Source organism: Cygnus atratus, chromosome 1, assembly GCF_013377495.2.
Source record: "Cygnus atratus isolate AKBS03 ecotype Queensland, Australia chromosome 1, CAtr_DNAZoo_HiC_assembly, whole genome shotgun sequence".
Lineage (NCBI taxonomy): Eukaryota > Metazoa > Chordata > Aves > Anseriformes > Anatidae > Cygnus > Cygnus atratus.
In genome coordinates this window covers 23,781,555-24,260,419 of record NC_066362.1, presented here as the reverse complement: position 1 = coordinate 24,260,419, position 478,865 = coordinate 23,781,555, and the positions used below count along the sequence as shown (strand labels likewise).

Below are 478,865 nucleotides of genomic sequence, written 5' to 3'. Positions count from 1 at the left end.
TTGCTTCCTTTTCAAAGCTGGGAAAACTGATATAAAAATTATGTTTTGGCTCCTGATTTACATTCAGATCAGTGTTGAAACAGAAGTTCAGGGATTCCTGAGTCATATTTTTTCGCAAACCTTCTTGATTGTTTATCATCCTTTAAATCAGTGATGACTTAAATATGATTTCAGCAAAACCTTGAAAATAGTAAGAAGTGTATACAATGAATGCTGACAGGTTCTATGCTGGCAAAACCATCTGTGTAGCCATGTAGTAAAATAGAACTGAACAGGCTAGAGGGGAAAAAAAAATAAGTTTTTAATGTGGTCAGTTTTCATATTGCAATACAACTCAGCAGGCAGCATCCTACACAACTGAAGGTATGTGCAGGCATGGGTACTGAGTGGGGCAGGGATGGGAGGAGGGAAAGAAGTCTGCGTAAGCCACTACTGCTAATGAAAAGCGCAAGAATGCATGTTGGACTGTTGCCTTAACATCCAGGGTTCAGCTTCACCATTGAGGAGTACATGTTGGAGCAAGTCCTGAAGCATGAGCTGTAACCAAAATTTTATCCAAGAATAACAACCAGTTGTCCCCAGACTATGTCCCCAACGTGCCCCTGCGTGTGATCAGGGTGATTCCTGGTTGTCATAACATGGCAATGCTGGAATGTCTTTGGAAAAGAATAGTTGATTCATTTCTTTGAAGGAGCATCTATTTTGACCCAATTTGTGTGCATAGCGAAACACTGAAATTACTCTTTAATCTAGTTTTCTGTTTTGTTCAGTGGTTTAGCTGTAACTATGGTTAAATCGGAAGGGAAATTCCTAAGTCACCAGAAGCTGTGGGTAAAAATCAGGACATGATTTAATGAGTATTTTACATTCCTAATTTCTATGGTGCACTAAAAAAGAGCTAACAAGGACATAAATGGATGAAGAGGCATATAAAGAATTATCATGTTTCCATTTTTTTCCTGAGTCTAGTAAGAAAAATACCGAAAGATGTTTCCTTTTTGATTACACATGTAAATAAAACCACTCCAGTTGTCGGCCTGTGTGTAGTGAAGCTAATAGTGACCTCAGCTATATAAATTAAATGAGCAAATCACTTTATACAATATGGCCATGTATAATAAATGGATTTCGCTGACTATGGTTTGTCATGACAGCCCACCAAAATGTAAGAATGTGTCATATATAAACAACAAGGTTTATTTTAGCTAGACTGTGTGTTATCTGAAAATGAAGTTCATGTTCATATTCATGGTTCAGTTGCCACCAGATTTTCCTGTACTCTGATTGAAATTCTTCTTTGAGATCAAAAGCACTCAGAACTGAACCAACAGAGATTATCAGATACACGTAACAGAGTACCTTCAGCTCTTCAAGGGAAGAAGCTACTCCTTTCACATTTCCCCTGAGTTTCAGAAGGGCAGCTTCCCTGTAACATGAGAAGCACATTTTGGCCTATACAACAAAATTTGTTTATGGCTGTCCATGTTTGTTTAAAGTGAGAATTGATTCTCTAAATGTAACGTGGTTTTTCATACAAAGGTGCATATCAAGCATAGATTGGTTACAAATACTCGTATCTAATTAAATTTTTCCCAGGTTTTGCTAACCTCCATGCAGGCGGCTGCTTACACCTTTAGCAGGAAGGCCGAACGTCTGATGATGATTCTCTTCTTCTGGTCATGATGTCACCTCCAGCATCTGCTACCTGACACTGTCTGCAGAAGAGGTAAATACCAAGTTTATGTCATTTTGACCCTCAGTTCTGTCATTGCGAAGAAGGAGTGAGGAAACAGACCTGCTATGTGGGATGTTAATTGCCATTTCACAGTGAATAGTTCTATTATTAGTGCTTCTTTAAGGAGTGACAGATTTGTCTTGGGGATTACTTATTTTCATTGCCTTTGTTTCCTCTAAGGTCCATGACAGCTAGTAACTCTGTACAGTTGAGTAGAATCAACCTACTAAGAGGAAGAAGATCTGACAGTCCTAAAAGCAATGAAGTATCCACCATGCTCTTCTGTTTATGAAAAGAACCAAGAGTAAAGAAAGTGCAGGGAGTTTAGTCCCTTTGTGTGGGACATGTAGGGAACATGGGCAGATCATGATCATGATGTGTGTACTGGAATCACCTTCATGCTAGAATTATGGAAGAAAAAACTCCACTTTAGCAGCTTTATATTGCACCCTCTTATTTGTTAGAAAGAGTAATAGATAAGATGCATAATAATTTTTGCTCTAATTTAAATGCTTTCAACATTTGTGATGTTAACTGTTTGGAAAAATATTTCTGATAACAGCATTGTTTTTCTTGCTTCACAGTTTTCCTGTGCAAATCTTCAACGTACACAGTGGGATCCACAGAATTAAATAGGGAATTCAGAAAGTCCTTCAGAAGAGTGGAATACTGCTTGAAGCCTGCCTGCTTGTCCCTCTTCGTGCCTCTGTAATATCAGATGTGGAAAGGTGCATGTGTTTTGCCCAGCTGTAACTCTGTCAGTCCCCTTGTCTGTTATTCCAGTGGCAAATCTGGTAGGCCTGCAGTTTTCCATAGACAGACAGAACATTGCAGCCCCACTAGAAGATGATCTTCAGGAAGCTGAATATTGTACAGGGTCTGGCTGGGATGGAGTCAGCTTTCCCCACAGCATCCCGTACAGCACCGTGTACGTGTAGCTAGAACAGCAGCGACACCACAGCAAAGCTTTGGCTGCAGCTGTGCAGTGTCGGCACAGCACCAAGGCTGTCTCCAGCCCCTCACCCCAAAATGCCAGGAGGGGTGGTCAGGAGGCAGGGAGGAGAGAGGGACAGGACAGCTGACCTGCCCTGGACAAGGGGACATTCCTTACCCTGTGACGGCACACCCTGCCAAGAAAGCAAGGCGGGGGAAGGAGAAGGGTGGCTCTCGTTGTGAAAACATCCTGAGCAACTGCTACATGTGCTGAGGCCCTGCTTCCCAAGACGTGGCTGAACACCGCTTGCTGATGAGAAGAGAATAATTGTTTTCTCTTTTTGCTTCCACACAGCCTTTTTTTTTTTCCCCTTTAGACTGCTCCTTATCATAAGCCAGGAGACCCTTTTCATTATATTTTCTCCCCCTATCCATTTGAGGAGAGTGAGAGGGCAGTGTGGTGAAGCTCAGCTGTCTGTCAGTGTGAGACCACCACGGTATTTCTCTGCTTGTTCAAGAATTACATCTTCAGATTAGCCATCAAAGGGCCATCAGAATGTTTGCCTGGTATCTGTGTCATCAGGTTAAGTAGGGTACTGTCTCCCACCATCCTTCCTACATCACACAATTTGGAAAGTACTTTTGCATTTTTGTGCTTTCATCTACCTTTTGGCCCTTGGTCTTTCAGTTTTCATTTCCTGTGGTTTGTCGCAGATATCAAGCTGCTTCTCTTTCAGATTCAGCCACCGCAATAGCAGATTTTCTGACTCAAGAAAGAGGGTTATGGGTATTTTTTTGTTTTGTTTTGTTTTTCCAGACAGAGGTTTACTTTAAGGAAAACTCTCAGAGGTAAGACCAGCTACAATGTTCCAGGAGGTTACTACTACATTGCTTTCACATGTTCTTCCTTTGTTATCAGTGTTTACCATGTCCCATCTATACCTTCTCACCGACAAGCTTTGGTCTTTGTCCTGGTCTAATGTTCACTCACCTCAATACAGCACAGCAATCTTTTGGACATTTTTTAGATTTTTTTTGAGTCTGTCCCCTGTTTCTTCTCACATCTACACAGACTGCTTTCATAAATTGTCTTTTTTGCCTGTCCTCTTTCTCTACCCAGAGAGCTCCCCAGCTGTCCTTGCCAGTTTAGAGCAGTAGTTTCCTTTTACTAAAACTCTTTTGTCTCAAGCTTGGTGTCCCCACCCTACAGGAGTTGAAGTGCAAGTTTCACTTTAGATCACACACGTTCACACGCAAACATGCACACACACTCCCTCTCCAGGAGCAGGCTTGGCTTTCCAATTAATAATTCCTCCATTATCCCCTAAAGGCTCTTAGTATTTCCCCTAGAGAGATCTTATCCCTGTCATTGTTCTGCTTCCTCTGTGCACTGCCTCACAGTCTGCTTTTATTTCCCAGAGCGGTATTTTCAAGCTGAGGTAGATACTGACATAAATAAATAAAGAAATCTTACTAATCTCGTCGTCTTTCTTCACAGCATGAACTTTCCACCTCCAAATTTGTTAGCTGATGAAGCCTGCAATGAAATTTTTTTCCCTTGTTCTTCTCCAAAATATGAAGTGTTCTTATATGATCGTTAACTGTAAACCGTGGTACATTAGGGTAAGAGCCTGAATAGTCTTGTAAATGGGACAATGCCTGCTCTGCCTCCCCATCCATGTAGCTATGGAGATTCCTTTCACTCCACCATCTAGAATCGTGCAGTGCAGATGAAAAGCAGCTCTTCATAGAGGGGATATGAGGACCACGAACAGGACTTGGACTAGAAAATCTAATGCCATAAAGATTTTACCAGCTTCTTCATCCCCTTCTTTCATTATGTGAATTCTAGGACCAGGCTCCATTTCCTTGCAGCCAATTCCACCTGCCCAGGAATTTGCCTAGTTGCCCGGCACATAAAACTCTTCTTCTGTGCTACCTTTTTAAAAATAATTGTGTACCCCATAAATACCTCATAAAACATCATATAATTAAGCAAGGCACATTATCTTTCTATGTGATTTGCAATATTTATTTATCTATTTATAATAGATTTAAAATCTGGTATGTCAAAAAGCATGATAGGAAAAATTATAGACCCACCACATCAGTATATGTGAACACATCTTATATGCACATACACACATACAAACACATGCACACTCATGCTCTATGTCTTCATCTTCATGAAAGCATTTCAAATACATCCAGTGCATGCATTTGGAGAATAAAAAAAATGTACTGAAAACTAGTGTGTCACATGAAATGTTCAGTAGGAGTGAAAGGATTAAAAGCTTCATATTGTGTTTATGAAATCCAATCTTTTTGTCTCTGCTCTGCGCATCCCATATCATAAGATAATGAATAGTTCCATAGCAACAAAAGTCTACCACTAAACCATTACTTCAATTTCAATTCTTGGGCAGAAAGAACACACAAAACAGAATACCAGTTCTAAACTTCAGATAATAGCAATGATTTAAATAGGCTGATGCAGAGTACCTTTTTAATCAGAAAATTAAAATGTTTATCATTTTATCATTGAAAAGAAGGACATTATAATGAATCAAATAATGCTGTTCTGAGGCTCACAATTTAAATACTATTTAAGCAATTATAAAGTCTTTGAGCCACCTCAACAATTTTTAGTGATCAGGGTATTTCTTTGACATTGATGTAGAGTACGAATTACTAATGTCTCTAACACTATCCAGCAAAATACAAGGAAGGGTTCAGCTGTTAGGGAGATCAAGATGGAGAGCAGCAGCATGCTGACTGAAAAGACAAGGTTTTTGCTACTAAAAGAGATTCTAATAAGCTATCAAAATCAAGGCACGTGATGCAGCTCAACTTGTTAGTGGCCAGTAAGAAACTAAGAAAAATTCTCTTTTTACTCAAAGTGATTATAGAAACATTTTGTCTCTCTCAAATACTAGAAACCAAACCACATTTCTAAAAACTTAAATAACAAACTGTGCCTTTTAACGAGAGCACACTGTTTTTCTGATGCGAGGTCTTACACTTTACATATTAGTTTCCATATGCATAAAAAACAACTACCTGCTTTCCTCACAGCAATATCCCCAGAGATTTGAGAGCTAGGACATTGAAAGCAAAGATTTGTGATAAATACATAGTTAAATATATCTCATGTGAGAACCTCGAAGCATTTGGTCGTCTCTTATCTGCTCTTTTTCCGAAAATACCCACATAGGTATTATGCTTAGTCTCCCATCTGGCTACAACACTCGAAAACGCTGAAGTAAATTAGCATTTCAAGTATAGTCACACTATTCTCTTGAGATCCAAGGGGTCCGATTCTCAGTTATAGTTATATATTTAGTTTAACCCCTTTGCAATGCAATGGGCTTCTAAAACTGTTCAAATGTGTATGAACAGCACCAATCCCCACCTCCTTCTGAGAACAACCTTTGTCAAAGGAGTTTCTTTTCCTGGAGCAGGACCAGGACAGGCCCCCAGAGCATCCCTCTTCCCACAGCCTGTTGCACAGGTCTGTACAAGGAGTCCATCCAAAGTGAGGTGATCCAGAACTATTGTTTAGTTTCCAGCCCCCATGCAGAATGTTTTTTAAATTTACTGCATCCTTACAGTTCATTGAGAAATAAAAATGAAACTAAAAAAAAAAAAAACAAAGAAAAAAGAAAAAAAAAAAGCAGAAGTCATACCTCACCGTTACAAAAGTATCAGTGGTACTTTATTCAGAAGTTTGAACCTTTTGCTGTGTTCTGAGGGGATGAAACATGGCAACTATTCGGTTGAGTTTTTCATGAGCGTCTGTGGGTTTTTTGTTTGTTTGTTTGTTTGTTTTTTGCCAGAGTAGGATAGTATCTACTATTTTTATCTATATCTGACCATGTTATAATGCTTCCGGAGAGTATTTTGCTAGAGATGCCAAAGCATGGAGAGAAAGTTTTTATAAATACACATACGTACATACGTGTATGTGCATGCATACAGCGAGATCAACTTCTAAAACAAATCAAAATAATAGAAATCCATCAATTTTGCTTTCCTAGAAAAAAAAGTACTGTAGTTGATATAAATATGTTATTTAGGATAACTGATTGCAAGAGAGATCTCCCAGAATATAATTCGGTGTAATAGCAATTTGGAAATTAAAAATATATATTATTAATAATAATAAGTAGTAGTAGTAGTAGTACTGACCAAAGAGACGTGTTTTTTTCAGCGTTTCACTTAACCAGGTATTTCAAAGATTTGGATCATTCTGTTCAAACTGAATAATTTCAGGTCAGCAAAAATGAAATAGTTTCTTTTATTTTGAACTATTATCAACATTTCAAAATAAACTTAATTCAGTTTATAAATAAATGCTTTGAAAATAATAAATATCTAAACATCTGTTTTTGAAACATTTGGGATATCCATGGTAAAACTCAGTAAAAATAACACAAAGCCTTAAAATATTTAGTTTAACCCAGGCATGTTTATATTGAAAAAGAAGCCTCAAGAGGGCAGGAAATGTGTATTTTAAGGGGCTCAGGTCTTCCAGTTGTGAGACACTGCCTCTGAAACCTGTGACTGCTCTTACTGGCATGGTGAAGATTGTCTTGTGCAACTCCTCCCTAACATAAACCTGGGGGATTGGGTCAACAGCCAGCGAGCAGGCAGTGGGAAACATCACCCACCTCCACAGTATGCCAGGCCCAGTACAAAAGTAAGTTGCTTCCAGGACAGAGGAGAAAGGCAGATGTTCTCCTCGGGCTGCTGCAAGGGGACGTCCCAGAGTGAGGCTTCCTCCTCCAGGTGATGCTGCCTAAAAAGGGTTTGCCGTGAGAAACTTGGAAATGCAAAGGAATGCGAACTGTAGGGAAGGTAATCAGAAAGGAATAGTCCTTACGTAGTGACAGCCATGCATGTAACTCACAAAAAGCCACAAGATTTTTGCCTTGTGTAATAGGGGAGGATGACAGTTCCTAAAACATGTAAATAGGTGGGATATATTGACAGTTTAAGAACAGCAAATAATATATGTAATTGGGAAAACAAAAATTACCAGTACAATGAGATATAGTGCCATTGTATCTCGAGAAATCCATGCACTGTCCCTTTGCCAGCTCTTCTCAGCAATACAGAGTATTTCCACTTGATGGCACCAAATTTTTTTTTTTTTCAACCTCAACTCCAAACAATTCTCTAACAAAAGAGAAACTGAATTGCGAGGAGATAATCAGGACGAACACATGCTTTTCTTTCTGAGTACGTTTCTTTTCTTAAAAATCTAGAGTTGTTTATAAGGAATAGAGTGAATTTGTTACAGTGGCTTTGCCTCTTTTATTTGACCATGACCATGCGATCATTCAAGCTACCTATTATTTTTCACTGCTTAGAGAATATCTCCATTCAAAGAAGGTTGTGTTATCATATTGTTATAAGAGTCAGTTCCTGAATGTGGATGAATCGTACATTTTAAAATAAATTTTGGTTTTAGCCCTATCTTTTGCTTATCTTAAAAATGAAAGGCACTCACACAGATTATAGAAAAATAAAAGGCATTTTTTAAGGGCTGAATATCAATTTTGATCCTTATCCTGAATAATCTGTTGCTTATTAATAGTATTTACTGATGAGCAATTCTCCAATTGCTTAACTACATTAGAAACAACTTTTATAAACTTAGCTTGTACTTTTAGGCAGTAGAGGTGTAAGCAAGCAAAAATGTAGTTTAAATGGTTGTCCAGTCCTTGGAGGTTTCGCAAGCTTTAGACAATGGTCAGCATCATGTACAATGCACCAGATAATAATAGATTATGTACAGGATAATATTAGATTAAAGTAAATATCCATTTATTGTTTCTCATCTCATCTTTCAGCAATAAGCCATGTAAGGCAGAGCCCAGTCCTGTGTCTGCGCGGTACCTGCATGGGGGAGGGAGGACAACTGGGTTCTTGACTAAGCCTCCCAGATACAGCAGTGACACAAATGATGCACAGAACCATCTGTTGAGGTCCTACAACTGCAAACTAGCATTTTAGCCAAGTTTAACGTGATCTGTCGCTTTCCTGACAGCAAAAGAACGAATGCAGTGCAGCACTGGGATTGGAAAGGATGAGGGGGGAAGTCCTGGCCAGGTCGAGGATAGGGAGGCAGGGACAGATCAGAGTCCTGTGCATGTCCTCATCCAAAATTAGGGTACCCATTAAGGGTTTTGAGGGCAAAAGGTTATCCCAAAAGTCTTATGCCACACACAGACTGTATTTTTCTCTGGGTCTTGTATGAGTAGAGTCTGCAATGCACCTTCTGTACAGATCTGCATGTGTGCAGCTGCGATGCACTTAGGATGTGCTGTTCTTACTGTGCAGGTCCAAATCAACCACTCTGTGTGTGCAAAGCTAGGCAGAAATTTCCTGGCTATGTCATGGTTACTGTGTGTCCATCACAGAGCTGCCCTGTGCATGCCCATGCATGGTCGCTTAGCTGTCCAGATATGCAGTATGGTTGGACCTGTAGTTATGGCCATGACCAGGCTGCCAGATGTCCAAAAATCTCACCCAACTTACAGGAAAGAGGAATTTTTGGGAAAGTTTCATCCAGAAGTACCCCTCCCTTTCTGCCACCTGCTGTCTTTTCCAGCCCTCCATGTCCAAACTCTTCCCAGTTGAGTCCTGAGTCCACCTCTAAAGGACTTTTCTGGACCCTGAACTTTAAAGGATTTTTCAGTGCAACCCCTTCATCTTGCTGCAGCTCACAAATCTATGATCAGAGTGATTTCTTCTCTTCAGAAGTATCTTTCAAACCTAATTTCCACAAAGTTTCTCTCTCTTCTGTGAGAATGTTAGCCACTTGCCCAGTCCTGCTTCTCACCAGGAAAATTTTTACACAGTCTTAGCTTCACTCGAGACCTGGTCTTTCAGTCAGAACCTTCTCTTTGAGGATGTGAACATTTCACATAGCCAGGGTTCTTGGACCAGCTCCTGAACTCACTCACTGAGGTTAGTTTGCCACATAGGTTGGCTTTCATCCTTAGAAGAACAGCATGGAAGAAAGCCTAATCCTGAAAACATGGAAGGACAGCACTTTTCATGGAAATCCAGTTATTGTTTTAAACAGTTCATCTTTTATCATTTCTGCCTAATAACATCACTCATTGCAGTTAACTATATAAAAAGAAAAAAAATAAAATTAAAAAAAAAAAGCTTTTCATTTGACTTTATGCTCTTGTTCTATCGGTTCTTCCCTGCAAATTTCTGTTCAATTCAATTACTACATGACATTTGTGGTGTTTCATTTTCTGTTAGAAGCTGAAAAAAAATGATGAAGAAATCCAAGAGGCTGTAAAAAGAGCATGAGCCTCCTTTCTGGCTTGTAGACAGACTGGAAAATGCAAAGAGCAATCATTACTAGCCAGAGATTTATTAGAGACGAAAAATATCATCTGGAAACAATGTTTCTCTTTTCCTCAGAGGAAGAAAACTCCTGGCACCACAGCTTCTGCCCAAGCCACTTTGGGTATCTAGAGTCCAGCCCGAAGCTACTCCTGCACGTGCAGAGCTCCTCCAATGTGCTCCAGCCCCAGCACAGTCCCACTTGTGCCTCCCTGCTGGACTACGTGGGGCTCAATTAACAGCTGCACTTCCCCTAGGACAGAGGTCTGACAGCCAAACTCATTTTTCATGGGCAAGTTAATCTCACTTAAACCCTTAATTTTCCCTATACAATAGAGGTTAGTCATGTTAGTCTTAACTCACAATTAAACCAGAAGTTACTAATTCCAGGAAAAAAAAAAATCTCTTTTAATTACTTTTTCCCCTCCTGTGTTCCAACAGCTACTTTTGCTGAGTTACTACATATCCTGACAACATACCCATGATGCTGTCATATTTTAGCAATCATTCATTGCTGTTCCACACAAATTCCACAATCCCTCATTTTTATTATTGAAAATTATTTAAAATTAGAAATAGAGTCATGAAGCAAAGATAAAAAACACATGTCAATGCCAAATGATTCTGCAGGCATCCAACTCATCCATATATTGTTGCTTCTTTTTTGTGTGTTACAAGGACATTATGTGAAATTACGGCTGCTGTTATGAAGCCATCAGAAACTTGCTGTCTCTGTGCCTAGATTCTGGATGATTGTGTCTGTAAGATATGGCTTGGCCCACTTGCTGTGTAAGGGTATTTCTGCCCTGGTTGTAGTAGCCCCACTCAAGCCCAGGTGGAGAGCTGGACTAAGTTCTCAGAGGCAGGTTGTCTGTGCCCTTTTTGCATTCGTACTAATTATAGTGGCAGGAGCCAAGCTTGGCCGAACACCCCAGCATGTTCTACCTTTCCCAGGTGGGAAGCCAGAGACCTTCTCAACGGCTGGTGCAAAAGAAGCCTGACACGAGAGCAGTACAGACAATCTGGGAGCTGGGCTCCTCTGAGAGCTGAAGCCCTGGGGTAACAAGTCGGGCACGGCCAGGGTGCAGGCCTGCTCCTTCCGACTGCTGTTTGTTAACAGGCATTTCAGTGTACCCACCAACAGACCTCCTTTGCCGTAAGCAGTCTCACTGAGATGCTAGAGTACAAGCAGAAATAAATTAACTGACACTGGCTTTTGTGCAGACTAATGCCAGAAATGTGTTCTGCAAGGACTTTAAAGAACAGAAGCCGCTGAAGAGAGCTGAACTAAGTGGAAGGAGTTAATGGTGTTAATCTGTGCAGGATCTGAAGCAGCTAAGTGGACGGCAATCCAGGAAGCTGCTCATTTCCGAATGGTATTGGGCAAAAAGACAGAGATATCAGCGGAGCAAGGGTCTCAAGTGGCAAGCTCACTGAAGCAGAGAGGAAAAACCCAGATAGGCTGTTTGCACTATTTGAGTCTTAGCGTTTTGTCAAGAAAAAGACCCTTCACGCAAAGAAGGGCTTTCTGTGAGAGAAATCAGGAACCCACAGAGGCAGCTCAGTAAGCGAGTAACCCAGTTATACCGATTCCACTGGTAAATGTGACACGATGGTGACTAAGACCACAAGAAGACGAGACTCAAAAGAAATGTAGAAGAAATCACTAACACAGGACCGCTAAACATTCAAACAAACAAACAAACATTAGAAAGTCAGAAGAAGCTATTCAGAAGAGACGACAGAAATACTTACTAGCATCAGTAATTAATATAATATAATATAATCCAATACAATATAATATAATACAATACAATATTGCAGAAAAGTATGAGCAGCAAGTACTTACACACATACAAAATGCATCAGTATGTCACCAGACACGTCAGCTTAGAAACAGAAACAGTAAAAACATAAAGACAGTACAGGGTATTTTTTACAGATGTGGATAACACCATGCAGGAAAGGAGTGTGCAGCGCTACGTACAAAGTGACACAAGGCAAAGCATCTTACATGAGCATCCCACATTGACAAAGAGAAAAAACACAGATTATAGAGGGCATATAACTGAAGAACAACACCAAAAAGAGTTGTGCAACAACTGAAACTAAGTCCCTTTTGGCTACAATACAAAGTATAGAACTGCTTTGTGGTAAAACATTACCAGTAGAACTGCATTGTAGTAGAGTATAAGTAAATATCTAAACAGATTCAGAAAAAAACTCTTATTATGACTTTTAAAATGGATATTACAATGCAAATAAGCTACATCTCTTAAGCAAGAAAATAAAGTTTATCCCATACCATGAAACTATTATCTTTTGGGAAACACGATTAACAACATCAGCACATAGCTGGCACAGAAAGAAAATCCTAACAGCACCACCAGAGGAAGTGCATCAGGCTGTTTTTCCATGCAGAAGGACTTGCCTGCAAACAGGCCACATGCAAGCTGATACATTTGCTAAAACTTTTAGCAGCAAATCAATATATCGAAGGACATCTCGCAGCTGAGGGGGAAAAAAAAAGTTATTGAAGAGAGGGTGTTATTGTTATTAGGAAGAATAAGTAGTCATGGCATTTTTGAATGTCATCAGTTTTCTGGGAAACGCATAATATGTGGGTGGCATTAGGTAACTAGTCTATGTGGCCATGTGCCTTCGAGCAAGGCATAGGATGCTCTTATTCAGCTAACTTACTTACCATTGCGTGCTTACAACTATAGGCACATATTCCAAGCTGGTAATCACTATTCCTTCAACAGTCAATGAAAATTAAATAAATAAATAAATACAAAGGCACATCTAATGCATAGATCATGCAACCAACTCTAGAAGAGACGAATCATACTCCAGAAATGTTTATTTCTCTCCACTGACTATAATGGGACTCTGGACATTGGTAAATAATTCGTAGACAATTAGACTGTGAACGCCTTCTAGTAGGGAATATTAATGTCACACAAAACCCCCAGAAATGTTGCTTTCCAAGTATTCTTAGTATCTGTTGGACAGACTTGCTGAGGAAAATGCATGTATTTTAAAGTCTTGTTTGCTTTGTTTGCATTTTGTTTGGCTGTGAGCAGTTTGAGACAAGAAAATATGTTAAGTCAAACTCATCAGTTTTTATAGAATCAGACAGTAAATACTGGGAATTGGTGGCATTAGAATATAGAAGAATACATTTAACAAATTTCTAAATCCTGCTTTCCAAAAATAGGATGGCTGCATCCAAGTTGCCTAGTGGGAAGGGTCTCTGGCCAATACTAGTCCTGTAACCATGCCTGGGAATTGTTTTGGTTGGCACGCGGTAAACCAGGCAGAGTAAGCCAGTGACTAGGCTAAGAGTCAGGTAGTGTGGCCAACTGAGCTTTAGTTCCTAAGAGGGTTCCCTGTCTGTATTTAATGAGCAATTTTGGAAGTAGCCAGTGCAACCAGCCACCTGCCTAGGACAGGATCTGCACAGAGTCTTGCATTGATAAATCTGAGTCTGTGTGTCCATTACGATGTTATTTATGAGCAGCTTCTGCTCTGATGCTGAGGATTTCCTGCAAGCCAAGAGCCCATGTGCAGGGGTTCCTGACAGAACCAGGGATTCAGGCTGGGGTGGTTATAAGACAGAGTTCCCTGCCCTTTACAGGAATTCATAAAGCCCCAGAAACAAATGAGTATCATGTTTCAGGTTTGGATGAATATACTTTTTTTTTTTTTTCCTCTGAGTGTTTGTGATGGGGGAGAGGAAAGAACTAACTACTTATGCAAAATGAAATTGTGGGGAAAAACAAGTTAATAATCTTGGGTTTTCCCAAAACCTCCCACTGAACTTCAGCTGTTCGCTTTCAATTACCAGTCACAAAAAACAATTGCTTAAATCTCTGCCCTTCACAACTGAATCATCAAGCAAAGACTTAGTTCAATTGGATTTCACAGAGATGACAGGATCTGTCAGTGACTTTAACAATGAAGATTTTCCCCTATGTCTGGTTTTACATGCCAAGTTTCTTTGTGCTTTGCCACAGTCTCAGACACAATCAGTGTAATTCCAATGCAAAAGTCTATCTCAAGACTGTTTCATCAGTGCAGGGAGGGATCTTTTGCGTATTAGAGTTCACAGTCAGAACAGGTGCTCTAGTCACCCACCTAATAATTATGAGGAGCATACTCCTCTTAATTGAGTATAAAAGTCAAGGATATCTTGTTATGACCCACTTTTGTCTTTAATATTGACAAGTATAAGATGATGGCATTAGTGGTCAGACTGGGATTTAAGAAAACAACAACAAGCCACACAATTTTGAATTCCATCTGTCTTCCTTGACAACAAGTTCCTCCAGCGGTGTGAAAATGGTTCAGGACAGAAATAGACAATACCAGAATATTTTCCCAGCTAGTAGATATTGAACCCTTGCATGTTTTCTTATGGTGAGATCAGGAAAACCTCCTGGCCTGGGAAAACAAAAGAACAAAGCCAAACAGTACATGATATTCTCGCACAGGGATCCCACTAGAGCTCAGCCTTGACTGTGCCCATCACAAAGTCTGCATGCCAAGGGACCTAGCTTTGGAAGGCTCAGAGGAGACCTGAGTTAGATCCTTAGGCCACTGAGTCACATTTGAAGCCTATTGCCTTTTACTGGTTAATAGCCTATACAATACATGACAAGAAACTTGGCAATCCCTTTACACTGCCATTAGTGTTAATAGCTAATGAACTATAGAAGCAACAGACAGGGTTTTTTTTCCCCAATTGATTAATTTAAATTTAACCTTAATTTGTTTAGATCTCACTGAGAAGCTGCTACCTTACTCTGTGCTACAACTGTTGCAATTAGCAAAAGCATCCCACTGTGAATATAAGGTTGATTACATGCTATACATCTAGAGCAGAATGACACTGCAAAGATGTCTGTTGAAGAGATCAGACTACTAACTCAAAAAATACAGCTTTATCTGCAAATATTTATTCAGCAGCATATTTTGAAATGGACTATAGCATGGTAACATTTTGTGGGTGGAAAATATTGTGTGCCTTACTTATTATACCCAGCATTTTTGAGATCTAAACACTTTGACAGATAGAAACAATTTTTTTTTTGTGATACATTTCTATCTTCCTCTATCTTCAGAATTCTTATACTTGGATTCTAGCGTAACATCTCCACAAAGCAAAAGATAATAATTGTGGAGAACTTGGTTCATTGTCACTTTGTGAAGGAACAAGGTGTGGAGCGTGTGTAAATTGTTCGCCTTTGCTGGTGTTGTGATGTAATGGATGTTATGTTGATTTTGGTGTGGAGAATTCTTTTGGTTGATGTAAGTGAAGTTTGTGAAGATCATGTAATGAATGTTGACGAATGTATATTTAGTGGCAATGCAAATAATATTTCAGCATATTTGTATTATGAGCTTTCAAATAGCCATATCTCATGCTGGTCCCACCTTCAGTTTGTGGCAAATTCTAAGTTTTAAGGAACTTCAACCCGAGCTCTAAATGAAAATAAGCTGTTTTAATAAGAATAACAGACTGCTTTTCAACATTAGATGAACCCTGAGAAGGCAATTAAAAAAAATATTTATCTAAATCGCAAAGATTTTCTGCTCTTTACGATGAATAAGTCATTCTTACAAGAAAGCAGAATACTGTGGTGTATAACTGGATTTTTTAAAACAGTAATAAAGTAAAATCATATGATACTAGTGAGCACAGATCGATTGGGATATGGTGTTCCTGATGGCTATAAAAACCCCATCGAAATGCAAAATCATTAGTTAAAACTAAGGTACCATAAACCATATTTAACTTTTTTAGATTTCTTATAACACAGGACAATCACCTACCAAACTGTCTTATCTGATCAGTCTGACTCAAAGGAGAGAGTTTCTTCCACTCACTTAAATAAGATGTGAATTCCACTCTCAGTAGGACAGCACCTTCTAAAAAAGAAAGAAAGAAACAAACAAAAATTACCTAAAATACTCCAGAGACCATCGTTGTTATTAAAACATTATAATTACTATAGTTTTACAGTAGCTTTTTGATATCGCAACCTGGCAGAAGCCCCAGTGCTCAAGATCAAGGATCGCCAAATTATGGTTCTTCATGGCAAATGGATCGCAGCCCTTACAGGTAGAGCTGCCACAAAGAGGAGATGTCAAATGATTTAGAGTGAGTCTGTGCTGGTACATGGGCTGCTGGTTAATTCAGTTTGCCAGTGGTGGGAAGAGGCAAGAAAGCAGGGGAGGGCATCTGCAGTCATTGCCACCAGCTCTTCTAGGTCTCAGCTTCAACCCTGATCCAGCCCCAGCAGTCTCGAGACCTATGAGACTACTCCTAGCGCTTCCTCTCGTCTTGGCTTCCCAACGATAAGGTAGGGGTATGATGGCTCTCAAACATTTGAAGAGGTTGATAGGTATCCAAGTGTCAAGAAGGATGTCTGCACTTGTTGCTGATGTTTCACAGATAAAGCAAGAAGCGTTCCCTGTTATGCAACTTTACACAACCCAAAGTATTATATGTGAGTGGAAAATATGTGAAGGTTTATATAGCCAAATTAGCCTACAATAGCCTTGGCTAGGTAAATTTACTTGTTTCCCAGGGACTGTATTTTCAAATGCTATTTTCTGGAAAGGCACAAATATCGAACACAAATTCCACCTAAAGGAAGAGCTTTTTATTTTCAAAAACAAATGAAGGACAGGTTTCCTGATTATTCCAAGCAATTGCTGTTTTAAAAATTCAATAAAATCAAAATAATTCTGAGATTTTTTTTTTTGAAGAGACAGCAGAAGTCTCCTATGAGTTTAGTTTTTCTTCACTGTGGAAACCAGAACTTTTCTGTTCCCTCAGCTGTGCTAGCTATTGGAAACAGGAACTGATTTCACATTGCATGCAGCAGTTACAATTTTCTGGACAATCCGCCCAGGCACTTTGATGGGTTGTAAAGTCTTCTCAGCAGTATACAGACATAACCAAAGGCTTCAGAAAGAGTCATTCCAGTTTGCATTAAGGGGTCTTACTGGGTTTAAACAAGAATTAAGCCTAATCATGAAATCTAACAATTCTCAGAATCCATCTCATCCAGCATGTAAAATGCTTAGCCTGCATAACACAAGATGAACTGTGCCCAAATCCATGGAGAAAGCGAAAAACAAGCAGATCACACTACCTTAAATGATCAGATGCAAAGTAGTAAGCATGCAGAGTGCTTTCACTCAGCATGCTCCATGGTCTGGGAACTAAGATTTTCTCCTAGGATGATGACAGTGGGTCTGTGAATCAATCCAGCCAAGCGGTGGGGTACAGCTCCCCACCCTCCTGCTGTGTGGATAAGCAACTTCACCACCAAATTATAACACAAAAAGTGGCCACTAGCACCATTTGCTGGGATTCCCTCTTGTTCATAAGCATTCATAAGGGAAGAAAAAGAGACTTCAGAAACTGTATTTCTTCAGAAGGTTGCTCCAAGAACAGCAAACTACCTGCAAGGAAGGAAATACCTGACACAAGAGAGACTGAATCCCTTTTTCATGCAGTTAAAGGCACCCGTGTCTCTCCTTTGACTGCGTACAAAAGGTAGACATTTATGTTCATTTGCTCCCAGTTAAGATGTCCCAAGCTCAGTGTAGGCATTGCCCAAGGCTGATGGGCTGATTGGACTTGCAGTGCCTTGAACAAGATTGCTCTGAATGGAACTTTACTAAAAAGAAATCAAAAGTAGAGAAAATAAATGATTCATAACCTAATTACTCCACGTGGTGTTTGGCAACCACTTGATTAAAAAAGAGAGAATTACGATACCGAAACCTTGGACAAGACCGTGTCCTTGGATGTGTTACAAGTTGGTGCTTTACACTCCTTTGGAAATGAAAAATTCCCAGCAAGGAACTCTGTAAAAGAAGCAGACTGCCCGTAAAAAGAGCATGACCAGCAAAACTGGCTGGGAAAACAAGAATGTCAGATAGCGAACAATCACATAATTACAGAGCTTATTTTCATTTTGCACTGGAGTGAAAGAAACATCTTTCAAAAGTACTGTGAAAAAAAAAAATTAATCCTTTTCTGAGTCACACAGAATGAAAAATTTATTCCCAGAATCTAAAATAGCAAACAGCCTGTGGACTGGAGAATGCTCCTGAGATTCCCGATACCCATGTTTAAATAATTCCTATCTGACTGTGACTTGCTTAACCATACTAAGATCATTTTTAATTAATCCAAATTAAAATGGATGGTTCTCTTGCAAAATATTGATACCGAACACTTGTAATTGGGACAACTACATGACAGAGACCTAGGGCCCATGGCAAATCCCCCATCCACTCTCTGGTGCTATGACTGTCATTTACATGAACAGAAGCAGACAGAGCAAGAAAGACCCAAACAAGCATGCTGCCTCTGCAGCACCTGTTTCTGCTATGGAACAGAAACACTGAAGTGCTTGGAAGGACATGAAGTAGAAGGGATGGCTGCGTGTGAGTGTGACCTTCCACGCAAGAACCCAGCCTTGCAGACTCTTCCTTACCCTTAAGCTGGTTATCTCTGGTTTCAGGAAAATTCCTTCCAAAGCAACAATTTTTTTTTTCATATTAATGTTTTATCAAAATCTACTTGTAAGTTTCTATACAGATCTATAAACATCAATTGGCCAAAATCATTTCTACAAAAAAAAATCATCAAATTGTCTTATAAAGTAGCAGCCTCTGTAATTAGCACAGGGGCAGACCTAAGTTAAATAAAGTAAACGTAACTCAACTGCAATGTACTCCTTTGCTTGCATAAATTAAAGTAGCTCTTTGGCCACTCTAACTTTCACTACAGTTCAGCATGATGTGCAATAATATTCAGCATCAGGGAAGATTTAAAACGATTTTTCTGGCTGCTTTTTCAAGAAAATTGAAAAGTGTATAACTAGAGCAGAGACTGAGTTACCATTTTCAGGTAACTTGGTCTCTGCTCTAGCTATAATGCTTACATAATTTAACATTTTCACATTAATTGTAACTGTACGCTGCATTTCCAAAGACACGTGGGAAGAACATACCTAGAAAAGCAGCACACTCCACAAGAACAGAAGAAATACTGTTTGTAGGGGAGGGTGTCTCTGCTTCTTAGGACTAGCAAATCAAAAGTCCATGAGTTCATTATGTGAAACCGCAATAATTATAGGTTGTCCACAAACATATTTATGAATTTGTTTTGGTCTTTACCTAACTTTTCTAGCCTGTGCTAATGTATCTCTTCAAGCTGGAGTCAAATGTTCTCATAAACAGAAAAATGTCATCAAATTCATTTCTCATTTTCCCAGTTTCACTGGATGCAAAAGCATTGCTAGATATTAAAAAGCATTGGCCCCTAGCTTTTAGTATTCAATTACTGCAGCCTGAAGTATTTTTTTAAGATGTATCCTTATTTATGATGTGTAGACTAATGTATTTCCTGGCAAGCTTAAAAGAAAAAAAAAAAAAAAAAGTGATTCTTGCACTCCTCATAAATATTTTGATCACTTATTTAAGGAGTCAATGAATTATTCCGTTAAAATCTAGTAGGTTAAAAACAAAATAATCTTTTGTATTTTCTGGTGCATATAGAAAAAGAAAGGATCAAAACCTGTTCTAGTTATAAAGCTTTTTTTTTTTTTCTGACATGTTGTGGTTCAGATTTTGTTTAACTTCAGAAATTAATTTCTGGTACAAATTCTTGCCTGTTCAGAAAAAAAAATAATCTGAAAGTATTTATCGTCCAAGAGTTTTTCATTATTGCTATTTAGAAAGTTCTTGTTCAATATTATTTCTTTCCAAGTTGAGTTAGGCAACGTTTCATACAGATCTATAAACTCTTCAGATGTTTCTTATCGAGAGGTTAAGAGGTGTTTTAGAATTTTTTTTTTTGAAAAGGTTTATTTAGTGTCATCAGTTGTATTTAATCCCCCTGAGCTGAAGTACCATAAATCAAGGTTTCTCTCACATGCTGTGTCAGTCTGCAACTGAATGCAGCAGTTCCATGCCTGAAAATAAACATTTATTCTATCCACGCAGTTGTGGATAAACTTCTCATGCTTACATTTTCAACGTGTCAATTGAATTTTCCACCCAGAATCAAACTTATTATGTATTATTTTTTCATAGATTTAAGCCCATAGAAACAGCTTCCTAGTGTGTTTTAATTGATTGGTAACTGAAGATGATTTCTTAGAAATCACATAATAATGGTGGTGAAATATTAGCCATCTCAAGGGCAGAAAGTTAGGAGGGTTTTTTTTATTTCCACAGTCATGGTTATCAGATTTAATACTGTGCCTAATCAAATATGCAAGGATTCAATTACAACAGGGACTGAACAGTAGAGACATTAAATAACTTCTATAAAAGCTTCAAAGGAAGACAAAAAAATAGACACAACTCACCCTTTATAACACTGTGACACATTTTAAAACTAGAAGTTTTGTACTGTTTGCAGAGCCCCAGATTACTGGAGCAAAATGACAGCTTTCTCACACACACACACACAGAGCCCAGCTCAGGCTGTGTTCTGCACTCTGTAGCTCCAGCAGGCATCCAGCCACTCAGCACTGGTTGCACTGTGCTGTGCGACCCCCCGGGTGATGGACCAGAAGTGATCCAGCCTGGGGAACAGCCGTGGTACGGAGCTAAAACCACCACTGCTTTTACAGGAGCTGAAGCCACTGCTGCTTTTAGTGGCAGGAGCTTCCTCACGTCTGGATTTCAAGCACTGACTGACTGAACTGTTCTGGAACTAAGCTGTGACCAGCACACCTCCATGTCAACTGGCTCCAGGTGGATCCACATGCTTTGCTTAGTCTCTCTATTACCACCATTGTGGTAATAAAGAAGGAAAAAAAATATGTGTATGCCCTTGGCTAGATATTGTCCCATACCAATTTGGGCAGTCTTGAGATATGCTGGATTTCTATTCATCTGCCTGTGAACGGGAACATGGCCTTGAGTAGCTTTGTGCTTAGTTTACTTTTTGATATGCATGGATATTTTTTTAACAAACAAACAAAGGTCTTTGCAGAGGAAGTGAAGGGGCTGATCACCACTGAATCAGTGGAAGGCAAAGCCAGTACCATTTCTTCTTCAGAAAGAACTTTGTACCTGACTCTGCAAGAAGACCCTGCAGTTGCTGTATTTTGGTTTTACGGTGATGGACATTTGGCTGCTTTGGTAATTCTTGTTGCTTTCAGAAATACTTTCAGCATTGACACCTGTTAATGTAACTGTAGCATTTGGCAAGCCCAGAAGAAATTCTCTGCTCAGTCCCATTTGAGAAATCCTGGGCATGGGGTAGAGGGCAACAGCACTTCCTCTACAAGGGTTCTCAGCTACGGAGATCCACAGGCACCTATTATTGTATTAAAGTGAAGTTATCGTGATTAACAGGGGGATGGGTTACAGTGTCCGGAGGATGCTAATGCTCAGCTCTACAGACCTGTTTTTATCAGATCCTGACCCATCAGTGCCCTTGTCCTCCAGCACCCATGAGGGACTAGCAGGATGAGGGTGACCAGTTGTCATACAGGGTGCAGATATCACAGCATTAAGTGCTGGCTGGCAAGCAGGCACCAGGAAACCTTTCCTCTAGGTACAGGTGACTCCATTTCTTCAGTCAAAATTATTCACTTTTTTTTTTAAAAAAAAGAGAGAGGGAAAACTAAAATATTAGTCTTCTCTGTAAGGTGCGCTGGTAACAGCTGTGAGCTTTGAATGTATATGAAATAACAGCTTTTGTCTCTCAGGATGATTTCACCAGCGTTGAATTGCCTTTGACCATTAACTAGAAATTCACTTAACCTGAGATTAATCTTGAAAGACAGGAAATGAAAGGTAATGCTGAGCAGGCCTTCTGAGACATGTTTTAATCCCAGCCTTTGACACAGGCATGGTTCTATATAGCAAAATAACAAATGAGCTATCCTCATCTCCCTGTAAAGTCCCACATTTGTAGTGTTTACCTCAAGAAATCTAGGAAGGAGAAACACTTATCCATGCCCATCACTGACTTTTTCTACTTCACCTTGGAATAAAACTAGAGTGCCTCATTTCCACTCCATTTCAAAATGGGGTCAGTAATGCACGTGAGTTCCTCAGCGACATAGCATTTTGCATCAGGAAGACATGGAAGAACTCAGATTATGCGGTGGCTGGAGATCTTTTACACGAGGGAAGGGAAAATTATGACTGCTGTGTATAAACCTGCAAAATGCCTATGGTCAGGCAACATCAGAAAATCTCTCTCCTTCTCCAGTGGTTGTAATCATACAAAAGGGATAAACGATATGGCACTGCCCGAGGAAACCTGAGCCCTCATTTCTTCCAGCATTTCTAAAACAGCCTAAAGAAACAAGGTAGAGCAAAGAATTGCCAGGCATTTGGGTAAGCAGAGCACACAGCCTTCTTGGTGTTTTGAGACTTAATGTAGACATTTAATTTGAGACAGCTGTTACATGCTTTCCTGAAGGTGGTCAGGTTAAGTTTTATCACATATTTATATTTATATTCTTTCATCATGAAATGAAATACTTTTGTGAGAGTTACAATACACCTTTAACACTTGGGGAGCTTTGAACTCTTTTTAAAAAAAAGCTGTAAATAAAGAAAGATACTTAACGCCTTATCGATTTAGTTGCGGTACCTTGTACCATGACATTTGCTGAGCAGTAAGAAAAGTAAGTCGTACTTCAACTTTGATTTCTTTCAGTCAAGCAGAGGCTCACAGAAATGGCACACCCACGTAATTTCAGTGGGACCTTCGGGACACCTTACCTCTCACTGCACGCTGCAGAAGTTTGCCTTGGCAACCATGGAAGGAAGAGGAACCAGCGGTGCCGCAGTCACTCAGCTGTTTTGGAAGGAATTTGTCCCCACTGGAACACACACAATCCTTGTTGTGAATTCGCTGTGAAGAGACATGACTGGGGGAGAGCTGGACGTGGCAGTCCCCAGACCGCCCTTGCCTTTGCCGATCCTCCATCCCTTCCTTTCCTCCAGCAGCAAAAGCCAGAGCTGGGCAGAGCGGAGGAGCCCTGGGGGTACCCGGGTTCCCCCGAGTCTCGTTGCCCTGAGGCCTCTGGAGCTGCCCCATGGATGTGGGCCGAGCCATGGGGCCATGTCAGGGAGCAGCCACAAAGGCACCCTCAGCATGGGTAGGCTGTTGTCACCCCCAAGGCCAGCCCTGAAGCAGGTCTGCCACCTTTACCCCAGGAAAGGCTTTGCCCTAACACAGCACAAGGCCAGGTGGCCGCAGTAGGCTGCACTGATGTCCCTCTGCCCAAGTCACCACCACGCCTGGCCTGGTCGCACAAGCTTCACTCTGGCCTTGTTTCCCCAGGAGCTCAGAAGGAAACAGACCAAGAGCTGGGGCTCCAGTGCACCCCCTCGGGTCTCCCCAGCTTCACCAGATTGGGGTGCTCTGCGGATCTGTCTGACCTGTGGATCTGAGCTCTCACTCAGCTTTTTCACGGGTACAGCCCTGTACTGAGAGGGTTACTTCAGTAATCCGAGGTCGGTGAAAGGAGGAAGGCTCACCCCCCATGTCAGCCTCCTTCAAACCCACACAGGCAGATGGGTGCCGCTGGCCTGAACCGGACAGCTGGACCCAGGGGCTGCAAACACCCCTGCAAGGGGCAGCCCAGAGAGGGGGGTGCAAGAGGGTCCCCCCACCCTTCCCTCCTGGATTTAACGCTTGAGGGGTGCTCACAACCACCTCATCCTGCTCCTTCCCCTACAGCCAAAACCTGTACAGGGCTGAGGGTGCTGCACACCCGAGGCAAGAGCAGGATCCCGAGGCAGGCCCCATGGGGAGGGCGCCCCGGGGACCCCCGATGAGATCACCCTCCGCTGTCCTCGGGCCCCCAAACCCTCCATGCTGACGCTCGTCCTGGGGGGCATCCATTTTCCGTGCCCCTCTCGCTCCCCACCCCCAGGGGAGCGCAAACCCAGCCACCCCCTCCTGCCTCTGGCGGGCAGGCTCCGCTTTCAGGGCTCGGCTTGGCAGAGTCCACTGAGCAGCTAATAACATAACAACCCGGCTTTGATCAATCCGAACTAATTACCCCTCTTAATTAAAGCCTTTAGCGGTTGTTTCAGTGTTTTGGCAGGGCGGCGGGAGGGAACAGCACTCGGGGACCTGGCCCCCGCACTGTGCTCTCCGCAGCCAGGCGCGCTCGGGTGCAAGGATTTATTGCCACCAGGTCAAGAAATTCTATTTTTTTTTTCATTTTCATTTTTTTTTCTCACGTGCAAGAGTCAAACCGAAATTTCAAATCCGTACACAGCGAACCCGCTCTGTCCATATAGATACGATATTCAGGGGGGAGAGGGAGAGGAGGAAACGAAGAAGGGGGGGATAACCGGCAGGCAGCGGAGACGGGGCAGGAGTAACACACTGGAAATATATATACATCGAAATAATTAAAGTGGTGCAGCATTCCCGGCTCGGTTAATACAGATCCCAAATAAATACCGCAGAAATTGGCTTGGCGCTTTTCTTTTTCTCTTTTTAAACCATCTCTCCACCTGAGATGCAACAACGACAACAACAACAAAAAAAAAAGAGTCTTTAAAAAAAAAAAAAAAAAGAGGAACCAACCAGTCCCGTAAAACAGTGGCGATATAGAGCAATAATACACAAAAACCGCTTAACAGGTGCATGCAAAGGGGCGGGCGCGGGGCCCTTAGGGCTGCAGCAGCGGCCCGGGAGGGGGCGGCGGGTCGGGGCCCCCCAGCTCGGCGGGGGGCCGGGGCAGTCCCAGGGCGCTGTCGTGCAGCTTTCGGACGTGCTTCTTGAGGTCAAAGTTCCTGCAGAAGCCTTTGCCGCAGGTGGGACACGTGAAGGGTTTCTTGTCGTTGTGGGTGTGCATGTGGAAGGTGAGGTTGTACACCTGGTGGAAAGCCTTGTTGCAGATATTGCACTTGAACTGCTTCTCGCCGCTGTGGGTCAGCTTGTGGTTTTTGTAATTGCCTGCGGAGCGAGACAAGAAGGGCAAAAGGGAGCCGGTGCTGAGAACTGGACTCTGCGAAGAGGAGGAAAAAAAAAAAGGACAAAAAAAAAAAAAAGGACAACAACAACAACAAAAAAAAAGCAGCCCTATCCCATCCCCAGCGCCCGGCTTCAGCAGAAAATGCTGGCGAGCCTCTGAGAGAACAGCCGCCCCGTTCCCCTCCTCCCCGCTCCTTTTACAGACACGGAGGGAATTAGCGAATAAACCAAAATGGCATCAAGGGCGAAATAAAGAAATAATCACAAATAACAACCCAAAAAAAACCGGCTTTAGCCCTCCCGATAGCTCGGCGAGGAGCCCCGAGGGCTGCCGCTGCCGGGCAGGGTAGGGAGCGGAGCTGCCCGGGGATGCCCCGCTCTGCTGCCCCCCGCTCCCCCGAAACTATCCTCTTCCCTGCTCCGAGGCCACGAGGAAAAGGCTAGCGATGCGCCCCGATCAACCCACGTCTCTGCTAAGGGGAATTAAAAGCCAAATGCTCTTCCCACCCTCTCCCCGCCGAAAACTGTCCCGCCGCTTGCTCCCGGCCGGCCGGGAGGGAGCAAAGGGCGAGGGGGCCGGCGGCCGGTACCTTTCTGGTGAAATCCTTTGCCACAAAATTCACAGACAAAAGGTTTGTAGCCGGCGTGTATCCGCGTGTGGGTGTTCAGGGTCGAGCTGCGGTTGAAGGCTTTGCCGCACTGGTTACACTTGTGGGGTTTTTCCTAAGGGGGGGGGAGAGAAACGCGAGGCACGGCGGTTTTTTGGGGGTCGAGGTGCTGGGGGTCGGGGTGCTGGGTTGGGGTCGGGGCGCTGGGGGTCGGGGTGCTGGGCTGAGTGCTGGGGGTTCGCCTTGGGGGCTCACGGCTCTCAGCCCCACGTCGCCGAAAGCAAACGAAATCACCCCAAAAGCGGAGGCTAAGACACCCCGGCCGGGCTCTGCGGTTGCGGAAGGGTCGGGCGCCGCCGAGCTCCCCCCAAAAAGTGACGGAGCCCGATTCGGGGTGCGGGGGGGGGGGGGATGTTCACCTGGGTGTGGATGATCTTGTGCCGGCACAGCGTGCTCGCCTGCCTGAAGCCCTTCCCGCAAACTTTGCAAACAAAGGGTCTGGCTCCCGTGTGCACCGGCATGTGGCGAGTTAAGTTATAATGTGCGTTAAATACCTTGAAAGTCAAAGCAGACAAAAACAAAACAAAACAAAATAAATAAAATTGCGGTTAGAGCCCGAGCTGAAAGCCATCGTTTGCAAACCTAACCGAGCCAGCAAAAGGACCGAAAGGAGGAGCCGGGGAGGGGGGGACAGGGTCGCTACTTGCCTTTCCACAAACTTCGCAGGTGAAAACTTTGGGCTTGCTGCTCGGGGAGCCGCGGCTAAAGTCCGAGGTCTTGTAGGCGATTTTCTCCGAGAGGATCTGAGCGCTCTCCTTCATGTAATGCTGCAGCTGAGCCTGCGACAGGTCCTTGAAGGCTGCCCCCGCCGGGAACTTGTCGGCGGCCGGCAGCACCAGCTTGTTCCGCTCCGCCAGGTACGCCTTGGGCTGCGGGTGCAAGGGAGAGCTGAGGAAATAAGAAGCCACCGGGTGGATGTTGACACCGGAGGACGGGTGACAAGGGCTGTCGCCTCGGTTGAAATAGCACAGGGCTCCCATGGCGTGGAAGGAGGAGTGATTGACCACTCGGGGTCTTACCAGTTTGTACTGCTGCAAGGGCAGGGCGTCGCGGGGGAAATCTCCTTTCAAGCTCAGGGCACAGTTCAAGAGATCGCCGCAGCTAAAGGAGGGCGAGGAAGAGGAGTCTAAGTGAGCCTTCCTGGGGTCCGCTCCGGCCACGGCCGCCTTGGGCAGGGGGTCGTACGCCACCGGGACAAAGGGGATCATGCAGGGGATGGAGGAGTTGAGGTGCAGCGGGTGCTTGGGGTCGCCTTTGGCCGCGGAGCCGTGGAGGAGCTGCGGGACGGGGATGGAGCGGGGCTCGGGCGTCCGCGCCATGATGCGCTCAATGGAGAAGGCGAGGGGCTTGGGCGTGCTGATCATGGTGCTCCTCGCAGACAGGCTTTCTCTGGCCGGAGGAGTCGCTAGGATTTTGGTCGCCGTGTGGTGGCCACTATTGTCCATGGCTGGATTGCAATTGTTCGCCCGCTTTGAGCCGCTTTGGTAGACGCCTCTTTTTTTTCCCCCCTCTCTCTCTCCGTGCCTCTCACTCTCTCTCTCCCCCTTTTCTTGTCACTGAGCTGCAAGGAGGGAAAGCAGCATCGCCGCCGCCACCATCGCCACAGCCTCCGCCGGCGGAACCAGCCTTCTCAGTCCAGTGGACTCATGCCAGCCCATCACAGTTTACTTTGGCGCACCAATGACTCGGGACAATCGCTACTTATTTCTATCAATAGAAAGTGTTGTGTCAATAACGCAGCCAAGATCTCGCCAATCGTTAACTTCCAAGAGGAGAAGGTAAACTAGATAATTGCTCAATTCGCTTCCAACAGGCAACAGGAAAAGTTTTTTCCCCCCCAGTAAGCGGCTACTTTTCATTGGCGCCCGCGCCTCCCCCGCCCAGGGAAGGAGGCGGCTCTCCGCTCCTCGCCTCTCCCCTCTGCCTCCCTCTCTCTCGCTCCCCCCTCGTATTTTTTCTTTTTATTATTATTATTATTATTATTATTATTTGGCAATCTGCTTAACCAGGCTTTAGAGGCCAAGCAAATCCGAGATCAATTTTCTTGTTTGGCTTTAAGTGACATCATCTGAAATCATTGTCCAAGCGCTAAGCGGGGATGCGAAACCCGATTCGAGGGCAAGCGCCGGGGTGTTTGTCAAACGAGGTGCAGCAGCAGCAGCGGCTGGAGGGGAAGCCGTTTGCTTCCTCGCCACTTCCCAGCCCGAGCTCTCTTTGTGCGTGGGTGTGCGGGTGCGTGTCTGAGAGCGGGAGGGAGGAGAAGGCTGCCCTGCTCCTGGGACAGCTCCCGGGCTGCTCGCCGCTTTCGAGAACGAGGTCAGGTGGCGGCGAGCTTTAGGAAAACACAGCACACAGCACACAGCACGAGCTGGGGGCTTGCGGCAGCCAGGCGGCGAGAGCAGCGAGCGGGGGTGCAGGAGCCACCCGGGGCAAACCCGGAGCGGGGGGGAGAAGGGGTGAAACGGGACCTGGGCTGGGGGGAGAGGGAAAAGGGGGCAGGAGGAGGGAGTGCCTCTAATTTCGGGAGCACTTCATACATATATCTATAAAGTAACCCTCATATACGCTAGGTATAGTTTATCAGTCCACAGTTAATTCACAACACAAATACCGAAAGCTTCGGATCGGTATGGGTACACAAAGAAATACACATCCTTTTATATTCATATACATATATATATAAAACACCGTATATGTATATAACTCTGTATATATTTATATATGCGTATGTATACAACTCTCTATATGCTTATACACCTAAAGGAGCACTCCCCACGCATTTAGGCCAGGCTTGGCGGCCCTGTTCCGGGCGGGCCCCGGCTGTTTATGGGGACAGCGAAGCAGTCGAGGGAAAGAACAAGGACGGCCGAGAGCAGAGGGACTTGATACTTTCACTCCAATCCCACCCCCCAAAACGAAGCTGGGGGACACGGCAGAAGCTCTCCCAGTCCCCAGCATCACCCGCCGAGACCCCTCTGTCCCAAGACAGCAGGGTCGGGACCGCAACGGGTGCCTCGGAGCTGGGGGGCTTGGGGGGGTCGGGGTGCCGCAGCCCCTTACCTGCTGCCCCCCGGCGAGGCCGCTGTCCCCGGGCCTGGGGGCCAGGGGGGGCCCGAGCCGCGTCCGAGCATCCCGCTTCTCCTCCGTGGTGGCTGCCGGAGGAGAGTTTCCCCCTTCAGAGCAATTTGCGTTTAATTCAATCTAGGCAAATTTCCTCTCGATTGGTGCTGAAGAAGGGAATTATTGTTGAGTGGGTTTTAGAGGCTTCAAATCCCATATACTTAATACGTTAACAGCTTGCTCTTAACTGGTCTTTTTGGGATTGACTTTTTGACATGTGTTTGAAAGTAAAATATGTAGTGTCATTTGAGCAGGGTAAATATCCCACAGCAGCAATTACAGCCCTGCCATTACAATTACACCGGTCTCCTTAATAACGGAGACACACTCTTGGAGAAGCGGGAGCACGGTTATTCGTTGCTTCCTTACGGGTACACCTCGCTTGCTTTCCGGAGCACACGGGAAAACTTATCTTCCTTACTGGTTATTAAATAACGATCTAAAAGACCATTTTTTTTTCCTCTTTTAGTTTTCTGTTTCGGAAGTCCCCCTCTCAGAAATGGCGTTTTGCCCGTGCTGGAGCTGCCCGCAGCACAGCAAATCAATGCCGATCCATATTTTCCGTCCCGTCCCGAGACCTCCGTGGCACCTTGGGACCTCGTTATTTTATTTTAGGCTCCGTGATGAAGCTGCCGAGCCGCGTCCCTCTGCGGCTCTGCTGGTGCGAGGACATGCTCCCGGGGCCGGGCCGAAAGCAACCCGCGGCCGCTGCCTTTCCTCAAGGGGCTGCGGGATGCGGGGTGCGGGATGCGGGCTCCGAGGGGGGAAGGAGCGGGCCCGAATGACCGAGCCCCGGCGGAATTAAGGGCAAAACATTGGCCTCGAGTTGATTTCGCGTTCCGCCCGGGAAAGCTGCTGTTCTCTTTTTCCCCGTAATCGGTTTTGCGTTTCATTCGCTCCTAAGCTATGTTCTTGATATTGCTCACTTGCATTATGATCATAACGGATCTCTGCAAGCACTCAAAATCCGAGGCACCGGCGAATTCATCTCTTCGTCAGGATTACTCCAATCCGATCCCAGAGGCGATTAGAGGGAGGTAAAACACCGCCTAAAGCCTAATCTTTAATTTCTTCCCCCTTAATAAAATGAATAATTCCATTGCGTTTCTAAGTAAAAAATGAATTGAAAAGGATAATAACTTCGCTAACCTTCTGCTGCGCGTATTAAGCTTTTCCCTGGGAGCGTTTGGCGCAGCCGTCCGGCCTCTGGCCGAGCTTGGGGCCGGTTTCTGGGGACCAGGCTCTGTGTTAGTGCCCTTCCCCTAAAAACGCCTCGCGGCCCTCCTATCACCGGGGGCCGTTTCAGAAGCCGGGGCTCGTTGTGCCCAAAAATCCCGTCCTCCAGCAGCCGGCTCCGCGACGGGGCGAGCCGCCTCCAGCCCTGCGCTTCACCCAGGGACTTGCTGGTTGTCTTTGCAAGGGAAACCGAAACGCGAGGCGATTTGGGGCGGGGGGGGGAGCGGAGCAGACCCCGGGGGGGCCAGCCGAGCAGGGGCCAGCCAGCTCTGTCCCCGCTGTCCCTGCGCTGGGGACATCCTCGCCGCTGGCAGCCTGCCGCCGCCGGGGCTCCCGACATTGTCTCCCAGAAGAAAATAACGAGATATATGTAACATAAACATATAAACATATATAAATGTAATATATGTTGTAAATATTTTATATGCTACTCGTATATATTAGTATATAGTTAGTATTATATACTCATGTTGGTATATTAGTATATAATATATATGCTATATATATACTTTCTGGGAGCGTGCACAGCCTCGCCAGGCAGTGAGCTCGTGTCGGCGTCCCCCCGTACGAGTCCCCCGAAAGGAAGAGGACAGAGTCCTGTCCTTTTTAACCAACTCCATCACAAAAGGAACCGGCTGACACCGAGCCGCCAGACACGAGTGTTGGCGGAGGTAAAACCCAAAACTTTGACACTACTTCTCGCACGGACCCCTCGAAACCGACAAGCGAACTGGTGCAAATGAAGGAAAAAAAAAGAGGAAAAAAAGCCTTTAATCGCCGGAACTCGAGGTGACAAGGTGCCCCTCCTCAGCCCTCCGGAGCTGGTGCCGGCGCTGGGGCTGCGGAGCGCAGCGCTGCCCCTAATCTCATCAGCCCGCCCGGGGGGGGACCCAGCGGTGTCAGCAGCTCCAAAGGGCCCTTGGCGAAAGTGGCTGGGAGGGGCCAGCGGCGGCTGGAACCATGAGTGACACCTTGGTGCTTGTTCCTTTCCCAGTTCATCAAACGGCCAGCCCCGCTCCCGCTACATGAGCGCCTGGCGCCCTTTGGTTTGAAGGGGAGAGATTTGTTTTTAAGATTCCTGGAGAGGAGCGGCAGCGATTCCTTTAGGTTTTGTTTCTTTTTTTTTTTTTTTTTTTTTTTTTTTCCTGCCCGGAGCAAGGCAAAACGCTGCTGGGACGCCGGGCCCGGTAGATGACAGGGAGGGAGAAACGAGGAATGAATTACAAAAGGATGGGGACACACACAAAAATTAAAAAATAAAATAATAATAGTAATAAAAGCGCTCCATCACCGCCCCTGCGCCCGGCGGGGCTCCCCGGTGCCCGGCTGACACGGGGGCAGCCCTCGGGGGAGCGGTGCTGCCCCTCAGGCCGAGCACTTCGGGGCTCTCAGCCTCTGTTTTTGACGGTGGGAGGCCGAGGGGCGCAGTGCCAGCGGGTGTCACCCCGGGCAGCTCCTGCGGCTTGGCACGAAACGAGTTCCCCTCTCTCTTTGGGGCCCCGCTGGTGCCAGCCGGGTCCTGCCGGCCGATGAGGCCACGTCTACCGTCAGCCGCCCCAAAACCCGCGGAGGCTTCCCCGGCCTCCCCCCGGGCTCCCTCCTTTCCCCTCCCCTCCCTCCGACGGCCGCACACCTCGGAGGGGTGCGGGGGGTTTCGACGCCCCCCGTGGGAAAAGCCCTGCCGCGGGGACGCGCACCGGCCTCCGCACGCCTGGCCTCGGTCCGCGGCCTCACGCAGCTGGTTAGTGAGGTGTGTGCATTAATAAGGAGGGGAATGACCTCTGGAGTGCTGTCATGTCGGTACCTGCCCTCCTGCCATGGCTGCTGCTCTGTCCTGCTAATAGTAACTTACCCCGGACTTTGCCTCTGAGTTAGTTTCTCCGAAATTGCAAACATCTTGTAACTTCCTTCCTTCCTTCCTTCCTTCCTTCCTTCCTTCCTTCCTTCCTTCCTTCCTTCCTTCCTTTTTTTCTTTCTTTCTTTTTCTTTCTTTCTTTCTTTCTTTCTTTCTTCTTCTTTCTTCTTCTTCTCTCTTTCTCTCTTTCTCTCTCTTCTCTTCTCTCTTTCTTCTTTCCTTTCTTTCTTTCTTTCTTTCTTTCTTTCTTTCTTTCTTCTTCTTTCTCTCTTTCTCTTTCTCTCTTTCTTTTTTCTTTCTTTCTCTCTTTTTTCTTTCTTTCTCTTTCTCTTTCTTTCTTTCTCTCTCTCTCTTCTCTCTTTCTCTTTCTCTTTCTCTTTCTCTTTCTCTTTCTCTTTCTTTCTCTTCTCTTTCTTTCTCTTTCTCTTTCTTTCTCTTTCTTCTTTTTCTCTCTTTTTGTCTCTCTCTCTCTCTCTCTCTCTTTCTCTCCCTCTCTTTCTCTCCCCCCCCACATTTCTTCACTTACCTCTGTCTAACTGACAGGCACATCATGTAAGTACTGCATGCAGATGAAATTGTATAGCAAAGTGCTGGACATCTGGGTCATACACGCAGCATGTGCCATGAAATCTGAGCCACCCACTGCAAAACACAAAACTCATAGGTTTCTTTTTTTCCTAAAGATGGTGTCAGGGCACAGAGAGGGTCAGCTGCAACCTGAGGGACAGGGAACTGGGGGACTACCCAGGCTGTCTGAGCAGGACCCCACCACCCTCAGGCAGCAGGGGAAAGCTGGTGGCAACCCCGATCCCAGACCACTGGCAGGTTTGTGACAGGCAGCTCTGAAGGCACTTCATAGGTCAGAGGTTGGACCTGGATTGCTGGGGTCCATGGGCAAGCAGACAGGGCTGTAGCTGTGCTACAGCCTGGGACAGAGGATAAACCCATTGTGCTTCCCACAGTGCGGTCAGGGCTGGGTGGCTGGGTTACTGCCAGGTCAGCCCTCAGCTGGAGGAGAGCTGGACCCATCACCTCCTGGGCTGTGCCGACAACAGCCACTTCTATCCCAGCATTTCTAGTTCCCACTCCAGACCCAGATGCTGTTAGCGACTTGCTAAAGACATCAGCACCCAGCTTTGATACCACTTCCACTTCTTGTGAGACTTAAAGATCTCCTAACACCTCCACTGGAGAACGCCCTGAAGTCCTACAGCCTGTTCTTGCAGGGAAACTTCATGCACGCCTCTCAGATCCTCAGGAAGTCCAGCAGTGAAACCCTTCACTTCAAGTATAACACCAGGGCTCGATAAGGAGCTCAGCACCCTTTCTTTCTTCTTTGGGTATAATGCTTCTGTTCTGCATTCCCTCGGATTTTGTCTACACACAACCAGGAATTAGCCATGTTCTCTCTCTCTCTCAAAAACAAACAAACAAACAAAAACTCAATTTTTTGTAAGTTGTGAGTTTTGACTTAGGAAAATTTGGGTTCTTACTAACTCACATTGAAGACATAGGAAAATGGGCAGTGGGCACTGTCTGTTCATCTGTCAGTAAGGCTGTTGTTTTTGTTTTGTCTGTTTTTGTTTTACAAAGGTGTTATGTCCTTGGATATTTGTAGGCTTTTTATATTTTATTTGTATAAATCTGTTCTATAAACCAATATACTCACTGTAATCACCACATAAACCGAATGCATTCTTTCAAAAAAGCTTGTTCTCATGAGGAATCATACGACAGTTCAAATGGTTTGAAATATTGAAAACATCTTTTAATTGTAGAATTCTATACAAACTCGGATAGATACAGAAGTGGTCACGACAAAATGTTCTTATTGCCTGAAATTTTTCACAGAAATAGAAACATTGATGGCAAGCTTACTGACATCCAACATGATGAGATATCTTTAAACTTGCAAAATGAATAGACACAACAACACTCATAAGTAGTTTGCATGTGTTTGACTGACCTTGAAGTCCTACCACTTAAATACCAACTTCAAAATACAAAGAACCAAGATTAAAATTTTAATGCACGGCACATAATAATGTAAAATTAAGCACAAAAAAGTAAACAAAGTCTAAATCTGAAAATACACTTTTTTTTTTTTTTTTTTTTTTTTTTTTTTTTTACCTAGGGCACTGACTTATTCTGAGAATGATTTCCTGTATAGTTGTGTTTTAAGTGAGGCATACATTTTGCTTTATGCACAGGACATCAATATTCGATGGAGATACAAGAACGAATGGTAACAAACAGAAGGGGAAGAAACATAATCACAACTGGAACTCAAACTCCATGCCAGTGCTCTCACAGCCCTAAGCAAAGCTATACATTACAATATGCTACAACCGTTGTTCTCAAAAAGTTCTTGGCACTTTTCCTCTGATAATCTTACTTTCATTTTTTTAAAAAAATGGAGCAAATTACATTTCTGCACCTACATCATAAGGCAAAACTATAAAAGCAACTACAAGGACAAATCCCCCCCCACCCCCACCCTCAAACCACCAGCCCAGCACTCCAAACGCCTGGTGAATTAGTATCATCCTTCCTCTTCATCACTGTCTTTCATCGTAATTCCCTGAAGTCCTCCTGCATCCGTGACTGAGACCGTGGCTTCCTCCACAGTCAGACGGCTGTGGACAGTATCGTAGGTTTTACTGTTCAGAGTTCCTTCCATCACGCCTTGCAATCTGAAGTCTCGGTAGGTTTTCTGCAGCAGAAACAAAACATCCTGGGTTGGACTCGGGAAAGCCTTGAGCCATCTTCCACTATACACTGGCCATTTTGAGCATGCCAGCAGAGCAGCTTCATTCTTCCTACAGTTATGGATTTATCATCTAAAACTTGCTAAAGATTTTGTGGGTTTTAGCTTCTGGGCCGTTTGAGGTTTCTATAAGCTTCATTTTAAAAATTGTTTGAACTCTGTGAAAATGATAGACTCAAAGTGACTTACTTGACAATGTAGCAGTCAGCAACAGTGGTTCTGGATCCACACAAAACAATTCCAGTTATGATTAATCATTGACAATTTTCATAGGAAAGGAAAATAGCTTTCTATTAAATATATTTGGCAAGCTTAGATAGATGTGGTGCTAAACAGTTTTGTTTGAGTGCTCAAGCCCCAGATCATGAATATGTAAACAATCTTTTTTTCTTTTATTTTTCCCCCCTTTCTGGCAATTGTTCATCATCTTTTTTCTCTCTCTCTCTTTCTCTTTTCCTCTTTTATTTATTTATTTATTTATTTTTTGAGAAAAGAGATCTTTCTTGGGAGTCAACTTTTCCCTGCATAGGCCAGTCCCTCATGGACTTTTCCTACGCATTGGTCTAGCAATGGTGGAAATGCTGTTATTTGATGGGGTTAGATCATAATATTTTGCAGATGTAATTTTGAAAAAACAAAACAAAACACAACAGTGTAAACAAGATCACCTTGTTTCACCCTAAGAATACCAAGAAGAGAGTCCACAAGCCACACTTTGATGGCAATTTCTTTAAGAGATTGTATGTTGTACTACACTTCTATAGCTGCATGCAGATCTATCAGTAACTTCCTTTTGTCTCATTTATTTAATAAGAAGCCAACAAATAATTTTTCCAACTGCATATTGCAATGTGTAGCTCTCTCATTTCACAGAAAATGAACTCTTTCTTTTGACTCTTTCCCCAAACTATAATTTTATTTACCTTTATCGCTACATTGATAGACCAAATGTGGAAAAATAAATTAAATTTTAGCTTATGATCTATATTCTATGATGTAAAAATTTCTCAGGTGACTACTTCAGGCAAGATTAATTCATATTCTAAGTCATCTACATTTTGAGACATATCTACATCTTTTTTTTCTTTTTTTTTTTTTTTTTCCGTTTGACAAAGTTTTGTTTCCTTGGTAAGCAGCCTTCCTATGAACCAGAAGACATGACTTTTTTCTTTGACTTTTCAGTAAGAATTATACATAAAATTGTTTTATTTATTGATTAGATGTTCAAGTAAGCATGGGAAAATTATCTACTCTACCTTGCTTATTTTTAAGTGGTAATATATTTGAAATAACCTTTCCCAACAAGTTAGCCTAAAAAGTTTAAGGACAAGTTGATCTAACTAGTTTCTTATTTTTTGTACACTACGAGTTCTCAATGTGTATGGAAGAGACTAAAGGAAAAGAGAAAATGGAAAATAATTAAGGGCTATCAGGCCCATTCCTCTACAGGAGGAGACTATGCACAACCCCTAGAAGAAGAAAAAAGAACTGATCTTGTTCTACTCCATGCTTCAAAGAACTGCAAAAGACACCTCTCAAAATGGGTAACATTCAGCGGGGAGAATTTTTTTCTGCCACTATCTATGATGATTATTTAAACCTTGTCTGAATCACTGCAACTGAGATTTATTTGACTTTCCTAGGTCAACTTCAGAGTCAATGGATGCAGCTTGTGTTTAGCTCACACTCCTCTGAGTAAACTGCCTGGTCTTTTTCAAGTGTCACCGTTGCATTCCCTTTTTATAACACTGTGCTTTCAATTTCCTTTTATGCTGTTAACAGGTCCTAAAGCAATTTCTTTCAGTTTTACATTGTATTCCTCCCATTCTCAGTCCAGCACTCTTGGGTTCAGTCAGTGCTCTTCTCTTGACATACTTTTGCAGGATAATAATGTTCACTTCCAAGCTTAATTTTTCATTTCTCTCTAACTTTCCTCTTGGTCCTTGACCCTTCTTTAGTCATGTTCCTCTGCATATGTCTCAGACATCTAACAATACCTTTATGCCATTGTCCTTCCATCTTGGCTCTAATGGGAATGAGCAATTTTCTTCTGGTCATTCTTGATAATGCCACCACCTCTACCTTGTCCAAACATGAAACAATCATCTATTCCTTACTCATTTTTTGACCCTTAAAAATGATCTCCTACTTTTTTTTTTTTTTTGAATATTTTCAAGAGATGGGGGCAACACGGACTCACAGTTTTGCCAAAGGCAAACAGAAAATTGCTTCCATTGACTCCATGGTTTGGAGGAACAGTGCCTCTGCTGAGTGAAAGCTTCTTATAATACTCTACTTGAACCATTTTTTCTCATTTCCCAGTGGAGCTATGCTGAGCTAGTTTTCCCAGTCCTGCCTTCCTCACCCACCAAAACAGAACTGGTCAAGACTTTCTACCCTCCAGTACTTTGACCAGAACACCTATGACTAACATCACTTTATTCCATCTCCTGTATCCACAGAAGCTGCTATAGAATAACACACTTGGAATATACATGCAAAGCGAGCCTGTGTACAGGCACAGAAAGGCTACCACTGTACCCAGTGTGTTCCCATTGCCACAGGGAGCATGCTTCTTTTGAACAAAGCTAATCTGTGTGCCAGGCTGCAGAATCAAGGTCAGTTGCTCGTGCTGCTCATTCACCTCAACTTTACAATTCACAGTCAGTTTGAAGACTCTTTTCCTTAAATCTCCCAGGTGACATTTAACTGGTATACTTGAGTCTGCCATTCTTACATCTCACTGGGCACAGGTTTTAGATCCTGCAACATTTTTGTTCTTTATTTTTTTCCCTGTAGAGGAAGCTAACTACCTTCACTTAAGAACAGTTTTAAACCTTTCACGAGCCATTAATTTCAACCAAAAAACCAGCATACTGCTTTTGCCATTTTGGCATGTAACAAAATGAAGAGCCAAATCCTGCTCCCAGGGAAATCAGTCAAGGTCAAAACCAACAAAACAGCTTGGGTGGTTCAGGGAGCCATGGTGACCTTATGACTTTCATCTCTCCTCTCTCTCTTTTCTTCCTCTTCTTTCCTCTTCTTCCTCTTCTTCTTTTATTTATTTATTTATTTTAAACTAGTGAATTCAGAAAGTACAAGTTGCAATGGTAGTGCCTACAAATTAAAATTCTTCCAACTTTACAGTTTTGCATGAAATTCACTAGAAAATATTTTGGAGAAATGAAGGTTGTCATTGACAACAGGTACTTCTTATTGCACATTTATACAGCTAACAAGAATGTTCTGAGTTAAACAAGACAGAATTAAAATGAAAAAATTCTGAAATGGCTTCCTCTCTCTTTCCTAGGGGTATTAAGTAATATCTACAAGGGAGTTAGGAAGGAAATTTTTTTTTTTTTTTTTTTTTTTTTTTTACGGCGAGGTAGCCTGTAATTGCCTATTGCAAGGTATTTTGCACTTCATTTCACATTAGCAGTCTAAATGACAGGACCAGACTGGAAGGACTGGGATTTCTATTGATACTGATGCCAGAGTATGAATCATTAGAAAATGTCATCTAATATCTTGAACATTGTTTCCCAATTAAACCTAGTAATAATATGTGCATAATAAAAATAATAGTTAAATTTTTCAGAGAGTGGGAAAAATGAAGCAAGACTGCTTTTGTGATTATTAAGGTAAAACAAACAAAAAAAAACCAAAAAAACAGTAATATGACAAACAACAATTTATTAGGAATACTGTACAGGATTACTGTAGAGCTAGCACTAATCTATTGACATTCATTGGAACAACTAAAATCTTCAGTGAGGGCAGAATGGTTGAAAATTATTATTGCACATATAATTAACTTTTGAGGTTTTAATAAATTGTTATTCTTCTCAAATTTGCAACAACTGTGAAAAGAAGAGAAGAGAAGAGAAGAGAAGAGAAGAGAAGAGAAGGGAAGGGAAGGGAAGGGAAGGGAAGGGAAGGGAAGGGAAGGGAAGGGAAGGGAAGGGAAGGGAAGGGAAGGGAAGGGAAGGGAAGGGAAGGGAAGGGAAGGGAAGGGAAGGGAAAGGAAAAGGAAAAGGAAAAGGAAAAGGAAAAGGAAAAGGAAAAGGAAAAGGAAAAGGAAAAGGAAAAGGAAAAGGAAAAGGAAAAGGAAGAGGAAGAGGAAGAGGAAGAGGAAGAGGAAGAGGAAGAGGAAGAGGAAGAGGAAGAGGAAGAGGAGAGGAGAGGAGAGGAGAGGAGAGGAGAGGAGAGGAGAGGAGAGGAGAGGAGAGGAGAGGAGAGGAGAGGAGAGGAGAGAGGAAAGGAAAGGAAAGGAAAGGAAAGGAAAGGAAAGGAAAGGAAAGGAAAGGAAAGGAAAGGAAAGGAAAGGAAAGGAAAAGAAAAAGGAAAGGAAAAGAAAAGAAAAAGGAAAGGAAAAGAAAAGAAAAGAAAGGAAAAGAAAAGAAAGGAAAAGAAAAGAAAAGAAGAAAAGAAAAGAAAAGAAAAGAAAAGAAAAGAAAAGAAAAGAAAAGAAAAGAAAAGAGAAAAGAAAAGAAAAGAAAAGAAAAGAAAAGAAAAGAAAAGAAAAGAAAAGAAAAAATACAAAAATCCATGACCTTATTTCACATTTTTTAGGTTTTAGGGTGATCTATATATCCATGTTAATACTTCATCACTTTGCTCTCTTCACTATGCAGTCTAAGTCAAATACATATTTTTTACCTTCACTATCTTGATGAGAGTCTTCAGCTGGTAGATGTGAAGCTGAAGGTCTAATCTATCAGCCAACCACATGCATATGACTTTCATGGAGTTGCTATACCATTGCTGAAAAGAAGGATAAAAAAATCAACAAAACAACACCAAACAACCCTGCAGTATCCATTTAACAGATTTGGTAATGAGAGGTAATGAAACACTTTGAAATGATCACAGATCAGCACTTGAAGTCAACAATGATATAATTTCCTGTTAAGAGAATTGTGTGGGTCAGTAGGAAATCAAATAACTTGACCCAGATTGTTCTTTGCATGAATTAACAACTGCCATTTTATTTTTCAGTTATAACATTTTCAAACAAAATCGTGTTATGCACTTAGCTATCTGTCAGTAAGAATGGATATTAAGTACAGTTACATCAGTTAAACAGCAAGGGAAAAAACAAGCAGGATGATATCTTGAGAGATTTTTCAGTACCTAGATTTTGTAATCCAAACTAGAAAACAGCATCAAACAGAATATCAAACCTGTCTTACTTTTTCTCTTTCAAATCATTTCTTTACTAAGGAAGATTTTCAGAAATACATGGGAATTTTATATAAGTGTGGTCAAAACATTCCTCCACCTCTCTCAAAATCATCATATTAAGGTTTTGTTTTATGTTAATTATTGGTTATAATTGAAGCCTACCTTATTTCCTTTTCATATTTTAGGCATGGGTATGTTTTTACTCAAAGCTTCACAAACGGATGTGGCAAAAATAAGCTCTCTGCTGTTGGTGTCTACACTACCATAAAAAAAAAAAAAGCTCAGATCCAAACAGCTACTATAATAGTTCTTTCCCATTAACTGGATTATAAGAGATTTTACTAAATATATAATAGTTGCAGCCGCTTGCCTCCCCCTCCTGTAAAATACCAACCAGATGTCATTTAGTCAAACTGTAAAAAGGAAGGGATTTTTGTTATTTTAGCAGTGAGAGATTAAAAGAGTTTGTGTCACAGCTCTGTTTCTGGTTCCCTTCCCCACAGGGAAGAGGCTTACATTCTTTTCTAATGTAATTTCCCATGTCTTTACAAAATACATCGATATGCAAAAAGAGGAAATGTGCATATTTTAAAAAGCAGCACTTTATACATGGTATACTTTGCCAAGTAATTCAGAAGAAGGCTCTTACATGTCTCATTTCTACATTAATTAATAAAATAAGATATATATAGGAAATGATGAGGACAAATTACTAGTTGCTGGATGTAACAAAGGACAAAAATAGAATTCTTTAATCAACATGTAAGCTCTCTGGAAAAAGCTTTAAACACACACAATAAAATATATATGAATACTTTTTCTTTACAGGAATCTATGTCTCATTTCACTGTAATTATCAGTTTTAAGAAAAGGTTGAAATAAGAAAGAAGATTTTCATGTAATATTGACTTCCATTTATGTTTAATGTGTCAAAATATATTTTAATTGTAAACCACTGGAAAGTAATTACTTTTACATTTTATTAAAGTTTCTCCTATTATATTCCTATTTACTATTTTATAGCAGTGAACAAACACACCATACAAAACGCAGATGGCTACACATTTCATAAAAGTAATTTGATTTATTCAATAAAATGTGGGACTGATTAGGTATCTATAAAATATTGTTTTTTAACCACTGACTGTCATTCCCATACTATTTATATTATTTCGTGGATTACATGCATGCTGCTTTCGTTTTCCTTCATATGTAGCTGCAACATATTTTTAATGTGTCAGAGTTGTTACTAAGTGGCAGCTCTTAAATGACAGGTGTTGTATGTATACAGATGTCTAGAAGATAAAATACACTTGAGCTTATTCACTCCGTGAACTCTATTGATCTAATAAGCAGGAAAATTCATATACCAAGCATTCTACCAGAATATCTATTGTTATTTGCAGTAAGATGAACCAATCATATTACCACTCAGACTCTACAGTTGTTAATCTTTAGCATAATCAAGGTAGAGAGCATGATATTAGTAGTGCATTTTTTTCAACACTGATATTCTCCCGTTAAAAAAATATAAATAAAAATCCAGCAACATCTACAATGTATTTGTTTTTCATCAAACGACTGGCAGAAAGCAGAAGGGGCTCAAACTTGCTCACACGACGAAACTCCAGGCAGGATTGAAAATTCTGTCATCAGTTGCTCCCTGTACCAGCACTGAATGCTGCAGGATCACTGAGAATGGACCCAGGGCCCGTTTTCTGGCAAAACATGTTTTAAAACCCAGCCAGACAACTTAATTAAGATGGATGCAGTTCAAATTAAGACTCTCTCTATATATCTGTGATGCTTACCTGCACTGAAAAGAAAGCTAAGAAATTGTAGGGAATTAATTTTGCTTCTCAAATTTGTGAATTAAAATAACATGTTTTCCTGACCAGTTTAATGTTAAACTTTGAGTAATTTTTTTTTTTTTTTTAATTCAATGACTGTGAAATGATTCTATGGTACTTGCTCCTCTGACAACATGTATTGTTCAGAAAAAAAAATGCAACTGTTATTAGAAAAAGATGTATTCTTATTTTGAAGACTCATCATAGTACCTTTAATAAAAATCCCATCTAGTACATTTTTAGTGTCCTCCTAGAGGTACTAGAGGTACTAGAATTCCTGCTCACTATTGGCCTTACACCTCTGAGTCTTGTGCACTCGGAATGTACTGAAGCTGTGTAAGCATAGATCTGCTGTACTTCATGCCATGAAAAGTAAATATTTCCCTGTTACTTCTGGCATCTGTTAAAATGCACAGTGCTGGAAATGCCTCTTAGAGATGGAATCCAAGGCCACATGTTCTGGCAATTGCGAACATATTAGAGATACTGGGATGCATCCTCTGTGACTTATGGGAACCTACTGAAAACTCACAAGCTTCGGCGATTTGATAATGGCCCTTGTTACACAGTTTTTAAGTAATAACAATTACAAAAAATCTTCTAACAAATTTAAAGAAAAAAATCACTTTTCCACTACTAGTAATAGCACTGGAAGGACAGGTCGACTCTTATAGATGCCAATGATACAGCATTAGTGCTATATTCTTTGGTGTCATCTATGCAAGAATAAAGCAGTAAGTGTTTATTATATATTTTTCTGCACATCATCACATAACAGCAGCCAACCACTTCAACAAAAATATGTTTGCCTCCCTGTTCCCCCCCTCTTCTTATTCATAGCTCATCCAGCTCCTGTAAGGGCATGCATTACTCACTTCATTTTCCTGAGATACCTCTTTTAAAGTAAAAAATAAGAGAAAAGGAAAGGCTAGGGTTGACTCTGTGAGACCCCTGTATTTATTCACACTTATTGTGCATGACTGTAGACTGGTAAATCATATTAGCAGCCCGTCTCCCCATCAAGCTGCTACTTGCTTTCCAGCCCTGGGAAGGTTCAACAAATCAACAGGAGCACGGAAAACAGAACATCAGTCTAATCTAGTGTTTAAGGTGAAGTTTTCAAACCCAATCTAAGAAGATCTTTAGAGCAAGCAACAAGCTGAAGGGCTCAGAAGGTGGTATTGACAATGAAAGAGTGTTGAAATATTGAGAAGCGCAGCACTTGTGCATTTTTAATAACAAGAGGGTCAACAAGGACACAGCTCCCTCAGTGCCAGTAGTTGCCACACCAGGGCTATAAACGCTCTCAGTTCATCAGATTTCTTAAACAGTTCATCAGCTTTCTTAAACACCCTAAACCCCCTCAGCGGACCTTTAGTCTTAAATTAACAAACCAAAGCAATGAAAGAGGGTGCAGCTTGAATGGCCAGCATTGATCCCCAACGGGGCTCGGCGCGGCTACAGGCACTGAAAACCTCTCCCCATTGTGGGGAGGGATTGACAAACCTCCTTGCCTAAATAGTCCAGCTGAGGCGGGCTGGAGGCACGCAGCTGTAAAGGGCTCCCCTCGCCCCACTCCCCGCACTCACAATGCGCCGGGCAGGAGCTCTTTGTCGGGCCCAGACTCTGCAATTTTCTAACAAGGATTAAAGTTGTTTCTCGGCAGGGCCGGTGAAAGGCGATTTAGCAACATACCGTGCTTTCTTCAGGCGAGTTAAAGAGAAGTAGTTAAGGAATGTCTTTATTCTGTTGACTGGTGGAAACACAAAACAAATATATTAAATATTCACCATCTTTCTGGGTGCCTGAGCTATCACGTTTGCAGAACAGTTCAATTAAATATAACACTTCTTGGCTGAAAGCAAGCACTTCACATTTATTTTTTTGAAGTTTTATAAAAAGGTGCAGCTGTTTGCCACCTGGAAGGAGGCTCAATACATGCTAACACACAATGCCTCAGTCCTCCCAGGCCTGGTATTCCTAGCATCTGATACACAGGACCCCATAGAGTTTCTGTATCTTGCCTGCTCTTGACAAATGGGCACTGTCGAAACGCTTTTTCTGCTGAATATGGCAGGGGGAATAGCTTTTCTAGGAACCACATTTCATCTTCTTCCTGAAGCCTTTATCTCACTCTTGATTAGGAACTGAGTTGCTCAGACGACTGGGGGATGTTTTTACTTCCTCCGGCTCTACTTTTCCTACTAGGAACAATAACAAAGTATTCGTCTCACTGAAGAGATTGCACATCAAAGGCAGTATAAGCCACAATGCATAAGAAGTATCTTAAGCATGCTAAATACTAAGTGCTAAAGCTGCTACAGCCAGTGCTATAGCATTTTTTCAAGATTTTGATAGTGTTAGTAGCATGTCGAGCAACTTTAAAAACATTTAACATTTGTTAAACAATTTAAGAATAAATTACTCCCTGAAAACGCAACTAGCAAAAGTTAGAAACAAATTCCCAAGTAAGTTGCAGAAGTTATTTCCCTCTTTGTAAAATATGAACAATCACACTGGTGTCCTTTGTTAAATGCTGATGCTAATGAGGGAAACCAGCGTTATTTATAGTGCCTTTGAAAACACTGAGGTGTAGAAGTTACAGTGGTATTTTTGAGATTAGGTATAGACATCACGCACCTAAATGAGAATTTTCACCTGAGCAGTGAAGAGCTCACAAGCTCTCCTGAAGGTTGGAAAGGCTTGGTAACTCTTAAACAAACAAACAAACAAAAAATTGGGGAAGGAATTCTCAAGCGTGACATATCAAAAGGCCACCATGACACATCAGAAGGTGGTCTGCAAAATGACTGCATCTTTTAAATATACACAGGAGTATCGAAATAAGAAATCAAGTCAACAGTAATTAACATTCAAAATATCTGCTTTCCTCCCCACCTCCGCCCGAAATCAAAAATATTTAGTTGTAAGCTAAGAACAACAATGAAGTAATTTTGTATCAGATGCTTATGCTTTTCCCTCAGGTTTAGGTAGCCTTATGATTAAGAATGCCTGAGAAACCACTGAAGGTTGAGGAACTACAGGTAGACATAGAGAAAAATATTAATTTATGTGCATCTAAAAATTTTGTTTGTACCCTCCTCTTGCCCCACCAATTCTGATTCCTGACACTGGTGATTTCTGAACTGATTAAAATAACCATTTTTTCTGCTGGAGGGAGACCATAACTTGTTGACTTGTTGCTGTAGTGCCCTCTCAATGCTCCCTGCTGTATCTTTACTGCCCTGAGAGGAGCAAATTATCTCCCAAGTGACTTATCTTTGCTAGAGTGCACTGGTTGTAAATGTGGCCCAGCCTGTGAAGCACTTCCAGTTGTATTTCCAATGCAGATAACTGTTTCAGTGACCAGGAAAATGAAGGAAAAGAAACCGGGGAAACCTCAGAGAAGAGAAAGGTCTCAAACTAGAGCTTTCCCGCTCTGCTACCAGCTCCACACAGCTTCATAGGAACAGCCACTGCCCTTCTGCAACAGATGATCCAGCCCTGTAAGAATGTGGCTTCTCATCATACGTTTCATATGCTCTTAGTGTCTAGGTTTGATGTTGAGCATCTGAATTTATGGTGCCATCCTTGAAAGAATATTCTACCCAAAGTTCAGAATTCTGCCTCTGCAGGAAGCCCATGAAAAAGTGTTGTTTTCTCTTTCCAATGTCTCAACATTATTACTCTGAATCAACAGAGAATTTCATATTACTGAGATATGGTTCTATACTAGCGAAAGTAAGATTGAGTTGGCAGAAATGGTCTTTTAGCTGGCCTCTGACTGTAGAAATAGAAACTACAACACCTCTAGATACAGTACAATTTTCAACTACACTTGTAAAATTTTCAACTACACTTGTAGCCTGGATCTTCTTACAGCTACTTTAATGCATCTGGCTCTTTTTTTTTTTTTTTTTTTTTGGGGGGGGGTAGGGGAGCGCAGAGTGAGTGGGAGATAGCAATCTTTCTGTTTAGAACATCAAAGAAGTTTACACTATTTCTCTGAAAAATGAAAAAAAAAATCAACCTTCTGTTTCAAAGGCTGCTACGACAGAAAACTGATGTGGCCTAAATTCCATAGCACGATGAATATGGGAAGGAACAGCTGACATTACAACACGCAGACAGAATTGTATCTCCAACTTATGGACACTGCTCAAACTCAACTTCCTCACCTACACTTCCTGTACATTTACTATATCATGGACACACTAAAATAGTTTATTTAATATTTACAGAATATAAAATATAATCAATACAATACAAAAACTGAAATGGTGCTTTATCATACTCTTTTATCCAGTAACAGTATATATATGTATCTACCCTTTAATTTGCAGACATCAGACCTGGAAGGTTTCAGGGCTTATCTTTGCATTTTCTTAAATGCTTGCAAAGTTCAAGGAGAAAAAAAAAATACATTTGAGAGTCACCATGTCACTACTTCTACTCTTTTTGCATTTTTTCCTCTAGGAGTTTTCATTTAAAAAAATGAAAGAAATAAAAATTAGGGTAAGCGCAAGTGGAAAATTCCTGGAGTTAGGCTTGTTGGAATCATGGGGTTAGCAGACACTACAAACAAATGAAGCTTTTCCACTACACCAAAAATCAGATGTTTCAAGCCCTTGATCTGGAAAAGGTAAACAGTTAAATCAATACTAAGTGTAATACGAATAAACTCTATTTACCCACAGTCCCCCAGTTCACTTCAATTCCTTCCCATGTTTTCATTAAAGGACCTGTCTAAAAGTCCCCCTATTGCTATATCACTCATTTCTGCTGAAATACTCTCAAGCTCACTGTTCCTTCATGCGCTCCTACTTTGCACCAAGACTGACACAAAGCTCTTCCACCTCACCACAGTTTTATGCTTCTAATGCTCTGCACCACTGATCAAGCCATTTTCCTGGAAATGTCTCAAGTTTTCATCCAGCTTCCATGTTTTGCTTCCTCCTATAGGCCTGAAATGCTAAGCCAAGTTTTGAATTTTGGCTTGGGTATGTGCAAAAATGTTCACAGCCTAAATTTCAGCTACATGCAACAAGAAAGAAGTGAAAACAAACAAAAATGCATACTGTGGTCTGCTTCAATACTTCTAGTTCCTGTGATAAACGGATCAGGACCAAGATTTGTTTAGTTTGGTATTTCAAATTATGAGCTCTGTCTATGTACAAACCCTTCCCTTCCCTTCCCTTCCCTTCCCTTCCCTTCCCTTCCCTTCCCTTCCCTTCCCTTCCCTTCCCTTCCCTTCCCTTCCCTTCCCTTCCCTTCCCTTCCCTTCCCGTGTGATTGTAGCAGACATTAATTTGCCTTTTGTACGCATGCTTGGCCGAGGAAGAAAGGTTTTCTTCCAGTGGGACTCTTCTTTTGGTTTTCTTCTGCCTTTTTTGTGTCATTACCCAAATGAACCTCTCAGGGACCTCAAAAACATTTTGTTTTTCTTAAGACTAACTAATTGATGAACCAAACACTTTAGGCTCGAGTCAATCTCCTCCCTGCCTATTTGAATGAAGGAGTCTCACTGTCACACCCAAAGCAATCAGTAGAAAAGGGAAAAGAGCTCAGCAGAAAGAGGAACTCAAACCCTGACAGACAGACCCTGTTCAGTGGGACTCACCACAACAAACAAGTGAACAGCTGCTGGATCAGATTATTTGGTGGCAGACAGAAACATATTAGGTAGGCTGGTTTTCAGAAAGCAATAATAAAAAGAAAAGAGAGAATGGGGCACATTTAAAAACATATTAAGCACCTTTGAAACTTATAGGAAAAAAAGGGTATTTTTTTCTGAAAGAGTAAAGAACTTCTTAGGTATGAAAAGCTCATGTTTCAGGAGGAAAGTCATTTTTTTTCACATCTTAAAACAGACATATGATTGGAAAATGACTAGTTGCTATGGAACTGCTGCCAATTCACAAATAAACATACATATTTAGTACAAAATACACAGTCCTCATCTCTACCTACATTGCATACTAGATTGCTAAACAACAATACAGCAATTTACAATATTTATTCTACTTTATAATGCCTTTTTTTTTTTTTTTTTTACTGGCTTCTTCACATATGGTAGATGCACAGAGAAAGTGGAAGTTTTTGCAAAATTAGACATGCAGAACTCTTCCTTCCCTACCTGGACATATGTAATATCACTGTTCTGATCTTAAACACTAGGTACTAACATAATATGCTCGTGACTGTGAGAGACTAACAGCACAAACAGTTCCCCTACTCCACTCTGGATACGCAGTCTATCTGTGAACAGTACTTCCATAGGTTATTCTGGTGCTAAAACTCTCTGGAGCAAACACTGTCAGTCTCGCTGTACAGTGTTGTATTGCAATTTGGGTGTATCTGCAAACATCCTCCAAGGCACAGAATGGGGAACATCACTTGAGTGACCTTGAAATGAAAGCCAGCTTGGATCCTCAAAATAAACAAACGAACATAATGTGAAATGACCAAGTTTTTCATCATTATAACACCAGCTTCTTGCTATACGGAATCTAGTTTTACAAACCCTATGAATGCTCATAGCTGCAGAAATGCTACGCAGTTTTCCTAAATGCATGTGTAGCATTAGTAATGTTGAAGGTCCAAATTCCCTCTACCTGTAGGGCATGTAACTGAGACACCTACACCTGCTTTTATACCCAGCCATCCTGTATTCCCTGGGGAGTCCCTCGAGGGAGGCCTCTGTACCAGGTACCAAAAGCCAGGTGGACCAAAGCTGGGCCAAACTGTGACGCAGCTTTTAGGTACCCCCCTCACATCAGCAGCTCTTGTCCTGGAGTCTCCTGTTTAGACTCCCTGCTCCATGCGGAATGAGGTAAAACACATATTTTAATTAAAGTATTTAAAATATCAGGGGTTCCTCTGTGTGAATATTTACACACAGCTTATTCCTTTCCACCTCAACAATCTTGACTCATCATCCGTTTACTCTGCATGGTATTGTAGCAGGACACGACAGGGCTGGATGCAGCTGTGAGGCTGATAGGGAGTTGCACAGTGGTGTAGTCACTCCTTTCCTATGCCATATCGATCGGGCACCACACCAAGCAGCGCTAATGCGGAGCAGAGGTCCAGCCTCCTGCCTCCCTCTGTCTTCTCTCCTTCCCTTGTCTCTTTGGAGAAAGCATCCTTCGATTGAACAGGTGCTCCTTTCCATCTCTGACCCTATTGCACGTGTGCACTCTTTCAGCTATGCAGATTTTACAGCTGGGTTGCTATATATATATGTATATTATTTTTATTTTTTGAGCTCATTTTTCTATCTGTTATTTGTAATGTTTGTTTTGCACATTGTGAATGATTTTGGTACAGTGTAGTATAAAGGACAGCCAGTGCTGTGTAAATCAAGGAAACATACGATAAAACACTTGAAAATATTTAAAGAAAATCATCTACATCAAAACTTTTTGCACACTTCCATCAGTGCTAAAGATTCAGTTCCCCTTGATCAAGTAGGTTAAGAAGTTCCTTCCACTGGCGACTCACTAACTTTGTCGCTGGTTTCAGAGCACTCTGCAGAAGCCACACCTGGTACTATTTTGACTTACAACATAGCAACCTATTTCTGTTACTTCAAACCCTTTATAATAAAACTACATTATTCTTATGCTTTCTGACACTGTTTTTCTTGTGCTGTGGTCAACAATGTGGTTGTGCGTCTATTTGATTTTGCTTTTTAAACTAAGCTTGACCCAAATGAAATACAAGTAAAAATATCAAACCCACAAGTAGGGTTTCAGAAACCACAAGGTTCTCCTGCTGTTTAGATGTGTGTGAATTACAGTACATCAAGAAATCAATATTCCCTAGATGGTGCTTGTGCCTGGCACTTCATGGTGAACGAACATTAGATAAGACAATATAAATGGTACAATCCTTATTGATTTCTCTTGACTGTGTAGAATGTGAAAGCTACAGCCACAGTTAACACTTACTGACAGACTCATCTAAAGTTTCACTGCTATTTTATATTTTTATAGTTGGACATGCTCAATTGATTCCATTAAGTTGCTAGACACATTTCAAGCCATAGAGATAAGAAAAAAAATGCAGCGCCTGGAATGAGACGCTGCTACTTTGTGCCTAGCAGGATAAAAAGGTTAAAGGACTAAATTGTGCCTGGATGTTGGAAGGAGTTCTCTTTTATTTGATAGAGTTTGTTATTGTTTTTAGTGAATGGATACTGTGAGTGATGGATAGATGCATTTAAATACATTAAATAAATGACTGAGCGGTGTAGACCAGAAATGTCTATGGAACTGTACTGGAAGTTCCCAATGTTACAGCCCCTCCCCAAACAAACAAGCGAAAAACCTGGTAGTTCCACCTCCCTTTATGACACAATTCCCTCAGGATGAAAAAAAAAAAAAAAAAAGAATTGGCTGTAAAATCTTGAGTTTGGGATATTTTTTCTCCTATTTGTCTTCCTGGTTTGACTCAGGATCCACATTTTTAACTGCCTTTTTATAGCAATTCATACGTTGTTCTTTTTCCAAAAAAGTGAACTTCTCATACATTTCTGAAAAATCACCATGTATGATTGCATAAGACACTCTGAATATCAGAATATGAGATTTAGTGCCCTAAAAATAGTTCTGTATTTCCTTTTTATACCCAAAGAGCAATAGCTCTTTTAGCAAGCTATCAGAATATCTATTTCATAGAATCTTACTCCCCTGCTGGGAAGATTTAAATAATATGATTAAATTAGTGTGAGAAGGGTAGCAGACATCTATTGCATGAATGCCAAATTAAGAGTGGGCTATGGGATAAATAAGGTCCTAGAGAAAAACATTTTTATATCTTTTTGGGCTGTTTGATACGTAATAAAATCGAAATTCAGAAATTAAAAATGTAATCAAAACTGAAGAATTGGAGAAATGTATCATATCAAAAACATTTCAAAACCAGCCATTGCATTATGGTTTCCTCTAGAGAAAACACTCTCAGCTACACAGTAAAACTGCTTACAAAGTGATGAATATTCTGATCCTGAAGCAGCAAACTCTGAAGCACATGCTTTGCTTTAAGTGTGTTGTGGTCCTATTGATTTCAACAGTACTGAGCTTCGCTGGATTGATAGCAGCATAATCAGCACCCTCCAAGAGCGGACACTCCTTTTCTCAGCGTATTCAAGAAAAAAAAATCAAAGAAAACTATACGATATGAAATCAGAAGGGAGTTACATTTTTTCAGCTTTCAAATGAACTGTTTTTCTTTTACAGATTCCTATCTCAAAAAAAAAAGGGCTGAATCTACTTGAAAACATGAGAAATAATTTAGCGAACTTTGAACAGACTTTGATTAGCAAATTTGTAAGATGTTGCTTGCATCTTGCAGAAGAGTTTCATATATTTGAGCATATTAATATAATTCACTTTTTCAGTCCACATTTGGTGATGCTGCCTACAGTTTCCTTCAAAATTCTTTTACCAAAAATGACACGACAAACTGCTTTTAAAATGACAAGAAAGTCTCTAGACCTAGAGAAAGCTGCTGAGTGGTTCTCATATCAAGAGCTTTCTATTTTCCCTATAAAATATTAGACATAATTAAAGGTGAGTTAAGACTTTGGTGAAAATCTAAAGAGCATCGGAAAATCTGAGCACTGCTCAGCTTTTCAATTGCTTTTCTACTTCTCAGTTCTTTTAAATGGTTTTCTATGGCAGGAACATTTTTCTTAATTAGTCACAGCTAATTAGTGTTCTGGCATAGACAAGTAATCAGAAATGTCAGAGCTGCAAGGCTACATCTCCCTAATCCTTTGATAATAATTTAGCCTCCTGGGAGGGCCTCAAGCTGCGGTAAGTAGTGGCTGACAATAAGGCAAAATTAGGTGGGCAGCAGACCATTAGGATAGAAAAATAAAAAGCACTACCAAATCCTGCTGAGCACCATCAGGCAACTAACTACACTGCCAGATGAGGTGCCTGTTTAAGCCTGTGTTGTTAATTAGCTGATTCTACCAGACCTGCCACATATGTCCAGGTGCATCATGCAAAGATGTGTATTTCTGGGTTTGCGCCAAAGGACAATTTTGCACTGTGATCAAATTTCAAGAATCCGAGAAACAAGCCCACATATTTCTTGAAGATTATTCTGACTTATCAAAGAAATAAGAAGATCAACAAGCTACAATCCATTTTTGTTGAGTCTCTTAAGTAATTAGGCACGGTCCTCTCATGTTTCTCAGTTTAATACAAACACAGCTTTTGATTCAAATGTGGCCTTTAACCAGTTCTACCTAGTCTTAACTTGCTGAAGATGCCTTGGCATATAACCTAGATCAAAAAGTAGACATTTTGTCAAATCACACACTTGCAAATAATTATGTAACAATATAAGGTAAAATTACTTATTAAAATTAATGTGACAGGAACCAATGTGAGAATGGGAAAAATCACAACTGAAGTTTTTCTAATAAAACATTGTTGAGTACTGAACACTGCAGTAATGTTGGTTTTGAGGTAGACCTGAGCAGCACAAAGAGTTGATACTATAGAAAGCTCACATGTAAAATACACATTCCTCTTAGCTGTGCAACACCAGCCTAAGATTAACTCACTTGCCAGGGAGAAGCATTTGCACATTTTTAACGTATTTTTTTTCTAAAATGTCAGAAAAATGAAATAAGTGATGCAATTGAATACAGCACTTGCTAAAAATGTACTAGCAGATATTACGGCAAAGAGAAATTAATTTGTGCCTGGCAAGATCATGGAGCAGATCCTCCTGGAAACTATGTTAAGGCACACGTAAACAGAGAGATGGCTGGTGACAGCCAACATGGCTTCACTAAGGGCAAATCATACCTGACACATCTGGTGGCCTTTTACAACGGGGTACAGCATTGGTAGATAGGGGAAGAGCAACTGACATCATCTACCTGGACTTGTGCAAAGCACTTGACACTGTCCCACATGACATTCTTGTCTCCAAATTGGAGAGACATGGATTTGATGGATGGACCACTTGGTGCACAAGGAATTGGCTGCGTGGTCGCACTCAAAGAGCTCAATGTCCAGGTGGAGGCCAGTGACAAGTGGTGTTCCTCAGGGTCAGTACTGGAACTGGCACTGTTTAACACCTTTGTCGGTGACATGGACAGTGGGATTGAATGCACCCTCAGCAAGTTTGCCAATGGCACTAAGCTGTGTAGTGTGGTCAACACACTGGAGGGAAGGGCTGCCATCCAGAGGGACCTGGACAGGCTTGAGAGGTGGGCCCAAGTGAACCTCATGGAATTATACAAGGTCAAGTGCAAGGTCCTGCATCTGGGCCGGGGCAATCCCAAGTACAAATAGAGGCTGGGTGGAGAATGGATTGAGAGCAGCCCAGAGGATAAGAACCTGGGGGTGTTGGTTGATGAGCCGGCAATGTGCACTTGCAGCCCAGAAAGCCAACCACATCCTGGGCTGCACCAAAAGAAGCATGGCCAGCAGGTCGAGGGAGGTGATTCTCCCTCTCTGCTCTGCTTTTGGGAGACACCACCTGGAGAACTGCATTCAGCTTTGGGGCCCCCAGTATAAGAAATATGTGGACCTATTCGAGCGAGTCCAGAGGAGGGCCTTGAGGATGATCAAAGGGCTGGAGCACCTCTCCTATGAAGACAGGCTGAGGGAGCTGGGGTTGTTCACCCTGGAGAAGAGAAGGCTCAGGTGAGACCTTCCAGTACCTTAAGAGGGCCTACAGAAAAGCTGGAGAGGGACTCTTAATTAGGGAGTACAGTGATAGAACAAGGGGGAATGGCTTTAAACTAAAGGAGGGTAGATTTAGATTAGATATAAAGAAGAAATTTTTTACTCAGAGGGTGGTGAGGCACCGGCACAGGTTGCCCAGAGAGGCTGTGGATACCCCATCCCTGGAGGTGTTCAAGGCCAGGTTGGATGGGGCTTTGAGAAACCTGGTCAATTGGGAGGTGTGCCCATGGCAGGGGGGTTGGGTTTAGATGATCTTTAAGGTCCCTTGCAACATAAACCATTCTATGATTCTGTGGTAAGCACTTCATATGTCCATTTAGGCACAGAATGAAGCACATGACATAGTAATCTTTGGAGAATAATTACTACCTCAAATAACCTCAAGTACATCATTGAATTTAAATCATCCATCCATTTCTGCTCCTGGAAAAGGAAAATAATGGTTGTGACACAGAAACAATACTAGCATCTGAATCACATTCCTGACAAAATACAAGGTTTTTTTGCTTGTTTGTTTGCTTTTGACAGAAAGAAAATATTACATCACATCTGGACTTTTGAAATACAAAAGCCAAAAGCAGCTATGGAAACCTGAAGTGCTTCAGCATTTATACTATTCATAAAGATGTCACAGCCCACGAGGACAGTGACATACACCAGCAGTCCCTGTGAAGCCAACAGGACTAGTCAGTCACACCACACCAGTTTAACACCTGTAAGAGACAAGGCAGCAGGGACAAAGTCAACATCTGCTAACAGGTGCCATCACTTACAAGCTAACTAGGTGACCTGCTTGCCAATGCCAACCTTTTCAGGGTGAGCACTCTGACTACTTCATGTGTTTATGCTAGGCTTGTGCAGAGTTTTCCCAGAAATTAAAGCCTAAAAAAAGCGGAAAATTCTTAAGCTTTATCAGTGATTAAACACTGATGGTTAAAATGGTTCCCTTAAATCATTCTTTGTTTCTTAATGTAGCAAGCAACTATTGCATAAAAGTTCATTACATACATAGTCTTAAAATTAGAATTGTACATATGTTTACACAGTAAGTTTTTCATGACGGACCCAACACAAACATAACCTATAAGATAATGTTCTTAATGGCAAATAAACCAAGACTATTTTAAAGGGAAAATGTTTGAAAAGACAATAATATCCATTCTTCAGGTGCAATTAACAAGTACAAGAAATTGAGAATCTACCCAAGTGGCATTTAGGAAGTTTACATTACTACAGAAAGTACTACATCAATGATTTATACAGTGTTTTATGCAAAATTACTTTTTTTTTTTTTTTTAAAGTGAGGCTTGTTAGACAAATCCAATTTTATTCTAAAGAAAACAGTTTTTAATTCGTAAGTCTGATATCACTTAAAATGCTCAGGAATAGGGAGACTTATTAGTCTCATTTTAAAAATTCAGGTAGCAACATGAATCTAAGTCTAGGCAGTGATGATAACCTGACATGTTTATGGACATAGTGCTGCTTTTATTGCAGTTACCAATAAAACTCCGTTGATTTAGATAGTATTGAACCAGGCTCCATGGGAAATTTAATGCTGGATATTTTTTACTTCTGAAAATTTTGTGACCAGATACACAGCACAAATGTTCTTACATATCCATCAGGCAGATTATCTTTATAAATAAGAGGGGGCTTCTTCAAATTACTAGTATTTTAGATTTATCCTAGGTTTCTCATTTTCCCATTCACCGAATACTACTAATACAGTCTTTTCTGAAAAGATTTTTAAACTAGTGTTTGAGAAGTGTAACTTTGTTTCTAAAACATTTTATTAAATGTTATTTTAAAAAATTGCTTCTTGGTTTAAATTATTAGACTTTAAAAGAAAAATATATCACCTATAATAGGTGATGCTTTGAACCATAATTACAAATCTAAATCATTATACAAACACAGAGTGCCTGTCTTTTTGGTTTGTTGCCGCACACCGAATCTGTCTGAGTCACTGCAGCATTAATGGTAGAAAATATTTGCTTTATTTGAGTTTATTAGAGACATAAACTTGTCCCACTGTAACTTCATTGTTTTAGATTGCTCCAGTGGCATATAGGATTGGAAGAAATCATATGGATCACTGAATTAACCCTTCAGGAATCACAAACAGGGAACAGACATTTAAGTCAGAGGTGCTGCAGATCTTCCACGTGTACAACACATTACAAAACTTTGCTAGTGCTTTTTAAAATCCGCAGTGTTAAAAACAAACAATCAACAACTCCCTTCTCCCTTCTCCCTTCTCCCTCCCCCCCCCACCCCCACCTATAAACTGCTACAGATGAGAGGAGAGCATAATTTCCTGTGATGGGAAGGAATTTGGTAGGTAAAATTCCCAGCTGATCCTAGGAAGAGGACCATGTCTCACAACAGCAAAACAAAAGCTCTCACAGCCTTTGACAAGTTGACCAAGCAAGAAATTCTTTGTGACTACGAAGCTGTTGATGAAGTTGGAGAACAAGAGGATGGCACAATGACCTCTGGTGCACCAGGAGCACCAAGCCACCTTGTCCTGAATGCTGTCTACACCCATTCCTGAGGAGGTGAAGAATGAAATGCACCCAGAATCAAGTAATTCAGACGAAAGAGAAGAAAAAAGTAACCGCCTGGGTTCTGCAGCATGATCAATAAAGTCACTGAAGAATAGGATTTGAATGGTTGAAAATGGTGCAGAGAAAAACTGATGCCTAGTCTTTCGAAGTTCCCTGGAGATTTGAGCATCTCTCTCATATGTAAAGACTTATACCACAAGTTTAATTTCTACTCTGAATTTTCATATTTTGTATAGCATGGCAATGCTTTCCCAGGCTTCTCAAGCACCACCGCAAAACAGTGCCTATTTTTTGCTTTCCTCCTAGTTTGAGACTTCTCAGATGGCTAGAAAATTCTCCAACTTCTAGCCTTAACATACTTGTGACCCATTTGCAGACATTTTCACTTATATCAATACTATTCTTAAATTTACGTGATTTTTGATACATACATTTCTTCACATGGTAGACATCCCATTTTCTTGGTCACTTTAATAGCTGTTATCACACAGCAGCCCTAAATCAAGTCAATGAAATCCATGAATGAGTAATTTGTAAGCATACAATTTTGGATTAAAATTGCATCCAAGGCCTGATCTCATATATATCAATAGCTATCACTTCTAGTATACAGAACAGTCTGTTGTGTATTTTTTTGGTTGTTGTTGTTGTTTTGTTTTGTTTCTTTTTTTTCTTTGTTTTGTTTTGTTTTTTTTTTTTTTGGATATTCTGGAAAACCAAAGGTTTTTTTTTTAAATTTTTTCAGTGGTTTTCGTAGACATGCATTTTTCCTGTTTTGCTTGGCTGATGATTTCTTACCTGATAGTGTGTATTTTAAGGGGAAATCAATAATGATGTACAACTGCAGCCAGCCAAATGGCTTGAAGTATATTTACACAGAAACTTCAATATATTTTATGATTTCTATTGAAATATAACTCGATAGAAATGAATTTATAAACAGTATCTAGGTTTTGTTATATCTCTTATTAAGGAGAAAAAAAACCCAAAACCTTCCAATATCATGTGCAAATTTTTGCTCAGTTACATTATTATAAATCTGAATTAATTTTGGGAAAGGTGAGTTTACACAGTGAGATGTCTTTGTTTTAAATTTTCATATGCTATGAACTTGCACATTTATTAGGACATTTGTCTGATTCTGTCCCATTGATTATGTCCTAGTGTGATCTTATGTAGAAATGTGATACTACCATATCTGAAGAAAACTAAAGGTACAGATAGATATTTGATACACATAATACTCATTATGCTTCAAGAACCATGTACATCTTTTCTCCCTCCTTGCAGCAATAACCACTGACCATGTCAGCATATGATGCATACGGCTGAATAGAAGAGGACAAGAATGGCTTTGTGTCTCTAAGGCAAGTGGTATGTCATGGCTTGCAACTGATACAGAAATGTTTCCTTGTGTTGAAAAGCTTCTTTGCTGGAGTAAAACTTGGGAGAAGTCCTCAGCCCATGTTAACCCCAATAGTACTGGTTAGCCTAACCCAAAATCATGTCACGATTTGATAGATAGAAACTATACTGATGACTTAATGATATAGATGATTACTTGCTAGTTCTCAGGCCTCTGCCCTGGCCCTGTTTGTTTTACTGCTGTGGACGTAGCCTAAGGCTTGGTCCAATTCCATTACATCAACAAAGTCAATGTGGTCTCTCCAGTGAGAGTTAGACTTGGCCTTAGGCACATAATTTTATTAACATTCAGAAAATTACAACATAAGCAAAATAACCCCAAAGAAAAACAAAAAATAGAAACTTGAAAATGAAACATATGCTTGCAGATTCAGTGCAAAAGCAAACTGAAGCAGAAGTTGCTAATATGGTTTTAGTACTTTGTGAAGGTGCCAGCTGGATGGATGATAATTTTTCTACCCCTGCAGGGCATCAAAGCTTTTATAAAATCATTCTTTTCACACATATTAGCACTTAGCTTATTAAAACAGATGATACTTTTTTTTTTTTTTTTTTGTAAAGCTGCCTGGGAGTGTCTGGAAATATAAAATCTGAGAGATAAATCTCATTTTGACCACCCAGTCTAACAAACAACAAACACTGACATGACATACCATGGCTGAGAGTCTATGTTATGGGACCTTCTGTGACTGCCACAACTGTAGTGTCACAGTAAAGGCTGTGAATTGCTGTTATGAAAACATTTGCTGTAACTTGCATAATTAAATGAAACTGCCAGCAAAGCTTTCTAAAATACTTAGGAGATGACACACAAGTAAATACATTTTGAAGTGTGTATTATATTCCAGAATTTGTTTTGCAATGGATTGCATTGCACAGTGTCAGAGATGACACGTTTCCATGTTTGAATTCCTGCATAATTATAAGTGACTGACATCATTGTCATGTAAATTGATTCAAGTTTATAATAAAATAACTTTTAACTATATTTTACATGTGTAGTGCTTTGAATTTATACAAAAAATTGATACAATTTCACCCAAAGTTTCTGCTTCAGGCAAGTCAGAAAAGGACATACTTTCTGACCACCATAAATTAGTGGTCAGAACTTGATTAAGCAGAAATATGCCCAGGAGTGATGCTAGTGGCCTTATAGGAGAACCTTACAACAGGAAAATTGTGGTAGAGTAAGTAGGTGATCGTTTCTAACAAAAAGAGGGCAAATCAAGGTAGAGGAATGGCTGGAGGGAGGCTGCAGAAGCTAGCATAGAAGCTGAGGAAAATTAGTACAAAGACACAGAGCTGGCTGGCAATGCGTCGGCCTCGAGGATGAGAAAGAGAATTATGAAGAAGCAGGATCAAAATTTTGAATAGGAATTCAATGAATGTTAAACTTTAAGACCTTAATAGTTTCAACTAACAATACCATAAAAAAAAATTCCAAAAGTCGTTCCATGGTAGTACCAGTCAAACCCATAGATACACCTGACATAGCTGGCCTCTTTCTGTATACAAACAAGCAGAGATATGTAGAAGTTCCTTACTTAGTGAAATTAACTCTGTAATGGAGTCCAAAAACCACACCAATCCAATTCTCTCCATTAACAAATTCAAAACTGAAAAATAAAATTGGACTACTCGCACTGGAAAAAAAAATGACTATTTCAAATAACAAACTTGTAACATTTTTATTTATGCCTTCTAGCCCTTAAAATTTCTATGCAGAAAATAAAGAAAGGCCACGCTTGATAGGTGAAGACAATAAATAAAATGCAAAAGAAAAAGCAGTCAACAAGGAAGAACATCTGAATGGCTTGCTGAATATCATCAAATGCAGCTTATACACTCTAGTGTAGTAGTGATACCAGCAAGTCTTGCAAGGGGAGTTACTTACATCAAATAACTTCTCTATATACATTTCCTCATTGACCTTTTCTCGAAGTATATCCTGGTTTTGTCGAACAAACATAATGTAGGTATCTGCTAGATCCATCCCGGGTTTCTGTGGAGACAAAACAAGGGCATAGAGTAGTGGGGAATGGAAACAGAAAGGCCACACAACAACTGAGACCTATAAGAAGTTATACAAGGTTGTAATAAAAACTGAGATTATATTACAATGCTTATATTTGTAAAAACAGCATTTAGTAAATCTGCTGTAAATTCTGAGTTAATTACCAAGTCCAGGAGGGTTCACTATTAGTAAAGGTCTCAATGTTACAACTTACGAATGCTTACAGTCATAAACCTGCTTTGCCATATGTGAATCAAGAATGAAGTCTTGGTTCTTGCCATATCAATGGCAAAATTGGACATCTTCCCCTTTGTTCTTGGTGCGGCTGCCATAACCATTCCACTCTCAAGGTCCATTCTGCTATCACATTCAGAAAATGGTTGAAAAACACCACATAGTTCCTTTTGCATTGCCTCAGATTTGTTGCCATCTGGTTTCAATGTACAGCTGAACTTTGTGTTTGAGGTTAGGTTCGACTAATTCCAACACAAAGTTCAAGCACTTCACTGAAAGCAAATGGGTTACAATGGCACAAAAATGTTGGTATGAGAGCAGCCCTATATTTCTGAAACTGTTGCGCTAGCACAGTCAGCTCAGAGGATGACTAGGAAAGGAGCAAGGACTGAAATACTTCCCTTCTTGCATTAATCCATGTTCTGCAGGAATAGCAGAGTAGGCATAATTTTCATACACACAAACACAGGAGAGTTCAAGAAATGCTGCACCTATGTCAAGCCAGCTAGAATGGTCGCTGCAGCTGCTCTTTCCTGCCTAGTTGGGATTTCTGGACCTCTGTATCCATAAAATGTTTTTTCACACTAAACCCTTACCCTGATAGCCTGCAAAGTCCCCTTTTTTCCTGGTAGCATCTACAGAGCAGGTCAGGAGTTCACCTTTCTCTAACAGGAATCAAAACTGAGCATAAGCACTTTGGAAAGTCGTCTGTGTCAGGAAGTATCTTTTAAAAGTATCTTTTGCTCCCAATTAACAATTGTTGTTTGTTTGGTTTTTAAGTTCATGGTACGCAAAAGAAGGCTAAGTTTTATAACTTACTTTACAGTAAGTTTTGGCACAAAACTATTTATAAAGGATTCAGATTCAGATTCTATATAGATTATCAAAGAGCTCTAGCGAAGGAGAACAAAGGCATCTGTGTTCAGTCCCTGAATTCCAAGGTATAAGTCATCTCTTTTTTCTCAGAAGCTGTTAGTGTCTCAAAACAGATAGATGCAAAGCTGTAAAAGTAAAATATTCAGCATATTTTAAAGACCTATATGCACAAACAGGCTGATATAGTTAAAATATTTACACATATTTCATAGTGAGGCTTGCCTTTTAGTTTAGAAGTGGACTTTATTTTTCTCATTCTTTATTATCATGTATGGAACATGTATAATGTACATAAACAGGTCTGAGCACAAAAAGGAAGGAAACATGTAACATGCCCAAACTGCTACCTGTCCAAAATCTGCCGCTGAATTAACAGGATGAAAGTGTTCTCCTCTCAAATCTACAGTGAATGAAACCTCCTGGATCATGAGCTTTGTCTCTTTTCCTTGGATCTACCATGAATATGACCCAAAATAAGCTTTACTTTTTCATTTACTAATTTTCATGAATGACAGCTTGATTTCTTAAAAATAATAGTTAAATGTGGAATGAAGGCCTCGTTTAATGATCCTAGCATCTCCAAAACTCATACTGAAAAACTTAACATGTTCTGCACATTTACATTGGTCATTCCAGACTCAATGAAAGTTCATTTAAAAATCTTATCACATGCATACAGATGCCAACATGAAACTCTTAAGAGGAAAGCAGTACCATTTATATTTAATCTGAGTTACACACCTTGATCCTAAACACAGAAATAAAAATGCAAAAAAAAACAAACAGATAAAATCGTTCTCTGTTAAAAAAAAATGGTTCATGGAAATCAAGGAATTCCAATAAAAAAATATGCCTTCTTCATTAAAAGTTGACAGAAATATTTTTTAAATGAAACTAAATAACAAGTGAAAACAGAAAGCTATGTATATTCCCTCAGTATACCATTTGTGATGGTACAAAAGAATATGACAAGAGCTGAAATCGCATGTATTTTCTAAAACCTCATAGGAAATTTATAGGAATTAGACTAGTTTTAACTTGGAGAGACAATGGGAAAATATTTTGAAATCTCAAAGGGTGGGTGAAAGAGATAATCTAACAAATGAATATCTGTTTATAATTCCTGGAGATACATATTTAAACATAAAAATGAATCTTCCACTGAATGCTAAAACCTACTGGTTCTCCAATTCACACCATTTTTTCATTTACTAAGTTCAATAAAAAAAATGTTTGTCTTGCAGACAGCCAAATCTAGAAAAATAACATTTCCCATCAGCATCAACTCTCCCCTTATCTTTGAGATGTTTACCTAGTCTTGAAGCTGTGACATATGGGAATTTCACACCTAGTGAATATATTTTCATGTATCTTGTGGCACAGGAGTGTAATCATTAAAAGAATATACACAAGTAAGAGTAACTGCAACAGCTGGTGACATTTACCAATTAGAATTACAGTTCTTTAAAACACTTCATCCTTCTTTAATGTGTGCAGGATAATTATCTTTGAAATTGCTGTGGAAAAAAAAATTAATTTTCCTATTAAACAGTGTCTGCCTACAGTAGAAATGTCTGGATAAGGAAGATTACCAATATTCTAACAATATGATTTTCTGTCTTAAAAACTCACTGAAATCACTGCAACCTAACCATCTTGCTTACGGCAGATGAAACACAATAAACATTGAATGAACCAAGAGTATATCAAATACCTCATTATCTCTCTATACAGGATGCAATGATTTTATTTGTTTTCTCTAAACATGTGAAAGAAGAAAAGAAAGCTATTAGAAGCACCAAAACAGGAATAGTGCTATACAGTTAATGATTTAACTTTTTTTTTTCCCCCATAGGTATTATATATTAGAAGTGAACCTCTGATTACATGACCCTATCATTGTTCTACTATTTTGGTATATTAAGTCTCAGAAAAAAAGGAACAGGCTAACATAAAATAATAATAAAGCAATTGCGTGTACCTTAAAATGCAAACTGAGATATACTTTAAGTAGCTGTCACAGTGGACTCTTCATTACTAATAACAGACAGATCTTAAGCAACCCAGTCTCCACTTCTATACTCAAAAAATCAAATTTTGCTCCTGTGAATCTCTGGCAGCACATTTGCAACAGTTAATGGGAGAGAGTTATTTACACATCTTTGGGAGAAATATTTAGCCTGGTATGTTTATCTGGGTAAGTGTTTAGAAATGCATTTTGTCTGAAAACTTCCCCATGAAAAAAAAAAAGTTTTTTTTTTTAATGATAGATAAAAAGTTATTGTAGGTTTGTTTTATTCAGAACCACAGACAAGATGTTTTGCCTATCTGAAAATGAAAGAGAACCAAACAAAGAGATGAATGGAGAAACTGGAAACACAAAGACATCAAACAAAATACCAGGAAATGAAGAGTTGTAAATAGGGTTACTTTGTCACTGGTTACACAAGTAACTGAATACACTGGCAAGTGAATGAGTTTAAACAAGGGTGTAGGCTTCAGCACATTCTTTTTTAGGGTTAATCACTAGTTAACCTGGCAAGATGAACATGCTGTTTAGAAAAAAAAAAAATCCTTCTTAATTATATACTGCAAGTGCTCTTACTTCCTGCTGCTACACCTAATCCCACAGGTGCAGGTTGTCTCTTTTACTATTCACTGGTAGGTGGGTCCAGATCGACAGTCAATTTTTCATAGTGACAAATTCAGATAAAGAAGAAACAGCTTAATCTTTCACCACTAAACAAGGAAACACTATCATAGTGTCTATTTAACAGGGAGGCAAATTAAAAAAGCAACTGTATTCCATTTTCAAACGTGATGTAGAAACTCTATTATGAATGACACACATGCTCCCACTGGTGATAGGGCATCTGGTCAAAAGTAATGCTGCTTTGCCTTGAGTTTTGGACACTCAAATATTTTGCTGCTGAAAGGTCTGCAACAAGTTTAATACTGCTACTAATAGTAGCTTTTCCCTATAGGAGAGATACACTTAAATTTCAGCTTTTTATAATGCAAGTTTGTCATGAATGTCAATAAAAACCATGTACATTTCTAAATACTTGTATGATGTTTACTCTCTGGCATTTGCCAGAGCACATTTCTCAGTATCAGAAAATATTAAGCATACTCGTACTCTTGATGTTACCAAGACAGAAATGTAGTCTTCGAGTTGCTATCCTGTCAAAGCATTCATTTTTCAAAGATGAGAACAGATGTTACAGGCCAACTATATAATAACTAACTTCTTCCTATTTTGTATTTGCTCTCCTCTCTGCCCCTTTCCCCTCCCCTGCATGCGTTTTAACCACAGCGCGGACGTAACAATGAAATGAAAAAGAGTGATGAGCTGGAGGGGGCTATTGTGAGAAACACAGGAGCTCCTTATTAAGTGTCCACCACCTAATGAAAGAGCACACTGGAAATTTTCACTGCCTGAAATTTCTCATCTAAATACTCAAGGCTCATCACTTGTGCTTTTGAATGAGGGAATTAACATATTTTTGGAATAGAAACTACTTGTACTCATGATAAGATCCCCACTTCCTTCATTTCTTACACGTCAAAATGCCTGAGCCAGGCAGGAAGATTTGTATAATTGGTTCATTATAAAGGTAGCGTTTTATTCGTACATGGTTATGAAAAATACTATTGTGCTTAAATGTAAAAAATGTGATGCATTTTCCCTGCCTGTCATGTATCTTCTTGTAGATTAAAAAGCAACCTTGGCAAAGGCTAAGGTGTGTATTTTAAGAGACAACTGCCCTGCAGAACTTAAGCTGTGATTCTTCAGGTGTTTATGCAAACACTTTTTCATCTATGCATAGTTTCATTGAAACCACAGGGCAACAGAGGAGTGAAAGGGTTTGCGCCAGGATCTGAATTCTGTGCTACAAAAGATCTTCAATATTCTATAGTTACTACAACAAAATCTGATATTAAACTCTGCTTTTTTTTCTCCCCCCAATAATGATGTTCTGCTATGTTATTTTAACTTTCTGATGCATTAGCTGCTGTCTTTCTGATCTCCATTTCAGAGGTATCTTAGAAACACTGCTGACTTAAAAGAGATGATGCAGAGCATTCTGCAATAGCTTGTTTTTATGGATTTAAAAGCAGAGGGGATGGTTCCCAGGTTTGGGTATACAGAGGAGGAGGATGGTAGGAAAAGCAGTGAGCATGAGAAGATGTCTATTCTGTGCTCTTTATTTTTAAACAGAGGTCTCCAACTAAACCCTGCTTAAAAAATGAATGGCACAGTATGTCCACACCTTAGTAAACACCCATGTCACACAAAAGTTGCTTGCTTCTTAAAACCAGTTAAATAGGCAGTGCAGTGCAAGTGTGATATTTGGAAATGGAGGTGTCTGGAAGGTCCTGATGTGTATCTGCCTGGTAGGAGGCAGTGTTCCTACTTTGGCCTCTACGGGACCCCATAAGTCAAATGCTGGCACATGTGTGAGGCCCCTTTTCATACCTTTGATCCCTGCATAAAGGCAACAGCAGAGTAAGAGGCCTGGCATTGTGCGAGTTGTGCACTGCTGTCAGCCCTGGGTCCTTCAATTGGCCTCTGTGCACTTGGTATGACAGGTGGCCTACATGGAGTGTGGGAGGATTAGGTTCCTTCTGTGCCCTCTAAATGACTGGCATAGATTACTCGCTCCTACAAAGGGATTTAAACATACCTTTCTGAACAAAAAGAAGTATATAAATATGCATGTAACTGGATGCTCAATTTGTATAAGTAATTGCTCTGGTTATATTTGTAAATGAGGCAAATGTGTATAGAAATGACGAGCTAGATACACAATTATTTGTGTGCAAAACTGACTTACACGATGAGAAACTGAACACAATGAAATTATCCAAATGATTTAGGAATAGTAATCATTTGAGATTAATACATATTTTTGCCCTCAATTGTACTGCATTCTTTCCCTATTCTCATTAATTAACTGGCTATGTGAACAGAACGTTAAAGAAAGAAAAAAAATAGGTTTTACTTCTGCATCTCCTAATGACTGTTTGGGCTTTAAGAGAAACTAACAGTTATATCAGATTTGTGTGAGTTTTTTTATTTTTTATTTTTTATGTAATCTAAATCAGCTCCTGTATTCCCAAACAACAAAGCAGAACATGAACAAGAGAACAAATTGTATCCTTGATGTAATGCTAATATTTGTAATGTTTGTGCCATTTTTCTCCAAACATTTGATTTGTTTTACATGCACAGCAGCTACCATTTCTTTCACTTCAGAGCATAGCATACTGTGACAATTACCAACAAAAACAGCATAATAGCAACTAGATCTTTCCATTATTGTTTTTAGGAAATCATAAACTATCATTGTCACTACTTTTCTTAGTCTGGGTTGTTTTGCACTGTTCCTAATATTTCTGTTGGTATTTCAGTTACTAAACCAGACATAGTGTTCATATATCCCGGTACACTGTGGTTGGGGAAAACAATTAGAGTTCCTTGTGACTGTGCACATACCACTTCCTAAAAGAACATTCTGAAAAATGGAGACTTATGTTGAACGTTTTCTTAAACAGGTTAAAACCAAAAGATATATATATATATATATTAATGGATTTATTCTCAATTTTCTGGAAAGATTAATGAACAAAAGGGCGGATAGCAACACTGAACATTTTTGCTAAATTATCTGCCACACAAACTGCAAGTCTGAGTCCACATTTCCCATCCTGGCCCTGAGAAGCTGAAGAATGCCATCCTTGTGTCACAAAACTTAATGTCTAAGTTGCCTGTATTAATAGAATTAACCTTCTCCTTGAAATGACCAAGAACCATCCAAGAATGTCCTTCTTCTTTCTTAATCCTTTACTTCTATTTTGATTTACCTTTCACTTTTTGTATCCCCTTTCCCTCTCATCCTTATCTCTAAAACATTCTGCTCAGTACTACTTTCATTTTCTCCTAACATCTCTTGTCTATTTTAAAAGTTAACTCCTTCTCATTTCACTACAAAACAGCACATTTTTCCCTCTTTGACAAATATTCAGCCTGAAATCAAAGATAAAAAATTCTGTTGAATTCACACACTTAAACAAACAAACAAACAAAACCCCTCAACATCCCTTTGGCCCCCAACCCATTCTTCCCTAGATACACCAGTTTTCAAGACCCCAAGGACAACTCTAAGGTGAACCAGTGAGATCTTTGAATTGAGATGGGGTATGGGGGCAGAACCCAGTCATCTAAGAAAGTGCAATCTCGCACATATTTGAAACTATACCGAATGAGAGGGCTTCACTTTGGGGTACCTATAACCCTTCTATCACTACAAGGAATTGAATTCCAAGCACAGAATAACATTTTTAGAAGTATTTAACCCTGGACCTACTGTGATCACATTTAAGCCACTTCCATACCTGCAGCTATATGATAAGGAGGGAGAGGAAGAGAGAGTATAGAATTGTTGAAAGAATTTCTAGCAACCATATAGTGTAGTGTGTATGGGGTTCTATGTTTGTAACTGTATTTATGTAACATCATTAACATAATTTTAATCATTTTTTCCTACGCTTGGCAAATATGATTGTCTTAGAATCACATTAAAATCAGTGAGAATACAGATTTGTGAGAGAACAAAGAATATTTTTGAAAGTGATTGCCAATATTTGTCTGATAACTTCTGTGCTTTATTGTAGAAAAACAACTTATTATTTATTATAATACTCTAATGAAAATATTCTAATAGCTGAATTTTGTTTTTATGTGTAAAATAGCTCCAACAGCAACCCTTTTTAGTTTTTGTTCATACCACAGAAACATTGCATAAACAATGGTAAATCAAAAAGAGATTTAGCAAGCAAGGGATTAAATAAGCCAGATTGGGTCCTAACATAAGAAATTAATGAATAATGGATATGCAAGGATGATGCTTTTACTTGTTGCTTATCCTCCACAATTGAAAAATGTATCCAAATGATGGAAAGACCCCCACAAAAGAGTATCTAGGTTACAATCCTCACTCTTCCACAACTGAAAAAGTGCATTGAGAATAACCTTTCTAAGCTTTGCTTTGAGAGTTACTCATTGCTTAAGGGAAATGAAATGCCCTCTGAGTGTTGTAGTGGTTGTTTAAATACTCTGTGTAAAGCTATAATGAATCTCTGTAGGAAAGCAAAATGTCAACAATAAAAAATGTGGGCTAACAAAACCCCTATTTTTTGAATTATTATTAACGCTGGGGAAAAAAAGGTTGTACTTACGGGAACGTCAACATATTTTGCAGCTGCTTTCACCTTTAAAAAATGAAAAATAAAACAACACACAGTAAGTGCTTACTACTACAGATTGTGTGCGATTTTAGAATCACGCACAGAAAGAAGAACAGAAACACTGTGAATTCAAACACTTACTGTGAATGAAACTAACGATGAGAAGAAAGTGCCTTCATCATATCTGGACAATTTAGACAGCACACCTTCTAACACTGAAACAACCTGGAGGAAAAGCACAGAGCAACACCCAAATGCACAACATGAGAAGTAAATATTTTGAATGAGAATGTGAATTTTTCTTCCTCAGACTTCTATTGTTCAATAAGACAAACTGATTTGATCAACAATTTGATCACTTGCTCTCACACACAGTGCTGAAATCATGGAGAACATTCTTTTTCAGCTCCCCTGATGATCCAGCTGATAGAAATGACTGTTTAACTACTGCAGAAATAGAAACCAAACCCCACTTTTTCTTAAAAACCCATACCGCTTTGCTGTCTCTAGACTGCATGGTTATATACAGGAGTGTGTGTACCCAGTATGTATTCTGGGTAGAAAACACACGTTATTTTCTAGGACCACAGTTTCTATGACCACAGTTTCAAAGATGATGGAACACAATTGTTAAAGCTGATTATCTCAGTATCAAGTTCCTCTTATCTTTGTTATTGGAAAGAAACCCAGCGCTGATTTCATCCAGAAGTGTAATTGCACTAGTGATTTCTGTCAGCTCGTCTTCAGCAACAGCAACAACTGCTGCATGGCCAACGAGGGGCAAGAAAATGTAGGCCCCACATCTCTGGTATGGTGGGATTCCTTTCCCCAGTGCTTCCACCTATGACTCTCTGAGGAGCAGACCTCCCCAGCAAGAGGCATCTAAAGACCTTTTCGCCAAAATTTGTTTCCGACAAAAAAAAAAAACAACTCTTATTAATTGTATTAATTGCATTAATTGCAGCCTAAATGTTAAAACTTTCCAAAATAGCCTTAATACAAATAAATCCCTTTCTCATGTTCCTGTGAAGCTATGTTGCTTAAGTCATTCATGGTGTATGACATAAAGTATGTCAGCCACTGTATGCGTGCACATTTATTTTACACATATGAATTGCCTTCCAGTTTATATAAAGATTGTTTTAAAAGTCATCCCTTGCTCCAACACAGTCATTCCCACAACCACGAGTATCATTTTATGAGTGTGAGGACAGAACAAAATTCCATCTGGCATGCTGTTAATGGGCACTGTAACAGTGTCACAACAGTGTCACCTCCAGAGGAACTGAGATCATCACTTTACAATAAGCCCTGCTCTTAACAGTTCAAGGAGCAGGAGCAAGTGCAAGCCTACATTTGTCATTTATCAATCTAACCTGTCATATTTATAGTGATTAATTAAGACACTAGTATGCAGGCGCCGATCAAGGAATTAAACCACACCACAAGCTACCAGAGAGAATGGTGGTTGCTTCCGCACCCCATGCACAGTTTAATTACAGTTCCTTTATTAGACCAAATACCATCTCTATGTCTTGCTGTTGCATGTCTGTGAGAAGCCACTGCTCATGCGCTGCAGACTCCCATACTCGTTTTATCTGACTGGCAAGGATGCTTTCTGCAAAAGGGTGTGAAATCTTATTGTGCAAATATTCACTATGGAAGGGGCTAATATTACAAACAACATGGTGTCCACATTGCCAACAAATGGTTCCAATACAAGTGGGACACAAAGGATCAGAAAGCAAAACACTGCAGTGTCAAGGATGTCCATTTAAATGAAAGGGGTAGTTATGAAGCTGGAAACCTGTTTTCTGAAATCTCACTGTACAGACTTGTGAAGCTCTCAGAACATTTCTGCCTATACCTCCGATTCTCTGAACTGGTTAACTTTAGACATGCTGTGCTTTTAGTGTTATTCCTGTCATTTGTTAAATGCTTTAGCTTGGAAGTCTTGCATATAAAATTCACAGTCTAATCTTTACTAAGTAGAGTCTCACTGGAGTGAAAGTACTCTTCTCATTTCCATAGATGGCTTGCAGCTAAAAACAAATATTGAAACACTTATTCCACTGGAATACAAAGGAAATAATACAGAAGCAAAAACTAAAGAGTAATGAAAATATATGATGAAAAAAATGAACTTGCAGGGATATTATGCACGCTGATGTGCTTTTTTCCTGGCCAAAACCAAGAGTGAAACATCAGCCTTCCTCAGAGCCTTTCCACTTTGAAACAGAAGCAATCAGGATGTCACTGGCATTTCATATCTCAAGTGAGGAGAGATTGGTTAAGCTCCTAATGATCAGTCAATGACACAAAATATTTGCTTTCTGTTCTGAGATTTCAACCTCTCGTAATAGTCCATGTGATAACTAATAATGCAAATCTCTCTTCACTGATGGCAATCATCTCTAGAATTCGTATATATATCCAGAAGGAATATGATTATTTTCCTCCTTGTTCCGTAATTCCAGATATATTAAAAATATATTAAAAGGATTAACTTCTAATAGCATAATTTGCTCTGATTAAATGCCCCCCCTCCTCTTCAATAATTCTAAAAAAGCCTGACAGGTTTGTTCAGAATGATGACAAACTATAAATCTCAACAATGCCAAGTCTAACCATTGTAGTTATTTTTACATTAATACACCATGTTAGAGAAGAAAATCTATATTTTTTTTACACATTTATCAACAAGTGGACACATTTTGCTTAAACTTCTATAAGAATTCTACAAAACCTTCCTCTTCAACTCATGTGCAAGCGTGGTGGAGGTCAATCTGAAAGGAGATTCTTCCTCCCCCTCAGCCCCTGCCTGCAAGCTCTAATAAATGAAAACAAAAGCATAATGAAAATATGACCACCGTCTTAGTTTTTCTCACTAACTCACAATTTGTGCATGGCTAATTTCTCCTACTCTGAAAATCAGTTATTTCTGGGTAATTTGTAATTCACAGATTGCAAAACATCTTGTAAAATGTTTCTGTTCTGTCATTATTTGCCATGTCCTTCAAACAATTAGTGACAAAAAGCTTTTTCTTTTATATTAAGCACTTAAGACTTTTACTGGAGTCCTACAGTAACACAAGACATTATTTAGGTTTTCTTCGTGTATTCTCCAAACATATTTTCATATAAAACATATATTAATATATATTATTTTTAAATTAAATGGTTTGTGAAGTAAAATCTCATTAAAATGTTATACCAATACTCTAGATGTTGTTCATCTCTCTATAAAAGTAATTTAAATACTACTTGATGATGGACAGAAAGTTTTCATGAGAAAAAATAAACAAAAAGTAGAACTTGCTATTACCTAAGATAATATTGACATAATCATGTCTTACCAGTTCTATCTGATTAGGAAGTTGCATAGAAATTTTCTACCTAATGGGTTACAAAATTTAATTTTGTAAATTCAATATTATTTGGATGACTCTGCTTTACAAATCATGTTATTTCCCCTCATCCCCACCCCCACCCCCCGCCAGCTCATTGTCTATAGCAAACCTGTACAATACTTAAAGACATTTTAAAAGTTTGGTAATTAGAGAGAGATTTTCTACTTTATTATAAAATAAAATCTAAATTGTTTTACCTTTGAAACAAGAAGTGAAATAATTTCTTTAACAGTTTCTTCAACCAAGTCATCTATTTTTGAATGGTACTGTTGCTGTTTTTCAAAAGATAAAGAAGCATTAGTATGTATATGAACACACACTTTTGTCATAAGTCATAAACGGTACAAAGCTGATAACCCTGCCAGATCAGATTTACTTAAAATTATCATTTTGAACATCAGAAGAACAAACCCTTGAAAACGATCCACCCAATCAACACTTTCTTACATTCTGTGTTGAAAATTTTCCCATGTACACTGTTGAGTTAAGCAGCTAATGGGGTTATTATTTAGATGAATTGAGTTCTTATTCTTATTCAGGCGAAGGAATGTGAAGGATACTTTTTGTCTTCTCCTATATAATTAAGGTGGCCATGTATTTTTTTCTAAAGGGTTGGTTTAGCTGGAGAAGCAAAAAGACTAGAATAAGATTTAATTAATACAGCATTTCATGTCTGACAACTCTCATTCATAAGTTATTTTAAATGTCCTGTAGGAATAAAACGAGCTTCAATTGTTCACCCTAAAAGAGCCTTTCTGTTAGCACAGTGAGCTGCAGTTTATACAAATCTTACAATATGCTCAAGCAAGGGCAAAATTAAAATTTCATCAACAAAGCAGAATAGATGGTAACAAATTAATAGGCCATAAAAGGCATAATAAAACAGACTTCATTCTCAATAGTCTTTTTCTTTTTCATAAAGAAGGTGCCTTTAAGTAAATGCTTTTAAAATAAATCTGAAAGACTTTTTAGATAATACTACAGAGTTCCCTCCTGAAATTAACAGGAACTAGGGATCCCATTCTGTCAAGGAGGCACATCAATTTAAACAGTAATTCTTCCTTAGAAACATTTATCTGACAGTAAAGATTGTCCCCAATAGCCACTTCACAGAAAATGTGACTTGTAAAGACTAACCCTATCTTCATAGTTCAAGGCTACTTGGAACAGCTAACAGCATAATGCTCAGAGTAAAAGTACTGAGGTCAGTACAAACATTAGCCTAACTTAGCAGCTGCCAGCTGAATAGTTTTCAGAGTTTTTAAAGGCTATTTTTCATCTGTCTCAGAGTTGCCATACAAATCAAAACATTAAATCTGAGCTGTTTAATATATTTAGGAATGATTTTCTAAACGGTACACCTACTAAACTTGCATTCAAATTAAGAGAAAATAAAACTATGAAATGTGTTTACCCATGCATGTGTATCTGTTCCACATACTAACTACTGTTCTTAATGTGTGTTAAGTTTTGGTTTTAACTTGTTCGCAAAAGTTTAAGAACACTTGGAAAACATGAATACAGGTCTCAGACAAATATGAGCCAACAATTCGGAAGAGCAAAAGAATGTAATAAATACATTAAAGAACTTTCCATAGTTCCATATATAACTGATTCTAACCATATTAATGCCTTGACCAAGATCTGCTAAGGACATAAATGATCCAAAAACTGTTTGCGACATTGTGGTTTACAGAGTCTTCAGAAGACAATGATTTCTTAGTCTCTAAAAACAATAAATTATTATATTACCACAGATGTATGTCAAAACCATACATATTCCTATAATCTGTGAAAAATCACTGTGGCCCCTCCCATAAAGCATCTGCAAATTTACCCCAACCACACATTAAATTCATGGATCTATGTATAAGCTAAAATCAGTTCCTACATTTTGCTTTTTTATTATTATTTTTTCTATCATCACAGGGAAAATATGATTTTGTGTCAATGGAATATAATCTGTAAGTAACTTCACTATGTGACCAAGGGAAAGCTTCCAAAACTGATTTTTTTTTAGAAATAAGATTTGACTTTTTAAACCTGAATTTCATTCATTTTTTTTCCAAGATTTATTTTGCAAACCATGAGATCAGAAATTCTTTTAACCCACTCCTCTCCAGTGCCAACTTCCATCAAAACAGTCACCCCTGACAAAACAAATTTTCAGATCCTCATGGAAGATTATTTGACTCCAGATGATAGGCTTTAGGAAGATTACAAATATTGTAGAATTAGGAAGATTACAAATATTGTAGAATTCAAGATAAAATTGTAAGAGCTAACAAGGTAGTATGCACAATCCCAAAATCAGCACCCAAAGGACTCCAGCTTTTCTACTTCTGCTAAGCTTACTCTGTGAGAGCAGACAAATCCTCACCCCTTTTCCAAATACATTTGTGGATAGTTGTGCCCTTATATTCCTCTGCTGGCTGATGTGATCATGGTCCATGTGGAGTCTGAACCTAGACATGTCAGCTCCCACAGCTGAATGGTTTGAATGCATGATGTACATGATGTCTTTCAGTGTGATCCCAAAGTCCCTGAAGGATCTTGGGATAATGCAGAATCTAGTTCCGGCTTTCCAGCTGCCCTTGAGTAACTCTCAGTAAAATATGAACAGCTGCAGCTATAGGAGGTACATTGGACAAAACCATGCTTAGCTGCAAAGTGTCATGGGACATAAGCCAAAATGACTTTCTAGCTGGTCTTCAAAATTTGTCTCTATGTTCCTAGCAACAGGCCCAGTACTGATATTTGAAAGGGGACAAAGTATTTTAGTGCCTTTGGACAACTGTACTTTTGGGAACAGAAGAGTTCGTTCCTAAATCCTATGGTGATCAGCTGAGAACGGTAACTTGCTCAGTACGGCAATCTGTTCTGTTCCCTCACTATCCCAATATTGGAGTTGACTTTTTTAATTACTTTTTTTTTTTTTTTTTAACAAAAGAATAAAAAAAAAGCTTTTCAATATTTTTTTTGCTTGTTTTAAGGTTGGATGGCTCTGAAAATAAATTGCACGTGACCATCTAAACCAAAAGGGTTACTGCCAACATATTGGCAACTACCTGCATATTAAATTTCTTCTGCACTTTTGCTATCAAATCAGCTATAAACCTCTACAATTTATGCAGTTAAATGGGCCTTTGAATTTTATGAACCAAAATAGCTTTAGAAACAAAGTCTATCAAATCAAAGTCCACCAAAGTCCACTTTTCCTTGTGTTTTTTTTTTTCCTTTTATTTTTTTTTCCCTATCAATATCCACAGCACTAGCTGTGGCATATTCCACTGAAATGGCACATTACTCCTTTTTCCCAAATAGAAAAGTAGTGTCTCCTTTTATGAGCATGACAAGGAGGCTGGAACTCTGAAACAACTAAAATATTTCTGTGTACATTCTGCTATGAGCACTGAAAAGTACAGACCAATGGCATTTACTCCATTCATACTACCCAGTTACACAAAACAACAAATAAACACCTGCTTATATTTAACTACTTGTCTACCTAAGAGGGCCCAGAAATACATTCTGCTTGAGTCTTGCCTCCAGCAACATTTCCTGTGTGATTGTGTGTCTACCATACTCAAAAACATGAATGTTACTATAATACTGCAGCATCTAGATTGTAAAGTTAATAGGCTTCAAATTATTTATCCCAAATAACAAAGGCTGAAAAATCTCTGGATGAATGAATGTTGTGTGACAAAAAAGGTCTCCCTTACTGCTGCTTATTCATTTGACTCAGGATACATGGGCTGTTGGCTTCTGATTCAGGAAAGAAGGATGTGGGATACTGTTCAGCATGCAACTACTCCAAAATGTATGAAATTACATTCACTGAAACTAAGAAGCTGAACAGGCAACTGTTTGGAAAATAGCAGCAACTGGTATGTTACTTAGCTGTGTGTGTCACTGTACCCTTCTGCTGTGCCCCATGAATTGCCATTCTGCTGGCTATGAAGAAAGCTGTGGGCACCACAGCTGGCTATGAAGAAGGCTACAGGGACCACAGTTAATCTGAGAAAAGGCAATTCTCCTTTGGACGTTGCTTCTCAAACCCTCTTAAGGCGTCTGCCAACCAATGAAGAAGGTATCCAGCCTCTTTGAACACAATGTACTGGTTGTGGCTGTATCCAAACAACGCTATGCTTCTCTTAGCTTTTAAAATGATATGAAAAAGGGAAGGAGTGGAGTCTTTCTCAATGGCAGACTTGGGGATTCTTTCTAAGAATGGACTTACCTGGAGGACATTTGGGAATATGCTGAGCACTAAATGAAGTAACATAGGAAAACTAGGAGACTCAATCAAACTTAAACTCTAAACTCAGGGTGCTGTTACTGGTGACCACGACCAGAATGCCCTAATGATAGAGTAAGTAACAATTCCCTCCTATCTGACAACAAAGGGTGAAAACTTCTGCAGCTGACTCTAACTGAACAAATTATACAACTGCTTATAGCTCTGTATATTGACTGAAAAGATCATGCTGTATTCAAAGAGATGTTTAAGTCTATCCATTTAATGAAATAACACCTTCCATCACTTAGAGAGTAAGTTCTAGGAATTGTCATATGGATATTCAGTGTTGAGTTTTAGATGAATGAAAAGCCCTTTAATATATTTGTTTTTTACTCAGACCTAATGGTAACCTTTTCTTGACTGGCGTAAAGCACCAAATCAGAGATCAAAACGAAGAGGCCAAGTAGGAGTAATTGGAAATGCCAGAGCTCCTATAGAGGAGCCAGAAATGCAACTGTCTATGTCATGAAATGCTCTTCTGCCTTCTTTGGCAGATGGACAGATTCCCAAATTATTTCACCCAAGAAATCTTCAAGCATTTCAAGCAACTATGATATCAACTACAAGAGACTGAAAAGCCTATTTTTTATTATTATTCTGAAACAGCCTTGTGAATGGAAGAAACTCAAAGTTCATGAGAAAGAAAGTTTCCACATTGCCTGATAATTTCTGGTACCTGAAGAATTTGAGATTCTTTTGGTTAATTAGATGAACGGGGATGACGATTTATCTGGGGACTTTGAAATAAGTATATATTTTATCACAGGTTAAAAAAAAAAAAAAGTGCACTGGAAGCATTTGGAGTCATGGTCAGACCTAGCAGAGAATAAGGGCTGTATTTCTGTTTGGAGGTTGACAGAGCTTGAAATGAATGATGGAGCTTGAAAATCTACAGAAAGAGGAGATTTCAGAAGAGAATATGGTGAGGGTCTTTAGTCCAAAAGGTATCTGTGAATGCTGAACTTTGTTTCTGAGGGGGACAGGCTGAAAATGCAGGAGATACAATGCAGAGCAGGTGAAGGGGATGGTGTGATTGCGGAAAATGAGGCTATAGCATCTCTCTGCAGGTCTTTATGGTGGCATTGGTATTGCTCTTTCCTCAAGAAGGGCATGCACACATGTGCAGGTTACTACTCAGACACTAAGTAAAAGATGAACCAGGCAGCAACACCTATGGTGAACAGTTGCTAGTTGTGGTTAAATTCTGATGAGCATGAAACAAGTTGTTGGTTGCTATTTTGCTTCACCGAGAGGCGCAAGAGTCTCTTTACTTTGTAATGCAGTAAAATATGACACTCTTCTTCTGAAAAGAAGAGTGAAGAATTCATCTGGAACAATCTTAAGAGGATGAATGAGGAAAGTAGAATTTAGAAGCTGATGATCTAGCAAGGTCAGTCTGTAAGGGAATTTCTAGGGCTAGGTTAGCAAACAACAACAACAAAATCACCACTATTTCCCCTTAAAATAAAAAATGGCAGTTAATACCAAAGAAAAAATGTAGGCTAAAAAACAATTGAAAAAACACTTACCCATTGACTAGCAAACTGGTTCATGTCACAGAAAACCAAAACGAAAAATAAAGATGACAAGGTAGAACAGGGAAATGATGAATGTCTCATTGAATTGGAAAAAAAAAAAGACAATTACATTGAATACACTAACTCAAAAAGATGAATCAATAAAATGAAAAGCACAGTACAGAAATGGGAAAATCAACATAAACAATATGACCAAACAACCTAATGTAAACCTGTCCAAAGCAGACATTTTTTTGTTGCCAAGTTCTGACAAATATTTTTACCATCTCTCCAAAACAAGATTACACTAATGCATTAGTACTAATGCATAGCAAGAACAGTTTTAATTTTATGCTGGTAATCTCACCAGTATACACAGTAAGCCCTTTTTCACTTTGCGTATTATTCCTGCTGAGAGTGACAAAATGGGAAGTACAGTAGTCAGTGAAGCCTGTATTTCCTTCAAAAATACATCAGTGCTTCAACTGTGGAGAATCTACAAACCCAGTAGCAGACGACTACCAAAATGGTCTCTGACCTTGGAAATCAAATAAAAAATCCCATTAAATTAGCTGATTATTTCTTTCCTCTATTTTCAGCATGTTCGCAGACATGAATGCTAAGTGTATGAGCCAATTAAAACAAATCTTACTCAATTAAAACCTGGCTGCAAAGGACAATGTTTTGGCTCTATTTTACTATTACAAAAGAGTCCTGAAGAAGGCTGATGATCTGCTGTAATTTAAGAGAAATTCCCAGAGTGGCTGTGAATCAAGAAATCCTCTGATTGTCTACAGACTTACAGGTCACAGCAAATAAATTACGGAAGCACTCTGTCTTCTCTGGTGGAGGATGAGGGGTAGTGTCTTGAGTGATGCTTCTAAGGAGCAGTCTATGCAAGCTCTTGTACAGAGTGCTACATGACACCTTTCAGTTAATTTGAAATTAATCTACTAAAGACAGTCCATGGAGCGAGACATTTCGGATTAACTGAACATAGGAATTAAGCATACAAAATTTCACTTACCTCTTGCCCTCCATCCAGAATGCAGAGTTTAGCTGTCTGTTTTTTGGCATCAACTAAGACATTAAACATTGTACACAGAGAAGAAGGAATACGCAAGTCTGTTGATTTGTTTGTCTTTTGCAGCTTGAGTTCAAATGCAATTCTTGTTCTGTTTATTAAAACACGATTCATAAAATGAGTCTCTCTGAGAATTTTGAACAACCATTACAGAAATGTATAAACCTTACTAAACATGTTGACTTAACGATATACATGCACATGAGGAGATTTTAGAAATGAAATTCTGTAAATGCAGAATATCCACCCATTCAATAAACAATTGCGTTGATGGTAATCTCAAGGTTCTTCACTGCTTCAGCTAATGCATTTGAATAATAAAAGTATTATCTTCTTGCCTACTAGACAACAATATGCTTCCTTGTATGGTGACTAAGAACGATTTAAAGCAATGAAAATACCCAACATTTTCCATCTCTTCTATGTTAAAATGTAGTTTACCATAACAAGTACTTGCTTCTAAGAAATATAATTCAAAAATCCTCCTTTATTTCTGATTGATGGGAATCTCATCAAAAGAGTTTATTATTAAGCAAATATGAATATTTATATTGAAACATAAGATATATCATGAGATTCATAATAAAAAAAAAAAACTATTCTTACACCAGTACAAATAAGGAGTAATGTCAATAAAATAAATGCTAATAGTTCAGAATACATAAATATAAAAATGTTCTATTTCAACCTTTATTTGTAAATGTGCATAGCAGAAATTGACACAGTATTTTACAAAATGGGAACAGGTATTCCAGTATCAAAGGTTTTCTTTTTCTTTAGCCCTCCATATCAGTGTTCTAAATTTTCTGTTTGACACTGTTGAATTGTCTACAAACTTTTTTTTTTTTTTTTTTACTTTTTCCTCATTCTGTTATTTTATTTGTTCTCAATCAGTATTTTCATGTGTTTGGACTAAATTTTCTCTATGTATGTGGAATCATGGCTTCTGAGGCACCTAATAAGAGATCCCTGTCAATTTTCTATACATACAGATATTTATTCTAAATTCAATGACATTTACTGAAAACTATGGCAGAGATCTTTTCAGATCACCTATGATTAACTTAGAAGAATATACCCACAATTATAACATGCAGGTTAAGAAAACAAACAAGCAAACAAACAAAACAAAACAAAAACAACATTATGTTTTCTGTATAATTTCCTGACACTTAATGATATAAAACTTAGTTTTAGTTGGATGGTTCATAGATGCTCTTCCTTTCTTACATGAAATGCTGTATCCTCTTTAGTTTTCAATATCTTTCTTAGAGGTAGTACTCTAAAATGATAAATGAACTAGTATCATTAACTGAAAGTAAAGACTAACATCATAATGGAGAATTGAAATGTATATATATATATATTTTTTTTTTCAGCAGAATTCTGAAATTTGTTAGCATTTGCCAAAAATATGGAATGGAAACAAGATGTGATTCATTGACTTCCAAGGGACCGCTCACATATGTAGAAATTCTCCTTGTTGTTTTGCAGATTTTGTCAAATTGCTGGTTGTCATGTACTAGGAAATACATGTCATGATCCCTTTCTACTTGCCCTGATTCCTGTGATCTCTCCCTATACGTCTGCTGCTGATCATTGCAGGAAACAGGATTCTGGTACTGATGTACATCTGTGCACCAGTATAACTGTTCCTATGTTAATTTTCAAATCTCTCTCCATTTTCGATTGGTCATTTCAACTGTACCTTTTAACGCAGGCTTCTATCATGTCAGTCGCCATGAGTTTAAGTCTCTGTTCTAAATGGTGGGCAAATTCTGGTTCTGGCCAGTGAAGATCAAAAACAAACATCTGTAGAGCATCCAGTTTCCAAAAAAGATCTTCTGATGTAGCTGAGCCATTTCTAGAAGAAACAAAACAAAACAAAATCCCCAAGAGACAGAAGATAAATGTATGGGTGTCTATCCCATTTGTCACAAAATTATCTAGGACAATAAGTTTTCCTAATCACCACCCCATCTTCCTCCTTCATTTCACTGTATCTCATCGTACAGTTGCTCTTATTCTGAGGATGTAAAAATGGTAATGGGAAATTTAAAATAATTCCAACTTTAAGATGAGAAATATGGCACGTTAAGGGAGGCTAGGTGGGATGATGGGGAACATGGAGAAATGATGCAGCCCAAATTTCAGATCAAGACTGGAAAAATTAAGGATAAATGAATATTAATTTGTTAGGACCTTTTAAAATGGTTAAGATTTTGCATACGTTTTCTTCCTTTCATAACTCAGGTAAATAAACCTACCAAAGAAATGAAGACACTAGTAGTAATATCGTAGAAAAAATATCCAGACAAACAGTCCCTTGATAAATACTCATTAATTTAAACAGAGTGAATAACATCAGATCTCAGTGGAAGAAAAAAAAAAGAAAAAAAAAAACAGAAACCATTCAAAGAAATTTGTGCACAAACAAAACAGGGGATTAATATGGCTCTGTATCACCTCAGATCGTCCATGTTCTCAAGTTCTTCTTCTGCCCTGAACCAAGCGCTAAATTTTGAGCCATTTACTTGTAAAACACGGGAACTTAAGGATAATCTTAGCAGTAAGTATGGTTACACTTCCACTGTCAATGTGAATTAACTAATATTCTCACAATGTCTTGTATTTTAAAGCCTTAGGGAATCACAATACTACACAGAACAGCATTCCAGGATATTAGTGACACAAACAACAATAAGTGCCTGGCAGTCTTAATTCAGATTCAAATAGCTTAAATGTATCACGACTGTAATTTCTTTCTTCTACCTCATGGCAAAAAAACACAATTGCCAAAGCGTAAAGTGACCCCAGCTCTCATGGAAAGAGACAGTGAGTGCTGAGAGTGTTGAGGACTGGGGAGAGTCAGGTTAAAAAATAAGCAATCAAAATGAAAAGCAGAAAAGACCTCTAATATCTCAGCAGCACTAACACCAGGCCACAGTAGGCAAGCCGTGACAACAAGTAGTAATGTGAAGCAAGGCCTGAAGCACTGCACATGCTCAGGGCTTAGGACAGGTGGCAGGGATGCAGCAGGAGCACTACTTTGGTCCTACAGCACCCCACCATCTTCCAGATCCACACAGCCATCCCTTTTCCTCTCTGTCTTCATGCTACCACTACTTCAGAGCCATCGATGTCTTCTGCTGTGCTGTCTCAGTGCCACAAAGAACAGCCAGGCCAGGAGAAGAGGGGAGCCAGGGAGAAGCTGGGAGCACTGATACCCTGCCTAAGGAAAAGGTTGGGCCCAAGCGACTGACTTAAATGTCAAATGTTTTGATGTCTTCACTACGCACAGGAGGATATTCCACAGTTTCAAACAGGCCTCGCATATTACCATGTGTATTTTCCCCACTTATTTTTAACAGTAATTGCTAATTTTACATTGTACTGTTCTCCTGAAGAAAGCAGCAGAAACAGGAAAAAGGCCCAGGAGACAGCTAAGATTACAATCTGCACAGGGATGTTACCTCTTAAGGTTAGAACTGAGTGGGAGTGCTTTTATACACCACAATGTTTAATTAAGAAATATCAATAACAAACCACCAAAACTCCTCAAAAAGTCTACAATTCTGTTGGACTGTTTCTTAAGTTACATCACATCAAATACTGAGATTTCATTACATCTGCTTTGTACACCGTCAGTGAGTAAAGCTGTAGATGCTATATTATGTGGCAATATTTGATTTGAAAATGATGGAGTCAATTTTTGAGACAGATGGGGTAAAAGAAGATGAATTATATAGTGACAGAACTGGGGGCAATGCCAGTCGATATTACAGTTGATAAGAGCATATTTTCCAGAAAACAAAGAATACTTTCTCAAGAAACAGAACTACTCTTTTTCATCACCAGATCATACAATTTTATCATTTTTTATCCCTCCATAATTTCTTCTTTTTATCCTAATGGAATTCCAAATGAAATTCTTTAAGACTCAGGAGGACTCATGTGCTCTCAATAACATCAATGTATTCTTATGCACGTTCACTCCCTGGTAGCCACTTAATTTGGTTTTATTATACTACCAAGTAAAGCGTCAAATTATAATAAATGTGGTAATAGACACAGGTTTCATGAAACGCTAATTCATCCTGTCAGAACCACTAATTCATTCATTCTCTTCTCACAGGATTTTGATGTTCCATTCTTCAATTTTTTATTCAGCATCGTCCAATGACATTTGAATTTGACTACTGTATTATACTAAACAGATGGGGAAGGAAAATGAAGTGCTACAACATAAACTATTCTTTCCTAGTTCACACATCTAGGCACAAATATCCAATTTTGTTTGCTTGCTGCTGCAGAGAACAGTGATTTCAAACAACTTGTTACTGCTGTTTGTACCAGATACTTGCTTTATTTGGACTTTAAGATATTTTTTTTCTGGGCCTTCTTGTGTAAAAGCATTGAAAATAATATTAATTGTCAACACATGCCTCAATGATGGTGATTTTATGAATTATTGCAATTATATATTTTTAATTTTATTACTGAATTATAACCCGTTTGTGTTTTGTGGGGAGTGTTACAAAACATGGCACCAGTTCTATGTTCTTTATGAGCCCACAGTTTCAGAGCTCCAGCTCTACTATCTCCCATGAATATGTATATTCAAGGCTCAGAAAGTCAACTGAGAATTCTTTCAACAGAAAAGGATTTTCAGTAATTACAGAATCAATGGCAATTGCACCAACTCTCTACTTTTCATCAGTAGGTGAGGGGAAAGACCGGAGTAGAGCTTTGCCACAGCAAGTAACAGCTTGTGTGTGGTCCCTCAAAGACATTAGGGTCAGCTACCTCTCAGTTCCTCCTACTTAGTTCAAGACTGAGGCAATTTCAGGCTTAAGCGAACAAAACATTTTTCTTAATTCTTCTTTCTTCTTAAATGAAGCTATTTTGGAAGAAATTAAATATGGCCCATAGCATTCATTCATCTACCAGAATGCTCAATAGGAGCTTGCCATACTTGCCTTGAATTCAAAAACTCCATATTCCACTGGAAGGGACCACCTCAGCTAAGTTTCACTACTCTGTCAGTCTTACTTATGGCTATATTTTTAACTACCCATCCCTAAAAACACAAACGATTGCCACCTTCCACTTTCCCACAGGCAAGCACTATGACAGGAACAAATGTGGCACTACAGATGTAACCCCCCAAAACAGTGCTGAAATGTGCCCCAATGACTTATTCAGCATGCACAAACACACAGAGAGGTCCAGCAAGAGAGCTCATATCCAGACCACATCCTTGCGTGTGACAGTCAGAGCATTGTGACTGCTCCCTCTGCCACTCAATACAGCTGGGCCATAGCAGGAAGAACATTTCCTTTGGATTTGTGTGCTCTGGCTGGTAGAAGAGACAGGAGTGTCCTGCTGCAAGCACGTATCTTATCCCACGTTTCACCAGCCTCAGGATTCACTGAACCTGATGCTCTATGCTGGCATAAGATATCAACAGATAACCTCAGGTCCGTACTTACTATATTTTTAGTCAGTGAATCTATGCCACACCTGCACTGAAAATAATAATAATATACAAATGAAATCTAAAGAATTAAAATCACCCACAAATCTAATTTAAAAGCCAGGTCCAGAAGAAGTAGAGAAATGAAATTTAAAATAATGAAGTGGAACAGAAGTGCAATTTAAAGTAATGTATTTGAATTAATGAATAATTAAGAAATGCCTAATTCTGTTTAATTAGAAGCTTTTACAGAATATTCAAACTTTTAGGAGATTATCTTTAGCCAAATGCAACAGCAATTCACAGTGCGCTGTACGTCTAGCCAAGGTGTCCTGTGAGTTATCTTCTCCAGAGACCAATCAAGAGAAACAGACTACTACACAGAACACTTTCCTCTTTTCATCTCTTTCCAATGCCCAATAATAAAACATTAAGCTAAAACAACTGGAAATGAAGTAATGATCTTCTTAAGAGCTGTTACAAGTAGTATAAATTTCCTGCTGCAAAACATATGATTAAGGAAAAAAAAGTTAACTAAAAGTGATAAACAATATTCTCTAGTGTTCAAATTAATGTAATTCAAATTAATGTAATGTCTTAATGTTCAAAGGATTTGAGCAATTTTTAAGTGATACAGAGGAAAATATTGTAACATTTATCAATAATACACACAAAGAAATGCCTAACTATATATTTTCATGTCTTTCTATTCAGCAAAATTTCTTAGGCATGTTATCAGCCCTGTTGAATATGAACAGACTTGAGAGTGTGGACTTAAGAGCTCCTATGAATACAAACTCATAATCATATACTAAGGCTTATATATTAGTAAAGCTTGGAGAATATGAAAACTCTTCCTACTACAACTGCAATAGACATGAGACTTAGCAAACATTTAAAAATAACTCAGTTTACTTGCAGACTTTTTTGTCTCAGTTTTCTTGCCTGTAATTCTTCATTGCGTAATTCAATTTAATAATGATTAACTGGCTAAAATCATCACTTTCAAAGAGAGAGAAGTCCAGCAAAACATAGTGACATACTTAGTCATCTTCTTGCCAAAGCTTCAGCCGTGAGGCCTGGAGGAGGGAGAACAGTGGACGGGGAGAGAAGGACTTGGGGGTGTCAGTTGGAGCCACCTGCAACCACTGACAAAGGAGATCCCTGGCTCATGAATTTAGGTGCTTCCATTGACTCTGTACAATACGCCACCCTAGCCCATTTAAGGTGGGTGTTCCTCATAATGAAAGGGAAAGCTCACAGGAAACAGGGGTTAGAGAACAGGAACTTGGTTACTTCCCATTGGAGAATTTAACTAGAAAGAGGGACCTCTGTTTTTCCTGAAAAGACTTGGGTGGGAGCAGTAGGGAAATAAACACTACTCCGTTCTTTCATGTAATAACGAAAAAAAAAAAAAAACAAAACACTTCCAATGCTGGAACCTGAGACGCTGTAACCAGCAGGAAAGAAGAAACTCATTAGCTTGAGAGGAAGAACAACTGGCTTACAATGCCTTCACTCAAACTGGTTTTGTTTTTTTGATTCAAATAAAATATATGGCCATTTTGAGACGTTTCCTGGCTCTTCAGTCGGATGCAGGTATGCTGATTCTTAAAATACTACCTGAATTCCACAGTATTACAAAGATAACTTAATACTACCTAAAATTTTGAAAGTAAATGTACACCTCCTTCCTAAATAGAACTTCAAGGCTCTACTTTTTGGGGAAAAAGAAGGTGAAGAGTTGCCTACAACAGATCCAGTGCCTTGGCAGACCTTTTCTTCTGGCATGCTGCAAGGGGCAGCTGAAAGGGGATGATGGCCTTTCAGAGGCCATGTGCAGACCCCACGCCTGGAACAGCACTCGTCCCCACTTCTCCTGAGAAGCTGCAGAGCTACTGCAAGTGCTTGCAGCTCACGTGAACCTCAGTGCTCACTAATGCTTTCAAAACCTCACCAGTTAGTTTATGATGTTATTCATACTTTCCCATATACACCACATACCTTAATTCTAGAAGATGTGCAAAGGGGAGGTGCCAATGGCTGAGTTTCATGGCACTCAGATTTTCACAATATTTTCTAGGTATTTATTGCTACACCAAAGCCTTAATTTAGAAGAGATCTACCAGTATAATCCTCCAACCAGACTCCATACTTATTATTTATTAATTATTATTATACTTATTATTACATACGTATTAATTACTGGGGCTGCTAGAATACAGACTGTAAGAAGACCACATCTAGAGTTATAACAACTCTGAAAGCTATTCTTAAAAAAACAAAAACAAAAACAAGTAACCCTTGAAAGGGCAGGAATAACTAGACAAAGGTCAGTTAGACAGAGTAGCAGAAGACCAAATAGTTTGTACTCAAAACTGAAATGACTTGCATAAGCACATCAGGAGAAATCTAGAATTATTTATAGGAAACACAAAAGGCACCAAAGGCAAGGATTAAAAGGGTTTTTTCAACTTTTAGAGGAATTAGCAGCAGAAAAACAATCATGATACTCAACAGACAACTGCCAGACATCTGGCAGAGCACAAACTATCAACTCTCACAGCAATGGATCTGAGGGCTTCTTAGGAGTGTCTAACTCCGTCACAAAACTTGAGAAAACAATAGTTAGTCTGAAATTATATTATCAGGCTTTGTGTGTTAAATATATGTTTGTCGAAGTCATTCATGTTCATATTATAATACAACTTGAGCTAAAACAATGTTCTTCTTGAGCCTTCCTCAAATATATAGGAATGTGTCCACACACAGAGAATTCTGGCCTGTAACTATGGAAGCACTCCTGCAGAACAGGGCATGGCATGTATGCTCTCTCTCTCCCCCTCCCTGTCTCTAAAGAAAAGAACACAAGTGTCAGGAAAAAAATAAAATACATATATATATTTGAAATAGACAAATAAATAGATATACTTATGTTCTGGGTACTGATTAACCTTCACTATTTCCCTGTAGTATGGATATTTATTCTATAAATGTTTTCAGAACCAATTTATACATACCATGACTTAATCAAACCCAAGCAAGAATATGACAGGCTGCCTCACTTTATGATCTAAAATAAAGTATTCAAAAAGTTCCAAACTGCTTATTAATTGAGAAGAGTAGTTAAGTTGCTTAGGGTATAAAACACTACTACGACAGACCTTTGCCAAGTTGATTTTGTAAGTTATCAAGTTTAAGACTGCTACATTTTAATGCACTAGAAAGCACAACTAACTAACAGTCCATGCTTGGCTCACTCCCAAGAAACAATAATTTCCAACTAAGGTATCATAAACACCATGCAATCCAAATACAGCTGCACAGAGCACTAGCAAGGCCATGCAGAGCTGACATACAGTCAGAAGGTTATTGAAGAATACACACGTGGAGTCATACATAGAAGTCATCCAGGTTGGTGTAGTAAAGCTAGGCATTTGTGGAAGATTAAGAGGCAAACTTGGCACTTTTGGAAGAGCTACATTAGGAAGACTGTTGCTGATGCTCCTGTGAAGAAATAGACAATGTAGGAATACAATAAAAAAATAGAATATTTAGAGGACAATGGGGGAGAACACCTGATTAGAGAGAAAGCTATATACAAAGCAGGTGTTTTGTACAGATCTTGTAGAAAGCACTTACTTGACAGGTTGCCACGATTCTTGTTCAAGACCTCTGTGAATGGACTGGGCAATTGATGATTCCATGAGATCAATGTAGCGGATGACCATGGGAACAAAAATTTCCTGCAAGTGCTTGTGAAACTTTCCATTGCACAAAAATGCTTTAAAAAGAAACAAAACACAAACAAAAACGTCACGCCTTCCCCTAATTTATTTTCCTATAGGAAAGAATATCTCTTAAAATGTTTTAGAACACAAAAGCATTTTAAGAACAAGTACATATAGTGTCACACAGCTTGTATAGGAAGCACTGTTCATAAAATATATATATATATAAAAAAAAGAAGTTCTTCATGAAGACTCTGCAGCACATTTTTCAATGTCACTGTTAAGAAAACCAGGCACATACCTAACTGTTTTGTCGAGCCAGAACACTTTTTCATCTTCTTAAAATACACCTCACTAAATATAAGCCTTAGAAATTTTGTTCAATACTTAGGCAACAAGACAGAACCAAGAGAAAAGAAAAAAAAGTATCTGAATATAATTCAATTATTTTTATTCTCCTTATGTCAAGGATAACAGAGGTTACAATAAACCATTCCAGCTTCAATATGCTATGTGCGAAAATATAAAGATATACGGCCTTTCCTTCGAAGAGCTTACAGGAAAAAGGCAATATGTGACATAAGAGTGTTTGGGGGATTAAGAACAGTTTACCCATTTGCTCTGTGCCCTCAGGAACCAGCGAAGTCCTGAATCACTGCCCGTACCTACATGCAACATGTCTTAGTATGCCTGTGTATCTCAAGGCCTGTTCAGCATGCCAGCGCCCACCACTATTTAAAGCACACCAACTATTTAAAGGAAATGCTGAAAACTAGTTGCTTAAAATGCTTAGGGAAGCTGATGACATATAACACTGTTAGAGGTTTTCTCTTGCTTTTGAAAGAAACAGAGATGACTGGTGGGGGATTCTATAAGCACGAAGCATTTCTCAAGAGAAGTAAAGCTACTACAAGAAGTAGAAAATTACCTGCTTCACAGACGGGATTTACTGCATGAAAAACGGTATGCAGAGTGTAAACTGAAGAGGCTCTAAACCTAAAAATAAGTTTGCCATCACCACTGCTCATCCTGATAGCCCTTAAAATGCTCTTTAACAAAGCCTTACCCTCATTGCATCTATGTCTTACCGCACCAAGGCAGTATATCAGTTTCATGTTTTGAATGTCTGTGTTCACCCTTGAATCTAGTACTATTATTAGGACCCATAAGGATATTCCCATGTGTCATGTAGGCAAGCTGAGCCACAGGGAGACATTTTCATGGTGTTGGTAGCCCTTATTTTCTCCCACACTTTTTCTGCTGTTTTAAATTATCCTGTGCCTTCCTTCAGCTTTATCTTCAGCTCAGTGTGCTTCAGGCTTGGGTGCACTCACGCTTTATGTCTCAAGACACCAAACTTTTCAAATGGAAAGGCAATGGGAGCAGCTACTGTCTCTAGGGAAGGCATTTGTATCCTTCCTTTATGGCTTCTGTGTTTCTCCTCCAACCTATTCCTGCTGCCAGACTTCTCATTTGGCATGGAGGGGTTCCTCAACTGCATTTTGAGAAGGCTTCCTCCACTTCCTATGAATTAAAAGGCTAGATCACGGGGCTCATAACCAGGGAATACATCTCAGGAATCTATAAAACCTTCTTGTTCTACCACTAGTACAACTCCATGTATAACATATAAAAATAATTTCTGCAACTTCCAGAAACTCCTTTATCTTCCATTTATGAATGATGTTCACCACAGTCTAAATCTGGGAGAGATGGAAACTATGGAGAAAACATGCCATCAAGTTTCAGTTCCCCATTGCTACCTGCATTGCAAGGAAACACAATGTCAACATTCAGCATGTCTGGACACTAATTTTTTTTTTTTTTGAAATAATTATTTTAAAAATGAAGCCAAGGACTATTTTGTTTAAAATATCCTTGCAATGATGGGAAATTATGTATTAATCAATTTTACCTAAAGAGAGAAGATTGGTAAGATAAACTCCCTCTGTATTTGGCCACCTGCCTCTCTCTTGCTAAGAATTTCAATATTTTTTGCTAATTTCAACCATATTAGACATGGGGGTGGAGATCTCCAGAATATGAAGTTTCATGAAAACAGGCATCTATGTAGCAGACAGAGATTATTAGGGTTTCCACTGAGAAAAAGGCAGCAGCATAAGCTTGTCTCTTATTAAACACCTGAGAATCCACCCTAGAGAGCACCTATGGGTCCATTACAAACATGCTCCATTATTTACACTGCTCATAGAACTACTTGCTAACTAGCTAGTTCTGGCATAATTAATTGTGTATCAGGCACTCCAAACAGTGTTATTTTTATTTTCTTATATTTATATATCTTAAAATTGCAGCATCTGTGACCAACAATAACAACAACCTAGAAGAATTTGGATATTAGCAGAAAGACGTGGAAGCTTGCCCACATGCTGTGTTTCACAGTAAACAGTGGATGAACACTGCCTTTGAGAAACAAAAGGTGGCTAGTAGCAAGCTACATATAAGGCTGATTTTTCAAGGCTACTTTGAGCTTAAAAACAACAAGAAGAATACAACCGTGTCAATTAAGTCAATATTGCTGCTTTATAGCGAATCAGTTCAGCGCTGGCATTAATCAGGCAATCACAGCTACTTGAAGGGATGAGCTTGTAGTTTACTGTTTTCTGAACGCACCGCTGAAATGCTCTGCTACCAGACCTACTCAGGGAATTACAGTAATAGAGCCTCATGGGCAGGAGGGCAATTCTTGTTATTCAGAAGTCAGAATGAAATTTAAAGAAGTCACAGGCAATAAAAGCTGTTCAACTTAGAAAGCTGAATCATTTTCCTAACATCCTGACATCAATCTTTACAGGGAAATGAAACTATCTAAACTGATGCCAAGCTGCCTGCTTCGACTGTGCCGCCAAGTAGATCCCTCTGTATGTGGGCACACACACACAAGCGGTGTTGCGGATCAACAACTCTTGTGAGCATTCTGTTTTCCTAGGGTTGAGGACATGGCAGATCCAATTTACCTATCTGGCGATCTTTGACAAGGATTACTGCAGGGCAGGGAAAAAAACTCAGAGTGCAGGGGTGAGTGACAGAGCTGAGTATCATCATCAGACTCATGGTACTCTACCCTATGATTAGAATTGATCTTACCAAAAGGTACCACCTGTGCATCAAAGCAGATGGGAAACAAGAGATCCTTGAGGAAATGCCACACTTCAAATCCCTCAACTACCACTTGTCTTCAAAGCTATGTAGCTTAATTCTCCATTGTCTTGTCAATATAGATGCCCCACATGCTCTTCATATGAGCCATCTCATATTCACACAAACAACAACAAAATGAAAGCCTATGCCAGGGCAAGGTAACGTGTACACAGAATTAATGGAAAATGTATTGCAGGAACAGAAACATCCCACAGAAAAAAAAAAATCTTGAAATACAGTATAATATTATTCAACCTTTATTTATTAGGTGGCTGAAATATATTAAAACATGACATGAGAAGACCAGAGGTGAAAAGTATAGCGTAATGGTGCAGCACTGGAATTAGGTTTCTCCTGTAACAGGAGGAAAAGAATCTACTTTTCTGATGTACCTCAGAAGCTTTGGGGCTTGTTTTCATTTTAGGCAAAGCTTGGGAGTTACCCTGGAGTCAGCTTAGTAAGCTGTCCTCAAGAGCTTCTGCAGAATCAAGGGAAGGGAAGAATGACACTGGTTATCACAAGTCTCTCTACTAGTGGCAAAATTAGCACTTTGGCAGACAGTCTATAATCATCCTGCTCTCTATAGGATTCTCAGGAAGGCAACACTTGGATTTCCTGGCACATTTTTAAATCCAAGTTAAAAATAGTAAATTTCAAGAAAGAAGTTTCCTTGGAGCTCCATGTTCTATTTATAGCAGTTGAAAGTCATCCAATACCCTGAAAGAAGAAAGATGGTATTTCCATGTATTTCTTGTTTATAGTTCATTCTGCCTCCACAGAGCATTTGTTAATCAGTAACTTAAATTCTGGGAAAAATTGCAAGTGTCTCAGCTTATATACTAATTGATATCTATTTTGCCATTGAAAGTGCATTATAAAGAGACAGTATGTAGGTAAGCTGTAAATTTATTTAAGGAGTAAAATTTTCCATCCCTCTCAGAACTTTGGCAATGAAACTGCAGAGAATTTCATCTTTACAAGACAAAGGGACACAAACAGCTTATTGCCTTTTTGTGTGTGTGTGTGTGTGTGTGTGCCTTAAACTACCATCCAGCCAGATTGTTGCATATTCTGGTAAGCCATTATGCAGTTTGAGTTAGCTTGCGGTACTTGTAACCAAAACATGCAGCTCTAAACTGAAGGGAGGTTATAATTTCAAAGCAGCTCCTAACAGGACTGAGCAAAAATCCTAAGTCCCTGATCTGAGAAAAGAGTCCCACTACAATTAATGCAGCATGTAAGGTTTGATGAGAGGTATCTCTGTGGATATAAAGTTTGCCTTGATTATCTTGAATCCTAATTGTTCTCTATCTCTATTCTGTAGTTTAAGATGGGAGCTATTATGGTATACATAATTTCTAGTACGAAAGTGGTGCAAAGCCTGTAACAAAGAAGGAAGATGGTGCTAGTTTTGAAACTATTTGCCACTATGCTACTACTAACAGAGAAATCCTGTTTTCAATCAATAGTCATGATAATGGCAATGTGTTCCAAGAGGCTAACTCTCAAGTTGTTTTTTTTTCCTAAGTCAGCTTTATCAAACAGGTGTGCCATGGTTTCATTAGAACAGGTACACATGTATTTTGCTGAGTGATATTTGATGGAAAACAAAGATTATGAATTAACTTTATAATACTCCTAGTTTTGACTGATTTGTGCCAATGCTCATCACAAAACACTAATGCGATAATGCTGAGCAACAGCACATAGCACAGTGTATCACGTCAGCAAATAACACAGCTAAAGTTCATTGACATTAGAATGGAAAAAAAATTGGGAAGGAGGAGAATATTGAGATGTACAAATTAATAAACCTCTAAAGTAAGCTAAATATAGAAACACTTCATGAAATTATGTACATGCCAGTAAAAGATCTAACACCATCTTAAACCAAGAGGAATTGACATCTGTCTTTCTTGAAGCACTAAAAAAAAAGATTATTCTGAATAATTAAATAACTACAGAAAGTAAATAGCCCTCTAAGGCAGTCCCTTTCATAACGTAATTTACAGGCTCAGTGGAGAAAAAGTAAAGTCTTCATTACAGAAAATACGATACAGTCCTGGGACAACCATGTCCTTCTTCTACAAATACCCAATTCTGGAAAAAATAATTGCTATCATAGAGAGATATTGGATACTGTTATCTCTGTACAACCTGCAAAGCTTTATACAGTCAAGCACAATTGTGTATGAACAACAGAAACTTTGGAGATCATTAAAATATATATTATAAAAGCAGCTACAGTATTTTTTTCAAACCTTTAGATTTTGAAAATTCACAACAGTTATCTACAATCTATTACCTACCTCCACAGTACATGCCAGTTTGTTATCACTTTTTGTTATTTGTTAGTTCCTGTCACAAAAGCTGAAATATTTTATAAGATAGGAAGATCATACAGCTCCCTCCATTTTTTTAAAGTAGTTCTTTTCTTTGACTTAAAACAACAGAAAAATAATCACTGATGAGCTCTGAACAAACCTCTTCATTTTTGTGGAAGAAGGTCAGAAAAAAATGGAAAAAACTTAAAGTGACTCAAAATGGAGACCTCCATAATGGAAATGTGAAGAAAGCTTCAGTCAGGACTTCCTCCTTCTTTTACTTCATGAACGGTAATATACTTTATTGGAAGATGCATTTTCTTCTCATTGTAAAATGAATACTGGCTTTGAGGTATTTGGCTTTAATCACGTATGGTATTTTGTATTCTATATACACATTTGATTTATTTGAGTAGTAAAGACTATGCATTTTTGTTCTTGCAAAACTTATATTTTGGTGACAGTTATAATATAATCATACATAAAAGTTTGTTTTAATGCTGTAAATGTTCGATTGTTTCTTTATCGTTTGGAGTTTGCTCATGTCAGGTTTACGTGAAAGCTGACTCCTGCATTGAAGACTTTGAGCTCATTTAAAGCTCTTGAGATAGAATAACACACAGGTGTCAGTCCTCCAAATTTCACTGAAGATTAACCTAATATGCAATATGGTGACCTAACAGTTCTTTATTTGAAAGAAATCTGAAAAGTAATCTCTGATATAGCTGGAGAGTGAGAATAACCCAGTGGGACTTCCACCTCTTCATTTCCTAATGAGTTTTTTGATAATGAGAGGTGACTTTGCCAGTCACTGTGGGCTCTATTATGGCTAATTTACTCCACTTCACTCTCCTTGTTAATTATTAACACTAGCCTTTTTATCCTCATGAGGCCACATTCCAGTTTTCCCCTTTTTAGATTTTTTTCTAAATCCATCTTTATGTGATAGTTTTCAGGAAAAGGTTTTCATTTAGGGTAAAACCAGAATTATTTATTTCATTTTGGAAGACTGTAAAATTGATTATATAAGCATGGGGAGCTATTTCTAATGGCTTTAACGCACTTGCAAGGTGAAAAGGATGTTAATTAAAGAATAAGTACTGTGGTTATATTTCACTTGGGAATTAGTTCTTGGTAGAATGATCACTTGCCACTTGCTAACATATCCACCGATTAAAAGGTGACTAATTTCCACGGTTGCTTTCCAAGAGTTCTGGGGAAAAGTAGGGTATAATTTTCCAGATGGCTTTCACTTGCCAGAAACTGTCGTTTACTATATCTATTACCATTAGGGAATTACTGAAATTGGTATACAGGTGTGACATTTCATACAGCAGTCATTTTTTTATCGTTCAGGCTTTACAATCTTGCTAATAATTGCTTTGACGTGAAAAAATATTTCCCCAAGTTTTCATAAAATGTCTTTCTGAAGGCTGATTGAATCATTTAGCATTATTATACGTGCAATCTTTTAAGAAAAGAAAAATTAATAGCCTACCAGCATGTAGGCCTTCCCTTCTTTGGATATAAGGACAACCTCTGTTTGTTTCTTTTACCTCTGTCAGCTTGGAACCAATGCACAAAAGAACACAAATGACTCAGGTAGTTAAAACTGGTGCTACAAATCCACCTTTCAGGATTACTGAAAAATATCTCCACAGCTTTCAGAAACCAAAACCTCAGAACATCTAACTTCTCTTTGACCTTTGCACTCCATGAGTATTTAGTACCATTTTAGTATATCATTACAGTCGGAACCATTTTATTATCCAGAAACTAGGCCGGATTAGAGGGTCTCACTATACTGTCAGCATTAGCCATATAAAAAAAAGCAATCACTGCTGTTATTTAAAAATGTAGCTGAATACGGAAATAGTGGCAAGCACGTACAACAGAGTAAGGTCACAGAAATTTCCAAAGAAAATCGAATCAGATAAACTGGTCTCCATTCATTCCTCATCCAAGATGGCATTAAATACACTGCTTAGGACTATCTCTTTGCTCCCAAACCAAGTTTTATTCAAATAATGTAGTTTATGGGGAGAATGGTATCCTATACCATTGTCACTGAAGCCAAGTGAAGGTGCTGAAAACACTGGAAGAGCCATTATGCTTGCAAAGGCAACATGAATTTTTAGATCTGTAGGCCTTAGCTTGGGCTTGAGGGGAGCTTTCAGTAAAGGATGTAGAAGCACCTCTTTGAAGGTGCCCTTCTTATGAGTTTCAACTTCAGAATGGGGCAACAGTCCAGACATGGTAGCTTGTGGCTAGCGTTTCCTAATGCTAACCTCATGCTAACCCCATTGGAGTACTCCTTTCTTTTTCATGCCTAATTCCCACTGTGTGCTGAGTATAGATGTCCGATTTTTAGTCTGGATTTTAGACCTTATGCCACTTAAGACAGCCACTTAAAGTAATGTGGAACCCACTCTGCAGGGGCCTAACTCTTTTACGAGATCTGCCCCAAAATTGCATGATTCCTACACCCTTCTGAGCAGCTTTCTAAATCAAGCTTAAATTACCCACCAGCATGGCACTTCTGTGTAGTTTGTTTATCCAAAAAGGGATCCAGACCAATCATTTTCAAATATCTTAAATGAAGGGAGACACATTTTCTTTCACTAAGACAACACATGAAAAAAGAAATCATCAAGAATATGGCATTTCATGTGTTGCTATGTATAAGGGTACAGAAACATAATTCATGAAAAGAGACCTCTAAGACTGGATGTTAACGTTCCGACGCTCTGCCCTAGACCATAACCAATGTGGTGCAGTAGCAGTGACTCTCAAGAATTCTGTTTAAGATTCGGCTTTAGTTTAGTAGCCCTGTCCACTTGCCCCCTTCCCTCCATGAAAGTAGTCATCTATCGTGTTACAGTGATCTGGACATTTGCTAGTTGCTCCATTTCATGATATGGTGCTGTGCCCAAGAGGTACTATACTGAAATGACCTAGATATTTCAATAAACACTTGGCAGCTAAGGGTAACAATATACAATGATAAATAATAAAGGTTGCAATATGTGTCGCCTTGGAGAAAAGCTCTTGAATACTATTTTCCATTCTTTCAGTCATACAGTTTCCCTACACAGAGCTAAAATTCTTAAAAGCTATTGAACTTCCACAGACATGAAACAGATTTTCCAGGAAGAGTTAAAATTGATTGTCTGTATCTGTAATAATAATAAAAAAATCAAAATTCAGAACAACTTCAATAACAGACTAGAAATAATAGCATTTGTATCTCTAAAATAATAATAATAATAAAAAAACAAACAAACAACAAACAGCAGGTAATTTTCTCAGTTTTAAAAACTAGAATATTAATAAGCATGTAAAACAGCACAAACACTTTTAACACTTTTTTCTTTATGGTGCTTTAAAATGCTATGCAAATTATTTCCCTGTAAAATAAGGTAAAATTTGATGTTTTAAAAATAATATCTAATTAATTTTCTTGTGTTTCACTTTTTATTTCTGTAATTCCATTATTAAAATCACTTTTACACTAAACATGCCTAGGAGATCACTAAACTATTATAAAAAAATGAAAATTGTCTCTTCAAAGATAAATTAAAGCAAGTTAACAAATTTTGGTCACCAACTTAAATAATGGTACAACAATACACAAAGTGAAAACAATACCTATTTGCTGGGTGTATCTTCCCCCATTTATGCTATGCCTACAACACCTTTACAAACATAATAATTGGTCTGAAACTAGCATATATGAAAGCTTAGAAGGAAATATTAACTTCAATTTTATTTAAGCAGTACAGATCAAACATGAAATATTAAATACCTATTATGCTACTTGTACATCATTACTTTAAAACTAAGCAAAATTTGTGATATTGAATGGTAGCCAGAATAAGGAATTAAATGGTGCATGGATAAAGAGAAAATACCCAAATTCCAAAAAATGGAGCACCAACATATATATATTATAGACACAGACACTGATGCTTTTATTTTGAGAATTATATTAATTAGAAACAAATTTGTAGGGTGTGGGGACATTGAAAACATCTTATGCACACAGCAAAAAAAATAAGATCTTACTGTCGTTTCTGAGGGAGTTATTCAGCAGTTGGAAAAGTGGGAAGCTGTCCCAGGAGTCCTGCGGCTGTGCCTCAAGTGCTGAATCCATATCAACAGAATAAAGAGACAAAAACTTCTCTGCATGCTCAGCCAGTAATTCTGGCCACCAAGCAAATGCCTGCAAATGTGATAAAACAGAATTACTCAGCACAAGTCACAAACAGATGTGTTGGATCTATAGCAAAATACATTCGGATATGTCACTGCTTGTCCTATCTTATTCAGAGTGTCTGAAAGGGCCAAAGTGAAAAACGTGAAAATATTTTGTAAAACCTTGCATCAATAATATAAGAAACCAAATTGATTTCACTGGGAAAGGGGATAGAACAAAAATGTAAAACAAATAAAAAGCAACCTTTCCACCAAAAGACTTGCCAAGAGCTCCATTTGAAAAGGACTATAAATCATAGAATCATAGAATATCCTGAGGCTAGAGCAGAGAAAAGAAAAAGGGCCTTATCCTTTTTTATATATGCTTTTCTTGATTTCATTTAATTTTCAAGCTATACATAATTAGATTAGTTTATTTTTCATTTAATTGATGTATATACATTTTGCCCTCATCTCTTAATCAAAAGGGTTGGTTTTAATGCAAAGTATTATTCCTTGAAGGTCTCTACTAATTTTCAGCACCTTAAGAACATGTTAAAAATGTTGGTAAAAAATTAAGATTCTTAGGCAATATTAGATTAAAAGATGAAATTGTGAAAAATAGTGCATCAGTAAGTAAAGCCAGCTCCACATTAAAGACTGCTTCATATGTAATTCTTGTAACTTTTTACTGTTGTTCAAATCTAGGTTTTGAAAGGTCAGTATTGAAACTGAATCAGAGGGAGCTGTGAGCCTGGAGTTAAAGATGAAGTGAGCTTATGAAACAGGATGAGTATCACACACTGCTGAGAATGTTTTGTTCAGAATTAATGAAAACATCTGAAGGTAAGAAATACCTACGCATACTAGATAAGAAAAAGTTTTTGCTTTCAAACCTATTCCCCTGTCTTCAAATAACTTGTTTTGAATATTTTTGAGTTACCAATATGGGACGTGCATAACTTGATCTATGCAAATGCTGAGGTCCCACAACTTCAAATAAAGTCATAGAAATACTCACTTGCATTTCTGAAATGCAGGTCCTAGGTATGCAGACTTTATCTACTCAGGCCCAAAAGGCATCGAGTAAGAGATAACATTTGAAAAGTTGTCTACAAATATGTTCTTGCCTCCCGGACTTTCTGATGGTCGCCTATAATACATTTTTGGGTGGATGATTGCAGATTAAATGGAGAAAAGATGAACTGGCAAATATTTTAAAGAAATGTTTAGCATCCTGAAAGCATCACTGAAAGACACTTGATGTGTTGTATTGTCAGGACTTAAGGATGCTGATTGACATCACAGTGAAAAAGACAGATGAGGCTTCAAAAATTTTGGCAAGAGTTTAAAATGTAGTCTTTTTCCTCAAACTGGAATAAGTTTCTCATTAGTAAATCCTGCTTAAATGGAAGCTCCTTATAGAAACATTCTTACCCTAAAAAATAACTAAACACAAAGAAATAAATAAAGAAGAAAAGGAATGTATATCCACTCATTGCCAGGAGTCTCTTTTCAAAATTGTTTTTTAAAAATATTGCCAAAAAAAATCAAAAGAAACAACCCAACCCCAAACCAGAGCAAAACAGCACATTCTCTTTCCATCTTCTTCCCCTTTGCAAATGACACTTTGAATGAATCCAGACAGAAATTCTTCTGACCCTCTCCAAAACTACCCATCACTGCTTAGGCAGCAGAATAACAAATACCACAGCTAAGATAGTTGTTCAGTCATAACGGATAATATGAAAACAGGCTAAAGGCAATTAGCAACTGGTGACACACATTCTAAGAGAACAATAGCACTGACCTGATTAAAGGAAGATTAAAGTTTTGAGATTATAGAAAGACACAGAAATGTGGCAATACAACACCTGAAATAATCAGCACAATTTATGCTACACATTCAATGCACTGTTCCATGCTCTAAATAGTGAATAATAATGCTTAGTTCATCGTAAGTCACATACCTCTCTTCCCTTTGGGAATCCCAGAAATTTGGAAGTGTTGTGAATAAAAAAAAAATCTAGTATTAAAAAGTGTGACAAACTGTTTTAGAGATTACTGATTCTTTTCATCAATTGCACCATCAAACACTGAACATTTACTTAACATTACAATGTGAAGTCACCATACTTAGTTTTCAGTTGTACATAGGGAGTGTATAATTTTTGTGATCTTTTTCTCATATATATTTTAATACTGAAATTCTTCATGTTCTATAAATGTCAGCAAAACTGAACATATGTTACATAAAACAAGGAAGGGAAAAATAGTTTTAAAATTATCATTGATGTTTTCAAGCTATCTTAGACTGGAAACTTTTGCTGAACTGATTTTTCTGAAGGCATGTGCAATATATTTATCCTGCTGAAAAATACCACATCTCTGACTGCAAGTAGTGTGGACAGTAATCTTTGAACAGAAATGTTCAATCATACACATATCATTTGATCTGTTTCTTTTGTGTTCTTTTCCACAGAAGTCTAATATTCTTACATTAATGCAGTTCCTCAAAAGACAAAGACAACAATATATATATATATTATTAAGTAATCATTACAGAGTAACACAGTGGCAACAGTAGTGTAGAATAGGACCTCCAGGGAATTCATTTCAAATCATTGAAACAGCTGTTTCTCCAGTATAGGATAAAATATCTATAACAAGTTCACACATGACAGATGTAGGCTAAAAACTAGATTCCATAGTGTGATATTAAACCAGATGTTTTGAATGATCATATTTATAACTACATATACTAAATCATGTTTATCTCTTTGTATATTTTCCTCAAAAATATTTATTGATTTTTTTAGAACATTTTAAAAACAATTTCCTGAACCTTAGAAAACTATATTTATTAATTAAATGTTAATAATATGTACAATTATGTTTACCTGGTCAAGTTTATTTTTGTAGTACCTTGATATAAAAGGTGTTGCAATTCTAAATATTCTAAATATTATGGTTTCCATATCACAAAGCAAAAGATTTGAGAGTAAGAAACGTAAAATTGTTCTGTTTTATATTTTCTACCTTATAATGCTATTTTAAAAAGTGCAAGTTTAAAACAATTACTTTTCCAATTAACAGAAGAGCAATCTGAATGTGATTATTGTACCTGTCATTATTTTAATCTTAAAATCAAGACCTAAACAGCATGATGGAAACTAGCATTGAGTCACATTTTCTTTCTATTTTGAATGAGAGGCTTAAAGTTGGAAGGAACAACTGTATAGGGCTATGAATGTTTTCCATACCATTTCACCACCTCTCGCACAAAGATGTTTTCTCTATTTTATGCTCTTTAATTTTCGTTTCTGTACCTACAATACATTCAAGCGATTCAAGTAGAATTTTATGTCACTTCACTTTTCATATGCTTCAAGTCCCTTATTCCTCTGTAAATGTGAACTGCCTTAAACATATGTCAGAAAGTAAAGCTAAAATGTTTCTTGACAGAAATGATTCACATCAGGAGAGAAAAAATGTAGGAACAAACCATTCTCTACAGTTACAGCCTCACCTCTGAATGATGTTCTTCATTTTGTTGCAATACTTCAATACAGAGTTCTGCAAGGTGAAGAACCTCTTCCAGTTTTCTAGCAGGTGTTGCTTGGTTCATGGCCTCTATGTGAATATAAAAAGCCAACCAAAATTGCTTTAGTTAGAAATAAGATACAATGAATATGTTTGTTTGTAGTAAGAGAAAATGATGTCAGAAAGGAATGGGGGTAGTGCAAAGTTACAATTTTCTGTAGCATAAGCAATTTCACATGTTGAAGACAATTATTTAATGTAAGTAAATGCAGCTGAATGCCCAGATCACAAGAAAGAGAAAATACTTCACAAAGAATTACTGATCATTATAAACATTATCTGATTTAATATGTGAGAACTAACAGGTGCATCAATGTATTAGATGCTCAACTTCTGCAACAAGCAAGTTCTAATTCTCTTCAAGGTCAGAGATACAAAGACAGCAAACACTCGAGACCCTTTTTGTTATTGTATGCTCAATACAATGCCATTCTCACTAGATGACTCATTACTGTCATCAGCAAGATTCATGCATTTTGCAGCAGTGAAAAATTCTAAATGTTTTATCTACATAAGACATGACATTTTAGGCATATTTAAAAATAAGAAAAGTGCAAAACAATAATTATTCAAATAACTCATTTCTACCTGCTGTTCACTAATAAGATTGAATCTAATCACTCTATTCAGTATTCAGTAAAAGGTAGCACTACAAAACACACGCTATAACAGAATTGACACAAACCGACTGAAAACTCCAAATAAAAGAAAACAAGGACAAATGCAAAAGTTACAAATGACATGAGAATCATTCATTATAAAGAGCAGATTTCAAAAAGAAAGCAAACAACAAAGGAAAAACAGATGTAACTAAAAGTCTTTCAGAGCAATTAAAATCAGTTTAGTTTTAAATTAAAAAAAGAAAAGTCATAGGACTACAGGAATATCGCTGGAATACTCATGACAGACAAGGGAAGAGAATAACAGAGATTTCTACAAGCATAGATTAATTGATTGATTAATAGATTAATTATTGAAAGTAATTTTTCCAGCTACATATTTTTATAATTTGGAAGAACTTTGGTATTAGGTATCCGAGGCTGCTTATTCAACAAAGCTCTTCTCCCAGATGACAAACTATGGGATGGAATTATGACATACAATATAGTCATATAAAGTATTTTTAATTAGCAGGTGGGTCACATTGAATAGGTTTGTAGTTGACTTATGAAATTGATAACGCAAGGTGAGGGAAAGTCTCATGAATCCTATTTCCTTGTTTTCTGTGCATATTCACAGATCACATCAATAGTGAGTCACATGAATACATGCCATCATATACAGAAATTACAGCTGATATTTTTTCCCACTTCATGCATTCATCATGACATGGAACATTATCAGATTAATTAAAAAACTTACACGATCTCCTAGCTGTCAGTAAGAATATCAAACTGCACGCACTAAATCTATTTAAACACTTAACATTTCTGGCAAGTCAAAACAACTTTTCAGACATCTTAAAGGCAGGTGACCTTGTCCAATTCTTCAAGGCTAACACTCTGATGCACAGTACCTTTATGAAACAGAGCTTTAATGCAATTTTTGAAGAAACAGTGCATTCGAACCTCCAGCAAACACATACTTAAAGGTGACTATAAAAACACATTATCCTAATGCCAATAACAAAGCAAGCAAATTAGCTACTGAAGTAACTACAAACAAACCTCAAAGCTCATTAAAATACACCACATAAGCAGACTCATTCATATAATATGATTTCCAAATCCACAATCTAACTGAAGAAAGGGTTTTTGTATGAACATTGACTAAGCACAAAACACACACCAGGACACAAAACTATATCCACTGTGTCGAGATCATGGCTATTAATATTTTACTGAATTTGAATATTCTACAAATTTGATACTCTAGAACTCTTTATGTGAGTATAACCACAACTATATTAACGTATAAACTAAGTGAGTTTAGAAAAGACTGGTCCATCCCCTGTCAGGTTATAGCATAAAGGCTATAGATTCAGTTTAGATTCAGTCTTAAACTGGTTTCTGTGTTTATCCTGGACAGAACCTGCTGTTTCTTCTAGTGGTAAGCATCTTCCTCTCCATGTATACACAACAAATACCATTCATACAACTAATACATTGGTATCAGTATCACTGATGCTAATAATTGTTAGGAAAAAAACAGCGATAGTAATACAGAGCAAGACTGGCACATCTGATTTCAGCATAAACCACTCACTTTATTACAAATTCAGCCTGTTCTTCATAGATTTTAGCATTAACTAAGCAAGCAAAATAACTGCATTCACAATTGTATTCATTTCTAATGACATTAAACAACGTCTAAACTATTAAAAATATATATCTATATATTGATCATTTTGTTTTATTTTATTTTATTTTGTTTTATTTTGTTTTATTTTGTTTTATTTTATTTTATTTTATTTTATTTTATTTTTTGCATTGGAATAAGTTCAAGACAGCCTAAAAAGGTTATTAAACATACATCATCAGGGAGGGCTGGAGAAAGACCAAAGATTTACTAGCTAACGTAAGATTATCCTGAACCACACCTATGATGATATCGTGAGGAAGAGAAATACGGGCTCTAGGAAATATTAATTCAATTGAGCTAGCACTTGGGAAATACAGAGATCATCTGTGTTGAAATGATGAATTTCAATCAGAAATGGCATTGAAAGGATAAGCAGAGGAGTTTTGTTTGTTTCTTGGTTGGTTGGTATGTTTGTTTTAAAGGCATAAGAAGTCTAATAAAATGAAAGATGAGAGAGTGGATCAAAAGTGCTCCTACATATCCATCAGATCGATAAACACTATAGAAAGAGAAGACCTATTTACTATCAGGGATGTTGCTGGCATCAAAACAAATCAAAGAAATTGCAAGGATTCCAGTCATTATAGGACTAATGTTCAGTAATTTTTCAATAGGATCAGCGCGTTCAGGAGAAAGAAGAGGTTAAGAAACCTGAATTTCCTTCTGAGATGAATATGGCAAATTTTGAAATGATGTTTCATAGTAGGAATGCCTAAAATTGTGGGAGAAATTAGTCTCCATGAATTCTAGTCTCACATTTGCATGAAATTCTCCACGTACTTGGAAACTACTTTCTACTAATTAAAATGCAAATTACTCTTGATGCTTCATACAGCTTTCAATGATATTTTAAAAATCATTATTTTTCTACCATCAGATTTGCTGTTAAGAAAATGCAGTAACTAACTGCACTCATTCTGCATCCTTGGACAAACCTCTCTAATTTTGTTGTTGCCTACTTTGTCAAAGAACTAATCTATAAGGCAATTTTGTTTGGATGGTATGTGCTTCTCCACATTTCACTTAAGTCCTCATATAAAGCCACTATTTCTGTATGTAAATTGCTACATCAGTTACTTTTTCACTATCTAATGACATTTATCTTTGCAAAATCTTGTAAGCATGGGTTTACAGACAGAATTACCATAATTTACATGAGTGTATAAACAAGTGGCTGTGAAGTAATTTGAGAAAAAAGAACTAAATAGTAACTTTAATTTTTATTTTTTATTTTTTTTAACCAAACAGGTAGTATATTTGAAATGGGAGTACCAATAAATTATTATCTGGAAGTTTTAGAACATCTAAAACATCACAATACTGTTTGTCTTCATAAGTGTAAAAAAAAAAAAAAGAAAAAAAAAGATAGAAATCAGTGTTGTCAGTTTTCATTATATTTATCACGTCTTTCTCTCCACAATTACCAAGGGTTGTTAAGATGTGTTTACACTGCTTAAACTAACAAGTTGCTGCAGGAGTCGAATCAGTAAATATGCTGCTTGACATCTTTTAGAAAATAAACAGAAAAAGCCATCAATCATCTGTTTTCTGCTTCACATTCTGCCAAAATGAAAAAGCAAAACAGGCTTTGTGAATAATGGATGCGTTCTCAAGTAGACATTATCAGTGAGTCACATAGGTACCAAGGAAAAAATTGTTAAATGAGATAAGTTAACTGAGTAAAAAGCTATTGAAATGAAAAGGTGACTGCTTCATGGATAGATGGAGTTTAAGGCCAGAAGGGACTGTCAGATCATCCAGTCTGACCTCCCATGTTACACAGGTCAAAGAACTTCTCCCAGTACCTCCTTTACTGAGCCCAGTTTGTCTGAAGCCTAACTTCTATTTGCTTTCCAGAAAAGATTTCATCTTTGAAGACAACTGTAAAACTCACTTTGCTTGTTCACTCCCCTACCCCTCAGCATGTAAGCGCCATCACTGTTAAATGTGTGTGTTAAATTTCTCATTGGCATTTGCTTGGCTTCAGCTCTTTGGTCTTACTATGCCTTTCTCTGCCAAGTGAAGGGACATTTCCCTTCCTGTTTGTTTTTCCTCTGTGAAGGTATTCTGCACTCTGATATAAGCCACTTACCTTTAAGGATCTGAACCAACAGAATCCTTCAACTGTATGCTTTTGCCATCATTAAAAATACTTTTAGCTCTTTTCTATACTCTACCAATTTTTTAACAGATCTTAAAAATATTGACTACAGGATGACTCAAGTACTAAGCTATGCCAGATGCTCTCACAGCTTTACTAATGCTGCCTTGTTCTGCCACAGCTGGGTACTGGGAGCTTGATGAGCTGCTTGTCTGCTTTTACCCCAAATGCACTTCGGAATGAATATCTACCAGGTACAATCCCATATTCTGTATTTCCTGCATTCCTTTCTATGCTAGGGTTATTATTTTACAGTGTGTATGTTTGCATCACTTATATTAGAACATATTTGGCTTGAAAGAATTTAGGTTTCCAAGCACTCCCGATCACACCAATGTTTTGCTGTCATTACTTTCCACAGGTCTTTGCATAATTTGTACAACCTTAAGCAAAGATTTTACATCTATGCCCACTGAATATGAAAATGTGAAATAGCATCGGGTCTAGCACACACACAAAAAAATCCCTTCTAGAACTCCGCTGATATAGTGGCAGTTACTGATTGATGTGCAATTTCTCAGGTCTCTCAATTAACCTCTTCTTTATTCTTTTAATGCTTACTTTAGCAATGTTGTATTGTGCTATTGCTTTTGTAAATGACTGTTACACAGTAGTAAATTCTATGGTTTATAAAATTCCATCACAACCTTGTTTTGTATTTCCAAGTGTTCTTGCTTAGCCTTTGAGCCAAGAACCATGACAATTAACCAAGCTCAACACCTGAGCTCTGTCTTTCTTGGTGGGGAATGGAGTGAGGAAATCTGTCTTCCCAGCAGAATCACTATGATACTGATCAGCAGGATGGAATCTGCTACAAGCAGAAATAGGGACAAGGAGAAGGTGCTCGGGTAGTACTATTCTCCAGATGATGACTGAGCAGAGGAATCTCCTAATTAAAGAGGTGATTATTCTCCTCACTTACGAATACAGTGCAACAAGCAGGTTCCCATTTCTGGTCTGGTGGTCTTCCCACTGTGGAACAGCATATATACCTTACTCATTTTCCCAGTCCAATATTTCATCCTTCCTCCTTTTCTTCCAACAAGCCTATTCAAACCAAGACTCATGACAGCCAGGTTGTCCCCACACCAGCGGATCTTCTATTGACTAATAGTAGGGATACTAGAAAAAAGGCAAGTAGTTGTGTGATGCTTAAGAACAGCTCTTCCTTTGGATCATCACTTCCTGCCATGGCCAAGGAAGCTGAGAGAGACCCTGAGTTCACAGTCTCAATGTGCCTATTGGCATCACCACATCCAGAGAGCTAGGTGGGTCTGGAGACTTCTGTGCTGCAGCTTAGGATTTCATTCATCTCTTTTTATGCCAAACTGCAACAGACCATCAATTTGCATTTTGATCTTTTATGTATGATAATTGGCATTTGTTTTGATTTTCAGCAGCACTGTTGCACTGGTCACTGGCAGAACTCAGCTCTTGTGCTACTTAACATTAATGCTACCAGCAATCAAACCCAGAGAAAGTATAAGTTGTCCACTGATGTAGAGGTTTAACCATCAATTAATGCATTTGTATGCATGCACCAGAATTAGACCCACAAGAGCGCAAATAATGCAATGACTGTAGGCAATTATAATCATAGAATCATAATCATAGAATCACTAAGGTTGGAAAAGACCTTCAAGATCATCTGGTCCAACCATCACTCTACCACCAATGTCACCCACTAAACCATGTCCCTAAGCACCACATCCAACCTGTCCTTGAGCACCCGCAGGGACAGTGACTCCACCACCTCCCTGGGTAACCCACTCCAATGCCTGACTACTCCTTCTGAGAAGACATGTCTCCTAATTTCCAACCTGAACCTCCCCTGGCACAATGTGAGGCCATTCCCTCTAGTCCTATTGCTAGTCACCTGTGAGAAGAGGCCGACCTCAGGTCCCCACACCTTCCTTTCAGGTAGTTGTAGAGAGCAATAAGGTCTCCCCTGAGCCTCCTCTTCTCCTGACTTAACAACCCAATCAAACTCCTTCAAGGATATTATGTGCATACAGCAGTGTATGGCCAGAGGAAGTCTTAGAGTTTCTGAAGAAACACTGCCTGTCCAGATATTGTGCAAAGGGACCTAAAGTATGTGTACATCTTTCCAGATCCAATCATAGTGCATGGAGTCTGAATGAACTGTCCTTTATTTTATACCAGCTCTCTTGCTATAGTGTCTGACTGATTTACTCCAAATCAGAGCCTGAAAGTGAATTCATACCAATGCAGAGTAGATGACAGGGAAACCCTGAAGCCATAATATAATTTGATAATAAAATGCATCATAATTTGAGCTGTATGAAGCCAATTCTGCTCCAGTAGGGCCAGCTAATTCAGACTTTTTGACATGTAAACCAGCAGTACTGCTTCTAGACTTGTAACAAAGGGAGTATAAATGACAATAAACTGGAGCTAATATATGCTACTAGACCTGAACTGACTCTCCAGAGGTAATCCGCAACTAGGATAATCCACTGGCAGATAATTTAGATTTGACCTTGGTGGATTTTCTTGCAAATTCTCACAGAATTAATTCTGCAATGAAAAAGTAAGGAGTGGACATCTGGGAGGACATGCTATATTTTTCTGATTAAAAAACAATTCTAGCCTTATATAAATAATGGAATTTAGCTTTAATTGTGAAGTTGAAATCAGTCTTTCATAATTGCTTTCTAAGAATTAAATAGGATTTTAAATTCTGGAGACAAAATAGTTTTAAAATTAATTAACATTATCCTCTTTGTACACAAAGATTATGAGATTTGTAGGAAGTTAGAGTTTACATCTCCTAGTTCATAACCTGTTGTTTTATAAAGTGGGTGACATTACAATGTTTTCAGCTTTTTCAAATTTATTATTATATTCAATGGAATTACCTTCACGGAACAATCACATTTCTTTACAAAAATGAGAAACTATTGGTTCATGTGAAGCTGGGAAAAAAAAAAAAAAAAAGAAAAAGGAAACATGAAATCTGAAGAGTTAAAAGCAGTAGCAAAAATTCAGAGATAACAAAAATAACAACAGAGATAACAACATATTTTAATTACTGATCAAAGTCACCTAATTTATGATGTTTTGTATTCTGTTTTTGGAAACACAGATCAGATAGTAGCACTTGGTATTTTCTTCCTTTCCTTGCTTATAATTTCTCTTCAAAGGGGGCAAGAGCTAATGTTCTTAGCACTTTCTGTTCCCGTGGAAGAAAACTCAGAGGTAATAAACATGGCAAACTGAAGAGCTCCATGAATTAAGGGAGCTGAATAATTGACATCCTAGTGCCAGACAACTGGCACTTGAAAGTACAGACTTAGTTTTTCATCAATTTAACAATTTTAAGAGTCTAAATTTTTGAGAGTTACTGAAAGATGACAAGAGCAAACCTAATGCTTGCAGTTAAAGAGTGAGCAAAATTGATGCTGACGATTAACTTTAAAAGGAAATTTGAAGAAATGACTAATTGAGGATATACAATGAAAACAATAAAATGTAACATATTTGCAAATGTAGTTTGCACTAGACTTGTGCAGTGGCTGTTCTTGATAGGATATTTTCTTAGGAAAGGAATTCAGTAGATCTCATCTATTCTGACTTTACTAAAGCATTTGATATGGTGCCTCACGGGAAGACTACCAGTTAAGCCGACAAAAATGAGGATTAAAAAAGAAACCGTGTGTTGGATAAAGAAGCTCCCTCAATAGAAAGGCTATGGATAGTGTTGAGAAAGAGCAAAGAAAGGTTTCTTGAGGAGTTCCTTGAGGATCCACTGTAGGACTGAGCTTCTTTAATATTTCCACCAATGACTTCAGAATAAATTTTAAGAGTGTGCTGATAACAATGTTGTAAAACACTGGGAGTAGAGAGCAGGGTCAAAATGCAGTAACAGAAAAACTGGAGAACACCGAAGAATGTGAAAGAAAAACAAAATATAATACTTTAAGAGGAAGGGCAATGCACTTGACAAATGAACAGCAGTAAACATTTGCTATAACTCAGCAGTTGGAAATGATCAGCCTCTAAAGACTGGATTGTATTAACTTTTTACAGAACAGCTGTGTGCCACAAGCCTGATATGGACAGGCAAACACCAGCATTTCTCAAATATATTACATTAAGCATTTATGGTTGCATAGGGCTTATGTGGTAAGGGTTTGGTAGCGAGGGGGCTGCAGGGGTGGCCTCTGTGAGCAGAACCCAGCAGCTGCCTTGTGTTAGATCAGAGCCAGCTCCAGTTGGCTCCAAAAGGGACCCACTGCTGGCCAGAGCCGAGCCAAGGAGCGATGTTGGTTGGGCCTCTGGGAGGGCAGATTTAAGGAAGGGAAAGAACTTCTGTGTAACAGCAGATGGGAGGGAGGAGTGAGAAAAAATGAGAGAACCAGCCCTGTAGACACCAAGGTCAGTGAAGAAGGAGGGGGAAAAAGTGCTCCAGGAGCCCTGCAGCCCGTGGAGAGGCCGATAGTGGAGCACGCTGTCCCCCTGCAGCCCAGGGGTCCCACATGGAGCAGATCTCCAAGCTGCAGCCCATGGAGGAGCCATTGGTGGAGCAGGTGGATGTGGCCTGGAGGAGGCTGTGGCCTGTGGAGAGGCCCTGTGGAAGCAGACTATAGGCCAGAGCTGCACCTGTGGAGAGGAGCGCACACATGAGCAGGTCTGTCAAGAGCTGCCACTCATCCAGGACACGTACTGGAGCAGTTTGCTCCTGATGGACAGACTGGATAGTACTGACCCATATTGGAGCAGTTCTTGAAGAGCTGCTACCTGTGGGAAGCCCCCGCAGGATCAGTTTGGGAAGGATGGTATCCTGTGGGAGGAACCCCACGTGGAGTAGGGGAAGAGAATGAGGGTGAAGGAGTAGCATGGTGGAGCTTAGCTAGCCATTAGTGTGCAACCACCATAGTGGTGTAGATTGAGAACTGTGCAAGGCATTTCATGGACATGACTTTGCACAGCCACCAATGTTCAAGAAGGCTCAATTCAAACTTTAATAGAGAAAGGCTTCTAAGATGATAAAACTAAGGAACAAAAGACTAAAAGATAATGAAAGGCTATTAAAAAGTAAGTTGTGTTAAGTATAAAACAATTATCTAAAACACATCATAGAGTAAGGAGGGATTGGATATGAAGCTACTGAAGGGAGGAGCTATCTGAGATAAAGGCTAAGGGTAGTGTGCTAAAAATAGGTAGTAACTTGACTATAAGGTGATTCCTAACTTACAGAGCAAGAAGGACTTGAAATGGCCTTCACATGGTTGAAGCAGGGGGCAGAAAAGGGGAAGAAATATGGAACAAAGAACAGCTCAGCCCAGCTGTTAACGCAGGATTTGGGTACGTTTATGAAGGAGGTATCAGGATGAAGACCTAACGGTCCACAGGTTCCTTTCCAGACCTCTGTTCCAAAACTGAAATCAGGAATATTTGATTGTATTCTCATATTTCCATTTTAGTTGCACAACAGAGACCAAGAAGGTGCTATGCAGCTGTGCAACTCATTCGTTTTTGTTTGTTCAGTGAAATGAACATGCATGGAGAGCTTTAATCAAGTCCTCTCCAGGTACAATGACTCTCTCCACTTGTCTTCTCAATTTCAATAATGTTTGTAGTGTTCTTCTTTTTAAGTCAGATGGATCCTTCTGAGCCTTGAGGGCATTTACATACTACCCTTTCCTTTAGAAACTTGTATGTAATGAGTATGTTAACGATCAGTGTCCTTTAAAAAAAAGCAACTGTTGAGTTGCTCCTGACCCTCTATTGTATGGCGTTAACAGTTATTCAGCCTTTGGCAGCCTGTCTGAGAGAAAGAAATATTGGGATGACAAATGTGATTTGTCTTTGAGCGATTGCACACTACACAGTAACTATTTGCCCTGATTTTAATTGAATTTATTCTCATTCCTTTTATTAAAACTTATTGGCAGAAGGAGCCCAGTATATGTATTCAGTTACCATAGACTTTTAAAAATAATGAGTTCAAAGACAATTACCTAATAATTCACGTTTACAATCTGTCTGTCACCTCAGAAGTGAGGTGTATCTACCAACAATGATAGATACTGACCTGTTCGCTTCACAGCCATTTACCACTTTAATCCCTAACCCAGGCCCCTTTTTACTCCACAGAGAAGTAATGCCCTTGTGCTGAAAAATGTGTTTACATGTGAGGTTCTACCACTTCTCTTAGGCAATGACAGCAGCACTTGCAGAGTCCATTTCTCCTCATCCATTTAGATTTCAAATTAATGTAAATGGGGAAAAATTGTTTCTGAGAAGGAATAAATAAAGTATTTTATTACTGTCTGTTTGTTAATGGGTGTGTATAAAATGCAAATAAACGTATGATTTCTGCATAAGTAAGGTGATGTTTTATGAAGAAGAGAAAACAGGTGAGGGAGGCATGCAAATTTCTCTAAGCTATTCATTGGAAGCTATACAACATTCATCTGAAGTATTTGGCTCTGGCCTTGGCATCCAGTAGACCAAGTTACATTCACCATAATCTATTGGGAGAGATAACTCAAGTTAAATATTGAGTAAGACTAGAAAACATGTCATACACAAAACGATCTAAAAAGTACTTTCAGGTAGTGGTCTCAATGGCAGCATGTGCTGAAATGAAAACAGTTTATACTTAAAAAGAGATTTTCACATATTGATGCCATGATCACCTTCTTGACAAATTATAAACCCTTGCTGCAAACTACAAGGGCATTACATGAAAGTTCTTAGACATAGTTCAAAATTATAATAGTAGGTTTGCTGCTGTTCTCTCCATAATGGCAATTATACTGACTGAACAGATTAGCTACTCCATGAGAATTTCAGCTGTACATCTCATAAGGAATGACATGCTGAACCTTGTATAATTGTCACTGCAAATGTAATTTTTATTGAAAAAAGCTGTTCTATATTCATAATAGTACAACTACATGGGAGTGCTAAATAAAATGTCATCCTGACTGCAAACAAATCCTGTTGATACAAGTGCTGCTTATACTACTGCGTCTGCCATTAAGAAAGTAACCACCGTCTTCTGGGAAAGCATTCAGAGTCTTGTTCAATTGAGACTGTGAAAATGAGAGCACTTGGGGAACAGACCTGGGAACCTGGCAACCACACTGCTGAGAAAGGATTCTCGCAACGAAAAGAATTTGCATGTTCACCTCTGTATTACCCAACAAGGACACTCTTGCAATTCAAGATTCTCTATACAGTATCCAGTGTACAAGTTAAAAGGTAAATAATAATTATCAAGAAATAGTTTTCCTTATTTTCCACGACAATAAAATACATGGTTCTAGGGCTAAGCATGCTGTACATCAAGCTCATGATGAAATCTATAGTGCAGCTGGTGACACCAATAGGAACAGGATTTGGCTCTGTTGGCCAGCCTAAAATATGAATGATGCCCAAGATCAAATTTTATTTGGATTCCGTCCAACTACTTCACCTTTTACACCAGATAAATTGGTTCAATGCAACATTAAATTCTCGTGCAACACAGTCTGTTTACTTCTTTCAATAAAATTAATTTTTCGGAGTGGTCTCATTAATTTTCACCTGTATTTTAGTCAGAAACAAAATTTAACTAAGCAATTAAATTATAAATACAACCTCCAAACCTCTAGCTTCACCTAACTCATGAAGTAAATTTCCATTTACTCACTGTATGTCATAGGCTTTCCTCTCATCCATTCTGTAATACTGCCATTTGCCAGGTCACTTAGGGTATCGCTTTGCTATCCTAGAATCTTAAGAACACAGCGATAGCTCCTCTCAAAGCATGCTTAAACCTAATGTAAAATGACTGAAAATAGGAACAGTCTTTTTTCTTTTTTTTTTTCCCCTGTGTTTGTATGGCATCTGTGCTTAATGGTTTGTGATTCTGATGTAATGGGCCTGAGAAAAAATAAGAATAGCAAATGTGTGGGAAACAAAGATTTCTACTTGAGGTGATACATGTTATACAGAAGTGTACAACTGAGGTTTTGGAGCACAAAGGTCATAGGAAACAAACTCTAAACTCAGTTTCCTCATTTCACAAATTCAACACTTTCTAAATTTCTCATTTGAAGAGATATTTTCTTCAACCATTTGAGTAGAAGTACTACCTGGAATATTTGTGCTATCTAGCTGTAGGTATCTTAAACAGTAAGGAAACTTTCTTCGGGTGCATTTGTATTTGATGACATGAAATACGTCCTTTTGCAGAGAAATTCTTGAAGGTGCCTCCAAGTGCTCTGGATCACTTGCTTCAAGATCCTCTCCCTGTTGATCAGGCACCTAAAGCTGGTACTGTCATGTGAGTTCATCTGAACTTATTCTAATCAGCTGTGGCAGAAATGCCCATACCACTACTATTTTTTTTTTTTTTTTTTTACAACTCTGAATACAGCACTTCTATTTCCAGGGCATTTAAAGCTTTCTAATGAAAATCATGAAAATCATTGGAAGTCTTGGGAATCATTGATTATTTGGAATCTTCAGTTATGAACATAACTTTTAAAAATATAGTCTTTATAATTTGCTAGCATTTTCTGCTTGCTTACTGGCTAAGTAAGCTGTTCCTCTTACAGAGAAGGGGAAAGTGAAAAATGGACTTTCTTTCTCCCTTCAGGCCCCTCAATGTCAAGGAGCTCCATTTTGAACTACCTGGATGCAACCTCTAAAGTCATCACCCGAGTTGGTCTCTCTGGACAGAAAATGAATGTATTCATGAGAAAACTAACAACTCAAAACTCTTTGCCACAGCTGTGGCTGAAACCCCACAAAGTATTATAATCAGGCTACTGTTGCATCTGTGTAGATCTTTAAAAAAGCTAAGACAAAGTAGCGTGTGCATCTATTCCATTCCGTTCCAATCCACTCCATTCCAACGTGCATATATATGTACAATCCCTCATACATCCATATAGCCACTACTCAGCCACATGTTTGAGTAGCCATTACTACTTGGTCACCGTGTAGACAATACTTCAGCTATGCTCTTTTTTGATCATTTGGTTAATTATTTGGATACAAGCACTCAATAAACTCTCTACACTACTGTAGAATATATGCCATATCAGATTCAAGAAATCTGAAACACAAAGAACTACCACACTCTCAAAGCTCATCTGTAACTAGAAAAAGAAACTTATTACAAAACACAGCCATATCAGACAGATGTAAAACAAACCTTATGAAATCAGTTCTCTTATCAAGATCTTCATTTTGGATTAACAGCTAAACTTCTCTGCATCACTTTGTTACAACTCTTTCACAGAAACTACAATTGTTTCAATATTCCAAAATATACAGAATAATAAAATTATCTGAATTGCTAATAAATATACACATCATAGTTAAGCAATGGTACAAATGAATAACACAGGGACTATACTATACCGTCAAAATTAATTTTAAGGCTTGCTTATGTTCTGGTCAATATCTTGGTATTGATGCAGATGCAACACACCAACACACCAAATCACATGCAAACATGCACACAAACAGTAATCACCTGAGTCCTTTTCTGCCATTGCTAAATATAAAACAAAACAAGCAAAACAAAAACAAAAAAAAAGAAAGAAAAGGAAAAAAATCATTGTAGAAATACAACTACTTTAATTTCATCAGAGTAGAATAAATACCAAAGAGTTAAAGACTTCTTAAAATTTTGAGAACAGCAGTGACAGTCCTGACTGTGGCAGAAATGCCAATACCACTGCATTGTCTTCTCTCCTTTTTGTCTCCTCAAATTCAATTTGAGGAATAAGTAATTAATGCAAATATAGGCATTAATTACTTCAAGAGAAGAACACCATTTCAGTGCACAGGATACAATAATGCTCCCATAAACCTACAGGGAATGGATGAAAACTATTACATTTATATTGGTAAAAATGTAGAATATTTATAATAACCTCAGTATAGAAATAGACAAATACAGGTCTCATTGCAGCTGAGGACCAAGGTGTTTAATTTTCTGATGTTATGGCGTTGGAGCCCTTCACTTTCAAATGGTACTCTACTTATTCTCAGAAAAAGTACTTTATCTCTCTTGATGTAATAGACTTCTATAGGCAATTATCTATTGTGCTTTGGGCTTACAATTACTTGAGTATAAATTTACTTATAGAAACCTAGTTGTATTTCAACCAAAAGAAAATAAATCCAAAACGAAATTCGCAAGTCAATATATGCCATGGAATGGAATTCAGTTTTATATGGCATTCTGCTTACAGCAGTATTACTAGTATGCATATTTTAAAGGGCAGAATTCAGTGAACTGCCAACATTTTCTAGGATTTAGTTAAAAATCCTGAACAAAGATGTATTTACTTCATTGTAAAAACCTTTTCCAATCCAATTTAGTGTCAGAGAGTTTATATATCTTTTGCAAACTTTTGTAATTTTTTAAAAACTATTTCCATTTTTATACCCATTATTTCAACAGGTTTGCTACGAGACTAATATTGAGCATCAAAAAATCCTTCTTATGAATACAGGAAGATAAAAACTAAGGGAAATCATATTTTTGCTGTCTTGTTTTCCAGAATAGATTTAATATTCATCTTTCTTTCTTTAACACAACATGATATCATAATTAATTATGATAAACTGGTTACTAAGATGGTTTCATGTTGTTACTCCCATGATATAATACTGGTTGCTATAGTGATGAGATGGGTTTTTTTGTTAATCACTTCTGAGATTGGTTAAATCATGCTTTTCAGAGAATTTGAACAGAAATGGAAAAAGGAAAAAAAGTTGACTTTATAATATTGCTAGACATATGAGGCTTCTTCATTCTGTTGTTATGATAACTATTTCTTCTGGTGTATTTCTAGAAATATATGCTATGAAAAATCCTTCCTCACCATATAAAAAACAGATTTTTAAAGCAGAAGTCATCATTTATTTTCATGCTAATTGACAGTACCTCCAAAGAAACATTTATATAGATGCACACACATGTTTTTTCTTCTTCTGAATATATCTGTACACATATAGCTTTCTGTGCTTTATGGAGAGTAACAGCTGTGCCTTAACAAAGCATGCCACTATTATGACTTTGTTTTTGTTCTACGTAAGGTTTACTTACTTCTGTACAATATTAAAATGATGTTGTGTTTCCTAGCCAATTTTTTAGTATGATCTTAAATTAATTTCAATGTATATGTTCCAGAACATATGTAAATTCCAGAAAAACTACTGATTACCATAAAATCTAGCGTTTTGTCCCATTAGTTCATTCAGGAAATGAAGATGCAATTAAAGTTTTAATCATCAGATTATTTTCATACCTCTGAAAACACAATGGCAAAAATAAATGACACTTATCTGTCTGCCTTATAAATACATCAGAAAGGCATCTGCATCGAGAGTTTTCAAGTTTCAAGGTACTGTTACTGCTGATAAGGAAACAATTTCCTGTCAGTAGTTTAATTACTAGAAATAGTTAGAGAAATAAAAAATAATCCATAAACAACCTTTTAGATTTGTGGAAAACTCAAAAGTAAGAACAAAGGGCAACTTAAATTAAGAAGTCCTGGTCTTCCATTCAAACAGGGTCCCAGGAGGCATATTAAAGCCAATGAATAGGAAAAAGCTCCATAGTTCACCAGCTGAGATTTTAATGAGACATTTCCCCTTGCTGTGGAAGGGGTTTGTTCAGGAAAGGCAAAAGGCTGCTCACAGAATATTCAGTTAATAGGCATTGTTGGCTTTTACAGCCACTTTGGCAGTTGATTGCTGTACTAACCTTCTATTTTGGCATATTCTGTAAGTCGAGTGTAATTGATCAAGGCAGCCTTCTCCAGACATTTTCTGACCACTTTCTTCACCTCTTCTGCTGGTATGGGAGTGGCAATATCTTTCATTAAAACCTGTACCAGAGACAATTATACCACTTGGTTACACTCATTACTTAATACTCAGGGGAAAAGGATAGAAGTATCCTAATGTTACTTCAGATGTGATAATAATGAAAGGAAGAAATCAAAAAGGAACTATTTCAGCTGGTGAAACTAGATATTTGTCTTTAAAGATTTCTGTTGAACACTATATTTACACTCTATACAAGATACTGCAAGATACCTCTACAGTTCGGCATCTTGCAGCATGCCAATCAGTTTTCATTTGGGTGACACCAAGAACAGTATAACAAGAGCATTCCTTGCGTGGTTTGGATCATGGTACCCACAGAACATGTGGATGTGAAAATTTGCTTTGTTCTCACCTGTGGAAAAGCTTCCACCATTGCATAACCATTGATTCTTCAACAGCGTAAAGGAGAAACTACGTACAATGCCATCAGAAGTAGTTCATACTGATTGCTTTTCTTCCTTATTTAAGTCTTTCAAATTTAGCACATCCTTGTGAAAAATCACACAATCATAGAATCATAGGATGGTTTGGGTTGCAAGGGACCTTAAAGATCATTTAATTCCAACCTCCCTGCCATGGGCAGGGACACCTCCCACTAGACCAGGTTGCTCAAAGCCCCATCCAACCTGGCCTTGAACACGTCCAGGGATGGGGCATCCACAGCTTCTCTGGGCAGCCTGTTCCTGTGCCTCGCCACTCTCTGAGTAAAGAATTTCCTCCTTATATCTAATCTATCCTTAATTAATCCTTGTCCTATCTCTACATTCCCTGACAAAGAGTCAGGAGTGACTCCAGCTTTCCTGTAGCTTTCCTGTACCTTTAGGTACTGGAAGGCCTCAATAAGGTCTCCCAGAGCCTTCTCTTCTCCAGGCTGAACAATCCCAACTCTCTCAGCCTGTCTTCGTAGGAGGTTCTTCATGGACCTCTAACAGGTCCATGTCCTTCTTATATTGGGGGTCTCAGAGCTAATCACAGTACTCCAGGTGGGGTCTCAGAAGAGCTGAGCAGAGGGGGAGAATGCTCTCTAAGACAGAATCTCTATCTGTGGTGTGTTCTGCAGAGCTAAATGGCTGTCACTTCCCAGGACCAGACCTCACTGACTTTAGTAGAGATATACAGAGTGGGACCTAAGCTTTTTTTTTTTTTCCTTCTTTTTTTTTTTTTTTCCCATTCATACACTCTTCAGGCTCCTACTGATAGCCCTCTGAAATCCCTGTTGGAATTTTAAATTCTCTTACCCCAGAGAAGGCAGAGATGCTTTTACCATTACAAGGCCTTCTCCCTTTCAGTCAGTAAAAGAGGATTTGCTGTCCAGGGCTTTACATTGCTAACTGCCCATGACAGTTTTATTGCATATAGCTTTTTTTGTTTTTTTTTCTTAAATTGACTCAGACTACATATTTATAGAAGATTATTTGGATTATATAGATGCTTTTTAAGTTTATGTATCAGTACTGCCAACATCAGTGGCAAGGAAGTTGTAGACAGCAGGAAAGAGGGGCTGTAGAGTAGGCTTGTACTACTTTAGAGATAATGCTGGGTAATCATTAAATTTTAAAGAAACAGAGTCACTACCATGGTTTAAAGTGAAATTCCAATAAATTTGTCCTACAGAGAACAATTGTTTGCCTCTGTGGAAAACACTGAGAAAAACAAAATAAAACAAAACAAAAACAAACAAAACACCCACCTTCCAGTGAACAACTAAAAGCAGTAGTAGAATACTAAAGAAGAATCAAGTCAACTTTCAGTGGCCTGAAGGCAAAAGAAAAATGCAGGCTTAGTACTCAGGCAGAATTTAAAGTATATTGACAAACTTACCCTTTCAAGTAATGAAAGTGTGGCTTTTAAAGCTCCTTCAGGTCGTCCAAAAGGGAAACAGTATCTTTAAAAAAAAGAGAGAGAGAGAGAAAATCATAAGAATTTACTTTGAGATATGTGTACAAAACTCGCATTAAATTATTTTAATATCATACTCCCATAGGCAAAGTTCTAATGAAAGCAGATGATCTCTTCACTAGTCTGCCATGGAAAATATATATATATACTATAGCAGCATCATCCCACCAGCAGCTCAGGCCTTAATATAGAAAAAATACAAAGGGAAAAAACCATTGCATGCACTTTCTCAACTACGAAGGATAATTAATAGTCTCTGATGAGCTTAATTTTCATCTTCCTGGAAAGAGGTACTATTTCTCATGTAGTCATAACAGTGACATGACAGTGAAGCAACACTCTGTATATTATCTTTTAGCTTTAATATTGGATTAATATAAGAATAAAATATCTGATATTTAAGTTTTTAGAGATACATTGGAGCAAAAACTTGTGCAGATATTCTATAATGTTTCCTATTTTACTATAAGTAGTTTGGAAAAGCATTTTGTGTTATTTTTAGTTTTATCAGCTAGGACTTAAAACATACCTATTTCTGTCTCCACACTTCCAATAACATATAACATGTAAATTAAAAAAGTGATCCCATTCATAGCTTTGTTTTTAATTTTTGTCTGCTAAATGATCCAATAGATCAGCTCAATGAGACTATAGAGCTAAAGCAATAGTAGCCTCTCCTAATCCTGTCTATAAAATCTTGTGGGATATCCCCAATTGGAAAAGGGATTTCTTTGCTGAGATTATTTTTCTCTTATTATTACTCAATGGTGGCCTCATGTTCTAATATTTTCCAACAGTAAAATATTTTCTAATGATAAAAGGATTCAGACCAGTGAATTTTAGATATGCATTTTGGTCAGCCAAAATAAAGCCCTATAAATGAGGTCAAAAAAGGATTTCCATCTGAGAGAATTTCAGTATTTGCTTTGCCTCATTCTCTTTCTATCCTACAGTAGTGCTAACAACTCTTGGGGACCTGTTAACAAATTAGGAAAGCAGATTTAAGGCCCCTTAGGCTTTAAGTCATCTTAGAACAAATCCTTAGTTGTTTTGACTCTTCCTTTCTTTTCTATAATCCTTGATTTGTCTTTCCCATGGTTTATTCTTACTAACCCGGAATGGTAGTTTTTGAATAAAGGTCACTCATTCTTTGATTATACTTAATATTTCAAACCAGTGTATGTTCTGCAATGTAAACAACATAAGAAGTTTCCAAAATCCACACAGTTTAAAGTTGAAAATGCAGACTGAAGACCTGGGGGTTATTCAATATCCGTGAGTACGACATGGGCAGACAGCTTTTATGTGCAATTGGTACAAAGAGCTTCTGACAGGGAAGAGTTGTTTTCTCAAGATAAGGAGCTCAGAGAAAAGGAAACGGTGCCTAAAGGGACACTCTGAGCAGTCCTACCTCCAGCATTACAGCCTTTTACTGGGTACAGAGGTATTGATCCTCAGGAGATATTTGTGTAAATTACTTAGGGAAGAATAGAGAAGGAGCAGGACTCATGTTCTACATTACTACCAACATTACTACCAACAACATACAGAAGTGAAGAAGGAATACTCCAGAGACTAAATTCACACAGCCAGGCAAGAGGTTAAGTCCAAGGCAGCCATGGCAGCTTTCTCTGAAATAGGGGCTCTTCCACATTTGATGCCTGAGAGGCAGGCAGGGATCTGGAGTCTCAGTGAAAAAAAAGATGACAGAGAGGAGAAGTTTAAGTACCTCAAGGACTGGGAAATATTTAAGTAAGGAACCACCAGCACAGGATGGGCAGGCTCCATCTTAATCACCATGGAGCCAGGCTGATGGCAATGAAAATTAAAAAGTCACAAGACAGTATTAAAACTGGAAGCTGGGGGATTGGCTGACAGGCATGGGAGAAAACCTTTGCTGGATCAATGTGACCTAGGTGGATGTAGCAAATGTTCAGTGCAGCTCTGAAAAGGCAAGAAGGGAAATATGCTCTTTAGTTAAACTGTCCACAATGACAGCTGACTAGTGCATGCAGTGCAAAGCAATAGAGCAAGAGTAAAGCTTAGAAATGTTCCTACATATTACAGAAAAAAAAAAAGGAAAAAAAGAAAAAAAAACAGTGTTGGCAATCCTCGGGAATCCCTTATTATAACTGTAAAACTGTACTACTATACTACTGACCCTCTAATTAGGGTGATGAGAACAATTAGAAAATGTTAAGTGAGATTAGAGGAACTGCAAATTGATAACAAATATTAAGAGATTTCAACTACACACATGTACAATTGACCAATAACTCATTAGGATGAAATATAATGATAAAATTTTGAAACATGGTATTGAATTGCTGCTTTGGACAATTAATTGAGGACCCATGAGAGAGACATTGTTCTGGATTTGGTCTCAAGTGTAAACAGGACACAAAATAATGATCACAAAATAATAACATTTAGCAGTGTAGCAAAAGAAATCATTCCAAATAAATTCAGTATATGTATACTCAGTTCAAGAATGGGAATTAAGGAAAAAACATGAACCTGAAAAACAAAGGTCCAAACCTTAAAGTGCTGTCCAAAAAGCAATAAGCCTACAAGCAGCCTGAGGTAAAATTCAGTAAGTAGGATCACAATTCAAATGCATGCCACAATTAAAAAAAAAAAAAAGTCGTTAAACAAACAAAATACCTTCTATATGACTCTATGAGAAAGTTAAAGAAGTTATTGTAGAGAATTTGGCATGTAAGAACTGTAAAACATGCAAACTGTAAAACAAACCAGGAAAATGTGAAAGTTCTTAAAATATGTTAGGACACACATAAAAGGCAAGGATGCTCAAGCTGATAGTAGAAAGGACAGCAGAAGCAAGAAGATGCAAGGGTATGGTGTGATTGCCCGGTGACTCAGAGGGGACTCAAGGACAGTAAGGCCGAAACAGAGAAACTCGGTGTATGCTTTGGATCAGTCTTTACTGCTGAATGCATTTTTCAAAATAATCAGCATCTCACAGTTTTCACAACAATTTTGATGGACTGAAACATGGAGTAATTTTAATACTACCTTTTCTTAAGAAAGCAATCTCACAGCCAAGACTATCCTGTGTTAATTACTGATATATATATATATATATTTTTTCACATAATTTGAATCTAAGTTTTCTTTAAAATCTAATGCCAATTCTATATCAGGATGTCTTTTATTGTCACTCTGTATGCTTTTACATATTCTAGGGCACTACTCATTCTTCCTTCTACCAGTATTACACTATCATCCTCATTTAAATCCAGACATGTCACCTAATTTTTTGAATTTCTATCATTTGTCCAAAGAAAGACATAATGATTACTCCTCACCTGGCAGAGCTCTCTTGCTTATTTTGATTAAATAAGATTTTAATGCAAATTCCAGAAGGCAACCTGAAGGATGGAGGCATTCACCTTTGAATGACACATTTAATTGCTCTTAAAGAGGAATTTCTAACGTAATTTGAATTCCCTAAAGATCCAGCAAGAATCAGGCAGAAAGATCCCATAGTTGCTGATACAGCCCAAGCTCATCAACGTACTCTGCTGTTTAGGTAATCAGACATGGTGGTCTTTGCTTTTATTTGTTCCAACTCAAATAATTATTTAGACATCATTATACATTTTGTAATTAGTCTCATTCATGTGCATGCCTGAAGCCTGAAGATGCCCAACTTCTCCTGCTCTCTCATTTCCGTTCTCCCTCTGTACATATTGAGAAGGCTTCTGCTGCTTCAGTATTTTCTGGGCAGCAACTACTCTCACTGCCCTCATCACAGCGTACGAGAAAAAGTACTTACATTCATTGGAAACTACAGTGATTTTGTTTCTACAAAAAACGTGATGTTCATAGGTATGCCAATCAGACAAAAAGTCTTCACCAAACTCCCACACGCCTTTGTTTTTCTTTGTAGCAAACATGAGAAGATTGTCACAGAAACAACTTTTCCTTCCCCCTGCAGATGTTGTCTTTGTCACTACTCTTTCCAAGACCTTTCCAAGACCTGGGTAGGAAGCACTCCATCCTATGCTGCTCTGTATTGCTTCTTAGGCAAGAGCTATTGAATCCGATGGGAGACAGGAGATATGAAATATGTCAGTGAAGAATTTTTAAGAGAAATGAAAGAAGGGAGTAATGTTTTGTTGTTGTTGTTTGTTGGTTTGCTTGTTTGTTTTTCCCCAAAGGAATACTCTTCAAAGAGAACCCTAGCTCTCTTTAGTTTAATACAGTTTAATACAGAGGAGAAGTCTCAAGTGAAGACTGCTATGTCCTCCTTGCTTAAAAAATTCCCAAGCAACCTCATTATCTACGTGACAGATACCAGTGTATACTAGACACCTCATCACACCAGAGGGGGTATCCAACTAACTTATAGCAAACCTTGCCAAAGAAAAGAAAGCTTTTTCACACAGCACTATTTAAACTGTGGAACAGGTTGCCACAAGGTGACAGAGAGATAAAAAAAAAAGGTATATAAATACATTCTAAAAAATGTTCAGATTGGCAGAATGGTGGCAGACAGGTTGGCTAACTGTGATAATCTAATAGATTTGGTGATCTAGGTGCCAATTTTATGCTAAGGTTCACAAACCATCAACTGCTAGAAGGTTACCAAGGGAAATAGCACTCCATGTTTGCTCTGTTTCTTGTACTCTTCTTCAACTGGTACAGTTGTCCTTACATGTCCTTACAGCTGTCCTTACATATGACAAACTCTTTATTGAAGATGATGGACCTTAGACGATTTTGGAAAGCATATTATGAAACCCAGCAAATGACATTAGACAACTAGGAAAAAAGTTGTACCTACTATGTAGGTACCTATATGTACCAGGTACCTACTCATATGACTCTTCCGATCAGCATTAATCCAGAAAGTGGTATGACTTAGTCATTTTCATTCGGGCAATTTTCTTAGATTTATAGACAACTTAAAGTTCAAAAGGACCAATAAAATCAGGCCTTTATTCTTGCAGAATCTTTTCTACCACAGAAAGAATACAACTTACATGACATGCAAATGAATTCTAAGCACAAACACTTGTGCAAATAAATTATTCCATATTTAATACCTTCAAAACTTCTTTGCAGGTAGACTATTTCACTCTGTTTGTTCAAGATTAGTGCTGAACATCATAATAAGAACATTCTGCCAGACAAAACTTAGTATTACTGAATAAATTATACACTTACCTGAAATGGCTTATTTGGTTTTCTAAAAGGGAGGAAAGTCTGTCCTTAATTTCCTCAAACCTTTCTTTCTCATCAACAGATACTGTTCCAATTCCATCTGGCCTGTAATATTAAATATTTAAGAATTTAATAATTAATAATATTTAAGAATTGCTGACATCTCTTCATGCTGCCTGTTCTTTGAACAGTGATCTTTATTTTCAAAGTTTTCAGTTAACGTTTGCTACTCTCCTTTCACCTTTCCCCATTGCCTTTAAGGATAAATGGTAATTTGTGAATATAGTGAAAGAACAGACTATAACTAGACAAAGAACTGAACTTTTGGAGCTGAACTTTTAAATACAAGTCCTAAGTTGCTACCTAGACCCAATATAAACACAAGGCATCACATATTTCTCCCAAATCACTCCCATATAATAGTATCCTTTCTCAAGAAAAGTAGTAGTGTTAGCACAGTAGAGGAGCCTACTCTCATCTGTCTCAATTTCAGCTCCTTGAATCTTCCAGATATTTTTCCAGAGGCACAATGTAGCTGAAAGTGGTTACAAAAAATAAGGTGGGAGGCAAACCACAGTGAAAAAAGCTGGAGAAGGCAACATCTCAGAATCCCTGCAGTTAGAGTGAGCATAGATTTTTGATCTCCCAAACCATATTGACAAACAGCAGCATGTAAACAAGACTTCCATATAAATATAGCATAAAGGATGCAATAAATATTTTTAAAGCACTGGCATTTAAAAAAAATAAAATTTAATGTGTCCCAATAATTAACAAGCCTTATATTAAGTACCTTAAACACATAATTAGAGTCTTATCCTAAATATGTTATTAATGCCTTTTTAATAAAATAATGACAAAGTTAATGAAATTGAAATACATATTTCCCAATGGTATTTCTGCCTTACAATCACAGCTTTCCCACATCATGCTGTACACTGCTTTAAAACAAAATATATGAAAACTTCCAGCTACTCACTTAACTTCCAGCTCCAGGGTAACAAAACATCTGCTGCTTCCCACCTGAGTTTATACTCTGACATGAAGTGTAGATCTACCCTGTACCTTCTCCAGGGCCCCCAAAACTATCTCATTGTTTTTAGAACTGGGAAAACTGTAGTAAAGTGACATGGAAAAAGACATCATGATTTTGCTAAATTGTTACTTTAACTTTCTCTACTATCCTCAAACCTAGGAAGGATAATTTGCTACCTGGTCATGACACAAACAATTCTTTCACCCCTTAAATCACTTATATTTCTGATCTGTCAAGTCAAGGTGGAAGGAATCCCTGAACTCTTTAAATTATTGTGAAGACAACAATAAAAATCAGATATGGTGGAGATATGAGTAACCAGGCACATCAATATACTGTTGGATAAATTTGATGTGAAAGAGCAAATAACTTATTTATCTTTTTTTTGATGGATGCCAGGATACTTTACCTCAGCCTTCTGACAGATGGAACAGGCTCAAATTTAAGTAAATTTTACTGTCTGATGTCATTGTCAGGAGAGATCGTGCTCTGGAGTGATAAACTAAATAGTTCTGTCATATTAAGCCTTGCTGAAGCATGTCATATATATGACAGAAAAGACCTAGGGGTCCACATAACAATAAGTGAAAAAGGTGAGCCAGTAGCATGTCATATGTGTCAACCTGCACTAAGGCTAGGATCACTGCATACTGGGGACTTGTCACTTCACTGAGTTTGTTGCCATAAAGAACCATGCTGACAATGCCAAAAATTTTCAGAACTGTTAAATATATTTTCAGTGAATGTTTGGATAGAACCAAATGTCCCAGAAGAAAAATAAAGAGTACACAAAAAGGTGTTAGAAAAATGTACCAGCTGTGGCACTGAAAAACTCAACTCTTCAAAGCATGCTTTTACAAACAACACAAACTCTGAATCACAATTTGGTTTCTTCCTTATTCTTTCTAGCCTTATTGTAACAAGCAGAACCTAAAAATGCATTTTCATCACAGTTCTGAGACACACATTAAAGCGGTGACCATTTTTTGCTACTCTTGGGAGTGTCTTATCTACTACCAAGCAAAAAGAATCCACAGAAAAAAGAATCTGACTCTGAGATGATCTAAGATAGAAAAAATAGATGAATGTTTTCATAATTCCCACTCATTTTACCTTCTAGATCTTTTTTCTTTAATTCTTTAAATTAGTTTTTCTTTAATTCTTTAAAATGAAATAAAATAAAATAAAATAAAACAAAACGAAACAAAACAAAATAATAAAATAAAATAAAATAAAATAGCATTGTTTTGAGCTGGTTATTTTATTTATAAATTATTGTGTCTGCCAGGAAGATCAGAACCAAGCAGTCATTTGGTTTTCAAATACTTAGGTTACCCAGAAGTCATGCCAGAACTATTTTGCAACTAAAAACGTCAACAAATGTGCATTTTCTACCATCCCTGATGCTACCAGTGACAATTTGGACTTGATTTTTTCAATTCAAAACCAGTATTAAGCCTTCCTATTACAGACTGGGACCTCTCTTTCAAGAACTCCACCAAGAAGTGATGGACTGTCTCCAGAACTATCAAGTCTTCATGTTATTGTACACGTGACACCATTTTAACAGCATCTTCCCAAGAAAGTGAAGGAAGAGTGAATTTTCCTTTCTTCCACATTCCTTTCTTCCTTAATGTTCACAGCTACTTTTGGCATTAGAAAACCAGGAAAAAAAATAAACAATGAACACTCAAAAACTGGGTAGCATTCTCTTTCTCACTTTTATAATTTTTCCATTTTCTGAGCGCTCTGTCAATTGGATTTGGATTGGCCTGTCATTTCTGCTTAGATCACCGTCTAACCAGCATAGATGTAACGTTGTTTCTGGTCACATCTCGACTTGTTTAATTCACTTAGACCTTAATATTGAAAGATACACGAAATAAATACCTCATGAGCTAGAGCTAGTGCATTCAAAAGGGAAGTAGCTGTTTGAATATTTTAAAAAATGACACCAAAAATAGAGATTGACCTGAATTTTTAAAGAAAATTTTACTGTGACAGTCTTCCAAGATAACTGTCCTGATGGTAGTTCTCCTAGGGAAGCTAATTGATTAGGTGATGGATTTAGGGTTTCCTCTCAGAACAGAGGAGTTTTTATTCACTTGACATAATCCTTTAAGACTTGGAATACCTGTTGATATATTTTGCTGTCTAGAGGTCTTAAAACTTGTAATAATTTGCAGATGTCAATTGACACATTGTAGGAATAAGGTTCTTGAGAATAGGTATGGCATTTGAGATAAAAATGGTATTCCAGTTCCAATGTGAATCAGAGATGATGGACATTTGGTTGGATATTGATTCATTCCAGCCCTCAACTTTGGAAACAGCTTCTCCTAGTGGCCTCTAGTGTGAAACTATTAACTTAAACAGGCCTGTTTTGCTGTGACAGGCTTGTGAAATAGTAACTGAATATGGCTGACTTTTTTTTTTCTTTTTACCCCCTCTGGAACATTGTTTATACTGGTGCTTTTTGCATATTTTACAAATGTTTCAATGTTACTTTTTTAAAGAAGCTTTCCTCATTAAAAGCTTAGACAATCACTTTGGTCTTTCATGGGAAAAATAAAAATAAAAAAGAGTAAGAGAAAAGGAATGCACAGATTGATATTCAGATATATACACATACATACAGATGAGAACAGTAAGGCTGACCAAAATAATCTGCCAGAAAAAGATGAGAAATTCTGATGAAAAACAAAATATATGGAAAACAAAAATACTTCAGCTAAGGTCTTACATCAAGACACGTATATAATAAACTATATTTCAGGGTGTAGGGAAACCAAAACCATAAACTACAAGTCATCTTAGCTTTTAGAAACAAATTGTTTTAGAAGAATGCAGTGCTTTCTAAGAGCACTTGTTTTTAAACTCAACAGGAGGAAAAAGCAAAAAAAACAAACAGTGGCAGTTTTCAAATTAGCAAAATTAAAATTTGTTTTCTTGTTTCTCAGCAAACAAGATTTAGAATTTTGATTAAGAGACTTTATTATCCATTTACCAGAAATTTAATATCAAAATTTTCCTTTAAAACACAGTTCCATTAACCAACGCTTTTGTAGAGTTCATGGTTTATACTAGACAAGTCTAAGAAAAACGGTGATTTACATTATCAGCTTAGAAGCAGGCAGAGCAGACATCTTTTTATTAACAGAAAAGAAAGAGAGCAAATTATCACGTGGCAGTCACAGATAGCTTTAACCAACAGACACTCGAAGAGCAAACACTTTGTGGTTTATATTAACTATTCTACAAACATTCTGACAAAAAAAAAAGTTGGCACAATAGAGCCTTCCTGCCATATGCATTCCTCAAGCTGATCCTACATCTGCTTGCAGTTCATACCCTCTTTTTCACAGTGAATGAAAAAGACCAATCCTGAAGGCTACTAAAACATATTAAGATGATAGATCAGCTTAATTTTCATGATATTTTATGCAGGAATATTTTAGGTGGGATACATTATTGCTCTTTTACTCAAAAGTTAAGAATGTACTAATATGCTATAATTTTAGCTCAGGCATAAGAGTATGTATAGACATTAGTCAGTTGAAGTTAATGACAAAACAATGTATAACGTTTAGGGAAGGTGAGAGTATGTGATAGCATTAGCTGTTCCTTCACTGCCTAAGATTGCAACTATCACCTTAAATATACAAAACTTTGTTTAGATAGTTCTTAACAATGTGTGAATTATGATTTATTTTCTACTGACAATTTCTCTGAGGCTTTTCAGAAGCAGATATTTTTGTCTTGATACATTGAAAAATGTGCCTCTGTTAATATTTTAGTGAGGGCAGCTTTTGCAATCAGCATAGTATAATTATCAACACTTTCCAATACAGCACAATATCCTTCCTTAAACCAAAGATGAGGTCAATATGGCTTCACTTGGCACTTGTAACAGGGTCGAGAACTTTGCTTCTAGCTTTGAACTCAGGAGATCTCTACCAATAATGTTCCTGTGGCTATCTGCAACAGCAATATGTAGAAAGCTCTGTCATTAACTGAACAACATTAATTAAAAATACTCAGCTATTTAGAGAGTCTTCACATCAGAGGCTTGGGGGTATGATGTTTATAAGTGAATCACTTAAAAATGAGAATACAGATTAATTTAAAGGAGGTTCACCTTCCTCTGTGTTCCATATCAATTGGAGATTATCAGCTTCCAAAAATGGAGGAAGCAAGATGCTTTGCACAAGACAGTACATGAAACTGAAAGACTAGTGAAAAATTTCTGTTTTCAGCATTGCCCAGTGAGCCTTGGAAAAGAAGATTATATTCACCTGAAGAAGAGCGATATAAACATCCAAGAATCAACTAGATTTTCCACATTTGAGAGAACACTGCTTCTCATCTGGAAGCACAAATTCACATAGCATATCAGTCCTAAAAGGTACATTTTCTTCCTTCATTATTCTGGGGAAATGGTGACTGATAACAAATGACTTCTGAATAAAAACATGCTTTGAGTATGAGACACCCACTCTCACCATTTCCATTATAGAGCACTGATATAAAAATTAGACAAATTACAAAACCAAAAGACATCTGCTGAAGTCTATGGATGCTGTATCAAACATGAGAGAGAATTTATATAAGATGCTGACAGACTGATGGAATATAACTTCCAGTGCAACACACCCTAAAGACCCTACACTGTAAGGGATCTTAGGCTCCTTCCTCCAGCTCTTGGACTGCCTGGGAACAGTTCTAAGATTAAAGCAGAAGGCCCAATTGGCAATAAAAGCAGTAAAGAAGACCTTGCACCTGCTGTTATTACAACACAGACAGAATGAAAGAGCTCCCGGGGTTGGGTGAATAAGAAGCACAGCAGAAAGAGGAAGCATCTTCAACAGCTTATAACTGATGTTCCACAAAATCCTGCTAGTAATGGTTTCATGGGAAAACCATAAAAACAAAGAAACAAACAAACAAAAACCTATAAACTATACATACGAATATATAACGCTTTTGGAAAGAGATCGAGTGGACAAAATATTTCATGTCAGATGGTGACCCTGTACACATATGCACTGAAACTTCTTACTTAAGATCTGTAATTTTAAATTAAGCCTTATTAGATATTGTTTATGAAAGATAATGGAGAAAAAAGCAAGATACAGACAACCTTACTTTAACTCTAGAGATCAGTTAGTCAGAAGAGAGGAAATATTTATTCAGTAGCTTAAAAAAAAAGATTAGAAGAGACAGAGCAATGAAATGATATTCCTTTCCTTAGTCCGACAAAGTTCCTTGCCCCAGGTTTGAAGGGTTGATTCCTCTGAACAGTCTTTTATCACTTGACACAAAGTGTAAAATTGCAATAAATGGTTCTTATCACAACATACTAGAAAAATGGAAAGAAATATATGAATGCATAACACTCTTCAAAGTTTCCATAGTTTCATTTCACTTATGTGTTCTTTTACTCCACTTTAAGATATCTCCTCCAGAGAAAACAGGAGCAAGAAGCCTGTCAGAGAGTCTACAGTGCCAAACGATGGCAAGGATCTAAGAGGAGCTCTCAAAGAGTGCAAAGCTATTGCAGAGATATCAACATTATTTCCAGTGGTGTTTACTGTGGAGGAAATGAGGACAACTCCAATGCTGGAACCCTTCTTTGCTCATTGCTAAAAACCTTTCTTCATTTTCACTACAGGATCTGTCTAAAATTAAAGCAGCTAAGAGTTTATGGAACAAATTAGAAAAATAAACAGGAGGAAGTTGCCTGGCCCAGAACTGAATTACCTATGGTTGGGTGAAAGTGCTCACCAAACTGCCTTCCTCCAGAGGAGTGGGAGGTGAAGAAGGTGAGATCAATTTAAAATTAAAAGAAGTTTCTAGGGGAGGTACGTGGAACTGCAGGCCAGTAATACATCCCAGAAAATTAGAAGAAACTATAATATAAGGATATTTAAGGATAAAATTAAAAGAAAGTTGGGTAAATATGATCTACTGTGAAGAAGTCTGTATGGTTTTGAAGACACAAGGCAGGGGCATCCTATCTTCTGATCCTGACATTCTCTAAAGGGATCAAAAACACATGGATGAGTGCAATCTGATTCATACAATGTACATGGATTTCCAAAAACCTTTTTGCCAAACATTTTTAAGGCAAGAGAGTAGGAGTAAATGGTGAATATTTGCAGTGGAGGGATGTTATCAGTAGAGTTCTGCAGTGATCCGTGCTGAGACCTGTGTTATCTTACAGTATTCATAAATGACCTGGCAAACAGCTAAAAACTGAGGTGATAGTAATTGTCGTGACAATTATGTGGAATAGCATAGAATTGCATAAGGACCTTATGAGATCAAGCAAGAATAAAACAACAAATAATGACCAAGGTATATAAATATAAGGACAAATCATTTGCTATTTAGGACAGAGATCTTAGCGTTATGATGGATAATGTCATGAAGCTGTGTTGAGTAGCAGTCAAAAAAGCAAAACATCAGGGATTAGAAAAAAAAGGATAGGGAATTAGCAGAAAATATCCATCCAGTGTAATCAATGCATAGTTCACTCATAATTATTGAATCTTAAACAGAAAAGCAACAACAGAAGGATTTTTTATGTCTCCCTTCATCTGTTCCAGTAGCAAAAGAGACTGAAATGAGATCTGTAGGAGTCAAGATCAAAACAAGAGTTCTTTATGCAGGAGAAAGCTGAGTTGTGGAACTTGCTACCAAAGGTTCTAAGAATGCAAAAGGGATACACAGATTCAGTGGTGCAAGGGACAAGTACCTCAGAGGCTTGCTCCAGGTTACCAGACAGGCATATTCTGAGCAGTAAGGAGCTGGAGACTGAAAGAGCACTAAGAGTAAATATTGCATACTCTTGCCCTTCTCTTACTCCAACCAGGTCAATGCTGCAGACAGGTGACTCACAGGCTTAGAAGAACCCTACTAAGGTAGGACTGCTCTATTCAAACACACATGCTGAAGATTTCAAAAGGAAGACAGAGAGAAACTATTTATCTTCAGTTATAAACAGACTTTTGTAGCACTACTTTCACCTTCACTTATCATATATGAACTTCCAGTATACCAGCTTTTTTTTTTTTTTCTGAATAGAAAAAGGTATAACAAGGGAATATGCTTGAATTTTGAATTTTTCAATTCAGTCTGTAACTCAGCAGGTGGAAAGAAGTCACTTTACACTTCATGTGTTACCCAACAGCATCCATTTCAGAGAAGAGGGACTGAATAGAAGTCACAGCATGAAAAGTAGACAAAAGTGAAGGTGATGGGGAAGAAACAATAGCTCCTACTTGGACTGTTTAGACTGAAATGTCGGCCTTCAGCCGTACCCTATAGTTCCTTGTTCCGCTCATTTCACTTTCATCAGAGATACACAAGTGCAGTATATGCATAACTGCACTGCGAAAAGTTCACTTGTGAACTAATGACTTTGATGGGGACCATTATAGTGGAACATTTCAGAAGACAAATGCTGCAAAGAGGAACCAAAGGAAATGCTTTTGTAAAGGTACAGCACACAACGCAGAAGCACAACCAAGGAAATCTGATTTTATTTACTAGAGGAAAAGGAATCTGTTGATTCAGAAACAAGGACATGTTTCTATTTAAACAATCAGCAAGGCCGCTCTTTTAGTAGAAGATTTTGCTGTTTGGCTATTTAATAAGAGAATGTCTCTCTTAAGAATGTCAATGTACAAAAGCAGAAATGCCATTTCTAAGTAAGCAGTTTGTTGGCATAGTCATAATGTTCTTCCCAGCAAGAAAGGGAAGGCACAAATGAGGCTTGGATTTCTCAGTCTAGGTCTCAGCACATTGTGGTCAATCCTGCATAAACATTTCTGCTCCTAAACCAACAACAGTGGCATAAGAGACATAATAAGTACCAGTATTCTTGATAACTTTGTCAGAACTTGTGAACTACAACATTGTCACAGTTAGGAAAGAAAACAGCTGGGGACTGTTCTCTGGTCCTGAGAGCAGGTGACAAGGTCTGCTGCACACAGCCTACATCAAAGCTCAGTTCAGGTCTCCTCCGCGTTAGTTATTGCCCCTGAAAATCTAGGACAACAATTCACTTTTGTGTGTTTATTCCAGGTGTTTTGAAATAAGAGCCTTTCTATTGTGTTACCATCTGCCAGAGTGGTGTTACTGAAGCATGAAACAGATTTTGAATATTTCAAGTCCTAGGGTGTGGCAAAAGAGCACAGGAGATACCTGAGGGTTCAAAATCCGCTGGAAGAATTCTGAAGAAATATGAAGGGTAGAAAGAGTCAAAGGTGATTCAGCCTTGTTGGTAGTGTCTGCTGGGAGCAGACATGCAATCCCGCAACCATGCCTGGTATCTCAGAGAATGTCTGTGACTAATGGGCAGCTGGGGTCCACTGTATGAGACCTCTTCCTCACCAGCTTTATTTAATAAATCAGATGTAGCCACTGGTGTGCCCAGCATATGTCCTGGTATGGCCCCAGGATATTTTGCAGATCTCTGATTTGTGCCTGAGTTTATCCTCATCAGGCTACCAGAAATCATGAAGGTGAGTGACACCTTTATCTAATTATTTGACTGATGTCACTAGATTGCTTGTTAGTCTAAAATTCATGTTTAAAAGAAATTGCTAATTTGAACTGTAGACACAGCTGCATTTCCACATGCTCCTCTATCACCTGACTTCATGATCATCTTCGATGATCTTTCTCAGGCTTGTGGAAGGTCCAAGATCCCTCTGTGAAGCAAAGGGGAAATATACATTGAATACATCATGCCCAGAGCATAAAGCTCTTTGTCTTTGTTATGTCGTCTTTCTAATTCTCAGCCTGACTTATAAAACTAAGATGTATAACGCCATGGATCAGCCTAGAACTTTGGCCTGTCATGCATTGTCTGCGAAATTCTTTTTTTCCCTTTTACTATTTCTTAGTGCTGCAGCAGATGAATGAGTGGATGTATTATGAGTGTATATGTGTGTCTGTCATCCTCAGTGAGTGTGTCTGCTTCTGTCCTTGACTTACTTTTCTTCTTTCTTCATGTTTCTTTTTTCTTCCTTTTTACAATATCTCAGTTCTAGTCAGACCCTCTCTGTTCAACACGTCTTTTATTCCTAAAACACTCATAATGCTATTCAGGGAGTATCTGTACAGAAGGAATAGACAGAATACAAACAGAGTGCTTACCACTGTGTAAATGATGTGCTCTCTGAGATATTTTCGTGCACTGCACGCACTGTTGTCCTTCACTTAAATTATGAAATAAAAAGAAATATATCTACTTTCCTTTTGAATTCTTGAAATAAGCTTGAGCAATTATCACTGCATGTTTGTCTTGTTAGGTTGAAACCAGTAATAAAAAGGCTAGAAACAACAAAGACTTAGACTCAATAGGAAATACGAATGTGTCAGGTTCTTCAGGAACTGACAAAAGAAGCGTGCTTTTACAGAGAATAGGTGACCAAGTAAAAGCCAGAAAATCTCCTAACTTACCAGTATGAACGTCAAGATTCTTGAGAATATTGCAGGCACATTCCAAAGCATTTAAACTTTGGATATTATAATTAAAGATTACATAATGTTAAAATCTCCCACTGCCGAACCACTCAGGTCACAAATGCCCAGATCCTGTTCTCACAGACAGCAGGCTTGACTAAGCCAATGAAGGAAACAATATTCTTTTTAAGGATTGTCCCTTCTTTATTGGCTCATGGATGAGTAAAACAGCCTCCACGACTGACTGGCTGCAAGACAAGATAAGCAAACAAGTTGGGAACAAAGCCTTTCTTTCCCCTCATCCCTACCATGGTTTGATTTTGGGGATTTACTGGAAATATCATAGGAACTGCTTTTTGGGACTGTGAGTAGCTTTTTCCCTTGTGGCAGGACTGGATCAGTTGAGAGAGGGTGATTGATTATTTTTCTTATTTTTGAACTTTAAAAACATATTTCCTATGTCACTTTACAAATCTAGTATGCACAGTAGGTTGCAAATACATGTCATCCTGTAATTTGATAGATTGCCCATCCCACTCCCCAGTGTAGTACAGGGAAGAAAGACAAGGATATACTGGAGCCAGTTCAGTGGGGAGGGCCATCACATTGGTTAGGGGAGAGAGCACTTGCTCTGTGAAGGACAGCCTGGGGGAACTGGGCTTGGTCAGCCTGGAGGACAGGTGGCACCTAGGAGGACTGAACAGCAGCTACTGGGAGGTTGTCAAGAAAATGGAGTCAAACTCTCTTCCAGTGGTGCAAGACAGGAGGATAACAGACAATGTATCCATAACTAATTGAAGTAAGACGGGTTCAAAATGGGTAAAGCCCTGACTGGATAAAGCCCTGCGCAGCCTGGTCTGACCCCACCGCTGACCCTGCTTTGAGCAAGAGGTTGTACTACAGACCTCCTGAGTTCCCTTCTACCCTCAGTTATTCCATGATTTCCTATCTCCAACACCCAGCAGAGCTAGCTCCATCACAACATGGAATAAGACATAGATGAGGCAAAGACTTCTTTTAAAGAATGTGTGCTACTGCTTCTAACGCTTAGCACAGAAAATCCACAAATTTATTTTTAACAAATCTTTCACTATCAAGAGGAAGGAAAAATCATCACAAGAGCATCACTGTGACCAGTGATCCAGCCTATTCCTTGTGTGGAAAGAATCACAGAAGCGTCCTAACTCCCCCTGGATGGGGGTCATACCACATTCCCAATATGTTTTTTCTCCTTGTAGTAGCACAGTCAGAAGAACTGAGTATTCTATGATAAGTTGCCAGCTACAGACTGTTGAAAAACTGTCAAAGCCTCCCTTATACTGCAAAATTGTTCAAAATGTTCACTGAAAACACCATTCGCTAGCACAGTACAAATGCAGAATTCAGGATGATATCCTGACTTGAATCAGTCTATAGAGCGTCCAAGAAAACACACTGCATTAAGACAGTATAAATAGAAAAGAAAAAAAATATATATATATATATTAATGTAATCTGTACACAACCCCAAAGATCCTTGAAGAAACTTTCATGAACTAATTTCTGGTGTGTGCAACTTCTCTGTCTGGTAAATACAAGAGTGTAGAAATACTTTTGCTTCATCCTAAAGTTAGCAGTAAATTACCTGTTACCATGAACATGAGAAGCACAAAATGCAAAACTGTAGTGGAGCAAGGTTGGATCGATGACAGAACCATTTTCTGAATGTTCAATCAACTCATTAAGATAGCAAAGATGTCGGTGACAGCCTCTCACTCCGTAGCGAGCACAGTATTCATCTAATACAAAGACTTGACCTGGGCTAAACCAACCCTGAAAGAGAAAGGAAAAAAACAAAACAAAACAAACAAACAAAAAAACACAAACACACACATGTTGAGATTTCTTTTCCCACTCACAACTTTTAAATCAAACAAAGAACAGAAGTATGTATTTTTATGTGCATTACATAATTTTTTTTATAGTAAAATAATTTATACCTGACTAATGCTGATAGCACTGGAAGTTAGATCCAACAATAAAACTCTTGCTGAAAGGACTAAATGTCAGGAAACTATTTGCAGTTCTGAGTTACCATGACTATGAAATACATGGTTGATCAAAACAAGGTAATAATACATCCAAAGTCCAGTACAGATTTGATGATATCATAACCTAGCTGCCTGACACAAAATAAATTAACCTTATAAAATAATCAACTTTATTAAAGTAATTAATTGCAAGCTAAGAGAGAACATTTGGGTTATGGTGAGACAAACCAACGTGGATGATTAAAATACTGTTTCTGGATGGTCAGTTCTGCGTGGCTGCAACTTTAAACTGACAGATGAAATACAATTCGACCATTACTCCATTTCTTATGTAATATGCATGCATTACTACAAGAGATACAAAGCTACGTAGTTTGTTGAAAGCCATCTGATTTAGTAAGTTGAAAATGATTTGACCTTTATTGGTAATTCGATATGCTGGGGAACTATTTTGACAGAGGGCTTCTTTGGGCACAGGCTTGATAAGACCAGAATGGCGTAACCCTGGCAAAGACATGACACCTTTGCATCCCAAAAACTGCTCTTGAGGGAACCCAGAGTGTAAAAAAAAATGGGTTCTTGATGTAGAAATGGAAAACAGAAAAGCCTTCATTACTTTGTCTTCCAATTTGAGAAAAGATGCTACAATGAGCTTCCAAAAAGCAGCAGAGAAAAAAACATAAAGCTTGGAAAACCATAGCTACTGCATAGCTGTTTTAAACAGGTGTTTTTCTTTGTTCTTTTCTTAATTGTGGTGATATTCCTCTATTATCAGTTCCGCCAAATGACTAAGAGAGATTTGGCAACACCTGAACTGAAATGTACAAATGACTTGAATAAGCAAAACAATTTTGTAAGTCATAAATTTATAGCATCAATTTAAGAACTGAAGACTATGTATCACTATTTTTTGTGAATACTTCTGCAAGCTTAGATATTTAATATTTATACAGAATAGCTGCAAAAAATGCTACCAAAAATACTTAAAATACACCTCAGTTTAAGATCATCCATATCATAACTTTACTAAAAGACTGCATGAGACAAAATTCTAAATTTTATATTCTCTCCCAACTGTAGAATTTAACATTTTCAAACAAGTTAGCAAACAAAAACATCTCAATATTATTTTATAAATTTGTTTGCTCCCAATTCATTCTTTTGATGTCAATATTTCCATTACCTTAAAAGACTTCAGATATTTCTAGAGAACACTTAGCTTTATTACAGCACCCAGGACAGTATTCAGCATTTTAAACTAATAACCAGTCATGTAGCAATGGCTTTTGTAGTTTACATAAAGTGTTTGCTGGAAAATGTGGTATTCTGCTGAAAGAAGATAGAAAGAGGATTTTATCTGAATTTCTGCAGTAATTTGTATCCTTGATGTAATAAACAATGGTCACAGTGATTGATATTCTGCCAGTATGTCATCAAAGTCATTGTCACTGATCTCTCTCTCTATTTTTATGAAAAATGTGATAGAATGTGATGTACATGACAACTTCTAGCAAATTAAAAGCAAATAATCCTTTATTAAAATTTATGTATGTTCTCATAGCAGAAAATTCTGACAAGAGTGCAATTTTTTAAAGAACTCATTATTTTAACTTCAGACTCGGTAGGAGAGCAAAAATAGGAAACTGTTTAGTGTGGTCATTTTAAATTATAAATGTAGTTTATAATGATTATAAATATAGGCCTTCCTTGCACTTGTCCAGCATAATGCTCACAAGCACACAACAACTGTATGTTACAGAGTATTAGATAACTGCATGTGTTTTTTTCAATTGGATTATTAAAAAAAAAAAAAAAGAAGAAGAAAGAAAGAAAGAACTCTCCTCTACCTAGAACGATGTGAAATTAAATTAAAGACGTTTAGGTCAGATAATAGTTGAATATAGGACTGAGCTTAATACTGATTCTTAACATTTTTATAAGTTGTATGTGTGATTAATCTATATTTTATTGAAATAAAAGAATGCACTTCTTCTAAAAATGATAAGAAATGAGCTGTTCAGGAAAAAAATCACACATATATTCATGTATTCTATTGCTACCTTGACAGCCTCAATTTTATAATTTAAAAAAAAATATATATAGTTAAATGTGCAATTTAACAAAAAATGATCACCCATTCTACTTATTAAAAGCTGAATTTAAAAAAGAACAATAAGAAATGCATCTGCTTTATGGTTGCTATAGCACTGTGTATTTCACATAACCTTTTCTAAAAGTTCCTGATTTCAAGGTTATATTAAGTGTCTTACTATATTATTATTATAAAAAAAGATTTTGACCCCAATGCACTGTTAGAAAGCTAACCATTTTCTCTCTGAGTGCCAATTACTTTGTACAGATGTACCTTCAGGCCTCTTCTTTGATTCAGTGTGCAACCCACAGACAGAAAATGAGTCCTTTAACTTTTTCTGTACATACTTACTGGCAGTATTTTAAAAAGGAAGCAACTGTCATCAAATAATCTTTTTTTTCCTTCTCCTTTTTACACTTGCAAACAATCCTAAAAAATCCCATCGTTATTTTTGTATTACATGACTAGTCAGACCAATGGAAAAAAGTAGTGAAAAAAATTTATCCTCTTTTGTTGCTGTTGGGATGGTAAAGTAAAAAAAAAAAAAAAAAAAAAAAAATGTATGCTATGAGACATTTCAGGTCCTTAGTAAGAGATCACAGTTTCAGACAGTATCAGGTGAAAAATAAAGCCTTGGGAAATTATGAGATGTGATCCACACAAAGACGTTTAACAAGTGTGTGTAATCTGATGGACTTCCACAAGATTGCTGCTGGCTTTCCCTATTGAAAATTAAACCAAAAACATCCCCATCCTCAACTTCTAACCCCATAAAGCATAGAACAGAAAGCGTTTCAAAGTAAAGGGAAACTGCAGCTACAAATGCAGAAGCATGTTATGCCAGTATCTTTTCTCTTACAGCTGTCTTTGATATAGAGATCCCCCTTCACTTGTTTTTGTTTAATAATAACACTCCCGTTTGTTTCTTGCAATTCAGGTAATACAACACATCCATATATTTATACCGCCTGTGGTCCTGCTTCCTTTCTTTTAGTATTTTTTTCTTCTTCACAGCCCATCAGAATGAAGAATTACAAGATAGGTGAAAATGTCTGACATGAGGTAACTGAATCTGTACCTTGAAATGCCTGTACAGGTGTCAGTAAATCCTACCCCAGGGGCTTTTACCATTATTAAAACTTTCTGTTTTTATTCAGACCTCCATAGAAGACATGACAAATTTCAACTGATAAAATCAGAGACAGTTTGGGTCTCTTTGCTTTCTATTGAGTGGCACAGCAGCAGTTTGCAAGTGTATAATTTTCAAATTTGAAAGCAATCGATTGGACCCTTTATTCCAACTACAACCACAGGTATTGAATGAAGGAGGAAGAAAGGACTACTTTGTAACAACTATTTCTCACTTCTTTATAGCTATCTTCTAGTCTATACTCACCAAACAAGAATAGGAGTCATTCAATCTGTGATCCAAGGTCTGCCTCTGAAGCAGTCTAAAGAGGGAAGCATGGTCAAATTTGCAGGGATTAGCAGAAATAAACTCCTCCATGCCATGTTTCTGACCACGGTCTGTATCTGTTCATACAAAGGAGAAAATGTGCAGAGCAATACATGTGAGTGTCTGTGCAGATTCACAAATACGAGCGTAACATGGTGTATAATTCTCAATACATGAAGTCTCTTGAAAAAATTGCAAAGAAATTACAATTCTTAGTTACATAAGTACAATTCTTAGTTACATAAGTAGGTGCTTGCAAGTGCCTTATTATAGAATCTTTTTTTTTTTTAATCTGACAAATAGCATTATTGAATTATTTTTCTACCATCATAAAAATCTATGGAATGTAACAGAAAAAAAAGTTGATACCCGCTGACAGATGAAACAAAACAATTTAGAAAGGCTTCCTGAAAATACAACATAGGACATTAAAATAATTCTCCAAACATGGTCTTCAAACACTTCAAATGTTACAATTCACAAAACAATTTGCAAGTACAAAAAATGTGTTCTGTAATTTCTTTTTTTTTTTTTTTTGTGACTCCAGTTTTAGCAAAATAGCCAAATAAATATTCTTCACTCCACTGGAAAAAAAAAATAGAAAAAGAAAAGGTTTATGCATTTATTTCTATAGATAAGAAAGAGCATATTTACTGCAGATCAAAGTACCACTCATAGAAATATTCATCATGGCTTGAAGCCTACTTCTCAAATGGCAAACTGGAGCAGAAATGAACACACTGGCTTGAGCTAGGTCATTTCCAGCCTTCTTTTTGTACTCAGCTTTTAATGAGAGAAACCTTAATGTAGTAATGGCAAAAAGCTCCTTCAACCTTCAAGCAAAGAGTAGTGAAAAAGGGAGCAGCATTTTTGTGTAAATACATCGAGAAAACATACCATCCCAAATGGCACTTCAATCAAAGGCCCAAATTTATTGTTCTTCACAGATTGCATCTTTCAACGCCTTTAAACCCCGCGGGTTTATCAAAAGAGAAGCTGTAGTGATTGCTTTCATTAATGCTATGTTTTGTCAAAATCCTCAATGTGAATTATCTATCAAGTATGGACAGAAAAAGCCTTACAGTGCCCAAAAGGACTAGTTATGTATTAGCACATTAGCTGTCTTGGATTCTATAGATTGTATTGGGGTGAACAGTCTTATCAACTTAAAAATTGACTTCCCCTTTCAATAGGGTCTTGGCTCTTTGTTCCTTTAAATTCAAACCTAGGTCTTTTTATATTCATTACTAGAAAAGTACAGATCTAAGTGTATCCTAAATGCAGTTTTGAAAACCTGCATAGTACAAAACTAAAATTTCTAAAGAAAAGGAGACAAAAGTTTATTGATTAAACCCAATTATTGAGTCAGGTTCATAATAAAACTCAATATTGATCTGTGGGCATGATGCTAACATAATCAGTCACATTTAGAAATTTAGCCCCAGATCATATTGATCCATGTCAAGTCCAACTTTCAGCTGTATTTGTGGATGGGAGAATTATTTAATTCAAGCTGAAGGATCTGCAGCATCACATCTTGGAAAGATGCAGAAACTAATTCATATCACTTGGCTTTGCATTGTCAAAGCAAGAGTCACATCCATGTGACAGATTTCACCAAGGTGGATGTAGCAAATAAACAGTATGACAATACATCGATGGTGTAAGGTATGAGACTATCATCCCAGAGAAACAGCAGCATGTATTTTTAATGACTAAAGGATCAGTAGCATATGTGATTACACAGATTAACAATATCTCCATAAGCATTAGAATAGCCTATCATTAATGACAAGCTTAGCTTATATTTCTGACAAAGCTACATGAAATGCTTTCTCTTAATTAGTATAATTTAAATATATTTAAACACATGAATTCAAAGATAAACTGGTATCAACAAAACCACTTACATTACTGAAAGTACTAAACTACAATGTGAAAACATTTTCAGTTTCCAAAATGATACACACACCTAAAAGTTTTCCAAACCCAATCTAATATGTGACTGTTTTCTATATGACTTGTAAGTTTTCCATCTTACATGGGTATCTGATTTATTAACTCCTTTAAAGTAAGGCAGATCACAGAAAAGGAAAAGAATTAATATTTCCTTCTGGCAGTGGTCTGTACAAATTATTCACAGCTAAATCTTTCTTAATTGGCTTGATTTTTTTTCTCTGTTTTACTATACATAAAAAAAAAATCTCTGTAAATACTGAAAATAAATTAAGTCTTTTGAAATTGGGAGACTGCATGTAGAAAATGAAACATGGATTCAACATTCGGATAGAGTCATCTAGATAATCTGAACGTGTAAGGCAACCTATTAAATACAACACAGCTTCTGAAAGCAGGATTTTGTTAGATAATTTGTGCAAAATAAGCAAAACCATTTATTTTAAAATGCACATACTTGCTACATTTAATTCTACGGAAAGACCCACGAATGACCACCATCTCTAAGTGAATCAAACATAACAGACAACACTGTCAAATAGTAACGGAATATCTGTTACCAAATATAGTCTAACAACAGAAAAAGCAATTAAAAACTTACCTTTACTTGCTGTAGGCAAGCAAGAAATAATGGAAAAATAAATCTGATGTAATATTTGCATCTTATTTTGCTATTATGATATACATACAAGAGAATTCATAAATCTTTTTGAAATAAAATGGATTAAAAAAATATAAGAACTTAAAGATTATGAGGAAATAATAAATGTTATATGAATGTGATTTAAAAATGGTTAGAATGATTGTATTTTTCAAATACCTAAACAAATGAGCTTTTTATGTCCTGTTCAGGCTACAACCAAATGCAAAAGACATAAAAGAGTGCTATATTGTCATATATAGTTAAGAAAGAAATACAATTCTATTTTCTTCTCAGCATTCTCTCAACCTTGGGAAATATCGGGAAGGGGAATTGGGAAGAACTCTGGGGCAATAATACTTCTGTTTTTTTCACAATTAATTTCCTGCCCTTCTTAAAGGAATTTGTTGTTCTGCTTTCAGTGGCCTCTAACTCAAACTCATGATTCTGGCTGATACTTCCATGTTACATGGTCTATTTCAGGCTGTGCATTTATTTCACTGTTTGGAAACCGTTAGCCAAAACACTATCCATTTTCTTAGCTCAAGGTGTATTTTAGATCAAATGTGTATTTTGAAACCATGGTAAAAACTTACGAAAGCTATTGCATAAGTTTTAGTAAACCCTTTGGGTGTTCTTTCAGCAGGCATATTCATCTTAGCAGAACAGCATACTGAATATGCCTTTTGCAAGCTTCGCAAGAAAACTCCAATTTTAGCCCAGCTACAAATGCTACAAAAATCATCACATCCTCAGGGACTCCGTAGAGTTGAGTGAATTGGGACTAGCAAGAACTCCAGGCTTACAGCTGGTTCCTAGTTGTAAGCAAATCAGTAGGCACCATCTCTGCCCTGTTCCAGCCCAGAAGCAAACATTTTCCGTAGCATTTACTAGGGCAAAATGCTGCTAGGGTGAACTGCAGAAACTGGCCCTGTAAAGTGGTGACATCCTCCCTTTTGTGGCTCCCAGTGACATCCCTGTTGAGTCTTAGCACTGTGGAAGCAATTTGAACTAACTCAGGTAGGCAGGAAAGAAGGTAGAGAAAGAAATCTAGTACTGTAGGGAACAAAAAGATATAGAGACTGGGAGGGTAAGCACTATGACTTGGTTACAGAAGAAGCTGGAACTGGTTGGATGAAGATGAAGGTGCACATACTCTTTGCAAAAGATGGGCAAGACATACATTACTTTCCTTCAAATGCTACTCCACAGACAGTGGCAGCTTACCCTGGGAACATTTCAAATCCTGATCATTCACCAGGACTCCAAAGTGCTACATGTTTAGAAACACAGGCCAAAGAGATAATCCATGCCCCCAGAATCTTATCATTTAGATATCAGACAATGGAAAGTGGAAGAATATAAGAAAACAGACTGGCCAGTAAGGCTTGAGCTGGGGATAGCACACTGATGGACTGCTACTGCTCTGCTGAAGGACAAATTTGAGAAGGATACGAGACAGTTTTCGTATGTTTTTGAGTAGCACGGTGGAGAGGATAAAGGTGACTTACTGACTGCCTAAGGAGTGGGTGGTGGAGGCTGGCGTAAACCTCTCCTTCCTACAAGGGGAGTAGCTGGAGGCAAGCAGGACAAGGACAGGAAGGGGAACTGAGGAACTTGCAGGGAGAGTGGAGTTATTCCACTCTTACAGGTGGCAAAGTGTATTGTTGATATAAAGATGCCAAGCCTGCTGAGAAAACTATGTAAAATGAGAAGACAGCTTTTATTTCTGTTTGTTTTTAAAAGATCAAGTAAATCAAACATCCATGCACAAGCACCTCAGAACTGTTTTAAAAGAATTGCCTTACAATAACATTACCAAGCATTCAAAATCTGAGCAATGATATCATAAGGTCAAACAGCAGCATTTCTTGTGTGCTAGTATTATGACACCAGCAGCTTAATACCACTCATAATCTGGCTCTCCCAGAAAATCAAAAACAACAACAACAAAAAGTTCAAAGATTCAAAGTGATAAAAATAAAATATAAAAGAAATATAAAATTCATCATTTTGTGTCTCATTTACTTCTATACCACTAAACCATGATAGGTAGAGAATTTTTATGGCGCTTGTCATTGGACTATCCAAATAGATTGAAAATATCAATGTTATATTTCCATGACTAATCCCAAAACATTAACTCGTTTGGCAAATTGCCTGCACTATCTTCTTGATTATGTAACACTGACTGCTCTACATGGACGATTTAATTGTCTGCACAAGCTCCCTCTGCAATGCACTTTTGGTCAGCTAGATGTTTCATTTGGAAATGTCTTCAACTTTGCCATCATTGGATTGACGGCTTGTGATATCAATGTATGGCTATGAATTTGACTCACTTTGCTACTTAATAAATTGGATTTTACATTCTGCACATGGGCTTAAAAAAACTTTAAAAGGGCTTCTTTTCCTTCTTCTCTGTAGATATTTTCACAAAGAGACCATCTCTGAATTCATGGTGGCACAGGACCAGAGAGATGTTTGGCTTTGTGTTGCCTCACCTCTGCTTTTGCAGTGTTGCTTACAGTACGCAAAATACTTCACCTTAACACACCCCTCTGGTGCGTAGTTAGACCACTCTTTGACATTGGTTCAGATTAAAAATTCAACAGATGTCAGTGCTTTTGCGAGATAAAACATGTTTTATTAAGTTTTCTTTACAACCCAGTCAGGATTTTGGATACCTATTGCTCAGTGTAACGAGCACATTTTACTGTCATCTAGTAGCATAATGATAAAAGATTACAGTGCGAACAGAAGGATGTGAAACTGAGTGATAGATAGCAGACTGACAGAGAACAATGATTTTGAGTCAATTTGCCACAGATTTCAGATTATAAACCAAACTAAGTCTAAAACAGTCTCTCCTCTTTAACCCTACATATACAGATAGATGACACGGGAAGGATTACTGTATACAGCCATATGATGTTGTAAACATTTTATAGCTATTAAGAAATCCTTGGAGTGTATTAGTTGTCTAGGTTAGAAAAGTTGCTCCCCTCAGCCCCTGAAACAATAAAATCATATGCTCCCTATGTGCAGATATCTACAAGACAGAATACTTTCTAACAGATTATATGAAAATTTCAACGGTTAATATATGCTACCTACCTTGATTTTCTTTGAAGCAATTATTTTCCTTAAAGAATGACAAGGAAAATTTAAATTGGATTTTTATTTATTTATGTTTATTTTTTTTATATCCAGTGTAGTATTACACTGAAGGGTTCAAAACTCTAGTGGCCCATCTAGAACATTTCAACTTACAACGTACTGTCTGCATTTCAATTTTTACATAGCTAATACATAAAGTGTGTGATAAAGCTGACCTAAATCTATAAAATCCTGAGAATAAATTGACGCTTTTCTATTCAACACTATACTAGCAGACTAGTGAAAAATAAAATGTACACCAAACACCATCTCCATGGTAATATGTGGGTCAACTGTAATGAAGATGAAGCTAATTGTTGCATATTCATGGATTATAATAAAAATAATGACCTCCAAGTCAGGATTTCCCGTGCTGGTAATAATAATCTGAGTTAAAGAGCTTCTAGATAACAACAAACTGCTTGGCAAATTTCCCTAGTGAATGAGTTCTGCTTAATTGAACTTCACTGAGGGAGCCACAACATATTTTACCAACTACAACCAAAACCAAAGCCACAACAGAAAAAGAAAGCAACTTACAAAGTGGGGATACATCAGTGTTGACATTTCCTCCTTTAGGATTCATCTTCTGAGCTTGACTTGCAGGAATAGGCTTATAAGATTGACCTGTGGCTCTGTACATCGCTTGAACCCAGAGTATTCTATCCTGTTCATCATCACTGGCAAATATTACAGTATCGCCTTCTTTAACAGCATTGAAAAACATTCGACCACCCTGAAGACCTGAAACAGGAAACAGGAAGGTAATCTTAGTAAGTCTGAGTTACTTCTAAATCACCATCAATATTAAGAACATTAAATCAGTGGTTTTCACATGTGTGTGTGTAGGAGAGGGGGGGGAGATGGTCAATCATTTGATAGGTATTTATGACCTAGAAATAGCATAATATCTAGAGCTATAGGGATCAAATGGTGATATAAGTAGAATCAACTATAGAAGTCAAGCGAGAACATATTTCCATTATTCCATTTCTAGTTCAATTCCAATCTATTTCTTATTCATCTTTCACATGGTATTTTGTATTTTTCTAACACACTCTCCTCCAAGGCATCATTTTCATAGCTGGATGTTACTTTATCTTTTCTTAAACAGAAGCAATTCCATACCTCTTATCAACCTTATTGCTCCTTCCTTGGTACCTTTTCTCATATGAGTACTTTACTCTGTGAGTGAACAACCAGAGTGGCACACAACATTCAACGTGGCTGCAACCAGGGAATTTTTTGTGACATAACATTGCCTTAGCTTTACAAATATCTTCTGAGCATTGTTTGGCTTTTCAATTATTCTAAACATTAAGCCAACATTTTCAAAGATCAATCTACAGTATCTTGAGGTCTCTTAATTCATAACCCTCCGGTGTTTACATACAGTAGAATCATTTTTCTCTACGTGTATAACTTTGATTTCCCTCTGCCAACCTATTACTAAATTGTGTAGATTTTTCTGCTATTGTCATTTTTTTTCTTTATTACTCTGAGTAATTTATCTTTAGCAATCATTGCCACCATTCACATCCTTTTCTAAATCACTTATGAATATACTTCACGCTGCCACAAGATTCCACCATCAAAAACAGAGAGAAACGGGAAAGACTGACTAGACTTCATTATCTTTTCCTTGTATCATATGTGGTTTTATAATGTTTCAGGCAACGTTAGTGTGAATTTATTGTTCTTACAACAAGCTTCTTTCTACAACCATGATTTTTTCACTCCAGAAAATCTTAGAGGAATAATTGCAAAACCTTCAGATGCTGAAAAAAATAGCCTTGGTGGTTTTCAGTACTAAATCAAAATGAACAAAGTCAATTGACTATTTTACACAAACATATTGTACTTCAAAACCATGAAAAATACCTGTGTGAGGAGCTGTATAATCCACAGTGTATCCTTCCAGTTGCATCAGTTCCTGAGGCTCAGATTTCTTTTCTCTGTAACTGCACATAGCAAATGTGTATTGGCTAACCTGAATAAGAAAGAACTTCTTAATTGCTCAGTTCCAGAGCTAATGTTGCACAATACATGTACCACTGCTTAAATTAGATCTCAGTTGTGCTGAAGAAACAAAAAACATTTTATTTTCATAAATATTTACAGTGTAAAACTTCATGTTCTTTCCCCTTCCTGCCAAAAGAAAGGAAAAAAAAAAAAAGAAAAAAAAAAAGAAAAAGCTCTGAACACATTTCTTTGCAGTTTTCTGAAATACAACATATTTTTGGCTGTTACTTTATGCAAAATTGAAATGAAGCTGTCATGGTTTAGGCTGGAATAGAGTTAATTTTCTTCATAGAGATTTGTATGATTCCATGTTTCAGATTTTTGGTGAAAGTAGTGGTGATAACACACTGGTTTTAGTTGTTGCAGAGCAGGGCTTATACAGAGCCTAGGACTTATCTGCTTCTTGTGTTGCTCTGCCAGCAAGGAGGCTGGGGGTGCACAAGGAGCTGGGAAGGGACACAGCCAGGACAGCTGGCCTAGGCTGGCTAAAGGGATATCCCATACCATATGGTGTCACGCTCAGTAATAAAAATTGGGCTAAAGAAGGAAGAAGTGGGGATGTTCGGAGTGATGGCATTTGTCTTCCCAAGAAACAGGCACAATGAGCCCTGCTTTCCTGGAAGTGGCTGAACATGTGCCTGCAGATGTGAAGCAGCAAATTAATTCCATGTTTTGCTTCACTTACACATGCAGCTTTTGCTGTACCTACTAAACTGTCCTTATCTCAACCCATGAGTTCTCACACTTTTACCTTTCTGATTCTCTTTCCCACTCTACCTGGGGAGACTGAGCAAGCACCTGCATGGTACTAAGCTTCCTGACAGGGTTAAACCACAACAGAAGTAAACCAGGTTCAGCTAGGGAAAATACTTGGTGCCAACCAAACTGGTTAGCCTACTGTGCGAGAGAAAAGGTCCTGTATTCTAAGAAGCTGGAAAAAAAAAGGACTTTTATATATAAACATACTGTTTGCAGAAGGATTGCCAAAACCCTTATCATGCAGCTGGAAAGGTGATCACAAAACTAGCCAGTTCTATATAGAGAAGGTAAGTATCAGAACCATCAGTTTGATTTTATAGTCTAATTTCTGCATCTTTTGTACCTCTATTCACAGTCATGAACAACATGAAGTTCCTTCTGATCAAGTACAATTAGGAAAAAAAAAAAAAACATTAAGAGAAGGATCTGCCATCATGTGGTTTAAGACCCTATAGACAGAATAGAAAGTGTTAAGAAGAGCTGAGGGAAACGTGATTGGAAAGATAAAGAGAAAATCTTACAGCTGAGGGAGAAAAAGCAGTCACTGAAACAAAATTGAGATACTGCCAGAAAAAAGAGCTCGTAAATCTGCAAACACTGGAAACTTTAAGGAAATGAATTTACACAGGCCTCCAAAACTCTTCTCTCCAGGGTCTGTAGGATGTCTGGCCATCTAACTTGTTTTGAACTACAATATAATTTCTTAAATTTGCAAAATTATGCAAGGATCCAAGCATACGCAAGAAGCTTGTCTGACAGACAATGGACTGTCTTGATCTCAGTTGTTGACTGCTCAGCTAATCATCACCTAGATCTACAGCTTTGGCTACAACTCCAGGAATGATCCTTTTTGACATAAAATTTCAACAGCTGATTTCAGCGTCACTCATACACTAGTTGTTGCTGTGACTGCACACTAATCCACCTCAAAATCCAGTGACTTCAATTGCCCGTGACTGAAGATTTTTGTCTCTCTTTGAAAAAGATTTGACAATTATGGAAAGTCACAAGGTGCGAGATTATTATTGGCATAATGCTCTGATAATAATGTGCTATTTTAAGTATCGTGACTTTTTTGTAAAATTCATTTTGAGAATCCCTGGGAAAACAGGATTATGCTACACTATGTGTATAGACCATATAGTGAATGAATGTCCTCTGCCAGTGTGCACAAGCAAAAGGAACAAGTGTAATAGCTTTCTCTGTGAAGACCCTAATGCAGTACTAACATATCCAGCATTACAGCAGAAGCCTATAGCCAACACAAACTAACAAAGGTATTCCATTACATTAATTAAAGTAGCTTTACAGGACATTTCATATATACATACACTATATGTATGTACAAACTATAATGTATATTATACTATGTACAAAATTATAGCAAATAAACTACTTTATTTAAAGTAACTAATTCTAATTTCATCTTGTGAAATAGATATGAATTTGAGCAACAAGTATGGTTAAAAGTCAGGCAACTAAAACTGAGAGACAGCTTTCCACCTTGAGCTTAGTACATTTGCTTCAGTGGGCTGTACAAGGCTGTAAATAAAAGCAAGAAACAACCTAGCCCACCATTTTTAGAAATTCACTTTTTCAGGCTAGGAGGAACTACTACAATCAGCCAGCCTGTCTTCCAGCATAACATATACTACAGATTTGCACCTCATTGTTTGAGCATTGTGCCCGTAACTTTGCTTTCAGTCGTAGGACGTATTTTAGAAAACAGTATGTTGGTTTAAAGATTTTTAGTCACTTCCAGGGTCGCATTCAGGGCAGGGCCTGATGGCCAGGGACTGTTCCAGTCCCAACCAGCAGCAGGGTAGCTGAGGGCACTGGGGCAGCCACATCCCCGGGCACCAGGCACCTCTCTGGAGACTGGGATGGGCCAAGACTTGGCCAAGCTGTAGTCCCATAGGTGGGCCCGTCCCACTAGGGCCCACGGCTGGGCAGGGGAGGGTTACTGGGAGCTAGAGACCAGCTCCACTGTGGTGTTGTTGGGGCTGGGAATGCTGAAATGGCATCCTGGGCTGTGGCAGGGTGGGGGAGGCCCCAGCGGGTGGGCAGGGACAGTTCAGGCCATTAATGCCGTCAGGGCCCTGACACAGGCTCAGCCCTAACCATATCGTTAGATCTAGGTCCAGCAGAAATATCACCTCCAATACTGTTTGGTATTTACCTATCTATATTCCCAATGATCTTACCTGCCCTCATGCACAACCATGGAGGGAACACTGGGTAGTCACACAACTCTAAATCCTTCGCAGCTATCACTGCATTTCTTGAGAGCTCCCTCCTGTCCCCTTCTTGCAAACTGAACCGACTTATTTAACTTTTGAAATTTGATACTACAGTAAACACTTTTTAAAATTATTCTATTAGTTTGACTGAAATAGCCTAGCAGACAACCACATCACCTACATTTTCTTGTCAACAACGCTGTACAACCGTATTATATAAATAAACAGCCATCAAAAACGAAGTGAGCACATACTTGTGGAAATGCACAGGAATCCCATTTTTTAAGATTTTTTGCATGTTTTTGAGGATCAGTTTGTGGAAAATCTGGGCTATGTGTCTTTGTTCATTTTTAATCTTACCATTATTATGGAAATTATAATGCTGTTGATTTTACTTCTAAAAACATATTTCAAATATATTCTTTTAACAGAATAACTTGCTAAGAGATATTGACATCAAAATCAGTCTTACACTTCATCATTTGCTGAGACATTTTAAAGTATTTTCACCACAGAATTACAGGGATATTACAGGAAGTCAGCACAGTCTAAAACAACACTTTTTTTTTTTTTTTTTTTAAATAGACCTGTGTCTGCTCTCAGGTGTATTTCTAGTAGTTAATGAAGCTGTTCTCCTTAGAATTCAGCAAATGAATATCAGTACACCATGGAATAACAGGTATGCAAAACACAATTATGTAGAACACATTTTCAAAAAAAAAACCAACCAAAAACCTTAATCAAGTCACCTTCTTAAATAGTAATGCTTGACAGGAGGAAAGGAAATTTCCTTCCTACAACTGCATTTCATAATTTTCCAGGGATCCAACCTGACCAACTGACTTTGAGATGTTTTACCTACTTTATAACAAAATGGAAAACTGACAACAAACCTGTGTGTGCATGACAGACAGATACAGGCAGCAATCTGGAAATGATTTTTGAACAGTGATGCTAGGGGATGTTCCCACGGGGCAGAAAGACCCTGTTCAGTGCGCCAGGAGGACCTCTTACTGAAAACCTGGAGGCTGACTGTGGTCCCTGCTACAGGACATTAATGGACAGTTCAGCTGCAAGAACTAGCTTGCATAGCTGGGGAATTTAGAAAAAAATTATCTGTTAAGCAAATGACTGACTTTTCAAACATTAGAACAAATGAAATTAAAGTTACAGAAGTGAATCTGTATTTAGATTACCGAAGGAAGGTTATCATCAGACGAAAAATGAAGTAAAACACAGCATGTCCAGCTGAGGCTTCTTACCTAACATGTAATATCCTTGTCACTTTCTAGTTTGAAATGAACCACCTTTTAGAGAAGTGACTGGATTGTAAAGGGAAGAAAAGCAAATATAATGAAGAGGTTAAAATTTCTAGACTTCGTAACCTGCCTATAACATCGAGCTGTTCTTTCACACACCACTAATAACTTCCAATACATGTAGCAATAACAAAGATGCACATTACTCACATCACTTCTGAAAAATCAACTTTATTCATCTAATTTCACACCTGAGTTAAATTTCCAAAGCATATGTGTATCATACTGATAGTTTCTGTCTTACAACTGAATTTCACGGCCTTAATATTTTACCAACATAAGCTAAAAGCTAAAATCTACAGAGAAAGAATCATCAATATGTCAATGGTATATCAATACAACAGACTAATATTCATTACTGAACGCTTATTTCACACATATTGACTTCAACTTATTGTCAGTGTGTGTACCGTGTAAACTATATAAATGAGCCAGAGCTGTCTGGACAGTAAATATTGATTTGCCACAGTACTTTTGATATAGCTTTATTGAGTTAGTAGCTGCTTTAAGATGAAATAGATGTCTAAACCCCATCACATTTGGAAAATTCCTGTAATATTCTCTTTCTGTATTTCAATTTCAGCATAGGAAACAGAAGATACCTAAAATTCACTTGGTTGTTCTCACAGGTAGCTCCATATTACACACAAAGACCATGGGTCTCTTCAGTGTGCACTTTAAAACACAGGTGGTAGCTGTGGTTTGGAGGAAGAGAACAAAGTCTTTCTTTTTATAAAAGGGAGGATGTAAAGGAGGAGGAGTGTGAAAGAAGAGTGTGAAGGATAAGTAAGCATTCTAGTCTTTCTTTTTTTCTGGTAACTCTGGTAAGTTTTTCTTTTTTTCTGGTAAGTTATTTTGCCTTCACATCCACGCCTTAACAGCTATCCTATACAGAGATCTTCTCAACCTTTGCAAATCTTAGTAACTAAGTCACAAGAAGACCTGACCTATTCTCAGAAAAACCTTGGTAAGATCTGAGCCAAAATGATTTCCAGATGACTTCAACCTGAAGTCCTGTTCAACTTTACAACCATTACTCACTAATTATCAATATCCAAGCCAATTCCCATTGAAGCCAGAGAGAACACTGTATTGACAACAAGCTTAGCAAGAATAACATGCAAATACTCTCACGTTTCAGGTTTACTAAGATCTTGTTCATTTTTTTTTTTTAACATCCTTATAATTTTCATGATTTAGGAGTAGGAAAGAGACCAGGTGAATATGACTGACAGAATGGTAGAGAAAGGGGTCAGGCTTTCTGTAAAGCTGTTTTAGAAGCCTTCATTCTTAAACTCTTGTAAACAGGCTTCAAGCTTCATACAGCGTTAACGGAGACTCACATTTTAACACTTTTCTATCAACAAAACAAAGGACACAGAAGAACATTGTTCTATGAACTAACTCAAAAGAACGTCAAATTTGTAACTGTAAGGTGAAGACAAGCACAAACAGAAAATATTGATTTTTCCAAAGATTCACAGAAATTGTTCATTTCCCAGTTTTGACAACTCGAATAAAATCTGCTTTTTTATTCTGATTGTATTAGCCTCATGTTAATGTTGCTATTTATCCGCATGTGAAAACACAGCACTAGGTTTGGACAAAAGGTTATGAATTATCAGCCCAGCACATTTTTGTGGTTAGGAACAATTGTTGCCCTAGATTTTCTATAACCACCACATAATTAGATTTTAGTGCAAGAAAGAACAAAACCGGCATTTAAAAAAAATATATGAAAAAGTGCTTATTAGTAACTAATCTTTGCAATTATTTAATTTTAAAGGCAGGAAATATGTGTTGAGATAGAATAAATGCAACAGTAAGTACAGTCCACTTGAAAAATAGAACTATTTTAAATTGAGTGTTGCTAGAAAGCTGTCAGTGGAATGTTTCAAGCTCACAACAATATTCAGAAATTTCTAGGTTTCAGTTGAAACAGTGCTCTGGGTTAGGACTGATTTATATATGGAAAATTCAGTGACGTTTCTGTTTACTACATATATATATGTAAATTAAAATATATATATATATATCCTGGTAAGTGTCTATGATGTAAAAACCTTGGAATAGCGCTGCATATATGGCCCGAAGATGGTGATCTATAAATGGTTTCAGATACCATACATAAGAACAAATAGTCCAAGACCACTTTTTCAATGAGATTTCCTGGTAGTCTACTAACCTGAACAAGAACAAAGTAGCGCTTTTTCCACCGTTTCCAAACCTTCTGTCCTAGAGCGTACAAATATCTGAAAAGGAAATAATAAAAGGATTTTTTTTCCATTAGTAATAAGTGTGATATTATGAGCCTGTAATACATATGAGTGTATTCACTTGCTGTACCTGACATTTTTCAGTGTTGTCACATCTAAGAAGTGATTTTTTCTTCTGTTTACTCAGACCACAAAAAACGCACAGATATCCCTTTTCATTCAAAACTAGGCTTTTTAATAATAAAACAAAAAAAAGCAGAAGCTAATGATCTCATGTTTAAGACCAATCTGCTCATCATTTACATTTTATGAATTGCCTCTGAAATAAAAAGCTTTAAGTTTTGATTACACCAAAATATTGTATGTTAGATATGTTAAACTCCCCAACCTTTTTTTTTTTTCTTTCTTCTTTTCTTTTTTTTCCCCCACTCGGTTTCTATAGATTTGCTAGTCTTTCTCTAGTCTGTGAGAAGTCAGTCACAGCGTCAGTTTGGGAAAAGGCTCAAATAACAAAATGTCAGCAAACAAGATTATTTTTTTTTCCAGAGTAAACAAGAGCCTTATTTCCAATATAATAACATACTATAAAGACTCAGATTATAAAAAACTCCTTGTCATCTTGGCAATTTTCCAAAAATTGTAGTCAGGAATATCAACAAGTGATAAGATAAAACTACAGATGCCAATACTGTTTGCTGGTAGAGGAAACATTCTCATCACCAAAACAATTGCAGCAAGTTTTATGGCACAATAGTAACATTTTTTTCTGGCACTCTGGTTGTGTTACACTGTTGTTAGCCTATGAGATATCCCTTCTGACTGGCTGGCCTCTTTCAAAGGCATCTAGTGCAACTCAGTGGGTCAAAGAGAGATCCAAATTGTTCAGATCAATGAATGCTGGCTTCATAGGCACTCTCCAGAAGATGCTAGCATTATTATGCCATATATAATGGAGAAGTTACAATGGCCATGATTAGAGATGGTTGGTGGGATGGATCTGCAGCACATTCTTTCCCACTTTAGATATCATGGACAAACGACAAACTTGTATCTAACATGAATGTTCAGCATAATGCTTCTCATTAACCGTGGTAGTTTGTCGTATTAATTAAAGGCTCCCTCATTAGTAAGCCCCAGACACTTTGCCCTTCTTCAACTTCTGCTACACCTGTTCTCAAACTCTGCCTTGCTTGGTTACTCTGCCTCTATGGGAGAAAAGACAGCTGTACAGTGGTCCAGTTTGATGGATTACCATGTGATGTAGCTTTCTTTGATCAGTCCAGATCCTGCCATACAGTTTTTAATTTCTTAATTCCGTGATTATTTTAAATTCAATAAAAGGAATAAGTGGAGCAAGGACTATGTCAGAAAGGGTACCAAACAAAGGCTATTAATAAAGTTTATTTGAAAGTTTCTAATGTTTCCCAATTAAAGAAGCACTTACCTTACAGAGCGACAGGTCCATATTGTTGCACAAAATATGAGCTGTTGTGCTTTTCATATGTGTTTCAAAAGAGTCAGAACATTTACTTTACCCAAAGCATATCACTTTGCTATTGCCCCTGTTAATCTCTCCACTACTGCCACCAGGTGGAGGGGGAATGGCTGACAAGATTCCACTCAGCCTGGAAGATAAATGACCCGGGAGAGAAAACAAAAAGGGTCTACAGGTGGTCTTTGAGCTCCCTCAGCTTTCAGTCTGATCTGTTCTACATGGTGATTCTGCCACTCAGAATATCCTATAGCTTCCTCTGACCAATGTCAGAGGACTATGGCCCCATGGACCGCACAGACCAACTGACAGTAATACACAGTCCTCAAATGCTACAGTACAAAGATATCCTGACCATGTTCTCACCATCTTGCCATGTCTTAAATTACTGTAAAGTAGCCATAGACTAAGAGTGAATTCCTCTTACTCGAGACCAATGTCAGTATCATAAGCAGCAGTGACTTTATGTACTGACAGGAACATGGCAGAAAATGAATAATCCAGCCCTAGAAATGTCAGGTTTAAATTCATTCCCTTTCATTATTAACTGAGCCTGGTATGGAAAAGTGCTTTTAAAATAAGAGGCCTAAAAAGAACATTTCATCTCAGCTAAAATGTTGCTTTTTAAATTAGTTTTCATGTAAGATATACCACATATGGTTCTGCAGTACAGGCAGAACTGTCACAAGTTACAGGAAATTCACAATTATAAAATAGGAAAGGATACAAAACAAAACAAAACAAAAAAAAACACCAATGTGCATTTTTTATTCCTCCTACAAATTGAAAGTGATTTCACTTCCAGTTAGAGTGTTAAATAACAGCTTCCTTGGAAAACAAAGAAGTGGAACACTAACTACCTAAATTTAAAATCCGATGATCTTATATAAGATTAGATAACAAATAAGATACCATTCATGACACAACACTGGGATTTGGTATACAAGTGCAAAGCCTTATGACACTTGGTTTTGCAAATCACTATAAACACACAACTATAATCTTATACTATTAATCCCTCTTCCAGTGCCATCTCTAATGGTGACAGTGATTTCTGATGCAGAAAATTTCAGCTATTTACAAGAGAAACATCCAATGCTCATTTCAAGCGTTCAAGCTCCTGAAAGATGAGGAGACTAATACTTGCTTTAACTTAAGCCTCACATACCCAGAAGGAGCCAATTCCCAGACTCCAAAATCCTGTTTGAGCTTCTCTTTTCCATTCGTTTTTCCATTGAAATAAACGGGAAGGAAAGGACCTAGGAATGTTGTTAAATTTGGACAATATCTAGAAACTACAGAAAGCTAGTTTTTCAAACTGTAGAAATTACAATTGGCATTTATAAAAGAAAAAGTCTATAAAAGCCAGTTTCCAGGGTTAAATATCACTTAAGTGTCATAGCCAGAGCAGAAAATTAAGAAGTTAACAGATTCAGAAGTGAACTAAGTCCTAGAACTAAGCTCAGGAATGTTTTAAGATGAGGAATTGCGCCTTTTTTCACGGGTCTCAGTTAACATCAGTGCCACAAAGCACAGCCGCCTCTCATAATTATAAGCACACAGTTGCAGCCTGCTATCTCTCTACCCATATGTGTATCTCTATGTACCTACAAGCCTTGTTCACTTTCTCCAGCCAAAACAACAACAAAAAAAAAACATGCAAAAGATGCATAGCATTATTTGCTCAGATTATTTTAAATACCCTCAGTGGCAATAAGAATCACACAACAGCCATTCCTTCAAATGCTATGCCTGCCTCTAGGTAAAATACACCATCCAACACTGAGAAACAGCTGATATTCAGGAGCAGCTAATACCACATTCCTAAAAACCAACCACACCATTTGCTACAATTTTTCTCTCTTTAATTTGGTTTCTAAAATTGTGATAATCTGAAATAATTTTTTATTTACTACAGTTCTGCCATACACTGAGAAGAAAGACACTGAGACGGTCTTCCTGTACCCAGGCACTGGAATAGTCATCACTTATTACTAAGTAGATTTATTTTGACTTTTCTTTAAGACCATGTTTTGCAGAGTTTGTAATGAGTAGACTGACAAGCAGTTAGGAAGGATCGGTTTTCTGATGTACATAGCAATACATATACATGCCAGACTTCTATTCTGTTAAAAATATATTAATATTTTAATAAATATGTATACTTAACATCTGTATTGGTACCTGTACATATTAGAAAGTATATTCATAGTCTGTATGTATATGCTTGGTTGCCTTACTTTTTCAGTCTTTCTATATTACTCACATAATTTCCAGTAACTTAAGACTATTATATCTGCTTTTCTGCAGCACAGAGAAAATAGGACCTTGATCATGCATGTTGAGTCACTAAGTGCTACACCAATGAAAAGATTTTATAACCCATTTTTCTAGTAATGTTAAAGGTCATCCAAATATCCAAATGTACAAACCACACAATCACTTTCCAAAGACTTACAATCTCAAAAGCAATTCTACAGTTTTCTTGAACATTATTTAATACTGTCTTATTTCTTTTCCCTCACTCCCAAATTAAACAGTAAAAATCAAAATTGTATTAAGACACATTTTTAAGACACAGATTTACCTGATTATACCTCACAATGCCTACACTATGGTAAAAAAAAATAAATTAATTAATTAATATTTAAAGTTCTTTTTTTTTCTGGAAGACGAATAAAAATACAAGTAACTGCATTTCTACTACAAAATACAGAAACACTTGGGGAAAAATGCTATCTATATCATCTTGACTCAGTCAGTATCATTTTTTACTCTGGAAATAGAATAGATAAAAACAGAGTATTTTCTGAACTGAACACATTTTCTTAATGAAGTCTGACCATCACTAAATTTTTAAATATATAAGGGTTGAATATTTTTCCAAGTGTATTTCCTTGCGTTACAAAAATTCAGAACCACATTGCTAAATATTATAGTTCAGTTTCAATTATGTGATGGCATACACAGGAAAGAAAATGGCAGCTTATTTGCTTGAAGTCCACGCTGTGAGAGTGCAGGGTTCTACTTTTTGATGAAAAAAATCAGCACTAATGAATAGCTGAAAAACATAATTGAGTGTGGAATACTGGAGCTATTCACTGCTGGAGAAATGAGAAAGGACTTATTACTTCTACAGAGATCATTTTTAGACTGGCCTTTTTATTCCAAGGAATGAAGCAATCTATCTGCATCTTGAATGATAAATTCTCTACTTGTAAAAGGCTTCATTTATCACAAACAATGAAAAAAATATAGAAAGGAAAATCAATATGTGTAGCAGTTTAGTCCAGCAAAGGCCTTTCTTAAAGAGAAACCTCAGTCAAGGTTGAAAGAGCAATTAATGCAGTCTCAAAAATCTGGGCCATTCTGATAGAGTTCGGTTAACATGTGGCAGAAGTAATCATCCACTTGTGAAAATGATTTTCAGTTCATTCTCAAACACCTTTCAGACACTCATGATCCCATTTAGCTGACAACAATACAGGCTATCTGTGGGCATCATTGCATTCGATGTGAGAACCAATGGGGACCAAATGCCCACAGGCACTTTCAGTCATCCCTGCACGCTTGCATAAAAGGAATCTTCCTTGCACCGCATTCCTTCTTTTATTTAACCCCGCAAGATTAAGCCTTTTTTTTTTTTTTTTTTTTTTTTGCCTTCAGTTGAGGACGAGAGAGAAAACTGATTCAAGACAACAATATGACCCGGGTCATAAGAAACCTAGCAGTAAACATTCTCAGATTCATTTTAGTACTTTCTGTGCTCTTGAGAAAGAGAACTAAATAAGCCTTCAACAGATGGAACGAAAAAAATCAGCCTAAACTTCTATTGTAATTATGACTGCTAAGGATATAGAAATCTTGAAGAATGTCAAGTAATACAAACAGCACAACCACAGTAAACAGTTCCATTTATTCCAATGAGCAAGATATTCCTAATATGAACAGAAAATGTGCTTTTTTTTTCCCCACTAAACAACTTTTCATTTACAGTTTAAAGGGATATAGGTATGCTGGAAGATCAGTTATCCCTAGATTCTTTAACAGGGATATCTTAATGCACTCCAGAGCGCTTCAGCATTTGTGAATATGCATGCCAGTACTTATGGAACCTGTGAAGTAACTGCAGCAGCAACTTGAGAATTATTAATCCAATTCATGTCATATCATGAAATCTATTTGGTATATAAAGTGTGAGTGTTTGTCAAGACATACATATATATATATCCTTTAGCCTTGTGAGAATTCCAGGCAGCAAAGAATGATATCCTTCAGACCCAATGCAAATGCAGAAAGTGCTCTGATTTTGATGTAATTTAATTGTAATGTAAACTGCTAATGCACCACAACTGCAGAATAGCAGGTGCTAAGGACCAGACGTCCCGTCTGCTTTTTGATGTGGCTTACTTTGGGCTAGTGCTAGCCTGATCCCATGGACCAAATAGCTACCAATGGTCACAACATATATGGTGCACCCCTGGAGCTCATCTCTTGGTTTAATTTCATCTAAAAAGATTGCAGTCTGTGAACACATGCTGTTCTGCGAGGTGAAATGAAGCACAGTAAGCAGAAACAACTTGGAGATTGGTTTTAAAAGTGAAAATCTGAACTTAAATGCTAATGTAGGCGGATGTATTAGAAAAAGTTTCTATGGCACTTCTCTCCCTTGAGCATCCAGTTGGACTATAGCAATGGTTCTTTGTATTGCCAGGCCTTAAATCAACTCATTCTCTGCATCCAAAAGCATCTGGGCATCCAGCCCAGACACCTCTCCATCTCAATGGAAGCAAATGACACTGCAATTAGATAGAAAAACTGGTGACTCTTTTTCCAGGCAGGCAATGATATTACTTATGATCTACAAAGCCTAAATGGCCAAGGACCTGCTAATATGAAAAATCTACTTTTGTTGCTAGGTCATACACTGCCACTGATGGAATCAGTCAAAACACCCTGCTCAGTGTCACACTGATATAAAACAGATCAATGAACTAAGCTGCCAATTGATGCAGCTCCATTGCTGGAGTCCCAGTGTTGAAAACAGTCCACTTTTGGTAGGAGTGGCCAAGGCTCCTCAGAACAGTGAACTGTTTTAACAGTGTTTCTTTGTTTTGGTTATCTCTGGCTACTTATGTATTTCTCTTCATGGTCTAGAGAGCTTTCCTTTGAACTGATACAACTTTAACTTCATAGAGAACATGGACAGACCTCTGCAGAACTAATCCTAAAGCTTGACAACTGTGTTTTCTTAACATTTGCTGTAATCACCACTAGTAGGTATTTTAACGTCATTATAGATTAGTACATCTGATCTAGCAAGGACATGAGGAAAAAATGTTACATCTGTATTTGTGGTTTGAAACAAAGCACAGAAATTATGATAATGAATTAATCTAACACTATCATTCAATTTGTACACACAGAAGATATTCAGAATGCTGTGATATTTTTAATTTCTTTTTTAAATTGATAATTGGATTTTTTTAATATCCCCCAAATAAATCAATAGAAACACTATCTTAAAACACCAACAAAATTTTGAAACAAACCAGTTTAACAAGTTCTAGCTTACCTCTTCTTATTTTCTTAATAGAAACATTGATTGACACTTCAGTAGTACTTCCTAAACTTCACTTAAGTACTCCCCACAAAATATCCAGTGAGCATGCCAGCATCATTATATTAGCTTCTGTGTGAAACCATGGTGGAGAGGAGCAAGAACTGTTCAGAACCTGAGGTGCTAACACAGCAGGAGAAGCATTCAGGAAAGCCTTACACCAGCCTTAGTCTCCAGTCACTGGAAAATGTATTTCAGAAGCCTGTAAAGCTGTTCAGCCTTTTGACTGCATGTGTCCAACATGCAAATTGAACATGAATTAAAAAGATAAAAAGAAAATGTTCCAAAGAAAAAGAGCAAATGAAATACATTCATCTTTGCAACTCCACTATGCCATTCTCAGTGACCATATTACCCTTGTATTTTGTATAGATCCAGTGTAACCTATTTGGGGCGTATTCCACCTTCAGAGCTTTGCAAATTGCCCATTGGAAGAACCCTTCTGTCTTCATTGGCTATATCATTTCCCTATGGTGCCAGTGCTCTAAACTGAGGCATTGCTGTTGGTTTCCTGAAAGTAGATGAAATGAATGAGAATTTTTGTATCTATGAGTCATGAAAAGTAGATAATGTGACATTCATTGAATATTGAAATACTTCTAAGTAAGTCTACTGACAGATGCAGTTTCTTCACCTTTGATAAATTGAGCTTTCCATGAAGACACACACACATTATTCTCTATGAACCAAAAAGTACGGTGTATTTTTAAACTTCATAAATTTAAGTAGGATTTTTGTATGACATGTCTGAACGCTGGTATTAGGGGAACCTCATTAACAGAGTGCTCTTCACAGAAACCATCTCTGCTCTCAGTATGTATAAGCAATCTAAATATAAGTAACAGAAACTTTGAGGTCCTATTCTTTCTGGAAATTCTTATGGATGAATTATCTATCTGTAGTTTGATAAAGAGTAAATCATCACTTTAAAACATCCAACTTAATGGGTTTCCAATTTAATTGGAAATGATGTGATTTTCTTCTGGATTACAATTTTGACACTTCATGCCCTCATACATTGGAAAACTCCCTTCTAATCTACCAGACTTCATATAAATATTGGAACCAATTAATACCACTTGTTTCCATCCAAAATCCAACAGCAGGAAAAAAAAAAAAAAAAAAAGTTTGTGTTTCAGTATCAGTAGATGCAGACTGCCTCCACTGTATCTCTAGCAACTCTAAGGAATGTAGGAGTAGTGCCAGATATCAATTTCCATTCTCATAAAGCACAGCAACAGTTATGGCTTGTTTCCACGAACTCAAATTAGTTACATTTCATTGTACGTTTTATGCATTCCTGGAAAGGTTTGTGAATGAGAAATGCATTGAATGATACACGCACAGAAACCACATCTGGCTCAGGACAGTTCTTGCCCTGCCAGCGGGTGGAGTATGGAAGAGTACTTAGAGATCATGCCTACACACATCAGTCATCTGCTGCTGGCCACGTTAGATGTGATTCTGGATTAGATGAATATTTGGTCCAACACAATAAGGCCAATCTAACATTTTGATAAGAGAAATTCTGCCCTGGAAAACCAGCCAATGCAGAATGACAAATGTAGGTGATCCTTTCAATGCAAGTTAGAGTAAGAAATGTACTTTTATAGCTCCTGACTGCCTTTTGATGACAATTTATGAGTGAGAACAAGCTTTCACAGTGTGACTCAGATGATTAGTTCTCTTAAAGCTTCCATTTTACGAAACTTTCTTATACAGAACACCTGACTGTAGAATTTTAAAGATGCCAAAGAAACAAAAAAGATTTCTGATTCCATGTCACTTAGGCTCTTTTGAGGAAACTTTACCTGTAACTGAAACTTTACCTTTTAATTCCTGTAGTTGTTTTTTCAACCCATATATACTTTCAAAATCTACATCTAGCAGCAGACTTCCACATCTCACCTACATGTGCCTAGAAGCAGCTCTTCTGGTTTGCTCTGAAACCACCACCTATGAGTATTATTTAGGCACTGGAAGAGACAGCTCTCAGTGTATAATAATTTTCATTAGGACCATTAACACGATTGGATATTTGTTCTTGGAAATGCTACACAGAAATGATCTAGCACTGAATTCTGCAGGAGCTATGCCAGGAAACAACAGAAATGCATCACTAGAAATACATCCCCTTTAAGAAATTCATTTTAGCATCCCTTCATGCAATTCAGGATTTTTAGAACGGACTAAGGTAACTAGGAAGAAAACTAAAACCCTAAAGAAATGCTGAAATGCTACCAATACTGCCTAGAAAATGGCTTTGTTTTGATTGTTTGTAAGACAAGAACAAAAAAAAAAAAAGGTAATATACAAGAAGGATATAAGCCCCTAACAACAGCATGGATTTGCTCAGAATTTGTCAGAAGTTCTTTGACATAGCACAGACGTATAAAACACAAACATTCAAATGCACTGTCCCTGCATTAGAGTTACTAAACTGGAGCAGACTCATATTAGGAGCAGTAGAAGTAGCACTTCAGGAACACAGAATTTACCACTTGTGAGGGAGCATCAGATCCATCTACTGGGGTCAGCCATTCCTGCGGCACAGGACTGCTCTGCCAGGCAACTGTCTCCCCAAAATAGCAATCGGAACTGATATTCAACTGTAACACTGCTGATACATAAAAATAATTTAAAAAATCCATAAAATCTATGAGGAAACATATATGGTAACAGTGATGAATTGGATGTGATAGGAAGTTTTAGTCACCTCTTCTCACTTTTAGAAAGTTTTAGAAAATACTTAAACAAATAATATTAATTTGTATATAATGTAAATGGTAAAATGCCTTCTATGAGTGTTCTGGTGATCTATTTTAATGGAACCAAAATATAATTAATATTTTTAGTATCAGTCAGTGATAATTTTTCAAATCCCAGATTGAGATTTTCCATTTTTTTCCCCAAACAGCATTTTACATGTATATATATATATATGTGTATGAATATTTACACATAACATATAGAAGGACCCATTTCCTGCTACAGTGCAGTCAAGAGGTTGGAGAAGAACAGAGTAGTTCCAGTATCTCTTACATGTACTAAACTGTAAATAGGTACTCCCACCCTCCCTCTAGTAAATCACTATTCTGGTTTACTAGAATACTAAAACAAATTTCATTGGAATCTGTGGAGCTAAATTTCCAACTAGGCTTTAATAATTCCCACATTAGATATTTTAAAATCTTTTTCTAAAATTGTCTGTGTATGTACACGGATAAAAACTTGCACTGTGAGCTACTAAGAAGCTACAAAATGGAAACTTCTACAATTAATGTGCAATTACTTTATGTGTATTGGCTAGGAAAATATGCAGTCCAAAATTATAGAAGCTTTCACAAACACCATAAACAATCAAATGTGAGATTCATGTAGTTGAATCATATTCCCATCTTCTCCCTTAATTTAACCATGCTGCCCTCCTGTGGATCTCAGGATATGTATAATACAGTGGCTCAGGCTATGAAAGTCCAGCTCACATTCATCCCTGCTACCTGTATTGTGACTGACCTGAACAGGAAAGAAAATGCAACTGTGAAACAATAAAAAAAGAGGTTAAATTAAACTTCAGGGCAAAGACTGTAAAACTTGTATTTGAGATAGTTTTAAAATGAGTATTTTACATAAGTATAAAGCCTTATTATTCCACAGATCATGGATTTATGGGAGCACAGAGTCATACATATTAATAGTACACTTACTCTCAAATTAGGGGGAGAACATTCATTGCATAATGACAAGTTACTTAATCTGTTGAAGTGCCAATGCAATTGAACACATATATTATAAACATTATCCAACAACTCAAAAGGCATGGAAACAATTTGCAAAAGTACCAGAATTTGAGAAACAGAAAATGTGTCAAACTGGTGAAACTAAAATCTTTTTTTTTTCTGATATGGAGATACCAAAAACATCTTGAGGAATTATTGAGTCAAAAATACATCATGTCTTCAAAAGCATTAAAAAAATGGTTTTGAATAGAAGAATCTGAAATTAAGGAGAAGTATAATAAGTTATTAAAAGAAATTGTCTCATGCGGAAATCATTTCAGATCAACTGCATTTCCATAACATCATCTTAAAATTATCTCTGTTATCACTTAACTGGAAATTAACGTTACGCACTAAAACATTTATAGAATTTCAGCTCATGTATGCTCTGTTAGAATTGTCAGCTTTGTTAAATCACAGATTTCAAACAGATTGGTACAGAATAGATACCAAAACCACAGAAGTACAACAGCTGGAGTGACACAACACTGCTGTTTTGCTTCTAGAACTGAATTTCTAAATGCTGACAAATTATACTTAAAGCCTTAATGATAAAGAATGCTTAAAAATACGCTTCTCTTTCCAAATACCAAAATTTCTAGAAACTACAAAGGTAGAGTGCTGCTTTCTGTTTTTAAAATCTAATGCTATGAAGTAAACACTTTCTTTTTAGAACCCTTTTCGTCTTTAACTTAGGAATAAAACTGTGAAAAGTGAAATCCTAAATTGTAAATCAAGCCATTCCATGCCAAAATATTTTATACATTATTGAAAACACCGTGAAATAAATAAAAGTCTTGGGAAAGCAGAAAAAAAATAATGATTACTTTGAACAAGACAGTATAGTCACATGCTATTTTGTTCCAATTAGCAAAGCTGCTAATATGCCATGTCAATAAAAAACAATTGACCTAAGTAGTGGGGCTAATTAAATGAAAAAAGATAATTAAATGCTTCTCAAGATATAATAAAAAATTATGGCTGAAAGTGTTCCATAATGTTGTCTTTTTGTTTTCCTATTATCTGCTTTTCTGCAGAATTATAGCCAGTGTATCTATATGCATAAGAGATAGATAGCACCCAGATGTTAATGTGTTGGTGGCAGGAATCAGGTGTTCAATTAACATTTATTGAGTGTGCAAGGAAAAAACCCAAGCCTTCCATTAAGCAGAATACATACAGCTCAATTAAAACTGAATGCAACATTTGAGATTAAATTGTACACTCATATTCAATAACAGCAATAAAATTCTACTTGACATATGATTACTTTATTAACTTAATCATACAATACTAATCTAAGAATTGGTGTTTTCTGTTTTAGAGTGGATCCATTCCTTCTCAGTATACAAAATAAAAGAAAAGCTGCATGTATGCAAAATGTTGGTTCTCCTTCTATGTTGTGTTTTTTTTTTTTTTTTTTGTATAAGTAGGCAACGGAAGAAAAGCAACCATAATACTATTAGAGATCTTATTTCAGCACATATCCTCGGCTAATGGCAATATTAGTTATATTTAATACTAGTCTAGATTGTGTTTGCATAACAAGCCCAATTTTGTTTGAATACATTCTTTATTCAGAATTTCTTTCTAAATGTCTTGATTGAAAGATCCTTAAAATGACATCTTGTGACCCTGTAAAATGGTATCTCTTAGCAGTCTACAGACCTTAACCTATGAGGAATAATTTCACTGTCTAAGTGCAATGGAATTCAGTTTGCTCTTCGAAGCAGATGAAAAAGGTGAGAGGGCCACAAACATTCAGTTTTAGAAAAGAGACTGGACAGGTATGAGGACAGCACTTCCTCAGGTAAAGTTCTCCATGCCAGCACTAGTAAAAACTTCACCAAATTTTGTATTTCCTTCTACTTGGTCAATGGCATTGGGCATTCCACTTAAAATTTTTAACTTCAAATGATATAAAATTTAAGTGAGCTTAAAGTCTCAGAGTTCAAAATCACAAATGGAGGAACTCTTGATAAAAATAGTAATTTCTAAGCCACTGATTTGCTGAACAACAGCTACTAGTTCTGTATTTAGGGTTCTGTTCACTTCTCTCACCAGAACCATAAAGCTTTTCAATTTCGGAATAAACTTTGAAGAGAAGCAGATGGCAGTTTTGGCAATCTTCTAACATTACCAGTGGAGCTCTCCATCTGGTAAAGGAAGGGAAGTTGCTCTGACCCCAGTGGAGACTGAGCAATGGAAGTTAAACCTACCAGAACACTTCCCCTGCCAATTTGTCCCCAGTTCACTCCATAAAAGAAACACGAAAAGATAAGCTGACTGGTCTTTTCACACTCTTGCTCCAAGGGCCAGCCATACACAGCATTTAACATAGTTCTTCACATGCATTTTTCACTTACATCTTCTCATATCATTTATGCATGAAATGGAAAAAATAATCCTATATATTACAAAAAGACAAAGCAATACTACATCGGTCAATGGACACAAATTTAATTTAGGATGGGATGAAAATAAAACAGGTTTGCGACAGTAAGTATGCTAAAAGATTCTTTGTAGGGTTAACTCTTTGCTAAGTCGTTATTGAAATGAAAAGCTGTGGAGTGTGCTAATTGTGCCAAACGCTGTATGAAAGCAGGGCTGCACTGCTGCCTTCGTGGAAACCACCAGCCTTCTGAGGGGCTGCCGCCACGCTGCTAACCGGGGGTGTGAGATGGGCTCAGGGACCCCGACAAAATGGTACTGTGTGGAACTGCCAACCCGGCTGTATTGACTTTTAACAGGACATGGGCTATTCAAAGGGAGCTGGCTGTGATGAATGTACTATTTGGGCAAAACATCAGGAGTGCGGGGCCACGGGGACTCTGTTACTGGGTCAGAATCAAATGCAATACTGTAATAATTGAAATTATACTACTGTGGTGAAATAAACACATTAACATTGAATATGTAAAAAAGTTACCTCTGTCTTTAAACCTTATGTATCCTGCTACAAAATTGCAAGTAAGAACCTTATTAGCCACATCCAACCTTTTGTTATCTTTTTCTGCCCATATAGAATAGGACACTAAGAATTAAAATCCACCCTCAGACACAGTATAGAAAAATTAACCCTGTGGTACCCAAGCCAGTAACTGAGCAAAGAGAGTATTAGATTGGTTACTATTACATTTTAAATTAATTTTGCAGTCCTAAGTGCCTTTGATTTTGTGAGGGTTTATATTCCATAAGACAAAAATTAGGTGAATGCTAGCTTCATGCAAGTAACAGATGGACAATACAAGTGACAGAAGGACATAATACACGCAGGTGGTGTGCCCCCATCCTCACAGTTAATAGTACTGGCACCCTCTGTAGAGAAATAATGCCAGGCCATGACAGACCATATGTAATGTCAATGTATGTCAGGTGGAAATAACTCTTTCTTAGATTTTATATCACAGAGTAGTGTATGATACAAAGAAGTAAGTCAGATCACCTGACAAGAAAGGCTAATAAATAACAGCATCTCTCACCTGACTGATACATGTGCTATGCTGATTTGTAGAATAATAAAGCAATAAAAAATAATCTAAAACAATTATTTCAATGATATTTGGTCCTGCATTCTGGGAAAATAATTATATTGCTCAGATAACTATGTGCAGTGATAATGTTGCAAATATCACAGTCAGTTATGTCTTCATTACTACAGACTCATGAATGGAAGAGAAGTTTCCAGACAACTTTCAAAAGGAATTTAAATGGCAAAAAAGCTAAAACTTATAATACAAAATAAATTCTCAAACACGTAATATATTCTACGATGTATAATTCTGGAATAGGTTGTTAAGCAGGGATATTTGAGTGCAATTTCATTCTAAAGATACTGTCAGCAATATTTTGAATGTATTTACAGCATAGTAATTTTTTCTCAAGGTTTAATCAAGCCTAAATGTCAGAATTTGTTCTGCATGATACTCTTCCAAAGCTGTGGGAACTGTGTAATAATAGCATAAATGAATTTAAGCTAAGAAAGTCGATCTGAAAATTCCAGTCAGACCAGTCTCTTAATTAGATTGCAGTTACTGGGAAGTTCCCACCAGTCTGAACTTTTCACTGCAAATTTTAGAACACTTCTGGTAGATACATTTTTTAACTATTTACAAATTATTCTAGTAAAGCAAAAATAAGCTCCATACTTTATGCTCTCTTATTAGTGTGACAAACGCATAGGGAAAAACTAACCTTTCTATATTTCACTTTGTGTACATGTGGTGACTTAACTGCTCAGACCATGATCTTCCCATGTGAGGACACACACTCTGCTAGAGTGTAACAGCATTTATTTTTTTAATATTACCTTCAGTCCATGTTGCGCTGAGTTGTCAACCCATCTATTCTTCCTATCTTGTATATGAAAAATACTTATATGTAAATTAAACTTAAAACAAGTTTATTGCTTAGTGGTTTAAAACAAAAGCCAGTTACAAATCACACTTAGTTTGAGAGTTTCTCAATTCCTCACCTACAATTTCATGAACCTATGATCTATTTTCAGTTAAATATTAGTTCATCATTTGGCCTTCTAGGTTACCACCAGCTTTGTTATTTTTAAAGAAAATTCTGAAGTTGTGAGTAGAGCACTTCCAATAAAGGACTCAGTATGGATTTTATTCTTTATATGTTTAAAAATTCAATGAAGCATGAAAACTACGGTTTTACAGGAACATATATTTCATGTATTTTCAGGATCGAACCTTTGCTTATACAGCAGCAGTATCTCAGCTAGGAAGAACTTCAACCTTTCAGCCTCTTCCGTGCCTGAGGAGATGCAGACTGTGAGGATGGACACTGACAGGATGGGAAGCTGTGTGGACACCTCCTTGACATGGGCATCAACGGAAGCTGTTGCCCAGTTCTGACAACTATATTTAGGTACTTTAATTAATTACCTAAACAAAAGAGGATGCATCCATGGTGGTAACTTAGTTTGAATATGGACTGTGCTTTTGAAGATGGTATCTCCATTGACCCTGCTGCAGCACATGGTCCACAGTAAAGAATAGATTCCGTGCATGGGAACTGGATTTCTCTCGCATGAAATGAAGCCAGAAGCAGCGCTCACTCAGTGCACCTCACATATACCAGCCACTAATGGACAGTCAGTTCAGGACAACACCAGGCAGAGACTGGACTAAATCCCCAGAAATGCATACAAGGCGGATATCAGGTCCTCAGCAACCACCGAGTCACTTTACAAATGTGTGAGGGCACACTTCACATTTGGCTCCCTCTGTAGCCAAGAGGCATATCACACACCATTCAGGTCTTAAGAGATTTCCATCTTTGTACTGGGTAGCATAACTTCGGTAGCCATCAGGGGCTAAAAATCTTTCATAGGTGCCTCAGTTAGACAAGCAATGCTGCAGCGCAACTCATCACCATCTTTACGGTCTGAAGTGACCTCTTCCCTAACATGGTAAACCAAGAACTGCTGCCAAGGCTTTTTCTTCACTTCTGTTTTCTCACATATACACACAAAGACCATGAAGTTTAGACTGGGGGAGACTTAAAGTTGAGAAATGCTGACAGGAATTTGATAATATGGACTTAAAAAGTCTACCTAGAAGTTTTATGGTTCACTGGTTTTAAGTTTTATGGCTCGGTCGTTGGTTCTGAGATCTCACATGGTAAGCCTGAAACACTGGCATTACAAGTTGGCATTTGGTCTGAGTACACCAGAAAGGTAAACCACAAGAGACAAGCCAGGCCCAAAGAATAAGAGTTTAGGACCCAGAGAGCCTGAGACATAACTGCATCAAAGAAAGCTGAGGAGAACTTGTTACCAAAAAACAGCCAGGAAACGAACCTCAGCCAACATGACCAGCTCACTCCAATTGATTATTCTGCAATGTTGAATAAGGATTTTATCAGTAATGAACCAAAGGAGGATTTGACACACATGCAGTACTGATTATGGGAATTTTCCATACCTAACCATAACCTTCACGTATTAAATCATAGTGAAGGCAGGGAGATTGAACAAGTCTTGTTAAAACCACCATCTAAAGCCAAAAGATGTACAACTGAATTTGCATAATTTTTCTCACCAGAGAGCTGAAGAAAATTCATCTTCATATTCTCAGGAGCAACTAGCTTTACAGAGAAATATATAAGAAAAATGAACACCCTATACAAACAGTTGTAATGATGCTTTAATGGAAGAGTAGAATCATGATTTAAATATTAGTTCTTAAATATGTTCTTAATTCTTTTACTTCATGTTTTTTAAAGTTATGAGAAAAAAACATTTTTAAAGAAAAAAAAAGTATACTTTCATGTTTTTGACTATTAACCTTGCTTAACCCATAGATACTTTTCATGTAAAGTATGTTGTGGTTAAGCTAAGTGAGTTTGGATCTAAATTTATATCTCAGCTTTTACAAATATTTCAGATTAATTACTATGGAATGAATGAAGAATGACACCTTAATTAGTAATGCTTCTCTTGGCAATTAGGATTCTCTTGGCTTCTCTTAGCAATTAAAGTGGCAGTGGCATATCATTAAGGTCTTGAAGATTCCCCATGCCTCCTCAGAAGCAATTACTGTGGGAAGCACTGAAAATCAGGCTCATAGCTATAATCTGTTCTCTAAGGATCTAGCAGCAGGATAAACATTTTTGCTTCTTCCTTCCATAGTAATTTTGCATTAACCCATCATCATTATCCAATCAATCACTAATGTAATTTTAATGTGTCATTTTTCATGAAGTTCAATTTTCCTTTTTAAAAAGTAACTGATTACAGTCAATTGATTTTGCAGAATTGTGCAATATCAAAATCACTTTAAAAGAAGACAGTTAACACATTAGCACTTTTCTTTTTTCATGGCAAAATGCTAGTATTCATTTAGCACGATAAAAATTCTAGCATTTAGCACAATTTAAAGTAGCGTAACAGAAAATACTACTATGAGGCACTGGGGAATAATAATAGCAAGGCATCCATACATCCGTAAAAGTGAATTAAAATCAGGCCATTCCATCATGCTGTTATAACAAATGCAGGAAATTTTTACCTTAATATATATATGAACAAATGGCCTTATGAATATCAAAATGAGGATGAGTTTGTCAGAATTTATCAAGAAACAGAAGATAATTATAGCTACATGAATGACATTTTTGACCCTCTGACTAAACAAACAAAAAAAAAATCTAAGCCACTGCTATTACATTCCAAATTAAAATTGCTTATTGATTATGGGTCAAAATTTGACTAATATTCTTGTTGAACTGTAAGTCACTGCTTTATTTTTTTTTATTTTTGTTTGTTCTCATTTTCCAAGGCCTCCCTGATTTTTTCTTCTGAAAATTTCAGAATATTTCAGCTATTCAAATCTTCTCTCTGTAGTTCATTTTCTGCCAGATCTATTTAACATATACAGTTGCTATTCAAAAATAATTGTAATAAACTCAAACCTGCATTTATTTATAAAAATTTAGAGGAAGAAATCACAGAGCTTTAGATGTAACAATACCTGAAACAGACAAAAACAGAATAGGCAACGTTCTTAGGACAGCATTGCCTGTGGTTGGATCACATCATCAGGAGCTCAGATGCTGAGTGAAAACAAAAATGTATTTCTAGTTTTCATGCCTCTGAAAAGGATAGTAATACGACCATAACGAACCTGTTTGTGTGGTCAGCCCAAAATAAAGCTTTGAGAACATGAGTCATACCATGCTTATTAACTGAGTGTTAACTGGATGTTAATATTGTTGTCAGATAGCTACTCACATTTATCCATTACCATTCTGGTAGGACAGAACTGGCAAGGGTTTTAAAGAGAGCTTTCATCCAGTGCCGAGGGAATGTCCCTCTTGTGTTTCCCATGCTGGATCTTGCAGAAGACAATGACCTCTGATCACAGAAGTAAAAGCTTGTGCTGGATGAGGTGCCCATTGCTCTGTTACTATAGTCCAGAAGACCTTTCACCTGCGTGGCTCTTGTGAAGATCACCCAAAGGATGAAAAAAGGTTAAGGCAGAGCCACAAATCTCTCTTATCAGGGCATATTCAAGTTGCTATTATGGGGCAATTTTCTTGTTTAGGGACTACCAGACCGGCAATATGTACCCAGAATCTTCTAAGTGAACTCACTATTTCTTGTGGTGCAGCGATAACATGGGAAGAGGTAATGACTGCATAAAATAGTAGCAAATTAAAAATAATTTTGTTTCGAAGCAAAGCATTTTGTCTGTTAAAATATATTAAAGAACTGTCAGATTCTGCAACACCTAACAACCCCAAGTTTACTCAGTTCTCTTGTTCATGGTCATTAAAAGGTGCATCACAGGCTTCTGTCATATGCCTTTCCTTTTCTGCCTGCAAGCTCAGGGCAACCATTTTCTGTCACTCTCACAGTTGCTTTCCTTCCAATGTTTTCCTGCACCTTCCGCTTAGCAAAAACTTCATGCTCCAAAGGGAGCATGGTAAACCCAACTGTTAATTTGTGATTGGCACATCTGCAGTTGATTTATTCCCATCAATAATTTACACTATCATTTTGCAACTTTTTATTTCAAATGACAGAAACAATCATCCAAACAGATGTATGTTTTTATTAACCATAACAGTCAAGCATTCAGATCATATCAAAAGAATTAATGCAAACTGATGGAACTAACTTCTTTTAGAAAGTTAAAAATTATGCCATAAGCCAGAGACCAGTATGCTTACAGAAAGGGCATGATTACCTGTGGAGCTTCCTAACTAGTCTCATTCCTTCAGCTGGACACTCCATGTGCCAGAAGTTCTTGAAACACTTGGGTTTACTCTGAGCTGGATACGTGAGTCTATCTTGAAGAAAGGGATACTCACACATTTGTGTTTCAGGGTCTTGGATCTTTGGAGTCAGCAACTGTCTCAGAATTACTGTTGAGAAGAAATGTAATTTCCTCTTCCTAAGTATTAGTAAAAAGTTCGTGTTGTTTAAAAATAACTGGGTAACATCATGCAACATGAAGTGCAGTTCAGTTACAGATCAGTAATGCTACTTCTTTCCAAATGGAGGTAATCAGCAATAAATTTCACACTGCTGCATTTTACATCTCCCAAATTACTCTGCAGTTCCCAGCCAGAATGCTTTTCAGTTACTGACAGATCCTTCTTGTGGGATCATTTCTTCCGTAGAAAACACATGCTCTACACAGATAAATATGTGGTGCTGCTTGTTAGTTGACACTTTGGCATGCCTTGATGTAAAAATCAGAGCAGCCATTCCTGAATATGAAGCAGTTTTGCTGTGCTGTATACTCCTGTTGCTGCTCACATTTTGAACTGGAATCACTTTTTCTCTTCAACAGTCAGCTGTGTTTGAAAGTTGACCACAGCCACCTTCTTTAGCTTCGCAACACTTCTTCTCTAAGAGGTGCTGAGTAGGGCACAGGCAGTACTGCAGTTTCCTTCAGCACCGGAGAACTACATACAGGTACAGCACTTGTCTTGATTAGCCCTAAAAGATAACAGTCTTGCTAGGTCTAGGTTGAATATGGGTTGGAACATGACACTTTGCACTCCTTCCTTTTCTCCCTTCAGTGCCAATGAAACCTAACTGACACTCTGATATTTGTTTATGCCTTCCTGTCAAAGACCACACTGAAATCTTCCTTTATGCAGTGTCTCAAAAGTCCTCTGTATATGACAACCAAACGAGGTGGCATTGCACATGCCTCAAGTCTGAGCTATGAGCCAACTAATTAAAAAGCAAGTAACCAAGCTGGTGACCCAAAAGTTCTTCAGCACTGGTGCTAGCATGACACTCTCAGACAGTTTTTAGTCAGGGTGGAGAGCTGGCCAGGTATAATTTTGCATGCATCTGCCCTCTTACACACACACACTCACACATCTCCTTAACGGTATGCACCATGACATGCAAGACTGATGGTACTGATGATCTTGGTGTAAAAAGATAATGCCACCAAACCCAATTCTGACTTCCTCAAATGGTCATATCTGAAATATATTGTTTAGATTAAAAAAAAAATCTCTATCTCACTTCTGCTTGATGTGTCTTCACAAGCAAAGACCCTTTAGATATGCCTATTTTTGTTCATCTTCCTTATTACTGACATCCTCATTAGTGTTTAAAAACACTTTAGAACCATGAGTAGATGAGAAAGAGGTTCTTAGGACAACTTAGGCACTAATTTTGAGGCCAGCTACAAACAAAAAAAACACTATCCCATTTGCCAGCAACAGGAGAGACAAGAAAAGCTCTTCTTTTCAAATTGCTTGAAATTGCTAGAGAGAGTGAATAATTTTGGCCTAGACCCAGATGACTTGAATACACACTTGATTCCTGTGATAGGATTATCTTGTAGAAGACTGGTAGCAATACCTTCCCTTTTCATACAGAATTTGTATATGAGTTGTAGGTCACCTCACAACACTGGAAGGCTTGACACCACAGATGGCAATGGGCAATCCCTGTCAAGTATCTGTAGACAGATCTAACTCCTAAATGTATTTGAGACCAATTAGGGAGTAATTCTAACAGAAATTGTAATAGAAATTATAAGGAACACTGATATTCTCCCCTCATATTATTTCTTACAGATTGACAGTTCTTATGATAAGCAAACGCTTTGAACAAAACTGCTGATGTTAAAAAATACAAAACAAGCATCTGTGCTCCCAAATGGAACAACCTGTACGTGTTGGAGGACATCAGAATCCCTAAACTACCCCTGGTACAAACAAAAAGTCCTCACAGGGATTAATTGAAATTCCAACATATTTCACTTAAAATATTGATTTTATTTCATTATTTTTCGTAAGAGCATATACATAGACACTACGTTATTTAGAGATCAATATTTATAGCTAGTAGGAAATCTCACTATGAGTGAAGATGGTATTTCTCTGAACCTTGTGGTTATCTGTAGCAAAATGATCTCGCTATCTATCAAAGCAGCTTGAGTTTCACTTAAAATAAAAAGAGATTTAGCTTATAAAAATCACTTGGGTAGCTACTTATAGTCTGACCTCAATATAGATTTGAGAAACTGAATTAGGCAAAAGCAAAAAGAGGATCAAAGCCTGCCTCTTGCTCTTGTAAACTTTGTTGTCTGATGATTTGTCATTAATTTTAATTTAGTACATAATCTACACTTCTAAATGCAATACATAGAGAGAAGACTCTGGTGTACCTTACCGCTACATGTTTACCTTCCCCCTCCCCCCCATTTTTTAAATTTTCCTACTGCCAATACCTTAGCATTCATAAAAAACCCTGTCAAGGCATTCCTCCACATCTAGTGATTTTTGAGAGAACTTGGATTACTCTGACATAGCCTAACTATCTAAATTTGGGGCTGCTATAGTGAGGAAAGGATTCCAAATGTGATGAATAGATTTGTAAAATTCAAACAAGCTCAACAGTTCCTAACATTTTACTTTGCTTATACCTCCAGTCTTACGTTCACAACCTGAAAAATAAGCCTTCTGCCAAAGGACAGCGAGAATCCCACTCTTCAAAGCAGCAGCTGAAGTCAATGCTCTGCCACCCTCTTTTAAGCTGGAAGCAAAAGTGTAATAGCAACAAATAGAAAGCTAGATGGTGCTAATATACTGACTTTATGGTTTCTAACAGATGTGCTGCACGCAAACTTGAAAAGACAAATCAAATGTTATAAAGAGATACAGAAGAGTTTATGTATGTAGATGAAGAAATGCTGTAGTTTGACAAATATCTACTTATCTTAACATTTGATTCATGCAATTATGCTGTGTTGATAAATGAAAAAAAAAAAATGGAACCTCTCAGGCAGGTCTCTCTCTCTTTTATGAGAAAAAAATGTACAATATTCACTAATGAGAAAAACATTTTCACTAACTGTTGAAAAGTAGTGTAGAAAGTTACTGTTTTTATCTAATGGAAAATAGTAACATTGAATATATCCATGGTACATATTACCATATCATAAAAATTATTAGGAAGGATTTTCTAAGATGTTGGATACATACAGTTTTCTAAAACTTTTCTCCCATTGAAGCGACTGTATACCTACTGGTTCTAAGAAAAAAAATGCTATATTTTGTTTTGGCTCAGAGAAAGGCCTGAAACCAGTTTCAAATTCACTATAAGCAGCATAAAGGTCTATCTGCAACAGAGCTCATACAGCACTTGCTACAAGAGGTGTGACGGTATTCTTGACATCTTTATCTGTAAAAGTAGCCTAGACTTGAAATAGAGTCGTTTTACTGTGGTCACCTCACACATTTTTCTGAAATAATGATACTTGAAATAGATCTCATCTTCAGATCAGCCTTCAAATGATACAACTTGAAATTATAAAGCTAATTCTGTTCCCTGTCCTGCCCTTTGCTAGGTGACCATGGACAAACAGCATACAAGAGCTGGCAACATCCTCATTCTGGCTGACTTCAGTGTCCATGCAGGTCTTTTTAATTGACTTGTAGGCTTGCTAGTAGCTATGACAACAGTTTATCCAGGTGACAGTCACACACTACAACCATACCAACAGAGGAGCCAGCAGACCCCAGTGCTATCCTCAGCTCTGTCACTGAATTGCCTGTGACCTTGGGTGATCGCTATTCATGCCTGTGCTTCATTTCACTTGTCTGTAAAACAGAGATAATTATACTTGCCTTCCTCTCCAATGAACTCTATCAGTGGGTGAAAAGTGTCATAAAAAAATGAGGGGAAATATACTTATCCTCTAATTTTGCATCTTGGAAGACTGTTAGCCAGGACATTACTCTAAGATATATTCTTTAGCTCTAAAACTACAGCAACAGCAGAAAATACGTGTGATTTCAGTCACATATGGGGACCAGGGGCTATATTTATTGATTATAAATGCTCTCCTAAGAATATTTCAGTCAATCCAGGTGTACAAGAGGAAAGACTTTTTAAAAGGTTTGCAAATTCATGGTGATCCTTATATTCTTAAAATACACCCATACAAATAATAATATAAAAAAAAAAAAAGTTTTAAGAGAAAAAAAATCAAATGATTCCATACAATTTTGGAGAGTGTATGTTCAAAAAAGGTTGATAAAATAATTGCTTTCAAAATGAGAGAGAGGGAGAAAATCAAGGCACATAGATAACCAAGTTCTTGCAGAATGTATATTCCATATACAAAAGTTTAAGAAATCAAAGGTACAACCTCACACAGTTCAACAAGCAGAAGTGCAAAGTCCTGGACCTGGGTAGGAACAACTCCAGTCACCAGTACATGCTGGGGGCCACCCAGCTGGAACACAGCTTGGCAGAAAAGGGTCTGGGGGTCCTGGTGAACACCAAGTTGAACATGAGCCAGCAGTGTGACCTTGCAGCAAAGAAGGCCAGTGGTATCCTAGGCTGCATTAGGCAAAGTGTTGCCATCAGGTCAAGGGAGTTGATCCTTGCCCTCTACTCAGCACTGGTGAGGCCACACCTGGGGTATTGTGTCCAGTTACTGGCTCCCTAGCCAGTACAAGAGAGACACAGACATACTCTAGAGGGTCCAACCAAGGGCCACAAAGATGATGAAGGGACTGCAGCATCTCCTGTGAGAAACGGCTGAGAGAACTAGGACTGTTTAGCCTGGAGAAGAGGAGGGTCAGGGAGGATCTCACCAATCTCTATAAATATTTGAAAGGCAGCTGCAAAGAGGATGGAGCCAGGCTCTTTTCAGCGGTGCCCAGTGACAGGACAGGTGGCAATAGGCACAAACTGAAATACAGGAGATTTTGTCTGAACATCAAGAAGCACTTCTTTACTTGAGGGTGACTGAACACTGACACAGGTTGCCCAGGGAGGTTGTGGAGTCTCCCTCCTTGGAGATCTTCAAAAGCCACCTGGACATGGTCCTGTGCAACCTGCTGTAGGTGTCCCTAGCTGAGCAGGGGGTTGGACCAGATGGCCTCCAGAGGTCCCTTCCAACCTCAGCCATTTTGTGATTCTATGAACAATTCTAAATGCAACATGTCACAACAGAAAGCAGAATTTATAGGGATAAATTTTTCCATTTAAATCTTGGAAAAAGTTCCAGAAAAAAGAAATATACTGAAATGTTTTACTTTGGAAGTCAAAACTAAATAATACTACTTTGTAATATTATCCTGTTTAGGCTGGTCAATTTGTAAGAATTTTACATTATTTTTTATCTCCTTTTTTAAATATTATTATTAAACTTTACTTATCTTTTTTAATTAAGCTATGTGATAAAAATCTCAATATTCCATTTTTATGTCAAGATTGAAGGCAATGGAATAATACCCTTCAGTAACCACTAGGCTATGCTAACAGACAACTCAACTGACATATACTTTAAAAAATAATGCATGTTTTAAATGCACATGGATATGCAAATGTACTTCAAAAAGAAAATGCATTAGAAGAAGGTATTTAACACAACCCACATGTCTTGAGTGGATTAACCTGTCCTTCTTGGGTTTTCAACCCGGATTTAATTATGAGATAAGGACAGGCAAATCAGCCTCCCTGAAGCAAACACTCCCTAACATTGCTATTCTAGATTGACAGAAATAAACAAGATTTTAGCATTTTATAAAGGAAGTTTATAGGCCTTCTTTTTTTTTTTTTTTTTAATTTCTTCTGATGATTTGTTTTAGATTCAAGACTGTAGTGGAAGAAATGAATAGAAATGTTTCTATTGTATGGTTGTTGGATTAATATAGAAGATAAATCTCTTGAATGTACTTTGCATTTTAGACTAGGGAAAGGTTACTGAAATCTGTGAGAATACATTACAAATGATGAGAAAGGAATCTGAAGTATCATGAATTGCCAATACTCAGAACTGTTCTACAATTTCCCCTTAATGAGTGACATTTACCTTGTCATTACTCAGAATATTCTACCAGTGCATGCTTCCCCTTCTAATCTATCGACAGGGTTTAATTAGAAAAGGATTGTTACGTATCCTTCAGGTTGTTTCATACTGTGACAGCCTTTCATGCAAGCATTAAAAGAAATATCTGAAATAAATAGTAAGATGCATATGAGTAGTCTTTAAAACCTCTTTTTTGCAGATGTACAAATCAACTGCAACTGAGATTCATTATAGTGTTGAATCATAAGAATTGTTATTTCTTGCTCTTAGAAAGGTTTCAATTAGCATTGAAAAAAAAATCCAAGTTTGTGATTTCATTTGAAATATAATTATTTGTTATGACGGAAATTTAAAGAGGAACATGATCTGAAGGTGCTGCAGTCCAGAATATTGTTTGTGAATTTAAAATATCAATCCAATTACAAGACAGTATAATTTACAAAACTGAATATTCTTGAAGCATAAATGCAAGACAGGTTTTGAAGACTGTCAGCATGTCCTGTGTCAATAAATTAAGTCAGTTTTAAATAGGAGAAACTTTTTCCGAGAAATAAAATTGTAAACCCACAATTAGTTTGGGCCCGTTGGTTTTACTGATCCTGCAGAATCTGAAATATTTAAGCATAGCTCCTATATCTGACAAACAGGTTTCATATTACCTTTTTTTTAAAATTTAATTTAATTTTTTATTTTTTTTTAATCTTGATATAGCATTTGTCTAATAAGATCCCTCTTTCTGAAATTGGCTGTGTGGTAAGATTTTAATTTAATTTTGAATACATTTTGAGATTCCCAGCTGGAAGGCACTACTTAATGCCAACAGATTGCCTTTTTCTCCAATGAGACAAATAGGAACCTTGTATGTTTGCTTGTTAACTCTGCCACATGGTTAATGCAAGTTGTCTAGGTGAAAGATTGGGCAAAGATAAAACATGAGATGTTTCTGAAAAAGAAGCTGAAGAATTACAATGTAAGGTGGATAATCACACTAACTACATTAAAAGCCTGTTATTAAAATACAACTTGCCCAAATGACAAAAGTCCAGAAATAAGACTGAACACACCCTTTCATTTTTCCCCTTTTTGTGTACACTATGACACTGTGCTTAAATATCTGACTACATACCAAACAGGAAAAAGGAAAAAGGAAAAAGAAAAAAGAAAAAAGGAAAAACGTCCCAGTACTTTTCACTCTTCAGGATAGCAGCAGTTGCCTTCCAGCTCTTCAGCAATTTACTTTCTCCTATGGCCTGTTTCACTGCATGTTATGCAAACACCAATTTATAGCCAGAATCAAGTTATTTGCTTTTCTACCTCATGCAGGCTCACCAGAGAGCTGCAGAGCCTGGCACCACAACAACACTGGCTGGCAGAGTGCAAGCCTCTGGTCCTGTGTGACTGAAGCGGCTGCTGCCTCCCTTCTTCCCTGAGCTCATTCTACCAGTTGCTTTCCAAGATTTACCTTCAAGTGTTTATGACAACTTCATAACTAAACTGAGTTAATAAAACTTTTATCTATATGTAGATTTATAGGCCAGTTTCCACTGATTTCAGCTGTCTTGTGAATGTTGGGCACCACTATGAAATCACATTCCAGATTATCAAACTGAGCACAAGAAATGAGGGACATATCACCAGTTACTACAGGTGGCAGACTAGTTCCTCCGTTTAGCACAATCAGGGATAAAAACTAGCTCTTCCAGACACTCCTCAGCTACCTGTAGCACAAAATATTCCTCTGCCTCCCATAATACTCTCCTTCATTTGCTGCATGTTTTCCAGCCCCTGCATAAATGAGGATTTCTCAGATAAATGAAGAATCAGTCCTGAACATGAATAGATTTAATGTGTGATGAATTGGACAGGAACCTCTCTTGAAAACATTGCAAATGTCCACTTAGTACAATGCTTTTACTCACAGAAGAAGTCAAGAGAAGGCAGCAGACAGTGCCTCAGTGATGTCTTTTCCTTACAGTAAGGGTTCCTGAATTTAATAATTCTTCTAGCAGTTTGGTTATTTCCCTCCAAATAAACATCCTCTTCTTCACTCTCACTGCAACTCCAGCGCTGTCATAAAATATTTCATCAACTCTTTCAATGGTTAATATAGGCGTCATTAACATTTTATTTAATTTCGTATATATTTATGATGGAGGAAACCATACAGCTCTCCCTCGGTGCCCTGACTTTGCTAGACAAATGTGTAGGTAACAATCTTTATAGCTAATAGCTGTAAGGAAGGGAAACTATGACTGACCTTGAGCATTTTTGGTGGGAAGATGAAAACCAGTTTTTGCCTGGAGAATAGTGACAGCAGTGACCCTACAGTAAAACGGAGAAGTAAACAACTGTGCCAGAAGATTAGTATCCAAAGGCAGTGTGAGGAAGTAACCAGAAACAGTAGGTGAAAATGATGATTGAGTTAAATCCTTGAAAGTAACATTTTATTGGACAACCCATGTAATGTTCAGACAAGATTAGTGACATAAACTAGTATGGAAAAGCAAACTGGATGGTGAGGAAGACCCTCTGAAGACCCCACAAGAACACCCCCTGCCTGAGCCAATCTCTGTGGAGAAACCTGAAGCACAATGGGAGGAAGCACTGAAACCTTATCCCTGTTGCTGGACCCCAGTCAAAAAAGCTGCACGCTATACCCTAATTTTATCTGTGGACAGCATGTGGATCAGCAACCTGTCATCTGTTGGGAGCGATGCATGAGAGCACAACCTCCCTGAGGTAGCTGTAAAATGAAGTATAAAACCATGCCAGGTCAAGTGCGAGTTAAATGAATCTGTTGTGTACTATTTGTTACTCATGTGGTTCAACAAGTGCTTTGTTAAATGCTACTGCTATACTAATTTCAGTTATTATTGCCCTATTAGTTTCTGTCAATGAAGTATTTGAATTAAGCAAGGGTTAATCTGTTTCACCGGCAGAACCACACTCACATTAGTTGGTTGCCTGTCTTAACACCCTGTGAAGAAATCTGATGTGTTGCAGACAGGTAGAAGGAATTAAGGGTACTGAGAGTCACAAATCAGTCCTTGTATCCCAGCACTGTCTATGCTTTGTGACAAACTGCTGAAGAACATGGGCAGCACTGTGCCATCTCTGCAGCACTCACTGCTTCAGTTAGTCCAATACCTTACAGCTCTAGAAGACTGAAATCATGCTAGTGGACCAAATCCAGACATGTATGTGTCACAATTACCAAGCAGGGAAGAGGGAGGGGACTGACAGGAGAGCATCACATTTTAGTACAGAGTAACACTTTTCTCTCCTCCCTAAGCCCTCTCCACTCCTTCCACCTTACTCATATCAGCTTGCTCGCTCCTGCAACATGATCATATTTCCCTTATACACGGATTTGCAGCCCTACTTCTAGGTCTTCTCATCTCAGCCCCAATCTCTAAGCACAACAGTTTGGGCCACCCCTCTGTCTCCATGCCTGCTTTCCCTCTCTGTCCTCCCAATCTGCTGGTTACCAACTGCAGGCTGCAGCCAGCAAGTCTCATTGTTACAGTCCTGATCAGTTCTACTTTTCCCAAAATCAAAATGAGGGCTGAGGTAGGTAAATGGGAAATTTCAGCCTAATTACAGCTTTGCCAAAACTTATGTAAGTTTTTTTTTTTTAAAAAAAAAAAAAGGAATAAGAAAGATAGTATCACATATGGGAAATTTTCACAACTGCAACAAGCAGAATATTAACAGGGAGAGATTAAAAAGAAGTCTAAATAGTACAGCCATTGCTAATTATATATTAACATCTAGAAGAGTTCTCTTTTGAAATGTACTTCCACTGAATTCAAAACAAGTTAGAAAGTTGAAAAAGAGCTCTGGTGATTGCTTTATAACAAGAGACAGAGCCTTGCTTACTGCAGGCAACATTGCCTGCTTTTGCAGTTGAGATGAGGAATAGTGGTGGCAGTTAGGCAGGGGGCTGTTTTTAAAAATAATCTATTGCATATAGTTTCAGTCTTAGACAGAAAAACATCCTTAAACTGGTACACTTACCCAAATGCTTTTCAAGAGAAACACCAGACAGTGGACAGAGGAAGAAAGGGAGAGACAGTGTTGCAAATACCACCACACTGAGGTTAATAGAAAAATGTTAATTTCCTAAGTATTGAATTTGTTTTTTCCAAAGTGCTACAAATTACAACATTTAAAACCAGTTTCTAACTGGTGCTGTACTTTTAGTTTTGCATGTTAGTCAGCTCATCATCTGTCTTTACACCCCACTGAACTTCTGAATTGGACGTTATTCCTGACTATTTCAAACTTTATGTATAAAAGAAGGATATAACACAATTCCATGCCATAGCAACTGCTGTATAGATTTATATTGTTTTACAATCTTTATATTGTTATCTATATGCTGTTAAATACAGGCACAATGAAGCAAAAAAATAAAATACAGGCAGACAGAAAATGGATACTTACCCACAGTGCTTCATGTGAGGTGGTTTATCCATTCTCACTGCCAGTTTAATTTTCAAGTCACTGTCCTGGCTGTTTTTGGGGACTATCATTTTATGTAGATCAGGTGACTTTGAGCTGTTGGATGTTGGATACAACACTACCTGCAAGTCATAAAATAAACGCTTCAGTAAGCTGACAGAAAAAGTCTGCTACTCTTTAACAGAAACTTATAAGCAGTTCAGATACTTGTTGCATCTCCTCCAATATGATAGACAACTTAAAAAAAAGGTTTCATAAATCTAGTAAACCATTTGATGCAATCCTAATACAATAGAAGAATTTTCAAAATGAACTGACTCATTTATTAGAAATGGAAGTCTTCACATTATGACTTTTAAAAAAAATCCTGCATTAGTTCATTCTGATTTAACAGTTTTAAACAATGAGCAACTGTTAACACCTTAAGATGGTCACATAGAGTTAAACAAGAGCCTAAACTTTCATATTGCTCAGTGCACTACTGGGAACACGCAATTGAAACGATATGCTATAGCACTAGTTACCTAGTGACTTAACTAGTGACATTGCTTGAGCAAATAAAACCAAAATACGCTCTTTCTTACTAACTCCATTATTGAATCAATAGCATTAATAAAAAACAATTATAGTAAAAATTACAGAAATCAGAGATTAATCCCAAAGCATCTTTGCTGCAAATGCATTATAATAAATAAAAGACACCACGTCCAGTTCACATGCAATACACAAACATTTTGCTAAATTGACAGTGAAAGACAAAAAGAAAAAAAAGAATTTTTAACTACTTAACTAAAACATTAATATAAATTTACTGATAATTTTACTCATTAAACATTGATTTTAGACTACTATTGGTCACAAACTGTTAAATATTTATTTACCATCCAAAAAGCTTATCCATTTATAGCTAGTACAATTCAATATTACTGCTTAATTAAATCCTCAACTATAGTCACATGTTTAGCAGTTAAGTGTTGCTGAAATATGATTTCCCTTCATTCTTGTTATGAATACAACTTCTAAATCAATTTCGACTTTAATACAGTCTAAACACATTATTTCGGAGACTTTTGTAACATTCAGTGAGTTCTGAATTACCATTGTCACAAAACAGTATCTAAAAAAATAAAATTCTGAAATGCAGTGTTCTCCACATCTTTTATTTTTTGGAAACTGAAATTAATCACAAAGTTAACCACCAAATTAATTTCTTATACATAGTACTTGTGTCATATATATAAAACACAATATACTCTCCCCTCTGTTATCAGGAATGTTAATCAAGGATTTGAGTAAGAATCTTCAAGCAAGCATAAATCTAGTGGTTATTATGAAGCCCAAAATATTACGAGTGTCATTCAGATATAATCATCTGAAAGATGATGTAAACCAAAGGCCTTCAGCTCCTCATACTTTGCAGAAACACATTCCTGCACCCCAATAATATAAGGGGCACTAGCAAAGTAGAAAAATACGATGCATCACCCCTAATCAAGGGTGCAACTTCTATGGCAGTGGGAGAAATAACCTGTCAGAACTATTGAGTACACTCAGTACCTTTCAAAGAGATAGAAGAAAAAACAATATATTCGTTGTCATAAATCAGAAAGTGATTTTTTTTCTTTTTGCAAATGCATAGCAAATACTATTTATAACAGAGCTTACTCCCTCCCTCCCAAGAAGCACGTTCATTTTCCTTCTAAGTAAAAGCCGTCCCTTGAAGAGCATTATGAGAATGGCAACCTTTGAGTTCTGAAGCCTCAAACAGAAACAACTTTTAGCTTGTTTACCTTTTTAAATACAAGATTATATAAACAGAATTATTACTCATTCCTTGCATTTAATCACTTGGCATTCATATAGGACTGTAGGTGATGCCATGAATTTTTTCTTTTCTACAGGCTGTAGTTACTATTCTCCTGTAACAGCTTATTACCGCTCATGCATCTCAAGTGACATCTTTCTCCTGTCAACTTTTTGATTTTTTAGAATGCTGATGAAAATATAAGCTGACAAGTGTATAATTAATTCATAACTTCAGTACTGACAATTCCTTTTCTGAATTTTTAAAGAAGTATTTTGGAGCTTTGTTTTCAAACCTCTTACAATGAGTAAGTATCTGGCAGAATACTTAGATATACACTGTGTTGTGTTTGTATTAAACTTTGCCATTCCTTCCAGCCTTAAACAACGAGAGCTAAAAAGACTAGAGTCTACAAACTGTATTTCAAGAACTTTATCATCAAACATTTTTATCACTGTACAAAAACACCCATTTACACATGCACACAGAGTATTCTGTAGGTATTAACCATCTTCGCAGTAAACTTAAGCCTAATATTCCTGAAAGGGCAAATCCTAACCACTGTGCATCGTATTGAGTGGCACAAATTGTGAGCTCCGCTGAAATCACTGAAACCAAAACACTGTGTAAACTTCTCAAGACAGGAAAAGTTGCTGAAATTTGGATTAAAAGCATCTTCTCCACAGAGATGCAATGCAATGTTATTTCCATTGCCCACTGAGAAACTTTCCAGATTGTTTGTCCAGACTGTTTGTCTCAGATGTACTTTCAGCACTGTTTATTGGATTTTAATCTTACAGATGTAGCTCTAGGTGTATAGTCTACTTATAAGAAAATAAAATGGTATCAACTCATAGCTCTTCTCTGGAGGACACAAAACTCACCTACAGAATACTCTTTCACTATGCCTGATACTTCTGAAAGTTTTATAAAATCCCTACTACATCATATATTTCTGAATTAATTTTTATTTTGTTTCACGTTGTTATTTTATTGTTCCTATACCTGTGAACATCCTCACTGTAGATTACTCAGCAGTAGCACAGGAAACCAGAAGTTGTTATTCTAGGACTTTTTAAAAATAAGTAACCTAACAGGTAATGTGCACTAATAATGCATAATGTGCTATTTATGACCAGAATACTACTACACAGTAAACATAGCTGCTGTGCATTGCATTGTGTCAGCCGATTAAAGGCAATTTAACAGTATCACAACACTAAGAGTTGAGGTAAAGCAGTAAATCCAATCATCTCGTGATCATTAAAAATACACAGCTGTGGTCTGGTAACTGACGAAGTGGCAATGCCCCTTCTCATGTGGATGTGAAATAAATACAGAAATCTTAAATGTTATAGAGCAGCACACTTACATATTTGTGCAAGGGAAGGTTCTCAAAACACTGTTTCTCTATTGTAAATGGCTGATGCAGAGTTTCTCACCTGGACCTGAAGTATCACAGGTTGAAATATATTCAGCTAATATCACTCCAGGACTTAACTAATCATCATTTACTGTAATTCAGCTGCGTATTTAAGTCCCCAGCAGGATCACAATACAAGATGTTATTTGAAGTGCACCTGAGCCAAAGAGTTAATCCAGCTGAACAGCTCTTAACTCTCCTCTCTCTTTGGCACATTGATCATATCCTCCTTTAAAAAAAAAGCTTTGAAAGAAGGGGTGAGCTGTGCAAAATACCCTGAAAGCTGAAACAAACTGAACTTGTGACAATCTTGCTTTCTCAGAGCAGATAAACAAGCAGAAGGTTCAGAGTCAAAAGCGCTACACAGAAAACATCAGTATTCTTACAGTTAAGATAAGGCTCTCGAGCTAACCATCCCTGGTCGCAGCTGTCATGCTGTCAAAAGATAATACAGCCTTCAAAGGGGACCAACAAAACTAAGAGGCCAGCTGAGCAGCAAGCTGGAAACACACTTGAGAAAAATCAAGAGTCAGGATAATCTCTCCTTTTCCCCCAAGCCACACACACAGCTCAGTTCAGTTTCAGCCAATTCATGTCCTTGCATCTCGGCTGCTCCCCTTTTCCATCCCGCCCTTCCCCTCCCAATATTCAGGAGCTGATCCCAAGTGCTGGAGTTACCTGCCCTTCTAACCCAAGTATTCAAGCTAAGAAAGATTTAACAAGTTGGGGGTGGTCTAAGACACATTTTGAGATCTCAGGCCTTGGGCATCAGACCTTGATAACTGGAGTAAGTCTGAGCAGACTACACTGAGTTTTGGATCCCCGCACAAGCAAAGAGATGAAAGTAAAGAAGTAGCTACTCCATAATGTCCTGGATGACTGGCAGATGACAGCTGATATGCTATGACAAAAACAAACCAAGAAAATTCCCCTCTCACCTTCAGTACACCTCACACCAGTTGGCCTTAAAGAAAATAAAGGTGCAGCCCAGTAACAGCCTCTTCATAACACAGCCTGTGACATCTTCAAAAAACAGACCAAACCCTCAGCTCATTCCTGTCCCCAGAGAGGTCGCCAATGCCCACCGTGTCCCCATCCTGCCCTGCTCCCTGGCTTCAAGGACCTGCTCCGCCACCTGCTCCAGGGAGCCCATGCTGCTCCAGGCACCCAGGCCCACAATGCTCCCTGAACAGCTTCTTGCCCTTCTTTCTTCAAACTATATAGTCCCCAGTGGGAAAGACAGAAGAGTTTAAGGGACAAAACAATTCCCCATGCCTCATTTGTTCTTCCAGAGTACAAAGAGCACTACAAATTATTGCTTTTTGTCATTGACCAAAAGCACATTTTATTTTATTCCACACCTGGGATGAAAAACTTCAGCCTGAACAGCTGAAGTCTGGCTAAGTTACAAGCAATTGAAAACTGAATCTTATGACACATGCCCTTAATCATAAGCAGGACTGCCAGCTCTGTTCAGAATAAGTAATACACACAGACTTATGCAAAAAGCCCCAGGATGAACTGGAGAAACCAAGTTCTCCAACTCCCATGCTCTATCCAAGACACTTCTGCAGCAATCTGTGCTTATTTAAAACAATGTAAAACACTAAGTACCCTGCACATAAGATGATATGCTCCCTCAACTGTATTGAAGCTTTCATCATGCAACAGGTCTAATAATTCATTCTGTGGAAGGCTTTTTCTTTTGTGTTTTAAAATGCAGTGATTTGAAAAGATAAATGATGCCAGTGCAAGCAGAAAGGACAGGCAAATTTTATGTTATGAAATAATCACCCATTATTATTTGGCACATACAAATTTGTGCTGCCAGTCATTGTCTGAGCAAAGATCATAGGAAAGTTCCTTAGCTAAACAGTCTGATTGACTGATCTGAAAATAGTGTTGCAGACCAAAAATTAATAAAGCTGGTCTGGGGCAGGAAACATGACTAAAAGTAGTTTAGAGACCCTTTAATGTTACATTGTTTGTGCAATTCCGGCCATATCCCTATTTAGGGGACACTCCCCTGCTTTTAACAGAACTTTTGCTTCTGATAGAGTTTACTAACCCTTCTCAAGCCACCATCCCTCACAACTTGATAGTTTGGAGCTATTCCCAGCTACATCAGCCCCTTGCCCACATACAGGTTGATGTCAGCAAGCCAGAAGTTGCTGTCAGTGTGAAAAGAAGTGAAGTTCCCTTCAGTGTCCCACCAGCAGGCTACAAAACACAGCACTGCACTCAAGTCCTTTATGCTTCTGAGTGTGAAGTCATGAGTTGCTGCCAACAGTGTAACAGGACATTGAAGAACAACCAGCTCGAGAAGAGAGACAAGACTGGAGGTAGAAGTGGAATAAGGAGATGACTCTCTTAAAAGTGACTCCCCTTAAAAATTAAGGGTTAATAAGATCTTGATCAGCAAGGGAGCTTTTGGGGATTTTATGCCAGCTCCATGATCTCATCTATTGAGAGATCTCTTGCTTTTCAGCTATGATTGTATTACAGCTGAAGCACTCAGACAAGGCTTTGGGTAACAGGTGGCTAAAGAGAAACAAAAATCAAAGAGAAAAGCTGAACAGGTGCATAGTGAAAGAAGACTTTGCAATTTATACATTCAATGGATATTGATTGCTACCATCTGAATACTTACCTGAACAGATCTTCCCAAGCAGCCCCTTCCCCAAACCTAAGAGAGAGCATGCCAGAATGAAAAACAGCTTGAGAATTTCTGAGAGGCACTCACAGAGGAGCTACTGAGAAAAACACTGTTAGCATGGGAACGACGACACAGAGCCAGACATAATGCGGTGCTGACAGGCAGACTTCTTGGGGAACAAGAGAAAAGGGGGGTGGAGGAAGCAATCCAGTATCATTTTCCAAACTTAAATACAGACCTGCAAAATCTCAGTCGTTTCTAAATGTGATGGAGAAATGTATTTCCCGTGATGGCAGGCTTTAAATTAATGTATTCACAATATGAAACTGTCGCTGCTCAGAGGGCCTTCAGACACAGCACAGAAGATAAACAACAAGCCCAGTGCAGTCAGTGTTCAGAGACTAGGCAGTCATGCAAGTATGGGTACCTAACCAGCAAGCTATTTCGTAATGTCTTTAAATCAAATCAAGAAGAACAGTACCAACAAAACAAAACAAAACAAAAAACAACCATGTAACTGCAAAGCTAATTATTGCTGGCTGCAGCTGACTGTGACAAGCAGGCTGGGAGACAATAGTTCGCTTTTAATTGAATAGTCAGAGAAAGGAGATTGAAATATATTCAGAAAGTACCAGTAATCAAACACCACCTGCTGTTCTCACATTGTATTCACATGTGTGCTAAGCAAGCACAATGGCTGTCACTTTGAATTACTAGGTTTGAACATCTTCATACACAAAGTACTGAACAAGGAAAAGTGGTGTCAGATCCCTGAGTTTCAAAAACCACCGGGCTGATTTTTCAGAAGTATTTACTCCAAACTCTGCTTCTTCATGTTTCCTCAGCTGTTGCACATACAAATGCAAACATTTCTAGCAATTCTGCCTTTTGTATCTGTATACGTAACTATTGAAGCAGCCAGATCAGCATCACCTAAAAACAGGGACACGCATTTCAAAGATACTTGATTAAAGTTTTGAACATTTCACAATTAGAACAAACGTAGCCTCAGAGACACAACCTGCCTCACTTTCTAGAAGTTAAATTCATTGGCACGCTGAATGCTGAGGTCTGTACAATCACAGACACAGACCGTGACTCCAGAAGCTCGTGTTCTGTCAAACTCAAATCCAAATAACACCCCTTCCTCTCCTGTTCAGCATGTTTCTCCACTTGTTCGTTTCAGCAGAAAACTGAGCTTATCCACCTATACTCCAGTTTCTGTAGAACAGAGAATAAAGGTTAAACTTTTCCTTTTTATTTAAAGATACTGAAAGTGGTCAGCAGGGAGCAAGAAAAATATCCCCTAACAAGCAAAATCTGCTCTCGGCATTCACAAATGGATTTATTTTATTTTTTAGAGGAAGAGAGTAATGTCAGACAAGTGCCATAATAAGTACTACCTCCTGTTGGTTAAGGACATCTTAAATACCTTGAAAGGCGAAGATGTGGAATACAGGTAAAAATTCCTATCACTTTGTGCTCATCTGGTGATTTCTGCAGCAGATGCTGAGCAGCCACTAGTATTTATATTCTAGATATCTATATTTTGTACTTTTTCTGAGGATAAAGCTGTAAGTATGAGCTCCCCACTTCACTAAAAACATAAGCCTGCTTCCCTCCCACTCCAACACCAACTAGGTACCTCTGGAAATCAGCAGTGCCTCCTCAAACTGAGGAGCTGTCACACTGAGATCAGGGCCTACATCTGGAGTTAATGAGTGTTAGAGACTGCTGTAACCTGTAGCAGAGCACGGGAAAAACTTCTCTGCAGCTCTGTGAAAATCCATTGCTGGCTCCACATTTTGCACCTGAGATCTACCTGCATAATAAGCTGATCTGTTGGTGCCAGAACAAACCTTTTGTGCCTGATGGAAGCTCAAAATTCAAATCATGTAGCTTCTATTTCTAATTATAGATTAAACAGAAGAAAACCTTCAACAATAACCTCAGGGTGTGGGAAATGCAAACTCCATTAATCCAGAAAAGCAGTATCAGGTCAAGACACATGTTTTGAAGAAAGTATGTGACAGATGAGAACTTCTGTCCACAGCAAGCCTACCTCAGAAATGGCAAGTTTGAGATGAATTTTTAATTACAGAAAAAATACCAGTGAAAGTATCTTCAGGCCTTTTCTGAGCATAACTAACCTAGCTGTACTCCAGGAAGTCCCTGCAGTGTATTGACCAGCCATGAAGTTAACAAACTTTCTTAGCAGAATTAGGTTATCCAGGGGGATCTGGCATCTTTTCTAAGGCTGCCTGAATTTAAATCTCTCAAACCTGAAAATGAAGACAGTGATAACAAAATACGCCCTTGAAAGCTTAGATGTATATCATGAGGGTACAAACTACCTTAAAATTATTTTGTCAAAAACCTGTCAAATATTCTCCCAATCTTCCCCTGAAGCTACCCACCAACACTGTCAAATACTCTGGTTGAATCACAAGCCTAAGCTGGCAGATTGCCTCTTCTCTTGGTTGGACACATCTACCACCAGCAGGCAGAAGGTGTCTGTCAGCAATGCCTGCGAGGAGCAGGAGGACAGACAGACAACCAAACAGGCCCAACAGGCCCAATGTCTACCATGACCAACGTGCCCTCTCTCATGTTCTCTTCTACTGCTAGGGACCACATAGGGACTGTACATAAGGTCATTGAGGGAGGTTTGTCTCTTACTGACTTGCAGAATCACTCAGGAGTACCTTGGCAAAGCTGCAGATGTATATGAGGAAAAGCATATATATAACTGGAAGGAGAAAGCAGACAACTTATGTCTGTGGATTGTGTAAACGCACACAGCATCTTAATGCTACAGAGGACAGCAGTGTGCTGGCATGCACAACATTGTCTCCACGCCTGTCTAAGTGTGAATAAAATACTTCAGAAGGCATTTTTGAGTCAAGGATGGAGGCTGAACATTTTACAGATATCAGAAATGGATTATAAAATGTAAAATTAGTATGTAAGAATCTCTGAGGTACTTCTGTCTGCCATGCCCAATCTAAGCACAAGCTTTAATGCAGGTGAATAAAAGGTGATGGCCTCTGTCCTTTGTGACAAGTAACAAAAAAACCACCTAAAGGCAATGATTTTAATTGCCTAATTCTGGTACAAACTGCCAAACCTCAGAGCACCTGCTAAAAGCAGGCAGACTTTGTGTCAAAAAACAATAGCAGAGTAAGAATAAGCAAGAGAAACAGAAGATTACTTTTTTCTCACTCACCATCTACATGTCTTGCTTTGTGTCCAGGAAAGTTGGATCAGACTCCAAAACCAGAGTGGTACGCTCAGCTCTAGCCCCTCTCAATTACCTATTTTTTCATTCTTTCTCCCTTTACCACCCACCACCAAGAAAAGAGAGTTATTATCTTCTTTAAAATGGTTTGAACAGCTGAAAAATCCAGCTGTGTCAGAAGAAGGGCAGGAGTGAGAAGAGACAGGGAAAAAATGCAAATCAGCTGGGGCCATAAGAGACAGTTAAGGTGAAGTCTATATTCAACATTTTACATTTGAAATGTTTCAATTCTTTAAAATCTTTTAAAACTATTTTAACTTCCTGTTCCAGAAATGCTGCAATCTAATAGAGCAGACCAAGGCCTATACCTGAACTTTGACTATTTAACACTGCAGAGCAACAGGCTCCAGTTAATACTCCTGGTTCTTCTTAGCCCCTTATTTTGTTAATGCTTCTCGTCTTCTCCTCCTTGGCAATGATTGTACTGGCCACAGTTCACAACAGCCATATATTTCCTTCCTCACTGCCTTGCACTTTTGCACTGAATTTTCTTTTGCTTCTTTGAAAGGACTGAGCAAGCAGGGACAGAGAAGGAACTTCTCTGTGTTTAACAGCACTGTGCACTACTTTCAGCATCCTCTCCCCATCTCTTTTCATTGCTCCCAGTCCAAATACCACTGATCCTGAACTGCTCAGCTGCAAGGTCCTTCACCAAGCGACCTTGCATACATCTCAGAAAGACATAAGAGGAGGCAAGAAAAGGTAATACCAAGGATACAGCTCTGACCTTACAAAGGGTACAGGAATGTGAAAGAATGTGTGGGAGAAGCAATTCTTAAGCAGCTGCCTGTGGTAGGAGGACACCAAGTGGGGAAGAGCCCTGCTCTTCCTAACAAGCCTTCCTCGCTTGAATGAGAAACAGCCATGACCCTGAATACAGAATTGAGCGTTAAAAAGTGAGCTATCCTCCCTCTATTCGTGACATGTCAGGGGAGATTTTCAAAAGGAGATGGAGGCAAGATTTGTGGATCCTATCTACCTCTTTCACCAAATCCTTCTCTTTATATGATACATCGTTCTCTAACATCTGATTTTGGTCTAAAAAGGATAAATGATCCTGTCAAGATAGGGCAAATGGGAAAAGGGAAGCTAAAACAGTACAAGAGTGAGAACTCTTATTTTAATCCAACATTATCTCTGTCACTCCTTCTCCCCTTACATTGTTCCACCAGTTCAGTCCCTGCTTCCCTTTCTCCAGTTATTTGTTATGTGTGCTACATGCCAAGTCTGCTTCCCCCCTCTTCAGTTCTTATTGAATAACTAAAGCAGTGATACGTCACCAAGGAATTTTTTAAGAAAGGTTTGAAACAAGGCAAAGAAAAACACAACAGATCTACAGTGCACATTTCTGAAAAGCAATTCAAGTCAACATACCAGGTTTTGAACACTGAGAGCAGTCATCATCCTTAAAACAGTAAAACACTGTGTGGTAGAGCTGCAGCAGAGCAAGTGCTGTACCAAATCCCTTACACCATTTATGGTATACTTTGTCAATGTTCACATTTTTACACATAATTTCTCACATATTTCTCATTTCTACACATAATACTCACTCTTCCTAGTTCTTTATCTTCAAGTGCCAGAACCCCAGTGCTTTCTGTAAAGAGTTTTACTTTGACAACAGGCCGAGGGTGAGTAGTGGTAAAATCTCCTTGAGTTCCCCATCTGCAATAAATAAAAGAACAGAATTTAAATGGGGCAGTAGAAATACTTTAGAGTGAAAGGACTGTAATCTTTTGAACAGAACACACACCAATGCACTCCTAGAACATAATTTCCAAACTTCTGGAGAAGGGGGCAGGAAAGAGAGAGAAAAGGTACATTCTTGAACATCCAAGATTAAATATTTACATGGAATTGGCTTTTCTTTGTGATAAGACAAATCAGGGTTTTTCTGTATGACAATTGTCATCAAAAATCAGTCATAAAATTGCTAATGGCAAAACTCACCCAAAGAACTGAAATTATATCATCACAGGGGAAAATAGAATCAAGCAAGCAAGCAAGAAAAAAGTTTTTCTACTAAATATATTATGTTCAGTATATTGTGTATACAAATCACTCATTCAGCAAAGCATCAGGTCTTGATTCTAAATAAAAAAAAAAAAACGCCACATATACGCTTATCTTTAGATGAATGGATATGCAAAAAGTAAGACTTGAAAAACCTTATGTTTCATGAGATGCTACAGTTTAGTACAGGAATGTAGGGGGGGAAAATGTAAACACAAATGTAAAACCTGGAAAAAATGTTTCATAGTCATCAGAGTGGCTTTAACTGCAAAATAATTGCTGCCACAAGACTTCCTGTTGTTGGAGAAGCTACATTAGGTAGACAAACTTCTAGCTGGAAAACTTTAATCTCAGTTGGTTTGTCAGTGCTTTCCCCTCTCTGTGTGCCAGGTGTACCAAAAAAAAGAAAGGTATACTAATTAGATTGCAACTTCCTCCAAGAAGGTGTTCCATTTTCCTAAAGAGTTGCATGGCACTCATTGCATTGATCATACTGATTTTGATTATGCTAGCAGGCACAAACAAAATGCAAAAAGTAAGCACAGTTTCAGTTTCTCTTCATTTGTTTTTCCACTACTTAAGTTATTGTGATCATCAGAAACTGACGAAATAAAGAAAATAGGTGACTGTAAGAGTATACTCTATAAAATCACACAAGCTAAAACCTGAGAAGACCTCATTTACAAAAAAATGATATTTTAATTTTACTTTCAAGAATAATTTACATGGTCTTTCCGTTCTGGAAAATGAACATACAGCTGTATGATCCCTCTGCAAAAGAGATCTTAATAGGAAAAAGAGAATCTTTCAACTAACATGAATTACAGATTTCAAGACAAAATCTAGAAAGTAATATATAACAGAAACCAAAAAGTCTTAAGAAAGTGGTGGTTCTGCATAAAGCAGTGTAGCTGAACAGGTGGCTGAACTACAGACGTGAGGTTCGCTGAAAGTTTACCAAATCTCTGTTCTATTCTGTCTTGGCTTTGCCTGGGTTAGACAGATGCTCTCTCTCTGTGTCCCTGTGTCTGTGGTGGATGTAGCATTAGTCTCAGCCAAGGCACTAATTGAAAAATTGAAACAGGGACTCTGTCAAGAAATTACCTTCCTCGGAGAAAACCTGTTTTGTGATTGATGATAGATGCTGTACTGGCAGGACAAGATAATGCCTAGCATTGCTGCTCTTCCCAGAGGCAGTCCCAGGGGTTAGGTTTTGTCACAATACAGAAATGAGATTTCCAAGGAGAAAGCACTTTCATAAAAGATGCAATTCTCTTATCTTCAGTCTCCCCTCAGATCCCACTACCCCGGAAGAATACTGCATTGCAATCTCAAACATGATCTAAACACGTTAGCTGCACTCTCAAGAGAGGGGGCAACAGGATGTATTTGTCTCTGAGCTCCGAGAAGCCTGGAACTGTGCACATTACAAAGGATAGGACCACTCAAATAATTAGGAAAAATTCTTTCCTATTCAAAACAAAACAAAACAAAAACAAAAGCTTCTCTACAAAGATCTAGTGCTACTATTAACTCACAGACAGAAGTAAAGAAATCAGACGAATCATCATCTTTAACATGAGATATGATCACTGTCTTTGACCGACATCCTCCCACACCTTTTTCCATCTACAGGAGGGAATGAAAGTCCTTGCCTGAAAAGCAATGGTCTGTATCAATTCCCAAAGCTTAGTGTTCATGGTGGAAATATTCCATGCACTAATCTCCATGCTCTTTGCTGATCAAGACTTCAGCTAAGTCTTATAGCCTCTTATGATCATGTGAATTACCTGAAGTGAATTACCTGATAAAGCAGGTGGTCACAGACTTCTACTGCCTAGACTTGAACAGCATTCCTCAAGAACTAGCACTATATTCCATTGGAAAAGGCAATTCCAAGATTGCGTTCTTTAGCTTTTTAACTTACTTGTAGGGATGTGATATACATCTCAGCTGCCAATATCACGGCAAACTTATACAAGGCTCATAGCTCATCTCCCTTATGATTCCCTGTGGATTACAAGAACCCAAGCACTGTTTGGTTGGAGCTTTGCACAAGTATCCTTTTTCATATCATTTGAAACCAGAACTTGGGAGAAAGCACCCAAAATACAAGTGGTAACATTTTAGTCTGCTTCTTCCAAGAATAAGAATGGGTATAAGAGATTCAATAGTCCAAAAAGAAACTGCTCTATCTACATGCTGTACATCAAAAAGGACATTATGTTATTATGCATGTTATTAATGCATCAGTCATTGATGCAGCATGAAGCAGAAGACAGACACTATAGTGTAAGCAAAACGTAAAATATTAAAACCCCATCTGCAGGCTAACATAAACACTGCTTGAAATAACAGTTCACAATTTGCATTTTTCTATTTTGTCAATATAGAATGAAACACAGTAATAAGAATGGCCTTGCTGTCTAAGTAATCTGTATTTTGCATCACCGGCATCCACTAACAAACTTTTGTCTTGATAAAAATAAAATACTGCTGTAAAGTTTGTGCCATGAATATAGCAAGATATGAGGTACTCAACATTTACTAATGGTGATCCAAAATAAGGGATGGAGGGAGTAAAATATGTCTGCCTACATAAGCTAGCCTATTTTGCAATACACTTAACTGTTCTGAAATCAATTAACACTGGTGCTCAAGATTTGACAGCTTTCAACTTTTTTCCCCCCCTGCTTATTTTCTTTTATGATAGCTCATCATGCTATCAATTTATTTTTACTCTTTATTAAGTACTTCATTTTAACCAAGTTCCATTAAAATAGAATATCATGCTTTCAGCTTCTATACCTGAAAGGCTAAAAAGAGCTATCAGATTTTCAGTGTACAGACCATCTTAAAATTACCCTATCATGTATTTGCAAACAGTAAGTACAGAGAAACTACTGTCCTATCATTATCCATGACTAAGAACTGTGCAGGTAAATTGCTTCAATACTACATAACACCAAGATCATAAATATAGCCTTCCAAGACAATAAATACGAATTTACTGAATGACTTGAAATTTCTATTGTAAAATTCTTTCAACTTTTTCCATATTTTTGGCTATTTATTCCATATCTATATATCTGTAAAGGGAGCTGTTAACTTTTATGGTGAAGAATGGGTTAGGAGTTATTAGTTCCTAATTATTCATGGAATTAATATCTAAACAGTAATTACCATGATCTGAATCTTGATCACCATTACTGAAATTTCTGATTTCAATTCATAGATCCTATGTGCTAATATAACTATATCCACTTGGTTTCTCAAAAATTTAACATTTTTCTTCCAAAACACATTTGGATTCTATCAAATACGTTTATTGATAACTTTTGAAACATTAAATTTTCCTGTTCTCACTTCTCCTTCATCTCATTGGAGTTGGTGTTGTGGAACATTTCCTTTAAAAGCCAAGCCATAAGGTACAGGCAGGTAAATAGTTATTTTTCTTTTAAGGTAAGGGTTGCACCCTGATATCTTCCTGGAGAAGGACACTGTAATTTGTATGACTGAATAACTTATCAGTTGTTTAATTGAATACTTTTAAAACTTTTTCAATAAGAACCAAAAATGTGTCCTCAGAATTTGAGCACGGAACGAAGAAAAGCTCTTTTCTTTGTATTTTACTTTTCAATTGCAACAACAGCAAAACATTTCCTATAAGACAATAAATCTTGCAGTTGACTTATATTTTCATACAGAGGAGAAGGTAAGCCTGTATGTTCCAACCTGGCTTTCTGTGAAAACAGAAAAGACGGAAATTGAATGTGCCGTTTTGATGTAATTTGAGACAAATTATTTTGCAGGTCACTTCTTTAAAGCTTGCTCAATTATGCAGATGCTGAACTGTAGAAGAGTGATAAGAAGTACAGGCAAATTAATCCACCTGATTTCTGAAATTGTTATTTCTAACAAGAAGTACATATTTAATAATTTTTTTAATTATTCTTAATGTAATAGAAAAATATAATGTTTTTATATTTATACTAGCATATACTTTTACTACCAAATATGAGTAAGTGATGGTAACAGCAAATTAGCCACTTTCACAGATTCAGAGAAGCCATCTGTCCAATGAGTTTTGCTAATGTGCATGATTTTGGGGCTAGATGTGACAACATGGGAAGTGTCTGACAAAACTTTTGTCAAACAGTGCCAGCGTGGATCTCATTTGGTATTCATATTAAGTTACAAACATTCCCATTATTGTCTGCTCTTTGTTTTTGTTTTGTTTTTAAATCTTGCTAGAAAAATATCCAGAAGATGCAATAATTTCAGCACTAAATGCTGCAGTGTCCCACTGCATTGTCAGCTGCAGCACATGCACAGTATTTTAGACTTCTAAAAACCACCAACTTTAAGGCTAAAAAAAATCCTACCTCTTCAGGCTCTGATTTTTCTACATTATTTTCCTTTGTATTCATCATTTTTCCTGTTTCACCTACTTATTCTCTTTTCTGTAGTAATTTGAATTATTTGATTGATCATCTTTAATGATGATCACATTCTTTTCATTGCTGGTGTCAGAGCTACATGGGGCAGATAACATAATTAGTGACAGAGCCCTTTATCAAAGTTCATTGCCTTTCACTGCAAAAGTAGCCTGGATAATCCCACTCCCAGCAAGGCGCCGGATGTTTATTTCAGGTGAAGACTTATCACTGTGTCACAGAACCCACTCTAAGCAAATTTATTTTTCTACTTCATTTCAGAGCACATTCTGTATATTGGAAATAGCAGCAAATTTATCTCAGGTTTTCCACTCTAATCACAGTCTCTGCTAGTCAAAACTTTTCTTTATGAGACCTTAAATCTCCAGTCTTACATGGGAGTGAATGTTATAAAATTTATTATTCTAGGCAAACATCTAGAAAATTTGTTTTAGCACTACTTATTGGAACATTTTCTCTCTGACAAAACATCAAACATAAAGAATTTTGCACCATCGGGATCTGATTTTCCTCAGCAATTAAGAATTCATCTCCTTTTGCCTATTTGAAACCAAAACTAGAGCACGTTGGTCTCCTTGGTGCCTCCTTTTCAGGTTTGATTCATGGTTTAAACCTACTGCATAAATCTACCTCAAAATATTTCTTCATCCTTCGTTAAACCTCATTGTGAGGTCTTCTTGAGGAGCTCTTTTATTCCCTATCTATAGAGAGATGTGCTATTGGGTTGAAATAAGCAAGACAACCCACTGAAGCCAGTTTGTTAGCAGCAGACTGCTCCATGGGGCAGTGGAGATCTGCCAGCACTTCCTCTGTGCTGTCTTGGAGCTGGAAATACAATATCCAGGTCTTCAAAACATGCCCACGTCTCTACTGCTTCAAAAATCTATATTGACTTGGTTGTTTCTGTATTGTCTGGAAACATACAATGGTGTAGAAAAATAGGTGTCCATAATCTTCAGGTCAGAAACTGTACTCACAGTGCAAGTGGTGCACCTAAAGGTCAGGAAACAGAAAGGTGGAACAGAGACCTCCAGCACCTCTCTAGCACATCCGACTGCACTGATACTTTAATCTAGATCACAACACCTTAAATCCAGGTCTGTCAAACATTCTGTTGTTAGAAAATATTCTGTGAATATTAGCAGTATTCTGTAATTCATGTGAATGCGGAATTTACAAAGTGCTGCACATCACCAGCTGCAACTGCATATATAAAGAGAGAGAGAAAAAAAATGTGAGGGAGCAAAGAGGCAGCTGTGCCAGCGCTGCAAGTCACCCCACAGCGATCTGACAATAAATCTTTAATTTGATGAGGAGGGTCCATTCAGCCAAATAAAAATAGAGTTAAATCCATACTTATCTGATTCCTCTTTTGTTTAATGAGAGTCCCAACGAGAATATTACTTGGTACTAATTGCTGTTTGTTCTTCTTCAACACTAAAAATTGGACAAATATTGTACGCATTTCCTTCTCTCTTATCAGCACAGAAATACCTATCTATTTGGCAATGACTGACACCAGGATGCTACACTAGAAATCATGGCTTTAATGCTAACAGCTGTCTCGTATAACTCAACAACAGGTTTATTTATCTTTCACACGGCACAGAATATTACACAAACATTCCATCCTCTCCTTTTCATGGAATTTTTTGAAGAAGGACTTTGAAATGTTACTGCACAACTGACAGAACTTTATTATATAGCATCAAGGATTTAATACAGTAGTGAATATTCCTTATATGCAACACAATGATTATTTTAATCACTGCATATTTATATATTTTCCTTTATATCAGTGGGATTTCAAGTCCACATTTGAAACCACAAAGAGAAGAGTTTGTATATTTTTACCATTCTATAATTCTTATGATGTGATTCAGATTGCAAATATTCTTGGAAAAAAAATAGTCTACCTGTTCTTATTTCTTTACTTGAAAATTACTCATTTATTTTGATGGAAGTGCAAGGAGCATAATTTCCAGCACCAGAGCCAGCACATTAAGTTGCAGTTGAAAGGCAATGCATTAAGCAGGTTCTAAACAAATCACAATGTCCTTTTACAGTACAGGCACAAATGACCCTCATGCTCAGGCAAAATAATCCGTGGGCTTTGCCAAGTATCTTAGACATTCATAACTAATCTTGTCTAATCTTTTACATGTCTCAACTCTGTTCTTCCCTGTGTTACTGTGATTCCACAATTTTATAGAAAAATCTTGTTGAGAACTACAGATTCATTGTTTTACAATCCCCACTAGAGAAACTGTGACACATTCCATAAATACTCTTAAAGCTGTCAGCTCGTGAAGGAGCACTACTCCTGCAATGGTTTTAACCCTGAGGTTCCCGTTAAAATCCTCCTAAAACTATAAAATATGGACATGAGAAAAATAACTTGTTCTGGAGAGACGGATGACAGAAGGAAGGGGAAATACAGGGAAAAAAAGGACATTTTGGTCTCAGGGTGGAAGGTCATATGCCTTTAAGTGTCATCTTTGATGTCACCTAAGCAAGGTTCTACACACACCCCTTTAAACCATTTTTAAGGTATTTCCACATATATGCCTACACCAGAAAAACAGTCTAACTTCAGTGTGTCCAGTATGCAAGTCCAACCTTCACCATCCTACCCACGTTGGCTGGACCTCTCACATTCCTTGGAGTAGTAACAGGGTCTTTCTGGTTTTAGAAAGAAGTACTTCCTCCCTGACTCTTCCTCCAGCAGCAGCCACCACTTCCAAAATTCACTTTCTAGTATCCACACAATCGGGTAAGGTGGGTGCTGTTACTATCAACAGGCAGATTCTGTATGGAGGCAGGACAGAAATGGAGCCACTGCTGGAAGACCACAGCCTCCCAAGGAGCAACAAAAATCCCTTTAGGAAAGGGATGGCAACAGCAGCTCTGCTGTGACAGAGGTTCAGGAAGGGTTTGGACAACTCTTGACCTAGAGATGTCCAAGTGTACCCTGCATTTGCAAAGAACATTCCTCAGGTATATCCCTCCACTCTTCAACATTTTGCATATCTATTTTTGGGAACTTCTTTACCACTTCCCCTGTAGAAAAGTTGGGTGTTCAACACCTGCACATGCTGTTCTAAGTAGAATGCAACTTCTGAATGCACTGTCTAGTCACCACCTTGTACAGTCCTTGACAAAGACTGATTTATTTTTTTTTCCTAAGGATTCAGCAGAAACGTTAAAGGCTTTAAGGCTGATTCCATTACAAAACATTGACAACCCCTCTCTGAAACTCTGCTCTGAAGAGATGAAAGCTCCAAATCTGGTCATTATTTTGGCAACAGCAAGGATATGTTGTTTATTATGAATATGCTATACTGTAAGGCTCCTCTACACAACTAGACTAAAACAAAAGTAAAAAAAAAAAAAAATATCATATGGGATTTTTTTGCTTTTGGTAAAAATAATAACTGTTTTAAATAAGGGAATTAACAGAGCTAAAAATTATTAAGAATTTATCACAGAGTTAATAAGCTAAACAATATCACATATTTCTTTTTAAACATAGAACACTGCTAATATCTGAAAAAAAATACCTGCAAAAATTAAAATGACAAAATTGTCATATTTTTTCTTTAAAGTGAAAAATTTTCTAATACATAACAAAAGAAAACCAGAGATGAGCTCAATGCATAATAAGCAACAAAGTAAAAGCACTCACTCAGGCCTTCTACACTGAAAAATGGAAACAGTGCACTCTAACACTATTTACAGAATGCTATTATAACAATTATTTTTATCACAAACATTAAACTATGAATAAATTATTACTCAGTCTTGCTTTTCCATCTCACTTTCAGCACAGGCAACCAAGACGAGTCAGAGTGAAGATTTTCAAGGGTATGCAACAAGACTGACACACTGCTGGGTGCTGGGAACGACTGCTGCATATTGGTGAGATGAATTCAAAAGAGGCAATAGTTCCTGTCTCCCACTGAGTTTCTAAACCAGCTAGGGGCTGGTGATGGACACAAAAGCAAGGCATGCCCATTTGTTCTCAAAGTTTCTATACGGATATTTACTTTACTTTTGTCTGGAAACAGCAAATTATGGATCCATCACAACGCTATCAGAAGTTGCAAACCCTTATTTTTTTAATGTTCTTTAGTATTTGTGTGACGCTTTAAACCTTCAAAATGTTGCACAAATGTTGATACACTGACAGTACACTGATGAAGCAGATAGATATTGTCATCTCAGTATAGCGATGTGGGAAAACAAATCACAAACTAGACTGACCTATCTGAGCCTGCACAATCTATCAGGGAAGATCCAGGAATCAAATCAGAAAATTTCAGTATTCCATCTGGTGTAACACCACCTATCTTTTATTCTGAAGCCCCTTTTACTTCTCTTTCTGCTTCCTTCTGTTCTTATCTGCTGTCCACATTGTTCTGCCTCTGTTTCTGCTGTCCTCCTACTCTCAATCTGCTGGCACTGCTTTCAAGTAGGCACATTAACCTGTAGACTCACACCTTACATGCTAAGTAGTTACTTAGAAATTTCAAGATCTATAAATTTTCTTTCTACGTCTGCTCAGTGGACTACTTTGCATTCTCAAAGTATTAGAGCTCTTGACACCATTACCTCTGAGAATCCATGCACATGCTAGCACAGCGACAGGAAAGAAGAGTCTTCACAAATTGGGGTGAAAAAATGTTCTCTGTTATGAAGATTTGAGACATACAAAGTATTCTTAAGCTGAATGGGGATAAAAAGCAAACTGCTAAACTTCTTTCTTTAAAGTCATTTTCCTTAACTTTCTCTTCACCCAAAACAACAAACCAAAACTGAACAAAAACATACAATCTGTTCCGATTCGAACACTGCATTTGGTCAAATGTTTAGAAATTATTTCCAACATACCCATAGTAGTTTGTTTGCAATGAATACAAGCAAAATTTTGAAAAGTCATTTCAAATCAAGATAGAAAAAGTTCTATTTTGAGAATGTAAAATGGGAAATTCTGATCGTATCAAAGTTTACAAAAATACAAAGGAACTCTTTTCACACCAATGATTGCCCAGGAAAAAAAAAAAAAAAGTTACAGTAATTCAGTTTTCCAGAGATGAGGCAGGCAAAGATGACCAAATGTCAAACTTCAAATCCACTCTACCAGAGTATTCCAGGAGGCGACTAGAATTCACAGTAAAATTTGGAGGTAATTTGTTCCTCCCCTACCTTTTTTTGACAGACCTCCATCTCTCCATGTGATTCTTTCAGGCAGATGTAAGTTGCCTTTGCCTTCGCTTTGACTCAGCCTGACACCACGTAGTTATGTTAGTATGACGCTTAGCCTTATTTTTCTTCTAAGCAGGACTTAATTGGCTTTGGCTCAACACCGCAGTATTCACAGCTAAATGCCTTCCAGTTTAAAGCATCTATGGATGCTTTAGTGTAATGCTAGAGAAAGCTTATGCCTGGCTGTAAAATATTAGTCACATTTGCTGTGTATCAGGTGGGAACAAGGCTAGAAACAGATATATCATGTTCATTAAGCAGTGAGTAAGCTGTCTTTCTCCAAACCTTAATTGTTATTGTGAAGGTGGTAACAGCAGGACATGCATCTTCAAACCCCAAGGTTCCCAAAATGCACTACAAAATAGAACATGAAAATGATATTGGGCTTGCAAGGCATTTTTTACATTTTAAAGGGAGACAGTCATCCCAGAAAAGCTTATCATAGTCGTGATGTTATTCTTGAGTAAACATTGATATCCTACCAAGCACTTGGTTTTGTTAGATTTTTGGTATTTCTCCCCCCACCCCGCTCCCAAAAAAAAAAAAGCGTCAGTTTTTGTCTAAAATCTGTCAAAGCCGTAGTTTTAATGGAATCTGAGACAGAGTTTGGGTTGAAGAATAAAAAAAAAAAAAGGCAAAAAGTTTATTATTGTATCAAGGAAGAGATACCTCATGTAATTACACACTTTCCAGCAATGAGACTAGAAGAGGAGGGTTAATATCCTCACTCCACAAGGAGAACCTACTCGTGATACCCTCATCTCACCGGCTTTCTATCTGGGGTCAGCGCTGCAGCACAAAGCAGTGCATCAAAGACAGTCTTCAGAGGTGCAAATGTCACACCGGGGCAGAAATACTAGTTGCTTTCAGTCTCTTATTAGAATGCTCAGCACACAGAAGTAGAACAACAACCAGGATTTAGCCAGAACAATCAAAGACTGAGAAGAAAATTAAAAGATATGTCCTGGTGGCAGGAGGAGTATGTTTATTGCTAGCTATCCAAATGGAGTAGAGATTACAACCAACTTTAATTACCTCCTTCCTCCTTTCCTCCCAATTTATTCCACACCACACTTGTTGTGCCAGATCTGTGAATATTCCCTTCTAACAACAGTGATTTTCTCAAGTCCCTCAGGTAAACAGGATTACAAGAAAATATTTTGAGGGTTTATCATAGAATCACAGCAACATTTAGGCTGGAAGGAACCTCTGGAGGTCATCTAGTTCAAGCTTCGCTCAGCACAAGGCCAATTAGATCAGGTTGCTCAAGTTATTATCCAGCCGAGTTTAAAATATCTTTTAAGACTAAAAGCCTGTAGAAAATCCCTATTTCTCTGTAACAAGCGAGGGGAAAATTGCTTAGACAATATAAAATAGTAATCAATGATAGAACATAGTACAGAAATTTTTTAGAAACCCCATGTCTTTTTCTTGTGGATATCATACTGCTCTTTATACTTGAGCTGATTAGGTATTATTTCCTTTCTTAAAAGGAGCAAGCAATTGATCAGACATCAAGAATAACGATAAAATTGTCATGTAAATTTTCAGCTGAATCCATATCCCTTTTGTGAAACTCTTCCATCATTAATCCAGAACACAGGCTGGGATAAATGTGCATTTTTCTCTCTCATTTTTTCCTTTGCAGAACCAAGAAAACATCAGACAACTTCCTATTGGCAATTTTGTTTTTCCTCTTCACGGCTGGATACTGGACAGGCATATATGGTATTTGATCATAGCACCCAATTTTTTAAAAGGTAATTTCTTCTATCCTATTTTGTGAATTGCTCCAATCATGACAATCCAAAGAAGAAAGACTTACTGACATATGACAAGATGAAAGCCATGACAGAATTTATCCTTTAAAGATACAAGGACGAATCTTTGAGCAAATGATAAGAATCAGTATGCAACTCATTCAGACATGGCTTATGAAAGCACATACACCTTGTTTCCTGTCATGATCTTTAACCTTTTGGCTTCCCTAAAATTCCATAATATTTACTAAAAGATCACGCTCAGTTTAGCCAAGTTTTCTACATTGTCCACGTCAACATAATTAGAAATTATGTCTCATGCTTTAGCCTTTGAAATAATTTTACTATTAACACACAGAGCCTCTCATACACAGACTCATTTTTGCAAATGACGTGTAAGATGCATTTATGTTTTAAAGAGGAAAAGTTTGGATGCCAAATTATACTGAATAATTCCATTTTGTTATCCTCTGTAAAATGAGCTTTGGATTTCACTGCAGTCATCTGTAATTAAAAAAAAAAAACAACTTCCAGAGGTAATAGTCAAAACAACAGTTGAAATCCATCAAGTAAAGACACTGTTTAAGCAGCTAAATCCTAAAGACAATTTATCCTCAGAAGTTATAACAGAAAGCATATGAACAACAAGGTAAGCACAGTTAGATCAGGATCTATGAAACTGCAATCTCATTATCCCTCTGTAAAAATTCCATGTGCAAAGATACTCATTTAAAAAAAAATCACCCAGAAAAATAACTGGAAAAAAAAACAACCACACCCTTAGAAGAATTGGTTGGCTTGCCAGCAAGAGAGCATTATGATTACTGCCTCTATGATTAGTCAATACTTGTGTTTCTCTCCCTTCTTTCTTCCTATATTTAGTCTCTAGTTTTATACTCCAGACCCAAAACAATATGAGGCTGTTTCATTCACAGAAACAACTGTTTCATTATACTTTTTTTCCAGTGCAAAAGCAATAATATGTATTACTACATCTATAAATAATATATGGAATATACGGAATGATTGCTGAACGGTACTAATAACAGTATAATTAAAGTATTACTGATGAAATTTAATCATATTTATGCAGTTGCATTAGGCACAGACAAATAGCAGATGAAAAAATGTGTACCTTCCCTTTTCCTTAAATACTGTATATCTATATCATGCAACCACAAGTTAGTTACCAACATGGTCATGTCTTTGTTTCTCTTAATCAAAAATAAACATTAGAAAGTTGCAGGGGCTATGATAAAGAAACAAAACTAGCTGATGCTTCAAACGTGATTGTCACAGATTATAAATGATGTCTACTCTTTTCTCTTCAGAAACTTCATCTTAAGCCATATTATCAAACACTATATTTTTTTTTTCTTGAGCAACCATGTCATTTCAGGAAGTTCTACATTTTAGAAGTTAAGACCATTTTTTCCCTTTTTTTTTTTTTTGTTTTTAAACACTTCTATCCAATCTTTGCCAAATAATCTTTGATTATGTGTCTGCAAATACTGTCATACTTCAAATACTTTATGGAATTAATGGTGGTAGAATATTGCATAAAACTAAAGCGAGCAGCATTTATTTTATTTGTGCCATCTTGACTGTGGTTCCCTGCCTCCTTCAGTCAGATATTTAATCATGTATTCTTCACATTCTTCTCTTCCAATATAATAGACATTTTTACAAGATTATGCAGTCACTGGCAGCAAAATATGGTCATCTCATTTGTCTTGTTTACATGAAGAATAAGCTGGTTGCATCAAAATTTTCTCATCACGTAAGATATTATCTTTTTCTATTTCATAAATATCTGACAGCAGAATATCACCTGTAGTGGTAAAACATAGCATGTTCCCAACTTTTATCTTTAGGCATGACCATACACATCCAAAAGGCGACACTTTCAAGACACCACATTATTTAATATTCAGAACGAATAAAATCAATGATAAGAAAACATGTGGACACCAGACTCCACACGACTAAAAACTAAGCCACATCAGTAACATTTGAAAAATGAAATTAGCACTGGATTTTGCAAGATGTCCCCTGTGGCGCCACAGCAACAAAGTTATGCAAAGCATCCTACAGCTGAAGGGGGTCCTCTAAAGGCTCTGCTACTGATCTCTGGCAGAAAAGGTCACAGTCTATGTTGGAAGGATTTTCAGCAGGGCTAAAAGGCAGGAAACAGTTGGGAGGAATGAAGAAGTATTTCACAGGGCAGTAATACATTTTTTATACAGTTTGCATGTGAAGCTGTGTAACTGATTGGTTTGTAAAATGGTCCAAGACTTAAGCTCAGTCAAAATATATTGCTTTATAGCATTTGCATTTTAGAATGACTATTAACTACTCAGTAACATACATATAATCAGCTTCATTTAGCTTGTTAAAGTAGAAAAGAATTGTATGAAGCACTTCAATACAAACTCACAATTTATTTTTCAAAGAGACAGAAAGCAGGCAGGAGTTAAAAGCATTAAGAAACCAGAAAATATTTCTTACTGATAAACTGTTAGGACAAAACTGTGCTCTTTTCTCTGGGACTCTAACTAAGTCTTTCGCCTTGAAGAGCAAACCTTTTTTTTTTTAATTTCCTTATTACTCTCATGGAAGCATTCAAGGATTTAGAAGAATACTTAAATACATACTCTAAAAAATCATTGACTGAAATATTCAGCATTTTGGAATAGCAGATCAATCTTCAATTCAGTCCCTACTTGAATCATGCTTCTATTAATCTCCACTCTGAGGTCACATTGGTTTGCACCCCATTTTGAAGCACTTGTCTGAGCACCCAGTTTTCTCCTTTTCACTGTCAAAACTTCTGACTAGTAGCATTGCTGTTTGTACACTGATGTTTTACAAATAAAAAAAAAAAAGAGAAAAAAAAGAAAAGAAAAAAAAAAGAAATAAATACTTCTTTACACTGCTTCTCTTCACAAATTTATCTACCAGTTCAAAACTATAAAGCAACTACAGAAAATGCCTGTGACAAGCACATGACTCGTAGCTCTTGCCAGCAGTCTCCCCAGGCTGGTGAAAAATTAATTTTCCATCACCGTTTCATTCTACTCTTAGTACAAGAGCTTTGCTACCCTTTTCTAGCTGCACATACTACATAAAATCTGAAGTTATGTTCTCCTTTATCTGGGATCTGTCAGTGCAAATATGTTACTGCTCGTGATCTGAAGAGCCAAGATGAACTACAGCTCTTCTCAATTCTGTTTCTTTTTACAATGAATTTTGTGTTTTCTCCTCCAGCCTCGCTGATTATTTTCCTTTATATCAGAATGATGGTACTGAGAATTATCCCAGTAAGGAGCCAGCTCCAGCAGCAGGCAAGATAGGCAGTACCCTAGGGCAGCAGACAGCTTCATTTTTCTGTATCAGAAACAAGACAGATTGGCTCTTCTAGCCCGGCTGGTCACTGGACTCTACTTAGGCAACCTTCCCCATTGCTGGCAAAGGACTAAGGGGAAAAGAAGGCAGAAGCAATGACATTACTAACATTAACAGGAGCAGAAAATTGCTTCAGTTTCCACCTCTTCCCATCCCTCCTATTTGCAGAAGAACATCCAACCCTTCATCCATCCCTTCCCACCCTCCTGGCACATCCCTACTGGAGAACTGTGATGAGTGCTGGAAGAAGCAGGGGGGAAAGAGGAGGTAGACAACTGTTTGAGATGAGGGATGTGTTGGACATAAAGGGAAGAAAGATCTTAGGAGGACTGGAAACAGCTTGAGTTAGAGAAAAAAGACACCTTCTGAAACTTGGGACCCCTCCCTACCTATAACAATATTTTGTAGGCTCTCTCTCACCTGTGCAATTTCCTGATTAATCTCTGCCAAGACTCTTAGTTTCCTTTGCTACCAACAAAAAGAGCAATATGGCTGCTGTCAAGTAAACCTTGTTTGGCTCTAACAGAAAAATGAAACTGTGGAATAAAGGACCTCCAATTCCATAGGCAGCTTCCTCCATCTTCTTTACTGTTTGCCCATAATTTGCTAATTTCATGCTTGCCTAATTTAATATCCTCTTGTGTTGCCTCAAACTACATCTCAATATATGATCAAAAACTGCATCTCCCTGTATGCTCATAAGCATACCGTATGCCAGAGTCTCAAAATTATGCTTGCCAGCAATGGAAAACAGTATGACTCAAACTCTATCTGGTTCTTATGCTATTCTAAGAGTTCTATCAGCTGTGGCCTTTCAAGTCAAACTATTTTGCAGGCTAACAGGTCAACAGCACCAGTAGCTCCCATTCCTGTTCTTCCAGTGAACAGTTCAGGGCATCTCACAATCCTCCACTTCCTGAAGATGCATTTTTTTTTCCATAAAAGTCCATATGAAACTTATTCATCCAACAACACTTATGGAATAGCCTATAACCTGTTTCCTGTATTCAAATGCAAATAAATTCTGTATTCTTCTGTATTCAAATACTCATACATATTCAACTCTTACATATTGAGCCTGAAATCCTCTAAACCAGTTTACAAGCTCATAGCAGGTCCCAACCATACCACCTTTCCTACAAACACTCCAGTTGATCTCATATTGACTCCATCTATTCCAGAACTTCCTTTTGATAAAGTTTCTACTTTGACTTAGTTGTTAACTTTTAGGGGACGTATCTTATACACAAAATATACCTTCTGATTGGCTTTACAACCTTCACCTTTACCTGCAGCCCTAATACGTAATAAGTCAACCATGAACTGATCATGAACCATCCCTGACATATTTTGTCCACTGTATCTGGAAATAGCTTGAGAAAAACAAAATCCTTAACACCTACAAAACTGTTTTCTGGAAATAGAATGACTTTGCCTAAAACTCAAGGATCTTTGTATTCTAGCTGATTTAGGGAAGTCTGAAGACCCACACCAATGACACCAGAGGTTAATGAAGCCTTTAAAACAAAAGTTGACAAGTTCAAGGGTGAGGAAAAAAAGACAGGCACTTTCAGATGAAAAGGTAATCTTGACTGTGACAGTAGGCAAATGTTATATGTGCTCATTGCAGGGAAGAGCACAAGAGCAACTCTGAGTTTGAAGAGAAGCCGAGCTTGGAGATGCGCCCTCTATGACAAATCCATGCAGCTCACATGGGACCCCGAGCCACCAGAGAATGCCCCAACAAGTCAACAGATGAGCAGGGGATGCTGCATACCCACTCATGACCTTGCTTCAACACATATATCCATACGTCTTTTACACTGCCATTGCTTTTAGAAGTTCCTCACGTACCCCATGCAAATGATATGACTGAGCTGGAGAAGGACCACAAGCCAGGGAGTGTGCCAACTATATTTTACATCTTGTTCCACCTCCTTGGAATTCTGAAAAGCTCATCTGAATGTTACTATAGCAGGCTGCTGGCTTACTTGTCTGGGAAATTTGCTGCAACTCTACAGCTAGGAGAAAGTCTACCAAATAATATCTCCTTCTACTTCTCCTCTCCCCAGACCCAGAAGAGGTACATAAACGCTGTGCTTATAATTTTGCCTATCAGAAATCCATATTTGTGGTCTGACTGGAATAGAAGCTATCATCCCAATTCAGTTTAAGGTGTTTTCTCAGATACTGTAACAACTGCAATTTCTAAATTGTTTTTCACAAGGCACACTATGGTGCCAGTAAAACCCCAACACACCGTCTGGAAAGTTATCTACGAAAGATTCCAGATGACATTTTAACAGAGAGAAAAGTGTCTGAAGTCAGTGCATAGGTCAAACAAATCAACAAAAAAACACACCTAATTTTCTTCCTCTATGCCACACTGACTGGTTCAACTACAGATGGCATGATGTTTTCCCCTCCAAGTCAGTTTGCTGACTGCCTCCCTCAAAAATTAATTGGAAAAAGTGGATCCTATAATTTAAAATGAAATAGGCTCAGCAGGTGAGTAAGTTTTGTCAAGACTGATTACTGAGTATTGATTTTCCACCAATTGTACAAGTTACACTCCACAAGGCCACCTGCACATTAACCTAGAATACATAAAATCACCTCAGGCTAACATCTTTCAAGAGGTTTGTGTTTTCAGAGGATACAATGCTGCAGCCTCCATCCAACTCCCTTCCTCACACATACATCCAGTGGTATTTTTTTGGACTGTGCTCACACTTCATACTTACTTCACCATAAATATTATCTATAATTTAATTTTTTAGAAAGAATTTAAGGTAACAACTCAGAAAAAAACCTCATGTAATGTAGTGCTAACTTAAACTGTAAAAATTGTAAAGCTATTCAGGTAGGTTCTCCCACAATATGGAAGGAAAGGGTTGTACACAGCGACAGCAGAGCAGCTTACTGTGGCCTGGAAGCTTCTGCCTGGTCTGTCTGAAGTTTCTCACCCCCCTCCACTTCCATGGTGCAGTAGACAATCCGATTGGGGGCGACTGACTTTAAACCTTGTACTTCCATTATAACGATCTGAGGAGAAGAAAGCAAATAGTTCATCCTTCAGACTTCAGAAAGCATTACATAGCACAGCTATTGTGGTATTAAATGCCACACAGAAAACACAAAACAAAACAAAACAAAACAAACAAACAAAAACAAAACAAAAAACACTCCACTGTCTCAAATCTTTGGAGACATAAAAGTTTTAATTTTGTCTTCTTTTTCTACTTTCAGCAACATAAACTAGGAACGGAAATTTTTGCTCTGTTTTTACTTGGACAGAAACTCACTCCAACCATAATTTCAATGCTAGTAGTTGAATTTGAGAGCAATGTCTAAATATAATTCTAAATGTTAATGCATGAGGAGGTGTCTCTTTAAAGCAGTCATCCAAGTAAGTATTTATAGAAGGTTACTGAGATTGTTAAATGAGACAAGCAAACCGATCAAGTCTTGGAAGTTTAATCACGATGCTGTGACCAAGGAGGCTGCAACCCTTGAAACTCATCTCTGTCATGATAGAGAGCACCACTATCAGCTGCAGTATTTTTCCACCACTACCTACCCCTTTTCCTTCTCCCAGCTCACTTCTTGCAGGCAGGTGCAGTCAGTGTGCATATGGAGATGTGGGGGGAAGAGATGGGAAAAAAAGCCACCTCTACCAGCTGTGCCCTGAGAAATTTCCCCACCAGGGACATTCTGGGCTTGGCAAATCCCACAGTTTTTCAGCTCCTCTGAACTACTCGGTTATAGTCCAGAAGAGCCAAATGCAGTCTAACTTCAACTGCTCTGTGTCTCTTATACACCTTTCAGTTTGTCACAGTGTGAATCTATTGGAATTTTTACACTTCAGATGTTTCTAATTCAGAGAAGATTTGAAAAGAAAGTCCCGTTTCCCTGCCTGCTTCAGAAAAGCTGCTTTCCTTTTCAGCCCCATTTGTGCCTAAAAAACTGTGAAAAAAATTATCCATTTAATCAGCAAAGAAGCTGTCCTCATCTGAACAGCAACAACAAAAACACAGTATTTGTTTGATTGTTTTAAAGGTGACAGAAGTAATGACTACTTCTGGTCTCATCAGAAGCAATTGATTTCTTAGGTCAGCAAGCAACCACTAAAATGCCTGGCTATCAAACTACTTGCATATTTGCCAGTTCACTTTTATTGAACTGTGTCAGGGCAGATTCACCCTTAGTTTTAAAATCCCTTGTACTTTAAAACTCCTAAAATCTCAGCAATTGTTAGATGTCTTGCAAAATTCCAGTGAGGTGACAGTCATTGACCATTTAGAACATTTTTACATTACCCATAAATTATCAACACTGCCTATTATGCTTTATAAATAATACAGCAATTCAGGGACAATGTTGTAATTATCTTTGTTCTTCTCCATCGCTTGTGGTCCAGGAATTCAAACAGCTATAAAAGTGATCAATGGTCACTTGAAGACTGAGAAGAGATCCTTCTGGCTAACACTGCCTATATGGTCTTTCCACATGTCAAACACACGTCCTTGTTGAATGCAGACTTCATGTTTATTAATTTTTTATGTTAATACTTTTCCTTGAGTTTCCAATTTAATTGCACAGCACATTTGTCTTTGCTAGCACTTCTGGATTCTAGGAATGGAAAAAAACCTGCATTTCATTGGGAAGGAAACTGTCACTAGCTGATTAACTAGCTCAATAGCTGATGAACAGCTTTCTAAATATTACTTGTCTATTTCTTAAACAGTTCAACAGCTGAAGAACATAAGCAATTAAGTCTTCTGCTACTGCTTTGATATTTTATTTATTTTACAAATTTCTGCAAATAGGCTAATTGATGAAATATCCAACTTGCAAAAATAGTCACTGTCACTTTTAGCATCTCTTGTCTTAGAGCACAAGGTCCATTCACACCAGAACATGATAAATAATAATTTGCTGGTGTGTCTTAACAATGAAATACAGTGGCAGCATTAACCCCCACCACACTTCACCTGCCCAATTAGGTGTTTTTTTGTTTGTACTAATGTTATAACATTATAGATTTCTTGTTCATTCCTGTGCAGCCGCTCTCAGTGGGGCTTTTGGTGGTTACCATACTTACTCAAGAAGTATGAAGTTGTATATATATCACCTAACATTTTTTCAGAAATAAAGTATTCTGTCTCCAAGGAAATGCAATCAGGTTTTGTTATTTGCCCATTCTGATTTGCATAAAAAAGAACAGCTCTCCCATGTTTCAGTCTAAATGAATATCAGTTCAGCTGCTTCCTTTTGCCCTTATTGTCTGTGAGATTTGGCTTCCTAAGAATAAGACACATATACATATTTCATAGACAAGAAACTTGACTTATGTGGTTAACAACATGCTTAAAATGAAAATTTCCCCTACTTAAAACTGCTACCTGTAGAGTAACACTTTAATTCTTTGCTTGCCCAAGATGAAAGGCAGATCATTAACCCTGAAGAACCTCTGTGTTTTCTCTATCAGTAATGGAAGGAACAACCAAAAAACTTAAGTTCTGCAAACTTAACAGTCTATCTAACATTTCTGGTGTGCAGGGTTGCAAACAGACCAAAACTGCTCCAAGTAACAAGTTTACTGGAAATCACATTTACTGTCACATTTCATTTCATGACTGTTTCAATCTTTTGGTGTTTTCCTTCCAAATACCACATAGTTTTTAGTACATAATATTTCTCTCTAGAAGCCCAGAGAGAGTTTTTCTTCATTTTACATCCCTCACCAAGCAAACTTTCTTGAAGACAAAAAAATATATATATATTATTGAAAAGCTTTTTCAGGTACTTTTCAGGTGCTTTAGAACTACTCTTTGTTATTGCTACTGATGGCATCACTCTAGGCTCTGCAGTCCACCTGAGGTAGAAACAGCACATGTGATGGCAGGCCACAGGATTCAGCACAAGAATTATAAAATTACTTCTTCATCTCATATACTTCAGCACTATACTACACCAGTTTTACATGCTGGATGAACTATTAATTTTTGGTGTATAGAATGATAGATGGTTCAATCCTACTACTCTTCCAAAATTTTTGTAGGTCTTCTACATTATTAGCTAGTAATATTAAAGTAGCATATGGCAGGATAAGTAATTTCTCTTTTACAGTTAAATAAAAGATTTAAACTTTTTTTGACACAACAAAGAAAATTAGATCTGAATTTTCAACACTACAAGAAAAAAACAGATGCACTGTTCACTTAAGAATATACATTGTTTAAGAGACATACATGCTCTTTGTTTGGTTTAAAACATTTAACAATTGAAATACTTATTACTTAACATTACCCAGTGTCTTACACAAACTGAAGCCACTTAAAGTGCATAGCACTTAAATGTGGCATCTTCTGACAGACAAATACATACTATGCAACCAGGAAACATTTTGATTGTATTATTATCTAGAGACAGAGATCAGCATTTCCTGATATTCACATGTACAGAATTGGGCCTGACCAATGATGCTTTCCTCAGATACGTTTAAGTAACTAGCTGTATTTGTGTCTTCCTCTTGAAGTGAATTGAGCTCAATGTGGATTGGGACTACATACCTATAGAGCAGACTTCCTGCATAACGTCAGTAAATACAAGTTTGTCTCTTGAGGAAAATGCAAAAACTTATAAAAATCAGCCTACTATGACCAACAATAAGAAAATTTGGATTTGGTTTATTCTTTAAATGCTTTCAGTGAGAAAATACAACTTGTTTGTAAACTTCTGCAAATGAGTTTTTGACAACCGTAGTGTCTCATCATTATGTTCCAAAGTGTGCCTATGTACCTAATGTACTGGAATTCATTTAAAGTTACAGTTGTGCAGGAGATTGAACTGCCCACATTGCTGTGTGGAACAAAATGTAGCTACAGCTCTAAGAGGAAAGCATATCATGCATATGAACTCTAACTCCTAATTATCAGAAACAATGCATAATTTACTAGTTTAAAATATTTTTTTAATGACCAAGGAAGGACTAGTAACAAAAAAATATCAAGAAATAGACATTCTGGACATTCTAGTAATTTAAACTGTCAACAAATGTTCAGTGAAATATGTGATTACCTCTAATGTGAAGGAGAGGACCACATCAGACTTTGACAGCTGAACCTCATTTTCATCTCCTATGTCCAAGAATGCAGAATTTTGTGATCGCTTTAACTTCTGCAGTTTAAATTCTGGCCCACCTTTAGACACTGGAAGACTTTCCAAATTTGCCATCAGCAAATTCACTGAAGACCGCAACTCTTCTATGTACATGTTTTCCATTTCTCTTGTTATGAACTTTGGGAATTTTCTTTCCTTGGAAGGAAAAAAAAAAGTTGGGAAGAAAAAAAATCATGCTGTGTTATATAGCATATTAATTTATTAATTTGCTCTCACTTAGAGATACTGAATAAAAATAAAAGTCTTAATTCCTATGTCTAACTATTTGTATCCCTTGAAAACAGTAATGAGGCTAATTGTGTGCTCCAAAAATAAGTCAGTCGCATTCATGCTTCTAACATAAAACAGTTGAACTACAACTGCAACTTGAAATTCCTACTGCTGCTTATTTTTATTTTTAATAACAAGTCATTCATTTAGAAAGAAATGCAGAGTTATTACACACAATTATTTTACACATTTAGGTCTGGATTCTGACAGAGTGCTAAAATGGCCAGGGACAGTAACAATCCTACTTGTGATATTTAATATAGAAGGGCATAATCTTGTCCACTGAAATGAGATACGAGCTCTAAGAGAGAAAAAATAGACTTGGTTTTCTAAAATTTACAAAAGCAATTTATAATTTACCCTATTAGCACTAATTTGAACTACAAGGCTCACTCAGTTTTGTTACTTGCAGTGCTAATACAACCACTCTGAACTTTGACTTAAACTGGAAATGTAAACTATATTCTACATACTTTAAAAGTGTATACATATAGCATGTCATAAGACACAAACATTATGTCTAAGTACAGAATAATGCATTTTGCATATGAAATATAATCCACTTTAGTTCCAAAATACATACTCCCAAATGTGCAAATAACATACTCTTTGGTTCACCACTGGACTTGCTGACAAAGAAAAGGTAGGACTGCAGAGTGTACAACCTTTCAAAACAAATTTTGCTTTCTCTCTGCCCCATACCTACTCCACAGCAGAAAGAAATGCATCTCCCAGACTGTTATGCTGTCAGATGATATTCAGTTTCAGAATCAGAAAGTGGAAATCCACATTAAGTATCATCCCACTTAATCTCATAAGAAGATACATTTTTGGTACATGAAAGCAACCGCTTACCCTTGCCATTTGTTCAGCCAATTGTAGACGTCCATCCAGTTCACGTCTGATCTGGGCTGCTTGCTCATCTGCATTATCCAACTTGCATAGAGAACAAAACATATAAGTAACATTAACTATAAGAAACACACACTTTATAGCAATTAATGCAGTTAAAAAGAAAAGAGAAATGATTTGCAACAATCTTTGTATTTTAAAATTTCTGAAACACTAAGCAAATACATAGCTTTGAGTCTTACCAAGATGAAAGAAATACAAGAGCCACCCATTATCCACAGCAGTCCAGGACTCTGAAGGGTAGCCCTTATTCCCTTGACTTTTTAATACTTAGCCTAAATAGGGGGAGCATTATTTCCTTATGAAAATAGCCACTGAAAACATTTGTCCATGAAGCAGAAAACTGGACTGACAGAATAGCTGAGAAAATGTTTGCAAGGAATTTTTCTCTTTGGTGCCATGAGATCCTCTGGAACTAGACGTAGGGAGAGAAAACTGTGCACCTATACCTTCTAAGTATATATTATTTCACTCACATGAATCTTTTCTCCAAATATTGGCCAGCTGCTCAGATCAAGGCATATCCAGTTTTTGAGCTTCCAATATTTTCATATGGAAGAAATAATTATGACTAAAACTCAGACTTCAGTCCTGGAGGTAAAGGGGAAGGACCCATCTCTTCCCCTCAACAGAATTGCTGGGTCTCAACTAAGAGCCTCCCTAAGTCATTTTTCACTGATTTACTTGTTCAGGGTAGGTGAAGTGTGGCTTCTTCTTAGTGGAATGACCTGCACGGCTGAGCTGGCTAAGAGGAAGAAGCGTGGTGCATCTGGAAAAGGCCAGGCACAACTTGCCATCTTACTGAATACGTGCCAACCAAGGACAAAGACAAACATTAGAGTCTTAACGAAGGGCTTTCCTTTTCTAGGGGTAACTGCAGGCACAATCCTGCATGCTGATATGAACTAGTGCTTTTAGTATGCAGCTAATGTCTAAGGATAGATGTATCCTTACAGAGACCTCCTCTTCACTAAAAAGCAATCTGAAATTGATTAGTGATGGAAACTGGCAAAAATCGGTTCTCTAATTAAATGAGACCTTCAGCTAAAGAGCTCACAATTAGTTTGGAAAACGACTGATTCCATTAAACTAAGCATTTTATGTAAGACCACTATTTAGTGCACCAGGCCAAATACATAATGCCATTTTCTTTGCAACAGTCCTCTGCTAAATTCAGTAGATCTCATTGAACCAAAGCTTTGTTGAAAATTAAGCATTTTTTTTCCTCCAAAAATCAAATAAAAAATCTGATTATTTTTGAATAATCAAAAATACACTATCTATTGCTTTAAGGTTCATTGCAGCATTATGTAAAATTAGCATCCTGACCACATTTAGCAAGAGAATATAAAGTTTTCCACAGCTAGGATAGAAGTGATGACAGGGAGCGCAGTCTGTCATCTGAGCAATCTGGAATCTTTCAAGACCCTTGAAGGATTGCTCCAGACTACTAAAAACAAGAGACCAAAACTTGACGGTGTAAGAGAAGCTCAGTTTAAACAGAAGAGTAGAAATTGGATCTTGCTGTATACTGGTAGGGTCCTCCCACTAAGCGTGTCTATAAATTTGCTCCTAGCTTGATTGTCAGTATAAATGGCAAGAGCATTCTGGATGAAATTAAGTATTTTAGGTTTCGCAGCATACAGTTACAGTATTCCAAATAAATTCCCAAATTTGCATTCTACTATTTCATAACAGAACTGCTTTTTGGACTTGTTACAAAGCATATTTTTAACTTGCCTCTTCCTTTGTATTGTAACTATTTTACTTTTACATGTATTTTTATTTAATCAGTTTGACAGTCAGTATAATAGGAAAAACATTTCTGTTTTCCTTTCTGGGCTAAGAGGAGCACAGCATTATTTTAATAACGTATTTCATAATAGGCAACTGATTGAAAAACATCTGCCTGGAGGGAATTTTGATGACTGAATTTTGATTTCTGCCAAAAGAAGGGTGTGGGAGAGCAGAATGAAGCCGGAACTTTTTCCTGTGTCAAGACACAACTTCTCTGACTGCTTCTATTATTAACATGGTTCAAGAGCCAAAAGCTTTCGGTTAAAAATTATATTTACTTACTTTTTTCCATCTAAAATACACATGAAATGATCATTTAAGTTAATGAATGCTAGTCTGGTTTTGTAAATCAGTATTTTTTCTCTAACCATGTATTACTTCCCATTATCTGTTTGTAGTTGACTATTTAAAAAATGTGCCAATTTCCCCACTTACTTATTTTTAAACTTCAGTCTTCTTCCTGAAATAATTATACATTCAAATAATATTTTGTTAATATATGTATATAATTTTGCAAGGTATGGAAAGAAGCTGAAAAGGTGAAACACTGAAGAATGCTGCTTCACTTATAGACAGAACCAAGGTACGAATGACTAGTAGGTCATTCACAGCTCTCCTAGTAAGATATAAAGTTGTTGACATTAGAATTTTTGCAGTATACAAAATGAAGAAACAGTGAGAAAAACAGGAACTTTGTCACGTTACATGCAAGGTCATTCTACTTGCTTTTATCCTATATTCAACAAAACACGTCAAAACCAACTTTCCAAGCAAAGCAGGCAGTGATTATAAATGTGTAGTCATACTTTATACATCTGCTGAATCTGAAGTGACAACAGTAAGAGTAAGTAGATTCTGAAAATGCAGGTGGAGGCTGGAATTCGTGACTTGCATCCACTTTCTTACACAGGGAAGCCACTCATTATAACCCGCCATTGGGGTAGAAAGCAGAGTCAGGGGTTAATATTAAGTGCATTCTTTTCCATAATTCCTTATTTGTGGATCAAACCCATACCCAAGACATAGAAGGAGAAGTTATGACAACCATCGTAATAATTTTAAAAATGTTAATAAAACCTAGAAAAGCACAGAAATAAATACAAACATAATACTGCAGGACAGCAACTTAGATTTTTCTCAGTATCGCAACAGGTACTTGCTTTAAAAGTTACTAACTTGTAAACACAACTTAACTACTTCTCATGTCAGATTTGAATGAAATTATCCATCACAGAGATCAATGGTAATGCTGGAGACTTAGGAGTGTAGGGATGCCAAAAGGGAAAAAAGAAGTTATATTTTTACAGATTGTTTTAAAAGAGGCTACCTGTAAACACCATTTAATAAAAACACCTCGGTTTTCTCCAATGGTAGTAATTATTCACCATAGCTATTTATCAACTACACCAACAATAGAGATACTCTTTATGTCGCTTATACTTCACTTAACCAATTATTCAGTATCTTAGCAGCAGGGAACCTCACTACAGCAGACTCTACAGATACCAGACTTGTTTTCAGTGTAAAATACACTTGAAGTTCTGACCAAACAAATCAATATTTTCCCAAATTGCCATACATCTGGCCCCGGAAACTTACAACTTCTAGGCACACACTGACTCACGTTTGGAGGACTATTTATTTCAGTAGGAAAATTTGTAATTGAGCAAAAATATGAATAAGATAGCTGTGTCACTTGTGCCTTTTCTCTTTGCTGAGATTATTAAATGGGTATTAAAAGTTTCTTCCAAAAATTCAGTACTTATAAGTGACTATGTTTGGATGGACTATGCTTGGATAGATAAGAAGTTACTTTTTATAAAAAAAGCCTGGTAGCTCATCATCTGGCTTTTTTTCTTCAATGGTGTCATATAAAAACAGCTTTCTAAAATAAGCCTGCCAGTCTTAGACATCAAGCTATTCATTTGAAAATGTTTTTATTCCTTAATGCTTGAAGTTGCCTTTATGTTTTTCTCCCACTTTCTCACTCTGAAAAGGGCAATCACTTTTTATTACAAACTTCTTTACTGTCAGAGATGGGTTGGTTGTCCAACAATTTCTATTAGAGGATATTTTCTGTTGCTAATATCAGCGTTAACTGCTAAATGACAGACTGAAGTTTCCTACTCTGAATTTCTGCTTTAATAACTTCAACCAAAATGACTCAATTGATTCTGAAAAGGAGGGCAGAGAAGATAACACATTGCTATATCCATGATAAGAAAACTGGTGACCATCTTGTCAAAGAGTACCATCTTTTTTCAAGAAAGGATCTGAAATTCTGCAGCGCCCCATCTGTGAAAATCAGCCCAACTCTAGCCAAGTTGTGAACCTCTGAAAAAGGAAGCAGCCACTACCAGGGGATAAATCAGATCCAGCTTTCAGGCTCATCTTCAGGCTGTGCTGCTCAATCTCTTGAATATGCATGGGGTCTATGCTCCTCAGATTATTTGCTTATTTGAGGAAGACTGCAAGTTTATTAAAGTTACAAATCACTATTCTGATCAATGGCATATCTTACTTGATAAACAGTTGTTTGACTGTTGCACCTAGACAGCACAGAACAGAAGCATATCTTAATTCATGTTTACCTATCTTGACAGGTTAGAAGAGATGGTCTACTTTGTGATTCCTATTTAAATAACTTATACATATATTTTTAGCATTAAAAGGCTTTAACTTATTTGTGTATTTTCGTGCAAAATAGAATTGGTACAGTAGTAAAAATTCTGGTTAATGTGCAAGAGTAACCTAAAGAAAAAAATGTAATAATACTGCCAGGAGGTAGTGCACTAAATCTCTAGTGAGTGGCACTCACTTGCATTACTCTGCCTGCAAAGAGAGTCAGATGCCATTTTTTGCGACAGAAAAGTTTGAGTACAGATGACTACTGACCTGCTGGAAGTTATTGTTCTGTATGTTCATAAGTGCTCAAACTAATGGATAGTTGCTTCAAGTGACTATTTCATTAATGTTCAGTTAGCTTCCTGTATTTTTTTAACCTGCAGTAACATCAATATGAAAGTGTATTTACATGCACATAGTGATACAAATTTCTCTACATTTAGTGACTAAATTGACAGTACAGGTATCTTAGAACTTGCTTATATTTCTGCAGCCCAAAAGCAAAAGCCCTACCACTCAGCTCTGCTCTGTGAGGACACAACAGTCATTTTTACTTTAGAGCAACTTTTTGCCACACGTAATGGCTTCTGGGCCCTGCTGAGCTGATGGGTTATTTGTGGCTGCCTCCAGGAGGCAACCTGCAGGCTCCATCTCTGACTGCTGCGTGGCAGCACAGGCCAAAACTGTCAACATCCACCAAATGGAATAAAGGGCTTGGATTGAAAGTGTTGTTATTAGATACTTATGGGAAAAAAAAAAAAGATTTCTATAAGTAACTAACGGCATCCAGCAGCAAGTCTGGAATAACAAATGAAGGTCAGAAAAGTCCTACTGCTCAATTTTGGTTGTGAATCACATAAGCAAGCAGTAGGTGTGGTGGATGCAAATACTTGCATATTTTCAGAGTGTTCTCCTTGGTGCTTTCATCTCTGGCCCAAAAAAAAAGTGAGTTTTGCTTCAGACAGACCTGCCATCTCGAAGACCTGCAGGGTTTCTTCATATTCTTATCTTTACACATGCCGAGTTTTTCTACAGGAACAAACCTGGGATATATTAAGCACCCATGTAACGCTCTGTCGCATTAAGAAGCTGCTGTGCACTAAACACAAAAAACCTGCAGAGATTCCTCAAGTCTCCCAACCTTGTGAACCAAGATTAGCAGCTAAATATTTAGAAGTAGAAGGATCTTCTACTTCCAAGTGAGGCAGAAAACACATCACCCAACTCCAGTCTTTAGCACTAGATGCTTTTGGACACGAATTCAACAGGACTTAACTTCTGAAGAACAAAATCGTGACAGAAGTAAATTCCTTTCACTCCCTATAGGGAGAAAAACAACTATTTGATTAAAGGGCACGTTGCCTGAAGCTTTCTAAACAGCTTCTGATAGACCTTTTCGGCCTCCTGTTCCACAGGAAGAAAGACACAGCAGTAAATAGAAAGAAAATGTCAATCCTCTATTTCAGAGAAGGCTATGCTGTTCAGCTTCAATTTTAAAATCTTTTCTCTTCATTGTAGAACATACACTGGATTAATTCAGATTAACAAGAAATATCACTTAAGTCGTATTTAAAAATTCATGTCCTCTGCACCCTGCGAAGTATATATTATGTATCATGAAAATGGCTATGCTGATGGCTGATCCTGCCCTGTGTCATGGTGAAATCCTGTGGATTTCCCACAGAACTCTGAAAAAACAACTTTAAAACATCTGTTCCTTAATCTTCCTCTCCCGTCTTCCCAAGTTGTTTCTTTTCTTACTCAACACAAACAACAAATTGCTAGATTTGACAACATCAGAGATGTGTTTTAGACTATGAGCAACATCAAATCAAAGTGAAACATTAGGAATGACAGAGAGAGAAAATCTGTTAATTGTTAAAATAAAATGGATTAAAAAGTACCTACTTCAGAAATTTTCTCTCTCATGGAATAGCAGTATACATATTCTCAGCTAATACCAAGTCAAGAAACTTAGCAACTATTGAAAGTATTTCTACTTTCTATCTGTCTGCAGCAAGGAGACTGGTAAAAGCTTACAAGTCTAAAGCCCTTATGAAGTGTCCTAACAACTTCTCATGTTGCACCATCAGTCCTCATAGCATTTTCACGGAAATTTTGTTGTATCAATCCTCCAAAAGACTGCCTTTCAGACAACAGATCCAGGCCAAGCTAATCACTCAGTTCTCCTGAAAAACAGTGCCAGCAAAAAGCTCAAACATGACGTTCAACTAGATATAATACAAATTCCTACTGAATGCTATCAGTCTTCAATTTCTAGTGCTGTGGTATTTGGTGAGTGAAGGTACATATTCACCTTAGCCACTGCCTTCATAACTTTGTACACCTCAACCATACTCCTCAACCTCAGCCTTGTCAACTCCACACTGAAGAGTTTCATCCCTTCCAGCCTCTCCTTGAAAGGCCATGAAATTCCACAATTTTCAATGCCACCCTCCAGTCCTTAATGACTTCCCCTACATCCCTGAGATAGACATATTCTCCATCTCATTCTCAATGTTCTTCATAGCCATGAGAAGCATTTTGTGACATTTTGACTATTGTTGCACACGGAACTAATGACTTCAGCACAAGAAACCCAAAGCCTCTTTCTTGAGCTGTTACTGCCCATTCTCAGTTCAGCATCCTATGCATATGAACTACTTCCACACTGGGGAGAGTTCAAAGTTAGGCTGGAAAGAGTTCTGAGCAACCTGATCTAGTGAGAGATGTCCCTGAACAAGGCAGGGAGCTTGGACTAGATGATCTTTATGGTCCCTTTCAACCCAAACCATTCTGTGATTCTATGATCGTTTTTTTCCTCTGATGCATTACCTCACATTTAGCTACATCAGAGCTCATCTGTTGTGCTTTTTGCATGCAGTTTTGTGAGGTCCTTCCAGAGTTCCTTGCAATTACAGCAACATCAGAGTGCCCAAAACAGTTTAGTATCACCTGTAAACTCAAGGATTCCCCATACACTGCCTGTGTAAAGACACAACACTCCTGTTAAATTGAATCAGATAGAAATCACACTTAAACTCACTTAGGAACTGATGAAAGGGAAAACAAAAGAACCCCTCCCTTCAAATCTTCTAAAATATCAAGACTGCACCATAAAAACACTACCATTAGGCCTTGGATACTGGCTACAGAACTTGTCATTCAAAATCAAGTGTCATGGGACTGATACTAAGTTAGCCCACTGGCTGTTTAAGAACAGCAGTGTTTTCAGATCAACATATATTAATACTAAACTCCAGAAGCCACATTAGGATGATAAGAAATATGTTAGGATCCAGAACAGTTGATCAGTGGCAGACTACAGAACAGGGGGAAAAACAAACAAACAAACAAACAACAAGAAAAAAACCACAGCTCCAAAGTGTCGCTACAAGCACTGGAATTTTCGGCCTTTCACTCTCTTAGGATTTGTGATAATCGTAGAATCATTTAGGTTGGAAAAGACCCTTAAAATCATCAGGTCCAAATGATTGCACAGATCAATAGCTGAAACCCACAGTAATGGATGAGACTACAACATTTGACCACCTCTGTTCTGTTGGAAAGGACGAAAAGGAGAGGAAAGCATGTTGTTCTGAGAGGGAGGAAGGAAGAACAAAGGCAGGTTCTTACTACTTGCAGATCTAATCACTCTAACTATTATGTCCCACAGATACATCAAGGATGTGGATGCAAAGTATCATTTTTTATTAACAGAAATGGAAAAAATAAGATCTGTAGTATGTCATACTGTAAATATATTTATCCAAATGTATTTTTTTTCACATCCTGACACTGGAGTTCAGAGAAGCTGTCAAGACCGCCTCCAAACACTCATCAGTGCTGTATCTTACTTAAAAGTTAAAACCCTTCAGTTGTTGCTAACTATGCAAAATGCATTCTACCCCAACTCTGAAACCACAAAATTATGAATATCCACACACAAAAGTTTAACTCCTTTTATTTATTTTCTGCTTAAGTCTCTGTATTGTTATTTATATGTGTGTTCTTCCTACGGCTAGCTTCAGAGTTATGCATTGCACCTATTTTACCACCCAAAACGAGTATTTTTTTAGTAAAAAAATGGGGTCCTGAGGCAAACAATGGAAATATGGAGAAGTGTCCAGAGTTATTATAATCACTTAAGCAGTTATCTATGTGCCAACCATAACTGCTGTGGAGGTCCCAGCTGCACAAGTAATCTGTGGTGAGTAAGAAGATGATCAAAGAAATGGATGTTGTTATTCCTCCCTCTCACCTTCCCCTGGACCCACCCTACTGAAGTAGATATTAAGTGTCTCCTTCAATAAAAGTTGCATTAAGGTTCCAGCTAGGGCATACCCTCCCACATCCACCATAACCAGGTAGTGATGGGCCTTAAAAGTTATGACTCATGTCCTGATCCTCTTAAGAGAAAGCCGTCCACCCTCCTCTTCTCCCACTATCTGCACAGAGATTACCATATCCAAGACAACCCCAAAATTAGCATGCAAAGCTTGTTAGTATATGCATATTTATGTCCTATAATACTGAATGGGCTTACAACATTTTATATTTTTCTAAAATTATCTTGAACTTTAAGAGTTATTGCAGCAGACCTGTCAAATATCATAATTTGATTTTCTTATACTGATTTTAAGTTAAAAAAAAAAATCAGAAGCTTGAAGGCTTGCTCTAGAAAGAAATCCTCTCTCCTTTGGTTACTCTCCTCACCCTCCAAAAATATCATGCAGAATGTTCTCTTGCCTTATCAATCACTGATTACTTTTTCTTTGTAGTGTTGAAACTAAGGGGAATATATGCGAAAAAGAGGAATAAAGGTTAATGACCATTCCATTAAGCAACCAGAAGCACCTTGAATGCCATGTTATTTTTTTTTTCCCATATAATGGTATGTGACTGATTGAACTAGAAAGAAAACTTAAATTCAGGCTGATAACTCACAATTGAAGTACCAATTTATCAAATGTTTTCAAAAAAAAATTTATGTTTTCAAAATGCATCATGAAAAAAACAGTCACGTATAAACAGTTCTTATTTCAAATAGGCAAAATTATTCTATTTAGTTGAAAGTCTGCATTTGTATTTAAGTATATGCAGTATCTGAGCATATTAACAATATGTGTGTTGTCGCTTTTTTTTTTAAGAGCTATAATTTCTCTAAAAAAAAAAAAAAATTAAGAAAATCAGTGGATTCTCCTTGATGGAGAATTGAAATCTGCAACTTTGACCAAGTAGCCTGTTTTTGTAATACTCTAAGAAACCTGCCTTCGTAAGCCCTATTCTTCCATGATGCTTCTTTTAAATAAGCAGATAGGTTGAAAAGTTGCTAAGGTGACCACAGCCAGATCTTCACCAAGTGTCTATTCTATTCATTCCAAAAGTGAAGAATTATGTGGACTGTACTAATCAAATTGTTTTCATTTTCCTACTGTTCTTCATGTTAAGGACTATCGAGTACAATAGGATTCTTCACTGTAAAGTGAGAGTAAGAAAGAGCTCATGTTTCAAAAGGGATTATAGATCTTCAGTCTGTATTCTGCTTACTTGATGATCAGAAGGAAAAGTTCAACAAAGAAAAAGGAAAATATTGAAATATTGCTTAAAAGCATGTACCTAGTACGTCCTTAATATAGATTTATTATTATTATTATTGAAATATTGCTTAAAAGCATGGACCTAGTATGTCCTTAACACAGATTTATTATTATTATTATTATTATTGTCATTGTTGTTGTTATTGTTATTATTATTGTTGGTGGTGAACAACTTCCCTGGTAACACAAATCTTTGAAAACAGGTCAGAAAACAGACTATTTAGCCCAAACGCCCAAACTAGAAACATTTTTCCCCAATTTAGTTGAAAACACCTCTAGTGAAAAAGACTCCAAACTCTAAACCGCCTATTCCATTTAAATGCTACTCCAGTATTTAAGTATTCATACAGAATTCAGCTGACCAGCAAGGCAAGGCTCTACTTTTTGGTACTCTACACTCCATTGCTTTGCTAGACCTCCAGTTACTATAACAGCTTAGACACCTAACTAACATATAAACATCAATATTTAGGTATTTGCATCAAGAACTATGTACTATCATCAGCTCCTCCTTTCAACATTTTTTTCATTTTTGTTCTAAATACAAGAAATGGAACTATAGAAACAGGTTAGATAGGCCATCTTCGGGTTATTGAGTCCATCCTCCTACTTGACAGTAGTAGGTAAGTAAGCCATGGCTCCATCAAGACAAGTTCTGAAAACTTTCAAAGTCGAGATTCCACATGGAGATTACACAACTTCTCAGGGTGACCTGTTCCTTTGCTCCACTACCTTCACACTGAATTTTTCCTCTAATGATCATTCTGTAACTCCTAAGCCACAATTGCTGACACTTTAATCTTTATATACTATCTGCTACCACACAATGGTAGCTTGACCATCTTTATCTTTGGAACTTCCCTCCACGATGCTGTAGGCTGCTACTGGAGACTCCCCTTTCCTAGGCTAGGTTACACAAGTCTAGCTCCCTCACCACTGCCAGGCAGAAGAGAATAATAACTTCATCAATCTCCTACCCATGCTTGTTCTAACGTAGCCCAGCTTTATCTCACCTACAATGGAAGGATGCTGTTGGCTGTTACTCAACCTGGCATCCATTCTGTACCCCCCTCTCCACCCACTCCCCCTCCCTCCCCTCTTCCAGCAGGGCTGAAGCTCTACCAGTTAGCTCCCAGCCCATAACCATGCCCAAGGTTATTTTGCCTGAGCTGCACAACTTTCCACTTCTTAATAAAATTCATGAGGTTGCTGTTAGCTTAATGCCCAAGATTACCTTTAACCATTTATAACATCAGCTGCACCACCCAGTTTAGTACTGTCCACAGATTTGCTGAAGCTAAGAAATTGTCTCATCATCCCAGCTGTCAGTAAAAATAATGAACAATATCGAACTCTGGAGTAGTTTTCCCAGCTACCAACTGCGCTTTTAAACCACTGACTACCACTCTTTCAGCACAGTGACATAGCTGATTTTCAAGCCCTCTAATATCAGCTCGTCCAGGGCATACCTCCTCAACATAAAAATATGAATGTGGTAGGAAATGGTATCAAAAGCCCTACTCGAGTGAAGTCAAGATGAATTAGCATCCATTGCTCTCCTTACTCACATAATCAGTCATTTCATAAAAGATGGCAGGTTGGTCAGACATGATTTCTTCTTGGTATCCATGTAAACTAATAGTGATAACCTTTATACATATGAAAACAGACTGCAAGAGATTGTGCTCCATGGTCTTCCTAGTCTTTCAAAGACTAAGGTGATGCCTGTAATTCTCAACCTTTCTGTACAACAGGATGGTTTGTTCCTGAACTCTCAATATGTTTTCTTTAGAAATCTGCCAACTCCTGGGCTCTCCTCTTCCCTACATTGCAGCTTCTCAGGGGTCTCTGCACAGCAATTCTTTAAACAACTAACATCACAGTGTACCTTCTCAGCCTTCCTCCAGTCCCAAACTCTGTCAGCTGGTGATGTCCACACCCCAGCTGCCATCTGTGGCACTCCTCTCTCTTCCCTGTTTGTGAGCAGCTGGTAAAAAACAGCACTAATCCCAACTGCTCCTTTTGCATTCATGTTCAGAAATTGTCACCAACAGAGTCTAGAAACTCCCTCACAATGCTTGCACAATGCCTTGTTACCCTCCCAGCAAACCCGTGGCAGAGGGCTGAAATCCACTATGTGGATGAAGGCCTCCCGTTGGACAACTTCTATTAATTGTTTGCAGATGACCTCACTTTCTCTGTCAGTTGGTCTGCAACCAACCCTCACTACAACATCACCAATATTACTTCCCCTTATGGTCTTGACACAGAGACTGGCCTTCTTTGTTTCTCAAATACTTTGCACTAGTGCAGACACGTTCAGGAACGCTCTCCTTTCTGAGAGGGAATGTTACAGCCTCCCTTGTAGCCTTCTACCATATTATATCTTCTCCACATGTATTGCTTCCTCATTTAACCCTGAGATTAGCTCTTAGCAAAGCTAGTTTAAAATCCTCCCTGTTAGGTTAGAAAATCTGCCCACAAACATGCCTGTGCCTTCCTGCTGGTCTAATTCCATTGCTTCTTACCAGTTCTTCTTAAAAGAAGGTGCCACAACAAAAGAAGTACAAGCCTCACTGATGACACCAGTTATGCACGTTGAAAGTGTCACTCTGGGCCATCCCTGGTCAGGCTGCCCAGGGAAGCAGTGGAGTTCCCATCCCTGGAGGTGATTAAGAGAAGAGTGGACGTACCATCAAGAGACATACTTTAATGATAGGACTCAGTAGGTTGTGTTGATGGTTGGACTTGGTGACCCCAAAGGCCTTTTCCAACCTAGATGATTCTATGACCTTTGCTCTCAGTCCTGCAGTCACCTTTGATCTCCTCAAAGTCATGTTATTGGTGCTCGCACAGATAAGCAGCAAGGGGCAGTAGCTGGAAGGCTAGATGGGCCTCAGCAATCTCTCTGCAACATCTCACATCCAGGTGAGGAGCAAGTAAAAAGATGAACCAGCAGATGGGTGCCTTTGTCCTATACAGTCACCAAACACTAACATTTCTTGATTCTTCTTTGTGCCGGTCCAGTCCCCAAACCTAACATGTCCAACGTGTTCTTCATTCAACAGGACTCATTCATCTTCCCCAGCTGCTAGGATCCCAAAGCAGTTTTTTAGATTAATAACTGCAGATAGAGATGAAGCCTTTCTCCTGCTGCCGGAAGTCACAAACATCCAACTTCCACCTTCCTGGAAACATGGGAAGAGGAGGGAACTACTACCATTAAAATAGTGAGAGAACACCCGTTACAGAAAGTCTGCTATCCATCTGTAAAACATAATCATTGTTCCAGTATGGTAAAATTAGAATACTGGGCACAGAAGCATTCCTAAGGAGGGACAGTTCTTTCAGATAAGATCTTGCTGTGCCTCCAGTCTCCTGAGGGAAGAAACAGTATGGAGAGAAGGCTGTGCCAGATTGATTGGAACATGATTTTATAATGCTCCCAGGAATAAAATAAAGCTGTTCTGAAAATTGTGCATACTTTTTGAGGCTCTCATCTATGGCTCAGTAGTACATTCCCTCATTTACAGGTAGTCCAAGTGTTCCCACACTAGAAATGCTTGGCATTGCATGACCAGTTATGAAAACAGTTCACTCAGTGGTGACAGAAGGATTGGATAACAATGACTTTCCCTATACTTCATTTGCACAGGGCTATTTCTTCTCTCACAGCCCCAGAGCATTCAAGCTTACCATAAACTGCTCCTTTTAACAGCAGTTAAAAGCCAACATTTCTACTAGCTAACCAGTCTCATTTTTATTTCAGATTTTTCCTGTTTACAGGTAACATTTCTGAGAGTCAGTTTATTTGTTTTCTCAAGAAACAGACTCTCATAAACAACACAAAGAACAGATTAATCCTACTTTTCCTCTCCTCTTAATCCTTCCCTCCCCAGTAGGCTGTAAGTTTTTAGACTAAGGGTGGCAATCATTTTTTCTTCTCTCTACTCATGGAACTGACCGAAAAAAAAGTGTTACTGCAGTTGGCTTGAGAATTTTTCATGCCCATGAATATAAAAAGAGATCAATCTACCTACAGAGGACCTATATTGAGAGGAACAGGCACCATCTTGTAAAGATGTCTGAAGTTTGAAATGATGAACATCTAAACACAAAGCAGACAGCCTCAGCACTGACAACAGACAATGTGGATGGATGGTATGAACAACTGTCTTTGAGTCCTGTAATATAAAATATGGGAACAAATAAGAGGCCAAGGAGCATGTCCCTGGAAGTTGGTGCTTCTGTTGAGAGTCAATCCTCTTTTGGGAGGAGACAGTGTCTGAGGTGGAGAGCATGGAAGGACAACAGCCTAGATATTAAGACAGCTTCAGCAGAGGAGACAGCTGGAAAGAAAACCCGAGAGCTCTCTCTCTCTCTCTCTTTTTTTTTTTTTTATGAAAACCACAAAAACACCTTCCTAAAGGATAAAAACCAGACACAAATTATGGTGTGTCCAAATAGAGCTGCAGATCTCTCAGCCATTTTATACACACAATTACTCTTGCATAGGACAATCTATCCTCTTTTATGGCTGTGTTCTGCTATTTCTGTTTGAAATATGTATATAATATAATGTTAGCTAGCTCATTTCCAAATTTACCTGCAAATTTTCCTTTGGTGTGACTGTGATGTAGGAACCTGTATGAACCATAACCAAGCAGCCAGTTGCAAAGGAAGTGGCATATTCCTCTCAAGAAGGAAAAGTTAAGAGAGTTCTTCCTCAACAGTTTCAGAAACAGGGAAAAAAGGCTGCTAAGCTTCAGAACAAGATATTCAGAATCAGCATGTGAAAGGGATATAGAAATGTAGCCTCATTCTTGTCCTGTAGCTTTTCAGCTGCTTCTGCTGGCTTCACACTGGCTGCTGAAGACAACTCAGATGAAAAACCCTGCAGAGGAACAAACCTAACTAATCAAACTGATCCTTGGGTTGGAAGCGACTGTTTTATGCAGAAGTGCTTTACTTTGAATTCATAAAAAGGGATGTCTTAGCAGGAGAGGTGGCAAATTCACGCTAAGGGTCATTAACTTACTCAGGTTGATCAAAAATATTTTTTCAAATGCTCAGGTAAGCTAGGGATCAGACACATTAATGAAATATAGTAGTCAGTCTGGAAACGTGACTCTAATAACATATGTAAAAACTATATTTGTCTGGTATTTATTTACCTGAAGACACAGGATCTATCCTTTAAAAGGAAAATAAAATAAAATTGAAAAATGTAATACAATGGCCTCCGGGAGAAGAGCTTTATTTTTATTGCTTAATGCCAAACTAGAGGAACTTTTTCCTCAGCTGGTAATATTAAACACGATGAGTCAAATGCAGTGGTGATGTTAATAAAAGTGCAAGTTAGATGCTGGATATATTTGGCTTCAAGTGTTGAAGCAGCTTAACTTACTTGGATCCGGAACTCAGAAGAATGTCAAAAACAGCATTAATTACTTCTTGAAGGCTCCAAAGGAGTATTTTACAGGAAGAAAAGCAGAGGAAGGTAGAAAGTAGAACAAGCTTAAAAAGATCTGCTTTAACAAAGCCAAAACCAACTTCCCTATTTTTTATGCTATGATGGCCATTCTGCTGCTGTTTTCCTGCTCTCACCCAATGCCAGAGAAATTCAGAAAACAAAAATAAAGATCTGCAGCCAAAATCCCAGTGCCAATGATTTCAAACCTCAGAATAGGCACAAGACAGAGCGGGGCAGACAGGTAACTCTGAGCTGCTCTCTGCAGCTGACTACAGGCCCTCAGTAAAGCCTGGCTCACCTCTTGGGATGAGGAAGGTGGTACACAGGAGACCAGGCCTCAAAGGAAGCATAGAAAACACAAGCAAAACAACTAGTCTGTGATTACTGGCAGTCTTTTAAGGTACTAGAGACCATACATGTCCAACTCATTCACACAGGTGCAAATCAAACACAAGAAAAGAAGCCACATAAGCAAATAGAAAACTTTATAACAGAAATATCCACATGTACATTTGTCTTAAAAGTGATTATATGTAAAAAACTATTCATCCATATTTTTTCTTGACTTAACACTTACACAGAACAAGTAAGCCTTTGAACATTTTCCCAGTTTTCAGATGTTCCTCTCTAGTTTTCCTCCTAAATGTAGATGTCAAAGCCAATTTTACTCACCAACAGCTGAATGTAACAAGGACACTGCAATACCTCAAGTACTGAAAATGCATTACTGTTGCCGACATACCATTTCTCTCTAGTATTTTCTCAGTATTCCTTCATCTACAAAGAAGAATATTTCAAAGTGCTTATCCATTATGTAACTTGCAAGGCTTTTAAACACTGTTCAGAGTCAGTTACTTTAAGATGCTAAAAAAGTTACTTACTTCTCTAAGGATGGCTTGATATTTTTTCCATCATTCTTCTGCAATTAGAGTAAATGAGAACAAACCAACACCCTTTGGGGCAATCAGGCACTTTTTTTTCCAAAGTACATTCTGCTATTATGGAAAAAACACTTTTGTTTACAGAAGCTAAAACTTTTACTACTTGGGGGTTTCAAATTTTCCTTTCTCACCAGAACTCACATTATTAAGCTGAAAATCCAAACCAGCTTAGTTCTGGATTTCTGACAGCCTCATTCCAGAACTAATCTTAGCAGGGATATTTGAGGTTGCAGCACTCTTTTCCAAAGCATCACATCTTTTCTGTCTTGAGCAAGACCTTTCAAGCTGAAGTAAAAGACAAATGAAGCAGCTCAGCAAAAACACTGAAATGGAAACTCTTGAAATAAATTCGTATTAAACTTCTATGTGTATATAATCGAATGGTATATCATGAAGAGAAAATATTGAAGATCATGTGAGAAATGATGATCTATTTCTCCATTGAAATATTTTGTTTGAATTATTCTGCTCTCATTCAAGCACAGATAGCTGCAGATCTGTTTTCCCCTTGAAGAAAATGGAAAAATCAATCATAAAGCAGATTTTTTTGTGAAGAAGAGGGCATGGAAGAAGATATATTCTTGTATTTACAGGTACTAAGAACCAATAGAGTTGATGTGTGAACAAGTCTGAAGTGTGAACATTTGAACATTTCTGACATCAAAGGTATGAAACACTTTTCAGGTTGACAGACACATATGGCAATTTTAAAACACTGACCTGTTCTGAAAGGCAGCATATCAGTATTGGGTCATTTTTGTGTGCAGAAACTTTCCAGACTCACATTTATCATGTAAAAATGCAGTCAACACCGGATTTCTCTTTAGGAGGTGGAATACTCTATAGCCTCCCATAGTCCCCTAGATTTTCTGCTTTTCCTCTGCCAAGGGAACTCTGCAGACCTTTCTGCTCACTGAGAGCCTGGATGACTTCTCCCAGCGCTTCTGCCCTGCCTCTGCAGTCAAAACCCCCGAAGTTGTGGGCTACTGAGAGAGCAGATAAACTCTGCCCAGCTTTTAGAGCCTACATTGGTTACCCAGTAGTAACCTCTTACCTGGATAATGCTTGAAGGCAGCGTATCTCCCCCATAAAGCAGATGATAGGAACAAGGAAAAAAAACATAAAATTTTAAGTTTTTTAAACAGTAGAGTAGGGATAGCTTAGGAAGGGTAAAAGCACATTTTCAGCCCGCATAGACTTCTGAGACACCAGTGATGACAGCTCATCCAACACCTGATGCTACCTTGAAATTACAGCAATGGACCTTCCCAACATTTTTTCAGAGTTTACTTTGTTGTATTAGACAGGATTTATCAAGAAATAAGCAATGGCAGTCATTGGTAATCACCTGATCAGATACTGGCTTAGCTGAAGCCTTGGTCACAGTAAAATATCTCACAGAGCCAGGGTCTCTTCTTCTGAAAAGACTCAAATATACATACTGCATAGCTGCAATATACAGACCAAACCGTTTTTCCTGTGCCTTGTCTCAACTTAAAAAAAAAAAAAAAGAAAAAAAAAAAGAGAAAGAGAGAGAATGTGTTTAAGTTTTGGTCTACATTCCTAAAGGAGCCTTAACACTTCTTCCATTACTCCAAGAAGGAGGTATCAAATTTAACACTGAAATTTTCTGTCGAAAAGTATCATTCTCCATGCTTGAAATGTTTGTACTTGTCCCTGTAGCTTATATGGGGTATAAAAGTTTCTAAGAAAAATATCCAGAACTATGGGAATTTCCTTTTGATAATCTGAGATTTGTGAGATAATCGCATATCTTTTCAGGATCTTACTAAGCCAAGGTACAGAACTACAAACATTCAAAAGTCACGAAGGCCATATTGTGAATTAAACTGCCTTTAATTTTACTCATTTCCAAACCCATATAATTAATGGGACTTTACTGAAGTGCTGGGTGAAAGAATCCTTAAAGGCCAACTGTATTGAGCACCGTGGGTTCAAGAGAAATTCTTGACAGAAATTTCTCTCATAATTAAAAATGAAAAAATTTATTATGGAAGATCCAGTATTGTCCATAATTCTCAATATTAGACACTCATACAAAGAGATACATCTTGAAAAAGCTATAAATAATCATGGATGTGAACCAGGAGCTTGTTACAAGGCTTTTAAACAGAAAATTATTGTTTGAAGCAAAGTACCATTGAAAGCTATTTCCTAGTTTGTGGATGATTCCCAAAGAGTCAACAGTAAAAGATTCAACAGATTTGTTCTCAAAATTATTTATTACCTGTCAGAAGAGAGAATGTGACTTAAAAGAATTCTTTCACTATGAAAATCTTCCCTCTCACTGAAGATAAGGGGGTTTAGATCAGCCAACAAAAGCCAACCTTTATAAAGGCACTGTCAAAACAAAATAAGCTCTGTGTGGAGATATGATTTACCTGATAAAGAAACTCTGGTATTGGTGAAGTGGTGTAATAATAGTGCATGACCACACTGCAGTTAGATTTTGACTTTCAGTTTGACTTTCTGCAAAGTCATCTTCTACATCAGTGACTAATTAAAAAAAAAAAAAAGGACAAAGAAAGACTTTATCATGTTTGATCTCTGTAAATCAAAGAAACCATAACAACACACTGTGGCCAAGCATCTCAAAAGCAAGTCAAGGAGATCATTAAGTCCCAGCTAACTCGCAATCATCTCTCTATCATAAAACACAGATCAAGGAAATGCAATGTAAATAAAAATTAGGTGAAAATGTTAGCACTTCCAAAATTGAATCTTTCATCACAAAGAGGTAGAGATGCTTGGCACCAGTTGCTGGCTTTGCTCTAAGTTCTGAAGTTGAAAATGGGGTCACAGAAGAAAGCTTCAAAGTCCTGACATGAATGTCCCTGTTAACATTCACTACCTAAGGATGCACATATACTAAATAGGCATTTAGTATATGCTAACAGATTGTGACAAAAGGTTAGTTCTTCAAAGAAAAATGCATAAAATTGTCACAGCTGTTTGGACTGTGCTTGGCAATGCCAGAAAACTGGTCTAATATTTTTAATTTTATTGCTGATTAAGTTCTTATTCTGATTGAGAACAAACACTGTTTCTCACTGCCCTCACACAAAGGATGGAGACTGGCAACCTGTGTGTGCAGGCAACAACCCATGCCCTAGAAGAACTGTCTGATGACCTGCTGCAAGACGCCCAAGGGTTTAAGAGTTAACACTCCATTTAGAACAGGCTGGAGAGCAAATGCTGCTGGCAAGCAATAAAAAGTTTCTAAGGGCAGAAGTCACGACGAGGAGGTTGGCAGACAATACCACTACTGTTACAAATAGCATCTTTGTCTGCTTACCAGCCCTGCAGCTGCGGGATAATTTACTCTTATCATTGATGTTGTAAGGCATTTTTCAGTTTGGTATTTCCAAAGGGCTGGAAGGAATAAAAATTTAAAAAAAAAGGAGGGGGGGGGGAAGAGAGAATAAGAAAAAGTTTTCTGCACAAATTATAACTGTACAGATCTGCTGTTAAGGGCAGCTGTTTCTCAGAGCTGCAAAATATTCAGAATTTCATATAAAGATCTGATTCTCTGCTAGCACAGGCTAGAAGCCAACTCATCAAAACCCCTATCAAAAATACAATTTTAACATCTGTTTGGACTTTCACTTATCTCACTGCTCCCAGGCACTATTGATTATCATTATCTGCAAGTCTCCTGCATTTTAAAGAGCGGTGGCAAAGGGAAACAAAAGTGAGCATTTTAATATAAAGACAGGTAGATACTTCTAGGGGAGAATGAAAACTGCACTGCTGACTGGAATAGGAGTCTAACATCATCTCATCTTTTATAAATACACTATCAATAGAAAGGATTAAAATACAGCCTAAATTAAAATGTCTATTAGAACTATAATGAGGAATAAAGGATTTTGCCAAAGGAGAAGAGGCATTACATTATAAGAAACTGTCTGCTGGCTGCAATACGCTTCCTGGGAAGGCCACGACTGTTGTTTTTTTCTTTGCAGCAGACTTCTCCTCATGTCTTTGGTGTACTATGTGCTTGACCAAATCACAAGAACAGGATATAAAATTTGTTTGGTAGCAACTTCGCACAGTCGGAGTATGTAATAACAATTTTTGCTTTAGCAAAGTAATCTCATGCTTGCCTTGGAAAACAAAATCTTTCAGAACGTTAGAACCCAAAGCAGGAAGGCTACATGCTCGAAGAATTCCAGAATTCTTCCCAGTTGGAATGATGTAGATGCTCCTACATCTGCTCCAAAAGAGATGTCTCCTTTTCTTCCCGTCCTCCGCAACTCATGTATCCAGGGTAAACGATGTGTACTTTGGAGACCTGCACAGGAGTTTTTACAACCTTCACAGCTCAACACCAAAGAAAAGGAAGAGAAGAGTCTTCTCTTCACTCCATTAAGTCATCTTTGCACACATCAGGACAGTCAAACAGCCTCTCTCCCTTACCACCTACCACAGGATTATTTCTTCAAATTGTGATTCACAACATATAAAAGAAAATCACCACGTTCAAAATTCTGCCATGACAGAAGACAAAAATGAGTTGCTGTGATTTTTCACACTCTTCATAGGTTATGGACCAAGAACAGATAGAAAACTGCTGAACAGGAGAGCCCTGCTGATATTTGCCGACCACTTTTGTTGCAGCAACATTCCTACAATTAAACCAAAACCAGGAAGCCTTCAAGCACACAGACACAAGAACCTAGTGGACCATATATCACCAGAACCACTTCTAGACTAAAGGAAACATTTTTTGTTTAATTGTTCAAAGCTCTACAGTCATATTTGTTTGTGTTCCTCTAGCACAATACAGAACAACAGCAGATTTTGACCATTCACAGTGACATATAAAGCAAGATTTAACAATCATCAGACACCAGAGGGACAAAGTCCTACAGTTTCTACTATAAGTAACAGATTATATGCTTTTGGAGGAAAAAAAATGTTAATTTTTTTTGTGCTTTTAATATTGGAACAGGTTGCCCAGAGAGGTTGTGCAGTCTATTTTTGAGATTTTAAGACCTAGCTGGATAAAGCCATGAGTAACCTGGTCTGTCTGCACAGAGGACCCTGATTTGAGCACAACATTGGGCTGAATGACCTCTTGAGGTCTTTTCCAAACTGAGCTATCCTATGCCTGCATGTTCTATTAGGCAAAACCACACTCAAATAAGCAGGATTATTCCTGAAGATGTCAGTGCTCCTTGACCAACCTGCATGTTGCAGACGTTAGCTTCATGATATACCTGTATGTGAATTAAGAACAGTTCCAACAAACTGAAGTTCTAGACACTGCATGGCCAAGAGCATTCTGAATTCAGTATCTATCATCTATCTACTTATGGCAGCAAATTTCTTTTAAAGATGTATACACATACAAACAAATGTATACACAAACGTATATAAAGATGTATATACATACACAAACATGCATATGTAGTTTATACATAGGTATGCAGGTATATAGACTATAGAGCATTCTGCAGTATCACACAGCTCACTGGAGCTGTGACACTGTAAAAGGGCTCAGAAGATCTCTGTAGCATAAGTACCATATACTCTAGCATACCCTTTTTCCAAATACTTTCCGGTGGCCAAATGATGCATAGATTCCATCCTGAGGGGCTTCACTTCCTTGAAGTATGGAGATGCACTTAAAACTGAAGCCTTCTGCGCAAGGTGAGGAAGCACTTGACCTGTTGGAAGGGGTTGGGGGGAGCGATTTCGAACACAACAGAACCAAGTGACACCAATACTTACTTGGCAGGCATTATAAATCAACTGGTGTTCCAATTTTTTGATCCCTAGAATCTGTTGAAACATTTCATAAAGCTGTTCCTTGCTCAGAATCAGCTCCGATACAGCACTTAAGGCCATTCTATTCGGCTGTTTGCAAAAGTCCTCTTCTCCCCTGTATATGGCATCATATTTGGCTAGCCAAGAACTTAACACTGTCTCTTTGCTCAATCCATCAATTTCTGGCAAACTTCGGACCCTCTTTTCTATGTTTTTCTTAAAAACATCTCTAAAGTCATTTGCAGAACATCCTCCACTGTGAACCATTCTTGCAACCCGGTCACTCTTGAGAAATACCTTTTGCAAAAAAAAAACAAGAGAGAAAAAAAAAAAAAGAAGTTAGGCATGGACACAGAGAAGAAACAATCTCTTAATAAAGGGGTGTTATTAAAGGCTAATATTTTCTTCCTATGTGAAATGGCTTTGTTGGGAGGAGTTCCACAGGTCAAAGTTGCTCCATTTTTCATAAAGAAATTATGAATAAATACATGTTCATAAGTAATAAATAATACATGTTCATGTGAATAAGTAATGAATAATTACATGTTCATAAAGTAAGTTTCTGCATTGAACAAGTACTTAAGTAGCTGTTAAAGTACTTCTACAATAGCTAAGCTAGAATGAAGTCTAAATTAACCGCAGCTAATTTAAAACTTACCTACAAGATTTCATTAATCTTTCCTCCATTAAAATCACAGGAGTCTGAAGATACTTGCAAGTAACTCATGAAGAAACTACATTGTCTTAAAACTTGGCAGTATAACGAGTGAAAAAATTATCTTTAAGATAGCTAGGAATATCAAGGAAGAGGAGACAGAAGTCCAGAAAAGGAGGGAAAAAAAAAAAGAAAGAAAAAGAAAAAAGAAGCACTAGAGAATTATTGCAATTAATATTAACAATAGAGAGAAGAAACACTCAAAATGCAAAAAATGATTTTACTACTGTGGATACAATATTGGAGACAGAGCACAGAATTCTCTGTGTAAACAAAACAAAAAAAAACCAACACCAAAAAACCTCCCAAGTACATGTACTATAAAATATGACAAGGCAAATTACAGCAACGAATCACATCATTCTGCAAGAGCTTTTCGATGTTCAAGGGCAGTTGCATTCATCTCTTCTCATATTGACCTTGGCAAGCTTGACCTTTCCAGCCACTGCATGGACAATTGATTTCTAGTAATAAGTCTCATGACACTACACTGTTCTTCTACTAAATACAGCCAACAAAAAGATGACGGCTGTGGCATGTCCAGCATTTTAAACAACAAACACGTGCCTTGCAGAAGTCATAAACTGCATACTGGTGTTGAACAGGTCCCCAGGGGAGAACCACCCAGAAGGGAACCAGCCAGCTTCCCACGGCAGAGGGAGGTGGATTGGAGTCCTGCAGCCTGCAAGGCTGGGTTGCAGGGGGGTGGCTTGGGTGCCAAACCTACACCCCAAGCACAGCTGAAACACAAAGAAAAGATTTGATACTATGTGGTCAAAACAGATTCCCTTTCCAACACCTTTCTGACCATTTTCTCTCTTCAGTCAGATGCCATGAAGGGGAAGAAGAGAAAACTGCACTTTCAGGTAATGATTTTTGTGACCAAGAGCTATTAAAATGCAATGAATGGAGATTACAGCACAGCAGAGCTCTGTCACCAAATACCATCACGTTATGGAAGACAGTGCACCTAACAACCACCCTAAACATTACTGAGATTCATCTGGAAAAGACAAAACAGAGGAGTGGGAGAGCAGCTAAAAAGCTGTACAGAGAGGAGTACGAGGATGGAAACAGGTCAAGAAAACCATACCCTAAAAATCCCAGTGCTTGTTGATCCATGTTTTTCCTGTAGAATCTTTAAAATGCAGCTACCTTAAAAAATAAATCTTTTAATAGATATCCTTATTGACGTTGTACTGAAGGGTGCAGATTAAGCCTTAAAGAACTTGGCCCAGAAGCTTAAAACATCACCAATATCTTCTATTCACATTTTGTGCTCTGTCTGTGCCATGATGAACTTCTTTATTTGGAAACACAACCATATAAGGTGAAACTTTTATCACTAAAAGAGAGTTGACATGGTTACTGTCAATTAATAATGAAGTTAATTTCCTTAAAATGCCACACAAATATTGAATCTCTTTTCAAAACAAACAATAGTCAGAAATTCAACTTGGCTATAAAACTTATCAACACAAACAGGTACAGGGATATTAAGCCTTTCCTTGTTCCAGCAGTCTGCAATTACAATTAATTCATCCCTCCAACAGCTTCACTGCAAAGAAAATGGAACAAAAATATTAAAAAAAAATGACTCCAGACTAACTTCAGCTATTTCATTTTGTCATAAACAGCATTAAATCCTCCATCATGTTATTTTGCATACCTAATGAGAAAAAGCAGATGCAGAAGAAAGAATGAAAATGAGAATACTTATGTGCTCTTCCCCTGCAAAAAAAAACCCTCATGCTTATCCAAGATTGCATTATCTTATAAATAACATATACAACTGGATCACTCTAATAAATATATATTCATACATGCAAAATACACACTGTAAAATCATCAGAGTATTATTTACCTCTCATTACTTTCTTTCAGTCATATCATTCAAAACAATTAATTCAGAATGCAGGGGCTGAAAAGCCACTAGAACTTGACTTACAAACCAGAATAATTCAAAACTTATTTCTGATTTTGAACTTGATTTTCTAGGGGATGCCAGTAAAAATCTGTTCCATTTTTCAGCACTTACATGTGAAATGAGAGTACCATTGTAACATTTGTTGTCTGCAACATTGAGAGAATAATGGCCTATTGATGTTGAGCGAAACAGATTTTTGTACAGGTATGTGCAAATACAAAATACAATCTGTATCTATTCCATATCCCCCATCAAAAAAATAAAAAAGAAAAAGAGAAAAAAAGAGAAAAAGAGAAAAACAACAAAAAGAAAGGATTCAAAAAAAAAAGATTCAAACTCAAATAAAACCAAATATTGTCTTTCAAGAATTTGAAGCAACTTGATCACTGCAAATTAACACCATTTAAAACAATGTACATAATCCATCTTTTCAAGAGTCATCAATATTGATGCTGCCAGTCAAACAGAAAATGCTTGTAACAGTTTTTAAATATATAAGATACAAGCGAGCATGCTAAATGGATATATCTGACCTTAAAATGTTCTTTTCTGAAGTGTTTCATCATGAATTGTATTCGAATTAAATATTCATAAATTATTCCAGTATATTTTTTAGCAAAATCTATGGTATGATTAAAGACAATTATTCAAAATATAAACCCAAGGTGTGAATTAACAAACTAATATAAGTATCTGGATGGGTCTGAATAGGAATCCATTTGACCTAAAGCTCTTATCATCCTGCTTCATTTTGAGTGGCAATTTACCACAATTTTTCCTGAAGGGAAAAAATGTAACAATCTTTAAAACGAACTACTTGTATTTCCGATACTTAAGAAATAATAATAACACTTTAATAGAAAGATTCTGTTTTTAAGCCCTTGTTTGCAACAGAAAACCATAAGAGAATGAAAATTCAGTTAGGAGTGTACGGTATGTGCTTCAGATTCAATAAAATAAGATGCATTAAAAAGCTATTAAATGTCTTGCCATTCCTGTTCCTGAAATACATATGGTACACTTCACGCTAAATTCAAAATCCTTTGCTTCAGTTGTATTTCCTGAGATTTGATTCCTCAGTTTTAAAGCTTTTCTGAGTCATTTTACACCTGCTATTTTTTTCTTCTCAATAGGAGTTGCTACTATACGAAGAATGTTCGGTCACTAGGTTCATGCCAATTGGGTTATTGTTTCCACCATTGTTCCAGAAAGCCCACCTGGCTGAGTACCTGTGGCTCCAGAACCCAGACTGGGATTACAAATCAGGATACACGCACGCTTTACAACACTGACAGTACTCTCTTGACAGCATTCATTTTTGCAGCAAAATACATAAGCTTTTACAGTGGTCTTAACACAGTCCTCTAGTTTCTCTTCAATGTGGATTATTTGCATAACCATCCCCAGCAGGGAAAATATTTGTGTTGATACATATCTTTAAAGCAAAACAGTAATTAAGTACATTCACTGAGTTGTCAGCTGTTCTTCCTTTTATTCCTGTACTTGGGACTGTCTGATCACGAGACTTAGTTCTAATTAAATAATCATTCAAAACCTCCAGTGCTAAAATGTTATCTCAAGTCTCTGGAAAGAAAATATTATTAGATGTTTTAATGTAAAATACAAAATATCAGACAAAGTTATTGTAGGGACAAAGAAAACTAATTCTACAGGGAACTCTACTTAGTAGATCAGGCATGGTCTTCAGAAACCCCCATGTTATTTAGAAATAACTTGACAAAAGCCGAAGTTTCTAATGAATTACTTCCTATTTCTATCAGTATTTTCTTGACTTCCTCGAAGAAATTCTAGGGTGATGCTCTTTGCCAGTCACCATTTGAACTTTTAGTGTCATTGTTGTGTCCCTGAATCTAAGTCAACACCAACTCCCCATGTTACCTACTGCTAATAAGCTACCAAACACCGAAAAGAAAGGCTCTACTAAAACATACACTACATTCCAGAAAAAAAATTACTGTTAAAAGCCATGTTTTGATGGGTCTAATACATCTATCATGAGAAAAATTTTCAATTCACATTATTCATAGTCCTTCTAATTATTCCTGGATGGAGCCATAACTACAGTCTTTGATAGATATCATATCATAGCCATTCAAAGATCATCAAGTAAGGAATTAAAAATCAAAACAAAAATTTGCCTCAAATTCATCTTTCTTTATAATTACAGTGACAATCATTTGCAAGTATCTACTGAAGTATGGTTTAAATTCATTTTTATCCAATAATTATATTTATGAAATTTCAACTGTTGCAAATGATAGTAAAAAGCTTAATTCAAAGTAGTCTGTAGCACTAGATAGTTACAATAAAAATATATTTCTGTTTAGTGACGAAAATCATAATTTAGGAGTGCCCAAAACTCAAATGTTGGAAATATTAAACAAAGGACTGCTTTTTCTTCTAGCACATACCCCTTGAATAATATCTCTACTTATCAAATACCTTACCAAATTTATCTAATTATATATGCAAGCAACATAAACATGATAATTTTTTTACCTTCCACAAAGCTTAGAAAAAACATTAACAATACACCAAAGAGTTTGCATAAATGCAACTGTAGCTAACCTTCACCTTTTCTTTGTAAAAAGATTAAATGTGAGGTCTATTAGGCCACACGTTAGTAACTTTTATACGTTTTACTTCATTTAAAAGACCCAAAGAGAGAGTTTTCTATTAAGGTCACCTTTTTAGCTCATGTAGAAGAAAAAAACACAACACAGCAGTTATAAATATATATAATGTTTCTACCAGTTTGTATAAGTGGTGTTATTATTAAAAAAATAACATTTTGCAATCCTGCTGCACATACCACTAAAACATGACCTTTCAGCTACTTGCTTATGTATCAGCTCTCTTGGTAGAGCCTGATTCAGCTCTAGGCACAATACCAACTGGCAAAGCACCAAGTTGGCGCTAATCAAATTATTTTACAAGCCCTTTTATTCTCAGGCAGGAAACTCTGTAAAACAGTTTGATAAAGAGAAAAAAAATGTGACTTAACCCCCCCCTCCTTTTTTTTTAAACAAAGGACAAAACAAACAAACAAAAAAGTGCACTCCAAATGGATATATCTTACATCGAAATGGAAATATATTTATATATACATTACAATTTTTAATCAAAATCTCACTTTCATACTAACATTCTCTTCTAAAGTAAAACATAAAAAGCAAAGCCCCAATATTTTTAGTTGCAAAAAATGTTGTTTATCATACAAATCTGTGGTGTTGCAGAACACCACATATATTTGTGCTATATTCTGTGCTATGAAATAAAAATGCCTCATTTTAGATAGTAAGTTTTAAAGAAACACCTTTTTTCAACACAGAAGTGCCTTCTTGCTAGTCACATGAAAACTGAAATGTTAATTTTAGAGATATGGATGTGTCCATATATAAAAATGCATGTGTCTAAGTATGTAAGTATTCATGTATATACACACACTGGCAGACACACACATAGAAAAGCTTTCAAGTCAGTCCTGGTTGTTCATCATCATTTTGGAGAGAAACTGAATTTAGCTGTAACTTACTGCTTCTTATGTTCTGAGTACAACTTGTGTGTAGCAACAAAACACGAGATTTTATTTAAACAAAACTTCCTTTGATATTTTCAAATTCAATGGGATACTGAGGAGGCACAGACAGACCACAACATTGATTTATCAGACTGAAAAGGAAGTTCCTTACTCATACACAGCTGGCCCCTGTGCACCTTCCACTAGCACAACTGCACGGAGTTTCTCTTCTTCATTAAGGAAAGCTATACTGGGACCTTCATTAGCCACAAAAGCAGCTAGAAATTTTCCTTTGTTTTTGACAGTCACTGCTGTTCCTGCATCTCTGAGGAGATCACATTAACACACTAGACACGTCTCACACCTTAACAGCCAGAGCTCAGTGCATCTCTCATGGAAAAGGTGGCTACAGCTCAAAATGCACACTATGTCTCTGGGACAGTAGGCTTCCAGGTGCACTAGATATCATCTGAACCAGCTCCCTTATCACTTCTTTTTTTTTTTTTTTTTTTTTGGACACACAGTTCAAGTTAGCTAATAGCTTTTTTCGCTTCTGTTAAATTCTGGCGTCTCTTGGTATCCTGCATGTTCCAGCACAGTAATAGGTGGGTAAAACACCCCAGCAACTCTACACAATGAGGGACTCTAAATAATGGTTCACCCAGGAGTCCTGGTAGCTTCCTGATTCTGTTGCTACAATCATTTGTCTGCCATTGCAAATTAAACATGAAATGTCTTCCACAGTGCCAATCATATCTGTAACAGTATCTTCTGCTCCAATGAGAACCATAGTAAATGCTTCATTACCTCTACTTGGACAGTTCTTGGTGATCATGCTGACTGTTTCATTTGCTGGTGCAAACTTAGTTTGCTTGTGAAAGTACACTATCCCCTCCTAATTAGGTCTATTCCAAATCTTCAAATCTCTAGGATTCCTAAACTTGTTAAGAAGCTGCAAGCATTGCAGTGTTGCCACTGAGAAGACACCACCAATCCAGACATGTTCTTTAATGGTGAAGTTCTTGCAACGACTCCATTACATGCCAGTTTCCACACTGTTCTCTTCCCAGCCTGGAACAAAATGCTCTGGCAGGTACACCTCCCACCAGAGCAGGTTGCTCTAAGTCCATCCAACCTGGCCTTGAACATTTCCAGAAGATGGGGCGTTCACAGCTTCTCTGGGCAACCTGTTCCAGTGCCTCACCAACTCCTGAGTGAAGAATTTCTTCCTAGTATCTAATCTAAACCTACCCTCCTTCAGTTTAAAGCCATTACTCCTTGTCCTGTCACTACAGTCAGTCCCTGACAAAGAGTCAGCTTTCCTGTAGGCCCCCTTTAGGTACTGGAAGGCTGCTGTAAGAGAAGGCCCTGGGGAAACCTCCAGGCTGAACAACCCCAGCTCTCTCAGCCTGTCTTCACAGGAGAGGTGCTCCAGCCTCTTGATCATCTTTGTGGCCCTCCTCTGGACTCACTCTAATACTTCTACATCCTTCTTGTGCTGGGGGCCCCAAAGCTGAACACAGTACTCCATGTGGGGTCTCCCAAGGGCAAACTAGAGGTGGACAATCACCTCCCTTGCCCTGCTGGCCACAATTCTTTTGATGCAGCCCAGGATACAGCTGGCTTTCTGGGCTGCAAGAGCACATTGCCAGCTCGTGTTAAGCTTCTTGTCAACCAACACCCCCAGGTCCTTCTTCTTGGGGCTGCTCTCAACCCGTTCTCTACCCAACTTGTATTTGTACTTGGGGTTGCCCTGGCCCAGATGCAGGACCTTGTACTTGGCCTTGTTGACTTTCATTAGGTTCACGCAGGCCCACCTCTCAAGCCTGTCCCTCTGGATGGCAGCCCTTCCTTCCAGCATGTCAACAGCACCAAACAGCTTTGTACCATTAGCAAACTTGCTGACAATTCTTCCTGCCCCTCAGGAGCACTGCTATAGAAAAACACTGCTGTGGACAGAAATAGTCCTGTGCAGCAGACAAACTCATTTTGTAACCTCCCTCTCTTGGCCGAGAAGAAACATACTGTAAGGACACTTTTCCCAGGTGAAGCTGGAGCTTGTCACAGGGCCGAGTTTGCTGGGAGTTGGGTTGCTTCACCCAACTGCCACCAGCGATGGTGGCACCATTGCCCTTCAGCTGGTGGGAGCCTCCCTGGGCAGCTGGGATGCACCTCCAAAGCCAATCACCTCTGCTCAGTGCAGAGCAGTAAGACTCAAAAGATTTTGGTGAGGGTTATACAGATGTAGTGAGGATGGACCCACTGTGCCCAAAGTAGTAGCTGCCTCTTGCTTTATCTATCTGACACTGCTACTTACCATCCAATACTTAAATTCTACAATTGTTGAATATCAATGCACCCATATAAACCTTTGAAGTTTAATCTTCTCTTTCTCTTGAAAAAAATTAATGACCATGTTATTGTAACACATGTAAGGAATGTTCAGCCTCTGAAAGCATCATGCATTCTACCTTTCAAGTGTTTCAGGAGTTTTTAAATGGTATTCCACACAAAAATTATAAGTGTACTTCAATGCAAGTGCCACACACTGTCCCCTACACCACCTCATACAACTGATAGGCCAGCTAGGTCGTCATCTAAGTCTCAAGCTTATTTTTTTCATCCCAATATACTGCAACTGAGGTTTGGGGTATTCTTAAAATACACTATTGTTAAAACTGAACTTTTTCATGTGATGTTGTTTCTTTCACGGTAGAAAAAAGGTTGTCAGATACAGATTTTTCTCCAAGGAGATTTTTCAGGAAAACTCAATCCTCCAGACATAGATGTTCAACCACAGAAGACAGCATTTTGTACTTAAGGAGTCGTTCTTATACTAGAGGGCATTTTTTTATTTTAAGCTTGGTTGAAACAAAGCTAAAATTATATTAATAGTAACTATGTCATATTAGAAATTAAAATTCAAAAATATAAATGACCATAAGCAAGTCTTTAATAAAGACTGAACAAGGGTAAAAAGGACTTTGATGGAAGTCCAGGGAACACACGTTCGTGAATGCTTTTCAGGTTTCTGATGTGTTTTTCTGATGTGTTCTCTGCTCAAGTGCCCAATGTGCTTCTTGAAGTTAACAGAAAAACAGAAGTTAGGGAATAAGTATGACTTTTACTCATGGAGAAAATACACTTTTTTGGGAAGAGAAGCAGTACATAAAGTTATTGAAGAGTTCATTGAACCTAAGACTTGATTTGTAGTATGATCAGCTGATATAAGCATTTTTAGAAGTATTACAGAGCGGGAATCATATAGAAGTGATTATCAGGGTTTCTTGTAGTTTTATGGTTGAAGTATGTCTGTAAAAAAAGAAATCTAGGAAAGATTAAGCAACAAACAGCAACTAAGAAAAGATTACACATGAAGTCTATGCTGCCAGGACACTTCCCACAAAGGAAAACAACACTGAACAACAGACTTGATGTGCTAATTGATGTATGTGGGAGATGACTGCATAATCGTGTTCCTGCTTTGCACTGAGCTGACAGGTACATACTCCTGAGTTTATGATACATAGAAGGTATTTTTTTAAAGGGTCAACAATTTTCAGAGCTAAACTGAAATCTAAAATTTCTGCAGAAGACAAAATGGAATTAAAAGGAATTGAATGAAGTTTCTTAAAAATCGGACATGACATGCACCATCTCTTACCTTTTTTTTTTTTTTGGAAGTCACGTACTGTGTTTGAAATGTTACTTGATGCAAAACAAAGCACAAGTCCTTTACTGTGCAATGTTAAATAGCACCTTTGCTGCTTCTGCAGCAAATCCTCAAAGCCTCTCACACACGAGCTCATAAGTAACTCTCAGCACAGCCAACAGCTCTCACCCACTTTTTAAAGGCCTCCCTGTTCCATGTTCAATAAAAATAATCCCCACTTCAGTCATTGCCACGAGCAATGTTCTCTGGGATCGGCTCATACATTGCTCAGCAGTTCTGTTTTGTTCTTAAACCGTACAATGCATAGCATGGACCACTGGGGTTGCTTTCATGATGGTGCAAAACACTTCTGACAGTCTGGACAACAGCTTCCAGCGTTAAAGTTGAGGCTTATGCCTAGGAAGAATTAACACTTATTATAATCAACATGCTTGCTGCTATACCCTAGAGCTGCAGAAAAAAATCATTGTTTCAGATATGATGGTCTCACTGCACTTGTGAGTCTATAGAGAAATTATTAAAAAAAAAATTGTGAAGTTTTTATTTAGATTAGGATTAGACGGATGAGCTAATCAGACTACAAAACAAGATTTTTGATCCATAAATACCTTATGTAGTTAAGTACATAAATACCTTATGTACTAGCTTAGTATAATATTATACCATATATTATTAATCTAGCATAAAAATAACTTACTGCATTGGCTATTGAAACAGTATTTTTATTCTAAGAAGAGACTAATAGTTACCAGTACATTTTAACAACTATTTTTAATAACTATTCTCTGATGAACCTGTGTGGAAATAGAGCTACATATTGGAATTTGCTCAGTATTTTGAAATCAGAAGTATGTTTTACCTATATAAATATACATATATACATTTAGAAGACTGGCTTGCAATTCTTCTTCCTCCCTCTTCACACCCCAGAAATACCCTCCAGACACTATTTTGATTTTTTTTTCAATTGAATTATTAGAGTCAAAGGGCTACTTTATTTGTGTAAACCTTGTTGTGTAAAAGAACAGAGTCCTTTCCTTCTGAAAAAAGCAAAAGATGCTCAATTGTAAAAGAACAAACTAATAAACTCCTATTTCTTCATTTAAGTAATTCTGTCATGATTCTTTTAATCACACATTTCTTCTCCCCAAAGTATACTCCATAGTATTACCTAAGCCAGCAAAAAAAAAAAAATGCTTAAGTAAAAAATACTAAATTTTGGTTAACAGGAAAGTTTGTTTGTTTTTAAAACCTGTTTAAAGTGTCACGTTACATTAAGGTGAGAAAGGGAAATCAAATTTACAGTAATGGACAATCATTTTCTGAAGAGGCATAATCTACATTTAATTTTTTTCCTCCTGTTTTTTAATAGAATGTCTCCTACCATTCTGGAGTGTATTAAGCAATGATATCTTGTCAAGAGTAGAGTTTCAAAAACCATCACAAGCCAAACTTTTTAGAAGGTTTATCTGGTCTTCTTCAAGTCTTTTGGCAAATATCATAGCTGCACATTGGACATTTCCCATAGCTCAGCAACCAGCAGCCTAAATAAAAAACTCCTGCAACCTAAAATGCATGCTACTTCTCTAGGCCTACACACTTGTAAGCATATTACACATCACTGTGCACTGGGATTTGTTTCTTTGCCTCCTTCTTCAAATTGGCACAAGCAGCTGTCCAAAGTCTTCCTGAATATCTGTTCCTACTGGCTGCACATTTTGCAGGCTCACGTACTGCAGTGTTTGCGCCTCTGGCATAACAAGAGCAAGCACAGTTATAGTGACAACCACCATAAAAAATCCACAAAACTATTTCACCCAGAAGCCACGTTTTCTTCTGGATTAATTTATTAAACTTATCCAGACACCCTTGTGGAACAAGCATATTTGTCCTCCTTTCAAGGCTGACAACAGCAATAAGAGGCTTTGCACCCTGGTGAGACGCAGCAAGTTATAGAGTGGTGCCTATAGGAGAATAGCTGTGGATTGCTTTAGTAACAGCTCTACTTCCTAAAGCCACTACTATCTTTTCTTTAAAAGTACAGTCCCCCTTTGCACTAAAGGCCAACAAAGCCCCAGAGTTCTCTGTCTATCTGCAGTGTGCTGAAGGGCTTTGTGCACCATGGTATTGGCCCTCAGACGGTACCAGCACTCTGGAGGAAAATTGTTTCCAAACAACACTGGATATACACATCCAAAGTACTCCAGCTTCCCTCTCTGTGACTCTGCTCACACACGCAATGAATATTCACGTGGTTCCAGCTCTGTGCAGGCTGATCCACAACAAAATGTTCAACATTAGCTGCCAGAAGAGGCAAATCCTCTTTTCCACAGATGAGTCTCAAGCACCTTCATGCATGAGGGTAAGTACAAACAAAATAACTTCTGGTTTTCCAGCTGTCTGTATCAGGGAGAAACTAGCTGATAAGCAGGTAAAAGGATTGCAGAAATAGATTTGCATGTTTCAAAAATGTGATGCTTGCTTTGTTGAAACATAAGAAACAGGCCTGCAATTAAAAGAAGTCTTAGTAATTCTGCATACAAAATAATAGGACTGTGACATCTCCTGACACGCTGCTAGGAAGAAAACACTGTGTCTGCATTTTGTTTTCCTCCTGGCTAAGATGTTGTAAGTCTGATGTAGACAATGCCATGAGGTCTGACATCACGCCTCTATGGTCCTTTCATCAATCCTCTGTAGACGCTTCTCAAGACATGGAAGAAAGCACAGACTGTACAGAGCAATTCTAGAAAAAAAATCATTGCCACTGAGTTCAATGATTCTACAACAGAACCGGTACACTGGCTGTCAGTCTGGCAAAAAGAAGAGGTTACCTTGAAGTGGTTAATTGCCATTACGCCAAGAGAAACCTAAACCACATGCTAGACATGAGATGTTTTTATCATCCATCTTTCTAATGTATTGACTGACACAGAGCACAAACACAAGTGGAAGCATTTTATACTCAAAGGCACACAACCCCAAAGGGAGGGAGAAATTTTATGCTCTGAAGCGAACATCTGTTGCAAATTAAATGCAGGAGATGCCTGGTAATACAATGAAGAAACTTTCACATCTAAGGAAGAAAAAAAATATTATTCTAATTCAAAGGAAACTGGCCAATCTCCTCTTTAAAAAAAGAACTACTGGAATTTCATGGGCAGAGATTTAACTAATTTTAAACCTCTAAAAATCTTAAAGAGGGAGACCAGTGAGCAAGTTAGCTTTTGTAACCAAGAACGGAGGCAAGCACTGACAGTGAAACCCAGACTATCATCTTGCTGGAGTTGGAAACCACGAGTGAACTGAACGAGGGAGAGGCACCTACCCAGTAACTTCAGTGTATGCAGACTAAACACAGCTCTCTGGTTTTGCATTTTTACTTACCCTGGCTTGAGTTAGGTATCACACAGGTAACTGGAAAATAAAATGTCAGTCCTCACCCAAGCACAGGGCAAATTTATAAAATGGGGCCCTGGAAGATGCTTGCCTGTAATAGGTGTCCCATGTCCCTACCCCATTCCCCACCAGAAGTTAAAGGTAGCAGAACAGGCCTTCCCAGGCCTGGCTAAAGGAACCAGAAGTATCCTATAAGTGCTGTTACTAATACTGGAGGACCTTTGGAAAGCAGTTAGATATTGGGGTATATGCTTGATCCAGGGGTTTTATATGAGTTTCACCAGGGGAACCTCTCACACCAAGTAAGAGAAGTTACTAACAACTCATTCGTACATTATTTTCCCAGCTTATTCTAGACAGAAATTATAGCAGCCACGAAACCAGTACAGCATGGAGATACAAAGCCAAGGTTACCCTTAACCATGTACAGAAATTCTTCCTCCACTGTGTAAGGCTGCAGCATGTTTGTTGTCCCTGATTCTATCCATCACCATCTACTTGGCAAAGAAGTCATTTACAAAGCCTCTTCTTGTCAAAGTGTGTTTTCTTGGTTAATAAAGTGAAATTCAGCAAGCATTACGAGCCGACTGCAGAACTTATTGCTTCAAGAGTTTCTTGCCTCTCTACGTTAAGTGGGTAAGCTGAGTACTCTCTCCCCAACATGTTGATCTTTCATTACCCCCTGCACGACCAGAACTGCTGCCTTTGGGAACTAATGGGAAGCTGTAAGCAGGGAAAATTCAAAGGGTCTGTTTTAGCTACTATTAAGCTGGAAAAGGCAATTAACTTCAGTGTGCAACATAGCATGCTCTGGAGATATCACTGAAGAAAGACTCACTGTCATTGCACTACTGGTCCTGCTCATTTTCCTGCAAAAAATTCCAGAAAGTGTCCACCCCTGACTATGAAGGAAGAAGGTGAAGGATAACAAAAGCAGCTGGAAATAATAAGGCAGAAAGAAGAAAGTGGAAACTGAAGACTGAAATAAGCAGGCTTCAAAAAGGAAGCATACATACATAAAAATAGTGAGTAGAAAACAGAGCCATGCTGAAAGACATAGAAAAAAACATTTACATGCTCATTTGTTTCAGTCACAGGTGATGATTAGCTTATGCACACCTACCTCCTTTGGTACCTGATAACTTGAGAAAAGCACACAGCTGTTCAAAATCAATAGCCCACATTTCCATTTGACTTGCTGAACTCCTCAATTTGCTGACTTTTTGGTGCTTGTTTAGCACATACAAAATAAAGACAAAACCAGCACTTTGTCCCTTAGGATAGTGTTTGTTTCTTAGGATACAATCCTTCCAAGTCACAGATATAGGATCCAATTCTTTCTGTTAAATTTGAGAAGAATTGAAGTAAATAGGAAAGCACAATGAGGATGAGAGAACATTCCTTCACTTCACTGATTATTCTTCTAGAGTGATTTGTGGTTCTAATTCTTATTGCACTTGACTGAAAAGTGGAAGTTAGGTAAGTGACAAGTTTTATCATTGGTACTGCACAGGGCTCATTTTGTCAGATTAAAAGAATTGGCTATTTCATTTCCCTATTACCATTAACGCTCTCCTGAACTAACCATTTTCATCCACGTATGAATTAATAGCTTTTAGTTTGAATGAACATCCTATATCTCAACTTTTAAGCATAATAACAGGCAGCCTATAGTCAGAGTAGGTCTACTGAGATCCTTTCAGTCCGTATTCCCCACCACCATACAACACTACTTTCATTTTATGAAAGGACGCTGTCCCAAAGTATAACTTTGACTCATCAGGATCACTTTTTTGATTTCTAATTTATGTATTCTGCCAGTGCAGCTGAATGCTGAAAAAAACACTCGAGCAAATAGAAGTTGGGCCAAAGCCACTTCGAAGGTCATCCCGTAATTTATTTATCTATCCCTGTTTCAGCAACTAAAAAAAGTGTTAGCAAACTCCTGGAAACTGAACAGAAGTGCTACTACATTCACCTACCTCAGACTTTTTGAAAGCCAGGCAATTAACCTGCCACTCTCCTTCCCTGTACTATTTAGTTTTGATTGTTTAGTTCTGGGGTGTGTGGAGGGGTGGTGTTGGGTAAGAAGGGCTGAAGCGTTGAGTTCACTCTGCAAGCTAAGGAAACCAGCAAAGTTGAGAGACAGTAACTGCTAGGATAAACCACTATGATTGTCTAGAAATAAAAGAATAAAAAAATCCCATCATCACTGATGAAAGTAATAACAAATAGGTTGAAAAGGAGAAAAGACGGTCAAAACTGCTGTAGACATCAAAAACCGTGGGACAGGAGACAAGAAAATAAGGAAAGATTAAAGGAATATATCTCAGTCTGTACTTACATAATTAGAGAAAGGAACCATTCAGAGGAGAATAAGGACAAGAATTGCTGCACTCCATGCTTAGCTATGCAACTCATCCATTTTAGACCCCTTTCGATGTGCTGGAAAAGGACAAATTAATCAAGGACAACTCAGAGCACTTAATGCTTTGATGCCCTCCCTGGAGGAACCTCTCTCTCTCTCCCCCTCTCCCCACAATGAGGACATGAAAGCTTGGAAATATTCATTGTCCTGACCATGCTACAAAGCATCTCCTCAACACAAGTGGTTGAATGCTTTCCAGAAGTTTCTAAACTGGACAAAAAGAAGACCTCGAATGATTCTGAGAAAAAAAAAAAAAAGATGGAATGACACAGTCAAGTTTATGTAGAAGCTGATGCGATAGACAGTATTTGCTTTGTGATGCCAACATTTTTGGTGTTACAGAGGTTGCCTCCTTGTTCCAAAAAAAGAATCTGTACTTCAAAGTGTTTCTATTTTAGGAGGAAGACATGAATAATGGAATATGAATGAAAATGCAGGGAGGGACAATACATCATGAAAATGGAGTAGTTGGGGAATTGTTTGTTTTGTTTTTACACTTCAAATATGTTATATCTGGACTTCTTTCTTAAAGTCATACTCACATTATAACAATTCTATTCTGGAAAGTAGTATAAAGGTAATATAGAGCTGTTACTACTGCAGGCTATTGGCATGTATTATCATTAGGTGTTAACTGTAGTACTGTATTTTTATTCCAATACAACTTTCTTAAAATGTCAGCCTTTATCATAAGTACTGTCTTATCCCTTCCCCATTATAAAGTGTAATCTTTTCATGTCAAAAAACAACAATGCATTGTCCTTGATTAATTTTTCACAAGGGTGATCAATTCATGGTGTCAGTAGAAAAGTTACAATACACTATAAAAGCTTCAAAATGCATTCTGAATCTTAAATCCTTCTTTAGATTTAATAATCACCCAGCTGGCTACACATCAGACAGCAATGCTTCAATGGGAAGATTAATGAACATTTGGTCTGCAGTCTAATCCCTCTAGATTTTAGCATGCAAAGTGCAAACTTTTATAAATTAGACTATTTTTATGCATTCCAATTATATGTCAAGGCCCAAATAGCTTTAATGGCAACTTTGAGGCTTCTTAGTCATACTTTGCTCTTTCTTTAGAGTACTGAGTTTTTGGAAAATATTAGTTCACTCCACCATAGTAATTCTCTAGACCATTTTAAAGACTACTTTTCAATATATCATCCCAAGTCAGGAACAACTTATTTATTTTTTTTTTAATTATTTTACAATTATCAGCCATTTTGCTTTGCTGGTAGCATATTCTATGCCAAGGATTTAACTGAGCAAACCATTTAAGACAGAAAAGTGAACAGTAACTTCCCTAGAGCCCCACTGGCCAGTAACAGCCTCTAGCTTTCACAGCAGCACCTGGAACTGGCCAAGCTCCCACCATCCCTGACCTCCACGGTGCCCATTACTATACAGTTACCAGAAAAAAAAAAATCCCAGAGGGTGCTAGAGTTGGGGTAAGAAAACTGGCATCCAGCCTGGGGCACCAGTGTTGTTCACATGGCTTCCTCCTTCTCACCCAGAATTTTCCAAACCGATGCCTTCAGGAACACCACACTCCTGGAGGGAGATGCTGCCAACAGCAGAACCTACAAAACTTCCCTTGCAGTTAATGATGGTCTGAAATGACTAGAGGCAGAGGAACTTCTTAGAGTAACTTTTGTTATTTACCAAAGGACCAGCCTACTTAGCTGTCTTAAGTATCTCAATGACTTGTAGAAGAAGAAATACTCTTCACAGAGCTCTTATAACTGAGACCTTTCTCTCCCGCACCGCCCCACGGCTTATCGCAGTGAACGTGCATTACGTTCATTGCAGATCTCATCCCCCTGCCTTGCCCAGGCAGGTGAAGAAGAGACCCGTGCACCCCAAGAGCAGTGAAGTTCCCAGCAATGAGTACAAGGTAGAGAACTGAAGGTGGAAAAATAAAGGAAAACCACCACCATCATGATGCTGGCTTCAAATTAACAGTAATTAAACTTCAGCTCGGTCCCTTTTCTCCAACTGTGGGCAGCTGCTTCAATAAACTAGCAGGACACAAGAAGTTATCCTTACTTTTTATCTTCCTTTTTCTTTTAAATGCCAATAGCAGCTATGTAGATCTTCCAAAATATTCTCAAGCTAGGCCAGTCAAGAGCATTGGCAAGGAATGCAAATGCTATACGAGTCAAATGTAATAAGCAGACAAACATTACCCTCCTGCTGTAAAAGCAGTGCTACTTACGCCAAGATAAGTTTTAAGTTATTTGGTTATTGCAACTTGCCTATTAGTCAACATCCTCTTTTTTTTTTTTGTGCATGTTTTGTTTTCATTTTTATGAGCACAGAGAAGAGCATTCATCTCATGTCACCTCTAAGGCTAAATCCTAAATGCTGCAAAGCCAAAGTTTCAAATTATCCTCATTTTATTTTTCCTTTTGTTATTCCATTCAATTTCTAGTCATAACTCTACTAATGCATAAGGTTTTTCATTTTTATTATAGCTTCTTCTAGACTATTCTGAAAACATATTTCCCACTTACTTATCTAAGCAGCAGACTTACCTTTTTTCTAAAAACTATTTAGATCAGTGCAACTCAATTCTGTGTCAGGGTATTTGGAAACATTTGCACCATTCGTCTGCCAGCTTCTGAAACACATTACTCATACCAGGAGCCTTCTGCCATCTTCAAACACAGATTTTCTAATTTGATGCTCTAAAAAGCCCAGAATAATCCCTCAAGGTTTTTTTATTTTACTCATCAACTGTATGACAGCCAGAAATGATGTCCTTATCATAGCCACTTTTAAACATGATTGTACCTTCCCAGACACTTGTATTACAAACTGATTAACATATTCTGGAACTTGCATACATATGTTAATCACTAAATAATGAAAAACAACAGTTAGTAAAAAAGCAGTAAGACGTATTTAAAATTGATATTGTTGGTGTTGCTGCAGAATTAACGTTTCTGCTCAGGGAAACAATTGCCTTTATCTCACCCTTACAGTCATTAAGAACAGAGCCTATCAATCATGAAACTGGCAAAAGCCTCGTGAGCTTGAACAGGTAAGGGACAAAATTAAGAGAAGGAACCAAACTGTAAGAATAAACAGACTACTAGGAGGTGGGTCTAATGCTCACTGCAGCCACGAAGTATACGACTGCCCGAAAAGAAGGAAAACAGAAGCTAACTCTCTATTGCCGAGTTGAGGAACAAAAGAGGATTTACAAGATTGTTGCCTGCAAGCTACAAAGCCCAACGTGTTGGAATAAAGACGCATCACAACGCTGTCACATCCCAGAGCACGTGCTAGTGCAACGGCTGCAGGTAGGAAGATGCACACAAGTTACAACACCACACACAAGCTACAACAAATACAAGCAAGCTGCCTTGGCATTAACGGAGCTACCCCCATTCCCCTTGCTTGGTGCATCCAATTGGTTTTGGCAGGAACTTCTTCACATGCTGACAGAGCCAAGCTCAACATCTTTAACTTTCGAGATAATATATATTTTGGTAATTTGTGTCTGGAATCTTTCTGCGTTAAATTATATCAAAATCTTGGAGCTCCTGGGCACAGAGCAAGATGCAGCATCACTCCTATAATCAGGAAGCAATTAAAGCTGCAATGTCATCAAGTAAGAGACTTGGCGGTGAAACGATGACAGAGGCAGCTCATAAACACATTGTCAAAAGGGATGAAAACATCACTGTTGCTCTCAGCCTTTGATCTTTTGAGATGCAAAGAACAACAGACATCAAAATAAAATCACATCCAGCTGAGCAGCCACTGCTAGGTTTGAACAAACCCTAACAAAACTTCAGCAAAGTCAGTATGTTTTAATGTCAGTTACAGAAGCAGACTTATATTGAAGTTTGATTAGATCTTGGTTTTAATTTCAATTAAGATTTGTGACAGTTTTCCAATCAATTAATCCCTTCAATTTTTCCCTACTTAATTAAACACAAGATGCTGCTTTAAGAACAGCTGCCCTTACTTACACCATTTGTGATAAGACACTATGCTAGATTTGTCCCACCTTGAAATTAAATTAAGCACATCAGAAAATATCAAAGCTTCCAAATTCTAAAGCTACATTAAAAAATAAATAAATAAAAAGTAATCTAGAGGGAGGAAAGTTTAAATAAAGAGAACTTAGATCCACTGGGAAATGCAGATAAAACAGCCCTTGAACTCTAAACCTCATCTCCTGTCCAGCAGCTGTTCACAGTGGACACCTTTCCATGGTTTGGTTTTGTAGTCCAGAAAATTTCACTTTCCTCTTTATTGCTCATTAGGCTGGGTCCGCACCCTGCTGAAAGGTCATTCCCCATCTCCCTTTTCCTCCTTGTCCCACCCTGTCAACCAGAAATTCCCTCCACTGAGTTTCCACCCTCCCCTTAGCAGAGGTTTCCCTGACCCAGAATGCAGCAGCCACCGAAATGCAGCCAGGTCCCCTTCTCTCACCTGCCCACACATGTTCAGAAATGATCACAAAGCTGAACAAAGGCATTAAACCAGATGCATCCTCCATCAGGACAGAGTTTTCTTCCTCAAACACTGTTTATGAACACTGTCCAAATGTTATGCCCAAGAGTTATCTGGTAAGCAAGTCATGTGAGAAAAAAAAGGCAATTTTGTGATTTGTTTTCAAATATTGCACTGTTCCAGTCCAAAAGTAGCTTAGCTAAGCCTACTTTGCCAGAATTTTCTAGATTTCATGCTTTTGTTCACTATGCATCATCTCATGGGTTTGTTTGTTTATTTGTTTTTATTTTTATATGTTTTAGTGTGAACCTGAGGCCAGGCTTCCATAATGCTGCATTATTCAGAGGAGAAACAACAACTGAAAGGCTGAAGAGCTTCAGAATAATTCATTGCACTAAGCAGACTTTAGTCTAAATGCTACATGAGCAATATGAATTCCTCGTTCCAACACAGCAGTAGAGAAGAAATCAATGTGATTAATCTTAAACCCAACAGAACTGAGTTATTGACTTTCTCATCTTTTTAGATGACATTGTCTGGTATTTCAATTAGGATCAGGGGACAGTAATTCAAAGTGGTTTTTTGTTTGTTTGTTTTTCATTTTGTCTAGTTGGGAACTCTGAATGCTTTCCAGAAAAGAAGTAACATTTTCTAATCTGTGCAAACAAGTGTAGGAAAGAAATATACTATAGATATGAACTGTGAGTATACAGAGCTTGTGTCTCCCCTTCTACCCTAACTTTTCGGTTTTTTATTCCTACAGGTGTTTAATTGGGTTCACTTCATTTCATGGCTGTATGTAAAATCAGGAGCTACCTGGTACATGGAGTGTATAATACTCTTTCAAAGCTCTTTCAAGTCTGCTAAATACATATAAGAACAGTTATGGTTATCCCTACCTAAAAGTAAAAATATGGGGAGTTACATTAAAAAAAAAATCTCTGGGTGAACAAAATTATAAGAGTTATAAGTTAAAAAACATGGGAAAATTATGAAGAGGCAGGGAAGACAATTATCAAGCTGATTTAGCTGTTGTCCAATTAGTTTCCAAAATGCTGTTAAACTTAGAGTTCTTCCAGTGATTAAGTCTGAAATAGGTGACAGAGGCTGTTCGTGTACACACATAAATAAGACAACATCTAACAAGGCCATTAATATTTTCATTCAATTTGCCTTGCAAAATATTATTAAAATATTAGCAATGAGAAGCAGTCAAGCAGAACAGTTTAAGGCAATCTGTGACCAACAGCCACCAAAAGGCAGCCAGTGCCATGTGCCCCCATACCTCAGAAAGTCTTTCAGATGACTCAGATCTGCTGATGATCTTATTTATAAGAAGCAGCCATATAAAGCAAGGCAAAGATATGGCTGAAAACGAGCAAAATAATACAAAACCAGATAACATGCCAAACCAACCTGCTCCCTCTCTCTGCCCATGAGTCAGTTCTCAGATGAATGTGGCTCCCTGCACAGCTGTACAGCAGGCACAGATCACAGGAGAGAAATCCTTCCAAAGCCAGCTTTCACTAGGTTCCCCTTAAATGAACCCCTAAACTGCTGTCTTTTAAAGCACTTAGATATACACACAAAAATCTCATTTCACTCCATCTGTTTATTTAAATTGTCAATTATTTAAATAGCTGTGGCAACAACATGAGAACTACATGGGGGAACTCAGGGATAGACTTCCAAAGGACGCTGGTGATCTGAGGGTGGGAATTTATCATGCGGTGGAAAGCCCCAGCCTAAATGACTCCATATTCTACATCAGCATATGGGGAGGTCTGGCATAACATTACACTGTGCACGGATGTTTAAACATGAAGCAAAGGGATCACATCTAAAATCCTACTCCTCTGCAGAGCTAAAGTACCAAGCACCACGTTGGAGGACATAACATGTCTTACAGTAATCTCTGAATGCTCTCCTGGAGAGGTATGGTCAAACCATTTCTCCCAGACACAGATGAGAAGCCCCTTTAGCCATGATGTGAGGTGATGGGGCTTAGGAGAATGAAACCTCAGTTAAGGAACTTTCTCCATCTTCCTATTACAGCCAAGAAAATGGAAGTTGGCTCTCCAGTTTAGCAACATTAAAACATCCATTGAGGATTGAGCGGTCTAATTCTCATCCCTGCTCCAAGGCATGTTAACGTGTTTTAACCAGTGATCAATTCACCTAGAATACATAAACAAGATCATGAACAAATTGCTACAGAAAAGCCTTAAAGACAAAATGTCTACAGAGCAGACAGAAAAATAGCTTTGGAGGAGCTATTATTATTATAGTTCCTATAGTCAAAAACTGCTTGCAAGCTTGACATGATCTTGTTTCATCCTCAGAAAACAAATATCTGACTTTCTGGGCAAGGAATCTTCTCCGTTACCACGTGGTCAGTCTGACTGAAGGGAAACCTAGCTTATACACACCTAATAAATCACAGACGTACCAGTCTATTCTGACCTTAAAGGCTCCAGTCAACTAGCTCTTACAATGGTCTGCCCAAAGAGCCAAAGAGTTAATTACTGTCACACTAATATTCTGATAATCCTTTTTTTTTCATGCGTTACAAATAAAAATACATCTTAAAGTTGTATTTCTTTTTGCTAGATTAAAATTGGCTTAATAGTAATTATAGGTAGTAGTTATTGAAGACGCTGAGGAACACTTTTGGCTTTTCAACTTAACGGCACTTTTTCTTTTATGAGTTGTATGAACTGTAAATAGTGCTAAATCAAAGGCAGAAAACATGCATCTTTGCCTTGGTAGCCATGGTTGTTTTGTTGTTTGTGATTTTTTTGTGTGTTTTGTTTGTTTGTTTGTTTCCTTTCAATGGATACTTCTCTTTTCAATCTCCTGCATTTCATATACTCTCAGTCATACTGACTCTTACCCTTTCCTGCAGGTTTACTCACATGGGCAGTTGAATTGCAGCCCCTCCTTCCTCCTTAATACAATTGCTTTCACCCACCCAATCTGCAATCATGGTCTGTGGGTAGTCAACTTTTATTAAACAGCTCCCAGTTTTCAACACCCATTTTCTCCCTCCCAACCAGTGACTCTTACCACCTTGAACTTCACGAAGTTGGCACTTCTGATGCACTTCAGGAACTACAAGAGCAGTTACATTAACTCCAGCAGCCTTGCTAAGAGCCCTTATCATTGGCAAACAGTTTTAGATATTTAAATATAAAATATATAGATATAGACATATGATGACCTTCATTATGGCTCTTCTAGTTCTGCTATATCCCTTCTAGAGGCAGAGCAACTGGAACAGCAGGCAGCAACTGAAGTCATACAGAATAATGATGGTCTTGTTTCCTCTCTTGAGCAATCTTGCCTCTGTTGAGTTATCACTTGGTCTCTACAGACCACGGTTTGGTTTCTGCCATCTGAAAATATACTGCATCTTCCTGAAGGTGCCCGTCCCCTTCCATGACCTACAGGGAGCATTTGCTCAACTACACTCTTTGATTTTATGGCTGAACTACTGGAAATTCTTTCCAGCTTTACAAGTTCAGCTTAACCAAGACTTGTTTAGATTGCTCTTTATTATTTAATACTTGATTTTTATATTTTTTCCCCTACTCCTTTTTCTAAGATGCCATGTTACAATTTCATTTACAAACAATATATTATTGCACAGTGTTTGCTTTCTCTTGTGATTTATTTTTGAAATACCGGTACAATCTTTTCCTGATTGTAGGTACCAGCTACCTAGTCCTTTTTTGGCTTAGGTGAAGCCTGCCTTTTTCATACAACCCTCTGTCTGCTACAAGTTTTGCTAATTCTTAACAAGCCTCCTCCTCCTTGCAACATTTTCCTCAAGAACATCCTGAAAAGCTTCCAGCACAAGGCACAGAGCCAGCTGAACAGGCAGGACTAGCTTCAGAACGCTGCTATGGAAATGCTACTCTTTAAATACTATTTTTACATGACCCAGAAGAGTTCCTTCACTTTAGAAGTCTACCCTATATGAAAGAGCACTTCATCAAGCAGCCTTAAAAGAGCCGATGGTATTTTACTAACAGCTACATGAGATCTCCAATCAAAACCACCTAAATATAATTTTTCCATGATAACGTTTTTCCTCCTTGAAACTGAAATTAGGAAGGAACTTACTCCACTCTCTAACTTAAATCAGTGGCCTGCATGAGATGCCTTTTCTGAACTGTGAAGCTCATTTCTGCTGTAATTCAGATTGCTGCTTCCATTATTGCTCTCATAAAAAAATATATATATATTTATATATATGCATAGCTACAATGCACATTTAGAGCTATTTTTAACATAATTACTACCTTTTTTGTTCTGGGGTGCTTGAGGTGGATTTGCAGGGTTGACTGGGTTGGCTGGGTTGTTTTTTGTTTGTTTGTTTTGTTTTTTCTTCTTTTTACAACTTTTCCTTGAGACCAGATACATCCTCTCATTCCCTTCGAACCCTATCCCTACTTACCCTGCTGTTAAACAGGATGATAATTCCAGCACTGCCCTGGCCGGAGCTTCTTCCTCCTCTTAACCACTTACACAAATTTAAAGAAACAAACATTCATCTCGCTTATAGTGACTTCTTCAGAATTGCACACTGCTTTCAGGTGCCTTGCTTCCTCCCACTGAAGTTCATTAGCCCTCTGTCGTGCAGTATGCATTTGAGTTAATCTTTTTCCTCACATAAGGAAAGACAGCAGTTTGTGTAAAACACCAACTTTATGCTAGAATTGGAAAAAACTGCACATAAAACCCCCAGAGAAATTCTAATTTAGGGAATTTGATTAGGTCAGTTATTCCCCTCCCACTGAACAGAGGACCACTGTAAACCCCATCTTAAGTCCTGCTTTTTAAAACACCATATCTGGTCATTATTCAAGAACCCCCAAAATTTCAAGCCAAGTCCCATGCAAGGGGAAAGGCAGGTTTCTGGGCGACACTCAGGACATATCGAAACTTGGCACATATCTTCTAACAAACTGAGGGTGATTTCTAATTTAAATGGCCTTGTGAATCCAGAGGAAACCACTAAGAACCTCAGGAGTTTCTCCAAAATGCAGCTTAATGTATGACCATAATCCAGAATAAATAAATTTCTGTAGGCTATAACGAAATGAGTCCCTATGTGGAGTTGTATTAGTTACCTACATGTGCGCTGAATTTCAAATTTAGACAGCCTTTCTTGTAGCTGTTCTACATGAGTGCATTTTATTTCACTACTGGGCTGTGCTGAGGACATCTACCTGACCATGGTCCAGCAGGCAGGTTACAGCTGCATCACTGCTACGTGTGAATTGTCACACTGCTACGTGTGAATTGCCTCAAGTGCTCCACAAATGTTTCATCAAAGTTATCTTCAAAAGTGTCACTGTGGCTTTTTCAGACATCTATTTTAAAGTTTCTATATATTCAGGATCCACTTAACCTTGTTTCAAAATAATGCTTAGTTACTGTAATAATAAAGTAAGGAAAACAACAAACAGTAGTTTAGGTATGCTTTACACTTATTCAAAATCTCTGAAATGTAGTAGGCTTCTCTCTCCAACTCTATTCAACCAGAATTACACGTGTTGCAAGAACACTGATTTGTGTTTTTAAAATTATGTTTTAAAGGTGAATATATAAATACATTTTAAAGAAAAAACAAAGACTGAGCTAAAAAAGTCCATTAGTTCAAAATTATATCAATATTATCCTATTGATCCTATGATTCTATTGATATATTGGTATCTAAACAAAAGAATGCTATACAATGAAGTCTTGAGCATTTCCTCAAGGCAATGGCATTTGAACACATGGCAGGTAGACAAGAACTCTGGTATCTGCTCTGTGCAGAGAATAAGATGACTGAAAAACAAAAAAAAGAAAAAGCTTTTTTACTAAAAGTATCGAGAGTCATGCTTTTGGTATTGAAGATAAATTAAATTCCATCTCAGAGGCTGTCAGCACGCTGGCTATAACATTATTTTGACAGGAAAAGTAGACTTTTTTTTAAATCATCAACTCCTTTGTCATAGCCTGTTGTGTGGAAAGGTGAAGTTGTCTTTATTGAAAGCTGTTAACTTGCCCACACTGCAGTTGATCCATAACCTTTTCTGACAGTTTAACTGCATCATCTTAACATTAACATCTATGCTAATTTAGGCTAGTAGGCAAATTAAGACAATCTCCAAAAATTAAATATGCAGATTGCTTTATAAGTAATATTTGCTTTATTGTTAACTTCAGTACATTTTCAGAAATTTAATTTAAAATGTTTTTTTCCCTCTAAACTAACAGTAATAAGAATTTTTTTTTATTAGTGCTTACACTGAACACAACTTTCAGCCTATGAAAGCTCCTGCTTCCAGACTCCCCTGGCACTGTCAATTACTTTTATTACTTTTATCATTATTACTTTTTAAAAGGATCAGGTCTGGGCTCCTAAACTCAGAACACAAAGACAGGGCTCATGTACTTTTTATAAAAGAAGTGTCTCACTCCTTGACACCTGAAATTACTCTAGTCCCTCTAGCACATGTTAATTACTTAATTTTTCAGATCTTCAGGACCATTTATTCAACTCTGTAACTGTTGGATATGAACTTGTGTTGGAAACAGCCCTTTGCAACCGTCTTCAGTTGCGGACAGACAGACATACCTTCCCTTCCAATATGGGGGATCAGGTTTAAAGAGAGAATTATTGTGAAGCCTACAGCTCACATAAGTCCTCATATTTTAGAAGTCAGGAGAAAGGACTGAATGAAGCGATGTATCTTCAGATCAAGAGCCATAAAACAATTCTGAGCTTGAAAACACCAACAGTGATCAATCTGATTCTGAGTGATTCACATAACTTGTATTTCTCAAAGTTAATAGCAGAACCAAAAGTAGCTGCATTTCACCACGAGAAAGAGTTAAAATATCTTCACCTCAACTGCTTGGAAATTTCTCTGACTCCTATTCAACAAGGTCTTATCTTTTTTCAACAGGCTGCCTTAAAACAGTTATGACAACTCTTACACAAGTTTTTCATCTCTTGCTGCCATTTCTTGAGTACAGAAGTCTGACCCAGGCACCATCAGTCTGTCTGGTAATGCTGACAGACAATTCAGCTGCTTCTTCCCAGACTCACAGAAGGCAGTCAGATGTAAGCTGCACACTTGTTGGGTCATGATTATCAGGCTGGCATGTCAGAAGGATAGCAGCCTGCCTGCAGCTCTCAGCCCCCTTTCACTGTAATATTATCGAGGAAAAAAAAGCCACATGGTTGTTCTGGATTCATCCTCAAAATATAAGAGCTATCCTTGCATAATGCCAGAAACAAAGCATCCTTCCAGAAGACAGCAGGACTTGTCAAGCAGACCACAGGGTAACCTCAGCTCTCGTTTCAGAGGTATCCTGGGCCTCTCCTCTAACAGTGATACATGCTCTACTCAGGTAATGATGACGACCCATCTTCTGAATTAATATGGACCTCCTATTCATCTTCTCTTTGGGGTCTTCGCTTGGTGTGGTCTTGGCTCTCTTTCCTTTCAATCTTAGCTTTGAAATTCAGCACTAGGGTCAGCTCAGATCAGTATAATGGTAGTGTCAGGAGCTCTTCTGGAGCTGGAAGAGTCTTTTAGATTCAGGTAAGAAGTGGTTCCCAACAGTGGTACTGCACCAAGGAGATGGCTGAGGGAAAAGGGAAGGGATCTGCAGCTGCAGTGCAGATTTTGGTATTTGCTCAGATGGCATAGGCAAACAATGAGCTTTCTTGTACCTCATCTGAGGTGTCATATACCAACAGAACATGGTGTTAGCAAATGAAAAAGGTGTAGTTTTAGCCATTAAGCCCTGCATTTGAAAATCCTTCAGACAAAGATTTAATAGTGTAGCTCTCTCATGTTTAAAAAAAAAAAAAAAAAGGATCACAGTTTCAGCTGAGTTACAGAGTAAGTTCAAAAATATGAAGAAGGTGTAGAGCTGCTGGTGTAGTTAATGCTTCATGTTACACCCAGAGTGACAAAGGAGTATAATATTTCTGATTAGGTACGGATACTTATCTGAAGTTAATCTTTCATTTCAGTTTTATGTTCATGGAAATGTAGAAAAAAAACAGGCAAGCAGGGATCCAGTCTACTCTGTTTGACCTTTCTCTGGAGTGAAGGAAAAATTCAATTAAAAAGTGACTCACACATGCTCAAAGAAGAGCCCAAGTAGGGGGGAAAGTCATGCTTTACCTCTTCCTCCTTCATCAGTTGATCGGCAACAGAGATTGACTCTGAAGCAGTACTATTTGGATAGAAAAATGATAAATCTCTTTCATGCTGCAAGATGAAAGCTTTAGGTTACTTCCCAGTAAGCCTTTATGGATGGGCTCAGTAGTCCAAGACGAAAACAGAGCTAAAAGCACCACGGCAAGCTGCACTGCTGTGGTGGAGCTCTGTGGTGGAGCTATGAGTTCCCAGCACACTTCAAGACACACGCTCACTCTTATTCCTGTCTGAGTCCCCTGCCAGGACCAAGGCACAGAAGACCCATCAAATCCAAGCATGCAGAGAAACAGAGGGAGCTAAATGGAAAGCATCATTTCTTCCTTTTGTTCCTTTGCTTTATTTTCTCTGTTGTACTTGTTGCATGTCTGAAGCATGGTCAGAAGGCTGAGAGTTGGAATAAGGCAACAGGGTTCAATCACCAATTACTACTGCAAGCCTCAGATCAGAACCTGTAATTCAAAAGAATTTTTTTTCCAGCTACACAGATTATGTCAGTTATTGGGTCCCAAGGACCACTCTACTTGGTTTTTCCACAGTCAAACATTTATATAGTTGTTAGGACAGGATGCCACCATCCAGAAGAAAAAATAGTTTGTATTCTAAGATCACTTCTGTAGGTCCATCGTTCCCTCCCGACATAAGCACAGAAGGAATGGATGGATTCCAACTAAGAACAGCTCCACTACAGTAAGTACAAAGAAATTAATTTACTCTGGAGCTTAGATTATGGGGCTTCGCTTAGATTATGGGGCTTCTAAAACTTCACCCCTATCCTTCCTTCCTAGTCCCAAAAACAAACTTCGAAGAAACTGAAGAACCGAGACAGGCAAACATTTTAGCAATAGATGCAAGTCTTATTTTCAAGCTGCAGAAGACTGCCTGCACAGGATATGAACACAGCTGAGGGCACACACAGAGCAGCGGAGGGCACTGGGTCTGTTCAGCCTGGAGAAGAGGAGGCTGAGGGGGGACCTCATCATGGTCTACAACTTCCTCGTGAAGGCAACCTATTCACTGTAAACACCAGTAAACACTGTAAATACCAGTGACAGGACCCACGGGAATTGTGTTAAGCTGAGGCGGGGGAAGTTTAGGCTGGACATCAGGAAGAGGTTCTTCACCGAGAGGGTGGTCGCACACTGGAACAGGCTCCCCAGGGACGTAGCCACTGCACCAAGCCCATCTGAATTTAAGAAGTGATTGGGCTGTGCACTTAGTCACATGGTCTAAACTTTGGGCAGACCTGTGCGGTGCCAAGAGTTGGACTAGATGATCCTTATGGGCCCCTTCCAACTTGGGATATTCTATGATTCACAGTAATAACAAGCTCTTCCCCTTGCTGAAAGATAAAATTGAAAAACTGTTCAATCACCTTACACTGTTACCAGTGATAGAAAGAAGGGAAATTATCACATGGGCCTCCCTTGTTTAGGGATTTTTCATCAGACACCCCCTTTTATTTGATAATATCTGAAAACGGATACTGAATTCCTTGGACCTTGGTCTGACGCAATATTGCTGCCTGAATGTTATTAAGTTTGGCAAATCTGCAATTTTTCATTGCCTTTTTTTTTTTTTTTTTTAATAGTTTTGCAGAAGACCTGGCTGTTTGACTTGTTCAGTTTTCTGCTGTTTTTTGCTGAGCTACCCAAAGTTCAAAAGCCAAGTAAAAAGGTAACTTGCTTTCCTTTAGGAAAAGGTTAGGTTTTAAAGTTACAAAATTGCTTCTTAATCAATGGTAAGAAAATACAGGATATTTTCTAATTTGTGTGTTTACCTTAAATAAGAAACTGCTGAAGTACAGCTTTGGAAGGAGGTGAGGAGAGGTCGTATGACAGAGTAAGGCCAAAAGGGTTCAATGCAGGCATTTCAATATCGCTCGCACTGCACGTGTCACTGCTGATTACGGCAGTGCAAGAACAAACAGTACAGAGCTAGACAATTAACTTTGCTTTGTTACATTCTGCTTGCATTTAATTTAGCTACTTATAGAGGAAACAATTCTGAAAGCAATAAAAACTGAATTGCATTCAGGGACAACCAACAAAACGGAGAGGTCAGTATTAGGACAGACTCCTGCAATTTGTCCACATATTTCTGTCACAGCATTCAGGACTGCCTGGACATAAACCAAGGAAAGGAACTGCTAAAAGACCAAATAAGCAAAATGTAATTACGTCTATAAACTGACAAAAAAAAGTGTGCTCCTTCTAATGCTTATATTCAAAGAAAGATTATAGAAGACTTACAAGTGAATGGATTCAAAACAGGGAGACAAGCATGTATTTCTGGTTAATTTTAAGTGTGTCAGGAAGAAAGGTCTGAGAAAATGTACCATTTTATTGAAAATAAAATCTGATCTCCAATTAAAGTACTTATTCTTAGACTTGGAAGGATCTGCTACATTAATATCTGCATACAGTGAGCAGAATAACACATTATTCGCTGTGTGTGTTTATCACAGTGAAACTGGAGAGATAACACATACAAATAAAGGATACTTGCTGCTCTTACAGGAGAGCCTTTCCCAATTTTTGGAAAAGTACAAGAACAGAAAACTGAAATGTAACAAAAACATCATAGTTTCATCCCACAGAGATTATTTATTTTCCTGTGCCTGGGCTGTGAGAACCGGCACATTCCAAACTGAGGGAAATCACTGAAATTTACGTAACGCTCACAAGTCCCAAGTACCCAGCTGCAACTTTCTAGCTGGGGAGTGCTGGCCTATTTGCACGCCACAGGTCAGCATCTGAACATTTGTTTTGCCATCATTGCTGAAAAGATGATGGAACAGAAAAAGGACATGGAGAGATCATACGTATGCCTAAAACCATATGAATCCGTAAATATAGATGCAGAAGTGTGCAATCCATCTTTTCACTTTATTTCATTTCAGAGAGGAAAAAAAGAAGGCAGCAGCACTGCCTTTATTATCTCACCACCTGCTTCCAGCCAGCCACTGGCACTGCGCGAGCTGTGCAGGACTTGGCTCTGAAGGCTAGAGCACACCTCCATGACAACGTGCTGGCAAGCAGGCAGACACGAGCATGCTCTGCAGAAGCTAAGTGAGGTGTTAAAACAGGGTAGCTCTGCGTAGAGCTGCCCTAAGATATCTGCACCAAACGCCTTGCAGATGTGGTTCCGTGGCCCATCGTATTTTCTATCCTGGCACAGTCACTTGTGAATCCTCGTTTCTTTACATCAGCCTTAATATGTTCCTGTCAATCACTAGCATCAGTAAGGACCATCCCCTCCCTGGGTGTGAGAAATTAAACATATTAAACAAGTAAACAAAGTGGTACCAAGTATCAGGAACCCACCAGGATTTGGGGCCATGTGTGGAAGCCTCATTTGGAAACAGGAAAAGTGAAAGGTCCAAACAGGGACCATAATAAAGGGTCGATATCAATTATTTACTACAGATTAAGAATATGTAATTTGGTCTGCATTCTTATTTTGCTAAGTAGGCACAAGATAGATTCACTTAAGACAAAGGAAAAACAGCAAGCAAAGCAATGAGCTCAGGTTAATAAGAAAAACTAAACTAGGAAACCAGGGAAAATGGTTTGATGGCAGGGCCAAGTGGAAAAAAGATGAGTTTCCTTACTGAGGTAGCTGCAGTTCACTAGCAGTACCCTACACAGGTATTTACTAACTGGAACAGACTGGGTAATCTATTTCTCCTCATGTGCTCCATTTAAAATAATGTTGTTTCTCGGTAAGTGAGTATCTTAGGTGGATAACAACATTATGCCTGGATTGAGCTTTGCAGAGACCTCCTTGCTCTCTGAGGAGTAAAATCTCTTTGAGGCAACATAAAATAGAAAAAGCCACCTCTATGGCACTACAAAGCTTACTTCACTAAATCAAAAGCTTGACAAGAACCTCTAAATTTTCTAATTTGGCTTTTCAGCAATATCCTATAGTGGAAAATGTAGATGAATCAAAGCCTGAAAATAATCACTAAGAAAATATTTACATCATCCTCTGCATCCTGCTTTCACAATTCTTGGGATGGAAGCGTTTGCTGTCTTCCTTTGTAATTAGTAATAGAACAGAAACGAAATGCAGTTGAGAGAGATCAGTGCGAATTTAAAACCTCACGTCTCATTTACCGACTTGTAGATTTCAGCCATGCATTCACTGACCTTTTTTATCCCTTTTTGCCACGTTCCCTCTAGATTGGCTTACTCAGAGATTATCAATTCGGTATTAAGAACAAAATGCCACTTTTCCAAGACATTACTTCAAAGTTTAAGAGATTTTGACAAGTCACACATCTCTAAGGGTTTGACAGGTAAAGCTTTCTATCACACAGTGAAATGGTAACAGACAAGCTCAATCAAAATATGCAAATGCCAGTTATTTTCCCCCATCATCTAGAAATCTAGGAATAAATGAAATAATACGCCAAGTAAATATGAGTCCTAAAAATTCAATATGATGATACAGGAAAACAGGAGGTTTTCTCCTCTATTATTTGTTTACTCATGGGTAGTTTGTTTATTTATTTATTTTTTTAAGGTGAATTAATACTTTAGCTATTAGCTGCTTGTTATTCAGTGGAATGGATATTTAGAAAAATATGGCAACTTTCTACAGTAGATCTCTCATAGAAGCTTGAAACCTGCCGAAATGATGCAAGAAAATTCCAGTACCTACTTAGTGGAGAGAGACAGACACTGGTTGGAATCACTTTGGCTGAAACAGAATCTGTAGGTATCTTGTGGAAATTTTCACTCATCTTGTTTTCAGGCACTTTGAACAGATGCTACTGACATTAACCTACATGCTTCCCTCTGGTCATGGAGAAAGGAAGCAAGTCAGAGATGAGCTGAACACTTGTTTGACTGCTGAAAAGAGAAAAAAAAAAGTGTCCGATTGCTCTCCATTATTTTGGAGAGCCCCTGAGATACTGCTGACTGGAGCATGCAACAGACATGACAATTATGAAGGCAAAAGAAAGTTCATTGGCATTAGTGTAATCTCTTATTGAAATATTTTGCAGTAGTCTTTCCCCTTCCAAAGGGCCTTAAGGTCAGCACTGTGCTGAGACCTGGTTTAATTTTTAAATATCACTGAAAAGACGGAGGGAGGGTTAAGTTAAAAAGATCAGGAGTTGTCAGTGTTTGATCATCTAGTGAAAGAAATAAAAATCCGTCCAAATAATGATTTACAAATTAAAAAAGAGAATAATATTTGAGCATCTCCTTCAAGATTTCTGCAGTGCTGATGTTATATTGTCACCTGTCTTATTAGGTATCAGACTAGCTGAAAAAACTTTTGTTTTCAGTTCAGAAAACAGCATCGACAAAAATGTGTATAGTCCAAGTAATGTCCTGTTAATTCTGCAAAACTGAAGTCCAGACAAGTTTTGTTTTCGTTTGAGACACAGCAAAACAGCCCTGGGATTTAGAGAAAAATAATTAAGCAGTGGAGACCAAATTTACTGTTGCATAACCGTTTGAGCCATTCTTGGTTTTCTAATTGGTTTGTTTAGATTATTAGGCAAATTCTGTATACCTGTTAAACAAGTAAATAAATACTGTCACAAGCTGCTCACTACAGTAGAGACATACCTCACCACCTAACACTAATTACTTCTGCAGCACAGTGTCGGGTCTACAAGGTATTCCTTATTTGTCTGGAACAACAGTGGTCAAAAATAAACAATAAGGATGCCATTACTGTAATTTTTTTTTCATTTAAATTCAATGAGCCATTTCTCACTCTCCTCCTATCCGCACAACCCACTTGCAAAGCTGAGATAGGCACAATTAATGCACTGAACTCCCTCCCTCAACTACCTCATTTAGAAGTTTGAAATACAGATCTGCTTTAATTACATTTGTAATGCTAATATGAAAACTGTACAACATCCTCAGTCAAATTACCGATGATCATCCACCAGTATCAGTGTCCAAAGAGACTGAACAGACACTGCTTCAACAGCCAGCAATTGCACTCTGCGCAGGTGCATCCTTTGCTCCTCTGACGCCATGCAAGCGGAAATGAAAATGGGACACTCAGCCCTTGAAAAGACAGAGAATATAGTTAGGTGTAGCTGTTCATGAAGCCAGGATTTCATCACTGACACCTTCCACACATGAGCAACACAACAGCAGCCTCTAAAGTGAAGGCAGTGCACCACAGAGCCTGCAATCTGACTAACTCTCCTGAGCACAGAAATGGTCTAGATCATGTAAATAAAGCATGTTTTAATTTGTTGTGTCTTCTCTCCCCTTAACTCTCTAAGGAACATAATTAGACTGCTAACACTGAAGCCATCTCCATTACACACCCAGTTGTGGCTGCTGATCCAAAACACCGAAGGCACTGGAGCTTCTTCAACGGAACAGACAACCTACATAAACCTTCTTCGTGCCTCCTTCTTGGAGGTGGCCTAAGAAGCTTTTCAGAGAACTGCCCTATAACAGCCCCTCTGAAATAACTGCCCTCACGCCAACGTTACTCAGAGCTGAAGTTTGTCAAAGTTTTAAAACAACTGGAAAGAAACCGTGCAAGTGCTGATAACTGTATTTGTTGTTGAAAGGCTCCCTCACAAGGCAAAACACCAGATCATGCTGAAGTTAACATCAGAAGAGATACTGTGGAAACTGCTTCCTGCAAATGAGGCAGTACCAATAGCTCCCACATTGCTCTAATATTCAGGTTTTGAAGAGGATCTAAAGAAAGCAAAAAGCCCATGCCTTTCAATATATCTAAATATACATGCTAATTATGGCTTTCAAGAAAAACAAATGAAAGCAGAAATCAGTGAATTTATGCCATGAAAAATCGCGTTCGCTTCTACAATTTTCATCCTAATGTATTTAAATAAATGTTTAATCTCCTGATTCCATTATTTTGCCTTGCTAGCATCAAAACAGAACGTTCTAACATTTAATTGCTATTTATTTTGTGTGTGCTGTGTTTTGATTCTAATGACTGCTTTTTAGTTCCTTTAGGGTCATCATCATCCCTGAAATATTCATCAGGACCAACTATGCCATTTGTTGCCTGGAATGAAAACTATGTACCTAAAATAGCTGATATTAAGCCATAAAAGCAGCCAAAACACTACTTGGTTCAGGAAGCTACTTCGTTTCTGCAGTTTCATTGCTGAAATACTTTTGCCCCTCACTTCTTTGACATACATACAAGAACATTCAGAACATTTTTTTCCATAATTATAGGCAGAAATGGCATCACTGCTTCACTCCTGCCTTTACAAAAATCCTCATTTTTTTCCAATCTCAACACCTGAATGCCTTCACAACAAATACAAACAAACAAAAAAGCTCTAACAAACATGATTCATCCTTTTCTACGGATAAATGCAAAGAATATTCAATGTTTTTGTCACATTACCACAGGCTTCCGTTATGGGTCAAACAACCACTCTTGTGTTAAAGGAAGAAAGGCATTTTCATGATTCCTCTAAGCGTCCACATAGTTTCGTCAAAATAAAGAGGTAGTGATGTTATCACAGGTGTATCTACACTGGTAGATGCAGACGGGATTATTTATATATAATTTTCTTTCATTCTCTTTCTCTGCAGATCTTAAAAACTCAAAGGGAAGGGAAGGGACCTCCCTTCTCTTATCACTTAGAAAGCTCTAGACCTGGGACCTCTGCTCTTTCTTGGTGATTTTGGTAGTTTTCTACTTTCAGACTACCTTTTTTTTTTTTCTTTAATCCTCCCAAGCTTCCTGCAGGGATTACAGACCCTTAGCTAGGTTTGCACACCCATCTCGTGATTCATCGATCTCCAGCTAATGGCCACACCTCAGTTCTTTCCTACTGCCTGACTGCAGCAGACAACGATTTAATTTGCCAAGGACTATAACATCTGAGTTTAAAAAGAAATTAAGTTAAATATGATCACAGGCCAATACGTACAGTCAAACTAGGTCTGATTTTAAATTCTGAAAAACCCTCAGTGCTAACTGCTACAGAACCTGCATTTAGCATTCAGATTTAACCAGCATGCAGTAATTATGGCTTGGAACCACATACTTAAAATGAAGAAGCAAGAAAACAGGAAAAACATCAGTGCATATAATTTCATGCAGCTGCATAACGCTTTAAGCAGAGAGTTGATAACCTAAGGGCATGCAATCATATAATATTGAATAAGCATTTACGCTATTTCAAATATTCATTAGAACATTACTCATACCTAAGACTACATACCTTCAAGACTGAAGAATCAATACTGTAAAAGTTTGACAGGTATGTATATAACTTATTTTTTTTTTTAACTTATTATTTTACAACCTTTATGAAAGAACATGCAAGAATATGAAAGTATATCTACTACTTTATATCTTTAAAAAAATGGATCAAAATATGCAAAGAAATACTTCATTTCATAAATTCCTCTCTCACTTAATTTTACACTTAGCAGTGTGTCCAATATAATTACTCATAATAAAGTGCCATATGATTGAATTTCTCTCTTTATCCAAAAAGCATCACCAACAACTGATTTTCTGCTGATTAGAATCTGGCTCGATGTCTGTAATGGAATTTTCCACACACACACACACACAAAAAGAAAATGAAAAAAAAGACAACGATGCTAATTCTGAATGATTACAGAAACAATTTTAAACATTTCTTTACCTTCTCTAAAAAAAAAAAAAAAGGAAGAGGGAAGAGAAAATATCTTAATTACACACACACACATGGAAAGCAATCATGCTAAATTTCAGAGAAACAAAAAAAGATGGCATGGGGCTGGGGGAAGGGGTGAGAGAATTACACAGAACAGGAAAATAACCACTTATGGAGGATTAAAGAAAAGTTGATGCAACTTCTCCTATGAATCGTTTTCTTATTTGAATTTCACAATAAATGGAAAACAATGCCAGAATATTAATAGAAAGTCTTAAAAGCCACAACTACATTAGAAAAAACAACATTGGAGGATAAAGCAAAACTAGCCAGAGTTGACCTTCCCAAGTATTCCTGAGCATGATTTCAACACAGTCTTGACTCTTATAACACAGAGAAGTTGATACTGAAATTGATATGTATTTATTTATTTAATAAATTACTCTTTCAGCAAATACTTCTGGAAAATAAATCAAAGACTGAGCTACAATAAGTTCCTAACTCCTAGGGACTTATTCCTATATTCTGAAAGAGGAAAAAATCCTGAGGATCAGTAATTATAAACAGTTTTAATGACTTGAATCAGCCGGAACTAGTGATACAGGATTTATGTCATATACCCAAATCAAACCTTCTCCTTCACATTCAAAGTTAAAGAATTGGGTGCAGAAAACCACCTACAGTAATGAGACTAGCCTGGCTTTGCAAGCAATATAGTAATAAGTCTCAAACCATGACTACTGCATAAGATTAAAGGGAAATTAATCATTTTCAGAGTAAAATAATTACTGTGCAGACCACGTATTTGTTTCCTTCCATGTCAGATAAAATTGAACTGTAGCTCAGCAACTAAAGTATAAGGAATTTAATACTGAAGCTGATGAGATGCTGCATGGCAGAAACAAGCAAGATGTCCATAATTCAAGCTACTGACAAACGTCACGAGACAGGAGATGTGCTGGATCACATGTGGAAGACATACAGATGAGGAAGCATCAGAGTACAGCATTAGCTGAACACACAAAGTGGTAGAGCTTAATATTTTCAACAAATGGAAAACAAAGCAAATGAAAAGGGTACAAGAGACAAACAAGTGATAATAAGAAAAATATGTGGTTAGATGTACAGAAGCTGATTAAAGCGCACTGAGAAAGAAGAGCACTAGCTTGAATCAAGCCTCCTAGCCAGCTGGATTCCACTGTTGCGATGTTCATTAAATCTAACATTGCATACTGGTGACTATCTACCACAAACCTGATAAGGAATTAAAAATTACTTGGAAACGCCAGCTCAATCTGCACAACTGGAAATTGGAATTGCTGAGAAAGTCTGGAAGCAAATGTCTGGGAAAAAATAGAATTTGTGGAATTAAAAAAGAGACTACAGTGCATCTACTTATGGCTGGCAGATGGCTCACTGTGTATTAATACTGGTTCAAGATCCCACCAGTGTAGGGGTCGTAGCAGTTTTGATAATAATACCAAGATCATTGGAAGCCTTTGTTTAAAGCAGGTTATCTAGAACATTTGTGTGGAGAATGAAAAGTGGTGTGAATGTTTGAAAACAGCTGAAGAATTTGGCTGTTCCATTTTACTAAGATTTTTTTTTTTTATAGGACTATCTTAGATTATGAGGCCAGTCACTTCTGGTATCCCGCAGGGCTCAATATTAGAGCCAGTTCTCTTCAATATCTTTATTAATGATCTGGACAAGGGAATTGAGTGCACCCTCATTAAGTTTGCAAGTGACACCAAGTTAGGTGCATGTGTTGATCTGCTCGAGGGTAGGAAGGCTCTGCAGGAGGATCTGGATAGGCTGGACCGATGAACCTAGGCCAACTGTATGAAGTCCAACAAGGCCAAGTGCCGGGTCCTGCACCTGGGGCACAACAACCCCAACCAGTGCTACAGCCTGGGAGATGAGTGGCTGGAAAGCTGCCTGGCAGAAAGGGACCTGAATATGAGCCAGCAGTGTGCTCAGCTGGCCAAGAAGGCCAACAGCATCCTGGCTTGTATCAGAAACAGGGTGGCCAGCAGGACTAGGGAAGTGATTGTTCTTCTGTACTCAGCTCTGGTGAGGACGCACCTTGAGTCCTGTGTTCAGTTTTGGGCCCCTCACTACAGGAAGGACATCGAGGTGCTGGAACACATCCAGAGAAGGACAACGATGCTCATGAAGGGTCTGGAGAACAAGTCCTATGAAGAGTGGCTGAGGGAGCTGGGGTTGTTTAGTCTGGAGAAGATGAGACTCACGTGAGACCTTATTGTACTTTACAATTATCTTAAAGGAGGTTGTAGCAAGGTGGGGATAGGGCTCTTTTCCCAAGCACCAAGTGATAAGATGAAGGGAAATGGCCTCAAGTTATGCCAGGTAAGGTTTAGATTATATATCTGAAGAAGTTTCTTCACTGAAAGGGTTGTGTGGCATTGGAATAGGCTGCCCAGGGAAGTGGTTGAGTCACCACCCCTGGAGGTCTTTAAAAGATGTTTAGATGTAGCGCTTAGTAGCATGGCTTAGAGGTGGACTTGGCAGTACTAAGTTAAAGGTTGGACTAGATGATCTTAGAAGTCTTTTCCAAACTGAATGATTATATGATTCTACGATTATTAAGTACAACTTTTAACTAAAACGTTGGTTCCTCATGAGTCCAAATAAGATTTACTTTCAGCCTCTTGTTAATGAGAATATCTGGACAGTTACTGTTTAAGCATTTATTTTAAAATCATTTTTATTCACTAACACGCCCTTTCCAAAAAGCAGGTTACTTCCTCCAACACATCGAACTTCTTACACAGCTTCTTTAAAGAAAGAAGATTATTATTTCAATTCTCCTACATGTTTAGCATCTTGAAACATGCCACTCCTCCAAAACCTACTGCTGGGCAGCTAACTAGCTAAACCTTATAATGCACAATCTTCCAAACTGTCCTCCTTCCCAACCTTGGCTTCTGCATCAGTTATATAGAAAAAAAGGATTACTTTCTAAGAACTCCGATACCATTCTTGCACCCTACACAGAACCTCACGAACATTTATATTCTCATGTTTCACCCATAGACTTGTAACTCCATCAGACCCATTCCAATCTTTTCCACGAGTTCTTTTACAAGATTTTCTTCATTGCAATTACCACTGATCAGACCATGACCTGGAGAAAGCCATGCTGATTTTTCATATTTCTGTATGACAGAGAGCCCATTTGTCCATTCCTAAAGATGTGGTAGAGTGAAATATACTGGAATGCCCTTCAAAATAAAGACAGGTTTAATACACAGTCCTTGTGATTCATTGAGCAAGTTTGAGTTGCATTAGACAAATGAATTTACAGTACCTTTTGCTAACAGCAAGAAATAAATTCTCCAGCCATATGCTCTTGATGTAACAAAGAGGACAGTGAACTGTCCTCTTAGTCTGGAACAGCACCTATGCCTTAGGCAATTAAAAACATCTAAAGATCTGCACTGGTGGAGGTAGTCACAGAACATCCCTGGGAAGCCACAACAGAAGGTGAGAATTGGCCCAACCATGCTGAAAGCTTTGCTGCTTTGGGAAGGGAACAGGCAGCTCCTCTCCCAAGAATTCTGCACAGTAACTAGAAATCAGAAGATGCATTTCTCAAGATGGTAACTTACAACTGAAGCGCTGATTAAAAGAGGTAACTCAGACATATGGAGATAAAGATAGCAGTGCCTGGTTGTATCAAACACTGCCAGAAAGATTTTTAGCACCAGGGGTTTTTCATTTTGTCTTTTTTTTTCCTCCTTCTTCAAACTGAGTGGATATTTTCCAGTTTAGTTTATCTCTTGTGCCCAGACGGTGGATTTCAACTTCTAAAGCAGCAAAGCTGGAGTAGGAAGAAAATGTTTCTAGAAGGTGTGTAAGTTCACAGCTTTTGAAACTTAAAATTCCTTTTCTTATATATGCACTAAAAGAGATCCTATGAACTTTTTTTAAACAATACAGAAAACAAAGCATACAACTTACCTCATAGTAACTTCGCACAGCATTGCAGAATGCTTCATCTGCTACAATTTGTGTCTCTCCATTCAAAAAGGCCTGGAAACGTTCCTTTAGAGTCTGTAGCTGTTGTTTATTGAGCTATGTAAGACAAAGAAGGGAAGGAAAACAGTTATAAATGGAGTCAGCCTCAAAATAAAAATATGCAGGGTTATACTCTCTTGGAAGCTGTGGACAGTGGAAAAAAGTCAGGGGCTCGACAGCCAGCCAGCTCCAACTGAAAAACAATGGAGATGCTTCCATATTTTGAAGTGATTCAAGTACTACCATCAGTATCTCTAACAAGTATGCTCCCCGTGAAGAAAATGGACTAACCATGCTCATTATGAAATACATGCACTTTTGGGCACTGATGTTACACCACCACGAACCAGGTCAAATAAATAACCTGGGGGAACAGCAGCCACGAGTCTCCAAAACAGATACCAAGTCTCATTCGGTGGATTTCATATCCCAGCTGAGTGCATTTGAAAACAGACCCTTAACAGAGAATATTACGTGACTAAACATTGCAGTCAAGACATTTTATTAGAGTTTAATGTTATGGGAAAAAGCAAAATCTGAAAGCTCTCTAGGGATCCTGACACAGGCCTTCTACCAAGTTTCAAAATAACTCTTGAAATATTCTGTAAGATATTTCTCCTCATCAAATTCATGAGACGTTAGAATGTCACACCAAATGGGACTGCCACTAATAATATAACCAAGCAACAATTAAAAAGTTGTTTTGCTTTCCCAGAATTTAAAAATTAATATAAAGCCTTTGTTTCAGTATTTCTGAACTTTAAATTTCACATTATAAAAATTCAATCACAACTCGCTGAAAACCTTATTCATCTTTCCCATATTTTGCTTAGTCAAAATAAATAAATGTATAGCCAGAAGTTGAAAATATTTTTTCCAGAGGGCAAAATGTTCGATTTGTATTGGCTAACCTGCAATAAATAGCATTACCTCCACAGTGTCATTGTTTCTTACAGAACTTTTCAACACCTGCAGGAAGTTTGGGAACTTTAGGCCTCCAGGTCTCTAGTATCAATGCTTTGAAGCCATTTAAACTACAACACTGTTAAAGGATTAACAAAATTACTGCTATCCTCATGATGTGCCTATCTTGGACAACCTTCATATCAAAGGAGATCCTTCATATCAAAGGAGAATTTTCGTCATGCATAAAGTTTTCCAATTTATGGGTTTCTATGAAACATAGCAATTTACTGGAAAATTGTGTCTAAATTAAATGCAAAACCAAAAGCTGTTCTACTTTCACAGAAAACAATAGTCCAGATATCATCTAAACAATATGAGAAATCCTCTGAAAAAAAATGGTGAAATGCAGTGAGTAGTAATGCAAGGACAAAAACCATGCCTTTGGAAAAAAAAAATGAACTAGTTGAAAGTAGATGATAGTTCTGTTCGTCATCTTAACTAAACAACTAGCAGTGCAGAACAAGCCCCAGGAAACCCCTAAGCAAGAAAAGGCCTCCCCCTGAGGTAAGCAAACTTCAGCAGAGGTTGCTGTGACCTGAAGAAGTTTCTCTTGAGAACAGCACACCAGCGCTGACGGCTTGCCAGTGTGCACCACTGCTAGCTAAAAACCAGTGTGAGGAGTACTGGTATTATGTCTCACATACACAAAAAAGGCATCTATCCACCCATCCGACATATCCATTCCTTGTGCACAATCTGCACTGCAAAGGTTAACTGCTTTAATGGCAACCAAACTTTATTCCCAGATATGCAGGACAGGTCTTTCCTTTCATTCAACTCCCCTTATTCTTCTCCCATCTTCTGAAGATACTAGACAAGCTGAGACGTCAGCAAATGTAAATCATTAAAGACGTTTCGAGCTTTTCGTTCAAAGGTAAACACACATTTGTTCTCGTAGGGGACTCGAGACAGAACTGACCCTTCCCACAGCCGGTTCACCCCTGCTAGGCTCCCAGCTCCTTCATCCTATGGAATATTCACAGCTCTGCCGCTCAAACACGTGGGCTTCCTGCCAAATCAATTATGGAAATGTGTTTTCATGCTTGCAGACTTCATTCTTTAGGTGATTTGCTTGTCTATTACCCACAAATCAAACAAAAACATTATGAATAAGGCAATGAAATATAAATTTAATTCTGACTTTCTCATTTCTAACCATCATAGTTCAGCAAACTGAAATGCCTTTAAAATATTTATATATGGTTTTCATATTCATTATTTCAGGTAGTAAGTAATTCTAGGGATTGAATGGCATTTGAGGACTATTGTACATTTCTTAAATTACTGATGTTCTAGTATGAAATCTGAATGTGTAGGGAATAAAGTTCTTCTGCAAAGCTAAAAAATATTAATTCCAGTGGAAAAATATGAAGAGCTACACTTTGCACTAAGAACAATCTGAAGTGTATTTTACAGGTCCCATATACTGTCATATGTAAAGACACACTTGTGCTAACTGCGAAGACAGAATCATTTATAGTAGCCCACTGTAGCATACAGGTCCTCTGTTTTTTCATTTGACAGAATATTGACTCCACAGTGAATTCTCACTTTTTTGTTGGTGGTGGTCATTTTTAATGCATTTATTAACACAATTCAATTTGCAGCCAAATGTGTCTACAAAACATAAGCTTAGAGTAGAAGTAGCTTGTGTTAGAATCATAATAGCAACAACGAGAAAAAAGCGTCTGTGGAAGATGTTAGATTAGATATTCAGAAGAAATTCTTTACTGTGATGGTGGTGAGGTGCTGGAACAGGTTGCCCAGAGAAGCTGCGGATGCCCCATCCCTGGAGGTGTTCAAGACTTTAAATACTTTGTTGGATGTGGCTCTGGGCAACCTGGTCTAGGGGGAGGTGTCCCTGCCCATGGCAGAGGGGTTGGAACTAGATGGTCTTTAAGGTCTCTTCCAACCTAAACCATTCTGTGATTCTGTGACATCCCAACTCCTGGACACAGGCTAACAGCTCAACTACTCCACAGCTGAGTTACTTTGAAGTTGTCCATCTTGGTCAACAACTGAAGAGAGATGAGGACACCAAGGATATCTGCACAAGTCCACGCATGACAGACCTTCGCATTCTGTCCCTCATAAGTACTTCTTTACATCTTTACTGTCAATGTCTGTACGCCCACATTTTAATACTAACACAAAGAGTCATGAACAGCAAAAATAATTAAAAAAGCACAAGAAAACAAGAAAGTATTTTAACATTACTACATGTCCCCCCAAACACAAAACTGAACTCAGACCATCACCTGAAGCATGCAGTAAAGCCTCACTGATTCTGTCACATCCCATCAACCTGCTTCAGGTTTGTATGCTTTATTTGGATTTTGCATTCTCAGTGGTATGAAATCTGTTGTCATAACTCTGCATGATACTTCTTAAATTACTGCTGCTGCTTCACGGGAGAACGTATAACTAAATTCCAGTGACTCAGAATACCAGGTTTGATTGCATTCTGCAGGATGAGTTGAAGATAAGCAAAGTCAGCTTTCTGGGAAAAAAAAATTAACCACCGTAAAACTTTTTTCTTTATTGCAACCATGCAACAGAAAAGTTTCTCTTCCCTTCCATACAATGTGCCTTTTGCAAAAGTTTAATTTTTTTTTCTGTTCATATCTGCTAACTGCAAGAGACTATCAAAGAATTAAAATGTATATTTAAGACAGAACAAACTTCTTAGAGCTATTTAGAGTATTTTTTTCAAGTTGCAGTAACAATTTCACTTTTCATAATGCACAGAGTAATATAAAGGTATCAAAACAGTCTCATGCAATTACCTATTAAAAAATTCTTACCTTGCATTTAGCAACTCAAAGACACGTTATATATCCCCATATATTCCTCTTACAGAATTAAAGATTTATTTTAGATGCTTTATTCCTTCTAAAGCGAAACTTGAGTATGAAAACCTAGAGGCATTCCTGTTTTTATCTGCACTCGTAACTTTAACAAATTCAATAAATGGATCTTACAAATGGAGGCTTTAATGTTATTTTTATCAGAACTTGTATTTCAAACAGATCTAGCAGTTTAGGGAGTTGTTCCAATGTTACACCTTTTACTTCATTAACCAATAAACAACAACATTTTAAAGGAAAACTCAAGCATATATGGATTTGTAAGAGTAACATTTTACCTTCTGTTTGAAAGAAAAAAGGAAAGAAAAAAGAAAATCCTAGCTTCACAGGATTTGATGCTAAATTTAGGGCATTTTTATCTGCTTCCCACCAGCGAAGTGCACACAGATCAACTCAGTACTGCCCTAAATGTATGTGGCCAACAGCAGCTGGCAAAGACCTAAGTCACACGGCAGCCACCCCCCACAAAACTTTATCCTCCAGACTTAAAAAGCAAGAGAACTGCCTTGTGTCAGCCACCTGCAGCCTCCTGCCATGCGCCAGGCCACAGCCTGCAGCTGACCCTGTTCTCTAAAAAATACAGAAAACCAAAGAGCTGGCACAGGAGAAATAACACTCTGAACCATTGCCACCTTGTGGCAGTTTTAGAAATATAGCAAGGAAATAACCACATATTAAAGGTCTTCACACCCAGAACTTCCAATTGCCTGAGGATCAGTAAGCCCGTGACCTTAACGCAAGCTACAGTATTTCTGCTTCTCCGCTCCCAAGCTACAACGTAAATTACCCTTTCTCAGACCATATTGGTATTTTAGGAAAACAGCAGAAGGTGATGACTGCAATTATAAACAGAGCTAGATAAAAAATTTCTTACACAGACTACAAAAAACAAGGGATAGGGAGGAGCCAACCAAAGAACCACTCTGTAAATTATCAGTTGCAACATGTAGGAACTATAGAAATAAAGATTACATATGTCCCTCCTGAAAAATAATAATAATAATAATAATTATTGGACAAATTTAGCTAAAAGTATACATTTTGAGACCAGAGAAGAGTGGTAAATAAATAACCTGATGATCCTTTACTCAAAAAGCTGCTTCCCCCCTTTATTTCAGTCAAGTGAAAAATATATATTTCCTGAAAGAACAGAAGTTAATGAAGAATAAGGTCCTTTTTCACCCAACTTCTCACTTTTTCAAATATAACTTTGCTTCTTGTCCTGCCAGACTTGTGGAAATCATGCCAAGGACTAACTTTTTGATTCCATTAACTGAGCTTTGCTGAAGAATAATTAGCCCCATTGCCCATACCTTCAACCAAAACCAAGAAGATGAGAAGATAACAGCCAAATCCTCTTACAGTGACCCTTCACGAACAACTCTAGGATGATAAATAAAATCTATTACAAATGATTTAATAGCAATTCAAAGAGATCACATGTTCAAGGCCCCACACATTTAAGAAGTCCACTCACACATCAAAGCAAGTTTACAACCAGAGCTCCACACACACCAATAAAATAAGAATGCATGTGTTTTGCATGGACTATTTTTATTGGTTTTATTTTAAGATTTTGTTTCACATGTTTTCACTCTGCGATGAGAGGTAGCTGGTTAAGTGATCTCACCACCAGTCCCCTAGTCCCCACCCGCCTTCCCAAATCCTCCGACCACAGCAGGATCTCAAACTCAGGGACCCCGTTCCAGGGCCTCCTCTGCAGGGTCTCTCAGCTCAGCTTTGTGGGGTACTGGTCAACCTACCACAGCGACTGCTTTCCAAAGGAGCCTCAGACATGTAAACAAAGCTTCTAACAAGACTCGAACTCCTCTCACTACCAAGATCTTGAGCCACCCCAGCCTTCATCCCAGCTTCTCACCACAACTCATGTTGGTGGTGGGGAGGGTTTTACCCACAGGGTTGGTCTCTGGAAAGACACACGCACACTTCCTCCATGAGAGTCACAGGCCTGGCCCACAGCCTGAGGCCAGGCCTATCATTACCCTCTCCTTCTAAAACAACAAACGTCTGTGCCACATCATCGGCTGCTAAAGAACTTAATCTTACCTCCATGACGAAAGTAACCCCACAAGGCAAATAGCCAGTTACAAACAGTGATCCTCACCCCCATTTCCCCTCCTTCTCCTCCATCCTGCTTCCCCTTCCAGTAGCTGTCTTCACAAACAAGAACATCACCTGTGGTTTAGAGCAGAGACAGAGAGTGATTATTTTTAGTGAATTACTCAGGAGATGGTCTTCTGAGGAGTAAGACCAAGTAAACAGTATTAGAGACTCTCAGAACTAAAACAGGGATGATAGCTGTGGTTACCCAGCTGAATTATGTGGGTCTCCACAGCGTACAGCAACGGCCCTATACAGTACATGGGTGGCACACAATATATGCTCTCCTCTACTATTCATTGCTTAAACTGCTATCATTTTCTAAATAATGGATAAATATTTTGCTGTCACTTAGCAACCTTAGCAGTTTTTTGTTGTTGTTGTGTTTTTTTATTTTCTTAAAGCTGAATTTATTCCAAGTAAAACAGTGTCTTTAAGGAGTCTGCTTGCTATCACTCAAATCAGACTACTGTGTGTACATACCCATTGTGCAACAACTGAACACCTCAGAATCAAATATTAGATTTACAAAACCAGATACATTTACCATACAAGTTTCCCATTCTTTATAATCAAGCAAGCGCAACATGGCATTTATCTTATTAGCCTGCCACTTATTTAAAAACCAGAAACACTACCAATAATGTAATGGTCATTCAATTCCACTTTTCCTTCCAGATAAGAAATAGTTTCTGCATCATTAAGTCAGAAACTTAAAATATTTTCATCATCCAGGGAGAAACATTCAAGATTCTTAGACAGGACTGTAAAATGTTTCATTAGAAACAGAGAGCTTAAGCATTGGTTTTCTTCAGGGAGTAGAGGGTTGGGAACAAAAGGCACAGGTAGCAAAGACAAGTCTAATTTTTGTGAAAAATTTAAGCACATCGCGCTGACCACCAAGATACAGAAATGAGGTCAGCTTCCAAAAAGTCCACATTGGCCACATGAGAGGGAAAGAAAAACAAGTATTTCAATAGTGACGGGGACCAAATATTTCATAAGAAAAAAAATAAAACCTTCCTAGTTTGTTGGACATAAGAATCAAAAGACAAAGAAACAGAAAAAAAAAGTTAACTATTTAGAAATTTCTCATAGCAACTACAGAAATTTTTCTTTGTTGTAATAATACATTCTTAACCTTACACAGAGTATGCCCCACTAGCAAAGAAAACTGTTTGTCCTAAATGCAGTAAATATCATACCCCAATACAAACTGTCTCCTCTGAGATTGAGGTTGTCACTGCAGTTGCAACCATTTTCTTTGTACCTACTCCTACTACCTAAGATTTGCTGCAGAATTTAGCTGACAGTCATCAGCTAGCTTCATATTATTGTACTTGTTTCTTCCATGCAGCAGACTTCACCAACCTCCTGTGAGTCTTGAGTGGCTGCACAGACATGCTACACCTCGGCCAGCTATGCTCTGCTGTCCCTCATGCCACCACTGTTTGGGGCCATCTCCCATTTTGAGTACACGATGGCTTTGCAGCTTTAGTTCCTTGAGGTTGCCAGAGCCCCAAGTAAACCATCATTCCTGAAAGCTACATATGCAGAGCTTCAAGCCAAGAAAATGGACAACAGTTCATACATGTTACCATGAAAATTACACTTAGCAGAGATGCGTACATTGATCCTTGTCCATGTCGGGAACCTCATCTATTTATGTCTTTCCAGAAATGAAAACTGAAGGAAGTTTTAAAGGAAACTGCCGCTAACATATAGATAAATGTATGCTCTGACTCAATATATCATCAGTCTGAACTATACTGGACTGAATGGATTTACATCACTCATCCCCCTATACAGCACAGCTCCAGTTTTCCTTCTCTGCATCTATCTCATCTTCTACACCCTGATATGTCAACTGTGTACCCCCAGAACTATTTGCCAGACAGAAGAATTATGTGCTCCAAAAACCATCTTTCTCATTTTGAATAACTTCTCCACGTACAAATTAAGCTATCAGAAACAGCTTTTTCATACCTTACAAGTGTTGCACCAATGACCTTTGCTTGCCAACAAGCTTACACCAGGACACTTGCTGTATCTGCCAGCAAAGGTCTCTGAAGCATAGCTGTGAAGACACAGCACTACAGCAGACTTATTTGAACTAACAGAAGCATCAACAAAATACACGTTCCTCCAACCTACTCTCATCTTTCTGAAGTTGACATTAATGTCCCATTTTAGCCCACTTTCTAACGAGACACTGTGATCACACAACCGTTCCTTTTCTGTGCAAACGTCAGCTTTTCCCCCACACAGGTAACTTCTGAATACACTTCCCAGTTTCCATCAATTCTGATGAAGTGTGGAAGTTTCACGGATAACAAGATTTTACCTTCTCTGAAAAACTGAATTAAAAAGAAATGTAAATTACTCTTCTCGGTAATTGAAATGCAAGAAAAACAAAGACTCTAATTTCTGTTTGGCACTTGGCAAATACAAACATGAAGTTACATGCCCATCACACTCTATGGCTATGCAGTTCATGACTAGCATGGCTCAAGTTCAAGGAAAAGAAAGGGTAACAATAAAAATCAGAATAAATCCGGAGTAAAGTATCCATTTTATTCTGCATGCCTTGGTCATTCTGATGACGTTTAAATAGTATTTCACCAAACTATGTAATTTTACAAAATATTTTCCAGAAACTTTAATCTGGTTTTATTAATAAGCGAAATGGTGTCTGTACTCCACTTCTCTGCAAGGGCTGCAAATCAGAGATATTCAAGATGGATGGGACCTCTGGAAGTCACCTAATCAAACCTCTTTTTCAAAGCAAGGCTAGCTAGAAAGATACATCATGCAGCTCAGGACCCCGTCCAGATGAGCTTCGCATATCCCCAAGAATGGAGATACTGCAGATTCTCTGTGCAATCTGCTCCAATAATTTTTATGACTTTTTTTCCCAAAAAATATCTAGTCAGAAATTCCCGTGTTGCAGCTTGTGACTATTGCTTCCTGTTCTTTCACTGTGCAGCTCTAAAATGAGTTTCGTTTGATCTTCCCTATAGCCCTGTCCCCCTTACAAAACAGCATTCAACCTCTTAATCTTCTTCGTACTTTAACAACCCACATCTCTCCACCTTCCCTGGACGTGTTCCACCTCCCTAACCATCTTAGGGGACCCTGGAGTATTTCTTCCAGTTTGTAGATAGTGTTCTTCTATCTGCCAAAAAAATAGACACAGTATTCCAGATGTGGTCTCACCAGTGTCAAGCTGATGGGAAAATAAACACACTTCCCTTGACTAGGTGCACTCCTGCTAATGCAGCTGAATATGCAGCCAGACATCACTACCACCACTCGCGCTCCACTCACTGTCCACCAGGTTCCCCAGGTCCGTTGCTGAAGAGGACCCAGCCAGTCAGTTCCTTGCCAATAAAGATGCATGGGGCTGTGGACCAGCTGTGTGGCTTGGCTTTCATCTGTGACGAACATCAGGAGATTCTTGTAGGCCTACCTGTCCAACAAGACAGGAGTCCCCTGAACAGCAACCCTGCTCTTTGCTATTAAGTTCTCCTCTCAATTTGATGTCGCCTGAGAATTTGCTGAGGCTGTGTTCAGTTCTGTCTTTCAGGGCATTAATGACATTCAGCAGCATCAGCCTCAACCCCCGCAAAACATACCTTTAACCAGTCGGCTAGGCTGCTGAATTCTGACTGTTACCCTTTAAGCCTAAAGGTGTGAAGTTTTATCCAATCTACTTATCCAGCCCACTTTTCCATTGCTCTCTCCTCATCCACTGAGGCAGACACTTCATTAACAAAGGCAACTGGATTGGTCAAAAGCAATCTTCCCTTGGATCCATGCTGCCTGTTCCTCATCACCCACCTGTCCTTTACGTGCTTAGAAATAGTTTCCATGAGAACTTATAATATTCCATAATATTCCCAGGGAACAAAGTGAAGCTGACCAGCTTCTGCTTTCCAGGATCCTCCTCCTTGGTGAAGACTTCTTGCTTATGTTGAACATGACACAATACTTTAGTTACCAACGCCCTCCCTGCGTCACTTTTCAAAGACGATAGAGAGTACCTTTGGATGAACTCATCCCGTCTGATCCCATCATCTAGATCCAGCCTAATTAAATACTCCTTGACTTGATATTCCTCTACCACAGGCAGAACCCCTCTCCCACCAAGTCTGCAACTAGTCAAAAAGGCCTATGAAACCTGAGAGCAGACCTGGCCAGTAAAGAAACCCAGTGAAGGCATGGAGTATCTCAGCTTTTTCTTGTCCTTTGTTGGCAGCTCCCTCATCCCCTTCTGTCTTCCTTTTCCATCCATCATTCCCATTCCATCTTCCTTTTGCTGCTGCTGTGTCTGTATAGTTCCTTCTCCGTGGCCATGTACCCATCTCCCCGCCCCTAAGCCCAGGCAAGCTTTGACCTTCCTAATTCCATTTCTGCCTCACTGGATGATGTCTTGTCCCCACTTCCACCTCCCATACTCTCCATTTTACATTATCAATTCCTGTTCAGCCATACTGGCCTCCCTCTGTACTCGATTACTATACCTGTACATCAGAATGAGCTATTCTAAGTCGAACCGCTGTATGCCCTCCACAATTCATCATCCCAAAAGAAAGAAGAAAATGCCACCTCTTTACGGAGATTGGAAAGATAAATAGATGATAGACAAATTGCAGCACAAACAAGTATTTTGAAGTGAAGCTTCTTGGCTTCCCTAGAACTAGACAGAAGCAGATGGTCCACACCTCTGAAACACCCTTCAAATTAAGGACAATAAATTCAGGATTAAAAAAAATACATCTCATTAATTGCATGTCTTCAACTAACACATTAATGTCAAAGAAAATTTAACAAGGTTAGTGGATAACAGACATATATCAACACCTTGCCAAAGTATATTGCAATACATTGGGTGACTGGACAAATTTATGGAAATCTACTTGCAGATTACATATACAAGAATGCTATATACATACCCATTCTCCCCTGTCTCGGGTAGAAAGTTCCTGACATTACTATCATTATGGGAATTATTACACACACTTGCTCCATTTTTCAGTGTCTTCCTATCCATCTGATTAAAGCCACTGTTGTGTAGTTGGCTAGATGGACTGTTTTTCCAATCCAATTAAAATATAGAAAAAAACTAAGGGAATAGAGGTAAAGCATGGCCTGTAAGGTCATTAAAAGTTATGTTTCTACATCATACAAACACGTAGTTTACAAGTGAGCGCACGCAGCCTAATTTAGCTACATTATGGCAGAACTAGGATGATCACAGAGACATGATATTAAGGACCATAGAAAAACAACAACAAAAATACTGTGCAAACCCAAGTGACCTTCAGCTTTGCGGAGCAAGGACACAGTGCTGAGAAAGAGACTGTAGCTTTGTATAAACTATTCACATATCACTTCATCACATTTTGTACACTTATATTTGTCACTTACTCTCTTGCCTTGGAAATTGGAGTGGGAGAAGTTTCTACTTTGAAATCCTTTCCCAGCCACTTAACATGAGCCTTCAGACATTTTCATCTCCAACTCTTAGGCCAGCCTCGGGAATCCGTTTATCACAAACATCTAGACGGTATCTGAACAATAAATACGTACATCTGCATAGCCACCACAATAAACATCCTCCGTGACAGACGTACTCAAATCCCTGAAAACATTTATTCCTCAGCACATAATAAGATTTTGAAACAGCATAGCAGATAATCTCATGAAAACCACATGGATGAAACTAAGCAACTACTACACATGGCAACCAACTCAAAAACATTGCCCTAACAGCAAAGAGAGTGCATCTTGTGAAGGTGCATCATCTCTGCTTCCCAGCCCCATCACTCAGAGCTATGTCTGGGAAATAACTTTCATAAATCTGGAAGATTCCTGTACACACAAACCTGAGAGAGTTTGGTTTTCTGATGCATTACAATTCCATCAGAGAAATATCCAGTAAGTACATAGGAGATTTATCATCTTCTCCCTAACTAATATAATCTCCACTTTCCCTAACTATCTATTCTGTAATACAGTCTCTAAGTACCGTAGCACAGTTCAATGAGGAGCAATTAACCCCAGCTAGCAGTTAACACTGTAATTTTATAATTTAATGCTTCCATCTCAAAAACTACCCCATCCCAATCATGTAGACTGGTTTAATATAAGATGTTACTTTGCCCCCACAAATCTTGTTTTGCTTACATTCAAGAGCTTACATGCCAGAGCATTATTCAATAGTAGCAGTCTATCTAATAAACTGAAAGGTAAATTTTTAAAGAAAAATACACCACTAGATTTTGGTCATCAAGATTTTTAGGCAATTCTCCATCATTTTAAGTTTTAAGTACAACAGATCATCTTCCTGAACCAAATGTTCTAGCAGAAAGAAAGGATTTGAAAAAGGAACAACAGGATGCCTTTTTAAATGCACATAATTAGGAAGTCAGACTAGATCTTAGCAGTCCTTCTGGTCAGTTTGCAGAAAATTCTTAAGGCTTAATTTACACAGCTGAACGTACCAGGTGAGCAAAACAGATTTTATAATAGCATCTGATTGCAGCTTTAAAGAGTACTCCACTTTGTTTCAAATACTCAAACTGGAGGAAAATAGAAAAAAGGCTTCCAAAGGGGAAGCAGAGATAACATTATGATCTTCAAGCATATTACAATCAAGCATGTTGTTTTGTCAGATGCCTATGTACACTGGACTCAAATAATCTTTCCATGCCAAAAGTCACACACGTACTACCCAAGTTCACACACTTGGTTGTATTCATCCACATATCTGAAATGCAGATTAAGCATTCCACAGTCAGTCTCATCTAGGTCAGACATACACATATACATCACTATGGTTTCCTGTTTCATCAAAACATTACCTTAGTCTGGGAAAAGTCTGCACTCAAATGTTTGTTGACATATTCTAGAGCATCTTTATTTACAGGTAAATTCATTAATTAGTGCAAATCCACTCGCCTTTCTGGAAAAATGAGTTTGTCTCAGATCTGAATCTATAGCATCAAAATATAGAAGGAAAATACCGTCTACCTAAATGTAAATGTATAGTTCTCACATTCTAAACAAACCTCTCAGACTTCACAAATTTCTTAAGAGGTGCAAGAAACTAGTGCACTAATTCTATCCAAAGTTATATTTCCCTGGACGATCTTTACATAACTCTTAGAGCCACAAGAAAACACTTGATTAAAATTCCCAATAAAAATGAGAAGTACTCAAAAAAAAAAACCACCCTAGAATATCACAAATAAAAATCTGTCAGTCCTCTTTTAGACATTTGTGAAATTATAACATTAGCTAACAGATTGTATTGTCAGGCTTTTCCTGATACTGAATCAGAACTTCCTCTTTTTTTTTTTCTTCTGCCTTTTTTTAATCCTATTTCTAGTGCTACCTTTTGCTATGCTAAGCAGTTTCCTCTGTTTGGTATGCATTCTCATCACCCAAACCTTTTAGAATTTACTTCTCTATATGAGCATCTTTTTCCTGTCTCATCGTTGATTCTCTACTATCTAGGAGGGAAGAAGCAGCTTCATACATTAAAAAGAAAACATTTGTTGCTTTTCTTTCATGATCAAGATTCTGGATTCTGTCTCCTACTTTACTTAATTAAATATTTCTCCTGTCTTAATCATTTGAAATAAAGTCACAGTACTTGCTATGTTTTGCACATAGTGCAAAACACGCAATGTTTGCACAACACCTACTAATTATCATCTATGAATTCAATTACTGAGTGTTAATTTTCTCTTCCCTTGTGGGAACATAAAGCAACCCAGAGCAGATACTCCTTGGTTCTCACCAAATCCTGCTGCAGTCTAATGCGCACCACTGAAGCCACCACAGCTCCATGGTGTCTGTGTCTCCTGCCTCCCTAGTCCTCAGCCTTGACCCTCACCTGCTGACTCTGCTACCAGGCTGGCCTCGGACCTGCCTCATCACCACGGCCTTCCCGGAGACCACTAGACCAAGGCAACCCTGAGCACTGCCTCCAGACCAGATCCCGGCTCCAACTCACAGCCTTGGGCCCTTCACCACACATCCTGGCTTGCCTCCCGTCAAGGGCCCTGCTGCTCCCCCGCACCCCCTTTATTTCCCCACACTGCCCTCACACCTGTACCTTCCCTAGCAATCGCTGCAGATCTTCGCATCTCCCTCCTTCCCTTTCCCTGGCTCCAGCTTTGGTGACCACAGAGCCTCCAGCATGCTGCTGCATGCCTCACCTCTTATTCTCTGCAGTCAGGCATGCTCTCAGCAAAAAGACAAAAGAACATGCCAAAAAACGATAATCCTCCCACCCCCATGGATAAAAATGTCCCTTTAAAACATACACCTACATTATTCAAAACAGAAGCCAAAACTACACTTGCAACATTTCCTTTAAGCTATTCACTGAGGGAATCACAGTAGCTTTCATCAAGATCTTCAGCGATTTCTTTCCAAATGAAATCCATGTTGTATCTTCATCTTCTCTATTCTTGTACTGTTTTCAAAAATTCAGTCTTTCAGGTTCCATAAATCTACTTTCTCTTTACATTTCCTTTTCCTCACTGATGTTTCAGAGAGGATCTGGAAGGTTTCACCTTTGGATTCACCTCAGCTCACAGGCACAATTAGATCTCATTCAACAGGCTCATCTAAGCAGTTCTCCTCTCTTCTTTGCAAAAGGAACCGGTGTTAACATTGTCTGGTTTCTCTCCTGTGGTGCCCAGGTGTCAATGTGTGCCTAGCACAGCCCTCCTCAAAGATTCACAATGTTGTCCGCACTCAAACCACCCATTTCCTTCCTTCCTTTCATCACCACTCACAGAAATACACCACACTTCTTGATCAGGCCTCAAAGTCCAAAACAGCTTCATCTCAGCCCTCCTTCCAGGCAGAATTTTTGTTTCCCAGATCTAAACAATCTCTGTGATCCAACTTTTCCTACATTCAACACAAACAACTTTCTTTTCACTTAGTGTTTCAAGTTCTACCTAATGAGCACAGCGCCGCTGTCTTCTGAAGACATGACTATTAATCATTGCAAATACCCACGTCCTCCTTTTACAAGAAAAGAAGGTAGACAGTTGAGATATAATTCAGTCATATCATCAATATTACACAAATGCAGTTTTCTAAGTCAAGTAATAGAGAAAGTTTGCAATTTAGCTCCCTAACATTGCTCTCTTAGCACGTTTTATTAGGTTTTCAAAACAGTATTTTGTTAAAAACTTGATGGCCTTTACAACCATATTCCACTAACTCACCTGCCACACAGACTCCTTGTGCAAGCGACAGGAACCGTCAGACATCACAATTCACAACATGAGGCACTGAGAGAAATTTAATTCCATGTAAACAGAGCATAAAAGTCTGGAGAATTGTGGCCTCGATCTTTGCACTTCTTGTACTTAACAACAAGAAGAAACAGAGTCATAGCAAAATTCTGCTTCCCCACAGGAACTAGTACTGGTGGAAATCAGCTTTCAGTCGAAATTTCAACTTATTAAAATAAAAAAAAAACAATCTCATCTCCAATTATAAATCGGAGGTTAGATTTACGTAAGATTTCGGTCTCAGCAATACAGACTCAGAGGAAACAAAAAACAAAAGACAGATTTAATTAAGGTGTTCTCCACTGTGCAACAGTGTTAACACTAATTTTAAAAAGTTATTAAGCTGTACTTGTTTCTATAGAAAGTTATTGGCAAAATGTATTTCCTTTATTGTAGCCTTTGATGCCTTGAGGGAACAGAGTTAAATGGCTGAGTCAGTCTGTAAAACAGCAAACCAATTCCCTTACATCACATTCTCCTCCATGCACTGAATACTAAACAGGACAGAATATTGAAAACAAAAGCTGACTGTCTGCCAGCTGAAACATGACTTTGTACCATGCAGGATGTATTGATAACTTGCTCTCTTCAATGAGCAAACCAAATGAATCACAACAAACAACAAGGTTGTACGGTATACTACTACAGATTTGTTTACTCCATACATGCATATTCAAGGCGACAATAAATACAGGCAGTTACAAAACTCATTCCCTAGGAAAGAATTTTTTTCAATTTGCAATATAACAAAGAGGATCCCCTGGTAAAGCTATTACCTCTAAGGTCTTCATTCTTGCGCTGTACAGCATAGAGAAAGTACATCTTATTTCCTTCCTCTTTTTGTACAGCCCATATTCATCAAATAACGAAGAACAAAGGCCTCAAGGCATTCTCTAGTGTAACAATCCAAATAATCAGGTTAGGTTAAAAAAAAAAAAAAGTAACTACATACGCAAGTACTTTCCTTCCTTACAAGAACATGTGATTCTAAAGATTTACCTATAAGTAATTTTTCAAAAAGATAATCCTTTTTGTACTCATGAGCTTTTGTCAGAACAGCTCATTTCTGTGAAACCTCAGGACTCCTCTGCTATACCAACAGCACGTTTCCCTGCTGTGAAGTGGAAGCATGGTACAGCCACGTGAATGAGACTGAAAAGAGAAGAATGGCAGAAAAAACTTAAGCCTTTTACTATTAATTCAGGCTGCAATAACTCCAGGGGCCCTCTGTGGAATCGGGTTTGATAAACTCAACAAGAGCCCAGCAGGAAAAGGCAACAGCATCGGACAAGAGCTGGCCGGAGCAGGGACAGCAAAAAATCCAAGTGAGGGAGTCGACGCTGAGCCATCCTCAGCAGGTTGTCACTTGCCAAAGTATTCAGATAGAAGAAATTACTGCCGTTTGACTTGATAAGTAACCTATGCGTGGAAGTCGTCGTACAGCAATAATATTCTGCTGACCCTCGGATCAACCCAGGAATCAGCCAACAAGTAATCAAGCTCATTTCCCCTTCTCTAATGTTTGTTAGAGATTAAACCACTTAAGCTAGCATCTGCAACAACAGTAACACAGCAATGGATAAATTCCATTTTTACCACCTCCAAATTCTAACTCATACAGGATCCTTTCCTTGTTCAAAGGACAGTACAGCATCTAATAACTTTTTCAGATAAATACATTACTAAATCTAGTACTGTTATAAATATCTCTAATTAGCTTGCCACAGATTGTTCATTAAGATTTGAAAGGGAACTGGATTGACACAGTGTTTTGGGATACGTTCATTTGGTAAACTCAGTGCAGAGGAAGAGAAATGAGTCAGATCAAGATTAAATAAATATTGTAGAAGTCTTGCATTTCTGATTACAAGCTAGCTAATGGAAAGCAGACAAGAAAACGTACCTCACATTTACAGGAAATCTACTTGTAAGAAATATGATTTGAATCCAATGACCATTTGTTTAGAACCCAGCAATCAAGGGAATACAGTCTAGAAAAATAACCATAATGTGGTAACTGCTTAAACAACAATTGGTTTGTTTTTTTTTTTTTTTATGTACACAAGCAACTTTGAAACAACTGGCTTTAAAACTTGGTCTGAGGGTACGAAGGAGAGAATAGAGTCTAAGTCAACCAGCTTTTTATGCTTGATGAAATCCATTAACTACTGACATTCTGAAACAAGAAAAGATAGAAAAACTTTTAATCACATCTTGTGCTTTAGTTTCTGCTTCCACTAGGGAAAAAAAAAGAAAAAAAACACTTTATAATGTTAAGAAATAGAGGGGGGAAAATATACACAAATTTCTGACACCTGGAGTTTCTGGCATTGAAACTGAGCACCTGCAAGGCAAGGACCAAGCTCGACACAATCCAAGGACCAAGGGGCACTGTCCTGTGGCAGATTTTCACACAAAATACAAAAAGGGAGAAGAGGGAGCAAAGAGCTCTAAAAAAAGCCTTAAGTGGGGACAACGCCAATTGGAGACTAGCTCTCAGAGTGATGGGGGCTGCAGATAAATGAGCAGAGATGTTGTTTTCTACTTACTTGAGTTATTACTGAATGGTCATTAAAAATCTACTGGGAGCACTTTCACTTGGATCTGCTGAAATTCACTCCCAAATTTATGAAGTGTTGAAATGGAATCAGTGAACTCATTACAATTTACCTTTACTTCTAAGCTGATAAGTATTTGCAGTATTGATGTGTTTGATTAACATATTACAAGTTACGGTTCTGAGAGCCATTTCACTCTCTTAAAATGCTATCATCCTAACATACATAAAAATTAGGTATCCAAGCAATCTAGGAAGAGAAGCAAGAAACTACACAACCTACAGCTCTTGGAAGTTACGCAGGCACTACTGCTGAAACCAGGAAAGAATATTTAAATTGAAACTAAAAATTTTATCTTTTTTTTTGTCTAGTTAAAAACATCAAAAACCCTTGAGAAAGGAAAAATCTGTGAAGTTTAGGATTATGGTTTTGTTGTTGTTTTATTATTACTTATTTTTTCTTATTAGTCAGTGGAGTGGTTCAATGTGATTTGGTAAACACATCCCCTAACAGTACTTAGGTCTCCTACTTCTAGGATGCCCCCTTTTCAAAGTCTGTTATATCAAAATATTCTATTCTAGATACTAGAAATTTAAAAAGACATCATCCCTCCCTCTTTCTAAAAGTCTTGACATTTGAACACAAATTTTGCAACATCCACATAATAAAATGAAAAGGGTTTTCCATGTGCATCTTACTGCCTTAATCTTCTACAACTGCTCCTATTTCTTTCACTCCCACAAGGAGTAAAGTTTTCCTAAACAAAGGGAAAAAAAGCATAAAGTAACAATATTAACTGTTTTCTGTCTTACTAAGTAAGAAAGAGAACAGAAAGCACAGACATAAAATTACCTTGCTGACTATCAACAGCTAAAGTTATTGGTTAAGCTAAAACAGCACAAGTCTTGCCTCCTAGTTTAGCAAACTAGCAAAAATGTAAGCCTTCAAGGGCTTGCTAGATGATCTGGATGAAGACTCTGTAACTGAGATACATTTATCATGTGAAGCAGTAATTCAACCTCCTTCTCTACATACAACGTCCAAAAGATTATGTTTAAATGGTTACTATAAAACTACACTAAGCTTTCTAAAAAATCACAAATATACCCATTAACAATCTAACTCACTCTTCCAGAGGCATAGATTTTGCCCAGGTCTTTATTTTTTTAAAGAATATTTTTAAAAAGAACTCCCAAGAAAGTTATGTTTTCCATATGGTTACAATTACTTGCAGTGAAAAGAAATATAGAGTAATTAGGTTAAATTGTAACAATGCAGCCAACTGATTAAAGCACTGCAAAACAGACGCAGATTAACCACAGAGGGTATTCTGACATCGTCAAAAGGCAACCCAGTCACCGTATTTCCCACAATACAGGATACTTCCAACATCACTTAGAGCACCAGTGGCACCTCTGTAGCTTCAGCTGGGACACAGCCCCTGTTAGCTGTCTGTTTTGACAGCCACATTCAGTTCATGGCTCTAGAGCATGTCACAAAACGCCCCATCCCTCCCTATATTTAGGTAATACCTAAACATACTTCTTTCTAGGATTTTCCTAATAACTGCTTATTTTGGGGCAATGTCGCCAAGGCTCAGTGTATCCCACGCTTTTCAGGCACATCTGTTTTCCTGTCCATATCTGAACACACCATACAGTTGGTACGCATATGCCCCAATAAATCAACCCAAAATTTCTTGGAAGCACTGAGCAGCATACTGTGCAAGTACACACCACTCGTGTATTGCTCATGCACAGAAATGACAGAAAAAAATAGGATGGATGGGATCTGCAGAGGTTATCTGGTCCAAACTCTTATTCAAAGCTAGGCCAGCATCTAAGTTGTGGCACTGCAATTCCTCCAGTGCTCAGGGCCTTGGCCAGTCCCAGTTTGCACATCTCCTGGAATGCAGATTCTGCAGACTCTGATCAACCTGCCTCAGTGCTTAACCACATTCACCATCAGAAGTTTGTTTTTTTTTTCCTGATATTCAGATGAAGCTTCCTTTGTCGCAATTTGTGACTTTCACCTCTTATCCTTTTGTTGCCTATATCTCCATGAATCTGGCTCCACTTCTTCCACACCACTCAACTCACTGCTACAAAAGCTGTTGGGAAATCATTTTCAAGACCATCGCCCATAATTTCTCTACATACCAATAGCAAAGGTTTTTGTTTGTTTGTTTTATGAATAAAAGATAAAAATATAAAAATTGGAATATATCCTGTTAGAAAAGAGGAACACACATCATGAAATACCTAAATGTATCTTCAGCATGTTATTGGAAAATATCTAAATGTGTCTGTCTTCTACATATATGATTGGCAGATACATGGAACACTTTCACAGTTGAAAAAGTAGCTGTACTCCGCAGTAGTTAGATTTCTAAGAGATATCACAGACATTCAAGTTCCTCTGGATAAGTGTCCTGGTTTCAGGTAGGACAGAGTTAATAACAATAAGTTACCTTGTGATCATCTTTGCATTCTTCAAAGGTTCCTCATCTCCAAATCATATTGACAATGGCAGAAAACACGGATGCCACGTTCAAGGTATCACAGCTAAGAAGACCCTGTCCTAAAGCCCTTAAAAGTGCACTCACTGCTTCTACAAGCTCATTTCTCCTACTTGTACCAGGAACTGAATTTCTGGTATAGTATTTCTCTATGTAAAGTAGTTCAACAAGACGTTCCAAACTAGGAAGAGTCACAACATATTAGAATTATGGGTGCAAGAACAAGGTTTTTAGCTTACACATTACAGTCATCCTCCAGAACTAAGCTTTACAAATAGCTGAAATTCAGAGTCAATTATGCTGAAATCCAAACTTATGACTAAAAGCAAAAAGTACAATTCAGGCACCCAAACAAAGTTAGTTATTTCTAAGCATCACACAAAGAAGGAAAAAAAAAAAACACAAAACATCATGAATCTCCTGTTTCTGTTAAAGTCAGATCAAACTCACTGGGGAGCACGTGTCAAAGCACATCTGAAAGCACTGGTTATTGCATGGTCTACAGCAGAACAAGACAACTGCTCTGTAGATGACTTAACTGTGTTTCTGCAAGTTACTAATCCAATTCTACTTTACAGCAGTCATCTTCTTCCTAAAGCAAAAATTCCTAAAAGGAAAAAACAGCAATACTTTATGAATATTTTAAAAGTAATGTCCTGACTGTCAAAACACAGCCTTTACAGCTTGCATGGTGAAAGCAGCTGGGGAGGACTTTTTTATTTCCTAGGGGAGGGCTGTTTTTTTTAGCAGGGGTGGGGGGGATGAGGGAGGGAAGCTGTTTCTGAATAAGTGGGTGCTTAGCTTAGTTATTCAGATAGGTGACTTGCTTGGATTGATAAATATGGAGTCCTACAGTTTCAGTAACCTGACTCTAGAATATGCCTAGTTGTTTATTTTACTCAAGACAAACTCAAACTGCAATGGAATTAAAGGAAAGACTCCCTAATGACTTCAACAGGTCTGAAGACCCAAGCTAACCTCACATTCTTCCATCACTTCAAATGATGGAGAAAAGAGCTGAATTCTTCACTTATATTTAAAGTAAGTTACATGTTCTGCCTCTGTGGGAAGGACGAAGGGGTGAATATACTTTCTTCCAGTATTTTTGAGTATCAGTTTGCCCAGAAATCTTTAGACAGATTATTTTGTTAACAACCAAGCATGGTTTAGCTGGTATTGCGTATACACATCTGAAATTTATCATCCTGCCCCGAGGACACAGAGTATGTTCACAACTAAAACTTTCACTTAGTCGAACACCTGCAGCACAGTCAGCTTATGTCAATGATGCTAAGAAACATCTGCCAAGACGTTCTATGCACTGATTCACATTTTTTTCTGGTTTATCGATACATAATTTCTCCTCACCCTTGCCACTACAAGGAAAAGTGGGAAGGAATACAGCAAGTTCTAGACTGGTATGGTCCAAGGGAGTTTTAACTCACAGGCTGAATATGACAGGAAAGCAGCCAAGCTTTCTGGAGCAACTGTATTGAAAAAGATATTAAAAGGCAAGTACTGATTAGAATCTTTGAGATGCTTTAGTACAATTTTTCCCCATAAAACAATCCTTGCCACCCTTTCGTCTCACTTTCAGGCTTATTACCTGTTTTTTGTCCATTCCAGCACACTTCCACTGATTCCCTCCCTGACTTCCAAGGCTAGATGTGTCCATCTGTCTTGAATGACGGCATCCATAGCCACAGAAGTGTAGATGCCAATTATCTCAACACTTGCAGAATCTCCTTTTGAAAGAGGAGGAAGAAGAAAGGGCTTCTTCAACAAAATAATGAAGATAAGCAAGCAAAAAGAGGAGGATTCCAGCAACATGGAGAGCAGGAAAAGCCCTCATACAAAAATGGTATGTTTTTCTGCTTTAAAACACAGCCTTCGATGTTTATGCCTCGTCAGCGGATGGCACTGTGTCCAGAAGAAGACCAGCTGGCTGTACTGGCTCCTGCTACCCTGCCAGAGAGAAAACAAGTGGCAGAGGCAGGAACACTTGCTTCTGGAAGGCCCTCAGATCTCAGCAATGGATCGAGTACAAAAACCCCAATTCGTAACAAACCTAAAGGCAAAAGGGCAACAATCAGAAGCATTAGCAAGGCCCTACAGCCACTCCCCAGCTGGGAGCAGCCCACCTCTAGCACACCAACACCCACCCAAAATCAACAATTTGAATACCAACGAGGAAAAGAAATATTAAAGTTCAAGCTGAACTTCTGCTTGGACTCGGTCTTTTTTTTTTTTTTTTTTTTTTTTTTTTTTTAAATCTCTTGTTTTTCTCTTCAGCATCTGGTATTTTTCACTGAAAAAAAAAAAAAAACTTCACTAGATCAAGTAATTGAATCCTATTTATGATTTCTGGCCAAAATTCTCTCCAATAAATATTACATCTCTACATTACATCTACTTTAAACATTCTAAGTTTGGAGGAAAGAACTGGTGCCCATCAGCTAGGTAGCAAGCTGTCAGGATTCCAGTATTGCTTTCAGCTCTTTGCATGATGTAGAAGAATACAGCCAATATTATTTTCTCTTATTTCATTATTTTTAAATAATCGCTACTCCTACAAATGAGTTAAGAAGCATGTAGTGATCTGTAAAGCACTAACATTTTGTCCTTTTAGAAGACAACTGGGAGTAGGATCCTATAGAAGCCCCAAATTCCAACATTTGCAGCAAATCCATCAAGTTACACCAAAGCCCTCAACTTCACATTTATTTTGTGCTTGCCCTCTGAAGCTTTGTTTAGATTCAGCAGCTTTAACCACGTGAAAGTTTCCTGCCTTCCCAGGTAGAAAACTGAAAAATTGTGCATGTGTCAAGATGTTTGACCATCCAGAGGCACAAACACACTCAATATATTAACAGCAGCATCATCGGCCTGCCTCTCCTGTTAAAACAGACACGTGGAGACAGTCCCTCTATGTTCAAGTACTGGAATTCTTGTTCTGAGATGTAAAAGGTTTAAAATGGAGTGATTATCAGAATACGTTTTTATTATTAAAACAATAAAGAATTGTGCACTGAAGTTATGTTTAAGTTACCCATTCAAAACACACACACAAAAAGGATTAAAAAAAATCACAGAATTAGAGTTAACACCCTAACTTGACTCCATTTTATATATATATATATATATATATATATATATATATATGTATGTACTATTGTCAAACTGACTGAAGTCGCAAAAATAATCACAAAATATTTTTCTCATGTGACTCTCATCTTAATAAACAGCATACACACCAAACTACGTACGGTTGCCTCCCCTTCGTGTCAAGTATCTAGAAGATAATTCCCACCCTGAGGCACCCCAATGGCATATTCAACTGTTGACTGTGCAGTCAATTGAGCTGTTTGATCAAAAGCTCGGTAAAATTTATAAAAGTAGAAAATATTTGAAGCCAGGAAAACTGCCATCAACTGGCACAACTGTAGTTTCATGAATAGAGCATTTTTAGGACAAACGCCGTGGGTTGTCCAATCCCCAAATCTGATTACCTCAGTGAAGTTAAGAGTGCTCAAGAATGGATTCCGTTTTTTTTTTTTCCTTGAAAATAAATACATACATAAACAAACAAACATTAAGTAATGGATTGAAATGCAAAATAATCATTTCTTTCTTTTCTGTGATAGGTTGATCTCATTTACACAAATGAAGTTGAATGTCAAGAGAAAGTTTAAGTAAATAAGCAGTTGTGAAAAAGAACTGAACCAAGCAGCTGAAACGACTATTTTCAGATCGATGTTATTAACCAAAACATTTCTGTTAAAAATGCTGTGCAAGACTGCTTAGCATGAAATCCAGGGGGAAAATAAGGTCATCAGTATTCTAATTAACGAAAGCAAAGGATGATGGTTAATAAGTCTGGCTGAACACAGTGACTATGAAGGATACAAACTAGTGTTGAAAGATGCAGAATAACTAGTTAATGAATTCCCCACTACCCAGCAGTCAAACGAGGTCAAGAAATCAATGCAAGTGATAAATTTTGAATCTTAGAAACTTGTTTAAGAGTTCAGATTGAACATTCAAACTAACCAGTATATATTACTAGTAACTAGGAAAATCTGCATTTATTTCAGAATACTCAAATAATCCTTTCCAAACCTACATAAACCACGAGTTCCAAAGCAAATTTAACAAACTAATTGCCTAATCTGCAATCACATGTGATCAATCACGCTCACAGTCCTGGAACTTTTAATTTGAAATATCAAATGAATCTAATCATTTAAACATCAGTTGGTCCAATATAATCATGGAGAAATAAAGGTTGGCAGGAATGTCTGGAAGTCATTTAGCGTAACCCCAGGCTCAGAACAAAGTGAACTTCAAAGATAAATCAAGTTGTCTACAGCATTAAGAGGGATACAGTTATCTGGGATAATTTAGAAATCTTTGATTTTTAAGTCTTACATCAATGTATTGTTACAAGAAAAGGTTAAAGGAAAAAAAAAGCATTATACATTACTTTGAAGTTATCAAAATAAGTGAAGTTTTGTCTAGCTAGTCAGTAATCTTACACTAGTATTTAAAAGCCTTCCTGAGATAATCAATCCAATATTTAGCATCTCCAACGCGTCCCAAGGTGCTGTCTTTCCACTGTCCTAATTTGTTAAATGCATTGGAACAGTAGTACTTGGTAGCTTTCTGTTTTCATAGTCTTTACACTATAACGTGGTAAATGAACTGCTCATTCTACACTTACCCTGAACTTGTCCCCCTCCTCCTCTTCCTTCCTTACACACTGAAAAAATGCTTTAAATCAGTTGATCTTGGTTCATTAAAACGGGGAAACACTCAAAATACATTTTCTTCTCGCCTCATTTCCTTCACCCAACATTCCTCCCCCCAACCCCCCACCCCCCCCCAAGAAATAACATCCCACGCAAATAAAAATTGTTTAATCTAAGACCAAAAACATACCGAACTGTTAGAACTGGGAGTTTGGGAGCTGTTGAAAGTCGATATGAACTTCCAGCTGGGGAGAGGAGAGGAATAGCTGCACCTTGCAAGAACTTAAAACTGCAGGTTAAAACCAGAAGACATACCTACAGAACAAACAGTGCATCCTACAAGTAACAACATGAAAACTATGGGTTACTGCTCCGTTTCATACAGGAGACACAGACCAGGACTTTTCTTTTTCTTTTCTCCACTGTTCAGTTAGCAACAGGGTTGTTTTTTTGTTTGTTTCTGTTTTCCTAGAATGGACAAGATTTGAAACGTGCAGAGGAGAACAAAACAATCTCAATTGTCAAGCTTTAATGCTTACATCTTTTTTACTTTTAAGTGCCCTGATCTTTTGAAATTATGCCTCCATCAAGAATGAAGTGTAATCACATCACAGGTAATACCCAGTTTTATGTATATTTACACAGGAAAGCCCCGTTGAAAGCAAATTTTAAGGTCTGCCACCTTCTCACACATTCTTTCCCTCTTCCTGACACTCATCCCGTAAAGAAAATGCTTGAAGAGGCCAGCATCTACTCCAGTGTCTACAATTCCTACCCCTCATTTTATCCCTACAGCAGGGTAGCAATTACTATGCCAGATCCTAAAATACTGCTCAGTGAGGAGACGTGACCTCCAGTACATTGGGATGCTGATCAAGATGCCACAATTCCTGAGAAGAATTCAGGCTCCTTAGTCATTAAAGAGGCATTTCTGAAGATGGAGAAATCTGTATTACCAGAGGCTTATTATTGCTCTTGTCCTGGACAGGGCTTCTTTCCAAAAATGTCTTTCCACTAGAAGCTGCCTTACAGATGAGAGGCTGCCTAATTTCCCAAGCAAGATGTATAGACAGCACACAGAGAACAAAATGAAATGCATTTCCTCCACTTCACAGGCTGAACGGAATAACTGATCATCTGGCCTCAGTATACAGAGGCACGGGTCACAGTTAAGAACCAGCGAAAACCCAAACTATACTGAGTGACAAAAACCTCAGGTTTATTGCTTTCTTGATGGCACAAAGGCCAGCACGTAACAGGACAACCACAACCAGCTTAAAAGGCTTCTGTACTAACAACAGTTGATTTGAGATTAATTATAAACCTCTATCAGTACGACAAAAATGAAATTATCCCCCAAAATGATAATTTTCCTCAATAGTGCCATCTTTTTTTCATCTGCAAGTGCTTTTGTCGCAGAGATGCACAGACTGAGCTCTTGGAGAAGGGCTTATTTACCCCCCCACATTGCCAAGGTAGATTAAAAGTTACCACATTATTGAACATTATGGTAATGGCAGAGGTTGCTGCTGCATCTTTTGTCAAGAGCTCTTTACCCTGACAATTTCTACCTCTTTCCAAGACGTTTAAATTCTCTCACTTAAAAACATCCCACACAACTGCAAATATGTACATCAGCAAGAGGAATTGCAAAATATTATTAGAAGGACTGTATTGTACTAGTCTTTTCACCAGATACAAATAGCATACGCTTTTTTTTTTTCCATTTTAAAGGAAAGCTGTAGGACCCCATTTGATACACACACACACACTAATAGCAATACGACAGGTTTTAGTATAATGGCTCATGTTAGCAGATGGCCCTTCGGTGCTGTGTGTTATTAGTTTGTTTTGCCCAAGAAATATTTGGCTACAGGAACTGCAGCATGGCATTGATTTTATTATATTGGTGAATTATTTCAGGAGTCTGGTAATGCAAACTGCATAGGCAGTTACTCGTTTAATTTATGCTTTTCGTTGTTGTAGAAACCTCCTCCACACACATCCCCCCTTGGTCAGCCCTCTGCTGTCGCTCCCCTCTCCTCAGTCCCAAACGATGGCTTTCCACGGTGACCTTCTTGCCATCAGCCCATTTTCCCGATTTCCTGCCCTTTTGGTGTTCAGAGTAGACTCGGCCTCCAGCTCAGCTCCCACGTCAGTCCGTGCCCTGGCTCTCCGCCTTTCCTCATGTCCATACTGGTAACACCGGGCTCTGGGGCAGCTGCCAGACCAGCTCTTCTTGTGCTTGTATGCTCCAGCGCATCTCTGCCTCGCTGCACCCTACGTGCAAGCTGAGTGCAGGAGGACAGCGCGGGTGTGAGACCACCCAGCGTCCCCCACGGAGGTGCCTGGCACGCCAGCAGCCGCTCCACGTCCTCTTGTCAGCTGCCAAAACCACAGAGCGCATCCCTCTGGTCTGGGCAAACAAACACCGTTATGGGAAGATCACAGAATGGGTGTTATGCACGAGGCAAGCGTGACATACTTACTTCTAAATACAACTTCTCCTCCAAAGTGCTTTCAACACTTGCTCCAAAATAATTACAGAAGCTTAAAAAAAAAAAAAAACACAGAACGTAAAGTCTATTTTTCAGCCTTATTTAGGTCATCCAGTGTTGGAACGTAAAACTCTCAGATCCACAACAGAGTTGATGGGAATGACTGGAGGGGAAGCGGCATGTAGAGAAGCCCATATGGGCAGCATATGCTCCACCAGGAAACCACTAAGTTTGTGACAGCAGCAGAATTTGCAGGGTAAGAGATGTTCATGCATGGCTCCAAGAACAGAGTGTGGTCTAAAGATGTCAGGCAGTATATCCAAATATAAAATATCCCATTACATCCATCTCTGGGAAGAGCACAGGCATGAAGCCCTGCTAGAATACTAAGGAGCTCCACCTGCCAACACACATAGAGGCACACTGATACAGCCAGGGGTTCCTTGCACGAATTCGTTACTGTGAGCTTACAGGAAACACAGTCCAGCATTTTCTGTCTAAAAGATAACATATATTACAAATATTTTTAAGTCACACGTAATACAATTTAAAGTTACACCAGTTAGCAACATTTTGCATATTATCAAAGACGGTGTTAAAGCCTAGCCAAGTCCTTTCCAAGAAAACTGAAAAGCAGAAAACTTCTCAACATTCATTAGCACAGAAAGTGCTCAAAAACCACCAGCCAAGACCCAGTGAGCTCTGAAAAACTGACTGCTTAGGACAGGAAAATTATAACAATCTTCTTTTCTTCCCTTAAGAGGTGACAAAACCTACTTGTGTCACATTTAAATACGTAAAACCTAAACAGAATTGTGAAGCACCAATGCTTCAAATCTTCAGACAAAAGCAAGTGGAGAAATATTGTTAATATTGTCCTAATCTATACAGGAGCTAATCAATAAAAAGAATTAAAAAGAAAAGAAAAGAAAAATGCCCAATAAAGAAATGTTAATGAATGGAAAAATAAATAAATGAACTATTGCAACAGCCAAAGCTGTTTGTCTTTGCTAAGTTCGATTCACTGGTGACTATGAAATCCAAATGTGAATCAGATTTGGATCCTGCCACCATTTTTCCTTTGATGTGCAGAAAGGTGTGGAGATGCCTCCACACCTCCCATGCTGGATGATCACTTTGTATTTCAGAGCTAAAGTCTATTCAGAACTCAGCATGAAACCACACGTAAGCCTACAGCTTTCAACTGTAAAATGGGTGACTAACAGCTGCATCCCACAAGATAATATTATACAAAATCTTGAACAGTTCTGAAAGCATCACAAAACATAGAAAACAACTACAGCCTTTGTAGGAGCTGGGCTGTTTTGAGTAGAGATAAAATAACATTTATTACTTTTTCGGGGTTCTGCTTTAACTAGATATTCAAAGATTTTCAAGCAAGCCTACAATTTTCCATAAGTAAAAATTAAAAAGTGATGTTAAAATATCTTGATCCCCTCCCCCCCCCAAGAATCTTAACATAGAAATTTATAGTTGCTTTCGTATTTCTCAACTTCTTGAATTGAAAGACTATGATCAAAGAGCTATCAGCATGAAGGCAATTCCAACTCATTTCTTCTTTTATAATCTAATATTTAGAGTACTTATCCATTTACTTATATTCTTCCATTTAATATTAGAGAACTAAATTTTACTAGCTGTAACTCCAATATATTAGTGTTTACATCACTCTCAACTACCTGGTAGCACAAATGATTTTACAAATGTTTTATGAAAATAAAAAGCTGGGCTGTTGAGCCAATTGAAAAAAAAAGTACTTGCAATTCCATCTAAAAGATCCACAAGAAATTAAGACATTTCAAAGCATTTTTGCCTTTCAAAAATTTAAAAGCATCATACGTGCAATTTCAAACACAAATAATTCTCTTTTTGATACCAGTACCAGCAAGGTCTCTTGTATTCCAGTCTATTTCCGCTCACTCTACCTGAAGTACCAAAAACATTCACGTGCAACAACAACAAAAAGTTCATGATCTGCTCACTCACATAAGATTCCCCAAGATTAGAGGATATAGTGTGTGGTTATCTTCTCCTCTTCTGCTTACCTTTTTTTTTTTTTTTGCCTCCTCTTTTACCCACTACAACTCCCCCAAAACCACATATTTCAAAGGAAAGTTCCCGTAGTGCATGTTAGGATCATGGAGTTGGTTTGTTTTCTTTTTTTGTACTAAGACTGTAGAAGCTGGTATTGCAGGACCTTTAGTAACCGGCTCTTGGCATTCCACCCCTACCCCAATCTGAATTTGTATAGATAATACAGTATTTTAAGTAATCAGACATACTCCTTGCCATTTCATGCATACAGACACACATATACTACACATGTAAAAACCATTTATACTGTTGAGCTGACTACAAGTGCACATAAGGCAATAAGGCCCCTCCTTGGCTCATTCACACAAAATGCATTTGAGAAAATGACCATTTATTTCTAATCTATGTCTTAACATAATGAAAAGCAAAGGGTATACAGGAAGGGCAAAACAAGCAATTTGCTAAATATTATCTTGCTTAAACATTACATTCTATATGCATATATATTTAGTCTCACAGACGACCGCTTTTTCTTTTATAGACAAGGAAGTACGAAGGTCAATTATCCTTTAAAACTCTTTAGTGCCAGTAGAGAAAATTTCTGGTTTAAACTTCCATATGCAAGGGTATGCAATAGATGCACTAAGGAAGAAGAGTGGATGGAAGGAACAGCACAGCATTATCAATTTTCTTTCTTTCCCTCATCCGTATCTCAGTAGTAAGCAGTTATAAAGCACTTTCCTCCAAGATAATCGTTCAGGGCTAGCTAATTATGTCTTTTTCAGCATTTCTTTATACTCTGCTTGTGCAAAAGACCAAAGTCCTAGTTTGCATTTAAATGCAAATTACTGAAGATCAGCCAAATAGTCCGATTTTTTTCTAAAAGAAAATCCATTTCCTAAGGAAAGAGAACTACAAAAAAAACAGTGAAAGTATTAAGAAGCAGAGGACGATTCACTTTGTTTTTAAACAAACAGAACCCGCCTAATTCTGATTTATGTAGTAGCTCATATCCTGACAAGAACTTGTGATTCCAATTCATCAGTTAATTACAAAGTAATTTGTCTGCTGTGCCAGGAAGTCCTTAGCCTTACAGCTCAAAACCTTCTAATGACAATTTTCTTCCACAGATTCAGGAGCATATGTTAAGTCGAGACACAGATTTCTAAATTTAAAAAGTTTAGGAGAGCTTTCAGGCATTCAAATACACAACCTACATCCTAGGAATTTTCTAGGCTCTATCTTTTAACTGAAGGTAGAAAGTAAGAGGAAAAATACAAAATCTTAAGGCAAAACTGGACAATGAAGGAACTCATTTAAATTCACAGGTAGAAAGCCCCTGACCTTCTCAGGTAGTACCAAGTAATTACCAGGGAAAGGAAATGGCAACACGTGATTAAATTAGTGACTTTATGTATGTTGCTAGGGTTTGTTTTTTGTTGTTTTGTTTTTAAGATTGCAGAAGGATTTCAATAGTTCTGTGATGATTTTAGGAAAAAAAATCACTACAGAGGAAATGCACCTGCAAAAATGTATCACAAGCTAGGAAATCCTATTAATGATTTTCATCAGTATATACTGACTGAGCTTCTACTACAAGAAGTCCAAACGACTCTGCAAACCTAAGCCTTTTCACACATTACAACTGCTGTCCTGAAAGCCAGTTACATAAAATTTAACTGAGTAATGACAGTGTGTGTTGTAATGCTCCCCTTTGCTCCTTCAAAAGCACAACCCCAAATATACAGCCAGTATCACTGGTATAACCCATTTAATCTGAGATATCTTTGCGTATATATTTGTCTACATTTGAACTAAACAGCTTAGGCCCCTTTCACTCAGTGGAGACAAACAGGCATAGCACAATCTGCTCATCCTAATGCAGACAACTACAGCTTAGCCAAATTGCAGCCCAGAAATGCCTGGTTTTCCTATACTGGTCATGGAGAATGACCTAGAGCATATGTCCAGCCAGACATCTCCATTTGGTAGGATGAATTCCACTCGTTCTATCATATAGGGTTCAACTCTCATAGCCCTGCCACAACTACTCATTAAAAAGTGAGAAAATAAAACAAGATAAATCCATTATTTTAAAACAAAATGTAATTTGTACATAAAAATCACCCACCAGCTCACAGTCAGAAATGTACTGAGATATTTAAAGTAATTTAAAATGACCATACTGTAGATACTAAACAAAATCTCTCCCAAATCCCAAAATAGGCTCTTCCCTTATGCTTAAAGAAAGGTCCAGCTGAAATTGCTGCTTCTAACAAGTAATTTGTAGTATCATTTGCAACTATAAGCAATAATGGGAATGATTCTACTCACTTTAGAAAGGCAAAAAAATTGTATTTTGGTTAAAATGGATTGACAATTTCAACTTAAAATCAAGTTGGTCTGTTACATGTATTTGGATGTTGCTCAGTTTTCAGCTCTAGGTTACTAGTGCATTTCTAATTGCATTTCTTTGGCTGATTCTTCTGGAAGTTTTCCCTTGTTTTATAGATGCAGCCTTCTCACAGATATTTTTTCCCTTGTTTCATATTTCGAGTGATCAGCTACACTAGAAAAAACAAGTTGTTTTCAACAGCAAGAGGAACAACGTAAACTCACATGGAAAACATCATGCACGTATGCACTGCAGTACTTCAACTAAGGTCTGAGAACTGACAAACGCCATCACTCTGAACTTGTCCTCCCTTCTCCTCCTTTACCCCAGCCTTTATTGCTGAGCACGACACCATAAGGTAGGGGATAACCCTTTGGCCAGTTTGGGCCAGCTGTCCTGGCTGTGTCCCCTCCCAGCTCCTGGTGCACCCTCAGCCTCCTCACTGGCAGGGCAGCACGAGGAGCTGAAAAGTCCTTGGCTCTGCATAAGCACTGCTCTGCAACGACTAAAATATCAATGTGTTATCAGCATTACTTTCACCAAAATCCAAAACACAGCACCATACAAGCTTCTACAAAGAAAATAAACTGTATCCCAGCCAAAACCATGTCAAGGAAGAGTTTGATTTGCTGAAGGATCTTAAGGTTTGTGGGATTGGGTTTTCCGTTTGTTTGGTTTTGTGTGTAAACCCAAGTTGTAAACAATGAATAACAAAGGAAGTTATAATAATAAATCTTCTGATTCCTTTTGTTTCAAAGCAGGATTTCCACAGAGACCTACAAGAGTGTTAGGGTGAGCTGCTAAGAAAAGTTGATAAAACTGAATTTATAGCAATATTACTGGTACTTCTATATAGCCTAGTACTAGCACTATACTAGTACTATGTAGCCTTTCGTTCCAAGGCATCAAGTTTCAAAGTTACATGCTCTGTCCAAAAAACCCTGTAAAGCATTAGTACCATTCCTTGTCGACGTATAAGCCTGATTTTAATCAGCCATCAAAGGAATTTAATTCCTCCTTTTTGCAGGAAAGTATAAGAATGAATGCAAACATGAACAGAATCAGGCTCACGTGCCAACCTTTCTGTGTGCTTAAAAACCAGACTATAGGATACACCCAGCTGGCTTTGTCAGGAATTGTGGAAAAAAAAAAAAGTGCCTTGAAATACCGAAAAATAACTTAATTGGTGACGATTCCACGACACAGCACGTAGGACTTCATGTTGCCTGGGCCCTTGCACTGGTAACACGGAGGCTAGCTCTCCAGGCAGCAGCACCATGCTTCTCCGATTCCCCCACAGCTCAGACACTGAGCTCTCCCCTATCCACAGCGGCCCCAGTAACCAGCTTGTACTTTGCAATTCATCCTCAGTGCTAGCCCAAAATGAAGCACTACCTCAAGAGCATCAGGTGGAGTTAAGAACAGAAAAGCAGGAACTTCTGCTGTGCAGTAAAGCACCAAAAAGCTCAGCTTTTGCTAAGAGGTCTGGTCCCCTGTTCTTCCTTCCCAGACACATTAAAAGCTAGGAGGGATGAAAGTCAGCCTCTGAAAGGGGTACAGGGTCACCTTTAGCGACAAGTTGCTGCAGTGCAGCTCTCATTTCCCCTCATAAAACCAAAGCTGCAATGGACAGAAACCTTTATATTCATGTTTTTCTTTGTTTCCTTCAGATAATAGATAAAACACAAGTGAGGGAAAAAGAAAAGACGTAACATCCCAAGACACCCCTGACTACAATAGTTTTGTCTGGTTCCAGTGTCAGAATTACATCCAGATCAGGTAAGAATACTTGTGGCACAGACGCTGCAAAATAAAAAGCCACCAGCATCCTACAGGAGCGGTGCCTACTCTGCACCCTACAGGTCCAGCCCCACAGGTAGGAAGGCCAAGTTTGACTCACGCTCCCTCACCCTTTTTAATATTAAAGAAGAATCATGAAAGACAGCAATAATCACCTTGAAACAAAGGGGTTTAAGTGACTATATTTAAACAGAAAACCTTTTCTCCCTCCAAGCTTTCATTGGTACAGAGAATAAAAATGAAATCTCTGTAAGGTCTACCGTTTTCTCCTCCTGCATTATTGATACTGATTATTTTGTTTGTTTAAATAAAAGGCAATATGAGGAAGAACTGTGCAGTACTTGACTGAACGCTACCCTTTCTCTGGCTGCCATAGCAGATAAACAAAAAAGAACATAATACCCAGTCAACCTAGACCTAAGAAAAGAAAAAACAAGAAGTTAATTACTTTTTTTTTCAAATAAGAAAAAGGGAAGGAAGATGGATTTAAATGTTATCAGAAGAAAATAATCAAGATTATTATTCTACCAGAAAATGCCCCAAATGGATAAAGAACAAAAAAAAATTCAAGTAAATAAGCAACAGCGCTGTTGTGTAAATGGGCAGTTCATAATAAAACTCACTCTTCTTAGGCATGATTGAGCATACTTATATAGATGTTTTGCTACAGTAAGCAAGACAGACAGCACTATATAGATTTTAAATCAGATCACAGAGCAGAATTTCAAACAATTTTTTAGATTGAATCTCGATATATATACACATAATTGCCTTCGGTGATTCTCTCCCCTTTCTCCCCCAGACCAAGCCACTTCCAACCGTGCCCACAGCTGTGGTCAAGGACAAGCGCACCGTTATGCCCATGTCACAAACATAGCACTTCTCTTCTCAGGAAAGCTGCAATACCCTCCGTACACTGAAAGAAGATTTCAGAGCACAGCGGAAGAATATCCCCTGTGTCCAGAGAAGACATTTTACCACCTACATAAACACAACCCCTGGTTTTGGACAAGCTGTTGTACTGTGGGTGCGTGCCCCGGTGCTGCCGGTCTCCTCTGTGAGGAGAGGCCGGCCGGGCCTGCCCCATGCCAGCTCCAGCGGCCTTGCCACAGCAGACAAGATAGTGGTACCTCAGGGAAAATGTATATAAGAAACGCTAAAAAACACTACACAGGCAGTGAGGAGTAAGAAAAAAAAAAAAGTGTGAGAAAAAAAAAAAAAACTGTGAGCACCAAGGTGAGAGAAGGAGGGGGAGAAGGTGCTCCAGGCGCTGGAGAAGGGATTCCCCTGAAGCCTGTGGAGCAGATCACGCTGGAGCAGGTTTATTCTGAAGGCTCTCAGCTCCTGGGAAGGACCACGGTGGAGCAAGGGAAAAGTAGGAGGAAGGACTGGCAGAAACAAACTGTTATGACAGACCACAGCCCCCATTCCCCATCCCCCTGCACTGCTTGGGCGTGGGGCTTAAGAAGTTGGGAATGGAGGAGTGAAGTTGAGCCTGGGGCACAAAAGAGAGAGGGGGTGTAGGAGGGAAAATGCCCTAATTTTTGTCTGTTTCTCACCATCCATCCAACTCTATTTTAACTGGCAATTAAACAAACTAATTTTACCTAAGTCAAGTTTGTTTTGCCCATCTTGGTAACTGGTAAGCAATCTCCTTGTCTTTATCTTGACTCATGAGCGGTTCCACCTTATTTTCTCCCTGTGCTATTATGCAGAGGGAGTGAGCGGGCGGCGGGGTGGGCATCTGGCAGCCAGACACGGTCAGCCCACTGCAACTATAAGACTCTTAGTTTCCCTCTACTCAAAGGATTTTCCAGCTGGGTACCCAGAAATGCTCTAGAAGCTAGAGCCTCCTTCTGCAGCCAAAACACTGAGTGCCAGCCTGCCCTCTGACACAGCTAATGGAAGCTGAAAGGGAAAAATCCAAATGGAAAATCTGCTTTTTTGGTGCTTTTTGGTCTGTCTTTCCCTTCTCTCTCAAATCAGTGACACCACCCTCCCTAACTCAAAGACTGTCCTTGATACCAGGTACTATAAGATGGCAAACCAGAAGGTGACGAGACAAATGAAGAAGGAAAGTGAGGTGGAATCTTGGGAGATGTCAACTGGAGCAAACAGGGAACCAAAGGTGGGGTGGGTTGCATAACAAGGCTGGGATAACAGGACGTGGAGGTAGAGCAGGGAGGTTGAAAAGGGACAAGGCAAGGAGATGAGACTGGCAGGAGAGCTCCATTACATCATGAGCCCAGGTAGGCAAGCAAAAATTAGTCTGGAAAACGAGCAAGAACTGAGGCAGAAGAAAACCAACAGGTCAATTTACTGAAGTAATGAGGGCTGCATGTGGCATATGCTACCCTATGGCATATGCTTCACTGTGCATAGGAAAAGCCACAAGCACTGACAGAGCAAGAAGAAGCTGCCTGCCTGCTACCCACCCTAGCCCCTGCTCCCTGGCAGCAAATTCCTCTTTTCCAGCCACATGAGCAGTGATGGCGTTTCGCACAGCTCTTACAACTCTTACATCCCCTCTGACAAGGAGCGAATGGACAGGAGAACAGAGGGCTGCCCACCGGGTACCCTGAGGGGCAGGAAGAGGTGCCCAGCACAGGAGCAGCCTGACAGCACCAAGGTTTGGCCACTGCATGAGGCTTCTCCCACCAGTGCTTTCTGCTGTGGGGTGGCTGCAGTGCCAGGTGCAACAAGATCCCAGCATGGTGCTGCACAGTGGGCTCCAGCAGCACAGGTGCAGCAGGGTTGTGTGGGGAACATCAGGGTTCAACGGGCAGCAAGCCCCCAAGGTCCAGCCTGGAAGAAGTAATGTAATTAAAAAAAAAAATCCAGTTAAAATGTGAAATTCCCAGCTGGGGAAGGGAGGAAATCAAACCCACACCTACACGTCGTTAGAGTCCTTCACCACTTCCTCAACAGACAAAAAAAACCATCAGACTATCAAGTTAACAGGTGATCATCTAGAAATAATCACTACAGTTGCACTGAACCAGACGATACGGAAATACCAATAGTCTGAAGGAAATAAATTCACAACCATTTTATAATGAATGCAAACTTGCAGCAGGTTTGAAATGTCTCCCTTTGCCATCTGTAATTCTGTATTAATTAATATTAAATCTTTCCCAGTACATCACTGCAAACAGTTACTTTATAAAAATCTTAAACTGCTTATCATAAATTATGCAATTCAACAAACATAATGGGAAATGTTCCTGCACTGAAAATTGTTTGCTTAAAAAAAAGTAAATAAATCCTTTATACCCTCTAATAAGTCAAGTAAATCTAATGATTCATGTAAAAATATGAATACAATCCATAACATGGATTATGTGGGGCCTTTTAATGATACATCAAATGTAATCTTTTCTTCAGTTTCTGCTTTCTTCCCTTTTTCCTTTAAGGAGGCTTTCAGACACTGTAGAAGGGTATTGATGAAGGACATTGGGTAGGTGACCTCTGAGATATCAAGTAACCCGATTACTTGTGACTTTGGTTGACATTATATACTAACCACTATTTGCACTTTGGTCTTTGAGCAGCTATGCTCGCTCTGAAACTGTTTCACAAAAATACGTTTCTCATTCCCTACATTTTTACCTCTTTTTTTTTTTTTTAAATGGAGTCCTCTACAGCTGAAGAACTACACAGGGAAAAAAAAAAGGAAAAAAAAAAGCAGTAAATTAAGTAACTGCACAAAAACTGCCTTTCTGGCAACAGAGCTGCTGTGCTATCCAACTGAAAAGACTACAACACCAAAAAGCTTCAGCTTCTTAATATCTTTTTAAACAAGCTTACTGTGCTTTAAAATCATTTATTTTGCCCTGTAGTCATACAAAGGAAAAACAGAGGTCAAGATGGCAAGAAAAAGAGGAAAGTGCTTAAAATGAAGAGATTCAGGTTTAGCAGTCCCTTCACCAATTTGCTGAAAGACACAGGTGACAAGATTTTTGGCCTCTGAACAGCTACCTAAATAAAAGCTTCCCCGTTTTCTGCTGTGCCCATACAAGCCTCACCCTGCACCCCTTCCCAATACCCTTTTCCAGTCTCTTAGCTCTACACTACTCCAGGTAGAGTAGAAACTCTCGCCACAAATTGTGTGCCAGGTTTCCCAAGACCATAGTTAAGGTCACCAAACACACCTTTTCTAACTTCTAAGGCAGTTCCCAGACTTTAGCCATATGGCTATGTCTGCCAGCAATGTTGCCTTCTTAGCTACAAGCTTTCATTAAGCTTCTCAGCTGTTTTTTCACTGGCATTCAAATCTGCTGTGAGCCTGGACTCCAACGCACATTAATACCTCTATTACCAAATACAGAGTTCATTACAGTGACAATTTTGCTCCTATGCTTTAAGTCACGTTAGCTTTCTACACAGTCTGAAGTGCTGTAGACCACTGTATTACAAGTAGCAATTCTTTGAAAGACTGCATCTTCACAATACTTTTGTTTATCCCTCTGAAACAGCTTATTCTTTTCCATTCCTCACCTAACTGAACTCTGATAGCAAAGACTTTGCACAGCAGACTACTAGGCAGCACATCGAAAGCATCTCTACCCCTAAGAGACAAGTAGCAACACTGATGGGAGAGCTCTTAAAAATTCTCAAGTACCAGATCTTAGAAGGACGTTACGCTTGAACACGAGTTTTGCAGCAAACGAAAAGAGAAATCAATAGAAATGCTACATTATGCCATTCCATGCTTGTTCCCACCTTATAAGAGCCTCCTCTAAGTAATTGCACCCCTGTGCTGAAGACAGACTTGCTATCAGCCAGAGTTCAAGTGAATGGAGCTGTAATTCAGTCTTGCCATAGGTAAAGTCTGATTTCACAGCTGTAAAAACCCACAGGATCCTGGAGAACTGGAGGCAAGCCCCATCCCCAAGCATCAGGCTGTGGACATGCCCTGGCAGTGTCACTGCTGCACTCCATACTCCAGCTAAACTGAAGCCAACAAAAGGCTCCATAAAAACTAGACATGGAGAGACACGAAACCTAGTGTCAGAATGACTCTTCCCCACGGTCAAGGCAATTTAGAAGAAATTACTGTGCAAGAAGATATTTTTCCAACCAAGATCTGTAAATAAAAAAAAACAAACAGAACCCTAACATTAAACAAAAAGCTACATGAAGGTCTATGAAAATGGCTTAAAACTTCAGGAACATAGGCATTTAAGATCTGACTTTTCAATTCTTCAGGAAAGGAAACATTTTACACTATGCTCCAATATAAGCTCCAATATAAGCTTGTCAAGCTGACCGACTTACAACAGGAGTGGTAGGTAGTAAAGAGAGAAACATAATAATTAAAGAAAAAAATAAGCTGCATAATTTAAATTACAAAAGCCACATGACCTCAGCTACATTTATAGAGATTCTGCAATAGAAGACAGCTTTCTGTGATGAACACAGGAATAAGTACATTAAGAAGTTGATAAGAAAAAAAAAAAAAAAAAAAAACACTTTCAAAAGCATTTCTGACCAGAAATTCCAGCAGAAAGGGTCCTACCTATTACAGCATCCCATGGATGATACAAGTGAACATAAATCCAGAGTAGAGGAAAAAAGAATTGAAAAGGCTTGCGAGCTCCACAAAATCAAAAAGATAACAGACCAGAACTGATCATGGAAGGAACTGGATACAGCAAAATAACACGGCTTTTGTAGAGTACGAAGTAAAAAGTTAAATTCCATCACCTTTTGGATCTTGTGGACCCTGTTCTCTAAATGCAGCACATTATTTAGTTTTTTGTTGGTGTTTTGTTTTTTTTTTTTATTTTTCATCTTTTTCAGTTACTTCAGCTACATTAATTAACTCACTTTTACAGATGACTTTCTCATAACATTTCAAGACTCCTGGTAATTCAACCTGGCTTCCTGAGCTAGCCAGCTGAAAACAAAACAAAAATTATCAAAAATGAGTAAGGTTTTAATGCCAAGTCTGCTCTAAAGCTATTGAAATACAGAAATCCCACCTCATAATCTTTCCTGATATTTGAATTCACTATAATCCTCATGTCTGTTTCTTTGAACGAAACACTGATTCCCAAAGGTATCATATCTGATGTGTAAGAAGGCAAAGCTTGCAAGGAAGCAAAGCATTCTCATAAAGGCATTATGTCATCCTTTGAAATAAAAACTTGAAACTTCCAAGTTTAATTTTCAAAAGCCCACATCCCAAGAAAGTTTGCTTTTAAAAACTGCAAAAAGGAAGTAGAGCTTCTGTTCTTATTTTAAAGACAAACATACCAAAGCACATTGTAAGGCAATACAAGCCATAGCATGGAGTTATTATAAAGGGTTTCAGAGGCAGCAAACTACCCTAAAAAGATTTTCTCTCAGGAGAATGACTGAAAATAAGATTAATACCCTTGAGAAAGAGAAAGCAAACATATGAAGAATGAGATTCTGTTTTTCAAAAGAATGAATTCACGTAGGCAGAACAAGCAGTACGTTCTCCTAAAATTCAATTTTATAATGTTGAGAACTGGGCAGACTGATATTTATTGCTGAAGACTGAACAGCACCACTGTGATAGCCACTTTTCTACAGACAGAAGATTTTAAGGAGAAGTATCTTTTCCAGGACCACTCGATGAAGCAGGAGGAAAAAAAAAAAAAAAAGGAACCAGGAAACTCATTGTGAGAGAATACTTCTTCCTTCAAAACATTATTTTTGAAGCTCTAAAAAACAGGAGCAGGAAGGCAATCAACATTAAATGAACAAACAGCAACAACAAAAGGTATCACACAAAAAAAACCCCACTAGGCTAATTGCTATAAAATAAGGCCCTTTTTCAGCAGAAAATATACACAATTCAGACGTTGTTTACCTAAAACTAAGCTCAAACAATTATTTATAAAAATTTTACAAGTATTTCACTAATTAAAGTTCAATATATTTTGATATCACAGTAAAAACAACACAACTGCTCTTTTCTTCAAATACAGCACAGCAAGTTGTTAAGAGGTATATATATAAGGGGGGAAGGTAAAAAAAAGCTTAAGTGGGACAGCTAACCATCAACATTAAACACAAACAAGCTACAAAATAAATATATCAGTGCTTAATCAAATAAAGATATTTTCTAATTCCAACTGTTTTCTTATTTGTATTAAAGAAAGTGCGCTTGGCCAACTGACAGAGCATTCATCTTTATTAGTTGAGTGAGTGTATTGAAGTAGTCTCGGTTTTAGATAGCACTCTACACCATCAAACTTAAGGCCTTACAGTATTTCGTGATCCCAGAGGATCCCAGCCCACCAACTGAGAAACCCTTGTCTACAGCAATGCCCTGCAGCAACACTGATGCAAGCGTGCAAATGACGATACAAGTTCAGAGAGAGAGAAGGATCCAGCTTAGATCAGAAACTTTTAAATCCCATTACCTGGCCAAAATCACATGGGTTGCTTCATCCTGGTGCTTGTCCCACTAAATATGGGGATATTGGCACCCATATTCCCCCCAGAGTCCCTGTCCCTGGGGGTGTTCAAGGCAAGGTTGGACCTGGCGCTTCGGGACACGGTTTAGTGGGTGACATTGGTGGTAGGGTAGTGGCTGGACCTGATGATCTTGGAGGGCTTTTCCAACCTTAATGATTTTATGATCTTTTGGGGAAATGATGTTTGTTTTCCCAAGAAAAAGCAGAGGTATCTCAGTGCAAGCCCCCTCCATTTTTAGACATAATACATACAAGCAAAATAATCTCTTATGAGTCCTAATCATTTTGCAGTTGATGAACTCTAAGTCTTGAAGAAAGATTCCATGAAGAATACAAGATGGTAAAAATGCTATAGTACAGCAAAATGAAGACCCAAGTGTATATTGTAACCAGTCTGGCAATGTTTCAGGATGCAGGAGGTATTTCCTTCTGAAGGAGTCACACAGATTCCTCACCATGCCCCGGGTCACAGCCATCACATACCAGCTAAGCTCTCCCTGCTGGCCACAGACCCATGCAGCTATGTCCCACCTACGCTGCCCACAGCTGCAGAACTCATCATCAAAAATTCCTTTCTAGACGTATGAAAGAAATCTTTCTTTTGCCAAGAGAGTGGTCAAACCACAGAGCAGATGTCCGGAGAGGTCACCAAGCCTTGGAGGTGTTCAGCATGCCCCCCTTCTTCCCCAGATACTCAGTGGAGCTCCTACCTCCAACAGCCACATGGGCAAGTCACCTCACTCCAGAGCAGACACCTTACAAATGGCCCAGACGAGTGGATGGCCTCATGAACAAACTGACTCACAGCAGCCTCTGCTCACCAAATCACCACTAAGTAAACGAGAGCCCAGGCAAGTGTGCCCAAATGTATGTTTTAGTGAATCACTCCTCCCAAAGCTCTCCCTCTTGTGTGAGCAGACCAATCTCTCCAGCTAATTAAAAACATTACAACTGGATAGCTCATTTTCTTAATCACTGGTTACATCCATGACAGTTCCTGCCACTTCGACATTACAGTTTTTGAGAAGTAATAAAGCCTCTTCATGTATCAAGTAAGAGAAATAATCCTACTGTATTGATGGCTTTGTAATTTGTAGTAAGTAGGCATATTCCCTGCAAATGTTCTGTCCTCTTATTTGTAAAGCATATGAAAGATTGTTGCAGCACATGGTAGCATAAGGAACACAGGCTAATTTGTAGCATGAAGGACAATTATTGCACAGACACTAGAAAGGTTGACATGAAAATTTGCATCTCTCAGTTTCCATCTTGCTGCAGCATCACATCAAGGCTGCAAGATACTCTGAAAGGGGAGCGTTTCATTACCCAAAATACCAGATGTTTCTGGCATCATGATAAGACAGCAGCATGCTCGCAACATCCACAATAATCTAGTATTCGTAGAAAAAACACATTTAAGGAGAGTGATATTTAAGGATCAATGCCTCTCTCACCTTAGAAAATTTGTTCTATGTAAGCCAAAATTGCTTTTTTTTTTTTTGTAACTCACAGATTATTTAATCATAAACCATATCAAACAATGGGAAAAAAAAATGAGCCCAAGATTCTGTGAGCCTTCTTTAAAGAACATCTTTTGACAAGGGCATTTCTTCCTCTTACTTAGATTCCATCTCTAACAACTTCCTGACCTACGGAGTAACACATAACCAGCCTGAATTCCTAACCTCTAACAACCAGGTCCAGGACTTCCCAGGCACTTTCAGCATGTTTAGCCACACCACACTCCTCCTACGAACAACTGCTACAAAAACAATCTGAAAAATGATTACTATCTTGCTTATATAGACATAATACAATGAAGTCCTAGAGTCACATGCTAAAGAACAAATTCACACCCTCTGTGAGCCATCTGGTTTAAAGCCAAGTATTTTTCTCCTCCACCCACAAGTCTTGTATAAACATAAGAATAGCACAGTTCCTCTTTCAAGAGGAACACACCTAGAAAAAAAGTCAACAATTCCCTCTCAGCCAGTTTCATGAACACGTTTTATGAGAATAAATTTGCAGCCTGTCTATTTCTGACAGCAGTCAGAAAGAATACCTGTTTCTTGACAGGCTGAAAGAAATAATAATAATAAAAAAAAAAGGTTTTTAGAATCTGGCTGTGGGCTCCTATTGCCACATGGCTACTTTTCAGTGCAGCAGTTCCCATTCACAGCAGTATGGCTTCACTCAAATGACACTGAAGTCCTTTCATTATTTCCAGGTTATCCCACTGTTCTCATGTCACAGCCCAATTAGTAACTGCTCAGCTGTGTATCAGCTCAACAGGCTTTTTAAAGTGAAATAAAGACAGTTTTGAATCAGACAACCAACGTCTGATGTCAGTGTTTAAATTACCCAAGTCTTTCAGGTGCTCGTCCCTTCTCTAATACTGCATTTTAGCTTTACAGCCACATACAGAGGTTCCCATCCTCCAACTGTTTTGTAACTCCCACTAAATTGGCTAAATAGGTATCCTCAAAGCAGAAGGAAAAAAAAAAAAGAGACACTTTTTTAAAAATCATGTCTGACCTTCACAGGCACCATTGTCAAAAAAGGTAAGACATATTCAATTCACTTGGAGGGGGGTAAATACATAGATTAGTATGTATTAGTATGCATTATACTAGCCAAACAAATGCATAATGAGTTCTGCACAACTATGACCAAAAATCTATTTGACAATTTTCCTCTGCTCGCCCTTCTCAAACTTTCTCCTACGTCAAAACATTCAAGCAAGGCTGTCTGTCGGTACCTTTCAGGGAAAATCCAAACTGCTTTTCCTCCAGAACAAATTGCTCACCCTTTCATCCAGCTGCCTTTACGCCACGTACCAACTCCTCTGTTAATGCTCAGCCTGCTCCTTATTCAGTCACCCCAAAGGGGAAACCTGCAGGCTCTGGTTTCACGCCTGGCATTTTCCCCTACGCAACTTGTGGAAGCAGGAGAAAAACTTCAGTCTCAAAAGGGCTTTTTGCCTGCAGAGCAACCAGACCAGCAGTTTCACCAACTAATAACTTCCTAGTAAAGGATAACTGACCCTCTAGCCAAAACTGAAGAAGCTCCAACCTTTCCCAGTGACATTACTCTTCTCTTATAATAACAGTTTAGAAAGTGCACCGTACATTTTCCTGAAATTAGAGACAACTACTGTATCATCCCCTTGCATACGGTTCCAAAACTTCTATTTTCCATTACTACTAAGTATCACATGCCAGCCATTTTTACAATTGCTGTTTTCCCCACCTCTATTTAGTTGATACACATCTTTTAAAGAATCTCACAGAATTGCTTAACACTCAAAATTTTCTTATTTGCATCAATCACAACACTGAAGTGGTCAGACACATTTCTGCCCTGCTTCAGATTAAGCCATTTTAGCTCCGTGATCTGTCTAGCTTCTTCAGAAGGCATAAGATCCTTATGATAGACTGCAGGTAATTTGCCTCAAATAAAAATTTTGTTCTGAAATTGGACCAAAAAGTTAAAGGGCCTTAAAACATATTTTGCTATCAATTGAAAGTGTGGATAGTCTAGTCTTGAATCCTTTTCTGTTTTGTTTTATTTTTTAAAGGTACGAAAGAGCTTAGAAAATAAGATAAATTCCTTTAGTCCTAAGTTTCTCTCTACTATTCTCATCCTACAGCCTTGCTGAGAGCAACAGACTGGACAGATCCTCCCAGTACATGCAGCAGAGCAAGCAGAAGGCTCCTGTCTGAGAAATGTGCTTCACACCAAGGGACATCACTGAGAGCAAACTAGACAGGCAAAAGCCTTCAAAGTGCGTTAACCAAAGGAAAAAGGCTCAGGAAGCATCTGACATATCTATCCCATGGCAAAAATTATTAGCAAATACATGAAAACACCATGAGATGAGTGGTAAGAGACAGTTTACTCCTCCTGCAGGATTTGTTACGGGGGTTGGGGGAGGTAGTCTTTTGAATACGAGTTACCCAAAGTTTTATCCAGCAGCTCCTGCAAGTTATTTGCTGCCAGATTTGCTATTCCTCAATGATAGCAAGCACAGCTGAGAAGGCTTTCCTCTTGGAAACCAATTATCAAAATTATAATATTCAGATTACATTATCTCAATTATTTCATTAAAAACCAGGAGTGAGGATGGGAGTTACACTGCTACAAAGCATAACATGAAAGATTGCAGCTGCATCCCATAATCTCATTTAGTTTCAAGACAGCTGTTATAAAGAAAAGGAAGATAAGGGCTACGTGAATTTTTAGCATAAGCGCTCCCAGAGAAGAGCAAGACGGTGAAATAAGGGGAAGGGGGAAGATTTCCCAAACTAGAAACAAGCCATGAGTGCAGACCCAACAGGCAACCAGAGTCACGGTGAAATATCAGCGGGTCACCACTCAGGTGACAACAGTAACAGGTACCACACAGGCACAACGCTTTGAATCCCATGAGATTAAGGACCTCACTGCCCCACTGAAATTGTTGGTATTGAAAAGACTGCAAAATCTTACAACGAAAAAATCCCTTCTCTAGCTATATATGTCTATGCTTTATAGCCATGAACATTTTGAATATCTTAGTAGTCATAGATTCTTGTGTATTTTAGCACGCATACAGTGGCTGACTCCACAGCCATACCAGGTTATGCTCCTCTAGACTAGCAGGAAGATCTGACAGTTGACATTTGGACATCTGATAAGGACAGGAAACTGTCTTCATCCCCCTTCCCAGGAAACAGGGATAACAACACTATTTAGCCATTTTCAGATGTAAATTAGGAAAATGCATGCTTTTTTTTTTTCCCCCTTTCCTTCTTTAACTACCTTATCATTGCAGAGTGGTATCATTTTTTCACAAAGCCTACCACTTGAAAGCCTATGGAACAATCTCAGAAATATTTATTTCAAAGCGTTGTGTAATGTCATTATTAGCATTTTATTTCAAATCATGACTCATGGATATTCATTCTGAACAGCTATAAAATAAAAGCACTAGGAAGCATGCAGCGAGAGACCAGGGCAATAATGAAAACAAGAATGGAAATCAATAAAGAGAGAAAGAACTAGACCAATGGGAACTGGACCATATCACAGACCGTAATTCACTGGTGACTAACTTAGACTGAATGCTAACGACTGAGCGCTGGCAGGAACACATTTGATCAAAACCTATCTGACACAGTGCAGAGCTCAAAAGGCAAATCAGGCAGGTCTCTCTGAAGCTATGGTAATTAGAGCTTAGCGGTGTGACCGTTTTTTGTTCCCTGAAGAAAAAAAGGAAAGAAAAAAACTAGTCTTAAAGCTATTACTCTCTGCAAATGCTTAGTTACAACTTCACAATATATTCATAGAGCACATACTTGTGCAAAATCCTACTGAAATGAAAAAAGCTCCCTTGCGGGCTGGAGGGTGGCTTGCTTTCCCTAAAGGCCAGGGCCTGAGAAGGACATTGCCATGTACATGAATGGGAAGAGGTTAAGTGATTCGAGGACAGCACACATATTAAATAACATGACGGCAGATGAGATAACATCAGATGTTTGAAAGAAACAATGAAAGGAAGTGGACTGAAAGCCTCCCAGCCTTCCCTGCTGACAACAACTGCACTCAAAGACAAGCATAACAAGAAGGGGCCAGCAGGGGAACTCCTGGAGTAGAACGAAAGCTGTAAAATCCAGACCAAGGGAGAATAAAGGCGCTTTCAAACACGAACCACTACAGGTCTGCATTTATGGAGCAGTCCTGAACAGGGCATTCAACACCAGGAAGCACAGAGGTCCACCAGTCCTGGCAGGAGCTCGGTGGAAAGCCCCCCAAGGTGATGGACGATGCCAACAGGGACTCCAGGGAAGGAGACCAGCACTTCACAGCAGCATCACAACAAAACAGGAACAAAACTACAGGCAGCAAGGACAAAACCCCAGATTGGGAGGAATATGCCCAGTTAACTTGTCCCAGTCATCTCCAGTCTACAGCCAAGAAAAAGCAACCACTGCGGTCCCTCTCAGGTTATGAGGGCGTGAAAAGCGTCTTTCCCTCCATTACATTTAAACATCAGGGGGGTAGGGAAACATTTCTCCTCATAACTGCATGAAACCTGTTTTTATCCAACGGAAACCCACTGACAGGCCACAGTTTATGTTTAGAGTTTATTATCTGTTCTCAGTTCTTCTGTCATTGAAGTCCACAAAGAAGAAGAAACCCTACCTCACCTTGAAACAAACTCACCCAGAAACTTCTTTGCAGGTGGTGCTCCAAGTTCAGGAGAGAGCTGAACTGCACCTTTCTGCTCACGGGCAGAGCCATAAGCTTTAGAAAGTCCAGTGTCCCCGGATGTCTTTAAAAACTGCTAATGACCTAAGTCAATGAGGTACCCCGTCAACTTCTCAGTGTCTGAAGAGACACCAAAGGCTTAAGCTAGTAGAAGAAGAAAAAATGTGTTTTTTTCCCCCTCTCCGAAACATAATCCAGAGGTTGTTTTTTGTTTCGTTTTTAATATATATTTCTAACAGTAGCAGTTCAGTTTTAGAATAAAGAAATTGGAATAACGTTGTCACATACAATTATCACGGATCCTTCCTTTCAGATCACCAGGACAGGATGAGCTCTCAGATGAGCATCCTTAGATGCTCAATACAAGCCTTTCTCATTTAAGTTGTGAGTAAATTCTTGTATCTTATCCCAAAAAAGCTGTTTAAGATGACTTTAGTACACACTGTGCTGGTAATTTATGTATCTAACCAAAAGCAACAGAACAGGATTCCTGATCTCCATCTCTCTCACTATCACAGAATGAAATGGCACAGTGATTAGGAGCATGCCAGAGGAACAACGGAGCTGACACTTGCATAGCTATTGCATAGAGAATTGGGAGGAAGGAGGGAGGGCATGCTGCTCTGGAGATGCAATTTCCTCTCCAGACTTCAGATAAAAATCAATTTTCAATATTTCTGTTATTTGCAAAGTGAAGGTAGAGGACCAATACTTTGTGCAAAGCACGAAGGACAGCTAAAGGAATGACAATGAACAACAGAAGAGTACAGAAATCTGAGCAGGCAGAAGGAAAGGTTGAGTTTATTCCTCCAGCTCCCAGTCCTCTTCTCTTTTACCAAGACTACCAAATTAAGACAGGAAGTTTCTCTTCCCCTTTCTAAAGCATTTCTAGCCTCTGGTGCAAAGGACCAGATAACACAATCCCAAATCAAAATAAAAGGGGTACATGCTGTTTGGTAAAATCCAGTACAGTTAAGGAGTCTGAGAAGCAGAGGAGAGTTATGGAGAATAAGGTTTTTGCTTAACTTTGTGCAAGCAAACCTCAAGGAACAAAAAACAGAATTTCCAGGTGATTCACTCGGTAGGGACCGAGCACAAGTGTGTTCCTAAGATGCAGAGAAAAAATGACTGACCTTCAGAATAATTCACAGCATTTTCTTTGTACCAGCTTTTCCAAAAATTATCATTATTTAGCAGTGCTGAGTAGGAGTAAGGCAGACAGGCCAAAGGCTCCTTTGAACCTTCCAACACTGGGAGATTCCTGAATTATTATTATATGTGCCTGTATTACTACAAGCAGGACAAAAGATGAGCCAGACTCAGAAGTCACACTCTGTTGCACTGTATTCAACCACAAAGTTGTGGTGTCAAAGGAGGTAAGGAAGGAAGCATGAATTTATGTCTTTTGTCACACAGAAAACCAACGTATATACAAGTTAGTGGGTTTGAAAACAAAAACATTGACTCAAGTACTCTGGATAATATTTTACCGGGGAGAATTAACTCCAAAAGCTGCGGCCTAATTGCTTCATTACACGTGTCTGCTAAGAGCATCTGAGCCATATGCAGAAGTCCAACAAGAATGGCCACGTCTGGAAGCACTCTGTACACGCCCTGACCATTCAGCCTCCCGCAGTCAACAAATCACTTGACCCAACAGACGTTTGTTCAACTCTGCTCCGTAGCTTGCCAAGTTGGGTCACGGCAGGATGCCAAAGCAACCTTTTTAGAAGCTGATCCGGCAACCTGGAACTCAGAACTTGCGATAGCTTAAAGCAAATTAAAACAAAGGCCCACAGCAAGGCCCTGACGGGGTTACCACTGAACGGTCTTTGTTCTTTATCGCTGCTGCACTGAAATTATTTTGAAAGCTTGGTGATATGCATGGCTATTGAATGTGTATCCAGTCTCAGCAGTTTGTATTTTGTCAGAAAGATCTTTTTAGCCTAGAAACTGAAGTGATAATTTATTCTCTGCATCAAGGAATTGAGAAGTTAGTTCAATCATCTAGACTGAAGCGTACAGAGATCCAAACGAGGCAGCATGGAATTTCTTCAGAACAAGAGCCTGAGACTTGTCCAGCATCTCCCAAAGAAAGCTCCTTCCCAAAAGAAGGCAGAAGGTCTTTACCTACAGAGGAGTACAGCCTGCTCAGGAAAAGGAAATAAAAATAGTAAAAATAAGGCTGTTTGTATATCTGACCTAGAATCAGAAGAACTAGTCACACAAAGTCACAAATCTGCCATAATTATTTAAAAGTTGATAAAAATCAAGTAATCCTTTTGCTTTTTATTCTTGCTTTCTGGCTTAAAGAATGCTATAGATCTTATCTAAACACCAATGAAGCAGCTAAGAGACAGCCACACTGGTGAAAGAGATTAAAATCAATAAAAACATGAAGGCAAGTGTTTAGGGAGAAACAGCAGGCCTCAGGAAAGGTAGCTGCAAAGTCCTGGAGGGCAGTATTTCCATACTTGTTGTTACAGAGAGAACAGGAACACGATACTGAAGTCTTCTGATTTTGAAATTTGATATTGAAATTCAAGGCTGGGATGCACTGGCAAGCACCGCGCATAAGAATACTGTGCTGGAAACCACAGCCAGTGTGGGAGCTGTGCTATGCTACCAGGACAGGGATAAATTCAGAGTCACACACATCAGGCAAGGACTCACCACAACTTCTGCTAAGGTTTTTGGTCTCCTTAGTTGCTCTGAGATGAGGGTCGGGATGCCCTGCCTTAACACTATCCCAGACAGAACATGAAAAGGCAACGTGAAAAGGAGAGTGTATTAACCCCAACTGCAAAACACACAGAGAAAGGCCATTAGAGAAGGATAAGGATGAGACACAACCGCACAAATGGTGGTTCATAGCTTGGATTGCTTCATTTAACAGAATGAGACACCATCCTCTACTGAATCCCTCAGAGAGGAAAAGCTGCTATTTTAACTGAGGGGCAGAGCTGATAGAATTACACGCGGGTATAAAACAAGCTAAGAACAGATTCAGTCTGGAAACAGAAGTCTCTTAACTATTAGAGTAATGACAAACAGTGGGGATTCCCACTGATTGAAGTTTTACCTGTTTACAAAAGAGACAACCTGGTTGCTTTTGGAAATGAGACTGTCTCGACACAGGAGGTGCCCTCCCATCAGCGTAAAGAAATGCAGAACTTGTTTGTGTGTTGAAGCCGTTCAGCAAGAATTCTGCAGAGGTAAGCTTCCCATGGCACAGCAAAGCAATACCTTGGTTCAGCCACAATATATGCCAGGGTGCTTACTAAGTGTACCTGAGGCATGGTAGCTTTGTTAGTGTATCTTACTACTTGCTTTGTTATAAGCAACACACTTAATTAAACAGGTATCACTAAAGGCATAATGAAGGTAGCAGAGTTGTCTGGCAGCTGTGGCGTTATTCCCTGGTAACTACTCCATGTTTCACAAAGCATCTTCTGAACTGTCAGGTGGATAAAATACCTAATTTAACACAGGAACTATTGAAGGGAAACCTACTGATAGCCTATTTATGTCACCTTTCAGAAAAGGCTCGTAATTTGGTTCAGTAGGTTATATGCACACAATTTGAAAATGCACATGTAATTTGTGCAGGATCTACTGCATCGGCACCTGGGTACCTAAGTCAGCCTACTCCAAAGCATCCACGTTTGGCTCCTGCTAAAAAAAAATCGCCTAATTAAATGCCATCCCCTCTTTAAAACTGTGTTACTTTAGTCCACTCTGGTGTTTTGCACTTTTCTGTACGCCAGTACAGAAGATGGCATGTATTCGTTTATTGAGTATCCAAAAAAAAGCCCAACAAATTATTTTAATATTTTATTAGGCTTAAAATTAGCAAGCAACTTGCAAGCGCGTTTTGATAGTGCCTTAGGTTCTAATTTTCACTTCATCATATGAATGGCCATAGTGAATAAATATTCTGACACCTGCCTTAAACACACCCATGCATATACCATCCAAGAACGGGTTCACTTCATTGACTAAATGATCTGGTTTCTCGCTCTGAATCCTTCAGCCCTTTTGAAAGAAAAGCTTTGAGGCTACCTATTTTCTTCTGATGTTAATATGCAATTCTGTTCATTTCCCAGGCTCTCCAGCATTATAGATTGAAATGGATTTGCATTGCTGACCATCTGTATTGCTCTGAGCTTCAACATCACACAGCCCTTCACAGAATCTCACAATCCACGTACCACTGCTGCTATTATAATCAGTATGCATTACCCCATTTATCTTATTAGCACTGTCAGTGTGATGCTGATCACTGATATGAAGAAGCCATTCCACTGTAACCACACCATTACTAAAAATAAAATAGGGCAACTTTTTTCCCCTCTCCGAAAAGTGGCTTATGACAGGTCTGCTAGTTGCTTATTGAAGTCAGCATGGGAAAAAGTTAAGAGAGCTATCTGCACAGTTCTGCAGTGGGATGATTTATTTTTTGTTTGTCTTTTTTTACAAAGGAACTCACACAATTAGTATAGTTGTTTTCCTGTTGGAACTAATTATTTTTCCACTGAAGAAAAAATACAAATTGAATCAAATTATGAAAATAAATTATCCTTCACACTGAGAACACATATGCCATGTTTTGACCCAAAGCAAGTTTCTGCAGCCAAGGTAGAAATCCATCCTCAAATACAGCGACAAATATGGTATTTAAATCTTATGTTTGTAAGAGCTAGATAGCAGAAACGGAAGAGTACAAAATCAGCGTACTGTATTCAACAGGGCACACTCTGAGCAAGACCTAAGAAATCAGATCAATCCCAAAAGCTCAATATTAATAAAAAAATAAAACCTCTGCCATTAACGAAAGCCGTAAGAACAACTCTGCTTCCCTATCACAAGGCTTAGGAGTTTAATTCTATATGAAGCAGCTATCAAACTGAGCCAAGGCAAAAAGTATGCATCTGCAGAGGAGGGGCTGGGGTAAGGGGTTGTGTTTTTTATAAAATAAATAGCAATTTACAATTTTTACAAAAACAAAAAATTATTTTTCTGAAAAACTAGTAATATTAAATGACTTTTATTTGGTACAAGCCATAATCTCTTTAAAACAGATTAGGCCATAATAAGCTATGGAGCACTAACACCCCTCCCCTCACAACAGTATCTATAGCTTTCTTTCTGTCTCTCACACTCGCACATACTTTGTTATTTTACACAGAACCACACATATGTGTATTTTCCGTGTGCGCCTGTCCTTCAAGGCTTCAGCATCACTCCATAAGCACTGGGAACCAAGAAGTGCCAGGGCGCCCAGGGAGGTGTGGACGTGCCACTACTACCACCAGCCTCACTTCAGGCTTACATGAGCCCACAATTTCCTCCTTTCCAGCACACGAATGCACGCAGAGATACATCACAACCTCACAGGACCAGAGATCCTAATCCGTTATTGAAGCCCAGAAGCATTTTCTACTGCCAAGCAGGAGACGCGTCTCACGCCCTGGCACTTCAGTGCACCTCCAGCCTCAGACCCTGGCAGATGCTTAGAAGTGGCCCAGGAAATCACACGCAGGGTTCAATGCAATTTCCCAGCAATTATAGCTTTGTTATTCCTAATCTAAATTTCTATAAACATGTCAAAGTAATTGAGGACCAGGGCTATTTAAAACGCGTCAAGTTTACAAATTAAGGAGTACTCAATTAGGCAGGAACACCGAAATAGGTGCCTGGCTAAAACTTAACCCCTGATTAGCCCCTTTAAATAACTGCTTAAATTTTTTTAAAAAACTCTTTCATATGGCTAGATTTTTTTTTTTCAAGGAAAAAAAAAGAGAAATCCTTAAACTTTTTACACAATTTTCAGATTGCTATTTTTCCAAGAACCTAAAAAAGAGTAATTATAGTCCATTTGGTGGCCCATACACTTGACAGCAAACAGTTGCCACGCATACACATGCTAATAATCAACACAGGGAGGATGCTATCCAAAAGGTCCTCTCCAAGCTTTAAAAACTCGCTCAGCTGTGACAGCAGCAGGCTATTGCAAAGCCAACTATTAAAAAGAAATACGGTATGTCAGCAAATTTCATAAGCAGGGTCTATTGAAGTCACACATTAAATAATAATAAAAAACAGCAACAAAGAGCATTTGATATTAAAATGGAAATACTATTCCTCTTCTACCTGTCATTCTGCCCCCACTAATCCCCACCTCAGCACTAGAAAGTATAAGCAGAGCAACCTCTTGCAAATCAGTTCAGGTCTATCTACTGGATTAGATTAAATGGATGGCTCAGGGTGTCACAATATTTTCCAAGGGCACTTTATTTGCTGTCTGAAGATATCTTGAAAATCATTTACCAGTCATTAATTATGCATTCTATTTCTTATAATCAGTTCTTTTAATTAGTATCCCAGGCAGCTTTGCTGAGAATCCCACACTTCTAGTAACTAGGGGCAGCTTATTGGCCCTAATTAACTTCAGGCATAGCACGACTGTATTACTTTGTTACTTTAGCCGGTTTTATGTTTGCATTTCATATTCTGTCCTGCTTTACTTGCTCAGAAAGGCGACTGTGGTGCTACTTATCTCTTTTAGGTTCCAGCTATCTCTTGACTTTGTATTAGCTGCTGTATTTTAAATCTCTCCGACTCTCCGGTCACCTCTGGCAAGCAGTGTGATGCAAGAAGAGCGCATCCGCAGAGCAAAGTAGTTGATGCTGACGACCTGACATCCACCCTAAATCCACTTCAGGCAGCTTTGCCTCAGACCACCACCAGTCTGGCTGCAAGGACTTAATGTGCTTCCAGAACCTAACTTCTGGTTTAGCTTTGCCCACAAACAGCAGCATCCGTGTGCTCCAAGCACCGTCTCTGCAAGTGGGGACAAGGAGGGTGACTTTAAAGCATACTCCTGATCTGAGCTAAGATGTTGATGCAGACACCGATGCTGTCACCAATAAAGTTCCTCCAGGGATGCTCTTGCTTTTTAAAAGACTCACTTACCTCATCAGGTCATTCTTTCCCAGCTAGTGGACAGCACCCACGGCCACTGCACATCAGCCCAGCACCATCCAGCACAGCTTAGCAAAATACAGCAGTCAGGCTTAGACAGATTTTTTCAGACTATCAGAAGAACTCTGCCAGCCTCCTTCAGTCTCCTTCGCTTGTGTGCTGCTCTGCATGATTAAGTGCACTTTTAACAGATACAGCTCATAATGCGGTAAGAGGGTCATGCGTGGAGGTTTTTGCCAGCTTAATGACTTTGTCACATCTCCGTGACCTTTAGAGACCTGTTCCAGACTGAGTTCTCACTAGCCACTGTAGTTATTAACATGTTATTAATTAATGTATTATTAACATGTTAATTTGTTACAGTTTGAACATCCAGAACACATTAAGCAGCTCATGGTTTAGTGAATATCTGAAAGTTTTGTTGCCACTTTAAATAAATAATACTTCTAATTCTTATAACTTGCAGTCTGTACATGAAAAGCATCATTTATTAAAGTAACAGAAAGACTGTCAGAATCCAGCTGTTCCAATGTAACTTTGAGGAAGACCAACAAAGACCACAGACAGTGCCCAGCCCTACTCCAGTGTATTGCTCTCCTTCCTTGAGATTTAGGAAGTAAAGAGGTCTTAGAATAAAAGCACTACTCTTAAAATTCCCCCTACCTTACGCAGTTAAACAGCGTTCTTATATTATTTTCAGCAACACATAAGCAAAATATATATATCCACATCTTGCCAGATCTCAGTTCCCAGATTACCTTAACAAGATGCCTTTTTTTTATTAAATATGTTTCCAGGTGGTAAAACATAAGTTTTATATACACAAAACATAGCTAGTCATTTTCAAGCATCTATTATTATGGAAGAAGACCTGGAAGCATTAAGGAATGGTACCTAAAAACCTGGATGGCAGAGAAAGACAACTTTAGAAATTGGCCTTAAAAATCTCAAGTGATGTCTTTAAAGCCATTGAATTTGGGAGCCAAATCATGCTGAGAAAGAAAACAGAAACATATAAAGCAGATTATTCTCTGATGCATGTTGTACTAGTTACCTTAAAATGCTTACAATTATTTCATCAAGCATGTACCAGCACACTTAGAACCCCCATTTGTAAGCATACGTGTGGGTACCACAATGCCATTGCATTTGGTGTTAAGTCAATGCGAGCTGGATCTAAGTGCCCATTCGGGCAGATATCCCTACTCCGCTCAGCAGAGGCAACCTGAAGATTCCAAGATCCAGATGAACATTACTAGTGGGATTTGAAATTTCAGTCTCTAAATAATATCACTGTTTGTTGCTCTTCAATCCCTGCTGGTAAGGGATTGAAAAATCCGCTGCCTTTTGATGACAGTGCAGGAAAGACAGGAGATCTGAGGGGAACAGAGTGCTACAATGATTTAATATCAGTCCTATATCAAAACAACCACTTCTTTATTTCTTTCCCTTGCTTATGATCCATCCATAAGGGGATCAGAATAAACTGGTCAACATTAATATTTTAGCACTAATGCATATTTGATGTATTAAGCAGTTGGAATGATGAAACATTCTTAGAAAACTTTTGTAGGAGAAACAGTTGCCGATACCCTGCCACAAGGCCTCAGAATACATAATTCAGAAATAAGTGAAGGAACATAAGAGCAATAAGCACAAACCAGGGATGATCCTGTGTTAAAACTAGCAAGATAAATATTTGGCGCACACTGCCTGGAGGTCTATTTTTTATTTTCACAGAAAGCTCATGAAACCACCATAAGAAAATCCCAAGCTGATAAAATGACTAAAACCTTCTGCAGAAAAAAAAAAAATCTGGGACCATGAAAACACTGTTTTCCCAAACACATCCTACCACTCCGATTTCCATGGAGTCCAGTTTCTGAGCATCAAGTTTCTTACCCACTCTTTGCCCTTGTTATTCTTTGTTACACCAACACGGACATTGAGTCTGTTCAGTTTCTTCCAGCTTAATCTGTATCTCTTTTTCCTAGCCCAGTACCTTTGATGCAAACTCTTATCCCCAGGATACTCCTCCTTCAGTTCTGCTTCATACTGAAAAGCAGAACTCATGACCAGTGGATTTCCCTGCTATGAATTCACTCCTTTGTCACTGTTCTTGCTCAACAGTTCCTCTGCCCCAAAGTGAATTCAGTTCCATGTATTTTCTCGATACCTCTAACACTGTCCATTACCGATTCCCACTTTTCCCCTACTCTTTGTAGACGTGCATCATCTCTTTGGAGATCTCATTTACACCCTGTCCGAGTTTGTCTTTTCTTCCACATCACTGTCTGTGCCCCAAACAATTCCACTCACAGTACTGCTCTAGGGACGTTTCTGCTACAGCACTGCTCTGAGCATCCCTCTGCTACTTGCACTGAACACAAGCTTGGCCTTTACTTCCCAAACCCCACTGCCAAGACAGCTGCATGTAAATGAATAACCAAAGATAAATGGAAACAGCGCTGGAAAAAGATTTTTGTTCCATCACCTTCTCTTTTTCTAATTTTTCTTCACTGGATCATGGGGTTTACAGAGTGCTCCGTGTAGGACCGTCCATTCTTCACAAGGCTGTTAATTAATGCTTTTCCTCTTCCTGACAGGAAAAACACTCAAGAACATTCTTAAACTTATTCATACAAGTAATCACGCTTGAAGAGAGGCATACGCTTTATCTCCTCACATCAAAATAAATAAGAACCAGAAACAAATTATTTTGAGGAATTATCATCAACTTGTTGAGAATTTTAAAGAAAAAATAATCAAAAGCCTTCAATGCTTATGGCTGTGAAAATAACCTTCAAAACACAAACCTAAGCTGATGCAGCCTGGTACCCACATACAAACACTCTGCCTCTCCTGCTGCTCAGAGTTTCCCCCACACAGCAACAAACTGAAAACTGACTTTTCACAGCTGCTATTCCGAAACCTGTGGGAATCAGCTGCAGCTCACAAGTGCTGGGCTGCTTTCAATTCAGTGCCAGCACTTCCAGGCAGAAGCAGGCTTTGGAGATGCTCACTAGGCAGAGGAAATAAGAGTTCAGCAGATGCTGTTCCTCCCCTCCCGAAAGACAACAGCTAAAACACAAAGAGAAGTTTGAGTACCAGACCTGAGCATGCCACAGACAGCAGCAGGCAGCAAGAGGAGCAAGTTGGAAAGAAACACAGGGGGCATCTTTGCAACAACTGTGTCAAAAAAAAAATATGAAAAGAGATTTATAGACTAAAAAGTTTTAAAAAAATGAGAGCTTGGCACCCAGTTCAGGTGGAGTAATATACTAACTGGTGCTCAGGTACAACTAAATACAGGACCAGAGTCAAGGCACAAAGGCTAGCACCCCAACAGAAACCCCTAAATCAGAAGGGAGACCCAACCACCTTCCCAGAAATACACAAATCACGCCGTCTTTCCCCACAGCCACCTCTCGTTGATAAATGGGAAGCGAGTTTTTTCCCTGAGCTATTAGCTTTCCAGTTCCTGTGAGCACAGGAATAAAAGAGAAGCAGCAGGAGACAGGGATGTGCTAAGCTAGCAAAGTAGTAGACATCTACACACAAAAAAGAAACAAGAAGGGTTACAGGAAAGCAGAACACATATATAGAGATACATTAAAAAACCAAAAGAATATATACAAAAGGCAACTTCAGGATGACATTCACCGATATTAAGAAGAAATGGTGCAAAGCCAGAAAGAAAAAACAGTCTAACTAGCAGTAAGCAAACAGTGAGGTCACTGGTTAGTAGTGCCCCAGAACATGAACTAGTCATGAACGGTGTGAATGGGGGAAGCACGGAAGGGCAAATTTGCTTTTATAAGAAATGCTTCATTCAGAAAATAGTCAACTAGCAACCAACTAGTATTTTCTGCTCTAGCAATATTCTACAGTTAAAGACAAGTACATGGTAATTAATGTTTTGGCACATTGACCCTTTCTAGATGCAGGGAAAGGAATATGGTTTGGAGGGGGAGAGTGTTTTTACCAGTTTTATTCCTCCACAGCAGCAATGAGTATATTTCTCTGATGATATCAGAGAGAATTATTAGGACAAAAAGAGTAGATCTGGTGTTTCTGCTTCTCTGTCACCAATTACCAACAGCTCAGATACACAAAACATATAACTGGAGAATAACAACTGCCTGGAAGGGGTGAGAAATGCCAGGCAGCCCAACCAGCTAATTCCCTTGTACCATTCCTGCAGAGATGGTGACGGTCAACCGATTCCTCAAACTCATCCTGTCAGCTCCCCTGTAGAAAAACTAATAAGTAGTCTTTCTCCAGCACTTGAAATGGGGTATTTGCCAACAGAGTTAACATACTTGTCAAACCACATGGCTGACAGAAAGAACTCAACAGCCTCATTCAGAAAAAAATAATAATAAAAAAGTTGTCTCCTCAAATGATCAAAAAAAGTCAAATATCAAAGACAAATATGGGCTAAAATAGGCAGGGAAAACAAAACAAGCAAGCGAAAGAAGAGACTGATTAATTTTTCAGCATAGTAGAATGAAGTTTGCAGACCGTCCCTACATACCCACTTCATTACACGGCTATTTACCAAAGACTATTTTTCCCAGCACACTGCCCAGCTTTCAGCCAAGCCACCCTAATCAATGCTGAGCTGGCTGGGCAGCAGCACAGCTTAAGATTAAATCAAAACTCAGAAGGGTTGTCATTTCTGAATTGGCGCTGGTAACCAGAAGGCTCTGCTTCACTCATCACCCTTCAGTGTTTCTTCAGCCATGGCTGACTCAATTGCCCATAGTGAGCAACCTTCCTCCTGCAGACATGAATTTCTTCTTTCCCAAAGAGCGAGTTCTCACTGGGGTAAAAAGATCTGATTGCCAATAGTCTTGTCTTAATAAGTATAGAGCTGTGCAAGCCAGCATCTTAATGGGCTTTGACAGGACTTAACAAAATATACTAACTTGATTGAAAACAAAGTACCCGTGGCTTAATGAATCACGACAAGGTGTTTGTGAAGGGAGGAGGAAGGTAAATAAACTTGATTTAAAATGACTTTCTGAATTCCTTATCAAAAATAAAAAATAAAAAGAAATAAGATTTGTAAAGGAAATATTGAAGGGAGGAATAGAAGATGTCTTCCTAGAAAGCTCTTCCGCAGAATTTTGACCAGATAGCCAAGTTTTCTTGTTAAGCTCTTCCTCTGAAGCACATCTGGAATTTCCAATAAGAATGGCTTTGGATGTATTCTCCTTCCTAAGAAGTGGAAAAAAGCATCTCGTGAAGGAGGCTGTGAAACCACGAGATGATTTTTCCTTCCCAAAATGTGCTCAGACAATCAATAAGTGACACATGACCAGTCAAAAACAGGGATAAGTGAGGCTTCGTGCAGCAGAAATAGACATTGAGAATAGAATTGTGATACAGAGAATCAAGTCTGACCCTGTAGCCAACATTTTCTTGATAAAGTCATTCAGTGGACACATATCATGAACCTTTTCTTTAGAGGCAAAGCCCAAGAAACAGGAAAGAACAAATTCATGAAGCTCAGACAAAAATAAAGGATTGAATATTACCACTCCTACTTTTCACTATTAACTATAACTTGATATTTTTGGTGTACTCACGGGGAAGTAGGTAGATGGAGGAAACGGAAGGACAACTGGTCAGAATGTATTCATGAAGTAAATCTCTTTTAGTTACGATTTCTAAACAGACGGCTCAATTACTTCTCCTACTTATCACCTATGAAAGCAAGACTTGAATTATCAGCTTTGATGTACTAAGCCTTTAATGCATTTGGAAATCTCCTTTAGCGTAGAAGCATTACTCCCCTCCCAGTCTTGGATTTCTACCGTGTGACTGCTTTACTAGAGTAAATTTTAAGATGTTGAGGAAGAAAAACACTGGATGGATACCTTTTTGTTGGTGATGGTACTTAACTGTAGCATTTCATTGCCCCTTTCTTCCTCAGGAGCTTTGACTCATCTCCCAGATACAGAGCTTGCCTTTATCCTATGCTCCTTAAATAAAACTGAGTATACACGTAAAGGTATATAACTGACTGGTGTAAACCACAGTTACCAGGGCTGTCATCTAGTCACTGGCTCTGTGTTATGTTCACATACACCATTTTGTCTTGATGGAAGACAGCTGCACAGAGATTGCAATTAAGTCTACCGCCTAAATCCCATGAACTTTCTGAGGCCAAAGTCAGCCTGCAGACTGTTTTGAGATTCAGTTTTGCTGGGGTGCAAAAGGAGAAAGAAAAGGAACAACATTAGTTAACTATGGCTTCTTTTTTGCTGGACTAAGAAGGAACAGGAGCAGAAAGGTAAAAAAAGGAAAGATGCTAACATATATTCCAGAAGATTCAACAGAAAAAGTGGAAACTACAAAAACGTGACAAAGACTCTTTCAAACAAAGACAGGCAAGTCTTATTTGCTAAAGGCATCTCATGCAACACATTGATGCACTAATATTTCTCTAAAAACTTGGAAAATGCATGGTCAAATGTCCATAAATACCTACCGAAGATACGTTATTAGGAGTAGGATTAACACTCTGCAGAACTAACTCCAACTCTGTCAGGTTCTATTATACCACCCTGAAAAAATCATGCCATGCTTATTCTTCCTCCTTCACCCCAAATCTACCAGTAGCCAAAGACAGGCGGAAATAGTTGGTCACCCACTAACTCTGAACAGTTAAACACGAATATTTCTACTACGTATCTTACAGATTACAGAAGGAATGCAGCCAGACACAGAAGTAAGTGTTTCAGCAAAGTTTAGGCTAAATTATGTTGGATTTGGCATTCAAAACAAGCTGGCAGAGTTGACGGATGTTGGTAAATTGTCACAGTTCTTCTCTTAAAGTTTGATCTTTTTTCTTTTTTTTTTTAATTAACCTTATATATGACAATAGAGCTGAGCCAATTTTACTTAGTGGGAAGAAAGAAGGATGAGAACAGGCAACAGAGGAGCAAAACTGTCTGCACTTAAAATTCTTTACTTTAATTAGTATAACTCAGTCCATTAAGTATGATGGTTTTAAGATACTGTATGGTAGATTACAATCTGATACCGAAGAAAGAACATAAGAATCCAGCCGTATTGTAAACCATTTCCTTACTGATATTACAATGCAACTGAGGATGTTTGCTATGTGAATCCCATCTCATTCCCTTACTGGATAATACGTGCCACATTAAAAAAGAAGTAAACTGCATTCTGCAATATTTGCTCAGCAATATGCCAAATGAACTGGCAGAAAGCACAAATTACTTCTGCTCTCGAGCAGGGTGGATACTATTCTTAGGTTATCGGAAAGACTGCTGGTGCAAAAGCACGAAGAGTGCACCACCAGAGACAGACTGGGCTGGGAGCTGGAGCCACAGAGCACTGCAGGTTCTTGCTCAAAGCGCTGCCCTGGATCACTTACCCGCTGGTGCCGAGCGGGACGTGTGGCAGTGAATGGCTCTTGTTGAATAACACAGGTCAGGGACCTCAGTGAAGCTCACAACGGAGGGCCAGCCACTGACAGACAGCAGTCGTGCAGGGGAATAGTGAGAGATGAAGGGACGGTGCAAACCAGGGAGAACATTCGTTCAGTAAATAAAGCAGTGATTTACCCAAGCACGGGTCCAGCCAGAGGACATCCAAAAGCATGCACACGGGACCCATGTGCAGCACAGACTGCCAACGTTACAGCACAAAGCAGCTTCTCCACCTGGCTCTCGGCGCCCCTCAGCCTGTCTGAACTCTGAAAACTGGTTCTGCTACACCGTTCTCAGCACTTCACTGGGTATTACATCGAATTGTTAAGTAAGAGGAAGGATGTTTATGTATATTTTATTACTTCTAGAAAGAACTGCAACTCCTAGAGAGAATTTTTTGTGCGTTACGCCTTATTTAAGAGCATTAGTTTGTGACCAGCACGAGACAAATCACTCTGGTCCTGCAGCTAAATTCCTAAACACAACAAAAATCTCTTTCCACGTACAGTAGTTAAGCCAAAAGGCAGAATTCACTTAAAACAGTAATTAACAGGAGTACCATTTAATTTTAACTATCAAGTCAGTTCTGTCAATCAGTCTGTTCCCTGCTCATATGCTACATCCACAAGTGCTACATTTCTGTATTGGCTGCGCATCAGCAATCTCCTTTCATACATCTTATTAATAAAAATAATTAATACTGTCGTTATTTTTAAAATGCTGTTCCTACATTTAGGGGCTGAGATCAGTGAGAACTTCTAAACATTCAGTATCTAATGCTGTTGATGGCCGCAAGTTGCAACTTTGAGGCTGATGAGGAAAAAATTCACTGCCCGGAGGGCGACGGAGCAGGTCACAGAGGTGGGCTGTGGGATCTGTCTCTGGAGGCTTTTGAGACTCAGGTGGACAAAGCCAGAGCTGGCCTGAACTACTGCTGTCACCCTAGGTTTGAGCAGGGCAGACTAGATGATCGGCAGATGTCCCTTAAGATATCTTCACTGTGGTGACTCTTTCAGGGTGGAGGAACCCTCACCAGTCTGGGCAAAATCCTTATTTTAAGGGATTTTCTTTGGATTCCTGCTTACGAGAAGTCTTTATATGGGTTTCACTCTTTAAGCACCTAAAAACTTAACAAAAAACAAAATGTTCTTCTGGCAATAATCATATTATTACCACCCCATTCACTTGTCAAAGAATTCACTAAGCACAAATAGCCTAGATCACACATGATAGCTCTGGCACCCCAAAACATTTTGTATTGGTTTTTACGAAGCTTTAGAGACGTGCAAATAGCAGGATCGTAAAAAGGTACGCAGAACTGAATTCCTTCTGCGGCATACCAATACTCTGCTGGAAACCGATGTGGGCATTTTGTTGTCGTTTTATGGAACCGAACAGAAAGTAAAACAGCTCCAAGTATTTCAGACCAAACACTTCAAGAACTGAGTGTTTAAAGGAGTTGTCTGGAAGCGCCGTGCCCTGTTGCGAAACTTTAGGTGTTCTACCTGAGCAGTCGCTCAGAAGTCACGGAGCAGAAGCGAGCACCTTCGCAGGCAGCACGGCCACCTGCCGCCTCCCTGCTGACCCTCACGTCCCTCATGCTCGAGGGACAGCGCGATTTTGGTGAAGCTGCCCCGAGGATGAAGGCAGCCTCCTCCACCTCCCCGCCCCGCAGCGGGGCTCGGGGGCACCTCGGGGCGCTCCGGCTGCCCCGGGACCCCTCCGGCAGCCGGGGGGGTCCCTCGCAGCCCCCCGCCGCGCCCCCAGCGCCCGGTTTTGGGGCAGCTCCGGGAACTCCCGGGAGGGTTCCCAGGGGGATGCGGTGCCCGCCGCCCCCCTCCTCCAGCCCCTCGCCTCAGGGGGGCCGACGGGGAGATGCCGGGGGTCTCGCCCGCGCGTCCGGGCGGTCAGGGGGCTGCCCGTCGGGGGGCTCACCTTCTGCTGCCGGCGGGCCATGTCGGTGGGCTGCTTGGCGTTGAAGGGGTGCGCGATGCAGCGGGCGATGAAGACGTAGAGCTGCAGCCGGAGCCGCTTCTCCCGCTCCTCCCGCTGCAGCCGCTCCTGCTCCTCCCGGCCCTCGCTCAGCACCGAGGGGCTGGGGCTGGGGCCGGGGGTCGCCGCCCGCCCCGCGCCCCCCTCCCTGCCCCGCGCCTCCCGCGGCGGCGGCAGCGAGCCCCCGGCCGGCGCCCCCGGCCCGTCCCGCCGCCGCTCCTCCTCCTGCACCTCATCGGACTCCTCCTCGCTGGACGAAGGGTCCAGCATCGCGGCCGAGGGGCTGAGCGGCCGGCGCCTTCCCGGACACGTCGAGTTTCCACCCCGACGGCTTCCTCCCGGGAGCCGAGCGAGGGGCGGGCCGGGGGAGGCGGGGTTTGGGAAGGGGGTCGAGCCTGGGTTGCCTTGGGAATTGCTCCGAGCCGCTCCCGGCGGAGGCGGGGACGGGGCTGGGCTCCAGAGACCGCCCGCCCGCACCTGCCCGGCTCGGCACGGCTCCCCTCGGCCTCCCTCCCGCACCCCGCACCCCGCACCCCGCACCCCGCACCCCGCACCTCGGGGCCGCCCCAGAACGGCCCGGGGGTGCGTGCAGCCCCCCGCCCCACCACGGCTCGCTGGCATCCTCTGTCACGTAGTGCGGGCAGAACGACAGGTATCGCAGATGCCTCCAGTAAAATAAATAAATAAAATTATTAAAAATAAATTAATTAATTAACAGAAGCCACTGAAAACATGTTTGTTTGTTTTTTTTTTCTGAGACGAGGAGCGAGCCGAAGCGTCGCTCGCTCGCCCAGGATGCCCCCGCTGCCAACAGGCAGCTCGCATCCCTCAGAGATCCGTGTTTTGGACAGATTCAGAGAGGTTCGTCTTCACAGTTCAGGCTGCGAGAAGCGTATGGCAGCCTGCTAGCGTCGCTTTCTCAACTAACATAAAAAAGGTTTCAGCACGTGAAAGTGAAATGTGTGGAGTCCGGTTGCGGCGCCCTGGGCAGCAGCTCTGGGGAGGGAAGGCATGTTAGTTTTGGGAGGATCGAGGAGCCCTTCTCCGGGCCCTGCACAGCCACACACGCGGCGGTGCCAGTACTGGGACATGGGCACCGCAGCCCAGGACAGGGGGATAAAGGCCAGTGGGACGACTGGCTCCCATAAAGGCAGTGTCCCTGTATGCTGCATGAAAATGATGGCAAATGAGGCTCTGCCCACGCAGCTCTCAGCCTCTCCTGACTAGCAGTGGCAAGTTTTAAAAGCCCTGGATGGAAAGTTGGCAAACCCAGAAGGTGTGCTCAGTGCTCGCTGCTTGAGGATAGCCTTCATCCCCTCTTCAGCTGGGATGGGATGGGGAGGGGGCTGAAAGGCTCTAGTCTATCACCAACATTTTGAAGTGCTCAGTCCTGCAGATTTAGGACAGGATCTTTAAAGCAGGCAGTTATCTCCTGAGTGAATTGGCTTTCAGAAGGTGAAATTGCTCCTGCTGTGGGCAGCCATTAGCTAGATGGCAGTATTAAGTATTAGGAGTCTGGGTTCTGCTTCTGCATCCACCAGAGGAATGCGGTGGAGCACTGGAGAGCTGTACCGACACACAGACTTTCCTGGACATTTGGATGCTAAGTGTAGCAGTCGTATAAAAATAGCCCAGGTTTTTAATCTAACGAAAATCTTCCGAATCTTCTGAAACCAGTGAAATGCAGAAAGGCAGTCAGGGAAAAGTATGCAAGTCAATCTATCAAACATCTCTGATCACGTTTCCTTAGACGAGGAATTGCTGAGGACCATTTTTATGGGTAACACCACCACCAGTCATGTGTCAGTACTTGTGTTCCCCATGTATCATTGCAAGTAGTGCTAGCCCTATAGTAGGAAAGAACTAGTTCTGTAAAGGTATGGACCTGCTTACTCTAAAGTACTTTTTCACTACAGGAAGTACAACATGCACTCCGATTTGAAGGTGCCTTTCACAACAATTTGTTGTCATTCTAGTAGGAAATAAAGTAGCACTATGAAAAACTTGCCAGTGAAGGCATGCAAAGCACCGACTGGGGTACAAACTCCCTAAACTTCAAAACCATCAGGTCCTAAACATTTTTAAATTTAGTGGCCAAGCCCAGCAGTATCATATCTTGATCATCAATTACTGCTGCATTAAGGCCAGGATCAGCATGTTATCATGCATGCAATTACAAGACTCTTCTTTATATGAAATGTTACATTTGCTCCGCTAGCTGCCTGCACCTTTTTGGAGGAATGATCTCCCTTATTTTACTTCATGTTTCAGAAGAGAATCACAGAACTGTTGAGGTTGGCAGGGACCTCCTGAGATCACCTCATCCAACCCCCCCAGAGCAGGGTCACCCTACACCAGGTTGCCCAGGACCATGTCCAGTCAGGTTTTGAGTATCTCCAAGGATGGAGACTCCACAACCTCTCTGGGCAACCTGTGACAGTTTGACCACTCTCACAGTAAAAAGTTTTTTCTTATGTTTAAATTAAATTAATATTCTGTATTTCACACTGTGCCTGTGGCTTCTTGTCCTTCCCTGGGTACAGGGAATCATCCCAGCACCCAGGTCATTAATGAAGATGTTAAGCAGTATTGGTCCCACTATCAGTCTCTGGATACACTGCTAATGCCTGGACTCCAGGTGACCTTCACAACCCTCTGGGCCTAACAGTTCAGCCAGTTTTCGGTCCACTTCACTGCCCATTTCTCTAGCCTGGACTTCTTCAGGTTGCCTGTGAGGATCTTATGGGAGGCAGTGCTGAAAGCTTGCCTGAAGTCAAGATGAGTCATGTCCACCGCTCTCCCCTCATCCACCAGGCCAGTCGCTTGGTCATAGAAGGCTCTCAGGTTGGTCAGGCATGATTCCCCATACATAGATCCATGCCAGCTACTCCCAAACACTTTCTTGCTTTGAATATATTTGGAAATAGCTTCCAAGATTATTTGCTCAGTCACTTTCCCAGTGACAAAGGTGAGGCTGGCCAGCCTGTAGATCTTTAGTTGCCTTTAGAGAATTTAGGAGTGCTACTTGCTTTTTTCCACCACTTGAAACATCCATTTAAAATATCTTCCCTAGAGCTGCACGCCAAGGACCTCTAGTAAGGCTACAAAAGTCTTGTATTTTGTTTTCAGGCCTCATCTTTTCTCTCTTCTCTCTTCATTTTGGGAAAAAAGATAAAAACAAGAACAATTTAAATTTTGTTTTCTATCAGATCAGGCTTTAAACAGACTGTTATCAACTTGGAATTGACAGCACTGATAAAATGAATTGACAATGCCTATCTGCATATCTAGCAGCTTAGCACAAACACTCTTACCTTTTGCAGCTACTTTTAGCACAACTCTTTATTTGGTATTTTGTGTTCCCATTCTAAATGCACTCTCAGCTGGCATTATTTGAGAGGTTTTGGTGCTGATCTCTCATTCGTTCTTGGTGCTTTTTTTTTTTTTACATCTAATGCATTTAAATGTAGACTATCTATTTGTATCTTTTGAAGATTTCTGCAGAGCATGAAAGCCCCCCCCCTTCCTGAATCCATTTTGTCTACTTTACTGACAGTGCCACCGTCAAACTTTTGTGGTGTCACTCTTGTACAAATGAGTCAGAACTTGCCCCTTAATTCCTCAGATGCTTGTGTTCAAATGCTGCTCAACCAGTTAGGTACACAAATACCAACACAAAATGCTTATATTCAAATACCTTTATACTTAAGGAATCCAGCCACAACAATGAAGTCATTCGGTCAGTACTACTCATTAAGATAATCTAACCAAACCGATTTTCATTTGTGCTTTCTCTTCACTTTGTCTAACCTCAGCACAAGTTTACTTACAGCTGCAAGCATTCAAGTGCAATTTTTCTTCCTAGATGTTATACTTAGCCTAATTCAGTTTATAAAACATATTTATTTTAACAGAAGAGTGTTAAGAACTGTTAAGAACTTTTTTATATAACAGTGAAATGAGGATTTTGTCAATAAAGCTTTCTATTTAGGGGATAAAAGAAGCAGTAAAAATAGTTATTGGTGAAAAGCTCAGTTTTGAACTGATCCAAGATTTTTATTTCAAGATGCAGATAAAAATTTTAGCTATGTTTTCAAAACCTTCCTTTGGGAAAATGTATGACTAAAAGTAAAGTTTGTAAGAATTTATTTATACTCAGTAAGATTTCCTATTATAGAATCAGTGCTTTGTAATTCACTCATAAACTGTCTTTTGATTGTAAAATTCATTATTATTTTGAGGCTTAGTAGTTCTTGGTAATGAGTTTTAGCTTCACGCAGTGCATTTTCAGCTTAGACACTTCTAGTACTGTTCCTTTGTGATGCTTTAGATGGCTAAATTATGTGCTTAAGCAAGAATCTCACCTTTTATTATTTGTAAGCAGGTCATAGCCAAGACCAGACAAGACTCTGATGTTTCTTGGGTGCTTTGAAACTGCTGTGTCGTGGGAATATACTATATCAGACACCCCTGAAAGGTGGATAAAGCACTGCCTCTCTCTTTTCTTATGTCCACATTTATTTTATACACCATGAACTTGTGTAGAGAAACTTGAAAACATGAAGGAAGACTGCCATGAAGTCTCAAAACCTTAAAGTAGAAGAAATAACCATATTTTTATGATTATTTTTTAAATAATATGATGGTAAAGCTGAGCATGTATCATTTTTGTGGCCTGGCTTAAAGTTTCTGAAGGCCTCTAACTGCTGCCAGTATTGTCCATTGATATGTATGAGTTCTTACCCAGGCAAGAACGCATGATGGAGATGCCACACAAGCATATGGAGTAAGTAATGTGAATTTACAATTCACCTGGAAGCATATAAATTTGAAAGTTCAATAGAGCTTGCATTCTGCTTTGCAATGAGCAGTGCCCAATAGATCTCCATAATGATAAATTTATCAGCATTCGTGTGCTACCAGCGTGCAGTGCTCAGCTCTGCAGTGTGAGAAGTTTGTGCGCAGTTGATATATTTCCCAGTTTTATGGCTTTCCCATGCAGCTGTTTATTTTATTCCTTTGTGAAGAGCTTGCAGGAGGCAGCTAACATTTCTGCAGGTTTAATTTCTGGAATGTAAGTTCATTTCATTTCAGGAACGCATTTCTCCCAGAAGAGTATCAGATGGTACCTCTCTATTAATTTCAGCTGTTCTGTGCCGATTCAAGAATATAGATGATGAGTTGTACAAAGAAATCAGCAAGTAATGTTTTGGTGTTGGCCACACACCTAAAATGGGTTGGGCAGTAGTAACTAAGCATTACAATAAATGGACCTCTTTAGCTTGCCTCAACAAGAAATAATTAGAGAGCTTTCCCTAAAAAGCACGCTTGTCATCTATTTATTTCATAGTGAGCCTCACTATAGCACTCTATAAGGTGTTAGAACTCCCTGGGTAAATATTCACACAGCTATTTTCAGACACCTGAAAGGATGGGGTTTATTTTTTCCATCCTCTCAACCACAAAAGCAAGTGGCAGAGCATTCACAGGCTTAGTAGGTAAAGAGGACATTGCACCATGTTTTTGTTGTACTCTTGCAGCCATCATCACACTTATTCTGCTGCCAAGTCTTTCTTGTCCACCACAGTCTCTTGCATTTGCAAACAATGATGGAGCATATTCTTCTACTTAAATCAAAAAAAGGTACTCCTGATCTTTATCTGAATTGCAAAGTTTAGGAATGTGTTTCCCCAACACTATTCTATTTCATTTGACTCCCTAAGAGTAATCATTAAGCTAAATGGCCTTTATATCCTTTTTACCATAATTGGATGCAAGTGTTATGAGCTACATAGGTCTCAGGCAAGAGCATAGGGAGGAATAAAGAGAATCCACGTGCCTGATTCCTACTAGCTTTTCTAATCCTTATGGGAAATTCCCATCCTCTCCTCAGGTGAGTCCCCAGAGACAAATGAAGAGGGTAAGTGATGTTAATAACTGATCCATATAAAGAAAAAAAAAAAAAGACTGGATCCAGGTATTTCCATGCATAGCTTCCAGCTTTGTAGAGCAGGTTTAGTTCATGCATATGTATGTAAATACACATAAATATGTGAGAAAATGCTAATCATATGTCCTGCTCTGACATTTTGGAGGTGCTGCATTACTCACAAACTGTGCCATATCCATGTAATGAGCACTTTATTGCTAAGAGGCCAGATTAAAATTTATGTCACATCATTACTTAGTACTAAAAGCTATTCTAAAAAATGGAGATTTTTGAATTAATTTGATTCAGAGTAGCCTTGTGTCTGAAATGCAGTGTTGTTCTCCACACCTTCAGGTAATTAAGGCAATCTGATTTTTCAGTGTGGGGTTGAAAAAGTGACATTAATATCTTATTTAAAATTCTAAAGAAATATTCAAATCCATTTTTCTTAAAGGAATGTTTTTACCCACAAGAAACCTCTCTACCATTCAACCTGTCTTTGCTGGCTAAGGATGTTAAGACCATATACACCACCGAGTCAATCATCTGGTTAGCATAACAATGCCAATACAAATCTTAGAACAAGTCTCAGTATAGATTAATGAACTTCTGCATTAGCAACATCTAAAAATGTACAGAGCCATAAAGTAGCTGGTGTTTAGCCATAGTACATTAATACTTCCATGTGGTTGCTCTCATGAACACATAACTAGCATTATTTTTACTATGAATTGTTACTTTTCTCTAAAATACTGGGTCTCTCAGCAAGCCCATATGACAGAAAACTTGCTGATGTGAGCAGTGCGGAGCACTGTGAGAAATAAAATGGAAGCTGGTATCTCTTACAGGATGATACAGATATCACTTCTCCAGAAGAATGTGCTTACTTTAACCCTGTTCAAATCTATAAACAAATAATAGAAAGTAGGCTTGGAAAGGATCTTAATAAGTTACCTGAATTGTTCTTGGGCTCCCAGATGAAGTCCACTACACCTAATCCATTTGCGACTGATGCCTGTCTAACTTTGTTTTTAATACCTTCCAGTATTTCAGCTCCCTAGGCAAACTGTTCCAGAATTTCTCTCTCTTTCATTTCAGAAAGCTTGTCTTAATGTTACCCTAAGTCTCCAATTCTGGAAACTCATGCCATGCATGGGAGCGTGCTTCTGCTATTCCTTCTTGAAGGGTCCCAAGGCCAGGCCCCACTCACCCTGCACGATGCTTTCTCAATTCCTGGGTACACTGGAGGAAAAAAACACCTTGCCTCCACTCCTTTTGCTATGGGAGCTGTTGTGCTCAGTCTAGACAAGGCCAGACCTTGAGTGCGGTCCCTGTGTTGGAAGGAAAGTCCCTGAGGGGAGTGTTCCTGGGAGGAGGAGGGGCCCCCAGTAATCAAAGAGATGACATCCATCACTTTAGGCTGAAGGGAAAAGGCACTTCAAAGACATGGTCCCCCTCACACCTTGTGAAGAGGGCCTGAACCAGTTCTCCTTTTGATACCAGGGCCTGGAGATGGAGGCACAGGGTGAGAGTCTGCATGGCAGCAAGCAGAAGCAAGACGTGAATCCAGCCAGGCCCCATGCCTCTTCCAGGAGCCACCACCAGGTGTACTCCTGCCAGAGCCTCCTGGTGCTTTTGGGCTGGAGCAGGAGAGGCCAAGCTGCTCATTTCCACACAACTCCTCCCAAAGTGGACAGTAGTCTCTGTCACCTGCCCCAGACGTCCTGAGAGGGACCTCCGGTGGGGCAGCTGTGCTGGCCAGCAGGGCCCTGGGCTGGGGACTCCCTTCGGCATTTTCTTGGTGCTTGGTCCTTGGCCTGCAGAGGAGAGGACAAGATGAGAGGACAAGATGAGGTGATGGAGACTGGGAAATGATGAGGGAGGAGCAGGAGTGTAAATTTCCAGCCTTTTGTCAGCAATGAGCTCAGAGCCTCTAAAATCTACACCATGTTCCTGAACAACTTAAACCTATCTGTCTCCTTCTGTCTGTGGTGAACATGGAAGACAGTTTAGTCCCTTCCTGTTTATAGAATCATAGGATCATAGAATCACAGACTCATCTAGGTCAGAAAAGATCATCAAGGCCAACTGTCAGGCTCACCTACCAAGTCCCATCACTAAACCATGTCCCTTGGTACCACATCCACACATCTCTAAAATACCTCCGGGGATGCGGAACCCACCGCTTCATAATTTCCATGAAACATGAAGTTTCTGCTTATAAAAGGGTTTTGCGTAAAAAGGAATTCTCTTGGTTCTCCTCAGCTTTCTGTGGGCTACATGATCCCTCAGTCTTTCTGCATAGGCAAATGGGTGCAAATTCTGATTACTCTTGTTTCTCCCCAGTTGAATTGCAGTGTTCTTGAAGTGACACTCTCAAATGTGCATCAGCTTTACTGCATCGCATTGAACAGAAAGAATACTTTATGAGCTTATATATGACTGTCCATTTAATACTTACCATGACACATGCTGTTTGTTTGTTTGTTTGTTCATTTGTTTTTTCCTAACCCCTCAAGCTGAGCAGCCACCTATGTTATTCTTCAGGAATTACAAAGTTGGCCCCATTCTGCCATGAAAGCAGGGATCTTGTGCAGAGCTACTGCCACTGAGAGCTGCTCTGGGAGAGAGGAGTAGAGCTGAGGCAGAAAAGCGACAGCAGGGATGCGGGAGGGGCTCAGTCTTTCCAATTAGTCATTCTCTCACCATGCAAGCCTGCAGTTTTGCATACTGGACACTTTAAATATTTTGAGATTATTATTACCCTGTTAATTTTGTTTTGTGCGTGAGCTCAGATTGCTGGCTGTGTACATAAGTAATTAATTAACTAAAAATACAGTTAATGTGGACTCTTACCAGAAATCATGCCCGTAACTGAACTGTGCAATGAATAACCATTTGCATAGTTCAAGGACATCCTTTTTCATTTGTGCAGCTCTGGACTTCCGTCTCAGTCTAATCAGCTACAATGAATTTGTCTTCCTTTAAGGTGTATTTTGGAGTTCAGGTGGATTGACAATGCCCTTTTCATATCTTCCATTCCATTTGTTACGGAAATGAACTGTCATTTAACATGGCCCCATTTGGCACTGCACTGACCAGGAAGTGGAGAACCAACCTTGTGGAAAATAAAACAGATTAACTTTCAGCATTGATGCCTTAACATACAGAAAAACAGACAGAGTCAACATTTGTTTTGTTGAATTCTGGATAATGAAATAAATGGTACAGAAGATCTTTAACTCATATCCTAAGTGATTAGTATAAAGAAGATATTTTGAGAAGGCAAACCAAGATTAATCATTTAATCAAACTATTCCACAAGGTTGATGAGAAGGTATGGAAATTTTGTTAAGAGTTTGAAATAGCAACACAAAGAACATTGTGATTGTGACCAGAGAACCAGCTTGGTTCAAACCCTTATGCAACGATATATGGTAATTTTCTGATTCATGATGAAGGGAGTGTTTGAACACATTGGCAGACCTTTTACAGCATATGGTCAAAATAAAAAGGATCCCTGCTGTCACGTTTAAAATCTGCATTTTGAGTACTTGAACAGTCAGAATCTTCTCAGATGCCTGTCTGTGAGCTGGAATTTTATATATTTTCTTCTAGAAGAATTATTTGCTTCTGTACATTTAGAGCACAGAAATTTGTTGTAGAGAGTACAGCTATGGGCAGCTGTACCAAGCATACTCAAAGACTGCTCCCTGGGAAGTGCAGAAACTCATCAGTGTGATTCTGCTTCTTCCAAAGGCCTTCTAGTCATACCCAGTTGTCCCTATTTTTAATGTAAATCCTGATAAGTTAGGACCTAATTCAAAGGCCACTGGTGACAGAAATAGCCCCTTTTTTCTCTTCAATGGCCTTTTCTCCATTTGTTTTCAACAAGCTCTTAAACTCTGCCCTGCATTCGAACTTCAGCGAAGCTGCTACTTGGATATGAAAGAACATAATCACTTTTAAACCATGGATAAGAGGAGTCTTGCTAGTGTCCGGATTTATCATTAAGACTTTCTTATAGCCTTTCTGAAAGGGGATATTAATAGACCTAGAAAGCTGAAACCATTTTTAATTACTTTTTCACAGCTAGACTTAAGTCAAATATTTCTTCGGGTTTTATTTTAAACCAGTCCAGTAGTTTAAACCATATATGTGATAATGACATTTCACTCATTTCTGTGGATGACTATGTGAAATTTTTCTGCTTTCTCATGCTTCCAGCCTTTTGGTCTTCTAACATGTTGCCTTAGGTTAGCTGAAGGTCTGTTTCCCATCCAGTGTTTTAGTACAGTTTCAGTACAGTTTTAACACATTGCAGTGAGTTCTTCACATATAGTCCAGCAACTCCTTTTATTTTCCTGAAATTTTTGGTTACAACACGAAGCCGCATTCTTGCCAATTTGTGCAGTTAACTCAATCTAAATAATATCCGGGTATGTTTTCTTCAACTTCAGCAACTGCAGTTAGTATATAGATCGAGAATTCAGCTTTCGTATTCCCCCCACTCCCTCCTAAAAAGCCATGTCCTTCTGCATGTGGAGAGAAGTTGAAGTAACTGTACCCTAATGCCCTGTCAAAAAGGAGATGGTTAATAAGAATGCAATGCAAGTTTGGCTCTGTTCTTACTTTTTGCATCAAATGATTTTAAAGGAATTGTTATGATTTGGAGGCCTTGATTCCTGAGAGCTTGGGCTTGGTATTACTACATTTGACTGCGTGTATCTTTTTTTTTATAGTGTCACATTGGCTTTTCAACATATTGTAGTCTTTCCACTGTCATTACTGGAACTGTTTTTGTAATGTCTTGGTGACTCTGTCAGGGAGGATGTCATAAATTCACTTTTCTTATCATTCAAGACAGGTAAGATTTTGATTTATATCTTGAGTGAAGCTCTGAAGTGATTTTTCTGGAATTATGAACTTTTTATCTGGCAGTAAGCTGAAAGAAGAGCTGGAACATTTACCAGAAAAATAATCTTCGCATTTGACTCTAGAGGAAGGGCATATATATGAAGAAAGGTAATATTTATAAATATATATGTTTTCATACCTATAATGGATATTTTAACTAAAAAGGGTATTTACAAAATACATTTTCTAATGAATTCAGGTATTTTAATTCCTCTTATTTTTTTTTAAATCTAATTTGAACAGATTAAATAAAATTAGATTAAAACATTTCAGTACACGTTTATTGAAACATACTTGACTTATAATACATGATGCAAGCAAAGGGTGACACTGTTTCTTCATATTAAATGTGTTTAAGTATTTGTGTTAAATTAATTCCAAAGGCAAATGCCAAATATAAATATAATTTCTTTGTGCTGTCCTGCATCTTGCAATCAGCACTTTGGATTACAGCCTTTGGGGATGATTGCTAAATCACAGCATAAGATTAGTGCTAAATGGAAAGCTAGCAAAGTGAAATGGCAGGAATTATACAAAATTAGTTCTCCCATTAGTTGCTGGGTTTTGCAGCTGAGTGTGTGATCTCCAGCACCACCTCCCTGATCACCCGGTGAAGATGTGATCTTACATTTTCAATGTGAAGTCTCACTACTGTTATCTGTTCTCAGGATACTGTGCTGGCTGTCCTTTGGTTTCCAGTGGTTTTTAAGATGTTTGCTGTAAATCATAAAGCTGTAAATCATAAGTAAGATTCCTGGAATAGGCCAATATGGGAGAAGCTACCAATGGTCTTATGGTCTTAATGGTCTAAGGCAAAGAAAACTTTTCTCCGTATATGCCCCTCAGTGGTGACATTTCAGGAAGCCTGCAAGGGTAGAGTCTAATGGGACTTTTGAAGCCCATGCTTCCTAGAGAAATAAATTTCTGGACAGAGCTTGCTCGAGAAATCAGTTAATGTTGCAAAGCTGCTAAGATTTCATTATATGTACTGTACTGTCACTGAATCACCAGGTTGCCTGGAACCTGGAACTTGGGATAGATGTATTTCTAATAGAGCATAATTGGTAATAATAATAGAATTTAAAATATATGTGTAAGATACACACAGAGAGATACATACTATGTATGCATTTTCCACTATTCGGGAAATCACTTTACTTTATAACTAAATTTAAATCCTAGTCAAGAAAATATCCATAAAACTTTAAGACTGTTGAGTCTATATATTATATTTATTATTAGAATATTAGAATATTATTCTATTTATAATTAGAATAAAAACTATGTTTATGGTTAAACACATACTTCATGGGTTCCAAAAAGGGATTTTTTTATTATTTTTTTCAAAGGAAAATGTGTCCTTTCTTTGTAATCAGATCTTCGTTAGTAGAGCAAGTCAGAGTTTGCATACAAGGTCACTGTTAAGAAGTTGGGACATTCAATGGTCTCCCATGCTTCATATAATTCTATAACAAACAAAGCAGTAAACTCAGCTAATGCTTTGCTTGCCAGATGAGACACTGACAAAAAAAAAAAAAAATCATTTTTTTTTTGTAATGATAATGGAAGGAAAAATATAGGGCCTGGTTCTTACTTACAGGAGATTCTTTATGGCTTTCTAATGATTAAAAATGCATGAAACAAGAGTGAACATTTATACCTCATTTAATTATAGGCTCTAAATAGTTGGGAGTTAAGCTGGAAAACAGGGTTGCCAGTCCTTGTTATTTGCTTTTTTTTTTTTTTTTTTCCCTAGGAAAAAGGAAGTCACAGAAATAGGAACAAACTGCCATTTTCATGGAAATAAAAATGGAAAAGATGGTCAGTATTATTTAAAATTGAAGAGAACTTGCAAATATGACCCTACTTCATCATAATGGCCCAGAAAATGGGACAAATAAAATGAGATTTAGATGTAATTTTTAATGTAATGATTAAGAAATGAATCTCAAGTGTTTTGAGATCTCTTACATTCAATTTTAGTACTTATTGGAAACTGTGATAATAGAATACTGGGAATGCTTGGCATCCTGATCATAGACTTGGTAGTTAAATGTGAATTTTGCCAATGTGAGTGTGTCAGAACAATGTCCTTTCTCTTTCCCCAAGATAATTCTGACTGTTCACATATACAGAAAGTGTACGGTGATTGATAATTCTGCCTTGTTATGTTTTATTGGCAAAAAAAAACATTTTTGCCAGCAGAGTAGTTGCACTCATTAATCTATACAGAAATATCCATAAGATGGTGCTGTATCTTAAATCTGACCAGAGTCATTTGAAAAATAAAAAAGTATGTTGCAATTGTAGCTTATAGCTCTTGTTATAAGCCTAGTGTTGATGACAATTTCTTTGGCAGGCATATTGCAAATGTTAGTTTCCAGTCACTCCAATATGTTAATTTACATGTATTAAAATATTAGTCACAGCATCTTTCTTCAAGCCTGAAAAATGTAAAACCAGCTGAAAGGTATTTTCAGTGGCACTCTGTGTATGAGCTGCCAGTAATCTACTTTCACAACTGATATTCATTCCACCCACTTTTGCTAAAGGTAAGTGATGGTCCAAGGACTCTTCCAGACATGACTCTAATGGAAAAAAAGGAGAAAACTGTGCACTGGGGGCTCTATCTAAAGGGGTAGGAGGAGCAATAATGGCCAAATCTGGCCAGCAAATGAAAAGACTGTGGGAGAAATGAATCTGAGACATTATAACCGCCCCCACAGGCAGCGAGAGCAGAAATTTCATGTGCAGCCAACACATAGTATTGCTGGATTTTGGTGAGAACAATGGTGTCAAATGGAAAACTGGCTGGAGGGCAGTCAATTGCTGCATTATGCTCCTGGAGCCCGGGCAGTGGATTATAGCTCAGTAATCACCTTCCCCCACATCTCTTTGCTGGAGAAATGCACAGCCAGGGCTGAGCTGCCAGTGGTACCATGGCTCCCAGCCCAAGCGAGTCGAGTCACAGGCAGGAGGAGGGAAAAGGGGCTGCTGGAGAGGGAACAGGCTGTCACATCTGCTGAGGTCCCTGCGTTTTTACCCGTGCTTCAGCGAGGAGGCTACAGTCCTCCAAAGACCTTGTTGCACTGGGAATTTTGCCTGCGTGAATCATTCAGCTTTGGCTGTACATTTTTCTCCCTGCTCATTTCTCTGAAGGGGTGAGATGACAGGAGCTACTGATCAGCTGATAAGTCTCTGGTTCTCTCTCAATGTGATTTCTTCATTTATGCATTTACTACTGGAGCTATTTGTACATAGTCTGAGTTAGTTTTTCTCCTTGAAAACAAGAGTCAGGGAAGATACAATATACCAAACGGCTAATATTAGAAGGAAAGAAGGAAAGATGGTTTAGATGCAGCATCATTCTGTAGGAAGTAAGGAAAAAAAGGAAATGGAGAGTGAATTGTCCATAGTCAAGGAAGAAGGAGAGCACTGTGTCAGCAGTGCTGACCCAGGCTAGACCAGAAGATGGAATATGACAAAAAGAGAATCATAACATCTTCCCTCTGCTTTTAAGGGATAGGGATGATATTCTCTGCAACTATCATTCCCCTTTGCCTTTTTGGATAAACCTGTGATCTTGTTGATTCCAGACCTGGTGAACTTCCAGTTATCTCATTAGAAGGATAGAAACTGGTGTAATGTAGAAAACCATGTTTAGATTCCTAGCTTTGGTCCCTAGATTGCAAAAAATCAGTGCTTTTGGTGAAAGTTACAGCATAAGGTTTTAAAATATCTTGAAAGATAATTTCATTTTTCTCCTTGCCATTTAGCTGTTAAGCAAAAACTGAAATACCATGCTTAATAGTACATGACCATATGATAACACCTCTCTGTAGGCAAATTGGTTCTTGAACCAGTTCAGATGATCAAGGAGGAACAGAGGGAAGCATAAACTGCTTTAATGGAGCTAATATAAATTGGAGGCTAAAAATATACATATATAAAGCAAATGTAGTGTACGCCTGGTTATTCATCAGATGTTGTAGGATTAGTTTCAAGAAGCTATATGCTAATGTAAGGCTAGAACTTCTACCTGGCATCATATAACAGATGCTGTCAGTATATTTTGGTTTATTTTATTTAATCCTGTGAATTCTTGTTAAACACACTTCAGGAATTTTTCCTCCTTCCTATAGTGCCATATTTCAAGTAGCATTCTGATTGCTTTTTCTTGTAATGATACAAGACCTGATTATAGAGACAGCTAACTCTGCTGACGTGCTGTTATTATAATGCCACCTGATACCTCATTCATTTGATACATTAGGTAGTGTCCGACAACAACAAAACAAAGTGCTCACATCATTTCTATAAAGACGGAACGTTTCAGTGGCAAGCATGAATTCAGGGTAAAAGCTATATGTATGCGGCAGTGCCAAAATGCCCCTCGGCTTTTTCTTTTTCACTTTATGAAACTTGTTAGCTAATTCAGAACCAAGAAGACCTACTGAAAAAAAAAAAAAAAAAAAAGACGACAAATGCATGAAGTAATCCTTTATGGCCTTAATGTGGCAAAATTCTTGTCTGCTTTATATATATTTATATATATATAAATATGCACACAATCATCAAAATAAGAGACGGAAAAGAGTAAGGTATTTCTGGAATGTATTTATTTTATTGTTTTATAAAGCAGCTATATCCATGAAAATTGATGACTAAATGCTGTCTTTTCAGTAAGTATATAAATGACGTACAGTCTGAATTAGCTTCTAAAATTAATCCTAAGGTACGCCATTAGATTCATAGATGCCTGCAGTTCACAGTCTTTCTCACAAGTGAAGATATCCCTGTCACGTAAGGAATAGGTTCCCCCAGCAAAGGTCCCCTCTGGGGAGGCATACCCCAGCAAGTCCCAAGCAGCAGCAACAGCAGAAGCATATCACTCCTCTGAATTCAGGTGCTGTGACAGAACAGAAAAGGGAGGAAACGACTCAAGCAAATGAGTCCCAGACCATTAAGAGTATTTATGGATTATCCTCTGTTCCTGATGTATGGATTTTCGAGGACTTCCCAGGCTGGAGTACAGCTTGCATCTATTTTACACACTGTTGTGGTGCCTCTGTGGTTCCCCAGGTATCCAAGGGGTCCCATCACTTCCACCATACCTGGCCTGGACTGCAGTGCTGTGTCTCTGCTTGGCCCTACCTTGCCCCTGGGAAAAGAGACCACACCTGTGTATGGTGCAAGACTGCAGCTTATAGGGGTGCCCTGGAAGGCAGAGAGGGCAGGTGGCCAGGAGAGCTGGGATAGCCTCGTAATCATGGTGCACAGGTGTACCTGCATCTGACAAGTGTGCAAGACACCTTTCACACACCAGCACTTCTTTGTCGTGGCCAGGTACTTTGTTCATTCTTGCTGTTCTCCTAGTGCCCTGGTTTGTTCCTCGAGCTTCTCCTGTGGCTTGGCAGTGAGGAGGATGAGGGAATTTAGCTTTGAGATTGTGACTGCAATGCAAATACAAGTATGGATACAGCTTTGAGCTAAACTCCTTCCACTCAGAGTTAAGACCATCCTGCTGCTGAGCTGCTTATCCCTGTGACCTTAGCAGTCGGGGCTGCTGAGGCTCGGGAAGTTCCTCCTACCACCAACCTTCAACACAGTACAGGAATCTCCATCTCCAAGATATATTGGATTTCATGTCCATTGCTATGCACGATCTGCAGGCTATGTAGAGGACGGTCACAAAGAGTGATCACAAAGATCACTGAAAAGTGATCAGTGAAGGTCACTGAAGACAACACCATGAAGTTACAGTTTCATGTTGCTGTTCTTTCCCGATGGTTCAGAAGGGGGGCTTTGGTTTCTGACAAGCCATAGTTGATGATCTGGTGGAGAATTATCCTGTTTGTTTGTGGACAGAAGATTCACTGAGTGTGGTGAAGACTACCGTGTTCTCAAAGAACAACAAACAACGACCCAGGCTATCCAACACTGAGACAGAGTGGAGAGAATGAAGGTGCTGAACTGTTTGTGAAAAAACATGCTTAAGATGAAAAATATTGTAAAGGAAATCTTTAAGGTATATATGGAGCTCCTTAAGGAGGCAGGGGAACATAAAGTTCTTGTGCCATGTTTGATGTAATAAAGTGCAGTTCTCTTCTGAGACCAGGGCAGCATCCCGTTCCTGAGACAAAATCTGCCTGTTCATGACTTGCAGAGCACGTGGAGGGCAGGCTTTGCTCTGTGATTGCATAGAGAATTTTGAGATGTCTTTAGTGGGGATTTCATCAGGTGCAGCGTGAGCCTGGGAGGCTGAGGCAGGACTCGTCAGGGGCAAAGGCACCATCTGCCTACAGCAGGTCCAGGGAGCCCCATCTCAGAGGCCCAAGACCTGGCAACAGTCAAAATGTCCTTGTTGTGTCCCTTATTCCACTTCCAGTGTCACAGCCTGTAACTGTTACAGCATGGCTAGTGCTGAGGGGCTCGGTGATACAGAGCAGGAAGAGGGGCTGGAAGCTGCTCTTCATATGTTTTTCAATAAATTTCACCTGACACCCCAGCTGAGAAGTAATTTGCACGGAATTTAGCCTTACAAGGGAAAAATACAGTGAAAAGCAGATTTGCTGAATCGTCATTTAGAGAGCACACTTGAGCAGAACTTATTGTGCTCATTTGTCAGCTAATTCATTAGTGTTCACATCATGCTGTCAGGATGCTTGGCTGTGTTCTGTAACGGCATTTTTTTCCTCTGCTGAACAGCAGTTTTGCAATTGCTGCATCAATTATTACAATGTAAAATATTTGATATATTATTAGATAAAAAGTAAACATATCTTGCACTAGGCATTGCATCAGGATGTAATAAATGCACTTGATGCTTATTGGGCTTTACAGAGAGAGGCACTTGAGAGAGCAGATTGTCTAGAGTGAAACGACCATCTGGAAATTTTTTCTGAAACCTGATTACAATTGAGGTTTAAAGGGACACTTTAAAAAAAAAAAAAAAAACAGCCTAGTTGAAGGAAATACATCTGTATGGATAGTTTGAAAGCCTAACAGAATTTAAATAAATTCTGATAAAACATAAGTGTTAAAGAGTATCTCATCTGTATTCTTTGCATATCAAATATTCAACAGGATCTAAATAAGTTTATGCAGTGCTCCACAGTATATTAGATAACTTTATTCAGATGTAAAGAACATTGACCTAGGTTATTTGAGTAGTTTTATTTGTGACAGCAAAAGATATGCTTTGTGTATTTTTTTTTCTTAAAATGCCTCATGCAAATTAGGTTCTTCAGCAAAATGGCCATAATCCTCTCTAGAAGCTATGAGCTTGAAGAAATTTGGTTTAGAAATAAGAGGAACCCAAAGATTCAAGCAATTATGTGATGTGTTATGTTACTGAGGAGCCAAGGTCTGTCACAAATGTGTGGTTTTTCATTATGGGATTTTAATAGAAAAATGTGAGTCACAGCCAAGTTCTCTCAGTTTTTTGGCAGTGGTTCTTTAAATGACCCAACTAGCCAAAATTACACATGGTTCATTCCCTTCTTCATCTGTTCTCCAAGGAGAGACACATATGTGTGGCGTGGTGCTTTGCTTTGATGGGATTATGGTTTAAGGTTATGCATTTATTTATTTCATTTTTATTATAAAGTCTGCTGTTTACTGTTAAAGAAGGTAATTTTGAAGATATTTTCTTTGCAATTGGAGCAATGGAGTGACCTTTGTGGCTGTCCTTACTGCTTATGGGAATTCATATCACATTTTCATATGCCTGGAAAATCTGAGTTCGCAGTTTTATTCTCTTGGAATAAAATTATTTTGTCCCTGAGGTATGAACTGCAATATTCATCGTGGATTTTCCAGCTGCTTTGGGCTCATACTATGGACCACCATAACGAAAAGTGTGAACCTGAATGATGCCCTGTGGGCAATGTGCGTTGCAAGCCTTTCTAGTGCTGTTGTTCCACAGCTCCCCTGGCTGTCGAAGGGACGGGTGAGGGCACTTTGTGTACTCTTAGGCTCATACCTGACCTGACTGCTTTGTGTTGCAGCCCAGGCTCCATGAAGACATGGTGTGCAAGAGAGGCTGGCTGCTGCTCACCAGGATGGAGCGGGGTCTCCCAGGCAACTGAAGCCGGTTGGAGATGCTGGCTGTGAGTTCAGTGTCACTGAGAAATGGGAGTGCATGCCTTAGCAACAGGTTCAGTCGGCCATAATGAGTATGTACCTCTAACAAAGACCGTGCCTTTGAAAAGTCTCCAAAGGCATTTCATCTACCTGCTAACACTGCCCTGCTTCCCCTGCCCTCAGAGTCAGGCTGCTGGTCTTTACATGGGTGAGAATACACTGAAGGACCAAGCAATTCACTGATGCCTACATGATCTTATGTCTTGAGGGTTAGATAAAGCTGAGTGTCATCTGCACAGTAGTAGCAAGCACATCTGTGGTGCTGGCTCTTCTGTAGCTTACCTGCATGTGCTGATTTAGATTCCCAATAAGCATTATTTTCAACAGCATCGATAGGCTTTATTAGGGACAGGACACAGGTCACAGGCAAATGCAGAAGATAGATTAAATAGCAAGGTGCTCACAGGGCTGGGTGTAAAAGTCTTTAATATAGATTTGCTGTTGCTAGTAATACCATGTAGGAAGTAGATAAGAGTGATTTGAAGTATATATAGTACAGACACCATCAGGACTGGTCGCATGATAATATAAATGCTTTAGAAAGAAGGACAACATGAAAGTCTTTTTTTTAAAGAGATATATTTTTTTATCCACTATTTTGCATAACTGTATTGATTCTTTTCTGAAAACTGTGCCATTCTCTCCCATCTCTCTTTCCTATATCTAATTATTCTCATCATCCACCCCTGAACTGGGATTGGGAGACTACAGCCAGATGCATCATTCTGTCAATTCAGAGAATTGCATTATTATACTTTTGGTATTACTATCCCTCCCACTCCTTTCAAATTCTAACAATTCATTTGCTTCTTAACTGCTCTCACAGAAAGATCAGAAATTTGTATTGTGCTGTCCACAACGGTTCCCAAGTCCATTTTCTGAATGGTTACAGTTAATTTAGAAGCAAGTAGTGTGGCCGAATGGTTCAAATTGCTCCTTCCGCTGCTCGTTAACCTCGTATTTCTCAGCTCTTTAAAAAGCTTAATCCTTTTACCGTTAATTAGATTGCATGAACATAAGAATAGAGAAAATGTATGTAGTTGTATCATTTTAAGAAAGAAGGCATTGAAAACTCAATTTTAAATGGATCCCCTACCAAATCAGAATGAAATCCTACTACTTACTGTGTGAAAGCCGATTACTTTTGTTCACCAGCCTTTAGAAAGTCTTTGATTACCAAAAAAAATTTAAAAAAAAGTGTGTGGGGGGGGGAATTTTCTGGTTAACTTCAAGAGACTATTTGTATAGCCCTTCTAATATAATGGAAAAGGTTAATAAAGAATGACACATTCAATATATAATGCCTAATTATAAATATTCCTAAAGTAATATATGTAATTGGGGTCATATTCCCTGTCTTTTTTTCCCTGAGGTCAACCTGCTTTCGAATTTCTGTTACTTTTTCCTGATTAACTTTCCCAGTTCTGATCCCCTTCACCATTAAAATTCCTGCCCAAGGCAACGTATTCTCTCACCCTAAAATTCACATCAGCGTGACCAAAAGGGTGCTCCAAAATTCAGCTCTGTCTCCAGGCTCTGTAGTCACACTGTAGTCACTAAATTACTATCTTTCCTCTTATTATATAAAACTGAACCTTCACTTTGAAGCCCTACATGAATTTTGTCCCCAGAGAGCACAGTTCTCCCTTTTGCCTTTACTGCTCTGGATACTCTTCCAAATCACTGAAGCTGCACAGACAAAAGCAAAGCAGAGCCTGACCCCCAGAAGCATTACCACCAAGCAACGCAGCTGGAAGGATCACAGTGTGATGCCCAGTTAACGGGTTGTCTTTCCAGGGGTGGCCATTTGAAAAATCATGTTTCATCGTAAAGGAAAATTTGATGTAGAAGTTCCTGAGATGCTGCTATTTTGAAAAATTAATTTCACTATGATAAGATGTTGTATAAATAAGTAGTTAGCTGTGTGAACTTTCCATGCTTAATTTTTATCCATTTGATCAATGAACCGAATTCTTCCAGACTACATTAGGCTTGTTTAACTTCCTAGAAATGAAGAGGCAGTCATATCATTGTAATGTGAGGAGCATGTGAGGAGCAGCTGAGGTCCCTGGGTTTGTTCAGCCCAGAGCAGAGCAGGCTGAGGGCAGGCCTCATGGCAGCCTGCAGCTCCCTCACGAGGGGAGCGGAGGGGCAGGCGCTGAGCTCTGCTCTCTGGGGACAGCGACAGGACCCAAGGGAACGGCATGGAGCTGGGACAGGGGAGGGTCAGGCTGGGTGTTAGGGAAAGGTTCTGCTCCCAGAGGGTGGTCGGGCACTGGGACAGGCTGCCCAGGGCAGTGGTCATGGCACCGAGCTGCTGGAGTTCAAGAAGCATTTGGACAACGCTCTCAGACACATGGTCTGGTTTCTGGGTGGTCCTGTGTTGAGCCAGGAGTTGGACTCGGTGATCCATCCCTATGTGTCCCTTCCAGCTCAGGATATTCTATGACCACAAGATTATGGTATCATAGGATCATATCATTATTAGCTCAGTATATTTTTTTAATGTAATCATATATATATATATATATATAAATATAAAGAAAATTCTGTGCTGCCAGGCATAACAAGTGGCTTGTCAACATTTCAGAAGTCTTCGCTATTTAAAGAGAAAAAGAAGAGTTAGCCTAATTTTTAATGTAAGAGTGCTAGGAAACAGTGAATATATATATATATATATATTTAAGAGTCTCTTTGTATTTGTTAATGTGAAAGTCTCTTGAACCGTGTGGTATTCTTTACATATCATCTGTCAGATTCTTAGCTGCTAGAAATGCATTTTATAGCAGGTCTGTTGTTTATCACCATAGTTGAAGGAAGGCAATATTTTATTATCACTACCACTCTTCTGATGTATCTGTTGAAATTATGAGCTAAGCACTAGCTGTAAGCCATGAAGGGAAGTCTAGAGCCTTCACAGCTGCTGTTCTGAAGTTGGTGAAACATCTCCTGGAGAGAGTGTGTCCAGTCACATCCCTTCATGTAATTTACTCACTTTTCAACTACTGTGAGTACGATTCTGGAAAATAAGAGTTGATCAGAGGAGTGACTGATGTATTAAAAATACTTATACAAAGATCTAGCAGAAAACTCTTGTAAGTCCATTTTTTAAGTCCATTGCAATCAATTAGACAAATTCTGTTGGCTGAATTGCTAACTGTCCATTGGATTTGTTGTTTAGATAGATGAATAGGCATCGCAAGCTCTGTGGGTCAGCATTGCTAAAACACTCCAAGGGAAAAAAAATGTGGCAAGTTTTGAAAATGTGGACCTAGAAACATCAACATGTAACTGGTGTTGTAAGTAAATGCGTGGTTCCCGTTGCAGCAGCTGCAGGATGACATCAGCCCACTGCCGGGGTGTTGCAGGAGTCCTCTGGGGTGCTGGGCTGGTTTCTGGGAATTCACATATTTCCCCCAGAACATTTTCAGAAGTCAGGATAGCCTGGGGTGAGGATTAGCTTTTGAGATTAGCCTTCTGAAGCATGTCAGCGAGCAAGAGGGCTTTGAAGGCCAAGAAGCAGTCAGCGAAGCTCAATTCTGCAGTGAGAACACTACTGTGGGCATATACTCACTGTCCTGCAGGGAAGGCTCAGATGTCCATATCGTGTGAAGACTGGAGCAATTTGGCAATTGAGTGCTTTTGCTTTCGGCAAGACACTCAACTCATTATACTCCTGGAAGGACTAGGAGCAAGCCTTCCCTGGGAAACCTCCCAGGTTTTGTTTTCCTAAATTTTTCTGTGCTCACGTAGGCGTTTTCCCAAGTAAGGATGATAGAGACCGTAAACCTCCCCACAGACCTATTCCTAAAGTAAACAAATAAAGAAGAACAATATTGTCAAACAGGCATCTAGGAATTGGACAGTTGGTACTGGAATTAACTCACAGCCATCTGGCTTTGAAATTGGCTGGCAGCTCAGCTCGAAAAGAAACAAACAATTCTGGGTATTTCCCCCCCACCTTTTATTTTTCATTTGTAGGCACACACACACACACAAAAAAAAAACAACAAAAAAACAACGTTTATTTTGAATAAACCTGTCTCACACAGTATCTGCAAGGAAGTACACAAACACAGAAGACTAAATTCAGACTAAGACGCCTCCTGTTTTACTTGTAATTTCTTGTAATAACTATTATTTATGACTTAAACAAACCTGTTTGTAATGCATATTAGTGACTCTCTCTCAGGCCTTCACTGTCCCTCTTCACGCAGGGAAAATGGATGAAAATCTTTGTGAGGCTCTTCTCCTTTAGAGGAAAATGCCTGACTCTTCTGCATGAAGTGAGCAGCCATGCAGAAGGGATTAGCTAGGCAGTCCTGGACAACACAGCCGTAATCCTGCTCATCCCAAAGTCACTGGAGTCTCTTGATCTGTGTTACTCATTACCCAGACACTGCCAGCACGTGTAGTGCCAGCCTGTGTTCTCCTTATGCCTCCTGAGAGAAGGAAGCAGCGGGATATTTCCTTGAACATGTCCGCGCCATGGTGTGAGTGGGTGGTGGTAGGCCTGGGCTGCAGATGCCTGTCAGGCTGGCTCCCAAGTGGTCTTCCAGCACCGTCTTCTGTCAAACAAGAGCTTTTTCATCTGCTTTTCCTGTGAAGGGGAAATTCCTGAGGAAGGGAGATGGAGACAGAGATGCCTCTCTCTTCTCTCTGGTAATCAATAGAGTGTGTGGGAATGGCACAAAGCAGTGCCAGGGGAGGCTCAGACTGGATACTGGGAAAAATTTCTTCACCTTGAGGGTGGTCAAGCACAGGAACAGGCTTCCTAGGGAGATGGTTGATGCCCCATGCCTGTCAGCGTTCAAGATCCATTTGGACAATGCCCTCAATAATATGTTTTAAATTTTGGTTAGCCCTGAAGAGGTCAGGCAGTTGGATTTGATGATCTTTGTAGGTCTCTTCCAACAGAACTGTTCTATTCTATTCCATTCCATTCTATTTTCCTCTGTCTGCTTGGTGTGAGGGATTAATGTTTGATAAATCCTCAAACTTAGACCTTTTTATGCACCTTTTCAGGCCAAACACTAACCTTCACAGAATGCTCTACAGACATCAGGCCTTATTCAGATATTAAAGAAGACAAAATCTTTTTTTGACTTGACTGGTTGAAGGTTGGGCTCCTTGCTTCAGTTAGAAGTTTCTCAGGTGGACTGGGGAAATGATAATGCCTTCAGTGCAGCGTGTGGTAATTTCTCTTTGTTTGTATGTGGCGTTTTTTCAGTGACACTGCTTATTTTTTTCATTCAACCTGCACATCACTTAGATTGCTTGAAGCCATTAGACTTGATGATTTCTTTGCAAAATGAAGTGGAAAAACAGATTCAGTCAAGGCCAGCATCTGAAGGAACCCATTGTTTGCAGTAGTTCAATTTAATTTGAAACATATCACATCAGTTTCTATTGTTAAGTTTAGTATTTCAGCACTATGGAACCTGATGAGATTAAATTGCATTTTCACTGCAAAATCAGATTTAGCTGTTTGAGTGATGAACTGGTGAGGGATTGTATTTCATTATGCATATTGCAAAGAAAAGAGCATGCCTTGCCACATAATAGTAGCTTACACACAGCTAGGGTTGTGGGGGGTTTTTTTGTTGTTTTTTTTTCAGTCCTTTTAGTTTAATGTATGTTTAGGTGTGAATGGTTTTTACATCAAAAAATGCCAGTATCTCTAAGTTTTAAGCTCCCTAACTTTGGGTACTGCTACAGTTGGCAGTGAACTTGAATTTACGAAGTGATTACTATGCTCCTTTAAAGTGTTATGTTGTTCTTCTCATAACCTTGGATTTTCCAACACTCTGTAGCTGAACATTGTTGTTTGTTTAAGTGCAGCGTGATTAGTTGTCCTTGAAAATATAATCTGTGACAGTCTGAGTGTGCAGCAGAATGCCAGGAGCTGAAGTATGCAGGAACATCCTCTACGCTGATCAGGTGTACGTACGCACTCTACAGCCAGTATATCATGTCGCGCCTTGATTTGGGAAAATATTCCTATGAAAGACAACACAGATACATGCAGTCAAAACACACAAGCCTTACAGAGGAAGTTTAAGTCTTAGCATTAAAATATCTTTAAGTGTAGATATTATCCTGAATTGTAGCCCTAGATTTATTACCACTGAAGTCCAGCAGTTGAAACACCATCAGACAGCTGGATTTGGGAGGCCTATTAATCCCTTTAATAATTTGAGACTGCCCAATAATAAGGTTTACAAACTCTTTGAAGCATCCCACGATTTTGGTAAAACTGTGGAATGCTCAGAGTTTCCAGCACAGGCGTGCTTTCAGTTATGAAGTAGGAACGTATTTATTTACATGCAATTAAAAATCAACATTTTGCACATTTGAATGCAGAAGGCACTTTTCTATAGGTAAAACTTCTGAGAGGTTGATAAGCTATTTGCTCTACACAGGAAACCAGAGTTTTAATTATTTTATTTTTTATGTAATTACATGAGCCACAAAATCTATTCAAATGTCAACAACGTGGTTCTTCTGTGATATTACTGCCTTTTTGTTTCTAAGAAATAAAAGAAGTTCAGTGCAGCCTGGAAGAATTCAGTCTTTGATCTGATAGGTAAAAATTAAGCATGGAAAGCTCTTGCAGTGTACGATTGATCAAACTAGCAGTTCCTTTTCCTGTTCCTGCTTGAAATTTGTGGGAGGATTTCTTTTTTTAAAATATTATAATTGCCAAAAAGTGTTTAAAGATTTAAGCTGAGGATTAGAAAGTTTCCTCAGAGAACGAAATCAGTTGATACAGATCTAGGGCCATTTGCCTTAGGATCTAGGGCCATTTGCCTTAGACTATTAGCAGGTTTGTAAAATACAGTGCTGTTAAGCAGACTGAGAAATGTACAGCTTGAAAGCCTGTTTGAGAGCACCATGAAGTCTAACAACTATGTGCACCCTCAAGCCAGCTAGTTTTTTTTGACTGATTCCGCCTTTCTTTCTCATAGCTGCAGCTCTGAGTCTCTGCACTCTCATAACTCACACCTTGCACAGTTATTTATGTCCATTGCAACGTACCATGGGCAGAAGTAGAAATTAATGGACCACTTTGGTTTAACCACATCAGCATCATTTTGCATGGCTTGTGTCACCACAGAAACAGGAAAGTACTAGCAGGACAAGATGCCTGGTGTAACCTGCTTTCTGCACAGTCCAGTCCTTACCTAAAGTATCTGCTTGATCAGCCCCTAAGTCCTGTACCTGCAGCTGCTGTTCCCATCATCACCAGAGCTTACAGGTTGTTGCGTTCCGTAGTATTGCCACCCAAAATGAACAATGGCAGTATGCCTCTCTCTGAAATCTCTTAGCCAGGATGTTGTATGAAATAATAATTTGTCACTGTATTTCCTAGGAAGTACTAGGTACTATTTTATTTCAGGAAAGCAAGGGCTTCTCAAGCCTTGTTTTTTCACAGCAGGAACAGCTTTACTGGCTGCCTCTGATTCCAGAGATGAAATAATTTACATCTCTGGTGGTTTCTGTGTTTGTCGCATTATTTGCACACAGCTCTCCTTCAGTTTGTGCACTATGGCTCTTAGTTAGCTAAGCAGTCAGGAGAGGACTTTTACACAGGATTGTTGAAAAAAAAAAAAAAAAACAGATATGGTTATCATTAAGCAATTACAGGCCTGGATGTCTCAGCCAATTATCATGATCACAACCCTGTTCTGCCTATTGTATGCAACCATCCTACCTCAAGCTGTGATCTTGTCAGAGCCCATAAGCAAAACAGAGCAGCGCTGGTGAGGCAGCAAGATGGATTTTTCTCTGGAAATAAGGCAGACAAATAAAATGAATTGGTAATTTGCAAGGTAGCATCTCATATGCTCATCACTGCCAGCTTACAGAATTTTATCCTGATTCTTGTGGTAATGGCATTTGTCTTGACTCCTGATTTTCCAGGCTAATGAGGAAAAAATAACTTGTAATTTATTTGAGATTGATAAGATAGTAAACAACCCCTTTATACATTACTTTTTAAAATACTGTCACATTCTTGATGGCTGACTCATGAGCTTTGAACACCTGGGCAAAAAAGAAGCACTTTACCCTTCTGGTAAGACATCAGCCACTGTGTTCACATCATTGTGCTGTTTGCATTTCTGACTTTCTTAGACTCCTCACCTGTACCAGGCATGAAACATTGTGACCGTCAGAAAGACCTTGGGTGACAACCTTTCCTGTGCCGAGGAAGTCAAAGGCTATATTTTTCTACCACATCAAGCCAGAATAAGCCTTTTCTACCATAGAAAAAGCTATCCTGGCCTCTGTTTCCCATGCTTGCTGCTTCTTATTCCCACGTTGTTACTTCCCCTGTGCTATTTCAACCTCCTGTGAGCTCTACATCAAAACCTTATGATGTGAAGGGGACTAACCCTGCCCTCCCCCCCCCCCCCCCAATTTATAATAAAAATATTAGACAGATAATCTGGTTTTAACACAGTTTGATGGCCCCAGAAAACTTACGGACTTTGTAAACCACTCTCACAGTCTTCTGAAACAAGAAGAATAACCTCTTATCTTCACAGCAAAGATGATATATAACAGAATTGCAATGAAAAAAAATGTCAGCAGTAACTGGATATTCCTTTGAACACCCTGGAGTGACCTATCATCTAACTGGGTCTGACATGTGGGATCAGAGACCGGAAAGCAGGCTGCTCTGCATAAATGTGTGTGCCCCAGCCCCAGCTGGGAGGCAGCGTGAGCCTGGTTTGCCCACGCCGGACCTGATGGGCCTGCTGAGAAGTGCTTTGTTCCCAGGCAAAGTGCTGGAAGCATTCTATCAATTTTATTGAATTGATTTTTAAAGGTCTTCAAGCCATAATTTCTTTCTCTGTGCTGCAAGGCAATTCATTCTGCAGTTAATTGTGGACATAGCTGAATAGTTTACATTAGGACTATAGTAATAGTAGGGCAGAGATTTGTTAAAGGATAATGTAGCTACTAGAAATTGAAGGTGCCTCATTGTAAACACTGGAGGCGTAAAAGTCCCCAGGCAAAAGATTTGATGAACCAGACAAATCCTTTGTCACATAACAGTCTGCAGCATTCTTTCACGTAGCAGAAAAAGATACTTTGGAAGTCTGAATAAAGATAAGATAAGAAGTCCTTAGCCACTGGTTTGGCTTTTCCATACCAGATTAAAAGGCTGCAATGCTAGAATTAATTTTGTGTTTGGCATATGGCAGAATCTCCCTTTGCCAAATGTAAACACATCAAGCTCTCTGTGAAGACTCCCTCACAGCTTTGGCATAAAAGGAAAGCCCAGCCTGGGTTGGAGGTGAGGGATTTTTGCATACAGTGAGAAAAGCTTTCCAGGAAAGGCTATTTTCTTCTCCTCCCCTTATTCAATCTGAATTACATTAGGTGTTCTCCAACCCTTGGACAATCAAACCCTATAAAGAAAAGAAAGATGTCAAGTACAGGCTTGACTTAAACAGCTGCAATGATTTAAGAAGTTACTAACCCATACTCGTTTCTTACAGCCTGTCTTCTGGGGATACTTGCTTCCCAAGCTCTTCTGGTGAACAGATGGGATCACACAAGCATTCTCTTTGGAGCAGCTAAGGAGGTGAGCTGAGTTAATTTGGCTGATACTGCCTGAATTAGATGACAAACAATTCACCTTTCATTCAATAAGAGCTGGAAAACCCATGAGCTCCAGCTGGCACATTCGCACAAGTCTGCAGCTCCAGCTAGCTCTGCAGGTCAGGGCAGCTCCAAGCCTTAAAATGCAGTCCACGCACTCGCCCCAGGGCATTACCAAGCAGAGCTAAATCCTGATCTTGTTAATCAGAGATCATTATCTTGGTTCAAACACTGCACAGAGAAAGGTCATCATTTAACTGATGACATTTTTGTCCTTTGGGTCCATCCTTTGAGTTCCCCATTTTCCTGCATACAATTACTTTTCATATATATAATTGGGTTTGAACCTCTCTCTGAATGACAGAGTATATTGCCTTCCACTTAGACCATCAGTCATATTAAAATTAACTCATCTGAAAAACATTGACACTCACGTGAAAAATGTGTTTTTAATAAACTGTCAGTGCTGACTGCAGCTTGGTTTTAACTCAGACTCTATAATAAATTAAAGCATTTAGCTAATGAGAGCATATCCAAGACAGCTACCAGAACAGTAGATATGGTGTAGAATTACTTAAACCATTCAAAGCCACACTTTGTTACAAATCATTATTCTGCTTGGATTTTATACCAGCTTGCACCTGAGTGCCCTGACCTGTACTTATTACCTCTCCATACCTACAGCCTACACACCCGAGTACATACTTCTTATGCATAATAAAAAAGTTACCTTTAAGTAGCCTTGTGAAAAATAAGGGCTGCAAAATTCCAAAGGAAAAGAATAAAACACATTTCTTTAATCTGAAATGATAGTAAGCCTAGCTTTCCTTTTTTTCCTGTTCGTACTGATGATGAAAGAAACTTCAGCTGGGACTCAGGACATTTTACTAGACAAGCAAAAGCATTTCTGTTTGCAGCTGTGCTAAGCAAAACAGTGCCATCTAGTAGCCTGCAAGGAAGGGATTGCTGGTGCGGTTGTGTGACTCGCCTACATGTGGGCTGGTTCCCAAAGGGTCAGTCCGTTTTTGTTGTTGTCATTTGGTTTTCTCTTCAACTGCTGCTTTATCAGCAGTAATGAGGTTGATTCAGACAAACTTTCCAGAGGAAACACAGCTGAAAAACTATTTGCAGAGTTTTAAATAGGTGACGGTGGTTTTCATCAAGCATTATCATGGACCTGCCAGCCTGGTAAGACAAAGTAGAGTTGATTCTATGAGCTTGTCTAAAATACCATTTTTTCTTCCTGAACTTATTGGTTAAACTATATTCCTTTGGTTAGCAGAGAACAGCTCCACACAAATAAGTGTTTTGTCCCAATGTACAAATGAAGTCTCCATTACTTAGAAAAGACTTAAGACTAAGGCTGTTCTCTTCCTGTGCCATGTAACTGCTTTGCAGTTTCATTTGCTTACTCTGCCTTGTAGATTTTGCTCCTCTACCGTGTAGATTAATTTAAGACAGTGTTAAATTTGATGAATATTTTAATGGACATTTCCAGCATATGTTTTATAGAGTACTACATGAATCAAAACTGGTAGCTCTAAAAACTCAGAGTAGAAGTATCTGTGAAAGAGTGCAAAAGCTGGAATCACTCATGTTGACAGATCCTGAGTGCAGATAATATTTTTTTATTTTTACAAGGTGAAATACATCATAACAAGACTATAACTGTAATTTTTGGTGAGGAAGGGTTCCTGTGGTTAGGTGACAACACTTAATTTTTCCTCAGTTAAATATTTACTTGGTAGGAAATAAATGCGTCTTGCATATTGTAAAGCCATATTTAGACCAGAATTAAGTTATGTAGATTAAAACAAAACCTACAATGCACAAACTGATTCCTGCTCTCCTTTGATCTAAGTTCAGAGATTCTGCTGTGACCATTCCATTCAGCAACAAAGGAATTAGGACACAAATCTTGAAACATTTATTATCACTTGCATCACCATGGTGCCCAGGTGCACTGTGCCCTGGTTCAGAGCCCGAACAATCCCAACAAGCAGAGCACCTTCAAGTCAGAGGTCCATCAGGAGCTTGGTGCAAGGGTTGAGGGACACAACCCAAAGATGCCTCACTGAAAATTTTAGCAAGTGTACAGAGAAGGCTGGTGTTATGGGGAAATCAAAGCTATGAGTGAACTCCCGACATTGAATGAAAGATGCAGGTGGAATAGGCAGACGCTGAGAGGAGTTTAAGAGATACGGTGTGTAGCTGGAGAGAAGCAAAAGGAGAGTACATGGAGAAACAGAGGAAACAATACTGCCAGAGTCACAAGCCCAAAAGGTGCTCTTTGAAGTAGAGTTCTAGTAGATACAATTGGTCAACAAGACACGTAAAAATCAGAGAAAAACATGTCAGAGCAGTCAAATACTGAGATCATAAAAATGTGGCCAAACATTTAGTTGCAGGGTAGTAAGTAAGACCATAATTTAGAAATATTACTTAGAAAAACTGTTGGTGTTACGGAGGTCTAGCCAAAGGTGTCGGCTGTGCTATGGGCTTCAGTGGCAGGCAGGATGGAGGCAGCTTCCACAGTGATGACAAAAGGTGGAAGAGAGATAAACATAATCAGGACCACGTATTACATTAGCAAATGAAAGGGCTGACAAAGAGGGAGAGGACTGAGAGCTGATGAGAAATCATTAAGACTCACGGATTTAAAGTCATAGAGGTTGAGCGTAAGCTGATGAGTCCAAGCGTGGCAGCAACACTAAGAAGATGCAGGAGATGGAGGAGAATGCAGTAACGAGGTCAGAGAAGAGCAGTGCTTCGTGAAAATGAAGACATCTCTGTGGCCCTCATGGCAGCTGGGAAAATTATAATCAAAACTGTGGGCTGGATGAGGAGCTGAGGGTAAAGTAATGAGCAGCAAAGGAGTAAAATGAGAGGTAAAAATAAATAAATAAATTAAAAATAACAAGCTATAATCACTGAGAGTGAATTGGTGAGATTTTTGAAGGTGGTGCAAAACAATACCGAGACTGTGTTAAGTTCCTGAAGTTCAGCAAGTGGTACAGATGGGTTCTTAATTAGAACTTTAACAAACTATCTGACGATCTATGGTATTCTTTCTAATGGACTGGAAGGCACGATGGGAAGGTCTCCAACTACTCGCTAACAGATGACAGACAGGCAGGCAGAGCACTTAGCTGCAGCAAGTGGGAGGCCCTGCAAGCATGGTGTCATGCAGTTGAGGCCTCTCTGACACGTCTGCTCAGGTAAGGATGCTACAGCAGAAATAATTAGAATTTTAAAAGAAGCTTCTACTTAAACTACAGAGACTGAAACACTCTCCATATGTATGTGAAGCTTCTCTGCAAAGGGCTCTGATACAGAAGCAAATAGACTTGCAGCCCTGAACCCTGTGCAAGGCTGGTGAGTGTACAGGTGCCATTGACTTCAAGGGGGCTTTCTTGGCCAAAAACCTCTGTGGGCTGTGAAAATGCAAATTCACAAAAAAAAAAAAAAAAAAAAAACATTTTTTTTTCTGCATGTCTCCAGAAGGAGAGAGTTTCTTTAAAATTAAGTGGAAAGGGTAAAAAAAAAAAAAAATCTACAGAAACAAAATCTACCTTAGTCTCTGTAAAAAAAAAAAACCAACAAAAAACATGATAACTATGTCTCTCCTATGCATGACAAGGATAATAATAATAGTAATAATAAAGTTTAGGTAGATGAATCATATGAATATATCTCTCCAGCTATGTATAATATATGAATCTTGAGATTATGCAGCCCCATGCTTACAAGGGACCAACTCATCAGTTAGTGCAATTATATTAACATCTATCAAGGAACGTGTAATTATATAAACAGTGTGTGTACTTAGTGTTTTGCTGCTTATTTTGAGGTGGGGAATCTATTCTTCATAGCAAAGACTCCCATTTCATTCAGGAAAGCAAGTAAAGAATGGCACTGGAATGGTTTCTTAGTGCAAACTGCCTATGCGTATTCTCCATTCATAAAATACTTCTGCAGCACCAACTCTTTAACTCAGTGGTGTGTGCTCTGTAATCCGTTATATTGTGCAATCTCAAAGTATATTTGTTTTGCTAGCGACTGTAGTTCGCACAATTATTCTAACCCAAAACAACACAGATATGTTACATTTGTGATTTTGTTTTGCATTTAGACAGAAGATCATTTATTTTACTGTGGGGTGTCTTACACTGAGGGAGAAACTATTTTTCCTGGTATGTTTTCTTTGCAGATATCGGAAGTGTTTCTCACAAACATTTAGTAGCAACTAAACATTAAAAAAAATATCTTGGTGCTGAGAAGGGATGAGTTTCAAAATCCAGGAGTCATGGAAGATCTGAGTCTTAGCAGCTGCAAACTGTAAGGCAGATGCCCTCTGTCCTAGCACCTACACCTACTGTGGCCACCTGCAGACTTTACACCAGAGCAAACCTGATCATCATCACTATTCTGCGCACCCTGGTTCTCTCTGAAAGGAAAGAGAGCAGCCAGGCAGGGTCCTCCAATGCATCTCTGGAGTTTAAGTAGAAGCTTCTTTTAAAATTCTAATTATTTCTGATGTAGCATCTTTACTTGAGCAGAAATGTGTAACAGGGTGTCTGGCCCACAGCAGAGGCTTGTTCAGCAAGAGTTTGCATTGGCCAATAACCTGTCAACATAACTTCATGTTACAGACCTGTGGCCTTACATCTAATTAGGTAATTCTTGTTCTTCTGCTCTGTAAAACCAAGTGGTCTGCTGGTCTTTCTATTTCTGCTATATTCTTTATTGCTTACTTTCCTTGCTTCCTTACTATTTCTGGTTGTGATCTTATAGGATTTATTGCATTCAAAGAGAAAACTTTATGGACCATAGAAATGATACTATAGAAAATGTGTTAAAAATTTCATCAGTGGTGTTCTCATCCATATTCTGTAGTGAGCTAGTGCCCTGGCATTGGCTTGCCTCCTGGAAACCTTGCCTGTTCAACTACAGATTAAGTTAAAGGTTTACTACTTGCAAGAACAGAACTGCACAAACATTCCCTGATTTAGTCTGAACGAATGTGTATGTTTTTGATTTCAGATACGCAGACTTAAAGGTGGAGGGTGATCTTGTGGTGAGAAATGGGAGTGAGGCAGGCCTGGTTTCATTTCCTGCCTGCACCACAGGCTTGCAATGTAACCTAAGATAAGCTACTAAACACTTTATTCGTTATTACATACTCTGAAAAAAATGAGATAATAATGGTTTATTTCACTTTGTATGCCCTTGTTCTTGCCTATGAAAATAACATGCTTTCTGGCTTAATGTGGTTGGGGATGCATTTGTATAGTAAACAAACAAGTACAGGAGTACAGAACTCACTTTCCAAGACTTTATATCTGTGTACATTCAGGACTTGCTCATAAATGTAAATTGGCCTTGAATGTGAGTGCTTGCACAAATCTGTCTGCCTATTCATCTGTTTGCAGGTGTGTTCAGGTCAGGGTAGTGATCTGGAGTTGCTGCTAACTGGAATTCATGAATAACAAAGCGGTTTTCGGGACCTAAGAGTTCAATCAGAATTAAGCTAGCATTTTCTTTATTTCATGTTCATTATCAACTAATGAGGAGGGTTCGTTTCATCATATAACTCTATGACTTAGGTTATTTGCCTGAAAAATGAGATTTGATTAGAATCCTTAATCTAGTTCTTCCAGATATCTAGTACATGACAGGTGAGGAGCCAGTAACTTCAGAAATCAAGAGGTTTTTCTTCTCTCAGCTTCCATGGAAACTCTAGAGTAATTAATAACATTTTGATGTAACTAACAATCAACTGGGAATTCTAAACCGGTGTTTTCATGACAAACTGTAACTGCTGTGAATGGCCACACTGCACCTTATGATTTTGCTCAGGCAATTTCCTTACAGTGTTAGTATGCTAAGAGTCATTCAGGCAGAGTAAAATGTTTACGGCCAACTTTGATGCACAGTTCATAAAAGTGATTACTATGGATTAATGAATAGACAGACATACATTTGGATCCAGGCCTGATAATATGACTGAGCTGAGGATTGGAGTTATTTATACTTCATTGCTAAAAACATCTGAAGGAAGAAAAATTATCACGTAACCTGACTAGCCTAAATTTGAATAAATATATGTATTCTCTCCCCCAAAATCTGCCTGTAGTTTCAGTGGCTATGACCTTGCTCTTTATGTGCTTTAATCCCCATAGTTGTTCATTTGTACAGAAACCAAAGCTGTATTCTGATTCAGACCTTGATGCAGACAGACGGATTGATCTCTGACACAAAGGTGTTGCCAACAGCAAAAAATGGCATCTCTCTGTTAGCTGTGTCACTGCCTTGTGACTAATAATGGGGGAGAAGCAGGGCTGTGTAACCTCACTGCCCTATTAATACTGTCGTCTTATTTTGGGACGAAAGGCACTAGATGGATCTGATCATTAAGACAATGAAAAATTTTCCTACAGTTAGGACTGGAGAAATATTAGTCCTTAAAAAAAATAACATTTTATTACTTTTTGATGCATGAACCTGATATCCATATCAGGTGGTATATTGTAAAAATAAAAAATGTCTAAATATCTCAGCACGTGAGTCTAATAAATTAAATCAATAGCTGATGGTGTTCTGCATATCTTGTCCTTGATTTACGTATTGAATTTTTATAATTTGATTTGCTTTGATTTTAAGGCTTTGTTGTTCCTCTCAAGTCAGAGCCTTGACTTGTCTCCCTCAATCCATATCAAACAATAATTATGAAATTATATGACTATTAGAACACAACATTTGCAAAACATAAAAATGAAACAACAAAGATTCCCAAACAGTTCTGTTTACCAAAAATATATATATAAAAAAAAACATTCTATACAAGTGTATTTTTTCTTGAAAGTTTGTTATGAGGGCTTGATAAGGACTCCTTCCTGTGTTAGAAAATAAAATAAAATAAAATCTTTCATTTCTGTAGAAAGTGTGAGACTTCCTGGACTATTCCTCCTAACTCTCTATCTCCACAACTCCACCTAAGTCCACTTCACCATTTGGAGTCTGCCCATTTTGAAGTTACTGATGATAGCTATACACTGACTGAGGAATCGGCACTATATTATCAGAAGTGCTATTTAGGTTTGCTTTGATGTCCTTTCTGGCAGCCTTACCATCTGCAGGCGTATAAAAGTAACACCTGTTCAATGAATTCAGAATAAGGACAGTTTATGGAGGTATCCACACAGAACATTACAGAAGCTATCTGGTAGCCTGGAACATTAAAAAGAATATCAAGAGATAAAATACTGATCTTATTCAAAACTCCTGCACTGAAAATTGGACAATAATATTCAGGGTTTAGGAAAGAGAATGATTTTTATTTTTTTTAGACGGAGAGTTCAAGGATAGGTACATGTGAGTAAAAATGCTAAATGTCTGTAACAACTCCACTGAAATCAGAGGTGTTTCTTTGAGTTTACAATGATGGAAGTGAGTTTAGAAATTAGTTTTCAGTCTCTAAAGTGGTTAAGCTATCCAGGGAATGGATGCCTCTACCCTTCTCCTTCACCAGAAGGCTTTCTATGTAGTTCACGTTTAATTTCTTAATGCATCATGCTCTTCCTGGAGAGACTGAGCTTTGTCTTCTGCTCTCTGTTGATTCACTTTGCTGGAAATTAATGTTTAGCCTTTATTTGCCCATTAATCTAGTGTTGTAGGACAAATCTATTTTATATATTTGAGACAGTATGTCTGTGTGTGCTCACATATCAAAACAATAGTATAATTCTATAAAGAGCAACAACACACTCTTCTGAGACTGGCTGGGTTGCTTTTTCTGCTTTAGTTTTTATTACTTTTTAATGCACTGACACCCCATGTTACAGGTTTTCATTGCGTGAAGGCCTTTGCTGCAGAGGCTCATTACATATAGACAGGCACAGCTCTCCATTTATTGTGGTGATGCAGGTCAAATGAATTAATAAGTAAAGTGTTTCATAATAGAGTTTATGTTAAGCAGGACAAACTCTGTGTTGAATGAGTTTTGTTATGCTGAAGCCTTGTAAATGTTATTACATAAATATAGCCTTTAATCACTTAACTGGCTAATAACACTAATATTTTGTTTTTGTGCAGTAGTTCAATTAAATGGAATAAAACTGCAGTCAAAGGAATATTTTAATTCATTTTCTGTGACTTTTTGCCTTTCCTTTCTTTATCAGTTAGTAAGTAGTACAAAAAATTCTGTATTGCAGGACTTGAAAGGCACAGAGCCCAGACAACATGAATTGTTCAGGGATCTTCTTCAGCTCTGCCAGAGCCCTCATGATTCTCACTATTCCTGTTTTCATTCATGTCAGCCTTGAAATGTTTATTTTCCAGCTTAGGAGTAGGGTATGGATGTAAGCGGTTTGCTTTTTAAGATGCTGCCCCCCATTTTGTTGGCCGCTCTGGAGCACTTTTTCTGTAGGCATGGCAATAAAAAATAGAGGGCACGATACATTTCACACTCATTCTAGTGTAAAACGCAGCCAAAGTAAACGGAGTTAGACTGAAATAAGACTTAGACCAGTTTCAGACTCCAGTTACAGGGGTGGGATTGGACTGTGGTTCTTCATTTTCTCACAGGGAAGAGTGGAAAATGAGAACGTTAGCCAGTCATTCCCCTTCTGCAAAGAGTGTATTTAACCACTGGGGTTAAATAATTCCCAATAGGGAATATTGGCAGTGCAGAAGAGGATCTGGCAGTTATACTTGGCTGCAGGCTGACTCTCAGGCAGTGACCACAGCACCATTGAGTAACTCAGGTTGGCAGGGACTTGTGAGGTCATCTTGTCCTGTTATGCAGCTGCTGAGGAGGGAAGCTCATTTGGATTGTAATGATGTAGTACCTGCTCTTGTCACAAGTTAATAACCCCCCCCAATAATAATAATAATAATAATAATAATAATAATAAGTATTTAAGAATTATTATTTAAAAGGAAAACTTGGTTTATTTCTTACATTTTGGTCCAAAATGTTAATCATTTGTAAGGAGGATTTCTCTGAAAGTTCTGTACGTGTCTAAAATATAAAAATATAGAATCATAGAATCACAGAATGGTTTGGGTTGGAAGGGACCTTAAAGACCACCCAGTTCCAACCCCCTGCCATGGGCAGGGACACCTCCCGCCACACCAGTTTGCTCAAAGTCCCATCCAACCTGGCCTTGAACACCTCCATGGATGGGGCACCCACAGCTTCTCTGGGAAGCCTGTTCCAGTGCCTCACCACCCTCTGAGTGAAGAATTTCTTCCTTACATCTAATCTAAATCTACCCTCTTTTAGATTTAGAGAGAAATCATGATGACCAGTTAGTGGGAGCAAATACAAACAGGAGCAAATTCAAACATTTAATTATTTAAATTTCTATAGCACTACTTGTGATACCACTGTCCATAAAATGAAGATATCCCTAAAGATTTCTCCTGCTTAAAGTTATGCACATGCAATTACCGTATTATGAAACATAATTATGGTACCCTCAGGGCTTTTCTATAGTTTTTACAAGCAACCTGACAAAGGATTGATCAAGTGCAGGAAACACTCCAACAAAACAATTTATGTTAATTTTATCTTACAATATCAATTTAAATAAATACAAAACTATTGAAGTATGGTTGTAATACTGTAAATGCCTGAACCTCTTATAACAAATTATTTTACAAAATGGTCCTTATGACTACATGTAGTGACAATCAAATTTATTCCTCTCTGGGAAAATGGTCCTCTAAAGATGAGGAAATCTAACTTTTCATGAAGCTATCTAGTACGGTAACAAAAAACAGATGTTGTTGCTTGGAAGTCATTGTTTCAAAGCTCATCCTTTTAATACTCATGCACGTCTTAGGTTGTCTACACTAAATGTCCTCTGCCATTTCACCTCTCACCAGGGACCAAGAGGTGTCTCTGCACCACTTGACAGGGGGAATTGTCTGTACTACCTTAATGTCTTCAGCAGTCTTTGTAACTTCACTATTTATCTCCTTAGTTGTATCATTATCACTGAGTCACATATTGTTCATATTAAAAAAAAAAAAAAAGATGTGTTTAGGAAGGTACAGCAAGTGCATATTTAAGGACCTGTGTAGGAGGGAAAAAGAACCATGGTGAACATCTGCAAAAGTTGTGTTTGTGCTGGTGGTTTTGGGGAACTGGAAAGCTCCTCTCTCTCTTGTTCCCTTCCCCTGTTTCAGTGTGAGACCATAGTGGGTCACCTGGGTTGAGCTGTCTTTGTACAAAGGAGCCTTGGTGTGGATCCAGAACTAGAAATGAGGGACACGTGCATACAGGTGTGGTTCTTGGCTGCAACTAGACATAACTGCCCATGCTATGAGAATCTGCATGAAATCTTTGAGAGGAATATTCCTTGAGCCTCCTATGGTCCTTGTGCTTCTGCAATGAGTGCTGAGTTTCCACAAGCAGATGCTGCACCCTAAGGGCCAGCTCTTCCTCTTGAGTTCCTCAGCCATTGAGACCACAGTAGATGTAAGGAAGGGACTTTATTACCTCCAGTAGCCTCAAGAATTGGTGAGCAGATGCATCAGAAAGAGCAGTCAGGCATTGGAACGGGTTGCCCAGGGAGGTGGTGGAGTCACTGTCCCTGGGGGTCTTTAAGGAAAGGTTGGACGTGGTGCTTAGGGACATGGTTTAGTGGGTGACATTGGTAGTAGGGGGATGGTTGGACCAGATGATCTTGGAGGTCTTTTCGAACCCTAATGATTGTATGATTCTATGATATCTCTGACGTGATGCAAGAACAAGAATTCACAGAGTGTCTTCACATGGGTATTGATCTTGGAGATGAAGACAGGAAGAGAAGAGGGGTGTGCACAGGCTGTACTAGGCACTTCAGCTGATGTAGTGGACTGCACTTGGCAGACAGAAGCCATGCATAGATAAGATGGGGAGAACCATCCAGCACCATCTTCTCTCTCTCTGCCCCACAGAACTCCCACAAATGGGGCATTATGGTTTGTTCATGAGAGGCTCCCTACCATGTTTCATTAAAAATTGATTCTGCTGCATAGCCAAATGATCAAAGCACATCCTTTATATTGAGTTCCTTTGTCTAGGCCAACTCCCCAAATTCTGTTGTTAGTGGCATAGATAGTGTGTGTTAATTCAGATTATGTCTTAATAATTATGTCCTTTTGGCAGGCCAACATGCCATCTTCTCAGAACCACACCACTCACCTTCAAATACTGGCCAAATTACTCTGGGCTGAGCCACCGTCCCTGTCCTGCTGAAAAGATTACTTCATCTTCTAAGTGTGTCATGCAAGCTGCTTTAACTATGAGCTAATTTAAATTTCTTATGGTTTGGCTAAGATTAGCTCATAGAGTGACATTTAAATTTCATTTGCTCGCAGTAATTTTGTTGTGCAGAATGTTGCAGATAACAGAGAAACGGCAGATTATGTAAATAGTCATTTATAAACACAGTGGCTTTTTTCAATCCATTGTTCTGAACATCCTACCCAAATTGCCTTGTGCATGTTCCTCATTTTAAATATGTGTGTCTGTGATCAGACACTGTGCTTCAACAAACATTTTGAAGTTTCACCCATCTCCTGAAAAGTAAATCTGTTAAATTAAAAACACTGTTAAAAGCCAGTTATTTCATCAAACAACAATAAGAACAACAATTTCTGCATAAAGGGCAAAAGATATAAACTAGCCATCTGCTACAAGCAGCATCAACAACATTCAAAAGCGTAAGAAAGACACGATAATATTTGAAGTGAGATTGCTAGACATTTCCCAGAAAGCCACATACATTTCTTTTTCATCACACTGTTTGGAAGCCTCTTCAAATTATGGCAGAGAGAGCTTGGGAGAGATGGTTGAGTTAAATATTCATACAAATCCTAGTGTTAAACTCTGCATCTTTCCACATGCCACTGTATCCCGTAAGGACATTGCCATCACACAGATTAGCAGTGTCTGTTGGCATGGGAAAAGCACTTGCTGCCAAGGGCAGGTCTTTTCAAATCCTGCTTGAAAGAAGAAGAACCCATGAAGGAGTTGCTATGTGTGGATTCTGTTTTACTAATAAAGCTCAAAACAAAAATTAGAAGTAATAAAAGGGAGAAAGGAAAGAAGAGGATGATTTTGCTGAAATGAGAAGATACAAGTCGAAGGCCAAACAGAAGTCCTTAGTGCTAAATAACAGGGAAAACATGAAGAAAAGCAGCACTTTCAGTCATATTCACTGAGGGTAAGATAAGAGACTGAATTAAGCCTTGCTGCTCTAATGGCAGTGATGATGGCTTAAGCGGGTGTGACTTGTGGGAAGACCAGATGAATGCCCTTCAGCAGGAGCAGGTGACACCAGCCCTGACAGCCACAATGGCATCTTTCCTCCAGGAGCTGCTCCCGCTTTGGTGCCAGCTGGTTGTCCATTGCCCCAGGCTCCAGCAAAGCACTCTGCTCTCTGCTTTGCTCCAGACTGTGTCTTCCCTTTGCAGAGCGGTGAGTGGTTATCACAGTCCAAACAGGAGCCAGAAGGAGCTACCTTTCATGTGGATGGGATACTGCTGGCCTCCTTCAGGTCAAGTGACTTAACTTGATTTTAGTTTCTCTGGCTCAGACCTTTCAGTGCCTGATGTAAAGAAAACCAAATGTAAAAGATTTGAATAGTCCAGCAATAAGAGAAGTGGCTGAAAAGTGTAAGAGAAAAGTGTGTCCTAAATGATATAAAATATATATGTTGCATAAATACATGGTATTATCAAAAAAAAAAAAAGCTGCATTAACAGTAAACGCATAATTACAGTGAATGCCTTTAAACCCAGTGATCTTTGATGCATGTGTAAATATTCTCCTAGACATCCAAATCTTTTAATTGCATAATGGTTATTAGTACCTATTATTAGTGTAGTCCTAACATATTTGTTATAATCAGATTTCCATATTGTTTATTAAGACTATATTAACATGTAGCAAAATGTAAATATGTTATATTCATCCATTTTTCAAGCTAACATCTGTTATGTGCTTTCATTATAGCTCAGATGTGAGTAAATGCTTTCTAAAATATGTTATTAAATATTGCGTGACTATTCTCTACATATGTTATTTTATATTTATGTTTGTGTTAACAGAATTGTGCAAACACTGATGGCAGATGCAGGACGACAAAGTTCAACTGTGCATAAAACTGTAAAGCTGTGTTGCGCAGCTATATCCTTAAGATAGGCCAACTAGGGTGTCATCATATTCTGGAAAAAAAAAAAAAAAAGTAGGTTGTAATCTGTGAGTATCCACTTAACATGAATCCGATAAGCATGACTGAAGAAAATAATTTGAAGAGAGATGGATGGAAAGAGTTAGTCTGAGAGGCATTCAATTTTATCTGAGATCCATTAAGGTACGGTTGTGGATGGAGTACACTTCACAGAGAGCATTTCAACAGTAGCACTAGATGTTTCCTCCATATTGCATTTATTAGCATGATAACTGGCTTTCTACCACCACAACCATGAGTCATGCCTCTTCTAAAACCACAATAGCTCTGTGGAATATATCGGTCAAATCCCGGAGCAGCATACGCTCTCAGCATCAATTTCATGAGGTGTTTGGACACTGCAGATATTGCATTCAAAGCAGCGGGAGAGGCTGCCAGCCCCACGGTCTGCCCCTCACTTGTGGGATGAGCACACGGGACAGAAGCTGCCATATACAGTTTCTGCTTTTCACCTCCCAGCCCCAGACCCCCCAGGCAGGGGTCTTCTTGCTTCAGAGACTTTGGAAGCCTTCATCAGAACTGATGAATGAAGTGGAGAGGACAATATTTTTTCCATGGAAAATCTGGTCAATCAGACATGAAGTGGGTCGGTAAGGACTAACACAAAGGCGCAGAGCAGTAAATGGGATCTTCTCCTTTCTCCCGTCAGGAAGAAGTAGACACAAGGATGTTTTAGACTGTCTGGTTCTCAGCAGCAGAAACATCTTGAGGGACTGTAGAAAGGGATAAACTCTGAAGATAATCAGGAAGGAGGGTTCAGGAGACAAATACATTTGGGGAAGAAATGGAGGGATGAGATAGAAAGGCTCGTGTGCTGTGCCTGCAGCTTTTGTGCTGTGACCACTGTCTGGACTGCCCCATGTTGTTGCAGAGACAGTGCCCATCCTGGGCTGAAGAGGAACATCTAAGCAGGTGTACTTGCTTTCGCCCTTTCTTTCAGAGTGACCAAAGGAGATAAACCAGTGTCAGGTGTGACTGGGAGGCTGGTTCATGGCTGTGTTGAGATTACCTGCTACTATCCACTGCAGCCAAAAGATGGCTATGACTTTGAGCTATCTTAAGGACAATAACTAACTCCCAGTTTTGGTCTCACAGGCCCCCAGTTTCTGAATAATCACTTCCCAGAAGATATTTATCATATAATTTCAGAAAGATGTAGAGTTCACGATGAATTGTACTACTTTAATTGATTTAAATAAATTTCTTGCTACAATGTTATTTCCCACTACAATTTTTAGAAGATCAGAAAACAAAGTTCAAAAACTGTTAAAAAAATAACAGAAATACTTTATCGTGATTTGTTTCCTAAACTTTTCAAAACTTGTCTAGCCTTGGATTAACAATTATGTGCAAACTAAAAAATACTCTCTTTTGATAGAAATTGGGAGAAGAAAAATACAGAAGTTGAATGGTATATTTAATGTTAGAAGCCTATAGAAATACTATATTCAATATTAACTTTGGAAAGGCTATCAGCATTCTACATTCAGTCCTGAGATTTTGTTATACTGTTAAATAATTAATTGCGTATGTATAGCTACCCAAAGGACTTTTGCAATCAAAACTTCTATAGCTCCTTGCAAACGCACTTATTGGCTCTTCAAAATTTGTTTGCTTTTCCTCCCAGGGGTTAAGGACAAAAATAGATCCAGCTTCTCTGAAGCATCATGGAAAAACTCTTTCCCTGTTTACCTTGAAACTTCTTTAATCTTCCTCTCCCTCCCTTCCTTCCCAAGTCTGTTTCAGAGGGCATATTTCAGGGGACACAAAAGCTCAGTTTGGGGGCCTAAATTGGAAGTTGGTACCACAGGTGTCTTGCCAAAAGAAAAAGGTAGTCAACTCCAGAGAGTAATGCAAATCTACTCTGGTGACTACCTGCTTGTAGCTGAATACAAAATTCTATGAAGACTTAGAGAAAAAATTAAACAACATTATTATCTTAATTGTTTCTAATTTACAGTTTACAGGCAGGTTTCCAGTCTTGTCATGCACAATAGGAGTTAAACAAAAAATAACTTGAAGCATAATGCAATTTAGCACTTTAAAATTTATTTTTCATCATTACTAAAATGAGTTAAATCTTTAAATATTGCCACTAGTGCCTTTTCTGGAATCTGTGTCTGCATTACTTTATTTGTTTCACTTTAAGCAAATAAACAGTTTTTTATTTCTTAAGTCTATGTTATTATTTAATGAAAAGATGAGATCCGGGCTGAAGTATCAGAGTACTTACAAAGTAGGATCAATAATTAGTAAAGTAATTGTTCTGATATTTTGCAATACCTTTGTCTGCAGTCTATGTATATCAATAACTCCACTAGGTTTGGTGAACTTTATTCAGAAACTGATATTCTCAGTGGTAGAGAGCGAGAGCGATCAAGTAATCTAACTATTTGACCTAGTAGAACATATAAAAACGTATCTGGTATTTTTTGCACTGAATCCATTATCTTCCACTTAAGCTACAGTGTGCCTTTTGGAAAGACTTATAATTCTGAGGCAAAGATTTCAAATAAAGGAAAATCCTCTACATACCTTGATGTGCTGTATCACTGGTTAAACAAAAAGTTTTTCTCACAGTAATTTTTTATCTTTGAAATGGAATGCGTTTTTTCCCTCAGAAATTTATGATTACTGAGGAAAACCTACATTTCATTTCAGGAGAGTACGTGTACTTTGTTTCCAAAGTTAGGCTTAAAAACATAAAACATAAAATTAAAGAAGTTACTTGAGAGTTTGGGCCAATTTTATCTAGCTGCATTGACCTATAACAATTCTTTCAACATTAAGAAATCTTTCAAAATTAAAATCTCTTTCAAAACATTAGGTGTTTCCTGGAGTGGCTGCCCTGCAGCAGTGTGTGATCTGAACCCACTCTCCCATTCTGCACTAACACTGGACAGCTTCCCAGCACTGCAGACAGGGTGAAGAAGGGAAACTAAAGACTAATGCCACCTCCTGATAGGACACCATCGCTCCTGGGTGCCCTATGAGTGCATGGCCCAAGACTAGTCATAGGGAAGTGGATGTCACCTGGACAATGCTGTTGTCTGTAGTGGATGCGGGATGTCACAATGCGCCAGGTATGCAAAAAAGTGACTGTCATCCTTGACAACTATTAGGAATAATTGCCAAATTTTCTCATTCTTTCTATTCACAGGGTGCTAGGCTGTCTGCTTTTTCAAGTAACCACTGAAGAAATGACAGAGTGGCAATGTCATGCCTCTGTGAACCAAAACAGCACTATCTATGCTACAGTCCATCTTGTTTCTGGACCTCAGGCTATGTTCTTTCTAGCATATGTTTCACTAAAAATATATATTTTTGCTAGTTAAATTCAGTGATGAATTTTACAGATGCATGAGTCAACGAGAACTCAAATCTCTTGTAGTTTATCTATATGGTTTATTATACTGTATATATAAGCTACTTACTTGTAAGGTCCCTGTCAACATAGTGTCATCACTAGAAAAATTTAGGGTAGAATTTCTTTTACTGTTGGGAACATAGCTGACATAGGATAATGCAGAATTCCCAGTAAAACCCCACTAATTTTCTCTGAAATGTACTCGTGCTTTATTGCTGACTAAAGGAATGACAATTCTCTCCTATCCCCTGAGTAAGTAACTAGGATTCTGAATACTGAAAGGAAATGGATTACTTAGATTTAAAAGAGACTTCAGTTAATAAAAAGTACTAAAGCACAGCCTGAGTAACTCCAGGCTGAAAGGAGAGGGAGAATATGGTTGCCATATGAGTATTCTGAGTTATATGACCCCTTAGGCACTGCTAATAGGGAGGAAAATGGGTAGAGCTCCTCTTGCGCATCTCTTGCAGAATAAGAAATGCAAAGGTAGTGCAGCATATCTCTCATGGCAAAGCTTCAGTGCTGGTTGCAGAATTAAGGGGAGAAATGTTGTTTGCAATACTGAGCTATCTCATCTAGTTTAACCTCACTGTATCCGCTGGTGTGAATGTTTTATTATAACTGTTAGGACTACAATAGCTTCCTTTCTCTCCCAGCCTCATTATTGTTCAAAAGATATGTAGTGGGAGGCAATATGAACTGAAACAATCCTGTTTTCATGCTTGTCACTTGACACAACTGCTGCTGCACAAGGTCGCTGGCTGGTGGAAAGACTGCCACCATATTGCCTTCAATATCAGTATCAGAGCGTTCTTTTCTCTTGCTGCATGCATTTTTGAATTAATTTGCAGCGCAGGGTAGTAACCCAGGAAGCCTCTCTCCTTTCCGCTATTATATTCAATATCAGTTCTCAGGTGTCTCTCCTGCTATGGTAATCTACATATGAGGTCAGCTGACTGTTTTTCCTGTGATATAATGACAGAAGGGAAAAACAGCTTTAGGCTTTTCAGCTGGGGGTGTGCTGCGGTGAATCCTGACATGCAAGTCCCACAAATAACATGCAGGTCCCCTCAATACACTGGGGAGCAGTAGCATCCAGGGGGACTGCATGCTCAGACTCTCTCATGGCCTGGAACACACCCAGGTCTCACTGGCACGGACCTGGGACATAGGTGATGGACCTCCTGCATCACCCATGCTGAATCTAGTTAAGAAACCTGTGATCAGATTAGAAGTGTGACAAGGAAGAATTAGAGGATTTTGTATGAATATTTCTCTATCCTATTTCTTTTCTTTCAAACTTTTCTTTTAAATGATTAATTTATATTGTATAAGATGACTCATTCCCTTCTTTAGTGCAAGGTTGGACCATCTGAATATCAAGTTTACTGCTATGTGGGACTACAGTTCCCTAAGGGTCTTCATCTGCCAATAATCTTAATTGCAGTTTGCTGTAATTGACATCTTATCTATTTCGTCTCCTTCTTTCCAGTTAGAAAATTCAACCCCCTGACAAGCTAGCTCTAGTATTTGGTGAATGTGATAATTAAGCAGGAATTGGCAACCGCTTCATAGTCAAACTATATTTTGTTTTTAATTAAAACTGCATCTAAGCCTTTGGTGAGGCATAAAAATGAATCTTAACCATAACTAGACCTCATATTGGGTTTATGTGGAATGGTTTTGGAAGCGGGAGGGCTGCAGGTGTGGACTCCATAAGAAGAGTCCAGAAGCTGCCCCAGTCAGGTAAGAGCCAGTTTCAGCTCAAATGCAAAAAGCTGCACAACATCAGCTGAGAGAGAGGAGTGAGAAAATGAGAGACAACCAGCCCTGCAGACCCCAAGGTCAGTGCAGAAGGAGGGCAGGAGGTGCTCCAGGCACGGAGTTCCCCTGCGGCCTGTGGAGAGGCCCCTGGTGGAGCAGGCTGTCCCCCTGCAGCCCATGGGTCCCACATGGAGCAGATCTCCACGCTGCAGCCCGTGGAGGAGCCCCCGGTGGAGCAGGTGGATGTGGCCTGGAGGAGGCTGCGGCCCATGGAGAGCCCCCGCAGGAGCAGGCCCCGGGCCGGAGCTGCAGCCCATGGAGAGGAGCCCACGCAGGAGCAGGGGGTCTGGGGGGAGCTGCCGCCCGTGGGGGACCCGTGCTGGATCAGTTTGCTCCTGCCGGATGGACCCCATGGTACAGAGCCATGTGGGAGCAGTTCCTGAAGAGCTGCTGCCTGTGGGCAGCACCTGCAGGCTCAGTTTGTGAAGGATGGCATCCCGTGGGAGGGACCCCACGTGGAGCAGGGGCAGAGAGTGACCGTGAAGGAGTGGCGGAGATGAAGCATCAGGGACCGACCACAGCCCCCATTCCCCTTTCCCCTGCACCCCTCAGGGGAAGGAGGTAGAAGAGAGTGGATGGGGGGGAAGGTGTTTTTAGTTTGAGTTTAGTTTCTCATTGTTCTGGGCTGCTTGTGATAGGCAGTAAATTACATTAATCTCCCTTATGCTGAGTCTGTTTTGCCCGTGGTGGTAATTGTTGAGCAATCTCCCCATCCTTATCTCAATCCTTGAGCCCTTTTTCATTGTATTCTCTCCCCCTTTCCATTTGAGGAGGAGGAGTAAGAGTGGTTGTAGTGGAGCTGAGCTACCTACTGGTGTGAAACCATCACAGTCCTTAAGCCATGCCCCCTAGTTTACAGCTGGTGCAAACGGATGTCAACAGAAGGTAGCCTTTCTCTGCTGATTTACATCAACCAGGTGAAAATGAGATTCATTGATCTTTTTCTCAGAACTTTACAGAAAATTACCTCCTCTTGAAAATCTCCAAAGAAATAAAAATTTACCCTTTAAATATATTTTGGCCTTGGTGTTACAGTTTATCCAGATTCTAGATAAGTAGTTATATTTCAGCTCTTTCAATCTAAAATTGATTGACGTCTTTTGTTTAGCTTTAATCTACAGACTTTAACAACAACAACAAAAAAGTGCATTTTAAAGTAGAAAACAATTTGGAACAAAGTAATTAATTATTAATGATTATAATTATATCGGTGAAGCCGACAGTTGGTACAGTTTTGACCAATACTCATTTCTAAATTGTTGTGTTGTATCATAAATTTTCTATGGCTGCATTTTTTTTTTTTTTGGGGGGGGGGGGGGGGGGCGGGGGAGGGAAGAGAGTAGTTGGTTGTCATCCTTCACAGCTGTGTAGAACAGATCCTTCCCCATCTCAGAAAGTTTGTAGCAGAAGAGTCCTTTTTGCTTCTGCAAAGTCCTTTCCCAGCAGGTTCTGTCCTGGCTGCTTTCTGAGCTAGGAAGAGCAGCTGTCTTGCCCTAACAGTATTATAAGGATTTGGGGGTACAAAGTAAAGCAATAGTAGAAAACTCGGGTTTAATTATTGTGTCACCCCTGGTAAGCCTTCTTTCACAGTTAAGTATTTATGTTATTTTAAACTAGTCTAGATGAAAAAGTGAACAACCCTTATTTGTCTGTTTTATCTGATATACCTTTTAAATTCATGACATCTGGGTTGTGCCAGGTTCTGCTCAATCAAACCTTTGTGCCAATCGTTTGGAACAACTTGCTGACTATTGATCTATTACTCCTCTTTGCTTCACTGCTAATTCACACAAACATAGTCCAAAGAAACACACTTTGAAATTGCACAGTAAAGATTTGTACAAAAAGGAAGAGGTGTTTCAACTCATATCTAGTTAGACCAGAAGTTCTTAGTTGGTGACATTGTGGAAGCTAAAGTTTATCATCAGTTAAAGGTGAGTCTGTGTTGGTTCATGGAAGAAAAGTTCTGTGAGAGTTCTTTAATATAGAGAAGTTGCCTGTAGTGAACTAGAGAAAAGCTACATTTCCTCTAATCAAGGTTGGAAGGATATTTGCTTATTCTATTGTATAGTTTTTCCTAGGCTTCAGCTTTCAGGCACTCCTAAATAAAGCACAGTAAGATAGTTGGATACTTCTTCTGACCCAGGACAGCTGTCTTTATAATCTTATGTTCAGAGATGGAGTGCTGAACCATGTTCACTGCTTTGAGCAAGGAGGCTCTATTTTGGTACATTGTCTTAGGACAGAGTTTTTAAAGTTCAAAACTACATGTGCTGGTAGAATAAATGTCATTTACAGCAATACCTAATGCTCAGTGAAAGCGAGGTTTCTAATAGGCTTCTTTTGGTAATGAAATGTAGCTGCCAAGCCTGATTCTAAAGACAGTGAGTCACAGAAAAAACAGAAGTAGAAGTCAATTCACCTCACCTAACTAGACATCCCTGATACAAGTGACCCTACCTGAACTAGTCGTGCTCCCTGTGTATTCAATAGAGTGTAGTCAATAGGTAATGTAAGAGAGTGTGAATTTCTCTCCAGTGACTGTGATGGAAACCTCAGAGCCCTAGTTCAGATAAAGATATCTGACTTCCAGGCAAACCAGCTTTGATGTTCAATAGGATTTTCAAAGCAGCTAGGCTAGTAATAAATGTAGACAGCCAACATACTACTGGATGCCCAGTCACATGGGAAGAAATCATAACTGTGAACATCTCCCTTTCCTCCTCCTTTCCTTAAACTTTTATTGCTGACCATGACATTACATGATACGTAATTTCCCTTCGGTTGGTTGGGGTCAGCTGTCCCAGTGGTGTCCCTTCACAGCTTCTTGCCCACCCCCAGCTTCCTCACTGGAGAAGAGGGTGGAGTGAGAAACAGAGAAGGCCTTGATGCTGTGCAAGCATTCTTCAGCAATAGCCAGAGTATTGGTGTGTTATTAACACTATTTTAGTCACAAATCCGTAACACAGAACCATATGGTCTGCTGTTAAGAAGATTAATTCCTTCCCAACCAGACCGACTACACCCTAACATGTTAACAATGCCAGGTCCCCATTTAGATTAGATTTGGTTTATTTTATTATTTTTTTTTTCATAAGAATGAAGCTCTTGTTAAACATTTTAATCCAAACCCCTGTTCTCCATCTGAGGAGAGGAGAGGAGACCCTTAGCTCCTGTTCCAGAGCCAGTGTGAGAGGTGACATATCCAGCCTGCCTTGCACAGCTTCCAGCTCAGCACTTCCAAGCCCACACTGCAGTGTCTGTCCTCCTGGTGTACCTCTGGGCCAGGCTAGCAGAGGAATGCATCCCAACTTGTTGTACAGCACCTCCCGATACTGACAGTGGAAAGAAATCCTATTGGCCCCTTTTAACAGAGCCAGCAAATTCTTAAAGAATGGCTTTCTGTCAACCTGTATCTTTTCTGTCCCTTGTGTGTGCCAGAGCTCCAGAGAATAGGCATTGACTGGTTCCTCTCTCTTATGTGCCTTTTGCAGGTTTCTTATACACTGGTCATTCCTTGTGGACTTAGCAGTAGTCCAGTAAAATATAAGGATAAGACCAGGAATGATCAGGGAAATAGTATTTAGGTAAAGGGCTTTTAAAATGAGGGTGGAAGCTCCCAAAGAATTCTGAAAAAATAAATAAAATAAAACCTTTTCAAAAGTACTTGCAATGGTTTCTGTTTCAGGGTTGCGATCACATTAGCAAGGCTTACATTCAGACAACTCTAGATGGACAAACTTGCAGCAAAGACAGCAAGCTGGGGCCCTGTGGTCAAGATTGGCCCAGGGGAAGCTTACAGTTTTTCCCCTGAAATGGAAGAGAGGTAGATACATGGTCCAGCATCAGTACTGGTATTTCAAGAGCACACTGAACATCTTCCACGGTACTGGTGCAGGTTATTCTCTATGCTATCACAAAATCCTCCATTAAGCATGCTGTGAAGAAGTCATGGCAGATCACTGCACCAAACTGACTTTGAGTTATTAAGTGGTAATTTGCACTGATGTTACAGCAACAGATACAACCCCACAGATGTCTGAAGGAAAGGAATGAAAATGAGAAGTATGCAGGTCGGGAAGGGGGAATTAAGAGGAGGAAGCTCAGCTGCATCCAAATTCTGGTTACCCCATGAAGGGATGGGCTTTGCTTCTTTTCTGAGAAGGGCTGGTTGCCTTTCTTCATAGGGGGTAAAAAAAAAGAAAAGAAACAGTATTTCAGGAAGATGTTAAGGGAATTGCAAGCTTATGCTTGAGAGAAGTTTAAGAGTAATCTATAAGCATAACTTCATATCAGAGAAGGGAATGGTGGGGCTGAAAAAAGGGATCTGTACTGCTTCCTAAAGGTTCATGTAGTTGAGGGGCTTGTGTGTATGTGTTTAGATATATCACTCATGTACTGCTACTCTACATCAATATATGTATTCCTGCATATGCATCGTATCAAATTTTACAGAGAAAATCGAATGACACGAGAAAATCTCCGAGACAGTTTGGATCTGAGATAAAGCTTAGCGGCTTGGCTCTGACACGAGCTGGGCAACAGGCTTGAGAGGAAGGCCAAGGCACACAACCACAGGTAGGAAGAGGATTGTGTTCCCTCCCGTTGTGTGAAGGCTTGCCCAGTCTGCTGAGAAATGGAGCCTGGATAAGCCCTCGGGGATAAAGTTTAACATCCATTCCTACATTTCTATTTTTTTTTTTTTGTAATGACATTTCTGGGTATTACTGCAAATAATGCTTGTTTTGTATTTAAATGCCTTGTCCCACAGTCTGATTTGGAGGTGCTTTCAGTGCAGGGCTTGATGAGGCTGGCAAAATGAGAAAAAACAGTCCTTGATAAAGGAGGGTCAGCAAGGCAGGGCACAGCAGTCTTTTAAAATGGGAAAATTCTTGCTAGTTTCTACAGATGAAAAACACAGGCTCTGTAACCATAGAAACATGATGGGCCAAGGATAATGCTGAACTTCTGATGAATTTCTTTTCAGTATAAAACACTGTTTGGCGGAAGAGATATAACGTAGATAAGGAGTAGTAATAACAGTACTGTCTGTACTTCCTTCCCATGTTAGCTCTTGGAATACTTTTGATAGGTCTTATTATTCCATTTTACAGGATGGGAAACAGAGACACAGGGAAGCAACACTGATTTCCCCACGGCACACGGCAGAACCAGGAATAAAACCCAAGTCTTCTCAGGTTAATCGGGGTTGAATTAACAGAAGGAACCAAAGTGCTCGCAAGTAGCTTTGTGAGTGTTCCAGCAAAAGTTACATGAGATGTGACATGTGCTCCTGCAAGTAAGATGCTGCACTCCATCATGCTCTTTGGCTATCTCTATACAAGAGGAGCTGTGTTCTACATGCCTGAACTACCAGCTCTGATCTATCCAAATTCTGGGCAGGTGTTTTGGTTTCGTGCCCAAGCTATAGGCTTCGGTCTGTGCCTCTGTGGCTCCTTTGCTTTCGATGTGCAACATATATAGACATACCTAGGCTAACCCGATGTCCCTACCCTGCTGCAGTCACACTATCAACAGCATGGAGACGGAGCTTTCATTTTTCACTCTGCCCATGGCACCAAAAGATACACTGTAAAATCCAAACATACAAAATTCCAGTGGCGCTTTGGGTTTTAGCTCCTAAATGCTCATTCAGGCCTAAGGATAAAACTCTACCCTCCACTGAATTTTGTTGGTATGAATGAGGACAAAATTTTTCAATACAAATTTGACAAGATAACAGGAACACAGTAAGGAGCCTGAGTGAGAAGGGGAGATTTGTAGAAAGCTGGCCAGTCTTGCTGACTTTCAGTTTTCTTATGTGTTGATGTGAAGCAAAAGTCTCATCAACATGAAAACCTAGATGTCAGCAGCGGAGCTCGTATACTGCAATGGCAATAAATAAATGGAAGAAATGACACAAATGAGGTGTTTGGAAATATTTGACAGGAATTTGACATGTATCCAGTCTCTGAAAATACCAGCAGTGCCTAGGCATTTAGTTTCTAAACCCATAATAATTGCACTTAATCTGTGCAAGAAATTCCTTCTGTGAAAGAAAATGTTGATCAATGTAAGAGTGTAAATAGCTCCCCCCAATGCTGAAAGGATCTGTATATATGCATAAACACTAAGGGTTCCCACCAAGTATCCACAGATGTAACATAGGATAAGATAATTAGCAATTAATGATGTGGCAATTACAGAAGTAAACAACAAGCTTAGATCACGCAGTAGCCTTTCAGGCAATGAAGGAACTCATTTTTCATGCATTCAATTTAGAAATGAGACTTTTTCCCGTGGAATCCCTTTTGATTTTGACCAGAGTAATGCATACAAAATTCTATCCTGTGGAGGCATTCATAAAGCCAAAGGACATGTTTAAAATACTAAACTCCCTTATAGCCACAGGGAATACATTTTCATCTCCACTCTGCAGGATTCTCTTGAGGGCTTTGCGTGCTAAGGTTGCGATGAAAAGAAGTTATTTAAACTCTATAAATCAAACATCACAACACTATAAAATTAGAAACCCCATTAGGACAACTCAGGGGGTCAGACTTGGGCTACTAGATTCCTTATCATGGAGTCAGAAAAAATAGTTGTCCTCTTATAAAGATGATTCATTGATGAGTGACTTGAGGCATTTAGCTGTCTTATAAGAATGGTATACAAAAACATCCTTTGCAAAGGAGGTACTCAGGGCTAATCAACAGAGGAATGAGCATAGGCAGTATCTGAACTGCTCATTCTGCTTAGCAAAAGCATGAGCTGGGGCTTTTCATGGGATGCTTGCATCCATTTGGTATTATTTTTTTCGCCTGATGGTTGCAGCACTCTTCTGGAGCATATGTCTGTCTTTGAATCCCTTCAACTGGGGAAGATGATTAAACCATAATCTTTCTTTCTGGATGATAGCCCTTGCCAAAAGCCAACAGTACGAACCATTGCCACCTCTCCGTTTTCTGTGAGGCTGTGCCTTTTCTAGGACTTGGTGCTGTCAGTGGTAGGGGTGTCTCCATGAGATTAAGGTTGGAAGCCAAAGGCAAGCGGACTTTCAGAGCCACTTAACCTCTGTGGTTGCTTTGTCAGATTCTCTTGAAGTGTTGCTGTTGTTCAAAAAGATCAAATAGAATTTCAAACATTTTTGTCATATCTTTTATCATATTTTTTCATATCATATCATTATCATATTTTGTCATATCATATCCTTTAAGTGGAGATCAGGCATTTCAGCCCATTTGGATTATATGTGAAGCACTCTGCTTTTCTTTCAGTGCTAGTTTCAAACAGCTGGATTCTGCATCTGGGAAGAAACAGAATTATTATTTTTTAAAACTGCATATGCCTGTCACACTCTCTTTGAAATGCTAATGGCTATAGAACCAAGAGCTCATTTCCTATTCTGACAAGCAAATGATTAAAATCAGCCTGTCTATCCCTCTTTGGCCTCTGTTTGAGCTGTCCAATAGCCACAATGCTTTGGCAATGAAAACAGATTTTAGAGGAGATATCTCATCATGGGGAAGATTTCCTTTGTACAGACTCATGTGAATTTTTATATAGAAAAAGATGTATTGGATCTGGACTTATGAATGTACCAAACTAGGAGGCTGATTAAGATGTCTCTAATTCTGTGATTACATAGTTAAATTTCTGTAAATAAAGTCTTTATTTTTTGTCAGGTATGAAAACATCACTCAGTGTCTCTTCTTTGAACATATATTTTCCAGTGGACATCAGTTACTTCCTCCATTCTGACCTAGGATTTTGGCTCAAAGGCCATATTTCCTTAGGATAGTAAGCCTTTATTCCTTTCTAAGAGGATTTTCTTACTTTTGTATAATACCTGGAGTTCTGGCAACAGTTAGAAAACAAATTAATCTTTTAATGAGGAACATAGGTAGCTGATGCAAAATTTCAAAAAGAATATTGAAAAATAACCTGTTTGTAAGGATATGAATGAGTCTCACCTGTACACTGCCCTGTTAGACCATTTACATTCTGAAAATACCTGCAGAACTAGACTGAATTGTGCCAGCAGGGAATTCCCCCTTCTGTGAAGATGCTGCAATGGGAAGGAGGGAGCTTGTTTGAAAAACTAATATGTAGTTCCTTTCTGTATTATGAGTAACTGTCCATCAGAAATGTAAATTCATTAAAAGGCAGTTGTTATAAGTTTAGAAATGATCTGGATTCACTTTAGCAACAAGATGTAAGTGTGTGTATATGTGTAGGAGGCAGGCAGAAAGGGGACAACAGGGTGTAACTGAGAAATAAAGGTCTAGAGGGGGCCGATTAGACCAGTAAATTGCAGTTATGACTCTCCTCCTGTCATCTTCCCCTCGTCTTACCTACTGCAAGCTCACAAAAATGCTCCAGCTCTGTAACAAATTTAAGATTTACAGTATAAGTCATAATATCTCAAAAATGTTGAGTGTGTCATGAGAAGAGAGCAGGGGATCTCCAAGACATTTACAGTGTCCTGTTAGCCACCTATCACCTCCATTTACTTGACATGTATCAGTTGAAAATATAAGTAACTATATTTTAAATACAGAAATTTTTGTTTGTTTGTTTTGAAATTCTGTTTAAATGTGTAGACCAGTAAGCATTTCTATGCATTTCTTATAGATTAAGAGAATAAGGAGAGACATGCTTTATTTAGAAGTTTATACAATTAACCTTTTGATAGTAAAAAGCCAGATATCTCAGCCACGGCACTGATAATTTTCTAATGAAATCTTTTATAGGAAGACTTTCATCCCTGGTGCCTTATTTTGCATGACTTTTTAACTGCCTGAAGTTTCTTTTCAGGTGTCTCTTACAGCTTGCAAATGTACAAGTCCTATGTCTGAGGTACTTAGGGACTGATAGGCATTGCTTCCTCCAGCCTAGCAGTGCATTCATTTTCCAGTGCCCTCAGCTAGTATCATATAATTTTTCACAGTAAAAGGAAGAGTTATTTTAAAACATATAGTTTTTATTGTCTGTAGAGTCTGCTACTTCATTTCAATGATTCTGTCTACCTTACTAACCCAGTCAGGCTATGGCCAATTTTGTCTTCTGTTTCATATGAGTTCTTAATTGTGAATATCAGTAAGGAGATTGTATTTACCTGTTTCTGTTCTGCTTTGAAATTCTGAAACTCCAAAAATATTTATGTGAAACAAATCAATATTATAACTTTCAACTTGATTTCAGATCGTGGCATTTAAAATCAATTTTATGTTTAATGCTTTTAAAAAGAGCAGCGTTATGAAGTAATGCAATAACTTTGCTGCTATTATGATAGCATCCATAATCGTGGGCCAATTTCAGTTTGCTTACACTGGAAGTATCTTGGTATATTGTAAGTTCTAATTAAACACTTGCATTTGTGATTAATCATAATTATAGCTACATGAAGATCCACTAATTTCTTCAGAGATGAGTAGGCAGTGTGCACTGCTGTGTTTACTCAGTACCATGGGTAAAGCATGTACATGAGGGAGAGACATTTCGAACCACCACAACAATCTGAGACATGACATCATCACCTTGACCACCTATATTCTCAAAATGAAACAAACAAGCTAGAGAAACCAGCTGTTCGTACTTAGGTGCCCAAAACTTAGTATGTTAAGTCTAAGCTAAATGTTCCAGACTGCCTTAACCATCTACACAAGCCAATGTACAAACAGAACTATTCAGCTTGTTCTAAGATACATCTCTAGTATAAGCCTGATAAACCAGCAACAGGAAGAGCCTCTTGATTTGAGATGGAACACAACATCAGCTGAGGCTTAAGCAGCTAATTTAGAGATGTCACAAACCAGTGAAATGAACTTTACCCCCACTAAACATATTTAAGAAAATTGTTTTTACACCTGGGTCTCTGATACACAGTGCATCCTCCAAATCTAGATCTTCAAAGGGTCTTCTAAAGATCAGCAGAGGAGTCTCTCTTTAGTGTCTTACTCCATGGGTGATTTAAGTCACCCAAGTTAAATTTATAACTGAGAAAGTCTTAAATTATCAAGCTACTAGTATATAATAGCTATTAGCTATTATCTGTCTGGTACTCCTATTCTTCATTCTTTGTCCTTTAGCTTACTTTTGAAAAAAAAATCTACTGACAAACTTTTATCATAGAATCACAGAATGGTTTGAAGGGACATTAAAGGTCGTCTAGTTCCAACTCCCCTGCCAAGGGCAGGGCCACCTGCCACCAGACCAGGCTGCCCAAAAACCCATCCAGCCTGGCCTTGAAGACTTCCAGTGATGGGAAAGTTCATTCAACTTTTCCAGGAAGTATGATCTTTCATCCCCTAAATGTTATTTTTGATATTGAAAGAATTCCCTTTCCAAGCTTGGGAAATGTAGTTGACATCTTCAAAGTCTTTGGCACAATGATGATCATATTTGTGTTTGTTACTTTGATTGTTGTGATCAAAACATGTTGTTCCAATTGACTCTGAATGGTTTTTAGATATTGGTTCATTTTTAATATCTCTCTTACTCTTGTCATCTTAAATTATGAAGCTAAATATAATTTAAAACTAGGAAATTTGAATTTTTATCTTTATAAAATAAATTGGATCCAAATATTCCATTCTGTTCTTTTTAACATTTTTATTTCAACATTGTGGTATTTTCCTGAGAACGAAGCATATCACCCCGAAAATAGCTATCCAGTTTTATTGAGTACCTTTTTTTCCTGTAAACAGGTATATGACATCCTCTTCAGAGCTGTAGATAATAAGAAAACTCTGTCCTATGCCCCAGTCCTTGACAGTCCAAACAAAGACTGTGTGATAGTAATGGATACTAACTTCTTCCATGATGCCAATGTGCCCTGTGAGGATGTACTGACTGCTAATAAAAGACAGAAGGGGAAGGTAGAGTAGAAAATAGTAAAAATCTCATGGGATGCAGAAAAGGAATCTCACAGCAGAAATTCACAGAGATCAAGGATCTTGCAATCAGACACAAAATCATTACCTTCATAACTGCAGGTTGCTGCTTCTCCCACACTTAAATAGGCAGACACACATGGCAGACTTAGAGGAACCATAAATGAAGGTTAAATCTGTACTAATCTACCTAAGCTTCATTAGATAAGCAAGAAGACATTGTCTTATAAAGCCTCTGATTTCCTGAAATTTTTGTAGACAAAACCTACTTGGGAAGTAATATGCATTTGAGGCATTGATAGCTGTGGTTTGAACTATGGTCTCATGAATATTCAAGACAAATCTGGAATGTATTTTTCATGGCCTGATGCTTGTACCTCAGTGTACAGCCTTGGGTTATCTAACTGCTTGACCCTTAGAGAGAAGTGAATTTGATCCCTTATATACTATTCTGTAGGAAGTTTGCAAGACATTTAGCAAAATATACTGATAAAGGCTTTACAAATGAAGCTAGAGATATGAAGATGAGATAACTTGTGTTTAACTTTAGCACATGCAATAGGACACTTCCAAGGGCAGGAATAATAAAGTGTTTAAGCAATATATGTGGTTACCTATGCAGAGAGAAAAAGGATAAAGACCTGACAGGGAATATATTCTGTGAAGACTCTTATCAATTGACTCTTACCAAAGCAAAGGTTATGCAGAGTGTATTTGCAGTGATGAGTAGGTGACATAACCCTTGCAAAAATAGGTCCCTAGCCAAAAGCTAGATAGCTCCATACCCAGATCTCATTTCAGGACAAGTATCATTCGGAGAAAACACCTTTGAAACACAAATACCACTTGCTAGTAGTTCACAGGGGAATGGCACCTTCTTTGTTTCAGTAAGCTGGGTGATTTCCCCCAATATCTCCTTACAAATCTTAGAAGAGCAAAAACTGTAAGCAACCTGGAAAACTCCCAAAACAAAAGAACGTCTGCAAAACTCCTTTGCTGTTTGATTCCTGGCTTATGTGAATTTTGAGTTTCGTTAATCATTAGAAAAGGTTAAGTATGTTTTTGTTACTTAGCAACCATGCCTAGTTTTTAAAAGTTTGGTTTTAAATTATATCATGCATTTATCCATGTTTTTCTCTGCTTCTTTTCTCACTGGAATTCAAATGCAAGAAAGTTTGAATGTAGCCAACCATCTGAACTCATAATCTTTGCTCCTACCTGCTTGCAAGAGATATGGAAAATCAGAAATAAAATACAAAATGGAGCCTCTCATCTGCATGAAGATTTATTCTTATCTGGTTTTCAATTTGCACCGTGATGGCAGAGAAAATAACCTAAAGCAAATCACAAGGTTATTTTTAGTCTTTGTTTTATTTATTTTCCCTTTCAGTGTTTTGGTTGTGGTGGAGCTTTGTGCTTTATCAGTTTCAACCTAAACATGGAAGCCTGAGATGAGTATATTTTCAGTATTATTTCTGAGAAGTGTGATTAATGTGGGAATCAGTTAAAATATTGTACTACTGTGTTTAGCTTATGCTCATGTATATTTTAACACCAGACAAATATTTAACCTAATGCAATATGAACTGCAATGCTTGTACACCCAAAAGGTTACTTGCTTTTTCCAGTTATGTCAGTTGCTGTTATAAAGGATGTTACTTCTTTCTGAAAGCTTTGGTTTGCTTACCCATTTTACAATATTAAGTTGACATCCTAACTAGGTAAAATCAATGAGACCTTTCTTATAGAGTATCCTGGGGTCAAGATTTTACTTTGTAAGTGAAAAACATTAACAGTTTGAAAAAAAAAAAAACACAAAGTAAATAATTGTAAATATTGTAAATAATAATAAAAAATCATATCCTGAAAGTACAAAACGCTAAAGCAGCTAGCTATTACAGCTACTAAGCCCTTGTTCCTCCCTGGAAGCTGTGGAGCACAGCATGCGCATGAACGGCCAGCTGCTGAGGCCTCCGTCTGCCCAGGAGCTCTGCTCTTGTGAGCTGATAGATCAGAAGTTACCTGGAATTTGGCGGTTCTCATTATTTGTCCTTTCTAACATCAATGGTGTTCAGCAATGACTGTGAATGCAGAGCTGTACAAGCCATTCCAAAGGTCCTGTGATGCTTATTTTGGAATTTTTGCTGTGCTGACAACACATCTATTTCTGCTCATAGCAGCAAGGTGAGCCTGAAGAAATAGAGGAAGCTAAGGAGCACAAGTGCTTCAGCAGCTTGGTGTATGCACTGGGTCTTGGTCCGTGCGGGAATGTGTGCTTCTAATTAGTGAAGATGAAATTTCAGAATCTCAGGCAGCCAACAGAGATGGATCCCACTTATCAGGGCAAACAAACCAGCCTGCTTCAAACTCCCATAGATATCTGGAAGGCTTTGGAACAGTGAGTTTATATTCATGGGATGAGGAATATGAAGAAAGGTAGAACTAGAAGAAGGGTAAGAGGAACTTTTGCCAAACTCATTTTATTTCCCAGTGTTTGGGAGAAGGTTTCTGTTCTTTCCCAGTCTTCTATAAGCCAAAGGGCAACTGCCTAAGCCTGACATCATAGGAAGCACTGGTGAAAATCAACAAATGTTAGTGTAAACAGAGAAGAGTGTATGTCTCCTTGGACATTAGTATTATTATAGCCTAATTCTGACTCTAATGGTGGTATCTTCAGTCTTCCCACTCTAGAAATGTCTTTTAATTCTCCACCCCACCTTGGTTCAGGGCAAAGGTTGTGTGATTGTTTTCCAAAGGGAAGAATCCTAGCTGAAGCTCCACATGCAGCACTTCGAAGCAGCAGCCTCCAGAAGAGCGCAAGCACAGGGAACCTCCTGCCTGCCTCTGAGCCGTGACCATTTTGCCAGTAGTCTGCAGAAACTTCACGCTTCCTCCCTGAACAGGACCTTACTTCCAGGAAAACAGAGAAACACCCATGGGACAGGACATGTATGTGGGAGGTTCTTGTTTAATTCTAGGAGTGTTCCACAGGTATGTTCCCCGATGGGTACCAACCTGCAACGTAAATCACTCTGGTTTGTCCATCCATTTTTTTAATCACAAATTCATTTGTATGGGTTATGGATTATTCACATCCAGAAAACTGACTACATACTTCTAATGTGCTCAGATCTTTCTTTTTTTTTTTACAAAAAATCATGACATTTTCTAGATTTCATCACCAGATTAAGTGCATTTTCCAGAGTTTCCCAGATTTACATTCAGAAACAGCAACTGACATTTCCTTCAAAAAATAAAAAGGGTGGAGGAGAAAGAAAACCATCCCTGAGCTGACAGAATGCAACAGTAGGAGGCAAGCATTCAGCTGGCAGTTACTTACTTCCTGGCATGCAATTTTAATTAAGGAGTCAGCATGTCTGCTACACAAGCCCACAGGAGGCAGTAACTAAAAATGACTGGGAAAATGTCCATGCGTAAAAAGGTAGGAGAAAGAAACAATGACACTATATTTCAGGAGGCTAATTGAATATGTTCATCCCTACTTTTCTCAAGATAAGACCTATTACCAGAGGAAAACCAAGCAGAAACTGCTGTATCACAGAATGCACAGAAATACCTATTTTGCAGTATATAGTCAGAGATTCACTATTGATCCGAGAGAAATGAAAGGCAGCATCTGTTTCTTGTTGTTGTTGTTGATATGTTTTTGATATGTTGTTGATATATTTTTTTTCAGTTTTCACATTTCTGCAATCAGGTTTTGTCTTTCTTTATATGCTGGGGACATTGCATTCAGAGCAATTATGCCTTTCACCAAGCAGTTAAATTGCCCAGTGAATAAGAAGCATAAGTGGCCTGCTCAGGAGCCTTGTTCTGAAGTATCAATTTATATTTTTAAGCCATAGCCCGGCCAGAAATCCTTTTTTTTTTTTCCTTAGACCATAGCTGTAGTGATTACCTAGCCAAGTAAGTCAGCAAGGAGATTACTTTAAATCACTTCTAGTAATTTTTTCATAAATACTTTTTTCCCCTGATATGATGAGTTTTTCTTCTTTTCACAGAGCCAATCATCAGGACATAGAGACTGATTCATATCCTGTACTTCCAACAACCATTATTAATCACACAAATATCTTTCCATAGAGGTACTGCAAAATCCCTCACTGAAATCTTGTTGTTGGCTGTTACTTTCTCCACTGGTAAATATTCAAATGTAACACTGAGAAATAAAAAGGAGGGAGTTCATGCACCTGCCTTGTTTTATATCTATACACATCAATCTGAAAGGGCTGGGACCAAAAATAATTTGTGAAAGAAAAGCAAATTAATATGATATGACTTAAAATTAGAGCTATGGGTTCTGTGGAGAAAAGAACTGGTCAGCTAATCTCAGTCTTTCTGCCTTTGTGTCACTTCCACTTATTAAGAGCTCTTCGGCTGGCAGGTATAAAATTTATGCTTATTAGGTGAATATTGGAGGAATATAGTGAAGTCAGATGACTGAATAAAAAATTCTTTCATCTTTTTTTTTGTTTCTGTAAGCACCATTGAGTAGGCTCATTATGGGTCAAAATATTATTTATGAGAGGGTGTAACTTGGGATGAAAGAATGAAAAATCAGTCATGAATTTCTCCCTCCTCCTGTTGAACTGCCTTTATGAATCGGGATTGATAGGGCAGTGTTCAGAACGAGCTAGGACCATGAGAGTTGTGTGAGGCTGTACATGATCTGTCTCTTCTCTCTCTTCATGGAACCAGAGACCAGATCAAAAAGACTCTAATGTTAATACTTAAGATTTTGATGTCTTGCTCATATGAACAAAATTCATGAGAAAGAGTGCTTTGCTTCCTTTTTTGTCTTAAGCTAACCTATAGGGAGAAATTTTCTTTTACTGAGCAGAAGAGAAAATATCCTAGATTTTTTTTCTCATAACCCTGGAAAATCCAGACACGAATAGAATAGCCTGAAGATCTCTGTAATTTGAACCAACTGACAATGATCACTTCAGGAGCCATCGGCTCCTTGAAAATTGCCATAGTTTACTGACTGGCAGTTGCTTCTCCTATCTGTCTTAAACTACAAAATGCCCTAAAGGAATTGCAGAAAGGGAAGCATAAAGACCCAGTAATAAGCTCTATATCACTGCAGAATTGCCAGGAGAGTATTTGTAGCCAAAAAAAAAAAGAGAAGGTAATAACCAGTAGCTATAGGGCTACCAGCTTTGCTCCCAGACCACAGCCACACCCATCGGTATTGGTGGGTCAGGGTCTGCAAAGCCCAGCCATCCTCTGCAACCTGCTAGTCCCAGCGAGGAACTTTTGGTTGATGACATTTGCCACCAGATTTAATCAGCTGACATTTCTTGGTTCTTTATAATAAATAACTTGATGCACTATTCTGAAGCAGTTTGAACTTTTAGCCATCTTACTGTTAAATAAGCCGAAACATCCTCTTGCCAGTCTCTCTCCCTTGTCTCTGGAAAGCGCCATTTCAGAAGACACTAAGTCAACTGAACCTTTTTCTGGGGACCCTGGTCTCTCCATCTCAGTTGGAAAGGGACTCTGGGCAGTGGATGAATTGAAACACCTGTAATGTAGCTGCCTCATATTTAGTGATAAGAATTTCATGCAGAAAAAAAAAAAAAAAAAACAACTCCATTTCAATACCAGACTTTCAAAAATGTCAGCTCCTACTTCATCCTATACTTTTGCTTGGTGAATTCTGATTTCCTTTGAACAGTGACTGTAGATTTAAAGGTGAGGTATTTATCTTGTACGTGTAAAGAAGGGGCCAGTGTCCAAAGCAGCTACAAAGCTGTTCTTAATAAACTCAGCTAAAATCAGCAGCATGCCTCTAGTCTCTCTGTATAATTTTATATGAAGACATGAAAAAAGTTTTTTTAGATGAAATAAAGCTGCCTTCAGGCAGTGATAATTTGCAATGGAAGAACCAATTCAACTAATCGCTATATTACAGACAGCATGATTCCTGTGTTGCAAGGATAATATTTATTTTCATATGGATGGGCTGTTCTTGATTTAATTTATTTGTGATAGAAAGCTCAGGTGGGCATCAAAACTGCAACTGCAAAGCATGGCTGCACCATGATTTTCTAAGCATGGCATACATGATCATTTATTGCATTTAATGAATAGCAGCTCAGAGATAATCCTTCTTCCTGCTGAGGGCTTCAGGAAGAAACACAGACCTTCTGTGGCCATGAGGAGGGCAGGGAAGAGGGCCTGCTCCTGAATACTACCCCCTGCTCTGTACACACAGTGTCCAGAGAGGAGGAAAGCTGGGAAAGGGAAACAAGCCCAGGAACTGTGACACCAGGAATAGGTAGAGGTGGCTGAAAAAGAGAAGAAAATCATGAAGAGCTTTAGGGGTCAGGAGGTGCATGAAGCAAAACTGAGTGCTGTCTCTGAGGCTCCATTAGGAGCCTGTGGAAGCCTGGAACAGGAAGAGTGCCCCATTAAATGCCTCACTCATGACTGACATCCAACAGAGCTCAGAGAAGAGCTCCCAATAGTCTATTTCCATGCATATTGATTTTTTCTTTAAAACACATCCACAAGATTCATGAAATTTTAAGGAAAATGCTCCTTGACAAACATTAGATGTCTTCTGGAGTTTTCTAATGGAAAAGTGATCTGGACTTCTAAATGCATAATATTTAAAGTGAATGTGCAAGAGCCATTTTTTTCTCTTCCAAATCCAGCTAACAAAAGAGTCACTCTAATCTCCAGTTTGAATCTGCAGGAATACCCTCATAAAGGACATTCCATGATTTTGGGGTTCTGGTAGACAAAAAGCTCGACCTGAGCCAGCAGTGCATGCTTGCAACCCAGAAGGCCAACTGCATCCTGGGCTGCATCAACAGAGGAGTGGCCACGACGTCGAGGGAGGTGATTGTCCCCCTCTGCTCTGCCTTTGTGAAGACCTGCTTGGAGTACTGCATCCAGGTCTGGGGCCCCCAGCACAAGAAGGATGTGGGGCTGTTCGTATGGGTTTTAAACTAAAAGAGGAGAGAGTTAAATTAGATGGTGGGAGGAAATTCTTCACTCAGAGGGTGGTGAGGCACTGGAACAGGCTTCCCAGAGAAGCTGTGGATGCCCCATCCCTGGAAGTGCTCAAGGCCAGGCTGGATGGGGCTTTGAGCAACCTGGTGTGGTGGGAGGTGTCCCTGCCCATGGCAGGGGGGTTGGAACTAAATGGTCTTCAAGGTCCCTTCCAACCCAAGCCATTCTATGATTCCATGATTTTACATGAATTTTCCTGCTTATTTCAAATCGATTTCTTGAACTCCCTAATACCTGGGGGTTAGGGAGTACATAGCAGCAATATTTATGTGCCTCTGGATCCCACTCATTAAATATTTAAATATTAATATGAAAAGTTTTTGTTTGTTTGCTTTTGATTTTTAAGTGTATTATTTGCACTAAGTGTGCAAGCAGCCCAGCGGCAGGCCAATAACAGAAGCAAAATCAAAACACACATGAGAAACAGAGAATGAAAGACATGGGGAAACGGGAGAACAATTGCCTCTGGCCATCATTTTACAGTTTTTAGATAAGTTTTGAAAAAATATTAACTCATTTTCCCCTGTAGTTACGTAGCTGCAGTCTCTGCAACCGTAAGGAAAGAAAAAAAAAACAAAAAAAACAAAAAAACAGCTGAGTGAAATGGTTTTGAGGTTTAAAAATGTCACCAGTAGTACTGAAAGAGAATATATCTTTTTACAGATACTTGTTAGGTAGTTTGTTTTTTTTTGTTGTTGTTGTTTGTTTTTTGTTTTTAAAGCATTCAGCCTGTCAGGCAGTTGGCTCCCCTATGGGACAGGTGAAATTTAAAAGAATAGATATCATGGTCTTCAGAGTAAATCTATTCATTATAAATAGAAAGGACAATACTTGGATAGGTTCCCAAATATGATAAACAAATGAAGAGACTCTTGGGTATGCCTAATTTATGTTATCTGCAAATTTAAACTGTACAACTGCAGCACTAAAAGCTCAATAGACTTTATCTTGCCTGGTATTATTGGCAGCTGTCCAGTAAAGCACTTACACATGGCTTAATTTTAAGGACGTGATGCCTTGGTTTCAAGCCAGAGTACCCAGCAGTGTATTGGAATAATTCAGAGATAAGTATTTTGAAAAGCTATGCAACAAATACTGTCCTGCTGCTTCTTAAGGACACCTATATGTAGTTGATTTAAACACATTATTTTACCAATGCGTTTTGAAGATACACCTAGAATATTCCTTTCAGGTATTTGTGGAGAGCAATAAGGTCTCCCCTGAGCCTTCTCTTCTCCAGACTAAACAACCCCAATTCCCTCAGCCACTCTTCACAGGACTTGTGTTCCAGGCCCCTCACCAGCTTCGTAGCCCTTCTCTGGACACGTTCGAGCACCTCGATGTCCTTCTTGTAGTGAGGGACCCAAAACGAAACACAGTACTCGAGGTGCGGCCTTACCAGAGCCGAGTACAGGGGGATGATCACCTCCCTGGTCCTGCTGGCTACACTATTCCTGATAAAAGCCAGGATGCTGTTGGCCTTCTTGGCCACCTGGGCACACTGCTGGTTCAGCTGGATTTCACTCCATTCACCACCACCCTCTGGGCCCGGCCACCCAACCAGTTTTTAACCCAGAAAAGCGTGTACCTGTCCAAGCCATGGGCTGCCAACTTCTCCAGGAGAATGCTGTAGGAAAGCTCATGTCTCCCTACCTCAGGGTCCTCTTTTAGCTGCTACACTGTACTTCTGGACATGAACACATACACACTTCTGTACGTGAACAGGTACAGAACACCCACCTCTCTCACTAGTTGAGAGTTGGATGATGAATGCCATGTTGCTAAATGAATTTAATTTATTAATGGGTCAAAAATCCATTCAACACTTTCCGACGTGAATACATTTATAACTGAATATGGGATATCGTACAGTCACTTTACTTAACTGTGATTGACTGAGGCAATGCCAATTAAAACTGAGATATAAAAAGTTTGTAGACATTTATTAGTTTCATATTTCTTGTGTTTTTCTAACTGCTACCTGCAGTGCAATTAGTGGCAGAGGCCATTAATAAATTCAAGGTCAAATTGCACAATCTTTCTTAAAAATAAGAAGGAAATGAGCTAACAGAATTGGAAATATCAGCAAGGCAAAGCGCAAGGACCCTAATAGATTTACTGACCTTCACTCTTCAGATGGGTTAGTAGTCATTATAATGCTGTGAATGTTCCCTTAAATAATTTAGATGCCATTGCTTGCTTCTTTGAGGCACTTCATCAAGGTTCTGTGAAGCCAGCAAAGCATGGATAAATATTGAAACTCCTCAAAAATATAATAGACAAAACTGCTACTCCATTGCATCCCAGTTATCTTACTTCTAAGTTTTTGCTCGGATGGTTTAAAGAACTTCCAACATGCTCCCAAATAGTTAATTCAAAAATTATGTGCATTCTGAAGGAACACATGAAGTGGGGGAAAGCCCATTTATGTATAGCTTCGCTCTGGAATGTTTCTTCTTTTTTTCCATTTTAGTGAAATTCCTTTAGCATGGTTGGCCCAATGCAGAAAAAATCAGTAAAGCAAAGCCATAGCTTAAAAGGTATGAAGTAAAAAAAAAAAAAAATGCAAAACAAAACAAAATGGGTAGAACTTAATGTAAAATATTGAAAAGACTGCCTAAACTTTAGAGAATTATTTTTTTTTCCACAGACAAACTGAACTTAAGCACCTCCTGCCTCCTTTGAACAATTAGCAACAGATCACATCCATTTCACTGCCGCGTGCATTTGAAGCTCATGAATGGTACCTAGGTACATCCTCAATATTTTTTTTTATGGCTTTGAGTGCAACATTTCAGTTCCCTTGGCTTTTGCAATGTCAGGGTCCTGGAGTTTAGATATCTGATAGACCCCACACTTCTGCTGCCTGACAAGCTGTCCTGCTTTTGGCAGGTTTTTTTTAGAGTTATTTTTCCTCCTAGTAGCTAGGACGAAAATAGCGGTGATAACACACTGATGTTTTAGTTGTTGCAGAGAAGTGCTTGCATGTAGCCAAGGACTTTTCAGCTTCTCATGCTGCCCTGCCAGTGGGGAGGCTGGGGATGCACAAGGAGCTGAGAGGGGACACAGCCAGGACAGCTGGCCCAGACCAGCCAAAGGGGTGTCCCCTACCTTATGCTGTTGTGCTGAACAATTGATATGAGGTGACTGGCCTGGGTCAGGGGTGACTGCTGCTTGGGGACAGGCATCGTTCAGTGGGTGGTGAGCAACGGCATTGTTCATCACTTGCTTTGTGGTTATTATTACTATTATCATCATTATTATTATTTCTCTTCCTTTTCTGTCCTATTAAACTGTCTTTATCTCAACCCAAGAGCTTTTAGTTTTTATCTCTTGATTCTCTCCCCCATCACACTGTGTGTGTGTGTGAGCAAACGTCTGTGTGGTGTTAGCTGCCTGACGGATTAAGCCGCAACACAAGCACAGAGCCACCAAGCTGAGCAGAAGCTGTAACTTTGGACTACTTATTGATAGCTACCTATTTACTGGTACCTGCCTTCTCGGAATCTTCCCCAGCCATGGTCAGAATGCTTTACAAGTAGCAAAGGACATAAAAGATAAGACAAAAAATTGTTTAACAAGCAAATTAGAAGGAATAACAAGGAATGCATAGGCCATAATTTACAGGGAAAGTGGAGCAATTAGTGATGACACAGAGAAGATGAAACCTTAAGTCATTTTACTTTTGTTTTAATTTTCATACAAAAAGTCAGTTGTGACCAGATGCTCAATAAATTGAAATTATTAAGGGTATAAGAAGCAAGCCCAAATAGGAAAGGAACAGGTGAAAAAATACTTATATAGGTAAGATGTACTTAGATCAGTGACAACTGACTCTTGCCCTCGTGAGTACTTAAGGAATTTACATGAAACAACTTCAGAATAATTAGCATTTGTTTGCGAGACCTCATAGCAGATGGTGAGGTATGCCAGGAGTAAAGAAAGATCAATCTAATGTGTCTAATTCACTCTTGTATCCAGAAAACTACTGAAATAAGTAATTAAATGATCAATTTTAAATATTTAGAAGATAATAACTTGATAAGAAACAGACAGCACTAATTTGTCAAGAGCAACTCATGTCAAAGAAATCAATTTTTTTCTCTGACTACCTGGTGACTTTGACTGGTCTAGTGGATGGAGAAGCAGTAAACGTAATGTATCTTGGCTTTGGAAAGGCTTTTGTTCCATGACATACTCCTAAGCAAACTAGGGAGATAAAACTTAAAGAAAAGTATAGAGTGTAGGCATATGTCTGTGTTCAAAGTCTGCACTGAAAAACTGTGGTTGCTTGCCTAAAAAGTGGCAGCATATATCCTACAGGTTATCTTGGAGAATGTCCTGATTCTGTGAGATTTAATTTCATCTGTGATTTAGTTCACATATAAGAAAATGCTATAATAAAATCTGTCAACAGAAATGTCTTACAGGTTGTGAGCTCTTTGGAGACAGGTTTAGAATCCAAAACTATCTTGCTGAACTGTATAAATGCACTGAAATAATAATAATGACAATAATAATAACAATAACAGTAATAAAAAGTTAAATAAGTGCAGAGAGCTCTACTTAGCAAGGCAATACCAACTGCACAAATGAAAAATGAGGACTTAACTGGGCAGCATGTTCAAGGTTCAATGTCTATAGTGGATCAGAAACAGAGTGAGATGCTTCTCCAAATAGAAGAAAGAAATAAAAAAATGCTGTCTGCATTTTGGTATGCATGAACAAAAATGTGAGGTCTAAAACAGTTATTGCACTGCAGTCAGAACTGCTGGGGTCTAAGATAGATTTATCTGCTACATCTGCCTATATTATTGAATCCACGGTGGATCCACAGGGACCCCCACCTCTGTGGGCATCCCCAGGAGGGATGTGACTATAATGGGAAGTGTCAAGAACATGTGAAGAAATGATAAAATATTTAGAAAATGATTATTATATGGAAAAAATGAATTTCCAAAAGGATCTACTGCCACCATACACAGATAATGGCACGAGCGGTACAGCTAATCAGAATCACACATGGTGTATGTTACAAATTGTCTCTCTTCACACGCTGACTCTCTCTACCTGTGACTGACCATTGACATTATGCCTATGAACATACAGATACAGCGTAACTGTTAGGCTAAAAAGCAAAAGTCTGAGTAAGTGACAGAATGGCAGTTCTGCATATTAAAAACAGACAAAAAATCATCCTATAAGGAGAATAATGATCATCAATTAGTCACTAGGTGCTCTGGGGCTAGCTGAGATGTGATTAATTTATTTGGGGAACATTTAGATTATATATCAGGGATTATAATCTGTATTACACAGTTTTTTGTAACTCTACTTTGTTGAATGATTCTGTAGAAGAACTTGGCAATTAGCTGAAAGCAGAGCTCTTTTCTCATTAATTTCTAGCTGTAGTAGTACCTCCTGAAGTTAACAGCAGCATTATCACCTATAAATGCTAGTATGTTAACTGAATTCAAACCATTTGTTTATTTTACTACACTTTTTGCATTTACAAGTATTGTTAATATAGTTTCAATACTGTCTTGGCTATAATCTAAGTTACAAAGAAATATTTCCCTTTTGAATTTGTAGTAATAAGTAGCTGCAAAAACATTTGTTTCTGTGCTTTGAGGTCTTAGTAGCCACAGGAAAAAAAAAATCATGAAAAAACCCAAACCCAACAATTCCTCATTCTAATCAATCTTCAGCTATTTTCACAATTAAGAAACAAGCCAATATAATGTTGGCAATGAATTGCTTAGTCCTGCTGAGAGGCATAATTTTATCCTAGGGGAGCACGTATCTTGGGAAACAGTTCTATTTAATTTGCAACCATAATCAAGTGATGTGATTTTATTTATATAGGAAAAGTGTATGAATTTTATTTACAAATGGATTGCAGGAGGATGTGGCTCTCTACCTTGGGTAATCACAGTGAAAAGGCGTAAAACTATTCTTTGGGGTAAAATGAGTGGGATTTTCTACAGCTCTGACCCACTGCTAACTAGCTCAAATCTTCCATTAATGTTGTCTTTCACCATTTTCTCAAAAGGTTTTTTATTTTCACTTGCTTTGCTAACCTAGAAGAGTTTTTCAATTTTGCTAAGGCCCTACACAGTACAGTAGCTAGCAATAATTAGTACTACTGTTTTCTTTCAGTATTTTTCACTTTTATGCTAACACTATCAACTTGTCATGAAAACACCCCATTGGTTTCAAATCAGAGATAGCTTGGCATTTGTCAGCTGTGGACAAGGAAGAGGTCCCAAGATGTGCTCATTCTGGAGCCTGATGAAGTAGCTGAGTCAGGTTGAGGACACATCCTTGGGCTGCAAACTGCCAGTAGTGGTACCCACTGTCAGAAGACCACCTCAAGAGCTGTACTCCCAGGTGATGGAGCGAGGTAAAGCCCTTGGGAAAGGCTGCTCTAGAGACCAGCTAACTTTGACTGTGATACAGTTTGAGGGAGCTTTGTAGACAAGATGCTTCTCTGGCTGAACCAATATCTGCTGTCTGCTCCTGTGCTTTGCCAGCTTTCAAGGGGAAATTCTATCTGTTCATTAGCTAGGAGGAGGTTGAGATTTCCTGTGATTTATTCCACACATGGCTGTGTAGCAGAAGTGGAATATTCCCATGCTTCTGGTAACTTTGTATAATAGCTTTCATTGGCCTTGTCAGCATCATGCATAATACATCTATTTTATCCATGTGGTCTGTAAAACCACCCTGGAAGTCCAACACAACTCAAGACTGAGGTGGTAAGTGGTTGCAGGAAGGCACTGTGAAGTTTGGCTCTGATTAAAAGGCTTTACTCATAATCCGTTATTAAATGAACTGTGTTCCACACCTAAGAATTTCAAGAGTGGTGTTTAAAAATACCATCAGTGAGATATTGCTTAAGCCATGAATTCTATAATTGCTACACTGAAATTGTGCAGTGCAACCAGGAAAGGTTTAATGGCTTATTGGAGTTGAAGAATTGTTCTTAATGGGCACAAAACTCCATCTGCTTTCACAGTGTGAACAGGGAAAATTATGGTACTATCTATGCCATCCATTTCCTTCTCCTCTGATGCATTATAATAGCATCTAAAGAAAGCACTAGCCAGCACATGGTTTTCTATATTATGCAAACTGAACTTTTCAAATCCGTGAAGGATGTCAGCAAAAGTTGTCAGTCTTATACATGGATCATTACCAGTTTTGAAAGGTGAGACTCAGAACTGCAAATTGTAGGTTAGCTTCTCTCTCCCTCTCTCTCTCTCTCTCCATCCCTTCCTTTACTTCTTCCCTGCTCCCTTTACCAGCTCATTTCTTGGTTGTGTGTACCACCCCCCTACACTCCCCCCTCCCCTTCTTCCTTTTATTTATATATTTTAGCAATAACAAGCAGTGTCTTGCAAGGCAGAATAAAAGACTGATAAAGGACAATTGTTCAGAGAAATTATCTAGTACAGTAGAAAATTCTTTTGCATTTTCTTGTTGTGTGTTACGAATTCAAGCAAGTGCTACAATAAACATGGTACTTTTATTCTGTTTACTTCTACTGAGCCAAATAGTAAATGCTATGAAATGTTTGTGGCTTAGTTGCACGTGTCTGGAATGCTTATGTTGTATAGCTCTAGTACATATGCTTATGTCTGCTTTACTAGCTATGCTCATGATGTGCACAGGTGAAGATGGACATCACAGAGGGAATTACAACATTCAGTGTGAAGAACAATTAATCTCAATGATGCTCTGTGTACTGTAAAGGCCAAGAGTCGTAGCCTAATAAATCCCAGTGAATCCTGTGGTAAAAAGCCACCTATATTAAAAAGTTTTGGTTTTATTTTTTGTTTAAAAAATCCACCTGCCCTAAACTTCTGTATTTTAACGTTTTGGATTTTTTTTTTCATTTTTTATTTCTGTGCCCAAAAACTGAATAAAAATCCATGAATCTGCCTGCCTGTTTAGTGCTAGAAATATTAAATTACTCTCTCAATCTGTTCACACTGATTCATAATTTAGGGATCTCTTGATGTTACTGTGCCCATGTCTCTCTGCTGGGTGTAGGACAAAGATCCTGCTACAGTGAGACACTCTAATCCTTAGCTCCCAGGGGCAAAGGTCTCTCCCCACTCCTTGGAGGGTAAAAAGTGGGAGAGGGCAAAAATGTGATTCTGGTCCCATCTGCCAGACCCAGACCTTCCCCTCACACCTGGCTGCCCATGCTTCTGGCTTATAGCTATCCTTTTTAGGCTCATGATTATAAATTTCTTGCCTACACAGAGTCTGTCAGGAGGAGAATACATCTGATACCTGGTAACTTTGGGCTCTCTTCTGGGATGTAAATACTGTGGGTTCAAATCTCTCAGCATTTGAGGAGGGATCACAAAAGAAGGTTTCATGCATCCTGTGTTGTTAGAAGATGTTGGAGGATGGAAAGAGAAATCTCTAAGTGAAGGAAGCAGATTTCACAAAAATGCCCTGCAGCACACTTGGATTGATGCCTGAGAAGAGTTTCAGGCACAAACTTCTTAGTGTTTTATTTTGGGTGGTTTGGGTGTATTAGCTTGTTGTTTCTTCAGTGATATCTTGTTTATGCCTGTATCTTGTACTGGAGTTTTGAAAACTTAGGACAGCAATATGAATCCCACCTTGGAGCCTGACACCCAAGTTCCCACATTTGTCACAAATGGATGCGGCAGAACCTGAAGCTCTTCATAAAGGACAACCAAATAAAATAGTTGGAGGCGACTCTTCCAGACACCCCTGAGGGGCTGCTCCAGCACCATGACCTAAAATGATACACCCTGACTTCAAGGGGCACTGAATCAAGCACTAGGGCCCTCAGGGACTACTTCGCATTGGTATATACACTGCTTTCTGATTTTCTTATGAGGCACCAAGCCTTTAGCGACTGTGATATATTTATTTTGTATTCGTAGAGGAAACTGCCAGGAAGCAGAATTTTTATTTTAATTGCTTTATAAAGCTCAAAGTCCTTTCTCCTTTTCAAATTTTTTTAAAAGTGGATGGTTTTCAATATCCAGTAAGTTTAAATTATTCTCATCAGGTACTCTTCTCCACCATATATATCAGGGGTTAAGATAGCATACAATAAAAAAAGGTTTAAGAAATCTCAGGCACTTTTATTGAAAGACAACCTTTCTTCACACACCACAGTTTTAGATCCTGTTAATTTATCACAAAATAAATGTTGGTCTGTACAGCATTTGGGAAATACTTATTTTAAAAATAGGAAATCAGTCTTGTAAAGAAATGTCATACAGCAATTGAACATTGAACAAGTAAAGCAACATACAACAGCTTCCAGGAACACAATGCAAAAGTGTTAAAGGATAGCACTGACAAAGAGTTTGGTAATTGTTGAGAACCACAAATCATGACATCAACTTTGCACAGACAAAGAACTAAGCTGATAACTTAGTTATCATTTATCAGCGGTAGCTGCAAAGTAATCTGACATCTGTGCAGACCTGACCTCTGAAGAATCCCCCCAGCCCCAAAGAGATGTGGGGCAGCAGCGTGTCTCCATCAGGGCAGCTGGCATCCATGTGGGCTGCCAGCAGCAGGACAGGAGACAGTGGCAGGAATGGATTTCTGTATATCTAAGTCATCACTAACCACAGAAACAGCCTTCAGGTCCTGCCAGCAACTGCACATAGGATACAACAGTCTTTAGATTGTTGCAATTAGTATGATAACTGGTTTGGTTATCCTAATCAAAAAGTTGAAAAAAAAAAAACAGGGTAAAACGGGTGGTGGTTTTTTTTCACTCCACCCTTCCAGAGCTGCTGCGCTGCACTGCTGCTCAGCCAGGCCTCAGGCTATAGACCCGGTTGCTTTAAACTAGTAAACAAACACAGGTACTTCATTTTAAAATTACATAAGGGAATTTACACTGCAAGATTGATCTGACTGATGTGTGTAGTAATGGAACAGTGCAGAAGCTTTTTCCAGGGTGTACTTGTTTTGTGGTTACTGGTAATCTAAAAACACATCCTCCAAAAACAAAGTGAAAATATATTAGATATGGTACAGCCATAGGAAAGGAGAAGAGAGACCTCGCACATCTCCCCTGATGAAGTGTATGACAAAGGCTTCATTTAATTCAGCAGGAATGAGACCACAAATAAATAGTAAGTCATAAATATTACTTATGTGATAATACAATTGTCTAATTAGACTCATCTGAGACAAAGAAAAAATAGAACATTCTATATGGAAATTATGCTCAAAGCAATAGTCGATGCAGTCATCATATATTAACCAACTCTTAAAACGATTGTAGATGCATTTCCACCACTTGCCACAATACTGACAAACTCTGGGCAAAGCAAGGAATCTCACAGCGCCTGTAAGGAGCACACAGCCAGCATGGCGCTCTGTGCCTGCCACCCACCAGGTACCCAGAGAGCCAAGCCTTTTGAGCTCCTTTTTCCTCCATCTCAACACTCTCAGGTGAGGAATTTCCATCAGTATTAGTCTCTGCGCTGCAGAGATCTTAATTTTGACTGAAAAACATCCTTAGAAGGTTTAAAAATAAGTTAGCAATAATGTCAGCTTAGCTCAAAGATTGTGTCTGATCCATTCCTTACACTTTTAGCAAAACAAGAAAAAAAATGCTAGTGAAACACTACCTTTCCACTACTACCAACTTGTTTATTCATGACTGGTTTGCATACAGCATACAATCTGTCAAAAACCTCACGCTCAATCATTTCATTTTTGTCACTAGTTTATCATATTGTGACAGTTAATACGCTGGTCACTGACAGTTTATTTATAACTCTGCATTTCATTTTGGTAACTTATAAATACACATGGCACGGCAAACAACTTTAACTTTCATTACTTTATAAATCCCTTCCTTCTCTCTTTGCACATAATTCACTCTGTACACAGATTGTAGCAAAAATAGTTTTTAAAGTGCATTGTTCATTAAATAATTTAAATCTTCTTTCTCTTTTGCTAAGCAACAATCTTTTTCAGGATCTACCAGATCCTGAAAAAAATTACTTAGTTTAGGGAAATTCTGTGGTCTGCATTATGTGGGAGTTCAGATTCACACATGGGCCTTTCTCAACATATCGTCTATGATCCTATGAATAAACCAAAAAGTAGAGCAAAGGAATGGCAGAGGAATCCAGCATAAACTGAGCTTCAGCTTATGCTGAAAACAATGTCACTTACTACAGAGTTGACAACAACTGCAGAGTTCTCTTAAATGGTTCAAAGTGATTATTTTCTTCCACGAAGACACACAACTTGAAGAGAGAATACAGGTGTCAAAGCATGATTTAATTGCACAGTGCATTTGTGGACCTCTCTGGGCCTCAATGTCATATTCAAGGCTGAGGTTACAACAATCAGTTTTGTATTCTGAACATTAACAAAACCAGGGACAGCTCATAAGCACTTAACAAATTTCCTCTCGCTGAATAGCAGTTGTCACATGATTAAAATACCGTCAATTCCTTGCAGAGCAGACCAGTAGAGGCTGAAAATACCACTTTCACTGAGAGTAGTGAATGTCAAGCCACAAAGAGGACTTTCCCCTACCCTTATGTTTTGTTAAAAAATAAAAGCATTTTTTTCCATAGAAAATATTATTTCCCAAATAAAAGGTAAAAAAAAAAGTCTATTCCACTAAAATGAATACTGAAATGAATACAGTATGTTTGTTCATTTGTTTAAAGACAAAAAATATTCACCAAGAGAACAGAAAAGCACTGAAGTACATTACCCAGGGAAGCCGTGCTGTCTCCATGTTGGAGGTTTTCAAGATGTGACTAGACAAATCCCTGAGCAACCCAAAATCAGTGCTAACCTTGCTTTGACCAAGGTTGGACAAGATGGTCCTTGGAGGTCCCTCCCACAGGAAATATTCTATGATTCATTGCTTCCAGTGCTCTTGAATAATCTGGATATTACTGACTCAATTGGAAATGTAACACCTGGGAACCTTATAGTAAGAGCACTGTCTCACCTGGTTTTCCTCTCTATGCCTTCAGGATCAAGGGACTACATAAACCACGAACTCCTTGTTTCTCTGCTGCACATCCTTCTGCGAAGACACAGTAAAACCTATGTCTTTGATTAGCTATTTGCATATACATTCCCCTATAATACCCGGTGAGTTAGAGGCTTCCTTTAGCTAGGTGTTGCATATCTGTGACCATAACCATTACTGCAGTGTATCAATTAACACTCATACAGTGGCAGCTCGTGATTGGCCTAGTCATTAACATAGCCCTATCTTGCTAGGCACCGTACAAAAAGTACAAAAAGAAAAGAAAGAAGAAGTTAGCCATCCTAAAGAGATAGCAGCTTCAGCCATGTTGGCAAAGTGTGGTGGCACGTACAGATAACAATTAGTACACAGAACCATTATCATTAAGAGAAAGTGCGTCTTTACTCCAATAATTCATCGCAGCTGAACCTTCAACCTGTAGCTAATAGAAGAAACTATATGTATAACAATCCTATACATTGCATTCTGGCATTATAGACATCATGGCTGACATCTCTGCTCTAAATGCACACTAACAAAAATAAATGTAAAAAAGTAAAACATCTAATCAAAAAACTAAAGCTTTTTTTGTTGTTGTTGTTGGAAAATTTGATAATTTACAGGATCCGTAAAAGACAGATAAAGGCTTACATCCATCGAGGTGACCCAAGGGATGACCCAACCTAAATACATGCAGATTTGGTTCAGACTATTAACTAAACACTCTTTACAAATTGTCATGTGTCCTCCCAACAGGTGAAAAAACAACTCCATAGTCCTTACTGTGAAAAACATACAACAGATATATAAAACATCAGTAGTTGAAGATCTCTCTGAACTGCAAGCTTCTTTTGACTACATTGCACTTTTTTGTTTCTAAAATTCATACACTAGAATCCTTAAACTGCCACCTGTCCTGTAGAGGTCATGCGCCTCCTGATGAAGATGCACTACTGTCTTGTTTGATGGATTGAGCGTTACATCTTCAGCACTCTATCTTGTGCTTTCATTCACCAAGAGGATATATCTCTACTTTTGGCAGAGAAGTATGATGATAATTTAGTCTCCATTCATATAGATCAACTCAGATCTATCAATTCATGTTTATACAGGAAAATTCTAGACAACATATACAACTACAATGACGCGTTTCAGTGAGGTCCTGGAAGGAGGTAGATTTTAAACATATGCTTAAGTATATATTCTCCTTCCAGATTACAAGGTGCTTAACAGATAAAGTGCTGTCTAAGTGACCATGCTGCTCTTCTCCCTTTTTTGCACATTTGACAAGTCTGTAAACCATACATTGAAGACAATCCCCCAACCTGATCTTTTGTTTTCGGTCAACACCATTTCAAATAGCATTTGAATCTAGAAAAGAGAAACACAGTATGTTCTTGGACAAAACCCAAATGTCACCAGGGGTCATAGTAAGAATAGACATTTGAAATAATAACATCTAAATCTCATTATTTCTCTACCCTGAGCATGGGGGCAAACTGCCAGTGACAATGGCTATGTACATTTAGTTTTTCCTTCATAACATGAAGATATAAACGTTCAGACTAGCTGAACTATATTAGAAACTTGATCTGACTAGATGATATTTAGAAAGTCTAGCATTCTTCCTGATTAGACTCTCAGACCAGATCATCAGTCTCTTGGATTGTGGAATAAGGCATTTATGGTAATGTGGATCCCTATTGTTATGGTGACAAAAAGCATTTTAAGTGACTCACCACATGCCAGTGGAACAGAAAAGAAACAAAAACAGTCCAAACCAATCCCCAGGTTTTGTGGTGGTGTGTTGTTGTTTGTTTGTTTGTTTGTTTTTTACAACCCCGTGCTGTTTGAAGAAATGATTGGTGCCCAACTTGGGTAAGTATAGAGATCGAATATAGGCACTATCCATGTCATAATTCCAAGCATAACTACAGCAACTCCGATGATGTTAATGCCCAAACCAGCTTTCACCTAAAGGAGGGAGAAAGGAAAGCAAAGACTAATATCAAGACTGTGAAGAAAGTTTTTAAAAAGGTAAAAATCAGACAATAATGTTGCAGAGTGATTATCAGAACTCTTTGGGTAGTGTTGCTTAAAACTCACCATGTCCATTACAGTTAAATGACCATATGAAAATACAATGGCATTGGCTGGGTTTGCTACTGGAAGAAGGAATGCAAAGGAAGTACATAGTGTGGCAGGTATCAAAATGAAGAGTGGGTTCACGTGAATGGCTTCAGCCTGCAGAAAGAAAAACAAAAGAGAGAACAGCTGTCAGGGGATGCATTTGCTAAATTAAATACATAAATGCAAACTTACTATATTAACACAAGCAAACTGTGAACTGCCAGCTTAAATAGTGAAAAATAACCTTTTCCGGTAACTCCTTTATAAGATTATATCTGAGAATGCTCCAGAGGAGAACAGGTATTTCTAGCACAGGATAGTTAATGAACCCTAAATTCACACCTGATTTTCCTCTAATTGTAGTTGAGTCTCTAATATGAAAGACTCTTCCAAAGAGTGTGGGCACAGCACAAGCACTAAAACCAAAACACTGCCAGAAAGATGATGAAGTTGAATTTATGTATAAGGCGCAGGAGGTACTCAATGTAGTGAGGACTGAGTTTTCTTGTGAGAGAGGGAAGGGGGATTAGTATGTGACTAGACTGGTCAAGTGGCAAAGACTAGAAGATAGCCATGGTAAGTGTTGAAGAAGAAGAACTGGGTGTTTTGATAAAGATAACGAGAAAAAAAGGACAAGACTGAGGAAAGGAGAGAAGAAATGAGAAGTACATCTAGGCACATCTATTAGACCTCTCTTCTTTTTGGCGACAGCTTGAATGGTGCAGTGTTAACCATTTTTTTTGAAGATTTGGTCTTGAAGAAACACTGAGAGCGCTGTCCTTTCAAGTGTTTCCATTATACTCAAATAGGAGTAACAGCTTCAATTTTTCAGTCTTGCACTTTTATCCTAATTTTACGGAATTTTAAGCATCTCTTGTAAGAAAGTCCCAAAACAACCAGCTATCCAATGCACATGGCAATAAAGAAAAAAAAAAGAAAAAAAAAAGTTATGAGGTACTTTATGCAGACTTTTAAAAAAATGGTTCTTTGAGCAGCTGTATTATTACATGGATGACAGAGCACATTCTGGTTAAAAGCAACCTCTATGATACTCACCAAAGGAGATAATATAGGCAAAAATATCGTAATGGTGGCTGGATTGCTGGCCACTTCTGTTACTGAAGTGACAATAAGGCATGATATCAGGATAATTAGCCACAGGGGTAGTGATCCTAGAGGGGTCAATTTACTTGCTACCCAGTCAGACAGTTTTGAAACCTGCATAAGGAATATGACAACATGATTATGTTTTACAAAGCACTGAACAGAAAACTATAATGAAATGGTATTGAACAGGAATTTACTCATCTGTTAATTGTGAAGTATTTGTGTAAAATAGAAAAAAAACATCTGAAATATTTCTATGTTCCTACCACATGTTTTTAAGTGCATTTTTCTAAGTTACTGTTGTCCTGTAGGCACCCATGCAAGCTATATTCCATTTATTTATATTTGCACCTTTGAGAAGGTTAGAGGAGATGTACTCAGAAAATTTGTCCTACACATACATCAGGCTTCATAAACAAATCTTGGGCCAAGACCTGTTTGATTTACTGGAGTAGCCAGCAGGACTCTGCATAGGAATTACCTCAGAAACCTCTACACAACTCCTACCACATTGGGCTTAAATTAAAACAAGTAATTAACAGTAATCATCATTGTTCATAGCATCTGAAGTCAAGGAAAACTTTTTTTTTTCTCACCCCCACTTTGTAAAAATCTTGCATATTCACATTTATCCTGTTCAATATTGCTACAAGAACAATTTGTTAAAATAAGAGAATAACCTTGAATCCACTGCATGTCTGAATTGTGTCTGATGTGGGTCATGCTAATTGCACAGATCTTCTATAAATTGCATTACCTCACAGCCGTCTGCCAATGCAAACCCGCCACCAACAAGAATAGCTATTTCCCAGGGCATGCATGACTGAAATTCCTTCCAAGTAATCAGTGGAGCGTAACCATAAGCAGCTAGAGGAAGAAAAAAAATCATAACCACCAACATTCAAAAACATCTTGAAAAACATCTTGAAATTATTTCTCTGAAGAAATACTTTGAAAATATTCAAAGGCAAAATCTAATCATTATAACCTGAATAAAGTCTTTGACAGAAACAACCTGTACATCCTTGGCTGCTGGAAACTATCACAGCTTGAAGACAACAGCTACAAAAGTTTCCACCAGCGGAGCATTGTCCCCTCTCCCCTCCTTCCCTGTGTGGAAGATTGCTATGGAGTATCAGTAAGATAAACTTTATCAACAAAACTCTACCGTTCATACAGATTGCCAAGGTAACACTCTATAGGCTCATTTAGGTTTTGATCTCTGCCCTGTGTAGCCCAATTCAAAGCCTGTAGCAGTCTCTGGAAAGATGTTTTTTACTGGTGCCAGAGGGCTGCAGACAGCGGGCTGCTGTACAGCACTGGCTCGTGGAGCTTGCACTGCCTGCATGCTGTCACCCACTTCTGCTTCAGGGAGGCTTCATTCCCCCACAAGGCATTATCCTGTATTAAGGTTGTGACATTAGTATTTAAAAACATTCCTCTACTGAATGCATTGAGTTGTGTTTACGGCCAAACCTTCGACACCTTATTGTAATAAAACCCAGATCAAAAGATACTCAACTGCTTTCTCCATTTGAAGTCCTAGACAATGTTTTTGCAGGAATAATAAAGAACAGGAGGCCAATCACTAAGGCAGTTGTTGAATCCGTAGCATAGCCTTTATACCTGAGTTAACAAGAATAACACAAGAAAAAAGCACGTACATATATACAGTCTGGACAACAGTCTGTTACGTTATGTGCCCATGCCCAGGTGCGGGCTCCCCTGTGAGCAGAGGCCAAGGCTGCCCCATGCTGGACGCACTCCAACGGGCCCAACGCAGGGCACAGCTGGGCCCAGCAGCCAAAATGGCAGCAAATTCAGGAAAATGTGTTTAGGAAAGAGTAAAAAATGCCACATAGGATGTGACGAGTGAAGAAAATAAATGAGGGAAAGAGCCTTGTGACCACCAAGGTTGGAGAAGGAGGAGGGGGAGGAGGTGCAGCAGGCATGGCAGCAGAGATCTCCCTGCAGACGTGAGGAAGAGACCATGGTGGAGCAGTGGAAAAGTGTGAGGAGAAAGGAGCAGCAGAGAGAAGCTGTGACGGACGGACCACAGCCCCCATTCCCCAACCCCCTGTGCTGCTCAGGGTGGAAGGGCACAGAGTCAAGGATGAAGAAGTAAATTTGAGCTTCAGGAAAGGGAAGGAGGGAGAGCGTTGTTTTAATTTGTCTTTGTTTCTCACTGTCCAAATCTGTTTTAACTGAGAGTAAATAAAATTAATTTTCCCCAAACTGATTCTGTTCTACCTATGATGGTAACTGGTATGTGGTGTCCCTGTCTTTATCTCTCCCCGCGAGCTCTTCCATCATATTTTTTCCTGCTGCTCTATTGAGGAGGGGGACTGAGATAGCAGCTGGGTGGGTGTCTGGCAGCTGGCCAGTGTCAGCCCACCACATCTGCAGAAACAGAACATATAAGCCCTATAAATTCATCAGTTTGTGTCCTGAGTAAATGTGCACTACTTTGTCATGCAGGAATAAGCTGGGGGATGGGGATGCTTGGGATTAGCTGCTGCTTAAACAACTCATTTTCACAGTTCAGTGGTAAATTTAATAATTTTAATATGCTCTGTAATAGATCCAGTCCAACAGGCCTTAAGAGCACTGTGCCTACCCACAAAGAATGATGCTCTTGTAGCTAAGGGAAGACAGCAGAATTTTATTATCCTCCTCTGGCTGTCACCACTGTGGTCATAGACACAAGGGCCGTATTTACTTTGAACATTTCCTGTGCATGAGAATTCCTTGCACCAGTGTTTTTTCAGCTGATCCAATTTCCTTCAAACTAGTACAGAGTACAAGACCAGGCAAAGTGCAAAGCTGACCTCTAAGGCCATTTTAACACATCCAGCTGATTCTGTTAGATGGTGACATATCCCATCTTATTTCGGTCAAGATAGTCTTAGTCATTCAATAGAATTAAAAAATTTTGCTAAGAAAGTCAAACCCAACAGTTTTTAAAGCTCAGTCATTTTTTAATATTTACTGTAAATTATTCTTTTTTCCTGAACCAATATGTTAGTCCTCTCAGCCTCATACTACATAATTCTCTGCATTTTCAGTAGGTGCATGCATTGCTTCCCAGCAGATCTCAGGCTTAAGGTTTTATATTAAATCAACGCTTTTCACCGAAAGGGAAAAATCATCTCCAATTATAGGTTACAAATGTGTACTCTGGTAGATCCCTTTTCTTTAACAACATCATTAGGTGAGATTCACAAAACCTTAATATGTATAGCACACTGATATCACAGCCAGTATAGTTTTAGCTAAAACTGTCACAAAATGAACCTGCCATAAAAGTTGAAGTGGCTCACTAATACATTTTGTCTCCTGTTTTCTGTTGTCTGCTAGCACAGAATATGCTTTTAAAAAACAAGTTTGTAATGGTTTGTTAAGGCAGAGGGTTCTGCCTATATATCAACTTTAGCCTAGGTCCAGGTACACTGGGGTTAAAAATCAGAAAATCCCTTCCTCTAGCATCCTATCCTGCACTCTTTTAAGACTTTATATATGTATATATATATAAAAATACATATATAAATTATATATATAATACTATATATATATATGTGTGGGGGTTATATAATGTTATATACATTGATAAGATCCCCTGTGAGCCTTCTTTTCTCTAGGTTAAACAGTCCCAGCTCTCTCAGCCTTTTCTCATAGGAAAGGTGCTCCAGTCCCTTCATCTTTGTGGCCCTTTGCTGGACTATCTCCAGTAGCTCTGTGTCTGTCTTGTACTGGGGAGCCCAGAACTGGACACAGTTCTTCAGATCATGTATGGCCTCACCGGTACAGGGCAAGGATCACCTCCCTGGACCTGTTGGCTACTGTCCTTTGCTGCACTGTCCTTTGCCACAAGAGCACACTGCTGACTCATGTTCAACTTGGTGCCCACCAGGATCCTTTTCTGCCAAACTGCTTTCCAACTGGATAACCCTCAGCATGCACTGCTGTCTGGGGGTCATTTCTCCCCAGGTGCAGGACTTTGCATACCCCTTTGTTCAACTAGGAAAGTGCAATTATTTTGCTAACAAAAACAAAAGCAAAATATTCCTTGTGCCAAACACTGTTCTCAGAAAACTTGCTTGGGAGACACACACACACCATCCTACTGTTGGTCATACTATTATGGAGACACACTTGAGACCTTTCCAGACAGTAGCTCTTCAATAATTGGTGAATTTTGAGATTAATAATTTTCAAAGTCTACTTATCCAAGCTGTAATGCAATTGCATATAAAATATCGACTTGCTTGTAACACTGGAAATCTGATTGTTATTTAAGGAAGTAAAAAATCCATTGATCAAGGAAAATGCACAATGACTCCAACTGATATCATTGTAGAAAAAAGGACTGTGGACAAAAAAAACACACAGTGGCCTTGTATTAGCAGTAAAGAAAGGAATAAACCATGAAAAAAAAAAAAGGGAAGGAGAAGAAGAAAAAGGAAAATATGATGACACAAATTCAGGCAAAAACCTGAGGAACAGTGACGGAAACCCACCTTGTGTACATCAGCTCTAATCAGCTGCAGCCCAGTGTTGAAATTTCTGTTTCTTATGAGGTTCATAAAGTGCTAGCCGAAGGCCAACTTGAAATTCATCTAATTGAAGCTAATACCCTACAACCTGGAATCAAGCCAGGACATAGGTGGAAACTGCTGTAGCAGAAGTGATGTGTGATCCTTTGCTGTCAACAGATGGAGAGGAAACAGGCATTTTTACCCTGTACTTCCCTCTGTAGTGTTATAAACATTGATTAAAACATTCTGCTATCTGCCTCCAGAGGGAGGTAACAGGGGCTCAGGGCAGCACAGTAATGGATTAGTCTTTGATAGACTTACAAAATTTCCTTGAGAAAAATTAACTTATAAATGTAAAGTGTGTTTGAAAGGCATTTGATTTAGTATGGCTATTAATGCTTCTTAAAAATGAACTCTACTCAGTCTGATACAGCACAAATGTGGGTAAGAATTGCCTGACATTTCAAAAAGTGGGGAGGATATCATCACTGAATACCAATCCTTCTGCTGGGATTTCAAAAAATCAGTGTCTATATTTTAAAAGGGTATTCAGTAACTTGTGAAGATGCACACGAGGGGCAGAAAACATGAACATGGATAGTGAGAGTGATAAGAATTTGTTTCTTAAGGCAAAACTTGAATCATTCCATTTGGTTTGTCAAAAGGAAGCTTGTAATGTGATATAATTAAACCAGGTAAGTATATCCTTAAAGCAATTATCACCAAAAAAAAAAAAAAGTAATCTAGCAGGGAAAGACAAAAACAGATGGCTGGAAGCTATACGCAGACAGCAAACAAGGTGTAAATTAGTCTTGTTTATTTTGGCAACAGAGATGAGTATCTACCAGAACTATCAAAGAAAGTGGTAAATGCCAAAATTTGAGGAACCTATATTTTTCCACCCTGAAATCAAGTCTGGTTGCTTTCTGGGAATTCATGTTATAATAAAATAAATCTCTACCAGGCTTGACACGCAGAAACATGTAGCAGCTTCTGATCTTTAGCATGTTATAAGAAATGAGGTGATGGTCCTGTCTAGTTTAAGACCCTGGGACTGTTGTGCAACCTACCTAAAAGTCCTCACTGAATGGCCCAGGGGGTTCTCAAAGTTACTTTAGCTCTGACATTGCAGCTTTGTTCCTCTAGTCTAATGGACAGTTTTATAGTAAGGTCAAAGCTCATCTGTGCAGGTGACAGAACTTCCTTCAGGCTGACTCAAGACTGGGATAAAATCCTGTAGAAAATAAGTACTATCATAAATGTAAGGGCAGAAAATATTTCCATACATTTGCTTTCTTTAACATATACTTAAGGAAGTTGTGCACATGCCTGTCACTCTATACTGAAATCCAAAACACTGAACAGTTGTGTGCGCAAAGGCAGTAGTGAACAAGTGCATGAGAGATGTAAGCCACAGTTCATGCACTACAGACGCCCGTTGGACATGACAGCAATAAGTGCAATGCATTGATAGACGCCTTTTGCCTGGTTTTTCCTTTGTTTTATTTAAAGATGATGGTTAACTACTACTCCCAGCTGTACCTGCGCTGGCTTCTTACCCCACTCATCATGACTGGGAAGTTTTCTGTTGCTTATGAAAGTAAAATTGTAAATTCCTGGCTTGATGCCTATCAGCGCAATTGATGGATAAATTAAAGCTATCTAGAGATAGGAAACGTCTGAAGAGTAATACGTGCTTTCTTTCCCCTTAAAGGTTTTGTTAGAGAATATCACATGCTTTGTTTCTCTTCAGGTTACCTCACAGAAATTATAACGTGATTCAGCTTGATGTGACATGACACGTGCTTGCAGTTCCTTCCAAGGAAAGCATCCACAAAGTAACAATCCCACACGGAACCTATAACCACGCTTGGTATGAGAATATTCTGCTCTTCCCTGTCAGTGAACAAAATCCTCAGACAACAGTAAACAGACAACTTCAAATAGGAAAATGTAGATCTCTGGACTAAAATAATTCATTTGAGTAATAAGACTCAAATCTGAAAGGTTGTTTACTAGGTCTGTTTTTCAGTATCAGATGTATCTCATTAAATGGAGCTCAATGAGCACTGAATGTTAATATGAGGCAGAAAGGGGGGCAAAGCCAGCCTGATTGCTTAGCTGGCTGATTGCTTGATTAGGTCAACACTCCAAAACCCTTTAAGATTACTGTGGTTCATATGAGACAATGATCATCAGGTCTATTGTTGTTATGAGGGAAAAAATGTTCCTTTGCAATTTTTTGGGTAACAAAAAAGTAAATCGTTTTAAAACAATCTTAGTTTTTATGCACTTCTTAATGCTATTTCTACCAAAAATAAATAAATAAATAAATAAAATCTCCCCACTTTAAATCTCCAAAGGGCTACAATTATTCCTTGCCAGATGTACTAGCAGAGCACTGGTGTGTGTGTGCATGCTTGTGTGTGTGTGATGGACTGCCTGAATGGTGGGAGCATATTTAAAGAGACGAGGGATGATGGATGTGAGTGCACATGTCATTCATGTTAACATCAAGTTAACATCTGAGTCTAGTTCTGGCCTTTGACTCAGATAGTGATAAATGTTAAATCCACAAGGGCCTAAACAGCACAAAGTCCTGCTCCTCCCAGTCCCTCCTCCCAGTCCTCCAACTACTTCCCAGTACTCTAGAGCAAAATTCAGACCTTTATCACAGAACAATGCCAAAATTACAGTAATTACAGCAAGAGAACAGGAGCTATTACAGGCATCACTGTATTATAGATTCTTGGAAGACCAAGCAATTTCTTAGTGAAAATACATCTAGGTGATCCTGGGGAAGGGACTGCATAAGCAAGCTGAAGCAAAAAGACAAAAAAGTGTAGTAGTTCCTGAATAGTTCCTGCTTTTTGATGGTTTGTTTAACTGTGACTTTGTGAGAGTTACGTATGAACAGACAGTAATTTATGTCAATAATTAAAGCTATCAAAGCAGAGGATGTTGGCCTGTATGCACAGAAGTTGGGCTGTCACTAATGGCAGCAGATCAAAAAATCCTAACCAAAGATCTTGTTCTTGCAACTGCAGATTTGGCAAGGAAATAGGAAAGAGTAACACCAATCATGCCTTCTCCATCACCAGATCAAGTCTAAAAGCTAGGCATAATCCTTTTTAGAAGGTACTTTGTTTAATCTTGCAATGGGTTTAGGACGTTTCAGATATTGCAGCACATACCTCTATGGAACTGCCAGAGTTGTACCTATTCTCTATACACTACAAAAGTTTTAAAAAATGTCATCGTGGCATCTTTCCATAGTATTAAATGCATTTTTTTCTATTATTTTTCCATTTATTCTTTTCTATTTTTTTTTTAATTGTGAAGTAAAGAAGGTATGCAATTAAGACCTGGTACAGTTCTCACTGGTGTATCAAAAAGATTACTTACTTTGGGAAAAGTGAAGACCATCCTGGGATGAAGCCAGGTTCTCTGGTAAACCACAGCAGTGTCATTAAAATGAATAGGACAAGTGTAACAATTTCTGGGTAACTATAGCAGAAACACAATGGGTTATACATTTTCTTGAATTCACACTTGGGTTTACTTGTTCTTGTTTGCAGGTTCATAGTTTGACATACCTCATTGGTCCAAGCTTCTTGTATTCTTCCTGAATCACCTTTGCTGAGGCCTCTTCTCTAGCTGTTTTTTTCTTGCCACACTTGAACATGCTTTTAAAACTGGAAGGTAAATCAGCAATATTGAAGGATGGATTAACAGTGTATGCAGAAGAAAAAAATGTCCACCCTTTCCAGTTAGCAATAGCATTTTACAAAAATTTCTCACTTTACAATGCAGTGTCTCCCATTTAATTATCACATACTAAACTGAGCGCATTGGAATTAATTGGAAAAGTCCAGTGGGAGATTGACAGAGGCAGCAACAAAATGTGTCCTGCTATTGACTAGCTCATTTGTTTTATCCTATAATGGGTTTAGGACATTTCAGATGTTGCTCACAAGAAGGGTGAAGCTTTAATCATGGGAAGTAATTGAAACAATCAAAAGCATAATCTGTCTGTTTAATGAAAGTCACACATGATTCTGCTTTACTCTGTTTTTTAATGAAAAAGTTAGTATTACGTAAGTAGCCGGCATACTGATCAGCAGAACAGTTGCTACAATCTAGGTTTTCATTCTTCCATAATATTAAAAAGAACACTATCAAAACAATCAAGAAAAAAATGAAAGAATAAATGTTCAGATACAGACTGGTAAGCTTGGGCTTATTCTAAGTCTGCTTAAGAGTAGGCAGTCTCACTTTTCATCTCTTGAACCATACGTAACCATGTAACTGGAAGACAGCAGGCCCCATTGTTATCTCTGCAGGTGTTAGTGAATTCATGGAAAACAAGGCTTTGAAGAATCAGCCAAAAATAAATATTATTCTCTGCAAAACCTTAAAAGCACAAACTCCAAGAGAAATAAAAACATGCTACCACATAAAAATTTTGGAAAAAATGGACTTTTTTACTTTACATTCAGAAATGGAGTCATCCAGCTTATAGCACAGGTATTGATCTCAAGTATTCAAGTCAATCCCTGATTCCAGCAAAGAGCAACATCCTGCCTATGTCTAACATCTTCAGGTCTTAGACTAAAATGCACATAATTTCCATATTCTTTAGTCTTGCACACATGCAATATTTAATTGTGATGTGTGTGTATTCTAAAGGAAGGGATATCATCATTTATGATATAGACTTTTCATACTGGGCTGAGTAGTCAAGGATCCTTATTTTAGAGCATTCTTATCCCTTCCAGAGATGCAGCTCTACTAATCAAGGATGTAAAATCGCTGTTGCTGAATTATCTTTTTAACAAGCCTGTTAAACTTAGGTGAAATATTTACTCCTGGTATAAAGCATCTTTTATATCATCAACCTTTACTTTTATTGATTACATCGTTTACTTACTCAAACCCAAGGAAAAGCCACTGGAGCCAGACCCAGGAGAGCACCAGAATAACAACTGTGATGGGGATAGAAAGGATAAACCAGGATCCAAAGTTGATGCACTTGCAATCTGGGTAACGTCTGGATGAAAGTTTAAAAAAAAAAAAAGTTTAGTTAAGCTTTGCAGAGGAATGAGGAATGAAGACTTGAGAGAAGTGCCAGAAAGCCCTCTGCTGCAAGAGAGTGCTTCTGGCTGGCAGCTGCCTTCAGCATGAGGTGGCCTCTGGTGGCCTCTTCCTTCACCCTCCTATGCTGTTCCTGATCATCATGACTACTACAGGAACTGTCCCTGCAGCTGTGCCACAGTTGCTTTAGCATCAGATCATCAACAGATCTGTGTATATCCCACTGATCTAGATGTGTCTAACCTGATCAGGAGGCAAGGAAGGGCCACTCACAGTGTTAAGGGCCACTCGGACTGCAAAGAAGCAGAATTGAAGAAAAGCTGCTCTCTAAAAGGAGACTTTTAGCACAAGCAAATATGCTTGAATCTCCAATGAACTTACAAGACAACAGTGGAGACAATGTTGAGACGTTTATTATTGAAGGTTCCATAAGGTATTCAAAACTCATTAGAAAGAAATTTGTTATTACTAATTTCCAGAAAAGGTGGGGATGTTTATCTGTCAGGTAGATTGTCTCTCAAGTCACATTGTCTCTTTGAGGCTGCCTTCATCTGCTGTTTGCAGATGTGGGTTTGACAACCACATCTCTCCCTGCCATGTGCATTTCAAAAAAGGAGAAATGGGCTTGGGTCTTCTGAAAGAAATAAATTTACTGTTGAATGAGATAGATGCCAGGTAGGCAAGAAGGCCAGAATAATGAATCCTATCTTTAGTTTGTCGATTTACTTTATGAACAGATTTCTTTTCATCTTTGAGCCCCTGCAGCTCTGCTGAGAGAGCTTCTACTGCTACAAGTGAGAAAATTCCAGCCTTCTTGGATAGCCTTCTTCCTTCATGCAGAAATCAGATGGAAGGGAAAACACAATGTCCAGAAGGAGGCTGCAATGACTATTTTCAATTATTATGCAATCTTTTGTATTTCATGCCTTGCTAGAAGAAAAACATATGCAATGGTCTCATAGGTCATTGAGACAATAAATGTTTATTATAACTGCTATCTCACATGTTATGCAATTTTTAGGATTAATCTATATTTGTTATGATGTTGACATATATTGCAATTAAAGTGGCAGCTGGGACTAAACTACAACGCCTACCCACTTCTTGAGATGGATGTGGTAAATTGCAATTGTACATAGTGATGAGACAGTGAAAATGGTTATTAATTAGAATTTATAGATTACATGGCTATTTAGCTTTTATTACATGATTAGCCACATTGATTTTTGAATGTACGTATTCCAAGATAGGAAAAATGACATCAGCACAGCAATGACTTAGCATTTCATCACTTGCTAAGTATTATGATCTTATTTTTTGACGTACGCTTGATAATTCTTTATTGTACAGAAAACAAGCTCTTGAAAACTTTATACTAAAGGGTCAACTCCATTATAAAATATTAATTTATGTTGGTCAGGTTTCACGGTGAGTTTGTGCAGTGCTGAACATATATTTAAGCATTTATAGTAATCTTAATAATAAAGTTATCTAATCTTCATTTCAGCAGCAAATATTTCTCAGGTAGATTGGATAATAAATATAAATGGTTACAAAAAATATCTATTAAGTAGCACTGGCTGGATTATCTGCTATAGTTGGCTTATAGGTCTTGCCTGAGGCAAGGATGGACAGGACACACTGAACTAGTTGTTTTCCAGATCTGTTTTCTGCAGAAAATGAAAATGTGATTGATTTTAATAATTCCTATATTGCAGTGATGTGGTCAGTAACAGTGCACTCTTTCCAGGGAAACAGTACAAATGCCAACAAACTTGTTTCGTAGAACAAATCCAGACAAGATTGATTATTCTTTTCATGACTTTTATAAAATTGCTGAGGTTGAAAATAATGTATTGTTGGCAAAGTTTGATTCTTCACGTTGGAAGGTCAAACTCAGTTATCAGAATGGCATTGGGGAAATTGAAGAAACTGTCAGTGAGCCTGACTGTAGAATCAAAGGTTTCCTTACAGGATTTACTCTTCCTTAAGCACAGGAGAGCTCAGTTTTCTCCTTGGCAGTGCTGTGTATGACAGGCTTCCCTCTGTAACCTCTCCACAGCCTTCCCCTGGGTGCAGCTGCCTAGGCCCTAGGATCCGTGGCGCCACTGATACAGCCCAGTTGCAAACCTTGGATTGCAGCTCAGGAGAAACTGCTTGGTCATGTGAAAGAGCTGTGAGGAAGTCTGTACAGCACAGGTACGTAAGATAAGAGAGGTAAAACTGCAGATATGAGGTACTTGGCAGACTGTAGCAGCCTGAATGATTGAACAGGAAACATACCAATACAGAAAGGGATAAAACACTAAACAACAACAAAAATGGAGTCAGAAGAAAGGGACCCAGCACCACTAAGGATCTGTTCAGGGAGCAGTGAGGACCAACTTATCCTCACTGATGCCCCCTGGCAAGTAAAGGATTCTGGGTATCTCGTGGGAAGTGGTGAGTAGAGTAATGCTTAGCCTACCAGCTCTCTAATCAGCTTCTTGGTATCTGAGCCAATATCTATATATTTTTTTCAGTTGGATATATTCTAGACACTATATTGTAGTGTCTCTTTGTGCACAATTAAAGAATGAATAGAGTGACCCTGAGAGGATCAGTAACAATTCTGTCTTGAAAAGCAGCCCTTGGGGAAGTTGGTCTCACTGGCAGGGATGCTTAGCATCGTTGTTGCCAGTGCTTGCTTCTGCTCTGTGGAACAGGGCTTAATTGCATGTCCTAAATCAACAGCAGGCTGAGGATTCCCAGCAAGGCACAGATTGCAACACTAACACAGAAATACGATCTTCCTCTTCATCTTTTTCATATTACAAATGAAAAGGAGGGAAGGGTGAGAACAATAAACACTGATCGTAGCTTATTTAATACTAAAATTGGGAAGTTATGAAGAACATAGAATTCCTCGGTGTTTTGTCACTGAGGTGGAGACCCAAGCATATTCTTGGTGTATACAGCTCTCTTGCTGAATTATCCTCCTTATGATGCTTGTTATGATGCTTATGAATTATCCTCCTTATGATGCTTATAATGCAAAAAGGTAGACTGCAGATGTGTCCAAGTCATGCTAATGGGTCAATTCCCCCTTCAGACAGGACATATATACAATTGAGACCTCTTAGTGGAGGGGTGCAGGACAGTTAAAGAGAAAAAATATTTGCACAGTTAGGTGGTAGATACAGCTTAAGTTAAGGATTAGGCCCAGTGGTTGTGTAAAGATTAAACAAAAACCTGGTGGGGTATAAAACTGGATTATACACACAGTGCTCCATGTACACCTCATGCTCCCAGCAGAGGATGAAGACCCAGGGAGAGAACAGCAATCTGCTTATGCATTCTTGAAGAGATTGTTAACAGCTAAGACAAACTGAAAAACCAGTTGCAAGCCAGTTTTTTTCAGGTTTCCTACAACTTCAGGGAAATGAACAAGAACAGTTCTTATCCCTAGTAATTGATCTTGGATTCTCCTAGGCTTTTGAGTATGAAGCCTGCTTGAACCAGAAATGCTTGTATGCTTAAAAGTTGTAAGTTTATAACTTATATGTTTAAACTTACATGTTTAAAAGTCTGAAGGACTTACAATGCCACAATCTGCCCTGTTTGTTTTGCCCCAATAACAGGCAATCTCTCATAATTTCCGTACTGTTCCATTATTGCTATCAACAATGTTGCTACAAGGTCTGGTGCAGACTGTTTTACAGACCGTACCACTTCAGCTCTCTTTACCAGTATGTTGAAGGCAAATTTCATCCATTCACAGAATACAGGTTTCACTGTTCTGCTGTATACAGTACAGAATATTGGGCAGAGGGTAATAACAGGATTGTGGTTTATTTTTTTTCTGTGTTAAAATTAGAGTAGGAATATTTCTGGCAATGAGTAATTTGCAGAAGAAAAAAAAAAGTTAAACAAGAACTATTGGTTTTTCAAAAGGTCTGGAACAACACCTGCCAAATTTAATTTTGAAGTACTTTTAATTAGAAAAGGAATATTAAAAAAAAAATTAATAATCTCAAACCAAAGTGTTCCTTTAAAAAATAAAGTTTCAGATTGGCTTGAAATGATTTGCTTTCTCTTTGATTAACAGACCTAAATTTCTCATTTCAGCAATGCACTAAGTATAGTCTCCTGGAAGTCTCCTGATTCTTTTTGCTAAGTGGACCTGAACTTAGTAGTGTTTTTCTCTTCATAAAATCCCATTCTTTTCCACGCACATACTCAAAGAGTGGAGTACTCCTCAACCAAAGAATGGTCATCCTTTAGTATGCATTGGATAATCGCTAACAGATCTCCATGTAAGTCAAATACAACCATGCAATTTCATTTTAACCCTTTAACAAAAACAAAGAAAAGAAAGTAACAGAATCAAGTACGATGAAATCAAAGGGTAAGGTTTCTAATGCATTTTAGGGGAGCCATTTGAGAGCTCAAGGAAGACCAGTTAAAATTCTGGATTAAGAAGAATACAAATAATTTAATATAGTCTCTTACGTATTGAAGTGCTCAGCAAAAATCAAATTTGTCGATGTTCCTGTGATTGTTGTCAACCCTCCAATGGTAGCAGAATAAGCAATACATAAGCACATCACTTTGAAAATCCCATTGTATTTGTCCTCTCTGCTTTTTCTCCCTGTTTCAGCAGGTGGTAGGTTCTGCTTAGTAAGAATACAGACTGATTAACATATAAGAAGGGCTCATCATCAAGCACAAAAATAGGATTCAAGGATGTCCCAGAACAGTCAAACAATTTGCTGGTAACACAGCCATACGAAGTGTGGTTTGGTTTGCAGTGGCAGTGCAATTATTCATGCAAAGGAAAAGAAGGGAGAGTCAAACCCTGAAGTCCTTTGCCTGAACTGCCTCAGTCTTTACATAGGAACTTCCTTTATAAATACTGATATATATACACCTGTTATATAGAATCTGTTCTCTGATGAGGTTGGTTTAATTATATAAAACACCTTGGAAGCACAAACCCACTAACAAAATAACAAAGTAAGCAAATTGTATGTATATGTGTATCTACACATATATTTATTAACTTAAAACTAGCTTCACTGCTAGCAGCACCATATTAGGTGTTACATAGGAGTGAGATTTGTGTTAAAACCAAATTGCACACATTAGCAGCATAAGATACCTTACATACCTGTTCCTTTTCTTTTTCATTTTCCTTTTCAATTGTGCACACAGTACTACTAATATCGTTGTCATATCTGCAAAAACATAAGTATTAATTGCAATAAACAGATGTTCTACTTAGATGAATTCTTAAGAGAAAACTTAGGAAATGAATAACTATTACCCATTAACTTGTTTGCCTTTCTCTGTCCAGTCGCTGTTTTCACATTCTCCTATATTTTCTGTAAGACATTGACAGAAAGACAAATAAGTGTTTAGGGGTACAAAACTGGAACGTCTCTATCAGCATGTCCCGTTCCTTGCAACTGCTCTGTATCATCCCATAAATACATTTACAAGTGCAAAACAGCTAAGTTGTGCCCTAATCCTCCACAACTCATATTACCCCAGGGTCTCAATCTCATAACAATCAGAAATCTTCTCCTAATTTACAATTCAGCTGTGTATTTAACCAGTTTAGATTCATTTGTTCTTCCAATGTTACCCTAGAGCTTAAAGAGCTCTTTTCTCTTGCTAACATTCAACCTCCTGTGTATTTATAGCCTGTAGTCATATTTTTTTCAGACTTCATTTTACTAGGCTGAACAAGCCAGCCTCTTGTCTTCTCCTCTCCTGCCGTATTCTGCACCTGTTCAGTTTTAATTAATCTTTGTGAATGTGAGAGGCCTCATGCACAGTAATCAAAGAGATGTCTCTCAACAAAACACATAATGATGTTATTACTTCCCTAGCCCTTCAACTTCGTGTTATGTGGTGTATGGCGTGCTGCAGAGTGAGGGTGGGCAAACGAAAACTGCACCGTATGCCTACCGTCGAGCTCCAGCGCCAGGTTGGTGGAGCCGTTAGAGTAAGACATCTCCAGTGCGTCAGCTTCTGCTTCAGCTGTGGTGATCTGCTGAGCTACAGCCTCTACAATCGGCATCACCATGGCAGCCGCAGAGGTGTTGCTGAGCCACATCGACAAGAAACTACAGCTCACCATGAAACCCAGCGTAAGCCTGGAACAGGAGAGATGAGTCTGTTTGCTGCAGCAACACCTCCTATCACCAGGCTGTTTAATATAAATGGAAAGCTTTTTCAACAGAAAGCTTGAACGTAAGAAACAGTAAACATTTACAGCTTGTAACTGACCTCTGAGGAAGCTGATGAATTAGAATGATTTTGATCAAAGATATTTTCACACTGAAATAGAGTTATAAGGGTCAAATATAAATATAAAATGGAAAATATAAATATAAATGGAAATGGAAGAAATAATGTTTATTTACAGAATAATGCTGTATATGAATCACCTCTGAAGAAAGAGCGCCATGCACGTCACAAATTCAGATAAAGCTTAAAATGGCTATACTGCTAATGCTATTAGTCTTGTATTGTACAAGCTAGCTCAAAACTCTGGGCTGTGAGTCGCTTAGGCTGTGAGTCCTCTGGACATCAGTCCAGGTGTTATAGGGAGAAGTATTAGCAATTCAGTAGGTGGCACTTAGCTTTTAACCTACACCTCAAAGTCTAGGGATTATTTGTGCTTCGATGAAAGTTTTATTTCATATTAAATAGGAAAGTGAAGGTCATTATACGAGAAGGTCATTATAAGTCTTGGTCTGTTCTTGGCGCAGCTTGTGCTAAGTTTGCTTCAAAATAGGAACTGCATCTACCTTAATAGAGTCGCTCTAGGTTTGCACTAAAAAAAAAAACAAATATTCTGTCACATCTGGTGATTTTAGGTTAAATCTGACATACAGACTACATTGCCATATTAAATGCATCTCCTGGAGTTGTAAATGAGAGTAGTTCTCTTGGCTTCTTGTCCCAAGGTGTTGGCAATGTCACAGGACACCTGCCATGCATCACCATAGCAAGGCAGCAAACATGAGTGAAGGGACTGTGGTGTTACAGCAGTTTATGAGAAGTCACTTGTGCAACCTGAAAAGCTCTTTGTCTGGCCTAGATCAAAAGCTTTGTGTGCTAATTACTCAGCACATGAAAATGAGATTTAATATGAAAATAATGTAAGCAATGTATTATGACATAAAAATAGCATTCAAAATGCCTCTCATAGCCTTTCATTTCAGCTAATGGCAAAAACATTTCAAACTTGCATTTTTTCTCAATATGGGCACAAAAAGTTCAATACCTTGATACCCTGTCTTTCCTCTGTGCACTTTTAATTGCATAACGACAAAATGATCTGCAGAACTGCAAGTGGCAGACCTGATTCAACACAAATTGTCAGCACTATTATAAATCCCATTAACTTTACTCAGTTCTTGATTAGGTCCTCAGATGGAAGTTGGGGAAGAATTCTGTTTTCAGGAGAAACATTTATGCAGAAAACACTGGTCCTGCTGAAAACACTCCTGCTATCCTACACCCACTACTGTATTCCCCATGTCCTCTACTGCAGGAAACTTCTACAGTAATATCTCTGCCTTGGGCTGGATGTGGCTCCAGTGTGAACAAACTGTCTGGGGACTCTTGCTTGTGGAGGAGGGGGGTCATGCACAAAGAACAGCGTGCATCACTTTGCAGTGGCACATAGCTTATGAGCAACAGATGCTGAGAGGCAGGAGGATCCTCTCCTTCACAGATCATCTTATCATAAACTTATCCTGTTACCATAATTAGGAAGTGTGATAAAGCTGAGATAGGAGGGATTCTGCCTCCTCAGGGTTACAAAGCTATCTGTGGAACTGCTCCAGGTATCTTCAGCAGCTGGATGCAGGTTTCTGTATCCACAGCATGTTCCTCAGCAGTGTTCGGTTAGTGGAGCACACCATTGACTTGTATTCTCCCTTTCAAGATTTCATCCAAAAGATAACTGCACACAGTAGAAAAAGAATGTAAGGAGTATTTTGTCAAAGAGAAAGAAAGAAAAAGAAAGAAAGAAAGAAAGAAAGAAAGAAAGAAAGAAAGAAAGAAAGAAAGAAAGAAGAAAGAGAGAAAAAGAGAATGGGAGAACGAGAGAAAGAGAGAAAGAAAGAGAAAGAGAGAAAGAGAGAAGATAAGAGAGAGAGAAAGAGAGAAAGAGAGAAAGAGAGAAAGAGAGAAAGAGAGAAAGAGAGACAGAAAGTTTCTGACTTTTTACTTCCCATCACTTTCTGTTTTCTGACAAGAAGTCATAAGCATTGTATATTCTGGGAAGCCAGATTCATTTTACAGATCTTATCTGCAGCCTCACTGGTGTGCTGACAGATGAATCTGGGGGCCTAAAGCTTTCCTAGAAGTTTTCCTTGCAAGCAAAGAAAAGTTTTCACTTCATAAGATATACGTTGATAGCAAGTCAGTAAAGAGTGCAAGATTTCATTTCTCTTATCACCTCATCCAGCTGGGGGAGTTCCTATTCCTTTGATATTTTCTTCACAAGTTGACAAAGAAAAAACACAAATAGAGGCATTGTGCTTCATGTGTTTTTCCTTTGCCAACACAACTTTTATGACTTTATTTTCCCTCTTCTGTATCTCAACTCCTTTCTTGTATTTGTGAAGTTTCCAGAATTTTGCAAACAGTACTGAAATACAGATAAATATAAAGCATAGCACAGATTTTTGGTTGTAGGCATCAGGTATGGAAAGTACTAACCATTATTAGGAAACAGGACCCTTACATTATTCACATATTCATCAGTTTTTGTTGTTGTTGCTGTTTAGAAGGTTCCTTATTATGAGCAGAATCATTGTAGGGAACTTTCAGTGCTATAATTAGTATTTCAGCAAAATAATAAAGTGTCACCTACAAATCAATCATATCATTTCAAATATCTGCTTTGTTTCAGTAGAAAAGAAAGGGTGGATATCTACTGCAGAATAATCAGTAGGCAATTATTTCTGGAATTTGAAGCTTTCCACAAGTATTAATGTCCTCCAAGACATTGTTTAGCACGTACCATGCAGGGTTGACACCCACCAACATCACCATTCTCAAAGCCACTCTTTTGTGGAAATTCCATTTTTCTATTGATGTTGCCAAACAAATTACTCCCATTAGCAACAGATGAAAGTCTTTAAAATAAGCAGATGCCACCTGAAATAAAAACAAAAAAATGTTTTGTTAATTAGATGGTGACTTTCTGTTAGTATTTGATATTATCAGTTCAATAGAGATATGTATTGAAATGCATACAGAGACAGATTTTTGGTTTAAAATTTCATTAAAGGTTTCATGTAAAATTTCATTAAAGTTCTTAATTTAATTTAAACCAAATAACAATGCGCTAAAGAACACAGTGTTAAAACCCAAAGAAAAATAAGGCTTGCCGTATAAACAACCTAAGATCATCAGTCACGTCTCACATACAATCTAAATAACCCATGAAATGCTGCTTTTTATTAACATAGCCACCTATTGAACAGAGAAAAGAACACCTTTAAACATAGAGATTTAAAATATCATCATCTGTGGTGTCGTCTCTTTGATGTGCAGATAGATTTTGCACACGGGGTCTTTACTGTATCATACTGCTTCCGTAACATTAAGGATATCTTAAATCTATCTAGCATTTTCCCATTGAGTGGCATCTAAGCACTGAATCACAACCTAGAAAAAAAGAAAAAAAAAAAAAAGTAAAAAAGAAATATGGACTAGTCCTAAGGACAAATCACATGAGCTTGAAATAGGCCTACTGTGACTGGCACTCAGCAAATCCATGGATTTAACCCATCCTGTTCTTTCTTTGCAGATTTTGTTATTGAAATCTATAGTATGATAGGGAAAAAGAAAAAGATTACCTCCTTGGATTCCATTATACCAAACAATGGGAACATAAAGGCAGGGAGCAAAGCTGAAACAGCCAGCGGCAAAGCTTCTGTGAGCCAAAAGATGGCAACTACAAACAGTGTGTATGCACATTCTGCTTCCTAGAATACAAATAACACCAGTGAAAACAGGAGTGGATCACACAGAAGGAAAAAAAAAGTCATAATTGCTAAAAGTACAGCTATGTCAGCTCAGAGATTACCTCCACCTGGAACTAGTATGAGTCAAGGGACCTGGATTCAGGGTACTTACGGTCTTCTATCGATAATCTTGCTAAGGTACAAAACAGTCTGTAAATATTTCTAAAGAATTTTTTGAAAGACTTAAATTCTACCACTTATGAAAGGGCAGAAAAAAAGACAGTTTCCTTTTCCTTCATGCACAATTAATCGTATAGCTCATTCTGGAGCTTTCTTGGACCATGAATGAACATAAATAATAGAGTCATAGAAATATTAAGGTTGGAAAAGACCTCCAAGATCATCTGGTCCAACTATCCCCTTACCACCAATATCACCCACTAAACCATGACCATGTGCCAGGTCCAACCTTTCCTTGAACACCCCCAGGGATGGTGACGCCACCACCTCCCTGGGCAACCCATTCCAATGCCTGACTGCTCTTTCTGAGAAGAAATGTCTTCTCATTTCCAGCCTGAACCTCCCCTGGCACACAACTTGAGGCTATTCCCTCTAGTCCTATTGCTAGTTATCTGCAAGAGGTCGACCCCCAGCTCCCCACACCTTCCTTTCAAGTAGTTGTAGAGAGCAATAAGGCCTCCCCTGAGCCTCCTCTTCTCCAGACTAAACAACCCCAGTTCCCTCAGCCGCCCCTCACAGGACTTGTGTTCCAGGCCCTTCACCAGCTTCGTAGCCCTTCTCTGGGCATGCTCCAGGGCCTCAATGTCCTTCTTGTAGTGGGGGGCACAAAGCTGAACACAATACTTGAGGTGCAGCCTCACCAGAGCAGAGTACAGGGGGATGATCACCTTCCTGCTCCTGCTGGCTACATGTACTATTTCTGTTACAAGCAAACATCACAAACATTCTGCAGCTGCAAGCACACAGAATGCAACTTTTAAACCTCTTGGAGTGTTTGCAGTCAATAATAAGTCAAATTTTGGCTCTTCTGTAATCAATTAAATTTTGTCACCAGTATCAATAAGGTGAGAATAACATCTAATATGAAAAACATTGTCCAAGCCTGACAAGAAACACAGTTACTGTTCTTCAGACTTGTAATTTTAGTAAGTGACTTTCATTCAGAATTCTGGAAAACAGGATTTATTTCAGTGCTGCCAGTAAAATGCAGCCATCTCTTTGCTGATAAAGAACAAATGAGAAAAGTCTAGGCTGAGGCAGAGTAAACAACATGGAAACAACTGAGGATGCAGCCAAATATAAAGAGATTAAGTGAACCTAGTTTCTTCTAGAATTCTAGAAGCCCATTTTTTGTAGTTTTGATTTATATTTCTGCTCTTGAAGAAAATGGATTAGATCTTTTAATGTCAATGGTTAGGATATGAAACTACTTAACAGCAACAGAGACTGTTTGCAGTAGAAGAGGATCTCAATGAAATGGGGCTGGGAACCTCTTACTGAAATCAAGATTAAATCCAAGTCAGTCATCTATGTCTAGCATTTATTTTTGGGAAAGCTTGTGTTATATATGAAACAACTTAAGAATGCCAATTCACTTATCATCTAACAAATATTTATCTCACTTAAGTACTACCACATTAAGAACTTTGCAGATTCTTAATGCTCTGAGAGGAACAGTGAAACTGTGAAGTGAGACAGTGTGAAGCCTGTTGCTCTGTATCTGCTATCTATATGTGATGCAAGGACTTCTGAACTGGACTTTAATGTATTTTCATTATACATGTTATGTATAATGCATGTGTGATAACGCATCACAGGAGAATTCCATTTCGTTCTGCTGATATCAGGCTGTGCCAAATGGAAGCACTAATACAATAAGATAGCTGTTCCATCAGCCTGGAGTTGTCACAAGGGTTACTGAATGCCAGCAGAATTTATTTCAAGTGAAATAAAACTAAGGCATTCTGCCATAACCTATGCTATATTTAGGAACCAGAGGGAATTTCTCAGAACATTCATTCCAGTCATTTGCTGTCAGACAACACAGTATATGATGAACTTAACAAAATCTATCATCAAATAAAAAGGTAATTTCATCTGTCAGTTCAACTCCACTGTCAAACATACAGAGCTGATTAAAAGTAGCCAAAATGTAATAGTAAGGACAGGATTTTCAAGGTGGTCTGGGTGATGTTAAATGAGAAAAACATTTCCTAAACAAGAAAAAATATATATAATTCAGAGCTTCATGCAACCAGCACAGAATCTTACATTAAAGCTGTTGTCTTCTATACATTTCTATGAAAATACTCCGAGTTGACCAAACAAACAAACAAAAATCCACAGTGCAAACATAATGAAGTAATTTTGAAAAGATCTGGGAATCTCAAGCTTGACATACAGCTGCAAAATAATTACCTGTCACAGCAGGTCACTTACTTTGGTTTTGATGATGAGTGGGAGTGGAAGTAAAAGCAGTGGGGTGAGGACAATGAGCAGGAACCTTCGGTAGACCAGGAGGTAGTTAAGAATCTTCATGGCTGATGGCTGATGATGAACTTTCCTGCAGAAACTGCTGAAAAAAATAGGTCTGACTTTAAATAGCTAACTCTGATTAATATTTTTCCAAACTATCACCTTTAGCCATTGCTAAAGCAGGCCAGTAAACCAAGTTAAAATTAAATCTTGCTTTTTATGGTTTTAGTGACTTTATTAACAGTAGGTTGATAAGATAAGTGTTCATCATAAACCAAGGCTAGATGCCTGTCTCCTCATGACTTTCTCCCCCTGCCTTTCCTCATAACAAATCTATGTAATTAGAACAGGTTTTAGGCAACTAGATAACCAAATATTTCAGGTGCTCTCCCAGTCACTGCTGGCTACTGTAGGAAACTGAAACATCCAATATACATAGCATATATGTTCAAGCCCAATTATGTCATGAAGTGAAAACATATAGAAGATCATTTTGCTGGACAGAGTTAAAAATCTTGTGATTTTCAAAACTTAAGAGGACAAGGTCTTGAGCATCTTGATCTAGCTCTGAACTTTGCTTTGAGCAAAAGCTTGGACTAGATGACCTCCAGAAGTCCTTTCCAGCCTTATTCTTTCTATTGATTCTGTCTTTCTAGAGTTTGAAATACATGAGAAAAATAGGTTCTCTCTGTCTTGTCTGGCAAAGAGTGTATGATTGTTTTTTTCATCTCATCTTATCCTGTTTTCTCACAGAAACAGGAGAAAACAGGATAAGATGTTCCATGTACATCACATAAAGCTCTGAGGAAGACTAAGAATGGGAGAGTTTATGAGACGATCAAAAATGAATAAATCCTATTGCCTGAATTTTCCTGTTTTCAGTAAAAGAAAACATTGTACCGTGTTTGTTATACAACAGAATAGCATCAAATAAAGGGGAAGAAAAAGTATGAAAGAGTTTTGTATCTGTGGGTAAAGATCAAAAGGGGAAAGAACACTGTTTCATGCTTAGGATCTTAAGTGAAACAGAAGATTGGAAGAGGAGACAAGAAGGAGTCTTTGAACTACAATCAGAAGCATCAAAAGGCCAGTTAATAAGGCAGATTTTTAAAATCTGTATAACTTTTGATTATATGGATCCCTCGTATGAGGATACAGACAAAACAGGTGCACAGATTGCCAGTGTTGGGGACAAAGTTTCAGTTTCTGAAGATAGGACTTTGTTTTTACTAGTGAAGCAGCATTTCAAATCTAACTGACAGGAAGGAATTGATTGACAACCCAAAGATGGAAAATAATTTGGTGGTGAAAGTAATTGTAAAATAACAGCCTTTGATAATGCACAGAAAGAAATAATTGGGAAAACAGCTTTGACGCAACTCAGAACTGAGCCTGAGACCTCCTGAGAAGATAACATAAGGGATAGAGTTTGGGTGAACTGGTAGGTTCTGAAAGGGGCTATTCTAAGTATATAATGGTAAACTATCCTACTCAAAGACTTCAAAGACAGTGAGCACAGGGAGAAATTATGGTTCCTGCATCAGGAAAGCTTCAAATATCTGAAAATGCAAATGGAATTTTATGAGATCTGGGAAAAATGGCATGTGTCTGAGGACTTCTATAAAGGAACAACATAAATATGGGAGAATAAATTCATGGAGATTCATATGTGAAATATATTTCAGTTGTAGATGTCAAGGAAAATTTCTGTTAAAATGTCAGAAGTAAGAAGAAAACAGAGGAGAGTAAAAGGATTTAATAAACAGAAGGGAAGGCAAACTGCAGACAGAGCTGAAGTATTCAACATTTTCTTTGCCTGAGTATTCGCAAAGGTAAATGACAGTCAATTCTCTAATGAAATTAATTTTAATAAGGAAAAAGGAATGCAATATGGGCATGGTGCTGATGGGAGTGATGAACATTTAGATTTAATATATGTATTCATACATAAGTCAACAGTTCCAGATGAAATTCACCCATAATTCATTGGTGAGAATTCATGCAGTAATCTGAGAAATTTTACAATGTATTTGAATACTTTCTGATATGCCATATATTTGAAAAACTGTGGAGGATTACAAGTTTCAAGCAAATTGGTCAGGCATACATGGAAATGAAATACGGCTAATATATTTCAGGCAAACCCAATCTAATGTTCTTTTTCATTTATGGGGCAACTAGCTTAGTAATCAAATATCAAATATATGTATTTTATTTAATTTTAATACACCTTTTAGATGAACTAATAGAAATTCACAAACAAATGCCGAAGAAATGCTCTAGGGGGAAATTACATTTGGGTGCACAACTGGAAAAAAAAATAAAAAAGTTGTTCTTGAAGTACTTATGAATATTTCACATTCATACTTATACGACATTCCAAATACCTGAAGTGGTCTGTTCTGATTAATTTTCTAGCCCGTATTTTCATTAGTTATTTGAATCATAATCTAGCAATGGAGAGAACAAAGTTTGTACACAAGAGTAATACATTCCAGCTCTTATTAGACCAAAAAGGCTGTTTTTATCCAGTATTCCCAGACCATCACGACTATAGCAAAATGTTGCATGGAAATGGGCTTATGGATTTTAAAACAAAACAGAGAAAGAGACTTCCAATCAATACTAATCCAGGTGAATTATTCCTGATGAGACAGTAGAAAATGGCCTGCAGAATTAGCATCCAAATTCGCAAGCCTTTTTCCAGATCCCTGGTCTGAGATTTACAGTCAGCCACTAGAGATAGAGCAAAATTGGGAGGTAAAAAGAAAAGACAGAGATGTCCTTCCGTGTTTCTGCTGAGACACATTTCTGGAGCAGTTAAGCCTTCATAAGTAACCTGAGAATGGATCAACAGACAGATGCTCAGGTAGATTATTATCTAGGTTATTGGGGAGAGAATGCATCTGTCCCTGTATGGGGATGCGCAGCAGATCAATTAAATCACACTGCTGCATACTCTAAGGCAAGTGTCATGTACTTAGTGTGGTGGAGGTGACCACCAGGTGGTTAGAAACTTACCCAGTAACCTGTACCACTTCCCAAAACACTATCCGGGGCCTTGAAAAGCAAGTTCTGTGGTGGCACAGTACCCCAGAAAGAATCACGTCAGGGAATGGTACTCATTTCCAAAAGAACCTCATTAAGTCCTGAGCCAAGGAACACGGCACTGGTTGGGTGTACCACACTCTCTATGATATACCAGCCTCTGGGAAGATTGAACAATAAAATGGACTGATAAAGACTACACTGAAAGAGATGAGCGCTGAAACATACAAGCATTGGAATGCAAATTTAGTAGCCAGAGGATCAAATAACCAACCTAGTCCTGCCCCCACACACCCCTCCCAAAACCTTTGTACTGTGGAAGGAGATAAGGTCCCCCTAGGACATGCAGAGAACTGACTGGGAAAGACAGCATGTGTCCCTCTTCCCTTGGGAAAAGGCAAACACATCAGCGGGATTGCTTTCACTCAAAGAACTGTGTGCACTTCATGGGTAATGTGGAAGGATGGGGAGCTCTGGTGTGTACCTCAAGAAGATTAAACTTTGGGGGAAAATAGCATGTGATTTGAGTTATGTATAATCAGAAGTACTACAGCAGGAATCACCTGAACCAGCAGAGAATGAGACTTGCAAGAAGCCAGCCAAGTGCAGCAGTGACCCAACCTGACCTGGCTTTGGTGCCCAATAGTTCAACACAGCATGCCACTCCTCCTGTCCTCAGTGACCACCATATCAGATGGAGCCAAAGTCCTGGAATAAAAAATGTCAATGGACATTTAAAGAAAAATTTACAAGTGTGGCCTTTAGATGGAATGATATTTGCATATATATCAAAGGACAGGAAGGAGGGTGGTTGTTAAAGGGGAAGTACTAGATAGTGTGGGACCTAAGCATGATGTAGCTGGTGGTGAAGATTGTACTGTGTGTGGCTGGGGTGGAATTTTCTTCATAGCAGCCTGTATGCTGTTGTATTTTGGATTTGTAAGTAAAACAGTTGATAACACACCAGTGTTTTGGTTATTTCTGAGCCGTACTTGCAGAGCATCAAGACTTCCTACTTTTTGCCACTCTGCCCTCTCATCAAGTAGGCTGGGGGTGTGGAAGTAGTTGGGAGGGGACATAACAAAAAGGATATTCCATGCCATATGATGTCATACTCAGCAATAAAATCTAAGGGAAAGGATGTTTTGAGAATACAGGCATTGCTCAGAATCTGGCTGAGGATTGCTCTGCTTGGGGGAGGTGGACAGTGATCGACTGCCTTTGCATTGCTTGTGCTTTTGGTTTTTTTTTTGTTGTTGTTTTGTTTTGTTGTTCTTTCCTCCCCTTTCCTTTCTTTGCTTACTAAACTATCTCCACCCATGATTTTTCTCACTTCTGTTCTTCCTATTCTCTCCCTTGTCCTTCTGGAGGGCACAGGGAGCAGCTGGGTGGTACCTGGCTGCTGAACCAAGTCAACCCACCACACCTTGCCAAAGGCCTTGTAAGTTACGTTGACACTCTCAATCTTACTTTGCCTTTGTCTTTTGACCATCACAGATATAATATCAATACTACTGTCCAAAACTAAAAGAAACACTTCAGTTACACAGTGATACCTGGGATTTTCAAAAGCATGCAAAATTGTATTACACGGCTCTGCAGGGCAGGATCCTTGGAAACATGGGGATAGAAAACAGGAAAAAAAAATCCTTATCAGATGTTGATCTTTTGGGATTAACAGGATACCTTTACAGAATGAGACGAAAAGCAACATTTTACAGCAGCACTTCTAATCTAGCAGCAAAGCATTTGTTATACCAATAAATAATTATTGTAATGGGAAGGCTATGTACTAATCACTACAAGAGCTATAAGGTGGGGTAAAGTATTGACCAAAGGGAAGAAATCAGTGGAAGAACAACCTAGGCAAAGTAACATTTGAAAAAGAGCTTCTCAAAGGTTTTGAGTCATTTATGCTTTCAAAAAAAAAATGTTGAGGATATTCACTGATAACAAAATCAAGAGGCATTATCAGCAATGTAAACTTTTTCATATAAGAAACTGAGAGCTTGAATTCTGAAATTACCACATTCTGAAAAATGTAATGCAGAGAAGAAAGCTCCAGAAGTGGTCTGAGCAAGCACTGTGGTGGGATTCACTTCTCATAATTTTACAAGGACCTGTCTAAACTAGTTACAGTAACCTTTTTTTTTTTTTTTTCAAGATCTGCAGAGAGATATAAGTACTCCCAGCCTGCTTAACTGAGCTGTCTATAGCAGGCTGAGGTGAATTTCACTCTAAGATGGCTGTTTCTTTTCACTGATTATAAAAAGCCCTAGGCAAGTGCGTTAGGGCAAGATATCAAGCTTTTACATGTTCATGCTAGGACAGATGTGTTTTATCCTTTGACTATTTGGGGAAAAAAAAAAAAGAAAGAAAGAAAAAAAAAAAGCAACCACCACCACCACCAACAGCAAAACTTAGCTTTATGGAGTCAAGAATGACTGACTGCAAAAGACTTGGGGCACTGCAGAAAGAAATAACTCTGTTTGGCTTGGGTCTTAAAAAGTTTGAACAAACAGGATATAGCAAATATCTATCAATAAAAAGATTGCATCAGAATTACTAACTTAATTTTTATTGAATAATTAACTTTCCCTCACTCATGTTTGCAACGTCTCCAATTTTATTTGTGTATTTATTTACCACTGGCAGGGATCACAGGGTTTCTTTTTTTGCTAGAGAAGAAATAAATATCTTTAGTATGAACCCAACATTGACTGACACATTTTGAAAGATGGTATTGAGAATAAATGTTTACTAAATGGAAAGCAAGGAAATTAAATCATAAGTACTAATTTCCTAAGATCTTCCATATTCTGCAAGGCATTCAACCACCTCAGGAAATTTTGCCTGGCTGTTTCCCATTTTTGCACCTCATTATTTTTCCTGAAAAGCCTAACAGCTTTTGGGACTGAAAATTTAATTCACATCCCCAGAAAACACATTTGAAGAGAAAGAAACTCCCTCTCCCTCTTTTTCTCCCTGTTACAGATATGAAAGCAGGGAAGTAAAAACAATCAGTATTACGCTGAGGATCAGTGATAGAATTGGATGTATATTCACAGGTGTTTCCCACCACACAGGGCCTCCCATCAAATCAGTGGTGAAGAGAAACAATGCTATGAATCTGCTAGGCCTTGATCAAGATTTTGTAAAAAACACAAAGGAATCAAAGCACCAGATGTTGGGAAAATATAATAGTATATCTAAGATTTAGCACTTAGGGGTGTTGGTGGGATAAAATCACATCCTGAAGTGTTCCCATTTCTAAGTACATATCCAACAAGATGGCAAACAACTGCTCCAACAAACTCTGAATGCCCTAAAAACTCTCTAAGTTAGTAAATCCTTATGGAAATGTGATTTGATGTATTTAAAACTCCTTCCACTACCACCCCTTGGTCTTTTTTTAAACTGTCTCCTAAGGAACAGTATCTTCTAACCTTAGCAGAATGCTATCAGGGACAAGGTGATTTGTATGGAAAAGGGGGTAAACCAACATGCAGAGCACACAGAGGGAAAAAAATAAATTAAAAAAAAAAAAAAGAATTCTAATAGCATGAGATTCAAGACTCTGGACAACATGTGACATTAACCCAAACTAAGGATGGAAACTTCTGAAATAGTTTGGTTGATGTGTTCCTGTGATCTTGTCCTGATTTGCTAAAGAGCCGTAGTTAAAAAATACCTTCAGTCTTTTCCTTCCAATTTTCTTTGCATTTCTGCTCCTAAATTACAGAACTGCTGGGAAAGTGATAGCTCTTTGGAAGAGATTATTGACAATGTTTGGAGAAGCAGTTCATAGAAACCAGATGAAATCTATTTTCATCATGTAGCGAGAAAAGAAGAGACACATTTCATACCTACATTCAGGCTGTATTTCTGAATGGACAGAATTTGACATGTGTTGAGTATGTTTCCAGACTTACTGCATAAAAGCAAACAAAATAAAAAGAAGCAAAACACAATGACTTTAAACATTTTAAAGACTAAAATTTCACTATTCATTGTAAGCACAGTATATTACTCCTTTTAGTTTTGAATAGAAATCCACTGTGCTTGAAGGACATTATTGCCACGATTTTTCAAGATGACCTGTACTCACAGTCTTGTTCTTTGAATCAGTTCAAGTGCTTCAGCAATTACTGTGTAATCTTTCTTCCTTCTGAAGCTGAATCCTCTCTTCTAATGATGCTAGATAGTGCTGAGATCCTCTGCTATACTCATTCATCCTGGTAGCCTCCATTCCTATATGTCTTCCCACCAGAATCACTGGCCAGCAGCAAATATAGTGATATGAAGTAGTTTTTCCAAAACACAATTTACATGTAAACTACATATATATATATATTGCCTGTATAAATGTAAAATACAAATGTATAATAATATAAATACAGATGATTTTAAAGCAATAAATAGCCCAGATAATGGTCTCATATATGTAGCACACCCTGAAAGCTTAGAAAGGCCCAGTTACTTGAGTATACTCATTATACAAAGTCTGTATCTATATGAATTTGTTTCTCACAAACTCCTTGATAATGTTTATCTCCACCTCTGAACTAGCTGTAAACAAGTTAGCTTCAGAACTGGAAGCAAATTAGCTTCATCACTGCCTTTGGTAAATTAGTTCTGCTGAGAGTGTTTCCTGGCTGGAACTGATTCATTGTCTGTAAGTTTATCAAGTACATGAAGATTAATTTTGAATTGGCTTTATATATATATATATATACACACACATATATATGTATGTGTATATATATATAAACACACGCACACGACTATTTTGCCTTCAGCTTTTCCTGTGACTTTTCCAGTTTTGAATTAAATCATTTAGGCACAACTCCTTTTTTTTGTTCCTTTTTAATTTATTTATATTTTTTGAGGATGTGAATTCTATGTAATTATGCTCTTTGTTCCTATGCAGTATCTTCACTTATTTTGGTCTTTATTCAGCACAACTTTTTCTCATGTATGATCAATATAATTTAGTGCACCGTCTGATGGAAAACTGCCTTGTTCATGTTTTCTTGCTTTTAGAAGGGAAAGCTTAAACATAGAACAAGATACTTTACTGTTCATGCTGTCTGTTCTGTAACAGTAAAAAACAGTAAATTAGCCTTCAAAGTGACTGAAAAAATACCTTTTCTTTTTAGTTATTAATATTTTAAAGTCACGAGAGTAGGTTTGTTGTTAAATTTATTCTGAATACTACTCATGGGGCTGAGCTGATCACTTAAGAATAAATTAAATGTTATAATCACAGATTTTGGGGTTGTTTTTTTGCACACTGAGACACTGAGCTAGCATGTTTCTAAGGGAATTTGGCCTGTAAGATACGTGGTTGGCACTGGTGAATGAATAAATTTTGACTTGGGTTCTGACTGAGTTTGCTTGTAAACTCAGAAGGTGTTCTGTGGGAGTTGCAGAGATGATGCACTGAAAACCTATTGTTATGGACAAAACTGCACTTCACAACTTTCAGTTCCTATTTTCACAAAGCAAATCTAGCTAGTGTTTACCTTATTGTTTTCTCTTTTTTTCCCACTTGCTTAGTATGAGGAAAAGTAGCATGCGTCTAACACAGTATTTTTCTGATTTGTCTGTTTGCACTTCAGAAGTGTCTGTTACAACTGTAAGGGCACTGACCAAGAAGGAGCAATGAGTGGCACAACCATTGTGCTGGGAAGGTTGTTTTCTGTCTGGTGTAGTATGTTTGGCCAAAAGGGCCAACCATACCCTGGTGCATTAGGCACAGCACTGCCAGTTGGTCAAGGGAAGGGATTGTCCTGCTCTGCCCTGTGATGGCGCAGCCTCACCATGAGCACTGTGTGCGGTTTTGGGTGCCACAGTATAAGGATATAAAACTGTTAGAGAGTGTCCAAAGGAGGCCTACAAAAATAGCGAAGAGTCTATGAAGCAAGACATATGAGGAGCAGCTGAGGTCCCTGGGTTTGTTCAGCCCAGAGCAGAGCAGGCTGAGGGCAGGCCTCATGGCGGCCTGCAGCTCCCTCAAGAGGGGAGCGGAGGGGCAGGCGCTGAGCTCTGCTCTCTGGGGACAGCAACAGGACCCGAGGGAACGGCATGGAGCTGGGACAGGGGAGGGTCAGGCTGGGTGTTAGGGAAAGGTTCTGCTCCCAGAGGTGGTCAGGCACTGGGACAGGCTCCCCAGGGCAGTGGTCACAGCACTGAGCTGCTGGAGTTCAAGGAGCATTTGGACAGTGCGCTCAGACAGATGGCCTGACTTTTGGGTGGTCTTGTGTTGAGCCAGGAGTTGGACTTGATGATCCATCCCTATGGGTCCCTTCCAAATCAGGATATTATATGGTTCTATGATGCTATGACATTAACCGGATGAGACTGATTCCAAGACCATCCTGGAAACCTGCCTGGGAAACCTGCTACTCAGCTTCCACAACTTCAGTTATTTACTTGTCTAGGACCTCTCGTTTGTGTTCAGTATGGTCCTCTTGATGAAGGAACCACCATCCCTGCACTTTGTGCCATGTTTTGCTCCACCATCTTTCTAGAGGCTTCACTGAATGTCCCAGGCTCGTGTACATGGTTGTCCAATGTGCTTCTTTTAAGGAAGAATCATTCTGCCTTGTGCTCTTGGCAAACTTTCTTTGCTGGCAACCAATACATAATGGGAAAAAAAAAAAAAAAGAAAAAAAAAAAAAGAAAGAAAACTCATAAACTTTCCAGTTTCCTGCATATTATTCTCAGTGACCAAAAAGACAATAGTATCATTCTTTAAGAGACACTTCCTCTGATCTACTGTCATGCGACTCTGGCACAAAACCAGAACACCAACCTTACATCATATATAGACCTAATTCACCATTTAACAACTTTCTGTCTCCCTAAAATCAAATCATAGAATCACAGAATTGTTTGGGTCAGAAGGGATCTTTAAAGATCACCCAGTCCAACCTCCCTGCCATGGGCACAGACATCTCTCACTAGATCACGCCGCCCAAAGCCCGATCCAACCTGACTTTGAAAAATTCAGATGGGGCATCCGCTTTTCTGGGCAACTTATTCCAGTGCCTCACCACTCTCAGAGTGAAGAATTTGTTTCTTAAATCAACTCTAAATCTATGCTCTTTCAGTTTAAAACTGTTCCCCCTTGTCCTATCACTACACTCCCTTCTAACGTCTCTCTCCATCTTTCTTATAAGCCCCCTTTAAGTACTGAAAAGCTGCAGTGTGTCTCCGTGTAGCCTTCTCTTCTCTAGGCTAAACCCCAGCTTTCTCAGCCTTTTTTCAAAGGTGAAGTCTGTTTTCCTGCCTTTCCTGCTTCATTTCTTACACATGGGAATTGAGAGCTCTTGCACTCTATGAAAAGTGTCCTTAAAGAGCTGCCTATGAAGAAAATATGATTTCCATGTTTATGGTCGTTGAATGATGGCCATGTAGTTTGTGCTGTATGAACCCTCCTTCATCAAGAGGACCAAAATCTTTAACCTAGAGAGGATCTGCATGGGCAAATCTTTTTATCAGAACAGACGCTCCCAAAGTCTGGTCAAGTATGTGTGCATACCAGAGTGGCTAACTGCCATGCGTGGTCTAATGATCTGCTGGAGTTTTTAGTACAGATGTTTCAGACTTCTCCCCGCTCAATGGTATACATTCCTCATGTAATAAAGTGACAGAGCCCGTGCTAGAGCAAATATGAATTTGTAAACCTCTTCAGAGCATGAGGTGCTAATAATACTCTCCTAGATTATACAACACGTTTGGCAACTAGTTTCAAAATATGTTTGTGAAAGTAGTTCATATTTTTTTCAGCAGACAATCTGAGCTAGAAATATTCAGGTGCCACCTGATTAAAAACCATCCTATGCTTTTGATCTTCATCATTTTGGAGGATGTATTTTGTTTTAAAATTAATGGCACGATATGATTCCCAGAAAAGAGCTTTCTTTTTTCAAAGGCTGCATGTTTCAGCTCATACAGAATGCAAAATAAGCAGGAAAAAAAGTCTGCCTAGATTGGCACTGTTGACTATAAAATATGGCTTTGTTTGCAGGGGGCTTTCCTTCATGACAGCAAAATCTACTTGATGTGGTCTTCCATCAACTAAAATTTGAGTTATATTGAGCATTGTACCATAATGATATGTGTTGGGAAGCAATATGAGAAGGGAAAATATTTAAATCATTTCATCAGTTGTTTGCTAGCTTAACAGCTTTTTGTTGTTTAATTATTTCAAGTGATGACAGCTAACTGGAAGTGGTATAATTATACTTTCTGCAATTGATGTTGTCTTTGTGTTGATGACATGCTAATGTCATAAGCCATGCTGACTTTTGTGTGAGATGACTGATCAGTTTGTGTTACTGTTGAGGAAAGAACTTAATCAGGCAAAACCATTGACTATTATCTTTGATTTATACTCAGAACAATGTTCAACTTCCACTTCCTTGGAAGAACAGAAGAAGAATTATCTCAAAGAAGAGTACTACATTCATTCTGAGGAAATACAAAATTGAATCAAGATAGTTTGTAAAAAATGTGTGTAAGAAATTTTAACTGATCAATGTCACTGAGTTAAATTTCTTGGACTAATTATCCTTACATGATCATTCCTAAACTTAATCTTATTTTTTTCATTTTACAGTCACTAATAACTTTTGCAGTTTGCCTTGTTCCATAGAAGATATTTTTTGTTCCATTTTATTAATATGCTTTAAAAGACATAAGATTTATTTTTCTCCATCAAATTTAACCTTGTGAGAAAATAAATATTGGTGTTTTTTTTGTTTGTTTCAATATTCCCAAGAGCTATTTTATTGATCAAACTTCTATTATATTACCTACATGCTCTCCACATTCATGCCACAGGAATCTAATTCTATTTTCTCTTCTTAGTACAGATTTTTGGAATTCTTTATTAGATCTTCTCCTGCCTTGGCTCCAAAATTGAAATTAATAATTTATTCTCCAAAAATGGTGTATGTTTTTCCTAAACATCCACATGCAAAATCACATAAAAAAAATAATCTTACAATGCTTACTTATGTGTAAAGTTTTGACTTCGTAATACTTCTGAGTTTTGAAGTATATCTTCTCCTCCAATAATCTTATGTACTTGTCATTATAAAGTTTATCAAACTGCTAAATGAGCTCATCCAAAGTATTCTCATTGACAGGCATATATTTTGGCTAATCTTCAGTACTGTTTTTCTAATCCCTTCCTTCATTTTTCAGTCATCCTTTGTGTCTTTTCCTGTGACCAGGATTTATCAACAATAAAACCAGAGCAGTCATTTAAGTTTATACAGTCCTGAGAATATTTCCTTTTCATAGCCACACCAAAGACAGGTTTATCTTAATCAAGATTTTACTTCCTAATCTTTCACTAATTTTGGACAATAAACACACAGACATGTTTACTCAGGGATTCTTGGTAATCCAGACTCTCAAAAAAAATATCTATGAAATCTAGTAGCAAAACAAAGCACACAAGTACTCCCATCTCCCCATGCAGTAGCAACAAACTAGAATTAAAGTAAAATTGACTTGTGCAGTTTGGGGGCCTTCTGAAGATACTCTTTTTTTTTTTCTTTTTTTTTTTCACTCTTTCAGTGGGAGCTCTCTCAGTACCTAGTAAGCACCGTACAAGCTTGGCTTGGTGGAGTGTCTCCTGTGCAAACAGGAGGCTGAGTGCCTTGCTAGTAGTCAACGTGGTCACATTGCATGCCCTAAGTCAGGCAGTTCCAGTGAAAGGGAACAGGCTTGTGAAGCAAGACACTGCTTGGAGGAGAGAGTAAGATACTAGCACACACATCATATCATCAGCCTCATTCAGTATGGCGAAGAATCTTTCTGCTAACAAAGTTGATTAAATTTCAGGCTGAAACTGCAGCAGTGGAAGAAGGCTGCAGACACAACCTTCCACTGGGGTGGGATGGAGACTGGCTCTGCTCTCATCTTCACAGCCGTGTCTGCATAGATTCATAGATTGTTTTCAGTGTTATCACTGGGACTACCCAAAGAAGTAATGGAGTGTTAGCAAAAAGTCATCCGTGGAGTAATTTTTAAAATGGCTAATTCTACTGAGATGAAAAGTGACCAGATGTAAATTCTGTTATACCCACAGAACTAATCTGCATGAATTAACAAGTGTTTACCTTAACTTAGCTAAACAAAGTGTTTGCAACTCAGTATTTTACAAGAAGTTTCACTGAATTTGGAAGTAATCCCCCTAACATGTTATAAGATAGGCAACATGAGATTTCCTGTGCTATGCTGCAAGTGTTTTTTATTTCAAGAAAACTGTTTATTGTGGGATACAAGTGCAGTTACATAACAAGAGAGAATATTTGTATCAGTGTTATTTAATCAGCAGTGCAGGAAAACATATATTTCAATGGAAACATATATTTCCAAGAAAACATATTTCAATAATCAAAGACTGAAATACAGATGTAAAAACTCACCATAGAATTACAGGATTCTCTCTGCATCCAGTAATGTATTTATTAATATAATAAAGCAAAAGTACATAAGAGAAAATATTAATAATTGTTTAACCATTAATATTTTCTTTTAAAACAGACCAAATACAGAAATCAGGTCCTGAGTTGTACTGAACCATATTTTAAGGCTCTTCCAATTTGCATCATTTGAAAATGAATCAGTATTGAAATCTAACAGCCTGAAAGATCAGGGAGTACTAATCATGAGGTTTGGTTAGCACCCACCCATTCTCCCTTATTCTGAAATAATTACTTATTTCAAGTTCAAAGCAAACTGTAAATTAATATTGTAGGGCCATGCTGGTTTTGTGGAAAGAGTCAGAATTCTTCTTAATTATGCCTAACAGCATACATGAAAACCACAGAAAAATGATATTACTTTGTTATTAGAAGTAATTCTGAGCCTGTACTTGAGATCTTAAGATGTTTTAAGAGTTTCTTTTTCCCTTTGTGTGCATTTCACAACTTCAGTAGTCGTTCACTGAAAGCCTATCCGTGTCATCCTTTGAACCCAACAGGAGCTCCAAGTACACAGTGGTGCCAGCACCTAATAAATAACAAATCTGTTCATCAGTTTCCTGCAGACAGGAAGCCACAAAGATGTGGCTAGTGCAGACCTAGGGGACATTCGCATCCCCCCCAGAATTCATTATGATGGAGGGAAAGAGAAGCTGTGGCAATTCCCCACAAAAATAACTGTGTAAGAAAAGCTGTAGGAGCAGGAGCTAGGACGTTTGAAATATGCTGTTTAATTGGACACCATCTCTTGAAACGTTCTGCAGAAGCCTCTTGGTCCTTGTGATGTGTTTTCATTGAGTCCTCAGCAGGATTCTGCAGGACTTGGACTCCTGGCAGAGCCCGGAGCTCCCCGGCTTCCAGGCACCTCGGCCACGCGTAGCCGAGTCTCCAGGCTCCAGGGTCAACAGACGCTCACAAAAGTACATCAGCAGTAGGCAAGGCTTCTCCAACAAGTAATTTCAACATAAGTTTGGAGGCGGGTCTACAGCATGTCTGCTAGTACCTCTGTGCAGCAGAGATGAAGCAGGAATGAACTACTGCTCCTTTACCTGAAGGAGAGTGCATACACTAGGTCTTGCAGTATTGGTAAGAGTGACACATAGAAACTTGCTCAGGTAGCCAGGCTAAATTTTCAGCAGCAGCCAATGCCAACAACAGATGGACAACTTAATTTTGGAATGATGGAATTTTGGAATTTGGAATAGATGGCTCCCCTCCCCCCCCTAATTTCTAACCTGCAGCATTTTTTGCTCTTAGTTTAGTTTCATTCTGATTCAAAACAAAGGTAAGTTTTGATATTAACTTCTCATGTGAACTGGAAACACACGGCCTTGGCCAGCTCTACTGTTCCGCTCCAACGACCTACTTGCCTGGAGGATCTGCTTAGGCCAAGGAATTCAGATCACCAGATCTAGTGGGTGTAAATTAGGACAGAAGGGACACAAAGCATACTTAACACACCAGAAAACAGAAATGTCTTTTGTGTCTTATAAATCAATAGTATCAATTTTCATATGAAAGATTTCATTAGCCATGTATTTCCAATTTCCAAGAAAATATGAAGAAGGAGATATATTACAACTCCAAAAACATATAAAGTGTGGCACCCTGGAATTCCTTATTGAAATTACTTATGGAGAGACATTAATCACTGTGCCCTCCAACTTGGCTTCAGGTCACGACCTTTACTCTTAATCTTTGCAAAGATTAACATCCAGCCAACTTACATATATAGCTCTGTAAAAGATTTACAGACTGAGATTGTAGGAATGAGCTCTAGACATCCCCGCAAGCTTCCCCTCCTTCTGGTTCTTGCAAATTAAATTCTGGATTATGTTCTCTTTCTCCTCACCCCCCACAAAATTTTCATCCAGCCGTAGTGGAATAATTAAATAAATAAATGAATAAATAAATAGTAAGACTTCTTCAGAACAGGATCCTTTTTTTTTTTTTTTCTAAAGCATGTCCTGAATGATTATTACTTTACCTATGAACAGGCAGAAGGAAACACTTTGGAAGAAAAGATTGTGTTTGTGTATGCTGATAGGTAGCAAAATACCAGCAGCTCTGGACTCCAAAGGGCTGCATTCTTACAAAGCAAACTAAACAGCAGCAGCTTAAATTAAGTTCTTGGCCAACTGTTGGATACATTTTAAACAAATTGTCCACATTTCAATGAAATTAACCCTTTCTTCCCTTTCCTGTTATGTCACGCGGCAACTTTCACAGAAAACAAACAAACAAAAACCCCAACTTACTATCCCTGATAAATTTCCCTTATTTTCTGAAAAACCTATGTCCTACCTGCGTCAACAGTTTAAAATCCCATTATAACACGCCTATTTGTTCAATACACAAAAGTACTTCTGGAAAACTAGAACGACATTCCCAACTCTGGCACTCAAGGCTAGCCTGACACTGTACCAGCCACTCACACTCACTATATCCAGTCCCTGGAGGGGGACAATACACCTCCCATGTTCTCAACTCAGTCTCCTCTACCGAGGTTGGCACAGCTCGAGGCTGGCTCATCCCACACATGGGATGTCAGCCCCAGTTGTCAGTGCCAAATAGCCAAATTCCTCTTGCCTGCCCACAGCTGTGGGCAGTGGTCCCAGTCAGGAGGAGGGACGGTAGTCTGAACTAAGGTTTACGAAACCAGATCTATCTCCTCTTGCTGCTGAGGCTGAGACAGTTTCCAGTGGATATTTCTGCTGTGTGGGTTAACAGCATCCACGTCCCATTTCATTTAGGGTCCTCACGCTCTGGAAGCAGACTGACAGCAAGCACCGTCAACCCACTGCAGCCAAATGTGCTACGGGTGGCGATGACAGCTGTCCCTTACAGGATATATACGTGGTGTGTGTATGCAGACACACACACCCATTTCCCAAGGTATTCTGAAAAACGATAACGGGGGTTAATGAGACTTTCTGTCAGATTCTGGAAAACTCTCTCCTGGCTAATCAAGCAGTCTGTAAATTCTTCCGTCACAAGGTCCAATGCCTCCACATTCCTCCGCAAAGTGTCAGGGTGATCTAACAACAGGAAGGCTGCAGCTGCGGGTTGCAGAGCAACCAAGGAGAGAAGCGCTGCATTACACCGATTTGGTCTTCAGCCAGACTCAAGTTTGTGTTGGTGGGGCTGGGGAATAGCTGAGCACAGCTGGGTGAGGAGACTGAAAGCAGTCCTCAGCTTTGCAGTTCCCTCCCTAGGCCAGTTCCCTAGAGCGGGCTCCTCAAAGGCAATCAAAAGGCTCTAAGACTTAGAAAAGAAAAAAAAAAAACATAGCTAGATAAGACATTCATAACATTGATTTTTATACATATCTCCCTCTCTGACTCAGTCCTTTATTCTGGGCTTGGTTCAGACATCTTTGTGGCTTCCTGTCTGCAGGAAATTTTGCGCAGACCCCAGTGATCTGGAGAGGCTTCCCTCAGGCCCCAGCGCCGGCTCTGTTCCTCGCAGCCCTTTCTGTCCCTGAGCTGCAGGTTCCCAACCCTGTGCCCTGCTCCCCCACTACCTGCTCTCGAAGTTTCCTCATCCTGATGCACTCTTGCTCTGGAGCAATTTTCCCCACCTTTCCTTCTTTCCAGTTGGCTGCAGCTGCCCTAGTTTCTATTTAAAGAAACAGCATGGAAACACCGCTACCAACAAATCAGACCTCAGATCTGCCTGGCTCACGGCTCCTCAACAGTGCTGGCCGAATGGCTTTTTGGTGGCCAGTGCTCAGGATGAGATTGTCTGGACACTGCTGCTCAGCCTTGGAGGGAAAAGGAACCATACTGGGAATGGCCGCAGCGCACTTAAAAGCCACTAACCCTGTCAATATCTTCCTCACCCTTCTCCTCTCTTGAGAGGCCAAATAGCAAAGCCAGCTCTGAAGACAGAGCTCTGGCTCTGGTCGGGGTCTGCTCTGGCTCTGCAGGACCTGAGGCACAGGGCAGCCTGCGGCCAGGACAAGACATACCAGCCTGGGACACGGGTCATGTGGAGCCTGACCACGCAGGCAGAAGCACAGGCCTCCCCATGCCCATGCATACATGGAGGTAACATGCTTCGGCTCCATTCCCTGCAGCCAAACTCCAAAAAGGCTGATATTTTACCCAAAATAAAATCCCAAATCTGAAGTGCACCCCCAAACTTTTGAGAAGGCCAGCTGCAGACCTGCAGAGCTGGTCATGGGCAGACCTAATCATTGCAAAACAACATTCTTCTTACACCTGTGCCCTCTGTTACCGATACTGAGGGCAGTGCAACAATAAATGTAATGATTAGGCATTAATGTTCTCACCTGATGTGAGTTAACATTGGCTAATCCCTGCAGCTGAGCCAACTTCTTACCGGTAGTGAGCAGTGTGTCGCAAACACTGGCTATTGCAAACACAGGCATCGTGGTGAGCTATAGCTGAATACAGCTGAATACATACAATGTGTTCTTAGGTGAATTTCAGAAATCTGCACACAGGATTCTCTGCTTTCCTACTCATTTATTTTTTTCAACTAATCTTGCATTACCCTTTTTTTTTTTTTTAACTTTTTTTGGCAAGTATGCTTTTCACAGTGAATGTCTGTTGCTTGCTGTAGCATGGTTTGACAGATACTTCTTACAGTAAACAGCAAGCAAACAGGCTGTCCATACACTGTGGTAAATCTGTATTTTATAGCAGGTATGTGCTGTACTTTTAATTTAAGCATGTATAAAGTTCTTAGGTGCAACACAGTAACTCAAAGGGTAATTTTTAATACCCAAACTTTCTCATAAGCTCTACTGTTGTGAAGATCACTCGAATTTGAATGCCAATAAATGTTTGAACCTTCATAAAACATTTTTAGGTTTCACAAGGAATCAAACCCTCTGGGTCTTTTGTCTCTAATACAGATAAAAAATATCCTATTTATCTTCATTCATTCCTCAGATAATGAAAAATAAAAAGTAGCATCATGCTCCTGAGGTTCTGATGTTCATCAGTTTGAAGGGTTATTTCCTACTCAAAGGCTGTCTGAAAGAGGACAGATTTCTCCTGCAGGAATAGTAAGAGATTAAATGGGGCTCACTTCTTCCACTTGCAAATTTTAGAAATCATCAGAATAAAAAGATTGTTTATAGAGATTCTCCTCATTTTTTGTTCAGCTCATACGCAATTAAAAAGTCAGAACTGTTTCTCTCCTCTCAGCAAATTGTAAGGAACCAATGCGCTTTAGATATCTGAGGATTTGGCGCTGTTACAAGTAATTACTGGAATATTATTATTTTTAAAATAATCCTTATCCTGCTAAATTATTATATTACAATCAGGCCTACAAGACTCAAACTGAAACTGTGGACATATTGCACCAAGGGTATAATGTCTAGTTTCCCTCTAACTTGGAAACTTGCCTTTATCTTGAAAATAAAGGGAAAAAAATGCAATAACACAACCAAAACAACATTAAAAGTTTCTTTTTCCTGACTTCAGTGAAACAAAACTTACATTACCACTACACTAAGTGAGGGGAAAATGAGGACAGCTGTCAAGAGTCTAAGTACAATTTAATCTACAGTTTAATCTGAAGTAAAAATGTCTCCCTCACCAATTTATTTTAAAATAATGCTGTTTCACTGGCACAAAATAAATAATTGTTCAGATACTTTACCTGAAAAAGTGGATGTTCCGCTTTCCAAAGAAGCATAGAATACCTTGCAGCTGCACAGCATCATTTAATAGTTTCTCAAGGCACATCTCAGTGATTCTCTCTTTTACTGAAGCAGAAATCATGGCACATGGAGAGGAAGGTGTGAATTTTGCTAAAGCAGACTGTCATTCAGAATGCCTCCATGTTAGGGGCTAGTCTCCAACAAAGTTAATTTCCAGTCTGAATCTGAAAGTTTAGGTTCAGTTGTCATAATGTTCAGCTGTGTTGTCAATTGCTTGTATTAACCTGGTGTTTGAGAACCTTTAGCTTAGCTCTTCATCTAAATTCCAACTGCAGGTATTACAAAATTGTGTCCAAAAATTGAGACTGACTGTTTTGCACTGAGTGACATATTGTAGATTATTGGTAGACTAAATGTCAGTCAGAAAAAAATGGATTTCTCCAGTTCCAACCTCTAGGTAATTTTGCCTCCCTACTCCAAGCCTTCCTGATGTGCCCACAACCTTCTGCTTCTTAGAATTATATTTAGGAGCTTAGTATTTTAAGACCTAAAGAGAACTAAGGGGGAATTGTCTTATCTCAAGTGTCTGCTTCATATCAAGTAAACATGAAAAACAATATGAGATAGTAATGAAAAGGAATGAACATAAAACCACACTGGTAAATGAACATGTGTCAGTGACACTTACCTCCATGGTGGACCAAACATTGTATTTGCAGTACAGATTTCTGCAATATTCCAGCAATGGGAATGAGATCACAGTTCCTAATATAACCTCATTATGTGTCCTGCTGTATAAACTGAAGTTATTCAAGGCAGAGTATAAAATTATACGGAAAGCTTTGAGGGGCAGCAAGTTCTCTTCTTTACTCCTGAAGCTGCCTTAGAAAAGGGTTGTGGCAGGCTTGTAGAGTAAGTACGAGACAAATGCAAGGGCTGGGTGGGAGAAAGCAAGGAATGATAAATCTTAGAGCTTAGAGCTGAAATGTCTGACTGTCAAACTCTCTCCACTGGTCTGCAGCTGCTGAATGAGAGAAGAACTGAAAATGATTTGGCTAACAGGGCTGACAAGCACTTCATCTTTGCCAGCAGGTTCAAAAATCAGAAGTCACACTGCAATCTGACAGTCCCTACATTGTTTGCTAAAAAATGACCGAATCTCACTACTTTCTTGTTCTCCTCAGGGTGAAGGCTATACTGGAAGAGGTATGACAGAAATACTCTTCAAGAATAATTGGTTTATCGAAGTGGCACACTTCTAGCAATAGACTGAATTAAAGTTTTAAAAGTTCAAGCTTCACTTATGGAGCTACTTAACCAGTTACTTGCTTTGTAATTGACTCAAATGCTGTCATTTGCATTTGAAGTTAAAAACAAACCCCATTGCCTTTTATGTGGTTTTGTTTGTTTGGGTTTTGTTTGTTTTCACATCATATTGCAGCAGCAATTTTTATTTACTACAGATGCATGAGATGAGATTTGAAACAACACATTTTTTTCTTTATCATTCATTTTCTCTATCATTTAATAATCCTCCCTTTCCCTGAAGTATGTGAAAGCCTAAAAAACTAAGCCATTTGATACACGGGCACTATTGCCCTCTTTGGTGCTACATGCATGACTGAGTCAAAGGCAATGGAACAAGTTATACCCATAACACAAAAATGACAAAAGTAAAAACGTCTCTCCCTCTCCCTTTCTGTGGTGACGGGTCTAACATCCCCGTAACCAGATCTAACTCAGACTGGGAACATAAGGGGTTTGCCTTCAAACACAGAAGGTCTGCAGTCCTGTCATTCAGCCATGTGTTTTGCAACCTCTTACTCAGTCTACTCTGCAATGGGCTATGCCAGATTTCTAAGATAAAGCCAAATCTGAAGCCTACAGAAGGAGTTGGAAAAATTCCTGTTCTTTCCAATGCCTTTGAAGACTTGTTTCTATCCAATGCTGCCCCTTAAATACAGATATTGCAGGGCATCTGCTGGAAGTTGTGTATAATCCCTGGACAGTGTAACCAACGTGCTGAGCTGGGGGAAAGGGGCACCGTGCTGGGCTGGCACATCCCCTGTCCTCACGGAAACAAGGAATGCCTAAAAACTGGAAGAAATCAATGCCAGTTTGCCCTTAATTGCTCGGCAGTACAGCAATTACTTCACTGATTACATTAGCAGTTAACTAACAGAGGTAACATTCACAAGTTAGGGAAAACTCCATAGTATCGCTACGTTTAATTTTCCCTATTCCATTTCCAAGCTGTTACATGATCTGGTGAAGTCCCGCTTTGTTCTCTCAGAGTCTGTTGCCATGGAAGTGACTAAAATATCACAAGTTAAGCTTTACAGCCTCTATTTCCTAAACAAATAAGTGACTTATCCTTCAGCAAAGGACGACAAATAGCACTTGTGCTGTTCTCTGATAGGCATTGCACTTGCCAAATGCTTTTAAGTACTGTGCTCAGCTCCAAGCACTTGGGTCACCTAACAGGAAGGACCAGCTAGAACATGCAGCCTTGTCTGTGGGCAGGAGAGGGATATTCCGGAGTTACAGTCTTCACCCTATTTCCAAATCAGACCTGGTTCACCCTTCACTTCTGCTGCTCATAGCAAGCAGATGCATTGCAAACATGAAGAAGAGGGGAAACAAGGTGAGCTTGAACACAGGTGAAGCGTGAAGTCAGACATGCAGATGGGCAAGGTAACCCCATGAGAAAAAAGATGAAACAGCAAAAGGCTCAATGTTCAGCTGCCAACCCAATTCTGCCTATTAGGGAGCAGGATGATGCCTTCCTTATTCATAGAATCATAGAATCATTAAGGTTGGAAGAGACCTCAAAGATCATCAGGTCCAGCCATCCCCCTAACACCAATGTCACCCACTAAACCGTGTCCCTAAGCACCATGTCCAACCTTTCCTTGAACACCCCCAAGGACAGTGACACCACCACCTCCCTGGGCAACCCGTTCCAATGCCTGACTGCTCTTTCTGAGAATAAATGTCTCCTCATTTCTAACCTTATCCTCCCCTGGCGTAACTTGAGGCCATTCCCTCTTGTCTTATCGCTAGTTATCTGAGAAGAGGCCAACCCCCAGCTCCCGACACCTTCCTTTCTGGCAGTAGTAGAGAGCAATAAGGTCTCTCCTGACTAAACACCCCCAGTTCTCTCAGCCACTCTTCACAGGACTTGTGTTCCAGGCCCTTCACCAGCTTTGTAGCCCTTCTCTGGACATGCTCCAGGGCCTCGATGTCCTTCTTGTAGTGAGGGGCCCAAAGCTGAACACAGTACTCAAGGTGCGGCCTCACCAGAGCAGAGTACAGGGGACAATCACCTCCCTGGTCCTACTGGCTACACTATTCCTGATACAAGCCAGGATGCCGTTGGCTTTCTTGGCCACCTGGGCACACTGCCGGCTCATGTTCAGGTGAGCATCGACCAACACCCCCAGATCCTTTTCCTCTGCACAGCTTTACAGCCACTCTCCCCCAAGCCTGTAGCGTTGCTTGGGGTTGTTGTGACCAAAGTGCAGAGGGCATTTGACACTTCTCTTTGACACTTCTCAGAGAGGAGAGCTGACATTGCTTGATGTCTTTTTTGTAAACACTCAAGTTCAGAAGACCATAGATACTCCGGCTGTGCCCGCTGCCTGTAAGGATAGGGGAAGGAGAGAAGGACACCTTGCTTTCCTGCTTCTTAACCCCAAGACAACCTGAAGCAAGCCAGCCCATTTTTTGCAAGGGGGCGGACCCGAATGGCACAGCACAGTGTTCGTTTTCTCTGCCTAACGCGTTCAGAGCAAGCTAACAGGAGGACTGGAAGCAGTCTGACACTGCAGGCTCTCTCTTGGAGACTGTTTTCAAAGAACAAATATAGCTGTGCTCACTTTTTCTGTATAAGCAGACCCTTTCTCAGAATAAAAGCTTCACTCAGAAAAAGCTGTTTGCATGTTTTTTTCTGTTTTTTTTTTTTTTTTTTTTTCACAACACATGCATTCCTACAGAACAAAGTTTAAGGTGACAGAAGTATTCCTGGCATTTTAAAGCAGCTGCTATGGTTTCCCATTTATTTATTTATGTATTATTCCCCACAGGAAGGAAGCTGGGAAAGAGACAGGAATTTCTTCTTTTTCTTTACAGGTTTCTTCTCTAAACTTCTGCAGTATTTCATAGATTTATACAAAAAACATTCATTCCTGTATCCTGTGCAGGTCTCCCAATCTCTTTTTAAAGCTCCTGCATACAAGGATTTTTTTTTTTTCATACATTCCTCTGTTTTCTAAGTCAGTTTGAATTTATATAGTTGTGAGCAACTTTTCATCAAAAGGAGGCTTAAGGCTTGGCCCTTGACTATTGATACTTTTGACTAAATTGTTTTTGAGCAGATGTAAATTCTGGGTTGCTTGTGTTTTTGATGAGCTTGCAATAATTGAAATTTAGAAATATTGGGCAGTGACACATGATCTCCAGTCCCAACCACCTTGGCTAGGATTGAACAAGCTAAGCGAGGCCAGGCTCAGTCAATGAGCTCACCATACCAGGTGAGTGGCACTGAAGCAGCAGCATCTCTAGGAGGTGGTGGCAATGCCACACTGCAGAGCAGGCAGACATAAATCTGAAGAGGCTTCAGATTAGCCCTTCAGGAGCGGGAGGAAAACTGCTAATCTTAGTGGCTTGGCCAGACTGTATGGCTGATACAGCCAGTGTCATCCCAAATACCAGCTGTGTTCTCCACTTAATAGGCAATTTCACACAATGCTGTAGTTCAGCAGTAAATAGAGGTTATGTTCTGCCAAAAGCTGCAGTCTTTCCTTACAGATGAAGCAATTTCCACCAGTACATTTTGATTTGGAGACCTTTTTCTGTATGAGAAGCATGTATTAGTATTGGGTATGAAATGACTACCACCATAGCACCACCAGTAAAGCAAGGTCACTATGTTCCTTAACGGCGTTAGAAGTATCTAATAAGTGATTGTTTAACATTGGACTTAGTGTTTAAAGGGAAAAGATCATCCTTCCAAATACACTAAAAGAATAATAATTAATGACAATAATGAAATGATTGTACTTAGAACACTAAAAACAGATATCATTTCCTCTGCTGCAAGTGCACGTCAGTCTTCTTTTCATTAAAAGGGTATAAAACATTGGAGCACAGATTGTATTGCAGTTGAAGGTCTGTGCTGACACTTCGAGACAGGAGGCCCAATATATTAAAATATCAAAGAAGAGGAACACGAGCTACAATTTTGATTGCTGTGTAATTTGCATGTACAGCAACAGCCTCACCATAAACAGCTTTTAGAATGAGTCACTTTGCCTGGCAGGTGAATCCAGTCCTGGATTTGCAGCAGACACACACACTGCTGATTAGACAAGATGCAGATTTTATTTAATGAGTAACATGCAATCTTACTGAATCTTGGAAGAGAAACCTTTGGCTATTCCAGATGAAGAGAATGACCCCACTGAAGGGTCCTTCACCTTTCTGATAAGGAAAGGTGGTAAAAGTAACTAGAAGGTAGTCATTCATTATGCAAAATCCTTTATCTCATTCAATTCTTAAACACCAGTTTTACCACAGAAAGTGTTTCAAATAATACAATTGAGAAAACTATCTGTTAATCTTTAACTCATTCATTTGTCACCAGAAGCGTGCTTGACCCAACAATCTATGACCACTAATCCCTTTCTGCCCCCTTGAACTTCAAAGAGTGCTATAAAAGCAATTATAGGAGAAATGGGTTCAAATTATGTCAGAACATGAACAAACTCTCATTTCCCTTACTCATTCAATAAATAATTCTTGTGCTACTTAAGGCAAACCAAAACAAAACTCGCACTAATTTCTCTCCACTTGGGTACCTAAGCATCATTACTAGGCCACACGAGTTGGTAGTAGTAAACCATGAAGGTCCACCTTTTGGCTGCAAAACCAACCGAACCGGTACATCCCCCAAAACGTCTGTGAAAATCAAAATCGATGAAATATGATGCAACCATTCCACTCTGGCCGCGTAAGTACACACCCACAAAAGCTGTACAAGCAAAAGCTGGCCATCTGTTTTGTAACTGTAACACAAGCTAGCTCTAAAAAAGATAGACGAAGCCTCAGACTTTTCCATTCAAAATTCAAATGCCTGTTTCAAATACTCTGGGGTCCGCTTCTGCTGCTTCATGCACATGGTAAGACAAATGGGTATAGCCTGTGCAGGGCTCCCTCCTCCCACTCTCTTGCAGCCACCTCAGTTTCTGGAGGGCCGCCAAAGCCAGGGTTCCTGCCTCAATTTGCAGACAGCCCCCAGCAGCGGCTCTGGGAGCGAACACGGAAGATTTGGGGAGCTTTCTGAGACATCCCAGCACCATGCAGGTGTGCGCACCCTCATGTGTAGTGGCAGGACCCTTTGTTGCCATCCTTGCTTGTCCAGTGGGGTGTAGGACTCTGGGAGCTGCTCAGTCTGAGCAAAACAGGATGGCCCATATTGCCCCTTCTCTTCCGCATTTCCTTTCCCTCTTTTTTTTAAACATAAGGATTGAGACCATCTGAGGCCTGGGACACCTCTGTTCAACTGCAATCTGAAGATACAGAGTGGGAGAAGAAGGCCACACCTGGATCATGGTGCCCTCTAGGTACTGCCGGTGGTCAGCCTTTAGGGTCTGTGTAGCAGGATATGAAACAGAGCACTCTTGAGATTGCTCTCACGCGTTGTTAGCTGAACTGCATTCAGGCCTGCGCAGACAAAAACAGCACCCAAAATGGACCTGGTCCTGCCTCTCAGGCTGTCAGCAGTGTGGTCTTGAACCCTGCTATGTCACCTGTCTGCCTGCATGCTTTGGTTTCTTCTTCTGACAGCTATGAAAAAAATCCTTCATCAATATCACTGTAATGTGTTACGACATCAATGTTTGCAGCTATGTGCTTTGCTCCCCTGCCAGACTTTTATTACTCAGAAACGGGAATGACAGACATAGACGAGCACCTGCATCTCAGCTACTCTAGTGCAAAATCTGATATATTACCTCCTTGGTGAAAAACGAGAGCACAGCAGTGTGAACTGAATGAACAGCTGAGCCACAGGTACACATGAATAGAAGGCAGGGTAGATTGAGAGAGTAATGTCTTAAATCATGCCAGTATGCTTCAGTGAAAGATATTTGTAAAATAGGTGAATTGATCACTCTGCTATCCATATGTATCCATATTTATCCAGGATAAAAAGGATACATAAAATTAAAATTCTAACATTACATCAGAAAGTCCTGAACTTACCCATCCTCCAAAAGTACTTTTATGAAAACATTTTATTATTAATATTATTATTTATTTATTTATTATGCTCCAAACATTATTATTGCATAGTTTTCATTAACTAAAGAAAGTTGCATATGATACCATGGTCACTGTACCCCATCCTATTTGACTTCTACACAACTACTTAAAGGAGTATTAAACCAGACTGGAAATGGATTTCACAGTCTTCTACTGGACATGCACATTGCCATTTGAAAAACAGAGAAGATACGATCATTCAGTAAATCATTTTCTATCACGGTAGTAATAAAATATAAGAGTCAAAACTTAAGTTCAGTTATAATAATTCAAGAACATACCAGGTCCAGGGATATAGAGAAATCCAGCCAATCTAGAGCAAGGAATCTGTGTTCAAACAGAAGGCGTACTAAAAGTTGTGGTGAAGAACAGGAAACCTCTTCATTTGTGGTACATCAGTGGCAGATGATCTGCTCTTGGATCTCAGGCACTGTAGGAAGGTCTCCTTTCCACCCACACAGGTAGGAAGACTAAGATGCTGACCCACATTGTGGAAGTGAGAGACTAGTTACTTAGGGAACCACCCCTTGGCAAGATCTTGTTTCTTTCTTTCCTTTTTTTTTTTTTCTTCACTGCAATTCAATATTTTTTTTAAGCTTCTAGAAATCAGAGGTCTGAAGAAACAGCTCTTTTCTCCTTGATTTTGCATTGATAAATTTTGATAGAGAATATACTAATCTGAGAGAATAACCTTTATTAGCAAACAGAAGAAGATTGGGTTCCTTTAATGAAAGATTATTAGACACCACAGGATTTTTGTGTTTGAGCAGACTGAAGGTGTTTTATATCTGTTTCTCACTATCCCACCTATTTCAACTGGAAACAAATTAAATTAATTTTCCCCAAGTCTTTCTATTTTTTTGGCTTGTGACAGTGATTGGTTAAGTGGTCTCCGTATCCTCACCTTGACCCATGAGTTTTTTCTTTTCCATCTTATTTTCTACTCTGTCCTGTAGAGGAGGGGCAGTGAGGGAGCAGCTGGGTTGACATCTAACATTTGGCCAAAGTCAACCCACCACAGGATGCAACAGAAAAATACAGCCTGCAGGAAAAGGACTCCCTGCCCCCATTGTGTAAGTGTGCATCGTTTGCTCCTCTTGTTCAATGTAAGGAGAAGATTATATAAGAAATGTAAGAAGATTATCCATTTGTCCCCACAATCATCACCACCTGCTGAGACTACTGCTAGCTTTTTGCCAGCAGTGACCAATACCCAATATCCAGGCTGCCTTTCATATCTTTGATTATCCTAGGAGTTAGCTTTCTCATGGTCATTTCTTTTATTCAGTATCTCTAGGTTCCCCTGCTTGACCATAGCCTATGTTGAAACGGTTATGGAGCCCTCTGATGCCTGGACACTGCCTAATTCAGCTGATATAGATTTGCATATTAATTATTTACCAGGCACCCAGAAGGAAAGGAGGTACCAATTACTTCATTGAGTCTTCCCTTGACAGATGGAATGACTTATCCTCCTTTACTGCCTACATAAAAATACTACTTTGGGACTATTTCTACTATATTCTGTTTCATTATAAGTCATTTATGGGTTTCCACATGGTTTGTGAAAGGTCATTTTGTAAGCAGAGAAACCAGTACATCAGCACACAAAGTGAGCCTGTACCAGTAGCAGAAGCAGGAGTCAGAAGACTCAGATTGTAGCTCCATCTTTGCTCTCCCCTCCAAGTGATCACTGCTGAGTTCTGAGATGAAATGCCTTAAGTAACTTATGGCTTCAGGACTTTTGGGCTTGGTTTTTCTCTGGTTTTAACCTCCTTGAATTTTCTAAGGTTATATTGATTTTCAAGTTGTGCTGTAGGGTTGTTTTGTTTTGTTTTTTGAGGGAAAAAAGTATCAGAAACTATCAATAAAATTTCATTTATTTATATATTAGAAAGGAAAAAATTTTTTTTTTTTTTTTAGCTGTGCTCTTTCCCATCATCCCCTCTATTATTTTGTACTTTTTAGAAAAATGCGCTGGCACTCATGGAAGTCAGTGGAAATACTTCTGATAACTTCAGTGAGCTCTAGGGAAAGTCCTAAAGGCTCACACCTTTCAGGCAGAGCTAATGTTCTTGCTGGAACTGTTCCCTAGGCAGGCATGTTTTAACAAGTGCACCTATGATTAAGCTGGATTGTGAAAACAGAAGTACACAGAACTGGGAGCCCCTGACATGTTTCTAACTTTATTAACAAGGCAAACAGACGCAGGCAGGTGCAAAATCCTGTTAGGATTTCTTGGGGCCCAGCCCTGCTGAAATCAGTAGTCTTGTGTTTGTCCCTGGCTGCAGGGCAGCGCAACGTACAGCTGCAGGGGTTCAAGATGACATGGGGGCTCTGGTGGTGCACACAGCCCTCTGGCGTGGTGTGCTGGGTGTCCTCCTCCAAGGGCTGGCAGTGGGACACTGCACGGGTGGCCGCTGTGAGAACCGTACAGAGCAGCTTGGTGGGCATCTGCCAGCTGGCCAAAGTCAATCCACCACATGGAGACAGAGAGCAATCCATCCTCTGCTAAGAGGGACCCTCATTTTCCCCTCCAGGTCACCTGGCCTCCAGGATGGTGAGGGCTGCTGATAATCCCCTTCCTTTCCTGTGCTTTGCCAGCTTGGACTTCACGATAGTAACCCCACACATCCAGGGCTACAACAAATGGCTTGCCCCAGCTCACTGGTATTCAGTTCCAGTCTTGGAACTGCCCTAGTTCCTGGTATCATTGTCACAAGAGAAGCTAGAAATTAAAAGCTCCTCCCCACAAGAAACACCTTCACCTTTACCCTGGAAAGTGTCATATCAAACACAGCAGACAGGCCCTTTCTCTGAGGACTTCAGCTTTACCGAAGCTAAACCAACAAACCCATCTTCTAACCTCTCTTAGAATCACCACAGAATCATAGAAAGGTTTGGGTTGGAAGGGACCTTAAGGACCATCTAGTTCCAACCCCCCTGACATGGGCAGGGACACCTCCTACTAGATCAGGTTGGCCAAGGACCCATCCAACCTGGCCTTGAACACTTCCAGGGATGGGGCATTCGCAGCTTCTCTGGGCAACCTGTTCCAGTAACTCGCCACCCTTTGAGTAAAGAATTTCTTCCTAACGTCTAATCTAAATCTACCCTCTTTTAGTTTAAGACTATTCCCCCTTGTCTATCATTATCTACTCAAGTAAAGAGTCCCTCTCCATACTTTTTTTAAGACCCCTTTAAGTATTGAAAGGTTGCAATGAGGTCTCCCCAGAGCCTTCTCTTGTCCAGGCTGAACATCCCCATTTCCTACTTGATCTCTTCTGAAAGAGGCCTACATTTTCACTATGGCACAGCCTATGTCAGACTCTTTCCTCCTCCCCTACTCCCAGCCTAGGCAAGCAAGGGAGGGTACACATATGCTCAGTGACACACTACAGTAAGCATACTGTGAGCTTTAGGAGAGTCCATGGGCTCAAGGGGAGGCTGGACAAAGTCACGGAATATAAATATACCTAGAATTATTAAATAGACACCAGCTCTTGCTGAGGAAGTCCCCAAGCTTAAATGGTTGAGATCAGGAGAACACATGCAGGAAGTACTAATACTCACCGTACTCATACCACTGCTGGAGACAGGATCCTGAGCTAGGTGGCCTTCTGTTCCTCAGTTCTCATATATCATCACTGTTGAACAAAATCTATTCCAAATTTTGTTGAATCTAGATAAAAATCATGTA

The 478,865-nt window shown here is 38.8% G+C and overlaps 3 protein-coding genes across 14 annotated transcripts; all 3 read right to left on the bottom strand.

Moving 5' to 3' along the window:
- Positions 1–23,883: 23,883 nt before the first annotated feature.
- Positions 23,884–27,147, bottom strand: FEZF1 (FEZ family zinc finger 1). Its single transcript, XM_050708166.1, has 6 exons — positions 26,722–27,147; positions 26,350–26,571; positions 26,062–26,196; positions 25,625–25,757; positions 24,749–25,016; positions 23,884–24,064 (listed from the first exon to the last, which is right to left on the bottom strand). Exons 1-6 carry the CDS (start codon positions 27,145–27,147, stop codon positions 23,884–23,886), a joined length of 1,365 nt encoding a protein of 454 aa, XP_050564123.1.
- A 7,308-nt stretch (positions 27,148–34,455) lies between these two features.
- CADPS2 (calcium dependent secretion activator 2) lies at positions 34,456–346,586 on the bottom strand. Of its 12 annotated transcripts, XM_035559395.1 has the most exons (32): positions 346,260–346,586; positions 282,269–282,382; positions 241,239–241,571; positions 218,989–219,069; positions 217,762–217,998; positions 213,602–213,723; positions 195,332–195,443; positions 184,580–184,719; positions 154,393–154,459; positions 147,749–147,857; positions 146,408–146,611; positions 142,670–142,678; positions 140,053–140,189; positions 136,159–136,346; positions 124,028–124,129; positions 118,757–118,820; positions 116,811–116,934; positions 114,567–114,587; positions 100,532–100,635; positions 98,973–98,981; positions 96,874–97,030; positions 87,234–87,375; positions 86,979–87,098; positions 79,824–79,979; positions 78,059–78,206; positions 77,044–77,058; positions 71,409–71,483; positions 67,943–68,026; positions 67,793–67,825; positions 59,321–59,428; positions 39,340–39,444; positions 34,456–34,626 (listed from the first exon to the last, which is right to left on the bottom strand). In XM_035559395.1, the coding sequence occupies exons 1-32, from the start codon at positions 346,584–346,586 to the stop codon at positions 34,456–34,458; spliced, it is 3,918 nt and encodes a 1,305-aa protein (XP_035415288.1). The 12 variants fall into 12 exon arrangements, with proteins under 12 accessions (XP_035415288.1, XP_035415294.1, XP_035415297.1 ...); XM_035559401.1 differs by lacking the exon at positions 77,044–77,058; XM_035559404.1 differs by lacking the exon at positions 86,979–87,098.
- A 78,562-nt stretch (positions 346,587–425,148) lies between these two features.
- Positions 425,149–448,714, bottom strand: SLC13A1 (solute carrier family 13 member 1). The gene is made up of 15 exons (XM_035559377.1): positions 448,616–448,714; positions 446,048–446,176; positions 445,207–445,343; positions 442,134–442,321; positions 441,487–441,544; positions 441,331–441,397; positions 440,673–440,836; positions 436,018–436,137; positions 434,684–434,782; positions 434,493–434,594; positions 428,075–428,178; positions 427,310–427,419; positions 426,502–426,663; positions 425,422–425,559; positions 425,149–425,289 (listed from the first exon to the last, which is right to left on the bottom strand). The coding sequence occupies exons 1-15, from the start codon at positions 448,712–448,714 to the stop codon at positions 425,149–425,151; spliced, it is 1,818 nt and encodes a 605-aa protein (XP_035415270.1).
- Positions 448,715–478,865: the final 30,151 nt, after the last annotated feature.

Excerpts from the sequence above, each read along its gene's own strand:
- FEZF1 (XM_050708166.1), bottom strand. The coding sequence starts at position 27,147 with ATGGACAATAGTGGCCACCACACGGCGACCAAAATCCTAGCGACTCCT. Across the intron at positions 26,572-26,721 it reads CCTTGCAGCAGTACAAACTG|CCCAAGGCGTACCTGGCGGA; the intron begins GTAAGACCCCGA and ends TTGCACCCGCAG. Across the intron at positions 25,758-26,061 it reads ACAAGATCATCCACACCCAG|GAAAAACCCCACAAGTGTAA; the intron begins GTGAACATCCCC and ends CCCCCCCCTTAG.
- CADPS2 (XM_035559395.1), bottom strand. The coding sequence starts at position 346,586 with ATGCTGGACCCTTCGTCCAGCGAGGAGGAGTCCGATGAGGTGCAGGAG. Across the intron at positions 114,588-116,810 it reads AGAATATGCCAAAATAGAAG|CAATGGCAGAAAAGGACTCA; the intron begins GTTAGTACAGCA and ends TTTTATATTTAG. Across the intron at positions 78,207-79,823 it reads ATAGAAGCCTGCGTTAAAAG|AACAAGAATTGCATTTGAAC; the intron begins GTACAGTTGAAA and ends TTTAATAAACAG.
- SLC13A1 (XM_035559377.1), bottom strand. The coding sequence starts at position 448,714 with ATGAAGATTCTTAACTACCTCCTGGTCTACCGAAGGTTCCTGCTCATT. Across the intron at positions 441,398-441,486 it reads AAAGGCAAACAAGTTAATGG|ATATGACAACGATATTAGTA; the intron begins GTAATAGTTATT and ends ATGTTTTTGCAG. Across the intron at positions 425,560-426,501 it reads TGCCTATATTATCTCCTTTG|GCTGAAGCCATTCACGTGAA; the intron begins GTGAGTATCATA and ends TTCTTTCTGCAG.